The following is a 576,716-nucleotide window of genomic DNA, read 5'->3' on the forward strand; positions in this document are numbered from 1 at the left end:
TTACTAAGTGGAGAATACACCCCACCAATAGCATCACTTATCATACAATCTCTAAATTGTGATTTCAGAGAGAGCCAGTGAAGGATGTAGAGAAGAGGAAAGAGGAAAAACAAAAGGCAAACTAGGAAGCAAGATTTAAGAACTTAAATTACTGCTCTATGAGCCAAGCATGCCCTCTTGAAGAGCTAAATGTTCTTAGAACACAGAGCAATTTTTTTTTCCCCTTGTGCTGCATTAACTTTTTTGGTTTGATAAGGTGTCATTTTGAAGACCTATGGTCCAGTGAACTCATACTGAAAGTCAACTGAAAAGCCTCCCACATGTGCTCAGCTCCAGGATGGTGCATTTATGTGGCAATTAAGGAATGAGATGAAGAAACTCTGTGGCTGGTTTAAGTGGACCCAGGCCTCCCAGTGCATCAGAGGAGGAGCTGATTGCTGCCCTCGGATGAACCCCCTGCTCCTGCCCCTCCCTCAGAGCATCTTTCTTTTGTACTTAGCTGGTGTTTTGAGCACTTAGGGACCCCACATTAACATTCATACACCATTGTGAATGGCCATATTTCCCAAGGACATCAGAAATATCCTTTTCACTTACATTTTAAGAAAGTGTCTTCATTACTTTTCTCATCACAGTGACAAAATACCCACAGAAGAAACTTGAGGAGATGACTTGTTTTTGACTTGTTGTTTAAGAGAGAACAGTTCATATGGTGCCCAAGGCCTAGTGGAGCTCACTGCGTAGTAGGAGCATATGCCTGAGATTCTGGCCATCTCAGCAGAGAGGGAAGCAGAGAGTGGGGAATGCCTCATCATTTGTTGTTTCTGCTTCCCTCTTTTATCTAGATCAAGTTCCCAGCTCATGGCATGGTGCAGCACCTTCTCATAGTTACAGGAAGTGACTTCACAGATGGGACCCTAGGAATGCCTTACTAATGCCTTTTATGCCTCTTAATCCAATCAGGCTGATAAATAGTAGCCATGACAAGACCTCTACTGTCAGCCTAACACCCAGCACAGCAACTTTACATCATAACAGAGGGGTTAACAGAAAAGGAAGCAAGACAAGGCAGTGAGGACCATGAGGAAAAGCAGGAGATGGAGATGAATATGAGAGCAGAGGATACACTTCACAGAAGGGGGACTAACTATTTGTCTCCTTGCTCTACGGTTCCTAGCCGATTCATGCTGTGAAGCTCCACCAGCCTGGTGGCTCCAATAGACCCTATCTCGGAATATGTTTGGGGTTTTATAAAGCAAATGCATACAGTTACAAATCAGACTATACTTATATCTCAGGATCATTATCAATTTGCTCACAAATGAATGTATGATGTAGCAATACATGTGATTCTTCACTAATATAATTAAACAGTGAAAAACAGGCCTATTAATTATGGTAAGGAAGTGATATTAGTAAATGCTACTTCAAGATATCTGCAATTGCCAACTGTGACAAAATACCTGCTTTTGTTGTTATGAATGGGATAAATGTTATAAATGTTTTGTGAGAGCCAGGCAAGGTAGTGCACACCTTTAATCTTAGCACTCAGGAAGCAGAGACAAGCAGATATCTTGTGAGTTGGAGGACAGCCTGTCTACATGGTGAGTTCCAGGCTATGTGAAGAGACCCTGTCTTGAAAACCCAGTAAAAAAATAAATATAAATAAAAATAAGGTTTTATGGACTGCTGTAAGTAGTGGTTTTATGGATTTTTTTTTCTTTTCTTTCTTTTCCAGCAATTATAATACAAGGAAATGGTAAAAATCCATTTGGTGTTAGTAAAAATTTGCTAATTACCCTCTCCTTCCCAAGCTCTAATTTAAGCAGGCCAGCTCAGTGAAAAGGAGATCACTTTCCTAAGACCCTGTAAGTGGCATAGGCAACTTAGGGAAACATTTTGCAAATTTCTGTAGATATTCCGATTAGGCAGAAGGATTTCATAGAATTTTCAATGCAAGTTTAGTAAAAATTATTTAAAGCTTATTAATATATTGTATGGCTCATAAATTCAATAAACCAAGAAAGATCTCAAGAGTAGAGTTGTAGTGAGATAGTCCTTCTATGGCACTGACCACGCCCATTGGGGGTGGAGCCATGGGCGGAGTGACCTGTGGAAGGAGGTCGGAGGGAGAGCCAGGAAAAGCTCTCTTTCTGGTGTGACTGGGACAGGAGAGGATCGGGTTGAATTTCCTGGTGTTCATCTGTCTAGGTTGTAAGTTATTTCTCCCTGAATAAACATCTATTCGGTCTATCCTGATCCTTATTTTACCGCGTTATAGAGTGAAGAATTTGTGCGATATGTAGAAAACCACCGAGTTTTCTTACATGGTCTTACTGGAGTCATGACTTACCTACCACCTGGAGGTAGTGTTAGTCTTCTGCCGAAATGTTTCTGTCGAGCTGTGCATCTCCCATGACAGTAGAGGAGGGGCAGAGCCTGACTGTAGAGGAAGGGTAGGGTTTGACTGTAGGGGAGGGGCGGGACCTGGATGTAGAGGAGGAGCAAGACCTGGATGTAGAGGAGGGGCATAGCCTGGATGTAGAGGAGGGGCGGGGCCTGGCTGTAGAGGAGGGGCGGGGCCTGGCTGTAGAGGAGGGGCGGGGCCTGGCTGTAGAGGAAGGGAAGGAGCCAACCATCTGGAAGAATAGGAGGCATCATCTTCTTCCTCATGTGTCCTGCTGGGTTTATAGGCATGTCCCATCAAGTCTGGCTTAAAAGATATTTATTATGATTGAATTCCTTATTTAATAAGTATATTTATTTGTTTATTTATTATACATAAAAGAAAATTGTGTACATATAGCGATTAACTGAAGCATCTGGAGCTTGAATTGATGTAATCAGGGTTAGTGTGTACATCTTGTCTTTGTAAAGCAACCCTCCTTTAAATATATAGCAGAAGCTTTTTACCTTTAAAGCTGGCTTAAAGACCATAAGGATTAGGGGGAAAGGATTCTAAAAAAGTTAGAGAAAGATATGTGATTGATGGGTAAGGAGGACCAAGAATTTGCCCTCTTGCTTGGTGGGGAGGGGAACAATGTTTTTAATTTGTTTCATAGAACTCTTGGCAGTCTGGTGAAGCCCAAATAATTTTCTAAAAAATGTTTTAATTCTGCAGAAAGAGTTTCTTGATAGATAAATCTGAGGTTCAAAACCCTTTAGGTTTACCTTTCAAGGGAATCTCCATGATATAAAGGCAGGTAAAGGACTGGCAATCCCTCTTCTCACTGCTAGCATGCACTTAGCATTTTATTTTTAAATGACAGCCACCTTTTACTTAGTAACAAAAGAGCAGCCAACTTTAGGTTGAAAGGGTTCGTTTGTCCTTCCTTTCTTCTTGTCTTCCTTCCTTCCTTTCCACTAAAATTCCACTAAAATTAGTATTATTTTATCTCTTAGAAATTCTCCAGATGGGATAAAATGTTATAAACAATTTAAAAAGCCTAAGTATAAAAGTATCTAGTAAACATAAAATGTGAGAGAAACGTTTAGTTGCTCAGGGTACTGGAATGCCAGGGGAGCTGGAGATGAATGCCAGCCAGCATCTTCAAAGTCACAGCAATGTATGCTCCAATGATACAAGAAAGCCCACTGCCCTGAGATTTATAGGCCAGGAGTGAGTGAGAAGTGTCTGGTCATGGTCCTGAACTTTTACTCAAAATAGATTCTTTGATGTGATATCTTTTCTTGTCTAGTCGATCAAATCATCTGGTTTTCATTATCCCCTTGAGGAATACTCTAGCTAATATAGAGTTTTAATGATCACCGTTAAACATCCTTTATAATATCAAGTATTACTATAGTTTTTTGTTATAAACCAAGTTTCATAAAGATTACATTTGTCCACTAAAACAAGTTTTCACAATCACTATGTACTTTAGTAGTGATGTTCTAAATAGGAATAACTTCCAAAACAGAATTTTTCCTATGGTTAAAACAATGACTATTCAAGCAGCAAAGGCTTTGTTCAATGGAAAAAATTTATAAAGTTAAAATCCAATTACAACATTCAAATGCCCATTTAATAAAAGGATAAAACAAAGTTTTATTTAAAGTTTTTTTTTTTTGGTTAACATTACTAAGAATAGATCAATACTTAAGAACACATTATAAGAATCAAGCATTAATTCTGTCTCAAAGTATTGTATTTTGGCCTTAAAATTTAATAACATTTACATTATGCTCAACCTAGTTACAACCATACTCACTTTTAACAATCTTTTTACAACATTCCTTCATCTTAAATTCTTCATTTATTATAACATTTAGAAAACAATTTTAAACAGGTAATTTCAAATGAAAGCTTAGGAGACTGTGTTGTATAGTTGTTAGTTATCTAAGATATCATATATGCTTCCTATGTTTTAGATATAACCTGAAAGTTATTTTTCATAAGTTTGTGAAATTTCAAAATTGCTCTTTCTGTGTGTGATATGGTGTGCTGTGTGTGTGGTGTGATGTGGTATGGTGTGGTGTGGTGAGTGTGTATATGTAGTGTGTATGTGTGTGATGGTGGTGGTGGTAGTGTGTGTGTGTGTGTGTGAGAGAGAGAGAGAGAGAGAGAGAGAGAGAGAAACAGAGAGAGAGATGGGGAGCAGTCACTAAGTTATGACTTTCATACAAATGCTAAAATGATTTTTCCTTGAGGAAACACCTTCACTGGCATCTATCCGTAGGAGGAGGATTGTCAATACACCAACTGTGGTCCTTTTTAATTACCGCCATGCAATTACCAGAAGAGCCACCCACCGGAAGCATTAACATCCATGAATTTGTATTGCCACATACTTCGTTAAAGTCTCCCCAGTTAGATGCTCAGACAGAACTTTGCATATGTCATTTTTGTCCCAAAGGCCTCCAATGGCTCCTGTAAGCAAAAAGTATGTAGAAAATACAAGCAGCTGGTAACATCTATAGAACACAACATCATGTACCAGGAATGACTCCAAGCACTCCTCATTGATTAATTCCCATGATAGTCTTAAATCTTTGAAGAAGCAAGAGCTATTGTTGTCTTCATCTTGTAATCAGAAGAACAGAGCAAATCTGGGAAGGAACCTCACATGGTGAGAATCAGGGGCTATGACAAACACACAGAGGCGTGAGTCCGAGAGTCCACAGTGCAAACCATCCAGTTGTCTTATACATTCAAGCCAAGCACAGAAGAAGGTGAGGAAGACAGTGGGCTTCAGTGGTTCCTCAACATTGCCTGTACTCCTTTGTCTCTTCTGGACTGGGCTGGACAGGGCTGGACTGGGCTGGACTGGGCTGGATGAGGCACACTTTGATTCATACCCACTTAGAATATCAGAAAGAGATATGATCTATTGGGAAATGGTCCTGGCTGGTGCAATTAGTTGAGATGGAGATATACTGAATCTTACTGTGTTAGGGTGACCCTAAAAGGACATGTGTCATTATGAGATGGAAATGTGGACATACAGGGGAGAAGGCCATGTAAAGATGGGGTCAGGGATTGGGAGTGATATTCAGGAATGCTGAGGATCATGGGCAAACCCCAAGCAAAGAGAGCTGATTCTCCCTCAGATCCCCAGAGGGAACCAGCCCTGCTGACATCTTGCTTTGTGCTCTGGAAGTATAAGAGAGTCAATTTCTGTTTTTTTAAGCCACCAGGTCTATAGCACTTTGCTATGGCAGCCCCCCCCCCCAACCCAAGGCGTCTTCTCTTTCTGTTTGCTGCCCTCCGGTGAGGTGAAGGAAAGTATTGCACAGATGACTCAGAAACCTAAGAATCTGAGGCTTTGGGTGACTTAGTGTTGCATTAGCTCATTTCCTTTTTCTTTGATTAGCCCACATAAAAAGCCAGCCTATTCAGATGAAGAGGACTGAGCATCTCAGGACCTATTATCTCTTGGTTAGTAAAACTAGTCCCATCAGATTGCCCATTGAACATCTCATCTCCACCCACCTTGCAGTCTGGTTGTGAGGGGGGAGCCCTGCATTTCCTTTGGCCTCTTTTTAATCAGTTGGGCAGTAGAGAGAAGGCAACCCCACCTCAAGATCTGACTTAATCTTGGAGCAGCAAATGAGTATAATTTCAAATTGCTTTTTACTTAAGGTCTTGGATCAAATGGCCATTCAAGAAAGCATTTTACTGACAGTATTTAGGCGCTAGGTTGCAGAAGAGGCTATGGGTTTCTGAATTTCTTAGTTTTGCTGAAAATTTAATAAAAAGAGAGAGAGAGAAGGAAGGAAGGAAGGAAGGAAGGAAGGAAGGAAGGAAGGAAGGAAGGAAGGAAGGAAAGGAGAGGCCTGCCTAGCAAGGTAATATGATTGACTCAAAACAAAACAAAAATAAAACAGAAAGGAGAAAAGTTTGGGACTAGGTGATGTAGTAGAGCCATTGACTAGCATGTGGCAGCTCCTGGGTTTAGTCCTTAGTACAGTGAGCAGGACAAAAAGAAACAAAGAAATGTACCTTAGAGATGGTCAGGGCAAAGAGAGAACTGTGCAATGAGGTACGTTATCCAAAGGCTACTCTGGAAATGGTTCGTGGGGGGGGGGGGAGGCTCACCGATGGATCCTCTAAGAAGAGGCATGGCTGGAATTCAACCTTAAGTTTTGTGTGCGATATTGTGGTTCATCAGAATTTCACCAAAAGTTTGTTGATGATACAGCCCTATTTTAATTGTTCATTGACTGAAAAGGAGGAAATCTTCAGGTGGGAAATGTTAAGAAAGAGATGCACAGGAGAGCAAATCTGGAGAGAGAACAGAAACTTAGAGGCACCAAAGCCTTTCCAACACCGCCTGCCCTGGTGTTCCTTTCAAACTCTAATAAAATTGTCCCCAAGCTTCATTTTGAGTTTGCTCAGTCTCTTTAATTAATGAGACAGAACCAAAAGTGATCTTGTTTTTCTCAGTAACATCATGTCCTAGTTTTCTTACTAATTGCATGGTGAACACTCTGAGAAAAGCAATTTAGGAGAAAAAGGGTTGATTTTTATCTCACAGTTCCAAGTTATAGTCTGATGGGGGGAAATGACGGCATAGGATCATGAAGCAGCTAGTCAGAGCCACAGTTGATGACCTTCCTTGGCTTGGATGCATCATCTTCCAGAAACATGAGTGTAGTAGGAGTCTTCCTTTGCCAGCAGCCACTCTCAAATAACCACTGAGAGTCTTAATATTAATTGTAAATGCTGGACCAATAGCTCAGGCTTGTTACTAGCTAACTTTTCCAATTAAATTAACCTATTTTCTTATCTATATGTTGCTAAATGGCTTGGTATCATTTCTCAGTATGGCATGCCCACCTTGCCTTTCTTTGTCTTCTGGTGACTACAGACTCCACCCTTCCTCCCAGAATTCTCAGTTTGGCTCTGTCACCTAACCTTATCCTGTTTGACTATTGGCTAGTGAGCTTGTTTGTTAAATCAATCATAGCAACATATATTCACAATGTAAAGGAATACTCCACACATCAAAAATGAAGATTTTGCTTACCGACAAAAGAAAGGCAGAAAGGGAATCCTGTTTCTTAGTTGCTTTTAAATGGCTGTTTGAAAATGAATAAAACTAAGGCTACAGCCTTAGTGGAAAGAAGTAAAACTAAGTACAACAGCCATCACAGCACTGTGTGGTCCACAGTTGGCATCTGTGATCAATACTGGGGCTCTCATCAAACTTGAGTATCAACACCTGATTAGATGTGTTAGCTCACCTCATTAACAATACTGGATTAGGTGTGTTGGTTTCCCTCATTACTAACACCCTGTGTATTCTTTTTTTTTTTTTTAAAAAAAAAAAAGGATTTGTGTGTGTGTGTGTGTGTGTGTGTGTGTGTGTGTACAATACAGAAGCCAGAGGTTGACATCACTGTCATTTTTAGTGCTCTCCTCCTTATTTTTGGAGACAGGGTCTCACATTGATTAAACTAGCTGACTATTAAATCTCTGGGATTCTCCTGCCTTTTCTCTAAGTGCTGAAACTGTAAGCATGTGTCAACACAACCAGCTTTTATATGTATGCTGGAGAACTGAACTTAATCTTCTCATGTGTGTATAGCAAGCACCGTACCCACTGAAGCATCACCTTGGTCCCAAGAGCTTTGTTTCTTAAGCCACTAGTAATTGGACATAATAATTGTCACTGTAGCCAGATGCATGCTAACTCCATCAAACTCTGAGTCTATCCTTTTTTCTTCAGCTGCCACCAAGATGCTCTCTCCATCCATCTGAGGGACCTAAGACTTCATTGTGGAGTAAAGAAAAGAAAAGAAAAAAAAAAAGAAGAAGAAGAAAAACCAAAACCAACCAAACCAAAAAAAAAAAAAATCCTTCTGGTGTAGCAAGTAGAACAGAACAGATCTTATTCTACTAATGTCTGGCCTGGCTCCATTGGTATAGGCTGGAGATGAGGAAACAGACACCAAGGCTGACCTTGCACACAAGATAACTGGAAATTACTTTGCAGAGAAATATTGGGAGACTGATTGGGCAACAGGAGAAGGTAAGAAATGGAGTAGTTCCAGCAGAGCTTGCAGGTTTTACAGGAACTCTAGATCAGAGGAAGCTCTGCAGAGTTGACCCAGTTGAGGTAAAAATGATGAAGTTTTGTGCCCCGCACAGCTTGATCGTTATAGACAAGATAGCAGAGGAAAGGGTGGTGGTGCCTTTGGCAGAAGGCAGTTCCTGAAGAGGGACTCATCTATAAGCAGTCAGCAGCCAACACCCCCTGCAGTTAGCTGGGAAATGAGAGCATGGGTCCTGAAGGAGTCAGCTGGGCGGCCACCATGGTGTTGCCAAAGAGAACCACTCCCTTTTCCTGCTGTACACGATGGCAGGCAGCCATGAAAAACACTTCCATTTCCTCTGGGGGAACCCTTTTGCCTTCTGGCTTATGATGAGGTCCTTGCGGCTAAACATGCGAAAGTACAAACTCTGTCAAGGGAAGGAAGGAGAGCCTGCAGAGAGCAGCTGGTAGGATGACTCTTGCTTGTACACTCCACCCAGCCATGCAGGTTCAGAAACATTTCTCTGCAGGACAAGGAGATACATAGACTGTGTAAAGGTTGCCTACTCTGGGCTCCAAAGGAGCACCCGAAGAGCTGGTTGTGGCTGCAGGACAGTGGACATTGTTAGAGGGAAGCACCTACCCAGTACCCAAGCTTGTCTAGGTTAGGAGTAATACAGGTTTTGGAAATTTTGGTGGTTCTTAGTCAAAATAAGTGTGTCAAATACAGAGGCATGACACGCCCAGGATCAACATCCTCTTGGAAAGAAGAAATTTGAATTAAGTTTTGTTTGACTAAATGGGATGCTATGTGGCCAGGATGTGGCCTCCAGGCTGGCTTTGTTGTCTATGATCAGCCCTTACACACCCATTCCCTCGGCCATCTCCTTTCAGCCGAATGCAGTTATTATACAGCCCTGTAATGCTCCTCTCGTTGTTGCAATGCTCTCCCCTTCTCAGCTGTGAATTCTGCCACTGGAGTAGTGGCACCTGCATGACATCTCACACTGCTTAGAAAGTCAGTTCCCAACTCTCATAGAGAGCTCTCTATTCGCATATCCTTACCCTCCCTCACAGGATGGCTCCCAAGTGGGACACACAGGCAGGTTTTATTTTATTTGAACAGACTGATGTTTTTCTAAGGATGAGCTACTGTAGTGGAGTAGAAAGGGAAGGCTACTGCTATCCACCTTTGAAATTGCTTGGAGTAGATAGGGACCCCAAAGCTTTCACGGACAGTACAACCTCTCTGTGGAGAGTGTTGGCCAGGGTTTCTTGTCCCCAGGTCTTGTGGGTTTGGGCAGAGCCAAAACCTACTCGATTAAGCTCAACTGCATTGTGTTCACTGTGTACCATACACAGCTCTGTGTAGTAGGGTGCTGCTTGGGTTTGCTTTCTCTTGCACCAAAATCAAGAGCAACTTGGGGAAGAAAAGGCCTATTTTATTTTACAGCTTATAGTCCACTCCACCATGAAAGGGTGTCAGGCAGGAACCGGGAGGAACTAACGTAGAGGCCCTGGAGAAACACTGCTTCTAGGTGGACTTCTCTTTCCCACCCACCAGTTCCCAAATAACTGACACAAAGACTTAATACTAATTACAAATGCTTGCCCAAAGCCTAGGCTTGTTACTAGTTAACTCTTCCATTTAAATTAACCCATATCTCTTATCTATGCTTTGCCACTTAACTTTGCACCTTTTCTCAGAATGGCATGCCCATCTTTCTTCTCCCTAGGTGTGCTTTCGACTCCTCTGACTCTGCGTTTCTTCCCCCCCAGAATTCTGTTTGGCTCCCTTCTAACCTTATTTTGTTCAGCTTCGTTAAACCAATCATAGCAACATATATTCACAGTGTAAAGGAATATTCCCCAACCGTTTGCCAGTTTGTTCTCCATGGCTCACTCAGCTTGCTATATAACACAACCCAGGGTGACCCTACCCATAATGGGCTGGGCTCTCCCACATCAATCAGCAATTAAGAAAATGCCATGCTGATTTGCCTATAAGCCAATATTATGAAGACATTTTCTTAATTGAGGTTCCCTTCTCCAATTGACTCTAACTTGTGTCAAGTTGACAAAAACAAACAAACAAACAAAAAACTAAACTAAACTATCCAGGGCGGGCTGCAAGGATACAGAAAGTCAAGCACAGTGAACTTAAAGACATACCTGGTGGAAGGAGGGCCTGGATTTGTATTTGATGGTCCATCCCAGGACCTATGCTCACAGCTGCTACACTTACTGTAGGGCAGCTCCATTTGACAGTGACCTGATGGATAATGGGTAGCAATTGCTAAAATAGCATAAGGTGGTGACAAGCAATGGTACTGATACTCCTGTAACCTATTTACTGGAGTAAAGGAAAGCAGGGTACAACTTGACAGGGTAGGGGAGAAAAACTAAACCAAACACAATAAAATCCTTTCTTACCCTCCTGGGAAACTGTGAATGAATGGTACATTCTCCACTCCAAGAGGAGATCTCAGATTGTGCTCATGACTGCTCCAGGAATGTTTAGATGATAAAAAGTAAATCCAGCCTGGGATCCAAGCTTTACATTTCATCAGGTGTAGAACAGTCTCGCCTTCCCCATGGTATTAGTGCCTTGTGGCTACCATGACAGCTTACCGTGGATTTGCTGACTCGGAATTTATTGTCTTACAGTTCTGAAGATGTGTTGAGATAGTCAATCTCCTGCCTTGCAAATAGGTTCTTATCATGGTCTCCCTGTAAGAATGTAGTGAATAAGCCTGTAAAGAACAGGTCATTGATGAGAGAGGCAGGGGTGGTAGCTCTCCTGTCTCTAAGGAGTCTCAAAAGCCAAGGCAGGAAGGGAAGGTCTTGATCAGGAGCAGTGGGAACCAGTCTTTCACCAGTGGTTGGTCTGTCCCTGGTGAGAGTCTTTGTTGTCCAACACACATTGGGGGCCAAGCCCCTAGCCAGAGCCAGCACACTGAGAGCCAGAATCTGGCCAGGATACAGACTCTGAAATCAACAAGCTTCTTTCTTTCCAGAAAGTGTGAGCATCTAGGATCTAGGCTCTGTTCAGACCCAGCAGCCTGTTGTCAGCTGGACTCCCTTTGGGACAGAGCCAGACTGGCAAGTAAAGCATTTGTATCCTGAAATAAAAGTGCTCGGTGGATCCTGATTGGTTGAGGGCATGTACAAGCAAATGAGGTGTAGAATGGGACCAATCAGAAAGGAGCTTTCAAACCAGGCAGGGGAGGGACCTAAGCCTTCCAAAAGGGTTCCCATTTGGGTTCATGACTTTGCTTCCCCTTCCCACCATGGCAGTGGTAGGAAAGCAGGCACTCAGTCAGGGTACAGCCTCCACAAGATCTCCTGAATACAGATGTTTCAAGCAGTTTCTGATATGCTTTTCTTCCTTGGTTGTTGATGTAATCAAGACTTTGAACTGTCCTCCTGAGGCATTGGTTGTCTCCTAAATAGACCCAGTATTTGAGGTTCTGTCCAAGGCTGTGATTGTGCTCAGAGTCTTTGTTTTTAGATTTGGTTGTTTTTATTTTATATGTTTGCTTATATGAATGTCTATACACCCCATATATGAAGTGCCCATGGAAACCAGAAAAAAGTACCAGAGCACTTGGAATTGGAGTTCCTTACGGTTGTAGGACATCATGTGGATACTGGGTATTGAACCCAGGTCCTCTGAAAGATCAGTCAGTGCTTTAACCACTAAGCCATCTTCTTTTTGAGTCTTATCAGCCTCCCTTTTCCCTCTAGAAGGGAATGTTTCATCAAATGAAAATTCTGAAGTCAAGACACTACCAGGGCTTTCATCCCTTAAAAGGCATTAGGGAAGAATCCTCCTCTGCCTTTTCCAGCTCCCCTTGGCTCCAGCTTTGGCTGGTGGCTGCATCTACTTTAATCTGTCTGTGTTTCTGTCTACACATGGTTTCCTGTGTCTGCCCAGTATGTCTCTTATGAGCATGATCATAGTTAGATTTACAGCTTCCTGGATGATTTATCGATTCCTTTCACTATCTCTGCAAATACCATTTTCTTCAAAAAAAAAAGGTCACATTCATGGCTTCTGAGGGTTGTAGCATTAAAGTGTCTTTTATGGAGTCTCTATACATTTCATTACATCCAGCTGAGGCCTGATATTAGCTTGGAAAGTGTGTGTGAAGTGTGTGTGTGTGTGTGTGTGTGTGTGTGTGTGTGTGTGTGTGTTATTCTGCCACTTTGCTGTCCCTGGTCTTGACCCCTGCAGAATCTTGGTCCAAGGACTGGTTGGAGAGAAAGGGAGTGAGGTCATTGGCTGCTGCCCACCCATTCTTGGTGCTCTTTCCTATAGCAGTTGTTGGAGGTTGACTTCTCACAAGGGGATTTTACCCAGACTATTGCCCTTCTGTGATATACCCCTGGTCTGTGGAAAGCATGTGTTCATCTTTGGCCCAAGTGTTTTTTTGAAAATGGTGCTGATCTTACCAGAAGGAGAAACAACAGCTGTGGCCTGGAGATTCTCCAGAGGGAATCACATTTTAGTACTGATGTCCCTTGACTTGCAAGAGACCAGGATGCCATATCTACTTGGAGACAAATTTCAAGGCTTTATAAAGTCTCTCTCTCTCTCTCTCTGTCTCTGTCTCTCTGTCTCTCCCTAAGCCTACCTCTCTTCCTCTCTTCCATCCTCTCTTCTCTCTCCCTCCTTCTCTCTTTCTCTGTCCTCTCCCCCCTCCCACTCTGCTCCTCTCTGGCTATAAGCCTATATAAGAAGAATCCATGCTTCTTATATTTCTCCATGGGGCAGAAAAATGTAAAGTATGTTAACATTTCTCAGCAAAACAATCCTTCTACTGGCTCTTCAGCTTGCAAGGTATGTCTTTATCTTCCAGCTAATGAATACCATGTTGTTGGCAGGTGTGGCCTCACATTCTCTCCTGTCCTGCACAGAGTGCAGGACAAGTAGATTTATTATTCATTGACTGTAGGACTACCACTTATTTCAGGGTATCAGGGAAGGTCTAACATTCAATTATGTCCAGAAAGGTAATGGTGGCAGGCTAGTTCCCATTCTCCTAAGTTGGCTTTCTTTAAAAGACAAAGACTGGCTTAGAAGTTAAGAACACTATCTGCTCTTGCAGAGGACCTGGGTTCAGTTCCCAGCATCCATGTCAGGCAGTTCACAACAACCTATAACCCTGGCAGATCCAATATCATCTTCTGGCCTCATACAGATATATACATATACATAATTTTTAAATTAAATGGATATGAAAAAAGAAAAGAAAAAGGTAAACCTTCTAGATATTACAAAGTTGCCTTTTGGTTGTTGCTTCTATGACTTATGTGGTCTTACTGAAAAATTGTAGACCCATAGCAATACTGGAAATGGAAACTTATTCTTGTCTATTTACATTTGCAGAGGACAAGAGACTGGCTATTGGGATTAAAAAAAAAATGACTCAAGGATGAACATGGCATTGGTCCATCCCCACAGTCCTTCTGCTCCTGTTTCTATCACCACTGAGAATGCATGGTCAGAGTGGATGAGGTTTGGGGGAATGGAATGAGGTTTTTAGGGGCTCATGTTAGGACAAATATCCAATGGGGACCTTGTGTTAAAGATTGTGTAGTATGGCTTGGTGTCTCTAGCAGGGCTCTGTGAGCAAGTCCATTTAAGTCTCACTCGTGTTTGCCTCAGCTGAGTGTAGTGCAGTTTTATCTTCACCAGTCATTACTGAGACAGCTGCACAACCCAGCAAGCTTATTTTGCAGCCAGAACCATCAATATCTGTCAAGGTCACAGCACGGAAACAGAATCCCATCTACTTGGTTGGATTGGAGAAGTGTCAATGAAGGAATTCTTTGGAGAGGCCAAGGGCTCTTTCCTTGGCCAGAGCCAAGGGCTCCCGCAGGGACTTAGAGCAGAGACCAGCAGAGAAGGAAACATCTAAGCTTGAAGGGCAAAATGCAAAGGGAGGCCCAGAGCTATAAGAGACGGGGAAGCACAGTCAGAGTCAGGGCTTGTCATGCTCAGTGAACGATGCTGGCTGTCACATCCCCCGTGTTCCTACCTATTCCATCTGCAGCTGCAGTCTCACCCTGACAGCTTTCCTGCTACAGGGAGACAAGTGTCTTTCTGATTTATTTCTTCAGCCTCCTCAGCAGCCACACCTGCTCTTCACTGCTTAGAAATGCAGCCAGGAATGCTGGGAGAGCCAGTGCCCTCAAGGCAGCCGGGCAGCTTGGGCAGCCAAGGCTAGGTGTCAGAGTGGGTGGAAAAATGCTGCCTTCCACCATTCATGTGGAAACTCCAAGAGACAGTCTGTAATTCTTTAGAGGTTTCCCCCTTAGGCAAATGCTCTCTGCTGGGATATCAATGACATTTTATTCATTTCGTTTAGATAGAATTTTGATATGTCACACTGACTGGCCTAAACTTAGGACAAAATTTTTTTTTTCCCTTTGCCTCAGCCTCCCAAGTCCTAGGATTTAGGTGTGAACTATTATGACAGCTTGATTGTATTCTTTTGTCAAGTTAGTTTCTATTATTTTAAATTATATGTATGTGTGTACATCTGCATGCGGGTGTGTACACTGAGTGCAGGTGTTCAAAGAGGCAGAGACACTGGATCCCCTGGAGCTGGAGTTATGGACTACTGCGAGTTGACTAGAATTGATGATGGGAACTGAACTCAAGTCCTCAGAAGAGCCAGCAAGTACAGTTAACCTCTGAGCCACTTTTCTAGCCTCTCAATTACATCCTGTTTGCATTACCGTCTCTTCTGTCTGACCATCCTGCCTCTCCTCACCTTGGAATTACCTTCCAAATGTGTGACTAGAATCTGTGTTTGTCTTAGGTTCTGCTCACTAGGGTGATGGGAAATGTCCTGTATGCTGTGAATATATGTTTCTATTATTGGTTGATGAAAAAAGATGTTTCAGCCAATGGGCAGGCAGGATTTAGCCATGAGGGAAGTCCAAACAGGAACAGGCAGAATAAAACCTTGACACAGGAAAAGCTGTGGTGCGTGCGTGCGTTTGTGTGTGTGTTGGGGGATGTCCTATAACTCTCTATTACTCTGCAGACTCTTATTGGGCCCCTTACTGACTCAGTCAATATGAAGCCACTAGGCAAAAGGCCTAAGAAAAAGAATCTTTGAGAGAAAGGCAGCTCAAGACAGAGCAAGATTAAAAAAGAAAGAAAATAGGTACATGTCCTAATTTGCTTCTCGGTTGCAGTGATAAACACCATGACTAAATGCAATTTAGGGAAGAAAGGGATGATTTGGCTTCCATGTCCTAATGGAAGTCTGTCACTGAGCGGAAGTTAGGGCAGGAACTCAAGCAGGAGGAGAGGCAGAAACAATGGGAGATAGCTGTTTATTGCCTTGCTCTCCATGGTTTCCTCTGTTTGCTTCCTTATACCAGCCAAGATCATCTTACCAGAGGTGGTACTACCCATACTGGGTTGGCCAATCACCACTAATCAGGAAATAGAAACCATTATTTAAGAGAACAGATGTGACTTCCCACAGGCCAGTCTGATGGAGATGGATCTTCAATTGAGGTTCCCTCTTTTCATGTGACTCTAGTTTGTGTCACATTAACAGAAACTAACCAGGACAAAAACCATCATTTATCTTCCTCTCTTCCTCCCTCCCTTCCTTCTTCTTCTTCTTTTTTTTTTTCCAGACATTGTTTTCTGTAGCTTTGGAGCCTGTCCTGCAACTAGCTCTGTAGATCAGGCTGGCCTCAAAATCATAGAGATCAGCCTGCCTCTGTCTCCCAAAGGTGGGGATTAAAGCATGCTGAACACCCAATAGCAAGGCAGGAGAAAGGTTAGGTGGGGCTGCCAGGCAAAGAGAATAAGTAGGAGAAGTCTGGGCAGAAAAGTATCTAGCAGCCAGAGGGGAGGAGGAAAACTCACCACCGGCCAGCCACCCAGCTACACAGCCAGCTACTGCTCACCGCTTTCATTAAGATTTACATTGAGAGGGAACAGAAAGATCTGGAAATGTGAGATGTGGCCAAGAAAAGAGTGTGAACAAGTTTGTTATGGACAGGGAGGGTGTGAAGAAAGCAACTGCAACTGTTATATGGATTAGTGCCATGAGGGGAGATGATAGAAAGGGTGCTTTGATGGCAAACCCCCACTCAGTGAAGGCTCCAACTTGGGAAAATGCAGATTCAGCTGAAAGGAGAAACCCTGGGATGCAATACCACTGGAGGAAAGGCTTTCCCTATGGTAAGCCACAGGGGCTGCTGGGACTGAGGTCCCTACATCTCAAACTGGCAGCAGAATCATGAGAGTGTGCATGGAAAATCCAAGAGTAGGTGACTGTGTACTGAGCTGCCAGTTAGTTATACAGTCTGTCTATCCAAGGCAAAGGTGGTAAGAGTCTTGGAAAGGGTGGTGCCAAGCGGCACCATAGCAGGCAAATGGATGGCACTTGAAGAAACCGTCCTGAATGAGGTAATCCAGTCACAAAATGAGGAACATTGGTATGTACTCACTCATATATGCATTTTAGACATGGAGCAAAGGATCACCAGCCTATAATTCATACCACCAGAGAAATTAGGATACAAGGAGGATTCTAAGAGATTCATACAGGGTCCCTAACAGAAGGGGAAAGGGACAAGATCCCTTGAGCATATTGGGAGTGGGGGGGGGCAGTGAGTGGAGAGGGAGCTAGGAGAAAGAGAAGGGGAGGAAAGGAAAGCACATGGGACTAGGAAGATTGAGTCAGAGGAGGGAGAGAGAGAGAGAGAGAGAGAGAGAGAGAGAGAGAGAGAGAGAGAGAGAGAGAGAGAGAGAGAGAACATGACAGAGGGAGCCATCATAGGTTTGAAGAGAAAACTTACTCTAGAGACATGTCCAGAGACATACAAGACTGATCCCAACAACTTGAGCAACCATGGAAAGGCTACCATAAATGCCCTTCCCTGATAATGAGACCGATGACTAACTTATCCACCAACATAGAGCCCTCATCTAGTAGCTGATGGAAACAGAAGCAGACACCTACAACTAAACACTGAGCTGAACTGGAATCCAGATGCAGAGAGGGAGGACAAGACCAGGCTACAGAAACCTACAGAGACAGCTGACCTGAACAAGGGGGAGCTAATGGACCCCCAGACTGATAGCTGGGAAACCAGCATTGGACCCCGACTCGGACACCCTGAACATGGGTCTCAGTGAGAAGGGCCTGGGCAGTCTAAGGGACCTCTGATAATGGAACCATGATGTATTCCTGATGCACAAAAGAACTTTGGAAGCACATTCCCCATGGAGGGATACTCCCTTAACCCAGAGGCAGGCAGAAGGGCCTAGTCCCTACTCCAAATGACTTGACAGATTTAGATGACCCTTCCTGGAAGGCATCACCCTACATGTGGAGTGGGGGGGGGCGATGGGAGGGAAGAGTGGTGGTGGGAGCATGGGAGAGAGGGAGGGAGGGAGGGATCAATATGTAAAATAAGAAAAATTAATAATATACAAAAAGAATAGAAAAATGCAAAAGTATGGGGGTTGTGGAAGCTTGAGTCAAGCTACTGAAGTCTGGCAATTTTTACAGGGTCCGAATCCCTGCAAGGAGTCCCTGAGAGGCCATTTTATGAAGTTGGGAAGTTGAAACCTTAGTTGAAGTGGAAGACCCCGCAGGATGCTGGAAATGGTAGGACCATGAGGTGCCTGCTGAGAAAAAGCTGCAAGCATGGAATGGAGAGCTGGCCCAAGAAAGGTCAAATGATCTACAGATTGCTCAAGGCCATTGTCACCCAGGTGATTCTATTGTAAGCCCCAGATGCTACAGGATTTGGCATTTGCCTTTCTATAAAATGAGACTTTGAGGGACAAGAGTAGAATGTTTGATTTAAAGTGATGGGTTTGGGTGGCAAGTCAACAAAGGGCAGAATTGCGATGACTTCTCTTTATTATTGACAGCTTGACTGGATAAATCCCCAAGGAAACAATCATCCTGGTGTAGCTATTGAGGGTGTGTTCATGAAGGTGTTTCTAGAAAGAAAAACCCACACTGAGTGTGGGCAACAGTACTGCATGGGCTGGATCCTCGAACTGAATGAAAAGGAGAAGCCAGCTGAGCACCAGCCTTCATCTCTTTCTGTTTCCTGACTCTGAACACAACCTGACCACTTGCTTCAAGCTCCTGCCACCATGCCGTCCCCTCCACAAAGGAACACCCCTTCAACTTATGAGGCAAGACAACCCCCTCCTTCCTTCACTTGCTTTCAATAAATGGTATGCCACAGCCATGGGAAGAGTTACTAATACAGTTAGAATGTGGGGACATGACAGGAATTTTACATAGTAGATTTCTTCAGTTCTAATTGGAAAGGAAAAACTTACAACTTTGATTAATGTAGACATCCATTTACTACTCTTGTGAGAAATACTACTTTATTAATTATCAGGCATGAAACTGCTTTGTTAAGCCAGACAAAGAAAGAATTACTCCCCACGTGTTAAATATATAATCCTCAGCCCTATACACTTTTCCAATTGCTCTAAACAATCCCAACTTCTTTGAAAGGAAATTCAAAAGTTTCTTGTTTTAAAAAATGAGAAAATAAAAGTATTCAGTGTTCACATCAAGTGAAAGGAGGCATTTATTGGGAAATCTCTTCTCTCAGAGATGGAAAGTTTGTAGGCGATCCCCCAATAACAGCAATGCAGACAGCACTATTTTATTTTCGGAGACATCACATTCATCACAGTTTCCATGTATGCAATGTATTTTATCTTGGTTACATTCATTATCGTTTATTCTAGCAGGTGAGAGTACTCCAGAGATGCAAGACAAGAAAGGCAACTGCAGATTTATGACCTTGACTGTCAGAGTCCTATTTACTTAAAGCTCTTGAAGACGATGACATCACTGAACTGTGAGCATGAAGAGTTGAAATGAATCCTGAAAATGTCCTTGAGCCTGAAAGGGGAAAATAATTCCAGCTCACAGAAATTTTTCCTTCCTTCCTTCTTTCCTCCCTCCCTCTCTCCTTCTTTCCCTCCCTGTGTCCCTCCCTCCTCCTTCCCTCCCTTCCTCCTTCCCTCCCTCCCTCCTCCTTTCCTCCCTCCTTTACTTCCCCTTTTCTTTTTTCGGTTTTTCATTATAGGGTTTCTCTGTGTAGGCCTGGTTTTCCTAGAACTCACTCTGAAGACCAGGCTGGCCTCAAACTCAGAGATCCACCTGCCTCTGCCTCCTGAGCACTGGATTAAAGTCGTGTGCCACTGCCTTGCAAAATCAGCACCTCCTGATGGTTACCATCTCTTTCTTCTTTTAAAGTATGTGTGTGTGTGCGTGTTTGCTGTGTATGTGTTCTGTGTGTGCATGTTTTTCATGCATGAGTATCACACGTGCCATGGTATATGTGTGGCAGTCAGTTACTATTTTCCACCTTGTTTGAGGCAGTGTCTCCTTTTTTTTTTTTTTAAACTGCTGCTTAATGTCTGACATTCAGGCTCCAAGCAATTCTCCAGCCTTGATCTCCCATCTTTCTTCAGGAATGCTAGATTTTCAGATGAGCATGCTTCCATTCTGGACTTTTGCATGGACTCTGGGGATTTGATTACAGATCAGGTGTGCACGGCCAGCATTTCACAAATGGAGCCCTCACCCAGCCTGAGAACATTAATTTCTACACTAGGACTTGAACATTGGGTCCACAGTATCTTGGCTGAGAGTGTGAGCGCCTTTGGTGTTCCCTGGCACAGGCTAAGAGCAGTCAGGTGTAATGACTGTAGGGGGAGTCAGAGAATGGGATTTGGATTGTTTGGCATTGGTTGTAGATTAGAAGCCATTTCTCTATTGAGTGTTGATAGCTGTGCAGGAAACCCTGCTCCCAAAAGACGCCAGAAGTTACCTCTAGACCTCACAAGTGGCAGGAGTGGTAGCTCCTGAGTTCTGAAGTCCTAGCTTTTGTTTTCTGATGCTATTGGTCTCTTTGGAGGAAAGTGGTGTCCTTAGTAAAACACAGTCCTTGAAGTAGACAGATGTGTGGAAAGGAAACTCCTTAGTAAAATGGCCAGCCCACTGCAGATGGCCAGCCTTTCCTTTTCCTATCTCTCTTCCTGGCTGTCCTTCTTCCCACCCTGGCTCTTTTTCTTACTTGGGCCTCTCAAGTGCAGCATTCTCCAGTCTGCACTGAGTCTCAGCTCTGGACTTCCTGCCTGAGGGGACTCCAAAGACTCATTCTCTGAGGCCAATGCTCATGATCTATAAAAGGAGTCAGCAGCTTGGTGGCCAGCTAACCCTGTTGTTTATCTGTTTTGAAGTTCGGGCAGTTTTATTAGTGTTCAAGGAAATACCCCAGGGCAGGCAAGCAGTAAATCTCCACGGCTGGTGGAAGGAAGAGAATGGAAGGGAAAGAACCATGTTGTCGGTCAGAGTTACCTGCAGCTGCGTGGCTGGGAAGTGAGCTTCAAAGAAAGCGTAAGACCAAAGTATTAGAAAAAGTACAACTGGGTTCTGGCCAACATCTGAAGAAAGGAGACAGCAAAAAGAAAAAGGAGAAGTTGCATTCTGAGTCTGCTCAGAAAGAGCTAATCTCTTCTTTAGGGGAAAAACTGAGATAATGTTTGAATGAAATGATGTTCAGTTGGCTCTCTAGCCATCACTGTAAACAGATGGAGTCAATTAACTGCAGGTCAAAAGTACTTAGGAGAGACTGCATTCAGAAATGAAATCAGGTGGGTGTGAGGACGGCATGGAGAGAAAGAAGTGATGCAACAGCGAGGGAAGACGCTAACTGCGGTGTGGTGTCGCCACCAACCGCGTCTTCCATCTTGGTTTTCTGGGCCTGGCACATACAACACATCCAAGGCCTGTCCTGTATGGTCTGAGAGTTGCCCTGGAAACAGTGAATCTGAACTTGCTGTAGTGCCTGATAAAGGGAAAGAACTCAAAGCACTCCTGGGCCAGTTTCCTGATGCAGGAGCCTTCGAGTAAAACAAATGCCCACTGCTTTGACTAGGACTGAGTTATGAATGCCTCTTTTCTAGAACCCGAATGACTAAATTGGGAGATCAAAGGTAATTTTTGCCCCATTTGTACAAACCATTCACTCCTGCAAGAACTTTAGAAGAAACCTAATGAGTGCCGGAGGCAAAACAAGTAAGAATTACTCTGCTCTCTTGTCTGAAACTGCGTGGCCGAAATGCTTTATGGCTATCATCAATGAAGTTATAATTCTAGTTCAAAAATTTACTTAGGAAAAATTGTCAGTACTGAAAATATACAGACTTTTTCTTGCTGTTATAGTCCAGCTGCATCCATAGGTGTTGTTCCCTGTAGCTTGATTGTGCACTTTACACATGTCCAGTCATGATGTGAAAACTTTGATGATGCCTGTATGTTCATTCATTCATTCATTTATGTCTATTGTCACATGGAAAATATATATTACAAAAGTAATATGAAGGAGATTTAAAGTGTACAGGAGGATTATATAGGTTATATGCAAAATTTTTGTCATGATTTGTTCATCAGGCCATGAATAAAAACAAAGGATTTGGGGCTTTGCCACAGAAATTTCATCAGCATCGCAACATTTTGAGTAGGAAGGGTATTGTTTTTATAAAGGACTTGAACATCTACAGACACTGGAATCTTTTGGAGTCTTGAAACAGACTCCCCTACACAAATGGCTATGTTTTTTGCAGGGGGAATGGGAGGTGTGTCGAGGCAGGGTTTTTCTGTGTATCTCTGGCTCTCCTAGAACTCACTCTGTGATCCAGGCTGGCTTCAAACTCACAGAGATCCTGTCTGTCTCTGCCTCCATGAGTTCTGGGATTAAAGGTGTGGGCTACCATTGCCCGGCTCAAATGACTATGTTTTAAGAAGCCTTGTAAACTGAAAAACGCTGCAGATGTTTGGGCATTTGACTTGGTGTGTTTTTCTGTTACTCTAACTGAACAACACAGACTGATTAATGTATAAAGAAGTTTCTTTAGTTTATGGTTCTGGTGGCTGGAAAGTCCAAAAGCATGGTGCTGATATTGCCGAGGCCTGTCCTGATAGATCATAAGAAGGTGAGACAGAACAAAGTCACAGGGTAGTAGGACTGCTTCTTACAAAGCCACCCTAAGACCCATTCCTTATTACCTCCTGTAACCCTACTTACCAATGCTGCCAAGTACTACTAGCATGTGAATTTGGACATCAAAGTTAAATATGTGGAACTTTAACACAACACATTCAAAATACAGTAGTACTAGATTCAATTACTCTGTAAGACAGGATAATTTTGAGCCTGTACCATCCTCAGAGTTTAGAGAATCCCTGAGAGGGCCCCACCATGTCTTAGGCTGTATGGAGACTGTGACAAGGAGATCTTCATTTGAGAATCAGACCATTGGAAATGAGATAATGCTTCTCAAAATAGTCCAAGGGAAACATTTTTCATAAAGCAGAATCCTAGAGAACCCAAGTTTGTCCTGATGGCTTTTTGAGTTGGTTTCTTTCTCTTTGCAATCTCTCCAGCTGAACTGTGCTACCCAAGGAGAATTTAATCAGCAGTGTTTCTAAGAATCATATCCACTAAGACATCCATCGGAACATTTAGCAATTTGGAGGCCTTTTCAGAATTCCCACTGGGGTGAAGCACAAGGCTTAATCTATAAGATGTCACATCACATGACACCTTGTACTTTCATTTGCTTATTAGATAATTTCTAAAGTAATAGCAAACAGAGGACTGAGCCAGGATGTGAGGGACACAGTGTTTTAGCACAAGAGTGGTGTGAGTAGTAGAATAACAATTGTGCAAGAAAGAAGGGACAGTGTGGGCTGTGACTTCATCAGCTGCTTCATCGCCCTCAGTATCTCCCCAGATAGTTACCAACATGTTTTTATAGGGAACTGGAGGCTGAGGTTACATCCATTTCTTACAGTTGTACAGTCCATTGGTGGAAGAACATCATTTGAATTCGTGTCAGCCTATTCTTTCTTGCAGCCTTTCTCTTTTCCAGAATAAGATCCAGCCCTTCCAAGAGGTGGGAAGGTGAAGACAAGCTTTGCTTATCTTACAAATACGAGGAAAATGTTTGTGCCGAGGGAACTGTGTGGTCACCGAAGGACACAGTCACAATTGGAAAGTATGAGCATCTCTGTTTCTTTAGGAGGTGAAAAGTCCTCTCACTATGCTGCATATATTTTATACTCAGAGACTAAGCTGAAAGGAGTCTGAGTATAACTGAGCTCTGGAGAAGTCACTAGCTTTATGGTTAAAGATTTATGATGCAACTATAATGCATTGGCATAGAAATAAACCTAAGCTTTGCCCTCAGGAACCCAGAATAAACATACAAGATTTATGGCCAGAGCATTTGGTGTCAGTGGCTGTTTTAGGATATGAATTCCAGGATTCTAGCAAGTAGGGCGATTCTAGCAAGTAGGGTTGAAAAATGTGGCCCTCAAGGAAGCCTTTCATTTTGTTTTTAAAAATAGGTGGTGGTTGTTTTGTTTTTTAATTTGTAGCATATGTATATAGTTGAGCTTATTATGTTATTTTTCATTGTTTAACAAATATTCCTAAAATTTCTACTTCCTAGAATTAGCTATCCAGCACCTATCATCTATTTACATTTATCTACCTTCTGCATAAAAATGGGCTTTTGGAGGCTTGTACAATTCTCATCAAAGCAAGGTATAGTGTTCATACCTACAATCTCAGTACTCAGGACTGAGGCAAGAGGATTAAGGCACAGTGCTACTCAGTGAGGCTCAATGCCACCCCCATGGGAAAAAAAAAGTAGTTTAAAGCATTTTTGATGGAGGCCATTAGGATTGGTTATTGCCTTGGGATGGAGATGTGAGGGAAGCCTGTAACACTTGCCTCTTCCTAAAAGATCATGGAGCTTCCTAGCTTACTAGTTCCATTGTCTTGATAGTCCATGGCCAATATGTCAAAACCTTATTAACTTACCAAAACTATGAGGTTTTAGTCCAACTTTCTGAAAATTAAAATTATAAATGTATTTACATATACATATATTAATTAACATTTGTATATTGTCTGTCAACACATTTACATTTATTTATTTTTCTTAAGGCAAAAATAAATAAATAAATAAAAACAAAAAACAAAACAAAAAATCCCCAAATACCTAATTGCTATAAGGAAATATGTAAGTTACAAAATTGCAAAATATATATTGACACTAAAATAGCATCTAGTTGTTTTAAAGCATTTAAAAACTAAAGGACTCTCTTGCTGGGTGGTGGTGCTATATGCTTTTAATCCCAGCACTCAGGAGACGGAGGTGGATCTCTTCGAGTTCAAGACCAGCTTGGTCTACAAGAGCTAATTCCAGGCAGACTCCAAAGCTACACAGAGAAACTCTGTCTTGAAAAACTAAAAACAAAACAACAACAACAAAAATTCCACAAAAACAAAGGACTCTCATAATGTAGAGATAATACTGTTGGTAATTTGATTGACTACTTATTTGGACAAGTATTGTTCAGATAAAGCAAGAATTTAAAATAAAACTTGGACCTTACTTTGTAGATTCTCTTTGGCTTACAACAGAATTATCAAAGTTGAAAATATCATCTAGTTTACTCAGAATCAAAGCTTGATAGTATAGCATACTAGAGTGTAGTCCTTGCTTTCCTCATCACAAGGCTAGAAAAAGGTCACAATTTGAGCCATCACAAGTTGAAGACTGCCTATATAAAACTTCATATCTCCTGTTGTAGAATATTAGTTTAAAATGTGTTACATTTGATCATGCTGTGGGACATTTGTTTAATGATGCAAAGATGTGTTGCATTCTTTTACGTTGTATTTGTTTAACTCTGTAAAGCTGTGTTACTTTGCCAGTCTAAAACATGTGATTGGTCTAATAAAGAGATGAATGACCAATAGCAAGACAGGAGAGGGATAGGTGGGGCTGGCAGGCAGAGAGAATAAATAGGAGAAACCTGGGAGAAGGTTAAAGAGGAAGAAAAGAAGGGGCCAGCCACACAGCCACATAGTAAGCCACAGAGTAGAAAGTAAAGAAAGACTTGCAGAAATAAAGACAAAAGCCTGCAGGCAAAATGTAGATGAAATAATCTTAAGAAGGCTAGAAACAAGCTAAGCTAAGGCTGGGCATTCATAAAGAAGGATAAGCCTCTGTGTGTATTTATTTGGGAGCTGGGTGATGAGCCTCCCGAAAGAGCAAAAGAGTGGAAAAAAAAAAAAAGCACCAATTATAATCTCCCTCACAATTTAATTGGAATTTGAAAGCATTAGCTTTAGTAACTGTTTAAATGGTGCATAATTGGGCTGTTTACGACTTGTTGATTTTAGCAATAATGCTGCAATGAACATTGTGATAGTATTACATATCAACTTGACTGGGCTGAGGGATGCTCTAATAGTAGGTTAAACTTTCCTTCTGGGCTTTTTTGTTTGTTTGTTTGTTTTTTTTTGAGAGTGAATTTGAAGAGAACTGGCCTTTGCCTATTGAATAAAGAGGCATTCTCACCATGTAAAGCATGTCTTCCAGTGTGTCAAGGAGCTACAGACAGCACATGAGGCAGGGAAAGGATGAGTTTCTTTTTGCTGGAGCTAAAGCACCTGTCTTCTGCTCTGGAATGTCAACTCTCTGGGTTCTTTGGTCTCAGACTCAGGCTGAATATGACACCATTGTTTCGTTACCAGATATCCTGGGTCTCTGGCTTGTGGATGAGACATGGTGGGGCTTACAAGTCTCCACAGTTGCACAAACAAATTACTAGTCTCAAATCTCTTTCTGAGCATCTATTTATATCTGGTTGGTTTTGTTTCTCTGGAAAAGCTTAACTAAAATAAGCTTCCTCAAAGTGAAACAATAGATGATTTATTCAAAGTAGATTCCTAGAAATGGGATTATTGGATCAACAGGAATAAATAAATGAAGTTGAATCATTCAAATTTATGTAACTTGAAGACTGATCTGTTTGTATTCTGACCAACTAAAAGTGATAGAATGGAAAATTGGAGGCCAGATAGAGTTTTCCATTGTATAAAAGCCACTCTGACACATTTGGGGGGGAAAATATTGTCTGTATTTTTCTAACTTTCCCTCCCTCATATCCCTCTTACTGTTCTATCCACTTAATCTCTAGCCCCTGGCTACTAAGAGGTAATTGTAAAAACTTGAGATATGTATACCACAAGCCACAAGCCTGGCTAATTCACACAGAAGTAAATATAGTGAAATGTTTGATCACTTACTGAGTCTCCAAGTACCCCAAAGAGCTGGACAGGAAGCCATGTGAGTAGGCTAAGTCCAAAACCACAGCAGAACTGTTCCCCAAAGACCTGCTGCTGAGTTCCTTTGCTGTTACTGCCACTGGCATTGGTTCTCATTGCTATCTCCAGGTGTTCTGGGAATGATACCAGCTGACCCTCTAGCTCAAGAGTCACTGCCCAACCAGGTGCTCTGCAGTTGTTCTCATTCAAGCTGCAAGGGAAGCCAGGAGAGTGAACCTCCTGCAGCGAGAGGGGTTCTTACTGCCTCCAGATGCATCAAAGGGAAAGTACATGATGTTGAGGAAAGACTTGGGTGCTGATCTGCCAAGAATAAATGATGTTTGCTTACCATAGACAGAAGAATGCTGACCCAACCTTCAGACACCTAAGAACTTGTCATGGGAGGTTAGAGACTAGCAGATCTTCTGTGGACAATGGAGTAGGAACCAGATCTGATTTGTCATTTGCAGTGTCAGGGATAGAGTGATAAGCATTAAGTTTTGTCTTTTTTTCTTGTTTTCTCTTTTTTTTCTTTGAGTGAGTGGATGGATGAGCACTGAGTGTTCAGGCTGGCTGATGGAGAGTACTGTGTCCATCATGACAGATAATGACACTGTCTTCTCTTCCATCGCATGGATGGTGTCAGAAGGAATGGAATATAGACTGCCAGGCTAAGTACTCCTATTAACATGTGGTCTTTGCCTTCCTTCCCATCCACATTTTCAGGGATATGCTCCAGGCCACATGGATTAGATTCATCATTCCTTAACAAGATAGAGAGCAGTATTTGTAGGCATATTTTCTCATAAGGGAAAAAGTGGTAACTTACATATTAAAACCTAATAACCAATGGGACTGAAAAGCTAGGGTAGACACATCAAGCTTTTGATAAAGGTTGCAAGTCAGTGTGTGAAAGCAAACATACTCAGAGTTTATTCCTCCTTCTGACTATCTCAGTATTCTGTATTCTTTAACAAATGCTTTTTAAGTTGCAGGATTTATTTTGTAGGATTATAGATGGGAGAGAAAGGCTTGACTATAAGGCCATCTCTGACCGATTTGATTTTCCAAGGCTGATTTCCTTTGTTCACCAAGGGGAGTGCGCACACAGATGACATCATTTATTGGCATCATAGAAGGACAAGGAAGTTCAAGGCTGCCTTCTTTCACATCCCATCCCAGCTTTTGTCAAGCCTTGAAGAGTTTGTGCGGGAAGAGGTGGCTTGCCATGATGGCTGGCAAGTCACCTGAATGTCAGAGCTCAGTTCCAGGACTCCATGGGTCATTCTTTTTAAAGATGCCACATCTACCCTATTCTATATTGGTTTTCCTCTTTCCTAAATAGATCTTTTCTGGCTATTGACATCATGAACACAAATTGCAGTTCATTCACACATTTAAGCGCCATATGCTAACCCACAGCAGTCTTGGGAGTAAAAAAAGCAGGAAGTGGAAAACACAGGCTCACTTGGCTCTGCATTTCGCCCACAGAGTCTCACTCAGCAGCACTGTTTAGGACTGAGAACAGCTTGCTTCATACCAACCCAGCCCCAATCCCATACGGAGCCTGTTCTTACAGAGCATTGCTCTCTCCATTCCACAAAGGTGTAACTGATATTTCTTCCCTGGGCTTTTCAAGCAACCACTTGCTTGCTTTCAGTGATCTCAGACACTCCTGAGGCACAGCACCAGTGCCCTCATCCAGTGCTGTACTTTTTGAGTCACTGCCAATGTCACTGCTCCTGGAAACTGACAGATGGGTCATATTCCTTTTGCTTGATGAAAATGTAGATGCCCAAGGCCTGGGGTTTAAAATTGAGCAAATAACAGAGTCAGCTGGGGCCCTTCCAACCCCAATTTTCTTGTATTCTCCAGAGGTTGGAGTACATCACCCCAGCCATAGAAAGCCCATAATAAGTGTTACTAACTGCATGTGTTGACAGGGCTGAATATATTTAAACCAAGGAAAACAATGGCAAGCTTTTGCTGAATCCCAGAATGTGATAGGCTCTCTTCTAATGAGTGGCTTAAATGCATGAACGCAGGCAGGTCCTCAGGACAGTGCAATGGGGAGGTTTCTATTAGCACCCCTACATTAGCGGGTGGGGAAACTGAGGCACGAGAGAGATTAGACAACATGTCTAGCAGAGTTGTGAAAATAATAGTGGGTGTTGCTGGGAAACCCACATTCTTCAGAATAACAACAGAAGGGAAATAACAAAGGCACTGAGCCGCCCTCTGTTTGGCTAAGAATTTTGCGTAAAACGAATGCCTGTAGTTTTTATATATAGACATATAAGAGAAAAGCCTACCTTTGGCAAATGAGGAAACAGAAACTCAGATAAATTAAGGAACTTTCCCAAGGTCTCACAGGAATTTGAATCCCCGAGTTGTTCCCATATGCTCCATGTGCTCCCATATTTTCCATGTGTTCCCATATGGACACACCGCAGCTTGTAAGACATTTGTGTCTGCCTGGTTAGGCAAGGCAACCGCCTGTTCAAGGACTGTGGGGGAAGGGAATGGCGACTGGCGCCTGGGTGAAAGCCAGGTTCCATGAAAATCCTGATCCCACTTCTGACACCAAATATTGCGGTTTAATAAGGATCAGGATAAACAAATAGGCTGAAGAGATGTTTATTCAGAGAGAAATAACTTACAACCTAGACAGATGAACGCCAGCAAGTTCCACCTGATGCTCTCCTCTCTGCATCCCGCCAGCAAGAGAGCCTTCCCAGGCTCCTCTTCAGACCTTAGTTCCACTTCCGCCCTGGCTCCACCCCCAATGGGCGTGGTCAGTGCCACAGAAGGAGACAAAATGACTATCCCACTACACAAATCCATGCCCCTGAACCTAGCTACAGAGGATGGTAAAACTACATTTTCCAACCCATTACTGGGGAGGAGAGTTCAACATCCTGTCAGAAGTTCTGGAAGATTCTGTGCTCCACTGTGCAGGTCTACATCATCAGTATCTGGGTGATGAATTGCTCTCCCACCAATGCCGTGCAGACAGCAATCTTGAGTGGCATTAATGGCTGGCATTACTTCTGTAGTCTAAGAAACTAAGAACACATGTGACTTGTTTCAAAATGGAGGTGCTTCCCCAGGCAAAGACCAGTGGTGCCTGTATGAAAATTCTGGCATACAGAGGGTTACTATCCTAATTATGTCGGACCTAGGGGATATCGTCTGAAATATGTATTCATTTTGAGCTAAAAGTCTTTTCGAATCAGCTAACCCAAGGAAAGTTCTAAAGAGAGGCTGCTAGTTTCCTTGAAGGAAATGTTTGTGCAAATAAGGCATCCACTCCCCTCTCCCAGCAGGAAAAGCAGGATCTTGACTTTTTACATGGAGATGGCACCAGCTTCAGAGGACAGAACAGACTGCACCAAGCAAACTTGCTCTTCAGGGGTTCACTGAGCCCCTCCCTTTAATTCTCTCCCACACCCGTTCTCAGTGGCTTAAGGTGGTGTGGAAACTACCTAAGCCTGAGTTCTAACCTCTCCTCTGGTTTACTCATCGCTGGTGCTCCTGTACTGCCCTTTGCTTTTCCCTGCGACTTGTCTTATGCAGGTTCAATTTATAGGACCTCAGCCAGAGAACCAATGATGAGTAGATAAAAAGATTTCCCTTCAGCTATAGTGGAAAGAGACTGAAATGACCCGCGTACCCACCAGACTCGATAAGATACAGGTTCTCTGGGAAGCATAGCAGTGGTAGTGACTGCCTTTCCCAGTCTCAGCACTCCTTATATGAACACTCCTTGACATTTGCTTGGACCAAACAGAGCCCTCTCTGGGGATTTCGCTGGCTAGTACAGATATATTGAGGCTTATTTTTTTTTTTAATCCCTCTCGGTACCCAGAGCCTTTTAGCAACGACCTGGAGCTATGTTCTTTGTCCTCTGAGGACAAAATAAAATGTTGCTGACAGGAGAAAAAGAGTGATAGAGAGTAGGGGTGAGATTGAGGCTCAGGTCCCAGTTTTTCTTAGTCACTTATTGTCTTTGTTGGCAACAGTATGTCATTGTGCCCCTTCTCCCCCCCCCCCCAGTTCCTTGGGGTTGAATTTGCCACTTATAGTTGTCTGGAAACCATCTGAGAGAATTTAATTATTTACTCTCTGGCATTTTTCTGTAGCGACAGCTTGCAGGCCATGTCATAGTCACTATAGTGTCACAGCGATTTGCCAGTCATCATCCTTATTTGTATGCTTAAGTTGTGAATTGATCAGTTTTTCATTATTATAAGCAAATGTATGTGGCAGATTCCATTACAATAAACCTTGTTTAATTCATGTTTTAGGTGACTGGATGTCCAAACAGTGCAATGTAAGCCCTAGTGGAAGTCCCTTAGTTGAATTACATCATGGCATGAACACACATATATCTTTGTCTGGTTTCTGATGGGAGATGTCATTCTGTATATGTTTCTCATACTGGTTAATAAATAAAGCACTGTTGGCCAATAGGAAAGGAAGATAGGAGGGACTAGGAGACAAGGAGGAAAGAGGAAGTAGTAAGGAGGAGTCAAAATGGAGAGTCTGGAGAGAGCTGGACGCCAGCCGCCTCCCTGGTAAGAGAAATACATAGATTAGCAGAAATGGGTTAATAATTAAGACAGAGCTAGCCAATAAGAAACAAGTAACAGGGCCAACAGCATTGTATCAAATACAGAGTCTCTGTGTATTATTTGGGGCTGGCGTGGCGGGGGGGGGGGGGGTGTGGGCAAAATAAAAAGCTGTGGATTCCTTCCAGACTAATGTGGTTTGATCAAGCCAGGCCCCCTGAAACAGAGTCACTGGTGATCCAACATTCAAAACAGCTTGGACAAAGCAGCCTCACAGACTACAACCAGAATTTCTGCGTCTTCTTAGGATTCCCCCATGATAGCGCCCCCTATCAGCAGGAAGTAGTTTGGAAAGAATGACGCCCAAATTCCCAAATACTGTTTATAAATGTTTGTTTTCATTTAAATGGACTTGGTTATAAATGGTTAAGGATCACAACCAATATCTTAAAGGTAAAAAGGGAATTATGGTATAGATATGCATAGTTTGTTTTGGAATGGATTTTCATTTATTGATAAAATTTAAGGTCAATTTTGTCATATGTATATTTCTCCTCTTGTTTGTATAGCTCATTTAGAAATGTAATGTATAATATAGTACAGATTATAGATAATTACCTATGATAGTCAAAGCTTAGAGTTTAGTTAGGGTTTTCAAGATACACAGAGATGTATGTAAGATAGATAGGAATTCTTCAAACCTTTCAAAGACCTACAGAATATGACATTTAAAATGCTTTAGGGTTTTACTTGACAATGAGACATAAATGCTCCTGGCAACACCACCTACGTCAGAAAGGAAGATGGACATTGAAGAAACTCGTTATGGAGTTAGCTTCCAGTATGGCAAGACTAGCCATTTGGACAAGATACTGCTCTTGTCTGGACTGTTTGACTTTATGCTGTATAAACTGAACATGCAGGACCCACAGAAAAGTGACTGCTGATTCAAGATGGACATTGCTACAGAGTTCCTGCTTCATGGAAGAGTCTGCGAGACAGTATGCAGGACACAGAAAAAAGTGACTGATAAACTGCCAATACAAGAAGACAGTTTAAAGTTTCCTGCTATGGCCTATGGGCTGAAGATGGAAGATTACAAAAGAACTTCGGGTGACCAGGCAGTGAGTTGTCTCTGTCATTTGTAGAGCTTATATATTATCCTTCTGTGGTCTTTGAAGGAGTTGAAGACAGATAGTTATGGTTATAGTTTTCATTAGTTAGGATTAAAGATAAGTTACTTAGACTTTAGACACACACAGATAGAATAGATGATGAAATATTTTCTTCAAATCTTGCTAAATGTTAATGGACTAAATATTGTTAACTGTGATTCTTATTTGATAACTGTTATGTGATATATTTTGCTATGTTAAGGTTAAAACCCTTTTTATTTAGACAGAAAAGAGGAGATGATGGGAGATGTCATTCTGTATATGTTTCTCATACTGGTTAATAAATAAAGCACTGTTGGCCAATAGGAAAGGAAGATAGGAGGGACTAGAAGACAAGGAGGAAAGAGGAAATGGTAAGGAGGGGTCAAAATGGAGAGTCTGGAAAGAGCTGGACGCCAGCCGCCTCCCCGGTAAGAGAAATACATAGATCAGCAGAAATGGGTTAATAATTAAGACAGAGCTAGCCAATAAGAAACAAGTAACAGGGCCAACAGCATTGTATCAAATATAGAGTCTCTGTGTATTATTTGGGGCTGGCGTGGCAGCAGTACAAGACCAGCGGCAGCGGGCGGAAAAACCATACACCTTACAGGTTTCAGTCCTTCCGAAACCACTATTATTCAACCATGGGGCCTCCATTCTAATGACTTCAAAAGTAATCAGTTTCTAAAGTCCCACCTATAACATAATCAGATTATATTTCCACTGTATAGCCTTAACCTATGACTTTGGGAATGGAACCCCCTTTGATGGCTAAAATGGAGGGCTAGGATCCATATTTGAGCCATAGCAGGCTACAACAGTTAAGTAGCATGAGTATCAGAAACTTAATTTCTGTCAGTCTGAGGTCAAGTATACAATGGGGTCAAGGTGTGACCAGGGTTGGCTCTTTACTGAAGCCCTGAAGGAGAGCCTGTGCTGCACATCTCCCTCAGTGTCTTGTGTTTTAGGCAATCATCGGTATTTCTTGCTTGTAGGTATATCCTCTCACTCCCCTCCCATCTTGACATCTTTCCTTGCGTGCACCTGTCTACACATTTCCCCCTTTTACCAGGACACTCATCATGTTGAATGAGAGCCCATCCTAGCCATCGTAGCTACTTACATCCATAGTTACCTTAGGCCACATTCTGAGATACAGAGAATTAGGAAGTCAATGTATTTCTACACAGTATAGATGATGCACAGTTCAACACACATCAGGGGCCAAGCATGAAGACCAGGGATCAAGGAGTCCTCTCATAGCTGGTAGCTGTGGGAGGAAAAGCCGATGGCTCACTGGAGCCTGACTTCATTTGTTGGGTTTCTTTACCTTGGTCATATGGAGGAAATAGTTTGATCTATGTTTGAAAGATAAATATGCATTGATAGTTTTCATGCTGGACAAGTCCACCTCCTTCCTTCTATTTTGTTCTCTAATGGGGATTGAATAGTGTCTTGTGCATATGCTAGGCAAGTGTTCTACCACTGAGCTATATCCACAGTCCATGCTGGAGTTTTGCAAAACATGTTCCATGAAGCTAGAGAGTGAGTGTTGGTTGACTTTGGGGATAAGTTAGTTGATCAGTGGCTGTACTTATTTAACTCCACATTGGCTTCATCCAGTGACATACCAAGTATTCTACACTGTGGAGGACAATGTTCTGTTTCTGCAATATTGTTTTAATGTTCTTGTATTTTCCATTGTCTGTTTCCTGGAAATTTAGTTGGATTATTTTGGAAACACTACAGTATATATTGTTTAAGATGAACAGTTCCAGTTTTCATTGGGAATGGTGAAAACAGAAAGCATCTGGCTTGCAGGGTAGATGTAGGATATTGGCTCTGTCTTGTAGCTCCAAGAGACCAATAGCCTCAAATTTGAGATTTGTCATGTTTTTTTTCTTTCTTGCATGGAATATGTTATCTTCATATTTCTACAGGGGACAGATCTTTGGATGTGGTGGTTTGAAAGAAAATGGCTCCCGAAGTGAGTGGTACTAGTAGGAGGTGTGGTCTTGTTGGGGGAAGTGTGTTAATGTGGAGGCAGGCTTTGAGATCTTATATATGCTCAAGATACCACCCAGTGTCTTAGACCACTGTCTGTTGCCTGCTCAAGACGTAGCACTCTCAGATCCTTCTCCAGCGCCACACCTGGCCACATGCTGCCATGATGATAATGGACTAAACCTCTGAAAATGTAAGCCACCCCAATTAAATATTTTTCTTTATAAGAGCTGCAGTGATCATAGTGTCTCTTCATAGCAATAGCAACCCTAACTGAGGCATTGGTAAGGCTTATAACTGGAGCATTGGCTCTAGTTCGAATACAGATCTGTCGTTGCACACCACTGCACCCTGCCCCGCTGTGGGACCAGCTGCTCCTGCTGAAGGCTCCCTGATTTGAGACAATGAGAACTATCATTGAGCATGGAAGTATTCTCTCCTTACCTGCCAGGAGCAGGAGACTACTCTGCCTACGGTATTATACCAATGTCCTGCTAAGATTTCCTCTTTTCATTCTAGGAAAGATAAATGGATGGGGCATTTAATGCCCACTAAGCACTGATGCTGTTCCAAATACTGTCAAATGCTTTCAATCTACAGGATGATGTCCATGGTTCAACATCCTTGGGATAAGAAGTCTTTTGAATCCTATAACTTTGTAGATATTTGGAATATTTGAACTTACATAAAAAGTGTCTTGGGGTTGGAGCTCAAGTTTAAATATAAAATGTATTCATACTTGATATATTCATCATATACATTTCTAATGCACCCACATCTTGCCTGGGACTAATTACACAAGGTCATGTGTGAAATTTTGCACTCATGCTGCTATGTCAGTGCTAGAAAGTTTTAGATCTGAAGCATTTCAGATTTCTCATTTGGGGGTTAGGCTAGATTTCTTCCTACCCTTAGGCAATGATAACAACAACCATCACCCCCATTTATCATTGAGGGGTTAGGTAGAGAGGTGAACAATTGGCTCACAAAGCTAGTCTCTGAGCCCAGCAAACAAACCTATGCTGATCATCACTGTTGAGTGTATGGGGACATTTAGCTGGTCCTTTGGAAGGTCACTGTTTGAATCATATACCTTTTCTCTATGAAGCAGTGTCAATGGAACTAGAAAGTAGCATAATAAAATATAAAAGGAAAGAACTTGTCTATAACTAGTCATCCATAACAAAGCTAATATGCACTATATTATTTCTTCCATAGGACAAAAGTAGAATAGAGGTGTCAGCAGCATACTTCAAATTAAAAATTCAGTATTCCAGCGGGATCTGATGTCACAAACATGCAATGCCGGACAGGATGGAACAGGAGGGTGGAAAGTTCAAGGCCTGACTGGAAAACTTTGTCCAAACCTGTCTCAATGCTCAGTGGCACTGCATGGTCCTGGGATCAAACCCCAGTGTAATAACAAAGGATAAAATTCACCATGCTGGTGGCTGTGTTCTCCTGCAACCTGGGGGGTAAATGTGACATCTCTGCCCCTGTCCTGTGAGCAAAGAGGACTATTCCTGTTTTCTGCCCCATGTATGGCCATGTATTGGGTCATAAAACAGGAGAGGGGATAGTGGCAGTAGCCCAGTAGCTTGGCTGAGTCAGAACAATTACTGAACAGAGGAAACCTGCTTCTTCCTACTCAGGAGCCTGCTGCATAATCCAGTTAGGTCAATGGACATAAATTTTGCTTTGTCTCACTCCTCCGCCTTTTGTTTAATTACCAAAGCAAAAGTTCTGCTTAGCTTCCACGATAATTAGTGTTAATTACCAAGTCACAGAATCTAGATTCATCTCGGAGACTATACTCCGGACATGCCTGTGGGGAGTTAGCTTGATTCTTAATTAAAGTGGGGAGGACTCAGTTGAGTTCTGTGCTACATGAAAGGGGAGAGGGAGATGGGATTCTTTCTCTGCTTCCATGGTGTGGATGGGACCAGGTGCCTTGACCTCCTACTGCTCTGATGGAGTGTAGCCTGGAGCTGAAATAGACAGTTCGCCCTTAAACTGCTTGTTTCCAGTTGATTTTATTATAGCAAGAGGAATCTGATTACTTCCCCCTAGTGTTTAAAACCCAGTGATTTTTTTTCCTGTTCCAGGGACATTACCTGGGAATCTAACCTGTCTTTCCAGCTGGACAGTCACATCTGCTTAGCTTCCTCCCTTCCTTGACACTCAAAACACATCTTATTCTCCAGAGCTGCCATCAGCAGCAACCACCACCTTAAACTTCTGCCTCTGCTCAAATGCAATGAACTTCTGGTCCCACCTCCTTCCCCATCTCTTCATTACTCAGTGTCTGGTAACAGCAGAGTCCAACAGGCTCCCAGGATGCTTTAGAGGTGATATTGAGTTCTGGTTACAACCTCAGGTTCAGGCTTTTGTAGTTCGTAAGGGCCTGGCCCAGATTTATGATTAAAAGGGAAGACCCGATCTCCCAAATGTTTTCTATGTGGTGCTTGTACAACATTTCCTTTCTTTCATCCAGGGATGCTGCTCAAAAAGGCAAACTGTCACACAGTTACATTCTGCTGTGCAGCTAGATATGTGATGTGTTCCACTGGCTCTCAGATGACTTTAAGTCCTTTTGAGGCATGTAATTGTAACCACATGGATTCAGGTTCAAAATGAGGGTATGGCATTTTGTTGTTGTTGGTGGTGGTGGTGGTGTGTGTGTGTGTGTGTGTGTGTGTGTGTGTGTGTGTGTGTGTGTGTGGTTTTTTCTTTCCTGGAACTGAGAGCTAAAATCCATTTTTTTAAACAATGTCAAAAACTTTACCAATTTGTAAAAACAAACAAGAAACCTCCAAGAAAACAAAGAAATAAAACAGAACACTACAATTATTGAACATCATTCTCTTTCTTTCTTTCTCTCGTTCTTTCTTCCTTTAGGGAAGCCAAGACACACATGCCATTAAGGGTTTCCTTTTCTTTGTTTTGTTTTGCTGGGGCCAATTGACCAGTGGCTTCCCTGGAGTCCATTAACAATTGCTGGACAATTCCTGTGCCAAACTCTCAAGTTTTACTTTTGGTTTACAGAATATCTGTAATTAGATCTCATACCTCTCTTATAATTGTTCCATTGTATGACTGATTCCTTAAAGGGATGAGGGTAATAGATAGTAGATTGTTGCTGGTAGAAGATGATTGGCAAAGCCAGGCACAGTGGACCACAACTGTAATTCCCAGAGTTGAGGAGTTACAGGATGAAGGATGCCATGAGTTGCAGGCCAGATTGAACTACATTTTGGGTATGAGGGCAACCAGAGATATGTGGCAAGGCCCTGCCCCAGACTTTCTTCTAAATATTTCTGTTTATACTCAAAGACTAGTGCTGTTCTCAATGCTGAGAGTAAGTAAATGTTGATTGAGTGCTCAGCCCCAAATAGGGCACCCCACACGCATACTCCAAAGCCCATGGAACATTATGGAATAAGGAACATAAAGACCCGAGGGCTGATTGGATTTGACATGGCCTTTGGAATCACAAGGACACACAGCTGTGGCTTTCTGCACAAAACTTGAACAAGAGTGGGCTCAGCGACATTCCATCATGGTTGGGAACGGTGATGGGGGTAGGGCACTCCCAGTGTTCAGTGAGGAACTATTGGAAATCAGTGGCTTCCAGAGGAGGGAAAATTATTTTTTCTCCGGTGGTTCAGCCACAGATAAATTGCCCAGTGCTACAGTAAACAACCTCTTACACATGCTCATACAAGCAGCCCTACTTAAACCCAGTGAGACACACTAAAAACAATAATAACAGAGAGCAGGGGGAGGGTTGGTTGGGAAGGAGTGGGAGGAGGAGAAGAGATGGTGTTGGGACTGTGACTATGATCACACTGCATTTTACATATGTGTGAAATTATCAAAATAGAATCAGCAAAGGAAGAAAACAGAGCAAGGGAAGATAAGTGTGTGGCCCTGACTATTTCTGATTATGCAACCAATATAAAGACTAAATGGTGTCCCTTGAAGATGAGAGAGAAAGAGGAGTTGCTGGGAGTCAGTCTTAGGGCCTTGTAAATAGCAAACAAACACTCTTCCAGTGAGCTACACCCCCAGCTTTCATTTGTATGTTTACTTTTTTAAAAAGTGAGTTGTCTATACAACTTGTTTAACAAGTTATTCTTATCACAGAAAAATATAAAAACAACTCTTACTTTTCTAAAGAAAAAAAATGAAAAAATAAACAGGAGCTATCAGTTTAAAACTGTTGTTGCATTTTGTCTTACCAGTAGCAAAAGCAGCAGGAATCCCTTTCCACAGCTTTAATATGAATGGTAGAATGAACTATATCTGGGGATAATTCTGCACTGATGGTATAGGACCTTTGGGATACATCAAATTACATAACCAACTTTAATTTTGATCAAGAAAAGTGATTATAAACCTATTAGGTTGTTGCCAGCTGCTAAAAGATGGTTAAGAACATTTTTAGTAGAAAAAAAATCAGTTTCATTTTAGGAGCAAAAGTAGGAGTTTTTAATTTAAAAAATTTCTTTTTCTTTCCACCTTGAACATTAACTATAATAGTGGGTGCTGTCCCTCATAATAGATTTTTTTTTTTTTTTACTTAACTAAGAAACAATGTGTGAGGCTTTCCCTTTTTAGCCCACTATGCCTCTTGGATATGCTTAACACTTTGAGTAAATCCTCTGAAGATGGAAGTTTCTGTCCCACCCAGTCCTGCAGCTGTTCAGTCCCAAATAAACACACCCAGGCTTATACTAATTACAAACTGTTTGGCCTACTGCTCAGGCTTATTACTAACAAACTCTTACAACTTAAATTAACCCATAGTTCTTATCTATGTTTAGCCATGTGGCTTGGTACCGTTTCTTAGTAAGATGTTCTCATCTTGCTTCCTGTGCATCTAGCTGGCAACTGTGTCTCTGTCTTTCCTAGTCTGGTAGACCTGCCTATACTTCCTGCCAGGCTACTGGCCAGTTAGCATTTTATTAAACCAATGTGAGTAACAAATCATTACAGTGAAAAAGAACATTATCCCACATCAAACCTGCTCTCATGTGTCCTCAAGGATGGATCCCTAACAGAAATAGTCCCTTAGTCCTATAGCACTTTCTGGAATTCACTCTCAGAGGACCTGTCCCATTAATTAGGATTTCTTGCTAGTGTATTCATATATAGTCCAGTCTGTAAGGACCCAGGCTTGTATTTGTATCTGTCTCTGTTATTAGACAGCTACCCTTGAGGGCAGAATGACCTGTTGATCTCTCCCTTTACCACCGTAGGCACATAGGGAACTTCTTTAAAGGGTTAATGGATGAATAAGTGACTAAATGAATGCGGGAAACCCTCTAACCAGCCAGAATACACTTTCCCTGATCACTGTTAAAAAGCTGATCTTTGTCATCCAGCTGTAAATAAGTAGATTCTATCAGATGTCTGCAGGCAAATGTTGAAGTCCTGCTGATGCAGTGTCCTTATTATTTCTTGTAAATATGTTAACATTGTAGTGTTGAGTCAAATTCATATCACTGGGCAGCAGATACGTAGAGATGTTTTCATATTTTGACACTGAAACTCTGTACCTACTCTCCTCGATGCCTCTCCTCAGTGTGACTGGCGAACAAATGTTCCTATCTTCAGTGTGGCTGGATCCTCAGTGTGGCTGGAGAAGGAATGCCTCTCTGAGACCTCGCTTCTGTCTTATATACTTCCTAATGTTGGATTAAAGGTGTGAGCTATAATTCTCTTTTAGACTGATCCACTCTTATGTAGATCTGGGTGGCCTTGGACTCAGAGAGATTCATCTATCTCTTAATCCCAAATCCAAGGATTAAAGATGTGTACTACCACATTCCTAGTTTGGGCTACTGGAATTAAAAGTGTGTGCCTGGCTTCTATAGCTTGTAGCTGACTTAGGTTTCTGAATCCTCAGGCAAGCTTTAATCAAGCATAAGCAATATACCACCTCACAGACATGTATCAAATATATATCTAATCTTTAAAGAAACCTCTGTGCTGTTTTCTATAATACTTGTTGCAGTTTTTTTTTTTTTAATCAGCGTATGTGTATAGCCTGTGTTAGACTTCTAAGGCTGTCGTGTGAAGGACCAAAATGAGGAGGTTTGATATCTAGGTTTTTGTGCTGCGAGGCCAGAATAGCAAGACTTGGTATTTTGTAAATAATAGAAGTATATTTTTCATGATTCTGGGCTTGTGAATCTAAGATCAAGTTGCTTGCAGGTTCTGTGTTGGCTAAAGGTCATGTCTCTGCTTCTAGGGTGACCCTTAACACTGATTCTTCACTTGGCGTAGGAGATGTCTAGGCAGACTTAATCCTATTGAAGCTCTTTTGAAATGCACTAATCCTGCCCATGTGAGTGGAGCTCTTATGGCCCAGCCACCTCCTGGATGCTCAACTCTTAATACTGTTGCATTGGGAGTTTCAAAATGAATTCATAAGAAACACAAACTTTGGAAGCACAGCACTGAAACAGCTGTGCATCTGCCCGTGGTCCTGGAGCCCAGATATTTGAGATCAAACTGTCAGCATGTTTGGTTTCTTCCATGACCTCTCTGTTTGCCCATGGCCACTTTCAGGGTGTTTTCACATGACTTTTGTCTTAGTGGGCACATCTCTGGGGTCTTTTTATCATCTTATATGAATATCACCCATTTCAACTCAATTACTTCTTTAGATGCCCTATTGTCAAATATAGATATATCACAGCCTCCCCCATGACATCATCTGTCAATATAACCTCTTTAAATGGCTCTTTTTCCAAATATAGGATATTCTGAGGTACTGGAAGATGATATGTGAATATATAGGGATTTTTTTTTGTTTTGTTTTACCCAATATATTATTGTTCACTATTTGAACTACAAAGATCCCATTGCTGAAATAAACAAGAGAGCTGTTTGACTTTGGAATCAGCCTGAGACTTGTTTGACAGATAGTTCTGGTGATTTCCACTCTCCATGTTGAAATTCAGAGTAGGCTGGCTGCTGGGGCAGGTGGGGCATGTGCAAGGGACGAAGCACACAGTGATAGACCAAAAAAAAAAAAAAAAAAAAAAAAAAAACTTCCGTGAAAATCAGGCATTGTCATCTATAGCATGTATTAGCATTTTTTTCTACAATGACTAAGATAGCAAATATTTTCATCTTTGCTAGCTACATAGCCTCTGTTGCTACTCAACAAGGCTTTGTGATTAAAAAGTAGCTATTGGTTGTGTCTAAATAAATAGGTGTGGCTGTGTGCCAATAAAACTTTATTTACAGAAACAGGCTATATTTTCTCTGGTCTAGGGTATATTTTCCTGAGAGACTTGGATTTTGATACTATCATTTGAATAAAAATTTTACCTGTCAATAAAAATAAACAAGGGAGAGTAAAGAAACAGTTTTTAACTTTATGGATAAAAATTTGAAATTCTAAAACTCCCTTCTTCATTTCATACATTTTAAATTTTTTTTCATCTTTAAAAATTTTTTTTGAGCTTTAGTTTCTTTCACTAGTAATGGGTTAAATTAAATCTTTAGCATGAGTTTATTTAATATTTAATCTAATAGTTATAATTTTTTAAATCACCAATTCAAATGTTTTCTGATACTGTATTTGAGTCACTATAATAAAATTCCAAGATAATCTATGTTTGAAAGGAAAAGTTTATTTTGGTTCACAGGGAGGTAGGTTCCAGGCAATGGCTGGTGGGAACCATTGCTTTGGGTCTGAGACAATGCTGTGGAATGATCTTTTTGTACACTGTGAACATGTCGTTGCCAAGGCACCTTCTGATTGGTTTAACAAAAGAGCAGACTGATTGGTAGCTAGGCAGGAGGTATAGGTGGGACAGCCAGACACAGAACACTGGGAAGGAAGAGGGTGGAGTCTGGGGAGGTCACCAGGAGACATGCTGGAGGACAGGTAAAGCCACAAACCATATGGCAATACACAGATGAACAGAAACAGGCTAATTTAAGTTGTAAGAGCTAGTTAGTAATAATCCTGAGCTATCAGTCAAGCATTTATAGTTAATATTGAGTCTCCGTGTTGGTTATTTGGGAACTGGCAGGTAGGAAGGAAAAGTCTGGCTATAAGACAAGATAGTACCCCAGGATGGAGAGCATGTGGCAGAAAAAAAATAAGCTTATCTAATATCTAAGAGTAGCTGGGGATGGAGAAGAGAAAGGTACACAGAGAGGAGCAGACAGACAGGAGACTCATGTCCCACCATTTCTTCTGAAGGCATGTTCCCAATGACTTAAAGTCTTCTACCCAGGTTTTACCTCTTCAAAAAGTCTGCTGTTTTCCAATAATGCCAAACTAGACACCAAGACTTTATCACATGTATCTTCTCTGCTGCATTGTGATGATCCTGGAGAAGATAGAATGTCTGTGTGTATCTATATGGAAAACACACCATCACAGACTGTCTTGCTTCCGTTTGGCTTCCTGAAGACTTCCTAGAGTATATAAGCATGTTTTCAATGAGCTACTTTACCTTGAGTTCCTGTCAGCCCAGCCCCTCACATTATTCACCTCTCACTGTTGGTTTCTCCCCAGTGCTCCCCTCCTCTGAGATACTTTCTGCCCATGCCTCCTCCAAACAAGAAGAAAACAGGAATGTAAACTGGGCTGGAAGGCTTATGCCTCTAACTCCAGCCTTTGGGAGGCTGAAGCAGGGCTGTGAGTTCATGGCCAACATGGGTTACATAGTGAGGCTGTGTCTTGGGAGCCATGGGGGCGGGTCTAGAGAAGGACACAAAGAAAAAGGAAGGATAAGAACAGGAATCTGAAGCAGGGTGTTTGTGGCACAGGCCTTTAGTCCCAGCACTCGGAAGGCAGAGGCAGGCAGATCTCTGTGAGTGCGAGGCCAGCCTGGTCTACAGAGTGACTTCCAGGACAACCTCCAAAGCAATACAGAGAAACCCTGTCTTGGAGAAGAAAAGAAAAAAACACGAAGCTGTCATTTGTTCTTCTAGTTAGCTTGTTGACCACCTCTCTCGGTATCCCCAAGACATTGCAGACTCCTCTTGGGGCTTTCCAGATCCAGATCCTGGAACCTCGAAGGTCCTAATGAGTCTCTTACCACCATGCACATGGCCATTTCCCAAATGCGCCCCTGGTGTTGGATCACAAAACTGCATCCCCATTCAAGCATAGATGGTTTCAAGGACTTTGTCTCACTCTGCTATCTGCCTTTCTTCTGTGTCCTTTCTCCTGACCTCCTGAAGTACTTGATGGAAATACATGGTGCCAATGACTTTTCTTCAGTTGCCGATTATCTCACAGATTTCATATTTTAATCCTGAAAGAAGGCATTTAGTATAATTCTATTACATTCCTTAGAAGTTAGCCCAGCACTGGGAACATAGTTGGCACTCAGTAATACATGTTTCAATCAAATTAGATGGAGTTACAAGGATTTTAATATATGATCAATTTTTTTCAAATGAAAAGCATAAATGGAAGTAGTCTTCATGCTGAATATGTTGTTCCTTATTTTTGCTTAGAAACAATACACATACACACACACACACACACAAAGAATGGAGTATTTGATAGCACAATGTGATTTTTGTTGTTGCCCGTGACTTTGGAAATCAGAAATGTTTAGTAAATATGCATTCCAGAATTCCAGGCCTCCACATCTTGGCTGGGTTTCAGAAAGCTGACTGTATTAATGGATACTTGGAACATACACCACTTTCTGGTCTTCATGCAATTCATGGGAGTTTTGTTTCTTGTTGCACTGGGAAGTCTCTGCTGCCCCAGTTCCTACATGGGATCACGTGACTCTCAACAGAGTGCTCTAGGACTTCCTAACCTTTGAGCCCTGGCTCCTGCAGGCCCGAGCTCCTTCTAGACCCTCTTGTCCTTGGGGAGAGAAGGTGGAAAGGCGAGGGAGGGGAGCAGCTGCCTGAACGGCTTAGTGTTTTCAAAGAGAGAGATCTATCTACAAGAGCACCTGGGAGAAACTCGGGTTTGAGTTTCAGTGTAAGCTGTGGGGGCTTACCTCTAGTCTCCTCAAAGATCCAGAGGGTTTAAAGTCTGTCCACATAGCTGGAGTTCTGCTGATGAGTTCATAGTGAAATCATGTAAAACCCATGAGTTCTTGAGCTGGGAAATGAAACTAGAGGAGACAAAAATGGTTTCAAAGGTATTGCAGTAAATCCACACAGGATCATTCCAACCTGAGGAGGAGAAATCACACAAATCTTGGAATTTGGGAACCTTCCTGCAGGAACTTTGTAGCTAAGCAAACTGGTTTTACCCAAGCCCTTGAAAAATTCTCAGAGACTGTAGAATAATTTGAAATCCAAAGAAATATATTGTTTGCATTCAGTCATTTCTCAATTCCAGTTGGTACCAACATTGGTCCTTACCATTGTGAACAAAGCCAGCCCATCTCCATTGTCCCTCCTGTCCTTGCCACAGGCTCAATGCACTGTTATACAAAGGCCCATTCCAAGTCACACATCATGATCTTAACCCACACTGTTCTGCTTTTCATTCCAGAGCAGATTATGAGGAGCTGCTGAGCAGACTCGGGTTTCTATAAGTTTGGGCTGTGCTGTGCTTGTGATGGGATCAGCCCTTTGAGGACATTGAGGAGGATCTGAGTGATAATACTGGTTGTTCTGCTATAACAAAAAGAACAGATGAGATGGTGAAGACAATCAAGGTTCCTTTCTCACAATCTGAGTCAGGGAAGGTGGGCTGTCTGTCTCTTCCTATCTTATAAACAGAAGTCTTTATATCCTTTATTCCCCCCCCCCACTTCCAGGGCAGACATTACTAGCCGATCATGACATTGTTCCCAGATTTGGCCTAGACTCCTCTACATAGTTCCCCAGGCAACAGTTATTAGCCTGAACAAGTTAACCACAATGACTACATCCAAGCAGCTCCATCTTGAGGTTCCCAGCCACATGACCTCATCACCTTTCAAATGTTTCATCTCTAAACATGAACACATTGCAAGTTACAGTTTCTACATTTGGATTTGAATGTGGACACAATTCAGTCCTTAGCAAAAGAGGCTAAAACAAGAGATGGGAGATGGAGCAGAAGCTGAGAAAAACTTAGGAAAAGTGAGAGTGTTCAGTAAAACAAGAAGGACCTAGGGTTCAGCCTAAGTTGCTTCTCTTGGGTTATCAGAATCTCCATGCTGTGGGGAGAAGAAGTTAGTGGGTAAACAAATGGAATCCACCCTGGTTGTTTTCTATAGAAGGGCTTTATTTGGCTTTTAGAATTGTTGAGAGGGCCACACAAGAGACTCAGGCTTAAGCTTTCAGGGACAATTCTCAGCCACAGGTAAGAACTAAGCCACCAAGGGAGTCACCACTTCTACATTAGGTCAGCTGCCCACTAAACTAGCCCAGGCAGGCCATGGTTAGGAGGTGACTATGCTGCTGTTTTTCCTGACTGCTGAGAACCTTCTGCTTCAACGCTGCTAAGATAAGTGAACCCTATACAGCTCTGATGCAAAGAAAATGCCTTCACCAACAGCCTGCTTACAGGAATAGCAAAACAGCATAAGCAGGGACGGCTGGATTTCACCAGCTTTACTCCTATCAAGAGCAGGGGACAAAACTACAAGCAGAGGTCAAGTTCAAGAATGGAGAACCACAGCTCAAGCTGTAACTGCTCAGCAACGTATGTTCTACCCTCAACAACATAGCTCCACAACAACGTGGACATTTGAGTCTAATTTAGACTCTCAGACTCCTCTTAAGTCTGTGCCAGAATGTGCGAGTAGATGCTGGCCCTTGGACCAGTTGCTTTCCAGCCCTCTCTTGGCTATGCTTACCCATGGGATTTGTGTCCACAAGTTAGCCATTGTTATTGTTGTCCCTGCAAATTAATTGGTAAGACTCACTGTCTTGGAATAGTTGTGAAGATTTTCTGAGGTCTTGAACCAGATTTATAATTAGAGGGATTTTTGCCCTTAGTCTGTTTCTGAGTCTGCTCTGTGTATTGCTTCTGCTTAGAGCTGCTGGATGTAGTCATCGTGGTTAACTTGTTCAGGCTAATAATTGCATCCTGGAGAACTATGCTGAGGAGTCTAGGCCAAATTTGTGAACAATGTCATGGTCAGCTAGTAAAGTCTGCCCTGGAAGTCGGGGGTGGGGGGGTGGGGAGGGGAGTATAAGACTGTATGCATGCCAAGTATTTGCCATCCTTGGGCTAGTCCTGTTTCCCAGAAGTAGGAAAGATGGACTTGAAAGCAAACACTGGGTCAGGGTTACATTTTAGCACCCCAGAACTGTGACCTCACACCAGACATTTAACAAAGCTTTGTCTAGTTGTTTCATTTATAAAATGAAGATGAGCATATTTAGCCTGTATCCCACATAGGATAACTTGTGAGAATCACTTGAAAATGCTCATAAAAATGCTGGCCATTGTGAAGTGTTATATAAATGCAAGGTGTTTTTGTTATTAGTGTGTGGTATTGGGCCAGTTTGTACTTGACAAGAAGGGAGAGCCAAGTTGGCGACTGCTCTGGTCTGTCTCTGCCTCCATCGTTTTGGCCCAGACTCTGTTTATTCCTTTCTGAGCACTGAGCTATAGAAGGAAAGCCTTGAAGGGTACAAACAACTTGTGTTTGAAAACACAGGTCAAGGTTTGTGGAGCAGGTCAGGGGTGGAATGCTTGCCTAGAAGATGCAAGGCTCTGGATCTGATGTTCAGTACTACTAAACGAAGTAATAAAACTGGTAAACGAGAACCATAGCATCTTCCTCGTGACTGTGTGATTTAGAACATTTTGTAAAACTCTGTCAATCTCAGTTTCTTCAGCTGTAACATGAAGATGTTAAAGAAAAACTAAACAAGCAATAGAACAAACACCATCCCCCAGTGAAATCTGCCTTAACAGTCATCTCCCAGGAGGATGTGGTATTTAAAGGGGTTACACACACACACACACACACACACATGCACACACACACTTACACTGTGAATACATTCATGTGCAAAGAGAAAGAAATTAGGGCAAGGTCTCTGAGAGGTCTCAGTATCAATACTGGAGTGCTAACAGAAAAAACAGGACTGGGCCAGAATTTAGAGATCAGCAAGTCATGAAACAGAAGCTAGAGGCCTTTAAACCAGAGAAGGGATAGGATTGGGTTGCATATCAGAGGTTCTAGAAAGGCCAAAGGCATGCCCCACATCTAAGGAAAACAAGGGGAGCATGGCAAAGACAGTCCCCGGGCTTCATGGGAAGTCAGGGCCAGCCAGGGCTGATGGATGGGTTGGTTCCAAAGCACCAGTCCTTGGCAGCCTCACACCCTTCTTCACTTTTGGAAATTCTTCTCAAGTTCTGGGCTCTGGCCCAACAGCGTTAGAGGCCTGGAGCTCTGAGGTTGCTGTGAGGCTCCCACACCCACTTCTCTTCTGTTTCGCCTCTCCACCCGCCACATATTTGTTCTTGATGCTCCGTGAACTGTAAGCAGAGAGTAGAGCAATTTGGTCAAGGATGTCTGCATGAGATTCCTGGGCTACTATAACAAAGAGCCATACTCTAGGAGGCTAAAAGAAGAGAAGTGCCTTGTCTTGAACTGTAGAGGCCTGAGGTGCAAGGGCTGCCTTCTAGTGTTCTTCTGGAATTCACTGGTGTTCGCTCTCCTGAAAATACATTACCTCAATTCTTGTCTCCATTTTCACACAGTTGTCTCCCTCTGCGTGTTGGTCTCTGTGTCTATAAAGATCCAGCCACGCAGATGTATTTGATTAAGATCCACACTAATGACTTCATCTTAACTCAATAATCCACAGCAGCCTATATCCAACTGAGGTCACATTCTGAGGTATGAGGGAATTTGAGAATGATGTAATTCAACCCATAATACCTCTCCTTGCTTCTCTTAAGCCAAGGTGGTTGGATGGAGATGCAGGATGAGGGGGAACATACATCCGAGGAGCAGTGTCTGCTTCTGCACAGTACCTAACGATATTGCTATGCTGAGGCTTTTATATGTGTGTGGGTATTCTGCTGCTGTACACATACGCAGCAGCAGAGGAGGACAGAAGAGGGTGACAGATCTCCCCAGAACTGGAGTGAAGAGATGGTTGTTTGCTGCCATGTGGGTGCTGGGAAGCAAACACAGGTTCTCCGTGGGAGCAGCCAGAGCTCTTAACTGCTGAACCATCTCTCCAGCCTTTGTAGGGAGACTATTTCCTCCTACCCTTCTGAGAACAGAAAGAACTGTCAGATTTTTTTTTCTTCCCAGAAATTACCACTTTTTGAGTTAGCAATTAAGGAAACAGGATGAGTGTTACTGGCTTGCTCAGCCTGCTTTCTTCTAGAACCCAGGACCCCCAGCCCAGGGATGGTACTTCCCACAATGATTACTAATTGAGAAAATCCCGTACAGCTGGATCTCAAGAAGGTATTTCCTCAGCTGAGGCTCCTTCCTCTCTGATGATTCCAGCTTGTGTCAAGTTGACGCAAAACCAGCCCGACCACCAGGACTCCTGATTCACTACGATGGCCCTTCCTAGAAAATAAGGACCATGTCTTCACTTGCTGACTCTTAAAAAAAAAAACAAACAAAAAAACAAAACAAAAACTGTCAAGTAAATAATTCTTTTGTGTGCAGTTGTTTGGAAGAATCTAGTTCAAATCCCTCCCTACCCTGTATCCCCCAGTTGTAAGGCCAACCATGGGGATCTGGAGGGTTTGCTGGTTGTGCAGAGGTGCTGGGTCAGATTCTTCAGACTCAGCCTTCAAACTCTGCCAGCTGGCTAGCTGCTCACTTACCTGCAGGAACAGATAGCTCTCAGTCCCAGACTGCCTTCCATCAATTCTCCCACCATCTAGAAACAAGAGATACCTTGTGGGAAGCAAGGCCACAGCCCAAACTTGACCTCACACAGCATTGCCTTCTCATTGCCCAATTCTTCGCCCCCAGACAGTTTCACAGTCAGATGAACAACAGCTCCAGGAGGGCAGGATAGTGAACTCACAGGCTGCTACCACCACTTTCTTTGTACAACAACCAGGCCAACTGGTGGTCAGGGAGTATCCCTGCCAACCATCCCTAGAACCCTTTACTGCTCACAGTGTCCTGAGAGAATGCTAGAAGATGGCTCTCCCATAACCAGCCCCACCCAAGCTCCTGGATTAGCCTCCCATTGTTTGTTACCTGCCATCTGTTTGTTTGTTACCTCCCATTGTTTGTTACCGGTCACCTGTGACCTGTGAATGTAGTTATAAAACCTAAATGGTCACTAGGCAGTTGTGCTTAATAAGTAGAGCCAACCTGCCATCTGATCAGAGGGGGACAGTGAAGGTTCTCAGCTTTCCCATGTTCCACAATTAAAAGGACAGTCTGAAAGTTCAGTCAAATTTGAACTTTAGAGAAATAATGAATAACCCTTTAGTATAAGTGAATCCTGGGCAATGTTTGGGACATATTCCCACTAAGAATTATTTGTTAAGTATCTTTATCTGCAATACAAGTTTAACTGTACGAGTTGTATTTTATCTGTCCTGTGGCATTTCATGGCCAGGATATCCGATACCTTGACTCTTGACCGTTGGAAGCCAGTCTGGGACTTTTCCAGTTCTGACATTAGCAACCCTTCATGAGTGGACTCTGAAGTCTCCGAGGAGCTGTCCAGGAAGGCTTACAATGCCTGTGCCTCGGAATTCCCGGAAACAGGAGGTACAGCTGATTAGTGTTTGAAGATAATCTCATTTGATTCCTCTGTGTCTGATAAGATTTTTCAAGGATCCCTTGCTCTGTTGCAGATGAGAAACTTTGGTAACATTGATCATGCTAGTGTCCATTAGGTAAAAAGTCAGGCAAGGGTCATTCCAGCCACCCATTCTAAGACCAACAGCACCTCCCCTTTTCTTAGAATATAATGCTTTACTAATATCATCCAAAAACTCATGCACTATGATTCTCCATGGCTATAAAATGAGTACTTGATTATTGCTGAAAAAGTGGGAAGCAGACAAGAAAAGATCAGCAAAAGGAGTAAATGTAGGTATTGGGAGATCCCTTCCACTTGGTGTCTTTCAAAATTTTTAAAAATATATGTTATTAGTTTTAAATTTTTAAGAAGTCTTATATATGTATATGATTAAATAGGTGATTTTGAATGTCACCTAAGTTTAGATAATATTCAGGTGACAATCTAGAGATAATTAAAGCATATGGGAAGCTGTACATGAGTTACATACAAATGTGACATGATTTTATGTAAGGACTCATATATCTACAAATTTCAATGTCTGTGCTAAGATTTTAATGTCTGTGATATACATACTATAAGTTCACATTAGTTTGAAATTATTTAATTTCTTTGCTTATATTAACTGGGATTTAAAACTAAGCATGGGAAGAGGATAAAATATCAAGTAAGTTCCTGATAGAGAAGAAAGAACATTAGAGTGAAGGACACCGAATACGGTGCTAACTGTGTAAACACCCTCTGTACTGAATGGTTCCTAGTCAAGGTGAATGTTTGGTGCATGGAGAAGGCCCACCTGAAAGCGAGCAATTCCTAATGCTTTCCCTTGGAAATACCGACTCACAGCAAGTCACTTCACAAACAATTGGCTTCCCATTTAGGCAAAGGCATCGATGTCAGAATTGATGTCCATGTCCCTTCAGAGGTGTCAGGGGTCAGCGGTAGCACGTCTGTAATCAATGTTTGTAAACTATCATCCCTATTCTGTGCCTACCCTCACTCCTACCCCTATTTCTATGCCTATCTCCACTGCTACCTTACTCCAATCCGCAACCCCACTCTCATCCCCACCCCATCACTATCCCAGCCTCCCAACACTCTCTCTCTCTCCCTCTCTCTCTCTCTCTCTCTGTCTCTCCAACCCCCAAAAGGTCAATTGTTTCAGACACAAGACTTTCTCTCATTTGTTTGTGTGCTTGTTTGTTTGGTAAGAAATATTTGTCTGGAATGAAATTTCTAAGACAGAAGTAGTGTCAAGTTCTTAAGGAGAAAAAAAAAAAAAAAAAAAAAAAAAAAATACGTGCAAGCTCCCAAGTGTAAAGTCTTAAAACAATGGGAGGAAAACTGTGCGTCAGGGACATCTACAACAGTCACTGCTTTGGGCCGTAATTTTGAACAATTATAATGGGCACTGACAAATTTCATTTAATATTAAAATGCATTCAAGTGGAATGAAGAAAACAGAATCTTCCATGGTGGGTAGACAGAGCACACCAGGACAGCCGTTCTCTGCCAGCAGTTCTCTGCCAAAGCTTCAGCTATTCTAGACTCGCGACTGCCACCTACTGGCAAACACTGTTTAGGAATTTGACAATTTGCCGTAGCCATCAGTTAGAAAAACAGCACCAGGTCTGCTGTTGTTGACCTCAGTTCTAATTCTTTTCTCTCTTTCTCTTTATTTTGTTGTATCTAATCTTAGATCTTTTAAAAATAAATTCAAAGACATTCGTATGCTTTCTCTAATATAAAATACTTCCTTTGCATTTCTTGTCACTAGTCAAACAACAACAAAACCAACCAACCAAACACACAAACAAACAAACAAAAAAAACCACTCCAAGCTTTGTATTTCCCATTCCTCTTCCTTCTTTTAGCATGCCAGCTTTATAAATAAGATGATTTCCTGCCTTTGCTTGTTTTCCATCCATCTACCTCTCGGCTTTCTTCTATTTCATGTAACGGAAAACGTGATGATCTGAATGCTCATGGAATTTCACATAGAATTTCAATAGCCTTGTCAGGCTATTGAGCACTGCCCTCAGAAATACACTGAGGCCACTTTCACAGGTTTTCGTGGTTCTAGGAACAGAGAGAGTACGGCCTTTCTTGTTCTTTGTGCTCCACCATGGGAAGACACAGCATGAAACTCATGCCCAGTGCTCATGTCATGCTCTTGGACTGCCAGTCTCCCAGAGCCATTAGCCAAGTCTGTATGTTTTACACTGTTCTCAGTCTCAGGTATTCCGTCACAAAACTTGAAGTAAGACTGCATCAGACAGTAGGTGACGAGGGTCTGGCTGCTGCCATAACAAATGCTTGAAAATGCGATGTGGCTTTTGGAACTAGACACTGGGTACAGATGGAAGAAGCAGAAGCAGGGTTTGTGACCACACTCCCCACCATCTTTAATCCCAGCACTAGGGAGACAGAGGCAGGTGGATCCCTGTGTGTTCAAGTCCAGCCTGGTCTACAGAGCTAGTTCCAGGACAGCTTCCAAAGCTACAGAGAAACCCTGTGTCAAAACAAAACAAAGCAAAACACAAACAAACAAAAAGAAAAAAAAGAAAAGAAAGAAAACCCCCAAAATGAACAAAACAAGACAGTGTTTGAGAGATTGTAGCCTAGGAGACAGTACTAGACTTCATCAGCGATGAACTAGAACAAGGGTAACATGGAAGGAACCTTGACACACATGCTCTTTCTTTGTGCGAGATGGGGCTGGAGAGGGTGGGGGAACTGCTCTGTGGTTAAAGTACTCACTGTGCAAACACGGGGAGTGGGGGTCAGGTCCCAAACCAGAGCCCGGTGATACGGCTCTTCTTGCTAGCCAGCTCTTTTGGGGGTTCCCTTTTGGAGGCTGGAGCTACAAGCTGTTCGCCATCCCTACCTGCTGGCGTACTCACCCAGCACTCACATGCCTTCTCCTTACATTCCTGCCTTGGCTTTCCTCTTCCACAGACTGTGATGTGGAAGTGAAAATGAAACAAAGTCTTTCCTCCCCAAGTTGCTTTTGGTCATGTTGTTTTATCCCAGCAATAGAAACCCCAACCAAGACAGAGATTGGTACCAGAGAGTGGAGTATTGCCGGGATAGACCTGACCTTGTGGTTCTGGTAGCATCTTGGAATTTGGAGTTGGAAAAGCCAGATGGGATGATGGACCAATTGGAAAGGTAGTCAGGCCTTATTCCTCAAGACCTGGATTGCCCAAGTCCTGGTGTCTGAGGAAGGGTTGTGCCATGGAGCTGAAAGTAGCATGAATGTCAGAACAGTGCCTGAATCTTCTTGTCCCTGTCCCATCTAGGGTGGCAAACCACACAGATTCTAAGGAGCTGCTCCTCCATGCTCTCTTAAAGACATCTCCATTGCTTTGGGGGGGGGCAGATAGGATGCTTATGGGACCCTTGCGCCTTGTCAGGGTGATAGTACCACAGGGAGGCCATTGAAGGGCTGTCGTCCTCTGTGTACATGTTCTTGCTCTGCAATCCTGAAGCTACTGCTTTAGCCAGCTTTCTGTCTTTATGACAAAATGCCTGAGAGAAAGAAACTAAAGGAGGAAATGTTTACTTTGGCTCATGGTTTGAGGTCTCAGCCTATGGTCTGCTGACCTCACTGCTTTAGGCCTATGTGAAGGTAGAAGGTTCAAGCACTCTTGATAGCTCACCAAGTGGAGACTGAGCCTTCAACACATGGGCTTTCTTGGTTGGAGTCTGGAGGGAGCACTTTATATTAAAGTCACATCCGCACTCTGTAGGAGAAGGTTGCTTGTCCCTCTCCTGACCCCACTACTGCCCCTTTTGCCTCCACCAGTGGCAGGAACAGGACATGGAGATCTCTGTGTAACAAGGAAGAGAAACTTAGCTGCTGTAACAGGGAGAGTACATCAGAGATTTAAAATCTAAAACTAGCATCTCCTTCGTCCATGGTCAAATTCAGGCTTGGGCACATCCATGTTTCAGATCACAGTAGGGCAAAAGGAAATGAGTTCAGACAAGTCATTCTCTTCAAGGAGAGGCAGAGGTTACACATTAGATTCCCACTCACGCTTGGTGGGAATTTGCCATGTTACTGCATGTCCACTGAAGACCTAAGCATCCCTTCCCATAATGTTCATTCTCCGATTCTGGTGAAGACCAGTTCCTTCCTTGTGCTGTTGTTCTCGGTGCTACTGATTTTCCCCTTCAGTTTGTGTCCTCTGGGAACTTACACTAGCCCATCCTTTAATTGCTTTTGAAGGCAGAAGGATAATAGAAAATAAGGTGGTGGAATCATTTAGAAGTTGAAAATATATGACAAAGTCTTTTTTTTAATTGTATGTTAATTATGTATATGTTGGAGTGTACCCACTCCACATGAAAGCAGGTGCCCACAGAGGTCAGACGTGTGATTTCCCCCTGGAGCTGGGTTTACAGACAGATGTAAGTTGATTGATGTGGGTGCTGGGAATTTAACTCAGGTCCTCAGAAAGAGCAGTATATGCCCTTTACCCACTGTGCCATCTCTCCAGCCTGACAAGGTCTTAATGAACCAGAAAGAGTTAATGATGTCCATGTGTTTTAATCTCGAACTGGAGGGTGACAGGGTTTTCCTGTCATGATGTCAGGAGCTCTGGAAGAGGAGAATATATATATGAGAACACATACTGAGAACCATGCTTTATGCCACTCATCTGTAAGCAACATTCCCACCTGTTTCCTGAATTGAGGAATAGCAAACCTAGAGCTTGCAGGGGCAAAGTAAATTGTCCATGATCAAGCAGCAGAACAGTTGCCCTTGGCCCCAGGAATCCCTACCTATAATTTCTGTGTCCTATGTGATGATGATGATGAAGAAGAAGAATCTGACCTCACAAGTAGATATAACTTATGTTCAGGAACTAGAAAAGCTCAGTTGCTAGGAGAGATACTGGGTGGTGGTGGTACTGGTGGCCATGGTGGTGGAATCTCAGTAACTAGGACTGGAGTCAACTGGAATAATTTACTTGCTGTCTTAAGACATTGTGTAGATAGAATGAAATAACATAGACTATGTGGCTTAGAAATGGTACAAGGTCTTTACAGTTCTGGGAGCTGTCAAGTCTAAGACCAAAGTGCTTGGAGTTTCAGAGTCTGATGATGGTCCACTTCAACCTTCCTTTCACTGAAACTTCACACACAGAATGGGCAAGAGATATCTCTTTGGATTCCTTTTCAAATGACCCTGATGCTATTCCAGAGGGCTCTGCTCCCTTAACTTAATCATCTCCTGAGAGCGATTATGTTTTAACAAGTGAATTTGAGAGGGACATGAACATTTATGTGCTAGCACTTGTATTTCTTATGCTTAGTATTGGAGGTTGCCCAACAGACAAGCTGCATCATTTTTCATGCCAGGTGTGGATGGTAGCATTAAGCGTGCCCACAAATACTCTGATCACCTTTCCTTCCATAGATGTAGTTTAATTATCTTCAAATTAATTATCTTCCAACTATGGATGCTACTTAGTGACTCAGTACTGGTGTCTGGTAATCCTAAGATTAGGCTATGAAGACACTGTGGTTTCCCCTTTGTGTTTCTCATAAGTCACTTTCTGTGAGGGAAAACCAGCTGCTATGGCCCTTAATAGCACTACTGAGAGACTCACATGGCATGGAACTGAGTCCTCTGGTCACAAGCCAAAAGGAACTGAAAACTTCAGCCACAGCATGTGAGCAGAGTTCAGTGCTTTGGAAGTGAGTTCTCCAGCCCATCAAACCTCTCAGTGAGGCCAGCCCTAGTTGATCTTGACTAAACATTAAGAGGGACCCTGAGACTAACTAGCTATGCTAATCTCAAATTATGGACTCAAATCATGAACAATAAACCATGGTTGTTGTCATTGGGGATAATTTGTGAATGAAAAAGAGATTATCACTATGTCTCGCTTCAGGAATCATAAAACCTCCCTTGCTATATTTTATTTGTTAAGTGAGCTTTTAGAGCCAGCCAGGTTTAAGGGGAGGAAATTCTGGCATATACAAAAGAGTGGAGAAACGTTTAGAGAAGAATAGGCAAGTTGGTGTGTCTCTATTATAAAATTGGAAGATGGCCAGAAAAAAAAGAGGCAAGTTCTTTGTGGTAGATGTAGCAGCTGTAATAAAACAATGCTCTATATTATTTCCCATGGAATTTCTATTATCCTCCTGGACCATGAGTCAATGACAGCAGGTCTTTCAGATCTGTTTTGTGTTCATCCACTCATCCCAAGAGATGCACACAAGTATGTACGGTACATGATATCCTCACAATATATCCGGTGAACAAACATATGTGACTGGCCAGGAAACTAGGACTATATATCTGGCCCTGCAAGTTTTTTTTTTTTTAATTGTGTTTTCTTCTCTACACACCAACTTCCTGAGTAATTCATGAAAACATATCACCCAAGTTTTACACTTGTGTACACTTTTCTCCTATTACTGCATTGTGATCCATAACTGCTCAGCCATCCTTCCAGCTTCCATTTATTTATTTTATTTATGTGAACAGGTGTTTTGCCTTCATATATGGTGTGTACCACATGTATGTAGGGCTCAAGAAGGCTTGGATAGGCCATCAGATCCCTTGGAATTGGAGTTTCAGCAAGTTGTGAGCTGCCATGTAGGTGCTGTGAATTGAACCCAAGTCCTCTGGAAGAGCACCCAGTACTCTTATTTGATGAGAACTGTGATTCTTTCAGGATGGTTCAAGTTTGTCTTCTGTTGCTGTGATAAACACTGTGACCCAAAGTAACTCAGGGAGGAAAGGGTTTCCATCATTTTAAGAAGCCAAGACAGGAATTCAAGGCAGGCGCTTGAAGAAGAAAGCACAGAGAAAGGTCACTAATTGGCTTGCTCTCATTGGCTTGCTCTCATTGGCTTGCTCCCACTGGCTTGCTCTCATTGGCTTGCTCTCTCCCTGGCTTGTTCTCACTGGTGGATCAGCCATGCCGGCTCATGAATGGTGCTGTCCACACTGGACCATCCCACATCAATTAACAATTGAGCCCGAGACAGAAGGCAATTTCTCAATTGAAGTCCAGTTGGGTTAGCCTGGCAATGGGAGCTAACTATGTATTACATGTGCAGTTTCCTAAAAAGTACTATGTGAGAGATTTTTTTTTTAAAGGATTGAATGAGTGAAGATCTTAAATTTTAACAGTCATTTGATTATTTTACTGCACACTACAAAGTACAAAAAGTACAAAGTGTGCTAAAGGGAAATAATAAGTTCAGAGTAGGCCAAAGAGCATGCAGATAGAGCAATCATTGCAAAACCAGTGCTTAGGTGACTCGCACTGAGTAAATATCATTGAATTCAACTTTTCTAGTGAGACAAGTAATCTGTGAGGGACATGATTTATTATCTGTTTGACAGAAAGTGAAATTGCAGCTTAGAGATTCTAGCCAGGTAATAGTGTGTGAGAAACTGTCACTGGATTTTGTTTTTCAGTGTATTTCTGGTGGTATGTTATACCATCTATCTGCACATGGCACCTTCATGTCATCCTCTGCCCATCTTTGAAGATTTGAGGTTCTCCAATAATAACAGTGGAATGCTTTGCTTTCATGATGAGACCAAAGTGTGGTTTACTTTGTATTTCTTCAAATTTGCTCCTATCTCAGGTTATCTTTGGTTCCCGTAATAGCCATTTGCCATCTGTCTTTTATATCTGATCTCATATCCTGTCAGTTGTTAGGTTAAAACTTTGAAATGTTCTTACTTAGACCATCATCAGCCTCTAAGCCAAGACTCTTACCAGATAATATCTAAAATAAGTATCATTTTCCCCAGCTTAGCCATAATGCCATACCTAATATTCCTACCAATGTATTTGATAAGTGCTTCAAGTTATGACTCTCATTTGTTCTGTGAATATAAAAGTTCACGTAACTAATACCATGCTGAAAAATTCCTGGGGACAACCTGTTCCTGGGCCATCGTCACTCACCTAGGATGTACAATAAATTATCTGTTATTCACTTTGAGGAGAGAGTGCTGTTGTTTTGCATCAACAGTGATGTTTCTCCTTTGGGTCCTTGCTCTCTGGGAATAGTTTCCTTCTCCAGTTTTCCCTATGGCCCTTGACTTTACTATTTCAAAATCCCACCCCACAATTTCTGCTCATTTCAAGAACTATTCACTGCTTGTTTCTTGCTTGAAGAATGTGGGAACCTGAGTCTTTACATTTCAAATAGCCTTGTTCTATTTTAGTTCAAGTTCTAAGAATTTCTGTCAATAAACTAAAAGGTTTTGGTTGTGGGTTTTGAAATGCCCAGGGGGTTTTCAATTCAATTCCATTCCATTCCATTCTATGTGCCAAAAGTCACACCCCTAATTCTTTCAAGTTTTCTCTCTCTCTCCTAGAAGTAATTACTGCTAATTTGGGCATGCTCCCATGGTGGGAACATGCCTTTAAGCTTCCAAGGAGTCTTTTCACCTAGCAGGGTAAGATGTTGGAGGTGGTATCCTGCAACAAGAATTAGAATGTACTTGCTGACCTTTGGAGTTCTGAATTAAGACTTAGCCCTTTGAAGGACATTGCCTGGAGCCTGTCAAGGGATGGGTATCTGTTTTCCTGGTGGGCCCATTTGCCCTAGGTATATAGCCACAATCTGGAAACTCTTGCAGAAGAGGAGATATTCTTTTTGGGTTTTTTTGTCTTGGTTTTTTTTTTTTTTTTTTTTTTTTTTTTTTTTTTTTTTTTTGAGATAGGTTATCTTTGCATAGCTCTCCTGTTCTAGAACTTATTCTGTAGGCCAAGCTGACCTTGAACTCACAGACATCCACTTGCCCCTCCCTCCTGAGTGAAGGGACTAAAGGTGTATACCACCACCAAGAGAGACCCTTGTTCCCTTCCTTTTGGCTATTAGACTATCACCATTTAAAACTTTTCGTTTCCAGGAACTGTCGAATAGACAAGCATGAAGTCCTGGGTTCAACTACCAGCACCACATAAAACCAGATGTGGTACACTCAAGATGTGAAAGCAGGGAGACCTGAAGTTCAAGGTCATCTTCAGCTACATATGGAGTTCCAGAGTAGTCTGGACCACTGAACTAACTGGAAAAGAAAAGGAAAGGAAAGAAAACAAAAAGTAGCCTTTCCCCTTTCTCTATCAAAAATGTGATCTTTTGGACCCCAAATTCCTCAGCTGAGACTTAAAAATATCTGTGCAGTAGAGAGTGGAGGTTCCCTGGGACCCAGGCAATCATCGCACAGAGGACTGAAGGAAGAGCCTGTTTCCTTTCCCATTGAGAAGCAGGACAAGACTGATATTATTCAAATCTATGGGGCCAGATACTCTTGGTGTTGGTCAAATACTTCCCCTGACATCCTGGAGCTTGGGCTAGCACACAGTCCTATGAGGTTGGGTGCTGTCCAGTGGCTGTTGGGGTCTTCTAGCAGGCAGAGTAAAGGTTAGCACACAGCTCAAGTTAGCACACTGCATTTAACAGCAGCTGTAAACCAGACTCAGGTGCTGCTGCTGGAATCAGCTGTCTGCTAGGGTGATGTAGGAGGGCTCAGGTGAAGTTGGCAAGAATTAGAGGCTGACTGGGAAGGCACAAGAGCAAACAGAAGGGACCAAATCCCTTCTCTCCCGGCACTCCACTTTCCAGTAGTGTGGAATTTAAGAAGGAGCCTATTGGTGAAGTAGACATTGCCAGTATTACAGAAGAGAGAGTGGCCGCCTGAATTAGAAGATGTGAGATGGTACCTCCATAACTCAGAGTGGGGGTGGTCACAGAGCAGCCATTGCAACCCTTTGCTGGTTTCCTTCCCTTTGGTTCCTTGGATATATTGTCCACCTTCTCTGTCACACAGTGACCAAGCTGCTTCCTGTGTGACGCACAGCCAGCTACCTGTCCTTATAGTTTCCGAGTGCGAGCCTCACTAAGAGATGGGAAGAGTGCAGGAGGGTGATGTCAGTACACTTAGGCACCAGGCTCCCGGAAGGGCATGCTGTATTCTTTGCTTCTCTTGTTTCTGTCACCAAATGCTTGCCAGAAGCGAGCCTGGGAAGGATTTATTTTGTCTTGTAGTTGGAGTCCCTCATGGAAGGGAAGGCTGGGTGGCAGGTGGATCCGTGGTGGCAGAAGTATGCAGGGGAACTCCTTGCCCCTTTACATCTTGGTGGAACAGGAATTCGAGAGCGAACAGGAAGTAGATCCAGGATGTAAAACTTTGAGCCCTTTTTTCAGCGATCCACTTCCTCAAGCCGGGCTCCACCTCCTACAGTTGCTCCAGCTGGGAAAGGAGGTTCTAACACAGGAACCAACTGGGGGACATTCACATTCACACCATGTCAGGCTGTTGTGTTTTTCCTCAGTGTGCTCTCTCCTGTCACTATTCATGAAGTGACAATGCAGCCTTGCTACTTTTAGCCCCCAGGATACCATCCGGTACCATCCTAGCTGGGTTCCCTATTCTTCAGTTCCCATCTCTTTATATAGTTCATTCATTTCTTCATTTCTTCATATAGTTCATACTGTCCCAATTTAGAAGTGCCACAGCTATTCCAGGAGCCTAATAGTCTAAGACTGTGAAGAAATGGACTGGGCACAATTACAGTGAGCCAGATAGGGTAGGTGGCTGTGGGGAGACAGTGGTGGAATGTAAGGAAGGACCAGCCAACTGGTTGACCCAATAAAAATATCAGGAATTGAAAACATAATTCAACCCAACCCTCGAATCTCCCAGTTCCCTGATTTCCTTCTTTTAAATCCAGTGGGGAAGCCGGAAGTGAGATGGCTGTTAAGGCGAGCCTCAGCAGAAAACTTCCTTTGTTCTTGAGCAGGTCACATATGGCTGGATAGTAGAAGTGTCGTGTTGACCAGAACTGGTGAGCTATTGCGTGTGCCTGAGGCACTTGTCACACAGTTACACTCATAACTGGGGCCACCTCTTCTGTGTGGTAAATGCACTGCAATACTCGTCAGAGAGAATTACTTCCTCAGGTTTAAGATAATTCACAAATGAGCACGAAGAATGTATTTAAGTGTAAAGACTTCCAAATTCACTAAAATATTTTACAAATGAGTTTAATTCTACACTTAACAAAAGAAAGTATCACCCATTTAGAGTTTTTAATTGAAGATAAATTTAAAAATCCAAGTGATGATATGCAATGGCCAGCAGAAATAACTCATGTCACGTTTCTTCCCCTTTGAAGTACTGGTCTGTAGTGATTTATTTTGCGTTTCATAACATTTTAGAGAAATGAGCTGTGTCTCAGGAGCCAAAGATCGACTCCATTAAACAGTTGCGCTTGGTTGCTTCTTAGCTTTCTGGCTAAGATCAAATTAAATTCACAGCAAAACACGTTTGTATAGCACAGAGCACACATGGCCATGTTGAGATGGACAGCTAATTGGCAGTTCTCTGACGTAATCTCTATCTAGACAACCATATTCCTTAAAACTTGTTATCAAAGGCACACTGGTTTGAAGCTTACATGCCTGTAATTAAGATGCAACTGTAAATGGAAGAATGTTTTGGGAATCAGACTAACAAAAGATTTCTTTACTGATCAGTTAGTTACATGTGACTTTCACCTTTACTCCTGTGCTTTCTCCAGCTGCCTGTAGGGGCGTGGCTGGACTTGCTGCATGACCCCACCCTTGGTAAGTTCTATGCTTGCTGTGTGTTTTCTCTGCACTGGACTGCTGCTTCTTCAAGCCCATGTGTCTCTGCAACTTCAGCCTCCACAGCTGATCTTGCCTTTCTGGCCTATTCACTACTCACGCTAGCTCCCACATTTTTCTCCACCCCACCCCCGTTTTCCAGAGCTAGCAAGTTCAAGTCCTTACAGGAGACTTTCATTTGGTCAAACCGTGTGTGTGTGTGTGTGTGTGTGTGTGTGTGTGTGTGTGTGTGTGTGTGTGTTATTTATGTATCTGTGTTTGCCCCCCATCATAGTCTGTGCATTGACTTGACTCTGCTGACGGGAAGAGGATATAGTCATCTTGCTCATATCTCAAAAGCCTAGACTGGTTCCAAGCAATAGACAGTTCTGGAGTTGGCAACTGTAATGCCAAGGAAGAGAGCAAAATACACACAGAAGCCTCTGAAGGCACGTTGCCACTTCTGCTCTATTGTAGCAGAAAGAGCAATGGCTACCAGACTAAATATTCCATCATTTAGTTTTCTCTCTGATATATTTGTAGCTCTGAACTTTCCTCCTCTTCAGTTTGCACGCAGCATAATGAGTTTTTTACTTAGAACCATAATGAGAGTAACAGCGTTCCCACTAGGAGAAATAGCTTGGGTAAAGAAGGTCAGAACCCTAGCTGGAAGCAGCCTTAGGCATCTGCTGGGACAGAGAATCTACTTGTCACATCATTGTTGCATGATGTCCTCAGAGTTGTAGAGACCCTGGTCCTTTCATGGCAGAAGGAAAGGAAGGTGGTCAAGGACCCAGTTCTATGAAATGTTTTCCAGAAGCACCAGTGATTTTTCCTGATATCTATTGACAGGGATGCTATATGGGCTATCCCTGACTACACAATAAGGTAGAATAGTTGTTCAAGTGGTTTGGGGATTTCTAGAACAAAACTAAAAATTTAAGAGCAAGGAAGGAGGGAGATAGGGATTAGGAGTGTGGTGTAGTAGGATCCCATGTATCATCGGATCATCCCTGAGCTGTGACTAGGCCCAGAGCTCAGACTTCTCAGGCAAACAGTTATCATAAGGATTGTGGGGACAGAATACCTCATCATGACTGGAGGCTCCCAAGTGTTGGCTGCATAAGCCTTGGTTCTACACAGAACCACATTTCCTTTTTTATGTGTGTGTGTGTTTTGGTTTTTTGAGACAGGGTTTAACTGTGTAGCTTTGGAGCCTGTTCTGGAACTCGCTCTTAGATCAGGCTGGCCTCAAACTCACAGAGATCCACCTGCCTACCTCCTGAGTGCTGGGACTAAATGTGTGTACCACCACTACCTGGCTCAGAATCACATTCCCATTGCGTAGGTAGACTGAGATCTAGAGGTACTCTGAGGGGATGCAATTTCATGCTTATAAGCTGGGAAGACTCTGAGTAGTGTCCATGTCGTTCATTCACTTTGGCATGGAGGATTTGGTGCTAACAAACCCTAGAGCACATTTAGAATTTAACTCCCAACTGATCTAGGGACTTTTCACTGCTAATTTGTGTTTTCTGAGACCCTACAACATTGGAATATTCTAATATACATTACCAGAATATTTCTTGTATGTATGTATATATTTGTGGTATGTGTGTGGGGGCCACATGCATCTCTGTGTGTGTATGTTCATCTCTGCATGTGTGCATTGCGTGATATGCCCATGGAGTCCAGAGAGAGTTCTGGATCCACTGGAGCTGGACTTACAGGTGGTCATGAGCTGCCTGATGTGACTATTGGGAACTGGGCCCAGATCTTCTACAAGAGTAGTATATGTGCTTTTCCCTGAGCCATCTTTCCAGCCCCAAGCAGGGCTTTTGAATTGCATTAAAACAAGCAAACAAACAGACAAAGCACATCCAAGTTATCCTGGGGAAGGGGGGGTTGCATCGGGCAACAGGCTGTTCTGTGAGTTTTTGTTCAGTGCTAGGTCTCAGAGGAGTCATTACAAGTCTAGTAACACAGACTTCAGTCATCCTGGCTGGCTTCCAGAGCCTGCCATTCACTGCCTGTAGAGCTTTTGCAGAGCTCTTAACCATTTCCTGTGGCCTCTGGGGCTCTGGTCAACAGTTTAAAGTCCAACTTCTTGTCTTCTGGTACCATTAGTTTTCCTATTTCTGTTCGGTGAATGGCCTCTGCATTTGCCCTTTCTTGCTCCAGCCCGGCTGGAAGTCACTTTGCAAAGGTTCCTTTATCAACTCACGTTTGTCTGAACTAGTCTGAAATTTCTTGGAAAAGAAACAAGCCTCTAGAACCAAGTCCCAGAGGGAACATAATCTGTCAGTCTCTCCTCAGGCAAACCCCATTATGGATTCCAGTACCACCCTCCCCCCATCTAATTATCTTTGAAAATGCCTCCATACCCACTGTAAATTTTTGCTGAGGCCCTGACAAGGAGCCAGGACCACCATTTTACTCAGGGCCACATACCCAGACATGACCTTTGACATGGAATGGCCTCAGAGGACAGTGCAGGGACTCACCACCATCCCATCTCTAGTCCCACGTCTCTCCACAGCACCTGAACTGTTCTATTCTCACAGTGACAGCAGCATGCCCAGTGATCACTCCTCCTCTATAGTCTGGGTTTGCGCCCAATTATGGTAGGTGGGGTCTTGAGCAGTTAGCAGCTTCAGGGAAAAAGCTGCCTCCGCTACTGCCAAACTGGCCTTTTGGTGGTTTTTCTGAGAAGACAGAATGGCTGGATCAAGCAGGGGTGAGCTGGAGATTTCAGCCAAATAGAAACAACAACAAAAAAATCACATTGACTACTATCAAAGTAATAACGTAACAACAAAAACCATGTATATATAACCATGTAAAGAAAACATGAGGGTCTAAGGGAGAAAAGGCTATTTGTAAAGGTTATCATAAAATATTTTCTACTTTAAGGTAATTTTTTGTTTTGTTTTGAGGTTTTGTTTGTTTGGTTGGTTGGTTGGTTTTTGTTTTTGAAATAAGGTATTGCTGTGAAGCCTGGGCAGGTCTGGAACCCACTATGTGGCTACCTTGATTTTTCAATCTTCCTGCCTTGGCCTCTTGAATTCTGGGAGTAAATGTAAATACTGCCACACCCAGCTTTACTTAAAGTAGTAACCCCCTCAATCTTGCTCCTTGATCAACCTCCAGGTCCTAGCACTGTGTTCTTTTGCAAGGGGAGTCTGGGACAAGGCACCAAGCCTAGACTGGCTAACAGCGGGGGGCAGTGAGCAAAGCTGGGGACTGGAGCACACCCAGACCACTCTCACAGGCATGGCAAGGAGTGCAGGAAGAGAGGCAGAGGGAAGGCCTGCCCGTCTGCAGGAACTACAGGTGCCTGGGGATTGTGAAAGGTGAGCAGTAAAGCTGCCATTGGCAGGGCCAGAGCAGGAGCAAACGTGCCAAAACTCCGAAGAGCAATCTTAGTAAGGAAATGACTGTGTGAGGAGAGGGAGACAGTTCCTAGCTCTGTCATCAGCAATAGCAGAAACCCTTTCTACAGCATCAGAATTCTGACTCAGAGACCAGGGACTCATGACAGCATCAGACCCCATGAAGCCGGTGTGTGTGTGTGTGTGTGTGTGTGTGTGTGCGCGCGCGCGCGCTGGTGTCTTTCGGGCCCTGCTGTGATACTCAGAAGGTGGAAGGGACTCATGACAGCATCAGACCCCATGAAGCCGGTGTGTGTGTGTGTGTGTGTGTGTGTGTGTGTGTGTGTGTGTGTGTGTGTGCGCGCGCGCGCGCGCGCGCGCGCTGGTGTCTTTCGGGCCCTGCTGTGATACTCAGAAGGTGGACAAGGCCAGCTCTGCAGGGGTAGGAGTGCAGCAATGACACCACAAGCAGAGCAGGACAGAGACATGCTGTGAGGCAGGGCCCCAAGGCTTGGGGTGGCTCTGCAGGAAGTCCTCTTGGGTGGTTCCACTATTAAAAACTGTGGGGGGGGGGCGGGGAGAATGGGAGGGAAGGAAATCCTGTGTCTGGGACAGTTCAAGCAAATCAAACTTCCTTAGCTGTAGAAATGCAAAGAACATGTGAATTGTGAAGAGCTGCCAGTGATCGTGTGTGTATGTGTGTGTGTGTGTGTGTGTGTGTGTGTGTGTGTGTGTGTTTTGGGGGGAGGGGTGAGCTCCAGGCTCCTCCCCTCTCTAGCACCTCCCCCCTGCATGCTGAGGCTCACTGCCAGACCCAGCTCTTTCCCATGAGAGCTGGAAGGGGAACTCAGGTCCACAAAGCCTCAAGCACTGTACCAACTGGGCCAGCTCCTCACTCACGTATATTATTGCTTTTTTATTTGAGAGGAAATATTTAGCATTAAAATAGTAGTGTTCTTTTTTTTTCTTAACAAGAATAATGTGATCTGAGAAATGCATCTTTATGCAGTTTCTTTGTGTGACCATCTGAGTGTATTTATACAGACAGAGTGGAGATGCTGCCACAGGAAGTGGACTCATAGTCATGAGACTGTGGCCTCGCATGCAGCCTCTGGTGAGTGAGGCATCGTCTTGTGTTGTGTGACTGGACATAAGAAGGACATCAATGCCATCACCCACCTCAGTAAGAGAGAAGCCACAGTTTTCATCTTAGTGTTTGTCTTTTGACTTAGCTTGTTAACAATAAAAAGACCAAAAAGAAAATTCATTGTTCTCAGTGCTTAAATTTTAGTGAAACTTATACTAATACATAATATGTATTTTACCTTATCTTGAAGGATTTTTTTTTTCATTGTTTTGGTTTTTGAGAAATGGCCTCACTTAGCTCAGGCTAGCTTCAAACTCTTTATGCAGCCAAGAATGACCCTGAACTTGTGAGTCTCCTGCCGATACCTCTGGAGTGGCAGGATTACTGGTATGTGCTGGGCCCGTTATTTTCTGTGATTTCTCTGTGCAGTTCAATAACTATCATGCTTTCCTGATAAACTCACGTTTACAAGCAAAATTAAACTTCACTGAGTCAGTAATTTAAAAAAGAACATATTGTTATATATTGCTGCCATAACAGGAGCAGGAATCAAAATCCTCATGATTGAGGTCACGAGCGAGAAGATGATCTGGGTTTAATAGTCATCACTCTACATGGCTGAAGGAAGATGTAACAACAGCCTTCCCAACTCTTCGATGCTTATCTGCGTTCTCTGAGACAGTTCATCAGAGCGAGTCACAGCCTGTTTCTGTAACTGGCAATGGCAAGAAAGGGCCACCCTGAGTATGCTGCCAGAGTCCTGCAACTACCATGGTGTTTACTCTGCAGGGGTAAAGACTCAGGGACAGTGTGAGAACTGCATGCAAATATTTGAAGAACCGGCTATGAAGAAGCCAGTTCTGACTTGTCCCAAGAGCCTTCAAATGACAGAACAAGAAAGCCCCTGTCTCCACTGGGTCTCCACATGGGTGGAAATGGCTGATCTAAGAGAAGCTGGGTGCTGGGTCACACGGGAGTTCACACTACACACACACACACACACACACACACACACACACACACACACACTTGTGCAAGCTCAGGGTAGGGCTTTGGTAGAGAGGGCCAATCACTAACCGCTTCAGCTTTCAGAAGAGTTTTCACTCCTCGACAATCTTTCATGTTCATTCGTCAAAGGCAGCTCCTAGGCACAGTCATCCTTGGCACAGTCTTTAAGATTCCTTTATTTTAGACCTCAGTTTGAACGTCAAGCTATCAGAGAATTTCAACCATTCTTTTTTCTTTCTCCTTTTGTTCTTAATGCTGAGTATGAACTTAGAGCCTTGTGTAAAGCTAGACAAGTACTCTAACACTGCAGCCTTGGCTACTCTGTCATTCTTTATTACGTTAAACTCAATAAATAAATAAATAAATAAATATTTATTTATTTATAGGCAGGGTTTCTGTGTAATAGAGCCTGGCTGCCCTGTGTAGACCAGCTGGCCTCAAATTCATAGATTCATTTGCCTCTGCCTCCCAAGTGCTGGGATTAGAGCTGTAGAATACTATCATCTACCTAGCTAAAACCTTTTTTTTTTTCTCTTCAAGAATATCAGCCCAATGTGACTTCTGGTGCAGTGAAACAGCGCCACCTGTTGGGCAAAGACTCTTATGCTTATTTATTCTTCCAGTTCTTGGCCATCTTTATCAGATGTAGGTACATCACATCATGGAATGCAAAGGACATAAAGAACTCCACTGGCAACCATACAGGCAATGATACCTTGCTCAGAGCTGTAAACTAAACACTCTCAGGTGCCAGAAGAAGGTTGTTGTGCAGTGTGTGTGTGTGTGTGTGTGTGTGTGTGTGTGTGTGTGTGCACGTCTGGGGTTCACTAAAGTGCTCAAGAACCTAGCCAAGACTCCTTCATAACAGGATCCAATAAATATGTGTCTGGTTTGAGAATGGGGTCAGGGTGGGCACAAAGGAGCAAAGGCCTTCAGGAACATAAAGGGCAGACTTCTGAAAGCTATGTTAATCCCAGGAGTCTTCTAGGGGTAGGGATTGAAATGTTTTCTTCTCATCTTGTTTTAAAACTATATTTTAACCTGTGATTGATAGGCCAGCTGTGTCCTTTTCCTTTTGTCTGTTTGCATACTTGTTTTTGAGGGTGTCAGAGTAAGACCTGCTCTACTCTAGTTAATACGTACCCCTAATTCATGAAGCCATCATGGGAGGTGGTGTGAAAAAAAGAGAAAGGCAATTAATATGTGCAAATACTTTCTTACATTAATCAGGACTTTTATGATACTAAGCCATCAAATTAAGGTACAGAAATCGGATTGTTTTGTTGCTTTGTAACAATCTATATACATGTGAAGTAGTTTATATATGTAAACTTATACTAGATTTTAAATATTAAAGTTCTGGAGAGATTGTATGTTGCTAGCAAATAATTGTAAGACTTTCAGTATATTTCTTTAAATTTTTTTTCCTTTATTTTTTGGGGGTGGGAGAGGTCAGAAGACAATTTGTGGAATTGGTTCTCTTCCTCCACTATGTGCATTCTGGATATCAAACTTGGGTCCTCAAGTTGCAAATTTCCCTGCTGAGCCATCACTCTGACCCAGCCCCCTCACTCTCCTTTGTGGAGAAGAGGAAATGGAGTCTAAGAGTAGTATGAGCACTTGACTTCAGGCCCAGTTTTTCTCCACGAAGATTGTCCTGAGTCCCCTGTCCTAGGCATAAGCCCTACCCCATGTGACAGCAAATGAATTTACATGGGAAATGTGAATCTCTTATTTGGAAACAGGGAATCGGGGAAATTATTATTTTTTTTTTACAGTTTTAAGTTATTTTTTCTTATTTTATATATCTACCCCAGTTCCCTCTCCCTCCCTCCCATCCCCCCCAATCCCTCTCCCATCCCACCCCTGCTCCACATGAAGGGTGATGCCTTCCAGGAGGGATCAACAAAATCTGTCAAGTCATTTGGAGTAGGGACTAGGCCCTCCTTCCAAGCAGGGGAAATTTTAGCGAACCTCTTCTATGTTAACATTAAATGTTTTCTGAATTAGCTCCTAGGCTCTCAAAGGACAATGACTGAAGGCCAGATGGCTGGCTCAGGCCTGCAGGGAAGGGGCTGCATGTAGCTGCCTGGTGATCACCGTCTGTGGTCTTACCTCTGAGGCTCTGGGCTCACACACCTCAATGCTCTGCCGTTTCTGATTGTAAAGATACTTCAAGATTGTCCAAAAACAAACAAACAAAACCCAAAACCTGACTGTCCAGCATGTGTAGTCTCTGCTGCATTTTTCCTTGTCAATCACACTTTATCTTCTAGGATAGATGTGGAAACTGAGGAGAGAGGACAGGTGATCTCTGTAACTCAAGAGTAGTGACTAAGCAGGAGAGAGAGGAGCTGTAGACTCTCCTGGTTGACCTTCTGTCACACGATGGCACCATAACATGGCTAATGTGGTCTAAAATGGCTTCTCAGAACTCAAGTGGCCTCAACAGTGCTCGGGAAGTCTTTGTAGCAACACAAAGCATGTGCCTGACTAGAAGACAGGCCTAAGGTGGGTCTCCCTTTGAATGCTGTCCCTACTTGTACCTTAGCTTGTCACTGCAGGTGGGAGTTGGGGATTGGATGTTTACTCCCTCACCCAATCACATGTTGAGATTCTACCAAACCATGTGGTGACGTTAGAGGCAGGGTGGGCCCTTCATTCAAAGGATTAGTGCCCTTCGAAAGTTCTCCAGCTGGGTGTATCGGTTGCATTTGGGAGGCAGAAGCAGGTGGGTTCCTGTGAATGCCCAGCCAGTTATATAGTGACACTGTCTCAAAAAATAAATAAATAAATAAAAGGGGTGGGAGTGGGGGTTGCCTCCAAAGACTCTTTGTGAGGGTACAAAGAAAAGACAGTCACTTGCAATAGGAGGCAGGCCCTCATATGGACTATGCTGGCACCCTTATCTGGGCGTTCCAACCGCAAGGTCTGTGAGCACTAAGTTTCTGTGTCACCTAGACTGTGGTCTTCTGTTGTTGCTACCCAAGTTGACTAAGGTCCTAGGTCAGTCCCTCCACCCATCCTCTTTCCTCAGGCCTCCTTTACCATGCTTGGACTTTGGGCTCCTGTGGCAGCCTGAATCTCACTCCTGATGATGTCTGTCTTCCGTGTACATGGTAGGTTCCCAGCTGGCCGCATCTGCATATCACCAGCCATGACCCAGAGCTGTCATGTGAAGTACATCTGCACACAGTGAGAAAGAGACCCTAGGTGCTCGTGAGGCTGCAAATGAGCAAATGTGCGTGCTGTTTACGAATGCAAAAATGTAGAGGGAGCCTGTGTCTACCAAGAGAGCCTTCATACATAGCCTGCTCACTGGCTGGTGCTGGGATCTTCACATCCTGGCTCTCTATTCTCTAGTGCTCCATCTCACTCCAGTGCTCCATCTCACTCCAGTGCTCCATCTCATTCCAGTGCTCCATCTCTCTCCAATGCTCCATCTCTCTCAGTGCTCCATCTCTCTCTGGTGCTCCTTCTCACTCCAGTGCTCCTTCTCACTCCAGAGTTCCATCTCTCTCCAGTGCTCCTTCTTACTCCAGTGCTCCATCTCTCTCAGTACTCCATCTCTCTCCAGTGCTCCATCTCTCTGTGCTCCATCTCTCTCCAGTGCTCCATCTCTCTCCAGTGCCCCATCTCTCTCCAGTGTTCCATCTCACTGGGCTCCCTACTTTTAGGTCCCTTATTAAACATGACTGTGACAAACCTTGCTCTTCTAACCCTCAGGTCTTAGCTTCAGACTGTTCTTTTAGTTTAAAAGCCTTTCTTTCTCATCCCTGATGTCAGGTCCCCTGAAGTCTGGACCCAGCAGATGCCATCTTCTCTAAAGAGCTCCCTGTCCCTCCTGGCAGGTGAATATCTTGTGGTGAATGTGGCATGGCTATGAAGGTCATCTATTGTTGTATTACTTTCTGGGAAGACATTGACAAACATCTATTCACTCCAGATAGAGCATGGACAGCACAGCTAATAATTCCATCCAAGTGCAGCTTGAGGAACAGGTACATTTATCGGGCTTATTTATAAGAGTCCACTGGATCAGAATTTCCCCTTTTGCAGTTCCTGACAACTTGGAATGTGGGCATGGTGGCTAGAGATCAAGAACCTACTTCAAAATCAGGAGAGGGAAGAATTTGTTGTGGTTGGCAGAACATCAAGACAAAAGTTTCTTGTGTCCTTCATAACTGATGGTTGCCTATGCCAACCCCAGGCTTAATCTTCAGATTTGCTTTACATGAGAGAGAATTAGTGCATAGGACGGCATGGGGAAGTGTCTGTTTTAGTGATGTGGGCTAGACTGGTGCAGGAGTTTGCCTGATTTTTCTAATGTCCCTCCAGAGCTCCTGTGGGCCTATGCTTCCTGTCCTCTGATGGAGTTCCAGGCAGATGCACAGTAACACTACTGATTACTTTTAGATAGTAAAAGAAGCAGGGTGGTTAGTAACCCTGTAACTCTTGTCTAGTCAGCATTACAACTGAAGCCCTAAGAGCTCACTGTGGTGATTTGAAGGAGAATGCCCTCTCATGTGTGTATATAGTTAAATACTTGGTTCCTGCTTCAGGGACTTTTAGGAAGGGTTAGGAGATTCGTTGAAGGAGGTGTGTCACTGATGGTGGCTTTGAGGTTTTAAAAGCCCATGCCAGGCCTCATCTTGCCCTCTCTCTGCCTCCAGCCTGCAGATCAAGGACAAACTCTCAGCTTCTGCTCCGGCACCCACCATCTGCCTGCTGCCACTGTGCTTGCCCACTGTGAAGGCCATGGGCTCGCACTCAAATACTGTAAGCAAGCCCCCAATTACACACTTCCTGAAAAACTGCCTTGGTCATGGTGTCTCTTCACAGAAACAGAAAAGTAACTAAGACACTCACCATCCTAAAGCAACCTGTGACCTCCTTTCTGTTTCTAGGTCACTTGTAATAGGAGTGGGACCATGCCTGGATTCCTGTTCTACTATGGTTCATCCTGCCAGAGGGGTGTGTGTGTGTGTGTGTGTGTGTGTGTGTGTGTGTGTGTGTGTGTGTGTGTGGTACATTAGTTGCCTGGGATCGCCATAAAAAAACAAAAACAAAACAAAAAACAAAGCACAGACATTTATTTCCTCATAGTTTTGGACACTTAAAAGTTCAAGGTGAAGGTACCCACATGTTTGGTTTTGCTTGCAGCTTTCTTCTATTGTCCCTTCATGTCCTTTACCCTGGACAGACATGTCCTCGGTGATTGTTACTTGTCTCCCATGGACAGTCCATTAGATTAGGTATGTTACAATGGACTCACATTTTCCTGATATTTTAACAACACAACTGCCATCTAGTGGTTCAACCGTGTAACAGTGTTGACACACAGAGCTGAGAGTTTACAATTTTTTATTTGGCTCTTTGGAAAATGCAGAGAAGCAAAACTACACTACATTACCTAGTTCAGATGAGAAGGGTTCTACAGCACATGAATGGGGTACATTTAAAGAGCTGGACTTTCCGAAATGGAGCAATGGGGCACTGTTGGAATCCTTTCAAAAGCTGTTAAATCAGTTTCATCAGTGGGTACATCTCAAGGTAGTACAAATGAAAAAGCCCTCAAGTCGTCACAATATTAAGCAATTACTCTATTCCATGCCCATAATTTCCAGGCAAGAATTACTAGGAAATGAATATTGATGCGTAGAGTTCAAACCTTTCTCTCTGATGTCCTCTAACATCTCCATTTTTAGCTATTACACAGAATTCTAAAACAAAGAACAAAGGTCTAGTTTCCAGGCTTCCCTTCCTAGTGGCCTCCTCTGGTTCAGGGTTTTCTCCTCTGTAGCCCCTGGTAGTTTGGAATGTGGGCACAGTGTCTAAAGGTCAAGAACTTACTTCAAAATCAGGAGATAGAAGAATTTGTTGTGGTTGGCAGAACATCAAGACAGAAGTTTCTTGTGCCTTTCATAACTGATGGTTGCTTATGCCAACACCAGGCTTAATCTCCAGATTTGCTTTACATGAGAGAATTAAATTTACTTTACTTGAGAGACAAAGAATTTTATATCTTTTGACACAGGAGTTAAGTTGTTAATAATTTTATATCATTATATATAATTTGATACTGAAAAATAACTTTTGACACAGAAATTACATTGTTAATAACTGATCACTGAAGGTGAAGAACAGAGCAGTGAGGACCAGATGCCACCACCGAAAATGTTGACGTTTATTATGCAGTTAAAGTATTTTTAAGTTGTTGCCTGCTGGGCAGGCGACATAACTTCTCTCTTGAGTTTGCGTGAGAATCCAAACCCAGCCCTAGCAGCAGCACCACAGCCTATGGATCACCTACACAGACAGCCTGGTGGCAGCAGGACCTGTCAGGATTTGGCCATTGAAGGCTACAAAGACTTGTCCTTCATCTGGATGGTCGTCCCCACGAAGACCTTCATTGGTGTCCTCGTAGACAAAGACTGGTCAAGTTTTTTATAAATGGGCTGACACGTGGGGATCAGAAATGCTCTGTGGTCTGGGATTTGCTGCTGTAGGATGGGAACTTTACAATGGATCTTAATACCATGAGCACAGGAGGACTCCTGCCTACAATGTCACCATCACCGTGATGCTAGTCTGCTGATGAGCAAAGAAGGTATCCATGGTGGTTTGATCATCAAGAATTGCTCTGAAATGGTCTGCCACCTGAAGTGTCTCCAGTACTGACCACATCTGTCCCCTCACACACACACACACACACACACACACACACACACACACCATTATTTTTTGGGCCATTACCCAATTTCCCTTATTGCTGCTGCTGAGGCTTGGACACATATCTCCCCCAACCCATACTCCCTCTTGTGTATTTTGGGGAATTTTTGATGTTGCTGTTTTGTTTTGAGGTTGTTTTTTTTTTTTTCTTTTCTGAATAAAAAATATTCCACTAGCAGCAACACAAATAAATACGCAAATTCTCTCTTGAGAAGCCTGCATTACTCCTTGGATGTAGGAAACCTCAACTTTGTTCTAAAGATTTGTCATTGGCTGCACTCTGTGTGTCTGGGCAAATGAGGGCCCTCTAATGTTGCATTTAGAACCATCGGCCAGGTCATGGAAGGCAGCTCACTGCAAACATCAGCCACAGAGCTTTTGTTTTAACATGAAATCTTTCTATGCTGCCTAGACCAGTCTTAAACTCATGGTTCCCTTGCTGCCTCCTTTTGAGCACTGGAGTGGCAGGTATGCTGGTTAGATTTTTGAAACTTGATACAAACCTAGACGCATCTGAGATCAGGAAATCCTAATAGGGAATTGCCTCCATCAGATTGACCTGTGGGTAGATATGTATATGCAGATTTTCTTGATTTCTAATTAATGTTCACCTTGGGCAGGTGGTCCTGGGTTGTTTAAGAAAGCCAGTTTAGTAAACAACAAAGACCAAGGCAGTAAACAGAGCTTTTCCTTCAGTTCTTGACTCGAACCTATGCCCTGGCTTTCTTGGAAATATATGCCAAATAAGCGCTTTCCCAGAAGTCACTTTTAGATCACAGTATTGATCACAGCAATAGAAAGCAAATGGAAAACATACATGTACCATGCACCATGCCCTGTTACAAGCAGTTTTCCCGCCAGCCTGGTCCCATAGCCGCGTCTGTTACTAGCGTTTCTTATTGGCTAGCTCTGTCTTAAATATTAATCCATTTTTATTAATCTAAGTATTTCCATGTGGTCTTATCTTACCAGAGAGAGGGTCCAGACTTCTTCCTCTGAAGTCCCTACATCTTGAATCTCCTACTACATCTCCCAGAATCCTCCTTGCCTCCTAGTTCCACCTATCATGCTTTCCTATTTGCCAACAGTGCTATATTCATTAATCAATAAGAGAAACATATTTACAGAATGACATCTCCCATCATCTCCTCTTTTCTGTCTAAATAAAAGAAGGGTTTTAACTTTAACATAGTAAAATATATAACAAAGCAGTTATCAAATAAGAACCAGTTAACAATATTCAGTCCACTGACATTTAGCAAGATTTAAAGAAAATATTCCATTATCTATCCTATCTTTGTGAGTCTAAAGTCCTATATGTAACTTATCTTAATCCTAACTAAGGAAAACTATAACCATAACGATCTGTCTTCAACTCCATCAAAGACCACAGAAGGATAGTATATAAACTCTAGAAATGCAGAGACATCTCACTATCTGGTCAGTCACCTGAAGTTCTTCTGTAATGTTCCATCTTCAGTCTATAGGCCATAGTGTGTCTGGTAGACTTCTCAGCAAAGCAGGAAATTTCAAACTGTCCCACCTGGGTTGGCAGTTAGTCAGTCACTTTTCTTTGTGTCCTGCAGAATTTCTGGCAGACTCTTCCATGAAGCAGGAACCCTACAGCAATGTCCATCTTGTTTCAGCAGTCACTTTTCTGTGGGTCCTGCATGTCCATTTTATAGAGCATAAAGTTGAACAGTCCAGACAAGAACAGTATCTTGCTCAAATGGCTAGTCTTGCCATATTGAAAGTAAACTCCATAATGAGTTTCTGTGATGTCCATCTTCCTTTCTGATGCAGGTGGTGTTGCCAGGAGCAGTTGTGCCTCACTGTTAAGAAAAATCCTAAACCATTTTAAGTGCCATATTCTGTAGGTCTTTGAAAGGTTTGAACAATGCTATTCATTTGAAATATATATCTCTTTATAGCTAGAAAACCTAACTAACTTAACTATAAGTTTTGACTATTATAGGTAATTATAAGATTATTATACACTACATTTTTAAATGAGCTAATACCTAACAATACCTAAACAAGAGGAGAAATATACATATCACAAAATTGACTTTAGATTTGTATCAATAAATGAAAATCCATTTCAAAACAAAGTATTCATTTCTATACCATAATCCTCTTTTTACCTTTAAAAAGAGATTGGTTGTAGTCATTAACCATTTATAACCAACCCCACTTAAATGAAAACAAACATTTATAAACAATATATGGGAATTTGGGCATCATTCTTTCCAAACTGCTTCCTGCTTGTAGGGGGCGCTGTCATGGGGATCCTAAGAAGACACAGAAATCCTGGCTGTAGTCTGCAAGGCTGCCTTGTTCAAGCTGTTTTGAATGATGGATCACCCGAGACACTGCTTAAGGGGGTCTTGCTTGATCAAACAATGTTAGTCTGGAAGGAATTCATAACTTTTCATTTTCTGTGGAAACAAAAATAGAAATTCTTTTCTCCAGTAACCTGCCCTTAGACTTAAATTTGGAAGTCAAAGCATTTTTAAAATAAATTGGATTAATTCAGCAGCATTGATAATCAAGTGTATTGTAGCAATTGTTCCTTCCTTAGCAATTGAGCAACTAAAAGACAACACAATAGTATACAGTATCCAGACTCTCTGTGTATTTTTCTACTTCTATGTGGCTTTTTTATTACCTTATTTCTTTTACTTTTATTGTTTTATTTATCGAGACAGAGTTTCTCTGTGTAACTCTGGCTGCCCTGGAATTCAATCACAGAGATCTGCTTGTCTCTGCCTCCTGAGTGCTGGAATTAAAGGTGTGTGCCACCACTCAGCTACTCTTTCTTTCTTCCTTCCTTCCTTTCTTTCTTTCTTTCTTTCTTTCTTTCTTTCTTTCTTTCTTTCTGTCTGTCTGTCTTTCTTCCTTTCTTTCTTCCTTTTAACTGACTTTATCCTGTTTCCTTTTCTCTCCCAAGCCTATGTATGTGTTAAAACACACTGTAAACCTTTAGAGGATTTTCTTTATCTGAATCTGTCTTCACTGTAAATCTTTATATCTTCAGTCCTGCCTATCTTGCTTCCCTATTGCCAACAGTGCTTTGTTCATTAACCACTAGGTCAAACATGTTTACAGACTGACATCTCCCATCAATGCCCCACTGACACACTGTACTTCTGAATCTTCCTGTTGGCCCTGATCTGTGAAGTGGGGACGATAAGAGAAAGAATTGTCCAGTGGTGTCACTTCAAGCTAAGACATGGACAGACTTTGTCCCATGAACCTGCTTTATCACCTGTAAACTCAGTGAACACAGTACCCAACCCGTGTCCTGGGAATCACTCACACTCAAAAAACATTTGGGAAAGCCTTTCAGAGAGTGAGAGCAGCTGTAAAAGAGTAGGCTTATTAAACAGGTTCAACCCAACATAGCAGAATGGCTCAAACTATTTTCCTTTGGTTTTGCTTATTTTTCTCTTCTAGGCCTAGTGGTATCACCCAAGCCACTCAGCTTGAAGTTGCTGAAGAAGAGTGAAATAGTGAAAGAAAGTTCCAAATATGAACTAATGATTCTGAAATAAACTTTCAGTGTTAAAGGTCTTTAAACATTGTCTTATACCCTTCTCCTTTTTCTTCTTTTTAATTAGATTTAGACCCCCAGGGTCATAAAAAAGTTGAAAACCACTTCTATGCAGAAACCTACTTGAAGATGGTTGAAGTCGGCCATGGGGTATGTCACCCGGGAGAGTGACTGTGGCCTGGTGGCCTGAGGCAAACTCTCTGCAGTGCTGCACAAGGATGTGGCTTATGTATGTGTTTCATCATCCACATGTCTCTGTAAGGCAACATCTGCACAGTGTCCTCTGTTCAAGGGAGCTAAGCAATGTGGGTCCCCAGGAATTGTCAAGTTGAAAGGGAAAGTTACAAACCAGTAGCCAATCTTTTAAAGCTTCACTATCTAATTTAAGGAAAGTTACTGTTAGTTGCTTTAGAATTTGGATGAACTATTGCAGAATGCTTTTGCTAAATGAAGGAATGGAGGCCAGCTCTTTGTGCAGTTCCTAAAGGTAAAACCTGGTGTCCTGATAATGCCTTTAAGTACTTTAAGTGACTCTTCAAGAATGGTACATGGATGTTTTACCATTTACTCTCTGACCCTTAATTCGCATTTCCTCCCTAAAAGCATTCATGGCTATTACAGTAAAGTGAGGGTTGCTACTAATCTTAACTGAAGGAAACATTACAGAAGCACTTTCCACTTTGGTCTGAGATGTCTTATCTCCTCCATCCTTTGTATAGCTCCCAATTCTCCTCTTAAAATTCATTTGTCTGTTTTATGTGTATGTGTGAGTCTGTGTGTACTGCATGTTACAGATACCCACAGAGGCCAGAAGACCACATCCGATCCCCTGTAATGGGAGTTACAGGTAGTCGGGAGCTGCCTGATGTGGGTGCTGGGTAATGAGCCCACGTCCTCTGCGGGAGCAGCAAGTGGTCTTAAGTACTGAGTCATCTCTCCAGCTCTACAAACTCCCTTTATATATAGACCCTCTAGCTGACAGCCAGTGCTGGGTCACTGTCTAAGGAAGATGCCACTAATATTCATGCAGGGATCCTGAGACTGGGGAAAAGGCTGTGTGTATCCATTATCCTAGCACAGATCACTGCCTTCATTGTCCTCCCCATATGATGGGCAAGGAGAAAAAGGGAAATAATCTGGGTGTGAGGAGGAGTTGGAATAGGAAAGCTACCGTGGCTGGGGGACAGAAGGGGCCCAGTACATTTCTCAGCAGTGTAAGGATGTCAGGCTTGGGAAACCTCAGGCTCTGAGAGACAAGGGAACTGTCACAGTTGGTGGTCAAAGGCACCCTGACAAACGCCTCAGGGTTCTCTGATACTCCTCAGCTCTCCTAACAGTATGGTTCTCCTATAGCCAGTTTACATGTAAAAAGACTATTGTTCCTAGGGGATCCGACAGAGGGCGCTGTTGCTCAGCACAAGTTATACTCAAATCCAAAATCATTTCTCAGGTAAAAAATTTTCCTGTCTCATCCCAATCTATAGAAACTCAGCTTTTGAGCAGATTGATTTTTCCAGCTTCTGGGTGAGCTGAGAGGTCTGTTTACAACAGAGTCTCTGCTGAGCACATACTGGGCAGAGTGGGTGTCGCCACTGTGGCTGACTCCAAAGACACCAGAGGACGGTGTGCATGGCATTATTTTATTGTACACAGGGTGCATGTGAGTCTTGTACACAGGATGGCACATGAGTCTTGTACATAGGAGCATGCTAGTCTTCTTTTAGGAAGTCCAATATACAAACACTTTCACACATGTGAAAGAAATGTGGAAGAAGGGCCAGGAATGAAGAGTGAAGGTTCTACTTCTCAGAATAAGAGAGAATACCCGCAAGAGATGCAGGCATCCCTGAGGACAAAGTGCTGCTATGCCAAGTCACCTTCAGTGTCTTTTTCTGAGATTCCAGCCAAAACCCTTCAGGAAAAAGTGGCTAAACATGCCCAGAACCAAGTTATATACTATCTTTATACCACAGCTGGGTATGCTCATAGTGTTCTTGCTCTGTTTAAACCTTCAAACATGTTCTCCATGAGTTTGGGATAAATGTGCACAGACAAGTGTTTGGTACCTCTCCAAGAACCTACACCAAGCCTGTTCAGCACTGTGCAGTCTAAACTGAGTAGGTTTAGGAATATGGCCCAGCGGTCTTCTTAACAAGCTCCATGTAAGAAACCCCTCTCCATGTTCTCCTGCTCTGGTTATACTTACTGGCTTTGCACTCATTGAAAAATCCTGATATTCAGTTATCCCCTGCTCAGGTCTTGATTGGGCAAGCCTTGATTTATCATAGATGATTCCATCAATTATGGCATTTATGGCTACCATAAACTAGGTCTCTGGAAATGTTGTTGACCCATAGCTACCGTATTTAATTAACACGAAGACTTACTAAGCAATGAGAAAGTTCCCTAGCAGGTTGTTCACCCAACACCAAATGATATTTAAATACTTTAACTCCTTACACAGAAATTAATTTAAAACGGACTAATTGTGAAGGTGGTGTCACAGCAGAGGAGGCCAAAGGGACCGCAGAAGGTGCCAATGTCCAGAGGGTGTTAACTCAGATTTGCCCAGGAGAGAACAGTTATGGCATGCCTTCCCTGCTAGTTCAAGACCATGTTCACTACAGACCGGGAGAACAGCATGGTGAGCAGAAATTTGAAAAAAAAAAAAAAAAAAAAAAACAGTTCAAACTCTAAATGCAGAGGCAGGGAACTTGGGTAGCAGGCATAACTTAATGGCTGTGTTCTAGTCACTGTTCTATTGCTGTGAAGAGTCACCGACCATGACAACTCTTATAAAAGAAACCATTTGATTGGGGACTTGCTTATGGTTTCAGAAGCTTAGCCCATTATCATGGTGGGGAACATAGTGGCATGCATGATGCTTGAGCAGTAGCTGAGAGCTCAGGTATTTTAGCTTGTGTGGAGTTGATATAAAACTATCTAGCATATGATATATCCCTGACCTGGTTTTTTGTTTTTGTTTTTAAAGGTATTATATCAATTTGAGGAAACAATCTTGGGCATTGGCTAAAACATGACATACTGAGCAAAAGGGGGGAAAAAGTAATGTATAATGTTATTTATTTCATTGTGGCAGTTATTCCTAAAGAAAATCAGTATGTAATGCAATCTCCAGTTAACTTCTTTCGAGATTTTTATGTAAACACTTCATGACTTAAAATGTTGGTGATGGCCATTGATTGCTCATGCACAAATAGTACAACAAAGTAGATGCTAAATTATCAAACACTTAAATGGCCCTGCTGTGTCTCTGAGTGTGTAATGCTGAGTGTGTAATGAGCAAGAGCAATGAACACTTGCATCATATCTCTGTCATAAAGATAACAAGAGAAAAATTCAGTAGGAATACTATTATATGTTGCTTATTCTTAATTCCATTAACAGACTTTATTTTTCACAGGCTCCTCACATGCAGTGTTCCGTGAATAGAAATCTTATGATTGTTCCAAGAAAAGTATGCTGAGGGACTTCCAAGCCAAACTCTGGAGTCTGTGTTTACACTCTATGTAGGCTGTATGTTCTTGGTATTGGAGTGTCTTATGCCTTTCTTCCTTGTGGGTGTCAGAGTTCTGGGAGGAAGTTAAGAAATGTATTCACAGGGAGTGAACAGTTAGAAGTTTACCTTTCTGAGATACTGGAGGTGCTCATACTGGATTTAGTCTTTCAGGATTAATTTCTTTTCTGGGTCTTCGGGCTACTCGATAAATCCCGTAGGCCTGGTTCATTTGAATTCTATCACTCTCACCTGCTACTTTAGAGCTGCAATAGTGTCTGTTTACTTTTTAACCACGCTGCAATGGCTTTCCTAAAGGAGTGACACATTTGTAAACCCCTTTCAGGAGCAGTAGAGGACAAAACCCCCACTGCACCAACTAAATCTGCTGTTTGAAATTCTACTGGTAGACCTAGGAGATGTATTTGTAGACACGGTCAGGTCTACCACATGTCTCCAGAAGATCCCACCCCGCCCCACCCCACCCACAGCTTTCTTCTTTTGCTCTCTCCCTGAGAAGAGGCTACAGACAAGCTGGAAGAGGCAAGGGGTCTTCTTCACCACACTGTTTATGTGGAATAAGAGAGGACTGGTTTCCACACTACACCACATACCACTGTTTTTTTCTTATAGGAAGCTTGTTTACCTTTTTCAACCACCTATTTCCCTTCAAGTTTCTAAAGGAGCCTTCATGCTGACTTCCTTTGTGAAGAATGTTGAGCTTAGACCACCAGGTATCCTTCCTTGGGCTAGAGTTGTGAGCCCCTCTGTTCCCTTTCTACCATCCTAATGCAAATTATCCAGCATGTAAGAGCAGATCAAGTGCTGAGGGCAAAGGTCAGAGGAAACCTGTCCAAAAGCTCCTCCACTCTTCCTGGAGCAATGCCTGGTGGTGGGACTGGTGTGCAGAATACTTCCTTCCTTCCTTCCTTCCCTCCCTCCCTCCCTCCCTCCTTCCTTCCTTCCTTTCTTTTTCTTTCTTCTTCTATGTTTTTGTTTGTATTTTTTATTTGCTTTTTTTATTTTTATTTTATTCACCCTGGTATTTCGCCTGGATGTATATCTGTGTGAGGGCATCTGATCTTCTGGAACAGGAGATATGGACAGTTGTGAGCTGCCATGTGGATGCTGGGAATTGAACCAAGATCTTCTGTAAGAACAATCAGTGCTCTTAACCGCTCAGCCATCTTTCCAGCCCCCAAAAGCTAGCTTTTTAACCCTAAAATCACACCTGTTTCCAAATCAGGTAGTGCTCCTAGGTTGTAGGAATGAGGACTTGGGCATGTCTTTACAGACCTCTATTCAAGCCTTTCAAGCATACTGACAAATACCACAAACATCACAAATGTCAGGAAAAGAGTACACAATTTTTATTATGTAATGACAACAACTTCTGAATCTCCTCTGCCTGTTATTTAAGGTTGCATACCCTGCTTCTCCATATGGCGATACTGTAATTTTCTTTAAAAACAGTAGAGAGGAATTCAGGATTTACCCTCCTTTTCATAGTTGATTTAAATGTGTGAATTTTGATTGACAACTGGGATGCTTAAGGTGTGTCAGTCCCACAGATTGACCCCTTGTTTTCCTGTGTGTGTATCCAACAATTTCAGAATTCGGACACATTTTATTTCAAGTAGTTTTTTTTATTTAAAAGGGGGTAAGAGGGGTGTGGAGATAGTAGCTCAGCTGCAAAAGTGTCAGTTGTGAAAGAATGATCAAGTGTGGTGCCATTCATTTGTAACCCTGCTGCTATGGGGCAGAGACAGGCAGATGCCTGGAACTTACTAGCTGGCCAGTCTAGCCAATTGGCAGTTTTAATCTTAATAAGAAACCTTATCTCAAAAAATAATATGGAGACTGTGGTGGCTTGAATGTAATTGTTCAGCATAAGCTCATAGGGAGTGGCATTATTAGGAGGTGTGATCTTGTTGTACTAGGTGTGGCCTTATTGGAAAAGTTGTGTCACTGTGGAGGAAGGTTTTGAAGTCTCATACATGCTCAAGCTATGCCCAGTATCTCAGTTAACTTCCTGTTTCCTGTGGATCAAAGATGTAAAATTCTCAGCTCCTCCAGTACCACATCTGCCTGCATGCCACCATGTCCCATCATGATGATAATGGAATGAACTTCTACACCTTAAACTACCCTAGTAAATGTTTTCCTTTGTAAGAGTTGCCTTGGTCATGGTGTCATGGTGTCTCTTCACAGCAATAGAAACTCTAAGACAGAAGCTGGTAGCATGGCCTGATCATGTTTTTGGTTGGAGGAATTTGGACTTTGAGATTACTGGTTAGGAAAGAAGTTAAATGCTTTAAACACTGCTTAATTGACCATATTAGTAAAAGCATGGAAGACAGTGGTGCTGAGAAGGATTTGAACTGTGGGGGACTGACTCAAGAGGTTTCAGAGGAGAAGAATTTTAATGTTTCCTAGATCTTTCTTGAAATATTTTGGTAAAGAATGTGGCTGCTAAAGTGAAGAAATTTTAATTAATTCCTTTGGCAGAGGAAATCTCAAGACATCCCAGTATATAGACTCTGTCATATGGTTACTAGTCTTCCTGCTTATAAAGATTTATAATGAAAAGGAGCAAGCTGAGGAGAAAAGGACTATACCAGGAAGTGGAATGGAGCTAAGACCTGTGTTCAGAGAGATAAATGGATTAAGAATGGAATAAAGGGAGTGTTGACCTCAGGCCAGGATCCCACCCAGCTAAGTTTACATCTTGTGAAAAGGAATTAAAAGAAAAGTTTAGAGCTAGGTGTCAATCCCAATACGCAGAAAGCAGAGGCTGGCAGATCTCGAGTTTGAGACCATCCTGGTCAACAGAACAAATTCATAGACAGACAAGCTTAGACAGTGAAGGTAACTATTGAAAACAGGAAGCTGGTGAAGATATAATTGAATGAGGGGACCATGTTCTAGATCCAGCAAGCAGCAGAACTTGGAAGCTGGTTTGGCTATGGGATTCTGGGGTTGAGGATAGAAGAAAGGGGCTATAGAATTTGCCTCTGAGACTAAGGAAAGCCACAGAGGCCAGGCATCTGTCAGTGGAGGCCTAGGAAGGTCATTGCATGAAGCTTTTGAAGGTGAAGCCTGGATTGCCTTGAAGACCCCATGATGCTGGAGATGCCAGAGTTGTGGGATATCTGCAGAGGACAGCTGCTAACAGGGAGTGGTATCAGCCCAAGAGAAAGAAGTATGTTGTACTCAACAAAGCTGAAAGGAGTTGGAGATCTGAAGAATGTTTTGACATTAGACATAGAGATGCAGAGTTTGGAGTTTGCCCAGCAGTTTGTCTGTCTTGCTTTGGTCCAATATTTCCTATGTTCCCTTCTCTACATTTTGGAACAGCATCCCGTGCCATTATATGCTGGATATATGTGATCTGGGTTTTGATCTTGATTTTACAGGAGATTATAGACAAGAGATTGCATGAATCTCAGAAGAGACTTTGAACTTTGGACTTTTGAACATTGCTGAGACTGTGATAGACTACAGGGACTTTTGAAGTTGGACTAAATGCACTTTGCATTATGATATTGTTATAAGCTTATGGGGCCGGGTAGCGGAGTGTGGTGGTTTGAATGTTTCCTGACTTTTATTTACATGTTTCTCTGAACTCAAACACTTGGGTGGACCATTACTTTCTTTGTGTGTATAAAAGTGCTCTGAAACTGAAGTAAGGTTGTCTACAGCATTAGACTGTAGTCCTTCCCGTTCTTTCAGATCCCAGATCGAGCAGACACGACCCCAAAATGAGTACAGCTCTACTCTGTAACTTTTGCCCAGACCTGTGTCATGAATGGACAGGATCAGCTAGACGCCAATGTCCCAATCATTTCAAGACTAAGGAATGAGCAAACCCCAGGCTGTGGCAGACACCTCAAGCCTGCTTTTGCCAAAAGCACTATCTCTTCCTACAGATGACCTACCGTTACCTAAAGGCAACAGAAAGTTGGACACTTCTGCGTTCATAATACACATCTCCTTTGCTACCTCAAACTTTGGACAGACCCTACTTAACTCTAAAGACAGGTATGATTATTTTTTAGGACAATCTGGCAGAGTGTGGTAGCATAAGACATGTAATGCCAGCACTCGGGATTATAAAAGCAAGACTACCCTGTTTCAAAACAAACGACAGCAACACGAAAAACCCAGTTCCTTAATTTCTCTTGTTCCCCTTCAGAAGACATTCACTACATAAGATATTTTCAGCATTCACAGGATGTCATAATCAAGAGATTTTTAAACATCAAGTTGTACAGTGCCCCCTTCCAGAAAGTGTCTACTCATGGCCCTGTACCTGCAAGAGGACCAGACATGGCTCCAAGTCACTCTGCTCGTCTGGCTCACTCTCTGAGCCCTCTCTCCCCAGCATATTTCATGATTAGGAATTCTGGGCCTTGTAGGCAACTATCTTCCCTGATATCAACAGGACCCAGAGCTGAGGCAATGATCAACCAAAGCACATTGTGGTGCAGACAGCATGATTACCCATGCTAGCACGACAGCACTCAAGTCACTAGTTCCTCCAATGTCACTAATGCTCCTTCTTTGCAGGACTCATTCTCTAATTAAGTTCCTAAAGAAGGGAGGGAGTGGGAGAGTCTGATCACTGGGGAGCCCCAGATTTTGGTATCTGTATTTGAATAGTGGTAACAGAAACACCCCCCCCCCCCCCGGTTTAATCCACACAAGCAAAGCAAGCTGTTGTTAATAAATTTGCTTTGTACTCTGTGCTGCTTCCTTGTTTTTGCTAAATCTATTTTATAAAACACCCATATAGAGAGTCTGTTCTGATGACTGCATATAACCCTTTTATCAACAGTTAATAACAGCTATTTAGATCTTTGCAACTTAGTTTTTTTTTTTTTGAAATTTTATTCTGATACATAACTACCCTTTAGAGAACCAATCCACATGCAATTCTAATTATATGGCAACACGATTCATTTTTCACCAAAGGCTGCCTTTGATCTTTGATCATGCATGAGTAGAACTGAATCCCTCTCTCTAGAGTTCTACCCATCTGATACGTGAAAGGATTTTCCAAAAACTCATTTTTAAACTTAGGGCATTCTAAGACTAGATTATTACAGGTATAAGACTTTTCTTGAAGATGGAATTCCAAAATAAATAATAATAAAGTTCAAAATCCCAAAACAAAAAATTCAGAAAAAGACCAAAGAAGAAATCTTGGATGTAGAAGTGAATGTCTCAGGAGGGCTAGTATTACCTCTGCACGAATGGCAAAGGCAGGCCCTTTGCTTTTGAAGGCAAATTGCAAAATCAAGTTCCCAGAAGAGCATGTCTTCCTGTTGAAGATTCCACAGAACTGACCAACTGATTAGAACAACTTTCCGAAGAATGGGATTGTTGCAGTTTAAAACCCACACTATGTCTGGCTTTATTTAGTCTCCTTACCTACCAACTTTCTATACAGGATCCAACAACCTTTCTAACATCAGGTAGAACCTTGGGGATATAGTAACACAACAGGTCTCTTAGCTCTGCCAACCCCAAAGTTAAGAAATGTCACCAGCATTTGAGATCTACAGCAGAGATGTTCCACATTTCTATGTCCTGTCTGCCTGATGTTCTCAACAATGTGTTTGATAAATGCTCTGGCTTATGATTTTCATTTTTTCTGTGATACTAAAATAGTTCATGTAACTACTTTCATACTGGAAAGTGACCTGAATGTCTGAGCCTGGGCTATGGCCACTCACATTTGACTCAGAATAAGATATATGTATGTATGTATGTATGTATGTATACACACACACACACACACACACACACACACACACACACACATATAAATTTTCAATTGAGTGGAAAGGGTTTTATGTTAAATCTTCCTAACTCCATGCCTATTCAGAGCTGTACAGTGTGTTTGTCTAGAAGTTTCCACAGTCCTGTCTGTTTCACTTTCTTGTGCCCAAGGGTCTTAGAGGAGTATGTTCTAGGTTTAGTATGCTCACCCTTAAATTCTTCTAGCCACCAGGATGAGACTGGGCACAGACAGCCTCCTCTCTAAGCCTGAGTATCTGTGAATGCTGAGACCCCAGCTGTGAGTAACCTCATTTACATCACTCTTCAGGAGCAAAGGGTCCAGCTCAGTGGAAAGTCTCTCATTTTTAACAAGGAAGCCAGCATGTGCATTTTCCTTTCCCTTACTTCAGGGGATAAAATGAATCTTGCAGATGTTACTCTAATTCCAGGAGAGTAGGATTCACAGATGAGCTTCTGAGAGTGGCTTGGCTCCCTAACTGGAGCAGCTATGTGGCTTGTGGTCAAGATAGAGACAGCAGCTGTGATTTGCATTTAGGAACTGACATCACGATGATGGTCAGAGACCAGAAGGCCCATTTGTATGAAGCCATCCTTTTCAGACCGTAATGGCTGCCTTCCCTGATAGAAAGTCCTGGAACAAAGGGGCCTAGGTCGTCAGAACTACCTTAACTTAATAAAGTTGTATGTAACCTATTTTTTCTGATCCTGTGGGTGGTGGTTGGGAAGTACTAGTCAAAGGACAGTAATCTATGGAAGGAGTCATTGAGCTGGGTTCTGAGAGACCACAGAGTAGAGCCCTTCCCTTAAGAGCTTGACAGGGCATGGGGGTGGGGAGCCACACAAATCAAAAGACTTCATTTTTCTTACATATCTGGGTCCATCATGAGGCAGACTAACCTTTAATTACCATGTAAGCCAACATTCAACCAGTGCTCTGTCTACATATTTTAGGGCAGTAGTTGCCACTTTCAAATGTTAGAAAGATGCTAAGAAAATCAGTCTACAGATAACTGTCATATCCCTAGTGTATTAGTAAGGGTTTTGTAGAGGAACAGAACTAACATGCTATACATAGAAACATACACATGTACATACACATTTAGTATATTAAAAGGGTATGTATTATCTTGGCTTACAGGATGTGGTCATGGCAGTCTAGCAGTAACTGTCCTCACATTTACAGAGCTGAGAACCTATATCTGGTTGCCTCAGCCATCCCAATATGGTACAAAGGTTCTCAACATGAGACCGTTTTGGGAGTCAAACAACCCTTTCGCAGGGGTCACTTAGGACCATTGGAAATATTAGGTATTTACATTGCAATTCATACTAGTAACAAAATTATAGTTATGATGTAGCATTGAAAATAATTTTATGGATGGGGGTCACCACAACATGAGCATATGTATTAGAAGGTCTCAGCATTAGGAAGGTTGAGACCCACTGGTCTGGAGGATTCTTTGAGGACCAATGGTTTTCAGTCAAGGTTAGAAGGCCAAAACCATTGGCTTTCCATCCCTGTGAAGGATGTTGGCCATCATTAGAAGACAATTCAGTATAAAAAAAAAAATAAAACAAAACAAAACAAAAAAATCCAAGAGACCTGGGCTGGCAAGATGGCTCTGAGGGCAGAGATTTTTTTTTTTTTTTTTTCAGACCTGATGACCCTAAGTCCTAGTATAGAGGCCTCTGCCAGAAGATACTGTCCATATTTAGAGTGTCTTCCCACTTCACTTAACATATAATAATAATATATCCTTTACACATGTGCCCAGAGCTTGTCTCTTAACTGATTCCAGAGCCAATCAAGTGGAAAATAGAGATGACCCATCATGGTACCAAGCAAAACCCTGCCTTCTTCTGGGTAATGATAAGTTACTTGTTCATTAACTATCAATCCTGGTGGAGATGTGGTCTTTTGGAGGCCTAGCTTACCTTTAGTCCTTTACTTTTATTGTGCCATCAGGGGACTGAGCCAAGTACATGTACTGGCTCCTTTCAGGCGGGGAGCACAGATAAGCTGACACTTCTGTTGTGCATTGGACACACTGAGAAAATTTCCACAGCTAGAGGCACTGGAATGCCATTATTGGCAGAACTCCTAACCAGAAAGACAAAAACCACAATAATATAAAGAATTCAATGAGACTGAATAGAAGAGACTAGGCAAACCACCTCAACTGACTTAAAATGTATAGGGTTATGTTTGTCCATGTGCAAATATGTTTATAATTATGTATTTGTTCGTGATAGGTATCTGTCCTTCCACTAAAGTGTCAACTTCTGGAGTGTAGGCATAATGCCAGATGGGCTCTGGGAGACAGAAAGGGCTTTCTAACCAAATAATGAAAAATATTTAGCAGCTAAATATATTTCATTCCTAGATCTGTATCAGATGACTATAAAATAGCCTTCTCCAATGAACCTTGACCTTTCTCAAGCTAGACAACCCATTCCTTTGGAAATTCTTCAGATCTTGTTATTTTGCTCACAGTTAGCTACTGGCCCTGAGTGTTGTGCTCAGAAATGCAACACCAGGTCATTCCACAGTCTACTCTGAGCCTATGGTAGAGCATTGGAGGGTATGAGGCAGGTCTGATTGCGATGGTGACCTTGCTTCACTGATGATCCAGTAGCTTTGCCAACATTCTCAAGAACTGTTATTTAGATCTCACGTTTCCCATCCCATGTTCCTTCTGAAAGTAGAGGAAACTTCTGTCTTATACATAAGTGAAGCATGTGGGAGAATAAATAAGAAAAAAAAAAAAAACAAAATTCTAGGCTGGAGAGATGCTTCAGTGATTAAAGGCATTTGCTATAAACCCAACAACTTGAGTTAAATCTCCAAAAGACACACAGATAAATAAGACAACAGTCTCACAAGTTTCCCTCCATGGTACTTTGAGTGTAATTTGCCTTGTAAGTTCATAGAGAGTGGCACTATTGAGGAAGTGTGTCACTGTGGGGGTGGGTTTTGCAGTCTACTTTGCTCAAGCTACACACACTGTGAAACTCAGACCACTTCCTGTTGCATGCAGGTTAAGATGCAGGATTCTTAGTTCCACCTCCAGTACCATGTCTGCCTGCAAACCACCATGTCTCACCATGATGATAATGGACTAAATTACTCTGGAAATGTAAGCTACCACAACCAAATGTTTTTCCTTTATAAGAGTTATCATGGTCATGGTGTCCCTTCATAGCAATAGAAACCCTAAGATACCTTCTGATTTCCATATCCTGTGCTGTTCATATGTACACACACACACACACACACACACACACACCACTAAGTGTGTAAATATTGATTTTAAAGTTATTTTATCTTTAAATATGTAACTATCAAGAGAAATTTAATGCCCTAGTCCCTTGCTTTTCAGCAAACACAACTGTTCTTTGCTCTCATGAGAAGGAGGCTGCTTGGAAACTAAATGTAGTGCAAAAAAGGGAGAGCAAGAACTCTGTGGTAATATGAGAGATCACAAAGGCCACAGTAAGTATGGACTAGCCTGCAGGCCAGACAGTGAAGTCACTTAAATGAGGAAATATTTATATGAGGCTCCTGTAGCAAAGCTAACATAAAAGAATCATGATCTATTCCAGATCCTGTCCTTATAACTGTGACCACTTGCTGTCTGTCATGTTACAACCCTCAGAGTGTCTTGTTCTACGGGAGATGGAAGGCCCACAACACAGAGTCTGTGGTAGTTGTAGTGGATGTGGCACGTGTTGGAATCCAGTTTGTTTGGACTTCAGGAATATTCTGGGCTCTTCATGGGCCATAATTATTGAGCCAAATTTATTGGGGAAGGGGAAAATGGAAGTGGAAGAGTAAAGTGTGATACCTCCTTCCATCTATCAGATCGTTGGCAGAATGGTGCAAGGTTCCATAAAATAGCAGGATATAGAGTCCTGGGAAGAGGATTTTTTTTTGGTAGGCTTATTCCCCATGAGTGAGGCAGAACAAGAGCCAATGTTTTTTTTTTTTTTTTTTTTTTTTTTTTTTTTTTATCCAGTGAGGACAGAGGGAGAAAGAACAGTCACTCATCTCTCAAGGAGTGAGGGGTAGAAGGGCAAAGTCTGAAGGACGGAAAGGTCCAAGAAATGATAAAGTCACAGGCTGTCCAGTGATCTGTCACATAAAGGGCAGGGGTGAGGGATGAGGGGCTGAGGACATCCTCCATATAAAGTCTTGGGTCTTCTGTTGACTGAGTTCCTAGAGGTCAGAGATTCCATTTTGGTCCATTGGTATTTTCAATGCCTGATGTTCTGGTGAAGACTCAAAGAAGTTAGCAGTAGATCTCTTTGTGACTGTCTTCCTCTGGATATGACCATTCACACACTTATTCCATCTATGGTGGTTTGAAAGAAAATGGCCCCCAAAGGGAGTGGCGCTACTAGGAGATGTGTCCTGGTTGGAGGAAGGGTGTCACTGTGGAAGTGGGCTTTGAGGTCTCAAGGTCTCATGTATGCTTAAGACATGCTCAGTATCTAAAACCACTTCCTGTTCCTGTTGCCTGTGAGTCAAGATGTAGGGACTCTCAGCTCCTGCCCTGGTACCAAGTCTGCCAGCACACCACCATGTCCCACCATGATGATAATGCGCTAAACCTCTGAAAATATCTTTCCATCTAAATGTTTTTCCTGTATAAGAGTTGCTGTGGTCATGGGGTGTCCTCACAGCAATAGAAACCCTAACAAAGATACCATCTTTCAAGGTTTATCCAGTGAAAGCCAGTATTATTCTAACTTGGCAAACAAAATACACAGAATGAGCTCCAGGACTAAATGGCTTTCTGAATTCATGTGTCTACATTTGCAGTATAATATATCAATTTTGCAGATAGGGCATAGTGCTCACAGAGGGGAAGAGTGAAGTGTGCCCATATTGCAACCCAAGGAGAACAGGATAGGGCCCTGCATATGCTTGAGATGATTCCCCCCCCCCCACAATTCCTGCTAATGATGAGCACTTATGTGCAGGTCTATGTTCTGCAACTCAGCACAATGCCTAAGCTTTACACCACCCTCTGAGGAAAGCAGGGAAACACAAAACTTGCTTGCTGGTTGACATTTCTATCCCTGCCGTGCTCCAGTACACACCAAGAATCAGCCAAACGTGGCTCAGCAGCCCATCACTTATCTTACTCAGGCTTCTCTGTCTGGGCCTGACATCATATTCTGATAAGAATGACATTTCTCTGGGAATCTTTTTGTCTTCGAGTGTACTGAGTTATAGCCCAGTGCCCTGTGGAAACAAGGTATGGTTAAATATGTAAATCTTGGCAGGAACTTGAGTGGGAAGTTGCTAAGCAGCTCTCAGCTTGCCCCTGTGGCTTCTTCGCATCCTTTTATTTTTCTGACTTCCCGTCCTCAACCTTGAAATCATCAGTTTTGAGATAATGATGACAAAATCCAAGTTTGAGATGAGCACAAGATGTTTAGAGAACTTCAGAGAATATGAACAAAGGTACTACTCGAATTTCAGATGAGATTCCCAGAGCTGCAGTTATATCCATGAGTCATCTGAGGTGGTTGTTGGGAACTGAACTCAGGTTCTCTGCAAGAGCAGTAAATGCTTTGAACCACTGAGGCATCTCTTCAGCCTCATATAAGTTTATGTTGCCTCTGTTCATATTCATTAAAGGTAGAATTACAGTGTAACATTATTAGTTATTGTTGTTCTTGTTAAATTTGCATTTCCTTGTTAATTTTTCTGTTGGAATATTTCTAATAAAAAAATGTATCCTGTATGTGGACTATGCCATTAGAATACAAAGTCATAATAAAATTAACAAATGATATTATACAGTAAATGGCATTATATAGCTTCAAATAATGTTTTTAAATTATCCAAAAAAGTAAGCTAAGATTTCAGTGCCAGTGTGATATTATTCCGAGATAGTCAAAGCCAAGAATGAATACAATCAAATATAAGAGAAAGTTCAAGGACTGTGTTATGACTGCACTTGGTTTCTGTATTTTCTCCTGCAACTCACCATAACTGCACAACTTTGTATGAAAGTGGAGGATCAAATCAAATTTGATTTTTTGGAAACTAATCAAAATTTCCTGGAACCATAGTAAAAGCACGCTTTCCTCCCCATGGACCTGTGTGATGGTGGAAGCTCGAAGGTATGCACAATCTGGCTTCATTCTAACCCACTGTCATGTCTGAGGACGGCATTGCTGTTGGATATATAATGATGTCAATGCTGCTTTACAGTGGTGCCAAACACCACCCTCAGCCCTGGTGGTCCAGCTCATGGAAGAGCTGTGGAAGGCTCATAGGCACCAGGCTCATCTCTGTGATTGCACCAGTTGTGATAACCCTGCACATGTCAAGTAGGTGGAAGCCCTTGTGTTGAACACCAAACCAATCCAATTAAGGATAATGACCATAAAACACTGGGAGGATGGGCAGGTGTCTGAAAAAAAAAGATTGATAAAGGAAAACAGTAAAGTGGTTGATTATAGTTGTGCAATTGTTGAGGACTATGACAAAGAACTTTAGGCCAAGGATGTCATTGAAGAGTAAACTGAGTGCAATAAATGAACAAATCCTAATTAGACTTATTAAGAAAAGCAAAATCAGGTATTTAATGATCAAGATGATGGAGTCTGCTCCTACTAAATGAGGTTTTGAAATTCTAGTGACAATGACTAAGTTAGGTGACACAGCCCATGGTAGTTTTCCCCTGTGAATGTTGTCAGAATCACAAGTCTCCTATTTCAAGTCATAACCATAAATAAGCACATAAACGTGGGAAGTCATAAAGGGGGGGATCTTGTGTCTCTGTGTCATATAAACACCTGGCACTAAACACAGGGCCATAACTACAATCCCACCATTTCACAGTGACCTCACACAGACACCTTTTCTATAGGGAGGTACAATCAACAATCATCTAGTTGGTTAGTTGGACCCTGCCCTTGGTATTAGCTCTTACAATAGCCATGAATCATTCCTCTATATCAATATCTGTAATCACATTCCCCATTTATAAGTTTTCCAATGTTTCATCCTCCTTGAATATGTTCATAATTTACTATGACACACAGTATTCCCATTTTAATACTTCTGAACAAATGTATTATTCTTTGGAGAATCTCTCTATTGTTTGGGTCTATATATTCTAGAACTGTAGCTGTTTGAACAGAAGGACCAGATTTTTAGTGGTGGGTACCAGAGGACAATGAACCCTATCTACCCAAGGCTGAACAGCTGTCCCACAGCTGCTGTGTGCTTCAGAGCTGAAGACAGATGTATGAAGATTTCCCCACTGCATCTTGGAAAATATGAGACATTAATCGGTATAACTGCCAGAGAACTGTGTCTAAGCCTTAGGCTTAGACAAAGGATATGGGCTTTGTAGCACCAAGGGGTCACAGTCAGGAATACATGTCAATGATAAGTCATAATCCTCACATTTCCCATTGCATCCTGAAAATCCATTTATAGCAATGTGAATCTCATTAGGTTGACATTATATACCTCTTATTCTTGCCTGAACTCACAGGCAAAACACAAGTAATATGATCATGATTAGGTTAGCTTTCCCATGGTGTGCTAGCCTCAGATGTGAAAAAGATGCTTTTCACAGACCCTAAATTCCTCATATACAGTCATTGCCTTTTGTTAGCATGTTGGTCATCCAATGTCTGAATTCTTTCTATGTGACAATTCCTCCTTATATGGAGCACTAGTAGAGTGCTCAATCCTACCCTCCGTCATGGAGCGGGGTGACACCTTCTCTTCTTATCATTAGCAATGTTGGAAAAGGCAATGTTGATTACAATCAGTCAACAAAGGTTTGAAATTAGTCCCGACAGCCTCGTGAGTGTATAGGGGTATGCAGAGTGTGACTCCATTGATATGGCATTTCACCATGACTGCTGTGGAAAAATAATCAACTTCTTGTGTGGAATTCTCTAAAGTGTTTTTGTCTTATGTTTTCAAGTCTGGGCTTCTAACTCCCAAGCAACTCTGTGATGCCTACAACTTTGAAGGCAAGCTCTTTCTGCTGAAGACATCCTGTGAGGGCATCAGCTGTTTACCTCTAAGTTCCTAATCAATGCACATGGCTTTGGTCTACATATGCTGGCCAGCAGGGATGGTGACAATCAAAACAGAAAACAAAAAACAAAACAAAAACAGGAAGAGGAAACAGAAAAAGTGAAAAAAAATAAAAGATTAAAACAACAGAAGCTTCAAAACATAAGGATTTTCTGAAACAATACAGTGTAACAGCAATTAATATGGCATTTGCATTGTTTTAGAGATCATGAATAATCTAGGTATGGTTAAAATGTGTGAGGCAATAGTTACAAGTGATATTGACTGACTGTGCATTGTATATAAAGGACTTGAGTATCTGGGAGACAGCTGTGCTGAAGAGCAATATTTCATTGTGCTATATACAAAACACACCACATATTATGAATCATGAAAATCATTCATCTAGTCATCAACAGATCTGTTTTAGTGCTGGTGCAGCTACTGGATAGCTGAATTATCTTAGGCATGTTAGTTCTCTTTTTTATGCCACTGTTTGTTCAAATCAAGAAGGTGGCAGAATTCTATTAAATGGGCTGCAGGTTTTTCTAAAAGTCCTAGGCATCCTTACTTCTTATAAAACACATAACTTCTCAGTCAATACAAATTTTCATTAAGAGCATAAAAATCACCTGATTTTCTTTTGCATCAGAGTCCATCCTAGGTGGAGCCAGCCATGGAGGCTGTCTTGGAAGGTAGTTATTGACTGTTTGTGGGAAAGTATGCAGACAGATGAGGCTAATGGCTGTGAAAGATGAGAGCGCTGTGTCACACCAGCAGATAGGAACCAATGGGACATGGTTGGAGATGCTCCAGGTTTACAAACCAAGAGCCATTCCTTTATTGCCTAGTTTAAGGCTGGGAATAAAGAAATGTATCTGGGACGCCAGCCCCAGATCGGCTTCCCCTTGTGGTTCGGGTGGAGTGTCTAGCATCAGTATTACTCATGTGGAAACATTGTACTCCTTAATACTTGCAAAGTTCTGGAACAGACTGTGGCAAACCATGAAAGCAGGCAACACAGAGCTGCACCACTATTGGCAGAATCAGATGATTAATTTTGAAGGCAGACTCAAAGTTTCATATGGATTTTTCATAAACTTAGCTTTATTCATTCAGGATGTTTACCTTTGTTTCTATCCAGAGAGCTATCCTTATTTTTTTTTTAAACATATCTTTGGAAAAAAATGGATATAGACATACTTTTAAATTGTGTTAGGCTCCCAAACTATTTATTGAAGACCAGTGCCCAGTAACCTCTAAAACTGAATTTGACAAAGGTGAAATTTCTCACTGCCAATTAAAATAAACAGGAAGAGGTTGTTTTAGTCTGTAAACTAAACAAGAATTTCCATTTTCTTTTTGGTTCATTGATTCAATTTACAATTGTTGAATCATTTGCATGATGCTTAGGAAAACTTGCATGAACTTGACATTGTCTTCGTAATAAATTCTAATTGACAATGGACAATGGCCAGTATTGACATTGGATCTCAGTACTGATGCTGTAGTGACTGTTAAGATGTCTCTCTAAATTTCCTAGCAACTCTATAAGCTATACACTCCATTATATTAATGAGGACACTGAGGCTAACAAAGGTTAAGGTTACCAGGCTAGACCACTGAGAAGCTGGTATTCAAACTCAGGTTGGTATGAAGCTAATCGATTCACATCTGTCCATATACCCATTTATTAACTAGCAAATACTAGAGTTATCATATCTAGCACTATGTTAGATATTAAAAACACAGCAGTAAAGCAAGTTTGATAGTAGACACAGGAGGACCATGAGTTTAAGGCCAGCCTGGGTTATGTAACCAGTTTGGAAACAGGGTGGGCTACAGGTGACCCTGTCCCCAAAAAAGTACAGAAATGAGAAAAATTTTTCATTATGGCATATATATGCCAGTAAGGAAAAAAATTACTAAAAGTATACTATAGAAGCATACAAATTTTGATTTGGAAATCTTACAAAAAAAGAGTTTCATTCTCTGGGAACATTCAAGAGAGGAAACAGTTAAGGGTGTATATATTAGCTGCTGCCTGTAGTGACAAAATAATGCTGAAGGCACAATGGCTTAATGCAAGAAGCTCATTACTAGCTTAGAATAGGTGTCGTACAGGGTCATCAGAGGGTCATCACCCACCAGTTTCTCAGGAACCCAGGCTGGCAGAAGCTCTGTCCTCTCTGCTGTACCATGTGGGATATGTAGCTTCCAAAGTCAGTGTGTGAGGAAAAGAAAAGTCAGATGGTCTCCTAGATGCCGCTTCAGGCCAAACTTAGAAGTGGCTTGCCTCTTCGGTCTATCTGCTGGTGAGAACCTAGTCACATGGCACCAGGGTAACTGTAGGGGATGCTGGGAGGTATGCAGGAAGAGTATGACTGACGAATGCCGAGCTTTGTTTCTGTGGAGAGAACTTCAGAAGGATTCCAGGAAGAAAGAGTGGCTGACCATATTGAGAAATTACTCTGCTTCTGCCAGAAGTATTTTGGGGGTACTAAAATGGGGGAAGGATTTACCTCACCTCCTTTATATATGTTCTACCTTAGGCAGTCTTTAATTAACCTGTTCATTATTAATCTATACACTTGTTTTCTATTTTCAATTTATTCTCTGGAGATCCAGGGAGCTCCAATGCCTGTGACCTCCATGCACATTTGCACATGCACATACAGTAAAATATTAAACAATGTTGCAGGATACTTGATCACATTGTGAGACTGCCATTATTTACTAGAAAAACCTGTTTCTAATTGTGGTGTGGCTCAGCCCTAGCACACACCCTTAATCCAAGAGCTTTTTGCTTATTATAAATGGGATTAAATCAAGTCAACCATAGATTAAAAAGCAGAGCAAGCAACCCGTTGACAGGAAGTAAACAAGAAAGCCATAGAGAGTAAAAGGGAGTCAGGAAGATGGGTAGAGAGACATACAGGAAGTAGAAGGAAGGGACATTCAGTTTGAGGTTTTGGGTTGAGATGGCATAGGAAAAAGGCGTTTTTAGGGATGACAGCTGAGGAGGATGTTCAGCTGGGTGCTTTCTCTGCCTTTTAGAGCTATCGAGTTTTACCCCAGCATCTGGCTTCAGTCTTTATTGGTAAAATTGAATGACTGTTTTTGTTAAAAACAACAAAACAATACAGAAGAAAGCAGCTTAGCACCCACATCTCTTTCTCTTTTCTTCCTGACTGTGGCTGCTCTTCATGATGGACTGTACCTTCAAATAAAAGCCAAAACAAAGCCTCCCTCTTAAGTTGCTTTGTGAGAAGCATTGTCAATGCAACAAAAAAGTAAATGTCTAATATGAAGGTAGGTCATTTTAATGAGACCCACAAAATTGTCTGCAAGCCCCTCAACTTCAATCATATTTAGTGACTTGGCTGATGCCCATCAGGCATTTGTGTCTGTTAGGGACTAAACAGAAGAACAAAGTCATACTTGGCATTTCAACAGATAGTTAACTATAAGAAACATGCTCAGAAAGCATAGTGACCAAAAGCAACATCCCCTAAGGCTGGAGAACAAAGGGAGACACTGCTGTTAACCTGAATTAAGAAGCTAAAAGAAAGGGCACTGTAGAGCTGGGCTGATTTCTGAGGGAGGTGTCTTGGACAAAGCTCCAGGGGAGTATACAAAAAATAAAGCTTTTGTATAAACAATTGTCCTCTGTGTGAAGAAACAAATGAAATATAAAAATGGAAATGACCTGAATAGCATTTATGAAAGAGAAGTAGGGCAGATAACCCTGACAGATGTGTCTCTGATCTTTTCCCAGAACCAGAGCGTGGGTTCCTTGTGGCAGGAACATTCCCAGAGAAGAGGCTGGCATATCAGATCATTGAAACTGGGCAATGGTCCCTTGGCTCTAACCCAGCCTTCAAAAAGCCATTCTAGGAACTAGTGACTTTGACTCCACAAAATTCTTAGTTTCTTTTTCAACCAACAGAGTACCAGAAGATGCTAGATACTAGATAGTAGACAGGTCCAAAGACATTTGTTGTTTCTTTCTTTCTTCCTTTTTTTTTTTTTTTCTATTTGTGTCATTAGAGCAATAGAGCAATGGCCTTCATTTTGGTAGTTGCCATTGGCTCTAAGTCAGCACCTGTTCTTATTTTCAAATTGTGTTTCACTGGATCCCTACACAGGTGGCATCTTTAGTGAGATGGTTGCCTTCCTCCACAACCCTTTCTGCAAAGTCCTTTCTCCAAGCTTCTATGTTCAGACAACAACACAAATTACTGTTTGTTGAACATGTTTTTTTTTTCTATTAAATTCTTTCTGTTGGAACAACAAGTATGGCACTGATTTTCTGTTTAGCACTTGACTGAAACAAATGCTGATGACATTCAACAAATTCCCTTACACACACACACACACACACACACACACACACTGCATACAGAGAACCCTGTCGTTCAACACATGGTGTGACTTATGTGATCAATGGGGAATTGTGCTTTGCATTGTGCTGGTATTTGCATATCAATTTCTCATTGCCTCATTTTGGTCACAGAGACAGATCTATTACTCAGATTTGGATGTGGAGCTTCCTGCATGAGCCACATGAGGGCCACTCCCTGAACTTTGTAATTCAGCCAGGGTGATGGCATCTTTGACTCAATGACCAATATGCTCCCAAGCTCCTCTCCTACTTTTGTCCCATATTAGCATGGATTGCCTTTTCTGCAGATGGAAACATTTAATATCTAGAGACAATGTCAACTCCCTGATCCCATTCTTTCTTTAAAATTTTATATAAATAAAACTTCTCAGGGAAAGAGGAGGCTTAAACATTTAGATATAAAATGACCAACACAGTTAAATTATCTATTCTGGGGGACGATTTGAAATTTACTTGTAGTTTAACACATCTATTTTTTAACCCAAGGGATAAAGCCTTGGTTGTAGATTCTCTGAATTCACCCAACTGTGTACAAGGAGTTTTTTTTTTTTTTTTTTAAATTCAAAGGGACTGGGAAAATGTGGGTTAGTCATCAAGTGTTTCTGAAAATCAGCCAGATGGTCTCCTTCATTAGCTACTCTTTAAGTTGGCCCTGATATAAAGAGACCTTGAATCCAGCACAACTCCTGACTGTCTACCGCCAGACCATAACTGATCTCTTTGGATTCAGGCCATGCTGGAGCATAGCAGGGGAGACCACAGGGCACCTACACATCTTACAACAGTCTTCTTTGTAAGGCTAAACAAATATTTGCTTCCACCATACAAAGCTGAGCTATGGGATGGGGTATTTTACACATATATTCCTGTGCACCTACAGCTGTGCTTCTTGTACTACAAGCTGTACCAACATCCTGAGCTGGGGCTGGAGAAAAGGCAGGCAGGATGCTGGGAGCAGTCCTGCATATTTTAGCAGCCCAATGTCCTCATACATCCTCTAGGAGCTTTCAGAGCCCAAGTCAGCAATACAGAACTGGAACTCCATCTTCTACAGAGAGGTGGAAGATTCCAGATGCCATTGATAATTAATCCATAGGCAAAAATCATAGCTAGGTCTGTATCTTTGAACACCAGGTATAAGAGACATCCTGAAAGATGTATGAGATGATAACCATAAGTAATATTTAGCAATAAACTAAGGTTTAAGCAAATTTAATGGGAAATTCAACAGTAAAGAAAAAAGGACCTGGATTGAAATACCAGGTAATTGGTGAATCAAATTTGCCATCCATCATTCTTGAACTTGTGCAATTGGCTAAATCATCAAACTACTCTCTCCTCAAATAAGAGGCAGTCTGCAGGATTTTTCCCTCCCTTTTTATTGAAAATAGATTTTCTCATAAATCCTGATTATGGTCTCCTCTCCTTCTACTCCTAATTTTCTCCCCACCTCCCCTCCCATTCAGATGTACTCTATTTCTCTCTCTCATTAGAAAACAAACAGGCTATAATAATAAAATAAAACATAGTAAGATAAAACAAAAACTAATAATGCCAGGATAGGACAAAGCCAACAAACAGAAGGAAAAAGGCCAAAGGAAAGTCACAGGAACCAGACACAGACAGAAACACACAAATGTGAACACTTAGGAATCCCATAAAAACACTAAATTGGAAGCCATAATATATACTAAAAGGACATGCAGGGTAAAAAGAAAGAAAAATAAATAAAAATAAAAGCTCTGACAAGACATTTGAAGACAAGGGTTCTCCAAAGATGCTGTTGAGTTCATTTCCGTTGGCCATCTACTTCTGGGCATACAACCTTCCTGTAAGGTAGTTTGTTTCTCCATTGAGACTCCCTTGAGAAAACAAAATTTTAACTTTAGGTGGTTATCAACTGGAGATCTGGAAATAGCTTTTGAGTTAGGGATGGAGCATGTATCCACTCACCACCCCCCTTCCATCTTTCTTTGTGAGGTCACTTTGTAGATCACACTGGCCTTGAATTCACGGAGATCTGCCTACCTCTGCCTCCTGAATGCTGGCATTAAAGGCTTGTACACCGCAGTACCCAGGGAAGGCCAAGGTCATCCAGGGCCTGGATTTGGGTACAGAATCTTCTCAGGAATCTGCAGTTTTTAAAAGTAAATTTTAATTGAAACAGTAACTGTTTATATTAAGAGTTAGATAATATATGTATACAATGTATAAATATCCTGTCTGGGTAACGTATCTATCACCTCAAACATTTATAATTTCTTTATGTTAGAAACATTAGAATGCTTTCTACTAGCTATACTAGAATAGGCTATTAAATGCTGTCAGCCATAGCTAGCCTGGTATGTTACACAACAGAGCTGTTGTTCTGTCTGGAGCCTCATTTTTTCTCCAAATTTCCACATATGTCATCTTTATTCACTTGAAGATTGCCACAGTAAAGTTCCACAGAGAAAGAATCATGCCACAGTCTGAAAATTGGAAGTCAGATCAAGGTGTCAGTGAAGTTGTTCCTGCTAAGGGCTCCGAGGGAGAGGATGGGTGGTCTGTCCTGTGCCGCTTGCTCAGCTCCAGTGGTTTGCTGGCAATCTTGGGTGTTCCTTGTCTTGTAAAAGCATTATCCTTGATCCTCACCTGCATTTTCACATGGTAATCTGCCTATGTGCATGTCTGTCCCTGTGTCCAAACTTCTTCATTTTAATGAGAACGTTGTTATATTTGATTAAGGCCCACTTCAGTGGTCTCACTGAGATCATCGATGAAAACATCATTTCAAAATAAATGCAAACACACATGTGTAGGGGATTTTACAGCTTCTTTGTCTTTGGGATGCACACAGTCAATATGGAACACTGTGGGACCTCTGATTGTTATGACAGCTCCCTGGCAGGTACAGGGTTGGTACTCTCTCTGTAGTCTATTGGTAGTCTGTCTTACCTCCCTATGTTGCTTTGTAGGAAAGCAGACAATACAGAGTAGGAGACCAATGGGACCTCTTCTCAACTGTCCCACCCCACTGACACCAAATAAGGCACTTTACCTCTGTGAGCATCTAATGTTTGCTCTGCAAAATGGAGAAGTTTGCTAAGAAAAGTCAGTGAGCTAAACTAAAGTATTTGGCTGCCATATGGTACCAACAAATCATGTTATTATTTATTCTCCTTATGTTCAGAAGAGTATGGATTGATGACTCCTGGCCCTCACTCATCCTGGGGGAAAACTGCTGGAAGCTTCTGGTGTTCCAGTGTCCTGGAGATTCTGACTGGAAGGTCTGAAGTAGGACCAAAGCACTGGTATTTTTAGAAGCCTCTGGGTTTATTTTGATGTGCTGCTAGGTTTGAGAACTGCCAGGATGGATGGCAGGAATGAAACCCTAATGAGCCGTTTGCTGTGGCTGGAAGTCAAGAGAAGATGATTTATAGTTATGGAGTGGACAGCACATGCCTGATGGAGAAAGCTAGGGCAGCTTTTGGAGCACCAGTGAATCAGGTGACCTAGTTTTCACAGCTGTTTCTTGCTTTGTCACATTTTTTTCCAGGCCTCCCTGAGGTTGGAGCATCCCACTGAGACACTGTCCTGGGTTATCTTTCTTACCCGCAGTTGAATCTTCACCATTGATGTTTGCTCAGACAGGCTGTGGTCCTGCAGGACTGATGTCCAGGTCTGTGAGAGGGTTCTCTGAGAGAATTCAAGCTGGACCTCAGCCTGATGTGCTGTCTACATTTGAACAATGTGTGTGTGGGCTCAAAGGAGCCTTCATGGAAGACATCCGAAACAAACAGCTAGCACACTTGGGAACGGGTGTCTGCCCAGGTGAGAAGGGCCTACCCTGACACCCAACCCCCATTGTGATCTAGGGAGATTTATTTCATAGGAAATCTCTATCGTTGCCCCCCCAACATTCATGTGGGTTCTGGAGACAGCTGGTCAGGCAATGAGTGACAAGACTGGTCAAGTTGGCATCTGCCAATTTGTCCAGCTCAGAGGCAACATTTAGTTCTCAAGCCCATTTGCTGTTACAGGGTACCTGTGGCAGCTTCTGCCTCATGTTCTCTGGCTGTTCAATAGGCTACCCTGGTTTCTCTATTGAAAACTGTCTTCTATTGCTTCCCTCGAGCACCTAGATCAGACACTAGCCTACTCATCCTCTTGAAGAGCCCAGGATCGTAGTAAGCCTTGAGGGGCTGAACCAACAACCTTCTGGTCAGTGAATAATAGATGGAATGATCTATAAATAAAAGGAGTTTTTAGCTGAGTGGTGTTGGCAGTTCACACCTATCATTCCAACACTCTGGGAAGCAGAGACAGGCAGATCTGTGTGACTTTTAGGCCAGCCTGGTCTACAGAGTGAGTTCCAGCATAGCCAGAGCTGTTGTACAGAGAAACCCTGTCTCAAAGAAAAAGGAAAAGTAATTTTTAACAGCAATGCTATCAAGTCTCTAAACTTATTATCATAAAAGAGATTAGGAATGTGCATTTGTCCTTTGGTTTAATCAATACCAGTATGGGAACTTTAAGAAATGGCAATTCTCTGGGTTTTGAGCCCTTAGAATAGTTCGTTGGGTGCATTGCACCCTTTTTTTTTTGGTACTGTTCAGCAAAATCCCATAGGTAGTGAGTAGCCAGAGAAGAATGTCTCTTAACAAGGAAGTAGGTTGTATTTCTACCTAGCAAGAACTTAGATCATCTGGTGTTTAACATTGGCTTTTAGAGATGCAAAGGAGAAGAAAATAAAGTTTAGCATGGGGGAACATCTCAGCCTAAACCAGCCTTTGCCCCTGAACTCAGACCAGTCTTTCCCAGTCAACAAACTGCCAGCAACTGCTGATATCTGGGAAAGAGAATGCACTGCTTGCAGTGGTCCAAAGTGGAGAGAGCAATCTGTACTGTTCAGAGCAAGACCTCTCTCTGTGGACCTGAACGGCTTCCTGCTGTAACTGCAGGAACTGATACAGTTGAGCTGGATTCCCTGGCAAGCTCAAGGGTAGGTTTTTCCAAAAGTCATTTTAGACCACAAATGCACAGCCTTTCCATGTCTAATCATGAAAGCAAACCACTGAATACACAGTCTCTGTTTCCAGCTGGTTGTGTACACTTTCTTCAGTCTTACACACCAAAAAAACATGCCAAGGTGTGACATTTATGAACCCCACCAACTGGACGCCGTGCACACAGACTGCCTTGCCTGTGGTGCAGGAATGTGATGAATGGGGGCTGTTCTGTCTGGGAGGAGGGCTGCTGTCACTCTGGCAGGACTGCAGCCTTATTTATTACACACCCAAAGTATAAAACCACCCAACAGGCTGCAGCTCTCATCTCCAGACCTGGCATTTGCCTGAGGCGACCAAGGCACCTACAGCCCCCATCAGCTTCCCAGGGAAGAGTCTGTGGCTCTGTTGGGAGCCATGCTCAGGAGGCAGATCGTCTGGTGGCACCTGCTGGCTTTGCTTTTCCTCCCATTTTGCCTGTGTCAAGATGAATACATGGAGGTGAGCAGAAGAGCTAACAAAGCGGTGGCCAGGATAGTGCAGAGCCACCAGCAGACTGGCCATAGCGGCTCCAGGAGGGAGAGAGTGAGAGAGCGGAGCCATGCTAAAACTGGGACTGTGGATAATAACACTTCTACAGACCTAAAACCCCTGAGACCAGATGAGCTTCCACACCCTGAGGTAGAGGACCTAGCCCAGATCAACCCATTCTGGGGCCAGGTACTCTGAATTCTCTTCTAAGGATTTCTTTGCAAAAACCTAAATGACTGTTGTTGCTGTTGTTTTAACTATGATTCTTGGGGTTGACGCTTGTGAGCAGTTTGCTGAACTGTTTGTGGGTGTCTCTGGGTTGTTCTGGGATCCAACAGGGACTCCTCGTCATTGGCTTGATGTGTTAAGACGGGGGTGGGGGGTGGTGGGGGGTGGTCAAAGCACTGCCCCATCAGAACCGGCAGCAGGGGGAGTCAGCTTCTTTTGTGTTGGGGCTTCATTATTATTGCTATTTTTATTGCTCTGTTGATGCAGAAAGAAGGGCTGACCCAAGTGGACAGATGCATTGTTGCAGTTAATTATTTGTTGATTCCAAGAGAATTGGATTCTTTTTAATCCTCCCCAGCAGGGAGAAGCTGCCCTTTGCCTCTGTGAAAAACCAGTTAAGCCTGCTTTATTTTGATTTGTGAATTTTCTTTAACTTTTCCCTCTAGTTTTATTTATTTGTTTTGTAGCAATCTAGGTTGCTAATCCTTCCTGTTTAGACATTAAAAAAAAAAAAAAAAAAAAAAAAAAAAAACCAAACAGACTAACTCATTAAAAGGAAAGGAAACAAAAGACTACATATCTAAAACAAAAGCTCTTGAATAACTCAGTCTCCTAAAGACAGAGCTTGATTTATTTGTTGGTGCAGAAGCTGAGCATGGGGACATTTTCCTTAAGTCTTTTAGATGAAAAAGGAATCACCAAAGGTTTTTGGTGCAGGAAATTGCAAACCAACAAACTTCAATTTAATCAAAAGCAGCAAAAACAGGGAGAAGGCCTAAGTACGACAAATGCTTGTTAGCGGGAATGGAGAGAAGGGTACTGTGAATACATGATCTTTGAAGCAGTGCACATTACCAAAAGAACCATGGACTGGATGTTTTGTAGAGGCTTCTTTTCACGAGGTTGGGATCTTACCCCTCCCCCCCCCAACACACAGACTATCTGGTTGATTATTTGGTTCTGTGGTTAGACTAGGACCTGCACAGCCGCAGTAGCAGAACTGGGATAAGCCTGAGACACAGTGCAGTTTCCAAGGCCCTCTGTGGGCCTTTTTCAGGGTGCAGAGTGTAAACAGAGTGCTTCTTCAGAGACTGTCTTCACTCTGAAGATGTTTGCTTCAGTGAGCTTCATCTAACTTTTTAATGATCTTCTTCTTCCTTTCATTTGTGTCCAGTTCTCCATCTGGGCTTTCCATCTCAATGGATGGTGTCTTTTCTAGGTGTCCAGTGGGGTACTACGGGTTGTCTTGAATTATTTCTTGGCAACCAGCACCAGCTATGCCACTAAAATCCCAATTATAGTTTTGCTCTATTCCACATTATAGTCCTCTATCCCTGAATTCCTGAAGCATCTTCAGATGAAGACCCACATGGAGCTACCCAGGAGATTCAGAGCCAGTAGCATCTTGGAGGCTTTTGGTACCACTCCTCTACAAGTGGATACTGACAGACTGACTGACCCTCTTCTTTATACTAATTATCCTTTTCCCCATCACTTCCTCCCCAAGTATTTCCCAGCTTTGACTTTTTTCAAGCTGTAGGATAGGGACTGAGACCACAAACACACCCAAGCCTCTATCACCAAGCCACTCTGAAGTGCTCTATTAGGAAAAAAAGTCAATGTTTATTTGTTCATTCATTTATTTTTTTTCAATCTTTTTTTAATTTTTAATTTTTTATTAAGTTTTAAAATTGGCATATAAAGCAACAGGTTTTATTATGACAATCACTGAACTCATTCATATTCAACCAGTCTTTTTTGTTAATTTCTTAACTAAGCTTGATTAAATTCTTGTGTGGTAAACAAGGTTGATGCACAAAGAAAACTTGGGGAAAAAGAATAGTATTGGTCACTGGGCCTTAAAAACTTAGTGCAGAGAAGAGATAAAAAGATGGCTGTCCACAGCAGAGGTTTAAAGAATACTAGACAAAAACCCCATGCCACACTGAGGACTGAGGAGCCCATGATTAGCTGGGAGTGGCTGGGCCCTGTGCAGCTGGAGGAGACTGCAGATGATCGGAGCAAGGGAGTCTGGAGCAAGGGAGGACTGAACTAGTGTAGGAGTTTAGACTACACTTTACTCCTGAAAGCTGTGTCTGTGGTAGCAGGGCAGTGAGTTAATAAGGTCTGTGTACTAGAAAGGAGCTGGCTATAGCCCATGGCGGGTCGGAGCTGAGAGAGTTCTACATATCTATATTCTCTTCTTAGGGCACTTTCTTCACCAAAGCCTCACTCCACTTCCTTTTTCCCCTTCTCTCCCTACCATCTTATTTCTTCAAGAAAAACATTGTGGATTTTTTTTTTCTCCAGTCATTTATAGTAGAACACACAGGCTTCAGGCTCAGTGATTCTTTCTTGTAAAATACTGGCAGAGGAAGAATACTAACACTTAACTCTGGTCCCATCACTTGCACACTCAGGAATACACATATTCAACATATTTTCTCTCCCCTCGCCCCTGTATCCCTCCCTGCCTTCTTGATACACATCATTGTTCCTCTGAACTACACCTTGAAAGACAAGGTCAGATGAGAGAACATGTGATGAAGCATCATAGGAGGGTTCCGGGGAGGCAGCCAACTAGGAGAACCAGGAGCCTTGCACTGGTAGCAGCTCTGTGCTCCCAGACTTAACCCAGATGGCTTAAACATGTACTATTCATCCTTGTTAGCTCAGAAACTAAGAAACACCACATCCTTGTGTTCAGATACTAGACATTAAGAAATGGAAGCATCGGGGCTATCTCTTGTCTGAGCTGGTTCAGCAGGCAGAGGTGCTTGTTAACAAGTCTGATGACCTAAATTTGATCCCCCAGGACCCACATTTGTCCTCTGAGTGTCATATCATAAAGAAATAAGTCTAAAATTTGTTTAAAATTAAGTAAGTGAAAGATCTTTCAAAATTATTATTGAAAATTAAATATAATAGTATCTTTGCTTGTATCCTAGAACCTGGAAAGGAAATTCAGGGCCAAGTCAGACTGATGTCTGGGAATGGTGACTTTCTAAGGCCACACAGAAGTGATCAGGGACAAGGGTGCCAGCGCAGTGATTACTCTAGCAGTTCTAAGTACCTCAGTATTTCCATGCTGTTCTTAGACAAGTCTTTACCCCCTTTCTCTATCCATGAAACCCATCATTGGCAATACTCTGGATTCCTGGGGTACAGAAGCTGTATTTCACATTAGCAAAGCATCCCAGGAGATGATGAATATACTTCTCAGATGTGCGGTATGTGGGGTTGGCTGTGGGGTTTGATTTCCAAGTGTTTTCATCTCCAACCAAGTGTATTAGTTGATTTTTTCCTTAGCCAATATGAATTTATACAAGTCTGCGGTTGGCTTGGCAGACTTGAAACTAAGAGTTATCTCCAGCATATAGCTCTTGGTCCCTCATTACTGGATTCTGAGTGATGGCAACAGAAGGCATGGACCAGAGTGGGCTATTTATTCCCTAAATAGTTTATGGAAAACTTAAGGGAAAAGGTAGGGCAGTGACCAAGCCTATAAGACCAACCAATAAAAGTAAGGTCTAAATGTAGAAAATGCACTTTTCTCCGTGGAGGATATGTAGTGGCAGAGAAAACTGGAATGGTAAGTTCTTCCCCCTTTTTCTTTGCCTCACGCCCCATCTTTGTCCCTGTTCTATCCACTCTATTCCTCCCTTCTTTTCTTTTTCTTTTTTTCAATGAATCCCTTAGCAACAATGTGCTGTTTTCAAAACTGTTGAATTACAATTGGTGTCTAGGAAAGTTTCCACAAGTATTTTGCATGACACAATTAAAAGGCCAGTTGCCAGTGCGGACAAGACTCCAGATTTTACATGTTCTGACTCCCAGCAGTTAATTCACTAGGACTTCAGTTCCTTCACTGGAAGAGCACACTTCAGAATTTTATCTTTGTATAAATAAGAATTTTACTGGAAACCACAGTTGAGCATACGTAGTGCCCATTTGCACTCATTAGATATTAGTTTGCACAGTAAATTTAGAGGAGGAATGTATGAAATGTTAAACACAATGAAGTTAAAGTAGTTCAAGGTGTAAATAATAAAAACTGATTAAATGAATGCAGTTAACAGTAATGTACTGAATTCTTGGAAACTGCCAAGAAAGCAGATTTTGAATGTACTCATCATGGGAAAGCAAGTGAGGTAATGCTTATGTGCGTTAACTAACCATTCAACAAGCTGTACAGGCGTGTCTCCAAACAGATGTTGTATATTACAACTATATTTGTAGTTTTCAATTTAAAAATGAATACTAAAGGTTACTTTGTTTTCCCCAGGAATTTGTGTGCTTTAGAGATTTGGGAAGGTGGAGTTAGAGAGTTGCTGAGACCTCTAAGCCATCATCAGGAGTGTGGTGTTTAGTAGTTGCACTAGGAGTTGTTACTTGTTTGCTTTGAGGGATACTGTAGTCTAATTTTACCTGAGACTTCCAGGTTTTGAAGGGGGGGGGGAAGCTTCCCTGTCCTCTTCTAAATAAGATTCTGTTTTTGCTCTTATAGGCTTGCATGGGCAGATGCTGTCCAAGACATCCCCCCCCAACCCTCCCCATTCTCTGCACAGGCCCGCCTTCATACCACCCCAAGACACATCTGCATGGAGCTCCTGTTGTCTTTATCTTTGACCACCCACGCTCCTTAACTTCTCCTTAGCCCCAGTGCCATGGATATTCCCAGTGTCCCATACTCTTTCTTTTCTGATGTGACTGTGAATTTTGTTAAACTTACCTAAGGATGAAGGCCAGAGGAAGTGAAAAAGTTCGTAAGTGTTCACAATTATCTTTACCTGAAATTTCTTTTTTCATTTTTAAGTCTCCACAAACCGGAGGACTGCCCCCAGACTGCAGCAAGTGTTGTCATGGAGATTATGGATTCCGTGGTTACCAAGGGCCCCCTGGGCCTCCAGGCCCTCCTGGCATTCCAGGTAAGGACACAGAATTTGCACTGCAATTTCAATAGACTGTGTAAAAAATAGATGTCTAGAGCAAATGCAAATATTTGAGGTTGACTTATACTGTGTATGCATGGGAAATGCAGCAATAAAGAATCTGGTAGGGGAGTTGGGTTCATTAGGTCAGTTCAAGTGGAACACTACACTATAGCATTTATTCTTTACACTACTTAGAGAATCCAAGAGGCTTCAGATAAGCATACTGACACTCAAAGGAGGGGGGTTCTTCACAAGCCTGTGGATAGAGACACTTTCTGAGAACTGTGACCCAAATTAGCATCTATGCACTAGTCCCCTTCTGTTACTATTGCAAATCTCTTAGATAATCAACTTACATAGAGAAGAGGTTTATTTTGCTAATGGATCTGGTGATTTCTACCATAGCTGTCTGAGACTACTTTTGGGCCTGTAGTGAGGAAGTACCTTATGATGGAGGAGCTATGGAAGAGTAAAGTCACTCACCTCATGATAGCCAGGAACTGCAAGCAGAAAAGACCAGGTTCCTACAATCTCCTTCAGACCATATGTCCTCCCTGACCTTTAACCTCCAAGTAGACCACACCCTTTGGTGTTTACACTACTTCCCAAAGGCATCACACTGGGAAGCAAGCCTCTAACATATGGGCTTTGGAGAGACATTTATCTAAATCACAGCAGTCAGTGGTCACTTTACAGAACCATCCACTGAGGGTATGACTTCCTGTGTCATTTTAGGCTTAGGCATTTATTTATTTATTTGTCTATTTACTTATTTAATTTCACCAATCTTCGTTGTTTCTAGTTGATTTCCATGCCTCACTGGACTCATGAATATGTTTTGGGCTCTGGCAGCACGAAACAGCACAGAGTGCATCGGTTCCCCTAGAGCAGTGTGGTTCTCAACCTTCCTAATACTGTGACCCTTAATGCAGTTCCTCATGCTGTGAAGATCCCCAGACTTAAAATTATTTTTGTTACTACTGCATGACTAATTGTACTATTGTTATGAATCATAATGCAATTATCTGATATTTTCGATGGCTTTAGGTGACCCCTGTGAAAGGGTTGTTTGACCCCCAGTCCACAGGTTGAGAACCACTGCTCTAGATCCATGGTTAACCCGTCTGTGTTATGTTGTTCCAATTGCTGAGGCTCAGGGTCACTCTGTTAGATTGTTACTACAATGAACTGGGTGGACACATGGTAGACCCTTCTACTTGCCCCCACACCTGAGGAGTTCCTTCTATAAGAAGTCTGCTTGTGTTCCCTGACTTCTGCCATTGATGTTAATAATTATCAAAGCTGGAGTAACTCTTCTGTACCTCTCATGTGAAACCAAATTTATAATGAAAAACAAAACAAGACCAACAAATAGCCCCAAACCCTGTCCTATATTTAGACCTATGTCGTTGTCCATCAGAGGCCTCCATTCACACAGCCAATGATGTGAACCAAAGGATCTTTAGATCTTTGACCTCCTGTTGGTTGCACAGCAAGCTGGCTTTGGTTAAATGTTTCTCATTAGGAAGCACCTTTGTGACAGCCCCAAACCCTGTCCTATATTTAGACCTATGTCGTTGTCCATCAGAGGCCTCCATTCACACAGCCAATGATGTGAACCAAAGGATCTTTAGATCTTTGACCTCCTGTTGGTTGCACAGCAAGCTGGCTTTGGTTAAATGTTTCTCATTAGGAAGCACCTTTGTGACAGAACATTTTAACCTAGCAGTTAAAGTTCATTGCTCTGGAAGCATTGCAAGCCTAATTTAGTGCCATGTCAAAGATAACATACAAAGTGTAATGCACAAGAGCCTGAAGGTAGCAAATATGAAAATAAGGTGCAGAATTGGTCTGAGCAGTGAAGTGAACACTTGAACTTACTACCTGATCCTTGATTTGAAAAATTATGTTGTTTTACGAGTGTTTCTCCCAATTATAGTAGAATTGCTTCAAATGTTTGGTAGTAGACTTGAAGGAGATGGAGATGGAAAAACATATAGGAAACTATTTAGGAAAAACTATAAATAATTGTGGATGATAACTAGAATTAGTTTTTTCTCTATAGAAATAACACATAAATACATAATGATCCAAAATGAAATAGTGTAATGCCATCCCTATTTATTTACAACCTTAAATACATTTATTGTAACTTTGATCCTTTAAAATATTTTTATGAATATATAATGAATGAAAAGTACCATTGCTCTAGCCATCCTAGCACTCGTGGGTATTTTGTTTGCTAATCTGCACTGTTTCCAATGGCAATGTGACAGTGAGTCTTGTATGCAGTCTTTCATTCATTCCTTGCTATAGGGAGAAGCATGCATTGGAGTCTTGGTCTCTAACGTTATTTCAGAGCCAGTGAAAGAGTACTCATCCCATGCCTTTCAAAGGGCTGTGATCACAGTTGTTTTCATGGTCTCCTCTTACAATTGAGTTTGGATATTTTTGAAGGAAGGAGCTCTGTTTGTCTAAAAATACATGGTGGTAGGAGTGAGCCAGTTTTCTCATATGATTTCTGATTTTTAAAGGAAACCATGGAAACAATGGAAATAATGGAGCCACTGGCCATGAAGGGGCCAAAGGTGAGAAAGGAGACAAAGGTGACCTGGGACCTCGAGGGGAGCGGGGGCAGCATGGCCCCAAAGGAGAGAAGGGCTATCCAGGGGTGCCACCAGAACTGCAGGTAAGCCATCCTCTGCATATCTCCAGGCGACTTCTAACACTGTCTGAACATTAGGGACCAAAAAGGTTCCAGTAAACAAACCTTCACTCATCTTGGAGAAACCTCAGTTTCACTTTACTCATCTCCATGGTAGGATGTTTACATCAGGCCTGATCTCAAACACAAATTTGCAAACATTCTTAGGAAAGGGTATTTATCAAGTGTGAAATCCAACTCTCTCAGGAGCAAATAGTCATAAATATGAACTCATATCCTATTTCCCAGATGAGACAATGGGTTTTAGATAAGAGGGTTTTAACCAAGTGCACTGAAACGTTCAAACATATACACGAATGGCTAAGCATATAGTTTTTTTAATTTGCTAATTTGTGTTGCCTGCTTTTTAATCAATGCATGAAAAGACATTTCCCTAGGGTTAACAAAATTGAGAAGTTGTCAAATTGTCGTTTCTCTAATCATGTAATATATAAACATGCATCTAATATTACAGCCTGAGAACTCCATCAAAATTTTTCCAGTTTTACTTGATAACAGAATTTTAATATTTAAAAAGCATCTTTTAAGGACTACTATCTCTATGACATAAAACACATTAAATTACTATAATTTATTTACTAGTCTATTGTTTGCTATTTCTATTCAAACTTTCCATCACAAATAACATAATGTTGCAATAAAATTACCTATATGAGGATGTTTTTCTTTAAGACAAATTTGGACTGATCACCAGTTTTTTCCTTAGATTGCATTCATGGCTTCTCTAGCAACACACTTCAGCAATCAGAACAGTGGCATCATCTTCAGCAGTGTTGAGACCAACATCGGAAACTTCTTTGATGTCATGACTGGTAGATTTGGGGCCCCTGTATCAGGTGAGATGTAAACATCAAGGAACAAAGCCATTAAAAAGAGAAAGGAGGGAGAAGGGAGAGAAAGAAGAAAAGGAAGGGTTTCTCTGCAGGAAGAGTGTGGAAGTATTTGGAACTTCAGACTAGAAAAGCCCTTGAATGCTGTGAGCAGACCTTAGTGGAAGTTTCTGTTAGTAGTTTGGAAGGCCAGAATGCCCACAGGAATATAGACTGCACAGGGTGGTTAAAGGGGTTCTTAATCCAATATGGCCACCCATGGGAGTGTTTTTCCAGGGTCAGCCTCAAAGGCACATAAAGGCTTCTACAGCTGTGGTGCAAGGTGGGCCAACCTATATTTTGAGCTGACAGTAAAAGTTGGCAGCATTATTCTCATGGTATTGGTCTTATATTAATGGTATAAGAGTCACTGAGACATACAGTCTTTTGCAGTCTGGTACCAAGGGTCCAGAGAGCCTCTGAGGCTATCCAACATGTGCAGGGCCAGGGCCTCCACAAAGAGGACTTGAGAGGCTGCTTCATGAAGCTATGAAGGTAAAATTTAAGTTGCAATGGCTTCCCTAGAATGTTGGAGATGGTCGACTTTCAACAAAAGTTGCAGTTTTCCAGCAAGGAAAAGAGTGGATCTGCCCTAAGAGAGAAGCTATCTATGCTACAGGTGACTGAGTTGGAAGGGTGGGGCAGCCAAAGCCCGTCAGAGCCTGATAACTCTGCCACAGACCCCAGATCCCAGCCTGAGAGCTGTAGGGTTGGTGCTTGCCCTATTAGGTTTCGATTTTGCTCCCTTTACTCCCTTTTAGAATGGGAGTATTTACTCTGTGTCATTGTTAAGAAATATGCAACTTGGTTTTGACCTGTGTAGTGACTCATAGTTAAGGAAATTCCTTGATTCTAGAAGAGAATGCTTTGCACTTGTGATCACAGTTGGAGCTATTAAGAACATTGGAGACTTTAAAAATCGAAGTAAATGCATTTTCTATTATGAGACAGTCACGAGGCTGTGGAGGCCTGAGGCAGAAGGTGGAGAATGGACATGAAATGTCTTCTGGAAGGTCATGTTTCAACACTTGGTCCTCAGATGGTGGCACCGTTTGCAAGGTTGTGAAATCCTTAGGATGTAGAGTGCGGGTAGGGGAGGCTGGAGGATGTAGGTCACTAAGGGCAGGCCTTGAAATCTGAGTCTGGGCCCATGTCCCTTCTGTTCTCTGCTTTCTGGCTACAGCAGCCCTGTGTCATATGTCATGCTGGTGATGCCACACCTTCTCTGCCATGATAGATTTTATTTCTCTTACTATGAGGAATAATAATGAGTCAAAATTACTTTTTCTCCCCTTGAATTGCTTCTTTTCAGGTATTCTATCACACCTATTGGGAAAATAATTAATATAACCAGGATATCCCAATGTTCCAGCTTTTAATTCCTTCTTTTGTCTGGCTACTTCTACTAAGAGTTCTTAAATTCTGTTTTGAACAGCACCATTTGCTTTACTGGTGCATATTTCATGATATCATCCTTCATCTGGTATATAGCGACATGTCCTTTTGTACTAGTCATTGGATAATTCTTGCTGTTCTTTCTACTTTTAAGAAATAGCTGATGACTGAACTGGCTTCTCCTAGATCAGCTATTTGTAGGATACTGTTGGCAAAGGACCCAGGCAACCTTGAATGTGTGACATTTCAATGCCTCTTCTTGATGCCAGGGGACTGATTTTTTCTTTGTATTTATTATTCTCTCATATAATATATGCCAACTGCATTTTCCTTCCCTCCACTCCTCCACCATCCCCTTCTATTTCTTAGAAGATCCACCGTTCTTCTATTTCTTATCAGAAAAGAACTGGTCTCCCAGGGATACCAACAGAGCAGGGCATAACAAGGTTCTTAGGCAGGGCTCCTCTGTGTATTTATCCTGTGTGGCCACAGTTTCTCTGTCTCCCCACACTTCCTGAGAAAGACTTTGGAGCCAGCTTCCAGCAGCCTGTTATTGCTGCCAAATCCTTCCCCCTTAGGTCTGATCCCAGGACTGTCTTTCAGGACTTGAGAGCTGCCTTGCTCCACCAGGGAGTAATTTTTCCTGGCAGGGTTGAGATCTATTATCCCCTGCTCCTAGGAGCCCTGTCCAGTTTCCTGCTGCTTTAGGCAGCACCTTGACATACTTGAGGCATATCGACTTTCTTCAGTGTCCTAGTTCTGCATACATTTGACAGATTTTAAATTTCTGGTATTCAGTTTTCTGTCCTTGCTACCCTCCATGGCATATATAGTGGAAAATACTCTAATGAATGCAGTGACCATGTTAAACTTAACACATAAGCTTCTAGTGTTTAGCTTCGTTTATTTCACCCTGTTCAAATAAGAAATGACCAAAGAGACAATCTGTTTATCATGGTTCAGTCAATGTCATTTTTGTGATTTTTCTGCTCTGAGGGCTTTAAGTTTCCTGTAATAACTTTTGCAGATCGTAGTGTGTCACAGGTAAGTGCCTAATTATCTTGGGTCAATGGTACTGCTGAGTTCAATGACTCCATAATTAAATGATTTTTGAGCTCTCGGTTGGATACCATTTTGATGATAATAATTTGAATTCTTATACTATTTATTTTTTAATATAACCAGTGATTACAGACTGATGATTGTCTTTCCCACTTTTAAATGAAGAAAGCTGAGATTTGCAGGTACAACAACAGAAAGACCTGAAAACCAGAACACAAGCATGTGTCACTTCCCATTTCCTTGTAGAGAGAGCCCCATGTGCTCATGGTACAGGTTCAATTCTGCAATTCCAATTCTAAGAGTTTCATTATTTACCACCTGGTTTCTTAGTCTTCTCTTTCTAAAGTGTTTCTGCAATCTATTTTTATTTACAGTATCATTTTCAAAGGGAGAGTAAGGTATTTTCCTGTCATTTTGGTTTTAAATTTACTTTCTGGAGGCATCAAAAATTGTTATATGTGTATAAAATGAAATCCTGTAAAATGTAAAACACCAGACCATGTACAAACTATTTCTTGGAGTCCTTTAATTTTTATCTGTCTTTGCTTTTCCTCTATGAACCCATCTCTAGGTATTTGAATGGCTATAACTGACTGCCATCAAATATGCCTCCCCAACACTTAACAAAGCATGATTGTTCTGTGACTTGGCTCAACATCAGAGGGAACCTTATAGCTGATGTCTTCATAGAAAATAAATAGGTATTTGAAAAGAAGTATGAATGACCAATTATGTCTTAAGACTTTTCTTATAGATATTTCTGGGTTTTTCTCTTGTATAGTTAATAGTTCAAAAACCTTAACATGGAAATCAGTATGAATATACTTTTAGTAACAAGGTATTGTGACAGAGTTAAAGTTGAATGTTTTTATTTAAACATTACTTTATTGATTTACAGTGGGTCACATGAGAAATGACCAAAACACTTTCTTTAGAACTATGAAACATTTACCTATGCTCTGATATTTCATCATCTGGGCTACATCTGGGGAATGTAGTTGTCCATTTTAATTTCATGTTTGACTAATTTTATTAATGATTTTGTAATTTTACTAAATATAAGCAGGAAATATATTGAGTTAAAAATAATCAAAGTACTAGGCAGTGACAGTGCACACCTTTAATCCTAGTGCTTGGGAAGCAGAGACAGATGGATCTCAGTGAGACACAGGCCATTCTGGTCTAAAAGCGAGTTCCAGGACAGCCAGGACTGTTATATGGATAAACCCTGTCTTGAAAAAAACAATATAAAAAAATATCAAAGCATTTCTAAGGCAGGCAGATAAAAGAATATTCATATGAACAGGCCCTGAAACTATACAATACACAGAATACAACAAAGCCATGTGTAAAATCACTTGACTCATTGTTTGTGTATGAGTGAATGAGGAAATCCTTGTCCTTTCCAGGTGTGTATTTCTTCACCTTCAGCATGATGAAGCATGAAGATGTAGAGGAGGTGTATGTGTACCTTATGCACAACGGCAACACCGTCTTCAGCATGTACAGGTGCGTGATGTCTTCAGTCACAGATCTCCCTCGTGCTGGCATCACTTGAACAGAGCCAAGTCCAAACACAGGGAAGAGCTTAGGAGTTAATGGCTGAACATAGCAGTTTTGTTCTCCACTAGAATCCCGCTATTTGGTCAGGTTATTGCTCTTGTTTGGGGAGACCAGTAATGAACTTATAAGTAGATTAGAGACCGTGGGCAAATGACCAGCAGCACCCCTAATAGCTACCACTCAGGTCTTTCTTTAACTCATTATTTCCCTGTCTATTAGGTTTTTTTCTGCTTTCCTACTCCCCCTTTGCCTGAAACCTGGCACTGTGAGCAGTCTTCACAGCCTGCACTGGCTGACTGAGGAGGTTAGACTAGGTCCTTTTCTTCACACTGTGCCTTACTTCGACACTTATCACCTTGGCCCCGGAGCTCCCTGGGGCGAAACATTTTAGAAATTACTACATCATGCTCTGTTGTTAGGACAGGCAGAGAGCCAGCACCCTGTCTGTGAAAACTTTTTTGGCTCTGATTTTTCCTCTGTAAATTTTACCACTTGCCATGGTCAATGTGTTCTTCTAGAGTCTGGCCTCAGTAAGAACAGGAAGGAATGAATCAAAGCAGGTAACCCTGTTGTCAGAGATCCAGAACACAGTGGCTCAGACACACCAGAACCTTGAGCAATCTAGGGCAAGGGTTCCAGGATGGGGAAGTAGGGTGATAGGTAGAGTAGAAGAAAGCATTGTAAAGTAGTGGGGGATGAGGCTGCTACTCCTGTTTTATTTTTGATTTTATTTTCAGCAGGGATGCTGGCTGATGAAGCACCTTAGGCATTTATAAAGCTGACTCCTAGATTCTCACTGGTCATGGTCATTTCTGGAGTCAGAAGGCAGAAAGGACAAACTGTGAACATTTCAACTTGGCATTTTATTCAGTGAATTTAATCTCTCTGTTCCTAGCCTTACTTAACCAACCTGAGGGCAGCAAGGAACTAGTACAGTTCCCGTGTAGGAGGGCATTCACTACGTTTCCCATCTTTGTGACCGACTGTCACCAGCAAAGAGACAACTTAAGGGAAGGTTCATTGACAGGACTCAGCCCATCTCAGCAGGGATGACAGGAAAGAGTTCCATGTAGGAGCTGTGTGTGACGGGACTCCTCACACCTTGGTGGACCAGGAACAGGGAAAGCCAAGTAAGTGGATCTAGAGATAACAGGCACTCAAGGGAACACGTTACAATATAATTTCTCCAGCTACAGTCCACCTTTCAAGGATTCCACAACCTCCAAAAGCATTCTACTAGATAGGGGCCAATTGTTCAAACAAACGAGCTGATGGGGGATATTTCCTATCAAATTCTTAACAAGGAGAGAATGAATTCTGGTGAACAGCCTGCCCTCTCCAGGCCCCTGATTCTCAAACAACCATCCAGTTCATCCCCCTTCCATAGCACACACGTTTCTGTCTTGGTCATCATGGGAGAGAGCCCAAACCCAGAGCTTAGAGATGAACAGTCCTTTTAGAAGTCAGCCTTCAGCTGGTTTTCTCTTTGGCTTCTGATTCTGTCCTTTGAAGGGTCTTCTTTGTTTACTTTTCTTCATGGTCACATCAAAAGGGTAAACAGTTCTGTCTTAGGACTTTTTCATGTTCCATTTCCTGCTTGTGGAAATCTGAGAACTAAACTAAATATCCCAAGTCTTTCTAACCCAGCCTGAGTCTTTGGCAATGGTGCTCCATTTGCTCGAAATAAGTGACATGTTAGTGAATCATACTCAGTATACAAACAGCTAGCCTGTTTGTTACTCTTGTGACTCTTTGTTGCTTTGGCCTTTTCTAAATGCAGTCATTATTAATTTAAGACATTTAATAATAGATATGGTTAGAAAGGCAACTTTTCTCCATGAGATAAGTGGGGTGTGACTCCCCTGACTGAAAGTTCCTAATAGGAACTCATCAGCTCTGTCCTGGCTCTTCAGGTATAAAAGCACCTTTTTTGTTTGTTTTGTTTGCTTCTTTTTCAACCTTGGTAGAGTCCTGACTGTCTGTTCTCCAAAGTCATCTTTTTAGAGAAACATCTTTTAAAAGCTGCAAAGAGTATATGCCTCCTTTGAATCCTCTGTCTTAGGTGATTAGTGTGTATCAGGTTACCAGGTTTTCCCCAAATATCTTCCAAGCATACCATGATGTCTTAGTTACTGTTATATTGCTGTGAAGAGACACCGTCATGATCAGGGCAACTTATAAAACAATGCATTTAAGTGGGTGCTTGCTTACAGTTTCAGAGAAAGAGAGAGAGAGAGAGAGAGAGAGAGAGAGAGAGAGAGAGAGAGAGAGAGAGAGTGTGAGAGAGAGAGAGAGGAGAGAGAGAAAATATAAGACTGACTGGGCTTGGCATTGGATTTAGAACCTCAAAGAGAGCCCCCCAATGGCATACCTCTTCTAACAAAGCCACACCTCCTAACCCATCTGAACTAGTCCACCAACTGGAGAATAGGTATTCAAATACAAGAACCTATAGGAGTAATTCTCATTCCAATGAACACACATTAGTCTATCTTTTCAGCTCACAGTATTTATTTCTACATTGCTCCTGCCTAGCTGTTAGCAAGTATATTTTTTTATTTTGGTTGTTGACAGTACCTTCCTTGAATACCAAATTCTAGATTGGTGAGAAGAAAGTAAACCCTTGTAAAAATAGACTCTATGTAAAGGCTGAAAGATAGAGCTTTCCTTCTTCCTCATCTAACACTCTGGAAGTCTGGTAATATAATCCTGGGTATATGTTCCCAGTCTGAGTAGGGGTAAGAAAGCTCTTTTCTACATAGTAATGGTCAAGACTTCAGATATTTACAAATGGCTTTCAAGGCCATTTGATAGCCTAGAACCAAGTGAAAAGAAAGGAGATAAGTTTTAGAAGTGGTTCATGCTATTCCCACTTGCGTGCCATTTAGAGAACTTAACACATGACTATACCTAAAGCATAGGAGAAGGTAGGGACAGAATATGCTCAGGATCTGGGCTAGCATGGCAAATACTAAGTAGGGTGTCCCTCTCTTTTTTCCAGCTATGAAACAAAGGGGAAATCAGATACATCCAGCAACCATGCAGTGCTCAAGTTGGCCAAAGGGGATGAAGTCTGGCTCAGAATGGGCAATGGTGCCCTCCATGGGGACCACCAGCGCTTCTCCACCTTTGCAGGCTTCCTGCTCTTTGAAACTAAGTGACAGGAAGGATAGGATAGCTCCACATGGGGGGGGGGGAGACTTGTAGCTGAGCTATGCTTGTTATGATTGGAGTGATGTTGAATTGGGGGTTCTATATGGAGTGTTTAACTGTTGTACTGGTCACACTACTACTCGTCCTACTGTATACCAATAATGTTGGATGAATCAGAGGCTCAGAAGAATAGACCACAAGGTAACCTTCCCAGATGACCTTGGGAAATACTCTGCATCTTCATCACTCTTCCCTACATGTCTAAAGGAATTGCTACCTGATGCAATTCCTCAAAGAAAGCATATGCAAACAGTTTTGGTGCTGTTTAAATGTAGTGTCAGGTTTGGAGTCAACCAAGTTCTAGTTTATTTTTCTTCACAATATTTCAGAGAACAGCCTAATTATGATGGGGCTAGGGCAAGAATAAGGACACTTAACAGAACTTATCTAGAGAAATACTTGTAAAGTCTAGAGGGGGAAATAGCATTTGGTTTAGTGTGTTTGTGTTCTTATGTTAATGAATAAATTACAAGAAAGTTTAAGTAATTTCAGATAATTTTGAAATAGTGAAATTATTTGCAATGCCCACAAATAATTTTTGACTCCTCTTTAAAAGCATAAACAGACATGTAAGTTAATACTGAGTTCTAATGGCTTAGATTTTCAGATTTAAATTTTCTCACAATCCAGAACTGGGTTTGTCACATCTGGCTTGCCAGATCTTCTCTTTGCCATTGCATCACTTGGACTGTAGTAGGGCTCTCTTGACTCTGCACAACTACCTGAGATAAGATGTTTAAGCTGATATAGTACAGATACACTTTTTAAATTTGAGAACTATCCCAAAACGTTTATATTTTATATATACCATGTTATGCTGAAGGACTTGTGAACATAATTATATACAGGCAGACTAATGGATGCAAAATATAAGTGTATTCCATTCAAGAAACCCACAATAATACATCTTAAAGGTTTACAATGAAAGTAATATTGTTTTTTATTATTATCATACTTGACAAACACCCACAAAGCAGTTTTAATATGCCACAGGGTTATAGAAGGTGCTAGTTTGTTTTTGCCTAGCTTCCTCCACTCCATAATCTATTAAAAATGATTAAATTTGTCATCAAAACACCTTTATAGCATGTGCCATAAGCTGGCACTCACAGAAAGTACCACATATGCCAAAATATGCATACATATATACATACATATATACATGTGTGTGTGTGTATTGTTGAGGCTCAAGCCCAAGTCTTGTACAGCTAGATATGTGCTCTTCTGATGAGATACATCCTCAGTACCCAGGTTTGTTTCATTAAAGAAAAGTATCACTGCAATGTGTTTACTCTATGTTAAATCATTTTTAAAATGCACCAGTGAGATTCTTATCTGAAAAATATCATACAATCAATTCTCTTTAAAGTAATGAGCCCTTAGTTTTTTTGTGATCACATTTGTTTTTTAATTGTTCTTAATAAGTATAATTTCATACAATTGCAAGTCATGTGGTTAATATAAAGTAAAACATTTTCCTGGCAGTGTTAACATACAACTCTGTGATGTTCAAACAGACAGGATCACCTGTCTGCACAAGACTCTACCTCCAGTTAATGCATGGCTTCAACCCTTTAAAACTTCGGTGGTTAGCAGTTCCCTTTTAAGATCCAGGTCTTTCTGAGTGGATGGTTCTTCATCACACACCTGCAATCTTTTTATGCTCATGCTAACATTCTAATTTTCATTCTAGCTGAACTGCACATGAATTTGGTTGTGGGAGGATGAAATTACCTCATCTGCAAATGAGTAGCAGTGGGTGATTCATGGGAGAGCTGGAAGATCAAAATAATTATCAATGGTTCTATAGTATTTTTACTCATGGCCCAATTACACAGTAGTCACTTATCTGAGATGATGTCTTCTGCAGTTTCAAATACATGCAGTCAACTGAGATTATAATGAGATTTGAATTGTATGTCATTCTGTAGAATCTTGGGATCTGGTGCTACAGGATATGAACCTTTGCTCTTCATATCCACACTGTGTATACTACAGCCTGTTAGTCAATTAGTGCCTGTCTTGGTTATCTTTTCACATTGTAACACTTGTGTTTAAGTAACACCTATTTTGCTCAATCATGGCAATACAAAGCGGTGATACTGACAATGTGGACATGCCAAGGAGAAGCTGTGAAGGCCCCTAAAGTGAAAAGATGAAAGCTCTGTGTTTAAAAAGGAAGAAGAAAACGGAATCATCCAATGAGGCTGCTGAAACTACACTAACATCTATCTGTGGGATGTCGAGGGAAGGAAAAGTTGGTACCAGTTTGGCCGTTCTACTTCAAACCCCATAAGTTAAAGCAACAGCCCATGAGAAGTGACTGAGTTCAATGAAAAAAAGAAATCTTACATTTTGCATGTATTTATAAGAAAAATTATACACACATGTAAGGTGTACGGTTTTTCCACCTGCCGCCGCTGGTCTTGTCCCGCCGCGCCAGCCCCAATTAACACACAGAGACTCTGTATTAGATATTATACTGTTGGCCAGTTACTACTTTCTTATCGGCTAGCTCTGTCTTAAGTATTAACCCATTTGTGTTAATCTATGTATTTCCACGTGGTCTTCTTACCGGGAGCCGGCTGCTGCATACTGCTCTCTCCAGACTCTCCATCTTGGCTCGTCCTTACAATTTCCTATTTCCTCCTTGTCTCCTAGTCCCTCCTATCTTCCTTTCCTATTGGCCAACAGTGCTTTATTCATTAACCAGTATGAGAAACATATATATACATAATGGCCTACTTAGTGTTTGGAGGAAGGAGAGTATCCACTAACCTAGTAAGTGTTTTGGAAGAAAAAAATTGACCTAAGCTTAGGCAAAACTGCAGCAAGAAAAACTTCATAAGCACATATATGGAAGCAAATACACACACACACAAACACTTCTAAGATTTGTTCTAATGTATGGAGAACATTCTCAGACACTATTTGGATCACTTCAAATAGTAAAAAAAAGAATAAGGGAGTACATCATGAAAAAGAGTTGAAGTCTAAATAAAAAAGTCATTCTGGATTGTATAAGTATTTAATAACAGTTAAAGTTACAAATGCTTTGGCAACTTGACAAGATCCTGAATCAATTGAGAAAGTAAACAGGACTGTAAATACATCTGGGTGGTGAAGTAAGGTTTTTCCAGCATATACAAGGCACCAGGCTCAATCCCATTACCACAAAAAAAAAAAAAAAAAAAAAAAGTGTGTGTGTGTGTGGGGGGGGGTCAAACCAAAGTAAATGTGTATTCCAATGAGAATGTCAATCCCAAAGGACGTAGTTAGAGTTGGTAAACATCTACCCAGTGCAAGATACAGTGCTATTCAACCATTCCATTTTTTGCCTTTTCTGAGTTTTCAATGAGGGATAGTAGATTAAAGGTGTGTGCACAGTGTGAAGCAGGAGCCACAGATGGCAAAAGACCAGCTCCTTTTTGTGTATATTTATAGCTCTATTGTTGTCTTGTGGTTTGGGGTACTAAGACCAACACCTTAAGCATGAGCATTCTATGGCTAACCTACAACCCTAGACTTACAACTTTATTTTCAAACATAGTAGTAAAACACACCGTTTGACATGTTTTCACATATTTTCCTATCTCGACCCAACAGAGACCTCCCAATCACTACTAATAATCACTTGGGAATATAAAATTCTAGGAACTAGAGCACAGATACATCTGCCTGGAAGTATTTTAAAACTCAGTAGTCAGTTAAAAGAGTTTTGGCTACAATTACGTAGCATTTCAGCTTTGCTTTTCTTATCTGCCTCACTTGTTTCTTAGTACCAGAGGGCTGGAGAGATGGCTGGACGCATAACCAAAAGTATAAGAACTGGTGCCAGAATTTTCTAGAATCCACGTCTAGCTCTGTTTGGTTTCCTAGAGCTTTCAAAAACTGCATCTAGCCACCTACACACAGGCTCCACCTGCTAGTGAGAAAACTACCGGTAAAATGTGGGTGGGGTGTTTGTTTTGCACTTTCTTAAAGATTGAAAAAGAGTTTCTAAGTCAAAATTGTAACTATTCATAAAACTGACAGCTGACAAACCAAAACCATTTTTAAAGCTCTCTCATTCAACCCTGTATGAACAATACTTTTCATAGCCCAGACTCTTCCTCTAAATGCTGGGATTACAGGAGCCCACACCAGGGGCATTTTAAGTGGCACTGGCCTTCATGCATGCTAGGCATGCACTCTACCAACCAAGGGACACCCCCAGCCCTTCCCTTTAAAACTAAGGCATCTAGGAGGGGTTTCAAACAAGTTTTCAGGACAACGAGGAGGACACCCTGTGGCCTACCGAAGGAAATGTCCCTGCCTCCTTAAGATGTTCGAACTAGCACAGTGCTTAAAATACCTTTAAGTCACTTACTGAGGGACGGGAGCAGGGTGGCACAATGAAAGCATCCGGAGAGGACACTCATCACTGGCTGGAGTTTTCAAGGTCAAGGACTTAAACATTAATTTAGACTAGAACCAAGTATAGCAGCTAATCAGCCTTTGGCCTGGGACTACCGCGGGTAGGCGGGAACTGCGCAAGCGCGCGCAGCCTCCCGGGCGCTCCCGCGCAGGCGCGTGAGGGAGGCGGGTGCGGTGGCAGATGGACTATGGTACAGGGTCCGCTGCCAGTCGGCTTTCGCCCCAGGACTGGCCATGGTGTTGCGTGGCATCAGGGTGTTGGAGCTGGCGGGCCTGGCCCCGGGGCCGTTCTGCGGGATGGTCCTGGCCGACTTCGGGGCTCAGGTGGTGCGTGTCGACCGGCCGGGCTCCGCGGGCGACGTGAGCCTCCTGGCCCGGGGCAAGCGCTCGCTGGTGCTGGACCTGAAGCGGCCGCGTGGAGCCGCGGCGCTGCGGCGCATTTGCGCACGCGTGGACGTGCTGCTGGAGCCCTTCCGCTGCGGTGAGCCGCGCCGCGTGATCGCCCCCCCCCCCACCGGCGTCCTTAAGCTTTTAATTTGCTTGAGCCCCACCCCCACCCAAGCACTCTTCCACATTTGCCTTTATTATTAGGTGTATTAGGCCGTATGAGAATCTAGTGCAAGAGATAGATTGGAAGACTTCACACTGGAATATAGCCACTGACCCTTCGATATGTTGGTATGCCTATGCTCTAAAGCTATCCACAGACCATGCTAACCTTTCCCTAAATGATGGTACCCCAAGGTCCAGCCTAATGAGCAAAGATCCTATTTTCATGTTCTATACCAGACACCGTTTTCGTCCATCTGGCTGTCGGTAGGCATTTGTAACTGTCACCCTGAATCAAGTCTTTTTCCATCTATTTAAAAATGCCCAGAGCATTCCATGGGTCAGTGTTTTCATCAATCATTGATTTAGCCACTCTTGCTCCTTTCTAACATTACCTGGTAGATACCAGGAAGTTTGGCAATGAATGGAATGAGAATGGGGTACCAGGCATCTTTATGTGTAGCTTTTGGTCCTCACAGGCAAATGTGAGGACAGTAATGGTAACATTTAGGATTATATCCTAACGTTAAAATGCCCCGTTTGAAGGTGAGGGTGGTTCAATGTGGTTAAGTAGTTTCTCCAAATGACTTTCGCCAAAATCACAACAAATAGTGTTAGTGTTACTTGCAAGAATGCACTTTTAGTTTTCTCAGTAGAAGTAATTATCCCCATCTTCAACTTGTGCTCTCTTTAAAAACAAAAAAGAAACAACAAACAGTTGATGACTTTTCTCTTAAGGTGTCATGGAAAAACTCCAGCTTGGGCCAGAAACTCTACTGAAGGACAATCCAAAGCTTGTCTATGCCAGGCTGAGTGGATTCGGCCAGTCGGGAAGTTTCTCCAAGGCAGCTGGCCATGACATCAACTATGTGGCTTTGTCAGGTATGTCGGAAATACTTTTCTAAAACATTTTGAATTGGCTCCAACATCAGAAAGTGCAGTTAGGTAGATTGACAAGGGTTTAAAAAAATTTGTTGTTTTTTCATTATGTGTGTGTGTGTGGGTATATGAATGTGAGTGCACATGCCTCTAGAGAGTCCTAGGTCACTGGGAAGTAGAGTCATAGGTATTTGTTGTGAATCCTTCTGTGTGGGTACTGGGAACTGAACTTGGGTCGTCTGCAAGAGCAGTCCACACAGTGAATGACTGAGCCATCCCTCCAGCCCCCAGCCCTGGTTAACAAAAAGTTTAAAGTATAAAGATGAACATTTTCATTGGAACTGGCTGATGAAAGCAGATTGATTTAAGTCCCTAGAACTGCCATTGTTAAGCTCTGCCTGTCCCCCTCCCTCAACTCATTTGATGGGTAGTAATCACTAGTAACACCTGGAAGATCAGTTTTCAGGAAGGCCCCTACTAGGGGCGAGGAATAAGGTAATAAAATGGGCGATCACGCCACATGTTGGGAAAGTGGATTCTGTTTGATCCTGATGTTCTCTTACCAAGATCTTTTTGAGCCATCACCTCAGACTTGTGTGAACACTGTAAAAGCTCACAGTTTTCAGGTCTCGCCATCAGTCTGATGGAATCTGTGCCTGTGAGAACATGTTTTAGAATGGCCTGACTGTATGATGCCTGAGAACTGTGTGTTACTGATGAAAACAAATCTACTTTCTGTGAGAAGGTATTCAAAGGTTAAGGAGTGAGTGAGTATAAAACTGGCTTTTCATTTCTTTTCAAAACTTACTTCCTGTTCCATTTGTGTGTGATTATTTTCCTACATCTGTTTTTTATAAAAAATGAAAGTGTATTATACTGCCTTAAAGCCAGGAACTAATTTGACAGTAATTACTTTTTCTCTAAGACTTAGTAAAGTGAAAACTTTAATAAAATATTTAAAATTTAAATGGGATGATTTGTTTAAAATCTTGTTTATTTTTCCGGGAGAATTCACAGTATAGCCCAGGGCTAGAAATCTACACCTGCTTGCCTCAAATCTACTGATGCTGGGATTACAGGTCTGTGCCACTGCACCTGGCTTTGGGAAAATTTAGTAGAGAGCAAAAATTAAACCAAATGGAACCTATCTTGGGGGAGAGCTTGTTTGTAGGTAGACTAAATGGGATCACAGTTTGAGGAGCACCGTGTCCCATTTTCACTTAGGTCAGTGACTATAAAAATTGGTTTTCTCTGTAAGGTGCTCATGTGTTTATTTAAAAGGGGCATTCAATTTGTTGTCCACGGTGCAGGTGTTCTGTCAAAGATTGGCGCAAGTGGCGAGAACCCGTACCCCCCGCTGAATCTCCTGGCTGACTTTGGTGGTGGTGGCCTAATGTGCACTTTAGGCATTGTGCTTGCTCTCTTTGAACGTACCCGTTCTGGCCAAGGTCAGGTCATTGATGCGAACATGGTGAGTATTAATTGGATGGTGGGGTGGGGCTGGTAGGGCTGCCTTATGATGTGTGATTGCCTCCAAGCTTTCTGAATAAGACAAGAAATGCATAAGGCTTAATATTTGAATTCAAATCACCAAAGAGTTTTGTTCCTTTGTTTTGTTGCTTTGAGACAGGGTCTCTCTATGTAGCCCTGGCTGTTCTGGAACTCATGGAGATCCACCTACCTCTGTCTCCTCTATGCAGAATTAAAGATGTGTGCCATCATGCCTGACAAAATCTTTTGTTTTTAAAAAATGGTCTCACCCTTTGTATGTATTAGAATGCCATATTGAAACTACTTGTGGAGTCAGTGCTTTAAACCTTATTCATTTATTTTGTGTGAGTGTGTAACAGTGCATCTGGAGGTCAGACGGCAACATGTGAGAGTCAGTACCCTCCTTCATGAAGCTGTGAGGATTAAACTCAGGTTGTCAGACATATGCCATGTCTATCTCCCAGTATGCTGTCACCTTTTAAAAACTCACCTGATTTCTGTGTTATATTTCAACATTTTCCTCCATGTTATCTTTTGTGATTAAAATAGAGTTGCCAAGTAATCAGCCTTCAAAACTGAGCTTCAGAAGTGGTCCCCAGCCTGTGGAGCCAGTCCTTAGAGTTGCTAAGGATGATGGGCCTTCCAGTTTAGACCTCCGGCTGCATTTCCTAGGAGATGCTTCAATTTCATGTTTCCCTGTGTTCACTGTCATATATGAGCACCCACCTCCTCCTCTGGGGCCTTTTCTCCATGATTTCTATCTTCAGTATAGATGAGTGCACAATTTCCCCATCTTCTGCTGGGGTATGTTTCATGTTTTCCATTAGGTGTATGAAACTGAAGGTATTCTAAACTTCATATTACTACATTTCCTCCAGATATACCTACATATAAATTAGACACAGTAAGAGATTAACACAGTACTAAAAATAGTACGGTACAAAATACATATGAATAAAGCCCTTACTTATGGATTTTTCTAGGTGATATTTTCATGGTTAATTTAAATATGGCAATTGAAAATGAAAGTCCATATAAGGGAGAGAATTATACATTGTCAGGATACCTGGGCACTAATCTGAGATCAGAGAGCTCTTCAGAAAGGGTTTAGTACGGGGCTGACAGGTCTTTGAAGGTCAAATAGAGAATGGATTTGACAAACAAGACTGGAAGTAGAGAGACCAGTTAACTGGGATTTGCTGAGCAAATACTAAAGCAATTAATGTTAGACTGGGACTGGATTAAAGGAATACTAAATGTAAACGTGTGTGTGTGTGTGTGTGTGTGTGTGTGTGTGTGTGTGTTGTTGTTGTTGTTGTTGTTGATGATGATGATGACTTGGCAATGTGCGAAGAAGAAGGAACTGGTGATGGACCAGATTTTGGTTTGTGTGACCTAGAGGACAGCTCTGGCTCCCAGGGGAAGACCGATGATGGAACAAACAGCACGATGCAGTGGCTGACTTCTTTCCTCCTAGCTCTGCAATTTCCTAGCTCTTGTCATCTTGGAGGGTCACTTTACAACCATGTCCAAGTTGTAAAATGAATAAAATGTCAACTTGTCAGAATGGTTAGGGAGTTGTTTCATCGTTGTGTGGTGTGTCAACAGTGCCCCGATTTGAGTTGAGTCTCTAAGGATTTGTGATTATGAGTCCTTTTATTTTTTTCCTAGAGGAAAATGAATTTAGTTTTGTTCAAGTTTGAAGTAGCTTTTCCATATCCAAGGTGAACACTTAAGTAGGGACCAGTAACAGATTTTACAGTCATTTGGGAATAAACTAGGAGCCAGATAAGATTCTGTGGTCCCCTGGGAAGGACACAGAATGCTAATGTGTAGGGAATGGGTAGGCAGGAGAGGACAGGCAAGGGTGGAGGAACAATAAGCCTATAAGAAGGGAGTGTTACCATGGAAACCAAGAGAAGACTACCCCAGTTTGCAGAAATAGCATAGAAATTGTATGGTTAGGTGTAATTGTCATGCCCTGTAGAATAGGCAGCTACATAAACATTAAACAACCTAGATAACCCCTCCTTTGTACTTCCTTAAGCCCAGGTATCCGTAAAGTCTCCTGCCTCTTCACAGGTGGAAGGAACGGCATACTTAAGTTCTTTCCTGTGGAAGACTCAGCACATGGGGCTGTGGGATCAGCCTCGAGGACAAAACCTGTTAGATGGAGGGTCACCTTTCTATACAACCTACAAGACAGCAGACGGGGAGTTCATGGCTGTTGGCGCAATAGAACCCCAGTTCTATAAGCTGCTGGTTGAAGGTAAGTAACCAGCTCTGAGTGTCTTGTTCCCTCTTTACTGTGAGCTCTTTAATCTCAACTTTGAGACCTTTTGAATTCCACGATGTCCATTTTTTTTTGGTTCAACTTTCTAGTTAGTGTATCCACATCAACATATTGTGGGAATTTCCTGTCTTTTAAACTGACAGATAATTTTATTGTTCTATAGAATAACTCAGGACTTCTGAAGCTATAACAGTAGGTTTAGAGGGAAAGCCGATACTTCAGTTGCTCATGACACTGGATGGTATGTTCATTCTCTTGGCTCCTGTTCCGTGATGGACATCTCTTATGGAACTAAGGTGTAGGCAAGTCACCTGAGTGCAGTTCAGCTAGACAATGCTACTGTCACTTGATACCTTGGAAGTTTATTGTTATTGTGATTCTTGTCTGCATGGCATGCTACCACTAGTTAGAGGGAATTTGGGATTGCTTCTTCCTTTGTGAAATAATTGTACTGGGATTATTCTGTTATGTGAAATGTTTCAGTTTTAAGTTCTAACAGCTAATTAAGTAGTTTTAGATATACTCTAGAGTAAAGCTGGCTGTGGTGGCAGATGCCTGTTATCCCAGCAACTCAGGAAGTAGAGACAGACAGTGGGATCTTCATGTGAAGGGGTAAATTACTCCATAGGTAAAGGCACGTGGAAGCTAGAGGTTGATTTTCAGCATCGTCTTCATTTGCACTCCACTGTAGGGTTTTTTTTTCTTACTTAAAAGTTATTTTACTATTTCAAAGTTTTTCTGCAGCACATTTTTATCTGATCACATTCTTTTCCCTCTCTCAAGTCTTCCCAGTTTCTCCCTACCTCCCTTCCCACCAACTTTATGTTCTTTTTGTTTCAAAAACAAACAAACCAAAACTAACAAAAACCAACACACACACACCACACACCATTTATTTTGTGTTGGACAACTACCCTTCCGGACATGGGACCTTGCCCTGTAGTAGTGTACTTGATACACCCAGTGTTACTTAATTGGAGAAACCTGATTTTCCATCTCCCAGCAGGTATCAATCACATATTTGCCTTTTTGGTTAAGGGTGGGATTTGTGTTTCCTGGGATTTTTTTTCAGGCTCTAATTTGTGCAGGTCTTACGCATGTTGTCACATGCCATCACCCAGTTGCATCTGAAAGATGCTGTTTCCCTGGAGACTACAGTCCCGTCTGGCTCTTACAATCTTTCTGCCTCATCTTTATCATAGATCCCTGAGTCGAGAGGGGAGAAATTTGATAAAGACATCCCATGTAGGACTGAGAGGCAGTAAGAACTCTGTGTATACATTGTCTGGTTGTGGGTCTTGGTGTTAATCACCATCTACTGCAAGAGGGTATTTCTCTAAGGAGGGTCGAGTGATTAACCCCACAGTACCATGTGTTGAGTTTTTCAGGGAAAAGGACTTAAATATGCTGTTCTTCCAACCTTTGAAGAACAACACTGTATGGATAGGTCCTCATCCTTTAGAAGTGGAGTCAGTGTCTATTTGGAGATTTTTCAGTTGTGTAAAAAGCTGGTTTAATACAATTACTTTCCCATTTTAGGGTTTCATTGTTTGGTAGCTTTCTAAATGTGGTATACTACTACAAAGTATTTGTATATACCTGCCATGATTGCTTTTACAAACATCCCCGCATTTTGTGATCACATGTGTTATCTAACTAACTCAAATATAGTTGATAAAACTGTAGAACAGGATGATTTGTATAGCTCTTGTAAGATTCCTCTATGCCCAGAAATTGAAGCTGTATTTAAAGACTTAAGGATTCTGGACTGAACATTGCTAGATGAAGGGGCAGCGGTTGGTGCAGAATGTCTTGGTCACAGAGCCCTGGGAAGCAGCAGAGATACAGCATGGTGGCCTTCACATCACATAACAGCCATGTGTATATATCTATCATCAACAGAAAAACGTATTTATATAGCTAAGTAAATTTTAGTTTGTTGTTTCTTGTCAGCGTTCACATTTCAAAGTGAAGATACTTTCCTTGAAAAAGCTTATAGCCTGAATTCTTCAACAACTACAGCTTCCTTGAGCTCTAGTAACTTCACTGAAAGCCATCTTAGTACATTTCCCCCATCTCCTGGTAAACACTACACAGAAATTAGTACAAGAAACCCCAATTATTTAGTTGCATCCCAATGGTTTCTTCTGAAGGCTGTGTTGGTGATAGTTCTCACATTTCACCTTTGTGCATTTTGAATTAATATCTGTGTACAGAGTGAGTTAGGATTTAACTCCCCCCCCCCATTGGGATCTCTGGTTTTCAAAGTGTCATTAATGGAAAAGACAGTTCTTCCTGCATAGTATAATATTTGCATCCTTTTTGAAGTCAGTTGACCATACATGTAAGGGTTTGTTTCTCTTTTGTTTTTCCCTTTTGACAGTACTAGAGGTTGAGTGTAGGTCTTCCCACATGGTAGAAGAGTACTCTACCACTGAGCTATAGCCTTAGCTTTAATTTTGGATTCTTCAATTCTGTTGTATTGTCTGTCTTTATGTCACTGTGTATTGGTTATTGTTGTAAGTTCAAAACTGGGAAGTGTGTGTTCTTTAGCACTGTCTCAGCTGTTAGAATTTCTGTGTAAATCTTACAATCAGTTTGTCAATTTCAGCAAACAAGGTATCTTTGATTATTTTTTAAAAATGTGCTTGTGTGTATGATGTGTGTATGTGTATATTTGTTTGCCATAATTTGGGCATTGGCATACCATAGCAATTCTGAGGAGTTTAGATGACAGCCTTGGGGGCCAGTCCTTGCCTTACATCTTGCTGAGACAGGGCCTCTCTCATTGTTTGTTGCTGCACATTCCAGGCTGGCTGGCCTGTGAGCTTCTAGGGATTCTCTGGTCTCTGCCTCCATCTCATTGGAGCTCTGGGATTAGACACACATCACTACCCCCTGGCTTTATGTGGGTTCCAGGGATTTGAAGATTTGAAATCAGGCCCTCCTGCTTCTGTGGCAACACTACCATGGAGCCATCTCTCCAATCCTGATCTGGGGGACGTTGGCATCGTAGCCATTAGTAAGCTTCCCAGTCCATCTGCATGGCTACTTGCCTTGCTTTGTTTACATCTCTGATCCCAGTGCTGCTCTATAGTTTGAATTCCTCTTACACATGTGGATTAAGGTTTTCCATCACATTTTGGAACTCTTTAGGTATTTATTAAATAACTTCTACTGACCTTTCTCTCCTGTCTTTTCATGACTCCCTTAATGCATTTGTAAGTATATTTGATGGTGTCTCAGAAGGCTGCGAGGCACTGTTAATTTCTCTTTATTAATGTGCCATTCTGTTCTCAGATTAGATAACTGGATTCTCCACAGGTTTGTTTGTTTATAATGATTTTCATCAGCAAAATCTGTGTTCCTTTCTATGCGCAACCACTGACTCTGCCTAGTTAGCTTAGTGCTCAGCTGGAGAAACACTCTTTAATGTCTTGAGTCAGTGAATCTTTCATCCTTTTGGGAGACATTGTATGCCTCCTCATTTGTGCAGTGCCTCAAGACCGTGGCTGCCTTCAAGACCTTTCAGCTCTTAATTTGTCAAGGTAAAGAGAAAGAAATATTATTCATAAAGCCATAGCCCTGTGCCTCACCACTTTCCTGGAGGCTCCGTTCTTAACAGCAGTGATAGTTGTGTATAAGTTATAACATTTTATTTTTAAAGTGTTTGAGAGTATTACCTAAAGTGTGAGGTTACTTTAATTCAACAAGACAGATAATGCCATCCTGAAGAAATTTCTTTTTGGAAGCTAACTCAGGAAAAGAAATCAGTTTCTGGAAACGAGATCATTGAAAACAGCTTGACAATGACAAGCTGCTTTTGAGTTATATCACTGTGATGTCCCTGCCTTCTGCAGTCATTGGTTTCAGCTTCATTGTGGTCAATTTTTCTCTTGCCACTCATTTGAGAAACCCTGATTTAGGTTGTCATAGTGAACTCATCATTGATTATAGTTACTGCTCTCAAAGTGTAATAACTAAAGACTACATTTCCCTCTCAGGACTTGGACTCAAGTCTGATGAACTCCCCACCCAGATGAGCATAGCTGATTGGCCGGAAATGAAGAAGAAATTTGCAGATGTGTTTGCAAGGAAGACCAAGGCAGAGTGGTGCCGGATCTTTGATGGGACAGATGCATGTGTGACCCCAGTGCTGAGCATTGAGGAAGCCCTCCACCACAGTCACAACAGGGAACGGGCCTCATTTATCACTGATGAGGAGCAGCGTGCAAGCCCCCGTCCTGCACCTCAGCTGTCCAGAACCCCAGCCATCCCTTCTCTGAAAAGGCATGCTTTTGTAGGAGAGCACACTGAAGAGGTTCTTAAAGAATTTGGGTTCAGTCAAGAAGAGATCCATCAGCTGCGCTCAGAGAAAATTATTGAGAGTAGTAAGCCGAAGGCCAACCTCTGACTCTCACAGCTCAAGGGAAGCTGAAGGCTGCATTTACACAGGAGAATGACACCCACAATGATATGTGTGGAAGTGTAGATGAGCAGTAACGATGTGAACCAAGCATTCTAATCAAGACACAACCAAAGACTGATTACAGAGTAATGATTGCCTTCTGAAACCGCTTTTCAGAGCCTCTGATTGAGGAATATTTTTGTGTGTGCACTGATATTAACTTGTCACAGTCTTTCTGCCTTTCAGTTCACTTGATAACATGTATTCATTGATATTAAAGCCCATATATAAATACAGTGATGATATATTTTAAATAAAGTAATATAATTTTAATAAATAAAGCTTTTTTTCCTTGTCCTGGAAGTAAACAGTGTTTTTAAGATGTAAAAATGTTCTAGAAAGCCCTTTAATTACCACTTAAATAGCATTTTCTGATGCATTGAAATATTTGGGCACTACTGTTAATAACATTGACTACGCCTTTAAAAAGTTGAACCCTTTTCATTCCCTTTTTGTCTTTAAACTCAGATGTTAGCAAATAGTCTTGAAGTTTTATTCATAAAACCCTGTACTGAACTCTGGGCTGTGTGAGTAGCCTAGTGACCTGTTCTCCATCACCCAGTAGTTGACTGTCCTGTATCCAATGGAAGTCTGTTAAGCTCCTCCCACCAATGTCTGACTCTGTACTGATCCTGTCTTCATCTGGCCCAGAAGTCCTTCTGTTTATCCTCTGGAAAATCACAATGATAAGCATATTTAATTAAGCAAATAAGTCAGGAGTATTCCACAGGCAGCATGGAAAGCAACTGGTGCAAAGAAGACATCCTAATGCTAAGCATACTTCCTCTTTGTAAAACGTAAAGTTATCTGGAAAACTGATGATTTAGATGTAGGAATATGGTCAGAGAGGAGAAAGCATGAGGCTTGAGAAAGGTAGAAAGGAAGCAGGCAACTGCATATAGGAAAATCTAAGGAAAGGAATTATATTCTTGAACACATCCTTCAATATATATTTTCACTCTTGATAGTGCCATATTGAAAGTAATGAGATGCTGCAAATTGTAAGGACAAATCTCATGAAACAGGTGACTGGTGCATCCAGACCACATATCTGTGTCCATTCCTTCCTCCCAGATGCCTCTCAGGCTTCAGTAACAATGGCATTGCATCTTATCATTTACAAATTCTTCCCCTACATGAAGCCAGGTGCTCTCCACTTCAAGAAACACTATTTACAAAGGAGGGCATGCTTTGACTTACAACCCTGAGTCTGGAGGAATAAGGAATGTTAGGGTTGGCTGTATGGAGTCCCTCTGGCCTTATTTCTCTGCAATTTTCCATTCTCTAAGCTTTCTCACCTCTATTCATAGATCCCCATAGGCTGATTCTGGATCTACATATAGTGACATTCTTGAAGAGAATGTTTTAGGAAGTCTGAATTAACCTTGTCCTTTGTCTCAGGACTAAATGAAATTAGTGCCATCCTTATACCAATCCTTGGTAGAGACAGTGAGAGAATCCTTAGATAACACTACCCAGTTTATAGAGCTGTCATGACCTCCCTTCCCGACACACGTAGGTGTAGGGGACATGTGGGTTCCAGAATCTAACTCAAGTTTCATCAAGACGGAGAATGGATGTTGGGTAGACAAATGATAAGGGCTGTCAAAATATACAGCATGTCCGATGTTCTCCCGTAGTCCCAAAAGAGGCAAGAGAGCAGCTTTCCTCTTTTTTTTTTTTTTTTTTTCAGATTACAGAAATAGATACAAAAAGTCCTTAATCTTCTTAGTTTACTTCTTAATGTCCTAGAAACCTGTGTGGTACCCCTTCTTCAACAAACAAACTCTAACCATTCCAGCTCTAAGTAATTAAGTCCAAGGAACTTAAATATCATACCCTTATTATAGGTGAGTTACTTACTGGCAGGACACATGTTCCTGTTACTACATGGCTTCCCCTGTCCTAGAATCATGGTGACTGGGCAACCTGGAAACACAGCTTCAGGACAATGAAACGGAAGGGATTATAGTGCAATCTTACCTCGAAAGTTTTAACTAAATTTTGCTGCCGAAGTGTCAAATTTCACTGTTGACTTGATTTCAAAATTTAAATGTTCTGAAATAACACCAATAAGTTTCGTGCAATATTTGGGTGCCTTGACACACAATTTGAGAAACATCAAATTAGGATCTGCCTAGGGAGGTGTGTAGAAGAGGCATACCAAGAATTTAAACTTTTAAGATTCTGACTCCATACTTTGTTCTTAAACCATTTTTTCTTCTAAGATTGTTTTCCTACCAAGGATTTTTATTAGGGCCCAGTAAGGAAAATGTTACCCACTTGAAGTGTTTAAAACAGTATATTTATTTAGGGGATTATATTGGTGATAAAGAACAGAGATAGTGAGGCTGTCCAGATATGAGCAGGCTCAAGGAGCCAGGGTTACCCCTGGGACTTCAGATAAGCTATGAAGAGTTATGGACACCCAGCAGTCCATTGTAGCTGATAGAAGGTAGGTTCACAGCGGGCATGCAGTCAATGCCAAAAAATACCTCAGATGAAGAAACTGGAGCATATTTGTTTTCCCTTCCCTCCTGGCTTTTCACCAATGCTTGCTGTTGGCCAAATATACCTAGAAACCAGAGAACAAGGGAGCCTGGGAAACGTAGTCCCATAAGATCTAGGCAAAGCAGGCAGTGACTGGCACAAATCATAGACTGTATATAGATTTCATTCATTCAACTTGTATTTATTAGCAAGTATTTTGGGGCACCAAAGGGGTGCCAGGCTACATGCTGGGGATACATAAATCAACCTGATCTCTCCTGAAGATCAAGGCTAATCAAAGGATATAATTAAGGAAATAGCAAAGGGTACATAGCAAACACTGAACTATCTCATTTGAAAATGTACTTAGTGAAAGGAGAGAATGGTTCAGAGATTATGTGACAGTGATTTGGGTGAAGGGTGAGAGGCCGTCCCCATGCTGTTTTAAATCTAGTCAATTTGTCTTTTACACTGTATGTAGAAAATGTGAGTTCAAGGAATGTATGTAGAAAATGTGAGTTCAAGGAAAGGGAATATCCAGAAGGTTTATAGAAATTATTAGGTTATTCATATTTTTATTTAGTCTTCATAGAGGAGACTTTATGATTTGAAAACTATGGAAGCAATGTATGTGTACAGTTGTGTGTGTGTGAGAGAGAGAGGGGGGGGTCCTTAGAAAAAACACCAACATTCCAAGGAGCCAGAGGGCTCACAACAGCTAATCTCTGTCATGCTTCCAAGTGCCAACTCCCTCTTTGCTCCTCATCATAACTTGTGATCTTGGAGGCATGAAAGAATTCCAGCTCCTCCTCCAGCCTTCCCATCTCTGCTCAGACAGGCTCCATGTCAGATCCAGTTTGAAGCACAGACCGGAGGATCACGCAGGAAGGTTCTTCTCTCTGTGGTCATGAGTGGCAGCAATGGGCAGCCTGACATCCATACCTATCAACCACTATCGGAGGATTGCCCCTTTGGCTCTGTGGAGCAGCCCAAGAGATCCACGGGGAGACTCATCATGCACAGCATGGCCATGTTTGGCCGAGAATTTTGCTACGCAGTGGAGGCAGCTTATGTGACTCCAGCCCTGCTCAGCTTGGGCCTGCCCAATAGTTTGTACAGCATGGTTTGGCTCCTCAGCCCTACCTTGGGATTCCTGCTGCAACCTGTGGTGGGATCAATCAGTGATCACTGCAGATCCAGGTGGGGCCGCCGCAGACCCTACATCCTGACACTGGGCATCATGATGCTCTTGGGGATGGCCCTGTACCTCAATGGAGATGCTGTTGTATCAGGTGAGTGGAGTGCATGGCCTAATAGTTAACTTTTAGGGTAAAATGTCATCAGTATTTTTTTTAATGCCTGTCAGAAATGGACTACAATCAATGGTCTCTCCTAGCATGCAGTAGCAGTAAACTTCCTTCACCTTTGAATGACCCCTAAACCTGTGGTTGAGGAGACTTTGCTTCTAGAAACATCACAACATTGTCTTTTATTATCACAAGATTTTTTTTTAACTGGATTGAATTTTTATCCATTTTGCCAGTTTAAATATTCTTACCTTTGTTTTCTCCAGCTGAAGGATATTTTTGAGTATAGTATATCTCATGGAATAATTTGTTAAATTGTCCAGCTATTAGCATTTGTAACCAACCACCTGCTGTGTACAAATAAAGGTTTAATTCTGAGTAGATAACATTGCAACAAGGCACAGGCAGGACTGTCACCTCTAGAGATATCTTTGTATTGTGAATTCTGGAAAGCAAATTTGGTGTCCGAGCAATATTTCTAGCAACATGTCAACTACTAATTCCTAAGTAGTTGGGGCAGCACATAGTTAAAGAGGTCATGAAAAATCACACAATTTTAGACCATTTATGCCAGTAGAAGGAGTGGTTATGATGCAAGATAAGCAGGTAATATTTGTATATATTTAGAACAGTGGTTCCCAACCTTCCTAACTCTGTGATCCTTAAACACAGTTCCTCAAGTTGTGCTGAAACCCATCCATAAAATTGTTTTGTTGCTATTTTAATAACTGTAATTTTGCTACAGTAATAAATCATAATGTAAATGTCTGACATACATTATATCTGACATGTGACCCTCCTAAAGGGGTCTAGACCCACAAGTTGTGAACCACTGATTTAGAAGGATATATAAATATTGAAATGTAGGTTATAACTAGGAAATTTAATATAAGTACTGGAGGTAAGAAAGAGAGGGTGGATTTATTTTTCACTTACGTTTATCCTGGAATGTTTCACTATCTTTAGGTTAACAAAACGTAAGCAAGGGACACAACAGTGGCTTTGTTAACAAACAAGGATCTTGGGAAGAGTTGTTTGAGGATACTCCATGATCTCATTTGCCTGGGTTATTCAAAGTTGTGTATCAAGGGGCTATAGAGTTACAAATGGTCATGCTCACCCCCTTACACCTGCCAAGCCAGAGTCTTGGGAAATGGGGTCAGCAATCTGTTTTGACAAAGTGGTTCAGATGGCAGTAGGGCACTCCAGAGTTTGAGAAGCCCTGTGTTTGGGCACCTGTGTGTAACTGTGGGTCTACATATACTAAAAGGGGGGGAGGGGCTCACAGAGTGGTCATAGCTGAAGCTAGGATTTAAAGGAATTTCTTCATCTTATTTTACATTGTTATTATTTCTAATAGAAAGAGATGTCATTAAAATCCCAGGGTATTCAGATAAAATATATAACCCAGTGTTTTTAAGACTAATCACCAGATGAAGCAACCATCACCATGGTGGACTTATGGGATATTTTCATGCCCCTCACCAAAGAAACCCATTCCCCACAAGAAGTCACTCTCTGTTTTCTCCTAGGCAATCACTAATTTACTTTCTGTCTATAGATTTTGGACATTCAGTTACATACTTTCTTACTCATACCATTTCTTAAGATGTACAAATAAAACTACATAACCAAAAAGGGATGATTTGAAGGCAGGTTAAGTGAAATAAAAATATGTGGGTTTTTCTAAAGATGCTTTAGAGGATCAATGTTTATTTGTGTTTTAGCTTTGGTGGCAAACCCAAGGAGAAAGATGGTGTGGGCTGTAACTATCACCATGATTGGTGTGGTTCTCTTCGATTTTTCTGCTGACTTCATTGATGGGCCTATCAAAGCCTACTTGTTTGATGTCTGCTCCCACCAGGACAAGGAGAAGGGCCTCCACTACCATGCCCTCTTCACAGGTAAGGACTATTCCAGAAAGTTTCTCCTTCAGCTTTGCAGCAGGGAAAAAATTTCCATGGAAGGCATCCAGGGTCCCTGCCCTTGGCATCTTGTGAATGAATGGATCAGTTGATAGGAAGCGCCTATCACATGCTCCACCCTGTCTCAGGGCATTTCTCTGAACAAAGTAAGCTCATGACCGGGGCTTCAGAGTTCTTGCAAAGGATGTTTACACAAGAGGTTTTCCTTAGAATGCTGTGGAAACACTGTACAACTGAAGTGAAAGGGATTCCTGTGCACTGAGCTCTCTCTTCAAAGCAGTGAGCCTCAGGCATTCATCAAGCTGCATCAGCCTTGCTTCAGGAGTTGAAAATGCCATCCTTTCTCCACTTAGGCTGATTCAGTGCATTTCAGATGCGGCCCAGGAATTTGTCTTTCATTTGATAAGGACACCAGGTGGTGTGCCAGGTGTCTTAAGAACTACATTTAAAACTATAGAATTGAGCAAGCAAATGAACAATCACCATCTTCCAAGAATTCTTAATTATACAAAGAAATCAACCTGCTCACTTTAAATGTTCATGTTAGGTGGGCATTGAGGGCTCTGTCCATTCCTAGGGGGCTGTTGCCAGCCACCCTTGATTGCCACAGGGCTGTTTTCTAAGCGGTGCTTGGTAGCACACTAGGCAGCCCTGAGCTAGTCACTGTTAGCATGCCAAGTGAAGGCAGGACACTGAGCCAGGGGGATTTCCACATCTAACAGGGGGATTCTGTCAAGCCACGGTACTATACTGTCTTCATAGTTAAGCCAAAAGCACGTATGGTTCCTTCCCTGGCCATGTAGGGCCCTACCTCCAGAGCCAAGATTCGTTACTGCACGTGGAAGCTATAGAATCTGGTTTTGTCATTTTGGCGAATATTTGAGTAGTGAAACTCTGAAGGGATGAGGCTGCCCCAGTACAGCAGGCTGTGCCTCACCTTGGGGAAGATGCAAAGTCAGAGGGACAGTCCTGAGTGTCTGTGGCCTCAGACCTCCATGTCTCTGGAGGTATAAAAGCTGCTGAACAAAGCCAGGCTTTGAGAAAACTCCTGCCTCCCTTTCCTTTGCTCTTACTGCTCAGCAATGTCATTCTCTCACCTGGACACCTTGTCCATCGAATTTTTGCCTTTGTTGTTAAGAGCAACAAGCACTCTTGACTAAGTCATCTCTTCATCCTCCCCCACAACCCACAGTTTTCACTCCGCACCTCGAGCTTTATTTCCCATTAATCGATCCAAATTCTCTGTGCTCTGGGGGACTCTCTATGTGTTTCCAGCACACTCATCAAGTCCATTCATTCATTCACTCTTCCCTTGGCTCTTTGGCCATCAACAGTCACATTTGCAGAGGCTCAAAATCCATACTAACCAGAGGCAAGACGGAGTCTGCCTTTTCTTTCTTCGCTTTTTTAAATTTTAATGATACTTTTATTTATTCTTTGAGAATTTCAAACAATATATTTTGATCATACTCATTTCCCTCCCCCAACTCCTCCCAGACCCTCTCCTTTTTCTTCTCTGGGTTCCAGGTCTTAGTTCCAGGTGAACTCCAGGCTTAAGGTCTTGGCTCCCTTTAGAAATCAAAAATACTGTGAAATTCCCACCCCTTGTTAAAGAGACGAGCCCTTACACTTTTCTAAATTGCAATTGGAGTTAATTTCTAACTTGGTTTTCAATCCACAAAATAAAGTGTGAAAGTTCATTGAGTGGGTGAATGAAGAGGCAGGGAGTCTGCTGGGTGGCTTTCTTCAGCAGGAGAGATGGGCTGCACTCCACTGTTCACTCACACACCCTGCAGTGTACCACCCCAGGGGCTTCTCTGGTCAGCCTGGACTGCTGTGCCCCCAAGACTGCTGCCTGGCTGGCATGAACAGCAGGAAGGAAATCCTCACAGTTACAGAGGATGGCAATCCAAGGGCATGTCGGTGGATGTGGGTTCTGGCAAAGCGTCTTCCTGGCTTGTAGACATCTGTCTTCTTGGGTCCTCACATGGCCTTGTTTCTGTTCACATGCCTCCCACCTCAGTCAGTCTCGATGCCCCCTGGGGTGTCTTCTTGTATAAAACAAAACCCTTTCTGTTAGACTAGGGTGACTCTCATTTAACCGTAAGCACCTCCTTAAAGACCCTGTCCAAACACAGTCACACCTGGGCTAGGACCTCAGCACATAAATTTGAGGACAAGTGCACACTAGCTTATAAAATGGCCATTGATCCCGAGCCCAGCCCCCTCTCTAGGAAAGGTGGTATATTGATTGAGCACATCCACATTTCTCCTCCTTTTTCACCTCCAGGCCCCTTCATTTGTCTTTTCAGCATTCTGGAGTATTCTGGAGTTATTCTAGGTTTTTTTTTTTTTTTTTTTTTTTTGAAAAACACAAGAGCACAAAAGTTCTTTATAAAAAGAGTATTTTTTAAAATGTTCTATTTTTGTTGGTTTGTTTGTTTGTGTTCTCATTCCAGTGGTTCTCGGGTCCTTCTGTGTAATGCCTCTTTTAAAGTCTCCTAAAATAACCTGCAGCCCCTGGTTGTGGTGGGAAGAGCAGTTGGTGACAAGGGACAGTTCGGCCCACCTGTGAGGAAACTATCTAAAAGTTCTCAATTTAAAAGATCAGTCTGCACTCAGGGGGCAATCTTCATATAATGGCTTTCTTGGCCTTTGCTATTGTTTTATCTCCTGCTTTAGAACATTTCTAACCACTTCGTTTCTACCCTACTTTTCACCAAAGAAGGAACTATCCTCAGAAAATGCGTGTGAGAAGGCCAGGAAGATGTGACAGAGAGTGATTGGTCAGCATTCCGTGTGTAAGAGTGAGCTAGTTACAATCCTACTTCATTAACACCCTGACCCTTCTGAGACCTCCTGGGGTAGGTGTTCAAGGGATGCATAGCTTAGGAAAAGGGTTGATCATAACAATGCTCACACAACAGTGGCTTAAACGCCTGTGTTGATTACCTTTCCCAAACAAGAAGTCTGTTGGCTTTTGGTCTGCAGTCCACAGCAACACCAGCTTCCCTTTTATTTGGTTGCTTTGCTAGTGTGCTGCCTCTTGGATACATGATGGTTGCTATAGTTTCTTTCATGTTTCTTTCAAGACAGGAGGGATGGAGAGGAGAGTCAGGGAAGAAACAAAGGGAGAGTCCCTTCACTTGAGGAAAGCAGGAGCTTTTAACTTCCCACAGACATTTATTTGTTCTCATTGAGCATAATTAGATCCTCTAATAGGCTCTTGAGGTTGAAAATCGAGGATTTGTTTAGCTTTTAATTTTTAGGGGTCAGGGACACATATTTACTTCCCTGGAGCAAATTGGGATCCATTACCAAGAGGGAGGGGGCATTTATTTTACTAAACTGAAGAAAGCCAATAGTTAAGAACTATAGACATAACTGTGCTCTGGCCTTAAAGGAACATCTGATTTCTTGGTTTTCCTTTGTTTTGTCTCATGGTAAACACCAAACTCTAGATGTCAATCAGTGTTTTCAGGGCCTGTGTTTGGTCCTATGGGAGATCACTGTGTGTGGATAGCTTCTAGCAAGTCCAACATTCCCCAACAGAAGAGCAAGATCAAGCCCCTCTTCTTCTAGGACAGTGCTCTAGGGTCCTACCTAATTTAGATCTTAGTTTCTAAGGACTCTGACTACTTGATGATGGTGTTCTTGCATTATACATAATAATCACTACTAGGCCACTCAAAAATGCAGCATGCTTTGTTCTGTGTATGTAAACCAAGCACATATAGTTTGTGTGTGTGTGTGTGTGTGTGTGTGTGTGTGTGTGTGTGTGTGTGTGTGTTGAGGGAGGCAGAGATTTGTAAATGTTAAAGGAATTTTTCTACTGTCCCCTAGGGAGCTATTTCCTTTAGCCTTTTGTCTCTTCCACTAAAAAGTAACCATCATGTCTCCCACCCTGGCTGAACATGAGCTGTGATGGGGTTGGTGGGCATGCTCTTAACCTCTCAGCATACACACCAGTCACTGTGGAGACCAGCTGAGGCCGTGGAGCCCACTGAGTCAGCAAACCCATGCTTATTGGTAGGAAGTGTCTTCTGTTTGTTGAGAGTTTCTAACCCAGGATATTTATGCTAAATTGAACTGCAGACGGCACTGTCTTGGGCAGTGAGATTTATCTGTTGGTGGCCAACTTGACTTTGTGAGGCTGGAAAATCCTGCTTCTCCTTAGCTGCAGTACAAGCTCTGAATGTCTGAACTTAGTCCCTCCAACCTGTAAGTCTACGATGTCAGCTTCAAACAAACTAGCAAAAGGGTCCATGCACAGAATAAAGAGATGTGCAGGGGGTCAAATGCCAGATCTGTGTGACCACCTGATTTCTCTATGCTTCCATCTGCAAAAGCTGTACTTGGAAGTGAATGCTTCAGGGGGGGGGGGATGGGCCCTGTGTATTCCTTCAGAAGAAGAGGCGGAAACTCGGTTGACTTGGCTTCTTCTAACTTCAAAAAAGTACTTCAAAGTATGCACAAACTACTAACATGTAAAAAAAGAAAAAAAAAAAAAGAAAAAAAAAAACAGTTGCTGTGTTTGGTGAATAATTAAAGACCAAGAAGAGAGGTTAAAAATGAATTTCAGATAGAGTCCCCTCACCCAAACTTTTTATTCAGTACGGAAGAACCACCTTTCATGTTTGGGGCTATTTTAACTTTTTCTCATTCGTGAATAATTGTTGGATGAGTGGTTTTGTTTCATCAGCTGGGTTCCTTTTGAAGTGGTGCCTGTGGAGAACTTTCACATCTCCTCCCTCTGGCACTCTGGGAAGGACACAGCCAGAGCAGAAACCAAAGACATTTCCCCATTTCACTCTATTTTAGTTTCAAGCTCAGCATATACCGTCTGTATTTACAGGGCTGGGTGTGATGATGTCTTCAATGCCTTATAGCTTGCACAGTGATTAGGGCCACTGTCACCTGATGTTCCGGTGTCCTGACTACTGCTCTATACTCTGCTTCTGTGCACTCATTTTCTTTTTGCTTCCACTCCATATATGCTATACACACATTTCCATGTTGTCATTGTCATTTAACACAGTGTCCCTGGGAGAGCTTTGTCATTTAGCATTAACATCCCTGGATACCAACAGCCTCTTTTGCCTCTTTGTTCTGATCACAGATCCCATGCTCACACATGATCTCATATCATTCATTTTTCATTCATTCATTCATTCATTCATTTGTGGTTTCTTTGTCTGCTTCTTTACCCCAACTGGCAGGAATTGTTTTTCCTTTCCATCGCTCTATGACCAGAGCTTTCAACAGTGCATAGAATATGGAAGGGCCTTGGAAACTGCTGGTGTATCAAATATTCTATCCTCAGTTTTCACAATGGTTAAGGTGTGTTGCTGGGAGGTAAAGTGACTAACCCAAGGCCACCTGACTAGGTGTAGAGGAGGGGTAAAATCCAACAAGCCAGCACTACTAAAGATGTGGTGTCTGTCTTAATTTGGGTGCCTATAAAAGTTGAGCCCCAGGAATATGGACATATAGTTTACTTGGGAATTAATTCCATGGAGAAGGAGGGGAATTATCAAAAGTGCTGACCAGACATTATGGAGTGGGCTTCTACCTTTCATCTCTCCATGGTCCTCATGCCTTGTGCATCTCAGAACTCTTCATCTAGGGGGGATGAAGGGTAGAAAATTCACCTTCCTAACCCAAGGTGGTTCCAGGAGATGTGTGGTTCCATGAGGTGAGGTCCAGATGCATCTGTGAAACTACTTGGCTTTGCAATATTCACCACAGCATCTGCTGGAGCTAGAGAGAACTGGGTGTAGATTTTCAGTGTCTCCAAAGGGTTTCCCCTCAGCACATTTATCTGTAAGATCTGTACGCCATTCTTGTTGGTCACCACTCGGTGGCGCTATAGCATTTTACAAAGGACTTCACTTTGTTAGTGCAATGGCACATAGGAGTTATAAATACTAGTTCTATAGACTTGAAAAATTAACTGTAGGTGTTCGAAAACGGCTCAAGAGCCAGATATATTAACAAGCTGAAAATACACTCATTTATAATCCTGAGTCAAGAAAAGAAACAGGATTCAGATTTTGTGAGTCCTGTCAGAAAATGGGGAATTTCTGAAGTAGGTTAGTGAGCCATTTTCTGGGCCGAAGTTGAGAAACTCATTTCTAGAAAAATGATGAGATAATTGCAGTTGATGTTTTTGCATGAGCTAAAAAAGGTACGTTATCACAAATTAGAAACCTCCAGCTGGGACAGAACTTGTGACCTCAGGGCTTAGTTTTGGGCAAATGCACTTTGCATACTATCCGCATTTATTTGGTTGAGTAAGAGCAATATGATTTTGACAATGGCTTACTGAAAATGTTTTAGCCTGAAGTACAGGTTAACACCCAATCAAAGGGTAACATTGGATGGAATTTTATGTCTAAAAATGGAGGTGAATCTGCAAAGGCAAACAGTTTAGTTGCTTCTATATTGAGGACTTTACCTCAGGACACAGGATCGTGGCCTCAGTCAGATTGGAATGGTTTGCATTTCTTTTCTCAGAGGTTGCATGGAAGCTCAGAGATGCTGAAAGCAAAAGTTTGGGAGGAAAGTACACAGGTTGAGTGACATGTGCCCACACTGGCATTTACTCTGGTTCTCACTGTCCCACCACTTCATAGTGGTCAGGTTGAACAAGCACCATGAAGTCATCTTTCATTCCATTTACAAGTCTCCCTCAGACCACAAATTCTTTTTCCTCTTCTTAGTCACACTTGGTGAAGCATGGGAGAGTTCTGAGCTGCAAGCCCTCCACACCTGGGCTTCCTCGTATCCTAACAGAAAGATAAAACACAGTTGAGACACTTATTATCCAAGTTCGTCCACTCCAGAATTTTGTTTGTGATACCAAAGCCAGCATTTGCATCGAGGACCCCTATAGAATGGAAGAATATTTGAGCCAGCTAATTTGCATATTGCCATTTGAGTTCCCTGGGCTAATGGATAGTAAGAGAGGTGTCTTTAAACAAGCAGACATTCTGCTTTCTTGTTTTGTTTCTCATATTATTTAAATAGGAATCTTTTAACAACATATCTAGTGCCATGTACCTCACACTTTTGTGCCCTGTTTTGGAGAGCTTGTTGACTAAAATGACCCAGAGAAGCCAAGCACGGTGCTTCAGGCCTGTTATTTCAGCACTGAGGATGCAGAGGCAGAAGGATCACCATTGCAAGGCTAGCCAACTCATCCCAAAGGAAATTACAGTGGCCTTGAGTGCAGTGATGAAAAGTTGTCTAATGTTTCTAAATCCGAGGAGGCTGCGATATAAATGAATGATAAGAAACACAAAATAAAGTTCTGTGTTATCTGCAACCAAAAACGTGACAAGAGGGATACTCCTGGGAACTCCATCCTGAATTTTCCTCATGAACAGTGTTTCATGACTCACTGTTGCATTGCTAGTAGCAGCTCCATAGGCTGTTATGACTGCAAATAACTAGCATGTTTCTTCAGTGTATTGTCTTGAAGACTGACTGTGTTAGTGTGCGACAAGTAGAACAGAGTCAGGCACACCACAATTCATCATCTGTCCAGATTTACTGCACAGCCATTCCTTCATGGGGCTTTTACTGCCTCATGGGCCCCTTCTAGTCTCAGTTTCCTCAGCCCCCTGAGAGGATGAAGAGCTATTTCTCACCTCCCAGTCTACAACCCCAAGAAAGTCTGCCAAGGAGCTTGGCCATTACTGCCACTCTGGTTGTCTAACACATGTGCACCCACTGTGGATGCTCTGCACATCCTTGTTCTTAAAGTTCACATCCTACAGAATCCACTACCAAGAGCTTTGGGATCTTCTGGCCTTGCAAACCGCACCAGTTCTTAATGAAGTGGGTTGTTATATAACAAGGCCTTCCCACATGCTGCATGCCTTCCATATGTGGCTGCTTCTTCCCCTTTGGCCTCTCCACCAGGGCCACTTAACAGATGCAAGTGTTCGCCTTCCCACACACACACTGCACTGCCAGATATTTCTTGTGGGTGCTGGAGATCTAAACTCTGAGTCTCATGCTTGTGTGGGATGCACTTGGTCAATGGAGGCATTCCCCCATCATCCGACATGGCAACTCTTTGAGCTATCTTTCCTTCCAGATCCCCTAGTTGGTAAAGTTACTGTCTTCATCTGGGATGGTGACCTCACTCAACAAATGAAACTACAAACTTATCCACTAAGGCAAATACCTTATGTTTGCTAAGGCATGATGGGAAGCTGATGTTGGAAAGTTTGAAACAGAAGAATCTTGTGATGTGTATAGAGAGTGTGTTTGGCACTGGTCATTTGCTGCACATTTTCACATCTCTTGGTGTGTCTCCCTTTAAGCCTTGAATTTTAAGAAGTCCCCAACACCTGCCCTGGAAGGGACATGCAACATCTGCCCTGGAAAGAATATCTGAGTCGCATTAGGGTTTTGGTGCCAAATCGTGTAATGTCTTGTGCATAGAAGGAATGTCTGTATTTAAAGCAGTAAGTCAAGAGAATGGATCACTAATAACAGTGTTTCAGATGTAAGAACTTGGGTGAAATCAATTCTGATGAGTCCTGTCTCAATGTCCCTCAAGTGAAACAATGCTCAACAATAAGCATATAGTGCAAGAAGCAGAAAACCTTCACTTTAGTGTCTGATAAGATGATAATAGACTCAGAAAAATTCATGTCTAAACCTTTGTTCTTATTTATGTAGCTGTAACTGCAACACATACCTTGGATTTCATTCACAGTGGAGAAGATCAAAGATCAAGGCTCTTTGATCATCCCAAGCTAGTTTTGTATCTTCTTAAGAAGTTTGATGGTAGATAGACGACAATAAAATCATTCTTCTTAATCCTGCCTGAAATTGATTTTATGGACTCATTTAGGTTAAGTATTTGAGGGTTTTTTTGTTTTGTTTTGTTTTTTTTGTTTTGTTTTTTAAGTAGCATAGAGAATGCAGTTCGGGAGGGCCACAATATCTCCTATGGTAGTAATTTATTAAGTACCGGATGTGTGTCTTGTGTTGTCTTGAACCTCTTTCATTTTCAAATCATGGTCTTATTGATAGGTTATTCTTTGGTTTTGACTGCACAATAGGTGAGCAAGACCAAGGTCACAGCAAGTAAACACCAGAGCTGGGACTTGAACCCATACTGCCTTGCAACAGGAGTCTTAACCTCTTGCTGTATTGTCTCTTCGTAATTACCAGGCTGTCTCTGCTCTCCCCAGGGAGCTTTTCCACAGAAGGGAAGGGCCTGTGCATGGTGGCCAACTCATCTCTCTCTTTTTCCTTTGCTTTCTAGGTTTTGGCGGTACCCTTGGCTACCTTTTGGGTGCCATAGACTGGGTTCATCTGGAACTGGGAAGGCTGCTGGGCACCGAGTTCCAGGTCATGTTTTTCTTCTCTGGCCTGGTGTTCACTTTGTGCTTTATCACCCATCTGTGCAGTATCCCTGAAGCCCCGCTCAGAGATGGTACACAAGACCCTCCCTCATGGCAGGTCCCTCAGGGCTCTTCATTATCGGCAGATGGGATGCAGGAATATGGTTCTATTGAGAAAGTTAAATACAGTGTTGCAGACACAGACCTGGTAATGCAGGGAGGGACAAACAAGAAAGCCCCCGAACAGGTAAAGATGCAACGTCTTTCTTCTTTTTCTCTGCTTGGGGGAAAGTGTTCTTTGCTTTCTTTGTGAAAAATTGTTTTGTTTGCTGGCCTGAGGTGAAGAGTTTTGTGAAATCTATTTGAATCTTCCAAACTTCATCTGGCCATTAGCCTTTGGAATGAGAACTTTGTGCCTTGGTGGTTCTCTGGCCTCTTATTCCTTTCAAAGCATCAAACCAGGGAAGGTGATGCCAGCTGTAAGAGGTTAGACCATAGGAGAGCTCTCCAGCCACCCTCTGAGAAAACAGTCTCTTATACGAGGATTGCAATCTATAACTTTTACCCTCCAAATGACAATGTTGTTGAGTTGGTGACTGGATTAGACACACAAAACTTGCATAACATGACTTGGTTGAACAAAAGCTTCAACTTTAAAACAAAACCAAAAGTAAACAGCAGCAACAACAGTAGCAACAACAACCCCTCACCTGCATGCCAGAGGAATGGATTAGGGTTCAGAGGTAATGGTCAGCTCAAAGAAGAGATTAGAATTGTGTTGACCAATATAGAAGCCACTAACCCCACATAGCTCCTTAAATTACACTTAATTAAAGTGAAATGAAGTCTTTATTTCATTAGTTGCATTAGCCACATTTTGAAAGCTCAGAACCACATGGAAACAGTACTGGTGTCCAAGGGATGGCAAATGTAGAACTTTTCCATTGTTATAAGAAGACAGATGGGACAATATGATGCAGTAACAGAATTCTCCCATCATATTCTCTTAAATATCCACTCTTGGGGGCTATAGTACAAAGGATCCACTCATTAGCACAGACATCAAAGTCTTGTGCCTGGCTGACCAGCATTATTCATTGACAAATACCTGATAGGGTGGCTTTAGAATAGCCTAAAGATTGGCAAAACTGCCTTTTAAAATGTATGATCTTGGACATTTCCATTTCTATAAAATGGAAAAGTAATTCTATCTGCCCACAGGGCTATTGTGCAGTTCACATGGGGTGATCTATGTAAGTTACTCAGGAGCGTTACCACTGGATAGTAAGGCATTGTTCAAATGAGTCTATGAGACTGATGAATGTTCTATGTGCAACCAGGGAGTGTTATCTAGGATAAAGATATACCCACAGCCCAGTGACTCACTGCTTTCTGTGAAGTCAGCCTCTTCTGCTGGCTTAGCCGATTTGCCAGAATTCTTCTATTTTACAACTAATATAAAGATAGAAGGTGTTTCTTATTTACTTGACATTAAGTATATAAACATGTTGTTTGTAAATTATTATTCATTTAACAAGCTACTTTGGATACTGAGTATGTGCAAGGCACTTTACTAGGTGTTTGGAGACCATTATGTTGACTAAGGTCCAGACCCTGTGCCGAGGAAAATATAAGCCTGTCCTAATGCCAGAGAAATTATAAATGGGCGTGAACCATTTATACCATCACAATAAAGCACAGAGTGAAAAATGCTATAAAAGCAATGTATCCATTGAGATTTCTAAAGAGCAGGTGTTTGGGCAGAATTACATATTCAAGAGATTCTCAGGGGTAATGCCACATGAAAGATGAAGGGAAGAAAGAGGAAATGGTATTTTCCTATCAAGATAAAAGTCAAACATCTCTCTCATGCTCTGCAGTTGTAAGGGTTTCCTCCCCAGCCAAACTGGCCCCAGGTAAGCCCCAAGTCTTCCCAGAAGAGGCTGGCACTAGAATGCTACATCTTGCTTAGCCATCAATGTCAGGAATGTGTGGTAAATCTAGAGAGACAGCACTTAAACTGTCACTCATCCATGTGCTCACCAACAAGAGATCAAAGTAGCACATGTCCATGATGGTAATGATTCTCATAGCAAGTTCAATTGATTTTTCAAAGGGAAGAGATTGTTCTTAAGTGAATAGAATAAGGTTTCTTGGATGACAAAATAAAATCTCCCCAGAGTGGTGCGCTAATGATGGTCAGGATTTGAAATGGAGACTTTGGAAGAATGTGCTTGGTAGAGAAAGGAGGAACAGCAAAGACAAAGAGTTAAAACAAATAAAAACCCCCAAATATTCTTGGTGTGTATGGGGGAAGGAACATGGTAAAAATTCCACACTGACCACTCTAAGATAGCAGCCTTTCAGTCAAATCCATAAAACGAGAGGCAAGGGTGGGACCTACTGTTAGAGCATGTGCCTAGCATGTGCAAGGCCCTGGAGTTGATCCCCAGTTCCACAGAAATAAATTTAAAAAGATGTTGAAGGGCATTAGTGATAAACAGATCAATTTAACAAAAGATAAACCTTGTAAATGTACAGGATCCATCATAAAGAGCTGTCATGATTAACAAGTCTGAAGGGAGGTGCATTGCAGTAGAGTGACTACAGGCACCACCCACAGTGGTAGATAGATCATCCAGAGAAAATCAGCAAGGGCACATGGGATTGGAACTACACTTTATATCAGGTGAACCTAACTAATAGAATCGCAATACATATGTTTTCTCAATTGAACAGAACAGGGACTATTCCCTAGGAATTTAAGAAGATTAAAATTATATTGAGGGCCTTTTACAACTATAGCAGTATAAAACTAGAAGTATAGTCATATAGAACTATAAGGAACTTCATATTATTTATAAATATATGGAAATGAAATAATGTCTGAAGCAAGCCATGGATCACAGAAGAGGTTAAAAGAGAAATGTGACAATGTCTGGTGCTGTGTTTACAGCTGAATAAAATCATGTCGAAGTCTACCAAGCATGCAAACAGCTAATGCCAATTCTTCTCTAAGTCTTTTAAAGAAATCCAAAGAGAGAAAACTTCTAAATACTTCTATAAAGTCATTATTATGCAGATACCAAAGACAGACGCTGGCAGTGGAATGAATGAAAGGAGATTCACAAGCCAATATTCTTAATAAATATTGATGCAGAGATCCTCAACAAGACACTAGCAAACCAAATGCAGCAATCCATTCAAAGTGTTATTTACCATGATCCAAGTGGGATTTCCTCCTAGAATGCGAAGATTGTCTAGCTTGTATGAGTCAATCAATATGGCATAGTATATCACATTAATATATAGCAAAGGGCTAATGCTATGTGATTATCTGAAGAAATGTGGAAATGGCATTAGACAATATTCTACATATTTTAATGATTAAAAACACAATAAGTTATGTGAAGAATATCCACTCTTAGTTCTATGTAACTTAGTAGAGCAATCAGTGAAGAGAGAGATATAGAAACTGTCCATGTGGAAACAAAGAGCTTAAGTTGTCTCTGTAGAGTATAAGATCTTATATTCTTAAAACAACTCAAAATCTGTTAGAATTAAAAGATGAATTAATTAAAGGTGAGGACATAAAAAAATCAGTACATACATTTACAGCAAGCTATCTGTGCAACTTCTCACAAGCTAGGATCATCTGGGAGGAGGGAACATAACTGAGGTAATGTTTCCATTGGCCTGGCCTCTGAGCAAATCTGGGGGGGGGGATGAGCTTTTTTTTTAATGTGGCACAGCCCAGCCCACTATGGCTGGTGCCACCCCCAGTAGGTGCTCCTGCATTGTATAAGAAAGCAGGGAACTAGGCAGAAAGCAGTCTTATTGCATTGTCTCTACTTCAGTTCTTTCCTCTAGGTCTGGCCTTTTAGTGCCTGCCCTGACTTCCCTTCATGATGGAGTGTGACTGGGATGTGTAAGCCAAATAAAACCTTTCTTTCATAAGTATTCTTAGTTGGGAATACTATAGCTATGATGAAACACCATAACCAAAAGCAAGCTGAGGAAGAAAAGGCTTATTTGGCTTATACTTCTATTTCATATCCATCACTAAAGGAAGTTAAGACCAGAAGTCAAGTAGGACAGGAAGCTGAGTGCAGGAACTAATGCAGAGGGTGCTGCTTACTGACTTGCTCATCATGGCCCCATCCACAGTGGATTGGATCCTCCTGCATCAATCACTAATTTAAAAAATGCCATCTGGCTGATTCTTACCAAGGCATTTTCCTCAATGAGTTTTTTTTCCTTTCAGATGATTCTAGCTAGATGTAAAAGTAGCCAACACACCAAGTAACTTTATGTCATGATGTTTTATCACAGCAATAGAAAGCAAACCAGAATACTATCTAGTACTAAATACTATCTAGTACAGTAGCTACAAAAAATACTTAGGAATAAGTTTAGCTGATATCTGTAATTAGAGACTATGAAGCAATGATGAAAGATATTGAAAACACAATTAAATGAACGTGAGGAGAATTAACATCATTAAATATACATATTACTCAAAGCAGTCTAGAAATTCAATGCCCTATCAATTCCAATCACTTTTTTTTTCTCAGAAACAGAAAAAAGTCTTGAATTCTATATAAAATCATTAAGACCAGAAGTATCCAAAGCTTAAACAAAAAGATCAAAGCTAGAGGCATTAATTACTTTATTACAAAACTATATGATTAACATGATAAAGTATGAAAACCAATGTGTAGATTAATGGAATAGAATACACAACCAAGAATTAAACCTTGGGTATGATATTTGGCAAAAGAATAGCTAAAGTACCCTACAGAGTAAAAGAAAGTCTTCAATAAACAATGCTGGAAAATCTATGCACATGTAGTAGAATGAAGGTCAATCTTCATAACACACCACATTGAAAGCCAACCAGAATGAATCATAAGACTGAAACATAAACCTCAAACAGTAAAACAACTAGAAGAAAACAGCCTGGAAAGCCAAATGACCTTAATCTGGGAATAGAGATTCTTCATTGGTTATCATCCCAAAGCACAAAGAAAGGATAGAAACATGGGGCTGCATGACACTAAAAGTCTGTGCAGCAAAGGAAACTGCCAACAGAGTGAACCGGCAAGGTGCCGAATTGGAGGGTGAATTCGTAAACCATATATGCTGGCAATCTGTTACCATTCAAAAGGAACTCAGCAAATGAAGGACTCCATGGTTTTTGTTGTTGTTTTGGTTGGGGTTAGTGTGTATGCAGGGGGGGGGGGCTTCTTTCATTATGCTGTTTCTTATCCTATTGTTTTATTTGTTGGTTTTGATTTTCAATTGTTTTTTTTTTCTGAGAGAGAGAGAGAGAGAGAGAGAGAGAGAGAGAGAGAGAGAGGAACAGATACACAGAGACATGGAAAGGGGAGGGAGAGAAAAACCAAAAGATAAACATGGAAATGGAGCATCAGTTAATCCTGTCTAGTCATTCCATAATGTATACATATTTCAAATCACCATGTAGCACATCTTGAACAATATTTTTCAGTTGAATAACAAGAAGAAAAATGAAGCAAACAATAGCGGTATGTATAACATATGAGATTTGGCTTCTGAATGGTTTTTGTTGTTTGGTTTAAGAAACACACTAGGCCAGGTGTGGTGGCCCATGCCTTTAACTCCAGCACTCAGGAAGCAGAGGAAGTTGGATCTCTGTGAGTTCAAGTCTATCCAGGTCTGTGTATCAGTTACAGGCCAGGCAGGGCTACTGTAAATAAGACTTGTTTTAAAACAAATAAAAAATAAACTCAAATGTGCAAAGCAAAAAAAAAAAAAAAAAAAAAAAAAAAAAAAAAGAAAGGAAAAAGAAAAAAGATAAGAGTGTTATAAAAGAAACCAATTAAGAAGACACAGAGCAAAAAAAAAAAAAAAAAAAAAAGAAAAGAAAGAAAAAAAGAAAAAAAAGAAGACACAGAGCAATGCAGAGCAATGTAGTGAAGCATATGGCACTTCCCTTTGCCATGCACATCCAGGATGTCTCCGGATATGTACATCAGGACCAAGATCAAAGCCAAGGTCAGAGTTGACATACTTTCTCATAGTCCCTGATTCCAAACTGAGGGAAGCTGCACAAGGAACTAGAATTCTGAATGGAAGGAGACTTGAACTGTTTTGGAGTTCAAACTAGTTCCCATAAAAACTCGTCTCCCATCCCTGCATGCCAAAACAGTTTCTCTTCTCAACACTTGTGACCTCTCTGTCAAAGAATACTTTGGCATCTTCTTCCTGAGGAGTCTGAAGCTTGTTCATCTGCAAACCCACCACTTCCCAGTCACCAGCTGATGATGGAGTAGAGTCTGTGCAATGAAATGACTCTCAGGGGCTCAAAGCCATTGTAAGGGATTTTCTCAAAGAATTGACAAGTCAGGATATGATGCCAGCTAGATTTTCATTCCGAGTTAAAATACTGAATATTTATATTTCCAGCTTTTACAGAAATGCTAAGCTCAACTTGAAGGCTCACATTTATTTTTGGAAGGAAGGAAAAATTAGGTTAACAATGGAGCAGGCTGAAAATTATGTGGAAGGCAGAAAGATCCATTAATATTTTGAGTGAGGCAGAATGCAAGCATGCTTGCCAGACTTTCCTGATTGTGCCTTTTGAGGGAAAGGAGAAACAAAATGAAAAGAAAGTGCTGAATTTAAAGCATGGAAATCAGCTACCATTCCCTATATAATGCCTACCTTTCCCTATGAAGAAAAATAAGTTCTAGACATTTGTTACAGTAGCCTTTTGTTTTAGGTATTATTTTCTGCATGCAGACTATTGTTTTTCCTAAATACAGGACAGTGCTTATTTTGTGTGTGTGTGTGTGTGTGTAAATATATATACTTCATACATATCTACATATATATGTATACATATATGTAGGGAGTAAAGCTTTTCCTCCTGCCACCAGTCTTGTCCTGCTGCTGCGCCAGCCCCAAATAACGCACAGAGACTCTGTATTTGATATTATGCTGTTGGCCAGTTACTTGTTTCTTATCAGCTAGCTCTGTCTTAATTATTAACCCATTTCTATGTATTTCCACGTGGTCTTACCAGCGAGAGGCGGCTGGCGGTTTTGCCTTCTCCAGACTCTCCATCTTGACCCCTCCTTACTACTTCCTCTTTCCTCCTCGTCTCCTAGTCCCGCCTATCTTGCTTTCCTATTGGCCAACAGTTCTTTATTCATTAAACCAGTATGAGAAACATATTTACAGAATCACATCTCCCATCACATATATAGAAGAATAAGAAATTAGTATAGTCACCATCAGTGGGTTAAATACTGCACGATGCATAAAGTTGACTGAGTGTGATGGTGATATCTGTAATCCCAGTACTTAGGAGGTGAAGTTAAGAAGACTGGATGTCCAAGGTCCTTCTCTCACCCTCATGGACATGTCAAATTCAAGGTCAGCCTGAGCTACATGAGATCCTGTCTCAAAACACAAAACGGAAATGAGCATTATGAAATTGAAAGTATCAACTATACAATGAGCCTAGATTTGTAAAATCTAATTTCTTCAACAAAGAAGAAAGAAAAAGGATCAGATAATTTAAGAGTTATAAAACAAGGCAGCTGGAGAGGTGGCTGCCTTGGTGGTTAGGAGCTGTCTACTCTTCTAGAGAACCTGAGTTCAGTTCCCAGCACCTGCATGGCAGCTCACAACTGCCTGTGTCTCCAGTTCCAGGGAATCTGACACTCTCACACCAATGCACATAAAATAAAAAAAAATTATTTTTTAAAAGGAGTTATAAAGCAGAACAAGGCAAGAATGAAGTCTCACATGCAAAAAATAACTTGCAGTAAAAATACCAGGAATATAATGCTTAATATAACAGAGTGAGTGGTTATCTCATCATAAATTTATTCTTTCCTCACATTTCCAATTATGTAAAGAAATATCCCATAATAAAGTACTATATGGCAATAAGTGATAAAAGGACTTATAAGACAATATGCTATCATAATGAAAATAGGCAATGTCAGGAGATTGATAACTCTACTAAGTAGGTCTCAATTTCATTATGTCAAGATGCAGAATTTTTTAAATGCCAAGAAGAACCAGCAACCCATCTCAGCTGACGTTCATATTTTCATTGTCCTTAGGGAGGGTAACTGCTTGATTCTTTCTTCTTTTACATGACAAGATGTTAAAGACTTTTTCTATCTTTAGTTGTATCTAGTGCTCTCAAGCTTACTGAAACCAAATAATAATAGTAGTGATAATAATTACAGCCCCTGCCATTAGTGTATAAATCTAAAGTGAGGAATATGGGGTATGAGTATTTATCTTTTATATGCGTGTTTACTCTGTTCACATTTAGACTCAACACAAAGCTCACTTACATATGCTGGTCATTGGCAACAGTCAGAGAAATGACATTAGAGCAGGAAATTTCCTGCCAAGGTCAGGGAACTGGCTAGCTCTGCATTAGTTTCTTAAAACATCACTACAAATGTAGCAGTTTAAACAACATCCATCAATCATCTCACAGTTTTGTAGGTCAGCAGTGTTGGTGGGCTCTAGTGGTTCTCTGCTCAGGGTCCTACATCCCTGCAATCATCACATCAACAGTGTTCTCATCTGGAGATTTAATGGACAGAATCTGTCTTCAAGCTCATTCAAGTCATTGGCAGAATCCAGTTTCTCGTGGTATGAGAGTATGTCCCTATTTTGTTGTGGAGTATTGCCCAGGAGCTGCTTTGAGTTTTGAAGGATTACCCTCAGCCCCTTTCCATGTGGCCCTTTCTGTTTTTAACCACCATGCTTCAAGATGCTCTGAATTCTGCTTCTGCCTCCAGCTGGAAAAAGAAAACCCTCTGGTTTCTAATGACTTTTGTGATTCAACTAGTATTAACCAGGTAACTCTCCTATTAATTCCCTTGAGGTCCATTAATTAGTAAACTTAATGGTATTTTCCAGACCCATTTTTTTTTACATGTAATAAACACAATCCTGGTGTCATCAAGAAAAGAAATCATGAACTCCATGCTCTAAGAACAATAGTTATCTAAGGGATTGTTTAGCTTTGTCCTCTTGCAGGCATATCGTTTAAAGTGTTAGCTGTTTCTTACATCTTGGACTGCGTGTAGCTCTGTTCCAGAACTCTCCACTTTTAGAATATGAAAGCTATTTATGACCTGGGAGCGATAAGTAGTTATTAATTTTTAACAGCACATTATCAATATGTTTGTCCCATGGAAACCTAGATGTGATGTCATATGGTAGACAAGTGAGAGATGTAGCATATGGCTATTTCTCTGACTTCTGCTGCTGGCTGGGCACCAACACTGAAGACCTGTGCTTTCTTCCAGAGTCAGAGGGCAATGTCGATGAAGTCACTTCTGAGAGCATTAGTGAGCATGCCGTCCCATTATCGCTGCCTTTGCATCAGCCACCTCATTGGATGGACTGCCTTCCTGGCAAACATGCTGTTCTTCACAGATTTCATGGGACAAGTAATGAATGCATTATGTTCACACACTCATTGGGGGCTTATGTCTGGCCTTCAGAATAAGTATAGCAAAGAGTGCCTTCAAGGAACTGGTTTACACATATGTTCTAGAAATAGGCTGATATACTCTGTAAAAGGAAATACTCTCAGATCTATTACTGTGTGATCAGATACAACAAATAGACAAGAGTAGATATTATCTTCAGAGCTCTGGTCAAGCTTCATAAAAGAGGCATGTGGCATGATCCCAGACTCGAAGGGTGACTTGGGGTTTCGGAAATAAAACAGAGCAAGAAAGAATTCTAAATGGGAATAGAAATGGTGTGGGCAGAGGTGAGTTGGAAGTCTGTTAGCTGTACTAGGGAATGGAACTAAGTCATATGGGGCTAGGTGTTAGGATGAGAGATCACCCTGGAGAAGTGTTATTTAGATATACTTCATGAAGGTCCTTCAATAATACATGAATGGAGTGACCTGGTGATGTTTGATTGAATTCTATGTTCTAGGAAGGGCCCTTTCCCCAAGGTTTGAGAAGCATGAGAAGAGCTCCCTACTACACTGCAGCGATTAGTCAAGCCCTCGAACCTCTCTTTCAGATCGTATACCAAGGGGATCCCTACAGTTCACACAATTCCACAGAGTTTCTCACTTATGAAAGAGGAGTTGAAGTTGGATGTTGGGGCTTGTGCATCAACTCTATGTTTTCTTCAATTTATTCTTGTAAGTATTCTTTTCCTAAGACAGCCTAGTAGTGGGACACAGATTTTATACTTCAAAATCTGTTTTCTTTCTCTTTAGAGTCTTAGATTCTTGATAATGTTTAGGAACTCAGGGGAAACTATTCCTTTAGAGAGGATCTTATGAAGTGTTATTTGTCATTTTTCAAAGTCAATTCTAGAAGTCATTGCCCTTGAATTATGCTCATAATCGGTAGGTTTCTGGGAATTAAATAAAACAAAACAAAAATAAATAAATAAATAAAAAGGGAATTTTGTGAGCTATGGTGAAATACTGAGTGGATGAATTCCAGCAGCTTTATGTTCTGCTGGAGAAAGACCACAAGTGATTTCATAGGTGTTTTGTAGATTCATAGATAATTTAGTAAATTTGCAAATGAGTCCTAATTCTTCCTCTAGCTAACTTAAATTGTACTTCCTTTGTGCTATTAGTCAAGTTTTCCTTTTGCTTCTCAACCTACTCTTGGCAGAAGCTATCATTTTTTTTTTACTTTAGAACATGTTGTTGCTACCTGTTCTCAGTTCATCTTATAGCATCAGATGAAGATCCAGCATTTCCAGCTACCTAGAGCTCCACAGGACAACCTGGATGCCTGGGTGGGGAATAGTGATAGAGAACTGAATTCATGTTCATCTCCATCTGCACAGCCAAGGAACAATTGAGATATAGCTGACCTGCCTATCCTATACTAGTATTCATGCCTAATATTCAACTCAATAATTTCTTTCTATCACAAAGACAGTACTGTTGAGGATGTGGCCACCTGGGTATCATAGGCAGCAGAGGCAAGAGAATTATGTCCTTGAAATTTATTGGCTTTCCCTCATGAATAAAGCACATTAAACCAGACTTTCAACCTTTATACTGTTGTTATAGATGTGTTCAAATATCTCTTTATCTTTCTTTGCCTCCCTTTGGCTTGCTGACATACCTAGAAAAGAACTAGGTATTAATGATATATTTTGATCACTGAGATACCTTAGACTGAATTTCTTGCATATATATATTATATATATATATACATACATATATATAATATATATATAAATCATGAAACAAATAGGCTTGTCAAGGATTATTATGAATTATTATTATTTTATTATTATTATTATCATTATCATTATTATTATGGAACTAGATTTGCACTGCTTCCATTCTCAAGCCTTAGCAACAGTACTCCAGACATGGAATGCATTTGATAGGGGAAGTAATGTTGTCTGCTTGTCATTTCTACAGCTTGTCTTCCATTTAGTGACCCAAGATAGTGTTTTGTTTTGAAATTGATTCAAGTATAATACAGATTTTGTTTCTTGCCCATGAAGTCTAAGTCTAGTAATTCCAGTGGCTAAGCAATATTTCATTCTTAATAGGTACATCTCAAGCATCTATCATTTATTTTTTGGTTGATGTGGTCCAATAGACTAAAATAGAGTGATCATTTTGTCTCTGTTGTTATTTTTGTGTATGCAAAGTATATGCCAAGAGGAGAACCAAGTTCAAAGTCAGCTATTTTTGAGCCACCCTACAGTTGGTAAAATGGCAATAACCACAGTGTTTGTTTTCTATGTGTTCTGTAGTGGGCTGGGTGATTTTTCATATATTTTACTTCACTTGATTATGACTAATAACAACCACTACAAAGAATGGCATTTTACTTCCATTTTGTATGTAAGAAACCTGATATGATGATCAGTTAAGAAACTTGTCTCCACAGAAGAGGAAGCCATGGGGGAACTGTGAGAAACTCTTCACAGCCTTTGTATGATTGACAAGACAGAAAAAGTCTGCAGAGAACCTCACACCTTTCTTAGTTGTGCAGACTGTCTTCAGGTTGGGACTAAGAAACTAAGAATGACTTGTATTGTTCTACAAAGCCTGGTTGTTTTCATATCCCTAGCCTGTCTTTGGGTGGTGAGGTCAGGCTAAGTATACATTGTTCATTGGGTTCTTTTGGGCCAGAACTCTCTCATTTGAATGAACAAGAACCTTCCTCTGTATCTTTTGTCCTCAGGGTCCCATCACCAAGGTTTGGGGTTTTTTCCCCTCTTCTTTTTTACATTCTTTTTATATTTGGCTGGGTGCTAGGAAGTACCTGGTTCTCCTCCATGAACAATAAAATTAGCAAGGCAAATTTATGATGTCTTTTATGCAAAGGATTTAAAACTGATCCCCAAATCAAGCTGTTTCTTGCACACAGATAAGGAAGTGTTTTGTTCCTGACTCAGTATCAAAGGACCTTGTCTAAAAATGCATCATCAAAAGGAAGGATTATCTGAAATTATTAGATATTGTGAGGCACCTGCCAGCTGTAATTTTTTCCCATTTATTCTCTCAACAGATTTTCAGAAAACTTTGGTTTCCTATGTTGGATTAAAGGGCCTTTATTTCATGGGATATTTGCTCTTTGGCTTGGGGACAGGATTCATAGGACTCTTCCCAAATGTCTACTCTACCCTGGTCCTCTGTTCTATGTTTGGTGTGATGTCCAGCACATTGTATACTGTGCCCTTTAACCTCATTGCTGAGTACCACCGTGAGGAGGAGAAAGAGGTGAGTAACAGTGGAATTCACCTGAAAGATGGAGGAAGGGAGAAATTTTGCAGAAGAGTAGAAAAACAATTATCACCGTGTAGACAAGACTACTAGCCTAGCTGAGTTCTTCCCTCCTCCTCCTTGCTGTGAACCCTGGTGCACCTTTTGAGTTTTAGGACAATGATAGTTACTCCCAATTATTTGATTAAAGAAGGTAGTATTAGTGATGCTAGTAAACCAGTCCATGATCAGACTGAGACAACAGAATGGGAACCAAACTCCTCTGCAACCACCCTACAGTGTTTCCCAATTCATGTCAGCATTTCTAGATGCACACAATGATGTCTTCCCTGCAGAGGGCATTTCTTAGGGTTATGGGTTGGAGTTGTGACTTGATTCTTACCATACTTTCTGGAGAGGTGATACCCACCTATGGCTTGGAATTCAGACCACAAGGTAGGACCTTAAGCAGTCCTCCTGGCTGTATCTGAGGAATGCAGTAAAGACACCACTGAAATGGCTGCTCCATCATTAAGTGCTTTCTTATTGTGGGTAAGACAGAGAAAATATTCAGAGGCATTTGAAAGAGTTCAGACCAGAGAGAAAAGGAAACAGACTGGACATGGCCAAGGTGAGGGGAGCAGGAGAAAAGCAGAGAATAGCAGAGTGAACACGGGAAGAGTGGAGGGTTATAAGGATGAGCAGCTGAAAGGAAGGAGGGAAGCCCTGAGTGTGTGTGTGTGTGTGTGTGTGTGTGTGTGTGTGTGTGTGTCTAGGATGGGGGCTTCAAATGTATAATGGGTACTTGTGAATTAGGACTGTAGAGCTTAGGTATGTAACCACAGGTCTATGTCAATGAAGAGCCATATGTTCCTCCTCTGGAGACAAGGGAAATGATTCCTTTTGGCAAAGAAGAAACTCAATTCACTGTCAGAGCCTGCTCCAACAAGTCAGCTGAGTTACCCGAGTAGGATCATGAGGATTGAGAAAAGGCAGATAAGAGAAACAGAGACAGAAACACAGGATAGATTCGATAGGACTGCCCAGTCCATGCCTTTCAGCACACCAGACAGCCCCAAGTTTAATTTAAACCCTACTTATATACAGACTAGAAGCAAAGCAGAACAAAGAGCAGCATAGTCAATTAACCAGCTACCCGCACTGTCCTTGAATCAAGGAGCAGCCAGGTTCACTATCTATCACGTGGGTCCTACTAGCAGCAAGCAGCTGCATTAGCTATGTGTGTGCCTACAGCTGGCACCAGTAGCTCAATAGAGAGATAATATACTCTTTCCTATGGGCGTAATCAGAGCTTTCTCACAGAGGCTCTCAAGGAGACTGAAACAAGCAAGCTTGAACTCTAATGTCTTACAAGTCAGAATATACTTCATATGGAAACTGAGTCACTCACATTTCACAAGTTGCTAAAGCATGATGGCTTTTTTTTCTAACTAGAAACCCTTCTGTTGTTCAGCTTGAGTGAGCCTAGGCTGCCATTTCTGGACATATGCACTTGGAGAATTAGAGTTTCTTCTGGACCTGACAATGAGAAGTCTGGGTAGTTCTGTTCCAGAACTGCTACCTCTTCTAATTAAGGCATATTTTATGCCTTAATTAGGTATACAATGAAATACAATGAAAGGCATTCTCTATGCAAACTGACTTTTGCTTTCTTAAGTAGAGCAATGATGGGAAATCTAAAGTGATAACTGAGTTCAAACCATCTCAGCCTGAAACCATAACAACACCAAATGTGTGCCAGTGTAACATCAAGCTCATGTCAGTGGGATACTGAGTACATGTTAGTGTGACATAATTTCAGCTTTCGTTTACATCATGTACTTGATTTGGTAGGTGCTGCAAGGCAGAACTGCACCAGGAGTTAAGACTTTCCAAGCAAGAGTAGTTAGTTGTCCTTTTCCACAGTAAAAGTTGCAATGCATTATGGGGAGGGGCTACTATTTGAAAGACAGTCACCAGTGAAGCCTCCCTATTTTGAAAGAGTACTGGCACCAAAGGGTATAAACTGACAACATGACTATTCCATGGTATGGTTAAAGGGAAGGTTTTTGTTGTAGATATGACAGAACAGCCATACGCATCTGGAAGAGTGCAGAACAGAGAGGGAAATTAGTAAACTGAGCATGAACAGACTGGACATGGCCAATGAGAGAAGCAAGAGCAGAGCAGAGAGAGGGAAAGTGTGGGAGAGTAGAGAAAAGGGAGAGAGAGGGGGGGAGGGAGGGAGAACAAGCAAGAGAGGGAGCATGGTTGAAATAGCAGGGTTATAAGGAGAACGTACTGGCAGGAGGGAAGTCCACGAGCTGGGGGGGGGGGGTTGGGGTAGGAGAGGAGATGGGAAAAGAGAGCATGCTGTCTGAAATGTGTAGCAGACACTTGTGATATTGAGGGAGCCTGGAGGCCAGGATGCACTTTGGTGGTTCCAATAGCCACCATAGATACCCACTCCTCCATTGTGCCAGGGATAAGGGAAATGACTCCTTTTGGTGGAGGGGAATCCGTTTCACAAGTTCCTGAGTAATGCTGGCTTTTGACTAACCACCAGAATTTTGGGGAAATGGATTTTCCTTTGCATCTAACTCAAGGCAAACAAAACACAACAAACAAATGAACAAAAAAACACAAACCAAAAAGTCACAGAAAAGTAGATTGAAATTCTGTCCTCTTTGAAGCTGTGTGACACTGATCATATTTTTCATTAGTCATTAAGTAGCAGTTAAAATGAGCTCACTTATACAAAGGTTATTGTGTCACAGGGGTCAAAATCACAATATACAAAAGTGCTCTTGTGAAGTCGCTCCCTCTATAACTTTTGTATCCGTGTCTCCAGCCCACACCTGCTATATTACCACTCTTGCTAGAGTTCTTAAAGTTTATCTTTTCAATATTTTAAAATGAGAATCAAGCAAACATGAATGTGTTTTCATATTTCCCCATTTTTATTGAAAAGATAATATTCAATTATTTTACTCAAGAGTAAAGGGAATGAACATCCAGACAACAGATATCCTCATCAATCAAGAGAGATTAGTATCACACACACACACACACACACACACACACACACACACACACCTTTAATTGGGAGGCAGAGGTTAGTGGATTTCATTGTATTCGAGGCCAGTCTGATCTACAAATAGAGTTCCAGGACAGCCTCACAGAACTCCAAGAATGACAGCTAGAGTTATTATTGTTCTGGGGATGGTGACAACAATATCTGTACTTAGGTGAGTGGTAATAAGAAAAATTAAATCCTGGCTGCAAAACAGCTTTGCACAAGGCCTTGCATGTAAGAGACACCAGGTGAACCAACTGTTAACATATTAACTAAATAACCCTGCTGTGAAGGGGTTATTGCTTCTCGTATGTTTAAAAGTAATTTAACATTCTTTTGAAATCACGGGCCTTTTGTTTTGTTTTTTTCATTTGTTTTTTAGAGACAGGTTTTCTCTGTGGGATGGTCCTGGCTGTCTTGGAACTCAATTTGTACACCAGGCTGGGCTTGACCTCACTGATATCCACCTGCCTCTGCCTTCCAGGTGCAGGGGTTAAAGGCCTATGCTACCACCGCCCAACTACCAATACTGCTTGCCTTTTTAACACCAAGGAAGGAAAAACATTTTTTTATTTGTTGCTTTGTTGAGTTTCTGCAACACTTTATTTATGTATTTCTTACAAAGAGCATCCTGACAATATTCATGCTTAAGCCATATACTCATTAAAGCTGGAGGAAAAGGCATCCTTGCAGATGAGGAAGACAGCATCAATGAAGTTCCCTAGAGTCTACCAATTAGGGATTAGCAAACTATGGCCTGCTGGTCAAAGGCAGCCTGCTGTTTTCAGATAGCTTATAAGATAATAACTCCCTTTCAGTTTTTAAAAGATTGAAATTAATTCAAAGAAGGAAGGATGCTGTTTCGTGATGCATAAAAATGGCATGGAATCTAATCAAGGTTGCATTAGTTTGCAATTTTTTCATTCTCGAAATCTTTCTTGACTTGTGAGATCAGAGTCAGTTCCAACCAAGATCCTATGAAGTACAAAGGTATTTGCCATTGGACTCTTCCCTGAAAAAGTAATCTGACCCTTGACCCTGCATAGCAGTGCCCTGTAGATGAATGGTTGTTCCTGTGTTTCTCTTGCAGAAGCAGCAGGGAGCCCCAGGAGTGCCTGACCATGGTGGCAGGAGAGGCAAAGGTGTGGACTGTGCTGCACTCACCTGCATGGTGCAGCTGGCTCAGATCTTGGTTGGAGGTGGCCTGGGCTTCCTGGTCAACATGGCTGGGAGTGTCATCGTGGTGGTGATGACAGCCTCTGCGGTGGCACTGATAGGCTGTTGTTTTGTGGCTCTCTTTGTTAGATATGTAGATTAGGTTTTTAATGAGACATGGACCCAAACCTCAGACAAATGAGGCCTGTGGCAAGAAATGAGGCTTTGGGTACTGTATACCCCATGTTGGAATCTCCCTTGTGTGCCCGGGGAAAGGTGAGTGTGGCCTACCTCACTGCAACTTCCTTCCTGCTGCCCCTCTCGGCAGGGATGGGAAAGTCAGCTTCTGCTTCTCAACAGGTATTTCAGGTCCCAATAACATCTGAGGTACAAACAAATCCCACCTGTGATGATTATACTATAATTTAAAAAATAAAAGCAGTCCATATATCGTTGGAAAATCACATATTTCATCAATTCAGAAATGACTTAAAATATTGCTGATTGCTTTATTGTGTTGATTTATTCAAATTTAATATGCTCATAATTAATTCCAGTTAATGTATGGTATTCTTTTTTTTTTCTTTTTAACCAAGGTGAGGATTTACCCAGGCTCATATGAACTTGAATGAAAGTCTGCTAGGTGTTTCTTTGAAATGTTCCCTACCTTCCTTCCACCAGCATTTCTGTCACTTGAGAACATATATGTGCCCCCCCACACACACAAACACTCTTATAGAAATATATCCTAGGAGTTAGAAACACTTCTTTACTACATAGTCTGGACTCACACTCTAACTAGCCTAATTTCTTAACCAATCTGCTTGAGTGTCTTATTCTGAAAGCTGTGCATCTTAAGAGTGTTCATTTGTTTCATTGATGGAGTAAAACTATTTTTCTTGAGTCTGTACCTTCTTCATTTCAACATTTTCAAAAAGCAACTCCTAGGTTCCTTCCATGATATTTTGTCCCACCCCCCAAATAAGTGCCTTTTCTTTAGCCAACCCCCTCAGGGAGCAGCCTGAAGAGATGCCGAGAGACCACATTATTTAATAGGAAAACCAATCATGAGTTTTAGAACCTGGCTAGTTTTGATCCTTTCTTTGGTATTCAGTGGCAACCTATTTAACATCCCCAAATGACACATACTCATGAATGCTTTTGGTATAATGAATTCCAGTCTTGGAGCATTGTGACAATTGGTACATAGACTGTGGAGTGTTTCCCATTAGTGCCCAGGTTTAAACTTCATTGATAACAATTCTGACAATGGGTGCTATGGCTGATCTTCACTTTTAGATGAGGAAACTGAGGCAGAAAACCACTAGGTAGTTCATCTGAAGCCATGCAACTAGTAAATGGCAGGGCTGGACTTGGAAGCCACTGCTTTGTCTCTACTGCTTCCTGTAGAGAGCAAACACAGGCAGGTGGCTGGCATGTGATCAGTGCTTAACGAATGGCATGGTCTTTGCTGGCAAAGCCCCATCAACAGCCCATTCCTCCTTGGGTTTTCTGCAGCCTTTGTTAAGTATCAGCTGTACAACTCCAAATGTGCCTGACCCATGCAGAAAGGACATTTGCCCATATGACTTTAGGTGTGAAAGATACAGTTATGTGTTTTTTTGCCTAGTAGAAGGGAATTCTGAGAATGGCAATGAGCTGCCTCTCCCAATGTGGTTGTTTGGGAGTTGGGATGTTGCTTTTGTTTGCCCTGTGCACAGTAGAATGGATAGTTACTATCAGGCCATTTGGGATTAGCAATTGGGAGAAGGGAAGAAATGCTTAGGTTGTTTTCCAAAGACCTTTATGTCCTCTTTTACTCATTGTCCTGTGCATAATGGGTGCATCCCTCCACTCCAATGTTTTCAGGGCTCACAGCAAGAGGATGAATGACATTGAATGCTATGACCCAAGGGCCAGATCTCCCCTTTCATTGTTGTTTCTATTGTACCTATAACATGCTAACACTTGTAGTGTTAGTGCATCTGTGCACTACTGCATACTTCTTCACCTCTTCCTACCATTCCCACAGCCACCCTTACACCTAAGAGCACATAGACCGAGTGGTGTGCCTTGCCTCTGGAAGATGAACTCAGTAAAGACCTGTGAAGTTTTTTCAAATGGACTCACAGGATGTTTCCATGGGGGTGGAAGGTTCTGGGACCTAGGATATGGGCTGACAGCATTTCATTCCACGAGGAGATTCCAGGCAGCCACCGAGGAAGCAGAGTGTGTAGAAAATGAGGTAACAATGCATGAGCCATGTGGCAAAACATAGGTAGGAAATATGGGTTAATTTAAATGTAAGAATTAGGTAAAAACAAGTCTGAGCTATTGACTGAGTATTTATAACTTACATTAAGCTTCCCAGCCAGTTATTTAGGAAGCAGCTGCCTGTTGTTTGGGAGCAGGCATTCGGAACAGGAAAACTTATTCTACATATACTCACCTCTATGAGAGTTCCATGTCATTCTTAATTCTAATTCCAAGGAGATTGTGTTGGTCTTTGAAGACTTGGGAATGAACGAATGTACCAGCTGGGAATATGTTCTTCAGCTGAGGGCCATCCTGCTTGAGCTGTAAAGAAGTCAAGCATGGCCACCACTGATCAGCCACAGGGCATGGCCTTTATTACAAGTGACCAAATATCATTGAGTCATTGTTTGGCCAACACAAGAAGCAATAAATATTACTATGTCAATGTACAATGTTGATTTTGTAACATTTGATAAAATACTAAGCTGGGGTAAGGACCTAAAGCAATCTCTGTCTCGCTATCTTCGGTCTGTCTGTCTGTGCCTCTCTCTCACACACAAGTGCTTTACCCATTGACCTCAACTCCATTAAGGTCTGAATGAGTGGACATAACACAATTTTTAAAAGCCTCTGACTATCTCAAGAAACCAAAACTTTTATTTTCTTTGGCAAATGAATTTCATTCTGGCAAAAATCATCTTAACTTTAGACAAATAAAATTAATGTAGGGGTGCAAACATTTTTAGTAGAAATCCAGGGAACTCCTAAGGGAGAAAGGGAAGGTACATTACTTCCCACACCCATAATCTATCTGCTTCCTCTTTCCCCCTCCACCATCACTTGTCAACAATACACCCTATCCCCTAGATGAGCAAATCCTGTCTTTTCTCCCTGGATTCTCATACCCCCCCCTTTTTTTTATTGTAGCCTCACTGTAATGTCCTAATCATTGTTCTCTGTATTGTCTTGCTTGGTTCTCTGGCTTCTTGTCCTGAGTGTGAATTCTGGACTATGTCTGGTTTATGACCCACCCACAGGCATACACAGGGGCTGTCCAGCCACAGCTAGTTGTTCTATCTTTGAGTAGACTGAATCCATAGTCTTTGATCCCCCTGTGGTGTTCTCTGAAGCCCTCACCTTTGGATTTGGAAAAAGTGACTCCTCCTACAGAGATTTGCATGAAGTCTTGGCCCCAGAGCAGTATCTTCTCTTTTTGTAGTGCCCACAGCAGAAACACACACACATCACTATCTTTTCTTAAGAATTCTGAGCTATCCACAAATCATGTTACTGTCAACATCGAAATAGCAAGTGACTTTACTCTCCCAGTCTAATACCAATGGGCATCTGTTTCCTCTGAGGTTGGCCCTTTTATTTATTTTGTATATTGGAGCATGCATTAGTTGGAGTTTCTACTGCTGCAACAAAACACCATGGCCAAAGAGCAAAGTGGGGAGAAAGGGGTTTATTTGGTATTCTAATTCATCACTAAAGGAAGCCAGAATGGGAACTGAAAGAGGGCAGAAACCTGGAGGCAGGAGCTCATTTAGAGGACATGGAGGAGTTGCTGCTTGCTTGCTCCTCATGGATTGCTCCTGATGGCTTGCTCAGCCCGCTTTCTTATAGAACTGAGGACCACCAGCCTAAGGATGGCATCACCCACAATGGGCTAGACCCTCCCCCATCAATCATTAATTAAGAAAATGCCCCACAGCTGGATCTTACAGAGGCAGTTGAAGTTACTGCCTTTCAGATAACAGTTTATGTCAAGTTGGCATAAAACTATCCAGAACAGAGCATTAGGGGCTCACATTCCAAACACTGCTGGCCTGGTCGCTGGTCAATACCAGTACCGATGATGCCAAAGAGCAAAGGAGGACTGATGTCGCTGCTTCAAAACGAAGCTGCAGGACTTGCTTTGATTTTGTTCTTTTCGTGGAAGGCATCTGAATGTCTGGAACTATGTTGCACAAAGTGTGGCTTTGACAGCAGGTATGTAGATCTCATATTCCAGGCTTTAAGTCTCACATATAACAGTACAATCTAGGCAAAATTACCCAACAGTCCTGTAGTTCAGGAGGCCATTTAAGCAACCATGTTTTTCTAATGGTTCTTCCCTGTATTAAATAACCATGCCACAGTGTGAGGTGCCTGCTCTTACAGCCTCTTAACCCAAGATCAAGCCAAATAGAACAGTAGCTTCTCTGTTGATCCTGGTTGAGGCATGGGTAGGTTAATACTTGATCTCATTCTCAGAGCAGTCTCAAGAATGGACTCTATGGAGATCTTAAAATCCTAGACTGTGACTAGAACTGAGCTGTCACAAGGAGTCTGCTCAGTCTTCAGAGACAGCCCTGTGGCTGGCATGCATACTCAATGAGCAAATCGCTCAAGAGTATGGAACTACTCTTAGCCTAGTCTTCCACTCAAATTCCAAGTGTCACTTTCTCCTTTCAGTTGCAGTGCAAAGCTTCACTCATACAAGTCTGGCCATGCTCTCAAGAAACGCCTCTTCTTTCTCTTTAGAAGAGATTTTACTTGGGTCGCCCCTCCCAAAGATCAAACCCCTAGAAACCTTCTGGACAACATTTACTGCCCTTCTAAGCCCCAAACATCACCCAGCCATCCCCATATATGCCACTCAATTTTCTCATCTCTGTTGATTCCCACTAGTGAGGGGGCTGCTAAAGCACTTTCAGGGTACTTGCTGCCTCTCCTGCAGCAATAGACCAAAGCACCAGGTATCCATACTGTCCTCAAGAGATTCTGGGTACCAGGCTTTCTGGGTACCAGGCTTTCAGGGGGAGACACGACACTCCCTCTCACTTATCTAGTCCCCCCTCCCATCCTTCAGGGGCAGAATCATAAAAAAAGGTTTCTCTATCCCATCCACTCTAATCATGGTGCTCTTTATTGCGCCTCATGTCACTTCCTAGAGACTCCAGGCAACACAGGTGACATTTGTGCTCAGAGGCACAGGGGAGAGAGAGAGAGATCGATCAGTCTCAGCTTGTGCATGTTAGCCCTGTCCAGGATGATACAGGATACCAGGGTTCTATTTCTCATTTTCTTTTCCCCACCATTTTCCGTCACAGCAAGTTAGAGCTTTACTTGGGACAGTTCCTCAGATCAAAGCCCATTAATAGGCTTTATGGGCAACTTACCCTGCGGGATTTAGCTTGAGGTCACGTAAAGTTCTCTATAAAAGTTGCTGGGCCAAATAATCCTTGTTTGGACGTCATTTGGCTAAACCCAACTTCTATGCAACCCGCAACCCAACCCTTTTCCTTCCTGATGCTGTTCCCAGCTTCTGAGTATCCCATAGTGTTCAGTGGGCAGGGTGGGGGTGAGTGGGACAAGGAGTGGGGAGTGAGGAGCGGCGAGTGGGAGCCAGAGCTGAGGCTGCTGGCTCAACCCCATGAACCTAATTTGTGCAGAGACAGTCCTCTGGCCTTTTCACAAATTGCCCTTTCCTGCAGCACCCCTTTCTTACCCATTTCTCCATTCCTGTTCCTCCTGCCCCCAAACCTCTCCCCTCTCCTTTTCCCTAGCAGGACCTCTTGAGTCCTGGCAGATTTCAGTAGGCTGAGCTGCTAGGCAGCAGGTCGTAGCGCCCCCCACTGTAGACCACCACACCGGGTGGATAGTAGAGCAGGTCAGGTTCTGCAGCAGCGTTAAGAGGTGCCAGGGCCTGCAGCCCGTGGTCCTCCGGCTCTGGCTTGGTGGTGGCGGTGAAGGGGCGCATGCTGGTGAGCGAAGGCGACGCGATGCGCCACAGCAGGTTCTTGAGCGCCTTTCGAAACTCTCGGCGCACCAAGCAGTAGAGGACCGGGTTGAGGCAGCTGTTGGAGTGTGCTAGACACACGCTGACTGGGAACGCGTACACCTGGCAGAGAAAGTACTCCTGGCTGAAGGGCACGGCGTTGAACTTGATGAGGATGCTCCAGGTGGTGAGCGCCTGGTTGGGCAGCCAACACAGGAAGAAGGACAGGACTACGATGGTCACTGACTTGGTGACCTTGGACCGCCTCCGAGCGCTGGCCGCACTCAGGCCTCCCCCCGCCGCTGCTGCTCCGGCTCCATCCGTTGTCGCCACTACGCGGCGGTCGGAGATGAAGCGCACCAGCAACAGGTAACACAGACAGATGATACTCAGCGGTAACAGGAAGCCCAGCAACACCTTCTGCAGGTGGTACAGACCCAGCCAGAACTGCCTGTCCCAGCCCAGTAGCTTGTCGGGGAAGTGTATGAGGCACAGCTCCTCGCCCATCACCCTGATGGTGGTAGAGAAAACGACATTGGGCAGTGAGGCTATGGCGGCGGAAGCCCAGATCAACCCACACAACACCTTGGCTGAGAAACAGCAGCTGTCCCTTAAGCTCTGGCCGCAGCAGTCTCCATGGCCATGCCCTCGGGTCCGATGGCTCTTAACAGCTGAGGCCACAGAGTAGTAGCGTGCCACACTCATAGCAGTGAGAAAGAAGACGCTAGCATACATGTTCATGGACGTCACCATGGACACGATCTTACACATGGCTTTGCCGAAGGGCCACTTGAAGTCGAGAGCGTTCTCCACCGCCCAGAAGGGCAAAGTGAGCACGAACTGAAAGTCGGTCAGCGCCAGGTTAGTGACAAAGAGGTTGATCGAAGATTTGCGCCAGCCTTGCTTGCTCTTCATAAGGTAGAGGACCAGCAGGTTGCCAGCCAGTCCCAGAGCACAAACCACCCAGTAAACCGCGCTGATGAGGATCCGTACCTGGGCCTCAGTGTCTGCACTCTCTGCCCCGCCGCTGCCAGGGGGATGCCCCGGGGCCGCACCGTCCGGCAACTCCAGTCCCAGCTCCCACCACAAGTCCGGAAGCTGCAGCGACGCGTTACTGCTAGTGTTGGCAACCTCTAGCAAGTCTGGGATGATACTGAAGAAATCTGAGAGCTCATCACCCTCAGCCCCCTTACTCATGGTGGCTGCGGTGGTTGCAGAGGCCATCTGCAGGCGCAGGTGCCTCTGGGTCATGTTCTGCCAGCCAACTTACCCAAGAGGCACTTGCTCCAGGTGTGGTATCCAAGGGGCGCGCGGAGCAGATACTCGAGCTTTGAGCTTTCTAAGAAGCCCCAGAAGACTGTGACTGAGCCCAGTAGCCCAGTCCGCAACCAGAACCGCCTTGGACTCAAGGGTTGGCTGATGTCAGTGTCGGGATTAGAACAGAGGAGTGGTAAGGACTAACTCTTATTCCCCTGCTTCCCGGTTGTCACTTAGAAGCTTCCATCTTCAGCACAGTTCTCCAGCCGCTTCGCTTCCCCACACCTTTGTCGCTTCTGCTGTTCTCTCTCTCTCTCTCTCTCTCTCTCTCTCTCTCTCTCTCTCTCTCTCTCTCTCTCTCTCTCTCTCTCTCTCTCTCTCTCTCTCTCTCTCTCTCTCTGTTCTCTTCTTTTAGAGAACCAGGACAGTGAACATGCGTGTCTCACTCTGGCTGCCTCGAACCTGATTCACGCCATCACTGCCCGGAGCTCTGTTAGTGTTTTCTGTTTGTCCAATATTGTCAACCCCCAATGACTTACCAGGGTTACAGGAGTTACATTCGTGTCCACCGAGTCTCTGCAGAGAACCCCAAAGAGCATGCGTAATCCCCATGCAGGAAGGGGTGCTTTCCGAGGTGCTGAACCCCGCGCGCCTCCCGGGGGGGGGCGGGGAGGGAGGCGGGAGGCAGCTTCCAGGGCAACTCCCCTTTTCTTTGCCCTAGTTGTGAAAGGGGTGGTCTAAAGCTTTTGTTTTGTGACTGGAGTGAGTTGGCTTTCTTCCTTATTCGGGTTTGGCTTTTTGAGGTTTTTTTTTTTGGGGGGGGTGTTTTTGTTTTATGTTTTATGTTTTTGTTTTTTTTCTTTTCTCCCTCTCATTTTAACATTGGAATCGTCCGACCTACACAATAGTGACATTGATTCTTTAAATCAAATGACAATTAATCTTTTCCGAATACTCGAACTGGAGCTCCATCTCATCTTTAACTGGCAGATTGGCAGAGTTCCAAGGGCTTGGGTTTGCCTAGAACAGGGTGTATTTTGAAAACTGTAACTATGGGAGTTACAGTTTATTTAAATGACAGACTAGATGCTCTGGTGTAAACTGCACTTTTAAAGAAGGACCTGATAAATTTGAATTCTCTTTGCCTGAGAACTAAACTGAAATCCAAGTACGCTAAGCATGATGAAATTGTCCTAACTTCTGGGATAATCAAGCGTTCATGTCTTTAGTAATACCAATTAGTGGGTATGACACCAGATGGAATGGAAAAAGTTAAGACATTTAACCAGACAATGAAACAACAAGACAGGAGAGAGGTACTGAACTGTCTTAGGAAGTTTAACAATCTTAATTCCAAAGCACTTTTGAAAAGGGCACTTCTCTGCAGAAGCTGCATTTCTCTATTTTACCAATAGAGGCCGCCAGAGCTTCAGTAAAAGTCAAAGGGAACAAGAGTGGTTCAGTTCTGATCTGAAGATGCCTCCTTGCCCTGGTAATTATGTGAGCTGTGGACACTTGTTCCTCTTGGCATCCCCGCTTTTATAGGCTCATCTTCAAACTCACTTTTCATTTTTAAAAAGCTTTTCATTTCTCTGTCGATTTTATCTGTTGTTTTGTTTGTATTTCAAGAGCGACTGAAAAATAAAGAAGCCAGTGGCAATACCAAAAGCTCTCTGCAGTTTTTTTTATAGTGTGTCCATATAAATGCTCCCTAACCCACACAAATGGCTTCTTTTTCTCCAAGCTGCTATTCTCCTCCGTGAACATATCTTCTTGACATGCCCCAAGTAACATAAAGCACTCACGCACTTGAAGATTGTTGCAGGAGTTTGATTCAAGTCATCTCACATTCATTGACTGTTCACTCTTACGTGGGCTCTGAGCTGAGTTGAGAGAGACACTAGCATGACATAAGTCCTCTATTTTGGTCTCCTCTCAGTCTAAATGAATGTGCAGTTTAGGCGCACTGTGGCTGACGTTTTTGTTTATTCAGTCTTATGTGTGATTAAGTTATCCAGACTGCAATGGACTTGCAACAGATGCATGGACAATAATTTTAGCTCTTTCCCTTACTTTAAGAGGTAGGTAGGTAATAGATAGTTTGCTGTACTATTATGGGCTGTTACAAGTTTAGATTTGTAGGCCACAAAAGGGACTGAACCTCTGTCACACAAACGCAGCAAGTGGGGCCAGAAGGTAAGATAAGACAGTGCCAAAGCACTTTGATTGTCAACATCAGAGAAATGAGAGGAAAAAGTCAGAGAAGGGAGCAGCAAGATCAGTTTTACATATCCAAACCATCCCTTTAGCTCTGTGATGGACAGGATGGAAGGAACAAAGACAGAGGACCAATTAACCAATTACAAAGATAAAGCAAGGTGCATGACAGAGGTGGCTGCAGTCTGACCTGTGATGGACATGAGCAAAATGAAATTTACATGGATACTTTGAAAACTGACCACTGGAGCCTTGATGGGTGGCATGCAAGGTTGCAAGTGAGCAGAATACAGGAGAGTCTGCCTTGAGATTCTATTCTGTCTGGGTAGGTCGGGATACTGGGAAGATGAAGGAATGGGAAAATGACAAATCCAGATCAGACAAATGAGACTGCCAATGCCTACAGGACTATGAATGAGAAATTTGGAGGGGGAGTAGTTGGATATATGGGATTGTAACTCAGCAATCTAGATCTAAGAGACAACTTTGTGAGTCAATAGCACACGGCTGAAAATCACATGTTTGACCCTGTCTGGTGGAAGCTTGAGAATAAAATAACCAAAGAAGATAATAAACCTGGATATGACATTAACAGGTGTAACAAAGGGCGGAAGAAAATTAAGAGCATGTGACATGGAAGGCACTGGGAGAGGAAAGAAGATGCTGTGTCTGATGCCACTGAGTGAAGGAAGGCAAGAATGGAAATAACAACCAGGGTTAGAGACCAGGAGGCCATAGAGATCTCCGTGCATAGCAGCATTTCCAGAGGCACAGGGGCTACAGATGGTTACTAAATAAGTGGCCCGAGGAAACTGGATAGAGATCTCTTTGGAGTTCTATGGTATCGGCTGAGAGATTCACCCGGACAACTACCAAAGGGAAAGAATGGAGTCACAATTGGGCCTCCAGGTCCTCAATTTGTGTGGCTTATCTGAGGAATCATTTTAGTCTAAATTACAATTTCCTAACTTTGGAAATTCTGACATCCTGAGACTCCTAATTCTTTGTTTGGGGGGGGGCGGTGACTAGAACTCCCAACCTGTCCCCACTATATAGCACTGCATTTTTCACTCCTGAAATGCAATCCAATGCCTTTGTACATGACCAGGTGTTGCCTGGAGAAAACATTCCCTTTTCCTCTATTGTTAAGTAACGATGGTCTAAAGGCAAATATTGTTAAAAGAGCACTGTGCAGAAGGATATGGAAAAATCCTTGTGACCTCATTCCCATTTCCAGGAAAATAATTCAAAGGGCCTTGTCTTCAGGAGGGAGTTAAGAGTGTGTACAGAGAAGTACCATGGTATATTTATTGTTTTAGGGTACATCCTTCCAACTAGATCGTTGTCTCTTTTCTTGATGCTCCTCAGTTAAACTAAAATGGAGTTGGTAATGCTATTAAGGACATTATATCAGATTGTTGCTCAATCCAGGAGGTTTTCCCAGGGAGACAGAAGCTCTAGCTCATACACAATAGCTGAGACTCCAGGCCTTGGCTGAATACAAGAAAAGCTGGGCCCCATCTGTAGTGCTGCAAGCTGATCCCCTGGTTCTACTCCCACTGATGTTGCTCTGAGAGCTGTTTCAGGTCACCCAGGGGCTGTAACCATAGCTAGGGGATTCCCCACTGCTAGTCACACACAGCCCATCTTGGAAGTGAAGGAAAGCACAAAGGCTTTGTTTGTTTCTTTGCAGTCTTATTCTTAGATGTCTCCCAACCAAGTTTCAGGTTAGACTTCTCCTCCTCGAACAGGCATTCCAAGTTAGTGGATATTTGAATATGGAAAAGAGAAGTCCACAGCTCTGCCATTCTTGCTTAGAAATGAGTGATCTCAGGGCTGAGCTTAAGCAAGCAGCTAGTGATTCCGTTCTACCATCGAGTGATGCTTCTAGTCTCTGACTCCGTGTAAGGAAGTGATTGGCACTCTGGAATAGCCTGAGGTAGAGCTGGGCATGCCACATGAAGATTACTGGGGAGCTGGTTAAAAAATACAGATGACACATCTCATATCCACACCATTCCCAGAGACTCTGCTTCTCAAGGGGGTTGCAAAGGAGCCCAGAGGTCTACAATTTGAACATTCTGCCAGGTGACTCTAATTTTTCCCAAGTTTAGGTCTGTGCTAACTTCCATGCAAGCTCTGAACCTCTAGATAGATAATTTCTTGAGAACAATGGTCTCCAGTGCCAGTTCTATTGAGCACTTGACTGGGGGCAGGGTGGTGAGGGAGCTGTGGAGACTTGGTTCTGTTCTCTCAATGTCACAGTTAAATCCTTGTTAATCTGAAAGAGCCTTGTGCTGCAGAGAGGCTGTGAGAACTGGTTAACAGAGGACTCAGCCTGAACCCTCAGGGATGGCATGCCCATGTGTCACTCCCAGAGAATGTCGCTAAATGCCTAGAAAGATCTTCATTTCATAGTCTACTCTCCCAAATGAATCTGAGATTATGTGTAAGAACTTAGTTGTGTTTGACTAAGTATGCATTATAAAAGGACAAATTCCCCTTTCAAATAAGTTCATTGTCAGAGAAAAATAAACTTTAGATCATTGTCTGAAAAGCGTTGAGGGAGAAAAGCCTGTCAGGGTGAAATGCCTTTAGGTGTGCTGTTTAAAAACCCACCCCATTATATGACTTGCTACATGAATCCCTACTGGAAAGAAGAACAGTATGCAATTTGTTGATACTGGTCAGATGTATAAACTTTGTGGAAAAAATGAAAAGAAAGGCTGTATTTTTTCAGCAGTTTGATTTTACGTAAGCCATGGCCCATTCCTCATTTCCAGTCCATTATTTTGATGATCAAATTTTATCACTGTAGGTGTTCACATGTCAAACTGTTTCCTTGGCTGGCACTAACTTTGTTAAAAATGGCCTTACAAAGGACACAGTGGACAAGACCAAACAGTAGCCCACAGGCTGGGGAAAGATTTTCACCAATCTTACATCTGACAAAGGGCTGATCTCCAAAATATACAAAGAACTCAAGAAACTGGTCAACAAAACACCAAATAACCCTATTAAAAAATGGGGTACAGAACTGAAAAAAGAATTCTCAAAAGAGGAAATCAAAAAGGCTGAAAGACACTTGGGAAAGTGCTCAACATCCTTAGCTATCAGGGAAATGCAAATCAAAACAACTTTAAGATACCATCTTACTCCTATCAGAATGGCTAAAATTAGAAACACCAATGACAGCTTATGCTGGAGAGGATGTGGAGAAAGCAGAACACTCCTCCACTGCTTGTGGGAGTGCAAACTCGTACAGCCATTTTGGAGATCAGTATGGCGGTTCCTCAGGAAAATGAGAATGAGCTGACCACAGGACCTGGAAATACCCCTCTTAGGCATATACCCAAATGATCCACATCCATGCAACAAAGACATGTGCTCAACTATGTTCATAGCAGCATTATTTGTAATAGCAAGAACCTGGAAGCAACTTAAATGCCCCTCAACTGAAGAATGGATAAAGAAGATGTGGCACATCTACACAATGGAATACTACTCTGAAGAAAAAAAATAATGGAATCTTGAAATTCGCAGGCAAGTGGATGGCACTTGAAGAAACCATCCTGAATGAGGTAACCCAGTCACAAAAAGAGGAACATGGTATGTACTCACTCATATATGGATTTTAGACTTAGAGCAAATGATCACCAGCCTATAATTCACACCACCAGAGGAACTAGGATACAAGGTGTATTCTAAGAGATTCATATAAGGTCCCTCGCAGAAGGGGGAAGGGACAAGTCCCCCAGAGTACATGGGAAGTGGGGGGCAGTGAATGGAGAGAAATAGGAAAAAGAGAAGGGGAGAAGAGGAAAGAACGTGTGACTAGGAAGATTGAGTCAAGGGAGGAATAGAAGACAGAAGAGAGAGAGGGAGAACATAATAGAGGGAGACATTATTGGTTTGAAGAGAAAACTGAACCTAAAGAAAGGTCTAGAGACCTACAAGACTGCTTCCAACTAATAATTTGAGCAACCATGGAAAGGTGACCATAAATGCCCTTCCCGAATAGTGAGATCAACAACTAACTTATCCACCATCATGGAGCCCTCATCTAGTACCTGTTGGAAACAGAAGCAAACACCCATAACTAAACACCGAGTCGAACTAGAATCCAGATGCAGAGGGAGAGGACAAGACCAGGTTGCAGAAACACATAGAGACAGCTGACCTGAACAAGGAGGAGCTAACGGGCCCCCAGACTGATAGCTGGGAATCCAGCATGGGACTGACTCAGATCCCCTGAATATGGGTCTCAGCTAGAAGGACTGAGCAGTCTAAGGGACCTCAGTCAGTGGAACTAGGATGTATTCCTGGTGCACAAAAGGATCTTGTGAGCACATCCCCCTTGGAGGGATAACTGCCTTAACCTAGAGACAGGAGAGAAGCCCTAGTCCCTATTTCAAATGACTTGACAGATTTACATGACCCCACCTGGATGGCATTGCCCTATGTGTGGAATTGGGGTAAGGGGATGGGAGGGGAGGGTGATCAAGGTGCAGTGAGTGGGGAGAGAGGGCAAGAGGGAGGGAGGGAGGGAGAGAGGGAAGGGGAACTGGGATGGATATGTAAAAAAAAAAGAAAGAAAAATAATATACAAATTCCTTGAATATAAGATGTGCCCAATAAGTGCAGAGAAATGAAAATGCTCACTAAAATGGTATTAGCAATAACATCACAATAATGAGATTATGAGAGATTATATTATCTAGTTCTTTTAATTCATTTTTTATTTTACACCTTTTTTGAAGTATGACTGGCATACAATAACTATGCATATAAATATATGACTTATGGGCTCAGGGGATGGGCCAGTGGGTAAAGCACTTGCCAGGCAGATGTAGGAACTTCAGATGCATTCCCCCCACACCCAGGTCAGCATGGGAGTAAATACCTGTACTCCAAGTGATCCTATTGTGAGATGGGAGGTGGAAATGGAAATCCCTGCAAGTTCGTGGACTTCCTTACTTTATGTACATAGTGGTGAACAATGAAAGACAGACCCTGGTTTTTTAATAAAGTTGAACAAGAAGCAAAAAAAAAAAAAAAAAATGGCCTTGCAAATGCTCTCTTTTTCCCTGTCAAAATATTTCAGTCTCACTTATACTTCAAGTGCATGTGTGTGGGAAATGCTACCATTTGAGAAAGGTTCACTAATTCACTGAAAAAGAGGCATCTTTCCCACCTCATCTACTGTTCAAGCTAGAACCCCACATAATGAATTCTGTGGCTTTCTGTACAGAATTTCCCTTGGGCAGCTGTGTGTGACCATTCATGTTTTGCTCATAAGCACAAAGCGTGTTTTTAAAAGAAGGATTTAACATTAAAGATCTAAACCTCCAACTCAAGATACTGGAAGAAGACCAATAAATTACATTCAGAAGGGAGGACCAGGGAAATACAGGCAGAGCATGTTAGGGACTGCCTTTCTTACTGTTAAGTCATAAAGATATTCATAGAGAAGTTTCAGGAGGAGGCCAGAGCATCTGGGGACAGAGCTGTTTGGGGTCCTGGGAAAGAGGCTAGCTAATAGGTATTAGGTATGTACATATTCTTTCGGAGCCTCTGGTGCCATCATTACACACCTCAGTTCAACACAAACACAATCATTCTCTTCTCAATACAACATCCCCAAACTCTGGCTTGCAGGAATATTGACTCACTTGTTTTTCAGCACACCCTGAGGCAAACCTCACATACACCTTTTCTTTGTTCACCACATATATTTGTTTTTGCTCAGGTGGGAATTTCCAGTCTCTCTGTTGTCTGAACCACAAATTCTCTTTTAGAGATACTTTCATCCCTTCCAGCTCTAAATTTCTTTTGAAAATTATATATACATATGTAAGGCATTTTTCTCTTTTCTACCCCTACTACCTTCTTCTGCCCCTGTACCTCTCCTTCTCGTGCTCCTACTTGCAGGTCCTCCACTGAGTGTAACTGCAGTTACTTGCATGAGTGTGACTTGGAGGCTATTTCCTAGAGGGCTGGCAACTTACCGGTGGCTTTTCCATGGAAGAGGGGCTGTGAACACTGGTAACCATTAACTGCCCAGAGTCCCTAGTGGGTATTGTAGAATGTCTTAAGTTCCTCCCCTGTGCGAGATAAAATGGTGATGGGCCTGGTATTGTGCTGAAACCAGTGTCTGGAAGACACTGGTTCCCAGTACTTGGCCCCAGCTTCTGCTTCCATTCCTTCTGCCCATCTTCCTTGATGTTCCCTGAGCCTTGGAGATGTGGATACAGAGGTTCCATAGTCATGTATTCTCAACACTTTGACTTTGAACTACAGATTTGCCTTGAAGACTCAATTCACACATTATTTCTCCTTTGGAGGATTTTGTAATTCTTAGCGCACCCAAGAAAGAACCAGTCACTCTTTATAAGTTCCCACAGGGCTATGTATGAGCATCTACTCTCATGCTCCTTGCTCCCCAAATCACAACAATGAAGTCCTCTACACTGAATGCAGCTTGAGCTAATCCATTTTTTGTGTCCTCAGCTCTTGACAAGGAAACTATATGGAGCATGAACCCACAAATGAATCATTTTTATTTAACAATAAAAAAAGCAGTTTCCTGTTGGATCACCTTACAGTAATGAGGGAGTTCTGTTTCAGGTGCTTCCGCAGGTCCCCTCATCACATCTCCCACAACATGAACACTGACATTTTCAATGCTTAGGGAGTTTTTGCTGCATAGTGAGGCCGGCACAGCTCTCATTGCAGTGAGGACACCTCTATATTCCGGCTAACAATCAGGCCTCCCAAAGAACTAATGAAGACTTGTTCTAGCCGAAGATATTGAAACTCCTCTTCATTATTTCACAACATTCCGAGGACAAAATAAAATGTCAATTTAACTATCGTTCTAGAGCTATTAAACCTCGCTTAACTAACCTGGCTGGATTTTCATGTAGAGCTTTTAGGATCTGTGTTTGTGTGTGAATGTGTCATGAGCCCGAACATTGTATGTGTAGAGGGCATGTATGCCATGATGTGCAGTTACTAATTAATTAAAAGTTATTTTAGATGTGTGAATGATTTGCTAGCATGTGTGTCTGTGCACCTCTGGTGCACAGAAAGGAGTAGACTGCTGAGTGGCCCTGGAACTGGAATTACAGAAGGTTGTTAGGCTCTGTGGACTTGCGTCCTCTGAAAAAGTGGTCAGTACTCTTTATTTCAGTCAGAGCTGTTTCTCAAGCCTCAGGAAACACCATTTGTGGGGTTAGTTCTCCTTTAAGTGGTTCCAGGGATTATACTCAGATCACCAGGCCTGCATTGGCAAGCAGCTTACCTGACCCCCAGGTTCTTCTTTTAACAGTTCAATAGAAACTTACAGTTACCACTTCTTTCCAAGGTTCTAAGGAAGTGTACCTCGAATCAAATTCCACCTTACACATGTCTATATAAGAGAAAAGAACCATGAACTTGTTGCACAAACTCAATGAATCTCACCAGCCTCTACTAAAATCACTAGAGGAAAATGAAATAATGTTTAAGCCGCAAGATGTGGCTAGTGGAGTCCATGAAGTCTATTTGCAAGTGAGGTCTGTGGTGCCATTTATGAAGACAGATCACTAGTAGACCCTATTATGGAAGCATATTTAAAATGGATGTGGTTGACACTTATGACATCAGATTCCAGAACATTCAAAAAGCTTCCTCTCATCCCCTTTGTAATCTATGCCTCCTGTTGACTTGCTCACTCTGGCGTGCCTCTGTTACTACAGAGCAGTTTGTTTTTCCTAGCCGTGTTTATCAGTGCAACCTCACACTATGCATCTTGCTTGTATATATGTGAAGGGGTGAGGTTCTGGCTTCTTAGCTCTGCGTAGTTTTTTTTTTCTGTGCTGCCAAATGTAGTTTGCTCTTTTTATTGCTGAGTATTAATCTACAAGGTGGGCACAAAATTTATTTATGTATTCATTTATTGACAGGCTTGGATTATTGCCAGTTGGGGCTTTTCCAGAAGACACTGCTGCAGATGACTGTGGTGGTTTTGAATATAATTAGCCCTTATAAGCTCATGGGGAGTGGCACTATTGGAAGGTGTGGCGTTGTTGGAGTAGCTATAGCCTTGTTGGAAAATGAGTGTTGCTTAGGTGGGCTTTAAGGCCTCCATTGTTCCAGCTATGCTCAGTATGGTGTACAGCTCACTTCCTTTTGCCTGTGGATCAAGATACAGACTGTCATCTCCTTCTCCTTCTCCTTCTCCTTCTCAGCATCATGTCTAGCCACAACCCACCATGCCCTGCCATGATGGTAATGGACTAACCCTCTGAAACTGTAGGCTACTCCAATGAAATGTTTTCCTTTGTAAGAGTTGCTGTGGCCACCACAGTGGCTGTTCACAGCAATGGAAATTTTAAGACAATTATGGTTCTTATATCTGGGTGGATACAATTGCTTTAATTTCTAATGGCTAGTGCCAAAGAGTGGAATGGGTTAAGTCATGAGAGGTAGATAGTTGAAATTTTAAGGAACTGGTTAGCTGTTTTCAAGATGTTTAAATGTTGCCAGCCTTCTAACTTATAAGTTGAAATTCTAAGTAGACATTGCCAGGAGGTGAGGCCTTTGGAAGCTCAGTCTTGACAAATGGTATGGAGACTCCAGAACCTGACTCATTACATGAGAAAACAGAGAACACCGCTGTCTAAACCAGCTAAAATGCAGCCCTCAGAAGACAGCACATCTTCTGAGGCCCTGATCTGAAACTTCTCAGCCTCCAATGTGCTGAGGATGCTTTCTGTTCCTTCTCTTTCAGGATTTCAGAGAATTTGCTTGAGTGTCTCCTGGCTTGCTTTGCATTGGATGAAGAGTTTGTCTCATTCTGCTTTGTGTTCAGATGAGTTGTATAATGCCTTACCTTATTTTTCTGGTTACAATACTAGATTTCACATTTCCTATTCGTTTTGAGCATTTGGGTTGTGATGTGTTCTTGGGGTAGTTTTTACGTTTCTGTGTTTGTGATTTATTTAACAGCTTGTATGTGTAGAGAATATATGTATGTATGCATGCATGCATGTATATATCCTACATTTTTCATTTAAATTTTTTATGTTTTCAAGTTCACTGATATTTTCTTCAGCAGTGTCTAATTAACACCAATTGCATATATTAAGACATTGTTTTCTTAATCCCTAGTAGTTTGATTTGCTTTTTTCATACCTTTCTTGTATTTCTTTACCATGCCTATACTTTCTCTTTTTCCAGATAATATAGCCACTGAACCTGAAAATATCTTTATTTACTAATGATTATCAACAATATCATTTCTGGATCTGTTTCTCTTCATTTAATTGATGCTTTAAAGTAATATTTGTTGTTGTTGTTGTTACTATTTTCTCTATTTTTTTCAGAGCTGAGGACAGAATCCACAGCTTTGTGCTTGCTAGGCAAGTGTTCTACCACTGACCTAAATCCCCAGCTCCTGAAATACCTTTTTGTTAGATGTACATATGATAAATTTTACCTTCTTCAATAATGGCTCCTTTGATGTTTCTTTAAATATGTTTATTCTTTGACAGTTTTAACATGTATACAATGTTTTTTGTTGTTTCACTTCCATTATCCACTCTCATTCTTCCTCTCCTTTTCCTTCAGAGCTGTAACACTTAGACTTCCCAGCTACGCGCAGTTGCGGGCACTGTTCATTTGAACATTTTCTTTCTCATTTGGCTTTAGGCCATTTTATCACATGCAAGGAATGACTAGAATTCAGTAAATGGGATGAGGATGAATCCTTTACTTATTTCTAGAGCTTTCTACCTCACTTCTCTTCCCTCCTGGGCAGGTCATTCCTCTGCTGCAGTCTTTACTCTAAACCTGTCACTTTGGCCAGCTCCTCTTCTTGACTGTCATCTCAGTGACAGATCAATGAACTATCTGAAGTCTGTTCCCTCATCTGCATTGCAATCCAGAAAGCCTCTCTTGACAGTAAGCTAGCGACAGCAACCCTCATTTCATTTGCTTACTTAATGTCACCATCTCCTTCATCTTACTTGTTTACACAGGAAGACTAAAAATTGTATTTCTGATACTCTGTCAATGTTCAAGATGCATATTCCCTTTGCTAGATATTCATATACTGTCTATAAAAGGTTGGAGAGTGCCTTCATCAAGCCACGTATCATCAGCAATTTAAATAAGAAACATCTGGTGTCATAAGAGGGAAAGATTTCTGAGGTACTTGGAGTTGCTGCTGTAGTGTGAGCTGTTGACAATGTGTTATCTAGTCTTCTCAAGATTAGTGTTCTTTTTTTTTAAGAATGTAAATAATATATACCAGTACCAATAATAAAATATTGTGGTACTAATAATAAACACCATCCAAGTCCCCCGAGGAAACATTGGTAGACTTGTGATGGGCCTCAGTTTCCAAACCCTACCAGCAGAGCAACAACTCTTGATTTCTCTTTCTTGCTTGTGTTCCAAGGTTAGATGTCAGACCATGTGCAGAAATGATGCTATGGCCCTTTGAACAGACCACTGCTTCATAGACTGCTTGAGTATATATTATGTATCCTGCAGGAATGTAGTGTATGTGTATGTATGTGAACACCCACGCATACACTAAGATGACTAACTACTTTTGTTTTCAGTGCCTCTCTAACGGAGAATACTTATTCCTGTGAGCAAAGGAAGGAGAGAAAGAGTCAAACACTGAAGCTAGACTTTGTCTTCCAAGGTCATGTGGGAGTTAGGATTGAAATCCAAATCCTTTTAGCAAAACAGTGTGTCTACAGGCCTCAAACATTTCTCATACTGTTCCCCAGTTATTCATCTATAAACCCATCCTCTGATCAAATATTTAGCAGCTCATCTTTCAGTGATAAGCATAAATGAATAATACATAGTCCCCACTCCCACTGCTTATAATAAAGTGAGAAACTAATCACAAATTTCTAATTAACGTGACTCTTTCTGCATGAGGTGCCGCTCAGTTGCCCACTTTCTACATCCCTACCAAGTGAGTCATTACCTCTTTGTCTTCACAGACTTCCCTGACTCTTTCCTGGGAATCTACTCATTCAGTCAACACATGCTGCACTTCTGACTTTCTCACACTCAGTTTCAAAGACACTACCAGTCTATTCATAGAAAGATCAACACTCTCACCTTTAAAGATGAATCATACCACATTAATCTGAGTATAGGCCCTGCTTTACTCTAGGAAACATTGGCTGCATCAACACAACTCTTTGATCTGGAGGCTTCTCAGGTGACCCAGTGGAGATTTGTGTGATAGCAAAACAAATAACTGATAGTGTGAGTCAGGGTTATCTGCAGCTGACAGGAGACTATAAAACAACAAAGGAGATCCCCTGGCTACCATGGAGGCCATCAGGCTTCAAAATGAATAAAGGCATTGACAGAGGCCCTTGACCTTCCACAGTTGTCTCATGGGCCTCATGAAAGGATGCCGGAGAACACAGCCTGGCTTTCTGTACTGGGAGGAATCAGAGTGGCACAAATGCTTGTCTCATGGACATGGAGATGACTCACATTTCTCCCCAGCAATGTGGGCAAGCAATGTTGAAATTCAATAAAAATCATAAAGAAATCTTTAGTTTTAATCTAGGGTTAACTTCAAGGTTGATTTTTTTTATTACCATATTATTTAGAGAAGAAACATACTGACTGTAGAAACTCAATTATCTCAGTACTTGGGACAGTTGCTTCTTCAGTTTCAGGGTAAGATCTCCAATGTATGTCAAAAGCAAAAATGTCTCTGCCTGGCTTTAGACCCCATTTTCTATCATTTCTATATTTAGTGATAAAGGGAATCGATTGAATAATTGCGATACAACCATAGAATGGAATACAATTTGGGAATCAGAGAGAGCCATCGAAACACACAACATCCATGCATCTCAGTAAGAATGCCCAGTGAAACAAGACAAATAAAAATGAGAACTTCAGAGTAACCCATTCATACAAAATTCTACAGCCATGCCAAAAACAACTCGCAAAGGTTAGTGACAGGCAGCAGAGCAGTAGCTGCCTGAAATTAGGGATCATTTAACTGGATGTAGGAGGGAAGATCTTTCAAAGAAGCCATCTAGGAAACAGCTGGTTGATGCATATATGTTTGTTATTATGTGAACCAGATTAATAGTGTAGTGATCTCACATGTTTATACATGTATTTTCAACATATATAAAGCTGTCTCCTTTAAATAGGTTTCATGTTTCTTATGCTGAAATTATACTCCAGCTGTAACTATTTACAAAATGAATACTATTATACTTATTGCTGCTTACACTGATTTCCTCTATTCTCTTCCAAGTTTCTTGGGGACACAATTAACACTCTGTTCTTAGCAGTCCCAGGGGGGACAAAACCCCAGTAATGGCAGGGAATGATTCTCTGGGTCTAGAACAAGATGTTCTGATACTCAGCTGGTCCCTATTCTGAGGATGAGAACTCTCCCCACACTCCCTTGCTACTCCTAGGCTTCTGGATCAGTGCAATGTGTTAAGCAAGCATTAAAAGACCAATAAACCAAGATGCAGACATTCCCTGGCATTTCCATCTCTTCCTGACACCACTCTATTATGGAGCTTCTCATCTTTATGGATATCCAGGATACTAACGGTGTTAAGTTTACTGGTGAGTGGACTTCGCATTTCCTAACTGGACAAAGATCTTTGGTGTTGTTTCCATTTTTGTCATTTATGTTTCTGAGTCTTCAGAGGCAGGTTTCTTCCATTCTGACCGACTGTTGGAGCTGGTGAGTGTTCTACATTCTCAGAAACTTTTCTCACTTATTTCTGATGAGAGAAAACTTTGTAATTCTCTACCGATCTCATTAGCCCACCTGTAGTCTTCCTTAGCATTTTTCTTTATTTCTTAGAACTTTAAACAGGAACAATTTCCAGGAAAATGGATGAAACAGGAAATAATCATGTTAAGCAAACTAAACTAAATGCAGAAAGGCAATACTCTGTGTTTTTTTTCTCATATGTTGTTCCTAGATTTCATATATATATATATATATATATATATATGAAATAATATGTAGGAAGTGTGATAGGGAACATATTCAACATACAACATATACACATAGGAAAGCTTGAAAAAACAATTTAGAAAGTAAGGAAGTACCTCCGGGGTCACTCATCATATGCCTGCATTATCTGCTTGCTCCACTCAGTTGAAAATTTCATTAATGTTCATGAATATCAGTACTATCCAATATCCATAATGATTTTCAAGCATATTTCTCAGATCCAGAAATTCCTCTGAAGTCCATTATGAATATATACCTGTGCACACGATGTTCTTTTCAGACAGCTTAGACTCATACTGAACTTCTTATGTTCCCCACTATACCAAATGTCTCACACCTCCTGTTTTTCCCATTTTTGTAACCAAGAACTCTAAACCTTACAATCACCCACAATTTCTTGGTTTCCATTTTATCACACATCCAATCCTATCAAAAAAAACTTAATGGTTCTGTCTTTAAACTAAATTAAATCCAGAATCTGCCCAGTTCCCTCTATGCTTAACAACAACAACAATAACCTTATCTAATGCAACATTACTTCCTACCTACGTTACTTTAATGTGCGTGCATGCATGTGTGTGTGTGTGTGTGTGTGTGTGTGTGTGTGTGTGTGTGTGTACAAGTGTGTGAGCATCTGGCTTTGCTTCCCACAGCCATTCTTAACACAGCAGCCAAAAAGACTGCTTTACATTTGAAGTCAGTTCTTGTCATCCATCCATTATAAATCTCCCAGTGGTACTCAGAATTGTTAAGGGTGAAAATCCAGTCTCCAGGATCTACATGATGCTTCTCTTCCCTTGCTTTTCTGCCCAAGCTCTCCAGCCATACCAACTGCTACTATTCCTCACATTCTCCAAGTGTCTTTCTACTTTGATGTTACTGTTTCTTCAGCCTAGGAAACATTCTGTCTCCTTCCACCTGGAAAATTCCCTCTGACTTTTTCATTTCTCTTTGACTTTTATGGCCTTTAAGGTAAAATGCCAGTTATTCTGTGCAACCTCCTGCAATTTTGGTACAGTTTAGTGTTTCCTACTTGCTAGATTTGGGTTATGAATCTCTGGCAGTGATGTTATGTAAGCGATACCTATCTTCTCATTGTAATCCAGCAGAGTAAATGGATTCAACTTCATGCATGCATTACTGATTATGTTTAAGTTGTTAACATGATTGAGGTGATGTCTGCTAAATTTACCCCACAGTATGCTCTTGGCTTTTATAATTAATAAGTGCTGGAGAGTATACATTTAATACTATGTGGTTTCCAATCTTCAATGGCTTTTCTATTCACTTATATACTTGGGTCAGTACAGACTGCAAGTCCCTTTTTTATTATATGGTTAACACTTCTGCTGATATTTGAAAAATGGTATCCCTTTCATGGTGGCTCCTCTGGTTTACTGACAACATTGCATCTTCAGTATTTTCTTGGGTTTGGGGAGCAGCTTCATCCATTTCTTTCCTAAGGCTTAGTGCTAGACATTTCTCTAAAGAGCATAGGTCCTCTCATAAGAGAATGGTAGTGTACAGATTGTTTATAGGGGTTATTGGTCTAATGACATCAAATATACAGGCTTAGGAAATACACATATGCACACACACATGCCTGGACTACTATGTACACTTCTGGTTTCACTTCTGCATGCATCTATACATACATTACCCACTAGTCCATATCAGTACTTTAATTTCCATTTCAGGCTCATTTTCCTTTTTTCTCTGTTCATATTCTATTTCCTTTCACACTTAGTGAGAAAGCTGGCTCCTCTTAGACCTGTTATAGATCCTTACTTTATCAATCTTGCTGTATGTAACAAATCGCAGCCATCAGTTGTCACCACCACCTCATCTATGTCACCCTGCTCCAGGACTTTCCCCTTGATGGATGCTCTCCTCCTGCTTCTCACTCTCTGATATCGTGCATAGTGCTGGGACAGCTGCCTCATTTGCATTGCCCAGACTCTGACACCTCACCACAGGCTTGCTTCTCCTTGTCTTCCTCTCCCCCTCATTTGGCCTCCTTCTGGCTGATCTCTGTTTGGTACCATCTTGAGTCATTGGAGAGGAGGAACCTCAACTGAGAAAATGCCTCCATAAGATAGTGCTGTATGCAAACCTGTAGGTCATTTTCTTAATTAGTGGTTGATGGGGTGGGACCATACCTGGGCTGGCGGTCCTGGGTTCTATAAGAAAGCAGGCAGAGCAAGCCATCAGGAACAAGTCATGATGAGCAAGCAAGTAAGCAGCACCTCCTCCATGGCCTCTGCATCAGTTCCTGCCTCCCTAGAGGCTTGAGTTCTGGTCCTGAATTTCTTTAGTGATGAACAGCGTTATTCAATCATAAGCTAAACAAACCCTTTCCTCCCCAAGATGGTTTGGCGTGGTGTTTCATCACAGCAACAGTAACCCTGGCTAAAACAATTTCCTAACTGCATTATTACCTGGCCAGCCTAGCTACATTTCATTTAGATTAGGCTTAATTGATATATAAGAAGACACTGGTTTCAATATACTAAAGCATTGTTACCTAACAAGGCACATTCTATTTGATGTGTGCTGTTTCCTGAAGCCAGTGGTATGTTTCATTAATCAGGGCCCCATAGACTTTTAGCCATGGATTTCAAAGGAGTGTTGCTATGGCATTGCTTCATTAATTAAGCTAATTAATTATAGTGTCAGAAGAATGATCCAGCTGGAATGGCACCACTTAACTGCAAAGTGAGGAAGCTGTAAATAGCCTGTAACAAATAGAATATTGACCCGCTTACCCATTTAACACAATTGATTGGAAGAATAAAAATGAATTGACACTACTGAAGGTAACAGAGATCAATCCCCAATTTATTCCAAGAGAATAAGTTGAGACGTTTAAAAGAAAATAGTAACGGAGACAGTGAGTGCAGTTGTGAGGGTCTTAGGTCAACCATGAAATGCTGAGGTGGGTCCAGGCCCTCCCCCCATGTGTCTAGGCTGAGGGAGTATCCCTCTATGTGGGATGTGTTCTCAAAGTCCATTTATATACTAGGGATAAATACTGACCCATTACTAGAGGCCCCATAGACTGCCCAGTTCTCTACACCCACATTCAGGGTATCTGGGTTGGTCCTATGCTGGTTTCCCAGCTGGGGTGCATGAGCTCCCCCTTGTTCCGGTCAGTTGATTCTGGGCGTTTCTCCAGCCTGCTCTTGACTCCTTTTCTCATTACTCCTCCCTCTCTGTAACTGAATTCCAGGAGTTCACCTAGCTTTTAGCTGTGGGCTGCTGCTTCTGCTTCCATCAGCTACTAGATGAAGGCTCTAGAATGGCATATAAGGTAGTCATAAATCTCATTATTGTGGAAGGGCCTTAAAGGTAGCCTCTCCTCTATTGCTCAGATTGTTAATTGGGTCCATCCTTGTAGATCTCTGGGCATTTCCCTAGTGCCAGATTTCTACTTAAATCTACAATGGCTTCCTCCATTATGGTATCTCTTTTCTTGTTTTCCTTTATTCTTTCCCTGGCTTAATCTTCCTGTTCCCTCAAGTTCACCTCTCTCTCCTCTTCTTGTCTTCTTTCTCCTAACTCCATCTCCCCTCCCCCCATGCTCCCAATTTGCTCAGGAGATCTTGTCCCTTTCCCCTTCTCCAGGGGACCTTGTTCGTGTCTCTTAGGGTCCTCCTTGTTTCCTAGCTTTTCTGGCTGTGTGAATTGTAGGCTGGTAACCCTTTGCTCTTTGTCTAGAATCCATATATGAGTGAGTACATACTATGTTTGTCTTTTTGTGACTGGGTTACCTCACTCAGGATGGTTTCTTCTAGTACCATCCATTTTCCTGTGAATTTCAGGAAATTCCATTGAGTTTTTGTGCTGAGTAGTACTCCATCATGTAAATGTACCACATTTTCTTCATATATTCTTCAGTTGAGGGGCATCTAGGTTGCTTCCAGGTTCTGGGTATTACAAATAATGCTGCTATGAACATAGTTGAACATATGTCCTTGTTGTATGAATGTGCATTTTTTTTTTGGGTATATGCTTAAGAGTGGAATTACTGGATCTTGAGGTAGACTAATTCCCATTTTCCTGAGGAACCACCATTCTGATTTCCAAAGTGGCTGTATGAGTTTGCAATCCCACCAGCAGTGGAGGAGTGTTCCCCTTTCTCCACATCCTCTCCAGCAAAAACTGTCTTTGGTGTTTTTGATTTTAGCCATTCTGACAGGAGTGAGATGGTATCTCAGAATTGTTTTGATTTGCATTTCCCTGATAGCTAAGGATGTTGGGCACTTACGTGTCTTTCAGCCAGTTTTAGATTCCTCCATTGAGAATTCTCTATTTAGTTCTCCACTTTTTAATTGGATTATTTGGTATTTTGGTAACTAGCTTCTTGAGTTCTTTGTATATTTTGGAAATCAGCCCTCTGTCAAATGTGGGGTTGGTGAATATGTTTTCCCATTCTGTGGACTGCCTTTAGCTCTATCTTGCACTGTTATAAAAATGTGAACAGAGGGAACTTTGTGAAAGAGATCCTAAATCTTTTGTCATAATTTATTTGTTTATGTGGGAAATACTTTAATGTAATGAATTAAAGTACCGTGGTGGTTAGCTTTTGTCAGCTTGACACAGCTGGAGAAGAGTGAGCCTCAGTGGACAGGGTCCTCCATCACATGGCCTGTTGACAAGTGTGTGGGGCACTTTCTTGATTAATGATGTATTTGAGAGGGCCCAGCTCACTGCAGGTGCTACTCCTCCTCAAGAGATAGTACTGGGTATCTAAGAAAAGCAAGCCCAGTGAGTCAGGAGACAAAGCTGGTAAGCAGCTCTCTTCCATGGGCTCTGCCTCAGTTCTTGCTTCCAGGTTCCTGATTCTTTGTGTTCCTCCTGGCTTCTCTCAATAATGATGTGTCAGGATGTGTAAGAAAAAGAAAGATTCATTCTTAATCCAAATTGTTTTTGGTAATGGTCTCTATTATGTCAACAAAAAGCAAGCTAGGACACTACCCAAGGCACTGAGGAGGTTGAAGTGTGTCTGACTATTCTTAGCCTCTCGGCCTGTTGAGTGAGGACATTCCAAGAGGCCATTTCCCTTAGTAGAAATGGAGCAGCCTTCATGTCTGTGCAGTGCCCTGACTAAATCTCTAAATGTCTTGACTCCACCTTGCATGTTCATTTCCTAGCCATGTAAGGAGTAAGGTTTTTCTGCCAGCCTGGTCTCACTGAGGCGCCTGCCCCAATTAACACAGGCTAGCTCTGTCTTAATTATTAACCCATTTCTATTAATCTAAGTATTTCCACGTGGTTTCATCTTACTGGAGAGAGCGGCTGGTGTTGTCCTCTCCAGTCTCTACATCTTGACTCCTCCCTACCACTTCCTATTTCCTCCTTGTCTCCTAGTCCCTCCTCTCTTGCTTTCCTATTGGCCAACAATGCTTTATTCATTAACCAGTATGAGAAACATATTTACAGAATGACATCTCCCATCATAGCCATCAAGGCAGGTTACTTAACATTTCAGTGTCTATTTCCCTGCAACATGAGGATACTAGTGGTACCCACCTAAAGGGCTTTTGGGAGTGATTAAGGGAAACGATGTGTACAGAGTTGTTAACACAACCCCAGGTATGGTCAGCATCTAAAGAGTCTTTCTACCCTTAGCTGTCACCATGCTCTGGGACCACGGATGTCTGCGTAATTTCCTCTCAAAGGTAGCACATTAACATCATGCCAAGGAGAATATGCAGTGATTCACAGCTCTGTCTCTAGAGAGGTTAAAGCAGCATATGGCAATTAAAAACTTGAATACACTAGGCAGTGGTGGTGGTGCATGCCTTTGATTCCAGCACTCAGAGGCAGAGGCAGGTGGATCTCTGAGTTTGAGGCCAGCATGGTCTACAGAGTGAGTTCTAGGACAGCCAGGATTAGACAGAGAGACCCTTTCTGGAAAAACAAACGAACAAACAAACAAATAAACAAACAAACTTGAATACAAGTCACCACTGAGCAGGGGAGAAGTTGAGCAGGATTAGGCTTTCTCTGAGAAAACTTCTGACTTCAGAGGAATTTTATCAATTCTGGAAAAAGTGGGAGGAAACTGCTGATAGAATGGTAACAGATCTTGTGCTTGTTCTGAGCCCACTGTGAAGGCTGGAGAAACGAATTGCTGTCTACACCATTGGGGGCAATTATGAGCTTTTTTTTTTTTTCAGCAAAGAGCAGGACAAAGTCAGCAGTTGGTGGAACAAAGGTGTATTTCGGTGAGGAAAATGTGAATTCTTAAAGGTACTTGTTTAAAGAAGTAGGTCATGGAGTTATCACTGGGCTAAAAGGAAGTGAACCAGACAGAGTTTATGGGTATTTGAAACCTAGGATGGAGAGACCAGGATGAAGTCTATTTTGGCAGAAGGACCAATGCAATGACTACAAAATATTGAATGGGCTGACAGAAGAATAGGCTTTAGTGGGATTCTGTATTTGAAGGTTTTAGTCTTGAATGGCTTCTAAATGAATGATGTTCATAGTTAGGGACTGTATTCATTGTCTTACTGCAGTGACCTACCTCAGGCAGTTAAAATTATCAAGAAAAAGGCTTATTTGAGATTTTAGTCCAAGACTTTGTGCTATGGACCACAGTCCGTGGTTTTAGACCTGTGGTGAGGTCACCAGATGACAGACTGAAAGGCATGTGCCTGGCAAATGAATCATGCTACAAGCCAAAAACACAGGGAGACTGGGACACTAGGAGTATTGCATAATTTTCTTTGATGCCCTACCCCCAGTGACTAAGGGTTTTAAATAGGCTCCATCTTATGAATGTTCACAGTACCTTCCAATACTACTATCCTAGAAGTGGGAGAGAGGGACTTATTTTAGCTCATGGGCCTTTGGGGGACGCTGTTCACATTCAAACTTGCATGGTCTTGAAAACAGATGGGGAAGAGAATCAGCAGGAGAGCATTAGAGGTGAGGTTAATCTGCAAGGCCAGAGTTCCATGACTCATCCTTGACATAGGTAGGACTCCAAAACACCACAGAGTTCTTTGGCTTCCTGTTTAAGGAACAGATCTCCTTCCAGGGCATGCAAGTCAGAGAAGATCTGGGTCTTCAAGAAACATCTGGTTGCTCTTAAGAGAAGAGAAGGGAGGAAGAAGAGAAGGAGGAGTACAAGGCTGGGGGTAGGGAGTAGAGAATGAAAAGAAAGTGCATACGAGTTCAGCTCCAATTTTTTTTTCTTTTTTATGACCTTGTAGATAGATACCTGGCAGGCCAAGGTGCCTACTTAGTTTCATGTATTTTGACTCAGGATGTTCACATGTTTCCTCCTTCCTATATAATGGGAACAGGCTCAGGAGCACAGTTTCCCAGCTCCTTACCATGACATAGTGTGCTATATTACATGGCAAGGGTAATTTGAGGGTGCACGTGGAATGAGCATGCCAGTCGGCTCAAGGAGATGACCCAGATGATGAGAGTGACCCTCAAATGCACTCAGAAAGGGTGATGAATGGAAAGATAGAAGAGTTCAAGAAACATTACATAGTAAGACTCAACCAGACATGGCTGACTTTGAAGATGGAGCAGGAGAGCTAGCGTCTAGAGAATATCAGGAGCTGGAAGCTGAGAGGCCAGAAAATAGTTTGTAAGACTTCCAGACAGGAATTCATTCAGTTCCTTGATTTTAGCCCAGTAAATTCTGCTTCAGATCTCCAGAACTGAAGAAAATAAATCTGTGCTCTTTTAAGACAATGCATTTGTAAGTTTTCACTGGTGAAAGGGAGAAACTAATGTCCCTCAGAAAGTCTTGATAACTGTTTCCCAGTATGAAGTCCTTCTGACCTCCCATCTCAGGCCTTGCATATTGGGCTCCTGAGGGTTGCTTGGCTGTCCTGTCCCAATGCAAGGCCCAGAGTGAGCTGACATCCCAGACATCTTGTTGAAGGCATATGGTTGGCTGTCAGCCAAAGAGACCTCCACATAGGAGGCCAAATTCCTTCTGAATGGAGTAAGAAGATCTGTTTCAACCCAGAGGTAAAGAATTTTGGCTGGGTTATCCTGGTAAATTCTCAAGATGCCTGGCAACTCCTGCTTTGTGGCATTCTCTCACTGATGAGAAAATCTGAGTATCTGAATGGATACCACCCCCTACACACACACACACACACACACACACACACACACACACACACCACATACCCACACCATACCACACACACTACCCACATTACACACAGAGTACAAACACACCACACATATGCCACATATACCATACACACACTCCACCCCCACCCCACACACTCACACATCACACACGTACACATCACACACCACACAAACATACCACACACATACACACACAAACACACACACACACAAACACACCACCCACACATCACACAAACACACACTACACAAACATACCACACACACACCACATGCACACCATAAAAATACCACACACTCCACACATACCACAAGCACACCACACATGCCACACACCTATCACACCACACACACACACACGCACACATACACACACACACACAGCACATGCACACACCATGCATAAAAATACCACACACTCCACACACCACACACACACACACACACACACACACACACACACACACACGGCCGCCTTCCTTGGTAAGCTGCGTGAATGCTCCCAGCCTGCTTGGGCTGACTCTGTTCCCTGCGATGCTGGTCATCTACTTGGTAGAGGTGAACTGAGAGAGGGGTTTTGAAAACAGCAGCAGGCTCTGACCTGCAGCTTCAGAAGGCCTCCCAGGCATTTGCTCCAGTCACTCCATCCTGCAGATGAAGAGACTTGTCCAGGGTCAAGGTAGCAGATTAGCTTGGATCCTTTCCTGTGTGACTTGGCAAAGACAAAATTTGCCTATTAATTGTTAAGTGGAAATCTTAGCCTACACTGGAACAAGAGTCCCAGCGGGTTGCTGGTGGGTGGGAGTCTTGGCAGAAAAGGGTAAGTTCAGGGCCTGGGAGGAGCTGAGGACTCGGGAAATGGGGTCCCCTCTGGCCTATAACTCACCATTATGTGTGCACTTTATTCTCTCTCTGTGTGTGTGTATGTGTGGAAGGAGCTGAGGACTCGGGAAATGGGGTCCCCTCTGGCCTATAACTCACCATTATGTGTGCACTTTATTCTCTCTCTCTCTCTCTCTCTCTCTCTGTGTGTGTGTGTGTGTGTGTGTGTGTGTGTGTGTGTGTGTGTGTGTGTGTTAATCCTAGGAGCCTCTGACTGGCTCTTGCTCTAGTGCCTTCCTGGCCAACTGTCTGGGGTCTCCCCTATTTGGCCCGCAGGCCCAGGCTCCGAGCCTGGAGGGAGGAGCCTAAGGGAGGAGGGCGTCCCTAAGGAAGATGTGCAAGCTGGCTGGAAGCCAGGCGGGTGGGGAAAGCAGAGGGTGGGGATGTGGGGTGGGCTGCGTCCCTTGCCTCTGACCCAGTCCATGCTCTGACCTGTAGAAAGCAGAAGCTCGCAGCTCATTCACTGCCCTTCAGGAACCTGAGAGAATAAAAGCTCTCTGGCCCTATTCCTTCATAAAGCATTAGAGCCCGTGGGCAGCTTGCTGGCCGCTCCCTTCCCACGCCTGGACCATGCCACGCTGCGTCTTCCTGCGCGGCCACAGGCGAGGACTCCGTATCTGCAGCTGAGAGCTAAAACTTTTTTTGACTTTTCTTCTCCTCAGCAACTGAAACATGCCATGTGCTCAGACGAGCTGGCTGGGAAAGCTCTCCATGGTGGCTCAGCTTCTTAACTTTGGGGCTTTTTGCCTTGGGAGACAAGCTCAGCCCGGCCCGGTCCGCTTTCCAGACCCGAGGCAAGGTTAGTGGCTTTTCTTTATTTGTTTTTCAAGCCGGGGTGGTAGGACAGTGGGACTTGGTCTGTCCCCTATCTCCCCCTTCCCCTCCCCCAGGCAGCGCTGAACTCTGCTTCTGTCCCATCTAAGAAAAACTGGGCTGTGGGCTCAGTCTCAGAATTTCTTCTGACCTAGGGTTTAGGGATATTTGCCTGACCAGTGAGAGGTGACAGACACCAAGCTTCCCGACCAGCATCCCCTCCCAGCTTCAGCTCCCCCCTCGCAGATTAAAACACGGAAATTTAGTTTTTTATTAAAGAGACCCAGCTGGCCACAGGCAGTCGTGCAATGTTTCCTCAATTTTAAACTCCGGATCTGGAAGGTAGAAATTTTATTCCGGCCCCCTGCTGAGCAACTTGGCTGAGTTTGGGTTTCCTGGAAAGATTCAGGGTTTTGTTTTTTCAAATGGCATCCCTATTTGGGGACTCGCGGTTCTCTGTCCTGCTCTGCAGACTTTTTCTAAATTTTGTGGTCACTGTGGGTGTTCTGAGAGAAAGCACTGAGGGACTGTGAAGATAATTTGAAGTTCTTTATTATTAATATCATCATTACAATTGTTGTTGTTGTTATTTTAAGCCTAATGCCAGGGCAAAGTGGTGTCCTTGCTTTTTTTTTTTTTTTTTTTTTTTTTTTTTTTTTTAAGAATTCCTTATTCACAGAGAACTGCTGCAGTGTTGTGGGGCAGTAGGGGAGGGTGGGTGCAGTGTCCCAGCACTGAGATTGCACGTTAGCCCCTCCCACTACTGGCAATGTCCTTCTGGAGTTCGGGTGCTATGGCTACCATGCCTGGTTTACATGGGGAAAGTGGAACTTGGAGACTTTATGAGCTCAGTAACAGTGAAACACGGTTTTGAACCAGGTATCCCGACTTAAAGTCAAGCAGCCTTGCTGACAGCTGTAGCAGGGATAACACACTCACACACACACACACACACACACACACACACACACACACACACACACACACACACACACACACGCATGCACGCAGGCGATTGTCCCTGTTTAGGCTACTGCGAGGCAGTGTTTTCTGCCCATGTTGCAAAGTCAAATGCTGCTGGAGAATTCCTCTGAGGCGGTTTAGGGAGCGACCAGATGCAAATCCCTGACTCCCTTTGCTTTACTTGGAAGCCAGAGTGGGCAAACACACTGGGGTTAGATGTCAATCAGCCAACACTTGCTTGTGTAAACGTTCCAGATACAATCTCAAGCCCCCAAGTTTAAAATAGCAGCTTTTGTTGTTCTTTGAAAAACAGTGCCTTTGTGAAAGGTCCCTGTTTGGGGGTAGCACAAACAAAGCCTGCCAGTACTTCGCAGGGCATGCGGAGATAATTTCCTTCAAAGACATTCTCCTGGGTTAGTTTTCCAACTTTGCTTGCTTCGAATGTTTGTAAGGGAAAATTCATCGTGGTGTAGAGCAGACACTGCTGGGCCTGTCTAGTTACTCGGAAAGTGGGATATGATTCTTTTCCCTAGTGACCTTTCAGCATGTGCTGAGAATATTTGATACTCAGAAGAAGCTGAAAAGTTCACTCTGCATATTGATGGTGTAAATATATTTAGATCTAAGAATGCTTTCCGTTTTTAAAAGCATTGATTTTTTTTCATCAACTTTCATTAATGCGTTCCATGTAATTAATTGATTGTGCAAAGGAAAAACTTCTTAGAATTGAGGGAAAGAGGGAGGAGGGGAGGGAAGGAGAGGGGGTGGAAGAGGAGGGAAGGGGAGAGGAGGAAAGCAATAGAGCAGGGGAGAGAAAGGAGAGGAGAAAAAAGGAGAGAGGAGAGGACAGGGGAGGGGGAAGAGAGGAGAGCAAGAGATGAGAGGAGATAAAGGAGAGGAGGAGAGGACAGCAAGAGAGGAGAGGGGTAATGACTAATGACCAGGCAGTCTAAAGCTTCCTGGCAATAGACCTGGATTTGTTCCACAGATGGCCTTTCATTTCTACTCAGACAAGATTTTTGAGTTGTACCCAAATTCCAAATTTTCAGGGTCGCAAACTCAGATATCATCTCTTCCATCCTTATTTTCAAAAGTTGATTGTATTTGCATGTAGGTGTTAAACATGTATGTAATGCTTACTTAGCTGGGGGCATTGAAGAGAGTCCCGGGGCAGCTGGAAAGGGTCTCACCCTAGTTAACATTGCACATTCTTTTTGATTCTGAGGTGTGCAAAGAATCATGACAGTAGTTCTGAGCTGGGCTGCAGTGCAGTTCCAGGGCAGTTGCTTAGTGTATGTATGCAAGACCCTGGGTCCCACCCCCAATACCACAAATATGTAAATACAAGAAGGGTTTGGTCCCCAGAAAGGGTATGGTAACAAATTTCATCCTTCCCAGGACAGATTGGGCTGATTCTGCAGAGCCCTCTTCCCACTTACATCAGTCAGTTGATGTAAGGAGGTATTACAAGGAGGCTCTCCAGCCTTTCTTGATTTATAACCAAATATCAAAAGAATAAGACACCTGGCTTTGCATATACCATGCCTTCTCTCCTCTGTGACCAACAATGACCCTGGGATTTAGTTTTCTCTGTACAAATGCTTCCTGACAAGTGGTGCAATTGCTTGCCAACAGCCTATCAGAAGTTGCAAATACTGTTGTCTAAAATACCCCTTAATACATTCAACTTACACCACACCACAGCTTAGCAGAGCTATTCTGATGGGCTTGGGTGGTCACTCTTGTGACCATGTGGCCGATTGCCCTCTCTTGTAACATTATAGAGTGAGAAAACCAGAAATCAGGTCATCATAGTTCAAAAGACACCTATGCTGTCTCCAAGGCACTGGCCATTTTCATGTTCCCTTTTGCTCTTGCTGACTGTGACATCTGCAGGGCAAGTACTTTATCTCATTTTGGAGATGAGCTCTGGCTACACAGGCTTATAGAAGATCATGGAGAAAATCTATTTCATTTCTGTTATGTGGAAATCAATAAGAAGAAAATTATCTGGTCAGTAGGTACATTATTATATGGTTGGTAAACAAAGCCCACCTTAAAAAAAAAAAAGAAGAAAATCAATGTTGTTGATTTTTGTAATAAAATAGTTGTACAGTGAGGCCAAACCGTGCAAGATAATTATGGAGATAAACCTCTATTATAGGACTTGTAACAACTTTTTAAATAAAGAGTCTAAGAAATTCAACTACTAACAATAGAAATAATTGAGAATAAATATAGATGTTCTCTCTTTAGCAGAATTCACACAAAGTTTGGACTTACACTGAAAAGATGAGTGTGGTTTATCACCCAGTCCCTATAATATATAGCTCTAACCTGAATTTTATGGGAAAAGATCAGTATTCTCCCATATTCTGCTTTTCTTCCTAAGTTGAAGGCAAATTGTTGCTTAGTGTTTTGCCTTTTCAAAATGCTGTGTGCCCATGGATTGCTCTTAGAACTTCTCATCAAGTTTCTTTACTACTTGTTTCAAGTCATTAAAACTTTCAGTTTAGGTTTTCAAATCTAAATTTAATCAAGGCTTGTTATTTGTTTCCACAAATAACTTTGTTTCCACAAAGGCTATGATACAGTTATATTCTATCTCAGTCTCCTGCCCTTCCCCAATGATACCAAGTGGATATTTGGTTTTCTGAAATAGACCCTCCCAGAGGCAGTAAGGACAGAATATAGATAAATGTGAGCCCTATGTAGATTTCACAACTGTCAATCCAAACCTTTCATTTTGTCTGAGGTGAGAGTAAAAGCCAAGAAAAATGTTTTAGTCTGTTTTCTGTTTCTATCACAAAATACCTGAGCTGGCTGATGTTTACAGAAAAGAGGTTTATCTAACTCTCAGCAGCATCTTTTGTTGGGCCAGAACTCATCATTTAAAGTTTCCATAGGAACCACAAGGATCTTCAGGTTTCTTCCTCAATAGTGTTAGGGTTGTTAGTGGATACTACCATGCCTGCAAGTTTACATGGATGCTGGGGTTGAACTGGGATCTTCATGACTTTACTCGCTGAGCTATGTCCCTAGTGCCCTTCCCTCAGAGAATTTTTTTTTTTTTTTTTTGAGGAAAGTGGTCAGTGTCTTTATAGTAACTACATTTGGGCATCATTGCCAGCTGCCAGCTATACCCAGCTGAGGAAGACTTTTTTTCCCTTTGGTGTTCCTCCAGTGCTCTAGCCTCTGTTGAAATAGCAGTAGTTGAGAGCAATGGGAACAATGCTGCAGAGGCTACTAAATCTCCACCATCCTACCTGGATGTTCAGCTCTTAGCTTGGAGCTAAGTGTGGAAGGGTGGGAAAGTGCCCAACTTGGACTGGCAAATGGGAAGTAAATGTGTGAGCAGCAAGTCAGTTACACTCCTCAGTTCTAGAACACTAGTGTCAACAATTTGTTGACAACTTTTTTTAAAGTTATTGATGCCCTCCCCTTTTTAATCATCATTCCTCATGGAAAACACTTAAAAAGGGTTCCACATGTGGCTTTTGTTTGCATGTGTTTTGGAAAACTTAATTTTGAGTGTGTGTATGTGTGTTTTCCATTAATACCAGTAGCCCTGTGAGGATTTTCCTTGCTTATTTTTCATTAAACATTGCTTATTAATTATTAAAATCTTTTTATTAAACATTGTTTATTTTTTCCTTTTTTATTTAAATTTGAAACAAGGTTGTTTTACATGTCAATCCCAGTTCTCTCACCCTCCCATCCTCCCCTATCTCCCCCACCAAACCCCAGGGAGGGTGAGGCCTTCCATGGGAGACTTCAAAGTCTGTCTTATCATTTAGGGCAGGGCCTAGACTCTCCCTTATGTGTCTAGGCTGAGAAAGTATCCCTTTATGTGGAATGGGCTCCCAAAGTCCATTCCTATACTAGGGATAAATACTGATCCATTACTAGAGGCCCCATAGACTGCCCAGTCCTCCTAACCAACACCCACATTCAGGGTATCTGGGTGGGTCCTATGCTGGTTTCCCAGCTCTTAGACTAGGGTACATAATCTCCCCCCTTGTTTAGGTCAGCTGATTCTGTGGGTTTCTCCAGCCTGGTCTTGACCTCTTTTCTCATTACAAGTTCCTCTCTGTAACTGAATTCCAGGAGTTCGGCTCAGTGTTTAGCTGTGGGTGTCTGCTTCTGCTTCCATCAGCTACTAGATGAAGGCTTTAGGATGGGATATAAGGTAGTCATCAATCTAATTATTGTGGAAGGGCTTTAAAGGTAGCCTCTCCTCTATTGCTCAGATTGTCAATTGGGTCCATCCTTGTAGATCTCTGGGCATTTTCCTAATGCCAGATTTCTCCTCGAATCTATAATGGCTTCCTCTATTATGGTATCTCTTTTCTTGTTTTCCTCTATTCTTTCTCTGGCTTAATCTTCCTGTTTGCTCATGCCCACCTCTCCCCTCCTCTTCTCTCCTTCTCTTCCTCCTAACTCCTTCTCCCCTCCCCCCATGCTCCCAATTTGCTCAGGAGATCTTGTCCCTTTCCCCTTCTCCAGGGGACCTTGTTCGTGTCTCTTAGGGTCCTCCTTGTTTCCTAGCTTTTCTGGCTGTGTGAATTGTAGGCTGGTAACCCTTTGCTCTTTGTCTAGAATCCATATATGAGTGAGTATATACTATGTTTGTCTTTTTGTGACTGGGTTACCTCACTCAGGATGGTTTCTTCTAGTACCATCCATTTTCCTGTGAATTTCAGGATTCCATTGAGTTTTTGTGCTGAGTAGTACTCCATCATGTAAATGTATCACATTTTCTTCATATATTCTTCAGTTGAGGGGCATCTAGGTTGCTTCCAGGTTCTGGGTATTACAAATAATGCTCTATGAACATAGGTGAATAGATGACCTTGGTGTATGAATATGCATCTTTTGGGTATATGCTTAAGAGTGGAATTACTGGATCTTGAGGTAGACTAATTCCCATTTTCCTGAGGAACCACCATACCGATTTCCAAAGTGGCTATACAATTTGCACTCCCACCAGGAGTATAGGAGTATGATGGCCCTTTCTCCACATCCACTCCAGCATAAACTATCTTTAGTATTTTTGACTTTAGGCATTCTGACAGGGGTAAGATGGTATCTCAGAGTTGTTTTGATTTGCATTTCCCTGATGGCTAAGGATGTTTAGCATTCTTTTTAGTGTTTTCCAGCCATTTCCTCTACTGAGAATTCTCTACTTAGTTTTGTATCCCACTTTATAATTGGACTATTTGGTGTTTTGGTGTTTCTTGAATTCTTTGTATATTTTGGAAATCAGCCCTCTGTCAAATGTGGGGTTGGTGAATATGTTTTCCCATTCTGTAGGCTACTGTTTTGTCTTGTTGACTGTGTCCTTTGCCTTACAGAAGCTAGTTTCAGGAGGTCCCATTTATTAATTGTTGCTGTCTGTCTGTGCTACAGGTGTTATGTTCAGGAAGCTGTCTCCTGTACCAATTCATTCAAGGGAACCTCTAAGAGGTTCATTGTGGCTGGGTTTATGTTGAGGTCTTTGATCCATTTGGACTTAAGTTTTGTGCATGGTGATAGATATGGATCTATCTGAAATCTTCTACACACCAGTATCCAGTTATGCCAGTACCATTTGTTGAAGATGCTTTTTTCCCCCATTGTATAAATTTAGCTTCTTTGTCAAAAATCAGGTGTTCATAGGTTTGTGGGTTAATATCAGGATTTTCTATTAAATTCCATTGTTCTACCTGTCTATTTTTGTGCCAATACCAAGATGTTTTCAGGACTATAGCCCTGTAATAGAATTTGAATTTAGGGATGGTGATGCCTTCAGTAGTTCCTTTATTGCCAGGGTTGTTTTGGCTATCCTTGGTCTTTTGTTTTTCCATATAAATTTGAGGATTGTCCCTTCAAGGTCTGTGAAGAATTGTGCTGGGATTTTTGACAGGAATTGCATTGAATCTGTAGATTGCTTTTGGCAAGTTGCCATTTTTACTATGTTGATCCTACCTATCCAAGATTATGGGAGATCTTTCCATTTTCTGGTATCTTCTTTAATTTCTTTCTTTTAAGATTCATATTTCTTATTATATAGGTCTTTCACTTGTTTGGTTAGCATTACTCCAAGGTATTTTATGTTGTTTGTGGCTATTGTAAAGGATGTCATTTCTCTGATTCCTTTCTCAGTCCCATTATCATCTGTATATAGTAGGGCTACTCATTTTCTTTTTTTATTTAATCTTGTATCCTGGTAGTTTGCTGAAGGTTTTTTATTAGCTGTAGGAGTTCTCTGGTAGAATTTTTCAGGTCATTTGTGTAAACTATCATATCATCTGCAAATAGTGAAAGTTTGACTTCCTCCCTTCCAATTTGTATCCCCTTGATCTCCTTTTTTTTTTTTTTTTTTTTTTTTTTTTTTGTCTTATTGGTCTAGCTAGTACTTCAGGTACAATATTGAAGAGATATGGAGAGAGTAGGTCTTGTCTTGTTCCTGAGGAATTGCATTGAGTTTCTCTCCATTCAGTTTGATGTTGGCTATTTGCTGTATATTGTTTTTCTTACGTTTAGATATGTTCCTGTTATCCCTGACATCTCCAAGACCTTTATCATGAAGGGGTGTTGGACTTTGTCAAAGGCTTTTTCAGCATCTAGTGAGATGATCATGTAGCTTTTCTTTTTCAGTTTGTTTACATGGTAGATTATATTGATTGATTTTCATGTTGAATCATTCCTGCATCCCCCGGATGAAGCCTACTTTGTCATGGTAGATGATTTCTCTGACGTGTTCTTGGATTTGACAGTATTTTATTGAATATTTTTGCATCAATGTTCATGAGGGATATTGGTCTGTAGTTCTGTTTCTTAGTTGTGTCTTTGTGTGGCTTGGGTAGCAGCGTTATCATAGCCTCCTAAAAATAGTTGGGCAATGACCCTTCTGCTTAAATTGTATGAAACACTTTGAAGAATATTGGTATTAGGTGTTCTTTGAATTTTTGGTAGAATTCTACACAGAACCCATCTGGCCCTAGGCATTTTTTGGTTGGCAGGCTTTTGATGACTGCTTCAACTTCATTAGGGATTATAGGTATATTTAAATTTGGTCTTGATTTAATTTTGGTAAGTAATATCTATCCAGAAAATTGTCCATTTCTGTGAAATTTTCCAATTTTGTAGATTATAGGCTTTCAAAGTATGACTTGAAGATTCTCTGTATTCCCTCTGTGTCTGTTGTTATGTCTTCTTTTTCTTTTCTGATTGTGTTAATTTGCATGTTCTCTCTCTGGCTTTTGGTTAGTTTGGATAAAGGTTTGTCTATCTTGTTGATTTTCTGGAAGAGCCAACTCTTTGTTACATTGATTCTATGTATTGATTTCCTGGTTTCTACTTTATTGATTTCAGCCCTCAAATTTATTATTTCATGGCATCTACTCCTCCAGGGTGAGTTTTCTTTTCCTTTCTTTCTTTCTTCCTTCCTTTCTTTCTTTCTTTCTTTTTGTTCTAGAGCTTTCAATTGTGCTATTATTTCTCTAGTGTGACTGTTCTCCAGTTTCTTCATGTGAACACTTAGAGCCATGAACTTTCCTCTTAGCACTGCTTTCAAAGTGTCCCATGAGTTTGGGTATGTTGTGTCTTTATTGTCATTGACTTTTAGGAAGTTTTTAATTTTTTTCTTTATTTCTTCTTTGACCCAGAAATGGTGCAGTTGCACATTGTTCAATTTCCATGAGTTTGTAGGTTTTCTGCAATTTGTGTTGTTGTTGAATTCTAACTTTAAAGCATGGTGGTCTGATAATATACAGGCAGTTATTCCTGTTTTTTTTTTGTTTGTTTGTTTTGTATCTGTTGAGGTTTACTATATTGCAAAGTATGTGGTTGATTTTAGAGAAGGTTCCATTGTGACACTGAGAAGAACATATATTCTTTTGTGTTTGGGTGGAATGTTCTATAAATGCCTGTTAAACCCAATTGTATCATAACTCAGGGGATTTCATGTTGACAGGATTTATGAGGGGAAAGCATTCTATAAGCTGTAAGTCAGTGGTGGTTTTGCAATCAGCAAACCCCAAATGGAAGTGATTTTGTCTTGCTTACCATCAACTCAGGTCTCTGAATTTTCCTCTGTTTTCTTTCTTACAGAACATTTTATCAAGGCTCTGCCAGAATACCACGTGGTGGGACCAGTCCAAGTAGATGCCAGCGGACATTTTCTGTCTTATGGACTGCATCTTCCTGTCACCAGTGGCAGGAGGAAGAGAGCCACAGATGGCTCTGGGGACCAGGTGTACTACAGAATTTCCCACGAAGAAAAAGAACTGTTTTTTAATCTGACGGTCAACAGAGAGTTTCTTTCCAATGGCTATGTTGTGGAGAGGAGATATGGGAACCTTTCCCATGTTAAGATGGTGGCTTCCTCAGGCCCACCCTGCCATCTCAGGGGCACAGTTCTACAGGAGGGCACCATGATCGGGACAGCAGCCCTCAGTGCCTGCCAAGGACTGGTGAGTATCTATTGTCCTGTGCCTTAGTCTGTAAACCCTATATTTTCAGGTTCACAGGAGACTGGACATATGCCAATTAAACCCTGTGGTGGGGGCAATCCTGGCTTCCAACAGATACTGGTTAAATTTAAACAATTATGAGGAGCAGAGAATAAGGGTAAGAAAGATAAGGGATTCTAAGAAGGCAGAGAGAAGAGCTTGGAGCAAAACCGGAAACACTGAAGGGGAATTTGAATTGGTCTTTACTCTCTGGGTCTTTGTTTATTGACTCTGTCTTTCTTTCCTTGAGTTAGGAAACTTTGATTTGGGCTGAGTAAGACTGTTACTAATACTGACTGTGGCTGTTCGGATGTTATATATGTGCTTGGTCATCGGATGTTCTGTGGAACCCTGGACTGTCAGTAGATTCTTTTGAACTTCTGTCTCTTTTGTTCTTGTTTTTGTTTCATCTGTGAAATGGAGGCAATGAGAAAACAGGCTCAGAGAAGGGGTTGAAAACAATATGACAATCTGTTGTTTTAATAAAGTTTTACTGAAACTCATTCATGTCCAGCTATCCACATAGAATCTGTGTCCACCTTTAAGCTACACAGTAGAACTGAGCAGCTGGGATAGGGGTGATATGGTTCCGGAAGCTGAAAATGCTATCTGGCTGTCGTGGAAGAAGTTCTCAGACTATAATTGTAGTGCATCCTAGGGATTAAGTGTATTATTACCAGCTAATCTTAGGAGGGTGTTTAGTACATAATGGCATTCAATGAATGTCAGCTCCCTCTTTTCCTCTTTTAACATTTCTAAAATGCAAGGCACATGATGTGGGTAAAGTCCCTCTCTCTCCCTTTTTTTTTTTTTTTTGAGTGAACACTTGAGGAAGCTTGGAAGTGCTGAATAGGTTTCTTGTCCTGGTTAATGTCAGTGTGCATCCTCACTAGTATACATCACCTCTCAAAGTTCGTTTTTCAAAATTTGCACACATTTACCCATTGGTGGGGTGTGGGGTTTGCATGGTAGAATACTTGACTAGCATATTTAAAGCTCTGGGTTAGTTTCTAATATTGGTAGATAAATGCAAAACGTACATGGTTGGTGCTTCTACCCTTTTACTTCTAGCTGCAGCCATGGTGACATCTCTCCCAGCCACTGCATGGGGAATGGTGCAGGAAGCATGCTGAGGCTGCTGAGGCTCCCCTCAGGTTGAGTGGAGGGTCCACTGAACTCACAGTCTATGCCTGGATAAGTCTATGTGCTTAGTCATCAGACTTCCCGTGGGAGCCTGGACTGTCAGTAGATCCTCCTCCCCTCCTCCTCTACCCCCTCCTCCCCTCTTCCTCTTGTCAGTAGGTCCTCCTCCCTCTCTTCCCCCTCCTCTTCTTCTCCTTCTCTTCTCCCTCCTTGCCCTCTTGTCAGTAAATCCTCCTCCTCCTGTCAGTAAATTCTTCTCCCCCCCTCCTCTTTCCCTTCCTCCCTCTCCTCCTCTTCTTTTTTCCCTCTGTATAGTGGAGACAATGATAAAACAGGCTCAGGGCAGGGTGTGGCATACTGTGGTGACCTGTTTTTCACGAAGAATCTTCATAAAGAAAGATGTTTCAGAAGCCCAAGAGTTATGGTTGCTCTGAGGTTTGCCAAACAAAATCATGTGGACATCAGCATTCTCAAAGAAAATGTTTGTACTGTCTTCCCATACTGCCCTTCCCTGACAAACTCCTACTCTGCATGCTGTATAACTATCTGCAGAGTTTGGCCAAGTAACTAATGAGACACAGATTTTCCTGTTTGTAATGTATCACTAACTTCTCTGGGACTTATGCTCATGGAAATCTGAGACGTCTGGCCTGGAGCTCTGGATCAATGTTAGTATCCCCTAAGAGCTCCTGTGATATGAATGAAAACATCACAACAAAACCCATTTCTTTCCATGCTAACCAAATATTAATGAAACGTGTCTGTTGCCCGGTATTTTATGTCTGAAGTGCTGTGATTTAGTTGGTCTGATAGTGGAGGCAGGCACCTGTCTTTCCTTAAACTTCTCAGGTGAGTTCAGTCAATAGGTGTTCCTGGGAGAATGGGTATCAATTAGCAGTACTGGCCAGCAGCAGGGCAGCTGTTATCCCCAGGGCATTCTAGTGGCAGCCCGGGGCAAGAACCACTGCTCTAAATTGTTTCTCTTTTCAAGGGAAATTGTATGCTGAATCTTGTTTCTGCTTTAGGGATAGAAGGAACCTGGGATCTTTTCAACTTCCTAGTGTTCAAGGAGCAGTGAATATCACTATGTGGGCATTTTAGAATCAAATTTCAGATTCATACTAAAAACAGGAGGTCCTAGTGGTAGTCAATGTAGCAAAAATTTCAGCTCTTAAAGCCAAATCATCTGTATCATTTGGTGATAGTCTCACAAACAACTTAACAATTAACGGGGGACTATAAAATGGTACCAAAAGCCAGGTAAATTTTCCCCTTTAGTTAGCTCTAAGTTTGTAAGCTAATATACCAAAAATTATTAATTAATGTACCAAGGTATGTAATTAATTAATATACCAACTTGGAGCCGTCCTGGTCAGAAGTGGATGAACTTGCATTTGACTTTGCTTGACCACATGCCTGGAACCTGACCTTTGGAATATTTGTCCTCTCTTTCACCCAGGGATGATCCCACACTGAGAACATGTGGGAAGCCTTTTGGGGGAACTGAGACAGTTCCATGGTGTGCCAGTTAGTTTTCCTCAACTTGACACAAACTAAAGATACAAGGGAAGACAAACCTCAATTAAGGAATTGCTTCCATCAGACTGGCCTACAGGGATTTCTGATGGCGTATTTTCTTGATTGCTGATTGATGGGGAGGGCCTGGTTCACTGCTGGTGGTGTCAACTCTGGACAGGTAGTCATGAACAAGCAATGGGAGGGGCAACCCATTAAGCATCATTTCACCATGGTCTCTCCTTCTGTTACGGAACTGTCTCCATGTTCCTGACTCCTGCCCTTGGCTTCCCTGATGATGGGACAAGCTGTGGGAAACTATTTCTTCTTCAAGTTGATTTTGGTCATTGTCTTGTCATAGCAACAGGAAACTCAACATGGGGACTAGAATATCTGCCTCTCTCTTACAGGGCTCAGTGATCATGTATTCTTTGCTCAGATGTGGTTTTTTGTGTATGACTTAGGAAGCTCGCTCGCTCACTCTTTCTTTCCTTCCTTCTTTCTTCCTTTCTCCCTCCCTCTCTCCCTCCCTCCCTCCACTCTTCCCTCTCTCCCTCCTTCCTTTCTTCCTTTCCTTCTTTGTTAAAGTTGTCTATGAGCTTTCTTAATCTGCACTGGAGCAGGGCTAAATGGTTTCAAATGGAATACCTTCATAAATCACTCACATAAATCTACAGAACCGCTTTTCTCATTTAACAGCCTCTCACATAGCTCAGGTCCCCATCACCCTGGAAGCTACATCCAGACTGAGCTAACACATCCTCAGCTGAGTAGTACCCGTCTATCATGGGCATCATCCCATCTCCACAAAATGTTCATAAACTTTGAAATGGTGGAGTTTGTTTTGCTTGAAAAGCTCCGTGGGTTTGGTCTATTTTAAGATGTTGATGGAGAAAGTTAATCCTTTAATGGATTATATTTCGGATGCAGCCACAGTAAGAGTTAGAATCCCAGCAGGCATAGTTTGGGGTTGGCTGCTGGCAGGGGCCTTAAGGGATGGGTTCCAAATGAGTCTGTTGCATTTCAGTTCCTATTTATGCCCTGGAAGGGTAGTACGAAAACTGGATTCCATACTGAGCTTGTGATTTTATGGGGCACTCTACTTCTATGAATATCTTTGTTTATTCACCTTCTGTACTGAGTATCCTGGTCAGTAAACACGTTTTTCCCCCTAGCCAGAAAGGGTTATGTAATTCCTGGTCATAGCCTTTCTTACATACTGCCTCATTAAAATGAGTTTTGGTCCTGACTTGTCAATTCTTGCCTTGATCCCAGCCCTTGCTGGAGAAGAGCTGATTGTAGGTCTGCCTAGGGCCACCCAGCTGTGACTTCCATTCAGCTCTGGCCTTCAGTTTTCTTTTGTTTTTTGAAACATTGAGATTTGCCTTCTTGTTTAGATTCAAATGCAAACTAAAGTTGGAACCAACTATTTTCCTAGACTTTTTTTTTTTAAGTCAAAAGTTTAATGTTGAGTTAGTTGTAGATATGCAGTTGCAAAAATACAGGGAAAAAAAAAACTCTTCACCCACTTTCTTCTAATGGTGATAATCTTGCAAAATCACTGTATGATGACAACCAGAATTTTGACATTGATGCGGTCAACATGTCAAATGTTTCCATTATAAACTCATTATAAAGAATTCCCTCTTGCCCTTTGTATCTGAAACCTCATTTTCCTGCCTTATTATGTCACTCACCCTCCCTCCGCCCCCCTCCCAACCCTCCCATGTACCCTTTCATGTTTACATTAAATTTCATATCCCTCAAATTCCTTTTGCTATGACATTTGATTCTTAAGCAGAGACTCCTTTCCTTTCCCTTCCTTCTCCCTCTCTTCCTGTTCACCTCCCTCCCTCCCCTGGAATCTCCCCATCTTCCTTTGTCCTGCTCCCTTACTCCTCCCTTCTTCATTTACCCGATTCCTCCAGAGCCAATTATTGCGAGTATGCATTTCTTCTATTAAGTTGCTTTCATGCTTTTATAAAAGTTCCCTGCTCTTTTTTTTTTTCCTTTCTTTTTTCCCTAGCTCTAAGTTTCGGTTCAGTTCTAATAGCCTCTATCTTTCATTTCTGTGGCCATGTAATTAGCTTTGAAGTCAGGTAGACTGATTGCTCCCACTTGCATTTCCTCTTCCTGATCTGTATTAGTTTTTTTTGACTTTCTGTAGAAATTTTAGAATGTTTGTCTACAAAAAGTTGATGAAATTTTGACAGGAATTATTTTGAACCTGTATATGAACCCGGGAAGAAATCCTCCTGTGTTGAGTTTTTCTGGATTTAAATCTATTAAGATCATTCATCGTCCCCCCCCCAGCAGATTTGTGTAGTTTTCAGCATTTTAGTTCAGCATCTATGCATTTAGTTTGTATAGAAATTATATGTACTAGAGTAGGGCACCATGTATTTTATTACCTGTGAGCACAGGGAGGAATTCTTGTATACCAAAGGATGATTGGTGTATGTATTACCCATGTTTGGGCATTTGGGTTGTTTCTATATATTGAATGTTCTGAATTGTGATTTCAGTTACTTGGCTGTATATCCAGATATAAAATTGTTGAATTGTGTAGTAATTATACTTTAGTTTTTGAGGAATGTTCATACTATTTTTATCATGACTCTTCTAATTTACATTTCCATCAGCAGTATAACCAGGTACAAGATTACTTTTTCCATGTACTCACCAGGAAAGCTACAAACATCTCAGCATGGTAGAGAATAGAGAACCAATGACCACGGAGCCTTTGGCTTAATGAGACAATCTAGAAAAATCTCATGGACAGAAGTGGATGTCCTGGAGCCACTATGGATTAAACATATGAAGGGGTGGAGAAAACAACTCATTCAGTAGATTATTTGAGAGAATGAAAGTGATGGCATTGAAGCCTTCAAGTTCCTTCTTGTCACTGGTCTGCATATTAATGCTATTTTATCATTTATGTATAGCGCTAAACCCACATGCAATGAAAGAACTGCATAAGACTAGAAAGCCAAAAGGCTCCAACAAAAGGAAAAGTTCAACAGACTACAATAGATACACCCCCCCACACACACACACATATTCAATATTCTGGTTCATTCATTGGCTTATGAAGAGTAATCCAGGTTGTTGGCAAACTACACAAAGATGGCTTTTGATAAGTTTCTAGTGAACTCTGTGTTGCTAGTGGGCTCTCCTTTGTTCTCATCAAGCCAGCTGTCTCCTTGCTCCATTTCACAGTTAATCACTGTTAATTCAAACACATTTCCTCTTTGTTTAAAAGTGCCTTGCTATTATGACTTGTCTCCAGGTGTGTCTGTGCCTGTTGCTTCTTTCTGTACACATTGCTGCAGAAGTGTCCTTCCTGTTCATCTATCATTACCATTCTCTAATCTTATACTCTCAGATGACCTGCCTCTCTCATCTACATGTGTATCACATTTATCATCCATTCATCTTTATGTCTGTTTCTATATGGATGCATGAACACCTTTGAAGTTCAGCACCCAACCCTGATACCTCCACGGAACTCTGTCAGTTTCCCCTTGTTGTATAGAAACCTAATAGGAACCCCAAATCTCACATACTCTAAGCCCCAGTTGATCTCCCCTCCTTCAGTTTCCCCATCCCTGTACTTGTCACCTCCACTCTTCAGTGGCCCAGCACCAAACTGCCTGGGATAACTTATCATTAACTTCTCTCTTTCTCTCACACTCTACATCTGTTCTACATCAGCAAATCCCATCAACTCTGTCTTTAAAATATGTTCAGAATCTCATTCCTGTCACCAGTGCAGCCAACACTGCAGCCCATTCATTCCCAATGGGCATAGTTTGGCTCTCCAGGGTATGCTTGTAATAACTAGAGAATTGTTTTGATTGCTGTGCCCAGGGAGAAGGGAATGGTTTCTACCATTTGACAAGAAGAGGCCAAGGGTGGTGCTTTTACAACAGGAGATAAGGTGGCCCAAGATATCAGTAGTCTTGAGGCTGAGAAACCCTCCCCTTGTCCTAGTCATCACAGTAGTTCCCTCTACCTCTCATTTTAATATCCTGAAACAGTTTCTCATGGTGGCCAGTCTAGTCTTCATGTGTACATGTATTAACACTAGCCGGTTATAGTCTTCTGCTGGTTGTACACCAGAGCAGAGTGAGATTTGAATGCCTTGACCGGGATTCTAGGATGTTCCCTGGCCTGGCACTGTCCACTGCCAGATTTCCACCTAACGTACCCCTTTTTAGAACTCTGCATTTTTTCTGCTTTTCAAACATACCAAACACCCCTAGCCTGATGGCCTTTGGGTATGCTCTTCTCTCTACCTAGAGCCCCCATCCCACTCCCAAGCTCTGATTTCTATTTAGTTTATTTCCTTGTCTTTAGACCTTTAGCTTAAAGTCTTTCTTTCTAACCCAAACTACACAGAACTTCTCCAGTATTCAATCACACCACCTATTTCATTTTTTGTTTCCTTTTACAATTTTGTTATTATTAATTTATTTATTGCACATGCATGCATGTTGTGCAAGCATGCACAGGTACATGAATGCCATGGTGTTTTTTTTTTCTTTTGTTTTGTTTTTAAAGATTTATTTATTATGTATACAGTATTCTGTTTGCTTGTATCCTTGTAGGCCAGAAGAGGGCAACAGATCTCATTACAGATGGTTATGAGCCACCACGTGGTTGCTGGGAATTGAACTCCGCACCTCTGGAAGAGCAGCTAGTGTTCTTAACCACTGAGCCATCTCTCCAGCCTACCATAGTGTTCTCGAAGGTCAGAGGAGAATTCTCAGAATCTAGTCTCTCCTACCTCCTTGTTGGCTCTAGGCATTAAACTCTGGTTATCAGACATTGTAAGACTATATATATCAAGTCATCTCCCTGGTCCTGAGCATCCATATGGAACCTGATATTTTGCTTGATTCTACTTCACTTTTCCTTTTACTTTGTCTTGTTTGCACTGTGTTCCATGATAAACATTCGGCAATTTATGGTCAGTTGGATGAGACTGTATATGGCAGGCATTCCCAGGTGTTGTTTCAAAAATCAGATCACAGTTCCTCATTTACCTACACATAGTGGCTTAGTATCTGAAGTTGACTGTCATAGTGAAGTGCAGTCTGTTCCTGAGCCACATCTGATAGTCATGGTAGCATCAGGCTGGTGCAGTTGCTTTGTAGTTTTCTTCAGCTCACGGCTCTAAGAACACTGTGAATTCTGTTTACTGTCATGTTGGCTTTGAGGACTGTAGAAAAGGGCACTTACTACCTTTGCAGTTCTGAGACTGGTCCAGTCCTTTCCTGCAAAGCACTTCAGGGTCCTAACTATGGACTTCAGGACGAATTTTAAAGAGAGTTTTCCATGAATAGAAGGAAAGCATAACACCACATGCATCACATACTCATCCTGGCTGTGGCTGGTGTTTAGGCTGTGCTCTGAGTCCAGCTCCAAGAGGGTTGCTGACCAGATCTCTCCCTGCTAAGGGATGTATGCAATACACATTTCTCTCTTGAGTCCTAAACCCAGTCATGAAGCCATTGAGAATGGAGGAAATATCAGTTTGTCTGTCTGTTTACCATCTATTGATGTCAGGCCATCTTTGTTTTCAGTTCTTTCTAGCGTTACATTTTTTTTTTCAAGGGATATTTGCTTCAAGGGAACCACCAAGCTTAGGCTCTGGGTCTCACTGTGCAGTCTGGACAGTGTATGCCCACAAAGATGCTTCCTCTGGAGAGGGAGCTGAACTCTAGCTCTGCTAGCTGAAACAAATAGCGCCTCTGATTGAAGACAAGTTCTGCCTACTGGAGGGAAAGAAACCTGGAAAATAATACCTTTGTTTAAAATGATTGTCTGCCCAGATGGGGGCTTTTAAAAATTCACTTCTTTGGAGGGGAGCCTTAATCAAATAGACTTTTCCAATGTGCTGAAAAAATAATTCACATCAGTTCCTCCTCCCAATAAGGTAAAGAGTAAGTCTGTTTACCTCCTGAAGTGTAGAGCTTTTTACTTTTGACCTTCATAAATACTGACTTGGAGCAGTTAACATAAAGGCTCAGATATATAAGTTTATGTAGAAAAATCCTTTGTGGATCATCCAAAGCTTCCCAGGTGGTGACACATTCCTGGTGAAATACACACTCTAAAGTCACTTAGGAAAGCAACCCTGTCTCCTTGTCTGCCAATTCATTCTGAGATAAAGAGTTCTGTTTTTGTCATGGAAACTAATGAGATGTGTGCTCTGAAAAGAAATTTAGCTCCCCTTCTCCTGTGACACAGGAGGCTGTGGAGCTGTGGAAGAGTCTAGCAGGTTCTATTCAACAAGCTTTCAATTAGGGGTTACATTTTAAATGATTTAAACTTGTTAGATTGTAATTTTCCCCAAAGCAAGGCTTACATATTCTCTTGCTGTGTTCAGGCTAAGAGTGAGAACTAGTGGCATTTAAATACCTGTGTGCTGTGATGGATGGTGTCCCTAGGGGAGAGATGCTTCAGGCCATGAACAGCCTCAAAGGCAGTCCAGTTGTGGGCCCTTTGGAAAGTCCCGCTGGTTCCTTTACCACACACAGAAAGAATGCAACTGTTTCTGAGCTCTTATTCTGGAGCTCCAGATGAAGTCAGATGCTGTAGCTGAGGAGTGGAATCCACTGGCCAGCTGTATGGGAATGCTTGCCCCTCCAGGCTTCTTGCCTGCTTCCCAATCACGAATGTGGGGGCTCATTTGTAGGAAAAACTCATTGGAGTGGTGCTTGCCTATGTGTCATTATTCCTTTCCAGGGAAAGGAAAACAAGTGCTCTGTTTATCCCCTGCCTCTGCTTAGGGATGAGGAATTTCCCCTGACTTCTGACCTTTGTGGTTGCCTGTTCAAACCCATGCTGACTCAGACATGAGACATCAGACTGAGCCTCTGACTGTTAGAAATCCCTCTTTTCACCATGGCTCTTAAAGGCAAGTGGGCCCCCACTTCCCTTTTGTCTTTTTTAAGTCTCTGTTCATTCATTGGGTTCACCTCATCAGCTCCCACCATGAAGGATGGGAAGTGGGAGGGAGAAAACCATGACACCTGTACCCGAAGAAGCAACATTATTTTATCCACTGCCTGGGTCCTGGAGTCAGGAGCCCACCCCAGACTGAGGAACAGCGTTGGAGAAAGAACTGAGAAAAAGCTTTTGTTAATAAGGGACACAGGAGGCCAAATACCCTATTACAGGCTTAACAAACTGTCTCAATGTTTACATAATTCATCCACAGCTGGACCTGATTCTCTTCTTGTGGACACCTCTGTTTTAGAGACCATCACAGCTGCTTTCCTCCCAGAAACCAAAGGTTTGGAGGCCAGAGTGTCCTTTCAATATTCCTGCCTTAGTATTTCTGTTCTTTTTGCACTGTTTGAATCATAGGTTCAGGAGTTTAAATCTTTGAAATATTTAGTTCCTTTCATAGTGTCTCCATTGAATGGCATATATTAGTAAGGATTTGGGGAAATACCCAAGACAATCCATTTTAAGGAAGGACTTGCCATGTTAGCTAATTGCTCAGTTCATGGTCAGCTTTGGGTTTGAGGCAAGGCAGATAGCATGGTAGAAATACAAGCTGGAAGAGGTTTATCAGTTCACGCTTTAATTCTGGCACTGGAAAGTAGAGGCGAGATGATCACAGGTGGCTGATAGCTGGAGAGCCTAGCTGAATTGGAAAGCTACAGGCTCAGTGAAAGACACAGTCTAAAAAAAATAAGGAGTAAAACATGAAGATGCCCAACATTGACCTCTGACCTCTATATGCAAGTGCATGTACTTGTACACACAGGAACATGATGTACTCATGTGTAATACACACTCAGACTGAGAAGACATTTGGGATCTTGTATACCCAAATAAGAGTGGTTATAGTGACCAAATATACCTGTTCATTGTGGTCTTTTCTATTCATCCTACTGTGTGCTATGTGGACACATTTTATCAGAACAGCTGCTGCTCCTTCTTAGATTCGTTCATTCTCAATGCTGTCATGGTATCTTCATCTAAGCTGGTGAAAAGAGACAGGCTTTCTGGAACAGCTGGCAAAGTTTCCATTTTCACTCCCACCCCCAGGGATAGGCCTTGATGGTAAACTTCAGTTACAGATGGGGGAATGCTGGCGCTACATATATTCTCTTTAGAGTGTGAGGCTTTCCAAGGAGGTAATCACAGACTGGGGATAATAGGCCGTGGCAAACCCAGAGTCAGACTTCCTAATAGAAAAACTCTCTTTGTAGACCAGTCTGCCAGCGGCAGCATACCTCACAGGCAGTAAGAGCTACATTCATGGCTTCTGCGGATGAACGTGGCTACTTCATGTCACCTTAGCCATATCCCTAGATAAATAAATGGAGGATTAAGAGAAGGTATGATTGTCTCCATGTCTCCATAAATCATTTGTTTATTCCACAGTTGCCTTGCCTGTCTGCTTTCATTAATCATGTCTGGTTATTTTCTTTTAAGATCTTTCAAATAGGCACAAAATATTCCCATAAAATAGCACCGAATAAGGCATGATTTTATCTGACTCTTCTGAATGGTATGTATGGTTGGGCTTTTTCATTTTTCATTCTCAGATATTCTGGGCATTTATTTAGTATATTGATATATTAATAGTTCCTACCAGACTTAATTCTCTCAACTTTCAGACTGCATATTCCCAGTTATACATTCCATCATAATTCTGTAGCTATATCAGTTAGGAAAACAGTATTTTGAGAAATAATGCTATCAAAGATAAAAAGAATTTAATAAGTGTTCCCACTTAACAGTGTACATCACCATTATTTTTCTTCTAAGAACTCTTCCTTTTCTTTCTTCTAGGACTCTCTTTCAGTTTGACTTTGCACTTGGAATTTTCTCTTCTGATCCTTCAGGATGATGGATAGACAACCCCCCCACTCCCAATCATTATGGATTTTCCAGGCTTAAAGGACAGAAAGGACAGAATCATCCCTTTCTGGTTGTAATTTTTTTCTTTCTGGTTTCTTTTTCTCTTACTTGTCTCTGCTTTAATTTTTTTAAATCCCCTTTCCTTTTTGTTTTTAATTTGTAAAAGAAACATAGGAGGTTTAGAGGTTAAAATAAATGTTAGAGATAGTCAATAATTTCCTACTTTTTTCCCCTGCAGCCTCTGCATAGCTGGATTAGAAGGAGTTCCTTGAGACAGATCTTTTGCACTAGCTGTGGACATTACAGTTCTTCCTGCATGAGTGTGTACTCAGTGTCCCTTCCCACTGAGTTGCCTGTGTGTATCTGTATTATGAGTAGAGGTAGGGGTAAACTAGTGTAGATGCAGTCCAAAGAAGGGAGGTTTGCCCAAATCTATGGTATATCTATTTAAGATTGTTTTGGAGCAAAGTGTTCATCTGAACTGAAGGGATGAATGTCTCTCATCTGTCTCTGACTCTCCCTCCCTCCTTCCCTCCCTGCCTCCCTCTTTCTGTCTCTCACTGTAGATAGTCTTTTCTGTCTGAAAGACTTCATGACTATTGCCTTGGTGGTGAAAACTACAGATGGATTGGTTCATGTTTGCATGTTTTCTCCAGTAAGGACTTTCTCTATTTCAAGTTAACTCTATTAATTAAATTGTTTTAATAAAGAAATGAAAGTTTTAAAGGTAAACATGTGTTCCTTGTTTCTACATTAGCCCACTGCAGTTTAAGCTTAGGGTACAAGTCTGTTGCTATGTTGCTATTTTCTTGGAGTTATGAGAGTAGACATTGTGTGAGAATGTTCCCATCTAGATGAGCATTGCAAAGGAAATCTCAGGACTCTCAGGTTCCAGCTTTCATGTCTACGAAGTAAAGATTGAATGATTTCTCAGATCTTATAAAACTCTGCAACCAGAATGGAGGCCCCTCCTCTCATGTGAGGAGGAATGTGAAAAACAGCAACATAGTTGTCACTGTTTTATTGGTTTATGGGTAAAGACTCTCTGAAAATTGAGAGTGAAGATGAATAGTGAGAAGTATAGCCCATCTCACACATATGCATGGGGTGGTTACCTTCATTGTAACATTTCCTTTGCTGTGGACAGGAGTGGGTGGCAGGATGATGACGTCATCCTGAGAATATTCCCTGTGATTAAATGGCAGCTTTGACAAAAGGGACATATAATATAAAGAGACTGTTGCATAGAGTTTAGTCATTTGTGCAAATTGCTAAAACTAGAGAGTATGGCTAATCATACCCCTTTCACTTGTTCACTGTGTGTGGGATTTGTGCACGACACAGCATGGTACTGTACTCACTCTCTGATGAAAAGCAACAGTAGTGTCCCAGGAGTCTTTGTAGGTAGGTCTTCCTGAGGTCTGATTGACCTCCCCCAGCCCATCTGGTAAAACTCATAACTTGGCCATGTCTGAAATTTAGAGGCATCTGTGAACATGAGGCATCTTGGCTTGGGAAGTCTCCCTTCCCTTGTCCTCTCACCAGTCTGCAGGTGGTTCCTGAGGGAGTGGGGACTGCTCTTCTCCTGGACACCTTAGTCTTCATGGTGATGATGAGTCAGTTTCATAGCAGAAATCTGTTTGCCACAGACAACAGAGTAGGAAGCAATAGTTTTGCCCAGCAGTTAAGAGTGTGAGCTCTGCAACTGGACTGGAATTCAGTTTTTAGCACCCGGGTTGGGTGGTTCACATGTACTTACAACCGAAGCTTCCAGTGATCTGATGTTTTCTGGCCTTGTATATACACACACACACCACCACCACCACCACACAATTTAAATTAAATCAACATCTAAAATACACAGAGAAAAGGAGAAACAAAGGAAGGGGACGTGCCTATAGAGTTAAAAGAAAAAACCTTAGTGTCTCTAGGAACTGTAGAAATTGCTTAAAAAAGAAGGCATCTTGAGATCTGGTGACACTATATGGCCAGGCAATGAACTTGGATCCAGAAGATGTATCTTGCTTTAGGGGGTGGATATCAACAGTCCGCCACAATGAACGAACCCTTGGGCCATCCTTTCCAGGTCCCCTGTTAATGTCCTAAATGTCTGCCCCTCATCTGTGCTAACATAACATGAACCTTTGTGTTACCACTAACGAACATCTATTATATAATGATGTTATTGTATCTGGCTGCTAGAATTATATAACCACACATATACAGTTCAGGGTGTTAGTGAGGGTCATGACTGCTACTAAAACCCAAAACAAAGGGACTCTGTGACTCATTGACACCGGGGGTTGGGATAGGCCTTATTTTATTTTATTTTATTTAGAAAGTTGTTTTTTTCAGATGCAGAGACCCACAGTCATACTTGAAACAGAACCCAGGGAACCCTGCTGAAGAGGGGAAAAAGGACTGTAGGAGCCAGAAGGGTCAAGGCACTACTAGAAAACCCACAAAATCAACTAACCTGGGCTCATAGGGACTCACAGAGACTGAACCGACAACCAAGGAGTCTGTATGGAACTGACCTAGGCCCTCTGCATGTATGTTACACTTGTGTAGCTTCGTCCTCTTGTGGAGTTCCTAACGGTGGGAACAGGGGCTGTCTCTGACTGTGCTGCCTGCTCTGGGGACCCATTCCTCCTACTGGATTGCCTCATCCAGCCTTAATAGAAGAGGAGGTGCCTAGTCTCTCTGTAACTTGATATACCATGACTGACTGATATCCCTGGGAGGCCTTCCTGTATCTGAAGAGAAACAGAAGAGGAGGCTTGGATGGGGTTTTGGTGGGAAGAGGGGAGGTGTGGAGGGAACTGGGAGGTGAAGAGGTAGAGGAAACTTTGGGATGTAAAAACAAAAAAATAAATACACAAAAATACAGTTTTCTTTTTTCTTAAATTTGAATGATGAGTAAGAGAAAGACCAAGGACTATTTTTGGAACAGATGCCCAGTTCCTAAGGAGGGAGGGACAAAGGAAACCCAGAATAAAGCAGCCTAGGTCAACATGGCTAGGAAGCTGGGGAAAGAGGTTGAAGAGGAGCCTGGGGCTAAGGGATTCAGGTCCTAGAGATTTCTCTTGTGGTTTTAGTTTTTATGCTAAAAACAATAGAAGTCTCGCCTGGTGTGTTGATTCACATCATTAATCTCGGCACTCAGGAGGCAGAGGCAGGTGATGCCTTTGAGTTCAAGGCCAATGTGGTCCACACAATGGGTTTCAAGCTAGCCATGGTTACTTAGTGAGGCTTTGTCCAAATAAAAGTCAGCAGATCTTAATATTATTGAGTTTATGTTTTAAAAGTTCTTCTTTGGGGGTTGGAGATTGGGCTCAGTGGTTAAGAGCACTGGGGCTCCTCCATAAAACTGAGATTCAAGTTCTAGCTCCCACATGATAGATCACAACTTTCTGTAACCCCAGGCATAGAGGATCTGGCACCTTTTTCTGAGCCTCTACAGAGACTAGCCATCCACATGGAGGCAAAAATACCCATACACAAAATAAAATTAAGGGAAAAAATGTTTCTTGCCTACAAATTGGAGAGAGTATGGTGGTTAGAAGGCCTATTTGGGAAACTTTGTCCTGGACCAAATGAGAGATGAGTTAATATGAGCCAAGGTGTTACGGAATATTAGTTTGAATATTAGTTTAAGATGTGTTAACATTTGTTTATGCTGTGGAACACTTGTTTAATGATGCAAAGATGTGTTGCATTCCTTTAGGTTGCATTTGTTTAACTCTGTAAAGCTGTGTTACTTTCCCTGCCTAAAACACCTGATTATTGTCATAAAGAAAAGAACAGCTAGGCAGGAGAGGGAAATAGGTGGGGCTGGCATGCAAAGAGAATAAATAAAAGGCAAGAAAAAAGGAGCTAAGAGCGAGAAGAGGAGAGGAGGGTGCCAGGGGCCAGCAACCCAGCCACACAGTCAGCCACGGAGTAAGAAGGAAAGAGGGAGATATAGAATAAAGAAAGGTAAAAAGCCCAAAGGCAAAATGTAGTTAACGAGAAACAGGATATTTTAAGTGAGACAAACCGGCTAGAAACAAGGCAAGGTGAGCCTGGGCCTTAATAAGTAAGGACAAGTCTCCCTGTATTGATTTAGGAACTGGATGGCAGGGCCCCTCAAAGAGATAAAAACAAGCAAGCAAGCAAACAAACAAACAAACACCAACATAAAACAGGAAACCAAAGTAACCAACAACAGCAGTTGGTATGAAGAACATTGCTTCACAGATTGCTTTGTGTTGGCCAGAGACAAGGCTGAAGAAAAGGGTAGTTTTTGGCTCTTCTGACTGAATGCATTTATTTAAAAAGTAAACATTAAGGATACCATTAAGTTTGGGAGGACATGACAGATTTAGTTTTAATCATAAATTTGAGAGACTGTCAATGTATAAAAGCTACTTGTAGTTATAGCCTTGACCTTGAGCTCAGAGGAATATCTGGTTACAGTTACAGTGTCAGACATTGCTTAGACTTCACAGACTGGAGAAGGGGAATGAATCTTAGTACTAAGATTCTAGTTTACCTGGTTTTTAGATTATGGCTTGATTTTTTTTTTAGGACCTTGAGATTATTCAAGCCTAGCAATTGTCTTGGCTTAAAAAAAAATGCCACTTACTAGCCTGGAAAAGCCAGCTACCCTCTTAGATCTATAGTCAGGATGAAGGCTGACCAGACTTCTGAATCTCTTAGAGGACCTTGCAAAAGCTAGCTAGGGGCTTCAGCTCTGCCCATGGAGATTCTGATGGAAGGATTCTACAGAGATGCTCAGAAGAATATCTGAATGATCTAGTTTTTAGATTCAGCCTTTTTCTTTGCTGCTCCAAGGCTTGTCCCTACGGTTCCATATTTTAGTGTTTAGTTTTGTAGTTGCTGTGGGTGACAGATGCTGAAAACCCTTCTGAGAGTACAGCCTGGGTTGAGTCTCCTGCCACACTTCATCAGCATGTTCAGAGAGCATGCTAACAAGCCCAGCAGCTGGGAAAAGTCTGTGAAGTGTGCGATGCCCAAAGTTCTGTTTCAGCAGCTTGGAAAAGTCTACCAAGTGTATGATGCCCAAAGTTCCATTTCTGCAATCAATGCCAATGAGGGGAAACACAGACTAGACTTTTTAGAATTGCAAAGTAATGCTACTCTGATATGAACACTCACCTCCTAGGAAATTTCACACAGAAAATGTTCTTAAAACCCATAGACAATATTATTAACACCCACAGAACCTTCTGAAATCTCATCACTTTGCATCTCACAGTGTTTCACTCCTTTTCATCAGCCATGCATCCTATGTTCTCATTCTGGCTGCTTGTGTGACAACCTCTACTCCAGCTATGAAGCTGGGCCCGGTGGAGACACACTAAGGCATATTCAGGTATTCCTTGCTTTGCTCTTCATAGAAGAGGGGAGAAAGCATACCACGAAACAGTGATTCTTCTCTGAAATGTCTATTTCTGTGCTATTCACATTGGACTCTACTTGTCTATTACAGGCAGCCAGTTTCCCCTGACATCTCTCTCAGAGTCTCTCCTGGGTTGTGAGAGATTCTCACCTCATACTCCACTTGCACTTTCTCTTAGCATCTGAGTCATCCTTAAGTGGCCATTGGCTATAACCATGCTATTTTTGACCTAGTCCTCAAAACTTTTGAAATTATTCTGTACAATCTTAGGACAGTCAGTATGTGTCTTGGCCAGACCCAAGAGAAGGTAGCCACAAATTCAGACCTAAGTGGAAAATACTTATGGGAGTTTGATGATCTGCATATGTATGAAATGAACCTTAAGTAGTTTTCTTCCTCTCAGGTCATTTTGTTCAGGATGGAGGCTTCACTATTAGTGATCCACAGAGCCAAGATGGGAGTCCTATTGTAGTACAGAACTCCTCTGAAGAGATGTCTGTTTTCCATGTCTGGAACGGGATCAGACACAGCTGTTGGCTGGTATCCTGCCTGGGAGAGTAGCACATGGGGATAGTAGAGAACAAGACAATCTTGGTAGCTAAGTGAAGCTACTGTTGGTAATGAAGTTCATCAGAATAAAAGAGGAATGTGGGTTCAGCTTTGCAGAGTGTAAGAGTGTGGCCTCTGACTTCCAAATGAACTGAGTGGAGTAAGTTATTTTATTGTAGAACTTGATGTTCTATGGCCCTGACCAAAAGCCTTTAAACATCAGTGTTCAGAGAGTTCCTTAATCAAACTATAGTTCTTGGAGCCTGTCAAGAAGTAGTTATGGGTTTCCATTGAATATTCTGCACAGTGTTAGCTGCCATTAGAAACACACAAAAATATGACTAATATGTAGCTTCACTATCTATGTGGCCTACTTCTGAATGGCTGGATGTTGTGATGTTTCTAATTGTTCTTTAGATGTTGGGGGTAAACATGAGGCCTGGGCCATTAGGAAAGGCCATTTTTTCTAGCAGGTATATTTTGAGCCATACTTAGAACAATGAGCAGAAAGATAAAAGAAAATAGCAGACTTTCAAACTCAATTGTTTTACTAGCTGTGGGGCTAGGACAACATTTCAATGTTTGGTTTCACTTTGAGAGTGGAGAGGCAGAGGGAAGGGTGAGTCATGGCGAAAGCTTGGTGTTCGGTGGCTGTTTATTTTCGGTCTAGATGAATCCAGTGCAACAAACCCACAGAACATCTTGTAAGCATTGGAATTGTACATGGGACTTGGAATAAGAGTCAGTAATTGAGCATGCATTTCATACAAACAAGGAACATCTCCCATAAAAACAACTGTCAACCGTCAGGACCAGAAGCTTACAAATGATCTGTTACCACTATCTAACTTTCAGGCCCCATCAAAATTCTCTGATTGTTTTATAATGTTATTTATAGAAAAAACAAAAAGGATCTGGAATCAAATGTTGCAGGCTCTTAAATCTCCCACAATTCCTCAGTATTTTGCTCCTACTTGCTTGACCCTTCTGAGGATCACAGGGAAGCCTTTTAAACATTAAGCTTGCTCTTTGCCAACTTCAAACACATGCATAAGGCACTCTGGTTAGTCTCACACCAGAACTTCATTTGTCTTTCTCCCATGGCCCACATTTATACAAATAGGAATGTGTGGGTTCATATAGTCACCGTTGGTTCTAGCCCGCCAGAGGATTCACTTCCTCTAAGAATGAGAATGCTCATTTGTCTTAGATTCTGATCATTTCTCCTGTTTAAAACTAGTATCCCATTGCCATCCTTGCACTGCTACCACAGTCTCCTCCCAACACGAGTGGGTCCCTGCACTCAGTGCTGGCCATTCCAGGATGTCTCCTGTGCTTGCCCTGCTTACCCAGTTTGGGCTTTGTACCAGTTCAAGGCCATGGGGTTTGATTGCCCAGCTACATTGCTTCCTTGTAGGAGTTTTCACCTCACTTCCTAAAGGCTCTGAAACTCAATGTCACAGCATGTCCTCATGTACATGTCGAGGCATCCACCACCATCTGCTGAATTCTGCCTGAGCTCTCCTCCCACTTCAACTTCCCTATGCCAAATCATGTGCATGTCTTCTTCCCCTTATTCTACCTGGGAACTTAAGACTGAGCTGTTTAGGAAGGGAGGGTAGGGGCAGAGAGGGTGCAACATTTGTCCAGTGTCAACAGAGGCTCTTCCAATGCACTCAACCCTTTGACCCTATCCTCCTATGACTAGATATTCTCAGCTGCACCTTTCTGTTCATCAAGCCTGGCTTATTGTAGTTGCCACGACATTAGTTTTTTGCTTCTGTGCCCACAGCCTGCTGTGACCCTAGCTTTGGTGTGATGCCCACTTTTCTGATACCCTGGGGCCTCTTTATGTGAGTTGCTTTTAGGGTCCCCTCTCTAACGGTTAGTGGGCTGAGATGGAAAGGCTGCCTCAGCTCCTGGAGCTATGCCTGCCTCCCCTTGACTTCCCTGTGCTTTTACAGCTGCCCTAGTGTTTCCTCAACAATTCTTTATGTAGCACTGTAGAAGTTAAGTAAACTCTGTGCTAATTTCAGCACAAAACCGGAGCATTGAACAGCTCTAGGTTTAAATTTTTGGCTTTAAAAAGCTTTTGTACAAAGGGGATTGATTCTTTCATTAACTCCCGCTTGGTGGGTATCTCTCACCTTGTAACTTTGTTTACAGCAGTGCCATCCCTGTAGCAAAGTCTATCTTGTCCTGTTCTTAGCTGTAATTTGACTTGAACTATATCCCTGGGCAAAATTTATCATTGGAACTTGTATAAAAGTTGGGGAGGAAAAATGGGTTTATCAACATACACAGAATGATGATTAAAATCTTAACAATTTGTATGATCATTTTCTTCCTCTTGTGACCTACAGATGAACACTTCCAGTTACCCAGTGTTCCTTTATGACTAGATAGCCTCAGAAAATAACATCACAGGGCTTTCATTCCAGAGATCAGGAAAAAATTGGCAAGAACTAGTTAAGGGGAACACTTGATGTATCACTACAGGTTATCTGAGTCAGAACTGAAGGGACATGCAGGGGGCAAATGAAAGATTCTAGGCACAGAGGATGATATCAGGAAGAGCAAATCGAGTAGGAGACAGATATATATCTCATGTCACCCCTGCTCAGAAATCCCAGGGGAAAAGCATGTATCTCATTCTCCTAGAATCCCCGGTCCACTTAACTTTAAGTATTTTATTTTTTAATTGTGAATATTTGAAGTTGACAATATGATGTTACAGGGCATAAATGTTTTTAAGTACATCTATGTCTGTTTAGCTGTTTAATTGTGAAGCAAATTATAATATCAATCATCTCATATAGTTACTTTTTTGACAACAGCAGCTTTAAAGGCTATATATCTGACAAAACTTCCAATACAACAGTTTTGTGTGTGTGTGTGTGTGTGTGTGTGTGTGTGTGTGTGTGTGTGTGTAGGTCAGAGGTCAATCTTGTCTTTCCACAGGTGCCATCCACCCTGTTTTTTGAGATAGGGTCTTTCATTGACTATACGACTTTACCGTAGGCAGGAGCAGGAATTCTACATAAATGGTAATGATGAAACGAACATGGTTTGTTGCAGAAAACCATGAGCTTGAAAGGAAAGAGGTATCTGGAGCTATGGCCATGCTTTGCTTGTTAAGGACTGCAGATAACATGCCCTGGCTGAGACTAGGCTGCAAGGAGAGAACTCAGTAATGTTTTCACATTGACCAAGAGACTCTGCTGAACTGGGGCTGGGGGTAGCTCAGGTTGGCAAGCATGAGAGGGTCTAGATTTATAGGTCCATGCAGTCACTGGATGGGTCTGAGGATGGTAGATTCACTGGTTGATTCAGACACTGAAGGGAGCTGAGGTACATGCTGAAGATTATTCTTGTTCCTATATGTTGACCTTGGATATCCAGGATCTCATACAGTGGTAAGCGAAGGCTGCAGTAAGGTCTTGGACATAGCATAGAATACACCTATGAATGTTATCAGCTTGAGTATTTGTCTGTAGGCCCAAGAATACTATAGATGTTCTTCCTTTATTTTGTGTAACATTTGTGATAAGCCTGTAAGGTAGTGGTAGCTTGGAGATCATAAGAAGAAATAGGGCACAGAGAAGGCAAGTGAACTGATAAAGGTTAGACCTATGCTGAGACTCAAAGCAATCTAAGGTCATTGGACCTTGACTTGGTACTCTTTACCAAGATGCTAACTCTAGCCATTGTTAGTTCAAGAACAGGATGTAGGCGGGGGGGGGGGGTGGTGCATAGATTTCGGAACCTTGCTAGACTCTGAGTTAGTGAAGAAAGAATTTAGATGTACTCAGTGGGTCCCTGGAATATGCTGTTGTGTCTTTACCTAAGCTCTTATAAAGGGGAGATGAAGATTTTTAAAAAGGGATAAAACACACCATCTAACCTTTAGTCCTAGCCCTAGACTGGGCTACATTTACAAAGCTCTAGGAGGAAAAGATTTGATTATAAACACACTTTTAGAGCACTTATTTTCTTCCTTGAAGTTTGACCTCTTTCTGCAAATTGAACCCAGTTAGGCTTTGTCAAGGAATGGCAGTGAGTGAAGATTGTAGTGTTTGCTTAGAAATACTCATCTTTTCAGCAAAACACACTTGGGAAACTAACCTTAGCCTCTTAAATGGCCCAAGCCATCTTCTTTTTGTAGTCTTTTTCTTCCAGCTAGTCATTTGATTCCGCTTTCTGAAAACACAGAATATCGCTTTTTCTGTTTCAAGGAATCATGAAACAAAACACTATGATGAGATAGCTTAGATTAAAAACAGGAGAAGAGGCTGAGGTGTTTTAGTAAAGAAGCACGGGTTGTTTTTGTGTTTCAGTGGGCAGGGGATGAGGAGTGGGAAGAAGACTAGAAACAGCACAATGTTTTTAGAAGGAGCTCTGAAGTGGCCAGTCAAACCTAGAGGGCAAGATACTTGAATTTGGTGGAAACACACAATAGTTTTGACTCTTTAGTCTGCTTCCTTTAGTTGGAGGGCAGACTTTATTCCCTGTCCAAGTTGCAGCCAAAGCAAAGCATCCAAACAGGAAGGGAGATTAACTGGGGAGCCTGTACAAACATGTTGCCTCAGTGTGGTTCAATAATATAGAGATGTAGAAAGAGCACATGTATGCCAATTAGCATGATTACAAGATGTCGGGTGATAGCATACAGCCAAATTCTGATCACAAATGTGTTATCCTATCATTCCATATGGTGGTTAGTCTATGGAGGACACTTGGAATCTGGGAAGCTTGGATTTCTTCTGAGAATAGCTTAGACTACTCATTGCTTCTGTCTTCTGATTCACTTAGCCCTTGTTCAAACTCAGTAACAGATATTCTTACCTCCTTCATACTTATTGACAAGGAGCTGAGGCACCACATGGAATACAGTGCTTGAAGAGGAAAATGGAATGCAGAATGATGCTACCCTGAGTTCGAGAGTTATAATTCCAACACTGGTGTTCTTCATTTTCAGTTTCCACAGACTCCAACTTAAGATTTGTTTGAGGAGCTTTGCTTTGTAGATGGGGAACTGTGACAGAAGGATGCTGGACACAGATGTGAGTGCCATCTCAGGCTACTGCTGTAGATAGCACATTGAGATCCAGTAGATTTTTTTTTTATATACCAAGGAATGTTTCTAAGTATTATTATCCATTGGTTAGCATGTGGCACATTTACTCTTAGAAAAGACCTTGCTTATTCTTCAGGAGACTACCCTTCTCTCCATCCCTCCCCATTCCTATACTTTCCTGTCTATGAACTCATCTTGCCAGATTCTTTCCATTAATGCTGGATTTCCTTTCTTTTTTATTCCTTATCTCTCTCCTTCCTCTCATTTGATGTTAATTCTACCTTTGGGCTCACACTTGAAACTCTCTTGCCTTAGTATTCCAAGTTCTGGTTTTATGAACACAATCCATCATACTTGACTGACAATCTGGACTTTTCCTTATGGCTCACATACTATACTTTCTTGTCAGTGCTTATTTTTGTGTTGTGATTCTGAGAAAATAATTGAGTACTATGGTCCTTAGGATTGGATATTTTTCAAAAATTTCCCCAATGCTTCATATTCACAAAGTTTGTGTATCATTGTTCTTTATGGAATTTGGATGTCCACATAGGTCTGTATGGAGTATTAATAGAGTTCCTTTGTAAGGATTTTTATGGGACTGTGCAATCCTACTTAAAAAAATGTGCGAGTTGTTAAGATGAACCACAAACAGATTTACTTTAATTTTGAAATTTTAATTTTTCTAGTAAATTATAGTTTTCTATATTGGGCTCTTTATTGTCTATAACTTTTAATTTCTCAAGTGCATGTCTTCATAAAGGTTGGCCTTGCCTATTCTTTATAATATGCTGCAGGACTAGAGAGATTGTTTAGCTGTTAAACACTAGGTTCACAACCAAAAATATAATACACTACAAATAAGATTTCCTTCACATAATTATTTTTCCCAGTGTTCAATTGTCAGAAATATTTACCAAGTTACTAACTCAATCATTGGACTTGTCTCCTTGGTTTTGTTCTGAACTTAACCTACACAGACTTTTAAACTTTCACACAATGAGCTTCAAGAAGCACCAGCTAGAAAAGCTGCTGCAGATTCAGGTATCAGGAAATGAGAAAGTGAGTTAAGAAACTCAACTCAGTAGAACACAAAGGCATTTCTACTCTATGGAATCTGATTCTTACAAGCCACAGATGATTTCTAAGAATTATTTGTGTGGATATGGCTAGCAACAACTTGACAGTGGCCTTCTTATATTATGTTTGAAATAGGTAAATAAAAGACACATTATACACAAGGTTTGCCTAATTCAAGAGAAGAAATATGTCTCCTCTTATTATCACAGTTCAGTCTATCCATCCTCATACTGCTTTTGTCTCCAAATTCCAAGTTCTTTCACATCTACAACCCTATCTGTCTACTCAGCTACCCAGCTCTAGTCCATGATGCTATGTCTAACCTGGTCTCATTCTTTCTACTCAGAACAGACAGAAAGACCTTTTGAAGACACATTGGTAGCCTTAGCTTGTATGTTCTTAAACCATTCCATTCACTGTTTTGGGGGTTTATATCTTTATTCTTTCAGGAGCTAGATGTGTTCCTCTCTACACACTTTGACATTCCTATTCTGCAGGCTAGGTATACTCCATGGCCCACCATTTCCTGACCATGTTCTTTCCCACTCTAACTTCATAACACACAGCTGTGTTGTTCAGAACATTCTTGACTTATAACCAGCTTCTTCTTGTCCCTCAGTTCTTAGCTTACTCATCATCCCCTCTGGGCATCTGAGGACAAAGGCCATGCCTTGTCCTCTTCATTCTTCCCCATTTTGCTTCATCATTTTATTCTTTTCCATCATTTCCAACCAAATTTGTTTTCCTCCTCTGTTGCCTCTCTCACTGTAATGGAGGATCTCCATCACCCTCCAGTGGAGAATTCATTTCTTGTTCATTTTGTCTTTAGAGTTATATCCTTAATACCACATTAGATGCCAAGTGAATTTAGCCACTTTCTAGTTTGTATACCTTAGTCTCACTCTTCCCTCTCTGAAATATATTTTTCTTCTACCTGAGTATTTGCTTTGTATAGATAGTATTTGACATAGCCTTGTATCAGTGTGGCAAGTTAACCACCCACTGGAGAATGCCTAGCTTTAGGAGGAGGATATTTTCTAGAGATGGAGGGCTGGAGTGGGACATTTGAAGCCATTCTACATTGTCAAGTAGATTAGGGTGTAAGAAGAGAATCCAGTAGTACCTCTGTATGAACTAAAAGTCCATGCTTGTCTGGGGTTGGGGACAATTCAGCTTAGCAGATAAAGGGGAAACCCCGGGTCTTCTAGAGTGTGAGCCTGAGTTCACAAATGGTTAGATGTTCCTGAATGAGGGCGAGGCTATTCCCCAATGACACATACCCATAAGAAAAGGAAATTTGGACACAGGCAAAGGGGAATATAATGTAAGGCACAAGGAAGCTATTGGTAAGCCAAGGGGCTTAGAATAAATCCTTCCTTCAGAGCTCCAGAGCCCTACATACACTCTGCTTTCAGACTTTTAGCCTCCAGAACTGTGAAAAATGAAAATAAATTTTCTATCAGTGGTAATATGTTATGGTAGTGTTAGCAAGTAGATATGATTCTGTTTCTTCCCAGCACATGTAGCCATATCATTCTGTATGTATGATTTTGAATTCTATCTTTATTATTTTATCATAAGTTTTTCTGATACTGTTAATTTTAGTTTAAAAAGGAATGTTTCTGGCTACAAAAAGCTTGACTAAATGGCTTTGTCACCATCTGTGTGACTGTTTATCTAAGCTTGGCTTCCTGAAGGGGAGTGTTCACCCATGAGGATATTGTGGAAAGATTTCTTTTCTTTTGTCTTAATTTACTTTTCTAGTGCTGTCAACAGATACCATGGGCAAGGCAACTTGTAGATAAAAAAGCCCATTGGGAGCTTGTTGTTCCAGAGGGTTAGGATCCCTGACCATCATGACAGGGATCAGGGCAACAGGAAGGTGGGTATGATGCTGGAGCAGTAGCTGAGAGCTTACATCCTTACTTGAAGTAGAAAAGATAGAGATAGGGAAAGCGAGAGGTGGGAGAGAGGGCTAATTGGGATATTGGCATAGGCTTTTTGAAAGTTCTAAGTCTATCCCCAGTGAGCTACCTCCTCCAACAAGGCCATACTTCCTAATCCTTCCCAAAGAATTCCAGTAGCTGGGAGCCAAACATTCAAATATATGAACCTATGAAGGCCATTCTCATTCAAATCTTATCTTCCTTGGTTGCTTTCCATGGTAAGCAATCAGTTTCCTTACACACAGAGTGCAATTTCTACATTTGAGTAATGAATCAACCACTCTTGATTTCGGAAATAGGGATGTTGCAGATGGCAGAGTTCTGAAGCTCTTCTAGGGAGATTGCTACTGAGAATTCATGTTGCTGTGACTATGACCTTGACCTTGTACATCTAGTCAGAAATGCATGTCAGATTGTAATCTTTGAGTTTATATCAAAAGAAGTCAATTTGCATAGCAGTTTAGAAGCTAAGAAAGCAAGTGATACTATTCAGTCTGAGGTAGAGTTGGAATTTACTGAAACTTGAATGCACGTTTTTATCTCTGCTCTTCCTCTAACATTGTAGTCATTCATTGCAGTCATCACTAATTTCCATGTGTGTTTATGAATGAATGAGGGTATCAACTCACATCTTTTGCTTTCATTTCTTGGCGACTTACTCATTTGTTATTCTGATCAATTGTTAGAGAGAAACAAGGATCTTCTTAGAATGTGTGCTAGTAAGAGGGACTCTATTGACTGCAATGTAAGAATTAAATTCAAAAGATGAGAAAAAGTCAAATTGTTTATTCTCCCCGTGTTTTATGACATCAGACCAAATTTTCAGTCTGGTCTTTTCCTCCTGAGGTTGTCTGGTGTACATATGTGAGAATCAGAATTAATCTTCTATTTATATGATACAGTGGAGGCCAAGTACAGACTATAGCTAAAAAACAGGAAATTTATTTTTTTTTTTGTAGGCACCATTTCAATGTGTCAAACTATCTGGAAATTCTTTCTGAGTGTGTGCCATAATAAGGGCTAGAAATTAGAGTTATGATTTGTATTACCATGTTATAAGACCACCACATTGGCATTAAAGAGATCAAATTCTATTTTGTATGCTTGAGAAAATTCTAGCTATATTGGTTGTTTTGGGTTTATATGTTGTCACGTTGAATGTATGTATGGTAGCCATACTTGAAGTCATTATTGGTTGTCTCACAAAATGTTCTTTTGTTTACTATGTTACCATCTTTCCAAAGTAAATAGTGAGATAGGAACTGCTCAGATAGTGCAGATGAGGAATCTGAGTCATGGTAAGTAGAGAGACTTCAATAAAACACACTGCATCAGGGCCACACTTGGAAATGAATATCTAAGTCCTCTATTCACTAACCAATATATCCTCTCACAAAGGTTCTGACTTTGCCTTTGTTCAGTCAGTTACAGATACAGTTTTCATTTCTTCTACTTAAACCTTCTGAGATGATTAAACAATAGTCGGAATGGCAGGCTTAGTGATCAATGTGAAGCTGAAACCTCCAGAAAAAATATCACTCCCTTCAAGATCTTAGCACCCATGGGTGGGTCCTAGTGTTAACTCCTGTCTCACCATTCCCAGAAGAAATGCTCCATAGGGATTAGGAATGCCTGTCCACCTCTAGCTCCATGGCCTTGATACAAAGCAAGACTTTCATGACTGATGCTTCACTGGAGGAGTTTTAACATCAGGGAGATAATTATTTGCCATGGCAATATATTTAATTTTCCCTGATGGCAGGAAGGATTTTACATACAGAAGTATCTAGGGGAGGAAGAAAATGAAGATAATTAAGAGGTCATCTGAACTCCACCTACCATTCCTTCAATAATTAGCAACACAGTGAATGTGCATTGCCACAAGCTAGGTAAATACTCTACTGCTGAAATATCTCTCAAACTAGTAGGAAACATTTCTTGTAGATCCCCTTCGCAAGCAAAAACTCTGAAACAAAACATGGAAGGGCATGACTATGTAAAATTATGGCTTTCTATGTTAAAAAACAAAAGACAAAAATAAAGAACAGATACAATAGAAGAAGAATCTGGTATCTAGAGAATATAATGATTTCCTAGGAATCATTTAAACAAGGATGAGAAATATCTTAGTTGCTGTGGTGAAATAGCATGATGAAGGCAACTTATAAAGAAAGCACTTAATTGGGGGCTTGCTTACAGTTTCAGAGGGTGAGTCCATGATCATCATGGTGAGAAGCATGGTGGCAGGCAGGCAGGTTTGGTGCTGTAGCTGTAGCTTTAGCTAAGAGCAAACATCTGATATGAAAGTCAGAGGCAGAGAGAGAGAGAGAGAAAGAGAGAGAGAGAGAGAGAGAGAGAGAGAGAGAGAGAGCTCAGCATTGGGCTTTGAAACCCAAAAGCCCACCCCCACTGACACTCATCCTCCAATAAGACTATAAGCCTTCAACAAGGCCACACCTCCTAACCCCATTTCTACCAACTGGGACAAAGCATTCAAAGGTATGAGTCTGTGGAGTCATTCTCATTCAAAGCACCACAGAAATCTATCAGAAAAATGGACAAAATATGTACACTATTCACAGAAGGGAAGATCTAAATGATTAATAACTATATGAATATTCATCTTCTGTGATTCATAGTACTACAAATGGAAAAGAATTAGATGGCGCTGCATACTAGGGAGGTTGGCAAAAATCAAGAAGTTAGCAATGTCAAATGTGGACAGAAATAAAAGACAAGGCTCTTTCACTACTGGGAAAAGCATAATGTGGCCATTTAAGAGACACAAAGAAAAAAAAATCTAAGAGTAACATAGGCTCAAATTTTGTCCAAATAACCTTGGATCCATTTATGCTGTTGCTGGTTTATAGCCTAGAGGAAATTGCAGACATGTTTACGAGGAAACATTGATAAAAATACTTCTTATGTCGAAGATTTTAATATAGGTAGTTGAGAACAAACTTAGAAAAATGTGTAAATAAAAATGCATTAATTACAACCTGGATAACAGAAGGACACACTAGATATACTCAGTAAGTAGATAGTTATTAAAAGATGTATCTGTGTGTAAATACCATGCCACTAATGGGACCATAATATTTATGAGACTTTACACACACAAAACAAGAACATACACACATTTTTACAAGGTCATATCTGAATTCAATGACAAGAACAGCAGAGCAGTTTGTCTTGGGGTAAAGGAGAGTAAAGGGGATGTGACAGGAAGCTTTGATGATAGTTTTCTATTGTTATGTAATATCATTACCAACTTAAGCAGGTTTGAACCTACAATCATCATTAATTAGGTATAGCCCTGGAGATTAGAAATCTGGTACAATATGAATAGCCTAAGAAACCAAGCTCTTAGCTGGACTGAGTCCTCAGGAAACTCTAGGAATAAGTTTGCATCTGAGCTCAGTTCCTTGAGGTTGTAGGAATGAGTTTCCTAGTCCCTTAAGGAAACAGGCCAGAAACAATATCAGCCTCCAGAAGAGACCTGAAATCCTTGTCCCACAGTTCCCTCCAACTTCCTGGTATGCAGTGAAGTTTCAGAGCTTCATCTGTTTCTGATTGCTGACATCTTCCTTTGTGGTAGGAAGGACTCACATGAATAAGTCAGAACCTCCTTGATAACCTCTTACTTTAAAGCCAGCTGATTTGGAATTTTAGTTAGATTAAATCCCTTCACAGAACCACCCAGACTAGAGTTCCCATGACTAAGAGAGCAGATGTGCCTACACCAGGGCAAAAATTTTGGGAACTTTATAGGAAGTTTGTCTACTATACTGCCTCATGGAAAAAAATAATTTTCTTTCTCAGTATCCATGAGCTATAGGCAAGTGTTTCCAATAATTTTGTTTTGTTTTACTCATGTACAAACTCCTACCCTGAAGAGAACTCATACCCTTTTTAAATCTTGACTTAGTCTGTGAGTAAATATAACATAGCATGAGTCATGATAAGCCTGACAGTGGCATGGGTATAATGAGCACCAGGCAATTCTTGCTAAAGAAGAAGCAATTTAGGCTTATCTAGCTGAAGCCAGTGTTCTGAACACCACAAAAACATCATGTTCTTGTGGATGCCTTGACTTTGTCAGGATGTCTCATACTTTCCCCATAGCCTGCCAAGTATAGCAAGTGCATTTTTCTTTACAGGATGGGGTTCATATCCTTCATCACTGGCTTTAGGAATATCTATTAATCTGAATTTCCTTAGTCCTGTTGGCCTAGGGCTGTCCCTGCACTTCAATGCACCCAGCTTTGTCCTGCCTTATGGCATATTGGTGTTGTACTTGGCTCACAATCAATGATATAGTTTCATTTTTTTAATTTAAATTTGAAACAAGGTTGTTTTACATGTCAATCCCAGTTCCCTTTACCCTCCCCTCCTCCCCTATCACTTCCACCAACACCTAGCCCATACCCTTTCTGATCTCCAGGGAGGGTGAATCCTTCCATGGGGAGTCTTCAAAGTCTATCATATCATTTGGGGCAGGGCCCAGGCCCTCCCCCATGTGTCTAGACTGAGAAAGTATCCCTCCATGTGGAATGGGCTCCCAAAGTTCATTCATATACTAGGGATAAATACTGATCCATTACTAGAGGCCCCATAGACTTCTCAGTCCTCCTAACTAACATCCATATTCAGGGGGTCTGGGTTGGCCCTATGCTGGTTTCCCAGCTATCAGACTGGGGTGCATGAGCTCCCCCTTGTTCAAGTCAGTTGATTCTGTAGGCTTCTCCAGCCTGGTCTTGACCCCTTTTCTCATTATTACTCCCTCTCTTAACTGAATTCTAGGAGTTTTGCTAGTGTTTAGCTGTAGGTGTCTGCTTCTGTTTCCATCAGCTACTAGGTGACGGCTCTAGGATGGCATATATAGTCATCAATCTCATCATTGTGGAAGGGCATTAAAGGTAGCCCCTCTTTTATTGCTCAGATTGTTAATTGGGTCCATCCTTGTAGATCTCTGGGCATTACCTTAGTGCCAGATTTCTCCTTAAATCTACAATGGCTCCCTCTATTATGGTATCTCTCTTTTTTTTTCTCCTCTATTCTTTCCCTGTCTCAATCTTCCTATTTCCTTATGCCTGCCTCTCCCCCCTTTTCTCCCCTTCTCTTTCTCCTAACTTCCTCTCCCCTCTCTTCATGCTCCCAATTTGCTCTGGAGATCTTGTCCCTTTCTTCTTTTCCAGGGAAAAGGGACATGATATAGCTTCTTAACTGTGCCGAAGACAGATCCTGTTGGAGATGTTGCGATTTTTCCTTCCAAGCCTACTTTCAAGAATTGTCAAACAAGTGTTGCATCTGCCCATTGCTGTTTATAAATGAATGTAATGCACAAGGCAAGGAAAAGAAATGACTACCAAGAAGTGAGACTCAACTTGAGGATCTGTCTGAGAATTTCTGTTTATGTAGGAGGAAATAATAGGAATTTAGTTGCCTTGTGCTATTGTTATCAGTTGCTCTTATGCTATGGGAGAAAAAAGGACTATAGACTTCATTTACATTTTCTACTGAGTTAAGGACTTAAGGAGTACTAATGGTTTGTATACACAAGGTAATCTAGTGTTTTCCTAGGCCTTTTTTTTTTGCCATGTATTCAATCAAAACAACTCTATTTTTACTGATTTTAAGAAGTGTGTGTGGTTTGTATATATGTCTGGTATGATGTATGCCATATGTGTGTGGAAAGGTGTGCATGCCTATGTGTACATGGGTAGAAGGCAGTATTTGATGTTGGGCACCCTTCTATATTGCTCTTCACCTTTTATTTTTGAGACAAAATATCTTACTGAATTTGGAGCTCACCATTCAGCTAGATTGGTTGGCCAGCAAGTGCCAAGGGGCTGTCCATCTTCCTGCATCCTCTTAGAGCTGGGATTACAGATGAAGGACACCATGCCTTGCTTCAGCATGGATGTTGGAGACCCACACTTGGGTCTCCATGCTTTCATAATCAGTCCTTTACCCACTGAGTAATCTTCCAGATAGGATTTTTTGTTGTTGTTGGTGGTGGTTTGTTTTTCAAGACAGGGTTTCTCTGTATTGCTTTGGAGACTGTCCTGGAACTAGCTCTAGACCAGGCTAGCCTTGAACTCACAGAGATCCATCTGCTTCTGCCTCCTGAGTGCTGGGATTAAAGATGTGCACCATGAACACTCAGCCCAGATACTATTTTTAATGTCTTTTTTATTGGCAGGAATACGCTCTCACAAGGAGAATCCTATAGATAGAAACTATTATTAAACTATTATTAAAGATGAGTAATTTAACATCTAATAGGCTTACCTAATTTATTCAAGGCCATGCAGTTAAGAAGCAGAAAATATAGCATTTACTTTTCTAATATAGCCCTAGAGCCCAGTTCTTATTCTGCAAGCTATGAGTTTTCCTATTTCCACAAGAGAGATAGATAACTCAGTGGGAATACATGTGGGTTTGATATTCTAGTATTATGGATGACTAAACAAGATAATTACTCTGAGCTACTGGTGTCAAGTTCTAGCTTCAGCTTTGAGTCTGACCTTTCCTCCTCTTCTTCCTCCCAAAACATCTGACCCTGGTCATTGATGCCCCAGATCATGGTGTGACCAGAGCAGAATCAGAAAATGCTATCCCAGGATCCCTTGTCAGCCTTGAGCAGTCCTGTCCTGGGCCAAGAAAGAGGCTAGATCATTATGAGACAAATCAGGCAAATGATTCTATGAATTGTCATTTTTGAAGACTTGAATGAGAACTATTTGATAGCAACCTGTCATATGAATTAAGGATCATTAGTCTTTTCTGTCTCTAAACTACAATTAGTGCATTACTGGAGCTTATTATTGATGCTAATTTGGTATTTTACTTAGATGCTCAGATGCCCTGTAATGGCTGGCATAATTGTTAAGGTTCCACCTGTCATCTAAACCCATGGATGGTGCCATTCCCAGGGCAGCTATTGTTACAAAATGAGATCCTGTCTTGAAAAACAAAACAAAACAAAACAAACAAACAAACAAAAAAACCAAAAACCAACAAACAAAAAACCCCAAACATCAAAGCTTAAGTTCTATGGCTGAGGAAGGAAAGTTTATTTATTTTTTGTAAGAGCACTGTAATAGCCCAATCAAAAAGCAGAAATTGAATATAACCTTTTAAAGCGGAGAAGTAGAAAACCAATTTATTTCTTGGCTTCCCTTGGAAAGGTCTCTAACTCTTATCACAGCAAATCATGTAGGAGCACCAAGAAAACATAGTGTACTTTCATCCATCTTTTTATTCCCAGGACTTTTGTTTTGTTTTAACACCTAGCTGCAGTTCAGATAACAGAGTCAAATGACATGTCTAGCCCATTCAACTATGTCAAGGAAGGAACTGTCCCAGTTTGTTTCCTAAATCCATTTCGCTTAGGTGACCGGACACAGACACAACACTACACTAGGTGTGATTCTAGTTTGGAGTCACTATGTTCTGGCTATGTAATTGAGCACATACATGACAATAATGCCACTGGTTAGATCTCTGTGGAAGGATGGAGAAAAAGTATGTGTGGAAACGAACTCCTTCCGGTTTGCTGGTAACTTTTCTATTTCCAAGAAATCTACATATGATCGAGTATTATACCTTCCTCAGTAAGTGGAGCAAAACCCATTTGTGAAAGAATCATTCAAAGGCTGAGGTGGCCTCAGAGCCTTTGTCCCTCAGCAATGTTCATGAGTGGATGCCTGTCCCAGGTGGCCATTCAAAATCAATGACCAGCTCCTCTCCCCACTCCCACCCAGTGCCTCGTTCTATTTAACTCTGATCTGATGAAGCCTGAATGGCTTACAGTAGGAGAGTTTATTTTTAAAGCTATGGTTACATTTGCTCATTTGCATATTTCTGTATTGATGGAATTGCCCCATTACAGCTTACAAAAATGCAAAACCCAGGGGTAATTTCTTTCAAAAGGAAGTGGTCAAGCAGTCTTGCTATAGAAGGGGGTCTGCCTTCAAAGATGATTGTGTGGCTACTATGCACCCACAAATCATGTCATTTTGGCCCTTCCTTGTCAAGTGGCTTCGTGGGAGTATAGTGATAACGTTTTGCATTGAAGTCAGGCTTATGCTATGTGATTGTGGGTTAAGAGAAATTAATCATATTAACCTTATCTAAAAACTGGCACAATGCTTAGTCCCTGCTGGTGCTTCTTTTTATCCAGTCCCATTAAGGAGAAAGAGACTGCCCTCAGGGACATAATTGAAATATGATGTCCTTGAAGATGTTTAATAATTTTAAGCTTTTTTTTTTTTATCAGTATCATTAAAGTAGAACTAAAAAGCAAATTACACATACTAAGTATATAGGATGGTGATTTGACATATGAGTATATTGCATGGTAATTGCCATAATCAAATTAATCAATGATATCCATTATTTTTTGTTTGTTTCATGCTCTTTTTCCTCTGGCTCAATCCACTCTTACTTGTTGACTCTAAGATATGGCCACTGTCTCAGACACAGGAGTTTTTCACATTCTTCTCAAGATTCTTTTCCCAAACTGGCCCACAGAGACCTATAGCACACTTTATCAGTCTTACATGGAATTAAGGCAAGTGGGAAAGAATCTGGGCTATCTGAAAGTGTTAATCTCCTGATTCACAACAATAACAAACCAAAAATTTTCATAACATAGGCTTGTATGTCTATGAGGCTAGCATCAGTGTGGACTGAATGTCCCCCAATGACCATAGTAGTTCTTGTCCAGTCCACAGAACCCTTTATCACTTCATGAATATAGCTCATATGATGAACAATACATAGGCAATCACTACTTTCCACATTTGTACCTTAGGTTTCTAATCATTGAGGAATTATTTTATGTAAAAAGAAGAGAGGATGAAATGATCCACTCATGGTGTTAAATATATTATGAAAATGGAGGAATAAGATGAAATTCCTTGTGAAGGTGAAGAACGTTCATGTGTCCAAATGTAAAGTATATGCCAACCTTGGAGGAATATGAGGCAGCATGTTTATCATCTATTTAGATTTCCAGTTTTGCTCTGAAGGCAATTGAACTTGTCATCTGCACAGGATATACTTATGTTCAGGAAAGACAGCCCAGTCAATATTTGGGCAGACTAAAGGAGGACTTGGTATTATATTATATTTGATGACTGTACATCCACATCTCTTTACTTTTGTTTTAAATCTTTGATATATTTCTAATTATTTAAATATTACCAAGAAGAGTTCCCCTTTTAAGGATCTGCTATCTTTGTAGGACTGTCACGTAACAAGTGCAAAAATGCCAATGTCTTTTGATTTGTGGGCCAAAAGAAATATATATGTGCACAAGAACTAGCAAATAAATAAGTAAGTAAGTAAGTAAGTAAGTAAATAAATAAATAAATAAATAAATTCAGCTGCAAGAGTTCAGTGACAAGTTGGAGAATACGTGATGTCTTGAAGTTTCCTTTTTATTGGGAATTTGGAGGCTTTAGAAAAAAGCCATAAAGATGAGGTTTTGTAGAGAAATAATTCAACTTCCCCATTTGCAGCCAAAGCTTATTTAAAAAGTGAGCAGAATAACGCAACTAGAGCTGGGACTCAGACAGCTTCCTGGGGCAGGGCCTGTGTGCTCCGACTTCACACATGGGCAGCTGTATGTCCCCAGGATGAGGTTTGCCACCTTACAATGCTTTAGAAATTGAATTTACCATCCAGGTAATAAGCTATACTAGAACATCATGTGCCTTTTCACTTCCCAGGTATTAAGGTGAGGATAGTTGTAGGGTACATCCCACGCATATCATAGAAGCATAAGAAATTCATGGGAGACAGGATATTCTCCAATCTAAGAAAACCAGGGGAAGGAGGTATGAAGTAAAAACAACATCCTCCATAAAAGTGTTATAGGTAATAGTTGTAAAATTTTTGCAAGGAAGCTGATCCTACATTCAAAACAGCTGGACAAAACAGCCCTACAGACTACAGCCAGGATATCTGAATCTTCTTCGAATCCCCCAAGACAGCGCCCCTTACCAGCAGGAAGTAGTTTGGAAAGAACGACACCCAAATTCCCAAATATTGTGTATAAATGTTTGTTTTCATTTAATTGGACTTTGTTATATAAAATTAAATAAAAAAAAGAAAAAAATTTTGCAAGGAAAACAGAACAGGATGTAAGAACTCTTACACCTATCCTAAACACTTTCAGAGTAGGAATTCAGTGGCAGAGAAATGTGGTGATACCCAAAGCTCATTGCTAATGGAGTTGATGTAACAGGCAAATTCCTAGTGTTTACTTTAAAATTCAGCTCCTGGGATGTCTATAGTGTTGCTTATCATAAAGAAAATTGTAAAGTGGAAACAACCTCAGTGCAGTTTTTCTATGTGGTGCATAGTGATATAACCCTTCTTAGAGTTTTGAAGAATTATTGTTGATAAAGGAAGGAATTGGTTTTGCTTTCAAATATGAAAAAATAATGTTATTATTCAACATTTAAAAGCACTGTAAGTATAAATGTATCAGAATTTTTTATAAACCTCATAGGATTGCTATTAGTGTGCATCACCGGTTTTGTGATCATATGTCATTGTTCCCTTAACCTATGTTTTCTGAATTTTCTTTATGCTTTACTATTAGAAATTTATAGTCTTATAACTAAAAAACAAACAGTCCCTCAATCGATCTGAAACTAACGCTCTGATTTGATGTTAACTTCACTTTCACTCTCTGTGGATCACTTTGTCATCTTACTGATCAGCGAATTTGTTCTAAGAGCTTAGAACAATGGTTTAATGAACATATTTTTTAAAAACTCCATCTAAAGTCTTTATTTAAGTATCAAAGGCAGCCCTTATATGGAGTGGTCTTAAGAGTAAACAGTCCGTGCAGTCATGATTGCCATATTCTAACATGATAAGACAACTCAATTATCATTAGCAGTTTGCTTTATGTTAAATTCAAATCCACTTCTCTTGGTTTTGAAGATAATGGAATTCCCCCCATGCACTCAAACATCAGATACTTGCAAGCTCTTTTTGACAAAAACATCAAAACATGAAAGTACCTTTAGAGTTTAAAGTACTATTCAAGCATATACAGCAGGACTTTATTTACAGATGTAATAACCAAGACCCAGAGAAATAAAGTGATTTTTTTTTCCAAGACCACAATCAACCAGGCCTGAGATGATTACTGATGGGACTTGGATGTGGAGAACCATGGTAACCAGAAAGAAAGAAAATCATGCCTAGAGAATTACAAATACAACATGTATAAAACTACAAAAATGGAAGCCAGGGTTTGAGGAATGCTGCCTTCCTCTTTCAGTCTTGCTTACAGCTGTAGGTGGGTATTTGAACATCTACTTCCCCTGGTCTCTCTCCTCTCAGCTGTACCACTGTCCTTCCTATCTGTGCTGAGCAGAGCTCTTCCTTAGCAACTTTGGGATGAGATGGAGATGGTTCCTCTGTCTTTGGTGTGCTTAGGGCCTCTCATGTTCCTCAAAGATCAACTACACCTTGCTGAAACAGCTCTCTCTTCACATGGGAAAGCCTCAATAATTCACTTAGAGTGTTCTTTTATATTATCCATATTCTACTATGAAAATAATTTCCATGGTATAATGTTAAATTTTCAAAAGCAGAGCAGAGACGAAATTATATATTTAAAACACAAAGAGACAATCCTAGAGCTATCTGAACATCGGATATATCTCATCAACATTTAAGAATTTTGTCAGTTTTGTAAGTTGTGAAGATAATGTTGTAGTTGTATTTTAAAAACATAATTTGCATTTTTGGAGATACATTCTGAAGTATTATCTGATGAAATTATCTTAGATTTGACACAAAATAACCCCAGGATATTATGGATGTGTTTGGGTTGAGTTTAAGTGGAATTATCTAAGAATATAATTCTGGAAAGTAGGTATGTGATGTAGAAAGGTCCATATACCCTTCTACTCTGCAATACTTGACATTTTTCATAAGGAAAGCTTCTATTAGAATATTTACTGGGAAAACAGGAACTTAAGCTCCTCAGGAGTCTGGAGATTAGAGAGGGAAGCCCCACCTGTGTAAGCACAAATATTTCTTGATTGGACAGGTGGCTTCGTGGTGTAAGGACACTTGCTGCTCTTGCTGAGGACCTAAGTTTGGTTCCTGGCATATGCATTGAGAGACTCACAAATGCCTGTAACTCCAGCTCCAGGGGATCCAACACCTTCTTCTGGTTTCCACAGGCATTTGTTCACACATGTGCTTACCCCAAAATAAGTAATAAAGATATATTTCTCAACTGACTGATACATAATTTGCATATTTGCCTGAATTAAACGGTGTACCTATTCATTTTGATTCCAATGCAGTGCTCTGCGACTCTGGACAGGGTGGCAACATTCATCTGTGTCTCTTGCTTTAGTTAGGTGAATGAGAATGTCAGGATGAAAATATCAAGGTCAGGGACATGGAGGGCAGCGAATAAGAGGGCTAGCAGCTGGGTGTAAGGTAGCAGACAAGCTGACCACGTAAGAGGCAAGACAGGATTCTGGGGAAAATAATAAAGTAGGTTCCAACTGGCTCTCTTGAAGCCCCAGCCTCCAACATATGCATGACATGTTGCCCTTACCACACATTCTTGCATCTAATTACAACAGATTAATGTGGGCAAGGATGACTTCTGAAAAGCCTCCATCTATTATTCCAGGAAGGAGTCTACCCTAGACTTGCCCACTGACAAAGAGCAGGCAGGATATGTGGTAACCAATTGGGTCCTTTTGCTTCTGGGAAACTTTCACTGTCTGTCAGGGCCTTTTCCTTCCCCCTTTTGCATTCCTGGCACTTACCCCATACACCTCTTTCTTGTCACTCTTTCTTGGTGCTGGCCACCCTAATTAAAAGCATCTTTCCCTTGCTCTCTTGCCATGCTTTGAATTTCAGTTACTCCTACTGCCTAGCGGCAGTCTGCAGCATTTCCTTGTTTTTCTTATGTTTATCAGTGTTTCTCTTTCACACAAAGTTTCTGAAACTGTTGAAGGCTTGAGATACTCAAGGTGTGCTGGTCCCAGATCCAACTTCCCATTTCTGAGTGCAAGGTAACCTTGTGAGTTGCTGGAGTAGATATTATTACAAATACGAGGTGACTAAAGTGTAATGACAAGGACATGGACAGTATGAAGAATTGTGCTTTGCAGTTTCAAGCCAGATGTGTCCCTGCACTAAGAGAGGAAAATTCACCCCTCCCCAAAGAAACTCCTTGCAAATTGATAATTTCTGGCAAAGGGAATATCAATTTTCCCCCATTGGTTTTCACTGAGTACATAAGTCACAATCCAGTATAGGTCCCATGCCCAGGCATAGTTGACGAACACAAAACTAACTCCATGTTTGTAGAGAATCTCAGGCGCAGAAGATAAATTAGAAGAAATAGATTCATCGACCAAAGAAAATCATAAATCCAACAAATCCTTAACACAAAACATCCAGGAAATGTGGGAAACCATGAAAAGGCCAAACCTAAGAATAATAGGCATAGAGGAAGGTGAGGAAGCCCAGCTCAAAGGTGCTGAAAACATATTCAACAAAATCATCGAGGAAAACTTTCCAATCTGAAGAAGGACATGCCCATGAAAGTACAAGAAGCATACCAAACCCCAAATAGGCTGGACCAAAGAAAAAAGACCCCTCGACATATAATAATCAAAACACCTAGCATACAGAATAAAGAAAGAATATTAAGAGCAGCGAAGGAAAAAGGACAGGTAACATATAAAGGCAGACCTATCAAAATTACACCTGACTTCTCCATGGAAACCCTCAAGGCCAGAAGGTCCTGGATAGATGTTCTAAAAGTATTAAGAGAACATGGATGCCAGCCTAGGCTACTATATCCAGCAAAACTCTCAATCACTATAGATGGAGAAAACAAGATAGTTAATGACAAAACCAGATTTTCCCAATAAGTATCTACAAATCCGGCCCTACAGAAGTTATTGGAGGGAAAACTCCAACCCAAGGAAGGTAACTACGCCCACAAAAATGTAGGCAACAAATAATCCAACTACACCAGAAACCAAGGGTAAAGCAGAACTAATATATTCACAATACTACTGCCAACAACAAACCTAAATCAAACAAGCATCAACAATCAATGGTCCTTACTCACCCTCAACATTAATGGTCTTAACTCACCTGTATGTAGATTTTAAAATTTCATTTTGTTTTGACATTTTTTACTCTTACTGGTGTTTTGATTTTCATTTTTGTGTTTGTCTGTTTTTGAGAGGGGGAGAGAGAGAGAGATCATAGAGTTGGTTGACTAGGGAGGATCTGAGTTGTGGTGAGGGAGGGAGAGCTTGATTAAATATATTGTATGAAAACCTTTTTTTTTTTTTAAATGAAAAAAAAATGGTGCCTTGGTTTCAAAGAGTTGACTCTAAGGCCAGCCAGTGCTGTTTCTACTGCAACATATCACCCTGTTTGGCAGCTGATGAGATCTGGAAGGGATTCAGGAAAGAAAGAGGCCAAAGAGCGATAGGGGTGGCCAGAACTTAATTGACTCATGAAGCAAAATGGGGGCAAGTGAGCAAGTGGACACAGAATGTCAGAACTGGCTAGGAATAGCTAACCCAAAATCCCCAGGGGCTGTGAGGAGGCAAGCAAGGACAACCCTGGCTTATTCATGTCCTAAGACCCAAAGTGGGACAGAAGAATGACAGATCTTGAAGAATCCCAGTTGTTCTTTTCCAGGGTGAAGTTCTGGACTTAGGTCCCTTGCTCAGCAGGTGCTCACAGTCTTTGTGGGGGCTCGGTTGTTCCAAGGGGTCCCACGGGAAACCCTGATCCTGGGGATCACGCCACAGCTCTTGTTACCAGTTTCCCTTCTCATCAGATCTGAGTGTACATTGAAAGATGCCCATTTAATAGGTGCATTAGCGTGGACATCAAATAAATATTACATGTGGGAATAAGAGGGTACATTGGGCCAACAGAATTTTGCTGGTGAATTTTCTATGTTGAAACATTTGTTTTCAATCACCCTGGAAGCCGAAGAGGAAATGAAAAGTTGCCATTGTCTGATTAAAGCATGGCCCATAGTGTGTTATGGGAACATGATGATGCCATCGAAAAGGAACTTATTACTCAAATCCTATTTTAGAGAGGCTAAAATCCCTTAGTGGATTTTTATTATTTTCAGGCCTCTTTTCAAACATATTTTCCTCCTTCCAGATGAAGGTTGTGCTTACCCAATGGTATACTTTAGGGTTAGTCTACAGCTGTTAGAGCAGTGGTCCTGTGGGGGGTCAGGGAGGATGGGTTTGCACCAGGGACACCATTGCTACTTCCAGGATTGCCATGCCCGAGACACTCAGCACTCTGCAGGTTGGCATTTTCCAGTGTGTGATTATGGTCAGTGTTTCAAGGCCTATTTTCCCAGCTAGACTTCAACCTCTTGAGCACTGAAATCTTTCCATTCCTGTGTAACTCTTCAGTGCCAAGTTCTCAAAGTCGTTTGCTTCTAACTCAAATGTCATAAACACTTTACCTTTTTTGCCAGTTCATTCATATGAACCTATATAAATAAAAAAATCTCATCAACATTATGCCTTTCTCTTTGTATGGGCATGAGCTCTGATATTTCCTCTCTGGCTTCTTCTATAAATTCATTGGTTTCTGATTGAAAAGCACACAACTGAAGACTCTCTAAGGCTTTTTCCCCCACTCCCACAATATGTAATAAACTCATCATCATCATTATTATTACTATGACTTTGAGGAGGGCCTTATTGTGTAGTCTAGGCTGGTCTTGAACATGAAATCTCCCTCTCTCAGCCTCGAGTGCTAAGATTGCACCACACCTACCATACAATTAATTCCGAAAATACCTTTAGATGACACTGCTGAAGTGTAATTGCAAACTAGAATCTCTTGTTTTGTTTTTAAATCCCTGGAACTTGGATCCTACCACAGAGATAGGAGTTTAATTGTGTGGAGGATAAATGGCATCAGGATTTTGGAAAGCTTCCATGGATTTGAGAACTTCAGATAGAGACTCCCGTGTGCTGGAGGCATCTATGTAGCTGAATCTATTTCTTCTCTGGGTTTTTTAAAAAAAAATGGCTCTGAAATATGGAAAGACTTTTTCTAGTTCCTTCTGGTTCTTTGCTCCCATCTAAGTTTCACGCTGACCCTTCCTCTGACCCTAAGATTTTGTACTTTACTTCCTGGGCACCATGAAGTATGAGTTACCACCTTCCAGTTTCCAGTTCTTTGTTTAAACCTTGCCCTACTACAACTAGGTAAGATCCATGGAGATTGAAACATGCTCTAACCATTGGAGAAAAAGAACTTTCTTGATCATACTTTTCTCAGTCACAGTGAAATTTCCTGACTGTGGAGATGCCACCCTTCAATGTTACCCCTTCCTACAGCCCTCCACAAACTGCTTTCCATACTTGACCATTACGCAAGCTACCCACACCTAGTGCACCCTGCACTGCTGAAGTCAGAGATACACTTCAACAATGAATTACCTAAATTCTTAGTAGCCTTGAGTTCATTGATACTGACTGCCCCTTTTTCCTCAAAGTGTTTCCCACTTTGGCTTAGAAATTTAATTTGCTTCTTTATGTTTGTTTCTGTCTCTCATACTGATTTTAATCTTCTCAGGATTTAGTCCTTTGTTTTTTATTTCATTTTCTTTACTATGCCTTTCTTCATCTATGAAATAACACCGTTGGCCCCCAATCATTGTTTTTATCTGCAACTGATTCACAATCACCTGTACATGGATGTCATGGATGTTATGTAGGCATAGTCATTCTGTCCAAAGCAGAATCCATTCTTTTGCCAGCCCTCTGTCTCTAAGTGTCCCTGTCTTAGTATATGACATCAGGGCGGCCCAGTGACAGAATCCAGAACTCTGCAAACTCTCTGCCAGTTATCTCCCATATGAAATACCATGCTACATACTGATTATGCCCTTCACATTTCCCCTGTCATCACCATCCATCCCTGTGCAGCTTGCCACACAATGGCTACTGATGCCAGATCCCCTGAATCTCCAGTTCTCCAGTTTCCCCTACAGACAAGCTTTAGCATTTGTCAATTCCGCACTCAGAAACATTGGTAAGAAAACAAAAATCCAGAGAAAGTGACTTGTCGGCATTTCATCTGCCTGTTCATTTAAGAAACATCTAAATTGCTCAGTGCAATGCAGGAAGACAATAGCATGGCTCCAGAGTTACATTCAATTTCAGCTTTTAGTTTCATCAGTTATTAGCTCTGTGAACTTAGATAAATATAGCAATTCTCCTGCACTTCTCATTTTTCCTCTACACATCTCAGTACCTGTGAGGATGAATTGCGTTGGCAGATAGAAAATGGTTGTTACAGAGACTGGCCAACATTAAACATAACATGTTAAACAAAAATCTGGTATCGTGTTGTAGATTTAGCTGTTATCCCTGCCTTAATGCTTGGTTCTTTAGATTTAAATCTAATGCAATTATAAAAATGACATAACTAATTTATCATAAGCATGAAACTTCTTCATGAATGCAGGGTAAATTGTATATAGAGAATGAAAGATCATTAGGTACACCAAGACTAAGGCAAATAGAAAAATGGTGTGGAATTCAAAGACCTGCCGTGAGAAATGGCTATTTAGATTGAATAGGCAAAAGAATCATGTGGTTATCTTCTTCCTCCTCTCTCTGTGTCTGTCTGTCTGTCTCTCTGTATGTGTGTGTGTGCATGTGTGTGCATGCCTGTGAATAGGTGCATATATGTGTGAAGGTGAGAGGTTGATGGTAAATGGTCAGTTATTCCTCAGTCACTCTGCCTTATTATTTTGTGAGGCAGTGTCTTTCTGAACCAGGAGGTCACTGATTTGTCTAGACTACATGGTCAGCAAGTCCCAGGGATGCTTTCAGCTCCACGTGCCCAGCACTGAGATTACAGATGTGTGCCACGGTCCCTGGTTTCTTTTGAAACATGGGTACTGAGGATCTTCATGTTTGTGCATCAAACATGTGACTGGAGCTGTCTACCCAGCCTTATATGTAGATATATTACCTAGTTAATCTTAGGTCATGTTTGTGGTGGAAGGGATTAGGTATGATTACCTTAATTTGTTGGAATTAGCTACTTATTGAGGCCATGCCATTTTAAGAGAACTAGCAGAAATTCGGGTGTGTACCTGCTTTCTTAATGCTAGGCAGCATTCCTTCCACAAGGTGACAAAGTCACAAGGCTCCTGTCAGCTCCTGTTGCATGGGGGAAACACTGCGTTTACACAGGGGTATGACTTGACCAAGATCACACAACTTAGCTTCTGTATGTAGGTAAATTCAGATTAATAGAACATAGTGGAGGTGTGCAATGAAAGAGTGGTAATGAAAAAAAAAAGCATAGATTTCTCCTTTCTTAGTTCTATTCAGAAGCTATAAACCCAGATGCTACATATTTTAAAAACTGAATTTTCTTCCTTCCTTCCCTTTCCCCTCCCCCTTCTCTCCATTCCCCTTTCCCTGCTTCTCTTCCTCTCCCCTGTTCTCCCCCACCCCCGTCATTTCTTCCTTTCTCCTTAGAGTTTTGTGTGGCCCAGTTTGGCCTCTAGTTCACTATGTAGCTAAAGATGACCCAGAAGTCCTAATCTTTATATTTTCACCTCCAAGTGCTGGGATTGTAGGTGTGGACCACCATGCCTGGTTTATGGCATTCTGGGGATTAAACACAGATCTTCATCCAAGCCCTCTACATGCTGAGGTCTATCCCAGCCCAAGGTTTCGAGACAATCTCACTGTATAGCTCTGTCTGGCCCGAAGCCCCCTATGTAGGTCAGGTTGGCCTTGAACTTGCAGAGATCTGTATGTCTCTGCCTTCCAAGTGTTGAGAATAAAGGCACATGCCTTTAACTTTGGCCCAGCCAAAGTTTCTTTTAAATGGTTAGAAGGTAAAAATTCAGATTTCCCCCCCTAAACACCTGCAGTGTCCTCTTGGCAAGAACCATGCAGAAAATAAAATTTTACAGCAGTTACATTGCTAGACCAGATTTCCTGGACTTGGATTCTAGTAAACAATGTGAGCTGTAGTTGCTGATGTTCATACTTTTCTGTGGGAAGACAATACTGACAACCATTCCTGCTGTAACACCATCTGACTATATGGAATAGTGTTAGAAGACAGCTAAGCAAATGATGCTGCTATCCTTTGGGCTGTGTGTGCTTCCAGTGGCTGTGTATTTGTGTGCAGACCAAATGCATCTCTAGCCTCATTAGTGATGTTTACGTACTGGGAATGAGAAAAGAAAGGAAACTAATGTTTACTGAAAATACAGTGCTGGGCTAGAGAGAAGGCTCAGTGGTTAAGAGCACTCCAGAGGGAGGGAGGGCCAGAATTCCTCCAGAGGGCCCGAGTTCCATGCCTGGAACCCACACAGTGGCTTCCAACTGCTTCCAGAGGGTTTGATGCCCTCTTCTGGCCTCTGTAGTCACCAGGCTTGCAGGATCAGCAGACATATGCTCAGGCAAGACACGCACACTTGTAAAATAATAATTTAAGGAAAAGAAAATGCAGAGGGTTCCCCCCTGTTTTCATAAAATTTTGTATCATACCGTTAAGTAAGCTGAAGTTCACAAAAGATCTCTAAACAGTAAAGCTAGAATGTATGTAGCTCTAAAGCATGATTTCTTTTAATGTTAATCCATCATATTTAAAATGATCAAAATTGCCCAATTTGGAGGTTTATATTTATTTACCACTCAGTTTGCAATAGAATACAATTTAAGTTATTTTCTCCCTTCAAATTAGAGAAAGACTTTTAAGAGCAAACATATAGCCTCTTTTGTCTGCCACTCATGTGGCATTAGTACACAAACATTCATTAGCAAGGCAGGCACCAAGCAGTGTACAGCTCACTGCTCCACATGCTTGATGAACCCTCTTCTGTCTCTCCTCCTAGGCGTCCTGACCCTGCTCTGCACGAAACTGCGTATTCGATGCTGACGAAGCCAATTTGGAGGCAGGGGGTAGAGCAATCAATGTTCCTCATACTCCAAACTACTTTTAGGTATAGATCCAAAGGAGGATTGTGCCGCAGGTGCCCTGCACAGGTTTCTGCATTGTTAAACTCTTTCCTTTTGCTTTTGACAGAGGAAGAGTTGACCCATCACCTTAGCAGTTAATGTATCTTGCACATCTTTGATTTTGTCACTAAGATAGAATTTGTAATATTTGTTGATTGATTAACAAGACCCCACTTTCACGAATAAGGCTTTAATCCGTTCAGCTAATTGGCAAAGTGTGGGCCATCGGCATCGACTTGGATAGTAGTAGAGTTCCTGGAATCTGTGTCTGGGTATTGCTCTTTATCCTTTAGTGCTTACGAACCACACCTGGACATTTTGTGATTAGCTTGGCTGATATTAGAATTTGAACTTAACCTTCCATTGGATACATAATATCATACTGACTAACCTGAAATATTTTACAGCATAATTCAAGTGTCATCCTCCCTGTTCTAGATTGACTGAGAGATCCGTTTATTATGATCCTTCCAGGCTCTAAGTGGCTGGTGATTTGATCTGGAAACTCTCCAGTTCTGAGTTTGCTAACCTTAACAGCTATCTGTTTCTACCTTCCCAGCTATCTCTTGTATGTTTTGCGTTTTCCATCCTGGGACATCTGATAGGAGATGCACTTTATTTTGCTCCCCCCTATGATTGCTGTTAGGGTTGTTACACTTTAAAGCCCTGGGACATTTCCACTAGATGACTTTGCTGACCAGCGAGCTCCACCCATTTAATGCCAAGGTGGTGGCATTTGCAACAATCCAAGTGTCAGAGCAGATGTTTGCAGAGTCCATTGCAGCACTGTGTAGAGTTAGTCCTCAACTCTACACAGAGTTTGGTGCATTTATAGATGCCAAATAAAATCCCAGCTTCGATGTGCTCTTGAGTCCGTTCTTGTCACCAGCTGTTGCAAATTAAACTTTTCTAGTGTCTTAAAAAGGCATTTATAGCTTTGTAATTGGTTTTTAAAAAGATGTAAATTATCGTGACTCTTTGAAGAAAAGGACACGGCTAAATAGCAGCCCTTTGAAGATTTATGTCGAGCTGCCGATAGAGTAATTTTTTTCTTAAACTGTGATTCATGGTGTTGGAAATTGCATTGATTCTTCCCTCTCCCCTTGAGCACTAAAGGCTGTCTCTCCCCACCCTGATCCTTGCAGACACAGAGGGAAACAACCATCAGGTGTGTGCTCAGACTCCTGCCTAGCAGAGGCTGCCAACCCAGGCACAGTTGCAATGACACTGCTGTCAGTGTGCTGCTGAAGTGCCACCCACAGCAGTGGGTCCCCAGTGGGAAGCAGTGGGAAGGAAGGGCCTTGACAAGGCAATAGTCTACCCATGCCCTCCTCACTGTTTTATCTGCTGTGATTTACTTGGTGAGAGTCTGTGCTTCCCAGAAAGGCCATAGTGCAGAATAAGCCAGTAAAATCTGTGGCCTGCTTCCCGGTCCACAGCTGGCTTCCTCCTCACCAGGTCAGCATCTGCTTACTTCCTTGAGGCCCTCACTGCTCCAGTTTTCACAAATAAGGAGAACCCTAAAACAAACTGCCAAGTCTCCTTACCCTCAAGCACATCACTTTCCTTGGACTTTAGTGTCTGTGATACCTACTCCTAACCTTGTTCGCTTGATGTAGGCTACTGCTTGGCTTTATGTCATGAATTGCTCACCCTCAAGCCCAGGGGCAGGGTGGTGGTGGTGGCTGGTGGTACATTGATAAAAGTTCTCTTGTTAACCCAGGACAGAAACATGGCTATCTTAAGTCAAAAAGGAAGGGAATTTATTGGAAAGGCCAGTTGGAGCATCCCAGAAAAGTAGAGGCAACAAACGGTGATTGAGAAATTCTAGGGGCTAAGACAGTAGTGTTTGTGGACATTTTCTCCAGGTAATTTTTAGTAATGTGGCTCAGCTACTTGTGGTATAATCATTACACAGATGTGCAGATTCCCAGAACAAGAAGAACCAAGTTGCTGAGGTAGACATTCTTTGTGGGTCCTGCTTCATTCAGTAGTCCTCATGGTCTTCTCTCTTGTTGGTTTGGGGTTTTAAAACATTTATTTTTTTAAGGTGTCTAGACATAACAAGGTTGTATGTGTAAAGGATTAGTAATATGCTATATAGGAATTTAGGGCTGGAAGGACTTGGAATGACTTCCTAAAATAGAGTTGGAGATTAAAAACAAAACAAAACCTGTGGTAACTTGGCTAAGGCTAGTGTGTGTGTGGTGTGGTAGTGTGTGTGTATGTGTGTGTGTGTGTGTGTGTGTGTGTGTGTGTATTGTGGTGTGGTAGTATTTGGTATGGTAATGTATGGTGTGATATGGTGATGTGATATGGTATGGTTGTGTATTTGTGTGGTATGGTGTGGTAGTGTATGTGCATGTGCGTGTGTGGGAAGGGTAGTGTTGAGATTTAGAATTTCTGACTTTGCAGCATCCAAATGTTGTCCATTTGGATACTTATTTCCCCTTTAAGCCTGATCTTAACCCATGGCTTATTTTAATGCAGTAATTACCAGAAACTGGTTCTTTCTGAGAGCCAGAAGTTAGAGCCAGGTGTGCCTGCGAGGAACTATGACCCAGGTGTAAGAAATTAAGGCAGAACCATTACAGTAGCTCAGTGAGTAAAGGCACTTGTGGCCATGCCTCATGGCCTGAGTTTGGTTCCCCAGACCTACATGGTGGAAGGAGAGAGCATAATTCCATATGCTGTCTTCTGATTTCCACATAAACCAAGACAACAGCAGAGGAAGAACCCGGTTTCATCTACTTCAAATAGATGAACATAAGGAGATCTTTTGGGAAAGAAAATTCTGAAACCCCACCATTTATTGTGTCCTGTAGCTCCACTCGGTATAACAGTAAAATTGTGGTTGTGATTTCAACATGTCCACCATTTGAAGAGATCTGTACTGCAGTACAGGGGTGCAATGAAGTGATGGTTGGAATTTTTTCAAGAGTCCCAGCAAAGGACAGGTATGGGAGTAGAACTAACTGTGGTATCTAATGACATGGGAGAAGCTATACTCCAGCCATCTCTCCACTCCAAGGACAGAGTAGAGGGGGCTGTGGTGACATGGCCTTTCATTTTGCTCTGTGTTGGTCAGTTGGGAAAACCAAGTAATTTAATATAAGGAAACCAAGCCAGAGAGAACTCTGAAGTGGCCAGAACAAGTTACTGTGAGCATTGTCTCTGTGTCACTATCAAAACAGCACTGTTGCCCTGACAGCCCTGTGTCCCCAAACCTGCTGGGAATGCCACTGAGAGACTCTTCTTAGCCACCAACAAATTCCCTCCTGCCTGCACAGAGTTATTAATTTTCACTTCCCTGCCCTGAGGCCGCAGGAAAGAGGCTACAAACTCCTCGCTTGGTTTTTCCCCAAGTGTGTGCTGCTTATGAAGCTGAGGAGTATAGGCAAAGGAAGTTAACACGTTTCCATCTACTCTTTGACTAGGGCTGCTTCTGGGCCCTCAGGGACCAAGTGTTTGGGCAGTATTGCAGAGGTTTGATTGACTGTTGTACCCAGATTTTATTCTATGGCTTCCTACCAAGAGACAGCGATTGTTTCTTTTGAGATAGGAGGCCCTGGACTTAGGCTTGACAGCTGCTGTACTATTCTTTGGCTCAGTGTGAGTCTCCTTTTTGTCCTGTGGGGAATTCACACAATGTCACCAACCTATTTAAGCTCCCATTCTCTCACAATCCTGATTTATTGCTGAACACTGGGGGAGCAGCAGGGATATTCAGGGGAAACCAAGTGTGTGCACCTGAACACAAGATGATCTGGATGTCTCTCCACGAGGAAGATAAAGACCTCTTATGTACCTCTAGCTGGTATATATGAATAATCTTGCCTTTCCTCTCTTGTCTCTCCCCTCCCAAGTCAGCCCCTTCCTTTCTTTCTACTTTTCTCAGTATATTTTCATACCATTATGAGTTATTACCAAGTTATTTTTATGATAACTTTATTTATTTATTTTTATTTTACATTTTGATCCCAGTTCCCTCTCCCTCCCTTCCTTCCTTACACCGTCCCTCCCTTTCTCTTTCCTTCTCTCCCTACCTCACATGCTCCCTGACCACCCTCCCCTCCCATCTTCCTACCCCAATTCCACATGTAGGGCAATGCCATCCAGGTGGGGTCATCTAAATCTGTCAAGTCATTTGAAGTAGGGACTAGGACTTCTCTCCTGTCTCTAGGTTAAGGGAGTATCCCTCCATGGGGGATGTGCTCACAAGATCCATTTGTGCACCAGGAATATACCCTGGTTCCACTGTCTGAGGTCCCTTAGACTGCTCAGTCCTTCTGGCTGAGACCCATGTTCAGGGGGTCTGAGTCAGTCCCATGCTGGCTTCCCAGCTATCAGTCTGGGTGCTCGTTAGTTCCTCCTTGTTCAGGTCAGCTGTCTCTGTTTCTGCAGCCTGGTCTTGTCCTCCCTCACTGCATCTGGATTCTAGTTCGGCTCAGTGTTTAGTTGTGGGTGTTTGCTTCTGTTTCCAACAGGTATTAGATGAGGGCTCCATGGTGGTGGATAAGTTAGTTGTTGCTCTCACTATCCGGGAAGGGCATTTATGGTCGCCTTTCCACAGTTGCTCAAATTGTTAGTTGGCAGCAGCCTTGTAGGTCTCTGGACATTTCTTTAGGTTCACTATTCTCTTCAATTCTATAATGACTCCCTTTTTATGTTCTCTCTCTCTCTCTCTGCCTCTCTCTCTCTCTCTCTCTCTCCTATCTTCTATTCCTCCCCTGACTCAAACTTCCTGGTCCCACGTGCTTTTCTTTCCTCTCCTTCTCTTTCTCCTACTTCTCTCTCCATTCACTGCTCCCTCACTTCCCCTGTGCTCTGGGGGACTTGTCCCTTCCCCCTTCTATGAGGGACCTTATATAAATCTCTTAGAATTCACCTTGTATCCTAGTTCCTCTGGCACTGTGAATTATAGGCTGGTGATCCTTTGCTCTAGGTCTAAAATCCATATATGAGTGAGTACATACCATATTTCTCTTTTTGTGACTGGGTTACCTCATTCAGGATGGTTTCTTCAAGTGCCATCCACTTGCCTGCGAATTTCAAGATTCCATTACTTTTTATCTGCAGAGTAGTATTCAATTGTGTAGATGTGCCACATCTTCTTTATCCATTCTTAAGTTGAGCGGCATCTAGGTCGCTTTCTGGTTCTTGCTATTACAAATAATGCTGCTATGAACATAGTTGAGCAGATGTCTTTGTTGCATGGATGTGGATCATTTGGGTATATGCCTAAGAGGGGGATTGCTGGGTCCTGTGGTAAACTGATTCCCATTTTCCTGAGGAACTGCCATACTGATCTCCAAAATGGCTGTACGAGTTTGCACTCCCACAAGCAGTGGAGGAGTGTTCTTCTTTCTCCACATCCTCTCCAGCATAAGCTGTCATTGGTGTTTCTAATTTTAGCCATTCTGGTAGGAGTAAGATGGTATCTTAAAGTTGTTTTGATTTGCATTTCCCTGATAGCTAAGGATGTTGAGCACTTTCCCAAGTGTCTTTCAGCCTTTTTGATTTCCTCTATTGAGAATTCTTTCTTCAGTTGTGTACCCCATTTTTTAATAGGGTTATTTGGTGTTTTGTTGACTAGTTTCTTGAGTTCTTTGTATATTTTGGAGATCAGCCCTTTGTCAGATGTAGGATTGGTGAAAATCTTTCCCCAGCCTGTGGGCTGCTGTTTGGTCTTGTCCACTGTGTCCTTTGCCTTACAGAAACTTCTAAGTTTGAAGAGGTCCCATTTATTAATTGTTTCTCTCAGTGTCTGTGCCCCTGGAGTTGTGTTCAGGAAGCGGTCTCCTATACCAATTTGTTCAAGGGTACCTCCCACTTTCTCTTCTAAGAGGTTCAGTGTGGCTGGATTGATGTTGAGGTCTTTGATCCATTTGGACTTGAGTTTTGTGCATGGCGACAGACATGGGTCTATCTGCAGTCATCTACACACCCTCATCCAGTTGTTCCAGCACCATTTGTTGAAGATGCTTCCCTCTCCCTATTATATACTTTTAGCTGTTTTGTCAAAAATTAGGTGTTCACAGATATGTGGGTTAATATCAGGATTTTTGATTTGATTCCATTGGTCTACTTGTCTATTTTTATGCCAATACCAGGCTGTTTTCAGGACTATAGCTCTGTAGTAGAGCTTGAAGTTGGGGATGGTGATGCCTCTGAAGTTCCTTTATTGTACAGGGTTGTTTTGGCTATCCTGGATCTTCTGTTTTTCCATATAAAGTTGATTATTATCCTTTCAACGTCTGTGAATAATTGTGCTGGGATTTTGATGGGGATTGCATTGAATCTGTAGGATGCTTTTGGCAAGATTGTCATTTTTACTATGTTTATCTAACGTATCCAAGAGCATGGGAGATCTTTCCATTTTGTGGTATCTTCTTCAATTTCTTTCTTTAAAGACAAAAAGTTCTTGCTAAAGAGGTCTTTCATTTGTTTGGTAAACATTACCCCAAGGTACTTTATGTTGTTTATGGCTGTTGTAAAGGGTGATGCTTCTCTTATTACTAAGTTTTATGGTTTTATTGAATATTGAATTCTAGAGGAAATCGAGGCCTTTCCAAAAGTCACTTGTTTTAATTAGAAGGTGATATTATTCCAGTGTCTATGAAGTGATGTGAACCACTACTGGCTGTCCAGAAGAGGCTGTCTGTGTACAGAAGCTGTGGCCTCTAACAGTGGTGTGAGTGGTGACTGTAGTCAGTACCATCAGATGACTGAGACAAGAGCAAGGATTCGCAATCAGTAGTGGAGCTCATTGCATCCATACAAAATCATCTCCACTGAACTCGATGAAGATCTCCTCTTTTCTCACTTGAATGAAGCTGTGAGCTTCTTGCAGACAGGCAGACTGTGTTGTTTGTTTCCAGGTGTCTGGTATTCTGAATACTCCCTTAAGAATGATAGATGATCAGTGCATGTTCAAGTTAAATAGAAGAAAATCACTCCTTGATATCTTACTTTGCTTGGCTTTTATAAAATGCTGGGGTTAGGGGACCATTTTCTTTCCATTCAGGAAACTTCCTGCAATCATGAATACCTGAGGCCCCCCAGGATCTAAGATATGATGGTGGGACATGGGCACTTGATGTGGAAACCAGAAATTGTTTCTGGACTATAGTGACTTCATAGTCTGCCCATTGGATGATACTCATTTCCTCAAGCATTTGTGTCTGCATGTGGCTGTCTCCAGGAGCCAGAATTGTAGCTGCTGATGCTATTGACAATACAACTTTGTATATGTGATAATTATAGGGTTACAGTTCTTGTATCCATTTCCCCCACCACTACCACCACACACACAGCCATGTGTTTGAGAAAGGGTTCACCATGTATCCTGGGTTGGCTTTGAACTCATTGTGTATTCAGGCTAGTCTTAAACACATAACAGTTCTCCTGTCACAGCTTCTAAAGTTCTGGGACTGCATGTGTCACCAAGCCATAGGAAGCCTGTTTTATTTATGGACCAGCCATCATGCTGTTGGAAAAGGTTTTGTCAACAAATACTGAAAATGGTGTGAATTTCAAGCAGTTTATCAGGCTAGTTTAGGAACCCCATCAATATTTATAGGGCCAGTGAGTACTGCCCTTTGATGGCTACCTTAATTTTGTTAAAGTCTTTGCATTCTTTCCCTTGAAAAGATGTTTCAGTTGACAACAGGAACCTTTTAGCCTTTATCTTAGCAACCTGATGTTTTAGAGGGGCGATTTTTTGACAAAAAAAAAAAAAAAAAAAAAAAAAAAAAAAAGCAGCAAGAAGCAACTAAAAAACTAAAAGTTCTATTTAAAAAATTTTTATATAACCTTCCAATGGAAGAATTCCTGTGAAGTAATGAATGAAAGTACCTCAAAGGCAAGACAGTACATTGTGAAAGTGGTAGTATGGTCTCACAAACTCTGAATTACAAAGATCCAAATCATTCTTTAAAGACAGGACCCATGTCTAGGCACAAGCATGTATGATTAGGTTTTCATCATAACTACATATTGAACCCTGCTGGTGCTTATCTCAGAGGGAAGCAACCTCTTCATTAGAGGTGGTACTTGGCACCTCAAATACTGATTTAATTTGTAAAGACACAGAAAGCACTCGCTATAACCATTGTGTGGTTAGGAAATCAGGAAAAAAAGTGTCAATTAGAGATGGGGGATATGGGATGGTAACTGGGAGAGACTGGAGGGAAGAAAGGGAGGGGGCATCATGTAATTCTATTTAAATAAACATATAAAATTAAGAATACAGTATATCATTGCTAACTATATTCACCTTGGTGAACAATGGATCTGTGAAGCCAGCTTTTGAAGATTCCACAGGGGAACATGAACACACACACACCCTTTGTCTTCCCAGGCCTGTCTTGTTTTTTAACCCAGTGTCATTTCCTTCAAGTTCTTTTATGTTGTTGCAAGTGGAAGGGGCTTAGTCTTTTTTAATATCAGTAGCACTTTACTGTACACACACACACACACACACACACACACACACACACACACGGCTTTTTTCCCTCTACATACTTGACCAATGTTGGAAAATAAGGTCATTTCCATGACTTGGCTATTGGGAACACTGCTAATACAGATATGTGAGTGCAGACATCTCTTCTGCATGCCAGCATGTTGGTTTCATTTTCCTTGGGTAAGTAACCAATAATGAGATGGCTGCATTGGAAGGTGATTTTTACTTCAATATTTGGAAGAATTTCTAAACTGTTTTCCATAGGGACTGTACTAATTTACATTCCCACCAACAATGTCTAAGGGTTACTTTTTAGCCACATAGTAATTAGCACATGTTATGTCCTGTGAATTTGATAATAGCCACTTACAATGGCTTAAGGTGATATTGGAATGAGGTTTTGACTTTTATTTCCCTGATGGTCTGTGATGTTGAACATTTTATAATGTAACAATTTTCCATTTGTATGTATTTCTTTTAGAAGTTTTTAGGCATATTCTATTCACTTTGAATGTAACTGTGTATATGATTGAATTTGCATCTATTTCTTTTGTTTTCTTCATTAATGTTAAAGTTCACCTGTAAAGAAAGTAATGGGCTTTATTTCGATACATATGTTATTATGTCTTGTCTTGTTTATTCTTTTCCCTGTGACTCTATGTCACCCCTGTCCACATCTCTTGCTGGTCTTCTCCCCTCTCCTCAAGTAGCTCCTCCCTTTTTAATATCATATATATTTTGTAAATGTTTTTCTTCTTCCAACTCCCTTGAGGTCCATGTTCTCTTAATGTCTCATGTATTTCTTGTTTCCTCATACCCTATTTATTGTCTTATTGCATTAAAACAGTGTGTGTGTGTGTGTGTGTGTGTGTGTGTGTGTGTGTGTGTGTATACTTGGGTTTGTACAGGTGTATGTATGTGACCTGAGATCATAGGAGGATACTGGCATCTTACTCTATCACTCTCTTCTTCGCTCTCTCAAAAGTGTATTTCACTGAGCCTAGAGCTAGCCTGGTAACCACCAAGCCCCAGTGACCCTCCTGTCTCAATATGCAACCCTGAACCTAGAGCTAGTCTGGTGACCCTCCTATCTCCATCTACAACCCTGGAGTTGTGGGTACAGCTACACCTGGATTTTATGTAGGTGCTAGATATTCAAATTCAGGCCTCGATGCTTGTGTAGCCATCACTCCCATTCCATAAACAATTTTTAATCTGTCACTTAATTTTCTGTGTTTTTGTTTTAAACTATATTTTCAAGTTAGTTTTGTATATGACTGTTCAATAACATATAACTTTGTGTCAGTGTAATTCCATTTCTTGTCTTGCCTTCTGTATAAACTACTTCTTACTGTGTGTGTGTGTGTGTGTGTGTGTGTGTGTGTAAAATATTTGGAAGGCAGACATGCAAACTATCTTTTCTGTTGACCAGTTCAAGAAATTTCCATTTCTTGTCATGGATTCAAGCAGAGATAATCCAAACAAATTTAGCTGTACAGATAGGAAGCTTAGCAAGGCTTTAATAGTTGTATAGGCTTTTACCAGATGATAGGGAAGAAAGCAAAGCCACGGGGATGGACCTCTTGGGTGGCATCCTACTGCAGTCTCTGATGCCCAGTGTCTCCTCAGAGTCTGTTCTCTGGTCCACGGCTGCTGCAGCTGCTCTGTTGGCTTGATTTTCTGGAAGATTGGTGGCTAGACCCCTCTATTTCTTGCTTCTTCCTTCAGATTATACTGGTCATGCTACTCAGTGTGGTCCGAAGTTTGTCACATGTCACTCCCTGGGGGCTTGTAGGGAATGCAGACTTCCAGGACCACCCAGATATTTAGAATCAGGACAGCCATCCAGCAAGATTCCTGAGTAATTCTCACATTCTTAAGCAGTGGGAAGCATTAAAGTTGGACGACCTCTTCACATTCATTTCAGTTCAGTAGTCTTAAGAGCCAGTGAAGTTATTATGGGTGTGCATATATGCACAGTGGCGCTGTGTGTGTGTGTGTGTGTGTGTGTGTGTGTGTGTGTGTATGTGTAAAATAAGACTTCCCTTCTTTTCCCTCCTTACCTTAGAGCTTGATTATCGCCTCTCCCCAAATTCACACCTGTGGCTGGTCATATAATCCTAGCAAACACATGCTATTGCTAATGCATTATTTCAGATGGAAATTTAAACTAGGGACTATTATTTTTTTGTTACAACACTTCTCCTTTCCTCCCCTCCAGGGTTTTTCACTCTCAGAGAATCTTTTCAAAAATTGGAAAATAGGATTCTCATATATGTAGTGAGAAGTTAGAAAAAATTAACTAACTCACCGAAGAGTGAATGGCCAGCAAAGTAAAGCCAGTTAAAGAATGACACCATTATAGCTACGGTAGGACAATCAAAGATTGCAGGAGAGGATGCCAAGGACAAACATGTAACACTGCATAAACAAGTTTCCTTTGCTCCTGGACAGTAACTATTTCCATTTCTACTCAGTAAAAGTAATTCACCTTTTCCACTATCTGCTAACCACTTGTAACAGTCTGGTGTCTCCTTAAAAGTAAGTTATAATTCAAACAGGAGAGCCTCGAGAGTCAGACAGTCTTTCACTGAGCCTGTTAGATGATGTTCTAGAGTGGTCTAAAGGGCATGATTTCATCACTTTACATTGTTCCAATGTTCTAGAAATTTTTTTCATAACACTAGGTATAGCTAGACTTAGAGAAGTGAGTATGCTTCACATGCAGAAAAAAAAAAGAAAAACCTAATATGTTTCTGATATCTCATTATCTTACATATCAATTCTATTTGGAATCCTTCATAGAATCTCTGGACTTTGACAGGACTGGCAATGTTGGTTGTTTAATATTTTATGTATATGAGTGTTTTGTCTGCATGTGTGCTGTGTACTGTGTACATGAAGCACCTGCAGAGACCAAAAGTTGTCCCCTATGATTGTAGTTACAGGTGATTGTGAACTGCCACGTGAGTGCTGGGAATTGAACTTGGGTCCTGTGGAATAGCAGCTAGTGGTCTTAAACACTGAGCCATCTCTTCGGTGTCCAATGGTGACATTTTATTTTCTTGTTTAATTTTCTATGCGTCTGATAAGACTATAAGCCACATGAGAGCAGGAGTGTTGGGGTTATTTACTTTTGTGTTTTCAAAGTGCTGGAGAGAAACTGGCACATGGGAAGTACCTGTAAAAAGTAATTCTCTGTGGGTGAGTGACAGAGATTTCAGACCAGGTGAGTCTGAAGGGGAACACAAGTCCAGGCGGTGGGTTCAGAGCAGGAGCAGCTGCTGCTGGGGAATGCTTGCTTGTCAGCTTGTCCATGCTCATTTCAGGGAATGGCCAGCTCAGATTTTCTCATTGCAAAGCTGGAGGATTACAAATTGTCGTAGCTCCATTGCTAGCATAGGCTTCTAGAGAGAAGTCACTGAGTATCATCAAGACCTGCTTGGGTTTACACATGACAAAAAGGGAAGGGAAACAAATGAGACTGACACATGTCACCTCTCTTCTTCCAGTTTTAGGTACATGCTTACTTAGTTCTACACTTAAGTCATGTGGGTCAGTGTAATATTCTTTCTGTGGACTATGGATTCACAGGATAAACAAGACCTGACTGCAAGGATGCTGAAGCTGTAGTATGCCATGGAGGAGATTCTATAGAAGACACAAGTACTCCTAGACCATGTGCTGGGCCATAAACTGTGTGACAGTGAGTTTCTATTTCATCAGAACATTGTTTACCTACCAGAAGACAGATTGTTATTATTATTTAATCTTACTTCTCACTTTAAATTTCTTGAGTGGGGAGAATGAAAATTAAAGGGACTATGATTCATAAAGCTGAAAGTAAAAGCCTTGCTTTGCTAAAATATCAAGGATATAGTTCACGATAGTGTCAAGTAGAGCACTTACTAGGGAATATCCAAGGGCTCTTGTGCTGTGTTGAACCTGTAATCAGGGATCGAAAAGTCCTGAATCCTGAAATGTCATTACATGAAAATACAAGTAGCAAATGCTGCCCTTAGAAGAAAAAGGAAGGCTGGCCAGTGAATATTTAATCAAGACCAGCTCTTGTGTCCAGGAATCTTGAATGTGCCTTCAACTTTTATGTCCTCTCTTTCAAAGTCTTTTCACATTTCCACATTATTCTATTCTATGCTGTAAGACATTTCCTTAATTAGTAATAGATGGGCAGGGCCATCCCTGGGCTGGTGTGTAACGAGTACGGTTTTTCTGCCTGCTGCTGCCTGGTCTGGTCCTGCCTCTGCGCCAGCCACAATTAATACACAGAGACTCTGTATTTGATATGATGCTATTGGCCAGGTGCTAGTTTCTTATCGGCTAGTTCTGTCTTAAGTATTAACCCATTTCTGCTGATCTATATTTTTCTTACCGGGGAGGCGGCCAGCATACTGCTTTCTCCCGACTCTTCATCTTGGCTCCTCCTTACTACTTCCTCTTCCTCCTTGTCTCCTAGTCCCTCCTATCTTCCTTTCCTATTGGCCAACAGTATTTATTTATTAACCAGTATGAGAAACATATACAGAATGACATCTCCCATCACTGGTGGTCCTGGGTTCTATAAGAAAGTAGACTGATTAAATGAGAAACAAGCCAGTAAGCAGGACCCCTCCATGACCTCTGCATCAGCTCCTGCCTCCAGGTTCCTGCCTTGCTTGAGTTCCTGTACTGACTTCCTTCCATGATGAACAGTGACACGGAAGTGTGAGCCAAATAAACCCTATCTTCCCCAACTTGCCTTTTGGTCATGGTGTTTCATCGTAGCAACGGAAACTCTAAGACACCTACATAGATGGAACTGAAGTCTGTGTCCTGGAGATATCCTCAGCCAGAGGTCAACTCCTCATTGGTCACTTTAGAGTTATTTATAAGTGCATGTAAGAAGCAGAACCCAAGCCTTTCTTAGGTGCTCAGTATATGTGGTGGGGCTTATCTTAATTGTGCTGTAAGTAGTTGGTGCTTAGAATGGATTAAATCCAATGAAAATGTTTACAGGCTGAGCTCCATTCTTAACAGCGGGGAAGGCCTGTCACCAACTGCCCCAAGGTCTCCCAATCACAACTTGGTGAGCCCCCCCCCCAGAAAAGAATGATCTCACTTTTCATTCATGTGTTTTGCCATGTGCACAAAAAGGCCCATATAAAAGCTGTCTCCTCTTTTTATCTCACTATTTGAAACTATCTTAATTGTATGGATATATGAAACAGTGTGTAATAATATCTATGTATAGTCTGCAATGATAAAACAAAGATAACATTTCTGTCTCCCTAAGTATTCAAAACTATTTTCATTAGCACATAATTAGACATATTTATGGATGACACTTAAGTGCTTTAATATACGAACACAGTATATATTAGTTAAATTAGGATACATAACATTTCCTGATAATTTAAATTTCTTGAGTGGGGAGAATTATTACTATGTCTTTAGAGCATTTGAGCACCTCTCTTAGTAGTTTATACAGTATACTATAGGTTTGTCTAAACTGCACATACCAATCTTCTGTAGGTTAGAACATTTTAATTTTTTCTAATTTTTTCAACTTAGCCAACTTCCCTTTCTCCCAACCTTTCCCAGCCTCTCATAATCACTGTTATGCCCTCTTACAAATGTTAAAAAATACCCTCATATAAAAGAGACTATGTAACTTTCATTTTTCTGCATCTGAGATTTCACTTAATAATACTCCCACTCCCACTGATTTTGCTGTAATTTACATTGTTGATGTAGAAGGCTGAATTATAGTCATATATTCATCACATTTTCTTTGTACAACTATTACAAGTAGTTTTACCCCGCTGCCGGTCCCACAGCCATGCGGGCCCCAATTAATACACAGAGACTCTGTATTTGATATAATGCTGTTGACCTGTTACTTGTTTCTTATCAGCTAGCTTTGTCTTAATTATTAACCCATTTCTATTAATCTAAGTATTTCCACGTGGTCTCATCCTACTGGAGAGTGGGCCTGGACCTCTGCTCTCCAGTCTCTCCATGTTGACTCCTGCCTACTACTTCCTCTTTTCTCCCTGTCTCCTAGTCCCTCCTATCTTCCTTTCCTATTGGCCAACAGTGCTTTATTCATCAACCAATAAGAGAAACATATTTACAGAATGACATCTCCCATCATCTCCTCTTTTCTGTCTAAAATAAAAAGAAGGGTTTTATCCTTAACATGGCAAAATATACCACACAGTTATCAAATAAGAATTGCAGTTAACAATATTTAGTCCATTAACATTTAGTAAGATTTAAGAAAATATTCCATCATCTATCTTTGTGAGTCTAAAGTCCTGTATATACTTATCTTTAATCCTAACTAAGGAAAACTATAACCATAACTATCTGTCTTCAACTCCATCAAAAACCACAGAAGGATAATACATAACTCTAGAATGACAGAGACAACTACCCTGGTCAGGCACCCAACTTTCCTTTGTAATGTTTCATCTTTAGCCTATAGGCCATAGTATGTCTGGCAGACTCTTCAGCAAAGCAGGAAACTTTAAACTGTCTTTTTGTATTGGCAGTTTGTCAGTCATTTTTCTCTGTATCCTGCAGACTGTCTGGCAGACTCTTCCATGAAGCAGGAACCCTGTAGCAATGTCCATCTTGAATCAGCAGTCACTTTTTTGTGGGTCCTGCATGTCCAGCTTATACAGCACAAAGTCAAACAGTCCAGACAAGAGTAGTATCTTGTCCAAATGGCTACTCTTGCCATATTGGAAGTAACTTCATAATGCGTTTCTTCTATGTCCATCTTCCATCTTCCATTTTCCTTTCTGGTGCAGGTGGTATTGCCAGGAGCATTTAGGTCTCACTATCAAGAAAAAGCCTAAACCATTTTAAATGCCATATTTTGTAGGTATTTGAAAGGTTTGAAGAATGCCTATCCATCTCAAATACATCTTGAAAACCTAAGTAACTTAACTCTAAGTTTTGATTATTATAGGTAACTATCTACAATCTGTACTAAGTTATACATTATATTTAAATGAGCTATATAAACACAATGCCTGAACAAGAGGAGAAATATACATATCACAAAATTGACCTTAAGTTGTATCAATAAATGAAAATCCATTCCAAAACAAAGTATTCATATCTATACTGTAATCCCCTTTTTACCTTTAAAAAGAGATTGGATGTGGTCATTAATCATTTATAACCAACCCCATTTAAATGAAAACAAACATTTATAAATAATATTTGGGAATTTGGGCGTCATTCTTTCCAAACTGCTTCCTGCTGGTAGGGGGAGCTGTCATGGGGGATCCTAAGAAGATGAAGAAATCCTGGCTGTAGTCTGCAAGGCTGCTTGGTCCAAGCTGTTTTGAATGTTGGATCACCAGCGACTCTGTTTTAGGGGGTCTGGCTTGATTAAACCACATTAGTCTGGAAGGAATCCACAGCTTTTCATTTTCTGTGGAAACACAAATAGAAATCCTTTTCCCCAGTAACTTGTCCTTAGACTTAAATTTTGAAGTCAAAGCATTTTTAAAATATATAAAATGGATTTAACCAGCAGCATTTGTTTTTAACAATTGTTATTTCCTCAGCAGTCAAACGATACAAAGACAATATAATAATGTACAGTGTTTATATGAGTCAAGGTTGATTCTATAGCTTATATTATTGCTCAGTCTTTGGGCTCTGTACTGGCTGGTTTTGTGTCAATTTGACAAAAGCTAGAGTTGTCAGAGAGAAAGAAAAGAGCCTTGTTTGAGGAAATGCCTTAATGAGATCCAACTGTAAGGGATTTTCTCGTTTAGTAATCAATGAGGGAGGGCCCAGCCTATGGTGGGTGGTGCCATGCATGCCTGGTGGTCCTGGGTGCTACAAGAAAGCATGCTGCAGAGATGGAGAGATGGTTCAGTGGTTAAGAACACTAGCTGGTCTTCCAGAGGTCCTGAGTTCAATGGTGGCTTACAACCATCTGTAATGAGATCTGGTGCCCTCTTCTGGCCTGCATGGATACATGTAGACAGAATACTGTATACATGATAAATAAATCTTAAAATAAGAAAAAGAAAAAAAAAAAAAAAAAAAAAAGGCAGATTGAGCAAGCCATGGAGGCCAGTAAGCAGTTCCCCGCAGCTCTCCTCATTGGCCTCAGCATCAGTTTCTGCCTCCAGGGTCCTGCTCTGTTTGAGTTCTTTCCTGACTTCCTTAAGTGATGAACAGCAATGGAAAAGTAAGCCAAATAAACCCATTCATCTCCAACTTGCTTTGCTTTCTCATCACAGTGTTTCATCACAGCAGTAGAAACCCTAAAACAGGCTCCTAGTTCAGGTGTCTGGACCACAGAAGTCAAAGATTTTCATATCTCACATTGCCAATACTGGTTAACTAGAAGAGGTCATCTAGACTGCCTGTTGAGAGGGGCTGTGAGATGGGTAGAAGGTATGAAGTAATGATGTCAGGAATGGATAACTGAACTTTCTATGATGCAGTAAGGAGCCATGTAAGTGAGGCAGGTGGCAGTGTGAGGGCCATGTTTTTTTCATCTTTGGTCTGGGTCAGCTGTTTACTTTTCCATGTTAGCATGACCACTATTCACCCTCTGTGCCCTTCATCTTTTAGAACCAAAACACCATACTTATTAAATGTTATCCCTGTTTTCTTTTTTTTTTTTTTTTTTTTTTTTTTTTGCATATAGAGTATTTTTTATTTAATTTTATATAACAAAGTCCAATTAAATGAAAACAAACATTTATACACAATATTTGGGAATTTGGGCGTCGTTCTTTCCAAACTACTTCCTGCTGGTAAGGGGCGCTGTCTTGGGGGATTCGAAGAAGATTCAGATATCCTAGCTGTAGTCTGTAGGGCTGTTTTGTCCAGCTGTTTGGAATGTAGGATCAGCTTGTACTCTGTTTCAGGCGGTCTGGTGTGATCAAACCACATTAGTCTGGAAGGAATCCACATCTTTTCATTTTCTGTGGAAACAAAAATAGAAATACTTTTCCCCAGTAACTTGTTCTTCAACTTAAATTTTGGAGTCAAAGCGTTTTTTTTTTTTTTTTTTTTTTTATTATTATTATTATTATTTTACATGTCGATCCCAGTTCCCTCTCCCTCCCTCCCTCCCTCCCCCCAAGCCCTCCCTCCCTCCTTCGCTCCCTTTTGCCCTCTCTACCCTCTCCCATGCACTCTAAACACCCTCCCCTCCCAACCCCCCACCACAATACAATATGTAGGGGAATGCCATCCAGTTGGGGTCATGTAGATCTGACAGGTCCTGTGAAGTAGGGACTAGGGCTTCTCTCCTATCTCTAGAATAAGGCAGTTATCCCTCCATGGGGGATATGTTTGCAAAGTCCTTTTGTGCACCAGGGATACATCCTGGCTCCACTGTCTGAGGTCTCTTAGACTGTTCAGACCTTCTGGCTGAGACCCATATTCAGGGGAGTCCGAGTCAGACCTCTGTTGGCTTCCCAGCTATCAGTCTAATGGCCCTTAGCTCCTCCTTGTTCAGGTAAGCTGTCTCTATGTACTTCTACCGCATGGTCTTGTCCTCTCCATCTGCTTCTGGGTTCTAGTTTGACTCAGTGTTTATGTATGGGTGTTTGCTCCTGTTTTCAACAGGCATTAGTTGAGGACTCCATGGAGAAGTTAGTTGTTGATCTCACTCTCCGGGAAGGGCATTTATGATAGCCTTTCCACGGAAGCTGAGATTGTTAGTTGGGAGCAGTCTTGTAGTTCCCTCGACCTTTCTTTGTGTTCAACTTTATCTTCAAACCAATATTGGCTCCCTCTTTTATGTTCTCTCTCTCTGTCTCTGTCTCTCTCTCTCTTTCCTATTTTCCATTCCTAACCAGGCTCAATCCTCCTAGTCACACATGCCTTCCTCTCCTCCCTCTCATTTTCTCCTACTTCTCTCTCCATTAGCTGTCCTCACCCACTATACCTGAGGTCTGGGGGACTTGTCCCTTCCCAGTTCTGTGAGGGACTTTATATGAATCTCTTAGAATACAACTTGTATCCTAGTTCCTCTGGTGATGTGAATTATAGGCTGGTGATCATTTGATCTAGGTCTAAAATCCATATATGAGTGAGTACATACTGTGTTCCTCTTTTTGTGACTGGGTTACCTCATTCAGGATGGTTTCTTCAAGTGCCATCCACTTGCCTGCGAATTTCAAGATACCATTATTTTTTTCTGCAGAGTAGTATTCCATTGTGTAGATGTGCCACATCTTCATTAACCATTCTTCAATTGAAGGGCATCTAGGTTGCTTCCAGGTTCTTGCTATTACAAATAGTGCTGCTATGAACATAGTTGAACAGATGTCTTTGTTGCATTGATGTGAATCCTTTGGGTATATGCCTAAGAGGGGGATTGCCGGGTCCTGTGGTAAACTAATTCCCATTTTCCTGAGGAACCGCCATACTGATCTCCAAAGTGGCTGTATGAGTTTGCACTCCCACCAGCAGTGGAGGAGTGTTCCACTTTCTCCACATCCTCTCCAACATAAGTCATCACTGGTGTTTCTAATTTTAGCCATTCTGGCAGGGGTAAGATGGTATCTCAAAGTTGTTTTGATTTGCATTTCCCTGATAGCTAAGGATGTGGAGCATTTTCTTAAGTGTCTTTCAGCCTTTTTGATTTCCTCCATTGAGAATTCTTTCTTCAGTTCTGTACCCCATTTTTTAATAGGGTTATTTGGTGTTTTGTTGACTAGTTTCTTGAGTTCTTTGTATATTTTGGAGATCAGCCCTTTGTCGGATATAGGATTAGTGAAAATCTTTTCCCAGTCAGTGGGCTGCCGTTTGGTCTTGTCAACTGTGTCCTTTGCCTTACAGAAGCTTCTAAGTTTGAAGAGGTCCCATTTATTAATTGTTTCTTTCAGTGTCTGTGCCCCTGGAGTTATGTTCAAGAAGCGGTCTCCTATACCAATTTGTTCAAGGGTACCTCCTACTTTCTCTTCTAAGAGGTTCAATGTGGCTGGATTGATGTTGAGGTCTTTGATCCATTTGGACTTGAGTTTTGTGCATGGCGACAGACATGGGTCTATCTGCAGTCTTCTACACACCCTCATCCAATTGTGCCAGCACCATTTGTTGAAGATGCTGTCTTTGCCCCATTGTATCATTTTAGCTGTTTTGTCGAAAATCAGGTGTTCATAGGTGCATGGATTAATATCAGGATTTTCAATTCGATTCCATTGGTCTACCTGTCTATTTTTATGCCAATACCAGGCTGTTTTCAGAACTATAGCTCTGTAGTAGAGCTTAAAGTCAGGAATGGTGATGCCTCCTGATGTTCTTTTATTGTATAGGGTTGTTTTGGCTATCCTGGGTCTTTTGTTTTTCCATATAAAGTTAATTATTATCCTTTCAAGGTCGGTGAAGAATTGTGGTGGGATTTTAATGGGGATTGCATTGAATCTGTAGATTGCTTTTGGTAAGATTGCCATTTTTACTATGTTTATCCTACCTATCCAAGAGCATGGGAGGTCTTTCCATTTTCTGGTATCTTCTTTAATTTCTTTCTTTAGAGTCACAAAGTTCTTATTATATAGATCTTTTACTTGTTTGGTAAGCGTTACACCAAGATACTTTATGTTGCTTGTGGCTATTGTAAAGGGTGATGTTTCTCTGATTTCTTTCTCTGCCTCTTTGTCGTCTGAAAAAAATAGGGCTACTGATTTTTTTGAGTTTATCTTGTATCCTGCTAGTTTGCTGAAGGTGTTTATCAGCTGTAGGAGTTCCCTGGTAGAGTTTATTGGGTCGCTTATGTAAACTATCATATCATCTGCAAATAGAGACAGTTTGACTTCTTCCTTTCCAATTTGGATGCCCTTGATCTCCTTTTGTTGTCTTATAGCATTAGCTAGAACATCTAGTACGATATTGAAGAGATATGGAGAGAGAGGACAGCCTTGTCTTGTTCCTGATTTTAGAGGAATTGGCTTAAGTTTCTCTCCATTCAGTTTGATGTTGGCAGTTGGTTTGCTGTATATTGCTCTTATTATGTTTAGGTATGTTCCTGTTATCCCTGACCTCTCTAATACCTTTATCATGAAAGGGTGTTGAATTTTATCGAAGGCTTTTTCTGCATCTAGGGAGATAATCATATGGTTTTTCTTTTTCAGTTTGTTTATATGGTGGATCACGTTGATAGATTTTCGTATGTTAAACCATCCCTGCAATCCAGGTATGAAGCCTACTTGATCATGGTGGATGATTTCTCTGATGTATTTTTGAATTCGGTTTGCCATTATTTTATTGAGTATTTTTGCATCGATGTTCATCAGGGATATTGGTCTGTAGTTTTCTTTCTTAGTTGTGTCTTTGTGAGGTTTGGGTACCAAAGTTATTGTGGCCTCATAAAAAGAGATTGGCAATAAACCTTCTGTTTCTATCTTGTGGAACAGTTTGAGGAGTAGTGGTATTAGTTCTTCCTTGAATGTCTGGTAGAATTCTGCACTGAATCCATCTGGCCCTGGACTTTTTTTCGTTGGAAGGCTTTCGATGACTGCTTCTATTTCATTTCGGGTTATAGGTCTATTTAAGTTGTTTGTCTGTTCTTGATTTAATTTTGGTAAGTGATAGTTATCCAGAAACTTGTCCATTTCCTTTGAATTTTCAATTTTTGTGGAATACAGATTTTCGAAGTATGACCTGAAAATTGTCTGGATTTCCTCTGTGTCTGTTGTTATGTTCCCCATTTCATTTCTGATTTTGTTAATTTGCATGTTCTGTCTCTGCTTTTTCGTTAATTTGGATAAAGGTTTATCAATCTTGTTGATTTTCTCAAAAAACCAACTCTTTGTTGCATTGATTTTTTGTATTGTTTTCCTGGTTTCTATTTTGTTGATTTCAGCCCTCAAGTTGATTATTTCCTGGCGTCTGCTCCTGCGGGTGAATTCGCTTCTCTCTGTTCTAAGGTTTTCAGTTGCGCTGTTAATTCATTTATGTGACTATCCTCTGTTTTCTTCATATGGGCACTTAGTGCAATGAACTTCCCTCGTAGCACTGCTTTCAAGGTGTCCCATAAGTTCGGGTATGTTGTATCCTCATTCTCGTTGAATATTAGAAAGTCTTTAATTTCTTTCTTTATTTCTTCTTTGACCCAGGAGTGGTGCAATTGCACATTGTTCAGTTTCCATGAGTTTGCAGGTTTTCTGCTATTTGTATTGTTGTTGAATTCCAATTTTAAAGCATGGTGGTCCGATAAGATACAGGGGACTATTTCTATTCTCTTGTATCTGTTGAGGTTTGTTATGTCTCCTAGTATGTGGTCGATTTTAGAGAAGGTTCCATGTGGAGCAGAGAAGAAGGTATATTCTTTTGTCTTTGGATGGAATGTTCTATAGATGTCTGTTAGCCCCAGTTGAGACATAACTTCTGTTAATTCTTTTGTTTCTTTGTTGAGTTTCTGATTTGTGGTCCTGTCTAGTGTTGAGAGTGGTGTATTGAAGTCTCCCACTATAAGTGTGTGAGGTTTTATATGAGCTTTGAGTTTTAGTAGTGTTTCTTTTACGAATGTGGGTGGCTTTGTATTAGGGGCATAGATGTTCAGAATTGAGACTTTGTGTTGATGGATTTCTCCTGAGATGAATATGAAATGACCATCTTCATCTCTTTTGACTAGTTTTGGTTTGAAGTCTAGCTTGTTAGATATTAGGATAGCTACGCCTGCTTGCTTCTTATTTCCATTTGATTGGAAAATCTTTTCCCAACCCTTTACCCTGAGGTAATGTCTATCTTTGGAGCTAAGATGTGTTTCTTGTATGCAGCAGAAGGATGGATTCTGTCTTCGTATCCATTCTGTTAATCTGTGTCTTTTTATAGGTGAGTTAAGACCATTAATGTTGAGGGTGAGTAAGGACCATTGATTGTTGATGGTTGTTTGATTTAGGTTTGTTGTTGGCAGTGGTATTGTGAATATATTTGTTCTGCTTCACCCTAGGTTTCTGGTGTAGTTGGATTATCTGTTGCCTACATTTTTGTGGGCGTAGTTACCTTCCTTGGGTTGGAATTTTCCTTCCAATACTTTCTGTAGGGCTGGATTTGTAGATACATATTGGGAAAATCTGGTTTTGTCATTGAATATCTTGTTCTCTCCATCTATATTGACTGAGAGTTTTGCTGGATATAGTAGCCTAGGCTGGCATCCGTGTTCTCTTAATACTTTTAGAACATCTATCCAGGACCTTCTGGCCTTGAGGGTTTCCATGGAGAAGTCAGGTGTAATTTTGATAGGTCTGCCTTTATATGTTACCTGTCCTTTTTCCTTCGCTGCTCTTAATATTTTTTTCTTTATTCTGTATGCTAGGTGTTTTGATTATTATATGTCGAGGGGTCTTTTTTCTTTGGTCCAGCCTATTTGGGGTTCGGTATGCTTCTTGTACTTTCATGGGCATGTCCTTCTTCAGATTTGGAAAGTTTTCCTCGATGATTTTGTTGAATATGTTTTCAGCACCTTTGAGCTGGGCTTCCTCACCTTCCTCTATGCCTATTATTCTTAGGTTTGGCCTTTTCATGGTGTCCCACATTTCCTGGATATTGTGTGTTAAGGATTTGTTGGATTTATGGTTTTCTTTGGTCGATGAATCTATTTCTTCTAGTTTATCTTCTGCGCCTGAGATTCTCTCTTCCATCTCTTGAATTCTATTGGTTATGCTTGTGTCCGTGGTTTCCGATTTTTTGCCCAGCTTTTCAATTTCCAGCTTTCCTTCCATTTGTGTTGCCTTTATTTTCTCAATTTCGGTTTTCAAATCTTGAACCGTTTCCTTCACCTGGTTAATTGTTTTTTCTTGGCTTTCTGTACTTTCCTTAAGGAATTTGTTCATTTCTTCCACTTTTTTGTTTGTTTTTTCCTCTATTTCTTTAAGGGATTTTCTCATATCTTCTTTGAGGGCCTCTATCATTTTTATGATGGTGATTTTTAAGTCATACCCTTCTGCTTCCTCTGCTTTGTTGTTGTGTTCCATTCTAGTTGGTGTAGTTTCCCTAGATTCTGGTGGTGTCATGTTTGTCTTTCTGTTGTTAGGTGTTCTCTTGTATTGCCTTCTTCCCATAGTTTCTTCCTGTAGGTGTTGGTGGTGTCTCTTCCCTCTCTCTATGGTCCTTCCCAGATGGGCTTATGTGGATCAAAGATTCAATGTCTGTATCTCTGTGTGGTCCAAGCTCTCTAGGAGGCTTCTCTCTGGCCAATAGCCGGGAGAAGAGGACGAGGGCTGGACTGGAACTTGAGAAGGTTTTGCAGGGTAGTGGGATCTCACTGGAAACTGGCGCTCTCCAGCTGAGACCTCGTTCTTTGGCAGGGCCCGGATTTGGGGGTCAAGGATCTTGCCTGCAGGAACTCCAAGTGGACCCGCAGAGATAGGCGGATCTCTGGGAGGGGCCTGGGACTCCAGCAGAGGACTGGAGGCGGGGTCAGGGACCAAGCCGGTGGAAATTACAGGTGGTCCCACGTGGATAGTCAGGTCTCCTTTGTTCGGAGTTGCTCCGAGAGGTCTCCGAAGTAGGGTGGACTGTTGGCTCCACCCTCTGTCCCAGTGCTCAACCAGAGCGGCAGGACCGTAGGTGGGGTAGGGCACAGGGTGGGGGGGGGTAGGCTGGAGGTTGGGATGGGTGGGGGTGTATCAGAGCTCCAAGGGTGCTCTCAAAGGGCGTTATCCCTGTTTTCATGAGGTAGATATTTCTTTTTTAAACTAAATTCTCAGATAATGAAAACTAAATATTTTTAGCATAATTAGAATATTAAAGAAAATAAAAAAGAAGAAAAATTTTGGACAGATTGGAGAGATTAATTTCAACAGATTGGATAAATTAATTTCTTTGCAAAACATTCTCTACTTGTTCACTGAGGCCCCTGAGCTCCTTTTCCTCTGGTTTATCAAGATGTGTCAAGATGTACTGCCAGTGATGACTGGGACCCACCCATTCACTCAGATTGAAAACCTTAGTGTGATCCTGTCTCAAGGCCATAGTTTCAAATTCTTTATTCCTTCTAATACAAGGATTAAAATATAATTAGGATTTAAAGTGACCTTTATTTAGCATCAATTGCTGAATGTGTGTGCATTGAGCACCTACAGTGTGTTGGGAAGGTTGCTAAGCAATACAGAGATAACACTGAAAAAAAAAAAAACAGATGAAAACACCCACCATGAAATGGAAATTCTTCCACAGAGAGCAGCATTAGCTGTGATGGTTCTGGCCAAAATATGCTGCTCTACACAGTGTAGTAAGCGCTACCATGGAGAGTAAAGGAGGTCATGATGGAAGGGTTGTGGGGTGGCACTGCTGATAACTTTCTAAGATGACATCAAGTGTGAACACTTGTGTAGGAAGAAGAATCATGGTAAGATGTGAGAGCAGGAACTTGAAATAGCATTTTCCTCATTGTCTTCTGGCCCAATATAAAGAAGATTCTTTGCAGAGTCTATTCTTTAGCTAGGTTTGAAGAAGATGTTTTAAAAACATCTCTGTACTACCATAAAAGCTCCAGAAAGCTGTTGCAAAGCAAATCACAGGTGCTGAGGAATCCTCCCTGCCTGGATAGCATCATAGAAGTCACTCCTAAATGCCTAGGAAAGATTTGCACAGCCCCCACAGTCTCCCAGGAGGTTCCAGGAAGGTTGTGACTTAATCTGAATGGGATCTCACACTTCCCAAGGGATTTTAAGTTTTTTTGTACTTAGTTCAAACTTGGAAACAATCAAGGCCTATCACATAAGGCATTTCCTCTTTATGCCCTTGAGGTCAACCAGAATATTCTGGAAAGGTCCCTGTGGAATCTTTGGAATGGTGATCATCTGGCTATGGATGAGAATTTGTCAGATTGTTGTCATGGTGTAAAAAAGCAATTGCCATTCCCAATGGATGAAAGGAAACTATTACTATAGCATAATTATGACTTGTGGAAAATACATTATTGTGACTGTTAAGCTGAAAAGAAGAGGGATACACATATACATTACTTGTAGCTGCACCTATGGATCCCCAAGACTGCTTTTTTTGGGGGGCAGCTGTGAGGTGTGCAGGTGTGGGTAAGAGTGTTCAGAATGCATAGCAGAGTGTGCAATGCCACAATGTGGAGTCTTGTGAGGAGAGCTAGATAAGTAGCCTACAGTGAGAAAGGTTTCCCTCTTTCATGGTTCAGTTACAAGCCTAAGAACCAAGGGAAATGGTAATATATGAAAGACTGTACTAGGACATGACTCTGGATATCCCAATTACCTGACCTCTATGTCATTTCTTTTCATCCTTCAAGTCCACCAAATGTACGGAACCATCTATCTCAGGGCTTTCTATCTCCCAATTTTGCTTTCCAGAAGATAAAGAACTCTATTTCAATATTGCAATATTGACAATCTTGGTATGTTTTTTTTTTTCTCAGTAGTCACTTCAGTGATTTGGGGAAAAAAATCTTGGGTTTGAGATGAATTCTGTGTTCGTTTCATGTCATCCTGACATTTTGGAAGAGGAAACCTCAACTGAGGAGAAAGCCCCTACCAGATGGCTGTGAGCAAGTCTGTGGTGAATTTTCTTGATTGATGATTGATCTTGGAGGCCCAGCGTACTGTACAGAGTCCAGAGTGAGCAATCGATGAGGGAAAAGCCAGAAGAACTCCTCATAGCCTCTGCACCAGTTCCCACCTCCAGGGTCCTGCCCTGAGTTTCTGCCCAGACTCCTTTGGATGATGAACTAGCATCTGTAAGGTGAAATAAACCCTTTCCTCCCCAAGTTGCTTTTTGTCATGATTTAATCCCAGCAATAGAAGCCCTTTGACAAACCCCAAAACATCAGGGTTCCTGATTGTTCTTTCAAACATTTGGCCTATTTCAGGGAGGTAAAATTTCCAGGGGGCAAAGTTGGCCTCTTCCATTAGTCCCAAGGCTGGATGGTTAGTTTTATCAAGAAAATGTAAAAACATTTTCTATAAATAGTTGTAAAGATTTACGTGATTTTTAGTCTGTTCTACTCTTATCCCCCTTCTTACAAGTCCCTGTCTGCTTTCATGTCTTGTTTGTGTGTAGGCCTCACTTATTTTAATGGATAGGAGGTTGTTTACTGGAATGAGAGCAAAGTACCAGTGGCTACAATACTGAAGAAAATGACAATCTCCCTCCAACAAACATTAACTCTCAATAGTCCGTCAGGGAGGGGTGGTTCCTAATGGCCCTTTCTCCATCCATGATGAAATATTGATGGGGCCAGTCTTTGTCAGGTCTTGTGCAGAAGATCCTGGTACCCTAATTCTGGGTGGCCCCATTCCTCCTTTTGTATTCAGTGTATCTAATCCATATTGCATTAGTTTCTTATCCATCATTTAACTACTTTGGCCAGCGGTGTCACTCAAACAACCCAGGTTTAGTATGTTATAGTTCTGCATGTCAGTAATTAGAAATGGGTCTTAGTGAACCAAAATTGAAGTGTCACTTTTGAGGACTCCTGGCAGGAATCCTGACCTCTTCCAGCTTTTGGAGGTCATTTGTATTCCATGGCCTATGGCATCAATGTACTCCCACAAAGCCAGCAACACTGGACTAGCTTTTCTTAATCTAGTGTTTGTTTTGGTCTCTCTGTTCCCCTGGTCTTCTCCTTTACAGTAATCCTAAGCAGCCTCAGGAGACTGGAGAGCACAAGCAGCATTCAACTCCACATTTATTGTCTCTATTTCAGTTATCTCTTAACTCTGTGAATTTTACTATAGAGCAATTGGTATAGCTCTTTATCATGGCATTAAATGCTTCAGACCACAGAAATCTTTTGCATCAAATAAATCATGTGAAAGCTCAAAATGTACTATAAAAGAAAAGGCATGGACATTTAAAATGAAGTAATTTGGAATAATGTACTTAAATGACCAGTTTTTTTTTTTTAATGGGCATAACTGTGTTCTGTACGGCAAGTACATCTTATATTTTAATGCATTCAAAATCATAAAGCATGCAAAATACAGTCCCACTGTATCACTGAAATATGAGTGATAATCCTAAAGCTCCCATAAGCTTAATGCTATTATTATTTCTCCTGTAGCTACCAATTGTATTTTTTAAAAACATCTTTTTTGCTTTGGGAATGGACTTTTCCAAAATGAAAAGTCTGGGCTTCCTCATCTTCCATGAAAAAGAAGAGTGATGGCAGAAGGAAGGAAGAGAGGAAGGCAGGGAGAGAGAAAATGAGGGAGGGAGGGAAGGAGGGAGAGAGAGAGAGAGAGAGGGAAGGAAGAAATTGGAGTGGGAAGCCTGGAGCAATGTCAATGCAGTTCATGCTGGCAGAGTGGAGGCCACTAGCTCTAGTCTTCCTGCAGAACTGCTTGTTCTTGAAAGATTGGTCTGTGCCGGGGGGGTAACTGCCTCCCAGGGCATTTTATTACAGCTGGAAAGATGGTTTCTTTTTGTGTTATAAGGAGCCCCCATCTGCCTATGGGTTAAGAACTTGTTCCTTGAACCTATCATTTTACAGAAGTAATACACAATAATAAACTCAAAAGAAAATCTGGTTGATCTTTCCTTCTCTTACCTTTCTCATTATTTGTGACAATTTCCTTTCTCTGTTTCCGGAGTAACCTCTTGCTTCTCATCTGTTATAATTCCATCTCTTTAGGGAGGATTGATGAGCAAAGGGGTCAAGATCAGGCTGGAGAAACCTACAGAAACAGCTGACCTGAACAAAGGGGAGCTCACAGACCCCAATCTGATTGCTGGGAAACCAGCATAGGACCGACCCAGACCCCCAGAAAGTGGGTGTTAGTTAGGAGGACTGGGCAGTCTATGGGGCCTCTTGTAGTGGATCGGTATTTATCCCTAGTATATGAATGGACTGTGGGAACCCATTCCACATAGACACATGGGGGAGGGCATAGGTCCTGCTCCAAATGATAGGACAGACATTGAAGATCCCCCATGGCAGGCCTCACCCTCCCTGGGGAGCAGAAAGGGGATGGGATGGGGGTTGGGAGGGGCCAGGGGAGGAGGGAAGGGTGAGGGAACTGGGATTGACATGTAAAACAAGCTTGTTGCAAATTAAAGAAAAAAGAAAAAAAATAACTCCCTCTCTTCTTGCTTTCTTGCTTTATCTCAGCAACTTCATCTGGGGAATTCTGTAAATTATATAATTGGACAATCTTGTGACTAGATATTAGAAGTGTGTGTGTGTGTGTGTGTGTGTGTGTGTGTAAAATATGATCATATCGCTTTCCCCTTCCCTTTCCTTCCTCTAGCTCCTCTCAAGCCCCTTTCCTCCAACTCCTTCCATGCCTCCTCAATGATAGCTTAATTTTCTTTATTATTGTTATATGTAGTTATTTATGTGTATAGGTATGTGTAAGTATATGAATGCAACCTGCTGAGTTTGATTTTCCTGTTTGTGTGTATATGATTTCAGGGCTGACAACTTTTTTAAAATTAAGGTTTTTTTCAAGACAGGGTTTCTCTGTGTAGCTTTGGAACCTGCCCTGGAGCTTGCTCTGTAGACCAGCAGGCCTCGAACTCAGAGAGATCTGTCTGCTTCTGCCTCCTGAGTGCTAGGATCAAAGGCATGAGCCATCGCCTCCCAGCTCAGGGCTAACCACTTTATATGAGATGGTCAACTTGGGCCTCATCCCCTGGAGCAGCCATTTCCCCCCAACTCAGCACTCATTAGTTACCTGTAGCTCCTTGTCTAGGGGTGGGACCCCACAGTGTTTTTCTCCTTTCTCTGTTAGCATCATCTACTGATACTGGCAACGAGACACTAATCTAAAGCAGACATCCTAGTATTCTGACTCTTACAATCATTCTATACTCTCTTCCACACTGTTTCCCGAGCCACAGGTGTGATACAGATGTGTCTGTTATTGTTTTGCTCCCCGTGGTATGTTCATTTTTGCATTGTGCCCAGTGTGATTTTCTCTGATGCTGTCAGGCTAGTCTTAGTGTTCTGTCAGAAACTGCTTTGATGAGGGAAGGCAGCAGTAATTATATCACATATTGTCATTATAGAATGATTGCCATTTTTCTTATGTAATGGTGATTATATATGAGGCTGCCGGCTTATGATATTCATGTTGATGTACATTAAGCTGATTGCTATAAAACATACAGATAACCTTCAGATGGTTCAGCACATGGTGACATCAAAGGTGCTGAGTTATTTGTTGAATCTAAGTGAGTATGAGTGTGTGTTACACTAAGTGGATGTAATTTGCTTTTGAAAAAATGTTAAAAATATATTGGGGGAATCACCCTTTTGACTAATCTGCCCTTTATAGTTTTGTATGGAGCACTCCTACCTGGCTTACAGAGAGATGTTCTGTGGCACTTGTTCATAACCCAAATGGTCTTGCTGCAACTGTTCACAGCTGTCCTCACTTGGATGCTGACAGAACACTAAGAATAGCATGACAGTTAAGCTTCAGTGGATGCTTCAGTGGGACCTTAGGAAAAAATCATTAAAAATCATTAAGCTTCAGGGAGTGTGAGACTCTCCGCCCTGAGTGCCCTCAGTGTCTCCTTTCTCCAGTTCTGAAGCTCATTTCCAGGTTGTCTGGTGAAGAAAATAGATCATAGATAATATTTTGTTGTTAGGGAATGAAGTAAGTCTGATCTCTCTCTCTCTCTCTCTCTCTCTCTCTCTCTCTCTCTCTTACACACACACACACTTCACTATTTAATTTCTCCATAGCTGATAGCATTGATATGCTAGACTCCCCATCTCCAAACCTGGTGCTATTTGGAAAGAGTTATTGACAAGCTGTGATATGTTCTATAGATGTTCTATAGAGAAAATCAGGACTGCTGAACAATTAACACAATGGCAATGACAAATTGTCAAAGTAAATGGAAGCATTGAAACAAGAGAGAGAACACTCAGAAGTACATGTAAATGCATACAATGTATTTAACTTGATATACAGATAAAAGAATGGGCACATTCTGGCATCATTCCACAGGGCAGGACTAAGGTGATAAGTGGAAGTTACACGGCAACAGACTCTCATGCCTTAATAGAGGCTTCACATAATTAGGATAGTTTTGCGGGGTGGATGACTTCAGATATTGTGGGTTTTCATTGTGCACTTGTGGGAAAATGGAGGTGAGGATGTAGGACCCTAACAGTTGACAGATAGAGCCTTTGAAATTTGAGCAATGCTAACTAAGCCTTTCTCACTTCATAAGAACTAGATATTGTTTCTGAATCTAGGTTAAGTGTCAGGCACTGTCACAAGAACTTCTTTTTAACATGCATTTCACTCTTAAGAGCTGCATCAATGCACATTCCATGCCTTCTCCTGGTGTGACCAAGAACACACAGAAAGAGAGCTTGGCAGCAGAATAAGACTGTCAATGTATATTTAATTCTAAGATACAAGTTCTCACCAATCATTATATCAACAATTTTGAATCTGCAGGTTGGAATCCATTACTTGGTCATGACGTTAATTAGTATGTTGAAATCAGAATTTCAAATAAATGAGGTGTGGGCTGAAGTTGGAACTCAGTGGTGGAGTTCTTGCTTAACACAAGTGACCTGCCTTCCACCCTCAGTGCTTCTGAGAGAGGAGAGAGGAGAGAGGGGAGAGGGGGGAGGAGGAGAGGGGAGAGGGCAGAGGAGAGAGGGAAGGAGAGGGGAGAAGGGGGGAGAGGGGAGAGGGAGGAGGGGAGAGGGGAGAAGAGGGGAGAGGGAGGAGGGGAGAGGGGAGAGGGGGAGAGGGAGGGGGAGATTGGGGAGAATGACCGTTGCGGAGTAACATAGGATTTAATACATTTGAAGGTCTTCAACTTAGGGAAAAATTGACATACTGCCCTATCATGCTTTCTTATGAGTGCTAGGGTGTCAATGTGCAAAGTACTTTTGTACTCTCTGTCTTTGATCATGGATTAAGCAATATTATGGTTTGAATCTGAAATTCTCTTCACAGACCCATTTTTAGCACTTGCTCCTTCCTGGTGAGGCTATTCTTGGAGGCTGTGGAACCTTTAAAATGCAGTCCTTTGAAGGTTGTAAACTGACCTTTGCTTCCTGTCCCACTGTCTTCTTCCTTGTCTGCCATGATGTGAGCAGTCAGTGCCACATGATCCCACCACCATGAATTGAGCTTCTCCATAGCATCTTCCTACCCTGCAATGATTAACTGAATTTCTCTGAGACAGCTGGCTAGAGTAAATCTTTCCTTCTCTGCTATATTCAACAGTCACTGATGCAAATCCTCATATTCCCCTTCCTAACCACCACTTGCTTGGAATTTGCTCTTTATCTTTCCCACCAGCTTGCTTTGTCTCAGCTAAGCCTTAAAAGTCCAGCTCCATGAAAAGTTGGGCTCCTTCCTCCTGGGCTTAGGACACTGTCCCAGATATGGTTAGTTTTAATCAATAATGACACAATCTTGAAACACCTAGGAAGAGAATTTCAGTGAGGGATTACCTAGATCAGGTTGACATTTCTGTGGGGGATTATCTTGGTTGGATAATTGAGGGGCCTAAACTTAACCACTGCAGGCCACTCTATTTTCTAATCAGGGTCCCAAGCATGCACGCAATAGTTCATTGCTCTACGCTCTTTACCACAATTGTTACTAACTCTTTCAAGTTTCTGCCATATGGGTTTAACCTCAATGATGCTGTATAACATGGAATTGTGAGCCAAATAAGCCCTGTCTTCCTTATGTTGCTTTTAAATTATCCCAGCAATGGGAAGCAGAGTGACGACACTAGGTGATTGTTCGATGAAGAAGATGATCTCACATTCTCAAAAGCAGAAAGGTTCTTATTGTATGCTGTCTCAACTACGGTCCTCTGTTTTCTACCCATTGCATTCTTGACATAAGACTAGGTACTACTAATCACACAGAGATATCAAGAAGCAATGTGTACTTCATTGAAGACTCTGTGGGTGAACTAATAAACCATCCTCCAATGGAAAGATCTCCCTCTGTTCCTTTCAGGTATTTTATTTTACCCAGGTGCCCATTTGACTACACCCAGATTTGCCCCATAGCAATGAAGACTTTCCCAGTTGATATTTACCTTACTTCAGCGCTTTAATCTTGTCTTCAAGGCCTTAAAAAATATATTGAGCCAAGCAGAATGATTTCATTTGTGCTTAGTGAAAAAATCTATTTTCTCTGTAAGGTCATGGAGGGTGACATTTAACTATGTTGAACTTGTTCACCTACAGCTGTGATAGGAGCCAAACAAAGGACCCTTAAAAGGAATTATTTTGCCTTCTGTTTTTACAGCTATTATGTATACAAATATTTGTCAGTGCACCAGTTCATGGATTTAATGTTAGACGGCTTCCCCGATGTCATTCTTGCCTTCTGTGACAGAGAAGTGAGTGCACTATCAGAACCCCTCAGGGTTAGTTTATACCCATAACTAGGCCATCACAGTCCATCCCCTTTGCCAGGGTCATCATTAAACCTCCTGGAATGCTTTGTCTCAGGTATCATAGTGAACAAGAAGCTTGCCCTCTAGTCACAGTAGCTGCTTTTCATGGCTGTTGTGTTCTCTGCAGGGGTGGGACCTTCCACACCAGGATGGGGGAAGACAAGGCAGGGATATTTTCTTCATATCCCAGGAAAACTTTGTGTTCTCACAATGAGGGTGGCTTCTAGTTTGAAAATGATAACCTGCTGTGTCATAAGGCTGAAATCACCTCAGTGGTTTTCTGATCCCACAGGAAAGAAAGTGCTTTTCCATTTGGAGTTTTCTACTATTGTTCTCTAATAACCTGTTTCCCTGCTTCCAATGTGCTAGCATTTTTCCCCTTTTCTCTTTTGTTGGGCTCCTCATTTTTTCTGGAGAGATATGGCAAAGAGATGACTAGCTGAGACTTTTAAAATAAAATTAGACACTGAGAAATTAATAGATGCAGAAGCCTTTTTGTTGGATTATTTATTGGGAGAAGAGGGTGCGTCTTGGTGACTCTAGCTTTCTGATGTCATCTTTTGTTCAGAACAAGAAAGATTATTTTGTAAAATGGACCCACCTGTGAGGATCCCACCTCCACCAAGGACAGTGTTGGGAGCAGTTCTATGCAGGTTTTTTTTTTTTTTGTTTTTGTTTTTATAACCGTTGCTATAGTGGGTTTTAACTGATAATTCTTTTCTTAGCCTACTTAGGAATGCAGTTTGCAATCCAAAAAAAAAAAAAATCCCTTAAAATTTTGAGGGGTAAATTTAGAGAGGTACTTTAGTATTTATGTGTAGAGTCCTTTAAAAATCTTATATTCTTCTTTAAACAAAATGATTTCAGGTTTCAACCCCAGAACTCCAAATCAGCTAGAACATCTATTTGCCAGAATGTTTTCAGACTTTTGGGGAACACCTTTGCCTTTTCTTTATCTGCAGAGATATCCTTTTTCAGACCCACGTCTATGGAGTGTTCTTTACAATTTGTGTTTAGCTATTGTCATACTTGAAATTTCTTGTGATTGAGGTAAACTAAGTAAGGCTTTACTTGTCCACTTACAATGGTGTTTGTTAATTTCATGTTACTGTGACAAAATGCCTAGCACACCAACCTAATGGAGGGACACACACACACACACACACACACACACACACACACACACACACACACACACTCAAGATTCCAGAGGATTTCTGTCTATCATGGCAGACAAGGTATGGTGAAGCAGTTTATGTTGGTAGGAGTTTGTACAGAGGCTGTTCATATCAACATGGACCCGCAAGCAAAGAGATAGTGACAATAGCCAAGGTTGGATATAGCCTTTAAAGACATACCCCTGGTGATCTCCTTCTACTGGCCATGTTGTACCTCCCTCCCAAAGTAGTGCCTTTAGCTGGGGAGCAGGTGTCCAAAAACACAAGCCTGGGTTGACAGTGGATTTCAGATCAAAGCACAACAATCTAGAATGTACTCGCATCCTTGGTTTTACACCACATGGAAGTAAAGGAGATAAAAACGATCAAACATGTCATAATGGCAGAGTACAGTGTTTTCCAGACAGTGATACATGGTTTATATGTAACAGACTTACAAGATGCCTTCAGTGAAGACCATGGGGTATTATACCACATCTACAAAATCCTGGGACAGGCTCATGGGCACATAGATTTTTAAAAATATTTTTTCAGTATTTTATTTTATGTATATGTGTATTTTGTTTGCATGCATGCATGTATTTCTACCATGTGTATCCTTGGTGCCCATAGAAGGCAAAAGAGGGATTCAGATCCTCTTGAATTGGAGATATGCTTGATTGCCAGTCACCAAGTGGCTGCTGGGGATGGAACTTGGGTCCTCTGTAGGATTGGCAAGTGTTCTTAAATAGTCATCTCTTCAGCCCCACATGTGTATTTATATAAGCTTTCCACAACACTCTTTAGCATACTAAAATTAAAAAAGCCCAGAGCATCTCCTGATGTCTTGTTCTGTTTGGTGACTGAAGACCCACTTCAATAACTGAATGGGTGTTTTTGTTTTTTTAATTCATGCTGCCTTCCCCCCTTCTTTTTTGTTTTGTTTTCTTTCTCTCTCTCTCTCTCTCTCTCTCTCTCTCTCTCTCTCTCTCTCTCTCTCTCTCTCTCTCTCTTTAGATTCTCTGTGTAGCTTTGGAGCCTGTCCTGGCACTCACTCTGTAGACTAGGCTGGCCTCGAACTCACAAAGATCTGCCTGCCTCTGCCTCCTGAGTGCTGGGACTAAAGGTCTGTGCCACCAATGCCTGGCCCTTTTTACCCTCTTATGAACTCTTATGAAAGAACAATTTATGGGAAGAGATCTGAAGAATTATGACCAGACAAATGCACTTAGTTTCATGTATTACCAAGAAAGAAACAAAAACAAAAATAATTTAGAGGTAGCTAGCTCTCCCACTTTTCTATGAGCAGGTTTTTTTTCTTTTTCTTTTTTCCTAGAACCAAAAACTATCTCCAAAAATAAATAGCTGTGTCATACATATCCCAGGATGAGGAAATGAATGGCCTAGTCATACAAGAGGTACTATCAATGTGAGACATTTACTGAAGGCCAGACATAATTTAGATGAACTTCCATGCATTACCTCATTCATTCCCTAGTGTAACTGTTCTATAGAAAGCATGCTGCCTTCTTGACTTGACATGTGAGGTCAGAGACTCAGAAGGACCAAATCACTTGTACAAAGATGTATTACTTGTTCCTCCTGAAGTTGAATGGTAATCTTAGGCCTGTTTGTTCCCAAAATCTGACTTTTTTGAATGAAAAAAAAAAGGAATGCATATCTAGTGGCAAGAAGAAGAGTCTATGACTTGGTGAACCTGGAACCTCAGAAACTGATGATATCAGTCTTTATTGGAGAAACCCTAGCTTAGAAACTATGCTTGCTCATTTCTAAGACCAAGGTGTGGGCTATAAGGGCCATTAATTACATTGCCTCCTTATCTCACCAATGTCTGAATCTGAGCTGTTGTCTAAAATTGAGTGTAGACTTAAAACTAATTTATTAGGGGTTAGACATCAGGGTAATAGTGTCCTTTGGAGGCGCTATTGATTACAAAGGCGGACAGGGATCTTTTTGGCTGATGGTAATTGTCCTTTCCTCCACTTGAGTGTTTCATTTATGAAAAATGAGTGGGAACTTGCCAGTTATGGTTTGAACAGATCTTTCCATGTTTGTATTTCTATAAAATTATTTTAATCTTATTTTAAATTACCTTTAAAGGATAGTGGTGTTTGAAAGCATTCACAAGTATTTCTATGTTAGTTAAAACAGATGAGTTCATTTCCATAAGTGAATTATTAGTGTCCCAAGGCTGGTAGATAAAGAAGAGAGAGGAAGACATGACAGAGGAGATGGAAGGAAGAATTGATCTGTTTTGGGCTTCAGCCAGGGCCTCATTCTGTGGAGATCCCTCTGAGTAGTGACTTCACATGTTTTGTTTATTGTTTCCACAATCCTCTTGAAAGGTAAGAGATGGGAATAAGTTACAAGGAAGACTAGGATGTAGATACTTTGTTCATTCAGAGTGAAGACTGGAAATAGAAAGATGATTTTCTGGGGTAGGTTGCTCCAGTCATAGTGTGAGGCCAGCGCACCCATTGGGAGCAAACGGTGAGTTTTCATCCATCATGACCTGGTTTCTACTCACTAAGAAGAGACCAGTACACTGGGAGCATTGGGCCTCCTGGGCACCATAGACACATGTCTGGGTTTACGATTTGGCAGGCAAAAATTCTACCAGTGAACCGCAATGCTCCAGCTTGTGTTTATGATTTGGAAGAGACAAGTTAGTGCACAGCATAGCCTGAAAGCACGCCATTCTGTCCGCACACCACTTATGTGCCTTCATCCTCTCTCCCACCTGTTCCCTTCTCCATGACCCTGTACAGTGGGTCTCACAGCTAGGAGCCCTACCTGTACACTCACAGGTCCTTTACTCCCTTCCACTGCCAGCTTCTGTGAACTACGGAGACAGATGAGATGATCTCTCTCTCTCTCTCTCTCTCTCTCTCTCTGTGTGTGTGTGTGTGTGTGTGTGTGTGTGTGTGTGTGTGTGTACTTGCACACACTTGCAGGGATGACCCCATGGAGGAATACAAATGTAAGGAAGCTTTTAGGAAAATGTGTTTCTGTCAGGCATTCTTGTTCATATTGCTCATAGAATAGTCAGGCTCTCAGATAGAGTTCTGTTTGTTTCTTCTCCACTATTTGAACCCAAAGTTGGAGTCTGAAGAATTCTCAATTAACCTTCCTTGGTGGTTTTGTAATTGTTTCCTACAGGGACATTAGTATTAGGTTGATAACAGTGCACAAATGACCACAGGGCCCCGGCTCCCCGAGGAGCCCCAGATTCTGCTTTGTTTCTATGGCACAAATGAACCTCATTAGCAGCAGGCAGGCTTTCTTCTCTCTTGTTGGTCTCTGACTCACAGCAGAAATGGAACCAAATCACTGTAATGCATGGAGCCTGTTCCCACTCTCTTATTACAATTACTTGGTACTGTTCTCTGGGCCCTGTCAGTCATTCCTCTCACACAGGTTCTTCTCAGACAAAGCTACAGAAAAAAAAAAGTGTCATGTCTCTTAGGAGATGTCAGACTAAAGATAAATCTGAAGCTAGATGTTAATAATCTTGTAGGCCACTTCCACAAGTTTGCTATTCTTCATATTAAGAATGTTTTGAGGTTAGCATCAAATTGCAAGATTAGTTTTGGGGTCTGGACGCAGGAACTTAGAAGGACACCCAGACTGAGAAGAGCCTTTTTTGCCTCCTGTTTGCCTGGCTGGTCAGCTACTCTTGTCTGTTGATCTGATCATCATTAGGCTCAGATGTATGGAGTTAGGAGCTGGGACCTGGAAGCCTTTTTCAGTCTCCTTCCAATCCCCAGTGTTAGGTTTATAGCCCTAATTCTGTGAAGCGACTTGGTCAGAGTCTGGAAAGAGCCTAATAATGCTAGGTAAGACCCTTCCTTCTCTACAAGTCCTGTATTTTCATTTGCCCTTCACAATAGCCTGTAATTATCCATGTGTTTCAGATGAGATCTGAGAAACTGAGCAAGTCATTTACCCAAGATCATAAGTGAGGAGCCACTTCGGGTTGAGCCCAGTTTCAGTCAAGGGCCTGCTCTTATGATAACCTTGACATAAAACTCTAAACAGATCACCCAGGGGTGAATGAGTTCTTTGTTTCATTCATGATGGGATTCGAACCCTGGGTGTTTGTTTTATAGCCCAGATGACATCAAACTCATACTCTTTCTGCATATGCCTTCAGAGTATATGCTGAGTAAAACTGACATATATCACCATGCCTGGCTGGCAAGGACTTTGCTAAGCATCTCATTGGGCACTAAGAAGTTTTCCTTGGGGAACAAAAGAGTAGAAAGAATGACACTTCCAGATCAACCCCCTGCATTAAATTCCTCATGGACCAGCATGCTCAGATGTAGAACTGATCTCCATATCCATGAATGAGAACATCCTCTTTGCCTGGAACATGACAGAAGCTATCCACTGGATCAAGACACTTAACATTATGTTTGTTTCCCAGAGGGAGGGATTAGACACATCCAGGAAAGCAATTGGATGATAATATGATCATATTATCCCACACACAAAAATGTTCTGTTATCCAGGGGTTGAAGGCATAAGCATGGACTCCATGGGGACAAGCAGAAACATGGGCTGGCTCTTTCTTGTGATCCATAGATGTCCAGCAATGGTTCCAAGGAGGATGCAGGAACCTGAAAAACTGCAGGCGATATTTTGGATACATGTGGACATATTCATCAGCATCTCAAAGGCATCTATGACCAATCACTTAATACTTAAGATTAAAAAGACATTTGATCCAATTATTTGTATGCATCAGGGTCTGAGAACACTGATTTTGGGATTTCCAGAGATTACCCAGACCTCTGCAATGTTTCACTTTAATAATTTTGTTTGCAGATTGATTCAAATAAAACCTCTTATTGACTATATTTACAGACTGGATCTTTCCACTTACCACATGGAGACTTTCTCATTGAGCCTGTTAAAAAGCACCCGCTGACCAAGGAAGGGTACTACCCTCATGTCGTATACAGGAGTCCAGACACAAAGGAGACCACATGCGGATTAAAAGGTATTGTGACTTCAACATCTTCATAGATAAAGAATGTTCTGTTTTGATTTTTTTAAAGCATGACTTCTTCAGAAGGGTCTGATATATGTGACTATAATCTCTAAAGATTTACTTAGAAGATTGAGGCATGAGGGTCATGAATTCAAAGTCAGCCTGAGCTACATAGCCAGACTTACCCTGCATTAAAAAAATCCAGAATATCCTAGAAAGAAATAATATAAAGAAGTAATGCCTTTAAACACTGACAACATGATATGACATTAGTGCTAATGTAAACTGTTAACATATGTTAACATATGCTGGCAGGTCTTCAAGCCTGCATATGGAAGGGAGATTCAAATGTTTGATAATGATGTGTGAAGAATAACCAAAAATCTTATCAACACATTATTAGATGATGAATTTAGCAACACTCCTGGTTACCCTGTGTTATGTCTGATTTGGCTGAGCCATGTTCCCTGTCCCCTGCTCCAGCTCCCTTCCACCTGCCACCTCCCCCCTTTTCACCTGTCCCCTTCTCCCCCCATCCCCATGCCCCCTGCCTTTCTGTCCCCTGTCCTCCTGCCCCTCCCTTCCTCCCTTTGCCTTTCTGCCCCCCTCCTGCCCCCTTGTCACCCTCCCCACCTGTCCTAGGCATGATCTGAGCTGCTCCTTTCTTTCTCGCCATGGATAGTTAGGATCTAGAAGGAGTTAGGGGAAGGGAAAATAATCAAAATAAATTGCTTGAGAAAATTTAATAGAAAAGGATGCATTTATCCTTCCCACTTTCAAACAATAAGAAATAAAATGGTTTTCACAGATAAACTGATCCAAGTAATTTCATAGCAACCTCATATTTTCTCCAATTTCTAGGAAATAAAAACTATGCATAAAGGGCTACTCATAATCAGAATATTTCCTTAAATATTATATTGTCAATTTCTTCAGAAGGAAACTAACAATACCAGAAAAAAATAAAAAGAACAAAAGACATAGTATTATTTTTTGTCTTAAGGATCTGGAAGTCTCAATGGGGAAATGCATGATGCAGGAGTTAAAGCAGTGGTTTCTGGGCAGAGCATCTGAGGAGGGCTTCTTTGTAGTCAGAATGTGGAAGAACAAGGCTACACATGTCCACGCTTGATAGAGACATTCCTGGGAGTTCTCGCTATGGTCTCAACAGTGATTGTAAGCAATAAGAAACTTTTAAATATGCGATGTTTTATGTGCGTAAAATCAAATGACTGCTTTAATTCCTTAACCCTGGTAAGTGATTGCAAGTGGGTTCTACATTACATAATTTACCATGTAAAGCTTGTAACAAGTGTGACAAGAAAGGAAGACACCAATCATTTGACTGATTGGATTGCTGAAAGTGCCAAACCACATAATCTCGATATCAAATTTAGGGTGCTGTTTGTCACAAACCCAATCAGTGGGTAATTACCCCATTCCTATTATGTTCTGGGTAATGGAGACTGCGTTGTGTATGTAGCTTTATAGCTTTAAGCTAGCTAGACTCCAAGCATAACTAGGAGAATTACCAGGGCAATGCATGAATTTGTCTAAGGTTGTTTCATGGAAAGGGTTAAGACTGTTCTTCATCTACCCACCTGGAACACTTGAACTCCCTGTTGAGAAGTGGGCCGATTAAATATGCACAGAGGGGCTGGAGAGATGGCTCAGCATGTAAGGGTACTTGCTGCTCTTGCAGAGTGCCCAGATTCAGCTCCCAGCACTCATATGACAGCTTAAAATTGTTCAAACCTCCAGTGCCAGGGGATGCTATGCCCTCTTCTGGCCTTTACTTGTGCTATACATGAAAAACACTCATGCACATAAAAGAAAAATAAATGAATCTTTTAAATGATGAGCTGATTATAACCGACATTTAGTCACACAAGCAGAAGAAAAGGTAAGAAAAGAATGAGGTTTACAATATCGTAGTCATGATTATATCACACACAATAATACACTGATGATACTTGCTAAACTATTTCATATTGTGTTTCTAGGAAGACATTAAAACTTGGCTTGTAAGTTCTCCCTCGGCTACTTCATCATGAGAATGATCTTCTTAGGGTGAATTTCCCTAAGGACACTCTTCCTAAAAGTCTACAAAGGACACATTTTTTTCTGTGTTAGGATTGATCAGCCATGCTCTCATGGACTTTGACAGTGCCTAGTGAAGTCTCTTCCAGCAAGGCAGCAGCTGTGGCTCAGAGAAGGGAAACACTTCTCAAAAGCATTGAATTGGTTCAACACAGAGCCTAAAGACAAGTTCCAAGTCACAGTTTGATTATACCTCAGGCTTTGTGCTATTTCAATATTTCTTCAGTTTTCAATATTAATCGTTTTGTCAGCATCCCACACCCCTGTTAGAATACATACAGACTCCCTGCATCAAATGTGTTAGGTGCAAAGTAGAAAATCAGTAAATTGCTGATATGAAACTGATCCTGACATCGCTTTGTACCCAAGAAAAAGCCAAGTGTAGGTAACACTAATAGAAAGAAGAAAACAAACGAGCCTTTCTAGACATTGAGGAAGTATTAGTAGTCTGAACCATCTCTTTTCCTAAAACAATACTGTTTAAATGATGCCTGAAATAATCAAAAATATCCAATGAGCTCATGAATATTCTCAAACTATATGACATCAGGGCTTTTATAATCTTGGTAGAAGGAAATGTACTTGGTGTTGCTGAACTATACAACAATAGTGTTCTTGTTTTATCCTGCAGAGATGATGGAGTTTACTGAACAGTGGTGTCTTCGTGGATATTAAAATACACTTTATGCTTAGGTCAACTGATGCTGCAAGGCTGAATTAGTGTTATGATGACCACTGACCACTCTGACCCTGTGCAGAGCTCTCTGGCTTTCTACTGTGCTTCAACAGAAAAATGACGAGCCCCTCCCCCTAAAGTCTGACCCTTTGCTTGTTTTGGTTTCCCACAGATAAAGGCATAGGGGATTTTGCAGCCTGTCTCAGTATTTAATTGTGACAGTAGGCTGCTTTTGACTGGATCACTTTACCTATTTCCTTAATCTGTTCTGTCAAGTTTGTCTGATTTTCTGAGTTCTTGCTAGTTCTTCTGTACTTCCCATTTTCTCTAAGACCAGCTTTCCAGAATCAATGCTAAATAATGGGAAATGTGCAAGATCTACACTTTTTTTTTTTTTTTGTCAGTAAAGATGAGCTCCTTTGTGGGTTATTGGCAAGATGTGGTCACACTGGGGTTTGAGTGGCTGCTGGGTGGAGATGTCAGGGGAGCTGGAGAAATTGTAATTAGGCAGATGGAGCAGATAACAATGGCTACAGGGTTGCATGTGGCAGGTATTCATCCTGGCAGATAAGACCAGAGTCTGAGATTTCAATCATCAGGATTCCAGGCTGGAAACACCTAGCATGCAAGGATTGTTTTCAAATTCATCCAATGGTCCAACCAATGTGGGCTGGCTATCCCATTTATGCCAGATGTTTTCCCTGTGCTCTATGGATACAACTATGAATAATGTATAGCTCCTAGTATTAAGCTGAAAACTTAGATAAAGGACACACGTAAGTAGGGGTCCAGCCCTGGCCTTAACATATGGTAAGATCATGAAAGATGTGAAATATTGGGAAGTGTATGTGGCTTTCGTTGCTGTGCACTATGTTTGTGCCAGAGCAGTCAGCCATCATTCATTTATTTGTTTCTGCTGCCAAGTACTCCATTGTAAACCCTCTATACCCAATCCAGCCTTAAGTGTTTGCAAACTGCTCCCAGGATTTGCATAAGCCATACTTGTCCATGTTTCCTAGTGTAGGTTCATGGGGATTTTGCCTCACCTGAAGGTGTTCTGTGAGTTTATTCTACTACTAAGTGGGATGAAATCAAACACACAAAATATCTAGATCTAAGACTCCACCCAATGATGCATAGCATGTCATGGTTGATGTTCAAGAGCATGAGTGAGATAGTCTCTTGTTCTGCCTCTTGTCCAATTCATGGTATTCTCTTGTATGGATTTTGCCAGTTTGCTGGATAGGAAGTGATTCATGTTACACATAAGCTGCTTTGGATTTTGGCTGCATATATATAGACACACACACACACACACATACACATCTGACTGCTCATATATATATATATACATATATATATATATATATATGAATATGACTATACACACACACATATTAGAGCAGTTGTTCTTAACGTGTGGGTTGTGATCTCAAAAGATGGTCAGAAAACATATTTACATTACAATTCATAATAGTAGTAGTAATGAAAATAATCTTATGATTGGGAACACCACAACTAGGAAACTAAAGGGTCACAGCATTAGCAAGGTTGAGAATCACTCTACTAGAGCAAATCAATAGTTTTCTTCCCTGTACTAAGAATCATGACCATGGTGGCTAGATATTTGTATATTTTCATGTAGTCTCTAACCTGATGATCTACCTTTGTAGGCCTCAAACATGTCCCATTTCCCCAGAGCAGAAGTAGGCAGCAATAGACACCCCCAGCTTAGCTGCTAATGCCCTGCATCAGTCAAGATTTGATCAGAGAAACAAAGCCAGGAGGAGTGTATTTTGAGATACTTATTGCAAAGAAATGACTTGAGCAAAGTTAGGGTTGAGTCTTGCAAATGTCCAGTCTATGAACAGGTCACGAGAAAATCATGCGCTCAGGCTAAAACAATTGTCCACATGTAGAATGTCTCCCCTTTGAAAAGCTGTAGCTCTATTTATAAGGCCTTTCAACTGACTGGAGAGATCACTAGATTATTTAGGATAACCATTTTTACTTGAGAGTTAACTGATTATGGATCCTATTCATGTCTGCAAATGCCTTCATAGCAACACATGGCTTAATGCTTGATTGTAGTGCTGTGGACAGTGCTTGCCCACAGTGACATAAAAGATGTTCACAATACTATATCTTTTGTGTTTCTCTCTGAATCTTTTCTAAATTGAGTTTTTCCTGTTCTCTACTTTTGGTGTCTGGAAATTTCCCCTTGTTCTCATGCTTTATTGTTGCAAGGTGCTTAATATGGGGAGTGAAGTGGGGGGGGGATTCAAGATATCTATCCCATTTTAGTGTGAGAGATCAGAGTCTCAGGTAGTTACTTGGAAGCTTTTATTTTTTTACTTTTTGTTTTTTGTAAGTGATGTGCACAGACATTATTAAATATTTACCAACAAGTGAAATAACAATAGATCATCAGATTGTTCAGCATATTGGAGCACTAGTCTGATAATCAGAGAAAGGCTTTACCCTTGGGAGTGTCTGTGCCTTTGTTCTGACTTGTAGATGTGCTGTGAGCTGAAGACCCTAAATGACCTCCGTATTCTGTGTTGAACCTAAATGTTCCCAACGGGCAGCACAATTAGCTTACCTTGCTTGACAGCGAAATTTCTTCACACAACCTGATTGATTCTTGTCTTGGGTTTCTTGAGAGTTGACAGCTTTATTGGAAATGGACCCACGGTAGCTCATGTGCTTTACTAAGGGATAGCTCTCATTAGTGAAGGAGAGTTGCTGTGTTATATACATTTTTAAGCTTTTGGGTTATTTTTAGTTAGTAGAATGGCAGGTGCATGCATGTCCACACATGTGATCTGCTTTGTCAACTAGTAGGAGTTTTGGGAGAGTATTTTAGGTTTTTACCAATAAAAGGAGTGAGAAGACAGAAATATTTAATTCATGAGTTCATAATGATGAGATTATTAACTTTACTTCAAAATAAGCAGATTAAATTATAACCCTGGTGGTTTTGTTTGGATATTAAAGTTCATGGCCATAACTTTAGGGATTTGGAGAGTCAGTCTGTGCTATAGTTGCTCCAGACCAGGGAAATATTTATTTCTGAAACAAAAAGCTTTCTTTATTAACCAGATTCCACAGTGATAATTCTCTCTTCACATTTGCTCAGCAATCTGGTCAGTCTGTTTCCTCAATCCTTCCTTACCCCTGCTGTCAAGGTCTCTGGGCTCCATGTAGGGAACAGCTTCTATAAAGCTCTGCTGTGCTCACCCTTCCTCCATGATGCTCCCTGCTGGAGTCAGGGAGAGTGCACTGCACTGGGGGCAGGGGGCATGGTTTTTGAAAGGTTGAGGGCACAGTGGGAGGCATTCTGTATTGGGAGGAGTCTCTCCTAGTCAGTGTAATAAGGGTTGTTTTGGCTGATGGATGGTCCTTTGTAAGGCAAGCCATCCCAATTCTAGAGAAACATTTCCTGAGCCATTAACCATTAGAGCAATCTGGCACTACCCCAACTGTGAAGAGAAACAGAGTAGTGGCTCTCAGATTTCCAGTCAGCTGCACTTGACATGAACAACAACAACAAAAACATTTACCTGGTTCAGTCTCAGAATTGCCAGTGAGGAAGAGCGGGCATGGAGCAGAGCAGTCCACACCAGTGGCAGGAAGTAGTGACGAATGCAGGAAGGAGTCAGGACCAGATACAGCTCTCAAGGACATAGCCTCAATGTTCAACTACCTCCAACTAGGCCCTACTTTGTGCCTTTCCCTCTCTTCCACCAATACCATCACAGAATGAATCCATCTGGGCATCAATCCAGCTGTTGTTCAGAGCCTCTATAATTTCTGAAAACGCCATAGTAGACAGCCATGGTAGACACACCTAGAGGTATGCTTTGCCGGCGGGACTTATCCTCTGTACACTCAGCTTGACAATCAAGTTTAACTCTCACATATGAGCTGCTTTTTCTACACTGCTCAAGTCCACTCAGTCACAGGGCCATCAGTGACTGTATTTGGAAAATGCTATCATCCTAAACAAACAAAACAAAGAGCTCAGCTTCGAGTTTAAAAAAACTGTGTTCCATAAAGATGATCTAGAAGTGAATTCTGATGGCTGAGCAGTCACTCACACCCTTATGAAATGGTAATGACCTCTGAACCTAGAATATGCACAGCTGTCAGTTTCCCATGGGTCATAGAAGGGCAGATTCTCATCTACATCTAGCACTGCAGTCAACTTCTTGGCATGCTTCTAGTCCCATTCAAATGCTGTCCCTTGTGATTTCCCTTTCCCCATCCTGGATTGCCTGGGAGGACTGTTGCTGGCCCTGTATCAATTCCTTTTGCATTTTGATGAGACCTCTGGCTACCTTCTACCTCTTCTTAGATTGCTTCTCCCCTTCCTTCTTTCCTCCTTAATGTTCATTTTGCACTAAGCTGCTTTGTCTGCTTGGGGAAATCCTTCCTGCAGACCTCTTCATACTCGTATGCTTCTCAAAAGAGCCCAATCAGAGAACCCTTTTTTGATCACCAACCAATATACATTTGCCTCCATCACTTTGTAAACCCTTTACTGTTTAATATTTCTAGTTATAACTCAATTCTCTTTGCTCACACAGCTTTCTGATGTCTAGAATTTAGTTTTGTGTGGGAGGATAGCACTCTGCTTTTGTTCCCTATAATATCAGTTATGGGACAAAACCTGTCATCCTAAGTACCTGGTAAATGTTAGAGGAACAAGTAAATGGGTGGATAAATCATATTGTATTACCAATTAATCCTCTAACCTGTACTCTGAGTATGGTCTCCTGCTTAATGTTTGTGTGTTTGCTACATGTTTGCCTACCAGATGACTGATGGATCTGTGTGTGCAGTGAGATGCTGCAGGTGTATATAGAAAGAGATCATGCCCAAGCAAGAGACAAATATTCTAAGGTCACTGTGGGTCTCTGAGTCCAGGCAAATGTGGTCTCTTGGCAGAAATTGTGCTTGTCCCACAGTTTGATTAATGACAGTGTTTGAGAAAACAAGTGTTTCCACCCCCACATAGTCCCTTTCTGGGGAACAGATGGAAATCTCATAAATCACCACAAAACTGTTTCTTCAGAGGTAGGAAAGTTTGCTTGTTACATTTGAGGTAAAGTATTTAAGCAAATTATCAATATACTTTATGCTCCAGTCTTCCTCTACAAAAACAAAGGAATGAATCCTTAGGGGACTTTCTGCACCAACATGCCAAAGCTTAGAATGTTCCAGAATATTTTTACTTAGTTATTATGTCAGTGCTTGGACTTTCTTTCCTTCAAGAAATGTTAATTTGCTAAAAACAAAGAACTCTGAGTGTGCTCAGTAGAACCCTGCCCTGGTAGACTTAGAAATGATTGAGAAAAGAATGGAGAAAAAATTATAAAGATCACAATACAACGTTGTGACATGCTATGAGTGTGTACAGGAAGCTACATATAACCAGTGGAGACCCCTTCTGACACGGACCTTGTGCAAGGGAGAACATTGGTTCTAAGAAAGTCATTTTGCCCAAGATCAAATCTGCAGAATTTTTCAGCACTTGCAGAATTATGCTTTCTGTGGGCCAGAGACTATTTTGCTCTACAGCTAGAAAGTCAGCTTCCTATGTCCACCTCCTTCTGCCCCTTTGTTTTTGCAGGCCAGATTCTCAAGCACTTTCTTCCTGACCCTTTGGCTCCTTGGTTCTTCCTGGCCTCTTCCTCTCTGCTGTGATCTGTGTAACACGGAGACAAAGATCAGTTCTCACCAATAGGACGGTCTTCATTGTTTCATTGTTCTTCCATGGTTCCAGGACACATGTGTTTGGAAGGTCAAGATTGAACACATGTCTTTCAGTGTCTTAGAGCAGGGCATGGCAAGCATTTTCATACATCCCAGGCTTGACGTAGCAGGTTATTAGGTGAGCCTATCTCCTATGTCCTGTCAAGGTATGTTCCAGGTTAGGATAAGAATTTCTCTGAAGACGTCTATCTGTTGGTTGCAGAGTGGTGGCTTATTGCAGAAAGGAATGGCCCTGCCCTGTCCATGTCTTGCATTTTTATTTTGCACTGTTTTGAGTACTGTATTCTGGCTTTAAACCAGAATGCTATACTTGAAAAGACACAAATATATTTAATGCATATTAATGACATGCCTGAGACTGCTATGTAATTAAACTTAGTTAATTATTATAGTGATTCTTATTATACAATTATATGTATAGTCAGATATAGTCTTGCATATAGAGAGAGACATACATTTAGATTTTTCTCTTTTAGATAAATGAACTGGAAATTGTGAGCACTATACCTGGTGCCACTCAGCCATTCTCTGGATAAGGCCAGTGATACATAGCATGGCTTCTATTTTCTCACCGGTAATATGAAAGGGTAGGAAGGGAGATTCTCTTGTGATAAATCATGACTTTCTGTTTTTATTCTGCAGTGTCTAGAAACAAAGTCTTGATATACATTACTCAGTCTAGTGTGACATGTGTGTTCCTGTGGTGTATACACTCATGCGTGCTGTATGCATTTATGTGTCTATGTTTAAGTATGTGTGGTATATGTGTGTGCCTGTCTGTGTACTGACGTGGACGGTGTGTATGTCTTTAAAAGCACATCACACCCCACACCTGTGGCTCCAGGAGGCAGAGGTAGCTTGCTCAGCTGTGATTATTCCAGGTTTGTGGAACTTCTTTCCATCCTATTTAAATGCAACATGTTGAGAGTCTCATGTGTTCTGCCAGCTGACACAGGATTTGTTTGTTTAATCTAACAGGGCAGGGAGAGAGTCCAAATCCCTCAAAAAAAAAAAAAAAAAAAAAAAAAAAAGGCTTTCCCTGGCTGGAGAATTGTGTTAAAACTAGTGCCAATGTCAACCCACCAGCAGCCATCAGGCCTGGCCTGCAGCGGTTGAAGATTCCCTGCTGCTGAACAGGCAAGAGAAAGGAGCAGAGGCTTTATTGTCAGGGAGTTCCTTCCTTCCCACTCTCTCTCTTGTTGCCAGCTCCTCTAGAATCTTAGCTCTTGCTTTTGAGTATCTCTTTCTAATTGGATTGGTGGTAGCCCTCAGTTCCCAAAGGATTGGCTTCATGCCTCTTCAGCCAGGTGCAGACCATGGGGTTAAAAACTGACCACCTCTCTCAAGCTACAGTTCTCTTTTGTTCCCAAGTCCAGGTCATGTACAACAGGCACCAAAGTCCCTTTTAAGTTGCATACTGGCATCTCTGGGAGCAGCTCAAATGGAAAGCTACTATCAGCTTTGGAGAGAAGAGAGGCCAAAGCTTCCTCCACCTCTAGGCTCAAGAGGTTTTAATCTTTAACCTTTAGTACCAAAAAGATAAAAGAATAGTTCTGCTAAAAACAGAACAGTGTTTTTTCTTCCTCATGATTCAGGCTCTGAGAACACTGCTCAATGGTAGCAGAACATAATTTGCATCTTCCAAAGGGGCTAGGCTGTTTTCAAACCCCAAAGTAACCCCTTTCTACATAACTTTCACTAGCACCCATACTGAGTCGTTACTTCTGGGATGTTCTTCAGAACTCAAAGGAACCTAATTGTGTGAGTATACTTCATCTAGTGGTGTACCTATTTCTGAGCATCCCTGGGGGCCTACATCATTCCCTTGCCTTTATCTGCTTGCATGTGATGCTTTCTAGTTACCATCACAATTCCTATAGCGTCTTTGATTGTGCCTGTAAATGTTCATCCTAACCTGCAAGAATCTGCTTTAGCTCAATGTGAAGGTTTAGCAGTAGAACCAAACAGCTTAAAATCCTCACTAGCTTGATGGCCTTGGAAAGAGACTACCTTCCTACTCCTGCTTCTTCCTGTCATGTTTTTCTCCTCTCTAAACTGTGGATAATGAAACAACTACAGTTCCAGCAAATATAGATGAAGTGGGATGGGGTCAATGGAGGCTGCAGCCTCACAGTTCCTGGTTGTTGTTCCTAATTCGAGTGTCCTATGACCTCCAAAGATCTTCTAGTGACTACCTGAAAAACTCCTTTGTTGGTGAAAGTCATATGATGATGTTTGTTGTTTATTCATCATAGCTAGTTGAGTTCAGTTGAATAGCCTTGTACTTGCAGAAATACACGAGTTTAATTTCAGGGACCTACTGGAGACATTGCTCTGGGTTTTCTGAAATACAGATATATGGGTAAAATGACTTACAGATGTTTTTGTAGTGATCACACACACATATACATATATGTATATATGTATTATGTAGTGTGTGTGTTTGTGTGTGTGTGTGTGTGTGTGTGTTTGTGTGTATCAGAAGATTCACAATCGTAAATCTTTTTAGAAAGAGGATATTCACAATGATGTGCATGCTATCTCCAGAACCCATTCTACCTTGTAAACCAGAAACTGTGTACCTAGTAAACAACTTCCCATTTTTCCCTTCCCATGATCCCCTGGCAATCACCCTTCAATATCCCTGATTACTTCTCTAATGGCAAGAATTCCAAAACACATACGGACCTTAAGGTTTTACACATGGCATTGAAGGCTTCAGCTAGAGAAGGATGGCTCATATTTCACAGAGTGTCTTTCAAGACAATTCAGGAAAGGGAAGTTCCTCTGCTGTTCTGTCTTCTGCTCCAGCCATTTCCCCACACCAGGCACACTTTTGCACAAGACTGCAAAGTGCTAAGAGCAAGAGCTTTTTACTTCTGATCTAGCAAAGAGATTTCCTGGTTTTGTGTTGTCCCCTTGATTTCTTAGTATGTAGAGGGACACATACCAGCAGCTATTTATGGGACTGACTGCCCCATCCCTTAGAACATGATACAGGTCTTCTCTGGAGAAAAAGCATCAGGGGCATCGTGCAGAATAAAGAGATGTGAAGCTGTCCACAGCCCTTTAAGAATTCTTGGAGGCCACTGGGAGCTGGATAACTCCAGGAACGTAGACAGAGGCAGTGACAGTTAGGCTGCTGCTTTCCAGTGGGCCCTGCAAGAGACAGGTGTGAGCACTGTTCTCCACAACTAGAAGGAGACAGGGAATTGTTTGTAGTCTCTGGTGATATGGGAAGAGAATAACAACTTGGGCTCCTCACTGGGAAACCCAGTTATGGCTGAGCAAAACTGTGAGAATATCTTCCTCACATCTCTCCTTTTCTAAACATCCCACAGAGGCCACTTTTAGTTTAATTTCAAATATGTTAAGAATTGCATGCTTCAAAAACAAAGTAAATTAGTTTGGCTATCTCAATTTTTGTCATTACTATTTTTTTAAAAAGCAACAAGAATTAATTCTCTTTTGGGAGGATGGTCCGAGACAGGGTTTCTCTGTGTTGCCCTGGCTGTCCTGGAACTCACTCTGTAGACCAGGCTGGCTGGCTTTGAACTCACAGAGATCCACCTACTTCTGCCTCCCAAATGCTGGGACTAAAGGTGTGTGCTACCAGCACAAGAATTAATTCTTAAACTATGTAACATCAAACAAAGTGCTTTCTTTTTATCTCTTCACTTTTATGTTTAAATTTTAAAATAATATTTTTATGTTTTGAAAGTTTCATGAACACATATAATATGTAAAATAAGCATCTGTATTTATTTATAAATTTATGATGTATGTTGGTACAATGGTTTGTGCATATCCCCCCACTGTCACTCCATTTGACATCCCCTGGGAGCTGCCTCCAAGATGAATCCTTCTCAGCTTAATGTGCTCTCCTTTTTATAATTAATAACTGAGTTTAATCAGTGCTGCCTATGTACACACACATGGTGTGTTTTGTCAAAGGCCTTTCCTGCATTGACTGAGATGATCATGTGATTTCTGTCTGTATTCCTAAGATTTATTACATTCATGGATTTGCATGTATTGAGCCATTCCTACGACTCTGGGATAAAGCCAGTTTTCATGGTGAACTGTCTTTTTGATGTGTATTGTATTTGGTTTGCTAGTAACTTGATGAGTTGTATCTGTGTACATCAGATGTTGGTCTACTCTTTTCTTTTTCTGTTGTGTCTTCCGTCTGGCTTTGGTATTGGAGTTATGCTGGCTTTGTAGAGGACTTTGAGCTAAACTGATAACTTTTAATGTTCCCAAGTGGAAAAATCAAACAAATGGTCAGTCTCTAGCATCATCAAACTGTGTGGAACATTTGAAATTCATCGCGGATGCCCCTGGATGTCTGACATGCAGGGCATGCTTTAGAAGAGGTCCCTTTTTCTTGGCAGCATCTCTACCACTCTCATTGTGTTCCATAGCCTGTACTTGATGTGGGGTGACCTCCTGAACAGCAGGAAGCTATGGTGATTAGACTGTTAGGTAAGTATATCCTTCAGCACAACAGAAAATAGGTTTTGGGCTGGGACTAGTTGGAACCAAGACTAAAAATATCTAGAACCAGGAGCCAGTTGAATTCTGCTTGATACTTGTTTTATACTGCCTGCCCTATAGCTAAGAGTGCATTTTATACTTTTAAGTGGCTCCTGTGGTGGTTTGAATAGGAGTGACACCCAATGGCTTATATATTTGAATGCCTGGTTATTAGGGAGTGACAATACTTGGCAGAGACTAGGAAGGATGGCCTTGTTGATGGAAGTGTGTCACTGGGGTTGGGCTTTGGGTATTCAAATGCTCAAGTCAGGCCCAGTGTCTCCCTCTGCCAGCTGTCTGTCAGTCTGGATGTAGAACACTCAGATATCTCTCCTGCACCATGTCTGTCAGCGTATCACCATGTTTCTCACCATGACAATAAGGGACTAAATCTCTGAACCTGTAAGTTATCTCTAATTAAATACTTCCCTTTGTAAGCATTGCCATGGTCATGGTGTTTCTTTACAGCAATAGAACATTGACTAAGACAACTCCCTTTTAATTTATCAAGCTAGGATATGTATACTCTTATAAAATTTGCCACTCAGCCTAAAGACAGAAAAAAAAGTTTACTGTTTATTAACAACAAACTTTCTGACTCCTAGACTAAGCCATTGGTTTGTCCAGTGATGCCAGCAACCACTTGAGAGCAGATCTTCAAGACATATTCACCATTAGTATACTCAATCAAAGACTCTTGAAGTGGCTCCTAAAATTTTGTTTTAAGTAGTTCTCTTGATAATTGTATCACTTGCTGAAGTTTTAAGAGCCAATGAACTGGACACATAGTCTAATCTTTATTTCATCCATTATTTATTAATAAAAAATAGAGCTAGGGAAAAGTACTCCCCTCTCTGTGCTTGGGTTTCTTAACAGTAGAGGTTTGTGAGGATTAAAGAATTAAAATATGTAAAAACACATTAAAGTAAATCTGCAATGTATAGTAGCTATTGCTATTTCAAATTTGTTATTGTTATTAACAAGCACTTTTGGGGAGTCATAAAATGAGGATTCGATAAATGTTAAAAAGAAAGATTACATTGTAGTATAGCATTCTATAAAACAGTTAGGGTGACTCTAGTTAGTAATTTGTATATTTAAAAATAACTAGCAGAATTGATTTCAACTACCCCACACAAGTGGATATACAGATTACCCTAATTTATTCACTACACACTGTATACATGCTTTGAAATAGATCACTGTATCCTACAAATATTTAATATCACCATGTGTCAATTAAAATATTTTAAGTGAAGTTTCCAGTCAGCTAAAAATTAAGAGAAACCACTAGTAATATCGAGTCTTAGCAGGAATAGAGACATTTTGCAGCCCAGGTAGACATTAGAATTGCTGCTGTAGAAACCAGAGCTTATATCATTAGGTGGCCCTGAGGTCTTCCTTCAGCCAGACTCCAGTGTATTTCTCAAGCCTGATCGTGCTCACAAGGATGCTCTCTCACAAGGATTTCCACAGTGCATCACTGTGTTGGCTTTTGCCTGGAGTGTAAAGACCCAAGGGAGCCACAGCCATGTCCAGTGGCTGAGTTGAATCTGTGCTAGGCTGGTTGCCAGTTTTTCTTGCTAGGTATTTATCATTATTAAATCTTTGCTCTGACCCAGGCTTGCTGCATTCGCTGAATCTCTTATACAGCATGAATAGCTACCTTATGTATAGACACTATTATTATCACCAAGGCTTGTAGAAATTAACTTCATCTCCCAAACTTACACTATTAAAAACGACAAAGGGCTGAGTCCCCATAAACTCTATGTTCCAGCCTACAGAATTCTAGTATTTTCTTTTCTGTGGTGGGCCATCTTGCTTCATCACCACAGATACCTTCCTGAGTCGTTTGAGAGGGACCATGCCTAAACACATCTGAATGAAGGTCAGGATTGCCAGGATGGGGCAGGAGAGGCCTTTGTGCTTTGTATCATAGCTTTTAATATCTCCTTCTGTGTGAAGGAAAGGGGTGATAGCAGGCACGAGGCAGCTGGTCACCTTGTGACCACAATCAAGAAGCAGGGACCAGTGAACACTTGAGTTTAGCCTACTGTCTCCTTTTATATTTAGTTCAGCTTGGCAGCCCATGGAATATGGTCACTCACTTTTAGAGTTAGTATTTTCACCTCAATTAATGTAATCTAGAGACTCATAGATTTGCCCAGAGGTTTGCCCCTATGTGACCCTGGGTCCTGTCAAGTTGACAATCAAAATTAACTACTATATTTGAATATTTAAGTATAAATATTTCCTTGTAAGTGGCTCATAATCCACACACTCACGTTGGTTTTGAATTTCATTGCTCTAAGGTCCGAACCATTGCCAATATCACATTTACAGGGAACTTTGGGCTCCCTTTCCATGCACCAATATGCACCATCTCCCTGTCCTGCTCACTGGTATCCCAGACACCCATGATTCCCAGTCTTCACACCACTTCTGAGTATGATTCGCACTCGACATTCTCTCTACCTCTGTTGTGCATGAGCTGAAAGTTGTTTTTCTCTTCAACTCTTTTCCTGATTGTTATGATGTGAAAGTGTTTTCTAAAAGCATAGGCTGGAAATTTAATCCCTAAACAGCATATCTGGGAGGCAGAACCTAATCATGATAACACATGAGGCTGCTTGCTCTGTTACCTCCTGACCTGGGTGTGGTGGTGGTACAGCAGGGAAACCCTTGACAGGTTTTCCCCTTGTGCTCTAGTTTTGTAGACTCTAGAACAGTAAGAAATAAATGCATACTATTTACAAATTGCTGACTCTCATGTCCTGTTATGTCATCATGAAACAGATTAGTACCCTTTCTAGTTAAAATAAATAGAAAAATCAGATAGGTCTTGGAAAGTAAACCTTCCACACAAGTTAATTTGTAAATATAAGTGAAATTTAATGGGAGTCGTTTCTCATAACTATTGTATTAGAGAAACACAGAACCTAAGCTCAACCAATCAGATTCAAACAAATAACTTAAAATATAATTATCAACTTTCTAGCAGGGCAGATCAAATAAGACAAGTGATTTCTCTTTGTGGCTTATTTATTCACTTAATCAAATCCTGTCCCTGTGTTTCTGCAACAGAGACCCCAAATCAATCGGGTTAGGTCCTACCTGGTTCATAGTTTGCTGTATGTGTAAACAAATGCTTTGATTTGTTCACTCTCTCAGCGGTTTGCATACAAGCACAGAGAATATGAATTACTGGTGTGCCCTTTCACACAGAAGAGATTGTTAGCATCTATGCTCTGTGCTCATCTGCTTTCCTAATAGTATACACATGTATCAGTTACTACGTTTACTCATGTATGTTTGTTTGTATGCATACGTAGAGACATACCATAATTGTTACTTTATGGGTGAAATCACCATGAAGATCTGAGCTGGCATTTTTCAATCACACCTGATTCAGAAATCTTTCCAGTTCCTGTTCTGACTGGCCTTTTCCTATTGTGCACTGTCAGAGCCCTCCACAGGGAAGAACTGGCCTTTCACAGCCTGGGGTGACAACAGGTTTTATGAACCTAACAGCAGGGACACTGTCTACCACTGTGAGAAGGGAGACTTAAAGGACAGATGGACTTGACAGAGAGGTTCCGGGACATGTTGACTCTTCACACACTGTGACTAGAGAGCTGACATGAACATGATAAAGGCTACCAGTCAGAGGCTTTGTGAATATAACTGTCATAATCATGCAGACTGCCCAGGGCAGAAGTAGGGCTGACAGACAGGAAGGGGATTGTATCTGTCAGTGAAGTCTAGGGTCTCAGGTCTTGTCCCAAGGCACACAAGACTAGTAGGGGCCTCTTCTCGGGGCTGCTCCAGAATGCCCTTTCCACACAAAGCACTCTGTTCTGCTCTTGACTCCTCTGCCTTCTGCATCTCTGTTAGCCTGTGGGCTTTCAACTAGACTCTGCTATGTAGGAAACATATCCATGGGAATACGTTCTCCAGCACAGAAGGCATCGAGTCTCTTTCTCGGGACTGACATCATCTCAGGGTTGTCCTGGGAGGGAGGCATAATGTCTGAGACTCATTTCATTGTCCTCCGTGCACTTTGGGGATGCAGCTGGTCTTGGAGCCAATTGTGTTTTGTTTGTTTGGTAAGTGTAAGGGGAACCTTAGTGTTGGTGTTGTGCTTTAGTCTGCACACATTTGTTGAGTACCTTCACTCAAGGCCAAGGAGTGAGTGTGAACCTAATGGACACTGTTCACTCAGACACTTCTATCATTAGAAGACAGGAATACACACAGATACTTGTTTTTGTTCATCCATGTTCAGTTTACAGGGCACCTTTTCTTCACCTCTGAATCTTATAGCAGCGGGTCAGCCCCCAAAGGAGCTTTTGTCTGTAGCCCTCTGCCTTCACGTCCTCTAGAAGATCTACAGTGTGAGTATGATGGTGAGTGTGAAGTATGGGTGTGCGGTTCCATGCAGTTTTACTCCCCTTTCCTACCTACGGCCGCCTCACAGGTGCTTACCTCTGGATACTACCCACTGACCCCTGTGCACTCCAGCCTGCTTATTAGCCATTTGTCAGGCCACAGAATTGAAAGTCACATCTAATAGGGCACAGGATGCAGGTTGAAAGTTGAAAGCCTTTTCCTGGCGCTTGTGAGCTGTGTGGTCTTGTTTTGTTTCCTCACCTGCAAGATGTGCAAGAGAGTGAAGGGTGTATTTTCTAAACCTGCACATGCATGCATCAGCATCCCACTGAGAGCTTGTTAAAATACACACTGCCGGGGATTCTCCTGCAACTTGGCTGCTACTGCAGTCCCTGCTTCAGTAGGTCTTGAGATGAACACAGAATTTGTATTTCTAATAAGGTCCCAGGAGATGCTGGTGCTGTTGTTCCTCAAGCCCACTCTCAGAAAGGCTGTTCTTAAGGATGAGCTCAAAATGAGCTGCAACGGTCTTGGAAAACTTGACAAAGCCAAGCTTATTCAGTGACCCATTTGGCAAAGTCATTCATAGCTACAGCTGTGGGCCTTCTTCCTTGGGGGCTCTAACTTGCACCTGTCCCTGACTCTGTTGTTGGGCTAATATGTGCACGTTTAGATGCTTCCTAATGGCTCTCCTCAACCACTCCTCCTTATTCCTTTAGCTTGGAAAGCTTATACAACAGAGCTATATGCATTTCAGAGAGTCTCAGCTCTGGGAAAGCAGAAATTTGACAGTATACATGGCATTTCCATATAATGCAAAAATCTCTCTGGAGATCAGACAGAGGAAAAAGGGCTAAGTCTTGCACGAATAGCTTTTTAATAAATATTTGGTCTTAAACCACCAGAGAGCAAGAAACTGTCCACAGAGACGATGAATTAGAAAGACCTGCGGGTGCATTTTAAGGTTGAATGGTAATGCACATGAGGCTTTAGAGCCAGGGTTCTCAACTTTCCTAGTGCTGCAACCCTTTAATACAGTTCCTCATGTTATTTTTGTTGCTAAATGATAAGTGTAATTATGTTACTGTTGTGAATTTTTGTAATACAAATATCTGATATGTGGGATATGTGGCATGTGACCTCTCTGAAAGGGTCATTTGACCCCCCAGGGAGTCATAACCCACAGGTTGACAACTGCTGCTTTAGAGGCTTCTAACTCTTGGGACTTTTACAAAATTATTATTTAATAGTTTTCTTATTTTACATATTGATCCCAGTTTCCTCTCACTTCCATCCTCCCATGCCCCCAACAACCCCTCATCCCATCCCCCATCCACTCTCCAGGGAGAGTGAGGCCTTCCATGAGGGATCATCAAAATCTGTCAAATCATTTGGGGTAGGGTCTAGGCCCTCCCTCTTGTCTCTAGGCTAAGGGAGTATGTAGAATGGGCTCCTGAAATCTGTCCATGCACTAGGGATACATCCTGGTTCCACTGCCAGAGGTCCCATAGACTGGCCAGGACTTGTTACTGGGCCAGTCTTATGCTGGTTTCCCAGCTATCAGTCTGTGGTACACGAGCTTCCCCTTGTTCAGGTCAGCTGTTTCTGTAGGTTTCTCTAGCCTGGTTTTGACCCCTTTGCTCATCTCTCCTCCCTCTCTGCAATTGGATTCCAGGAATTTGGCTCAGTGCTTAGCTGTGGGTGTCTGTTTTTGCTTCTGTTACCTACTAGATGAAGGTTCTAGGATAGCATATAAGGTAGTCATCAATCTCATTATAAGGGAAGGGCATTTAAGGTAGCTTCTCCACTATTGCTCAGATTATTAGTTGGAGTCATCTTTGTAGGTCTCTGGACATTTATCTAGCACCAGATTTCTCTTTAAATCTGTAATGGCTTCCTCTATTGTGGTATCTCTTTTCTTGCTCTCCTCTATTCTTCCCCCAACTCAATCTTCCTGCTCTGTCATGTTCTCCTCTCCTCTCCTCTTCTCCACTTATCTTTCTTCTAACTCCCTCTCCCTTCCCTGTTGCTCCCAATTTTTCAGGGGACCATGCATGTCTCTCTTACAGTCCTCCTTGTATCCTAGTTTCTCTGGTAGTGTGGATTGTAGGCTGGTGATCCTTTGCTCTGTGTCTAAAATCCATATATGAGTGAATACATACCATGTTTGTCTTTTTGTGACTGGGTTACCTCACTCAGGATGGTTTCTTCAAGTTCCATCCATTTGCCTGTGATTTCAGGATTCCATTGTGTTTTTCTGCTGGGTAGTGCTCCATTGTGTAAATGTACTATCTTTTCTCCATCCATTCTTCATTTGAGGGGCATCTAGTTTGCTTCCAGGTTCTGGCTATTACAAGTAATGCTACTGTAAACATAGCTGAACAGATGTCCTTGTTGTATGAATGTGCATCTTTTGAGAATATGCCTAAGAGTGGATTTACTGAATCTTGTGGTAGACTGATTCCCATTTTCCTGAGGAAATGCCATACTGACTTCCAAAGTGGCTGTACAACTTTTCACTTCCACCAGCAATATAGGAGTATGATGGCCCTTTCTCTACATCCTTTCCAGCATAAACTGTCTTTGGTATTTTTGATTTTAGCCATTCTGTCAGGAGTAAGATGGTATCTCAGAGTTGTTTTGATTTGCATTTACCTAATGGCTAAGGATGTTGAGCACTTTTTAAACTCTCAGCCATTTTAGATTCTTTTATTGAGAATTCTCTATTTAAATCTGTTTCCCACATTTTAATTGGATTATTTGGTGTTTTATTAACTATATTCTTGAGTTCTTTGTATATTTTGGAAATCAACCCTCTGTCGGATGTGAGGTTGGTGAATATCTTTTCCCATTCTATGGGCTGCCGTTTTGTCTTGTTGACTGTGTCTTTTGCCTTAGAGAAGCTTCTCAGTTTCAGGAGGTTTCATTTATTGTCAATCTTAGTGTCTGTGCTATTGGAGCAGTCTCCTGTACCAATTTGTTCAAGGGGTACCTCCCACTTTCTTTTCTAAGAGGTTCAGTGTGGCTGGATTTATGTTGAGGTCTTTGATCCAATTGGATTTGAGTTTTGTGCATGGCAATAGATATGAATCTATCTGCAGTCTTCTACACACCAGCATCCAGTTATGCCAGCGTCATTTTGAAGATGCTCTCCTCCTTTCATTGTATACTTTTAGCTGTTTTGTCAAAAAATAAGGGTTAATAATAGGGGTTTCAAGTCAATTCCATTGCTCTATCTGTTTATTTTTGTGCCAATACCAAGCTGTTCTCAGGACTATAGCACTATAATAGAGTTTGAAGTCAGGGATTGTGATGCTCTCATAGTTCCTTTATTGTACAGGGTTGTTTTGGCTCTCCTGGGTCTTTTGTGTTTCAGTATAAAGGTGAGGATTGTTCTTTCAAGGTAATTGCAGAATTGTGCTGGATTTTGATGGGGATTACTATTTTTACTATGTTGATCCTAGAACATGAGAGATCTTTCCATTTTCTGGTATCTTTTTTAATTTCTTTCTTTAAAGTCTCAAATTTCTTATTATATAAGTCTTTCACTTGTTTGGTTAGCATTACCCCAAGATTTTTATGTTGTTTGTGGCTATTGTAAAGAGTGATGTTTCTCCAATTTCTTTCTCAGCCCCTTTATAATCTGTATAGTAGGGCTACCGATTTTTTTAAGTTAATCTTGTATCCTGCCACTTTGCTGAAGGTGTTTATCAGCTGTTGGAGTTCCTTGATTGAGTTTTCGGGTCACTTATGTAAACTATCATATAATCTACAAATAGAGAAAGTTTGTCTTCTTCCTTCCCAATTTGTATCCCCTTGATCTCCTTTTGTTGTCTTATTGCTCTAGCTAGTACCTCAAATACAATACTGAAGAGATATGGAAAGAGTGGGCAGCCTTATCTTGTTCCTGATTTTAGAGGAATTGCAGTGAGTTTCTCTCCATTTAGTTTGATGTTGGCTGTTGGTTTGCTGTATATTGCTCTTATTATGTTTAGGTATGTACCTGTTACCCATTATTTCTCCAAGAACTTTATCATGAAGAGGTGTTTGTCAAAGGCTTTTTCAGCTAATGAGATGGTCATGGGGTTTTTCTTTTTCAGTTGTTTTATATGGCAGATTACATTGATGGATTTTTGTATGTTGAATAACCCCTGCATCCATGGGATGAAACCTACTTGGTCATGGTGAATGATTTCTTTGATGTGTTCTTGGATTTGATTTGACAGTATTTTTGCATCTATGTTCATAAGGGATATTGGTCTGTAGTTCTCTTACTTAGTTGTGTCTTTGTGTTGCTTGGGTACCAAGGTAATTATAGCCTTTTAAAAAGAGTTTGGTAATGAACCTTCTGCTTCCATTGTATGGAACAAGTTGAGGAGTATTGAAATGAGGTCTTCTTTGAATTTCTGGTAGAATTCTGCACTGAAGCCATCTGGCCCTGGGCCTTTTTGGCTGGGAAACTTTTGATGACTGATTCTATTTCACTAGGTGTTATAGGTCTGTTTAAATTGCTTCTCTGTTCTTGATTATTTCTATCCAGAAAATTGTCCATTTCCTTTAAAATTTCCAATTTTGTGGAGTACAGGTTTTCAAAGTATGACCTGAAGAGTCTTTGGATTTTCTCAGTGTCCATTGTTAAGTTCCCCTTTTCATTTCTGATTTTGCTAATTTGCATGTTCTCTCTCTGCTTTTTGGGTAGTTTGGATAAAGATTTATCTATCTTGTTGATTTTCTCAAAGAACCAACTCTTTGTTACATTGATTTTTTTTGTATTGTTTTCTTTGTTTTTATTTTATTGATTTAAGTCCCCAATTTGATTATTTCCTGGCATCTACTCCTCCAGGGTGAGTTTGCTTCTTTTTGTTCTAGAGATTTCAGTTGTGCTGTTAATTCTCTAATGAGACTATTCTTTAGTTTCTTCATGTGGGCACTTAGTACGATGAACTTTCTTCTTAGTACTGCTTTTAAAGTGTCCCATAAGTTTGGGTATGTTGTGTCTTCATTCTCATTGAATTCTAGAAAGTTTTAAATTTCTTTCTTTATTTCTTCCTTGACCCAGGGATGGTGCAAATGCACATTGTTCAGTTTCCATGAGTTTGTTGGTGTTTTGCAATTTGTGTTGTTGTTGAATTTTAACTTTAAAGCATGGTGATCTGGTAAGGTAAAGGGTTTTTTTTTTTTTGTATCTGTTGAGGTTTGCCTAGTATGTGGTTGACTTTAGATAAAGTTTCATGTGGAGGTGAGAAGGTATATTCTTTTGTGTTTGGATGGAATGTTCTGTAGATGTCTGCTATACCCTTCTGTCAGTTCGTTTCTTTGTTATGTTTCTGTCTGGTAGTCCTGTCTAGTGGTGAGAATGGTTGAAGTCTTCTATTATAAGTGTGTGAGCTTTAATGTGAGATTTTAGTTTTAATAATGTTTCTCGGTCTTGACTCCTTCCTTGGGTTTCTCATCGGCCATGGCAGGCACAGGGGTCTCCTGAGCTGTGCTTCACAAAGAGGCACTGAGTCCACACCCAAGGAGCACACAGGCAGCACCAGCAGAGGCAGAAGAAGGAGGCTGCTGTGGTGGATGACATGACCCCCTTTCTTATTACTCCTCCCTCTCTGCAACTGGATTCCAGGAGTTCGGTTCAGTATTTGGCTGTGGGTGTCTGCTTCTGTTTCCATCAGCTACTACATGCAGGTTCTAGGATGGCATATATGTTAGTTATCAGTCTCATTATCAGGTCTTTGGACATTTCTCTTAAGTCAGTTGTCTCTTCAAACCTATAATGGCTCCCTCTATTATGGTATCAGTTTTTTGCTCTTGTCTATTAGTACCCTGGCTTAATCTTCCTGGTCCCATATGTTCTCCTCTCCTCCCTTCTCTTTCTCCTAACTCCCTCTCCCCTCACTGTCCCCCAACTCCCAATATACTCAGGAGATCTTGTTCCTTTCCCCTTCTTTAAGGGACCTTGTATAAATCTCTTTGGTTCCTCCCTATATCCTAATTTCTCTGGTGGTGTGAATTGTAGGCTGGTGATGCTTTGCTCTATGTCTAAAATCCATATATGAGTGAGTACATACCATGTTCTTTTTGTGACTGGGTTACCCCACTCTGGATTGTTTCTTCAAGTTCCATCTATTTGCCTGCAAATTTTAAGATTCAATTGTTTTTTTCTGGCTGAGTAGTATTCCATTGTGTAAATGTACAACATCTTCTTTATCCATTCTTTAGTTGAGGCACATCTAGATTGCTTCCAGGTTCTTGATATTACAAATAATGCTGCTATGAACATAGTTGAACTGATGTATTTGTTGTGTGGATGTTTATCATTTGAGTGTATGCCTAAGAGTGGTATTGCTGTGTCTTGTGGTAGACTGATTCCCATTTTCCTGAGAAACTACCATACTTATTTCCAAAATGGCTGCACAAGTTTGCACTCTCATCAGCAGTGGAGGAGTGTTGAGAAGACCTTCTTTGTTCCAGTCTGTTTGGTTTCTGTAAGTTTCTTGTAGTTTCATAGGCATGTCCTTCTTCAGGTTGGGAAAGTTTTCTTCAATGATTTTGTGGAATATATTTTCTACAACATTGAGCTAGGTTTCTTTGCCTTCTATGCCTATTATTCTTAGATCTTCTCATGGTGTTCCACATTTCCTGGCTATTTTGTGTTAAGTATTTTTTGGATTTAAATTTTTCTTTGGTTGATGAGTCTACTTCCTCTAGTTTATCTTCAGCACCTGAGATTCTCTCTTTGATCTCTTGTATTCTGTTGGTTATGCTTGCATCTGTGTGTCCTGATCGTTTACCCAGCTTTTCTGTTGCTAGGTTTACATCAGTTTGTGTTTTCTTTATTGTCTCTATTTCAGTTTTCAGGTCTTTAACTGTTTGAATTGTTTCCTTCATCTGTTTGATTGTTTTATTTATTTTTGTTTGTTTGTTTTGGTTTGGTTAGTTCCCCCCCCTTGGCTTTTCTTAATTTCTTTTAGAGATTTGTTAATATCTTGCATTTTCTTTTTGTTTTTTTTTTTTTCTTTTTTTCTTCCATTTCTTTAAAGGATTGTCTTATATCCTCTTTGAGGGCCTCTATCATTTTCATGAAGTTGTTTTAAAGGTCATTCCCTTCTGCTTCATCTGCATTGGGATGGTCAGCTTTTGCTGGCATAGAATTCCTAGACTCTGGTGGTGTCCTATAAGTCTTTCTGTTGTTGGATGTATTCTTATATTGTGTTCTTCCCATCTCTTCTTCCAGTGGGTACAAGTGGGGTCTCTCCCTCTTCTGCTGAGTATGGGTTCAAGGGTCCATCTTGCCTTTCTCCCTGAGAGTACAAGGGCAAGACAGGAATGGCTGCTGATGCTGGATACTTTGTTCTGCCTCCAGCTCCCTCTGGTGGATTTGGTGGCAGGGAGGGTCTGGTTGCCTCAGATCCAGGGACTCAAAGAGGGAGAGGTGGGCTGGAGAAGCCCATTACTCACTTCTCTAATGGAGGGTGGAGGGGCAAGACAGGAATGGTGGCCAATGGGGGGGATGCTTTATTTTGCATCCAGGTGAACTCTTGGGTCTTAAAGGCAGAGTTTCTGTAGAATCACAACCATAGCTGTTTCTGGGGTGCCAGTCATTAGCTCTCCCCCCCCCCAAGGCCAGCAACAATGCATACTGATCAAATAAAGTTGGGTTGATGACACCTGCTTCAATGATAGAGAATGTGGTGGCAGTGAGTCTCAGGGCATCACATCATAGAGGTGAAAGATGTGATGGGGCTTTAGGACCTAGTCTGGGTGATGTCATGGTCAGTGTTCTAAGTGTGGAAGTGGTTTGGGTTGTAATGATGGGGCTTTAAGATCGCTAGTGATGTCAAGGTCTGTGTTCTAAGTGTGGAAGTGATTTGGGTTGTGAAGAGTTTTTGATACTGTGAGGCTCTGTATTGGTAGGATTAGAAAAGTGAAGGGCTAAAAATAAATTTTGATAAGCAAGCTTCTAGCCGTGATAACTAAACTTTTTATGAGGTCCCCAGGCATGGCTTTCATGACACACCTGGCCAGAAAGTTCAGATGTTGCACTCTTTCTTTGTCCAAAATATTTAAAAATAGCAATAGAAAAGTATATTTATTCTCAGTTTTATTTGGTATAAATAAATAATGGAGTTATATTGGCTTCAGTTTTCAGCAGCTGAAGAGAAGGATTACCCTCTTCAGCCTCCCCATTAGCTGGAGCTTCACTGGGTCTTCCCATTTTCTGTTTGGATCCTCTACTTCAGGTTTCATGGTATGAATGGGCCTTGTGTTTTAAAACAAGCTCAATAGGACTACAGTGAAATAATATTTCCTGGTCTGACAGGGCTGTTGGGTGTGTAAGCTCACAGTATCTATGACTATATGCATAAGACCCAACAAAATCAAACAGACAAATTCCCAGCATGAATGAGGAAGGGGCTTATTACATCTCACCCCAAATTTAAGAGCTATTGGTGACTGAGGATTTCTGGGCGAGGGAGAGCATCAGCTTGTTTCAGGGATGCAAGTCCTGATAGATTGCCCATGCTTCAATGGGAGATAGTGGTAGCATTTTAGAGCTCAGTGGGTTTAAAAAAGAGTATGTGAAGTTTGGAGGGAAAAATGGTGGTGTGGAGGAGAATAAAAGTGAACTTGAGTAAAGTAAAAGCACATGCATCATGAAATTCTCAAAGAGTGATTTAAAACACTGAAACTTCAACTCTGAAAAAGAATAGAATGAAAAATGGGCTTAAAATTCAGAACCACAGAAAAAGCCAACCATTTGCTCATGCATTTAGTTGGTAGATGTATGTTAGTTTAGCATCAATAAGACCACACCTGTTTTAACTACACTCATTATTTCAGTTCTACTAACCATTATTAAATTTGCCATGGCTTTAATTCAGGCATATGTACTTACACTATGAGTCAGCCTTTACTTATGTGGTAACATTGATTGTCCCACCAAATGGACACATAGCATAGAGTTCACACATGACATTGGCCATTAATAGGAGATTACCAATCACACCCGTAGCATCACACTTAGTAATGGGAGTTTCCTCAACTAAATAACTCTGTGATACTTAGGTGTAATAACTAATTCACCAATGTGGTATTTTCCAAAATTTTCATACATTCATTATCTAAAATGATCTAGAGAGGTAGAATATTATTCAATGTTGCAAGATTTCTTCTTTGCAAAGTTTGCCTGAATCTTATCACTCACCTTTAGTCCCTACCTCTGAATTCAGAAGATGTGGACCACTTTCAGGCATTCATACTGGAGTCCAGAAGAGCAGCACATTGCTGGTCATAGGAAAGGAAGAGGTTTTTAAGAATGCTGACTCCAGCTCCATGTGTCAGGCCCTGGAGGAGTCAGAGGAAAGGCAGCCACAGATTAGCACCACTACCACCACCTCTGGCCAGCAAAGGTGCTTGTCTTTCTTACATCCAATCTGAAGGAGCCCAGTAGCACTCCTCTGTCCTCCATCTTTACCCTCTAAATGTAGTCCTCACATATGGGGGTAAATAGGGAAGGAAGAGGTGGAGAGTCTGATGAACATGTGGGCCCCTATGAATGGCCTTTGGCTTCTTCACAAGAGTTGTAGTAGCTCATGGAACATTGACAAGTGTTAATTATTTCTGCCTTGGCCCCAGGACTTGGCGTCTCATACATTTCGTGTGCTGTTTTGAATCCTCAGTCTAAGTGGAAAGAATTCTGGGGCAGAGATGAAGAGAACTGTGATGGGGGATGTCCTTCTGTGTCCATGTTGCCCTTATTGGTTGATAAATAAAACACTGATTGTCCAGTAGCCAGGTAGGAAGCATAGGCAGGGCTACCAGACCACGAGAAGGTTGGGAAGAGGAAGGCAGAAAGAGGCCAACAAGAGACGTTATGCTGTCCAAGGAGTAACATGCCAGATTATGGATAAGTCAGAGCCTTGTGGCAATATGTAGATTAATAGAAATGGATTAATAATTAAGACAGAGCTAGCTAATAAGAAGCCTGGGCCATCAGCCAAACATCTTTATACATTTTACACTTAATATAAGTCTTTGTGTATTTATTTGAGGCAAATCAGCTGTGGGACCAGGTGGGACATAAACATCTATCTTCAGGCCTGCACAGAATAACATGGGTTCAAATAGACGAGGCCAGTGCTAGTACCAAAGATAATCTGAATTAAAATAATATATATATATATATATATATATATATATATATATATATATATATATCCATTCTATCTTGTTAGGTTAAGAACAAGGTGGAGAACCATAGAGTTAAGCTGGATAATAACTGGCTGTATCAGAGTGAGCTATGCATTTTTTTGATTATGGTAATACTTCTTTAGGTTTAGACATAAACATGTATTATCTAAGCCTGGTGGAAATATGGTTGCAGGGTTAGCCATGTTTCAGCTTTGCGCTTTTCCCCAGAGGAAACGTGACCAGGGAAGTGCTTTTATCTCATTATAAAGGGACGTTTTATCAGAGCCAGGACACAGAAGAAATCTTGTCCTATTGCCAGCAGAATGAAAAGAAAAATTCACACACTGATCCTGCCACTTGTTTACATAATGAAATCTCAGGCTAGGATCACTGTGAGCAGAGACCACAGCCTTTGGTTTTAGACCTTTAGAGATTGCAAAGATCACTGAGAGAAAGCCAGTTTAATTTGTGTCAGAGGCAGGTTGAGCTGGCAGAGTTCACACTCAGGAGAGGCTCTTTGAAAATAAAGGAAGAGGCAGTAGGTAAAGTGGAGGCTGTGGAACGGAAGTGGGACGCACCATATCAGGGAAGTGAGATGCACCCAGATCAGGATTCTTGGTAGAAATTCTCCACCTGCTTTGGACAGGAATGGCTAGGAAGAAAGATGCTCCTTCTTCAGTATTGGTACATATTCTTCCATGCATAAAGCCTTGTAAATGTCAACTTTTGTAATTTTGTATGTAGTAACCCAGATTCAGAATGAAGGAACCCACTGAGTTGAAATAGCTTGGAGTAACTTTCTGCAGTCATATCAGAGTGCAGGAAAAGAAGAGGCAGGGCCCTCATCTATCACTTGTTCTGTTTCTTCATCTGATCATGCATTTAAGTTCATTGATTTGATGCCAGTATTTGGTTGGTTGGGTAATTGGGTAGTTAGTTGGCTTGCTGGTTGATTACTGTTTTAGCTACTTTCCAACAGGAGTGATAAAATACTATCACAAAAACAACTTGAATAACTTATAGCGACATTCAGAATGCTAGATATCCATAATTGCAAGGAAGGCATGGGAAGAAAGATATTACATCTTGATCACACACAGGGAGCCGCGAGTGAACTGGGAGTTGGGGGCAAGGCTGTAAACTCTCAAAGCCTATCCTCAGTCATGTACTTCCTGCAACAAGTCTCCACATCCCAAAAGTTCCATAAACTTCCCAAACAGCAGCACCAGCCAGAAACCATGTGTTCAAATACCTGAACCTACAGGGGTGGGGGGGCATTTCTTATTTAAACTACCACAGTTGGTTTGTTGTTTTTATTTTCTTTTCATTTAGCTTAAAGCTCTTGCATCATAAGTGCATGGTACATAAAAGTTTAAAGACTAAACACACTCATGTTGCTAATAGCCTGGAAACACAGACTATCTAACAAAACTCCTGTACTAGTCATAAGAAATTCCCTCTCAAATTGTTGGTCAGGGGAGTCTAAGTTGTCCTTGGCTGTATCCCAGAAATTGAAGGTAAGTCCCTATTACTGAAGACATCATGTAGTTCATAAACAGAGCTCACAGGAATTAAGCTGGATTTAACCAGAAAGCTCCTCCTCAGGGACTAGCTTTCATTATACCAAGGGATATGCAAACTGCCAAACAAGAGAAGCAATCCATGATGCCCAAGAACCACAGAAAAGACAAGGATAACAAGAGAGTCCTGAAGGTACAAAAGAGGCACTTGTGTCCTGGAGGTGACCAACAGCTGTCCAATTGGACTTCAGACCAGCTCAATAGGAGGGGAATCATGCCTGGTACCATGAACCCAGCCAATCACCTGTGCCTGGTAAAGTCATTTATCTTAGAAAATAAACTACTACTGTCACTTTTCTAAACCAGCATAATTACTAACTGCATTCTAAATACCTATCTTTATTCCCATAGATACATGTAGCCCTTACCACACCCCGCATCAAAGAAGCCTTTTTGCTTATTTTTTTTTAAAACAGACAGAAATCATTACCTAAAGCCTAACCAGTTGAAATATGACAACAAACAACTGATGGTATGGTGCTCAACCCCAGTTGACATGTGTACAACAAAACCCCTACACTTAAAGCTCAGGAAACATCAGAGTCGGTGGGTTATAAGATTGTAAGGCCCAGAGGACCAAAACTGTGTGGCAAGACTGTGTCTTCTAGATATCACAGAGAACCTACACTCACAAAAATCTCAACAATATGGTTGCCTAAAAAAGACTTGAACAATGGCACCACCAATTGACATGCCAATGTGGAGAGGAGAAATTTCAAAGGATCACATTCCTAGACAAAGAATTACTGCTGAGAGAGAAAAAGAATTATACTTTCCTGGAGATGTACCCCCATAATTGTTTATCTAATACGAGTTGTCAACCCTAAATTCATATACATATAAGCAGCACTAAACTATATCATCATGTTTTATTTGTATATTTATTCACACATATATAACAATCATAATTTTAAAAAGAGGCCATTAATTTGAAAAGAAGGGAGGTAGGAGGGATTGGGGGGAGGAGGGGAGCCATGTAATTATATTTTGATTAAAAGAGAAAACAGAACTTGACCAACCCAATCTTTAAGACCTTCCAACAACTCTTTAATTTGGACATCCTTCTCCCTAGAGCTAACCACCATCCTGACTTTTAGCATAACCAATTAACTTTATCCAAACCAAGTAGAATAATTCAAAACACACTTTCTCAATTTGACATTTTTATATCTGTAATGTTAGACACAGTTTCATATCATTTTTCTTATATAAAATTATACTATAGACATTATCCATATTTGATTTCTCTCTCCTAAGTTTGGTGAGCATTGAATAGTTGAGACAACGTGTCTAGTGTTGTCTGTGTTGAATTACATATTTCTTGCAGTAGCATGTGTCCAGCTTTAGTCAACTTTGGCAGTTTTGTAAAATGTTTACATCAGTTTACACTCTTACCATCACTGTGTTAGGACTCTAGTTGCTCTCCATGTAAATCTCAACTTCTTGATTCTAGAACCAGGATGAGAGACTACACATAGAATATTCACACATGGCAAGAACATCCAAACTCACTGCAAAGAGGTGAAATAAGATGTTTTTCAATGCAAAAGTATATATTTTATGGTCCATCTCAGTGACTTTCTGTTTGGCTGACAAGATTTACCTCAATTTTTTTCCTTTGAGAGATATCCCATTTTCACTGATATAAACAGACAGTTCTTATTTCTCCACATCTGTTGAGAAACATGTGTTGTCTCTAGCACTGAAAAAAAAAAAAAAACTAATAGTAAGAATCCTGTTCCACATGCACTGTTGATGGTTGCCATCAAAGTGCCAAATCATGTTGACCTACTTTTAAATGAACTTGGAACACATTTGAAAACATAGTTCTGATTCCACAAACACTTAATGGAGTTAGAAAGTAAGTAAAATCAATTTTGAATTGTGAGTTCTATTTATTTATTTTTGATAATGGCAGAGAATGAAAGTATTAAGAGCCTGTTCAAAAGTCTCAATATACTGATGCCAGAAAAAAATAATTTTTATTCTCATCTGTAAATTAAAATCTCTTCTATTCTCACCTATGAGGATTATTTGTAATTACAAAAGCCTCTGGCTAGCTTCCACCATGGATATTTCCTTGTATATTTGTATAAGCAGCATATTTTATTGAGAAATGTTTGGCAAATGGGTTTAATAAAAATATTGGGTTTGAGGTTGTGGACACAGATGACAAAGGTCACCATATAAGCTGTGAACAAATAGTGTTTAGACAATGAAAATAGATACATAAAGACTTTGACCCTCTGCTTTCTCCCACTGTCCATGAGTATGCCTTTGACTTTCAATTTTCAATGATTTTAGTAGTTATTTTTATATGTTTATGGAAAAAAGCTTTAAAATATTTTTTTTATTTTGCATGTGTGAGTGCCTCCCATGAATGTGAATGTACGTACCACTTGAGTACTTTGTCCCCTTAGAGATGAGAGAAGACATTAGATCCAGACAGTTAAGAGCCATCACATGTGTTCTAGAAATCAAGCCCAAATCTTTTACAAGAACAGCCAGTGCTCTTACTGCTAAGCCATCTCTCCAGCCCCTGTAGGATTTCTCTTAAGGTAACTGGCAATATTTCTGCTTTTCACACAGTCTAAAAGATCATATGTTAACTTAACTTTCAGTAAGTAAAAATAACATAACACAGCTGAGGAAGGTTTACCTTATGCACAAACATTTTGATTGGGGATTCTGAAAAGCCACTTAGCAAGATGAACCTCCTTGAGAGTCTTGGATGCTGATGTTTCAGTGACTGATAGGGTCTCCTCAGATGGGTGACCACTGACTGTATTGTTGTATCAAATAAAATTGATAATCTCTACAGTGACTTTAAAAGTAAATTTCTAGAAAAGCAGTTACTAGGCCAAAGGCCATGCATGTGTAAGCATCTTAAAAACACTGAGTTCTGAAAAGGCTGCTTCCTCTTCACTCTATTCATGGTGAGAGCCCATTTGAATTCTCCTCTCCTTCAGGTTCCCCAAACCATTGAAGTTTGAAGACTGCCAGGAAATTATCTTCTCTACTGACTGTAACTCTTGAGTCCTATAAACCATGGATTAGATTCCTGTTTGCCAAGATGGGTTTGCAAACATCACTTTTACATATTTAGGCCAACCTTTGCTCTTTAGCAGATTTAATAATATCATACTGAATGAAAAGTGTTTTAACTGAATGATGACATCTCATGTTTGACTTATAAAAGAAGTTGACTCTCTGAGCAAATGTAAGTTAACTATTGTGCAATGTAAAGAAGAATGTGCACACAGAACTAGTTATTTTAGAATTCTGAGCTACATTTAATGCATTTGAACTGCCACTTAATAAATGTATTATTTCAGTTTGAAAAAGCATGGACGACCAACATGGATCAATGACAAAGAGAAGAGAACTTTTAGAAGTTTATCATAATATAAAATGTTTTAAAAAGTTTTATTCCTTTATTCTCAAGGTAAATATTTTCAGATAACCAAGATTGATTGATTTCCTGATTCCATTCATTCCCACATAATTTATTTCTGACTCCAAGTCAGTCAACTCTCTAATATAGTTCTTCTTCTAAAACAAGAAGGGCCTGTCTGGTCCTTGGTCCAGTCTGGATTCTGCCTAATCAATGCCATATGAGGCGAGAAGCCATTTATCTAACTAGAGTGGTTAAGTACATGGTAGAGTTGTTGCTACTCAAACTGCTATTTTTCCTGTCTAATGATGCAGTTTTGTGGCCCCATACATCTAGCAGAAGCTTTGGCCAAGCATGAAAGGAAATCAGAAACTACTGTAGAGAGAAGTTCAACCAGTTATGATAGCCAACTATGCAAATCTGAAAAAGAGTTAAACACTTTCCTGGTATAGTATAGTAATTTCACAAAACTGGACAGAGACACAATAGCAAATTCCAGGGCCATGTATAATACAGTGTGCATCATCACTGAAGCATTTGTACTGATAACAATAACTAACATACCAAAGGACTACTAACACAAATATATAATAATGATATCAACCTATTGATACTACTGTAACGTTTATACTAAAATCACTTTTACAAATATACTAACAACTATTATTACTAAAAACATCATACTTAAGCAAAAGGTGGGTGACTTCTTTTCACATTTTGACCATTTGGCCCAGTTAAGTAACACAGAACATGCAGAACAGGGCATAGCCAGCCCAGAGTCCTTCCTGCGTGACAACACTATAAAAGCACTGTCAAGATAAAGAAGTATTTGTTGGTATTTTGGCTATATATAGTAAGTACCAAAGAAAATTTGATGCTTTTAAATGCCTTGGCAATGACATTTTCCTAAACTCAGGGTCTTATCTTGAAAAGACAACACCATGAACATGGACAAACATCAATTTCAGATGTTGTAACTGCTCTTTCCCATTCCAGACATAACATATAGTCAGCTTCAGGCTATTATTTTGACTCCTGCCTATGGTCTCCCATTTGTGAAGTTGTTTGAAGGAAATCAAAAGACCCGGGAGACTAACGAGTTACTAACTCCAAGTTTAAGTATAAACATGCAGTTTTAACAGCCTTTACTTATGCTTTCCCTGCCTGGAGAACAGGTGTCTAGTAGAGCCTACCATATTCTCATCTGCAGGAGAGATAATGACCAAACTAGATTATTCAGTTGTGTACCTTGAATGATAATTACATAGGGTAGCTCACCCTTGCCTCCCCACCCTCCATCTTATGCGTGCATCTCCTAGCTTAAGTCCAGAAGACAGAGTTTCACTGCATCATTCCCATCCTCTAGCCCTCACATTCTTCCTACCCCATCTTCCAGAAAAGATGATAGAGATTCCATATGGGGCTAATCACTCAAATGTCTTATTTTCTCAACACATTGATCAGTTATGACTCTGCACTCAGCATTAATTCCCAGGAGAAGAACAGTTCAAAGTTGCAGCTGAGTCATATTCCTTAACATATGATAGAGTAATGCTCCAACAGATACACATCACTTTGAAGGTATCAAGTTAAGAAGACTTTGAATGCACCAAATCTACTGAATACAGTAGCTGAGCCTTTCTGTCACAAATGTTATCATATTAATGCTATCATATTAATGTTATCAAAGCATATAACAGAACTTGCTCATTTAATTTATTGAATACTATAGTGAACACAAAACAGAATGGTTCTGTGGGCGTGCTTTGCAATAATGTGAGCTTCAAAATTTGTAATGTTGGGGATTGTGCGTATATTCTCAATCTCTCATTAAAACTTGAGAACTAAGATGTCAGTTGCTTTCTACTTACTGAGTTCTGCTTTTATTTCTCTGGAATATGAATTCTCCAGCCATCATCTAATAGCCCTGGCAGCTAGCTGACTGGATACCTACATACAATCAATCTTGATAAAACAATGTACGCTAAAGAGTGTAAGTATAGCTCATGATTGGCTCCTTTGATAACACAGATTGTTCCCTCTGCTGTGTTTCACATTATGAAGCAAACTGGGAAAAATCGGAGCCCACTCCCTGGTTTCAGAAGTGCCAGTTCAAAGCTCACAGCTTCAGATCTTGAGCCTTTGGGTTTTTGGCTAGAAGTTGTTTATAACCAAGACATAAGTCTTTACCAAGCCTTAAGTTTATTTTAAAATAGACTGAGCTTACTGATAGTGGCACACACCTTTAGTCTCAGCACTCAGAAGGCAGAGGCAGGCAAATCTCTGAGTTTGAGGACAGCTTGGTCTACAGAGTGAGTTCCACAACATCCAGGGCTACACAGAGAAACCCTGACTTGAAAAATGCCTCCTCCAGGGATACTCCCTTAACCTAGAGAGAGAAGGGAGGGCCTAGTCCCTACTCCAAATGACTTGCCAGATATTGTTGATTCCTCCTGGAAGGCACCACTCTCCCTGTGGAGTGGGGGGGGTATAATGGGAGGGTGGGATGGGAGGGTGGGATGGAAGGGTGGTGGGGGTCATGGGAGGAAGGACTAGAGGGAGGGAGGGAGAGGGGACTGGGATCTATATGTAAAATAAGAAAAAAGAAAGAAAGGAAGGAAGGAAGGAAAGAAGGAAGAAGAGAAGAAAGAAAGAAAAACCCCTCCTCCCCTCCAAAAATTGAAATCCCCAGTCAGGCCCCATGCTTAGGAGTAGTTGGCTAACACAAAATGGATTTCATTATTTTTGTATGTACTTTTTGGTTTTGTTTGTTTGTTTGTTTTTGTCTTATTGTGGTTCTGTTTGTTGAAGTTTTTGTTGTTGCTTTTTGAGAGAGACAGAGACAGAGACACAGGTGGAGAGGCAGAGACACACACACACACACAGAATGAAGTTGGTTGGATAGGTTCTGGGAGGAGTTGGTAAAGGAGGAAATATGATTAAAATGTATTGTTTGAAGAAATTTTAAATTAAGAAACAGAACTTGAAAAGATTCCAGAAAAATGAAACCTGATACATTGTCCTGTTACAGATGAAGACACTGAAATAGGGCAAAATTAAAGCCCAAGAAAATATCCGGGGTCACTTAAGGATTTACTAGGTAGTGCTAATCAACAAAACGGAGATGAAGACCTTGGTGTCCTGCCACACATAACTTTATGGTCACTTTAACCCTCTAAGACCCATTGCATTCTCTGTGCGAAGTAGTAATCGTGTCTCTGAGTGTAATAATAATAGGCATTTTCAGAGAGGATGCTGGAAGGACATTTGGGGGAGGCACTGTTTGTAATATTGGCTTCAGCTGTACACTTTTCATCTGTGGAAGGATGTGCTTGTGTATTTGTGGACACAGTTCCCTTCTTCAGGAGAGTGACAGCAGGGAGTGGTGTTTGGAGCCTGCAGTGGGTTTGGAAAGCTGAGATGTGTTTGTGCTGCACAGACCCTGGGGGTCTAGAGTCCCGGCTGGGCCAGCTGCAGCTCACCAAGGACTTTAATTTAGAGCATCCTGAGCCATCTGCAGATCCAAAATAGTTTGCATGAGTTGGAAAAGGAAGCAAAACTGACCAGTCAGCTATAAAATTGTCTATGATATCTTGCTGCATCGCCAGGTCACTGAAGGTTGTTGCTCCCCGGGAGGAATCAGTAACATATTACCTTGGAGAGTTCCATGTTAGTTTGGATGGGGAAATTAGGCTGTGGTTGGAAAGGAGTAAATCTCAGTGTTCTAGCGACACATCGAATGGGCCAAGCAGTTACTGTCCAGGCTAGGATATGGGTGTGAAAGTTACCATCTGGGTCCCATCTTTGGGGGCAGAAGGCAGCATTTGAATGTGAGGGAGATAAGATGTGTAATGTCTAATCTTCAGGGTAAGAGAGGAGAGGGAGAAATGGCTGCACCATATCTAACGTACTGTCCTCAGTTGCATTCTCTCTGGCTGTTTCTTCTGACTCCAGCTGTCTATTCTAGGTGGGCTCTCAGATTGCTTGACCACATGCCCTACATGCAGGGCAATTTTCCCCTTCCCATAGATTCTAGGACTGAGGAAGCTGTGTTCTTCCCCATACCTCTTCTCTGCTGTAGGAGGATTCTTTGTGTTCACTGTGCTTTATTCATCACCCTGTTTAAGATGCGCCCCCCCCCCCGGCAGTTACTTTTTGTCTTTTATAGTGCATATGCCAGCCTATAATTTATGCTTGGCTTTTCTCACTTGTTTTTAGTGACTATTGTATATATCTATGTGTGTGTGATATATGTGTATATGTGTGTGCATACATGTGTAGGCCAGATGTTAATGTCAGGCCCATTTCAGTCACCCTACATTATTTTTTGGTACAAGGTCTCTCAATAAATATGTATCTCACTGAGTCAGCTAAACTGGCTGGCCATCATAATCTAGAGATCTTGTCTCTGTACTCTCAGGGCAGGGATTACAGGTGTGCATTGACAAGACTGACTTTTAACATGGTTGCTGGGAATATGAACTCAGGTCCTCATGTTTGCAAAGCAAAAGTTTTGCCAATTGAACCATTTCATCAACCCTAAATCTTTCCAATTAGGGTCAGGATCCAAAAGACCATGTCATTATTGCTTGCTGATACCTTCCATTGTCAGCATGATTACTAGCTCACAATAAATGCTATATATATGTGTGTGTGTGTGTTAATAAATATTGAATCTTATTTATAAGATGTTAATAATTAAGCCAAACCTAATAAAAATATCAAGAAAGATTTATTTATTTGGGATTAGAAAATGGAGGCATGATATCCTCCAGAGTAGTTTGTGAAAAAGTCCACTTTATGACCTGGGCCTCCTTCCCCAGCTGTTCCAGTCACAGGAACTACATTCAATATCAACTGAACACATAGACATTATGCATCCTTTGGAGGCTAGAGAAACTTGGTGTGAACATTAACTCATCAGGCGCTGTGGGATATCAGTGGTTTCCATCCTCCCCCACTAACCATCAAGGATACATCCAATTTCATTTCTAAATTCCCCATGTATACACAAAATTTTTTCATGATGTAATTGTACCTGTTAGAAAGAGGACACAAAATTTTAACTCCATTTAGAAATTACAAATTTAAAGGATTTTCCCAGTGTCAATGACAAAGATTAGAATCTAAGTCTTGATTTGTGTGAATCTCTCATTCTACCCTTCCTTACCCATCAGGCAATACTTGTCTTACATATGGTTTTCATGGTAGTTTGATTGCATTATAGCTTAAGTTTCTACGCAGACCTCTTGCTAAATTACCCTCATCTCACTCTGAGTATAATTCTACATATATGGGTGAGTTTTATTTAGTTCAATAGCCATACAGTTTTTTTTTTAATTCTGAAAGCAATTAAAACACATTAGGATATGGTTTGCATGAAAACAGAAAGAAAACAGGAGAAGATACATTTAACTTCACTATAAATGAACCACATTAACATAAAGCAGTAATGAACTACCTACCTTTATAAAGCGGTTCTGACCATGGTGTGAAGCTAACAGAAATGATGTATATAAATAGTGTTCTCCAGTTAGTAAACTTGATTTTGTGCAGAGGTGTCAGTTAACCATTCTAAATCCCAGTGTGCTGAAGGACTAATGAAATATGTAAACACATTGTAGGTAGCAAGAATTGGGGTTTGCAATAACAGAGAATAGAAATACAAATGAAAAAATAAATATTATATAAACTGGTGATGGATTAGAATCAGAAGTTTCAGGTAGAATTTATATATATATATATATATATATATATATATATATATACATATATGTATACACACACATATACACATATACATGAGTTACATAAGTACAGACAAATTAGTATATTTGCACACACACATACAAATTTGAGGTAAGGGTGGGGAGTTGGTTAGGCAGAAGACTGAGATAGTTTAAAGGAGAGTGTAGGCTTTGGGAGAGTGAGGAATTGACATTTATTGGGTATTTAGTATAGTTTGCTGGGTTCTAGACACACCAAAGTGTATTTACAAGACATGCCTTGCTAATTTCATTCTACAGATAGACAACTGAAGTCACATTTTAACATCATCTGAAGCTGCTGTTTATAGATCACTTTGTGCTATACACACAAAATTGTGTGTGTGTGTGTGTGTGTGTGTGTGTGTGTGTGTGTGTGTGTGTATTATCTGGCTTTCTCCTGGGAGAGTAAAAGGAATTGTCAGTCAGTAGCATGAGCATATCTAGCCACAGATCTTAGTTTCTAATGCCCTTCTTGTGGTGGCACACACTGGTGAAATATGTTGAAGAGGAAGAGGCAGGAGAATCACAAGTTCTAATGCCATTCTCTAGGAAAGGAACCAGGGTTGTGATAGAAGTGTCTGATTTCAGGACTATCTCAGAAAGTACAAAATGAACCTGGAACCAGGCAGTAAAAATGTTGGCCATGTTGACAGATTTTTAGGGCCCAATTAAGTGAGTCCCCTGTGGCCAAAGGTCAGGCCACTTGAACAATGAAATAATGACAATAATATAGGATTATAATCTACTAAATAAAATGAATATAGAAATAAATATCCATATTTTATAAATGAACCATTTGAAGAATGATGGTGAACAGACAACTATTCCTCCCAATGGGATTCCTATTAAGAAATATGAATAAAATGTTGGAAATAAAAAAAATTACTATTTGGTGAAGTCTTAGTTTTAAAAACAAGAATCAACCATGTTAATTAAGATAAATGTGTAAAAGAAATAATGAGAAACAAGAGCTTTCAATAATCTAATAATTTCAGTGTCTTCTTATCAAGTGTTCACTAATTATAATTTGACTAATGGTAGAGAAATCTGCCCAGCATTGCTCAACCAAGTGATAACAGACCGGAAATTAATAAAATGAATGGGAAGGAGGGGGCATTTCTTGCAGAACAAATAGCATATAGAAATAGTCAAGAAATAAAAATGAATAGACAAGAGACTGAGGAAGAGAAAGATGACGTAGGGCTGGGAAGTTGGGTAGGTAGAAGGCAGGTTAGTTTACAGGAGAGTTAGGTCTTGGGGACATGAGGAGTTGACATTCATTTGGTATTTATTCTATACAGGTTCTATTTTAGACACATCTTTTTTATATTATTTTATTTTTTTATTTTTATTTTACATATCAATCCCAGTTCCCTCTACCTACCTCCCTCTCTCCCTCCTTCCCTCCCTCCCTCTTTCTCTCTCTCCCACCCTCACAAACATCCCGACAACCCTCCCCTCCCAGGCCCCTCCACTCCACATGTAGGGTGATGCACTTCAGGAGGGGTCATCTAAATTTGTAAAGTCTTTTGGAGTAGGGACTAGGACTTCTCTCCTGACTCTAGGTTAAGGGAGTATCCCTGCATGGGGGATGTGTCCACAAAGTCCTTTTGTGCACCAGGGATACATCCTGGTTCCACTGTCAGAGGTCCCTTAGACTGCTCAGGCCTTCTAGCTGAGACCCATGTTCAGGGGGTCTGAGTTTGTCCAATGCTGGTTTCCTAGCTACCAGTCTGGGGGCCCATTAGCTCCTTCTTGTTCAGGTCAGCTGTCTCTGTGTGTTTCTACAGCCTGGTCTTGTCCTCTCCCTCTTTGCATCTGGATTCCAGTTCAGCTCAGTGTTTAGTTGTCGGTGTTTGCTTCTGTTTCCAACAGGTACTAGATGAGGGCTCCATGATGGTGGATAAGTTGATCTCATTATCAGGGAAGGGCATTCATGGTAGCCTTTCCACTGTTGCTCAGATTGTTAGTTGGGGTCAGTCGTAGGTTTCAGGACATTTCTTTAGGTTCAGTTTTCTCTTCAATCCTATAATGTCTCCCTCTTTTATGTTCTCTCTCTCTCTCTCTCTCTCTCTCTCTCTCTCTATATATATATATATATATATATATATATATATATATATATGTTTTCTCTCTTCTATTCCTCCCCTGACTCAATCTTCCTAGTCCCACATGCTTTCCTCTCTTCCCTTTCTCTTTCTCCCGGTTTCCTCTCCACTCACTGACCCCCTCCATGTGCTCTGGGGAACTTGTCCCTTCCCCATTTTGTGAGGGACTTAGAATCCACATTGTACACTATTTCCTCTGGCGGTGTGAATTATAGGCTAGTGATCCTTTGCTCTATTTCTAAAATCCACATATGAGCGAGTACATACCATGTTCCTCTTTTTTTGACTGGACTGCCTCATTCAGGATGGTTTCTTCAAGTTCCATTCACTTGCCTGCAAATTTCAAGATTCCGTTTTTGTTTTGTTTTGTTTTGTTTTTGTTTTTTTGTTTTTTTTTTTGTTTGTTTTCCAGAGTAGTATTCCATGGAGAAGTCAGGTGTAATTTTGATAGGTCTGCCTTTATATGTTACCTGTCCTTTTTCCTTCGATGCTCTTAATATTCTTTCATTATTCTGTATGTTAGGTGTTTTGATTATTATGTGTCGAGGAGTCTTTTTTCTTTGGTCCAGTCTATTTGGTGTTCAGTATGCTTCTTGTACTTGGGAAAGTTTACTTCAATGATTTTGTTGAATATGTTTTCTGCACTTTTGAGCTGGGCTTCTTAGCCTTCCTCTATGCCTATTATTCTTAGGTATGGCCTTTTCACGGTGTCCCACATTTCCTCGATGTTTTGTGTTAAGAATTTATTGGATTTACGATTTTCTTTGGTCGATGAATCTATTTCCTATAGTTTATCTTCAGCGCCTGAGATTTTCTCTTCCAACTCCTGTAGTCTGTTGGTTTTGCGTGTCTGTAGTTCCCAATCATTTGCCCAGTTTTTCTATTTCCAGCATTCCTTCAGTTTGTGTTTTCTTTTTGTGTTTATTTCAGTTTTCAAGTCTTAAACCATTTCTTTTGCCTGTTTACTTGTTTTTTTTTTTTTCTTGGTTTTCCATACTTTAAGAAATTTGTTCATTTCTTCCAATTTTTTGTTTGTTTTTTCTTCCATTTCTTTAAGGGATTTTTCTCACATCATCTTTGAGGACCTCTACCATTTTTATGATTATATTTTTTAAGTTGTTCTCTTCTGCTTCATCTGTTTTGTGGTGCTCAGGTCTAGTTAGTGTAGAGTCTCTAGATTCTGGTGGTGTTATGCTTGTCTTTCTATTGTTAGGTGTTTTCCTATATTGCTGTAGGTGCAGGTGGAATCTCTCTTTCTCTATGATACTCCCCCCATCCCCGTGGGCTTAGGTGGGTCAGATGTCTGTAGTTCAGGGTGGTCCAAGCTCTCTAGGAGGTCTCTCCTCAGGCAGGGGCCCAGTGATGGGGGTCAAAGATCAAGCTCCAGCAGAAGACCAGGGATGCATTTCAAAGATGCCCACAGGCTGGGACTCAGGATGTTCCGTGCTGATAGGCAGATCTAGCTGGAGCCAGCCACTCTCCAGCTGAGGCTTCTTTAGCAGTGCCCTGGCTATGGGGGTCAAGGATCCAGCCCACAGGGACTCAGGATGGCCCCAAGGAGCTAGCTAGACACATCTTCCAAACTTCAGTTTACAGGTAGAAAACTTAAGTCACATTTCAGCATCATCTGAAACTGCTGATTCCAGCTCACTTTGTGCCAGATGGATACTAATGTCATGGCATTACTAACTGTCAAGTTCCATTGAGATACTCCTTGATGAACTCTATGGTTAAAAATATATGATATCCATGAGAAAAGAATGAATGATGTAATAGTTTCTTGTCAGCTGCAAGCCCACAGAGACTTATTAGTAATTAAGAAAGCTCGGACTTAGTTAGTTGTTCCTAACTAATTCTTACAACTTAAATTAACCCATTTATATTAATCTATATCCTTCCATGTGCCTCACAGCTGTCACCTCTCTTCCTGCATGTCTTACATTCTTCACTTCTGGCTGGCGACTCTGCCTTTCTACTTCCCGTTTTTCAAAAGTCCTGCTTATCTCTCCTGCCTGGCTGTTGGCTGCTTAGCTTCTTATTATACCAGTCACAGCAATACATCTCCACAGTGTACACATATCCCACAATATTGGGACTTCACCTCACATAATATGTGAAAACAATGGAAACAAAACAAAGCAAGCAAAGCAATGAAAGAAAATGTTTTTGCAACTGGGATCGATATGTGAAATAAGAAAAAATTATATATATATATATATATATATATATATATATATATATATATGAGAAAAATAAAATGTTTTTGCAGGCCACTATATGTAATGAACAATTGGTGGGGGAAAAAATCAAATCCCCAAATAGCGCAATTTAAGAAAACAAGTAAATCACTTTAATAGGCATTTATCTAAATTTATCTAAAGACATACAAGTGGCCATTAAGTATGTTAAAAGACCATACAGCATTAGTAATTAAGAAAATACAAGTCAAAGCCACAATAAAATACCACCCCATACATGTAGGAATGCATTTTGTAAAAACAAAAACAGCTACTAAGTGCTGGAATGGATAGGAGAGATAATGGAGAAGGGAGATTTTTTTTTTAAATTATTTATTTTATATAACCAAATCCATTTAAATGAAAACAAACATTTATAGACAATATTTGGGAATTTGGGAGTCGTTTTTTCCAAACTACTTCCTGCTGGTAAGGGGCGCTGTCATGGGGGATTCGAAGAAGATTCAGAAATCCTGGCTGTACTCTGTAAGGCTGCTTTGTCCAGCTGTTTTGAATGTAGGATCACCTGGTACTCTGTTTCAGGTAGTCTGGCTTGATCAAACCACATTAGTCTGGAAGGAATCCACATCTTTTCATTTTCTGTGGAAACAAAAATAGAAATCCTTTTCCCCAGTAACTTGTCCTTCAACTTAAATTTTGGAGTCAAAGCATTTTTTTTAATTTAATTTATTATTTTAACATGTCGATCCCAGTTCCCTCTCCCTCTCTCCCTCCATCCCTCCCTCCTTCCCTCCCTTTTACCCTCTCTGCCCTCTCATATGCATTCTAACCACCCTCCCCTCCAATCCCTCCACCCCAATTCCATATGTAGGGGAATGCCATCCAGTTGGGGTCATGTAGATCTGACAGGTCCTGTGAAGTAGGGACTAGGGCTTCTCTGAGAAGGGAGATTTTTTACATGGTGGTGGAGATGTAAATTGGTGGCAGTTACTGTGGAAATCATTCAGTAGTTTTGTAAATATATAAAAGTAGAATTACAGTTTGATTCAGCCACTGACTTCTGGGTAAACTTCCAGGGGTACTGAAGTCTGTATCTCAAGATGCTCCCACCCATGCTGGATAGGCTGTAGGAATCCAGTGAGGACAACTCTTCCTGTAACAGCTGCTGGTGAGAACTTCTGACAGAGGTGCCTTCTCCAAGGCATCAGAGTCCTGCATCTGTATTAAAGGGAGATTTTGAAGGAAGCCTTGAAATTCTTAGTTCCCTATGAGCTGACATGGTTCTGCCTTTTAAAGAAATGCTTGCTGAATAAAAGGTTTGTGTTTGTAGCAGGAAAAAAAATCAGTTAGTGCAAAAGAGACTCCTCCCATAGCAGAGTTTACAATGTGTGAGGTTGGAAAAACATACAATACCATTTACCACTCATGTGCCCTCATGGCATTGCCTTTGTATCAAGTGAGTTAGTTCACTCAAAATGCCTTCCACAAGTGGGCTCTTCTTTATTCAGGAACACAAAATAATAATGACGAGCCAGGGAGCATTAGGGTTATTCTGTTTAATTTACACCCATTCTTGTCTATGCCATCCTATATCTTTAGTATGTAAATCACCAAAAGATAGTGAAAAAATATCCCATAGGACAATTTAGAAAGATATACAGGTTTCTTCAGTGGTTAAGAAGACATAGGCCAGCCTTTACATCATCATAACCACCATGAATACCAGAAAATCCTATGGCAAACTGAAGAAGCTGGGCTGATTCTAGACCAGAAGCTCAACATTGTTCTAGGTAAATAAATACCTTCACCATTTGATCATTTTTTCTTTCTCTCATAATGTGTAAAAGGGACAGTTGACTTCCTGGTTGTGTACTACCGGAAGCATCATGCTTTTTAGGGTTCTACTTGTAGCCATTTAGTGACACATTACTAAAGTTTCTTCCGTGGCACAGGTAAGGGAGACTTCAATGTTTTTAGCCATCTGTGCTGTGATTACTCAGAAAATCCACTGGAGCCAGTATAAGCACAAGCATCCCAAAGGTTGCTGTCAGTGGTTTTCTTTATGGTGACATTTATAGGACACCTGGAAAAGGCAAGTTGACAGCTGGTTTTTTTTTTTTTTTTATTTGTGGCTGGGGAGATTTCTCTGTCTTCATTTCAGATGGCTTAAGCTAGGCTGTAGGGAGTTGTGCTGTCAGTCACATGTACTTTGTGTCTTCCAGCTGAGTCTCCACAAGTTAATTTCTAGTTTGCAATGGACCTGGGTGAGTAGGTCCAACTCTGACTGTGATTATCTGGAAGGTCTAGCTGTGTATGATATTTGCTCCATGGTATATGACAATCTTAAAGTGACTTTACCCTGGCTTGGGTAAGCTTTTCCATTTTCTTTGGTTTTGAGTTATGTTTTGAACATTTAAGGTCCAAGGAGAGTCTCCCAGTAACTCTAAATATTATGAATTGAATTGCTTATTAGAACTGTTCCTAGGGTTAGGCTAGACTGTGGGGCTCAGTTGTCAGTTCCTAAAGGAAGGGATTACTGGGCTGTGTGACCTACTCTTGTCATGGAGGTGTGGGGGACTTGTCAGATCACATTTACTACAGGAGCTGCAGTCAGCCACAACCCAGATTGGATGGAAGGAAGATAAAGATTTTGGAAAGGAGTTACAACCTCCTCCCACTGGAATAACCAGAAGAGGACATAGGGTCTAAGAGCCAGATATTGGGAAATAGATAGTGGGGAGGCTGCCTCATAAATGAAAGTCAGCCAGGACATGTTGTAAGCAAATAGTACTTTTTAAATTTATCTTGTTTCAAATTATCAAAGCATTACATAAATGTTCTGCCAGGCCCGGTATTATATAATGCATGGTGTCTCTATCATGATACTTTCTCCACCACATCTTGCTGTTCTTGGTTCTCAGCCTACTCAAGTAAGAAATACAGAGCCAAGGTCCACATGGAAGGAGAGAACAAACTACTGTAATTTGTCCTCTGATCTCTATATGAATGCCATGTCATGCATGGACATGTGCAAAATATACAAGTAGGTGAATAATGTAAAAAATTATGATAAACTTCTTATAATATGGATGGTAGAGTAGTGATGAGGTAGTGAAGAAAGAGGGAAGAAGGAAGGGAAGAGAGAGAGAGAGGGAGAGGTAACGTCAAACTCTAACTTGAAGATTAAGGCAACCTGGCCTCTGAGGCTTCTGGATAAGAGATGGTATGCCCAACATGGAATACAGGCAGCAGATCTGTCACTTTAGTTGATCCACAGTGAGTTCTATTTTGTTGGTGGCCTGGAGGTGAGAATGGAGTTAACAGCCCATCACCTACCCTCAAACTGCAATGTGAAGAGTTAAAATGATTGATTCACAATTACCCAAGGAAGGAACAGGAGCACGAAGCAGCCGTGTCTCAGCCCTCTGAATCCACACCATCCTGGACATGCTTGAAGGTCCTCTGCAAGGAGCAACTCAATAAGAAAAAAATGGTCCTTTAATGGAAATTCTATAGGGACGCCATCCTGGTCTTATAGAGAGCCAAGAAGGTACCTGGCCAAGGTTTGGGATCCAGTTCTGGGTAGAAGAGGGCTCTATATCTCTCAAGTAAAAGAATAAAAGAAGGGTGTCTAGGGCTAGTGGTAGCTGGATGACACATTTCTATACCCATGGTTGATCACTCCCCATCCCTATAGTCTTAGCCTGGAACATTGCTGAATTCTGACACCTAGAAGACCCTTACCTTGAACATTTTCCCATTGTTTTCTCTGTGTAATAAGGACATGAAATTTAATTTCCCCTTTAAATGTTTATTTTAGCCCCTCCCTTTAAAAGAAAGGATCATCAAAGATCTCCAAAGCTGCCATGATCATGAGATGGTAGATAGCATCCAGGAGGACTCCACAGAGAAACATAGCGCTAAACCATTACATGACACCATCTGTGAGTTTGCTCCCAGCTCTAGTGTTCTCAGAGTTGAGCAAACATACATTTCTTCTGCCCATGTATAGTTGTCAGCATTCTGTTGCAGCACATGCTTGAAAACCATCTTCTTGGAAGAAAGTAGACTATGGCCTTTTTTAGCAGAGTTCCAGTGGTGCTAGTATGTGCATCCCCTACGCCATGCCACCAGGGGTATTGATTTCTTCAAGCTGGTTTTGGGCATGCTTCCAGATACCTCAGCTAGGATGCTCATCTCTACTCCAGAGACAGTTTGCCTCACTCACTGTGGCTCAAAAATATTGTTAGCCTTAGGTAATTTGCTCTCTGTCCCTCCAAACTGGTCACATTTGAAGTGAATACAGCTGGGTAAAGATGAACAAGTAAGGCAACATAAGCTTAAACATTGGCATTTAGTAGATATATTAAACAAGTACCAGCCAGGTTTGGGTGGGGACAGAATGTAAAAGCACCAGAAAAAAATTCAATGAAATTTAGCCCCTCCCCACCAAAGGCCAGAGGTTTTAACACTGTCCTTACTTTACTGAGAATACATCACAGAGGAAGGAGATGATGGATATTATAAAACTTCATAAATACCATCTTTAAATAGAACACAAATAAAAGAGACATTTTAAGATCCCTTCAGATAGTCAACAATAATCAGAATGAGATGAGAATGTGGAATAATTGGATACATTATTGTTTCATAACTTGCCCATCTCATTCATTGCCAACTTTGGTCATGAAAAGCAACTCAACTGATTTGATATCTAGCCCCACATGTGTTTCCCCCTTTCATACCCTCTTATAGAAATGTGCTGACGCATTTCTCACAATGAAAACCAGATGCAGAGGAGGCAGCTGGGGGCAGAAGAAAGACAAAAAGCTAAATAGTCAACAGAGTGGGTAATGAATCCCACATGCTTACACATTGACATAACACTGTTGACAGTCTGCCTTTAGCTCGGTGACTGAGGAATTGTTGAGCAATGAAGACTTTCACACCTTACCCATAACACCATAAGAAGTTTCCTATGGTCTCTTAGTCCTCACCAGTGAGTTTCTACTGATGAAAGTATTCACAAACAAAGCCTAATTCTGTACAATTACCTCTTGTGTGCAATATGGAGTTGTCACAATGAAAGACAACCACGTTGGGACCTGAGTACATAGTTCTCTTGATACGGAGACTTGCTTTGGTTTTAGAGCTTTCAATATTGTGCTTGTTGCATGACATTTCAATGGGGAAATGCATCTTTCCAGATGTAACAGCCCAAGGAACGGGCTACAGATGCCCACTCTTGATGAGTGAGCTATATGGAAATGGAGAGGATGCCATATTTAAGGACTGGAAGGAGACTCTATTACCTATTTCTTCAAGGAGCTCATTGCTTTCTCCTTGGTGTTTCTCACTTCCTTGTGGAGGTTGTCATTGGAACCAAAAATTGTTACTGAGAAGATCCACGAAGGAAAGAAGGAATGGGCTACCAGAGTTTGGATGTGACATTATTCCCTAGAGCGATGAGGATAATAAAGGGTGGTGCTGATAAAGAAAAAAGAGAAGAAAGAAAAGAGGATGTGGGGGTGGTTAGGAAGTAGAAGTAGGTCAGTAGGAGTGAGAGAGACAAGAAATTTTGAGGGCAAATGGAATCAAAATAGTTACATACAAGCATGAAAAAGTTTCTAATTAAACTCATTATTATATATAATTAATTAATTTTAACAAAAATCCTAACAAAAAGGATCTCCTGTATCAGTCACTTCAATACTTGAGCTCAGTGGAAAGCACTGTGCATTCTTGGAGTTTTTAGGAGTGTTGCCTCAGAGAAGGAGGTTCCATCTAATCCATGTGGGTGGGGTTCCTTTACTTAACCAACTCCGCTAAAGCCTCTTCCAAAAATTGGGAACTTGTGTGACTGACTGTCTGGATTACACAGATTTGAAAACAGCAGTTTGAAACATTTCCATGAGAAGGGCAAGAGGCTGACAGAGGGATAGGGATGGGTATAAAAGGTTAGAAATCACTAATTATCTGAAGGCTTCTTTGGGAATTCATACTTCACTATGTAAAGTAATTGTAGAAAGGAAATAGAAAATTATTCTACCACAAATGAAGATTTAACCATCTCCATGTTTTAAACCCCCACAAGACTACCCTCAATATTTACATAACTGTGGATTGTTTTTCCAATTGTACAATTTCAGATGTTCAAGCAAAACCCCAAATTACAGAATTTGGGCCGACCCAGATCTGCATGGTGCTTTATTTCTTTCACCCATTTGTTTAACATGTGCCAGCTTCACATAGATGTCGAAACCAAGGGTTTTACTCAAAATAATGGCACTAGTAAGAAAGCAGGGGAGTAGGGGTTCATCTCTCTTTATTAAAGGTCTGAGACAGCTTATTCTAGATGCTTCTAAGCACTAATGAGTGGAAATTCCAGAGAAGCAGCTGTTAGCTCGGGACAGGAGAGAATCTTTCAGAATAACAAGATACCCTGAGCTTGAGAGCACCCCCTCATACACCAGGAGTGAGCTAGTCAAGGCCATGTGGATCAACAGAGAGTAGGATGGGAATATAGGTTTACCTCTTAACTCATCTTCAGCTCCTTCCAGGGCTACAGGGTGTCCATAAGGGACAAACAACAGAGACTGTATCACTGAGAAGAATTATCCAAGACTGGTGTCCTGCATAGCTTTATGTCAACTTGACATAAGTTAAAGTCATCTGAGAGGAGAGAACCTCAGTTAAGAAAATGCCTCCATAAGATTGGGCTGTATACAAACCTGTTTTTTTTTAATTATTTTTTCATTTAATTTACATACCACACACAGTTTCAGTTGGTGGTGCTGGATTCTATAAGAAAGCAGGCTGAGTAAGCCATGCTGACCAATCCAGTAAGCAGCACCCCTCTATGGTCTTGGCATCAGCTCCTGCCTCCAGATTTCTGTCCAGTTTGGATTCCTGTCCTGGATTCCTGAATGATGGACTATGATGTGGAAGTGTAAACCAAATAAACCCTTTTCCTTCGCAAGTTTCTTTGGTCATGGTATTTCATCATGGCAATAGAAGCCCTAACTAAGATGACTGGGTTGTTACCTCTCCCTCAGCCCAGCCCCTTTGCTCACTTCTGTCAAGCCATCTTTCCTCAATTGTGACAGCAAGTCTGAATCCACTGCAGCTATTTAGACTTGCTTATCACTTGGGCTGAACAGTAATTTTATTCCCTTTTGGGGTGAAGCAGTAATTTTATTCCCTTTTGATTTTCTGTGGACCTTTCTTAAGTTATGGTATGACCCTTGGTTATGTAACAGCATCCTGGCATTCAAGGACAATTCCATATAGTGTCTTTTCAATTTCCCTTATTACTCTATAGCTTCATTTAGATTAAGCTTTCCAAACCACGATCTTCACATATCAAATGTTTCTCATATGGAGGCCTGATACCTATATGACTTTACTGTCATGTTGAATGTTGCATTGTGGGTCTGTCAAAAGAAGACTCAGAGACACTTTTAACAGTGAACTTAGCCTCCCATGGGGGATCATCAAGTCTGTCACATCATTTGGGGTAGGGCCAATGTCCTCCTCCCGCATGTATCTAGGCTGAGAGAGTATCCCTCCATAGGGAATGTGCTCCCAAAGTCCCTTCCTGGGCACTAGGGATAAATACTGGTTCCCCTGCCAGAGGCCACATAGACTACCTAGGCCCCCCAACTGACAGCCACATTCAGGGGGGCCTGGTTCAGTCCTATGCTGGCTCTCCAATTGTCATACTCTCCCTGGGGGGTGGGATGGCAGGTTGGTGGGGAGAATGGGAGGAAGGGAGGGAGGGGAACCTGGGATTAGTATGTAAACTAAGATTGGTTTTAATTTAAATAAAAATTAATTTTAAAAAGAGGTGAGAGAGAGAAGAAAGAACTTAGCCTTTCAAGACTACAGGGGTCTCCAGCCTCAATGGACTGAAGAGATTTCCCTATGCTCAGGGCACTTATACTTTTCTTAATATCTACACTGTAGCCAGTTGATTGCCATACCATAAATACTAAGAACAACTTGAATGAGGCTTACAAAAATAAAGAATGCCAAGTGCAAATTCTGGATTCCTCAGGTACCACAGTTTTCTGGGTTTTTGAACCAAGTTTTGCATAGGCCTTCGTATCATTTGGGAACTCTCAGACAAGATTCACATTGGGCAATGAGAGAACCAAAGGGTATCTTCTAAGCAAAATTTGGATCAGGACTAGATGGCAACTCTCTGGACCTAGGCCAGTTATAGCCCATCAGGGAATAAGGCTAGTTGCTTACACTCTGGCACCAGGCCAGAAGGAATTCTGCCACACTGTCATCCTTTGGGTTTTTTTTTTTTCAGTGTCTTGTGTCAGGATGCCCTGAGCCTTCTGTATTTTTCTTGTTTACATCTTCTTCAATCTTATGTGTTTTTATGTTCACAGGAATATTGTAGTAAATGTGAAAGGCATTAATGTAAGACAGAAAAATCCTGGTCGTCTCCTGACTGAATTGGTTTAGTAATTTGGGGAATATATTAACCAGCTAGCCTGTGCATCAACTTTCTCGCTTGTAAAATGGAAAAGAGAATATGGATATCAAATATTTATGAGGCTAAAATTCAACAATTAAGTCCTAGTATGCTTACTGCCTTGCCTACGGTTGATACTGAATAATTTAGAGAAAAAGAAAAATAAAGAGAAAGCTCCGAGAGAGAGAGAGAGAGAGAGAGAGAGAGAGAGAGAGAGAGAGAGAGAGAGAGAGAGAGAGGATTCACACACACACAACTCAGAGCATTATAGATGCTAACAAAATGTTTGATCACTCAGCTATACTCCTGACCTTTTAACACTTTGTGTTGAAATAAATACTCCTTTGAAAGCCCACGATATCCTACTTTAACTTCTGGAGTAACTGGGATTATAGATATGCCAACCACAACCCACTGTAATATGCTTTTATAAAGACTTACTCTGCTGAAATGAACCAGGACATTGTAAAAGAAATGCTTCTTGAATATCCTCGTAAGATTTCAATTTTGTTCAAATTCCCCTATGTTGATCTTCTGTTTGACACATATTGCACTCACATGTTATTAATCATAAAGCCTTGTGTTTTTTACAAATATAACTGAATGTTTTTATATACAATATACATTAGATTTACATAATTTGGTTACTATGTCTTCTGATTAATGTTCAGACAGTCTAGGTAACTCTGAGAAGCAAGAGCTCCAGCGAGAGAAATGGGAGAGGAAAAACTGGCCCAGGAGAAGCCTCTCCCGGCGCTCCATAAGCAAAGACAGATGGGTGGAGACCCTTGTGGTGGCTGACACGAAGATGGTTGAGTACCATGGAAGTGAGAGCGTAGAGTCCTACATCCTCACCATCATGAATATGGTATGACAGACAGACTGCATGAGAGCACAGTACCTGACAAAAGAGATGTTCGTAGAGATGCTCTTCTCCTCATCAAAGAACATTTTTGTCAGGCATGGTTGGTACCAATCTGCCATTCATACATCTGCCAGGCCAAGGTTGAGGGATTGCAAGTCTGAGGGTACCTGCTTAGACTAGGCAGTGATATACTGTCTCAAAATGATACAAACAAAAAAATAAGAAGAAATTTTGTTGTTGTTTCTTATAACACACCACACACATAATACATACACATACACACATAGGCATGCACTCACCCAAGTATTCACCCAAGTATACAGTAATTGAAATTCAGGACAATTATTCTGTTCCTTAAAAATGTGCATGGGAAAATTTCCCTGGTAAAATTTATAATTCATCATTTGTGTATATGTAGTCACTATATTATTTGCCAAGTGACTTGATATTTTTAGGATGGCTTTACATCATCCATTTCAGCTAGTCTTAGTGTATGGGAAAACTTGGGCAAAGAAACTGAACATGATTTCCTCAAGGTACTAAGAGCTAGAACCGGAATAAGTTTCTACTGCAGCCCCCCAAGTTTCATGATTCCTGTTTTCATTGTTGTGCTTTACTTTCCAGACAGGTGGCTTGTCCTGCTGAGATGGGAAAAAGCAATCCCTTGATTAACTGATAAAGAAAAAACCCTGGGCTAGAAAGGTCAAAGAAAAAATAAAGTCTTTGTTTAGGAAGCCATGCTAGGATTTCTTAGGTGTAGTTTCCCTGTCATACTTAGAAGACACAATCTCAGAGCAGAGTTCTGGGTCCATTAGTTTATATTCTTTCCACCCTCTTTGTCTAGATGTTTCCCAAGTCCTGGGTACAGGAGCTGTGCTGTAGATCTACCAAGTAGAGATGGATAACCCAGGGCAAGTCCTCTGCATGTTGGCTGTGGTTTTGTGTAGTAGTCTGCTGAGAAAAGTAGCTTTTTCAATGGGAATTGAGAGTTGTGCTTCTCTGAGGATATAATGATAAGCAGTTAGTATAAAGTAGAAATCACACTGGTTTAGAGAAAAGGAAATAATAGGATCTCACCTAAGATCCATGGCCTTACTAGCCACTTGTGGTTGAGGAGATTTAAAGTACCAACCATGAAGAGCCATAGAAAAGTAATAGTTTGGGGAAGACGGAAAATTAATCTTCCCCAGAGATAAGACCCCCGCCTTGGCTATCCAACACCAATGATCAGCCTGGAAACATATATATGCAGACAACATTAAGTGGCTTTTCTTTTCTGATGCCAGGTCACAGGGTTGTTTCATAACCCAAGCATTGGCAACGCAGTCCACATTGTCGTGGTTCGACTCATTCTACTTGAAGAGGAGGAGGTAAGGAACGGTTCCCCTCCACTCTCCTTTCCTGTACCTTCTCATTTCTACTCTGTTAGGACAATTCTTATAAGTAAGAAAGAGGTCTCTACACAGTCTTTATGCAATCCAAAGGGAAGGAAATTATTATTTCTGTGTTATTTTCTTGGGACTTGAGCAATATTGAGTGGGAAATAGGGAACAGTTTTTAAAATATTTGAGTTCTCATCTGTGGTGTTAGTTATCATTACAGCTAGTGGATTTTTCCTTGATTTTTATTTTCTGTTTTATAATTTCAGATATAATTATAGTATAATTTCTTCTCACCTCATCTTTCTTCCCTCTTGCCTCTTCCATGTCTGACTTCCTTCACTCAAATTCACAATCTCTGCTTCTTGAACTGTTGTTGTTATATGTGCATATTAAAACCTATGTGTCTGCCTCTGGAGCATATGTGCTACCATATCTGACCCCATTGTTTATTGATTGATTGATTGTTTTGTATTGTGTTATCTAAACCCAACAACAAAGCCCACAGTGGTCCCACCTCAAAAGCATGGTTCAAAAATACCCAGTACTCAGCTTTTTGTAATAATTACATTGACTCAAGTCTTATTATATCTTGCCTGAACTACTATAGTGAATTCTCAAATGTTTTTCCTATTTCCAACTTTGCCCATAATGTGTGCTCTGGGCAGATCATTTTTTATATAGTTATAATGGATGGTTTTAAATACAAGTTGAAATAATAACTTTAGCACCCCCATGACTCAAACAAATAAACAAAAATTACACACACACACACACACACACACACACACACACACACACACACACCATATAGTCTATTTTTTATTGGCCAACTACTTCTGGCCATGGTTGATATACCCGGTGTCACTCCACTGAGGAAACAGAGCAAAGTTCTCTGTATGTATCAGTTGCAAATAACTTCTTGGTTAGGTAAGAAACCTGCTTAGGTATGTCAACTTCCCCTTATCCCTGCTAGGATTTTGTGTGGTTTGAACCTGTGCAGGTCTTGTATATACTTTTACAAACTCTGTGAGTTCATCTGTGCATCAGTTCTGTTGTGTCTGGAAGATGCTGTGTCATTGGAGTCATCCACCACCTCTGGTCTTTCTGCATCCTCTCCCACATAGATGTGTCGGCCTTGAGAGGAGGGGATTGATGCAGACATCCCCTTTAGGACTGAATGCTCCAATGTCTCTTACTCTATGCACATTGTCCAGTTATGGGTCTGTTTGTTATTTATAGTTTATTGCAGGAAGCTTCCCAATGAGAGTTGCATGATGCCAATGCAAGATTTTATAAAATCTCTAAGTGTTGCAAAGTTCAAAAGTTGACAAACTTTCAATTCACTGTTCTAATTTTCCCGATTCACAAAAAATAGTTCAAACTGTTCTGCTTACCTTTGACTAACAAGCAACCTAAATAGCATTGACAATCATGGATTTCAATACCTACCTAAAATTAGGCTGTCAGGCAGACACGTGAGAAAACACAAAGTGACTGGCTAGGGTATCCCTCAGTGCTCAGCCCTCAAAAAGTTACATAGTTTTCCTTGTCCCATCAGCCATATGACAAAGGCTGTGTTACTCACTGAGGAGATAAATATAAATACAAATATAAGCCCCATTTCCTGCCACTGAGGAATTTGGAGACTCCTGTCAAAGGTACAAAATACAAATTTTAAATTGAAATGAGCATAAGGTAAAATATGTATGTATCAGTGATGCAGAATGATATTTGGGTGTCTAAATAGGGTTTTAGAGGGCACAAAGGAATTAGCCATTCAGAAGGCTATTCCAAATGAAGGAGCCCAGTTAAGCAATTAGCACATGACTGACACTGGACCACAAACTGAGGACATCAAGCACCATACTACAGTGCAAAACAAACCATCATATTGTAGGTGAGAAGACTGGTACCAAATGGAAATCTGCCCATAAGAGACCCCCAGCCTCTACAACCACACAGACACACATGAACACACATGTATACACATGCACATATATATCGCACACAATCAAAAAATCAATTAATAAAAACAAAAAGAAAACCTGCCCACTTCCATTCACATGGGCTTGTTCTACTGCTGCTTACCTCTGGATATGACGTCATGATCTTCCCAGGTAAAGAAGTTAGAGTTGTAGAAGCCATCATGACATGTGCTTCTCTCCTTTGCACAGCCATTCAGTCCACCATCAGGCAATGCTTTTTCAACTTGTCTGTCACCTTCTGTGTCCTGGGTTCATGGTTGTAGGTATGTACTTTATGGCCCACTTAAAATCAGTAGGATTCCTTTCAATTCTGTTTTCCCATTGCAGTTCTGGTATCAATCCATGGAGAGAGCCTTCCATTATTCACTCTCACAACATTGCATTTTTCCTTTGCAGAAGTAAAACAGTTGTAATTTTATGTATTTATTTAATGTAAATTCTTCCATGAATGTATAAGACTTCCATTCATATGTAAGGGTATCAATTAGTCCCCACAAAAACCTATAAATATTTTATTCTTATTCATATTTTATAAACACTTCAAAGTTCTTGGAAGCAGACAAAAGGCCCAAATGGAGGAGATTATGATTACAATATGTCAGAGAGTCAGTGCAGAGGCCTTACCTACAATGTTCAAGGGCCTGGGATCCATCTTCAGCCCTGGACTGGAAAGAGGTATCATGGGGGGGGGGGGCACACGACAATGACAAAGATTGACAATGACTTGAATGAGTCAAGTGGATCCCAGGTTGCTATGAGAACCAGGACTGAGCCCTGCAGGTACCAAGATGTTATGACAGAGAATGGACAGAGCTGATGAGCAGGAAACACATGACTACTTTCCTGGAGGATTTTCTCTTGATCTACTGAATGGCTTAGTGTTGGGCTCACTGTGGCACTAACAGCCTGTTGACTTTTAGAAATTTGAGATAGTGGTTGTATGGATTTATAATAACCTGTATAATTATGTTTTTCCTGGTAAATACCAATAGCATTGATAAATAATTTTAGACCCATTTCTTCAGCTCAGTAGTTTTCCTCTGTTAGTGACATGATTTATTTCTTAGGCATGTGAAGTTTTCCGATTTTACTTTTTATCCACTTGTCTCTTCTTCATCTGTTGATGGTTTGCTTAGCCTAAGTATCATTAGCAGAGTGTGGCCAGACTGTAGTCCCTCAAAAGCTGCTACCAGAATTCCGGGGATATTAATACAAGATTGGTTCTTCATTAGAGGATAGCTCAGAGAGAAAGAGAACAGTTGGTAATAAAAGCTGCGTTCTTGCAAAATCATTCCCTGTCTCCCACTTTGAGCCATTTTTTGTGAGCTGTGGATGATTTCTTCCATGTCAGCTAGCCCTCCTCTATGGGTGTACTCAAGGGTGTAGGAAGAGGAAGGTGGGAAGTGAACTGAGCTAGCTTGAGAAGGTGAGATGCAAAGAAATGAGCATAAGCAAATCTATTTTTGTTTGCAAAGGAAATAAGGAACAGGATTGTGAATGAATGTTTGCTTTAATTTGCTCAAATAATAACCAAGTTTATTTATGGAAACATTTAAAACAAACGTCTCAGTATTTATTGTGAACCAGCTTAATCTTACTGTATTTTATATGGTCAGGACCACGTGGTCTTTTCTAAAGGATTGTTTTTATTTATTTATTGTGTAGATGTGACAGCCAGAGGACAACTTGTATGAGTCAATTCTTTCACCTCATTGTGTGGGTCCTAGAGGCTGAACTCATATTGTTGAACTGGATGTCAAGTTCCTGGCCCACGGTCACATCATTTTAATGTGTAACTAATAACCCTTTCCTAAGACTCCTGTGATGGCAAGAAGAAACTATATGACCAAGTGTTTCTAGGATTGGACCTGCTGAGAGACTCAGAGGTTAAGAGGCTAGAAAAAAAATATGCTCAATGAAAGCTTTGAGAAGGCCCCTGACCTTTGTAGAAAAATAGGCGGTATCCTGAAGACCTTGTCACTGAACTTTTGTTCAGAGACACAAAGTCCATATAAAAATCACCTGAGAGACCCTGGCACAGTGAATAAGGTGGAGAGTGATCCAAGACAAACATCAGGTCTTCACACAGATGCACACATATGTGCATACATCCTGACACACATATGTACCTATACATATGTGGACATGCATGTACATGTACACACATGACCATGTAAAATGCCCCCAATGAAATCAGCAACAGCATGGTTTTGTATAACCTCCTTGAGAAGAACAAAGTTTTCAGTGCCCTTGCTCGGATGATTGACAGAAGCTTGAGATGGCCATGAAGAATCATCTCCCAGTAATTCCTAGTCCTCAAGAGGGATTTCATTACAGATTTTCTGCTTTGTTCTGAAATGTCAGCCCTTTGCTCCTTTCCCTCTCCTACTCAGCAGAGCTTACCTTGCCTTACCTTGCCTTACCACAACCCCCTCACCAGCCAGCTTGCATTTGTTACTGGCTCTGCCTTCTCTTTATTACTTAATGTTTTCTACAGGCTCCTGATTTCTATGAGCCAGCTGATGTGTATTAGGGTACAGTAAATGACTGAGAACTGAGAGAAGCCAGTCCCTAATCCTAGACACATGGAGAAGGAAAACAGGTGCTGAGTCTGCTGAGTTTGACCTGACACCTCAGGTGACATGAACCATGTGTGACTGCATCACCAGGAACTTCTCCTCAAAGGAGGAATGGACAGCCTCCTGAAAATTCCCTATTAAAGGATGGTTCGAGATTAGCAGAGAAAAGCATCTTAAGAAGAGAAAACATTGTTAGGAAAGGAAATTTAGAAATTGCACAGTGTGTGGAGAGAACGCTGAAGCAAGCAACTTGATGTTGCTGGAATGCAAGCTTCCAAGTGATAGCTATAAAGGAAGAACTTCCTGCAGGCTTCTAAGATTTCCTCTCTTCATTTTGTTCTGTGTTTTGTCTGAGATAGGCTGTCACTGCAAAGACATGGTTAGCCTTGAACTCACAGAGATTCCCCCTTTGTCTCCTTTGTCTCCAGGGTGCTAAAGTTAATTGCATATATTTCCATGCCTGACCCTGTTCTCCAAGTTTCATAACTTCATGTATTACATTTAACTGTATGGTTTTATGGAGGTAATTTTGCATTAGATTTGAAATTTAAAGGGAAAGATACTTTTTGTTCTGCCCCCTCTCCTGGCTTATGTTTATATAACTGTTACTGTACTATCTATCATTTTCTAAGAGCAAATAATGGCATAACAACTAGTTAAGAATTTTTACTGTATTTATTTAAATTTAATATTCTTATTCTTTGACAATTACACACAACATATTTTGATAACAATTATTTCCACAATTCCTCCCAGATCCATCCTCTCTACCTTCACATTCCTACCCAGCCAACTTTGACTTTCCTTCCTTTTTAAAATGACCCATTAAGTCCAGTTTGTGTTGCTCAGCTATTCCCGGGAGTGCACCAACCCCTGGATAGTGCTTGATCTGTAAGTGGACACACTATTAAAGGGAACTAACTCTCCTCTTTTCCAGTAGAGACATATTGACAAAAGTGTCTCTCCTAGGGTTGAGACTTTGTGCCAACTTCCCCTCTCCCACCGCCTCCTCCCAACATCAGGGTTGGTGCTCGCTCACTTGATCTTGCACAGATAGTGTGAATGCTGCTGCAATTGCTGTAATTGCTTCTATTCAACTGTCCTGCTGTGTCTGGTTAACACTGTTTCCTTTAGACCATCTGCAAAGTGTTCTTAACCATCTTTCCACCCCTTCTTCAGTGAAAATCCCTGACCTTTGGGCTGGGGGTGTGATAGGTATATTCCGTTTAGGACTGAGTATTCCATGACTTCTTATTTTCTGCACATTAACTACTTGAAGGTCTATGTTTTAATCTCTGATGAGAGTTGAGAAATGCATGACCTATGGCCATAGCAGTAAGTCATTAGGAGTCATTTTAATATTTTGACCATTTAGCAAACTAATAGTGTTAGGTTCTCCTCTCGGGCCTATGATTTGTCCAGCCATTGGTTCTTGACCCCATTAACAGTGCAAAGTTTGAGTTCTGTCTCATGGAGAAGGCCTTAGATCCAATCATAAAGTGTTTGATTACTCCCATTGTATTTATGTCAGTATCATATCCATGAGCATATTTTGTCAGGTTGGTTGTATCCCACAGGGTTTCCCACTGGGTTATATTGGTGATTGCTTTTCTACTTCAGTAGCACGTATTGTGTCTTCCAGCATCATGAATGCTGGAATGAAACTTCCAGGTCAGTATCAGCTTGCCATCCCATGTTCTATGATTCAAATTATGTGGTATCTTCAGAAGTGGGGTCTTATGATCAAGTTCTGGAAGGTAACTGAGAGTGTTAGCAATAGCCTGGAAATTCTTCTGGTCTATAGGGCCCCACTAGTAAACAACTCAAGGAAGTCCTTCTTCTTCCTCCTCCTCTTTGTCTCCTTCCTTCCTTTTGCTAGCATGTGGTATCTAGTTGGGGTATCATCCATCCATTTTACATAATACCATTAAAACTATATATGTATTACATACATATATAGATATGTGTATATGTATATATGTATATATATGGATGGTTTCTTCTTTCCCTAACATATATTAATTTTTCCATATATATATATATATATATATATATATATATATATATATGGATATGGATGTTTCCACACTAATAGGTTGCCATCCATATATCTTCTTCAAAAGGCCTTTAGTCTTGGTTAACCCTCCCCATATACAATCATCTATTCTACTGTTTTACTTTCTGATCTTCAATTATCTATTAAATGAATGTAACATTATTTTGAGTAAAAGCTCAAAAGATCTATGATGATACAGGACAAAACAGAGAGCTACACAAATGGAACGTTTCCTCAAACAGAGTTTTTTTTTTTTTTTTTACCGTAGCCTACACTCAGCCCAATGGTGCATAAGTGACTGAGAAGTGTCCCTGTTTGAATTTGGCTGAGTGAGAGCTGCCTGTGGGCAATGCCAAACATCGTTAGAAGAGTTTTTGGAAACTAGATGATGTAGTCACTCCAGCTAATAAGGAAAACATTGTGGATAAGTAGAAGCAAGTGTGGTGATACGCACCTGTAATCCTAGCACTCTAGAAGGCTAAGGCAAAAAGATCATGGGTCAGGTCAGACTAGGTTACAAAATGTGAACTCATGTCAAATAAACAAAAACTAAACAATAAAGAGTCTGGAAGAAGAAAGATTACCATTTTTGGTGTAGAATTTCAGAAGTTACCATGATAATAGTAAGGGCATTGTCATTGTCATTATCTGAACACAGACCTATTCATTTTTTATGTGTTCAAAGCTTATAATACCAAGCAATTATAGCAATTACCTTCAAATAATTGGCTTTCTGTTATAAAACTCATATTAAAATATCTTTATTGGTTTGTTTTATGCCTATTAAAATCTTTGTTTCATTATTGGTTTAGTCTGACTATATTTTATTTTGAGTTAGCTCAGTTTCTGTCTCTTAAAACAAAACAAAACAAAAAAAACTGGAGAACTTGGATTATTGCTGCATTGAACTATTTGTCCTTGAACTCCCTTGTGTAATCAATGGCAAAACTACAAGACTGATGACTAGAGATTGATCTACAGGGAAAGGATGGGGAGCAAACCTTACAGTTACTTTGTTAGAATCCTCCAGGGTTCCTGTCACTGTGAAACAAATCATGGTCAACAAGACAAAAAGCCCTAAACTGAAACAGATGCCAGGGCCTCTTTCAAACATCACAACACAGCTCACAAAATCTCTAAACACATGTTTTGTTTATCGCATGGTCCCTTGGATGAGAGTTCTTCATTCTGGCTTCATTTTCTAACATCCTGAATACAATAGAACGAATGCTAGTATGGAAAGACATTTGGGACCCAAGCAACAGTGTGGTGTTATATTGAGAACGTTTTCAAAGGCCTTCTGCAAATGTAAAGATGTCTGAAGATTTTCCTTTGAACTTCCTCTCTTGCCTCAAGATTGAGTTTGACTTTCTTAGGATTGTCAACTGCCACCCAAGTTTAAATGACAGCTGCCAGGAGAATATGACCTTGAGCTGGTGAGACTTCTAGTTGTTTGTCTTTAATAGATATTGCCATGGTTTAATGTGAGCTATGGTTTATGGGAAGCACAGATGTTTACAGCCATGCTAAGCATTCTTGGTCATCTGAAGAGACCTTGGTGACTTTTCAATCTGTTCACTCAACAGCAGGGTTTGATTATTCATCTGCCTACTAAGGCAGAGTGAGGAGTTGCCGAGGAAATAGAGTTCTCATTGGGATTATAAAATAATGGAAGGTCTATGAGTAGTCAAACCATACAAAACAATACTATGGCTACAACCTTAATGTAATCAGTTGAACTATGTGGAAATGTTCACAGTGATATCATTTGAATGTTTTTTCTAGTGTGAACATTGGAAAGTGAGGAAATCTTCAGATCTATTTGTGGCTTTGCCATATGAAAACTACTGATACCAATCCCACTTGCTACAGTGGACATTCTTTTCAATTGTAGATGAGTCGTTGCACTTGTAACTGCTTCACATGCTAATTTACAAAAGCAAGTTGGATGAAATATGGAGACGTAATCTATGATCCCTAATATGCTATAATACATGGGGACTGTCTTATTTTATTATGAGTGTGTCCCTCTGTGCACAGAAGTGCAGTTGCCAGCAGAGACCAGAGAGGGCATTGGGTTCCCCTGGGCTTAGAGTTATAGATAGTTGTGAGCTGTCTGACCTGGTAACTGAGAACCTACTTTGAATCCTTTTGAAGAGAAGTGTGGGATATTAGCCACTGAACCATCTTTCCTGTGCAAAGGTGGATTTTTAAAATCCAGTATCTCAGTGGAACGCAGAGAAAACTGCAAACTCTGGAACTAGCACCTGAAATATGCCTCTTGAATTTGGTGTATTTTCCTTTTGATTTTTGACTATAACTTCCCCCTCTCCCTCTTGTGTAATTTTATTTATTAAGCTGGCAATCGTTGTATATCTGCATTGTGCACAACATAGTATTTTAAAATATGTAAGCATGTGGAATGGATAAATCATTAAAATGTGCTTTGCCTCATATATTTTATTAATTTTTAAACTTTAAATTAGAAACAATCTTATTTTTACATGTAAATCCCAGTTCCCTCTCCTTTCCATCTTCCCATGCTCCCAACCAATCCCCCTGTCCCATCCCCTTTCTGCTCCCCAGGAAGGGTGAGGACTTCCATGGGGGATCATCAAAGTCTGTCACATCATTTGGCGCAGGGCCCTCCCTGTGTCTAGGCTGAGAAAGTATCCCTTTGTGGGGAGTGGGCTCCCAAAGTCCATCTGTTCACTGAGATGAATACTGATCCATTGTCAGAGGTCCCATAGACTACCCAGGCCTTCTAGCTGACACCCACATTCAGGGGGCCTGGTTTGGTCCTATGTTGGTTTCCCAGCTAACAGACTTGGAATTCATGAGCTCCTGCTTGTTCAGGTCGGCTGTTTCTGCAGGTTTCCCCCAGAATTTCACCTCATACTTTAACCATAGTGAGGGCACTTAAAATGTATTTGTCTTGTGATTTTCACATATATAATACATTGTTATTGATCACGGTCACCTTGTCATGTAGTAGACCTCTAGAACTTATTCCTCCTTCCTAAACGGAAATATCAATCTTTTCATGAACATACACCTAACCGCAGCTCTTGTTGTCTAAGTTCTCTTTTCAGAGTTCTCATATAAGTGAGGTCATATGTTATTTGTCTTTCTGTGCCTGGCTTATGCCACTTAACATGATGTCTTCCAGGTTCATCCACGTTCTCACAAATGACAGAATTTCCTTTATTTGCAAGTCTGAAAGCTATTTCAATATTTTCAAAAAACTGAAAAAAATTAATCATAATTATTGTGCCATACATATTAAGTTGATTCCATATCTTGGCTGTTATGGAAAAATACAATGATGAAATAGGGATGTATATCTCTTCAATGTACAGTATTCATAACTTCATAACATGCTCTCTAGAGGAACTGCAAGATCAAATGGTGGTTCTGTTTTTGTTCAAGGAACTTCCATGCTATTTTTAGTCAAGACCATACTACTTTAAATTTCTAAAAAGTGGAGTCTCAGGGCTGGAGAGATGGCTTGGGGGGTTAAGAGCACTGGCTGCACTTCCAGAGGACCCAGGTTCAATTCCCAGCACCCACATGGCCGCTCATAACTGTTTATAACTCCATTTCCAGGGGAACCTTACATAGGCATGAATGCAGACAAAACACCAATGCACATAAAATAAAATTAAATAAAAAAGTAAAAAAGAAAACACTCAAATCATTTTCTTTTTTAAAAAGTGGAGTTTCTATTTTACATTCTTACCAATTCTTATTATCTTTTTTTTTTTTTTTTTTTTTTTTTTTTTTTTTTTTGTCAATACTTGTTTTAAGAGGTACATGGAATGATAGGACTTTATAATTTTAATTGGCATCCACTTTCTCCTTTTTAAATTTTTTTTCCCTATTTAACTATGTAGTACAGGTTGGTCTGAAACTCATCTATGCAGCACAGTTGCCCAACTCTAAGATTATAAATGTGTGTCAACATATACAACCCTAAGTATTTTTAATACACTTATTGGCCATTTTTGTGTTGTCTATTGAGAAATGCTTTTTCATGGTTTCTTCTTTACCATTTTTAAATGAGTTGTTTTCTTGCTATCTAGCACTATTAATTGTAAAGGTTAAATTCCCTTCAATGAATTGCATTTTTATCTAAGCTAAAACCCCCAACAAACAAACAAACAAAACACTTAAGGATTTTGCATGGGTCTGGTTTTGGTTCTCTGTCTATCTATTGATCATGAGTTCATCCCTGCACCTACATCACACCGTCATGATTATGAGACTTTATAGTACACCTTAAATTGAATACAACTAATCATCAAACTTTATGTTTCTTTTCTAAGTCTTGTTTTAACCAATCTAAGGCTGTGCTTGAATACATCTAGAAAAGTCCCACCCAATCAATTATCCTGAGTTACAGTAGAGCTACAAACCAGTTTGAAGGGTAGAATGCTCTTTATATTAAAACTTTGAACCCATAAACATAGTGTCTCTAATTTTTTTAATCATCACTTTGACATTTTCAGAATACAGATTCTGTACATAGATGTTTGTTTTATTACTGACTATTTCACTATTTTTAAATAATTATAAATGTCAATGTGAATTTCTGTCCTTTAGGTCTTTTAAAGAAAGTCCTGGGGTGGGTGGGTGATAGTGGTCAGAGCAGAGAGTGAGTCCAAAGGGAATACATTGGCCTCTGCCAAGTATCTTCCAAGTGCCTGGAGCACCATCCTGAACTCATCTCTCTGAAGTGCTCCTGAGGACTACTGTCTAGCACAGTAAGCAGATCACAGAGAGCCCACTTATGCATGTCCTTTCTCTTCTTTTTTCAGCAAGGATTGAAAATAGTTCACCATGCAGAGAAGACACTGTCCAGCTTTTGCAAATGGCAGAAAAGCATCAATCCCAAGAGTGACCTCAATCCTGTCCATCACGATGTGGCTGTTCTTATCACCAGGTACCTCAGAGGCTATGTGGAAAGGAGGGTAATCAGATGAGGAAGGCTAGTGACTGAAAGTCTTGGTATGTGTTCACCCTCCTGGGATTCTCACTGCCCTTTTCTGTTCTTGATCATTTGTGAAAGCAGTAACTATAGTCTGTGAGCCCTTTGCTGGCTCATACTATGGAGAATGCATATTAACAAGCTTGTTGATATGGCAAAACTCTCCTTTCCTACAAACTACATCTGATGGCAAACAAGTCTCTTTCTCTATCCTGGGAAAGGTTTTGTCTTTAAAATGGTCATCATTGTACCAATAAACCTATTTTCAAATCTTTTGTTTAAGACTTCTATTACCCTCAGCTGGTGGGTTTTCTAATACTTTTATTTCTATTTAATCTTCCCCCTTTCAAATCTTCAGAACTAACCTGTTCTAACCCACTCTAGACCGATGCTTAGCATACAGTGTACATCTTTCCCTAAGTAAACAGAGGGGTATCAATGTACCTCTTTCCTTTTCACCCTCATGATTTTAACATGGCAATATAGTACAGTGGTAGGTCACTTGCCTAGTACTGGTGGGTGAGGCCTTAGATTCAGTCCAAGTCATTGCAAAGGTAAGATTTTGTTGTGAGCATAGATGGATCCTACGGTGCTATTAAAAACACCAAAACTTTCAGGATCCAGAACTATGAAAAGCTCATGAGCTTTCCTAATTAATTCAGATTCTTGGAAATCTGTGAGTTTTCACTGGCTCAGTAAGTATTTATTGACTTTCTGCTATGTTCTTTGTAAAAAGGGCTCATATAATAAGGGTGGGGGGATAATCCTTACTACACAGCTTATGCAAATTTACAGTTGATCCTAGTCATGTATCTTTACAGGAATTTATCACAAACATTTCTTTGAGTGTTTAAGCATCTCTGGTCTCTACTTTCAGAAAGGACATCTGTGCTGGTGTCAATCGCCCTTGTGAAACTCTGGGGCTGTCTCAACTGTCAGGAATGTGCCAGCCTCACAGGAGTTGTAACATCAATGAAGACTCTGGCCTACCCCTGGCTTTCACCATTGCCCATGAACTTGGGCACAGGTAAAGAGTTTAAGCAGCAGAGATCTAATGCCATGTTCTAGCATCAGTAGCACTGAAGGAAGTGGAAAGCAGTTTAAACTGAGTATCACAGGACTCAGTTTGCATGTGGCACAGGCTCACCCCTGACCTCTGTACCTTCATCTGAGAAGTGAGTTAATGCCATATCTCACAACCTTTATCTACCCTGTACTCACCACTTACAACAATTAAATATTAGAATCAGTGAAGCTTTCTTAAGAAAGCCATGTTTGTTTGTGTCTTTCCTTGGCTTTTAAGATGCAGTTTTGGTATGTAGACCACATTGGCCTGAAACTCTTTACAATTCTCCCATCTCAGCCTCCCAAGTGGTAGAATTACAGGCATGAGTCTCTATGATCATCTTGAAATGACAATAGGTTTTGTAAGTTTAGGAATATCACTTCCATTTATTTGTTGAAGACCCTTGACAAAAATGGATATCCAAATTATCTCCAGTCCTTATAGAATTCCATAACAACAGCCATATCCATTTATGAAAGGATCAAACAATATTTGGGGATGACATGCTGCATTGGTCAATCTTCATTATCCTGGATTTAGAATCACCATGGAAATATATCTCTGGCTGTGTCTATGAGGTGTTTCCAGAGAGATTTCATTAAAGAGGGAAGACCCACTCTGAATGTGGGCAGCACAATCCTGTAGTCTTTGTGATGAACAAGACGGATAAAGTGAGATGAGCCCCAGTGTCCATTCATCTTCATGTCATGGATGAGGGTGCAAGTGAGGAGCTGCCTTGTGCTCTTGCCACCATGTCTTGCCCACTGTGATCTCCAAACTATGACTCAAAGTAAACCATTCTACCTCCAAGTTCCCCTCTCATGGGATCTTGTCATGAGAAAAGTAATAATAACAACACCCAGACTTTCCTAGTCACCTCACCCACAGTGGAGTAAGGTAGGGTAGCCATGCAATGTTGCTCCTGCCACTTTGATCTCCCTGCCAGGATGGGCTGTACCCTTTAACTGTGAATCCTCTGTTCTTTGAGTTGTTTTGTCAAGGCATTTTATTACAACAGAAAAAAAAAAAGTAAGACAGGCATGTATGCCCTAAGGAGGGCTTGCTGGTAATATTTCCTTCCAGGTAAGATGAAGAGTCTTGCAAAACAGCTTAATGGACAACTTCAGAGTCTGTTCTGTACCAGGCTTTTTCTTTAAGGCCACCAACTGGCTCCCAAATTATGACACAGAGACTTAATATTAGTTATGAACACTTAGCCTTATATTAAGTTTATTTCTTGCTTTCTCTTATAACTTAACCTGTTTCTTTTTATCTACGCTTTCTTTGCCTTGGGGCTTTTTACCTTCCTTTCCTTCTGTGTGCCCTATACTGTCTAGTTGGCTAGCAGATGTGTCTCTGGATGACTCAGAGCATCTCCCTCCCTTTCTCTCCCATTCTTTTCTCCTCCTTCTTCTAGCCTAGATTTCTCCTCCTACTTATTTCCTCTTCCTGCCAGCCCCACCTATCCCTCTCCTGCCTAGCTATTGGCTATTCAGCTTTTTATTAGACCAATCAGGTTCCTTAGGCAGGCAAGGTTAAAAAAATGGAGCACATCTTTACATCTTTAACAAAGGCAGCAGAAACAAAAATAACACACCTTCACATAGTTAAAGTAATATTCTACAGCATAAGCAAATGTAACACATCTTTACATAGTTAAAATAATATTCCACGACACTGATCAATACATCCCATCTTTCCAGAGGGTGGAGATTCTCTGAAAGGAATGAGTGAAATATCAGATTTTTAGAGATTTAACTACAGTATAATCTGGAAAATAAAGGGCCACTGTATGTTTGAAGAAGTCTTGGGAGATCATTTTGGGGAATAATTTTAATGGTCAGTTGGATATATTACACGGGAACTGGCAGGAAACTATAAAGCCTCTACTAAGGTAATTTATTGACTTGAAGCTGAAGTTCTATCTGGACTTTAAGCCAGAGAAAATATTATTTCTGGTGAGGAAAAACTTGAAATTCCTTTTATCTGATTATAGTTGGTATGGCTGTAGAATGACAATATTAATGTCACTAAAAGCACACAAAATTCACATTCTTGAGCTCCTTTTTATGCCTTTGGAATTTTCCTTGAGCCATGACTGATCTCGCCAGTCATATGAACTAGATACTATTGTTAGCCTATGTCTTATATGTATATGTTAAAGGGCAACATTAAATAAGTTGAGAAGATTTACATACAAGTTAGTAGAGCATTCAAGTTATTTAAAAGCATGTTTCGATGAGATGTATCGCTTGAAGTCAGGTTTAAGAATGTTTGTGTGAAGGCTTGATAAAGATTATAAATTTGCCAGACATTAAAGGCTCCCATAGGTAAAGATCTTAGCCTATTGTGGCTATGTTTGTCTGTGCTAATGGCAAATAAGAAACACTAGTAACTATCCAATAGCATCATATCAACTACAAAGTCTCTGTGTGTTATTTGGGGCTGGCATGGAGGTGGGACCAGACAGGCAGGGAAAAACAGCTCGTAACAGGAGATTCAGAGTAAGGAGTCCCATGAAGAGTTAAACCACCCATACTGTTCCATGGTAGCCTGTCCATACCTCCATTTCTACAGGGATCTCCTCTCTATAAAGATGAACAAACACTGGGCATGCTCATTATACCACTAGATAAGTCAGAATTGAGAATAACCCTGGAGACTGTATTGTGTCAGATGAGACCTCTTCAGTCTGGGCTCACTCATCATTAGCCTGTAAAGCATATAACTTTGCAAACTAATTTTACTTACATGACAAGGCTGGACCATTGCACCATGACTGGATAAAGTGAATGCTTTCTCTGACTTTTCCATCAGTCAGTAAGTAATATGACCCTAGACAGTTCCCTTGATCTTGCTATACTTAACTGTCTGTTAAATGAACAGACTGCACCAGGCAAATTCTTAGGTGCCGTGATTTATTGTATCCTCACAACACAGCCACAGCGACAAGTGTGATATCTTTTAATATCTTTGATTGTCAAAAATTCAGAGACAGAGAACATTGATGACTTTTTGTAATTAAATGATGATTGGGCAATCTGGATGAGCTACACCAAAATGCTAATCTTGGGGAAAAAAAACCAAGCAATAATTGTTGGTCTCAGCAAAATAAAAGTTATCTCACATGAAAATATACAGGCCTCATCAATCCTGCTATGTAGGGGGTGGGAGATGAGGCTCATCAAGTCTCCCCTTGAGCTTTGGTGTCAATAGCACCTTCTAGAGAAGGTAATTGCTTAAAACCTTCTCAGCAAGCATATGTGATGAAAAGTTGAGAAGATATATCTTGATAATAGGCAAGTATAAAAGTTATTTGTGCTTAGAAAATGGATCCTTTGTATTTTCAAGTTCAATCTGGCATGTGAAGAGCAATCGACAGCAATCATTGGTTGCCCCAGTTCTGAGGTAATCATTAGTCTATCGCCTTGGTGGAAAAGATTGTACATGTTTACTGTTTATCAGAAGTGGCGAATGTTTAGCATAATGGAACTGGATCCTGTCTGAATTAGTTTGCTATTGGACTGGCTGCCATTAAAGTAAACACTAGTAGAGAGCTGATCTGTGCATTTGGAAGTGCTGTATCCAGTGCTTGTGTTGTTGACAATGATCTATTTCATATTATACAGGGAAAATGAGGATGTGGTTCTAAAATATCTTTGTAAGTAAAAATTGCATTCTGAAATAAGAGAACACTTCAGGCGAACCAGGTAGTGTTTCAGTTCACTTGGAAGCTGACTAAGGATAATGATTTAGACATCAAATATCAGCAGGGAAATTAGTGAAGAGAGAGGGAGAAATAATGGGTCAATCACCTTAGCTTTTTCTGTACCTTAACTCATGAGGATACTCTCAAAAATTGTACTCCAGCATTATTCCACACTAGGAGGAAAAACCTGAGTTATTTTACAAAAAATAGCCTCAAATTATTTGTCAAAGATTGTTCCCAAGGGCTTGTGTTCTTTCTTACTCCTACTAAGGTAAGACAAGGCAGCACCTTCTCATGTAGCCTTGATAAATACTGCCAAAATGATGCAAATCCTGCCTTTTGGAAGTCAGCTGATGAAAGCTTACTTGCCAAATTCAAAGTCAAGGAAAATGAGCTCAATGCCCTTTTCCCTATTCCTCCTTTTATGTAGGGTGTAAAACCCTGAGGAATATATATATATATATATATATCCTTGAAGATTGTGAAAGATGGAACGAGGCCATGAACCACTGAAACCAAAGGACGACACAATGAATTCCCTTCTTGTCTCTTCTCACATTTCAGATTGAGGATTATAGAGCCTGCAACTCTAAAAGGATACAAAATCCCCTGCCAATAATCCTATTCTCTTTCTCCAAAGACCTCAGAAAGGCATGTTACAGTGGGATAGAAAAACAAATTAGATAGTATTCCTTTTGCTGCAGCCACATATCATCAGGGAGGCACACTGTGGCCTTGGCACAGTTTAGGCAGGAAGCCTGGACTTCCATTCACTTGATAACATAGTGAAGCAGTCGCTACCCAGCTCTTGGGTGGTGCCACAAAGAACTCATAGACTCCTGGAGATTTTGATCCCTGCAGGACAGTACAGGAAGTGCTGCCTTAGCTCCAGCCCTGTGGTAGAAGTGCAGATAGACCTTGTGGTTAATGGTAAATTCCACTTGCTCCCAGACCAGATCATTAGCAACTCAGGCATCAATTCCAATTCATGATCTTTTAAAAATTAACATATTGTTTTATTTTACATATGCAGGTGTTCTGCACCATGTATTTATGTGTGTCAAATGCATGCCTGGTCCTTCCTATAAGGGCCAGAAGAGGGCTTCAGATCTTGTTCAACTGGAATTGTAATGCTGTGAGCTGGGGCTCTAAGGTGGGTCCTCTGGAAGAGCAGCCAGTGTCCTTAACGGCTGAGCTATATCTCTAGCCCCAATTTTTAATTTTTTAAAATCCACTTTTTTTAAAAAAAAAAAAAGGAAATGAAAGAAACTCCTTAACTTGATAAAGCACATCTATAAAATAATTTACAGTTAACATAGTTAACACTGTACTTAATAATGAAAGGCTGTACATAGCCTTTCTAATGTCAGAAAAAAGGTAAATATGTCATTCTCATCATTTTATTCAAGATAACAATAAAGTCTCAGTGAATGTGAGAATCCAAGAAAAATAAAGAGGATATATGTTTCAAAGGAAGAAATAAACCATCCTATTTGAATATAGGATTGTTTTAATCATAAGGACTCTGCATACATATAAAAAGGAAAATGTATGAATTCATTGAAATGATGATATACAGCATAAACATTTGAAATCGATCATATTTCTGCTTGCCAGGACAGATGGACACGGATTGAAAATTGAATTCCATCACATTCACTTTGCCTTTGATTCTGTATTTATGTCCTTCAGAACTAGGAGAGAATGGATTTCTCTCATTTTAAATTGTTTTGGGTCATTTTTTTTTTAATCCCCAGGAAAATAATACACCATGCCTCGAATGAAGGCATGAATCTAGAACAGATTAAAACACTTTAAAAGCTCAACCATTAAAAAGTACGCTATGGAAGTGAAAGGGTAACAGAAGGAGGAAATGTTTGAGGGTGCGGAGCAGCAAGAGGTGGGCAAAGAAGAGGAGACAGGGACAGGGGTGGGGATGGGGTAAACGAAACCCAGCAGAAAAAAAAGCATCATATGGAAAATCTACTCTATCAAAATCAAAGAAAAAAATGAAATAGCAATTAGAAAAAAGTAACAGTCTGCTTGCCCCGAGATCACTCATTCACTGAGTCAAAGCAAGTTATCTGGAGTGTTTGAAACCTGTAATGACTCAAATAAAATTACATGTACTACTTATAAAAGAAAGACGAAAACGGGCAAAATGTAAGAATGGACATTTCACCATCTATTGCTAGAAGCTTCTCAGATACATATGTGACTTCATGACTTCCATTCCCTGATTCCATGCAAAGATTGTTGCTGGCTCTGTGTTGTTTGGGTCTTGTGCACACAGTCACAATTGTTGAGAGTTCATGTGTAAAATGGCCCTGTTGTGTCCAACAGGTAATGTTCCACTGCAGACATCACTGCTTCCGGCTCTTCTAATCTTTCCATCCCCCTTCTGCAGTGGTCCCTTAGCTTTCACAGGGAGAAGATGTGATATAGATGTCCTATTTTGAGCTGAGCACTCCATAGTCTCTTATTCTCTGTACATTGACGCATTGGAGATTTGTGCACTAATTGCCATTCCATCTATTGCAAAAGAAGAGTTGAAAAGCTCATTAATTTACAGATATAAAGATAAGAACTTAGGTCACAGCTAATTCCATGTCCATTTAGCAGAATAATGGTATTAGGTTTTCCCTAAGGCCTGTGAACCTAGCCAGCCATGGGATTTTGGCCCAATTAAAAGCACTAGGCATACGTTCCAATAAGAAAGTGTGTTGGTTATGTCTATAACATTCATACCACAATTGCACGGGTGGATTTATCTTGTCAAGTTATTTGTTATTGCAGTTTTGCAGGGCTCACAGCTAGGTAAAATTGCTCAAAACCTTATTACCCTGATAATGTAAATAGAACCTTCTGACACCAAGAAAGTTTGCTAGTAGGAATAAATCTTCCAGGTTAGGACTATCTTGATCTCTTTAGGTCCTATGGTTTAAGTACGTAGTGTCTTCAGCAGGAGGGCCTTACAACCCAGTGCTGGAGGGAATTCAAGACCAGTAGTAAGGACTGGTCTTGGGGGAATCTAAGAGACCCTACTGACCAATGACATGTCAAGAGGTAACTCATACTTGGTAGTGAGCTTTTTATTTGATAGTCACAGTGTCTGGGAGGGGCATTGTTCCTCTTCTATAGAAGAATTCCATTTAATTTCCTTTTATATATGTACATATTTTAGGACGCTCCCACAGTAATACATTCCTACATAGAATTTTCAAAGATTTTGGTGTTAGTTATCCCTCCTAATAATCCTTTTTTTAACCCTGCCCTCCCACTCTAACCTTTCCTGTTCCATGATTCCTAATTCTGCCTGTATTACACCTGTATTCTCGCCACCTTTTCTTGAAATCCCCCATGACTCGTTACTAGTTCCCTGACTTCTATGGGTATTCAGCCTAAATGTCTATGAACTACTGGACAGATAAGGAAAATATTTATGCATACAACAGAACATTTAGCTGCAAAGAAAAATGAAATTTAGAGATAAATAGATGGAGCTAGTAATACTCAGAGTGAGGCAACTCATACACAAAGAAAAATGTGGAATGTTCTCTCTCACATGTAGGTGCAAGATTTGAAACTTGGATATACATGTTAAAATTATAATACATAAAAATACTTTTCTCTTAGTAATAAAACACCATGGCTATTTTATATGTATTTCCTCAATATGATCACCTCAGCTTCCAGCGTGTGTGTTATTTCATTTATAGAGCTTTTCTCCCTGCATGTTCAAACCTGGTATTTTCTGAAAGACTTGGATAAGTTCATATTCCCACTTTTGTGACTCTCACCCTCTGAAAGTTCCATTGTACCATAAAATGAATAAACAATATGAAATAGAGAGTAGATATACTCCACAGGGTACTACTGAGACCAGGGTATATACTTAAGCTGCTACTTCAGCCTATAACATAAGTAAACCCAGTTTAAAGAAATCGAAACAACAAAGACCCAGAAAATAGGCTAGCCTAGCAACCCCGAGGATTGTTCCAGAAGTACAGGGTTCCTACTCCAAACTGTTTGGATTTTACTCCCAGGGATAGAAAACAGCTTCTTGGAGATATACCTTCTATCTCTATGGCCCCATGTGTTCTCACCCCTCACTGTTACTGACTCACTGCCCCCATATAACTACTCCACCTGCTTGGAGAAAGTAGACAACACGATTGTTTCATATCAGCACTTTTCTTTTATAAAAAAGAATAGAGCTCAAGAGAAAAATCCACAATGTACTAAAAACTGTATGAAAATGAAAATGAGATCTTGGTGAACTTGAATATTTAAAGTGTAGAACGACCAGTAACTAGGAGTATACTGGTGCATGTCTATCATCTCTGGGGAATAGAAGCGAGTGCAACGCATTTTCCAGTTAGACTGGGCTGAAATAGCAAGATTCCATTTCAAAACAGAAAAGATTTAAGATGTAGTTCAGTGGTAGAGTGCATTCCTATGAGGGCAAGTCTCTAGATTCAGTTCTCAGTATTAACAAAATATGAAAAAGTAAACCTCAGACACACTCTACTGAAAAGATCATCATTTTGGACCAGGGTGTTGCTCTGTTGGTAGAATGCCCGATTAGCAGTTGTGAAGCCCAGAGTTTGACCCTAGTTCTTCATGAACCAAGTATGGTGACACATACTTGGAATTCCAGTACCTGGATGGTAGAGGTGCGTGGATTACAAGTTCAAGGTCATCCTCAGCTATGTAGCAAGTTAGAGGCCAATCTGAGCTTCATAAGATCCTGTCTCAAAAATATCTTCTTTGTGAGTTTCTTTTGAGACTTGATCACAGTATAGCTAGGACCTTTTCTAGCTACTAAATACATGAAGTTGTACTGAAAGTACTTCATGAGCTAAGTGGGACACTGAGGGGCAGCAGCCAGGGGAAGCCTGTACAGGAGGCTTCTCCATTATCATTTTCTTTGTAACAAGGTTGAAAGCTTTGCAGACTAATTTTGTGGTTCTTTTGTGAGTTTTATATTCATGGAATGTGATTAAAGTTTACAAGTAAGTTGCTAATTCATAAAAGACAAGAAAACATCTAAATCTCAAAGTCTATTCTGTGCACCAGCTGCTAATGCTGACCGGATTCTAAGTGAAATGTGAGTTCCTTAGTCAGAGGGGTGAGCAAAGGAAAAATAATCATACTTTTTTGTATTTAGATCAGGAAAGCTAAGCCAATATCTATCTCTAGGCTTTAAATGTCCCATGCACAGACCTCCACAGGAACAGATTTTTATAAGAACCTGAGGTATCTTGGGAGAATCCTGAGGACAGTGGTTGTAAACAGACAACTCTGGGTTAGCTTATTTCCTAGGCATTCTCTGGGATGGTGGGCAGTTAAACATTATGGTTCTTTAAAGCTTCCTTCTTGGTCTGCCATAACAGTGGGAGACCAGGGGACAGACAGACAAATGACTTCAAAACACAAAGATCTCTATTGAAGACCACATTTGCCTCCAACAAGATGTATGTCTTTTGACCTGTGTAGTTATTCTCTAAAAGAAGGAAATTAATCTGGAAAATTATTATTTGGTGTGTGTGTGTGTGTGTGTGTGTGTGTGTGTGTGTGTGTGTGTGTGTGTGTACATGTATGACATGTACATGGAGGCCAGAGGTCAACATTGGGTTGACTGTATCTTCCTCATTTGTTCTCCATTTTGTTTTTTGAGACAGGCTCTCTCACTGGACTTGTACTCACCAAGCCGGCCAGGCTGGTTGGCCCACAAGCACCAGAAAGCTTGTCCAGCACTGAAATCGTAGATGCTGGCTTCTCACATGGGCTTAGGGGGTGAGAGGACTCCTGTCTTCATGCTGGAGCTTGCCCAGTTTGATTTACTGAACCATCTTCCCAGACCCAGGGAAGTGATTTTTAAAGGTCAAATTTCTATTACTTGTGAACCTCTTGTTATAGATCAGGCCCTGCTAAGTGACTTTCAAATCATTCTTCGTTCAGATCTCTTCCTAGCAATAGTGCTAGGAAGGTGACTATCTTTTTTCTAGAAGAGAAAAAAAATGAGTTATGTTGCAGTAACTCAAATATCATCAAACCGCACAGCTCAAATTCAGTCCAGCCTGTTTATCTTCATAACCTCTGATCCCAAGCACTGAACTGTGAGGTCTCCTCACTGTGTGGGCATTTGAGATCTGTTGGAATGGAATAAAGAAATCCACTTGTCAATGCCTGTGCCTCCGCCAAAGTCTCCCTTAGACTGCTTTCCTCTTTTTCTTGAATGAAAGGGAAATGGAAGAGTGGATTTGTTTATACTAGGGTGGCTTCAGCAGAGAAGGCATATATACTGAGTCGTGCTTTGCCCTCCTGACTTCAGAATACAGGGAGCCAGGCTGAGCATTCTTGGCTTTCGGCCAAACAAAAGTTTGCTTTTAATTCTCCATATGGCTCCCTCCCATGGTTAAGTAGCTGAGGTTAAGGGCATGTCTATAATCTTCCCTGAACTGCTGAGTCCAAAATTAGCTAGGTCCTTCCAACTGCAAAGTCTCACTTCATAAACAGCTCCATTGGAACAGAAGTGGCTTCCTGCGGGTTTTGATCACTTTGGTGAACCTGTGAATTTCTCCTGTTAAATGCCCTTCTGCTTTCTGTTCTTGTGTCAGCTTTGGCATCCAGCATGATGGAAAAGAAAATGACTGTGAGCCTGTGGGCAGACACCCATACATCATGTCCCAGCAAATCCAGTATGATCCCACCCCACTGACATGGTCAAAATGCAGCAAGGAGTACATCACTCGCTTCTTGGAGTAAGTGCAATCCCTCTCATGGCAGCCTCACTCGGGTCTCTAAGTCAGATGTTACAATGAGTTTTCCATAGATAAGTGAGTGCCTGGGAAAGACTTGAATTCCCCTTCCAGTCCACAGTATCATGGTGGACCACAGGAGTGGATGCCCCATGTGCTTTCTGTCTGTGTCTTCTATCCAGAGGCAAGTGAGCAACCTAGTTCTCCCTGGTTGAATATATGATTTGTAGATTAAGTTCTTGGAGACAGCCAGAAATGTTCAGTCAAACCTGCTAACAATAAGATCATATCGTCTATTTCCCCACTATTCTGTGTTTGTTTTGTTTTTGTTACCTTGACACAAACTAGAGTTACGTGGGAAGAAAAACCACAGCTAAGAAAAAAAGGCTTCCATCAGCTGCCTTAAGGCAGGTCTGTAGTGCATTGCTTTGATCTGACTGATGCGAGTGTGCAGGCAGTCCTGAGTGGTATAAGAAAGCAGGCTGAGCAAGCCATGAGGAGCAAGCCAGTGACAAGCACTGCTCCATGACTTCTGCTTCAGTTCCTGCCTCCAGGCTCCTGCCTTTGCTTCTCTCACTGACAGAATGGTACCCGAAAGTAGAAGAAGCAACAAGCCTCACAAGAACAGCAAGCTAGACAACCACAGAGGACTGAGCTCAGACCCAAGCACAGTCCTGCTCTGTTTTTTTTGGAGGGAAAATGAGTAGTGGATCTGGGGGGAGAGGCATGGCTGGGGGATGGGATAGAAGGGGCGGATGGAGCCAAACAGAACTCTGGGTTTAATGGAGAAGAGAAAAAAAATTTAGAATAGGAAATAGGAGAAGGAAAAGAAGAAGGAGAAAGAAGAGGAGAAGGAAAAGAAAAGGAGGAAGAAGATATAATAAGCCTTTTCGTCCCAAGTTGCTTTGGGTCATAGTCTTATCACAGCAATAGAAGCCTAACTAGGACACCTACAATGTGTATTTCCTAGATAACAGCTAAACATATTCTGTTGGCTATAATTTGCATTTCCTTCTATTAATTTTCTTCCAAGACCCATGGGGTTCTTTTGCATTTAAGAGTGAGGCTATCAGGCAGTACAGATAATAAATTATTGCGTATAAGACGTCTATTGAATGACTGGAAAAAGTCATAATCAACTATTCTGGGTTTTGTTGACTTGCTTGCAGCCGGGGCAGGGGATTCTGTCTTGATGATATTCCCAAAAAGAAAGGTTTGAAGTCTAACGTCATTGCTCCTGGAGTGATTTATGATGTCCATCACCAGTGCCAGCTCCAGTATGGCCCAAATGCTACATTTTGCCAGGAAGTAGAAGTAAGTGCTGGGTTTCTTGGTGCCTGTGGTGGGCTTGTGCAGGGTTTGGGGTCTGCAGCATGCTGAAGGAAGCACCGGAAAAGGTCAGAAGCTGCAGGCCTGGGCCCAGAAATGAACACTTTGTCTTAAATACACCCATATAAATGCAAATCAGAAACATACAATTGGAGTCACTGACATTCTTAGTCACGTCTTTCCTGGAGTTTTGTGGAACACAGAGTCCTATGCAACTTGAAGGCAGTTCCATGGTGATGTACAGGATTCACAGGTTTAACACATATGAACTCCAGATCTGTCAACTGTCAACCTAACCCTGAAAATTGACACTTTTCTAAACTTCCCTTTGGTTGAAGAATGTCCTTAGATCACAGTGTGGGAATTAGATTCATCCTAGTCACTCCTCCATTATTCTCCAGTCTTGGCATTGTGCCCTTAAATAATTAATATCTCAGTCCTGCCTTCTTCATTGCCTCTGCTGTCACAATCCTGCTGCTCTTCTCTTGATACTGTAACTACCAACCCTGTCTATCTACTATTCAAATTGCTATTCCAATTATTTTGAAAGCACAAATCTAACCGTGCTTCTATTCTGTTCTTAGAGTCACCACTAACCATTGGATATAATTCCAGCTCCTTATGGTATACTCTTTTATAATTTGGGTGTGTGTGTTAGATAGACAGATAGATATGAACCTCCTGTGTAAAGTATAGCTGGCAAAGATTTTTCTACTATCCTGTATGTTTCTTCTTTACTTTGCTCATAGTTCCTTTTGCCATAGAGAAACTTTTAAACTTCATGTAATCCTATTTGTCAATTCTGGTGCTTGTTATCTTCTAGGTTACAAGTTTTCCTTTTTCAGATATGTTTCCATGCAGGATTTGAAAATGCAACAGAGTGAAATCTCACATTTGTTTTCCAGAACATTTGCCAGACATTGTGGTGCTCTGTCAGAGGCTTCTGTCGCTCTAAGTTGGATGCTGCTGCAGATGGGACACGCTGTGGTGAGAAGAAGGTGATATGTTGTTGGCCTGAGGAAGAAAGGTGGGAGGGAGGGCAGTTGGCCTGGAGTTCTTGGAAAGAGGTGGGAAAGAGACTGTGAAGGACCCAGGGTCACCACTCACACAGTCAGCCCAGACACAGGAAAGGAGCCCACTCTTTCCACCCTTTGCTGGGACCAAGTGGTCTGAGAGAAAGGATTGAGCACAGTTTTAGACTTTACCTGCAGAGCATTGACCCTATCTTTCCCTGAAGAGTTTCTGGTCACTTCCGGGCTTGCCATCAACTTTCATCTTTGACATTTCTCCATTAGTACTGAAGACTGGAAAGCATTGGACGAGTCTTCTTTTTTTAATACACATCAGATCGGGGTCGGTTATAATCTTCCTTCTCACTGTCTGGCATGGCCTAATGTCTTAAAGTTCTGCCCACTTTCTTAAGCAGAAAAGTCTTACAGCCACAACTCAGGCATTAGATCTCCTCCAGACTGCCTGAGGGGATGGTGACCCACTAAGCCAGTTGTGGTATCGTGGGTCTATGGCTTAGAACTTTAGAGGGTGTCTTCATACAGCTTGAGTTTGGCACCATCCATCATTGAGTTTATAGATACTATATAAAACCGATACTAGAAACTAAACTTACCTGAGGAAACCCTATGATCACTTTTCTGTGTGCCTCTGATGTATTACTGTAGGAAATCTTCTGGCTTACAAAGAATTGGGTTTAGATTCAGGAAATCTTTGGCTCCAGTTGCTATGGAATCTTCATGACATATGTCTCTCCATCACATCTCTCTGCAGTGGTGTATGGCTGGAAAGTGTATCACAGTGGGGAAGAAGCCAGAGAGTATCCCGGGAGGCTGGGGACGCTGGTCACCCTGGTCCCACTGCTCCAGGACCTGTGGGGCAGGAGCTCAGAGCGCAGAGAGGCTCTGCAACAACCCCGAGTAAGGCCTGACACGGATACTTAATTTCCTTCCTTCTGTATGTGCTGAGACACTATTCTCGAATGGCAGGACACTATTTTTGAAGGCATTGTAGGGAAATTCTATCAGTTCCCAAAGACAGAAAGACCCAGATGATTCACAAAGGGTGAAAAAAAGCACTTCTGTTTCACTGTGTTTGGAGTCTTAACAGACAAGTAACCTTATCCCATCATTTCAGTGAAACAAAGCAAACTTCTTTTTAAATGTATAAGCAAATTTCTTTTAAACATTCTATCTATGTGGAAGCCTCCAGGAGCTTATGTAATTAAATCCTTTTAGATAATGACACTCTATCAGTAAAAAGTAGATTTGCTAAACTCAGTTTTGTTGATACAATTATAGGTGGATTTTAATCACAATAAATGTAAAATTACATAAAAGTATCCATCCCTCGTGTAAGTAGTGAATTGGCCAACCATGTTTCTGAAGTTAATTATCACTAGTATTCTAGCGACACATATTTATGAATCTTAGGATTCCATAATGACCTACAAAGGACTTCATAATTTGTTTTCTATTTTTAAATCCAATATTTTCATATAATAAACTTATAATGTTGCATATGTGTATGAGTTAAGTTTAAATTGCCATGCCTTTAAATATATTGTGTGCTTGATTTCACTGCTTCCTCATATACTCTGAGACTTCTCTAGGTCTATCCCTTCCAAGAATTCTCTCTAGTCAACCTCACTCACACTGAGAGCCCTCTCTCATCCAAAGCCTTCTTGTGCTCATGGTCAGTCATGCATGAGTTGCTATCTTAAAATCTCTGACTTCTTATGTAGGGTTATTAAGGATTGGAGAGATGGATTAGCCATTAAAGGCTAGGCTCACATCCAAAAATTATTTTCATGTTTTGACAAAATTGTAAGTTTTGAGGAAGCACAGGACTTGGGTTGACTTTGTACGAACTCCGTCTTCCTCAAAGCATGGTGGTGAGAGTAGTGTTGGACTTTCTTGTTGGTTGGTTTGAAGTCACACTATCTAAAAGAGTCTTTTGTATCATCAATTATTACCATGTAGGAACTACTGCTCTATTAAATATCTACATGTATTGTCCCATTGAACCTTTAAAATCTTTATAAAATAAAGATTAGTATGTTCATTTCATAATAATAATAAAAAAAAAACAACCAAGGCTCAGACAAATAAGGTAACTTGTTTAGATTCTCCTGACTACTAGAAAGTCAAGTTGATTCAAGCTCCAGTTGATTTGCCTCCATTATGTGACACTACAGTGATGGTTACAGTATCTCTCTAGGATATAAAAGGCACAGGTAAGAAGGGACGTAAGTCACTTGGGAGCTGTCAAAAGAGACACGGCTGCCCTCTGCTTCTCTGAGAGCAGATCTGATACACTGCCTTCTCCCCTTATACATGAAGCAGACTGAGGTCACATGGGTCACAAATGGAATAAAAGATGGCAAATGTATTCTAGAAATAAGATTGATTTACTTCTTTATTGAATATTTAAGACGTTGCTGTACTTACAGCATTACATAGGCTCCATAGAAGAATTAGAACTTGAGCTGAGTCATTAAAGGACTATCTTCAGAAAAAGTCTAGTAAATACAGTTAGAACATGAAATGTCCTTTAAATGACAAAGAGATCACTTGTGCTTGGAGTCCAAGAAGGATCTATGACAGAGGTAGTCCTCAAGAATAGACAGCATGTAGACATGTAAAGACTCAAGAGGAAGGAAGCTCAGCAGAAGCACAGAGAAACTAGGACATAAGGAAAACCATATAAAGAGATTATGTGGAGTAAGATGGCTAGAGTCAGTGAAGTCAGGATCATGAAAGCCCAGAGTGCCAATCTCAGGATTTGAGACTTGACTGACATGATTTCCAGCTGAAGAGTGACATTAAACATCTTTAAACAAGAAACTGTTATACTTAAGATAATCTAATAGTACACAGACAACAGTGTACACCGTGCATTGATTTTTTTCAGTGGACAAAGGGAATACAGAAATGAAGGAATGGAGCAACAGACTGGGTTGGTACCTAAATAACTGAGGGAGAGAAAGCACATTTAAAAATACAACTTTATAGGATGGATGTGGTGGTGAATGTCTTTTGTTGTTGTTGCTCGTTTTGTTTTTCAGGACAGGGCTTCTCTGTGTAACAGTCCTGGCTGTCCTGGAACTCACTTTATTAGACCAGACAGACTAGCCTCAAACTCACATAGATCCAGCTGCCTGCATCTGCCTTCCAAGTGCTGGGATTAAAAGTGACTATCTCCAGCAAATAAATGCCTTTACACTCCAGAGGTGAAGGCAGAGAGCAAGGATAGCCTGGTCTACCTAACAAGTTCCAGGCCAGCCAAGAGTACATAATGAGATAAATAAATAAATGCAAACAAGTGGTAGCCAGGTCCAAGATTGGGCAAGTATGAGTAATTCTTCAATCTGGCCATTGTTATTGCTGAAAAAGAAATCAGAGAAGGAATAGATGTTGAGAGGAAAATTGTATTTCTACTTTCCTTATATGAATTTTCCTGGGGATTTTACACTTGAAAATATATATTATATCATTAAAAAACCATATGAAGCATATATGTATATATATAATATATAATTTTAAAACAGTAAACTTAGGACTGGAAGTCTGGCGGGAAACACACATACTCCAAAAAGTATGCAATTGGAAGGCTTAATCTGTTTCTTTCAGTCAGAAACAGGCATGGTATAATAAGAAACAGTCATGGCCAGGTGACAAGGGACTTCAAAAGGAAATTGTTGTCTTCTTGGGAAACTTAAAGAACAGTTTGTCTATTTCATCTGCAGACCAAAGTTTGGAGGGAAATACTGCACCGGAGAAAGAAAACGCTACCGCTTATGCAACGTCCACCCCTGCCGCTCAGACACTCCGACTTTCCGGCAGATGCAGTGCAGTGAATTTGATACTGTTCCCTACAAAAACAAATTCTATCGCTGGTTCCCAGTGTTTAATGCAGGTAAGGGGCTGTCAACATGAACCTCAGATCTGGAGTTTCTCAGAAACTCTGCAAAGGTCAACAGAAATAACTGTACCATCACGGCTTCTCAATTATAGAAGACAGTTATACTGCCTGGCTTGATCTCTAAATGCCAAAGGCTGAAAATGCCTAGTTCTTCCCTGTAGGAGATGAAAGCAATGTCCTGCAAAATGGTGCCTTGCTTGCACTAAATAGGACATGTAGGACTTTAGATACTCATTGCTTGTTGGTGGTCCCATGATACCGAATGTGATTTCAGTAGATGTTCAGAGCTGATGGTGTGAGAATAACTTCAGCTGATGAGCTTATGTATAATAGGTCCTTCTGTGAAGGAAAGAAAAAGTAAGATATTGAAAAAAGTCATTCATATGGAGGAGAACAGCTCAAAATAGTCAAGGTATTAAGAATGACTTCATCAGAAATTAATGCTGGGCCTGAGATCAACATTTCATACGTGAAGCATAGCATACAAAGATTTAAAAGCAAAATCAAAGATCTAGAGGATGTATGTCAAGGGATGGAGACATTACTGAACTGGTGGATGTAACTATAGCTTTGGCCACACTGTCAGGTACAGCTCCACATTCTCTCCCAAACATGAAGTCAGCTATCCTTCACCTATGCTAATCATTGTTATTTGAACAAGGAATAAAATAAGAAAGATTTCCCTAACTTAAAGGCTATCTGAGGCTAGAGAGTAAAAAGAACAGCTAATCTAACTTTCATATTATTATTATATTCTTGAAATTCCAATGTGCTGTGAAGAATCATGGATGCAAGAATCTCACAGTTGACTTCTAGAACAGTTCTAGTCCATAGCTGTGGAAGAAAAACGCTAGAGATTTTCCCACTTTGAGTCCTCAAAGCATCTTGACAGCTATTAGTTTTCCTTGCCCCCAGTTCTTGTTTTATGGAGTGAGAGAACTGGTTATTGGTGCAAGTTAAACATGTGCTTATAGGAAAACACGTGTATACACTCCCATAGACTCCCAAAATAAGTAATGACAAGGGTACAGTTAATCAGTGCCATCAATGTCTATCTTCTGCATATACTGAATTTTGTTGAAACTTTTGATGTCACTGAATTTATAGCCTGAATGAGTAGCCTTCTAGAATTAACATACTAAAGAGCTGCCCTAGTCTCATAGATGCTCAGTTTTTATCCATCCCCTTCCGAGTGCAGAATTCGACTAGAATATATCAAATAGTGATGGCTCAAATAGCTTGACTTGGAATAAAAAGGTTGATTCAATTTGGCTTTTCATTGATTTATAAACAATTATCCTGTACCTACTTTTGCAGCAAGTACTAAATAGATGAGGGTCACAGAGTAGACAAAGCTTTCATATGCCTTGGAGTAATTGGTTTTCATTCATCACTGGAATTAAATATGCTGATATCTGAGCTAATTGCTTATCTGTGATCAAAGCATTAAGCCTCTAGCCTCATGTTTTCCCCACAGCTCTGTGACCCACCCCACTCATCTGAGTAGATGTTGTTTCCTTCAAGCCATGTAAAATGCATCAAAACTTTTCCTCCATCTTAAATATTTTTATCCTTCATTTCAAGTTTGACATTTCTGCCTCTAATGATCACTTCTTATGATTATTAAGCCCAAAGGTTGAGCTGTCCTATTTTAGCGAGATCAGAAATGCAAATTTGATTCAGTAATTACATTCAGTTACATGAGCTTTTTTGGGAGAGTGGATGAACCACATAGTGTGAGGGTAAGATCCATCTATTAAAAACAGGTTTTATTTGTTTGTTTTTTTTTTTTTTTTTTTTGCATTTTTTGTACCTAACAATCACATTGAGGGTCATTGCCAAAAAGTATTAAGTGATTCCATTTCTGCAGAACTAAAAGTACAAACGTTGACTCAGTAAATTCATTCAGCTTGTTGGTAAGGCTAATCAGGCAGTATGAGGGCAAGAGTTCACCTGTAAATTGATTTTAGTGCTTTCACTTAGCCAAATTACAAATGCTATTGAAAGCTAGAGGGAAAACATCTCATGACTGAGACAAAAGGACACAGCAGTACAGGTGAATAAATATGAGACAATGAATTCAACGCTGGAGAATTTAGACTCTCCGGCTGACACCTGGGTCAGTTACTCTCTGATACACATGATGATCAGTAAGAACGAAGACAATCCATTGCCACCCATGCCTCCTTATTAGAAACCCATGTGACAGGATAATGATATCCACAGACTCCTGCAAAGTTTCATGAAAGAGAGGCTAGAGAAGGAGGACAGGAAAACAAAACTTTTGACTCAACATTACAAATTGTTCAAGGGGTCCTGCTCCTTCCATTTGCATCGTCTCTTCAATCAGGGTTCTCACTGGTCTAAAGCATAGCTACACTGTGACAGGATAAAAGCAGTTCGTCTAGTGGAAGTGGAAGGGAGACTGAAGTGGGGGTTCATAACGGGGCAGAGGGGATAGCAGAGTCAAGAGGGCAGGGAGGCAAGAAGAGAGAAGAACCTACTAAAACACACTTGGTTTGAAAATGCCATGATGCTATATATTAAAAAAATAGTAGTTGGTCTATATGGTGCCTGCTATTATTCTTTCCACAAATAAATAAATAAATACATGGATATTTGAAGTATTTATGTAATTATTTTTTACCAATAAAAAAAATCGGGAGTCAGATATCAGGGTAAGAACCTGAAAGATCAGAGAAACCGAGGGGAGCAGTCACCAGTGACTTTATACTTCTTCTGGTCTTTTCTCCAAAAAGGTTGACATTCTTTCTCAGCCTCACTTTATTACTTTCTGTCTCCTATCTGTCCACAGTCCTCCAAACCTCTATGGTTAATTTTGGTCAACTAGTGGCCTGCTCTGCCCTCTGATTCAAAGCAAGCCTTATTTTCAGCACAAAATCAAAATATCACACAACATATATTTTTGAGACTTCACAAACCACATAGTTACATTCAGAAGACTTGTGTGTTTTTTTTTATGTGCAGCATCCTTTATGTATGTTTGTATGGTCTCAAAATAAAAGGGCATCTCAATCCTATCCTGTGAAGACAGAATGGAGGGAAGATTTGAAATAAGGACCTCTCACCATGGAGATACATTTTGATTATCATTAAATAAAGCAGAATATTCGAGTTCTATTGTTTCAGAGCTAAGACATTATTTTGGAAAGGGATATGTGTGTTTTATAACCTGTAAACATCCCCAAATAATGAGAGAAAATGCACTCATTATATCATCAAATGTAATCTATTCCCAGAAAGCAATCGTTGTTGATAGCATATTTTTGTTTGCACAAGAATAGATTGTCCTTGTCGATTCTGAAACTATTTTTTTCTTTTTTCTTTATAATTTATTTATTTTTCTTATTTTACATATCGATCCCAGTTCCCTCTCTCTTCCTCCCTTTCCCCCTTCCTTCCTCCTTTCTTCCCTTTCTCCCTCCCTCCCATGCCCCCCGTGCCACCCTCCCATCACACCCCACCCCTACTCCATGGGAGGATGAATGCCTTCCAGGAAGGATCAACAAAATCTGTCATTTGGAGTAGGGACTAGGCTCTCCCTCCTGTCTCTAGGTTAAGGGAATGTGTTCCCAAAGTTCTTTTGTGCACCAGGGATACATCCTGGTTCCACTGTCAGAGGTCCCTTAGACTGCTCAAGCTTTCTATCTGAGACCCATGTTCAGGGGGTCTGAGATGGCCCAATGCTGGTTTCCCAGCTATCAGTCTGGGGGTCCATTAGCTCCTCCTTGTTCAGTTCAGCTGACTCTGTGGGTTTCTGTAGGCTGGTCTTGTCCTCCCTCTCTGCATCTGCATTCCAGTTTGGCTCAGTGTTTATTTTCACTGTGGGTGTCTGCTTCTGTTTTCATCAGCTACTAGATGGTGGATAAGTTAGTCATCAACCTCATTATCAGGGAAGGACATTCAAGGTAGCCTTTCAACTGTTGCTCAAATTGTTAACTGGGGTCAGTCTTGTAGGTCTTTGAACATTTCTCTAGAGTCAGTTTTCTCTTCAAATCTATAATGGCTTCTTCTTTTATGGTCTCTCTCTCTTTTCTCATCTCTTCCTTCCCTGACTCAATCTTCGTAGTTCCACATGCTTTCCTCTCCTCTCCTTCTCTTTCTCCTAGCTCCCTGTCCAATCACTGCCTCCCCACTCCCAATATGTTCAGGAGATCTTGTTCCTTTCCCCTTCTGTGAGGAACCTTGTATGAATATCTTAGGTTCCTCCTTGTATCCTAGTTTCTCTGGCAGTGTGAATTATAGGTTGGTGATCCTTTGTGCTATGTCTAAAATCCATATATGAGTGAGTACATACTATTATGTTCCTCTTTTTGTGTCTGGGTTACCTCATTCAGGATGGTTATTTCAAGTTCCATCCATTTGCCTGCGAATTTCAAATATTGTGAATATATTTTCCGTGTTTTATCCTTTGGGTTCTGGTGAAGTGGGATTATCTATTGCCTATATCTTTGTGTTAACTTCCTTGGGATGGAGTTTTCCTTCTAGAAATTTCTATAGGGCTGGATTTGTAGATACATATTGTGAAAATCTGACTTTGTCATTGAATATATTGTTTTCTCTGTCTATAATGACTGAGAGTTTTTGCTGGGTATAGTAGCCTGCTCTGGCTTCTGTGGACTCTTAGTACTTGTAGAACATCTATCCAGGACCTTCTGGCCTTTAGAATTTCCATGGAGAAGTCTGGTGTAATTTTGACAGTTCTGCCTTTATATGTTACCTGGCCTTTTTCCTTCACTGCTCTTAATATTCTTTCTTTATTCTGTATGTTAGGTGTTTTTTATCATTATGTGTTAAATGGTCCTTTTTTTTTTTTTTTTTTTTTTTTTTTTTTTTGGTCCAGTCTATTTGGTGTTTGGTATGTTCATAGGTATGTCCTTCTTCAGATTGGGAAATTTTTCTTCAATGATTTTGTTGAATATGTTTTCTTCACCTTTGAGCTGAGCTTCCTCGCCTTCTTCTATGCCTATTATTCTTAGGTTTGGCCTTTTTATGGTGTCCCACATTTCCTGGATGTTTTTTGTTAAGGATTGTTGAATTTAAATTTTTCTTTGGTCTATTAACCTATTTGCTCTGTTTATCTTCCATTGGGTGCAGATAAAGATTCTCTCTCTGCTCTACTCTACTCTCCCGGTTGGCATAGGTGGGTCAGGAGTTGGACGTCTGTAATTCTCTGGCAGAGACTCAGCAATGGGGATCAAATATCAGGCAGGCGACACTCCCTGAAACTTTCTTGATTTACACATCCCCCTCAGTTAATTACACAGCATCCCATTACAGAAATTCTACTTAGTTGATGGGCACATTATTTCTCTTTGGGTGAGCATCTCATTGCTATATGAATGTTCTTGACTTTGCTCACTATGGATCATATTTATAGGGATAGCCTGAGTTAATAATGTATCGTGATTAAAAAGACCCATCCAGATCTGTGTTGATCCATATAGAAAATTTTCACTGACATTATTGTTAATGCCATAGCATTTATTTGGCAAAGATGAATTAGAAGTCTTTTGTAACAGTAAAGAAACTTCAGTTACAGACATGTTAAATAGTAGTCACTCCCTGGGAAAAGTTAATGCTTTGATACTTACAACTGTGCCATTCAAATAGCCCCCTCTGTGCAGACTAAACTCTGAAAACTTTGATCTGGGACTAAAATTTGGGTCACAATAGCTCAAACTCCAGTGATGGGTTAAGGAGAGTCCCTGACTAAAGTTCTTCTGCATCTTTTTGAGCTTATAATGCTTCCCAGCCTCTGCTGGCTGGCAGTAGCTAATCAACATACACTTGACATTAATGCCCCTAAGAACATGGCTGTTAGCACACAGCAAACCCATCATAGCCTTAAAGCTGTCAACAGGAGGACCTCTGTAGCTGACACAACCAGAATGTCACTGAATGAGGTCCACAGATACAGGAAAAAGAAGTTTGGAAATATCGTCTGTCTTTTTTTATGCTAAATGGGCAAGTCACCAATTATTTACAAAATACAAAAACAAAATATGACCTTAATGCAAGGTTGTTTAATAATGAGTAATCAGCAGAGAGATTTTTTGGTTCATTCATTTGTAATGAGAACAGAACATCAGTTACAAGTCTCTTGCCTATTTGAAGAAATTGGAATGAAAAGTATAGAATGTCAATGCTACTTTTAATGAATTTTAGGAGTCCTTAAGCTAATGATGAGGGTATAGAGATGATGACCAACATTTGCTGAGCACTTACTGTATGTATATAGCATAGAGCTGAGTGCTTAACATGCAGATTAGGTCACTTTGTCATGGAAATATTAGATCTTCATGAACAGAAACTCTCTCATCTGTTCTCTGTAAAAATTATTATTCTGGGATCTAGTACTTTCTTCATATATATGAACCATGAGATAATGTATATTAAATTAAAATGGAGCCTAGTTGGTGTGTTACCGAGTTTGTGTAATGGTGTAAAGAGTGGACCCATTAAATATCTCATTAAAGACATTTGTGTGGAATTAAAAAGCATTTAGATGACATGTTGACTGGGGTAGGACTTTGGACCCTGAACTCAATCAACTCAATTACACTCCAAAGTGTAATTGACTTAGCCATTCACACTAAAAGACCATGGGATTTACATCTCTTATATCTACATTTTCTAATTCTTGATATAGGTAATAAAAATGCTCACTGCCCAGGATCTATGAAAGGAGGTAACTTGTATAAATCAAAACAAAATTTAGAAATAATGTTTAGTAAAATACTACCTACTAATTTTAGCCAGTCAATTTTCTTTTAATTTATTATGTAAAGAAAATCAACAAAATCTCTTTGGATAGTTTTATCTTTCAGGAGGGATGCCACATATTACAGACCCACAAACCTGTAGCAAGCATTGAGACTTTACCATTCAGGAACTTGGTGTAGAGCACTGTAGAAACACAGTTACATGACTGTAAGATTAAGTACCTCCTTAAATCTTGCATCCTACTTTACATTTGACTCTTCCCAGCAGTTTTGAAGTAGGTAAGCATTTTATTTTGCTTGAGGTAGTCTTACTATGTAGCCTTGGCTGTCTTGATACTTATTATGTAGACTAGGCTGGCCTCTAACTCACAGAGATCCTCCTGTTTCTGCTTCCTTGGTGCTGGGGTTAAAGGTGTGTACCAGCACACCTGGCAGCGTGTAACTGTTTTTAAAGGAAATCTTTGTAATTTTTTGAGGAACGCTTTCCTTTTCTGTGTGTTTTCAATTATGAAATATGAGCCTGATTTCTCAAACTCAGATCAATATCTTAGTAAAGATTGAACATTTGAATGGATGTTCTTATCCTGGAGAAAGCATAATTATGCTCAGGTGGCTGCCCAAACGTCTACTCCAGTTTGGTCAGTAGTAGTATTAATCTCACTGCTGTGAAAGGAAGTTTACAGTAAACCCAGTTTATGTTTTACCTGCATTTCATGGTCCTGTCTATGGCCCTTTGTAGAGTAATCTCTTTGACATATTATGATTTTGTTCATTTTCTCAGGCACTATGAAATCACTTGGTGTTCTTTATTTATATACCCCCTTCCTTTAAGTTTTATAGTGATGTATCTGACTTCTGTCTCCAGTTTGTCCAGAGTACTTAGTATTTAATGTTTAGTCTCTTTGCTCTTGGCTGTACTTAGTTTGAGTTTTACAATTTTTTTTTTTTGGCACATGGATCATCATATCCTTAAACCAACATAGTTAGTGCTGGCTAACTAGTTAGACATAGGCTAAGGCTGGTCTCGGCATCAAAAGGCCACCAGCTCTGCCCATAAAACACAGATCTGGGGAGCTTCTCATGAGAATTTCTGAAGAAGACATTCTCAAGTTCTCACCTAAAGTAAAGTGTGGGCTTGAAGCATAGCTTCACGGTAGAGTGCTTTCCTGGCATATGGGAGGGATTAAATTCAGTCTCCAGAATTGCAATAGAGTATGACACTCAAAATGTAATGTTCAAAAGAGAAATAATACTTATTACATATTAGCAATTAAAACATTTGAGGCAGCTGTGCTTTTAAAGTACTTTTTCTTTCTGAGAATTTTGTGTGCAAATAGGAGTGGGTCTTCATTCCCAAGGCAGTAAAACACTGAACCTAAGAAAGACTTCCAAATGGGACCCAAGGTAAAGAGATGGTTTCCTGTGATAATTAGATTGGCATTTGCAGAATCTCATACTCTGCTTCTACGTACTTGTCAATTTGTATTTAAGCACTTCTTGGATTTAGAGGAAATATGACTACTCATTGGGGTGTGTGTTAAGATGATGGTACTGATGTTGGTGCCATTGGAAGGTACTGCTTTCCCCCAGAACTTGCCTTGCCTTGCTACGAAGAGCAAAAGTCACACTTGTCTGAATTCTGCACAATAGGATTATTGATTTTCTTTGCTAACACTAAATGCCCCAGGCTTTCTTATGTTTAGTGCACAGTTCTGTGTAGGATTGAAAAGTCTCCTCATTTACAATGAAGGGCATATAGTATTTCCTATCAATCACACAAATATGACTAACTATAGGGTCTTTGGTGACAAAAAGAACAACAAAATGCCTACATTTTAGCATGTGTCTCAGAAAGGCAAAAGACGGATTCGTAAATGGTACTTACAAGTCATGAATACATTAGAATCCCAGGGAAGGGTCTGAGCTATATAGTTAACTCACAGGGGTTTCTTTTTCTCACTTCAGCACACCCTTGTGAGCTGTACTGCAGACCCATAGATGGACAGTTTTCTGAGAAAATGCTGGATGCTGTCATCGATGGCACCCCTTGCTTTGAAGGTGGCAGCAGCAGAAATGTCTGTATTAATGGCATATGTAAGGTATTGGGTATGTTTCCTTAATCTACAACTTTACACATGGTGGCTTTTGAATTTATGAAGTCAGAAGTTTTAGGCTTATACATGGCATTTACATGTATCTGTTTCTCTATTAACACATAGTCAAGTATACAAGAATATAAGACTTCTCAACACTCATTAAAGCCACAGTTTGTTCTCAATAGTTTTTTCATCTGATATTTTATTTCTTGATTTGCTAATGTTCATAATGATATTATTTCAGACATCAAACAGAATCAAACTGAAGAGCCCAACTAAAGGCACATTGTAGGAAAAGGCAGCCTAGACTATTTCTAGTATATTAAATTTGAAAAAGAAAAAGCTCATAATAACAATGTTTTACATAAAGCTTCTCCATTGTCAACATAAGTGGGTAATAGTAACACAGGCTTCTGATTTAAGTATCTTCTCCTTTCACCCTATTAGTTAACTCAAGCTCTACCTATTTAGACCTGATTTGTTAATGCTATGAAAAGTAAAGCCATTAAAAACTTACTTCTTGTTGTTTGTGTTACTTTTTCAAGGAATAGAAGATTAAGTCTTGTTATCTAAAGCCCAGGAATAAATCTGTTTAAAGAGAAGGTGCTTGTAGTTAGTTAAGGAAGAATGGGATGGTGACACCTAATATACTTTTAATAAAACAGTGCTTTATTCCTCATGCTTAAAACTAGGGAATCATTCCACATCATCACTTTCCAGCTTTATGGGTATAATTAGGAATGCATTTAGTGCTGTGTCCATTTAACAGAGTAATAGTAATAATACCTACTGTTATTACATGGTGTATGACCTGTCTAGCCACAGGTTCATGACCCTAATAACAGTGTCAGGTATGAGTTTGAACTTGTGGAGCAGGCCTCAAATCTAATCAGGAAGGGACTGGTTACTTTCGTGACATTCATGCCACTATTGCCCTGGTTCTCCCGTCTTTTAGGTCAATTATAATTCACAGGGTTCACATCTGGGTAATATTGATGATGGCTTTTCTCCTCTAGTGGTGTGATAGCCCCATTTTAACTCTATGAAAGGTAGCTGTTAGAGATGAAGTTTTTAGTTGAGACCGCCTTTGTCAGTTTATGTTCTACAGTCCAATTATGTGGTATCTTTAGTAATATGATCTTACCCTAACTGGCGATAGTTCGTGATGTTTGCAGACTCTATGGGAATTTACTGGCCAACACCTCTGAAAGAGATAAGCCATTCCAACATTATTTGTTGACTTCTGGTAACTAGTAGTGTTGTTGACCCATTATAGGGCAACTTCCTTTCAATCCTTTTTATATATGTATACATATGTATTTTTGGAGGCATCTGTAGTAGTAGTTTCCATATGATTTATTCAAAATGACTTTAATGTTAATTATTGCTCCCTGTATTCCCTACTTTACCCTTCCTTTTATCCTCCACCCATTTAACCCTTTTTTGTTCATTACTGAGCATTAGTCCCTCATACCTCTGAATTCTATCTTCTACTTTCCTTCTTTGGAAATCCATCTCTCATCACTTCTTCATAATTTCCTGACTTCTATGGAGACTCCAAGGAGAATACACATATCCAAAGATGCAAAATTACCACCCACAAATGAGAGGGAACCAAGCAACATTTGACTTTCTAAGTCTGTGTTGCTAATAATGATTATGTCCAGCTCTATCCATTTACCAGACATTTTCATAATTTTATTTTTCCTAACAAACAGTTCAATGATGATGCTCCATTGTAAATTACTACACCACAGAGAGTTCTCAAAGATGAAATACAAATAGGTGAGAAACACTAAAATGTCAACATCTTTAGCTATCAGAGAAACACATGTGCAAACCACTTTGATATTTTATCTTATCCCAATCTGAAGGTCTAAGATGAAAAGTAAAAAAACAAGTAAATAAAAGTGAAATTCAGCGATGATAATTGATGGCTGGCTGGCATGAGTGTGGGGGGCAAGGGGCAAACAGAAGCATCTCCTATGGAAATCAATGCAAAGGGTCCTCAAAAAGCTAGAAATAGATCCACCATGTGATCCAGCTGTACAACATTTGGGCATAGGACTCCACATACTAATAAAAGCAATTAATCATTGATACCCATTACTGATCCACTCAAAATAGCCAGGGAATGGGAATAGCCTGGGTGTCCAAAGCTAACTAATGAAAAATAAAAATTAGGATATTATATTGTATGCATTATGAGCTTTTCAACGAACAAATAAAAATGTTATTTTTAACTAGGATTTTAATGGGTCTACTTAATAGGGATTGCCAAATATTTTTTTACAAGATTATTAACAGAAACACTGATATACACAATAAACTCAAGACATTTTGCTTTGAAAAAATTTATGACAATGTTTTCAACTGAGGAGAACGAAAAACTCTTGCATAAATTATTTAGTGTCCCAGGATGGTGTATTTTCCTCCTTGTTACTGTTTTGTCTTTACCTGAATGGAGACAAAAACACAGGAGGCAAGTCAGTGATTTCCAGGTTCCTGTGAGCTAATAACAAACCATGATTAGACTTCAATTTTAAAAACATTCAACTAAAATTTTCTGTTAAACCAATTTTCATGGCAGCTACAAAGAGCCCAAAACATATAATTTGGATTAGGTCAGTTTAGATATTTCAGAACCAAACAACTCCAACTTTCTCTAAAGAAGGAATTCTGGCTAAAAACTAAATTTTAGTTTTTAAAAATTCCTGATTTCTGGGTTTTATTTCAAACTTGTTAATTCAGAATCCGTTGACAGACACACTGATATTTTAAAAGCTCCCAACATAATTAGCATATGCAGTCAGGGCAGAGAACTGTAGTCACCAGAAAGGTAATGCTAAAATTGACTTTTAGACCTGAGTAAATTTGCATGTATAAAGATACTATGATTTTGCATATTAAAACCAGTGTTTTGAGCAAAATATGAGGAATCCTGGTTATCTCTACTGAAATCAATTAAATGAACATAATAGAATAAGCCAATTTCTCTCAGTTGGCTTTCTCCACTTTTTAGATGTCAGTTAAAATTTTTTTTTTTTGAGCTATAGCTGCCTACTTTCTATAGATCCATATGAAGTTTTTAAGTTTAAAAACTTATGTCAAATAAAATATATGTAACAGCCTAGATAAAACTTATTCTCCCAAGATCCATGTTGTAGGAATTTTCTAACATCATTAGTCTCCTTACTTTATTGCTATAGTCTCTGAATTAGCAATCAAATAGGTTTCAGCTACAAAAAGTAAGCCCTTGATTCTTCCTTAGCAGAAAACAACAAACCACCAGTTCAAAATTAGCTCTACCACCAAGATGTCTGGGTTCAAGTTCAAGCTCTGGAATGCAGATCAGGTCAGCCATTAAAGGAACAGATGGTTATAATGTGGCTGGAGATTCTGACAAAGAGCCAGAAAGGTTGTTCCAGAAACTTTCAACATGTCAGTGTCTTCAACTCAGGTGGTCTTAGGGTGCCTTTCTCACTGATAGCAGAAGGGAAGTCCCCTAGAGTATCCCTTGAGAATGTCTTAAGTGAGAGTGTAAATTAATCTTGGGAGAATGTATGGGGTGCAGAAGAGAGAGACTGTGAAGGGAGCCTGGAGGAGTATGGTGGGGTCATGAACCCCTCAATAAGAGTTTGGGCTCTACCTTTACAGTAATGATGAGCTATCAAAGAGCTAAGATGAGCTTCAAATATGACTGACAAAACCACTTCGTTTCTCTGAACTAGTTTCTACAACTTAGACAGGAAAAAGAAAAGTATAGTGAGACTATCATAAACTGCTTCCTATAAACTCGTGACTTAAGACAAAAGAAACATACTGTCTTAGAATTCTTGAAGCTAGACATCTGAAATCAAGTGTGGACATGGCCGTGCTCCCTCTGAAGGCTTTAGTGAAGACTGACACCCCCTGCCAGTTCTAACGTGTCAGTTCTCACTCCACTTTCTGTCTTCATCTTTATTAGAACTGTCTTTACTGTGTGTCTCTGTCTGCAAAACTCTTCCTCTGGATACCAGTTATTGGCTTTACAGCCACTGTAATCCCAAATGACCTTTTTCCTCTTTTGATTATATCTGCAATGATCCTCTCTCCTCAGTAAGATCACATTCACAGGCACCAGAGGTAAAAATTTCAACATGTGTGAGTGTACATCATTGAATCTTCAGCAAGAACTAACCTTGAAAAATTAACGCAAGGAAAGTTTTATGCTATTGTCCCTTTTGTTAAGTGGCAATATTATTTATCTGTTCTCTTCCACCAACTATAGCTGTGACCTGCCTTCATACTTATTCTTCCAAGGACTTTGAAAAAAGAATGATGGCATTGAAGGCGGCTTAGGCTGTAGTGCCAGTTTGTATTTAAGTTCTCAATTATTTGAGAATTTTCAAAGCAAAATTATGTTAAGAAGAAAAAGAAAATGGGTAGATTGATATTAGTTTTAGCATATGGTGGTGATTAATGATCAGGATAGTGTATTTGCATTGCAGTTCTTCAGGTTCAAAACTTGATAGAATAGGAATTGCAAGTGGCTCTGGTTATTTTTCAAGAACATTGCCCACCAAGGTGAACATCCTTTCCCCAATGATGGTATCAGAGTCATGGTGACATCACTATGCATTTTTTGCCAATGGAAGCATAGCTACCTCTGATTCCACTGATGACAGAAAGGCCATACAACAGTGGTCCCTGTTGCCAAAGCACATGCTGTGAGATTCAAACACATTTCTTTCTCTTCTGAGCCATATCTTCCTCATATGCAGCAAGGGGGATTGACTTATTAAGTACTTCATTTCATTTTCAGCTCATAGGAGAAGCAAATTGGGGGAGTGTTCTTGAGTGTTTTCTGTTACTATGATAAACACCATGACTAAGCACAACTTGGGGAGAAAAAGGTTTGTTTCACCTTACAAGTTACAGGCCATCATCAAAGGAGGCCAAGACAGGAGTATAAGGCAGGAACTCAAGGCAGGAACTCAAAGCAGGAGCTGGCTTTCTTCCTGAAGCTTGTACTTAGCCAACCCTTTTCTACACCTCAGTAGCTCTTCCCTCATTGGCCTGAGTCCTCCTATATCAGTTAGCAATCAAGAAAATGTCCCATGGACATGTCTACAGGCAAATCTAATAGGTAAAGTACCCCAACTGAGACTACCTCAGATAACTCTGGGCTGTGTTAGGTTGGCATCTGAAGAAAGTAACTACCTCCTCAAGAATCTATTTAATGTTCCATGACATAATATATTTGGGAAATATTCAGGTATGTTGTCTGCAACTCTTGTCCCCTAGATATGCAAGCTGGTGTTGCCAGAAAAACATGACTACTAACTCAAGTAGAAAGACATGGACTTGAGAGATTTGCATTTAATTTTTGATTTGCCTTACTTTATTATTCACATTAAAAGCATCCTTCTTTAGATTAAGAAAACAGTTTGAAATCAACATGTCTAAGAACATGTTTCCCTGGCTCACTCCAAATCAGTGGAAGAATGAAGGTCACTAGGAATATGATTTATAAAGGTCAGCTTATTAGAGGGTACACAAGGTTGACATAAACATATCACTTATGTGAGGGTTGGCATTTTATTTTTAGCCAGAGCAAACATCTATCCCAAACATTTTCCTTTCCATTCTGAATTGTATAATTGAGTTTTGATTTTCGGAGAAATCTCTTAGTGCTTTTTGTTCCCCAACTAAGTCATGTAGCAAATAGTGTTTGCACCTACAAGGCAATTAGAGGTGGTTAACCTGAGGATTTGATGTCAGTGGGTTTCCATGAGGTTCTACTGGCCAAGAGTATAAAGCCTCAAACCTCCTTTCCTTCTTTCCAATAGATTTCAGGTGATTTAAAATTGGAAAAACAATAATCTGCCTGGGCACAATTTTTATACCCAACATGAAAGATAATTAAGGACTATGGTATAGTTTCCCCCTACATTGTCATGAAAAAAAGCCTGAAACAGAGATGCATATTTGAAATTCACATGTTTCATAAATTTTCAAATTCAATGACATGATTCCAGGGGTTTGGAGCTACAGAAAACTCAAAGTTTTATCACACCCCCTTTCCATTCTGGGGATTTTAGAACAAGAAAGATCTTACCATGTTAAAAAAATAAATGGGAAATGAAGAAAAGATTCAGAAAAGATCACGCAATGGACTGGATGTAGAGCACAGGAATAGGCTTGGGTTTAGTGAAGAGAAGGAGGAACAGCTAAATCTCCCTCCAAAGGTGGAAGGACAGGAGGACACAGCATAGGTCTGATGGTGCTAGGGATGGGGACGGGCTCAGAAGGCCTGATGGCGGTGCCCAAGGTGAAAGATTTCATCAATCCTTGGTCTGGTATCATCTCAGCAATAGGTGAGAATCCTCCAACAATTGCTGGTTTGCCTGTTACTCCAAGTCAAGAACCAGAAAGAATAACTCTAGTGAGAATTGTAAGGGGGTTGAGCTGCTATATCACCCTGGGGGATGTCAGTGGAGAAGGAGTGTACAGGTGCCTATCTACACAGACTTGCTGCTCCACAAACTCCAGTTCCAAAATGGTTCATACAGTTGGGTGCTTCGTACCGTATTCAGTTCTAACTCTGACCAAGGGGAACTTAAAGATTCAGTAACTGTGCCTCTCCCCTTCTAAACAAGTACAGCCTTATCTCTATGGGTGCTATAGTCAAGGATTTAAAGACTCTTTGGTCAGAAACATTTGAGAAACAAATGTAATAAACATGTAGAGAGTTTTATTTTCTTGCTATTATTCCTCAGAAAATATGGTATGTAGTATAGTATATATGTGTTGTAACATACATAATATTGTAGAACAACTAATTATATGGTATTTGAATTGTATTGGGTATTTTAAATTATTTTTTATTGAAAATAAATTTTTTATCATGCAATATATTTTTATTGTAGTTTCCCCTCCCTCGACTGATGCCAGCCAGTTCCTCTTTTCTCTCTCTCCCCTCATTTCCAGAATGCCCTCACTTTGGGTTTTCTTTACAGATTCTATTTCCAATTCCAGGTCTTGAACATCTTTGTTTATTCCTTACTGTTTATTTACTCCTGTCTGTTTGTGTTTCCCTGTATTTCTTTAAGGGACCTATTCATTTCCTCTTTAAGGACCTCTATTGTATTCATAAGGGCTGTTTTACGGTCTCTTTCTTGTGCTTCAGCCATGTTGGAATATGCAGGGCCTGCTGTGGTAGGATAGCCAGGCTCTAATGGAGACATATTGCCCTGACTGACTTTGATTGTTTGGCATCTCAGCATCTAGCTTTGGGATGGTTATACATCTAGGTGCTGATTTCTGAATTTCTCTTTGTTGGGTAAGTGTTCTGCTCTTTGACTTCTGGTTCCTCTTTGTATTTTTTGAGAGTATGATGGCTGTGTGTTACCTGATTTCTTGGCTTGTTCAGCTGGTGTGTTCACAGGGATTGCCTGCTGGTACTGGATGCTGCTATACTGGGATGAGTATGGGGAAGAAAGACTGGAGGAGAAGGTCTTTGTGATCCTTTGGGGATGGGGTCAGAGAGGAAAGGGAGACCACAGCAGGTTTCCTGCTACAGAACTGGAGATGAGACAGGGTGTGGGGCATGAATTTCAGGAGAGGTGTAGGTCTGCCTTCAGACTACTTGCTGCCCTGGGAGGATCTGTCCTTGGGTTAGCAGAGGGTAACTGCTGGAGTTGAGGTCTGGGATAAAGCAACAAGTGGGGAGAGGAAGATTAAGAAGGGATAGTTGGTGGAATCAATAGGTGGGGTGGGCAGGGTGAGGGAAGGCTGTAGTTGGTGTTCTGTTGCAGCACTAGGGACTGGACTGAGGATTGGGTCGGGGGGGGGGGGGGACAGACAGAGAGAGGTCTGAAGGCATCCTACCTAGTTTTCTGTCAGGTGTGGCCTCTATATTGAGTGTTATTAATGAGATGATTTAAAGAAAGAAAATGCACATAGCTTACGTGCAAATGTAACACTTTTTGTATAAGGGATTTGAGCATCTGAACTGTTGATTGTCTTGAGGCCACCACTGCCCTTCCCCAATAGTGATAGAGGGATGGTTTTATTTCTTTTGTCAATAGCAGGATGCTTTGGTTGTTTCTGTGCCTGCTAACCGGAAAAGGAAGCAAGCACCCAGGTTTATGATTAATAAAGTAGGAAAGGAGGAGTCATAGGTAGAGGCAGGTAGACATTGTCTCCTAGCTATGTCATTCATGCTAACGTTTTCTTCCCCACAGAGGGTTGGCTGTGACTATGAGATTGATTCCAATGCTACTGAAGATCGCTGTGGTGTGTGCCTTGGAGATGGCTCTGCCTGCCAGACAGTGAAGAAGCTGTTTAGACAGAAGGAAGGATCTGGTAATAAACAACTAACTGAAGTCTCTAAAGACTTTGGAAAGCTAAACAAAAAATTAATTTCCTTGTTTTTATTTTAAAAATAGCTTGTAAAAGTTCAAAATAAAATATATTTCTTACCACTAAGGAATCATCTCCCTTTGGCAGTTATAGGAACAACAATGGTTGCTAAGAAAATACAGGAAGTGTTGCACTGGCCTGAAAAGGCTGGTGGCTACTCAAGGGAACATATATTAGTGTGGTCCCCAGTGGGGCATCCTGCTTGAGAATATGCATCATAAGAGTAGCAGGAAAAAGACATAAACCAGGGGAGAGATGAGGCCAAAAGCTGGTTGTGAAGAATACATACCGAAGGTAGGTCCTGTATGTGAAGATGGAGAAACCAGGATGCAATGGGTGGAAAGGCAATAGTACTGAGGTGCAGCTTTAAGGTCAAAGGGGATGGAAGACAGAGATGCTCCACATCTCCAGACTATGAGTCCTACACAATGGTCCCTTATTTCTTCTACCTAACATAATCCCACCCCTGTACCCAGGCTATTCCTTTCCTGTATTTAAACCTTAAAATATTCCTTTTTGTGTTTGTGCAGCCTTTTAAGCCTAGGAGGGTGCAGTTGAAACTCTACCCTCACCCCTACCTCACATGAGCTATGACCCATGCACATTTACCTCCATTAACAGTAATTCTTATGGTACCTTGGTACCGGCCATGACAGCTGGTTAAGTCTTACATTAAGCATGGAAAAGAGGAAGATTACTTGGAGTATTTTAATGCACTCTGAAACAATAATTCAGATATAAACAACTATTTAGGGGCTAGGAGGCTCTGGAAAACATCAGTGGGACATTGAGGAAGAGGAAGCAGCCAAGCAAGGATGGATCACTGAGCTGCTGCTAGGTCACAGGACTTGGAAGAGTGAAGGAGTGGGATGATGTCCAGTGGTTTCCACTGGTCAGGGTGTGGTGGGAATTCATTCTGAGGGGTCTGCAGGAGTACAGGTGCTGCCCACAGGCAGTCTAACGTACAATACTGGAGTATATCCTCAAAAAGAAGTCTTGACAGCTACCTAGATGTGACATCACAATAGGAAATGGTGGTCACATTCAGATACAAAATGGCACTGATTTTCAGAGTCCCAGTGATTTTCAGAGTGCCTCACTCCTAGATATATTTCGTATGTGGGATGAAGTGCTTAAGTGTGATCCCAAGAGTACTGGGTGTTTTCTTCAATTGATTGCATGACCCATTGCCCCCCTTGAGAACAAACTAGCAGATAGCCTAAATTTATCTAAATTCTGTCCTTATCTTTCCATTTTTGACTGTTGACTGATTAAGGTCAAATTGTGAAATGATTCTTGCCCTGCCCTTTAGTAATAATACTGGCAGATTGCATTTCCTGTCTTCACTGTTAGCTTTATTATGGATGAAAAACATCTTTCTAATAACTTGCTGAGGGTGAAAATGATTATCCAGTATGTGTCAAACTTATGATTAAGCATATTGCTGTACCTACTTTTTCAAATATTTTGTAGATGTTTTCTATTATTTCAACATGGTCACCTTAACCTAAATTATAAGAAGTCACACTAACAACCTGTTTCTTCTAATCTCAGTTCCTTTCTCCATAAAGACCTTTCGCTTTGTTCTTGGCTATGCTGTACTTCTTACATGATATCCTGAGTTGTTCCCACATTTTCTATACTTGACCTTTTAATAGCTTAGGAAATTGGACTTCACTTCTGCTGTTCATTTATTTTGTTGCTTATTTTCCTTCTTCCTTAGTCTCTTGGGAATGAGAAAAGGGGGCCATAAATAGCTTGGCCTGTACCTCTAGCTACATGCTATCACTAAGCCTTTGACATCTCTCTGAGACTCTGGGATTTCTGTTCTCTTTCTTCCATTGCCTCTTGAAGCATTTGAGTGGTCTTTGGCACCCATGAATTGGCATCAGCTTTACACTGCCCATGCCTGAAGGTTTCTCATAGACCTCTGATCCTGTTCTTCTTAGTGCATAGGGGAAGTGAAGTTTCCCTGCGGATTGTGGCATGTAGCAAGGTCTGCATCCATGTACCACTGGATACTTACCAGATTCCATCTTTGCTCCATGATTAATGAACGTGGCACAGGAAAAAAACCACTGCCTACCATTATTCCAACATACAAATGAAGCAAGGGCATGAAGCAAAAGAATGATGAAATGCATTTACATTGAATTGGTGTAGGGGATTCATGTGAAGTTCAAAGCTGAAGATGGGGCTGTATTCATTATATAGTTCTCTGTATTTATTAGGAAACTACTCTATGCTGCTGCGATGTCTCACTTTACATTTATTCTTTTACCTCAATGCAATTAGTAACAAAGGACATAATTGTCTTGGGTCTTTGTCTCTACCTTGTCCAACTCCAGATGACCATGATCTCTGTCTGGAGTATGCATTTGATAAGTGCTCATACAAATTTCAGTAAAATTGAGATTTTCTTAGTATTGATTCCAAATGCTTTTTCTAATAAGGAACAGCGCCCCATGGGCTATTCTAAGTTAGGATGAAGAATATCCAAGTCAGTTCCTTCCCCCCACCCCCGCCCCTGATTGCTTTGCTTTGGTGTCTTAACTCTTTTAAAAGAAAAATTCTCTGTTGGGTATTGGTGACTTCAGAGTTTACTTTCACTCACAGCTCTTACTATAAGAGTTGTTTTAAAGGTGTTTAAGTTTTCTTCTTAAAGTCTCTAATTAAAATGTCCACAATAGTTAGACCACACCCATCTTCCTCCCCTTCTACGTCCTCACTGGAGGAGCAGTTGCTGCTACTACCTTCAGCTGTGGAGGCAGGAAATATTGGCCAAATTCTTTTGTAGTGTTTGAGTGCTCTTAAGAAATAAAAAGAATGATGCAGAATTAAAATACCCCAGGAGGCAAAAAATAAGGTAGGGACTTAGATCACCATTAGCCTCGGGAAACAATCCCCAAATCTGGACTTCTGAAGTCCCTACGGACCCTGGGTGATACTTTTTCCTCTTTATAGTCTTATATCCTTAGAGCTGATTGTGTCTGTGGATATCTTTGTGTTGAAATCACACAGGCTCTAAGAAAAGCTATCCATGTCTATTGCTTCCTTGGGATGCCCCAACAACTAAATTCCTGTCTTTCTCTGTAAGGAATTTTATTCAGTGGCCTTGATGGTGTGTTTCATATGGTACCATCTTGGCTTCTACTTAGTGCCAGACTTGGGGTAAATAAAGCCCTACTTCTTATAAATAAATAAAGCCTCATAGCAGCTTTATTTCCCATTGTTTATGAAAAAGAAAATCATTAACATCGAAAGATAGCACCATGATTACTATGATTAGAAGTGTCTGGAATTAAACAAAATTTAGTTCAAAGTATCATATATATATATATATATGTATACATATACATATATATGTATATATATGATATATATCAAAGTATTATAAAGTATATATAAGAATATAACATAATATACTACAAATAATGCATGTAATATAAAATAATATGTGCAATACAAATAATACATATAATGAAGAAGTTCTCCAGCATTGTGGTCCATTTTCATTGGCCTAGACCCTTTGTAGTCCACTGTCCTTAACCTAGGCTTGTTTCTCCTGTTTAAGCTCCTGGATATCAAGTTCCTTATCTACTTTGTCTTTATAAACTCAGCTGCTCTTTTCCGACAATGTTCAGCCTCTTGAACTTCTGAGAATTTGGACTGTTCCTCTCTCCTTCTTTAGCTTCTCTATACTTCTGTTTAAGCTGTGACCCCTATACATAAGTTCTGTTCCATACTGGCTTATTCTGTCTTGTTGCTGGAAATGCGGAGCCATCATCTCTGAGCACTCTGACTTTCACAAGGCTAACTGGGTCACTTAACTCAGTGCCTACAAGATTGGCCTTGACTCCTACCTCCTTTATTTAATTGCAATCAGTATGTTCTTAGATTTGCATCTGAAGTTTTTTGAATGAGAGCAGTTACCATAAAATGAACACACACACACACACACACACACACACACACACACACGAGCACCCACGTAGAATTAACAGGATGACAAGTGCCTCAAAACCACCAAGAAAAAAAATGACATCTTTGACTGGTAGATCTGAGAGCATCCTCACCCATCATCCACTATTTGTGCAGATGAGATTCAAAGGAGTTAAATGAACTGATGAAATTCACAGATATGATGTACAAACTGGAATACAAGACCATCTTAAAGTCCATGTTCCTTCCATCCTATAAAGTCATACTTCTGAGGAAGCATAAGCATGGGAGTGTAGCAAGCTGGTGAATAGATGCAACCACCGAGTGTCCATTTCTCACCGGTGTGCCTCCTACCACGACAACCATTGAACAGACGATTGCAGCTACAGTTGGTCAATATTTTAAAATAGATATCTGTTTTCTTTTCCAGGAGCCCAGATGAGAACATTGAAAATAAGTTGTAAATTTGTAATTTTATAAAAACATAGGAGGAAATGAGGAGGGAAGGCTTCCTTCCTAATGAATGGATTCGTGTGATGGTGTAGAAAGCAGGCCTCAGAACTTAGGTTTTCATCATGGGCTGATTGAAGCAAGCTAGGTGGCAATCAATTCAAGGTTCCTTCCAGAAGTTCCTAATGAATGGAAGCTTGGGGTAAATTATATCTAAGAGTCTATTTTTGACCCCATGGTGATGATGGGGAAGAAAAGTTTGTAGCCTGTACATTGCTTGGGAGAGCTAATCTGACCACAAGAGTTAAAGGGGAAAGGGGGACTGCCAGCAGGAAGCCAGCTTGGAGCTCAGACATTTTGAACTGTTCACATAGAATCACAAAAAAAAAAAAAAAAAAAAAAAAAAAAACCAAATGTTGGGTCAACAATAAATCCTCAGAGTCCCGTCTATATTACTCACCTATCGTCACTGAATTTTTCCATGCTAAGTCATGAAGCTTCTGAGAATTCGGCTCCTGGCTAGTCTCTTTCTAGTTCATAGCGGGTACTTCTGCCCATCCCAGTGGCCCCTCAGCATGGGCAATGAAGGATGGAGATGCTGAGAAGAGGAAACAGGCTGTACTAGCCTAAAAGCCAGCAAGTTTCCTTCACTGTTGTCTCTTTTGTCCTTAGGTTATGTTGACATCGGACTTATTCCCAAAGGGGCAAGGGATATAAGGGTAATGGAAATCAAGGCTGCTGGAAATTTCCTGGCCATTAGGAGTGAAGATCCAGAAAAGTATTACCTCAATGGAGGTTTTATTATCCAGTGGAATGGAAACTATAAGCTGGCAGGGACCGTCTTCCAGTATGATAGAAAAGGAGATCTGGAGAAGCTAATGGCTCCAGGCCCCACCAATGAGTCAGTGTGGATCCAGGTAATTCCGAAGAGAAGGGAGCTGCTGACCAGTGTGTGTGCTAGCATCCTTCTCATTTCCTTCCCCAGCTATTTAATAGAGGGCATTAACTGTGAATCATCTGTTTCCTTAACAACGAACAGGGAGGAAGATGCCTGTGCTGTTTCTTCTTTGTTCTTTAGAACTGCTAAATTGGGGGCCTCAAAACAATGCACTGGAAGGTTTGAATTTAGTTCTCATTCCTTCCTCATGTGTCTAAAGTGTCCCAGTGTGGCTTCCCAGCAGTGGTGATGAACTGAGGTGCCACCATATGGTTTTTGGATAGTGTTTGCCTTGCAACTCTTGGAACAAGTAGGGCTCACGTTAGGTCCATGAATCAAAGGTTTTTTTCATTGTTAGGCACAGAATTGTAGAAGATAGGATGTCTGTACTGACTGGGTCAAGGTAAGCCAGGAATGTGAGATGGTCCAACCAAGTCATATTTAGCCACATTCTAAAACCACAGAGAGGGCAATTCAGAGACAGAAAGCAGAAGACTCTTAGAAGATGGGGAGGGGAGAAGGCAAGGTTTCCATGATTTTTTTTTGGTATCAGAACTACTATACATTAAAGTCAGACTAACCTCCCCCCACCAATAGTTAGAGAAGGAACTTCACTAAGACAACACCTGTAATACAAGTTAATACCTGAGTGCTAACTTCATGTCATGAAATAATCTGTTTGTGTAGATGTGTTTGCTATGACCCTTATGAGAACCCCATCAGCAGATACTTTTTTAGGTTTGCTTTGAAGATGAAGAAATTTAGGCAGTTACCCATATTCACAAAGATAATAAGTACACAGGGCATAAGGTGACCTATTGGCTGAATACCACAGTGAGATGACCACATGATTAAAATCCCCAACTTACAGGGATGGAAATTTCTATGGCATTTCAGCCAATAAACAACAGAGAAAGACTGTATAAATATAAACAGCAGACGTATATGTGATAGACAAATACAGATGGGCATAGGTGAAAACCCTTTTAGTGGCATCCACTGTAATACACACTTCTGTAACTACTTCTAAGTGAGAGGCATTCTGTAATGTTTTGTGTACATGTTCATGTATGTACATGTATGTGCAGGTGTGAAAATATCCCAGAGGTCAGTATCAGTTGGGTTATATTTCTCAATGGCTTGCATTGTTTTATTTGACTTTTTAAAGACAAGTCTCCCACTACACCTGGTGCTTGCCAATTACATTATACTAGCCGGCCAGTAAACCCCAGGGCCCTCCTATCCGTTTCCGTGGGCTGATTTTTACACGGGTGCACAGCGAACACTTTATCTACTTAACCCATCTCCACAGCGTTTTTAAAACACTCGTGATAAAGTGACATGACTCCTCTCTGGCATTTTAGCTCCTCTTCCAGGTGACTAACCCTGGTATCAAGTACGAGTACACAGTCCGGAAAGACGGCCTTGACAATGATGTGGAGAAGTTGCTGTACTTCTGGCAGTTTGGCCGCTGGACGGAATGCAGTGTAACATGTGGGACAGGTAAGAAACAATCGCTTTCATGTGCAAACCCCACCAGCTTCAGAGTAGGCCAAAGAGATGATCTGAACCTGTGGTTTCCGTTCTATGCCTGCTTAGGCTGCATAGCCGTTCTGTGTCTTCATAGCCTCACAGAGGTATCCCAGAGACAGACTCCTCTGAGCAGCAAAAGTGAGGGGTGTGGCTAAAAGGAATGGGTATTCTGCTTACATCTCATTGGTCTGCTTCGATCACATGGGTACCACCAAAGAGAGACACAGGAGGATGGGTGGAAAGCACAGGCATGGTCTGAGTGACGGAGTAACTTTGCCAAGGCCCATGAAGGCAGAAGCCAGTTCTGTTGGCATGTGGCTCACTCATTTCAGAGCTTTAGAAATAGTGTGATGTGGAAGCTTCATTTCTGTGCCCGTCTTTGGACCACACTTGAATCTGATCTGGAACTTCCCGCCTCCTTCCTGGATCTACTGCCTGTAAAACAAGGGCACCTGCACTGCAGACATGCCAGGTGTTCAGTGTAGCAGAGGAAATAAATATGAAGGACAGAGCATGCTAGGAAGCCATTCCTATCCTCCACGGGCTTCTTTCTTACTCTACTTGGCCTCCTTCCCTGCTTCCCTACCCTTAAGACACAATCATAGAATATGGTCTAGAATCATAAAACTGGATTATGTATAACCTAGCTCATAAATAGTTCTGTTCCCCAATTTAACGTGGAAAACTAGGTATGACTTTTACAGCTAATGAGAATAAAATGTCTACTTAAAAAAAATTAGTTGTGTGTATGTGGAAATGGTGTATATGCATGTGTGTTCAAGTGCCTGCAGATGCCAGAAGTGTTGGGTCTCTGCTACTGGAACCATAAGGCAGTTGTGAGCCACTGATGCGGGTGCAGAAAACTGAACTTGGGTTGTCTGCAAGAGCAGTACATACAAGGTTGAGGCATCTCTCTAGCCCCTAAAATGTTCATTTTTACTGTGTTTTATTTAGTCTTTGAGAATTCTATGCATGTATATAATGTATTGTGACCACGCATGTATACATTTATTAGGCTTGGAAATTATTAAACTAGGAATCAATCTAGGTCAATGGCAGAACCTGGCAACTGTTACATGGGTGTTTGTAGACAATCCATCCTTGATTCCCATGGCTGCCTGTAGCATTGCCCTGGCCTGTGGCCCAGGATGGGCCAGACTCCCAGAGAAGCAAAGGCAATTTTAGCAGGAAATAAATGGGGGTATAAAATACTTTCCCTGAGGATCAACTGTGAGAAGAATGAAGTCACTGTGAATATAGTTCCCAGTACGTTTTCAGCCTGTGAGTCCCTCTTAGTCTCAGCTCTCAGGGAAGCTCATGTTTAAACTTTACACTCAAATTCTTTGTTCCAGACCATATGTAATGAAACCTACCTACTGCTAGTTACTAGAGCCTTTACCGAGAAGCAGAGCCTCCTCCACTCTCTTCTGTTCCAAGATATAACCAGATCAGGCACAGTATTTCAGAGCATCGGAACAAATAGCTAAGCAGCTGGGTTTAAACAAAAAGCTACATCTGAAGTTAGGTAGGGAATAGAACACCCCTAAATGATGTCCATTATTCATTTAGTCATTTGGTTTGGTTACAGTGTGATCCTTCAGAAGCACACCTATCTGGCTGGGTGGACATCATTCTGATCATAAAGCCTTAATAAGATTTTCATAGAGACCATGTGAATTTCACCATATTGCCTACTTCAGTTTTTAAGTGATATCTCTGACTCTGGCAGACAATATCATGACTTTACTACCCAAGAAAACCAGAGCATATTCTTAGGTTGGTGTCTCCCAAGCAGAAACAGTGGCTAGTTAAAACTGGAGAAAGTTTCATTTCATCCTGTTCAAACAAAACCTTCAAGACACTTTTTAATGCAAGACTTCATAAAGATAATAAAACTACTTACCAAGGCAGGTTTAACATATGCTAGTAAATGAAGATGAGATTAGTTTATTGCATGCATGTGTCCTGGCATCTTGCCTTGCCAGTGAACTTGTGGTGGTGGCCAACATGGGGCGCCACTACATGTAAGAAAGGAGAAAGCAGAGATCTAATATCTGTTCAGCTGTACATCATAAATCATGGTGGCTAATCTAGTGGTCTCTTGTTCTGCTGGTCTCCTGAGACCCACTGCTTTTTTTTTTTAACCCTGTGTAGTCTGCAGAGATTAAGCCCTCTTTATTTATAACCTTTCAGTGTTGTTCTCTGATATTACAGTTGTGTGCAGTTTCTCAGTTGGCACCATGCTTAGTCGATGTGCTCTTTGGAATGCTGAATGCCTGCTTTACCTGTTAGCTGCTAAGTATTGTGTGATTTTGTAGGCTTTCCTGGTTTTCCTTAATTGTGTGCTTCACCTGATTTACATGTAGTGGCTACAGGAAGGAAATCACAACTGAGTTAGAAAAATGACTTTGCTTAATTTTCCGAATGATTCTTTCACAGGACAGAAACGTCTCCCCTTTAATACTTTTAAATAATCTTCAAGCATAGTCAGTTCTTTTACTTGAGCAAAATTTCCACTCTTTTTTTTAATCAAAGTTTCATCTAACATAATAATCAGTTTGTGAATTATGTAATCAGGCCCCTGGCATTCCAATGGGGGAAATGGTACTGGCTTTGAGACTCACTGATGGAATATGTGAGGGTGTTAGCAACAACTAATGATAAAAGCCAAGCATATTAACCCATGTCTAATCAACAGTTGAAGTCAGTAACAAGCCACTGAAGCTTTGTGGGTTGGAAAGGATGAATTGTGGAGTTGAGAGCTCCATCATGTAAAGTGAGAAAATTTAATTATACAGGTATAGATACAGGTTTAAGTGGATTGGATTAATGAAAAATCCTCTATATCCCAATCTCAGAGTGTATGTTCAACTTTGATCTCAAAACCTGCAGTAAGCAGAGTGTTTTCAGAGGGGACTGATACCCCTATATATAACATACATTGTATATATGCAGAGCATACTCTTCTCTCTCTACATATTCATATATATTATATTAGATAGTGCTATGGAGATAATCACACACACACACACACACACACACACACACAAAAGTAGTGGTGGGATACAATGTTTCCTTGACTGAGTTTTGTGTTGTAGTAGGTAGATATGAATTCATTGTTCAAAGAAAACAGAGCCACGGGAGCTAAGGAAGCCAAGAAAATAAATGAGACCAATAGTTCATGGAAACTGAAGTTGAAACTTGGTAGAATAAGTTGTACTTATCAACAATGTAAATGATTATCCAATCCTCACCCTTTCCTTCTTCCTGTGAAGTTAGTGTTATTCCTGTGTGAAGATATTTATGAAGGGCTTTTTAGTGATAAATCTATTGATTCACAAAATTATAATCATTTCACATTATTAAATCATTTTACAATGCAGTATTGGGATTATACTTTATGTGATAATGTGAACTTTACCTTATACCGATAGTATTGTCACTTTAGTAGGTGTAAAGAAAGAGATCTTATTTGGTACTTCAAAGACTAAGTCGATACTACTTCCAGTCCTTTCAGACAATGTGCTTAGTCACTGTCCGAAGCCTCTTTCATCTTTTAAGTTTTGACATTTTGGAAATGCTGCACTTTTGTTTGCAAAGCTAAGTCTTCATTTGTTTTATCTAACTCATCCTAAACGAAACTTTAAATTTAAAACATCATCAATGAATTAACTCAATAACAGTCTCTAATTTTTAAATCCCAATGTTGAGACTATAACAAAGTGTGTGTGTCACTGTTCGTGCACTTTCTTTTTCATGAGTAATTTAACTTTTTTTTCTTTCAAGGCACATTTCTTTCCAAGAGAACAAGTTGTAAATCATGCATTATAAGTTTCAAAACAAGGCATTTAATTGGCCTCATACCACTAGTATCCAGTACGATTTATCAAATATTTTCAAAGGGGTTTGTAATCTTCTGAAAACAGAATGTGTGTGTGTGTGTGTGTGTGTGCGCGCGCGCGTGCGTGCATGCACACGCATGCATGCGTGTGCACATGCAGGGACACAGATACCATTGTGGGTATATGGTAGTCAGAGGACAACTGACAGGGTTGGTTTTGTTATTAGTTGATGTGGGTTCTGAAAATCAAACTCAAGCTGCCAGGCTTGGCTGCAAGTGCCCCATCCTGGAGAACCATCTCACAGGTCTGCTTCCCACCTTAGAAGTAGAAGTTTCTAGTAAATATCTTCAGATTAGAAATAATGTATTGCTATGACATCATACAGGTTTATTGGCATCCTTAATTAGTAAACTTTCTTTGGGCAGTGTTTAGTTTAAGAACAAATGACAAGCTATGGATTTTTTTTCACAGAAAAATCATGGTCACTTAGATATAGTCTAAGCTCATATTTTCTGAATTTGCAGTGTTACATAATAGTAATTGCTCTTAAAATACTAATGAGTATGCCATTGAAGAGTAATAGTCTAAATGTTTAGTTTTTACTCTAAATTAATTATTTCATTATTGTAAAGGAGATAATATCCCTCAAAGACCCCAACAGGAAATGGTTGGCACAGGAGAGAAATCAAGGAAGGTAATTAATACCATGAACTCCAGAAGATGAGGGGAACAAGGCTACTATCCCTAGGCCAGGAAAAATAGAAGGAGCAGTTAGACAAAAAGACAACACCCTGATTTCCAGAGCTTGATGAACACCACAGTCATCTGTAAGATCACTTCTAAGAGTTCAGAGTAGGGCACTGGGAGGACCAGGGTAGGTTTGTTAGGAAGAAAGAAGAGCAGCCCAGGAGAAAGGAGATGAAAGAATCCGCAAAGCCAGTGCAAACTCAGGAAGCTAAGATGGATTGGTCTTGACTGGAGAAGGGAAGAGAGCTGGCACTCTTCATATAGATTCAGTCCATATAGATATTTCTTCAGTATGAGAATCCACTCCCCATTTGGAGCAGTAAGCGCCACCACTTCATCATGCTCATACATTGTGTGAATCAGAAATCTGTACAAGGCATACAAAGGATGGGAAATCTCTAATCTGTTTGGCCTCTGAGCTAGGCAGACTCCAGTGATTACAGTGACTCAATAAAGACCACTCAAATGTCTGGAAGCTGGAGCCATCTGGAAGGAAGTTGAACTTGGACAGGAACCACCTACTCTAGTCTCTCTACATGCTTTCTGTACAAAAGCATTCACATGGATTCAGAAGTCAACATGTGTGGTTCTTCCCCCAGGTATCCGCCGCCAGACTGCTCACTGTGTCAAGAAGGGCCATGGGATAGTGAAAGCTACCTACTGTAACCCAGAAACACAGCCTGGTGGGAGACATAAGGAGTGCTATGAAAAGGATTGTCCACCCAGGTAACCCTTGATAACAGGAGGCTGAACCTCTGTGTGTCACCTGCACAGCCCAACAATGTAATGGTGCCAACACTCCATGGTAATTATGGGCTGTATTGCTATAGTAAATGTAGGAGAACTGGGAGAGGTTGCTTTGGCTGTGCGTTCAGCCCGTATCAAGCTGTGAGGACGTTTTCTTTCCAGAGAGCAATTCTTCTTACAATGTTGATGCACTGCATGTTTTTATTTGCTAAGGCTCAATATCACACTGTTGAAGATAATTTACACAGCATTCATCCAAAAGTTGTTTAACCTCTGTGTTTAGTTTCCCAAGGGCATATCTCCATTGGATCTAGAGCTTTCGCATATTGGTACTCTGAGCTGACCTTGTCCACTCTTAGTTCATGCTTCCCCAAAGGGATTTAGAATGCACGCTGTTGTCTGGGCTAGGGTTATTGTCAAGAGCTTCACCAGGACATGGTCTCCCAGCTACTGTCCACAGAATCCCTCTCATCCCTGAGGTATTATAGTGGTCTGCCATCTCATCATCTCTTGTATCTGAGAGAAGCATGCCAGAATACAGTAAAGGATTTTCTCTTCTCCAATGCTTCTTGGCTGAGCTTGTAGATGGAACTTTATGATCCACAGCAAAAGTTAGAAACGGTCCAACTGCACAGCCTCCTCTCATGAAGTCAGTCATACATCCATGGCATATAGAGGGGAAGAGCTGGTGAGCTCACATGGGAGCCGGATACCATGCCCACACTGTGCAATCCCAGCCAGAGCGAATGTGACACCCAGAGTCATATTTTCTTGGGAGCAGATGATCTGTCTGTCTGCAGTGCTCTCTGCTGCTGGAACAGCACATCTGGCACACCTGAGAGAATTGTTGTTCCCAAGCATCTGCTGTTGTGTTGGAAACATAATTTCCTCTAATTCTCTAAACAATCTGAAGGTTGTACTTGAGGAAGAAGAGAAAAGCATAACCAACTGGGCAAATCTTTTAAGATCCTGCCATTGGATGGCATTTTTACTTGAATTTAAGCTGTGTTTCCCTTTGCTAGTATCTATTTCCTAAGGTACTACTGGATTATTCTTTCTTTTCACTTTTTGACACTATTCCTATACATGGTTAATGCCAGGGGCCAAGCTTGCAGTTGCTAAAGATCAACAAAATTAACAGGTCAAATCTGAGTTGGCTTGGTTCACACTCGAGCTAATTGCACAGCCTTCAAAAGAGGATATTAATAAACCCAATTATATCTTCTCTTCTGGCTCTGAAGTAAAAGGTTTGCCCTTATTTTATATCCAAGAACAGGTGTGCATGGAAATATATATGTGCAGGCATGCTCACACACATGTACATACACAGTGTATTTAAAATAAGCAATATGTGCACTTAGGCAATTACTTGACTTCAGCTAGTTGGTTTTATTAAAATTTATTTAAAACTTTTTGTTGCTGTGTGATATATATGTATAGTCTTTTTCTTATAGCCGTATTTGTTTATTTCATTATAGATACTAAAATCTTTAGCAAGGATAGCAAAGTAGCATATGGGTCAGCCATGGTGGTACACACTTGTAGTCAATACTAAGCCTCAAGAGAGAGAAGAAGGAAGAGAATGAGTTGAAAGATGGTTTGGACTACATAATAAGACTTATCCCTTAAAAAAGAAAGGAAAGAGAAGAAAGGAAGGGAGAGGGGAAGAAAAGAAGGAAGGAAAGAGAGGAAGGAAGAGAGGATAGAAAGGGGGAGAGGGAGGAAAAGAGAAAGGGAGGGAGGGAAAAGGGAGAAAGGGAGACAGTCAAAGAAAAGGTATAAACAAAGTAAAAATTGACAAGCCAAGAGAACAGTCTGAGTCTATGAACTATTTATTTATTATCTCAGAAACTTGAATTCTAGCATCAAGGCATCAGCACTTGGTCTGGTGGGGCCCCTTTTGTTGCATCTTCACACGAAGGCTCAAAAGACAAGAGAGGTGAAATATAACCCCGCACAGTAGATGAGTGAAGGAAAGCAAGCCTACTCCCACAGGCGTGGTAGCATCCATCCATTCATAAGTGCTCTGTCCTCATGACCTAAAACATTCCCATTAGGCCCTGTCTCCCAACACTGGTGCATTGGTGATTTAGTTTCTAACTCATGAACTTTAGACAACACTTTTTAATCACAGCACAATCACATAATCACTCCATGAGGACTATGGAGAAAACTCCAGAAAGGGAAAACACGAAGGGCCATTATCACTCTGCTATAATACAACTGAAAGCCCTGTAGCAAGTAATTAGATAAATTAGGCTTTCAGTCAGCTCAGATTAGGGCCTTTCCAGAATGACATTTTATATATTCACCAATCTTCCTTGCCTCTCTTGGAAATGTCAGAGGTAGGGCAAAGTAATTAGATTAATACAGTGGGCATCAATTTGCTTTCACATCACACTGTCAAGTATTAGCTCTTTATTCATACAAGACAACCAGAATTAAACACCAAAGAATAAATCAGTGATCTTAATTACGTGCTAAGTGAAGGAAATAATAGAATTGAGAAAGAGCTTTCTTCTACAAATTTTAACTTGAAGTAAAATGTATGGAAACCAAAAAGAGTGCTACCCATATGAGAATAAACTGTGGTAAATAAAAACAATAGAACAAAGCTTTGTCATCTTCACAATCACCAAAACTGAATACTATCTTAAGACCAGGAGACCTTCTCCAGGTGAAGATGGCAGGGCTTCCTGTGAAAATAGAAATGTCCCCTTTATTACTGCATGGGAGCTTATATGGAAAAATTGTGTGTTCATAAGGCCATGATGGACCCAAGCCACACCAGGATAAGAAGAGATTAGTTCTGTTTTCTGTGCTGGAGAAGGTTCGCATAATGACAGAGAAGAAAGAAATGAGAGAGACCCCTGCCATTTCCCAGATCACTCCATCGTAACCATGGGGCCCATTCTGAAATGTTCAATTAGTCCCTCATAAACAAAGAACATCCCCATTAGCTTGTCCTCGGAGAATCCAAAATATTAATTTATCTGACAGATCAACTTCTTAGGAACTGCTGAGATGGAAGAAATTATCTTATCTGTTAGGTTTCTCCTTTTTCAAGTGAGTAGGTGAAACTGAACATGCAGATTGCAGAAGATTGGAGGCAACATGAAGGCAATGAACTAGATTTCACATCACCTAAGTTGTAAACGTGTGCTTTTATCTGTCTTACAGTGGTATAGAAAAACATTAGACCAAGATCCACGAGACTTAGAGAATGGTTGGATACTATGACTCTATTACTACAGTCAAAATACCAATGCATCACAAGTGAGATAGGGGTGGGCTCTGTGCTCTTTACTTAGCATACATTGGTATTTTATTTAATCCACGGTACTGATTAAGCTACCCTCACTAAACAGATGACAAAGTGGCACAGCAGAACCTTAGACCTTTATTTTCTTGGCTTAAAATACAACTGTGCCCCCCACCCATTAGAAGACACCATTCTTTTAAAGTAAAATTTAAATTTTATGTGCGTAAATGATTTTCTTGCTAATATGTATCTACAGCACTAGTGTACCTTGTGTCCTTGGAGGTCAGAATAAGGCATTAGGGACCTTTGGAACTGAAGTTACAGATAATTGTGAACTAGCATATGGGTGCTAGCAATTGAAACCTGGTCCTCTGAAAGAACATCAAGTGCTCTAAACCACCGGGCCGTCTTGCCAGTCCTCCAAATATGATTTTTTTTTTTACAATTGCACATGCCAGGCTCTCTGCTGGGCTCTGGGGTTTATAATTGAATGAGTTATTCTGCCCCTGTATACAGACAATGTCCACAGAGCCTGTGCCATCTCAGAAACCTCACAGCTTTGTACTATGTACTTGACTACTTTCTCTCCCAGTACTTGAATGGACGTACATCTACTCTCCCAGTTGAATGAACATACATCTACTTTTCGTGATCTCCTCACATATCCATGTCTGCCTGCAGGTGGTGGGCAGGGGAATGGGAAGCATGTTCGACGACATGTGGACCCTATGGAGAAAAAAAGAGAACCGTGCTGTGCATCCAGACTATGGGCTCTGATGAGCAGGCTCTCCCAGCTGTAGATTGCCAGCACCTGCTGAAGCCCAAGGCACTGGTTTCCTGTAACAGAGATATTCTGTGTCCATCAGACTGGACAGTGGGCAACTGGAGTGAGGTAAGCTCAGAGGTTGAAGTGATATTATCCCTGTTTCATCAGCCTGTTACTCAGTCTTCCAAAATGACCCGGCATGAAATTGCCTTCCATATAGAATCTGTCACGTCTGGCTTGCTTCCTGCATTTCCTGTGTCCAGCCTTGCAGGATCCTATCTTCCCTTGCTGAGTGAGCAGCTATTGGCTAGGAATCAGGCGAACCTCACTAACACAGGCTCATGACAGCTAATTGGTCATTACTGAGATATCCACTGACCCAATGTTAAGCTAACCAAAACCACACACACATACTACAGCACCTAAAGCCAAGCTATAAAACACTCGATAGTTCACTGTTGTAGTTAACTGAACCCAAAGGAGTGTGGCAAAATGAGAAATGCATTTGATTCAAAAAGTGTTCAAATCATTCATCTACTCAGCATGCACTTAGGATATCTGTTAGTAGTTCATAAAAACAAATTAGCATTGCATCTTCCACAAATTAACTTCATCTAATTCTATGGGTATAATTAGAAATTAGAGGGCTCAAAGGTTATGTGACACCGTGCAGTCTGGGTCCATCAGGCCTTGCTGTGCCCCAGGGTGACCCAGAAGAGGCAAACTCTCCTTTCCTCAAGATAAAAGGTGTCTCCAAAGGCCTTCGTTCTGTTTCCCTATGTGTATTTCCGTTATGACAATAAATGACCTTTAGAAATGAACACATCAGAATTTCAAGGACAATACTGACTTCATTGTGTACGCTTTAAACAAACACTTTTTATTGTGTATGTGTACACATGCTGTGACACACTTATGAAGGACACAGAGCAACTGTGAGTGGCATCAGTTCTCTCCTTACACCATGGAGGTTCCAGAGGTCAAACCTAGGTCATCAGGTTTGGTAGCAAGCATCTTGACTTCCCACTGGTCCCTGTGCAATTTCTTGAGATACTGAAAGCTTCCTGTAACAATGGCCAGAAGTCTTCAGAAGCTTTCTCCTAAGGACTTATCTTCAGGGATGTGGAAAATATTTGGTGTAGGAGAACATTATGGAAAAATAACTAGAATGAACATTGATGAATAAGTAAGCAATGTACTCTACTGAGATAAATCATTTGTGTTTAAAAAGTGTTTATTGTGAGTAAACATTTCTCCTGTAGCTCATAAAGATGTTCTGAAAACATTACCTAAAGACGATAATCACATCAATAAAATCACTCTTTCTGAAGATACTTATTTGAAAGCTGAGTAGTCGTGTGAACTGAACATCTTTAATAACCTTCCCAAGATATTTGTGATCATGTAACTTCTAGTTCTGTGCAGGATGTTCTAGTAGGTACATGGGCTATAGTGAAGAAATGGAATTTATGGTCCCTAAACTGTGAAAACTGTCTATCAAATGGGAGACAAGGGATAGAAAGTTGGGGCAGTAGCAAGGAGATGGGCAGGAAAGGAAGGCCATGAAGGTGCATGTTCTGATAACATGTCTAGGAGTCAAAACAAGCACATTATGGATTTGTGCACTGATACATCTGCAAATTTCAATGGCAAGTCAGAATATTCTTGGGAAGGAGCAATCACAGCATGTATTTGGCCTGACCTGTTCACCACCAACCTAGACTGCTATAAATTACAGTGTTGTCAAAATGAGGCTGAATGGGGTATTGTGATGGAACCATTAAATTTGTTTACCAAAAATTGTATTGGCTGCATCCAAAACACTTAATAATTCTTGTCATGTAGAATTTACTAATTGTCAGAATCCCAGGGCTTTCTCAAAAGACTGCAATTACAGATTTGGCTGAGGAGACCTTCCTGCGCCCATGTGTGCAGTGCATAATAACATGCCTTAGCTAGGAAGCAAGAAACTAAAAGAGTTGGTATGAAGTGACAAGTACTAGTGTCTGTGGTTCCCCAGGCAGACCATTGTGTAGCTGATTGACATTAGATGTGGAATCCAGATTCTGGCTCCCTCTTGCAGTACTGAGCAGGAGTCAAGCTGGAACCTTCATTAGAAGAGGAGGCAAAGTGCCTGTAGGTAAATGAGCACCAGTACATTCATCGGTAGGTTTTCTTTCATGCTCCTCCTGTTGTGAACCCTCAATGAGCTTTGCCAAACAAATAAAAATAATTGTCTTTGACATTCTAACTATGCCAATATACCTTTGTGCAATTTTATATGTATATGTATTTTATTAAAACTTTACTTATTTATCTTATCTAGATTTCTTTCTTATTAAAAATAGGATTCTTTTCCATACAATATACTCTGATCACAGTTTCCTCTCCCTCAATTCGCCCCTACATCATTCTTACCTCCCCTCCCACCCAAATCTATGACATTTCTCCTTAAAAAAACAAAACCAAAAACATAAAACAAACAAACAAAAAACAGGCAGCTAAAAATAAGTAAAATTATTTTTAGCAGAATAGGACACGGCAAATGAAAACATATATTTTGATCATATTCTCCCCACAAGGCTCCCAGATCCTCACTATCATCCAACCACCCAACTTCATGTTCATGCTATCTTTCTCTTCTCCCAAATAATCATAAAACAAAGCTCAAAACAAACAAACAATAAGTCCAAAAATACCAAAACAAAACAAACAGCACACATAGAAAAATGTGGAGTTTGCTTTGTATTGGCCAATTACTCCTGGACATGGTGCCTTCCCTGAAGTATGAATATGCCCAGGGACACCGCATTGGGGAAAACTGATTTTCCCTTTCCCAGCAGGGATAGATTATAAACAACTGCTTGGGTAGATGTGAGACTTTGTGTTTACTTCCTCTTCTCAAGTCTGAGATTTTGTCTAGTTTTCACCTATGCATCAGATCTTGCAGATGTTGCCAGTCTCTGTGAGTTCATACATGCATCAGGCCTGTTACAACTGGGCCTGTCTTGTTGGGGTTATCCACCACCTCTGGCTCTCTCTACCTCCTTGTTGGCAGATATCCTTGAGCTTTGAGGGGAAGGGTTTGATAAATACATCCCATTTACAACTGCGTGCACTGTCCCTGCACATTGCCCAGCTGTGAATCTGTGTTATTTACCACCTACTGCAGGAAGCAGCTTCCTTGATGAGGGTCAGGTGATGCACTGATCTAGGGTATAGCAATATGTCTATTAAAAACATTTTATATGTAACATATTTTGATAACATTCTTTCCTATCCCCCATGAAAGGAGGAGAAGCATGATTCTTGGAGCACAGTATTTGTCATCAGAACTTTGCCTTGATGCCTACATTGCTTGAAGCACTCTACATTTACCTTGGTCTGCACTGAGCTGTGCATTTGCTTAAGTATGATGTAACTTGACCAAAAGACCCCAAAAGTAAGAACCCCTAGGTTTCTGTTGAATGGTCCTCCCTGAAGCTCCCAAGATGGAAAGGAGGAAAGCAAAATTCATGAGATACCGGTGCAAGGTTCCTCCATTAACCTGTTATAAAGAGAAAGTAGGCTCCCCCATGGTAGGCCAGCACACTCAACTGAGAAATGGTGATGGTCTGGAGGGGGCTTCTCCTCTCTGCTCACCCCAGGAAACCCTTTTATGTTTCTTATTCTCTCCAGCTGCTACTTCCCATCCTACCCCAACCTAAATTCATTATTGACAACCACCTTAATCTCAAGCCTCGTCAAGGACTTTGTCCTGTTTTGCTCAGCCTAGTTTTTAGCACAAAGAATGGCAAGTTTATTTATTGTAAAGAAAGACAAATTAGCCAAGTCTCAGTGGCACCCATTATTTTCCCACAGTACTATACTTCAGTGGCTTCCATGTGAGAGGCAGTCACTCTAGCAATTGGTTTGTGGTTACTAACTAGATCATAACCCCCTTGCTTCCCAACTTGGCTCTACCACTTGTCAGAGTTAATCTCATTGCCTTTGCCATGTTCTCCCTATCCATAACATAGCAATGACTGAGGACTTTATAAGTCCTTATAGAGGACTAAGTATGGATGGATTTACAGTTCCAACTTCCTGCTAGCACAGGACCTAGCAAAAGTGCTACAGATATAAACACTGGCTAAGCCTTTGCTCACAAGGCGGAGGGCTGAACACATCAATAATGAATGCCACCTCTCATTTGTCAAATGCCTTTGCTGACTAAGTAACCTACTTTGTTTAATCCTTAAAATAAATCTAAAGGTTGATAGCTGTTCATTAACTTCCATTTTGCAACTTGAAAACTCAAAACATGAGCTTCTTACACAAAAATTCAATAAATGATGAGTTGAGATTCATATCCATCTCTCATTTGAAGGCAGTCTCATAGTGGTACAAGTGTTATTTTGGTTAACACTAGGTTCAATTTTAAGCCACTTTCCAGTGTGCTTGTTGCATACACTGCCTAAGTTCCCTGCATGTTTATTCAGCCTGGTTTTCATATAGGCTGCTCTTTGATTTGGTTTAATATTAATGTGTATTCAGCAAATGTGGCACTTACTTAAGCCAAATGTAGGTCTATTTCTAAAAAGCTTCTCTCTTCAGAATTTTAGGTTATTTACATTGTAGTGGTGAAATAAAAAAAAAAAAACAACATAGTAGGTGCCACCTTCTTTCTAGGTGGTAGACAAAGCACACATCTTCTGCAAGATTATAAATTATTGCCAAAGTCATATGTGAGTTTTTGTCTGTTTTGCTGTGAAGCAAGCCCTCTCCTGCTAAGCAAACATCTCAAAAACTTTAAAAGTTATTTTGAAATTAATTCTTGCTGGGTTAGCCAAGCTAAATTTTGACTTTTGACCTTCTTGCAACACTCTCTTGAATATCTGGGAATATAGGTGTACCTCACCATACTCACCTTTCATCAGAATTTTAGTCTTGGATCTAAGATCTAGATAATGGTTCATTCCTAGGCTCTGTGGAAAGTTGTGCCATATTTTTAAATGGATGGATGGGTGGGTGGGTGGGTGGATGGGTGGATGGATGGATGGGTGGGTGGATGGATGGGTGGGTGGATGGATGGGTGGGTGGATGGATGGGTGGGTGGGTGGATGGATGTTCAGCAAACTCCTTGAAACACTGTGTAATTAGTAAATGTGTCTGCCTTTATGTATCTCAGACAAGAAGGGAAGTAGACAAGATCCCAAAGAAACATTCAGACTCTGTACTGCATAAGGTCACACTACAGTCTTAGGTAAATTACTTTACTCCATAGGCCTCAGTTTCACCAGCTATTATCTAGTATGTTGTTTTCTCCTGTTAGAGAGACTTTGTAGAATGATGGTTTTCTAGTTTTTTTCCAACCCTAGCAATCTCTAATTGATCTTGAGCTAACATTAACTAGTCTAACCTTTTCCTTGTTTGTATTATTGTAAGGATTAAATAAAATAAATCGTGTAAACACTTACCATATTGCCTGAAAAATAGTGTGAGCAATGAAATTATGATTTTATTATCTGAAAAGACGACAAGGCTGACAGTCTGTGTTACTCTAATTTTGCAATCTTTGTCAGAGATATGCAAAGCCCCAAAGTAATCAACCTACTCCATCCTTTAGCTCAGGGTCACCTTAATTCATAAAGCACTGTCAACATGCTTCATAAGTGCTTGAAACTTATAAACGAATGTGTTGCTTTTAAAAACTCTAAAGAATATTGGAAGTCAACCATATGTATATTAGTAGCAAAATAGCCCCATTTTTCAGGTGAAAGAAAAAACTGTAGCAGAGAGATGCTTACAAAGATGTTCAAGTCATGCAGCTATCAGGTGATGAAGCCAGCTTTGCATGCAGGCAGCTAAGACTCCACATTGAGCACTGTCATACATCCCAAGTGTCTGTGAAATGCAGCAATGTGGCAGCTCCTAGGATTCATAAGAAAAACATTCTGTTTGGAAACAATTTGAGAGTCATCTTTCTCACTTTGCTAGAATTCACAACATACATAATGATTACTTAGAGTCTCTCAAAGCGAAATCACTTAGTCTCACCAAATAATTGTAAAAATCAAATGAAAAAAAAATGTTTCAGTTGGTTGCTACAGCAACATACTGTCTTTCACTTGAGACTGGAAATTCACTGGAGTGCATCTCATGAGAAATAATGTAGGCTTTCTCAAAGAAGGTGGGCTTAGGGTCTAGGAATATTTTTAATATGCCCTTCTTGTGCTTGACCAAAACACATAAACAGATGAATAAAGGAATCAATCAACCAAATTTCTGGAGGTCTATTAGGAGAAATCTGTTTGTAAAGGTATTATAGTATTAGGGCAGCCAGATACCTAACATGGGTCTGGTGGTTTTGGATGAGAATGACCCCATAGGCTCAAATGTCTGAATGCTTGGTCCCTAGCTGGTGGGACTGTTTGGGAAGGATTAGGAGGTGTGGCTTTATTGTAGGAGGCATGGCTTTGCTGGAGGAGGTATGTCACTTTAAAGAGGCTTTAAGGTTTCAAAAGCCCATACTATCCCCCCACCCAGGCTGCCCACCCTGCTGCCTTGTATCTGTGGATCAGGATGTAAATTCTCAGCTACTTCCCCTGCTGCCATGCTCACCACTGTGATGATCATGGACTCTAACCCTCTGGAATTGTGAGCTCCAATAAGCATTTTCTTTTGTAAGTTGACTTGGTCATGGTGTATCACAACAGTAGAAAAAGTAACTAAAACAAATGGGTTAAAGGGGGAAAGATTTATTTTAGCCCATGGGTTCAGTTTTTCAGCCCACTGATTTTATTCCCACGGCAAAGCACAACATCATGGAGGAAGCACACTGTGGAAGAATGATGCTCACTTTATGGCATTTAGGAAGCAGTAATAGGAAGAGGCTAAGGAAAAATACACCTTTCAAATCCTGGACCTGGGGTCTGCTTCCTCCATCCAGGACTCACCTTTCACTCAAAGTTATCTCTCAGTAATGCCATTTTACCACAAGCTATCATGATATTTATCCATTAACCAGATTAAAATGTCCACAGTCTAGTCATTGCCTACAGTGAATGGATTCATGAGGCTGGGACCAGGCTTCAACACAGGATCCTTCTGAAGAAACACTTCCAATCCAAGTAGTGACATATGCAGAGAAATTAAACAGACCAGATAATAGTTGTCACAGGCGAGTTTTCAATGGCTCTTCAAAAAGAAGGCACAACATCAAACACAACACCAGAAAAGTACATGTGAAGTCCTGCAGGGGTTCCTGCAGACACAAGGAAAGCATGGAGGGACAGGAGACATTTCCAAGTTCACCTCTGGTATTTTCAGTTAAGGTCTCAAGTGCTCCTGTAGGTTGATGCTCTGACCTGTGGTACTGCTTTGGGCATGGAATATCTGCAAGCCAACATCTCAGCACTTTCCATACACGACAGCCTAATGGATTTCTGGTTCCTAGGCACTCTTGTTACCAAGGGCTACTCAGAAAGCTGGTTTCCTGCCACAGTGAGCTCTTTATTGTGTCTATTTTAAATCATCTAAGATATGGAATCGCTTTCTTGAGTTTCCCTAACCAGCTGACTGAAACAATGGGAAATTTCTTGTATCACAGTTTAGAAGGCAGAAATCCTAGATCAAGATCTCAGGAGGCTAACTTCCTTCTGAAGTTCTGTGAGGGAGAACACCCTCGTGCCTCCTTGTCCCTGCTTCTGGTAGTTTCTTAGAAATCTTTGGGCTTCCCTTGACTTGTAAGTGAACCACCATATCCCACCTTCATCTTCCCATGTTTTTTTCCTACAGGATGTTTCTCTTTCCCCAACTCCCCCTCATGTAAGAATATTGGTAGTACAGTGTTAGCACCCACTCTAAAGACCTGTTTTACCTTGATTCCCATTTAAACTGTCCCTAAGTAAGACAACATTCTGACGTAGAAGGCAATTTGATTCTGATATGTCTACATTTAGAGAGGAGAGGGGACACACATTCACTCATAACACTTAGTTTTTTTAGCTTATGTTCAAACATAATTTTGGGTATGAAGCTCAGTCATTCATTTATAAATTCCTGAGATGTAAATGTTTTATGTACTAAATATTAGCTGTTTCTCACTAAGCCCCTTTAGCCCAAAGCCTCTCATAAGTTCCTGCTGTGTTTTTGAATGAACTCACTCAGTGCCACACCTCTAAGCACCCAGATAGATCCTCTTGCCTTTGTGCACCTCCATGGGTGGAGTTGGCCAATTTAGCAGCAGGCTTCTTTGTCCTCAGGCTTTAATCCAGGAATGGTGACTAGGGAAGTCAAGATAACTCCCAGAGAGGACACAAACAGTGAATAGCAAGCTACTTGCCTGGTACAGGGTTCAAAATGATAAATAAGGTCAGGGCATATGTTAATCATAGCTGAAATTGGTTGTGAGAATTCCAAAAGAACCAATTGAGATGCGCTGTAAGTATGTGTCAGACAGCTGCATTTATCTCATCAGAAGAGCTTGACAGTTCCTGAGGAGATAAATGCTCTTAGAAGGAGCTCCAGGCTGAATACAAAGAGGCACTGTTTGGTGGCTGTAAGAAAAAGCAACTTACTATTTGGACTCAGTGTACTTGGCAGATAGCATCCTGTTGGGCACAACATGCCCTGTGAGAAGGATGGCTAAGGAATGGCCACTGTTGGTCACTTGGAAGAGTGAGTATCTCCTGGGTAAGGATGGTACATATGGGTATGCCAGAGGACATATGTGTCCATCACAAGCCTGGGTTTCCATAACTAAAGTTTTGAACTCATTGGGAATGAGTCCAATGGGTGATGATCATCCGACTTTTCAAGTAAAGTAAAAATCTGGAATCTTTTTTTGTTTTGCTTTTTGTTGTTTTGTTTTTTGAGACAGCATTTCTCTGTGGCTTTGAAAGCTGTCCTGGAACTAGCTCTTGTAGACTAGGCTGGCCTCAAACTCAGAGATCCGCCTCCTCTCCCTCCCAAGTGCTGGGATCAAAGGCATGCACTGCCATGGCTTGGCTGAAAGCAAGGAACTTAAGCTTTAAAAAAAAAAAATGTATAAGCTTATAGGTAACCATTTCCCCATTCTTGTTTCTCCCCCCCCACCACCACCAAATAAAATACTTAGAATTATATACAGTGATAAAATATCTTAAGAATTATTCTAGCATGTAAGTATGAATAAGAAACACCACGGCCTTTGGGTTACTCTTGTAACATCAAAAGCACTGGGCAGCTAACTACACAGTCTGTGGATCTGTACTGCACTGGGCTTTGCTGGAGAAGAAAGCTTGCTAAATAAACCTGACTTTTTGCAAAGGCTAACCTTCAGCCTTTCAAGTAAGTTCTGGAGCCTTTGGCTCCTCTCTTGCAGTGGGAAAAATAATCACTCTGCCTTGGGAATCTTGCAGAGATGTTGCAGATATCACACAGAATGATGGCTTCCAGGCTCTGTGAACCCCATAGAGTATTGTGCGTGCATACCCTGAAGCAACCTGCTTTGACTTCAAGGATGCAAGACAGAGAATACAAATCAGTGTAAAATGGACAGCAAGGGAACCTGAGTAGTCCATGTTCCAGTGCTAGCTACTTGCTGGTTGAAAACACATGTTATTAGGGAAAGTAAAAATGGAGCAATTTGGAAAAATTATGGACATTTCAAAATAACTAATTTTCCTGTTACATAGCAACTATGTATGATTAAGTGCCATAGAGCTGGATGAAATGAGTTTTGCACTCTACTCTGAGGATAGGATGGAGTGCCTTGTCCAAATCCCCCACAAAGGTAATCTAGATGTCTGTGCTTCAGGATGTAAAAGGCAACTGGGGTGGGAGAAATACCATGTTCTCCATGTGCACATCCACGTCTCACTGATGGAAGGGCCAAATTCTTTGAGAAAAGATATTTTTCCCCTTTGATTAACTTCTCATTTTTCAAATTCAGGGGGAAAAAACAACTTAAAATGTAAGTATATTTGAGGATGGTGATTATCTAGGTTTTAATGTACTTCTACCTGCCATAGATAAATGACTGTGACACCTGGGAGGAACTACACAAATCCTAATCATTATTTTCTAAATATAAAAGGTTTGGTATAACTAGTGTAGTGCAATCCTGAGAATGTGAGAACATTTTCTATTAATTTAATAGTGAACCCTTAAGAAAGAGGTAATAGTCTCTGCTGCTCTTAAAGAGACCCTGTGAATGACTTAACTCATCACACTCCTTGTAGAGGGTAGTGCCCAGTTTTAGAGACCCAAAGAGCCTTCAGTTTGACTATATCGTGGTTTTTGTTCAGACTGGTCCTGGGCCCTGGCTGATGTCCAGGAGATTGTGTAAAACTAAAAGCATAGGAACCAAATGGAGATAGAGCATTAGCCGCACAATTCATCACCATTGGGCATGACTATAAGAAGAGAAGCATCTTCCCCCCCACTAAACTAATATCTGTCTCTCTTTCCCAGTGCTCTGTTTCCTGTGGTGGTGGAGTGAGGATTCGTAGTGTCACATGTGCCAAGAACCATAATGAACCTTGTGACAAGACACGGAAACCCAACAGTCGAGCTCTGTGTGGCCTCCAGCAGTGCCCAACTAACCGTAGAATTCTGAAACCCAGTAAAGATATTTTCCCCAGTGGGAAAAACCAACCAACACCAGAGTATGACCCTTTCAAACCCATCCCTGCACCTACATCCAGGTCCACAACACTGTCCACACCCACAGTACCTGAGTCTGTGAGCAGAAGCACTCCAGCAATCATCAGTCTTGGTCCCACTATAGTATCCAAAGAACCAGATGGGATAGGATGGCACAATAGTTCAAGTTCAAGTGAAGAAGACTCTCACTACCCTACTTCCTCTGGAAGCACTTCCCAGCCCTCCCTCACTTCCTGGTCATTGAGTATCCAGCCTGATGATGAAAATGTTTCTAGTTCAGCTTTAGGTCCTACTTCAGAGGGCGACTTTTGGACAACCACAACAAGTGATTCTGGCTTATCATCTAGCAATGCCGTGACTTGGCAAGTAACTCCTTTTTATAACACCTTGACCACAGATCCAGAAGTGGAAATACATAGTGGCTCAGGGGAAGACAGTGACCATCCTCTGAACAAGGATGAAAACCACTCTGTGATATGGAATAATATCAGAGTACCAGAGCATGATTCTTCCATGGACAGAAATTCAGAAATATCACTTGGACCTCCACCAACATCTTATGTCAGGGAAGAAACCTCATGGCCTCCCTTCAGTACAACGATGGAAGGCTCACTACCTGACTGGTCCCTTAAAAATGAAACATCCAGAGTTGAAGGATCAATCACTGAAAAGCCAAGGAACATTCCATTCTCTCTTGCAGAAGGCCACCAGCCAACACCCTCTGAAAAGTTAGAAAACTATGACAACTTTGCATTGGCAAATGATACAAATCCAACCCAAGGCTCTGGGCCCATCCTGAGTGAGGAAGATGCATCTAGTCTGATTGCTGAGGGATTCCTGATAAATGTTTCTAATTACAAGCCACTTATGAAGAACCATAGCCTGGCATACTGGATTGCTGGAAACTGGAGTAAAGTAAGAGATTCGGTTTCCTATTCCAGATCTGATTTTATATGACAAATATATAGGAACGTTATATTGGGGAAAGTCTGAAATGAACTTACATTACAATGTTGTCTAATTGGGCATGGAGGCACGCATTTATCATCCTAGCTCTTGAGAGGCTGAGGTGGGTGGATTCTGAGTTGAATGCCAGCCTGAGCTACAGAGCAGATTTGGAAGCCAGCCCAGTTACATAAGATATGGTGAAATAAAAAAGAAAGAAAGGGGGAGAATGGAAAGAATAGAGGCAGAGGGAGGGAAAAAAGGAAGGAGTGAGGGAGGAAAAAGGAAAGGAGGAAGGAAGGAAGGAAGGAAGGAAGAAATGATAGAAAAAAAAGTGTAGTGACAATTACAACCATCTCTTTGCCAACTTCCCAAATGGGAAGGAGAAGAGGAAATGCATTATTTATAAAATGTGTATTATTTATTTATAAAATTATAAGATATATTATTTATAAAACAATGGGTACATACAAGTATATATTTATTTATATATTATTTGTAAGTAATACGGGGAAGACATACAATGAGAAGTCTTAGCAGGAGACCTGAGCCAGTTACTGTGTGAGCACAAAGAATCAGATCATCTTTCTGGGGCTGCAGGCTGATAGGTCTAGGGTGGGGCATCTCTTCTGTCCCTTCCAGCAGTATACTCCAGAGGTCCTATGATGAGGGACAGCTGTAAGGACCTGCCCTCACAGTCCATCAGAAAGCTAATGCTCAGACTTTGTTCAAACTGGTGCAGTAATTACAATTGAAATGGAAATCTGAAACAAACTCTCTAAAATAATTATATAGCTTACTATGTCAATAATTCTTTATATCCAAGTACATGTATTCTAGTCTATTATCAAAGGGTATATATCCCTTGATTTTAAATTAATACTTGTATCTTTTATTTCTGTGCTCAAAAAAGCTTGAGATCAAAGGGCCCCCTTTCTACCTGTGATACACTTAAGATGCTTTATTAATATATAATTACATATCACAAACTACCTATTTACAAAGTTAGGCACCCACTTTTATTGTCTAATTATTTTTCTTTGAGTGGCCTCATTAAAAAAATCACTATGATTCATTGAAAAAATTGTAATATCTCAGAAAAACTAAGCATTATAATAAAATTTTGGCCCCTACTTTCGGGCTTTAGATATTTGACTAGATATTTGTTTGCTTGTTTATTTGTTTTTTTAATTTCTACAACTAGTGACATCCTTTAGAGGTACCAAAATAATTTCTTACCTATTTTAATTTTGAAATTAGATAAAAGATTAGTGTATAAACTTATAAAACAATGTAGTCACAAATTCAAATAATTTGGTTTTTTTTTACCATTTATGTCTTATTTTCTTTTCTAAAGAGAAAAAGAGAACTCAGCTAGAGTAGTTAATTAAGAATAATGGTTAGTGTCTAATAGCTGTTAATATAAGAACATATAACTTAATATAAGAAAATATAGTCAGAGCAGTTTACAAGGCATGTTGATTATTCAGAGCATTCTCACATATGGTCTCTTAATATTTTCACTTTGGCTGTCCTAGAGAGTAGATGGCATCTATCCCATATATGCTGAATTACAGGCATAATTTATTGAAGCCAAGTTTTATAGTCATATTCCTATCTGATAAGTTCTGAAAGGCTGTAAGGACAAGAGCTGACAGTGAAAACTTAACAACTTGTGAAAGTATGTTAGAAATATGGTTATAAGCTAATTAGCAGGAGTTCTCTACTGCAATACTTATGGCAATCCAAGAAGATTAGTGATGGACTAGAGATGAGGATGCAGAGGTTAAGTAACTAGAATCATACCCGCTGAGTGAAAACCCATCTTTTCAATATATAAAGATCAGTGAAATGCACTCTGCCAATAATAAAAGGGGGAAAATGGAAGAAAAAAGAAAAAAAGAAAATCTAATCAAACATCAAATTGGCTTTGTAACCTTACATAGGCTGACTTTCCAGTGTTACTACTTTTCCGAATCCAATTTGCATCTCAAAACTCTGACTGTCCCTGTCCAGTGTGCTCATACATGCTGTTCCTTCTGTCTGGGATCTCCTGCCCCTCCTACTCTGCCCTCATACCCTTCATGTTCTTCAGGGTCATTTTAAGCCTCCTCTCCCACAAAGCTTTTCTGGTCCCTGAGCCAGAAACCATTTCTAATGGGCCTTAGGTTTAGGTCTGAAGTCTCTCTTAGGATATACCCTCAGCCTCTCTCTAGCATTAAAAGATTGCCCAACACCCTCTCTGTACTTGGCACATCTCTTTTATTAATTAAGGCTTCAGAATTAATACTTGATGCAGAAATGAAGTTAACCCTATGAAAGGTATGCAGTTTGAAATGTACTTGCTGAATAAATGCATCACCCTGTTACTCCCTCAGTTTCCTCAGGGATCATATCTGACTCCTAAGGTTGGTATGAGATAAAAGATATATCTATGCACTACAGAAGAATACCAGGCACATAGCAAGGAACAGCATTAAGTATTGTGCACCATGCACAGCTGTGGCTCTTATTCTGAAAGAATCCCTCATCTCATTGAACTCCTTCCTTTTTCAGTCAGTGGACCAGTCAGTGAAATGTAGGCTTGTATAACCAAGAGAATGAAAGCAACAGTATAATTTTCCTCATCTTTTCAGAGCTTTTATTTTTCAGATGTTGCTGACCTGACTCTCAGTATCTGTCCCAGTTCTAGCACCCCGCACTTGTTCCTACACCTGATGGGTCAGTTGCTGAAGGACAGGATGAAGGTCAATTGGTCACAGGACAGAACGAACTTACCCTTTCTCCACTTCCTTAAAAGCCTCTTGTTTTCTCTCATCTCCTACTTCCGATCTAAAAGTAATTCAATATATGGAAACCTCTAATTAATGGAATGCAGGTTTTGTTTTGCTTTTTCTGTAGTCTGTGGATTTCCTCGTCAGCCTTACCCTTGGACTGTTTCAGGATACCTAAATAGAAACTGTCAAAGAGAATTAAACCAATTCTGGTGAGGAGAACCAAACCCCAAGCGCCATAAATAATATATATGATTTGTAGCATAAATATGGCTCACGGAACTATGGCCATCTCTTGAGATTCTCATTAGCAACTGTCCTAGGCCTGCTGAAATGTTGCTTTCTCCCTCTATTTCACAATAGTAAGTTAATAACACAGCATACAGCATGTGTGACCTTGTGCAAGGTTGTATGCATAAGTAATCTTTAGTCCTCACAACAACCCAACATGAGGGGGACCCTGCTGTTGTCACCAGTTTTACAGACTTAGGGAAGTTCAGAATCTGCAAAGGCTCACACAGTTGGCAAACAGCAGAACTGTGGTTACTCATCAGGAGGTTCTATCAACTTCAGCATGTCCTCTCAGGTCCCTGCTGGAGGCCAGTTGGAAGCTGGCCTGGGGTAGTTTCAGCAGAGTCATTTAATTCTGTTTCTTGTTGGCTCACATCCTTTCATGTGTTACCCAGGCGTATGCCAGTGTGGGAACCAAAGCAGGGTGACTAGCATAGCATTAGCCTCTACACCCTGTGAGCCAAAAGAAGTCACAAGAACAGCCTTCATTTAATGGCTGAGATAACTGAGTCCATCTTTTGATGAGAGAAACTAAGAAAAGTCTGAGTGTAGATGATGGAGAACGTAGGCTTCATCCATGAGATGATAATTGCTAATTAGCTGCCATTGTCTCTACTATAAAGATGCATGATGATGTTTAAAGAGAAACAGGAAAGACACAGATCAAGTCCTAAAGAATTTTAAAAATGAGGAGAAATTTCACGTATAAATGAAAGCTGAAATAAGATTATGACATTTGGTGTTTTCTACTTTTCCCTTTCTGTGATTTTACAATTTACCTAAGATATAAATGTGACTATATATACATACATATATATGCTTTATAATACCATATATATATATATATATATATATATATATGCTTTATAATACTAAAATTTGCACCAAGTAAAGCACCAAATTGTATAGAAGGCAAATGTGCAGCCAAGGAAACACAAGGCTGCTCTTGATTTATATAATTTAGCAAAAGAAACTTGCTTTTAGATATGCTCACAGCTGTGTTTTATGTATTCAGAAACAACTCCTTCCTAAGGGTAAGCAGGAAAGAGGATGCAAGGTGGGGAAAAAAAAAAAAAAAAAAGACCAACAGGGAGAAACTGTTATCTTCAAGGTGGACCAAGCTAAACTTGTGATACTGGATAATTATACATGAGTGGAAACAGCTTGAAACAAATGAATTCTACCTATGGAAAAGGATTGTTCTCTGCCAGTGGGGCAAGAAGTGACAGGCAGGCTGCATTTTGTGACTTCATCCAGCTCCAGCTGTGGCTTGAGAGGCAATAGCATCAGCATCACGTGGGAACTTGGTGTAAACTCTTTGTTGCAGTGCTAGCCAGGACACTTACTGATGCAAATCTGCATTTAGCAGGGTTCCTGGATGTCTCTCTCCTAGAGATGCTAGGGTTTGGGGGGTCACTACCAGATTATATGACATAGGGTCTAGAGGAAGAACATACCATCTTCCTGCATGGACAGGGCAGCATTAAATTTCGGTGTCTTTGTCTGTCCTATAATAATACTAATTGTCATTCTAAACTGGAATGATATGAAATATAGCCAATGTGCCTGTGGCCCATGCGTTTGTGTCAGTGTACTTACCAAGGAAAGCACATTTGCATTTGCACTGGGCTCTCTTTTCACGTACAGCTGGGTGATCCCTAACTGCAGCTGTCTGTTAAAGCAGTTCATTTTAAACCTCTCAGCCAGACACTTAGATTGTGTGTATGTATTCATATCGGGGACAACCTCGGCTTCTGGGACAGGACACCTTTGGCTCCAGGATCCCGGTGAGGATTACACCTGAGTAAAAGCTTTCCGTTTCGCCTCTATTCTCCTTCCTGCTGCAGTGTTCCACCACGTGTGGGCTAGGGGCCTACTGGAGGAGTGTGCAGTGCAGCACCGGGATGGATGCCGACTGTGCAGCCATTCAGAGGCCAGACCCTGCTAAGAGGTGCCACCTCCGCCCCTGTGCTGGCTGGCGAGTGGGGAACTGGAGCAAGGTAACCTATGAGATCATGGGTTTTTGTGTGTTTAATTTTTATTTTTATTTTACATATCGATCCCAGTTCCCTCTCCCTCCCTCTCATGCCCCCCAACCACCCTCCCTTCCCATCCCTCCCCCACTCCACATGTAGGGTCATGCCTTCCAGGAGGGGTCATCTAAATCTGTCAAGTCATTTGAAGTAGGGACCAGGACTTCTCTCCTGTCTCTAGGTTAAGGGAGTATCCCTCCATGGGGGATGTGCCCCCAAAGTCCTTTTGTGCACCAGGGATACATCCTGGCTCCACGGTCTGAGGTCCCTTAGACTGCTTAGTCCTTCTAGCTGAGACTCATGTTCAGGGGGCCTGAGTCAGTCCCATGCTGGTTTCCCAGCTGTCAGTCTGGGGGGGGGCATTAGCCCCTCCTTGTTCAAGTCAGCTGTCTCTATGAGTTTTTGCAGCCTGGTCTTGTCTTCCCTCTCTGCATCTGGATTCCAGTTCAGCTCAGTGTTTAGTTGTGGATGTTTGCTTCTGTTTTCACCAGCTACTAGATGAGGGCTCCATGGTCGTCGATCTCATTATCAGGGAAGGGTATTTATGGTAGTCTTTCCACTGTTGCTCAAATTATTAGTTGGGATAGTTGGGATCAGTCTTGTAAGCCTCTGGGCATTTCTCTAGGTTCAGTTTTCTCTTCAAACCTATAATGGCTCCCTCTTTTATGGTATCTCTCTCTCTTTTCTCCTCTATTCCTCCCCCCGTACTCAATCTTCCTAGTCCCATGTGCTTTCCTCGCCTCTTTCCACTCCTCCCCTTTCTCCTAGTTCCCTCTCCACTCACTGCCCCTGCCCTACCCCCACTCCCCATGTGCTCTGGAGATCTTGTCCCTTTTCCCTTCTGTGAGGAACCTTATATGAATCTCTTAGAATCCTCCTTGTATCCTAGTTCCTCTGCCGGTGTGAATTATAGGCTGGTGATCCTTTGATCTAGGTCTAAAATCCATATATGAGTGATGAGTGAGTACATACTGTGTTCCTCTTTTTGTGACTGGGTTACCTCATTCAGAATAGTTTCTTCATGTTCCATCCACTTGCCTGAGAATTTCAAGATTCCATTGTTTTTTTTTTTGTTGTTGTTGTTTGTTTTTGTTTTTTTGTTTTTTCCGCAGAGTAGTATTCTATTGTGTAAATGTACCACATCTTCTTTATCCATTCTTCAGTTGAGGGGCATCTAGGTTGCTTCCAGGTTTTTGCTATTACAAATAGTGCTGCTATGAACATAGTTGAGCACATGTCTTTGTTGCATGGGTGTGGGTCATTTGGGTATATGCCTAATTGGGGGATTGCTGGGTCTTGTGGTAGACTGATTTCCCTGAGGAACCGCCATACTGATGAGATCCTCTTTCCAGGGAAAGGGATGGGTCTTGTATAAGCACTTGCTGAAGGTGGTCACTCTCCTCACTTCCTCCCTTCTACCTCTTTTAAAAAGCACAGATGCCACCATCAGCCATCAGCTTACCCTATGTTACACAATACTGGAAGTCAGACTTTTATTAGCCCACAAAATTTTTACCTGTATGTCCTTACTTACATGCAGCAAGCTAGTACAAAACGTTACATTTTCAAAATTAGTTGCTTTGTCCAACATGCAGTACAATATTCCTCAATTATTTCAATTTTGCACAGTATGGCTGAGCACAGTATAGCTATGGTGGTGCATAGCTATAATCCCCAGACTGGAGATGCTGGAACAGAATTGTCATAAGTTTGAGTCCAGCCTGAACCTCATACTGAGTTCAAAGGCAGCACAGACTCTGTCTCAGAAAACAAAACCATCCTAGCTGCGGCAGTGGTGCACTGGGAAACATGCATATCTGAGTTGGTAGCCCTTCCCCATCATTAATTCCTGTGTAGACTGGTCCATTCATCTAGCCTTTTCGTAGAATTAATGACCTCACTTCAGTAATACATTAGATAATATTGCCTCTATGTAATTTATGAGATTGTGTAAGATTCAAAAGGTATATTTGTTAGCCTTTGTTGCTACGATAAATACCTGGGGCAATCAACTCATTAAAATAAGGGGCTTGTCTTAAACCATAGTTTTATAGGATTCGGTCCATGATCATTTCAGTGCTTTGTGCTATAGCAGCCATGGTAGGAAGCATGTAGTGAAGGAACGCTGTCCCGCCATGTTGGGCAGGCAGAATAAAGAAAAGACAAGGGACAACCCCTTTCCAGGGCAGTGTCCACCAACCGGAAGACCTCTCATTCCTTAACATTTCTACCACCTCCAAATTACACCACGCTGGGAACAAGGCTTTCACATACGTGCCTTTGAGAAACATTCTAGATTCAAACTACAGTAGTGTGCAAAACAGCTGTAAATGGCAAAAGCCTGTTCAAAAATAAAAAGCTCTAAGCAAGATTTGGGCTAACCAGTGAAGATCAGAAGTGGCTGTTAAGTGTTTGCTAATGACTGACTTCCTGCACTTGAAACAAGAGGCTAATGGATAGGTGGGTCCTGTCAGAGCAGTACTGACTAGAGAAGTTGTTTGTCCAGCGCTAAGCAAAGTGCTCAACTTTCCATGAACTTCCAGTCAGTTATACTGTATGTGCATGCCAGCAAACCTACTCCATCCAAAACACTTTCCTAGAAAATTATATTAAAATTTAATGCATAAAAACCAGCACATAGAATTATATATTAGAAAGCCATTTCCATCCCCAAGAAGCAGAACTGAGTGTCAAGAAGGTGGATGATAGACTGAAAATCTCTACATTTATTCAGCCCTGGGTATATCAAAAATTTATTCTGTTTTTAAACCATGCTACTTTTTACACCATTAAACATCTTAAATTCTGAGATCCCTAAGGAGAAATAGTTAAAGGAACGGAAATTAAACGCAAGCAACAGAATACAAATGTAGGCAATCTCATGCAATTAGGGTCACAGAAAATTTAACCTCAAGGCAATTGATATACAGACCACAAGACCCTCCACGGTGGCCTCTGACTGTTTCTCTTTGCCACCCCTCTTCCCCTCTTCTCATATTCTGACCAACCTGCTGCTTGCAGACAAGTCATGTTGCATCATAGTGCTGAGCCTCTGTGCATGCCACTTTCTCTCCTTCTATGTGCCCACCCTGTTTTGCCTTCAGCATCTACTTAAAAAATGTAGCCCAAACTCACCTCCTTTATTATAGCCTTCAGTTTATGAGGTGAGTATGACCACCCCCTCTTTGTAACATTATGAGATCTTGAATAACTTATAGAATATGATCTTTTATTTATTTATGTAAATCCCTCCAGCATCCTATTACAAAACACTTGCATTAGAGATGCAGAGCTTGGAACATGGTAACTGTTCAATAACTGGGACCTAAAGTTTTAGAAATAGTTTTATTAATTATTTGAGAAACTCATACACCACACTCTGATGATATTCACCCCCTGACTCCTACCAGATATATATTCCCCTTCTCTACCAACTCAACTTTGTGCCTTCATGCTTTGAAAATCTGTCAAGCCCAGTCGATGCCACTCAATCATAACTTGACTTTAAAGGTCTTATGGATGTGTTTAGCATAAGGAAGAGAGTAAAAAGGAAGGCTTTCATTTAAAGACTATAGTTTGGTTTGGTATTTGGGCAGACTCTTTGTGTTCTCAAACACAACTTCATTGATCCGTGCTTTTTTCTGACACTTTTGAATGTTAGGATCATTTAATCACCAGCTTGTCCTTATTTTGGCATCTGTGGGGAAATGGAGTTTTAGAGAAGTAATTTATCCACACCCAGAAAGCCATTGGTGCCACGGTCATTACTAAACGCCCTGTGGTGACCTCTAGACCCTGTATCCTTAACTTCCTTAGTATATGTTTTTGAAGATTATGTGAATCCAGTGTGAAAAAAAGATGACACAAATCAACACTGTAATGGGTCCTGCCAAGGTGTGTGGCTAAGAGAGCATGCCATGAGCAACAGGTCTGTTGCAAGAGGTTTATTGGTGGGGGCAGGGGTGGGTAACAAAAGAATGTAAGGTCATCTTGGAGTAGGGACATAAGAGGCGAACAGACAGACAGAACAGGTAAGAGAGCAAAAAAAGAAGTGTGAGAGGTGAACATTTTTTTTAGATTCTTTTTATTTATTTTATATAACCAAGTCCATTTAAATGAAAACAAACATTTATAGACAATATTTGGGAGTTTGGGCGTCGTTCTTTCCAAACTACTTCCTGCTGGTAAGGGGCGCTGTCATGGGGGATTCGAAGAAGATTCAGAAATCCTGGCTGTAGTCTGTAAGGCTGCTTTGTCCAGCTGTTTTGAATGTAGGATCACCTGGTACTCTGTTTCAGGCGGTCTGGCTTGATCAAAGCACATTAGTCTGGAAGGAATCCACATCTTTTCATTTTCTGTGGAAACAAAAATAGAAATACTTTTCCCCAGTAACTTGTCCTTCAACTTAAATTTTGGAGTCAAAGCATTTTTTTAATTTAATTTATTATTTTACATGTTGATCCCAGTTCCCTCTCCCTCCCTCTATCCCTCCCTCTTTCCCTCCCTTTTACCCTCTCTGCCCTCTCACATGCACTCTAACCACCCTCCCCTCCCATCCCCCACCCCAATTCCATGTGTAGGGAAATGCCATCCAGTTGGGGTCATGTGAAGTAGGGACTAGGGCTTCTCTCCTGTCTCTAGATTAAGGCAGTTACCTCTCCATGGGGGATGTGTTCTCAAGGTCCTTTTGTGCACCAGGGATACATCCTGGCTCCCTGTCTGAGGTCCCTTAGACTGTTCAGTCCTTCTGGCTGAGACCCATATTCAGGGGGGGCTGAGTCAGTCCCATGCTGGCTTCCCAGCTATCAGTCTGGTGGCCCATTAGCTCCTCCTTGTTCAGGTAAGCTGTCTTTATGTGTTTCTGCTGCCTGGTCTTGTCCTCTCCCTCTGCATCTGAGTTGAGAGGTGAACATTTTTAAGGGGTGCATGTGTCGCATAGGGAAGTACACAGGTTGTAGTAGTTACAGTGGAAAGAGCTCCAGAGGCAGTTTATGATAGAAGCTGCAACTGCCCCACTCCACCCCACTGCCTGGCAGAAGGGCAGGAGCTAACAAGCACTACCCCATAAAGAAGAGGTGGACATTCCATTTTATTCTGATCAGTAAATCCAGCAATAAATGTGTTTTTTAACTATCTTTAATTTTATAAACTTATTACAAAAAAATCTTGCAAATAAATGAAAACATCACACACATAAAATTACCAGACCCAAAGTCTACACAAGTCAGTGAACTTCTATGATTAGAATAAACATTTAAACAGACACTGTGGAACCTCAAATTAAATTTTACGTTTTCTGTATCCAGTGTATTTTATGCATTTATCCACCACCAACACCAAAAAAAAAAAAAAAAAAAAAAAACCATGGCAGAATTGAGAGTAGTTTTGAGAGTAGTTTTGCTGTTGTTATTTGATTTTTTGTTTTTGTTGTTGTTGTTTGCTTTTGTTTTTAATTGTAACTTGATTTGGTTTGCAAAACAATTCAGTTAAAGCAACTGATGTGGTAACCAGAAAACTATCAGGCTTTCTTCATTTTGACAGATCATTAGCCAGTTCTGCTCCCCTGAGTCTGACTCCTGTCCTCAGCCCCGGCCCACAGTCTCCATATAAGCAAAACAGGAATGCAGCAGAATACAAAATGAATGTAGCAATTGGCATTCTTCACACAAAAACAAAATGGCATAAGAGTGAAGTGACTTCAAAATGCTGCCACTTCAGCCTTGCTAACAGAAAGAGAAGCCTCTCTGAAAACAAAACAGAAGCTGCAGCTTGTTAGTAAATTTCATTCCCCATTGGATGTGTGTACATGCTTTCAACAATAGAAGAATGCTATTTTGGAAATTGTATGTGGGAACCTTGGCTTGTAGCAACAAATGGACCATAAGGAAATGAAACCCCATTTTATACTTGTTTCTCGTGATATTTCCTTTCCCTAACAAAGTTAATTTTAAGGTGGTAGCTACTTTTCTTTTTATACATATGCTTACTTAACATGTGGGAGGAAGATAAAGTTTTTAATGTGTGTTTGGTTGGGGCTGGTTGGCTAGTGTTGACCATACTTGATTTCTGGGAGTTTTAAAACAAAGCACCCCTTTGTCATGGAGGTCTGTGTCTTTCCATGTTACACACTGTGGTGTTTAGTGATAACAACTTGAGAGGGTCTAGAGTCACCTTGGAGAGAGCCTTCTAAGCCTACCTCAATTAACTTAATTGAGTTAGGAAGACCCTTCTGTTGTGGGTGGCACCATTCCCCAGGTTTGGGTCCTAGACTGTAGAACAAAAGAGAGTTAACTGAGAACAAGTGCTCCTCCTGCTTCTTCGCTTCTCCTCCTCCTCCTCCTTTTTTTTCTAATTCGAAGCAATCTTATTTTATATATCAGTCCCAGTTCCCTCTTCCTCCCATTCTCCCATGCCGCCCACCAACCCCCATCCCATCTCTCTTCTGCTCCATAGAAAGGGTGAGGCTTTCTATGGGGGGGGTCATCAAAGTCTATCACATTGTTTGGGGCAGGTCCTAGGCCCTCCTCCTTGTGTCTAGGCTGAGAGAGTATTTTTCTAATGGGAAGGGGACTCCAAAAGTCCATTTGTAACAAGTATAGAACTGTTCCATTACCAGGGGCCCCATAGACTGCCCAGGCCTCCTAACTGTCCCTTCCTATGCTGGTTTCCAAGCTGTCACTCTGTTCAGGTCAGCTGTTTCTGTGGGTTTCCCCAGCATAGTCTTGACCCCTTTGCTCATCTCTCCTTCCTCTCTACAACTGGATTCCAGGAATTTGGCTCAGTGATTAGCTCTGAGTCTCTGCTTCTGTTTCCATCAGCTACTGGATGAAGGCTCTATGATGGCATATAAGGTATCTAGCCATTTAAGACATTTAAGATAGCCTCTCTCCCCTATTGCTTAGATTCTTAGTTGGAGTCATCCTAGTTTATCTGTAGACATTTCCCTAGTGCCAGATTTCTCCTTAAACCTATAATGGCTCCCTCTATTAAGGTATCTTTTCTTGCTCTCCTCTATTCTTCCCCTGACTCAATCTTTCTGGTCCCTCATGTCTCCTACCCCCCCTTCTCCCCTCTCTTTCTTCTAACTCCCTCCATGCTCCCAATTTGCTTGGGAGATCTTGTCCCTTTCCCCTTCTCCATGGTGGGGGTGGAGGGGACAATGTATGTCTTTCTTAGGGTACTCCTTGTTTCCTAGCTTCTATGGAAGTGTGGAGGTAGGCTGGTGATCCTTCATTCTATGTCTAATATCCATGTATGAGTGAATACATACAATGTTTGTCTTTTTTGTGAGTGGGTTACCTCACTCAGGATGGTTTCTTTTAGTTACATCCATTTGCCTATGAATTTCAAGATTCCATTGGGTTTTGTTTTTTGTTTTTTTGAATTTTTTTGTTCTTTTTTTTCAGCTGAGTAAATGTACCACATTTTCTTTATCCATTCTTCAGTTGAGGGGTACCTAGACTGCTTCCAGGTTCTGGCTATTACAAATAATGCTGCTATGAACATTGTTGAATAGATGCCCTTGTTGTATGAATATGCATCTTTTGGGTAGATGCCTAAGAATGGAATTGCTGGATCATGAGGTAGACTAGTTCCCATTTTCCTGAGGAATCGCCATAGTGACTTCCAAAATGGCTATACAAGCCACCAGCAGTGGAGGAGTGTTGCCCTTCTCCACATCCTCTCCAGCATAAATTGTCATTGGTTGTTTTGATTTTAGCAATTCTGATAGGAAGAAAACAGCACCCTTAGAATCCTGACACCATAAGTCCTGTCATGATGGCTGAAACCTACAATTGATGAATCCTGCAATTCCTGATACAGAGAGGAATTCAGCACTTAGGGACTGCTCCATGGTGTTGGGATCAGAAGAAGTGGGCTATTAATAGAGCCCATTTGAAGGCTTTCTTTGAGCATGTGCCCATCAGGCAAACTTTTAGTGATTGAGGCAGGTGATGACAGCTTTGCTCACTCCTGTGAGCAAACACTGAACAGTTACTCACTTTATTTCTCTAATATAACCCTTCCTAAGAACAGTGATAACTTATGGTATAGTTCTGAGGCATGGATAAAACTAGTTTTTAGTGGAGCGCTGAGGGAGAAGGGAAGGTAGTTTGTCAGAATGGTCCTTCCACTAGGACCAAAAGGCCCTATCCTAGGAGGCACTGGATAGCCATCCTCTGATACAGGCTGTATCCCTTCCTGGCAGGGCAGGTCTCCACTTCCAGAAGTCTACAATTCTTCTAATAGCCTGTGAGATGATAGCAGTTACACATCCCAGTTTACAAATATGTTATCTGAGGCTCAATGTGAATCCAAGGCTCATAATTAGTGAGGGACAAACTGGGATACTCGCCCACTGTTGACAGATGTTCAAACTCTCACACATCTAAACATGGTTTTGGGTTGTTTTTCTTTTTGTTTGTTTGGTTGGTTTTGGTTTTGGTTTTGGTTTTTTGGCACCAGGATGCCTTAAATAAGAGATCTCCATGAATATAAAGGAAAACAGGGTATATACAGACTAATTATGACCTGCCCATGCTAGGAGCCTGAAGCTTCTACAGTGATGGAGTATGGAGTCATAATGCCTAGGACTCAGATCTTTACTTTTGTCCTCCATTCAGTGCTCCCGAAACTGCAGTGGAGGCTTCAAGATTCGTGAGATTCAGTGCATGGACAGCCAGGACCACCACCGGAGCCTGAGACCATTTCACTGCCAGTTTCTGGCTGGCATTCCTCCTCCCCTGAGTATGCACTGTAACCTGGAGCCTTGTGAGAAATGGCAAGTGGGACCCTGGAGCCAGGTAATGCACCCCCAAGGGATATACAGCATCACAGATTGAGTCTAACAGATCATGAATTGTTATATTAACATGAGTCTAGAAGTTGCAGAAGACCACACTGGAACCATGCCAAAGATTCAGTTCCATTTAGTGACCCAACATGGTACGGGGGAAACAGCAGGTCAAAACCTTGCAGGAGCTGAAAGAAATCCACTGGGAAAATGATATGGTATGGTGTCAGCTATGACAGTGCAGTGTTTTATTAGAACTTGGTCTTACAATGGATATATTGGATAATTAGGGACCCTGCTGGGCATATAAACACAATGAAATGATTCAAAATAGACTACTTTGACAAGCTATTTATAATAATGTCTAAGCCTTCTTCAGTCAGCCTGGGAATAATGACGAGATCCTTCCCAAACCATATAATTTTAGATTCCTATCACAATTAAATACTCAGATGATTGTTTGCACAAAGGAAAGAGACTACGCATGTCTCCTTAATGAGAGGATTAACTCTGCTGGATATTGATGTCTAGACCATGACAGAAAGGTTATTTCTCTCTGGTAAAGCATGATAGTCTCATTTCCCAATAGAAAATTAAATCAATAGCTGAAAAATACTCCTAGGTATACCCATGCACAGTCCAAAGATGAGAAGCCAAAATGATAACGTACTGTGAGTGTGTCCATGGCCTATTTTATCTATTGCCTACTTTAATTCTCACAGTGATATGGCGGTAGACCATTTAATTCCATCTTATAAAGAAATTGTAACTCAAGGAGGTTGGAAAATATACTTGAGGTTACACAAATAGAAAATAAATGATAAAGCAATTATTCAAATGTAAGGCAGACTCTAGTATCTGCCTGCCCCTCACAGAACTTGACTGAGTGAGAACTGAGAGAGTGAACTGGGATAGAGAGACTAAAGCCTTAACTCTGTTAACTCCCCAGTGCACCCAGGAGGGAAAGAGAGGTTAGCACAGAAAGTTGGTTCCCCTGGGATTTCCTATTTCATGCTGGGCTACTAGCTCATGTTGACTCCTAGGTCTCAGAACTGCTATGTGGTGTTTCTGAGGTTGCTGTGGGACACTGTCCCACTGTACTCTATTTCCTGTCCCCTTCTCTTCGTTACTCAACTCTAGAGTATATGGAGTGCCTGTTGTTCCCATGTGTGCCTAGGCCTCCAAGTTGCTTTCATATGCTAAGCCTAGCCTGATCCTGTGTAGGTAAATCTTGCAGATCCTGAAAAATTTTTTTAGAGAGCAGTTGAGATTTCCAGGTCAAGAGAAATAGTGTTTTCAGGCTGTCAAAAAATGAGTAGCCAAAGTCAGGAGTGGTGACATATCCCTTAAGCTCAGTACCCAAGAGGCAAAGAAAGGCAAATCTCTGTGAGTTGGAGGCTAGCCTGGTCTATATAGGTAAACCACTGGCCTGCCAAGCTATATAGTGAGACCCTGACTCAACAATACCACAATGATAACCTACCAGTCAGGTCTTGTTTATTATGGAAAGGATATTGTCTTTGTATTTCCTCAGTAGCTGGAGAGCCACAGCATCACCCTGTTCACCTCCTACCACGAGCCTTTCTAAACATCTTTATCCTGAGAAAACCACAACATTAGAAAACTTCTCTTTGTAGATATGGTGGAGATGAAAACTGTAATTCCTGGAGCATTTTAGAGATTATATAACTGTAGATGCTTTCACTGACCTGTCATAATGCTACTCTAATGGCTTGCCATCCTGAGAAAATTTTGGGCCCATTTGGGAAATGTCAGACATTGCAGACTAGTTAAAGGACTGATGTGTTTTATTGATGGCAAGATCTACATCAGTAGTAGACAAATGTTAGTGTGCCTCAAATAATCTATCAGGTTTTTCAACATACAGAGGGATGGGATGATCCCCCAGAGGATCCAATTAGGGATTCTCAAGGGGGAATCTCTGAATCTATAATATCTCTGCTCTATGAGAGGATGCTGACACTGATGGTTTGAGAACCTCCAATCTATAGTAGTATTTATCTTCTCTTCCTTCTACTTGGTCAAGTGGCCCTGAGCTATCTGTATATATGCAGAGCTGCAAGAATTCAAGGATCAATTCTACTTTGTTCCTCACATAGGGTTACAGACAGATGGGATAAAACAACGGGGGTCAGGAATCTAGTTTGATTCTCAAAGCTGGAAACTTCTGAAGATAACATGTTAGGTCTTTTATTGGACATACGTGGCTAACTATTCCTGTTTCCTGTTATACCACCATCATGAGATGGACTTGACATTGATAAGACAACCACAGTTTATTATTGTTGTAACTACATCATAGCTAGGCATCTTCAGGACGCTCTCAATGTTATTGCATTACTTTTCAAAATTATTAGTGAATTAATGTCCTCTTAGAAGCATCATGGAAGTGAGACTATACATCATATTAAATCATTCTGATAAGCAAAAACCTGACACTTTAAGATGTGCATTCCTAAAGAAGTCCACCTTGCTTTCTGAGTATTACCACCCATATCACAGTCTTTGGCAAGCCCATCAATTTTACTAACTAAAAGAAATTTCCATTCTAAAACTTCATGAGGTGGGAAAGGACTGTAATATTTCAATAGGAAGCAAACGATGTGTAGTCTCCTTGCAGGGTGACAGGGCTAATCATATATTTTAATATGCCATGGCTGGCTGGTACACATGGGAGGCCTGCCCTTTTCTAAAGAGAAAGAAGAAGTGGATAGGAGTAGGGGATGAGATTTGGGGTTGGGGGTGGGGGAGACTGGGAGATGAGAAGGGAGGGAGGAAAAGCTGTGATTAGGCAGGAAAAATTAGTTAATTAAAACAGATATAAAAATGTTGTATTTATGTGCATATGTGTTTTGTCTGTATGTATGTCTGTGTACTGTGGGTGCTTCTGGTGCCTGCAGAGACCAAAGAGGGCATCAGATCCCCCGGAACTTGAGGTACAGGCAATGTGAGCCATTGTGTGGGTTCTGGGAATGGAACCTGAATCCTCTGGAAGAACAGCCACTGTTCTTAATTACTACGCCATCTCTCTAGTCCCCTAATCACAAATTTAAAAATCTAAACTTTAATTTTTTTGTTACCAAAAACTTGTGCCAGAAAGCACAACTGATGACACCCTGTCTGTTCTGGAATATCTGATTGGCAGACCACCTAACATCTGTTCTGAATGACCATTTCTTTAAGGAACATGTGTTGATGTTCCAGGTTCTAATACCAATACCAAGTTCTCCAGAACACAGCCAAAATGACGCCAAAACGTTTGCTGCACCTATTTCTCACTGCCCGTCTGTGCTGTGTGTCAGTGTTCTAGGTCCTGTGGAGGTGGTGTTCAGGAGAGAGAAGTATCTTGCCCAGGAGGCCTCTGTGACTGGACAAAAAGACCTACATCCTCTGTGCCCTGCAACAGGCACCTTTGCTGCCACTGGGCCACTGGGAATTGGGACCTGGTAAGAGTTGGTTATAGGTGCCTTGTTCTACCTTGGCTTTAAATTTAGTATTTTATTGTTGTTGTTATCACTGCAAAGAAAATTTATAGCACATTTTTTAAAATTCTAAATTTACAAGTCTCTTTGCATGAAAATGTATTGCTAAGATTAGAGACTATAGAGCCAATGGAAAAGGGCATGTTTAATATCTTTATGGAGATTGTAAATGTTTTTGCTTTATATTAGTTCTTTGAGATTTTCATACAATGCACTCTTGACACTTTCCCTGACTCCTCTGAGATCCAATCCTTCTCTCCCCCCCCCCCATACTTCCTGTTCTTTTTTCACTCTTCTAAAAGAGACTATCTCACAGCAGAATTCCTGGTCATTTGTGTTGTAATAGAAAAGCAGCGCATGAAAGAAAGGCACCGTAAGGCAGAGGGTTTTTTTTTTTTTTTAATTAGGGATAGGGATCATAAAAAGGGGAAAGAAGGAGAGAGGGTCACAGAGAGAGAGACAGAGAAGGGGGTGAACAGACAGGCTGAGAGAAAGAGAGAGAGAAGGATGGAAGGTGGGCAGGACCCTTTTAAAAGGGAACATAGTGAATGTGCACAGGTAGTGCTCTTAGTGGCTGCAGCTGAGGGCGTATCTTGTCAGAACCCAAAGAACATGCCAGAACAGATGCCTGAATACTAATATTCTTCTTTTTTTATTCATTATAAAAAGGTGAGGAGTTAGAAAGGGGTAACAGGTAAGGCAGGGATGAGGACACTGTGTTCTCGAGACTACCTACTGCTGACCTGGGGGGCCATTGCTCATCTTTGGGGAACCAGGAAAATCTGGATTGCTAGCCAAGTACTGGAGTAGCTGGCTGTTTCACTTCACTGTCCAGGCTCTGTAGAACCATCAGGTGCCTCCTGGACCTGGAAAATGTCATTCTTGATGGATCTAAGTCAACTTCCTAGGGCTTAAAGCACCTGATCCTTTCCCATCACCACAGCATCACCTGGACATGTTTGGTGGCTTTACACTTCCAGCTCTGTAATCAACAGCTGGTACTGTCCTGCAGCAATACCTGATTAGGAATGGTCAGTGGGTCTCCAAAAAACATCCCAATGGGAACAAAGAGGTAGAGATGACGACACAGCTCCCATGAGTGAGGCAGAAAAGTAAGACCCAAGGGTCTGCAATTGCTAGCATCCCAGGGATTCAGAGAGGGCAGATTTTGAGACAGGCACAGACCACCCAGTGAGTTGTCACCCAAAGGGTGGGGGCCAAGGGCTCTGAGCCCAAGAGAGCTGTGGTTGCCAGCTACCAGGACTTAACTAGGCCAAAAGATGAGAAACCACACTTGGAAGACAAGAGGAGTCCTCACTCGTGGGAATGGTCTAATATGGGGAAGGTGGAGTGGCTTACCAATCATAACAATTTGGGATGGAAGGACCCAGCGATCCAGAGAACTAAGGCTGTTGTATGTGAGCCTGGTTCCAGGGTCCTGGCGTGCCTCAAACGGTCCTGTGGGCAGGAAGAGATGCCAGGAGAGCCTTCCTGGTCAGGGAAACAGTGTTGTAATTTAAGAAAAGCAGTACAAGAGAAAGATACTATGAGACAGAGCTCAAGCAGAGGGGATTTTTATTAGGGAAAGGGGAGTAGGGGGATCAGCCACTGTGGACAGGAGTAACAGGAGAAAGGGGGCAGTGGAGAGAGAGGGGGAGGTGAGAGGAGGAAGAGAGATGAGAGAGGGGGATGGGAAATGGGCAGGGCCCTTTTAAAGGGAAACATTGTGAATATGCTCTTAGTGGCTGCAGATGAGGGTGTATCCTGTCAGAACCCCAAACACAGGCCAGTATAGATGCCTGAATACTACCACTTTGGCCTTTATACTCTTACTGAGTTGTGAGCTACCTGATGTGGGTGCTGGGCCCGGAACTTGAGTCCTCTGGAAGAGCAGGAAGTACCCATAATCAGTTATCTTTGGATGTGTAGATGTAGACTTCACTCACTGGCCTGTAACATGTTCCCATGTGTTTCCCTTTCATTGTTCTTTATCTATGTACGACTCCCAGGTCTACTAAAGTGGCCTCATAGCAACTCTGAGTCCATGTTCATTATCTGGAGTGTAGAAGAGACAAACATGTCAAACATTTTCAAAAGCGAAAAGATCAAATGCAAAACTATTGCAGGAGCACAAGGCCTAAGGAGAGGTTACTTTGCACCCCAAGTCCTTGGGTTTATAATCTTTTTTTAGACCCAAATATAGTCTCTTATATCTTGAAGCTTTAGGTTTTAGTCTTTGTAAGTTTAAGCCTTTCTTCTGCCCATAAAGCAGTTTGCCAGATGGCCAGCCTGTTTGATGGAGAAGTAAACAAAATAATTAAACTGTAACTCAGAGCAAGATTTACTATCTCCCAAAAGTTATTGGTTGCATAAATCACACTGTCTCATTAGTGATGGGGGAGGGGATGAATGTTCTCTATCCCATAGAAACATTCTGCTGTTGCTGTGATTTCTTCTACCTGAACTCTATGGGAAACTGATTAATGATTAATGTAAGACAGCTCAGCCCACTGTGGATAGCACTTCAGTCCTCAATAGTGTATGAAAGCAAACTGAGCAAGCTCCAGAGAATCCCAGTAAGCATCATTCTTCCGTGGTCTCTGCTTCTGTTCCTGCCTTGGCTTCCCTGGTTGATGAACTGAAATCTATAAGCCAAATAAGCCCTTTCCTCTCACAAGGTGGTTTTGGTCAGGGTTTGTCATGTGAAACCAAACTAATACACTTAGTCTTCATGAAACAATCTTATTTTACAGAAAAAGAAAGGGAAAAATTATCTAATATGATAACGGGCAGAAATCCCAATTCCCCTTAACCCAGAGTCTGGCTTAATTATTCTCCATCTACCTTCCTTCTGGCTTTTGCTACAGACTTTTATTGATCCTGAATATTTTATCTGAGTAGGTATTTCATCTTGCCAATGCCTATAGGAGATTTGAGGTGGACTGACTGATTAAAATTATGTTCAGATTTAGACAGAAAACTCTGACTCTCTAATTCAAACATGAGACCCATGCTGCTCACAATTATATTTCATAATTCATATAAAATAAAATAAATGAGTAAATATTAAGAAATAATCCCATTTGTCATCCTATTGCCTTTCTATGCAGTCTCTGTGAGAAGTGAGGTTTTGTTAGCCATCTTCAGAGTTGATTGGTGGTATCTCATCCTAGAAATTCACTTAACTACTGTTCTGAGCCTCTAATAATATTTCAAGTGGCAAATGGATTCTTCTAGGCTTAATGACTTTTCCCTTCAGTCACCTTTTGAGTGAGTTAGACAGTTGGTATTCACTGAAAATCATACTGATTGCTGTGACTCCTGAAGAATGGGGAACTTGATTCTGTCCTAGAAAGTTTTGTTCATATAAAAAGGAAAGTCTAAAAATTAACAAGTCGTGGTATAAAATAAAAAGCCATAGGTGTGTATGTGCATCACAGTAGCCAAAACATGGAACCAACTCAGATGTCCCTCAATGGATGAATGTCAAAGCAGTGTGGAACAGATGTAAATGGAACATTTTTCCACCTTAGAAGTAAATCTACACTCTGCAACACAGATGACCTAGAAGTAATTGTGCTAACTGAAATAAGTTGGTCACAAACAGGCAACTTTCTTATTTTACTTAGAGAGATTCCTACAGTGATCAAAGGTGATTATAAAGACAAAATGGTGTATTCCAGGAGCTGGAGTAGAGATGGAAGATACGTTGTTTCAAAATACAGTTTCAGTTTGCTGAGATGGAAAGACTCAATAGAGGGTTGATATACACTGAGAATGTTCCTAAGGTTGCTGCACTGTGTCCTTAACAAGGCTTAAAATAAAGCACAGTGTGGGGGTAGCATGCACCTGGGACAGCCGCCCTGGGTAGGTGTGGAAGCAGGGTGATCTGGGATTGCAGGCCAGCTCAAGACCCTGTCTCAAATACAGAACAAGAAAGGAAATGCGTGTGTGTGTGTGTGTGTGTGTGTGTGTGTGTATGGTTTAAAATAGTAAATTTTATAGGTTTTCTTTGTATTTTACCACAAATACACAAATAAAATAATTTAAGAAAATTCTTAAGAATTGCTTCCTCAAGCTGAAGACTCAGAGTCCTGCTGCAGGGGCCCAGTCCTGCCATTACAGTGGTATCTTATATGTCAATAGAGCTCGAGATTAATCATGGCCCAGAAAGACTGAAATTCAAAGACCTGTAGACCCTTTCTGCCCTATATACACTATAGTATTTATTTAGCCTGATGTCCATTTCCAATTAGTTTTTCTCTCCAACTTCTCTTTTTACACTTCTCTGATCTTCCTAATGGCATCATCCCCTCCTACTTAGGCTTGATCTCTAGCCCCAAATCAGTACTAGACCAGAGACACTGGAAAACACCACAGCCAGAGATTTTCCTCTATTGTGTTTGGATATACTCATTTATAGATAAGGACATTTTGGTCTATTACTTGCCTGAAAGAAGTAATAACTGTTTCAGGATGAAGTTGTTGTCTTCTGAGATAGGGTCTCATTATCTAGCTTTGGTTGGCCTTTAGCTCCCAGTCCCCCTACTGCTGAGTGTTGGATTACTGGTATATGTTGCCATGCCCAAATAAGCATTTGTCTTAAAAAAAAAAAAAAAGAAAAAGACATATTTACTATTTTGATGTGTATGTGTGTTTGAGTTTATGTGCATCATGTACATGTAGGAGCCTGTGGAAGCCGGAAGAAGACATTGGATCCCTTGGAACTAGAGTTATAGGTAGCTGTGAGTCCCCATTGTGGGTGCTGGAAACCAAACCTGGCTCCTTCCAGTTCAACTTCCCTCCATATGTTTCACATCATGTATTCATAATGTCAAGATGAATTTTTGCCATATATTCATAAAGTCAAAATGAGTGTTTTGGTTGAAAGTTTTAATCAGAATCAAGGCTGTACCCTACAAACCATCTTCCATTCTCATGCCTCCTTAAAGGCATGCTCCACCCCACTATCGTCATTTTTTATTCATCTACCACTTGGGAGGAGGTGTAACCACCAACCACACTCACTTTTACACAATTCACTCTAAATTTGAACCTCTTTCTGTGCCTGTTACAAATTCCCAAGGATGTGACCAACTGGCTCGCCTTGATTCCAGTACCTTCTTCTGGATGAGTAAAATGTGGTAGAGTCAGCATAACCCTGTGGCACTAGCATAGATATTTGGATCCCAATATTGCACCTGTGGAGCATTCTCAAATGTGGGAAAGAGGAACACATTCTACAGAGAACCCACTAGCACATTAAGCTAAAGTCATTCCAGCAGCCTCTAGCACAAAGCTCTTCCTAAACTCACCTAATGGCTTGATTTGGATTTCAAATATGGCAAAGCTATGTTTTGTTACACCTTGATCTCACAGTGGGCCTGGCTCCAAAGAGCTCTTGGTAATTTTCTCTGACTTTCTTCAGTTGACTGTGTTGGGTTAAGAGATGCTCCCTTGGTAGTCCTGGGGAGGAGCTGCAACTCTCTCTCTCTCTCTGTTTCCTGTTCAGTGCACTGCTTCCTGTGGCGGCGGCTCTCAGAAGAGGATCGTTCATTGTATCCCCTCAGAAAACAGCACAGCTGAAGATGAAAACCAGTGCCTCTGTGACCATGAAGTCAGACCCCCGGAATTCCAAAAATGCAACCAGCAAGCCTGCAGGAAGAGTGCTGGTAGGTGACTGGGTTGCTCAGGTGGGGCAGGGCTGTGGTGGTGGTGGAGACAGCTTTGCATGAGTAAGTCATCCTTCATGATTCAACTTGTGGATAGTTTTCTAGCTGAACAACAAAAATCTTGATGCTGAAGAGACTACATAGGAATTGTGAGAGCAGGTGATATGATTTAATAAATCCTGATTGACTCCTTGAGGAATTAGCACATCTTATTTCCTGTCTCAGAGAATATTTACACTGATGTCATCCCACAGAGATATGAATTACTTTATTTATTATTATTTTTTGCAAAGACTGAAAGATGTTCTAGCCTTTTTTAGGAATGCATCCAAGTACAGAATGATCTGTAAATCTAAGTTTACTGACTTAGGTCAGGTTGCCCAGAAACAAGCTCTGAAGTGAGAGAGAGAGAGAGAGAGAGAGAGAGAGAGAGAGAGAGAGAGAGAGAGAGAGAGAGAGAGAGAAAGGGAGAGAGAAAGGGAGAGAGAGAGGTAAACAGTGAGCATGGCCTGTTACATTCAATTCACTTTCAAAAGTGTCAGGTTTTGGGTTGGGGTGGTAGAGCACCTATCCACCATGCTCACAGCCATGGGTCAGATCTCCAGCATTACCTAACACATATCTTAAAATGTAATCTGATATAGTCACATTAATCACTTTAAGTGTACCACAGATTGGTCTGGGGAAGTTACCTATGGTATGTTTGTGACATACATGAGTTGATAGCAGAACCCAGGTCTCCTTTTCACTCCTTGTATGCTATATATCACCAGAGAAGGGTCTAACTTGAAAATGGGCAGTAGTAGTTTTTCATTCCATCTACATGTTTATGAAGTTATCGAACTCTATGTTGTATGTTTCTTTTGGGGTATAAAGAGGGAAAATAACTCAGACCTAACAGACTTCTTGTGAAGATTTTAACCATGTATGAAATGTACTTTAAAAGGCAAATGCTGATCCTGTAGAGACAGCTCAGCAGTTCAGAGCACTTGCTGCTCTTGCAGAGGAGTCAGGTTTGGTTTCCAGCACCCACAATGGGGACTCACAGCTACCTATAACTCTAGTTCCAGGGGATCCTATGTCCTCTTCCGGCTTCCACAGGCTCCTACATGTACATGACGCACATAAACTCAAACACACATATACATCAAAATAGTAAATATGTCTTTTTCTTTTTTAAGACAAATGCTTATTTGGGCATGGCAACATATACCAGTAATCCAACACTCAGCAGTAGGGGGACTGGGAGCTAAAGGCCAACCAAAGCTAGATAATGAGACCCTATCTCAGAAGACAACTTCATCCTGAAACAGTTATTACTTCTTTCAGGCAAGTAATAGACCAAAATATCCTTATCTATAAATGAGTATAGATTTTATGTCCATTTTATTGGTACCTTTAGTTCCATTATAAGACCTCTAAATTAAAGCCCTGAAGAGGGGCTGGAGAGATGGCTCAGTTGGCAAGAGCACTTTCTGTGCAAACATAAGAGTTTGGATCTAACCTCATCTGAGAGAGCCTGGAGAAGTTTCAAATTTTGGAATGCTAAGGAGAAAAGCTAGATTAACCTAAGTCAAGGACACAAACTCAAGGAAAGCTAGGAAATGACAGAGCTTGAGAAGCAGGCTCAAGCTCAGGTAACATGGTGCACACTGGTGGATTTCTACTTCTTACTCTCTGAGATAGAAAGGAGCTGTTAGAATATCCAAAGGAGGGGATTAAAGGAAATAAATTGTTTCTGCCTAGTCCAACAGTTTCATCCTTGTTCAACTCAACTTATCATCCTTGTTTAGCTCAAGTTTAGGAAGTCATGTTGGTGAGACTCTACAGATGTAACTTCTGACATTACTGAAAGGCACACTCTCATAGCAAACTCCCTGATCTGACTTTAGCAGCCTTTCTGACCCTTCTTCCACAATGTTCCAGGAGCCTTAAGCATTTGCCAACATTGATGGGAAAATCCCAAGCCTTAACCATGTTCAAAGAATTACAGGCAACTGAGAAATGCTGGGAGTGGGAGAAATAGCCTTACCCAGGGAAGAGCACACGGATTAGTTATCCAAACTCAAGTGGTCAGCCCTGAAAACAGACATTACAAGTAACATCATACAGACTGAGCAGGCTATATTTAGAAATATATATGTATTTATATATACATGTATGCATGTAATAACAATGAATGTAAAAAGAAACCATGAGTTTGAAAGAAAGGAGGGGTATGTGGGGGAGGTTAGAGGGAAGAAAAGGAAAGGAGAAAAGTTATAACTATAAAGTCAAATTTTTTAAGTTAATGGAAGGAAGGAAGAAGCAAAGAAAGGAGAAAGAGATCCCAGTTAGGAGACTACAGTTTACTCCATGTAAAGGGTACATGGGCAATGAACAAGAGAAGTACAGATAGAAAGAAATAAAAGATCAAGCTGCTATTTTCAAGAGTCTGGAGTTTGTGAAAGAAGGAAGGAGAGAAAAGCCAGTGCTTACATTTCCTAGCTAGGTAACAGAGATAATGAAGCTACTGTGTCAGGGTGGAATTGGGAATGGCTGAAAGTTATGAGTTCGGGCTAGGATATGTTTGTTAAGGGCTTTGTGAATCCCTCAGGTGAGAGTGGCCTATGCTTTGTTTACTATGTAGGTGTGGAGGCTGGGAGAAGTCTGGGTTGGAAAGCCCAACCTCAATATGCTGGGGAATAAATACTGTAAATATGACTATAACCTGTAGCTTCTTTCTGATCTTTGCACTTGAGGGCAGCTTCCATTTTCCTCCCTGGAAATTCAAAAGGAAAGCAAAGAGGGCTCTTTTCCAGAGCTGTCAGACTCCTGCTACTTTAAGTGTGGTGCCTGGACAAGCTGAATCAGTGTCTGCCAGAGGTTTGTTGCAAATAGTGGATCACCCCAAACCTACTGAATCAGACCATGCCCTGAAACAACTCATGGATGACCCAGGTGCCCATTATAATTTCAAGGGCAGTCTACCCTAAATTAAGGAGCCAATTTGGAGATCTTTTGATTTCATCCTATCACTTTCTATTAAACCATGATTTCAAAAAGTTGACACTATTGAACCCCTCCTATGATGTGGTTTTATAAAATGGAAGCCACCATCTGATCTACTTCGATCATGCCTGTTATTATTGGTTACCTTTAACTATACGTAGATTATCTTTTACTGTATTCAATAACCAAAACTGAACTAAGTGTAAAGATTATACTTTTGATCTTGAATCTCACACTGAATAGATTGTGACTAAGAGTTAGCTGGCAGCTGCTGTAAATAACAATGAATTGAACTCACCAGTCATTACCAGGGCAACCAAAGTTAATTACTAGCTTCATGCTTACTCATGGAAAGACAACAGGGAAGAACAGTTGCAAGAAATTCTTTGACTTAAGGAACTGGCCACCTATCCTGATATCATATATGCCAAGAAGCTTAGAAACCAAATTATTCATTCTTGCTAGATAAGCATCACAGTAAATACTGTATATCCATCATGTAAGATCTAGTATGAACTCATACAAGATACATTTCTTTATTATAGGCCATTTTACTTCCTTTAGATACCATCTGAATTTTAAAGTATTTTTGACATTAATATAATTTTGTGGTTTCCCCCTTCACTTTTCTCCTTTTAAGCCCTTGCTCTCTTTCAATGCACAAAACTCCTTTTTCTTTCATTGTTGTTACATGTGGTGTGTGTGTGTGTGTGTGTGTGTGTTTATTCCTAAACATATAAGTAGAACCTGCTCAGTTTGTGTGTCACCTGTGCGTATGTTTGCAGGACTGACCACTTGGTATTGGGTAACCAGTTGATGCTCTCTTCCTTGGAAAAGACTATTTCTTCTGATCTCAGCATTCCTTTGTTGCTTGCAGGTCTTTCTGTAGGGCTGAGATCATCTTTGCTTCCCCCTGTACATTGTGGGAGAGGAGTCTGAAGGTTGAAAGAGCTAGAGGACCAGGGTGTTAGCAGTGACATCTGATATCTCCTAGACATGTAAAGTTACACTCATTCATCTGAATTTTAATGACTTAAAATCTAAATTAAAGCCACTGTGTCAAATTATAACACCTTTTATGAACAGATAGGGATTGGAGTTTTTTTAATCAAAATTATTATACCTATTTTCTTGTTTTGTGTGGATTTTTGGTTTTGTTTTGCTTTGTTTTTTGCTTTTGTTTGTTTTTTTGTAGTGCTGAAAATAAACTGAGGGGTTTCCACATGCTAAGCAAATACCCCACCACTATATTTCTGGCCACATGCCAAGGTTTCATTGTAATTTTTGTTCTTACTGTTAGGTTTAACCAATGAGAAGTAGAAACAATTAAATAATAATACAGTAAATAGACATTTGAGTCTGTAAATTTTCCGCTGAGTTTTCCGGTTGACTATGACTTATTCATTCACTCATTTCACAGCATTGTCAGTCAGGAGATGCTTCTTAAAAGTGCTAGAAGTGAGTAAGTCTGCCTGGTATCAGGGGGCTCTCAGTCTTATGGAAACTGTCAGCACCATTGATATTTTCTTTCATGGGAAAAATACAATTTCATCAGTTTAGACCCAGCTGCCTGCAGGAGAACAGGTAGATAATTGTCATTTTAAATGTCCAAGGATGCTATTGAATAGACCAAGAGACACTGGGATCTGTTCTCCAAGCTGCCCCTAATTACGAGCATTGTGAGTACCTTGCGGTTGGGATCCAGATGGCTGATGAACAGAAACCTTCATTGTTCTACAATATGGAAGAGAACTGCCATAATGTGCGGTTCACAGTCATTCTCTAAACAGTTTGTGAGATATAGGCCAGATACAAACCATCAACACAGGCTCTCTCCATCCTCTCTTGTTGCTTCTGGATCCCCTCTCTGGAACAGTAGGACTCCAGGAACGGGACTCTGAGAGCCTGGGTTCTCAAGATCAGGAAACAGAGCCAAGCTTGAATAACACTCTTTTATTATTATTATTATTTTCTTTTATTTTATATAACAAAGTCCAATTAAATGGTAACAAACATTTATACACAATATTTGGGAATTTGGGCGTCGTTCTTTCCAAACTACTTCCTGCTGGTACGGGGTGCTGTCATGGGGGATTCCAAGAAGATTCAGAAATCCTGGTTGTAGTCTGTAAGGCTGCTTTGTCCAACTGTTTTGAATGTAGGATCACCTTATACTCTGTTTCAGGCAGTCTGGCGAGATCAAACCACATTAGTCTGGAAGGAATCCACATCTTTTCATTTTCTGTGGAAACAAAAATAGAAATCCTTTTCCCCAGTAACTTGTCCTTCAACTTAAATTTTGTAGTCAAAGCATTTTTTTAATTTAATTTATTATTTTACATGTCGATCCCAGTTCCCTCTCCTTCCCTCGCTTTCTCCCTCCCTCCCTCTATCCCTCCCTTCCTCCTTCCCTCCCTTTTACCCTCTCTGACCTCTCACATGCACTCTAACCACCCTCCCCTCCCATCCCCCCAGCCCAATTCCATATGTAGGGGAATGCCATCCAATTGGGGTCATGTAGATCTGACAGATCATGTGAAGTAGGGACTAGGGTTTCTCTCCTGTCTCTAGATTAAGGCAGTTATCCCTCCATGGGGGATATGTTCACAAAGTCATGTTGTGCACCAGGGATACATCCTGGCTCCACTGTCTGAGGTCTCTTAGACTGCTCAGTCCTTCTGGCCAAGACCGATATTCAGGGGGGCCTGAGTCAGTCCCATGCTGGCTTCCCAGCTATCAGTCTAGTGGCCATTAGCTCCTCCTTGTTCAGGTAAGCTGTCTGTATGTGTTTCTGCCTCCTGGTCTTGTCCTCTCCATCTGCATCTGGGTTCTAGTTCGACTCAGTGTTTATGTATGGGTGTTTGATCCTGTTTTCAACAGGCATTAGTTGAGGGCTCCATGGAGAAGTTAGTTGTTGATCTCACTCTCCGGGAAGAGCATTTATGATAGCCTTTCCATGGAAGCTCAAATTTTTAGTTGGGAGCAGTCTTGTAGTTCTCTAGACCTTTCTTTGTGTTCAATTTTATCTTCAACCTATATTGGCTCCCTCTTTTATGTTCTCTCTTTCTCTATCTCTGTCTCTCTCTCTTTCCTATCTTCTATTCCTAACCAGGCTCAATCTTCCTGGTCGCACATGTTTTCCTTTCCTCCCCCTCATTTTCTCCTACTTCTCTCTCCATTCGCTGCCCCCCCCCAACTTCACATGAGCTCTGCGGGACTTGTCCCTTCCCAGTTCTATGAGGGACTTTATATGAATCTCTTAGAATACACCTTGTATCCTAGTTCCTGTGGTGATGTGAATTATAGGCTAGTGATCCTTTGCTCTAGGTCTAAAATCCATATATGAGTGAGTACATACTGTGTTCCTCTTTTTGTAACTGGGTTACCTCATTCAGGATGGTTTCTTCAAGTGCCATCCATTTGCCTGCGAATTTCAAGATACCATTATATTTTTCTGCAGAGTAGTATGCCATTGTGGAGATGTGCCACATCTTCATTAACCATTCTTCAATTGAGGGGCATCTAGGTTGCTTCCAGGTTCTTGCTATTACAAATAGTGCTGCTATGAACATAGTTGAACAGATGCCTTTGTTGCATGGATGTGAATCCTTTGGGTTTATGCCTAAGAGGGGATTGCCGGGTCCTGTGGAAAACTAATTCCCATTTTCCTGAGGAACAGCCATACTGATCTCCAAAATGGCTGTATGAGTTTGCACTCCCACCAGCAGTGGAGGAGTGTTCCACTTTCTCCACATCCTCTCCAACATAAGTCATCACCGGTGTTTCTAATTTTAGCCATTCTGTCAGGGGTAAGATGGTATCTCAAAGTTGTTTTGATTTGCATTTCCCTGATAGCTAAGGATGTGGAGCATTTTCTTAAGTGTCTTTCAGCCTTTTTGATTTCCTCTATTGAGAATTCATTCTTCAGTTCTGTACCCCATTTTTTAATAGGGTTATTTGGTGTTTTGTTGACTAGTTTCTTGAGTTCTTTGTATATTTTGGAGATCAGCCCTTTGTCAGATATAGGATTGGTGAAAATCTTTTCCCAGTCTGTGGGCTGCCATTTGGTCTTGTCCACAGTGTCCTTTGCCTTACAGAAGCTTCTAAGTTTGAAGAGGTCCCATTTATTAATTGTTTCTTTCAGTGTCTGTGCCCCTGGAGTTATGTTCAAGAAGCGGTCTCCTATACCAATTTGTTCAAGGGTACCTCCTACTTTCTCTTCTAAGAGGTTCAATGTGGCTGGATTGATGTTGAGGTCTTTGATCCATTTGGACTTGAGTTTTGTGCATGGCGACAGACATGGGTCTATCTGCAGTCTTCTACACACCCTCGTACAATTGTGCCAGCACCATTTGTTGAAGATGCTGTCCTCACCCCATTGTATAATTTTAGCAGTTTTGTCGAAAATCAGGTGTTCATAGGTGCGTGGATTAATATCAGGATTTTCAATTCGATTCCATTGGTCTACCTGTCTATTTTTATGCCAATACCAGGCTGTTTTCAGAACTATAGCTCTGTAGTAGAGCTTAAAGTCAGAAATGGTGATGCCTCCTGAAGTCCTTTTATTGTACAGGGTTGTTTTGGCTATCCTGGATCTTTTGTTTTTCCATATAAAGTTGATTATTATCCTTTCAAGGCCGGTGAAGAATTGTGGTGGGATTTTAATGGGGATTGCATTGAATCTGTAGATTGCTTTTGGTAAGATTGCCATTTTTACTATGTTTATCCTACCTATCCAAGAACATGGGAGATCTTACCATTTTCTGGTATCTTCTTTAATTTCTTTCTTTAGAGTCACAAAGTTCTTATTACATAGGTCTTTTACTTGTTTGGTAAGCGTTACACCAAGATACTTTATGTTGCTTGTGGCTATTGTAAAGGGTGATGTTTCTCTGATTTCTTTCTCTGCCTCTTTGTCGTCTGAAAAAAAGTAGGGCTACTGATTTTTTTGAGTTTATCTTGTATCCTGCTAGTTTGCTGAAGGTGTTTATCAGCTTTAGGAGTTCCCTGGTAGAGTTTATTGGGTCGCTTATGTAAACTATCATATCATCTGCAAATAGAGCCAGTTTGACTTCGTCCTTTCCAATTTGGATGCCCTTGATCTCCTTTTGTTGTCTTATAGCATTATCTAGAACTTCTAGTACGATATTGAAGAGATATGGAGAGAGAGGGAAGCCTTGTCTTGTTCCTGATTTTAGAGGAATTGGCTTAAGTTTCTCTCCATTCAGTTTGATGTTGGCAGTTGGTTTGCTGTATATTGCTCTTATTATGTTTAGGTATGTTCCTGTTATTCCTGACCTCTCCAATACCTTTATCATGAAAGGGTGTTGAATTTTGTCGAAGGCTTTTTCTGCATCTAGGGAGATAATCATATGGTTTTTCTTTTTCAGTTTGTTTATATGGTGGATCACATTGATAGATTTTCATATGTTAAACCATCCCTGCATTCCAGGTATGAAGCCTACTTGGTCATGGTGGATGATTTCTCTGATGTATTCTTGAATTGCGTTTGCCAGTATTTTATTGAGTATTTTTGCATCGATGTTCATCAGGGATATTGGTCTGTAGCTTTCTTTCTTAGTTGTGTCTTTGTGAGGTTTGGGTACCAAAGTTATTGTGGCCTCATAAAAAGAGTTTGGCAATGAACCTTCTGTTTCTATCTTGTGGAACAGTTTGAGGAGTAGTGGTATTAGTTCTTTCTTAAATGTCTGGTAGAATTCTGCTCTGAATCCATCTGGCCCTGGACTTTTATTGGTTGGAAGGCTTTCGATGACTGCTTCTATTTCATTTCGGGTTATAGGTCTATTTAAGTTGTTTGTCTGTTCTTGATTTAATTTTGGTAAGTGATAGTTATCCAGAAACTTGTCCATTTCCTTTGAATTTTCAATTTTTGTGGAATACAGATTTTCAAAGTATGACCTGAAAATTGTCTGGATTTCCTCTGTGTCTGTTGTTATGTTCCCCATTTCGTTTCTGATTTTGTTAATTTGCATGTTCTGTCTCTGCTTTTTCGTTAATTTGGATAAAGGTTTGTCTATCTTGTTGATTTTCTCAAAAAACCAACTCTTTGTTGCATTGATTTTTTGTATTGTTTTCCTGGTTTCTATTTTGTTGATTTCAGCCCTCAAGTTGATTATTTCCTGGCATCTACTCCTGCTGGGTGAATTCGCTTCTCTCTGTTCTAAGGTTTTCAGTTGGGCTGTTAATTCTCTTATGTGACTATCCTCTGTTTTCTTCATATGGGTACTTAGTGCAATGAACTTCCTTCGTAGCAGTGCTTTCAAGGTGTCCCATAAGTTCGGGTATGTTGTATCCTCATTCTCTTTGAATATTAGAAAGTCTTTAATTTCTTTCTTTATTTCTTCTTTGACCCAGGAGTGGTGCAATTGCACATTGTTCAGTTTCCATGAGTTTGCAGGTTTTCTGCTATTTGTGGTGTTGCTGAATTCCAATTTTAAAGCATGGTGGTCCGATAAGATACAGGGGACTATTCCTATTCTCTTGTATCTGTTGAGTTTTGTTATGTCACCTATTATGTGGTCGATTTTAGAGAAGGTTCCATGTGGAGCAGAGAAGAAGGTATATTTTTTGTCTTTGGATGGAATGTTCTATAGATGTCTGTTAACCCCAGTTGAGACATAACTTCTTTTTTTTTTATGCATATAGAGTATTTTTTATTTAATTTTATATAACAAAGTCCAATTAAATGAAAACAAACATTTATACACAATATTTGGGAATTTGGGCGTCGTTCTTTCCAAACTACTTCCTGCTGATAAGGGGCGCTGTCTTGGGGGATTCGAAGAAGATTCAGATATCCTAGCTGTAGTCTGTAGGGCTGTTTTGTCCAGCTGTTTGGAATGTAGGATCAGCTTGTACTCTGTTTCAGGCGGTCTGGTGTGATCAAACCACATTAGTCTGGAAGGAATCCACATCTTTTCATTTTCTGTGGAAACAAAAATAGAAATACTTTTCCCCAGTAACTTGTTCTTCAACTTAAATTTTGGAGTCAAAGCTTTTTTTTTTTTTTTTTTTTTTTTTTTTTTTTATTATTTTACATGTCTATCCCAGTTCCCTCTCCCTCCCTCCCTCCCTCCCCCTAAGCCTTCCCTCCCTCCTTCGCTCCCTTTTGCCCTCTCTACCCTCTCCCATGCACTCTAAACACCCTCCCCTCCCAACCCCCCACCACAATACAATATGTAGGGGAATGCCATCCAGTTGGGGTCATGTAGATCTGACAGGTCCTGTGAAGTAGGGACTAGGGCTTCTCTCCTATCTCTAGAATAAGGCAGTTATCCCTCCATGGGGGATATGTTTGCAAAGTCCTTTTGTGCACCAGGGATACATCCTGGCTCCACTGTCTGAGGTCTCTTAGACTGCTCAGACCTTCTGGCTGAGACCCATATTCAGGGGGGTCCGAGTCAGACCCCTGTTGGCTTCCCAGCTATCAGTCTAGTGGCCCTTAGCTCCTCCTTGTTCAGGTAAGCTGTCTCTATGTACTTCTACCGCATGGTCTTGTCCTCTCCATCTGCTTCTGGGTTCTAGTTTGACTCAGTGTTTATGTATGGGTGTTTGCTCCTGTTTTCAACAGGCATTAGTTGAGGACTGCATGGAGAAGTTAGTTGTTGATCTCACTCTCCGGGAAGGGTATTTATGATAGCCTTTCCACGGAAGCTGAGATTGTTAGTTGGGAGCAGTCTTGTAGTTCCCTCGACCTTTCTTTGTGTTCAACTTTATCTTCAAACCAATATTGGCTCCCTCTTTTATGTTCTCTCTCTCTCTGTCTCTCTCTCTATTTCCTATTTTCCATTCCTAACCAGGCTCAATCCTCCTGGTCGCACATGCCTTCCTCTCCTCCCTCTCATTTTCTCCTACTTCTCTCTCCATTAGCTGTCCTCCCGAACTATACCTGAGGTCTGGGGGACTTGTCCCTTCCCAGTTCTGTGAGGGACTTTATATGAATCTCTTAGAATACAACTTGTATCCTAGTTCCTCTGGTGATGTGAATTATAGGCTGGTGATCATTTGATCTAGGTCTAAAATCCATATATGAGTGAGTACATACTGTGTTCCTCTTTTTGTGACTGGGTTACCTCATTCAGGATGGTTTCTTCAAGTGCCATCCACTTGCCTGCGAATTTCAAGATACCATTATTTTTTTCTGCAGAGTAGTATTCCATTGTGTAGATGTGCCACATCTTCATTAACCATTCTTCAATTGAAGGGCATCTAGGTTGCTTCCAGGTTCTTGCTATTACAAATAGTGCTGCTATGAACATAGTTGAACAGATGTCTTTGTTGCATTGATGTGAATCCTTTGGGTATATGCCTAAGAGGGGGATTGCCGGGTCCTGTGGTCAGCTCATTCTCATTTTCCTGAGGAACCGCCATACTGATCTCCAAAGTGGCTGTATGAGTTTGCACTCCCACCAGCAGTGGAGGAGTGTTCCACTTTCTCCACATCCTCTCCAACATAAGTCATCACTGGTGTTTCTAATTTTAGCCATTCTGGCAGGGGTAAGATGGTATCTCAAAGTTGTTTTGATTTGCATTTCCCTGATAGCTAAGGATGTGGAGCATTTTCTTAAGTGTCTTTCAGCCTTTTTGATTTCCTCCATTGAGAATTCTTTCTTCAGTTCTGTACCCCATTTTTTAATAGGGTTATTTGGTGATTTGTTGACTAGTTTCTTGAGTTCTTTGTATATTTTGGAGATCAGCCCTTTGTCGGATATAGGATTAGTGAAAATCTTTTCCCAGTCAGTGGGCTGCCGATTGGTCTTGTCAACTGTGTCCTTTGCCTTACAGAAGCTTCTAAGTTTGAAGAGGTCCCATTTATTAATTGTTTCTTTCAGTGTCTGTGCCCCTGGAGTTATGTTCAAGAAGGGGTCTCCTATACCAATTTGTTCAAGGGTACCTCCTACTTTCTCTTCTAAGAGGTTCAATGTGGCTGGATTGATGTTGAGGTCTTTGATCCATTTGGACTTGAGTTTTGTGCATGGCGACAGACATGGGACTATCTGCAGTCTTCTACACACCCTCACCCAATTGTGCCAGCACCATTTGTTGAAGATGCTGTCCTCACCCCATTGTATAATTTTAGCTGTTTTGTCGAAAATCAGGTGTTCATAGGTGCGTGGATTAATATCAGGATTTTCAATTCGATTCCATTGGTCTACCTGTCTATTTTTATGCCAATACCAGGCTGTTTTCAGAACTATAGCTCTGTAGTAGAGCTTAAAGTCAGGAATGGTGATGCCTCCTGATGTTCTTTTATTGTATAGGGTTGTTTTGGCTATCCTGGGTCTTTTGTTTTTCCATATAAAGTTGATTATTATCCTTTCAAGGTCGGTGAAGAATTGTGGTGGGATTTTAATGGGGATTGCATTGAATCTGTAGATTGCTTTTGGTAAGATTGCCATTTTTACTATGTTTATCCTACCTATTCAAGAGCATGGGAGGTCTTTCCATTTTCTGGTATCTTCTTTAATTTCTTTCTTTAGAGTCACAAAGTTCTTATTATATAGATCTTTTACTTGTTTGGTAAGCGTTACACCAAGATACTTTATGTTGCTTGTGGCTATTGTAAAGGGTGATGTTTCTCTGATTTCTTTCTCTGCCTCTTTGTCGTCTGAAAAAAAGTAGGGCTACTGATTTTTTTTGAGTTTATCTTGTATCCTGCTAGTTTGCTGAAGGTGTTTATCAGCTTTAGGAGTTCCCTGGTAGAGTTTATTGGGTCGCTTATGTAAACTATCATATCATCTGCAAATAGAGACAGTTTGACTTCTTCCTTTCCAATTTGGATGCCCTTGATCTCCTTTTGTTGTCTTATAGCATTATCTAGAACTTCTAGTACGATATTGAAGAGATATGGAGAGAGAGGGAAGCCTTGTCTTGTTCCTGATTTTAGAGGAATTGGCTTAAGTTTCTCTCCATTCAGTTTGATGTTGGCAGTTGGTTTGCTGTATATTGCTCTTATTATGTTTAGGTATGTTCCTGTTATCCCTGACCTCTCTAATACCTTTATCATGAAAGGGTGTTGAATTTTATCGAAGGCTTTTTCTGCATCTAGGGAGATAATCATATGGTTTTTCTTTTTCCGTTTGTTTATATGGTGGATCACGTTGATAGATTTTCGTATGTTAAACCATCCCTGCAATCCAGGTATGAAGCCTACTTGATCATGGTGGATGATTTCTCTGATGTATTTTTGAATTCGGTTTGCCATTATTTTATTGAGTATTTTTTTCGATGTTCATCAGGGATATTGGTCTGTAGTTTTCTTTCTTAGTTGTGTCTTTGTGAGGTTTGGGTACCAAAGTTATTGTGGCCTCATAAAAAGAGTTTGGCAATAAACCTTCTGTTTCTATCTTGTGGAACAGTTTGAGGAGTAGTGGTATTAGTTCTTCCTTGAATGTCTAGTAGAATTCTGCACTGAATCCATCTGGCCCTGGACTTTTTTTCGTTGGAAGGCTTTCGATGACTGCTTCTATTTCATTTCGGGTTATAGGTCTATTTAAGTTGTTTGTCTGTTCTTGATTTAATTTTGGTAAGTGATAGTTATCCAGAAACTTGTCCATTTCCTTTGAATTTTCAATTTTTGTGGAATACAGATTTTCGAAGTATGACCTGAAAATTGTCTGGATTTCCTCTGTGTCTGTTGTTATGTTCCCCATTTCGTTTCTGATTTTGTTAATTTGCATGTTCTGTCTCTGCTTTTTCGTTAATTTGGATAAAGGTTTATCAATCTTGTTGATTTTCTCAAAAAACCAACTCTTTGTTGCATTGATTTTTTGTATTGTTTTCCTGGTTTCTATTTTGTTGATTTCAGCCCTCAAGTTGATTATTTCCTGGCGTCTGCTCCTGCGGGTGAATTCGCTTCTCTCTGTTCTAAGGTTTTCAGTTGCGCTGTTAATTCATTTATGTGACTATCCTCTGTTTTCTTCATATGGGCATTTAGTGCAATGAACTTCCCTCGTAGCACTGCTTTCAAGGTGTCCCATAAGTTCGGGTATGTTGTATCCTCATTCTCGTTGAATATTAGAAAGTCTTTAATTTCTTTCTTTATTTCTTCTTTGACCCAGGAGTGGTGCAATTGCACATTGTTAAGTTTCCATGAGTTTGCAGGTTTTCTGTTATTTGTATTGTTGTTGAATTCCAATTTTAAAGCATGGTGGTCCGATAAGATACAGGGGACTATTGCTATTCTCTTGTATCTGTTGAGGTTTGTTATGTCTCCTAGTATGTGGTCGATTTTAGAGAAGGTTCCATGTGGAGCAGAGAAGAAGGTATATTCTTTTGTCTTTGGATGGAATGTTCTATAGATGTCTGTTAGCCCCAGTTGAGACATAACTTCTGTTAATTCTTTTGTTTCTTTGTTGAGTTTCTGATTTGTGGTCCTGTCTAGTGTTGAGAGTGGTGTATTGAAGTCTCCCACTATAAGTGTGTGAGGTTTTATATGAGCTTTGAGTTTTAGTAGTGTTTCTTTTAAGAATGTTGGTGGCTTTGTATTAGGGGCATAGATGTTCAGAATTGAGACTTTGTGTTGATGGATTTCTCCTGAGATGAATATGAAATGACCGTCTTCATCTCTTTTGACTAGTTTTGGTTTGAAGTCTAGCTTGTTAGATATTAGGATAGCTACGCCTGCTTGCTTCTTATTTCCATTTGATTGGAAAATCTTTTCCCAACCCTTTACCCTGAGGTAATGTCTATCTTTGGAGCTAAGATGTGTTTCTTGTATGCAGCAGAAGGATGGATTCTGTCTTCGTATCCATTCTGTTAATCTGTGTCTTTTTATAGGTGAGTTAAGACCATTAATGTTGAGGGTGAGTAAGGACCATTGATTATTGATGGTTGTTTGATTTAGGTTTGTTGTTGGCAGTGGTATTGTGAATATATTTGTTCTGCTTCACCCTAGGTTTCTGGTGTAGTTGGATTATCTGTTGCCTACATTTTTGTGGGCGTAGTTACCTTCCTTGGGTTGGAATTTTCCTTCCAATACTTTCTGTAGGGCTGGATTTGTAGATACATATTGGGACAATCTGGTTTTGTTCTCTCCATCTATATTGACTGAGAGTTTTGCTGGATATAGTAGCCTAGGCTGGCATCCGTGTTCTCTTAATACTTTTAGAACATCTATCCAGGACCTTCTGGCCTTGAGGGTTTCCATGGAGAAGTCAGGTGTAATTTTGATAGCTCTGCCTTTATATGTTACCTGTCCTTTTTCCTTCGCTGCTCTTAATATTTTTTCTTTATTCTGTATGCTAGGTGTTTTGATTATTATATGTCGAGGGGTCTTTTTTCTTTGGTCCAGCCTATTTGGGGTTCGGTATGCTTCTTGTACTTTCATGGGCATGTCCTTCTTCAGATTTGGAAAGTTTTCCTCGATGATTTTGTTGAATATGTTTTCAGCACCTTTGAGCTGGGCTTCCTCACCTTCCTCTATGCCTATTATTCTTAGGTTTGGCCTTTTCATGGTGTCCCACATTTCCTGGATATTGTGTGTTAAGGATTTGTTGGATTTATGGTTTTCTTTGGTCGATGAATCTATTTCTTCTAGTTTATATTCTGCGCCTGAGATTCTCTCTTCCATCTCTTGAATTCTATTGGTTATGCTTGTGTCCGTGGTTTCCGATTTTTTGCCCAGCTTTTCAATTTCCAGCTTTCCTTCCATTTGTGTTGCCTTTATTTTCTCAATTTCGGTTTTCAAATCTTGAACCGTTTCCTTCACCTGGTTAATTGTTTTTTCTTGGCTTTCTGTACTTTCCTTAAGGAATTTGTTCATTTCTTCCACTTTTTTTTTTTTTTTTTTTTGTTTTTGTTTTTTCCTCTATTTCTTTAAGGGATTTTCTCATATCTTCTTTGAGGGCCTCTATCATTTTTATGATGGTGATTTTTAAGTCGTACCCTTCTGCTTCCTCTGCTTTGTTGTTGTGTTCCATTCTAGTTGGTGTAGATTCCCTAGATTCTGGTGGTGTCATGTTTGTCTTTCTGTTGTTAGGTGTTCTCTTGTATTGCCTTCTTCCCATAGTTTCTTCCTGTAGGTGTTGGTGGTGTCTCTTCCCTCTCTCTATGGTCCTTCCCAGATGGGCTTATGTGGATCAAAGATTCAATGTCTGTATCTCTGTGTGGTCCAAGCTCTCTAGGAGGCTTCTCTCTGGCCAATAGCCGGCAGAAGAGGACGAGGGCTGGACTGGAACTTGAGAAGGTTTTGCAGGGTAGTGGGATCTCACTGGAAACTGGCGCTCTCCAGCTGAGACCTCGTTCTTTGGCAGGGGCCTGGATTTGTGGGTCAAGGATCTTGCCTGCAGGAACTCCAAGTGGACCCGCAGAGATAGGCGGATCTCTGGGAGGGGCCTGGGACTCCAGCAGAGGACTGGAGGCGGGGTCAGGGACCAAGCTGGTGGAAATTACAGGTGGCCCCATGTGGATAGTCAGGTCTCCTTTGTTCGGAGTTGCTCCGAGAGGTCTCCGAAGTAGGGTGGACTGTTGGCTCCACCCTCTGTCCCAGTGCTCAACCAGAGCGGCAGGACCATAGGTGGGGTAGGGCACAGGGTAGGGGGGGTAGGCTGGAGGTTGGGATGGGTGGGGGTGTATCAGAGCTCCAAGGGTGCTCTCAAAGGGGACCGGAGACAGGAGCAGCAGGATCAGGGGCCAATCCAGGGAGTTCAGGCGGGGGAGGGGGGAAAAGAGGTTGAAGGGGACAGGCAGCCCCGATTGGGCCCAGACTCACCTCTGGCCAATAGCCGGCAGAAGAGGATGAGGGCTGGGCTGGAACTTGAGAAGGTTTTGCAGGGTAGTGGGATCTCACTGGAAACTGGCACTCTCCAGCTGAGACCTCGTTCTTTGGCAGGGGCCCGGATTTGGGGGTCAAGGATCTTGCCTGCAGGAACTCCAAGTGGACCCGCAGAGATAGCGAGACATAACTTCTATTAATTCTTTTGTTTCTTTGTTGAGTTTCTTATTTGTGGTCCTGTCTAGTGTTGAGAGTGGTATATTGAAGTCTCCCACTATAAGTGTGTGAGGTTTTATATGAGCTTTGAGTTTTAGTAGTGTTTCTTTTAAGAATGTGGGTGATTTTGTATTAGGGGCATAGATGTTCAGAACTGAGACTTTGTGTTGATGGATTTCTCCTGCGATGAATATGAAATGACCATCTTCATCTCTTTTGACTAATTTTGATTTGAAGTCTAACTTGTTAGATATTAGGATAGCTATGCCTGCTTGCTTCTTATTTCCATTTGATTGGAAAATCTTTTCCCAACCCTTTACCCTGAGGTAATGTCTATCTTTGAAGCTTAGATGTGTTTCTGGTATGCAGCAGAAGGATGGATTCTGTCTTCGTATCCATTCTGTTAGCCTGTGTCTTTTTATAGGTGAGTTAAGACCATCAATGTTGAGGGTGAGTAAGGACCATTGATTGTTGATGCTTGTTTGATTTAGGTTTGTTGTTGGCAGTGGTATTGTGAATATATTTGTTCTGCTTCACCCTAGGTTTCTGGTGTAGTTGGATTATCTGTTGCCTACATTTTTGTGGGCATAGTTACCTTCCTTGGGTTGGAGTTTTCCTTCCACCACTTTCTGTAGGGCTGGATTTGTAGATACGTATTGGGACAATCTGGTTTTGTCATTAAATATCTTGTTCTCTCCATCTATAGTGATTGAGAGTTTTGCTGGATATAGTAGCCTAGGCTGGCATCCGTGTTCTCTTAATACTTTTAGAACATCTATCCAGGACCTTCTGGCCTTGAGGTTTTCCATGGAGAAGTCAGGTGTAATTTTGATAGCTCTGCCTTTATATGTTACCTGTCCTTTTTCCTTAGCTGCTCTTAATATTCTTTCTTTATTCTGTATGCTAGGTGTTTTGATTATTATATGTCGAGGGGTCTTTTTTCTTTGGTCCAGCCTATTTGGGGTTCGGTATGCTTCTTGTACTTTCATGGGCATGTCCTTCTTCAGATTTGGAAAGTTTTCCTCGATGATTTTGTTGAATATGTTTTCGGCACCTTTGAGCTGGGCTTCCTCACCTTCCTCTATGCCTATTATTCTTAGGTTTGGCCTTTTCATGGTGTCCCACATTTCCTGGATGTTTTGTGTTAAGGATTTGTTGGATTTATGATTTTCTTTCGTCGGTGAATCTATTTCCTCTAGTTTATATTCTGAGCCTGAGATTCTCTCTTCCATCTCTTGAATTCTGTTGGTTATGCTTGTTTCCGTAGTTGCTGAATTTTTGCCCAGCTTTTCAATTTCCAGCATTCCTTCCGTTTGTGTTGCTTTTATTTTCTCTATTTCAGTTTTCAAGTCTTGAACTGTTTCCTTCACCTTCTTAATTGTTTTTTCTTGGCTTTCTGTACCTTCCTTAAGGAATTTGTTCATTTCTTCCACTTTTTTGTTTGTTTTTTCCTCCATTTCTTTAAGGGATTTTCTCACATCTTCTTTGAGGGCCTCTATCATTTTTATGATGGTAATTTTTAAGTCGTTCCCTTCTGCTTCTTCTGCTTTGTTGTTGTGTTCCGTTCTACTTGGTGTAGATTCCCTAGATTCTGGTGGTGTCATGCTTGTCTTTCTGTTGTTAGGTGTTCTCTTGTATTGCCTTCTTCCCATAGCTTCTTCCAGTAGGTGTTGGTGGTGTCTCCCCCTCTCTCTATGGTACTTCCTCGATGGGCTTATGTGGGTCTGAGATTCAATATCTGTAGCTCTGTGTGGTCCAAGCTCTCTAGGAGGTTTCTCTGCAGACAGGGATCCAGGGATGGGGTCAAGGATGAGGATCCAGAAGAAGATGCCAGCAGGTACTCACAGTGGTCCTCTGGCCAATAGCTCTGGCCAATAGCTCTGGCCAATAGCTGGTGGAAGAGAACAAGGTCTGAGCTGGAACTTGAGATGGTTTTGCAGGATAGTCGGGTCTCACTAGAAACTGGCGCTCTCCAGCTGAGACCTTTGGCAGAGGCCAGGATTTGGGGGTCAAGTATCTTGCCCACAGGAACTCAGAGTGGACCTATAGAGATAGGCGGATCTCTGGGAGGAGCCCAGGACTCCAGCAGAGGACTGGAGGCAGGGTCAGAGACCAAGCCGGTGGAAATTACAGGTGGTCCCGCGTGGATAGTCAGGTCTCCTTTGTTCAGAATTGCTCAGAGAAGTCTCCGAAGTTGAGTAAAACTCTTTTAATCATTAGATAATAGCATACCCTGATTAGGTGCACTCCCCATTTTTGAGCAAATTAAACTGTTTTGGGAATGGGACTCTTATCCATGTAAGTTCCTCCCCAATTCCAAATCACCAGCCCAAGAGGCTCCTTCTCCTTGGGCAAAGCTTAGGAAGCACTGATATGACATCATCTCTCAGCTACACAACGCTAGGTTACTTAGTTTCTTTGGAGCCTTCAGGTTTCAGAGTATACAGTGTGGCTTCCAGTTTAGTGTTATTTGTGGGGTTCTTGGGTGTATGAATAAGTGGGTCTCTGATCTTGACTTCTCTTGGGCTCTTTTACGTCTGTTTTTTTTTCTATCAAACTTTGATGTGATCATTTTTATTTTATCTTGTTATATTTTATTTATTCTACAAGAACTAGGATTCTCAAAGCTAGCAAAGACAGCTCTTTCTTTTTCAATAAACACAGGACACAGCAAATAATTTCCAAGGAAATAAAAAGCATGTATGTCTCTACAATCTGAAGGTCAAAACCAAACCAGTAAAAAGTACAGGTTTGGAGTTAAGAAGACATTACTAATTTCTAGTTGCTTACTCTTCTGTTTACACTGGACTACCTGTTGGTGGAAACATCTTTCTTCAAGTCTATTGAAATATTAGAGTTCCCTGGAAAGGGGAAACAAAGAAAGAAAGAAAGAAAGAAAGAAAGAAAGAAAGAAAGAAGGAAGGAAGGAAGGAAGGAAGGAAGGAAGGAAGGAAGGAAGAGAGGTTGTTAACAATAAAACGTAAGGGGAACCTTAGCAGATTCCATGGAGGGTGAGGGTGACCTAGGCAGGGGAGAAACATGCCAGACAAACAGAGCTTAGTAAGAGATAAAGAGACACAGAGACAGAGAGAGGAAAGAAGAGAAGAGGGAGACAGGGAAAGTCCTGTCTGCCACAGGAGTACAGCAGGAAAGAGGGAGCAGAAAGGGATCATAAGTGGGCTGGGGGGTGTTTTCTTTAAAGGGGTCCCTTGCACCTGCATGCAGAATAGAAGTCATGAAACCTGAGGCTGATCAGGGTACTACATTCTGCCAGGAGACAGGAGCAAGCCAGCATAATGCCTGAATCCTTACAGAGGTGGCCAAGGCTTCTGGAGGCACTCAAGCAAAATCTGAAATAATTTCACTTTCTCAAAGGGGGAAAAATGTGTGACTTGGGCCTCACTGAATTTTAAGGAGTGAAATCCCAGAATGTGTTTGGAAAATCACTTGGAGGTGATGGGAGATGTCATTCTGTAAATATGTTTCTCATACTGGTTAATGAATAAAGCACTGTTGGCCAATAGGAAAGCTAGATAGGCAGGACTAGAAGACAAGGAGGAAATATGAAGAAGTAAGGAAGAGTCAAAATGGAGAGTCTGGAGAGAGTAGGACGCCAGCAGGCTCTCCGGTAAGAGCACATGGAAATATTAGATTAACAGAAATGAGTTAATACTTAAGACAGAGCTAGCCAATAAGAAACAAGTACCTGGCCAACAGTATTATATCAAATACATAGTCTCTGTGTTAATTGGGGCTGGCGTGGCAGCAGGCCCAGACCAGCAGTGGGCTGGCAGAAAACCTTACTCCTTACATGGAGAAGTGTGTGTGTAAAAGCTGGGATTGGAGGCACTTGTCTGTAATCCTAGCACTGGGAGGCTGATTACAAATTCCAGGTCAGTAAATAAAATGAGAGAACAACAGAATTGTATTTATGAATGGCCTTTGTATGATCTATTCTAAGTTTTCCTAAGTTTGTGAGAAAAGCCAGACAAAGAAAATTGCATGGTGTCCCTACCTGGAGCTCAAGAACAAGAATTATAGGGAGAGTGGAAGGTAGTATTTTTTCATGTCTCATGTCTTCGGCCATATGGTATTAGATGATAGATAGAAAAGACACTATGCATCAATATCCCCCTCTCTACTGAACAGTGTTCATGAAACATGGAGATTCGATGGCTGATTGCTGAGCTCTCCAATAGTGCAATAACGAGTTCTAAAATAAACGCTGCCTACTACAGACCTGACATGTATCCAGTTAGATGATACTTTGCAAGTTCTTAGCTGCTATAGACTTTATTTTTCTCACTTGTGAAATGGGGAGAATGATTAGGTGATGCAGATGATAAAGAAGGAACATGTGTAAAATTCTGTTTTCAACCCTTGCCCCAACAATGCTGCATGGCAAAACACCTCTGTTCTCATAGTTTAAGACTACAACATTATTTTTCTCTCAATATAAATAGGTCATTCAATGTTCTGTTGATTTGGACTGACTTAGGTTAATCCTGGCTGTAAGTGCAGACTATACATAGGCCCTACTTCAGTATCTCTCTTCCCTTTGTCTGGTAGCTGTATGAGCAAGATTCCTGTGCACATTTTCCTGTACACCCAGTGGCCCTCTAGGAATCTTATTTACTAACATTGATGTCTAAGCAAGTCTAGAGTTGACCGAAAAGCAAAGAGTGAGTAGATATCCTCTGTCTACCAGGTACCCATGGCACAATGGAAATGCCTAATATGACCATACAGGAATGATGCCAGTTTAACCACAAGCACTCTACAATGTTTCATACTTGATAGTTTGTTGAGTATCTACTGCTATGAATTGCAATGGTCCTTCCTTGATATAGAAAGTATTACATTAATAGAAGTTGTACTTTTTCACCTACAAAGGATAGATAGCCTTTGGATGTTTTAAACATTTTTACTAATTGTTTGAGAGTTTCATATAATGGATTTTGAACATTTTTAAACTCTTCCCCCCAACTCCTCCCTAATCAACTGCTTCATAGTCCCATCCCTTCCCACCCCAAATCTGAGTCTTCTTTGTTTTTCTTCACTGTTGAGTCCAATTTGTGTTGTTTGGCTGTCACTGTCAGTGCAGTAAAAGCTGAAACTTGTAGTCCTTGGGAGAGATGAGGATGGTAGGGGAGAGGGGAAGGAATTCACAGACTCTCTGGATTCCTTTTATTGAGAAGCGACCAGTTTTTTGTTTTTTCTTTGTTTTATTTTGTTTTTTGGCTTAAGCTTGCACAGGTGTTGTACATGCTGTTGCAATGCTGTGAGTTCAAATGTGCAATTGCCCTGTTGTGTCTAGAAAGCACCATTTCCTTCATGTTTTCCATCACCTCTGGCTCCTACAGTCTTTCTCCCCTCTCTTCCTCAAATATCCCTGAGCCTTGAGGGGAGAGGTGTGAGATGTAGGACCTGTTTAGGGCTAAGTACTTCACAGCCTCTCATTCTCCATGAGATCACCAGGGAAGGGTCTCTGTGTTTATTGCCACCTTGGATTTATTTCTTATTGTTTTCTTGTCCCACAGATTTAATGTGCACGAAGGACAGGCTCTCAGCCAGCTTCTGCCAGACACTAAAATCCATGAAGAAATGCTCTGTGCCCTCGGTGAGGGCACAGTGCTGCCTCTCATGTCCGCAGACACAGAGTACCCACATCCAAAGGCAAAGAAAACAGCAGTTGCTCCAAAATCACAATACTCTCTAGGTTCAGGAAGAAGCCACCATCATTGACCTCCACCGCCTGCTTCCCAAGAACATGGTCCAGAAGGCCACGTCATTAATATTTCACTTTACACATTCTATGTTCTTGGGAATCATAACAAAACAAAATGCAATGTTTGTCTAGCCACAAAATGTTCCTTACAGAAAGCTTGGTGCTGGAAGCTCCCAGATAGGAAGACAAAGTATTTGAGAGAATTTTGAAGCAGCTGAGATGAGTTCCAGATGAGGCAAGTCTGTGAAAAAAAAAATGTCTTTTCCCATGTAAAGATAAAAAATTAGAGAACAAGTTTTTTTTTTTTTCCAAACTACCTCAAGAGTATCAAGAAACAGCCACACTTACCCAGGGAGCAGATAATTTTTTAAATTTGTCTTCGTGAATACTCCTTGGCTGCCTTGGGTAGCTACTGGGGCAATTCTGAGAAACATTTATTCAGTAGACAATAAGGACAGAAAGAGAATGCTTGCTGGCCCTCAGTCTTCCCTCCATCCCTGCAGGACTTCAAAACTGGAAGTCTCAAATCTTAGGACAGACCATGGAGAACTAGAGGATAAGGGCACACAGACATCAATGGGACTCGAGGGGATTAGAGCAGGGATCCAGAATTCATCTCTAACTTCAGTTTTTATTAATGGTCCTACAAATGCAAATGAATTCAAATCAACTTCTTTCTAGTCTTTGAATTTTCCTGGATTTTTCAGTTCCTCCACAGAACAAATGACTGTCCCTGTTTGCCATTCTCTCTCCTGTCCTGCCTCTGTCTGGGTCATGACCTCAGGTTCTACCCTCATCCTAGTGCAGAAGTGTTATACATAAAAACTGCTGACTAGGATGGTGGCTGCTATCTCTCCTGAGAGAAAGAAGTCAAGTTATAGGCTAAACCACTTCAAAGAATCAAGTAAATTGTACTAAGGCTAGGAATTTAGTAAAAATTTATAGTTTAGATAGAAGGAAAAGAATTCTAAATCGGGGGAGAGATGATCTACTTAGTGTATCCATTAATGACTTTTAAAAAGTCTTTTGCTTCTAAAGATACAGAACTGGGTAGAATGCATATTTAGCACATGCAAGGCTGTAGGTCTGATCTCTAGCAACACACATGCATGTGTATACACATACACACAGAATCAAAAAGAAAAGCTAAGTTACCTTGTGGTGACCAGGCAAATCAAGAAGGTCCAGAACACTGAAATAGAAAACTTATTCCAGACATTGCCTCCTACTGAAGGCAGGGTAAGCTGTGATCACCAACTCAGAGTAAATTTCCAGGTGATCTTACGGACTTAACCTAGACAGAAAGGATGGGTTGTGGAGAGATACAAGTCCCAGAGAAAGATCTCCGAACCAGCTCTTGGCAGGATAGGAGGCAATATATGCCTTCTTGTGATGGATCACGTAATTGTAGGCTTATGCATCTTCTGTCTGGAGTATAGTACCCACAGCTCCTTGTAGTTACCTATCCACTAAGCAGAATGGTGCTATTGAACCTGGTGCTAATTCCTGGATGGTGGTTGAGGTAACAGAAACTTTAGCTAGTAGTTATATGAATGGCTAAGTATATGTGAACTTCCAGACAGATGTCTTCTGCTTTGGGTGGAGATGGTGTTGCTGGCCAATGCCAGTTTTATTTGCTCTGAGACCATGAACACAACACTATATATTATGTGCTTTTAAACTTTTTTTTTAGCTTATTGTGATAGGGTTTTGTTTCTCTGAGAAGCTATAGTGATCCTGGAACTCACTCTGTTGACAGGATGGCCTTCTACTCACATAAGTCACCTGTCTCTGCCTCCCAAATGCCGGCATTAAGGCATGTGCCACCACCAACCAGCACTTTTAAGCTCTTATTCAAGCCACTACTGTTCATTACTCTGATCAATTCCTGTGGAAAACAAAACACTGGGCTCTGGATAAGATTCAAGGTATGCCAGAAGTTGGAGAAAGTACCTATTTGCTGAAGCCAGGGAATTTATGTGTAGTTAAACATACTTTCTTATATTCTATCTTTAAATATAAACATTGCAGGACAGTGACAAACTCTGGTGAAATAGCGATTTCAGAGAAATACTTATATTATTCGGTGAGTGGCATGAATGGAGACATGGAGGAGAAGCTGACTTTTCTAATGGGAAAGACTAGTTAGCAGTCTAGGCTTTCAGAGGGATTAATTTAGGCAGTCGTGTGAATTTAACTTAACTGTTCTAGAGCAGGGTAAAGTTCATGACATCAGAGTACTGGGTGTGACCAGGCTTAGAAAACTCAGGAACAAACCTGGATTCCTACTGACCTCAGCAAACTAAACTAGGCCAGATTTCCCAATGCAAAAAAATAAAGCATGTCATTTGTTGCCCATGGGGTAGAGAACATCAAACGCCCATGAAGAGGGTCTGTCCAGGTGCTTCCTCAGATACAGGAAATAGGCCTCGGATCATGCATTCATCTACCACAGTGAGACTGTCCTATGACATTTGTGCTTGTTATAGGAGTCACCAGTCATCTGCTCGGCTGTGGGTTATCAGAACACCATAGATCCTTGATGCTTGAGATGCTAGAAGAACCTTGAATGTGAGGATGACTTTGGCAGTCAGAACTGGGTAGCATCTTCACAGGGTCAAATATGAAGCGTTGGTTTATTTCATCCATGTCCTCCTTTAGGAATACCTTGAAGGTGTGAGCAAGAAGTTCAGCAAAAGACACTGGATATACACTCACCAAGAACCAGTGAGGTCCATCACAGGACATTGTGCTTAAATACATCATGTTGGGTTTACATTGCTTTTCATAGTGGTAGACTTAGCTCTTCTCCAAAAAGTTATAGGCTATGTAATTCTTGAACACCAAAACAGTATTATGCCATAAGAGAACAACTTTCCTGGAAACTTCATAGTGAATACTTTGTTAAAGTTATGAAAAATATCCTGTAGTAAAGGATTGCTTTCTTGTTTAGGACTAACTGTTCAGTCATAGGTTTCTTTAAACAAGAGCACACACACCTCCTCTCGTTCTTCTGAGACAGCTGTGTCTCCATTGGCATTCCAATGCAATGTTTCAGAGAGTGTTTTTAACCACCTATATCAATAATCTGAAATGCAACTGAGGGACTGTAGTATTTCAGACCTAACTTCCTATCTAGCTAGCTGAAGTTCTCTGAAAGCTTCATATTATAAACCAAGAGAGTACAAGTCTTTACTTTTTCCTTTTTCACTTCAAGATGAAGCTCTGGAACCACCTATCTGGTGCTCAATCTACAGTGATCTGCTTTCCTGGGGAAAGGCCATGTGCCATGAGCTTCCTGGTGCTATAACCTAGCCAACAGATTTGATATACTCTTGTTGCTAATTTAAATATCTTTTATGATTCACATATTTTTAAGTTGTGTCGCTTAAAATGTGAGGGAAATGTCTTTCTACCTAGCATTGCCCTCCCAAATGGTAGTATGACATACATGGCTAACTCATTGTCTCCTCTGTGTTCCTATGCTCCCTCACCAGCTGATCCTCCCACTCCCTATGTACTGGATGAGTACCTCAGTATTAAAATTAGTTTGTAATCATAGCTTATCTTTGTGTGGCATCAATAAATGGCCAAACTCATTGATGTTTCCTTGTGATTCATTTACTCCTACTGTGAAACTTTTACCACCCACCACAGTGTTACCATGGAGTTTAGCAGTGGGAGAAGTTGCTATCAATTTCTCCTTCCTACACTCCCACGGTCCCTCCTCCCCGACCCCTAGACAAGTACATTAACCAATGTATCATACCCCAGGTGAATAGAACTTAAGTGAGTAGAACTTAATTCATGAATATGCAATGCTTTAGTTAGGGTTTTCATTGCTGTGAAGAGACACCATGACCTGGCAAATCTTACAAAGGAAAGCATTTAATTGGGACTAGCTTGGAGTTCAGAGGTTTAGTCCATTATCATCATGGTGTGAAACATGAGAGCATGTAGGCAGAAATGGTACTGGAGAGGTAGCTGAGAGTTCTACTTCTGAATCAGTAGGCAGGAGAGAGAGGGAGAGGGAGAGGGAGAGGGAGAGGGAGAGGGAGAGGGAGAGAGAGAGAGAGAGAGAGAGAGAGAGAGAGAGAGAGAGAGAGAGAGAGAGAGACTGAAACCTTAAAGCATGAATATCTGAAACCTTAAAGCCCATCCCCAGGGACATACTTCTTCCAACAAAGCCACATCTACTCCAAGAAGGTCACACGTAATAGTACCACTCTCTATGGGACTATGGGGGCCATTTTCACTTAAACCACCACATATAACAACTGAGAAAAGCACATGATCATCTGAAATAGTACCTAAATACCTCACAATACTGAATAGGGTATACTCAGACTATCAATTTATATTATGACTTGCTCTCTTGATATCCTAAGTGTTGACATAATGCTTACAAGAAAGTAAGTCCCCTCTAGAAGAGTTTGAATGAAGAAGCTTATCTTTTCTCAAAGACAGTGCAGAGCAAGGGGAAAGTCTGTTGATATGGAGAAGGAAACCACTAATCATATAAGCAAAAACATTGCAAAGGACCCAGCTGGACTGAGTAGGTGACTCCATGATGGCTGGCTTTCATAGGATAGTAAGGTCCTATACAGGCTATTGGATTAGTTACTTCAGTGTAGTGATATGACACAACCACCAAGGCAACTTTGAAGAGAGTTTGTTTTGGCTTATGGTTCCAGATGATAGAGTCCACAGTTATAGGGGCAGCATGGCAGCAGACTGCAAGCTTGATGGCAGAAACAGGCAGCTGAGAGCTCACATCCTGATTGGCAAGCACAGTACAGAGAGAGAAAACTGGAAGTAGGCAAGACATTTTTACTCTCAAAGCCCACTCTCCACCCTGTGTCATACTTCTTCCAACAAGTTGGCACTACCTAAGCCTCCCCAAACAGAACTGCCAGCTGGGGACTGACTACGTGTTCAAATGCCCAAGACTGTGAGGAGACATTTTTTTATTCCAACTACCAAACCAATCAAAATTTCCATCGTGTCTGGGGAGGTGCTCTTCAGGCCCCACAGGTCTTACTGAAGAGCGGCTGGCAGATGACAGCAGCTGGGGAAGGGAGAATCAGTCCCTTTTGAGGGTGTTCCAACTGGTGAGTTTCTCCTGCTCTAGTGGATGGCCCCACAACTCCTGAATATATGGGCAGCACTAATTGGGATTTCATAGATTCGTTTTTTGTTGTTTTTGTTTTGTTTAAGAAAGAAGACAGGAAGTTGGGAAGGGGACATGTTGGAGAAAACTATAGGCAGATTTGGGAGGAGGAAAGTGGGAGTTTGTATGATCTTATCACATTGTAAACGTGTATGAAAGTTTCAAGAGTAAAGAAATTTTATAATTAAAACATGTTAATTAAATAGTTCAGGAGCAAGAAGAACGAGCGGGTGACCTTGTTTTAGCCTATGAGAGATAACATTTGGAAGCTAAACTTTAGGAGCCACTCAGACCCAAGACATAGAGCTAAGCTCTCATCACAGCTAATGCAGTTTATTGCAGGTTCCAGGAACATCCACACAAAGTTCAGGAGCCAGTACTATTTAGGAAGAAAATGGGCCTGTGAGGTGCCCACTCTCACAGGATCTAGGGAGTCCTGATTCTGCTTGGCCAATGTTGAATACTAACCATTTTCCAGTGGTTGAAGAAGACGTGGAGTAGTGGGAAGGAAATGGGCTTATGTTGTCCAAACTGGAAGCAGAGAGATGAGCAGTGGTCTGGACTCACAGGAAACTGGACTTTGGGCACATCTGCAACAAAGGTATGCTCCTTTGTTTTAATCCCACGTCTGGATATGAAGAGGAAGCCTAATGGAGTTGAGCAAATGGAGGTAGCATGGGTGAGTCTACCCATGGAGCAAAGATGTCAGGCAAAGGCCAGGCATACAAGGGATGTGAAAAGCATGGAGAAAAGAGAACAGAAAACAGTTCTGATTCATTAATGAGTCAATGTTGAAAGAAATGCTTTTAGGCCATGGGAGTGCACATTTTAAAATATGAAACTATACAGCATTTCCTCAATCACGAAGGCTATTCATATCCAGGCCTTGAGTGTCTTCAATGCCTTGGGCTTCTTTGGTAGAAATCATTAAGGTTAAACGCAGAGCTCTCAGAAGTCTGATCTGCAGATATTCTGTGGCCTGGCTTCTTATAGTCTAGCCAGTGGAGAAGTTCACTGTCAACCACTTCTGGCCCTTCTCTACTACATAGTTTCCTACTACAACTCCTTTATGAGGCTCGCTGTTACCTAATTAAGTTTTTTTCTAGTATAGTTGATACAGCTTTGACGGCTGGTGATTTGCTTTTTCCACTCTAAGACCCCTGATCTCACTGCCCAACACCATCTTAGGGCTAAGCCACAGGCAGGGTTTCTAGCAAAAAGAGGGAATCTTCTAGTTTGAATCAGTGTAGCCATCACTGAATGGTCTTCAGACTAGGACTCCAAGGATGTAGCATCCCAGCACCTTAGGCTGATTAGTGCTCAGAAAACCTGTATTCCAGCTACTACTGCTGCATTACAAACGACTCCCCAGCATATTGTTGTAAGAACTACTACTATATGGCAACATACATTCAGTGGAGCTGGATATCAGAGTACAGAATGGCAGCTTATTTTTCCCCCAGGATACTGAAATAATAAAGGCTCTTGTTACAGATCACTCCACCAAAGTTAGGGATGTTGGCACACATTCCCATCACCAGCTCTATGGAGGAAAATCCTCAAGATTTCCAATCAAGCTTAGACCATCGTATGAAAAGACCAAACAAACAAATAGCTTCATTCCAACCTCTTCATTGCTCATTATAGTCAGACTCCAGAATGCTTGCTCATAGCCAAAGACAGTATAATGACACACCCCTTTGCACCCAAGAGAATTTACTACTTGTTCTAATGAACAGTTAGAATAGGCCTGTGACCCTTTTCTTAAAGCATTTCCTAAGAACTATAAATTCTCCCATTTCGCCTTTGGAAAGATGATCTCCTATAGTCCAGGAATCCCAAGGGCCTAATGTCATTCCTTTTAAATGTAACCATCTGGAGGGATAGAGCTCACAGTGCCTGTAAGAGTGCACAGATCTGACCACAAGTACATGCAGGAACCACCCCTTCACCTGCTTCTTACCATTTCTTAATTCTTGCAAGTCCCCACATATTCCTCTCTCCCTACCACCTCACTTTCCCTCTTTAAAATATCCAGTAAGTTCTACACAAAGCAGAGCTGAAAGCAGACTACAATAAGGTGTCTCCCCTATTACAACCGCCTTTAGAAATTGTTTTTTACACTTGTTTGGGACCAACTTTGTTTGTCTTTAAGACTGGTTTTCTGGGGAACTCCAGTGGCTTGAGTTCCTGCCAGCTAGAATCATCTGCAGGTCCTCTTATGTACATGTTCTGGTACCTGAACTGAAAACATCAACTGAACCACCTATGGCTTTACATGGGGTCTCTTCTATTTAATCTCATGTAGACCTTTAGCAAATTACACAGGCACCTAGCATAGTCCTAGACTTGGTTGAAAACTTGGATTTGACTATTATGAGTTGTCTGCAACCAGATGGCCACCTTGAAGAGATAAGTTGTCCTCAGGCCAACCCAAACTGGCATTTCTCACTTCAACTATATCCCTGGTGCACAAAAGGACTTTAGGAACACATTCCCCATGGAGGGATACTCTCTTAGCCTAGAGCCAGGAGGGAGGGCCTAGACCCTATTCCAAATGACTTGACAGATTTTGATGAACCTTCTTGGAAGGCCTTACCCTCTCTGTGGAGTAGGTGAGGAATGGGATGGGAGGGGGTTGGGGGTCATGAGAGGATGGGAGGGAGAGGGAACTGGGTTCTATATGTAAAATAAGAAATAATAATAATAAAGAGTGAGGTTGGAGAACAAAGTACCAGAGGTATGAAAGAGTACTGTCCCAGTGCCATGCTGTGTCTAGCCTCCAATATAAGAGACTGAGGACACAACAGCTTTATAACTGAGTGGATTAGAATGGGTACTTCTTGAGCCCTGCTCCTTGAAGATTCCAGCCTTCTAAGGCCTAGGGAGTCAAGGAATAAATGTTGCAATCTTTTATAAATCTGCTTACTATGCCTCTGGGATGTTGCTATCCCCTTGCCTATTCTGATCTCTGAACAATGTTTGCTCCATGCTGCTCTGGCTGTTGTGAGACTAAGAGTCAGAGCACATGGGAAGTCCAAGTATACTGGAGATTTAAAAGCCACAGGATAACGGTTACCAAGAACGGCATGCAGAGAAGGGTTCTCAGAACTAGGAGTCAAGGGTATCTGTTATCTGTGTCTGACCTGCAAGATGGTGCTGACACTGTTTGGCCTCTATGAGAACCTCTTTATTCCTATGCAGACTGATGTATAAGAAAGAGCCTGGTAAAGATGCTTGGCCCAAAGTATTCCTCCTGCCACTCAGCTGCCACAGCACGCTTGCTCCTCCCGAGTTGTGCTATCCACCCAACATTTCTCGTCAACCATATCTGTCATCTTGAGTGACAAAGCTAAAAGCTCTGTCTCTCTCCCACACTAATCAGGACATTTAGTTCCTGACCCAATCTTTGTTCTATGGGCAGAAACAGAGATCAGCTAAATGAAAAGAAAAACAATAACAACGATGACGACCAAAAAAAAAAAAAAAAAAAGTCTATTTATTTTGCTTTTTACTTCCTGCAATCTTCACTTAAAAGAAGGTGATTTCCTGGGTTGTTCACTCTGGGTTTGGTTTTCTAATCAAATTGTTGGAAACCACAGGTCAAAGTCACAGTGTCTGGCCATTGCCTTTTTTGTATACTCAGACTCTTTTTCATTTTTGGCCTTACAGCTTTTCTTAAGAGAGGTTTAATGATGCAAACTTCCAGTCGTCTGCTCTCAGCATTGAATTTGCATAAGTTACATGGAGAGACTTGCATAAATTGCAAGGGGTTTTTGTTCAAGCTCCAGTGATTGACTTGGGTCTGGAGAGCATCTCAAACTTTATAGGAAACATTTCTATCAATATTCTAAGGATGACAGAGAGGTTCTCAATCCCCAAATCCTTGGCCCAGTAAGTCAATTGACCCAGACCTCTCAGAGGTCTGGAAGAAGATAAGAGCTTTTGTAGTTTTAGAAAATTCTATTAGGTTAAAAATGAAATCTGGATGTGATTGGTCATATTTGCATTCCCAGAACTGGGGAGGCTAAGCTAGGAGGGGGTTAAGTCAATTTCAGCTACATAGTGAGCTTGAGATCAGCTGGGTTTATTTGGGATCCTGTCTCACCAAAAGTGAGGATGTGAGATGTGCACTTGCCACCAAGCCTGCTGAGCTGAGTTTGAGCCTTGAAGCCCATAGGGTAGAAAAAGAAAACTAATTCCTGCAAGCTATCTTCCAACGTCCACACATGTGCTGTGATACACACATACCCCTTCACATATATGTGTCAATATTAGTTAATAACAGAGTCATTATTATCAATTTATATTGGAATAAAAGAACCTGTGTATGATTTGGCCAGGATTATCAAGGAAAGTGGGAGGGTCTGGCTAATTGCTACCATTGTGAACTCATGGTTATTTGCTAAATTCTGACATTGTGGAAAGACACACGTGTTTGTCTGTGTTTCCAACACAGCAGAAACAAACAGGCAGAGCAACCTGCAGCTTGGGCAAGGTTAGCATCCCATGCCAGCTGCTATTGACAGTTCATATGCATGATCTTGGCTCTAGTGCCACAGCTGGCAAGTAGCATATAGAGAAAAATTGAGACATTGGATACAGCGTCTCTGCAACTTCAGTATCACCTGCTCCCATTTGTGCTCTACCCTTCGAGCCAATTATAATAAACTGATAAGTTAAAACCACAATCCCATCACTAGATGTGGACCCAATACCCATATAATAAACTGCATGAGGAAGGAAATGCACTCAACATCAAAGTTAGCAGAAACAATTCCACCTGGAGGCTCTTTCCAGCCCTTTGAGAAGTTTAAGAAGAGCCTGCCGTCTTTGTTTCCAAAGCTTGTCTCTCTCTTCATTTCACTCACCTAAGCTGACCATCATTAAGGCCACTTATTGAAAAGGGGCAAATATGAGTCCCCTACATTGTGTGGGAAAGGTTCAGCTGCTAAAATTCAGGGAAGTAATGGGAAGAGAGCTAACATGTATCAAATCCTTACTCCAATGTAGGCATGTGTGCCTTTATGATAAGCAGTTGGTTTTTTGTTTTTGTTCTTTTTGTTTTTTGGTTGTGTCCTATTGCTCTGTCAAATAAGGTCCTTTGAACTATATCTAGTGGCTACTTTCAAAAGTAAAAACAAAACAAAACAAAAAAAGTCATTGCTGCATATTGATAACTTTATATGGCAGAATCTAATATTCTGGGCACTAAGAAATAGATGAATAACTATACTGAACTGTTTTTCATTATTGCCCTCAAATACTGGAGGTTTATTTTGGCTTAGAGTTCTGGAGACCCAATGTCTAGGAGTTTCAAGTGACTGCCTTACTCCTGGTAAAGACAGATGGTTCAGGACATCACATGACAATTATCTGAGACATGTGTGATAACTCTAGTGATCTTCACTCTCCTTTTAAGCCCACTGGGGACAACGTTTGCTGATGACTGCATTCTTAATCAGCATCCAAGCCCTTCTAAACACCATAGACAGATTAGATTCCCACCCTCTTCCTACATCACCGCAGGGATGACTTTCGCTGCCGGATGCCGACGAGGTCACACGCGTGAGGCCTGTCCGCAGCAAAGAACATGCGCTACATCGCCTCTTACTTGCTTGCTGCCCTTGGGGGCAACTCCTCTCCTAGCACCAAAGACATTAAGAAGACACTAGACAGCGTGGGCATCGAGGCTGACGATGACCGGGCTCATTAAGGTCATCAGTGAGCTGAATGGAAAAAAACATTGAGGATGTCATCGCCCAGGGTGTTGGTAAACTTGCTAGTGTGCTTGCTGGTGGGGCAGTAGCTGTTTCTGCTGCCCTTGGCTCTGCAGCTCCTGCTGCTAGTTCTGCCCCTGCTGCAGCAGAGGAGAAGGAAGATGAGAAGGAAGAGTCAGATGATTACATGGGATTTGGCTTGTTTGATTAAATTCCTACTCGCCTATGAATAAAGCCTTTTTATGAAACAAAACAAAATAACAAAAATAAAAAAAAAAACACATGAACTCTTGGAGGCTATATATTTGCTGCATCCAAACAGTAATAGAAGCTAAGGGGCAGAAATGGTCCAGTCTCCAAAAGGCACATTCAAATAGCTCTGTGCAGAAAGCAGGCCAGGAAGTGATGTAAACAACTTCTGGTTGGTGATAAATGGATTGTTGAAAGCCCAGTTCCCTCTCCCAGGAAGGCTTTTTTACTCCGATACACACATATACATCTTCCTCTCAGCTTTCTGGCATCTCACCTTTGCAGTGAGGTCCCTGCCACCTATCTTACTTAAAACTGTAAACGTGGCCAGCCCCCAAGGACGCTGTAAACCTTTCCTGTTGCTTTCTTTCATAGCACTGTATTCTTTCCTGCTTATCAGTTCCTCCCACTGGAATGGAGACTATGAATGCTAGTGGCTTTCTCTCTCTCTCTCTCTCCCTCCCTCCCTCCCTCCCTCTTCCTCTCCTTCTCTCTCTCCTTCATAGCCTCAGGGTATAGAAGGCTTCCTGGCATATTAATAAACATCCCTTGAAGTAATTAACAATGAGCAGCTGGTGAAAACCTGATCTCTTCCTCTTAGCTGGTATTGAACCGGTCAGATCTAATGTGAAGAGACACACATGACAGCAGTGACAGGCTTCTCAAGGAAGGGATCATTATCATCACTCCAGATGAATAGAGCCCAGCCCTGTGAGGTCACTTCCTGAGTGCTAAGGATAGCTACCGTCCTCAGCTCTCTATGAGGAGGCCATAGCTTTCCAACCATCCTTCAGAGAAGGGAAAACATGGCTGCTGAGATGTTGTGACCACATAGCTATTTAAGAGGAGAAAGCTCTGAGGGGCCAACTGGAACCATGAGGCAGAGAGGAAAGTCTGTATTGACTGATAACTTGGGGAGGCTCATCTCTGCTGGGACCTCAGTGAGAAGGGGATCAAAAGCCTTTGCCACTGATTCTCTCTGGCCCTGTCATTGTGTTGAAGTCCTATTTTTTGTTGCTGGTGACACAGGGCTGTGTACAAAGCTATTGTCAAAACATATGCTTACTGCTTTTGTCTGATCATTTTCCACTGGTATGCTTAATTCCCACCAGTCAACAGTTAATCTAGATGATTTATTCTAAGCCCCAGAGCCCCAGGACCCACGCCCATGCTATATAATTCCAAAGGAAAACAGTAAGTAAATGCAAATGGAAACAAATACCCATTGCTTATGGGTGTGCTGAGGTATAATGAAGACATCCTGAAATGAATCATTTTACATTTGTAGTTTTTGAGTACTTCTCATGGTAACTCTCCCACTCTATCCTAGAGAGAAGAGGCAGCACAATGATTTTGGCAACCAGCCACATGTTGTACAAGCTAACGGCTGGTGTTGGAGCTACAAAAAAAAAAAAAAAAAAAAAAAAAAAAAAAAAAGAAAGAAAGAAAGAAAAAAGGAAAGTAGAAAGAAAAAAATCTTGCTGGCTTTCCTTTTTGGAAGCTTGTCTTAGATTGTTTTCCTGTATAACACCCCCCCCTCTCTCTCTCTCTCTCTTTCTCTGTGTGTGTGTGTGTGTGTGTGTGTGTGTATGTGTAAAGCAGCACATTTGTTTTCTTATGGTGCTATAGGTTGTGCTAGATTAAAATCAATGTACCAGTAGGCCTGTGTTTCTCTCGGAGGTTCTGGCAGGAGTCTCTGCCCTTTTTAAATCTCTGTTAGAGGAAGCCTCCACTCCTTTCCACTCCTTGGCTCAGGATCCCCTTTCTCATATCGTCATTTTGATATCTCTTTCTGGACTTTAATCTAGCAATCATTTTTTTTTTCCTTTAATGAGCTCACCTGGATGAACTGGAGTAGTCTCTTTGTCATAGTGTCAGCCATTATACAGCTGGCTATGTGATCTAATACAAAGAGGCCAATATTCTGGTTAGCATAAAGGTGACATTACAAAGTCCCTTGCCACAGTTTTTAAAAGAGGCTCTATTTAAGTCTAAGGATAGCTTCAGGCTAAAGGGCTGTCGTCTTCCTCTTGTAGTTTGGTGCATGAACTGAGTAGTGCTGGGTGGATCTTCCAGCTCAGCCCTGATATGAGCTCTTGAAGGAAGATCCTGTCTAGAAAACAAACAAGTGGGTGTTGTAGGTACCATGCCTGGAGCTCAGTTCTCAAGCTCTTCTCAAAATACAGATGTAACATTTCAAGAGTCAACAGTGACAATCACCCACCTTCTGTCACCTCTCAGTCACCTCTACCTCAGCATGGAGCCAAGGTGATCCCAAGAGTTTGTGAGGAGGTCAGGGAGCTACCTTCCTGGGTTAGTGATCTTCTGTTAATGTAACAAACACCTGAAATCGTCAAGCTAATAAAGAAAATGGTCTAGTTTGGTTTACAGGTTTGGAGGGTCCAGCTCATGGTTACCCCATTGCTTTAATAGCTAAAGTTTGGCAGTACCTCATGGAAGGAGATCGTGATGGAGGAAGCTGCTTACTTCAGTGGTGGGTAAGAAGCAGAAGGAGAGAGCAGAAGAGACTACTAATGATATTTCCTAACCTCTTCCTAGGGCATGTCCTTAGTTACCTAAGATTTCTACTAGATGCCATTATCTAAAGGCTCCAATATTGAACCACACCGGAGACAAGCATTTAGCACATAGGCTATAGGTGATAAACCAGATCTAAACCATGGTGCATATCATAATGAGGCTATGCACTCTTACCCAGAATTCCTTCTGTCTTCTTGCTTTTGCAAAAGCAGCTTTGGTAACTTTCTGTTTCTAACCCATTTGATGAGATACTTAAGGAAGTACACACACCCCTCTCTTTATTTGCTTTGTCATGGGAAGACAATTTCCCAGATCCTTAAGGTTTTATTCATTTAAGTCACATGAATAAGCTAACATGTTAAAGGGATCTGTTATTATCTTCTTATTGAGTACTTCACTTTAAAGGAAAGGCTAATGAGAAGCCAAGCTTGTCTTCTAAATGACACATTCAGGAAGCTGGGAAGTTGAAAGCATCTTTTCCTACTATTTTTTTTTTTTTTTTTTGTTAATTAGCCCCATTGTTCTGTTAGCTACAATTAACTGACTGTATCACAGATATTGTTACAGCATCTTTGTCTTTACAGAACAAATGGAAATCCGTTGACTTTTTTCCTGGTATCTCTGGGTTAAAGGTTATAGGATTCCTATTAGTCAACAGGGAATTTTTCAGTCTTAAGAACTACTTACCTTTTGAGCTAGGAGTTGTGAGCCTACCCTTAGTTCTTTGTGCTTTTGTCATATATTCCTTTGGTTCTGAATGATATTGACTACCTCCATTCAGCCCAGTTCTATCATGCTGTTACCTACCCAGCTTCCATTTAGCCTGGGCCAGTTTTCATTGCTCAGAGATCATTAACTTCCTCCATTTCCACACTAGAATTCCCAAACTCTAACATTCTTGATTGTTTTCACTAATTGTGAACAAATAATCTCATCACTCAGAAGGCAGGGGCAGGCAGATCTCTGTGGGTCAAGCCCAGCCCAGTCTACACACAAAGCTCAGGGCTAGCTAAGTGAGGCCCTATCTTAGCAAATGTCTCCTTCCTGAACTTTGAACATGGCCATAGTTTATTATAGGACAGTTATTCCCCTGCATGTTCTGCTGGTCTGAAATATCAACATCCTTTGAGGAATGCTTGTTTGTAATATCAAAACAATGGCAAGTTCTTTATCAGCCTAGTCAGTAAGTTCTTCTACTCTTTTCCTATATAAGCTCCATTCAGTGATGATTTTGCCATACTGGGTGTGGATAACCTTAGCCCTGACGGGATAAGGACCAGGCCAGGAATGACTGAAGATGAGATGATTCGGGTAGGGACAGAGAAGGCAGTGAGTGGTAAAGACCTAGGGAGAGGTTTTTCCCAGTTGAAATTTGGTACCCAAATCAAAGTACCTTGTTCTGTGTTCTTAAATGTTCTGTGCCTTAGTTTCAACACCTTTATAATAGATATGTACCTACATTATGTTGATGCTATTGAGTCTATGAGGACAGCATGCAGTAATAAGGGCTGAGGTTTACTGAACATTGTTGATATTATTATTATTATTATTATTATTATTATTATTATTATTTACATGCTCCAGGGAGAGAGAGCCCTGAATTGGTGAATTTGAACACCCTAGTCCAGTTAGAGCATCCCCTCTTCAGATGTTGCTGGGACTTCCCTTACACTAAACTCCTTCTGTATTTAAATCAGAAAACAAGCAAGAACCATCACCAGAAAGTGAACCGCATGGCTTGGAAAGCTCTCAGACATTAGTTCCCTGGGATGTCTGCTATGTCTGCAGAGCTTGAGCACAAATGCAGGTTGTGGGGCTGGGTGTGAGGTAACTTGACATTACCTTTTTAAGAAAGCAATCACCCAGAATTGTAAATATGAAGTGAGGCAGCAGGTAAGGCTGTCACTCAGCAGTGAAGTGCTTTCCTGGAACACATAAGACCTTGTGTTAAAGCCCCATATCACGAGGGAAGAGGGAAGAGGGAAGATGGAACACTAGTGAGTATGCATGCTGATAAGGTGTCATCAGAGAAACAAAGAAGTACAGTGTGTTCTGGCTTCAGCTGGTGTACTCTGGCCCATGCAGAAGAGTCCTATGAAGAACTCTCATTCTCATCCCAATCTGCACAGAGCATCAGAGGTTCCACCAGCCTTGGGACAGTCCTCATTAGGGTATAGGCTCCCTGGCTGGGCAGCTCCCTAAGAGCTTTGCCTGCCCTCTTGTGAGACTCAGTCTTCATGTGGGAGAGGAGCCCCGGGGATAAGAGGGTCTGTTCACTCTATTTGATGAAGTTCCACTAGTACCAGCATCTTCTCCGAAGAAAGAGGTCAAGTGACCTTGAGAGAGTGGAAGCCACATCTCCTGTACTTTCTTGCCCCAGCAGACAAACCGCATCGCCCTTCAGCTTCTTTGCATGAAGCTGACAACACTTACTTCTCCACACTGTTGTCAGGAATAAGCACAAGCATTAAACTCTAAAGCCTTACATAAAGTTTGGTTTGCTTTCACTCTTCTCAGCAGGCATGATGCTAAGTGAGATGTCTATTCTTGGTTGTCAATTTGGCTACATCTGGAATTAACTAAAATTCAGAAGTGGAGAACACATGCTTTTAATCTGGGTCATACCTTCTTCTGGAAGCCCATATATGTAGGAGAACTGGCAGCCAGCCTACCCAAGCTGCAAGTGCCCAGGCCAGCCTGCATGATCATGTGTGGCAGGCACGTCCTCCCTGAGCCAAGCCTGTCTCCACACCCGGAGACTGCTGATGAAGGGACACCTGACTGGAGACAGCAACGAGAAAAGGACAACATAACAGAGTCAGCAGACTAAGCCAATGAGACCCTGGGAGGGGGGGTATTAAGGCAGGCCTAATTTCCCTAATACACAAATCTGCAGCACGCTCTGCTGCTCACTGACTTCTGGTGCCTGAGTTATTGGTGCTGCATCTTCTCATCCCCTCCCTCAAGGGGTGTCTGAGGAGGGTAACCTGCAACACATATAAGGACATGGAAGAAGGAAACTTTTGCTCTTCACCTTCTTGTCCTCACCTTGCTAGCAAATCCATTTTTTTTTTCACTAGCATTAGAGCCTACTTATTCAAGATTGCAGAATAGACTGAAGACTACCAGAAACATACAGCCTTGTGGACCGAGCAACTATTGGATTCTCAGACATTCCATTTACATTGCATTACCTGGACCACAGCCTATACATCATTCTAATTAACTCCTTTCCTACGCTTATGTAAAGAAATTCATCCTGTAAGTTCTGTTACTTTAGAGGACCCTGACTAACACAGTGAGTAAGGAGGCATTTGGAAAGAATAGCAGTCATCTCAGCCAATGCAGCTGCACACCCTGGAATTTCTGTTCATCTACATGCAACATTTTGATTACCCAACAAGTCTGCATTCCACATAGGCCTGAGACTAATTTATTCCAATCTTCCGTACACAATTAAATTGCCCTCACCATGATTATGGTAGAAGAATAATCACAATTTGAAGAGCTAGCATAGTCCAGGTGAGTTTGAAGGGTGGGTCCTGCAATACCATCCACTGAGAAAGTAAGCAAAGTCGAGATATCCACCCCATATCACAGCTCTAGATTAGTGGCCTTTACAAAGGCCTGGTGCTCAAAAACCTTTAAGAAAGGGTGTTCTAAAGATTGCCTAGTGGAAAAGTTGGTGGAGTATTTCCTTGAAGAGAGTGACTCTTAAATTGCAAGGAAAAAAGATGTAATAGGTAGAATAAGTGACCTAGAGGCCCCACCCAATACTGAGGAACTGTAGGCAGTAGGTAGTTGCAGGGAGAGAAGCATTCTTTATTGAGGGCGTGAGCACTAATAGGTCTCCCGTGCTTCATTGTCTGGCCCCACATGTGTGGCATTGACTTAGTGGCTATCAAACAAACAAACACACATGAAGTTGGGAGAGGTATGATAGGGATATGGGGAGCACTGAAGGGGGAAATGGGATATGATTATAGACATCATATTTCATTGCTTTCATGTATGAAATTTTCAAAAATAAAAAAATATTTAAGAAGAAGTAAATGCAATTAGAGACTAAAGTCCAGAAGTTGGAAAGCCATCCCTGTTTTCAGTTCTGAAAAGACGAAGACTTAATAGCTTAAGAGATTGTGCTTTGACTGTAGCCATTTGCCTAGAAAAAATAGCATAAATGACTACTAGGAAATGCTAGGCATATGAAATTAAAATGTCCTCATAAAAGAAAAAATGTCTCACTGTAGAATTTGTGAACCATAATATTTGTATTTCCAATGTGAAGTAATGGATTTTTTTTTTCTTTTTTGCTTCTGTGGGTGGGAGAAATCATGGAAGGACCTTGGTAAAATATACTTTTCAGAATTCTCTTCCATTTAATTTGTTATATCAAGGATCAGCCTAGAATTTTAATAAGAGTATAAGAAAATTTAGATATGATGGTTTAAAGGGCCAACGTTTGTAAAACATTTTAGGAGAGCATGGGCTTTGTTCAGCCACCTCCCTTTTTCCATTCCAAGAAAATCCCATTGCTTTAATCTTTCCAACTGAATTCAGTCAGTGACCAGTGTTCATCTTCACAGCAATGGCCAAACAACAATTTCACTTTCCCAGTCAGATTTTTGGAAAAATACCATAAAGAGATCTTTGATAGCAATTTAACTTAGGATGGCCCTCTGACCCATGATATGCAGACACAGGTGTGTAAATCAAAGGCATTCATGCAGTGGTGCATTGCATTTTAGTGTTCTGGAAGCTGAATGCAATACGTATGCTTGTAATCCCTGCTGCCTGGGAGACTATGGTGGGTAGATCACACATGCAAAGCCAGCCTGAACAACATAGTCAGACCTTGTCAAAGCTTCATCTGTCAGATGTTTGAGTGATGAACAATGGAGTAAAAGTGGCTATGGGCATTTGTCATACCCACTATTCACCTCTACTTAATGTTACTACTGATAACAGTAGATGCTGTGTTTGGTGGGCACCTATGGAGAAGTTCTAGATTCTTGTGTCCCTGACATTGGGTAGAGGCAGAAGCCAGAGACAGTTTGTTAGGACAAGCCCATGTTATATGTGATTCAGAAAGTTCACCTTCCATGATGCAAAAGTCCTCACCTGTTATATGGCATTTGCTATTTGAGCTGCTAAACAACTTCCTCTTTTGGAAGCAGGGCATGGTGTCTCTTCACAGCAATAAAAACCCAGCTAAGGCAGTATCCTTATATAACTCCCACTATACTCCCATCTCTATCTAGATTGCCCCCAAACCTTGATCCTATTAGCCACTCTATTTAACCAAAGTAGACACACTTGCAAGTCCTCCTAGGAATGGGGCTTTGTGACTTCTCTTTAGGGGTGGGGAGGATGGATTTAAATAAAATCAATGTTTACTTCCAGTTAAGTATTATTGCACAAGTAATGCCATGCATCACAGACATTTTTGTGACATCCTCTATTTTCTGGCCACAATGACAATTAGCTGGAACTGTTCTGCTTTTGCATGTGTGTCCATATGAAGAGTAGGAACCACACTGTGTGGAGCCTGATACCCAGGGACACTGGATCAAAGCTCACATCCCACCTATGAGGCACTTCATTACTCCACAGGAAGATGTCAGGTAGGGAGGCTGGGGACACAGTGTACATCATTCCCTGTTGCTACCCTCCCTGACAGCAATCCATCATAAATATAAGATTCTAGGAATGGCCATGTCCCTACCATCTCTTGTCTTCTGATTGGAATTCAGTGAAAAATGACAGAAGACTATTATTTTGAGCTAAACTGTTTTAGGCCCAACAGAACAGGCTAAAATCAAAATGGAGTCACTTGGGCTAAATATTTGCCACTTGAAACTTTTATCTGACTGATGGTTTGAAAGAAAATGACTCCCAAAGAGAATGGCACTATCAGGAGGTATGACTTTGTTGGAGTAGGTAGGTGTGGATTATTGGAGCTGGTCACCATGGAGACAGGCTATGAGGTCTCATATGCTCAAGATACCAACCAGTATCAGTTTACTTCTTGTTGCCCAAAAGATGTAGAACTCTCAACTACCTCTCCAGCACCACATCTGCTTGCATGCTGCCACAATCCCCACCATGATGGTAATGGATTAAACCTCTGAAACTGTAAGCTGCCACCCCATTAAATGTTTTCCTTTATAAGAGTTGCCGTGGTCATGGTGTCTCTTTGGAGCATCAGAAACCCTAACTAAGACACTGACCATGGAGAAAGTCAGGATTATGAGATAACAGCCAGATACCCTAAACAGACCAGAGACAGTTGTCAGAATAACCGAGTTTCTGCCACCTTCCCAGGAAGGAGAACACATCTGTGGTTTCCTTTTGTTCTATCTCCTATGCTGGCACCACGAGGGAGGTAACTTTGAAATGAGTGATGTTTTCTGTTTTAGCTTTTGTCTGTCTACAGACTCAGACTTTTCTCTTTGTCTTACTTATCATATTTTGGGGAATGAACTGTTGCCAATTCTAGACTGAAAGTAAAGCTAGAATTTTAAATAAAATTATTGTGATATTTTTTGCCTTCTGACAGTAATAATATATACACTTCTGTCACTCAGCAGGTTTGTTTTATGTCACAGTATTAGAAAAAAATAATTTAATTGATTTTTGGTACCTTTTAGTCTCAAATGGGTGATGGGAGATGCCATTCTGTATATATGTTTCTCATACCGGTTAATGAATAAAGCACTGTTGGCCAATAGTAAAGGAGATAGGTGGGACTAGGATTGACAAGGAGGAAAGAGGAAGTAGGAAGGAGGGGTCAAGATGGAAAGTCTGGAGAAAGCAGAATGCCGGCCAGCTCCCCGGTAAGAGAAGACCACGTGGAAATACTTAGATCAGCAAAAATGGGTTAATACTTAAGACAGAGCTAGCCAATAAGAAACTAGTACCAGGCCAACAGAATTATATCAAATACAGAGTCTCAGTGCATTACTTGGGGCTGGCGTGGCGGCAGGACAAGACCAGTGGAGGCGGAAGGAAAAACCTTACTCCTTACAATTGGGAAAGTAGTTTTTGTTTGGGAGATGAACTATTGCTAGTGTTTGTGAGCAATTGGAACAAAAGCACTCAGGTATGGATTTATTAGACCATCTGTCATAGTCATTGTTCTGCTGTGAAGAGACACCATGACCAAGGCAACTCTTATAAAGAATGTAATTATGGGCTTGCTTACAGTTTCAGTGAGTTAGTCCACTTCACCATGGAAAGGTGTGGTGGAAGCAGAGTGTACTCACAACACTGCAACAGTGTCTGAGAGCTGTCTACATCCTGATTTAACACTGAAACAGTGTCTGAGAGCTGTCTACATCCTCTTACTCTCAAATAGTAGCACTCCTGATGATTAAGCATTCAAATATATGAGCCTATGGGGGACATTCTTGTTCAAACCCCCAAACTATCTAAGACAGTAGTTACAAACAAAAAAAAGCATGACCACTTTCTGGCCTTGAATCCCCCTTCTGAGAAACTGTTCTTTGTGAGGAGCATCACATAGCAATGCATGTAAACATTTTTTTTTTGAAGCATAGTTAATATAGCAACAAAAAACAAAATTGAAAAGTCAAAACATGAAAAATCAGTGACAATTTGAAGTTCCTAATAGTTTCTGAATTAAACTGTGATAAAGCCACAGAGTATAATTCCATGCAGCTATTTTAAAAAAAAACCCAGACCTATATACAGAGTTCTGCCCTCCTGCTAGCCTGCAGTGATCCTGAGATCAACTTCAATCAATCACCTACAACTTATAGGGAACCTGAAAACATGGTTTTCAAAGTTCAGTTTGAAACATACACATATACTTCCCAGCTACTCTGGAGGAAGCTGAGTCAGGAAGATCACAGGTTCAAGACCTACCTGGGATATAAAGTAACTTCAAGGCCAGCCTCTACAAATTAATCTCAAACAAAAAAAGGCTGGAAAGTAGCTCACTGGTGTATATGTAGTATGCAAGATTCCTTAGCTTCAACCCCATCCCACCCGTAAAAGGTGCTAGGGGGTTGGAAGAATTACCAGGCAGTGGAGCATGGAGAGCTCTGGGCTTGTCATCAGACTGTCACAATGTGGAGGTTCCTACATTTTTGCAGCACCCTGAACTGCAAGTGATCTGGTGGATAGGATCCTGGTAACACACTGCTAGCATTCCACAGACCTCCCAGAAATCAAAGCTTTCCTCCCCTGGGAACCCTTTCTCTTGACAGGCTTCACTGGTAACTGTTGCAGCTGTTTGTTGCAGCTTTGCTCCTGTGAACTGAGGACAGGGGTTTATACTGCTTTAGCATTTACTTCTCTGCTCACAAACCAGACATCACCCCACCCTCTCGGGACCCCTGACACTTCACTCTCCATCCTTTTCCCATCAGTAACAGGGACAGTTCCCAATACCCTTGCCAGTTTCTTTGTTGCCTCTTGTGCACTTCCCAATATTGGCTATGCTATTATTAGTATTCCACTAGAGGCTATTGAGAATGTCCAGGGAAAGCCCCGTTAAGATTCACTGATGTTGCTGGAGTCCATTACTCCTCTCCAATGACGGGACAATGAGGTTCAAGTTAGTTCAAGCTATCTTTAAGATAATTTAACTGATTGCTCCAACCTTGTTTTGGTGCCTGCATCTATCTGGATAAAGAGGGTAAGGCTGCCCCCTGCTGTCTGAAGGTAAACTTTATATTTATTTTTATTTTAGAATTCAAACTTCACCAGAGTAAATACTGGATATCACTAGCCAGAGACAGACTCCTTAAATTAAAACTTAGTGTTGCTATAGATACATAATGTACTTGGAGAACTTGACAACCTCAAAAATCATTCCTTGGGAAACAAGCTTTACCGAAACCTCCAATAAACCTTCTTGTTTCCATAACACACATACAGTCCATTGTGAATCTGATCTAACCCTCATTCTTTTGCTCAGTCTCATCATCCCGTTGGTCCCGCTGATGCTTCTCTTCTACTGGTCCAGGCACCTCTCCTTACCATACCCCTTACACCAGTCCATTCCTTCCATTCTCCACAGCCTTTCATTCAGGATTCTGCAGCCACCATGCTCCCTCCACACAAAGCTCCTTTCTGCAAACTATGCCTTGGGCAGTGCAAATGTTTTGATGTTTTTTCTCTTGCCACATCTAGTTTGTTCACTGCCCAGACCAGTTCTGTTATTAGAGCTCAAGTGCAACCAGGAGCACTTTTTGCTCTCTGCAAAGCACACTTTGGTTTTGTGGAAGCTGAAGTCAGCACCGAGGGGCACAGAATACTTACAAGAGAAATAGCTTGAGCGGTCAGAGGCAACTGAGAAGCTGATATAAAGGGGATAACTACTGAGCCTATCAGTACTGTCTTATATGAAACAATACTTGTAGACTTGTCAGAACAGCTGCACTCCACAAGATACAGTAAACACATTTGACCAGTAGCAAGAGGCTCAGAGAAGTTAAGATTTGCCCAAGGTTGTTCAACTGGAAGTTTCAGTTCGACTATCAACCCAACTTTTTGACTCCACAGATCATACCTGTGAGTCCCTAAGTGCAAGAGTTTTAGAGTGGTTAGCTTTAAAAGGAGGAAGACATCATTCAAGGAGGGACAGTGACACTGATGTGAGCTTTACATTTAAGGAAGTAGCATGAACCAACAGTTGACTGAGCCATGGAGTGCACAGTGGCAGGTGGAAACACTGTAAGTCCTGAGCTTTCCAGATACCAAACACAAGCTGAGAAAGACAGATTTGAAGAAAGATGTACTTCTTATTGAGGGCCTTAAGCTATACCTGTGCGGGCGAATTAGGAGCAGCTGGGAGTAGAAATCACCAACAGGAGTGGCTCAAATTCTTCCTACTTTTCTCACACAGGACTGACCTCATGGAGAAAAAGGTTAGATATTTATAAAATAGATCAAGCGGGACATTCATGCAAAGTGAGTGTTGGAGAAAGGTCTGTAAGTGATTGGCTGGCCATGGATATCATGAGAAGAGCCAGGGGCAGCTGTCCAGAAATGGAATTAAAAGACTAAACCTCTGTGAGATTAAAAAATAGGGGGATGTTCAGTCCTGGTAACTAAAAATGATCTCAAAAAGATGATAGAAAAATTAGTCACCTTTGCTAAAACTAAGTATGTAAAGCTAGGGACCACTATCAGAAATCTGGCCACAGTAATTTAATGAAATGATTTCTCTCACCCATTCCCTCTACCTCCATCCAGAGTTCGGTAGTCCAGACAAGTTCATCAGGTCCACCACATGATGTAAGTGGCTTGTTTTCAGGACTTCACTGCTGCCCACATGGGCCTCAAACATGTGGAGTCCTCCTGCCCTACACAACAACTGGGACTAAACATACCCACGTGCCACTGCACATAGCTGACCCCAGCTCCTCTTATTTGTTCACTACATTAATCAACACATGCTTTTCATTTTCACAGCCACTTCAAGATTGCAAGAAGTCAGCCCCAATGCTTTCTATGCAAAATGTTAGGCAGCAAGAACAGCAGGGAAAGGACAAATTCCTTCCCTTTACCGAGTCCAATCCACACACCAGGTAGTAAACACACAGACTTGATATACCTAGTCTGCCAAGCTACTTATCTCTTTGGTGGGCAAGCAGCCACAGCAAATAACAAAATGGATGGAATTTTGTTATGGAGTCACACGTGGTATCTAAACTAATAAATATAAACATTCTTACTATATATTAGGATACTAGACATTGGTGGTTGCTGCTGGTTTTCAGTTCTATGAATAATCTTATCAAGTAAATATATTTAAAACCTAAGAGCACATTAGAAATTAAGTGTTCCAGTAGCAAATGTGTATTCTCTTCACAGAGCTAAAACTGCACCAACAGATCATACTTAGAGCATACATGAATAAGAAATAAAATTTAAAAAGCTCTACATGGAGACTTCCACTTTCACCTAATTGGCCTGCTCTATCTCCAGAGTGTTCCTTGGCACACCAGCTCCTTCAATAAAATGTAAGTTAAGGAAGTTGATTGTGCAAAAGCCGTCTTGACATATCAGACTTGTAACTCAAAGTCACACATGAAAATGAAAGTGAGTCAGCAAATGCATTAAAAGGTCCAGAGACCCTGAAATTAGTAGAACTATTTTCCCAGAAGGCATTTACAACATGCAGCGCCCTGGCAGTGTGGCTCAGTGGGAGAACATGTGCCGAGCCTGCCATAGGCCCTGCGTTCATCCTGTCCCGAACATGAACGTTTTAATAGATGGACTGAACAAATACAAATCAAAAACTGCATCAGAAGATGATGACATCACAGGATACAAAATCTGTTTTAAAGGTTTGTCAAGATACACAGAGAAATTACAAGCCTAAAGCTCTTAAGGCCCTCAGAAGTGTAGCATAGGAAGATGCAAAGAACAAAACCATGAAGATAGATATCACCTCCTTTATTACACGATTAATCTATGTGTGCCTCTCTTTGAGGTAACCATTGCCAACAAATTTGTTGGGTTATTACAGACTTGACCAAATGACTTCTGAAAATGACGATAATAAAAGGGAATAATATATAATCATACAAGAATGTCTTTTCTTATGTCATGCTCCATAAATGATTTGCTGATAGAAAAATTTAAAAAGTATTCATAACAGAGAACCCACTTGAGGCAGAACAGTTTTCCACACACACCTTTCTTTGAAGACATGTCCCTAAGAGTTTGCACATCATTGTTTTAAGTTATTTTAAAGCTCTTTACCCCAAAAGAAGTAAAAGTGTCATCTCAAAAGGAAATGTTTACCTATTCCGTTTGGGAATCAGAGTGCTGTGATCTAACCCTCCCAAACACCCTCGTCCCACGTCAGTCCCACGTCAGCACTTCCTGCTGGACATGGAGGCACAGAAACACAAGGTCTCGATATCTGCAGCAGTAAATTTTAATTCTTAACACCATGATTCAACACCCCCCCTCCCCCGGTTTCCACTGCTGAGACATTTAAAGACTAAAATAATTTTAATGGTTCTTTTATTGACCCTCATCTAACACACTGTTTATGAATTGTCCAGATCAAAAAGGCTGATTCACATAGACTGCAGCATTATTCCAGGTTCATTATAAACGCACGTTTCCCAGGGATGGAGCACTTGTCTTCCTTAGGCTGAGCCAGTGTGGACCATGTTCCTGTTAAAATTCCTCTTCTGCCTGCTTGCTGCGGGACTGCTTGAGCTGCTGCAGCCGCACCACAGTTTCCTCGACAGTTCGCTCCCCATGGACCTTATTGTCCCTGGTGCGGATATTCACAGTGCCACTGGCTTTTTCTTTTTCCCCAACAACTAGAAGGAAGACACAAGGCTCTGTGAGACTTAAACTGATGGACCTGGGAGGATTTGTCCTCAACAGCAGAAACCACCCTAATGGACTCTAAATGCAACTTAAGACACACTGAGATGGTCAGGTGACCATGAATATTCAGGCTTATAAAATGCTGTAAGTAAAAAAAGACCTATATTAAGTACCAAAAACTTCCATCCTGAGTCACTTAATCCAGTGAACTTAATACAAAATGACATAAAGGCAATTCCTTTTTGTAAACAACCTTCATCCATTTTTCACCCCTAAACTTCCTTGCTATGCAAACAGAGGACACTGAGTATTTAGAATCATGCTTACAGGAGCCTAACATGTTCAATCACTGATCCAATTTTGTGGTCCAATTCCAGGACCACAAAAGAGTAAGAAAAACAAAAGAGGGAACTGTGTGATTTGAAGGAGACTGGCCCCCACAGGCTCATATGTTTGAAAGCGTGGTGCCCAGTTAGTGAAAGTGTTTGGGAAGGACTAGAAGGCAGGCGAGGCCTTGTTGGAGGTGTGTCACTAGGGGTTGCCTTTGAGATTTTAAAAGCTCATCCCTGGTGTTCTCTCTCTCTCTCTCTCTTTCCCTCTCTCCCCTCCCTCCCTCTCCCCCTCTCTCTCTCTGTACTCCGAGCTTGTGGGTCAGATATAACCTCTAAGCTATTGTTTCAGCCACGCCTGACTGACTGCTCTTCCCTGTCATGATGGCCATGGACTAACCCCCTGAAACTGTAAGCAAACCCCTTATTAAATGCTTTCTTTTCTAAGTTACCCTGAACGTGGTGTCTCCTCACAATAATAGAGCAGTAACTACCACAGGAACCAAGGTCATTCATAAGTAAGATGCGCTGAGCTTAAGTTTCAAGATTTCAGCAGCTTTTCCCATATGATTGGGAACCTTCCCTTACCCAGGATGAAGTTATACTGTGCTAACTGTGCATTTCTGATCTTCTTATTCAAAGTGCAGCCTGGATCCAGGTCAATGTCTGCCATGAGTTTAGCATCATGGAATTGTTGCCGTACCTAGTAACAATTGAGAGTCAGAATACAATTATAGTTTATTAGGTCACAGAATTTAACTATGCAAGTATTAAAAATGAATGCTAATATCAGTACTGAAACTGATAACACAAAATTATGATTTGAGTTTACATTCTGAAAGTTAGCGGCCACATCTTTGATGCTGGAGACATAACACAGCCGTAGCACTCAACATTCATAAATTTGATCCCAGCACTTAAACAAAAAGGGACATTTTCCTCTTGTAAGATAAATATTTTAGAAAGCACCCGAAAATCAACACTCAGAAAAAAATCAAACTAATCAGGTTTTTTTTTTTTTTTTTTTTTTTTTTTTTAAGAAACAAAACATAAAAAAGGCCCTTGTGATCACATCAAGTTCCTGATATGCCTGTAAGGAATCAGCTGTATATCAGCCTGCACCTAAAACTACCACGTGTAATACAAAGAAAGCTCTGCTTATCAACGGATTTAATGTCCCCTTGTTTCTTAAATAGAGTTAAGATCAGGGCACACAGCCAGGTGTGGTGGCGCACACCTTTAATCCCAGAACTTGCGAGGCAGATGGGTCTCTGTGAGTTTGAGGTAAGCCTGGTCTGCAGAGTGAGTGCCAGGACAGCCAGGGCTACATAACAGAAATGAAAAAGATTGGGAGTTCAGAATACAATTTTGATATTCAAGATAAAATCATCACCTATTCTGATGCTAACAATACTGCTCACTGATCAACTTTTGTATTTAAAAAGTCACTATTACTATTATTGTGTGTCCAGTCATGCACACACATGTAGACCAGGGTGAAAAAGCTGCACTTTAGGTCAGATTCACAATGGACTGTATGATATGTATTCTTATGGAAACAGGAAGTCATTTACCCGAGGCTTCAGTAAAGCTTGCTTCCCAAGGACTTGGCTGTCTCCTTCCGTCTTGTTTTGAGTAGGACAACTTGCAGGAGTCATTTCTCTTTTCCTACCTTAGGGGTTCCAGGGACTAAACTCAGGTCATCAGGCTACGTGGCAGGTGTCCTTATCTGCTGAGCCACCTTGCTGGTCACTTCTACCTTGTTTTGAGGCAGACAGGTCTGTCTTGTTTCTGCCAGTCTGTATCCCATAGACTACAGAGGCCTGTGAGCTTGCAGGCAATTCTCCTGTGTCTGCCTTCCATTATACACTATGGGAGTACTGGGATTGCATATGTGCACATCTGGCCTTTTTATGTGGGTTCTAAGGATCAAATTTATAGTTAGGCTTGCTCAGCAAGTACTTTAACTCACTGAGTCATCTTGCCACTGCCTACCCACCCCTACCGTTTTTAAGACGGTCTCATTCTACAGTTCAGGCTATGTGTACTCCTCCATGTCACCCACCCAGATGCTGGGGTGTAGGCTCACCCCAGGCTTGTCAGTGACTGAGGTTAACCATGTGTGTACTACTCCTACTTCACCCACACACATGCTAGGACACAGGCTCACCACCATGATGCCCAAGCTTCATCACTGACTGACTATTATGCATGTGTAAGTCTACAGTCCAGGCTGTGTGCACTCCTGCTTCATCCACCCAGATGCTGGGATGCAGGATCAACACCACGGTGCCCAGGCTTGTCACTGACTGACCAGTAAGCATGTATAAGTCTTTAGCATGGAGCAATCACTAAAGCAGAACAGATTGTTCTTGGGAGGTGCAAAGTCCATAGGATTGTTCACACATTTGCTAGAGGGGCAAGACACTGACCTGCCACAACAGTAAGATAAAAGAATTTCAAGCCACTGAAGGAATCTGCATTAACAAATGAATAATTCAGCATATATCAGGCACCTCGGTGGGATACATAATTCTAATGTACTAATATAGTTTAGGCTATGATTACTAACTCATTTCTTTTTAACACCCAACACTAAAATACACAAGTATATCTGAAACACCAAGTGAACACATGTGGTCAGGGAACCACTAAGAAAAAGCTCCAAAGTGTAATGTCCAGGCCTATCAGACACAGAAAAATTACACTATTTGATGTATCGAGCACTTGATCTGACAAGAATATATGGCTTATCAGTCCGAAAGCACAAAAGCAGTCACCAGGAAGGGCTGGCAATCCCAACTATTCAGGGCACTAAGACAGGAAGCCAAGTCCAGAACCATCACAGTAGACTCTACAATAAAATTCCCATTGCAAAAAGCTCAAAACAGATGTAGACGTAGAGCAAACTTGTATTTCAGGGTTACCTTCCGGGCATAGTCGTCACAAGCTGGGCCCACTGGAACGACCATCACCTGGCGAGGAGAGAGCCAGAAGGGCCTGTGGCAGAAGTGACAACGGTTGAGTGTGGCAGGGGAGTGACAGGGGAGTGACAACAGTGAGTGTGGGCTTGGGCACACTCGAGAAGGGGAGGGTGCTCAACTTGGAGTATCTCTTCCTGAAACCAGTGGAAGTTAACTTTCAGGCCTTTATAACGGCTTTTAAAAGAAAAACTATTCAAGACAAGAGAAGGCGGCCTAGAGGAAGAAAACTCGCCCTCAGTATGTATGATCCGTACTAAGACTCATGCTGCTCAGTGGACGTTGAAAGAAACGATAGCAGGAACGGGCCTCATCTCCTGAACCCTGTCCCACATAGCTGACAGCTGGAGCAGCTGGTTTGTTGCCTCGGGCATTAAGGCTGGAGCAGGCAATTAATTCACAATAAATGCAGGCTTTTCCCAGTTTATTCTGAGTTCCAGTTAAAGAATGAGCACACCAGAGAATGTGTGCCAGGGTCCTATTTGATTTAACTGAAACAGGGTTATTTCGTTGACGAGTATGAAAATGTGACATCTGAACCAACCACATCTAATTACTGAAATGACAGTACCGTATAACATACCTTTACGAAAGTTTTATACTGTTCATATGGAAGACTCTACCATGGATGTTGCTAACCCTGGCCTCTTTTTAACTGCACTTCGGTTTAGGTAAAGCCGTTGGCAACTGGCAACCGGCTTGGCATGTTTTGCTTACTCCTTTTTCAATTACAAAACTGCTTGGCTTCTTAAGTATGGCGAAATACTTGCTTATTCTGATCAGCAAAACTGAACAAGATAATCCGAAAACCTATCCATTCATTCAGGTGAAAAAAAAAAAAAAAAAAAACTCACAAAGCCAAGAGAAGCAATCAAAAACAAACTACGTATTGAGGTTAACTGCTGAGCCATCTCTCCAGCCTTATGTAATATTCAGACAAATCAAGTTTTAAGATTCAAAAATGATTACTAGTAGTGTTCCAGGGGAGGTGTGCGCTGGGGATTTATGTAGGTCCCACTCTGAACTATCACACTGCTAGCCCCAACAGGCACCGATACTGAAACATCGGGGTCAGAGTATGACTCCCTTCCCATTTCATAAACACCACACATTCCTTTGGGCAATTTAACGAGAAGGGAAACAACAGAAGAACCTTACCACTTGCCCCCATAGTTTTCCGTGAGGATAGCAATCATTCTCTCCACCGACCCCAGGATGGCGCGGTGAACAATCACGGGCCTCTTCTTGTCATCACCGTCATGGCTACAGAGAAGAGAAATTTGTTTTATCTTATTATTTATGCTATCCTACATATGGCCGGAAGCTCAGAGCAGTTACTAGAAAGCTCACCTTACATATGAAAGATTAAACCTGATGGGCAACTGAAAATCCAGCTGGATGGTCGCACACTGGTGGTAGCGGCCAATCGCATCTTTTATCTGTATGTCAATCTGAAAAGCAAACACTGAGTTTTGATAAGATGCTCTTAATTTTCTTTGTTTCCAATTTAAGGTGATGTTTCTTTTCCCACAACCAAAATCCGCATGACCCGAATATCCCATGAACTGACCTTTGGGCCATAGAAAGCGCCATCACCAGGATTCAATTCCCACTTCTCACCAAACTCATTCAAACTGTTTTCAAGTTGCTACAGATAAAGCAGAAATGATTTGAAATTTTATTCATCCGCAACATTCCTTCTTCCCACCTAACTTAAAGGTAAAAGCCTCCTGGGTATTTCCTTGAATTCTACTGTCTGCTGTGTAATTGTGTCTACCCAAGGGCATCCTCCTAAACAAACCAACAACCCCATCCCCGATTTATAGCTCAGCTTAGTAACTGATGAAGTATGAAAACACCCAGTCAACGCTGAATCATTTGAAGACCACACAGAACAAATCAGCCCACTGAAAGGCCAGAAACATTGGCCACTTTCTTTTGCTTGTAGCCACTTAAGAACACTTTCCAGAACTGTGTCAGTTCTTAAGCACACTAAAAAGGATCACTTACTTTCTCGGCTTGGTTCCATATTTCAATATCTCCAAGGAATTTTTCTGGGCGAGTAGAAAGATTCAATTTAAATGAAAATCCAAAAACGTTATATACTGTGCGGAGAAAATCCAAGCAACCTTTGATTTCATCCTCAATCTTAAGCAAGAAAAAATAGTGTTATTTAACTTTTCAGGAAAGAAAAAAAAAAAAAAAAAAAGTGTCAACACGTCTGTTGGAGGGCTGCCCCACAGGATACACACCTGCTCCATGGCACAGAATATGTGTGCATCATCCTGCTGAAATCTTCGGACCCGGGTGAGGCCTGTGAGAGCCCCAGAGAGCTCATTCCTATGAAGCACACCAAAATCAGCCAACCGCAGAGGCAGCTCTCGCCAGGACCTTGGCCGATGGTCGAACATAAGGCTGGAGGAGAAAGCAAAGCAAAAACCCATGGGTTTTTTTGCTTAACTGTTCAAGGGTGAAGGATGAAGAGCACTTACCCAGCACTTGTGAGGCCTTTCACAAGCAACAACAAAAACAGCAATTTTTAAGATTAACAAGAAAAAAACTCTTCCGCAAATAGTATTTAGTAACATAAAAGGGTGTTAAAACACCAGATTCTAGTTTGCTTCAAGCAACATTATTTTCAAGCTCCAAGCTTTACACAGCAATAAAAGCACTTGTATGAATATAATGTTAAGTGAGTTACAATGTAATTAACTTTGGCTAAGAGATAATAAAGCAACGTATTCAAGGTTTCAAGCCAAATCCTTGTGCTCAGCATTTCCATTAATATGAAGACTACATTCAATTAATAGGAAGATTTAATGAAAGGCTCATAATGAAGAAATATTTTTAGCTGCATACAAATTACTTCTACCACTGGAAACTAGCATCAGACTTGCTCTAGTCAGGCCTAACGTGCTTCAGAAAGTGAATGCTGTGCAAAGTGATCTGGGCTATTTCCCGATGTGCACCTCCCAGTTTCTTAAAGGTGTTTCCCTCTCAGCACCTCTGCCTCAATCACTGCATACATGAACAAACTAGCTACATCAGCATCACTCTCAGGACTCCCAGAGGTCACTTCCCATCACCTTTCACAATTTGAGGCAGAGGCACAAGGAAGGATTTCCCAAGGATATTAACTCATTAGCAATAAGTTCTGCTAAAATGCATCGCCTTCCAAAAAAGGAAGAAAAGGTAGGAATATTGGTCTTTTGCTATGCCCCATATTTAACTCCCTTTTCAGTATATTTTGCCTGTTTGCTATAACCCCAGGACCACTCTTGAATGTCAACAATGCTACATTGCAGTCTATTCTGATCACTCAGTTTCCTGTTGTTAGCATATGAAGTGGGTTTCACAGTGACACTTTCACACTAGCATTATGCTTGTCCTTGCTCACATTTCCTCCACCCTCACCAGTCTCCCTCCGAGCACCAGCTTTCCTTTGTGTTTCATGGCATAGATTTCTACTACCAGTATGTTCTCTTCTGGCTCCTTCAGACTTTCCTTCTCTTAGTCTCCTTCCTACACTGACATCTCTGTCAAAGGAGCTAAAGGAATCTAGAACCACCTATGGCACAAGAAAATCTATATGAGCAATGCAAAGCTGCAGGGCTGGAGAGATGGTTCGAGGGGTAAGAGCCCAATACTCTTCCTGAAGAGTGGGCTTCAGTTCCTCACACCCATACGGAGCAGCTCACAACCATATAACTGCATATATAGGCTCCAATACCTTTATCAAGGAACCCACAGACATGTGGCATATACTCAACACAGACACATACAGGTAAGCTTAATAAAAAGAAAGAAAACCACAAAACTGCTTGGTACCAGTGTCCTGGGCAGTTCATGGGCTTAAGGGCGAACTGCTCTTTCTCCACCTCAAAGGAGAACATGTTCTCACTGTAGTGCTGCCAGTGGCCAGAGGTCATCCAGAGCCGGCTATTGAAGATGTTTGGCGTGACGACCTCCTGGAATCCTCTCTTCCTATATTCACTCTGCAAGAGCAGAACACACACACAGGGAAGTCAGTGCAAACGTTGGTGAAGGGATAAGAATCATAGAGCAATTTAACACTGCTTAGTGAAGTCAAAGGCACATGCATCATGACTCAGAAACTCCATTTGGAGGTGGTGCCCCAAAGAGGGAGCACAAGGGTGCATGCAATCTCCCAGAAATAACGTCACCATGGCAGGGCTAGCAGTGCAGGAACACAGGGCATGAATTATCATACTACCAAGTGCATAAGCTACTGTGGTGGGAACAGGCACTCCACAGTAGGCATGGACACAAACAAGCTAAGAATATGTGACAATACACATACACAACATGTGAACTGAGGCACACACAAGCATAAATAAACATTAAAGATACGTATATATGGAGATGTAAAACACATGGGTAAGGAGCCATACTAACTGCACAACATTCAAAGGGGTCTTTCTTAAAAATAAAACAATATGTAGTCCCTTTTTTCTGTTTACAAAAACTGTGGACAAATACAGCTCAATCAATGCAAACATGTTAAATCTGGTGGCAAGTAAACCTAAATGTTTTCTTTAAATATATGCCTGAAATAGTTCATAATTGAAAAAGAAAACACAAACGCTTCAAGAGATACAACACATTCCCAGGTGAAAGGCTACCGATTCTTCAAGCTCAGCAGCTACTTTCTGCCTGTTTCCATGAACAAAATTACACATCAGAATGACTCTAAAAATTATATTCACATGCATGTGTGTGTGTGTCTATGTGAATTCGTGCCACCTGGGGGTGGGTACCCTCAGGGCCAGATGAAGGTATCAGATCCGCTGGTGCAGGAGCTAGGTATATGGTTGTGAGCTACATGACTGAAAGCTGTGATTAAAACTCAAGTCTTCTGGTAGAGCAGCAATTACTCTGAACCACTGAACCATCTTTGCAGCCCCAACTTTTTAAAAACGTATTTATGTGTGTGTATATGTACGTGTGTTTATTGGGTGGCGGCTATGTGTGTGCAGGTGCCTGCAGAGGCCAGCAGAGGGCGTCAGATCCTTTGGAGCTTGAGTGAAACACTTGAGTGGGTACTGGGGAACTGAACTGACTTGGGTCCTCTGGAAGAGCAACAATCACTCGATCACTTGTAACCACCGAGCATCTCTGCTGTTACAAGCTTCAACTTAAAAGAAAAATGTGTATTTCTTTTTCCCTCCAATATAGATTTGTCTCTTTTAGCATACCCTAGCTAGTAAAATCATCTTCTATCCTAACTCTTCAGAAGACAGTGACAGATAAGACTTACCCGGATAAATTCCATAAGTGTATTATAAATGTAGGCTCCTTTAGGCAGGAAAAAGCAACTTCCAGGGCTGAGTTCATGGAAGAAATATAGTTCTTGGTCCTGGATAAAATAGCAGAAGTTTGTTTATAAATGTATAAATGATTGGTGTTCTTCAGGTCAGAATTCTAGCTATCCTGTGTTCCAAATTTCAATTGTGCTAATATTAAAGAAAAGAAAGCATGCCATTGTTTCTTGGGTACAATTTAATGGTATAGCATTGCAGTTGAGTAACAACTTAGCACAATCTGTCACCTCCCTGACAGTCATCTGTCCAGTAAGGGTTAGGAAACTGTGGCATGGAATAGAAGTCCCCAGAGCTCTGAGATCTGGGTTTTGTTAGGAAGGAGAAAGGGAAAACACCCTGATAATGAAAGGCAGGGAAATGGCTAGAAGCCCTTGGGGAGGAACCTGCCAATCACTGCCACCTTCCCCATTTCCCCATTGCAGTCATTTATTTCCAGGAGCTAAGGCCTCGGGCAGTGAACTTCATTTTATGGAGGAAAAGGTTTTAAAGAATTGAATGTAACCCGACTAGAGGTCAGGGGCAGCTAGAGTCAAGAAAAGGCACAGAATCCACTGGTGACTGCCATGTCCCCAGAAGAAACAGGGAGACTGACCACTCAGATTCAGACTCGACAGCGTGACAAGGAGCCTGAGATGGGTTTTCAGAGTCTACTTCTGCCAGCTCTGAAATGGTGTCCTCAGGAAGCTGTGGGTCACTAGCCCTATTCTCAGTAACAGTAACTGGGATGGGCCCTGAAGGGTTCAGAAGACAGGGTGGACAACATGGGCTCCGAGGCCAGGGAGCCTGAAATCTAAGCTCCTCTTCAAAAACAAACTTAGTGCTGAGCAGGCTCAACCCGAATGAACTGGAGGGAAACCCAAACTAGACGCATCGCTGCTCTTGGACGCACCCTCCCGATCTTCCTATGATCTCGGTTTTTGGCTTCCTCTTGGAACTTCTCCCACTCTTTCAGCAGTTTGGGGTCAGGGAATGAAATGCCATAAATCCGCTGGAGGGTCTCCATGTCCGCCTTGCCTTCCCAGTATGTGGAGGAATTCTAAAAGCAAAAACCAACAATGACACAACACTTTAATTTGTGAACGTTTCACATTAATAGTGTATTACTTCTCACAATCCATACTAATTTCTTTGATAAGGACTCTACATACAACACACATTACTAGGAAACATCTCCCAGTGTTTTGAGGTCCACCCCAAGTGGATGGACTCATTCCACCGCACAGAAGTCTCTGCTTGCCTTTCTCAGGAAGGTTCTTTCCCCAGATCACAATCCCATAAACACAGGGCTCCTCCTACAAAATCATGACACCAAATGGAAAGGAACCCATAAACAAGCATAAACAGTCAAGGCACCTGGAATGGATGTAGTGGTTCTCAGGGCTCAGAGAACACATATAATTACAGCACTCCTAAGTCAGCATAAAACTGACAGGCTACTAGTCCCTGACTGTCAGACCCCTACTGGATAGCACTCCCCTACATATGGAATTGGGCTGGGGGGATGGGAGGGTGGTTAGAGTGCATATGAGAGGGCAGAGAGGGTAAAAGGGAGGGAAGGAGGGAGGGAGGAAGGGAGAGAGTGAGGAAGGTTGGGAGGGAGGGAGAGGGAACTGGGATCGACATGTAAAATAATAAATTAAATTAAAAAAAAATGCTTTGATTCCAAAATTTAAGTTCAAGGACAAGTTACTGAGGAAAAGGATTTCTATTTTTGTTTCCATAGAAAATGAAAAGATGTGGATTCCTTCCAGACTAATGTGGTTTGATCAAGCCAGACCGCCTGAAACAGAGTACCAGGTGATCCTACATTCAAAACAGCTGGACAAAGCAGCCTTACAGACTACAGCCAGGATTTATGAATCTTCTTCGAATCCCCCTATGTCAGGGCCCCTTACCAGCAGGAAGTAGTTTGGAAAGAACGACACCCAAATTCCCAAATATTGTCTATAAATGTTTGTTTTCATTTAAATGGACTTGGTTATAAAAAAAAAAAAAAAAAAAAAAAACACTTTTATTTATCCTTTTATGAAAATTGTTTTCTCATAAAAAAAAAAAAAAGGTAAAACCAAACCAAACCATTCCAGGATCAAAGAATGACACATTTCTTTTTTTAATTATTTTGTCTCTGCTATCTATTTATGTGAAATATGACAAGTTACAAGTTACTAGTAATTCAGACATACCTATCATATAACCAACTTTCAGTATGTATATTTTTATATGTATGTTCCTCATTATATAAGTATTTTTTTGCATACTGATATAACTTACAACCTTTAACTTTCAATTTTTGGTTTCATAGAGCCTAAAGAGTCATTGTCACAGATGTGAAATGGACAATTTATGTTAAAACATCAAGTAGACCCTTTCTCCTCTCAAAATACTGACTTCCATGTATTTGGTTGCCTTTACATTTTCATTCCATTCAGGAATGTGACCTAGAAATTGATACAAGATCAATTTTTTGTTGTTTGATTTTGTGTTATGGCTTTTGGGTCATCTCATTTTGTTAACTAGCTGCACTATTGTGTTATTAATAATTGTTTTACATATTCTCACCTGAAGATAAAAGAATGTACATGCACGAAAAGAAATGGAAAGTCAATTTTGTGTATTGTGTGAAGACACACTTTAGAGTTTCACAAAATTCTATGGTACAGTAACCTTTGGAAATGCTCCCCAATAAACTGGTATTTTCTGTATTCATAGGCTTTTTAATTTGCATAATAAATATTATGCAAACTTTATCATTTTGTAAAAGGCGATGGGTTGTTATACAATGGTTTGTACAAGCATGTGGCTATGGAAAAGAGTCCTAAATGTTCTCTCAATTCATTGATTCCCAACCAAGACCACTGTGTTCACCTTTGGAGAAAAATATACTTTCAACAACAACAACAACAAAAAAAAAAACTGACAGGCTAATTCTATGAAAAAGAGCAACTGGAGTGATAATTAGCTAAACTCCAACAATGAGTGAGCCTGTGACTGCCTGATTCTGTGGCTCCTCCAAACCCTTGTCCCCTTATGCTGGCTCTGGTAATAAGTACTAGTGTACAAAACACACATATACCAGTCAGTATATAGCACTAAAACCAAAAACCGTTGACCCTCCCTAAAGTTACAAGAAACAAATTGTTAGAAAGGAGGAAGCAATGGAAACTGAGGCATAAGAACTGTAGGCATCTCAGCATGTCTTACCTTGTGTATTTTTAAAGTCTTAATCTTGCCAGTGTGTCTGACATGGGGACCCCGGCAGAGGTCTATTAAAGGGCCACATCTAAAGATAAAATAAAAGGAACTTTAGCAAAGGCAGACTAACAAATGAACTGCATTCAATACCATTCAAAATACTCACCTATAGACAGTCGTGGTTGGAGTATTCACTTTTTCATTCAATATCCGGCACTTGAACTTGTTGTACTGAAAATGAGAAACAAGACACTGCATTGGCCTCCCCTCTTTATCTCTAAATGTGCAGCTGGAAAGTGAGTTGAAGCACACTTTTAAGAGCATGCCTGATATACCCAAATGATCCACATCCATGCAACAAAGACATCTGTTCAACTATATTCGTAGCAGCATTACTTGTAATAGCAAGAACCTGGAAGCAACCTAGATGCCCCTCAACTGAAGAACGAATAAAAATGATTTGGCACATTTACACAATGGACTACTACTCTGCAGAAAAAAATAATGGAATCTTGAAATCCACAGGCAAGTGGACAGAATTTGAAGAAACCATTCTGAATGAGGTATCCCTGTCACAAAAACAGGAATATGGTATGTACTCACTCATATATGGATTTTAGACATGGAGCAAAGGATCACCAGCCTATAATTCACATAGCCAGAGGAACTAGGATACAAAGAGGATTCTAAGAGATTCATAAAAAGTCCCTCAAAGGAGAAGGGACAAGATCTCCTGAGCATATTGGGGGGGGGGCAGTGAGTGGAGAGGGAGCTAGGAGAAAGGGGAGGAAAGTACGTGGGACTAGGAAGATTGAGTAAAGGAAGGAATAGACGAGAGAAGAGAGCGAGAGAGAGAGAGACCATAAAAGAGGGAGTCATTATAGGTTTGAAGAGAAAACTGACTCTAGAGAAATGTTCAGAGACCTACAAGATTGACCCCAATGGAAAGGCTACCATAAATGCCCTTCCCTGATAATGAGACTGACACTAACTTACCCACCATCATGGAGCCCTCATCTAGTAGCTGATGGAAACAGAAGCAGACACCCCACAGCTAAACACTGAGCTGAACTGGAATCCAGATGCAGAGTGGGAGGACAAGACCAGGCTACAGAAACCCACAGAGACATCTGACCTGAACAAGGAGGAGCTAATGGATCCCCAGACTGATAGCTGGGAATCCAGCATGGAACTGACTCAGACCCCCTGAACATGGGTCTCAGTTAGAAGGCCTGTGCAGTCTAAGGGACCTCAGACAGTGGAACCAGGATGTATTCTTGGTGCACAAAAGGACTTTGGGAGCACATCCCCATGGAAGGATCCTCTCTTAACCTAGAGACAGGAGGGAGGGCCTCAACCCTACTCCAAATGACTTGACAGATTTACATGACCCCCTCCAAGAAGGCATCACCCTACATGTGGAGTTGGGGGTGGGAGGGATGGGATGGGAGGGTGGATGGGGGGCATGGGAGGGTGGAAGAGAGGGAGGGAGTGAGGAACCGAGATCAATATCTAAAATAAGAAAAATAAAGAGCATCCCTATATTTCACATTTTGAAGATGCTTCAGTTTCTCTAGAGGAAACTCTGATGCACTATTTCAAGGACTAGCTAATAAAATCAAATTGGTTATGGCTCAGTTTACCTTAAACATTTCTAGTAACGTCTCCTTTTTCACTTCCAATCTTTCAAAAGTTTGTTTCTCTTTAATGATTTTCTTACACAAAGCTTCCAGGGAAGAGAAATCATTGCTGGACACACCCCTGAAGGAGAAAACATTACCTTTCCATATTCCATTTAAACCCCAGAGATTTCATTACACACAGCTCTCAATATTTCAACTTTTCTTAGTAACTGTAACTAGCAGTTTATACTGTGATTATCTCCTGACAATGCTTTAATAGTTATACTTAGACCCACAGCCACTCAAATCTCCCCTTCATCCAGTGTCTTCACTTACCCTTCCTCAAGGTACATATCGTAATAGAACCCATTTTCTATTGGTGGGCCATAACATAAACATCCACCATAGACTCTTTCCATGGCCTCGCCCATTATATGGGCACTGGAGTGCCAATATACCTGAGAATATAAAGAAACACGAGATGGCTTTAGTTTCGGCAGATTCATGATGAGTTACTGTTTGAAAGACACAGATGAGATACACCCAAAGCAATATTTTCAAGATTTACAACCAAGGCCACAAAGTAATAGTGAGAGATGTCCATAAACACCTGTGGCCTCCATGTTACAGTGGAAACCACTGAGCCACTGTGATACCAACACAGTGAGACAAAAACTCGTTTCCAGCGTTCCTGCAAATCTAACAGACACTGGATAGATACTTACTGCCTGTGCTTCCTCATCCTCAAACTTGAGAAGCTCCAAAGTGCAGTCCGTCTCCAGAGGGCGGTCCAGGTCCCAGACAACTTTGTTCACTTTAGCAACAACGGTGTTGTCAGCCAGGCCTTGACTTAAAAACATAAGAAGACAAAGTGATTATCTGGAAAAACTTGATGAAGGCTAGTTATTAAAAACTCCTGCTTTTAGGAGTGAATGATCTAAAAACAGAGGTGTTCACATTTAGCACTTGCTTCTCAAGTGTCCCCAGGCGATGTACGCATTAAAATGCAACACAGAACCCCAAGCCATAGCTCTACAAAGAGAGAACCGGGTATGCACCTTCTGAAATTAACACCGAGTCTGGACTGTAAAGCTCCACATCACCTTGAGTTTTCAAAAATCTCAAGTAAATAAAACACCTTGAGCAGAAACATGATAATATTATCAGGATATACCTGGCAGCCAACAAATGAACATTTAGTTACATTATAAACCATAGGCGATCAAAGGGGGTGTAGTCTTACCTAATCCCACATGCAATCTGATACGGTGTGGTTTTCCAGGACTCTGCATCCACCTGTTTGCCATCAGGCAAAGTGACTTTAATTGACTTGCTATCTTTTGCTGCCTTTTCAGCCAGGATAGAATCATGTTCTGCTTTTAGCTTATTATACATATCAAGGCGCGTGTTAATATATTCCGGCCAAGGATTCAACTGTAAACAAACAAAGCTGTAAGTAATCAGCAATACTTGCTTTAGGAAACAATAATAATAATATATAACACAAAAGTCCATCATGACAAATCCAGACTGGCTCATAGATCACAATAATCACTGGCATTAATCTAGTCCCAAGTAAGGATAAATGAAGACGATGGGTGACTCTGATTTTTATTCAAAAATAAAAAAAGCATAAAACTTAAGCAGCTGAGCTGCCAACATCTTGAATTGATAACCAATTACTGTTTTGTAATTTACAGTTTGTTCCAGTGATTTTTTCCTCTTAAGATGCCCTCCTCAGGGTTTCCTTCTTTGCTTCTTGAGACAGGGTCTCAAGGATGAACTTGAACTCATGATCTTCCTAACACCAAGAGGGCTAGGGTTAAACGTATATAACTGGCTTATATGTTCCTTGAAACCAAAACCAGGTTTTCTTGCATGTTCAACAAACACTCTATCAATAGAGCTGTATGCCCAGCATGGCCGGACTCAAGATCTTTTCTAACTAAATGATTCTGAATTCAGCTACAAGCAACACTGCATGGAGAGAAGCAATAAAGTACCTCATGATTGGAACCTTAATCAGGGGCACTCTGTGTAGCTGGTTGGATTTTAGGCCAACCAGAAGTTTATTTGACTTAGAGGCATCTACTAAAGAAAACTATTATCCCATTAAAAAATGACATGATCATCTTTTTCAGATTATTTAAAATAGGACACATCACTAGTGCCCCATACACTCAATATAATTAGCCAGAATATTTTATATAAAACACTACTGAAGTTCCCCCCAAAAATCTGACTTCTATTGCTCAAGCAAGTAGTGAAGCTGATAATTCCGTCTCCAAATGACAGTAAGATAGATCATTTTCCCCCAGCATCTAACTCTACCTTACAACCTCCTTGGAAATCTCAAGCATACTATGTAGCATACTCCAGCCTTGAACTCATGATCCAGTTCAAGGCATGATGCTCTGGTAGTAACATGCTCATTAACAGCAATAAAAAAGAAATGGCTTGCTTTTACTATGACTTTCTATATGTATACATATATAGAAATTGTCAGAGATTGCCAGACTTGATTGTACATACCTATAATCCCACCAGATTATCACGGGACTCCATAACTACCTATGAAGAAGCACTGAACTAACAATGGCCATAGCCCATCATTGTACAAAGACGACCCCAACCTCAGCCTATCCAATGTGTGCCTGATTACCCCTTCCCACCAACCCTCCACATCTTATGACAGTTTATTTCTGTATCTACTTGGCATTTTATAAGCAAAATAGCTGAAACTTACTCAGTATTAACTGAGCAATGTGCTCCATGCCAGTTTCTGAAAATGCAGACAGGTAAAACCTGCATGTCCCTAGAAGGACACCATGACAAGTTAGCAAATGATGGGAGCACAGAGAAGGCAAGGTGGTGGACACATCACTGTCCACTCTTCATTTGTAAAGATAATTTAAAACACATAATAATCACACAGCCAGTTAAAATTCTCAGAAGAATCACTGGACTGCTTGTTTCCTATTACTAAGCCATGTTTCAATCTATAACAGAACAATACACACAATTCCATCCAAAGTATAACAAGGAAATTAAGAGGCATGCGTATCATTCTTTACTTGCAAATCTTAAGATTCACTATCAACAATTCCTCCCACAATGACACTGGTGTAAAATGAGCAGGGACTGGCTGAACAGAGACAACTCTTTACAGGTGAATCCACTTTGTTTGCCAAATCGGTTTTAAAATTAGCAATTCAGCATTATACAGACAAGGTGTGTTTTGTTTCTCTAAGACAGGGTCTCACTATACATCCTAGGTTGGTCTAGAACTTGGCATTCTCCTCCTCCAACTCAGAGACACTGGAACTAAAGAAGGGCGTACGTGCATCACTATTCCAGCTTTATAACCAGCTCTTTAAAGTCCATTTACTGAGTTACTTCAAAAAAGCTTAGTCTCTTGAGCTCCTCATCCCAGCAGCTTTCCACAGTCCCTAATAAAACTGCAATGACTAAATGCAAAAAGCAATGCACAGTTTATAGCAGTTCAGATTCAAAACCAGCAGAACAACACACATAAACATCTACTCAAGCACCAGGAACCAACTGCATTCTGGGATGGCTTTCAATGGCCAGTTCTGTGTCACTGAGCCCAGCAACTAAATAATTTCCTGGACATAAGCAAACCAGACCCCAGAAGCAGATCCGAGCAATAAGAAAGGAATCCAGGAACCGGATTTTGTTTGGTTCTTTCTGTACTTGTAGGAACCTAACACTGAGTGCTTACCCCTTGGCACCTCATTTAAAGAAATAGAAAATCAGCATCCAGTCTTGGCAGCCTGGCGACAACTGTAGCCCTTCCTCTACACTTTTCATCTCTCATGTTTCTATCTAAATGCACTGTGAGGTCATCTAACAATAACATACTTGTCCCTTTGCATTGTCAGGTATCTGTAAATCCTTTTTCCCTCTCAGGCCTTTTCTCAATTCTTCTCCCTTCGTTTTCCACCTAGTGCTACCTTGCTACCTTCAGGGACCATTAGAATCCTTACACAGGGGCCACCAAGCGTAACATCTGAACTCTATCCTCAGCACCCAGAGTAGGGAAGGACTGCCTACAAACTGCCTTCTGGTTTCCACATGTGTGTCATGGATACACACACATGCACACACAGACACACAGTCCTCCCCCCACACACACTTTTGTAGGGCAAATTTGGGACAGTTCCCATTCCTGCCAGCCTCGGAAACCCAAGCCTCTATGGTGGTAGCTTGTTTTACCTCTGCTCGACCTCCATCTCCACCGCCATCTTTGTTTTTCTTCTTGCCTCCTTCCTTTCGCTTCTCCTCACTGGCATCCACCTAAATAAGCAAAAGAGAAGTTCCCTCATTTCAACCTAATTTGGTATCTTCTCCATAACTGCAGCCAAGGAAGCTACAAAAAACAAATAAACAAACAAAAGAAAAGAAAACAAAACAAAAAATAAAACAACAACAACAAAAAATCAAACAAACAAAAATTAAAAGGACAATCTTATTTTGAAAGATTGAAAATTCCATCCCTGGTAAAAAACAAGTTAGACAACTTGCAATAAAAACAAGCCCTAAAGAGTTCCAAGGCCGCTTATCAATGTGCACTTCCTCAAAGTTTCTGTAACTTTCCCTTTAGACTTGGACCTGCAGTAAATACAAAGCAACAAGAAATTATATAACTTAGTCAATATGGGTCATTTCGGGGTTGGGGACGTATATTATCTACCTACCTATCCAGCCTGCAAGCTATCTTCGGGGAGCCTAAGTGCACTGTGTGATCACACTTACCAGTTCATTTCTTCTGTGCTCAGTTTTCCCTCTTGTGAACTGGGTGTAATTATGTTCTTTAAGATGGCCTTGTTATGTGAAGGAATAAAAAGTTTGGCCTATGGGGCTGGGGATGTAGCTCAGTGACAAGAGAACTTTTTGGGTTAAATCTGCACCCCACCAAGTAAGCTCTCAAAATTTAAGATACCTGATTATTACAGAGGCAATAATACCACAGTTTACATTTCAAGTCATTTTATTCACAAAACCTCTATCTAATGTTTTACTACAAGCCTGCCCAGGGGCTGATTATCTTGGCTAACTCCTAGCCCCATGTAAATCTTAAAAACCCAGAGGGACTCTGAAGTAACAGGGGTGGTTTAAAGAGTAGGATTAAAGGACAGTCTGGAAGGAAGCAGAAGGGTAACCAAGTTGTAAATGGTGAAACACCATTTTTTAAAAGGAAACAATACCTACTTGTAGTCATCACCTTAAATGTGTAGTTTAGAATGTATGCATAAGCATTTTAGTGATCTGTCCTATCAGGACCTTAGAGATGCTCACCTGGACTACTCAAACAGACTCTGTCACAGCGCCTCACCTCTCCTTACACACCAATGCCAGGTCAGTTTTGACAATACAGTTCATATACAGCACCTCCCTGCTTAAAACCCTGCACACACAGAACACTGATACCTTCTATCTCTATTTCCCTTTCCTGTCTCTTTCAGTATAGCAAAGCACAACTCAACCTCTGAATCTGGATAGCCCTGTCCACCTGCTTTACCTGATCTCACTTTTCTAAATCCAATAAAACAGTCTGGCCATACCAAGTTCGATGCTTCCTCTATAACCCAACTGAACTGATCACACAGAACTTCGATTTTCCAGTCTTGGGACTCTATGCTCCCAACCCCAAAGTCAGGGAATCGATCTTACTCGGGTTGCCACCTGCGGAGCTAAATGCCAGGGCAAACAAACAGAACGTTTGTTGGCTTTAAGGAGGACATGTGTTCAAGTTATCTAGGGCGCTTCCAGGCCCAGTCAAATTTCCAAGCAGTCTGTCAAATGGAGCCATTTAGCCTTCACCATTTACTTATAAAGCTCCCAAATCTTGGGCAAACAGGATCTGATCTCGGGAACTGTCTTTTCCCTCCTAACTAGAGCTTTCTGCTACACAAAAGTTTAGGATTTTAAAAGTTCTGCAATGTTCTTCTGGCCCATGTGTGGGGTCCAAGCCCCCCATGGTCACTGTGTAGCTATTGGCAAGTCACTCAGTCTAAGATCACGGATGTCTGGGATGAGGATGAACCCAGGACCACTCCTGCCTGCTCGGGCTTCCCCCTGCTCCTTTCCACTCCCGCCGGGCAATGTGGGCTGCCACGACACGTCCAACCACCGCGCCTGCTCACCGGTTTCTCGCCGTCCATCTTCCCCGAAGGGCTGTTGGCCTTCTCCTCCGACATGGAAGGACCGCTGAGACAGAGAGGGAGAGAGACAATACCGGAGAGCTACCGGCAGAGAAGAGCCAAAGGCAGGAGACCAGCAATTCCACACTGCGCGTGCGCCACGTGGCCTAGCCGGAACCAGCTGATGCAATGGGGCGCCAGGCCCCGCCCAGCTGCGATGGACGCATGGCCAATGGGTCACGCAGAGAGGCGGGCCCTCCCTTGCCTCGACCAATAGAATGACTGGAGGAGTGCTGAGCCTTTCTAGGAAATCCGCAAACGCCCTCCTGCGGGTCTGACTTTCTGTCACCGGCGGGGCCCTGGCGGCCACCGTAGTGGCAACGAACGGCTTCGGCGGAGTTTCCTGGAAGTGGTGGGCAAGGTGGATATGGTCTCTGGCGCTTTGGCTTATTTCAGATGCCCTCTGCCTGGCCTGTTGGGTGTCTGTGACAGTCTGAAAGGGCAACTCAAGCCTTCCTCATGAGAACGGAACGGGTTTGGTTTTGGTGGACAAGCGCCATTCCTTAGTGGATCACGGCGCTTTTCCATAGAAGGCACACAAATTAAGTTTTTATTTCAGGAAATAACTTCTGACTCCACACTGAAGTCATTTGCAATTCGGGGTTCGAGATTAGCTTCCTCTTATTTGAGCATCTGTGCTGTAGTTGGACCGCTTGCCCTAATAGCAACCACAACATGCTTTGTTGTTTTCCTCACTGTGCAGCCAGGTATAGCCTCGAACTTGCAAGATAGATAGACCTGACTGATCTGGGAGCCTTTCCGATAGCCACCCACATTCTGGGATTAAAGGCGTTTGCTACCAGTCCACCCTAAACCACCACCTATTATTTATTTATTTGTTTGTTTATTTATTTATTTACTTTCTTATTTATTCGTGTTTTGAGACAGGGTCTCACCATGTAACCCGGCTGCCTGTCCTGGAGCTAACTATGTAGACCAGGCTGACCTCAAGCTCACAGAGATCGACCTGCCTATGAAAAAACTTCAGTGAATATGGTTCTCATTTCCAAGGAACATTATCCTCTAACATGTTGTAAATTCAGCATTTGTCCCTCCCTCCTCACTTTTTGGCAGGCTACCTTGTCCATTTCTAAAGGTACTAGCATGCCACTTATTCTTCTCCATCGACTTGTCTCTATGGAAACTAACTTTCCAAAAAGCCTCAGAATTTATTTTCACATGACAACTAGACTTAAATATGTTATTTCACCTAAGTCCCAAAAACTTAGAGTTTTCTGGAATTCAGCACTATTAATATTTAGGTTAAGTCACTATTTGTGTTTAGTAGTCTATTCTGTGTGCTATAGGGTGCTGAAACAATCCTCTAACCCACTCAGAGTTAATACTTTCCTTCTTCCAATTGTGATAACCAAATAACCAATAGCCATTACCTAATGTATCACTGGGAAAAAAAAAAAAAGACAAAAGACTCATAGCTGTGAATATTAGTGTAAAGGACTAAGTTCCAGATGTGCAATCTTTGGGCACCATCAAAGGAAAACTGTACTAGAGGTGCTCCTTAAACTATTGACCCTGAGTGATTACCAATAAAGGAGGACCCGGTTTTCTCTGAACGGTCAGATTATTTCTTCTCTTAGCAAATCTGTCTGCACTCACACTGTTTCTGAGCATTTGCTTATGGACACACACACACACACACACACACACACACACACACACAAAATACAAGTGATTTTTTTTTTAATTTTTCCTTAATTTTATGTAGATTAGTGGTTTACCTATATTGTGAGAAGGTGCTAGATTCCCTAGAATTGGGGTTATAGACAGTTGTGAGCTGCCATGTGTGGGCTAGACATCAAACCCAGTTCCTCTGAAAGAGTAGGCGGTACTATTAACTGCTGGGCCATCTTCCCCAGCCCCCTAAAACAACTATTTTAAGGAAATAAGATACTTCACTTTGCATCAAGTATGAATGACAATGGCCCAGAAAATTAGATGCAAGTTACACCTAATGAAATGTTCCACCGTGGAAAAGTTACATGAATTTTATTTTTATTTTGTGTTGGGGATCAAACCCAAGGACCTATGTATGTTAGGCAAGAAAAGAAAGTCATGAACAATCTCTATTTCTAGCTGCATATGGGGTCAAGGCAGAGGATTGATAGGATTTACATGTTTTCTTTTAGGGCTTGTGAAGACTAATCATCAAACTTAGAGACACATTCCAATAATTCTATCTAAAAGTCATAAAAAGATCTTAGATGCAAAAATGGCTATCAAATGGCTAATCAAGGGAACTAAATATACCCCCAAGATAACTTTAGCTTTGGTCTATAAAACTGGGAATTCTACACAGGCCACAACAGTCTCTTCAGAGAGCTCATTTCACACTGCTTTCTGTGTTTTAAACTATGTATTCATGTGGGGGTTTTTTAAAAATTGAAAATAGTTTTTTGTTGTTATATGATGTATTCAAATTATATAATATTTTATGGCCTTTCTACTATATTAGTTGTTCATAAAATCCCTCAAATGGCCCTTGGTTGTAATTATCTCTCTGCCAGTTCCCTCCCCCACCTCCTCTCCCTTCTCTTCTCCATTTGTTCTTCCCATTTCAGTATCCCTCAGTCCCTAATTATCCATTCTATTTCCCTTCCTAGGGAGGCACATTCCGTACCCCAGTCCATTACTCTATACCTAACCTCTGTGGTTATGTGGAGTAAAGCCTGAAGATTTAATAGCTAACATCCACATATAAGCAAATACATACCATCACTCAGGATGGTTTTCTTCTAACTCCATCCATTTGCCTGCAAATTTCATTATTTCATTTCTTTAACTGCTGAGTAAATTCCATTGTGTAAGTGTACCACATTTTCTTTATGCATTCATCTGTCAATGGACATTAGGCTCTTTCCAGATTTTGGCTATTGTGGACACAGCAACAATGAACATGACTGAGGAAATGCCTATATATTAAGATAAAGCATACTTTGGGTATATATCCAAGAGTAATATAGCTGGATCTTGGGATAGATCTATTCCCAGCTTCCTGAGGAACCATCACACTAATTTTCAAAGTGGCTATAAAAGTTTGCACCACTACCAGCAATGGATCAGTGTTCTCCTTATTCCAATTCTCACCAGCTTAACTCTCTCTCTCTCTCTCTCTCTCTCTCTCTATATATATATATATATATATATATATATATATATATATATTTATATTTGATCTTGGCCATTCTGTCTAGTGTAAGACAAAATCTCAAAGTTTTGATTTCCATGTCCTTGATGACTAAGGATGTTGAACATGTCTTTTAGTGCTTCTCAACCATTTGTGTTTCCTCTTTTGAGAATACTCTGCTTATTATTGTACCCCATTTTTAAGTTGGGTTATTGGTATTTTTTATGTACAGGGTATTTTTTAGTTCTTCATATATTTTAGATTTTAGCCCTCTATAAGATATAATTGGTAAAATTTTTTTCCCATTCTGTATCTTGCCGATTTGTCCAAATGATGGTGACTTTTGCCATAAAGAAGTTCTTCAGTTTTGCATGGTTCCATTTATTGTTGTTATTAATTCATATTCTAACTGTGTTCTGTTCAGAAAGTGCCAGTAAGTTCAAGATTACTTTCTACTTTCTCTTCTATCAGATTCAGTGTATCTGGCCTTTGTTGAGGCTTTGATCCTCTTGGAATTGAGTTTTGTGCATAGTGATAAATATGGACCTATTTGCATTTTTTCTACATGCAGCCATCCAATTTGACCAGCAACATTTCTTGAAGATACTACCTTTATTCTAGTGTGTATGTCTGACTTCTTTATAAAAAAAAATCCAGTGTACATAGTTGTGTAGATTTATGTCTGGATCTTCAATTCAATTCCATTGATCATTGTGTCTGTTTTTATGCCAATAACATGCTGTTTTTATTAATATAGCTCTGTAGAACATGAAGTTTTTAACAGGCCCCCAGACCTTAGCACAACTGACTCAATGATGGAAGTAGCATTCAAGCCATAAAACTCAGCATGCCAAAATGAAAACAAAGACCTAATACATCAAAGTCCGTAGTTCTGGGAAAGTCTCTAAATGCACAAACCTTGCTTTTGGCTTCTATAGTTCTTTTTTTTTCTGGCTAACGGTTCTTCTTAACTGAAGTATGTCAACCTAAGACATGTCCTTTGTGCTAAAAACTCACCCTGAGAAAGGCTTGGGGCTACACTGAGCCCACACACCCAGAGCAGTCACTGGCTGGCTCATACTGAGAGAGTCTGGCCTTTAGGGGCTTGGAACAAAGGGTGAGGGAGAAGGCTTTAGGGGAGGAGCTGCTTCTTCCCTTGGAGTGGGCACAGAGAATGAGAGAGTTGGCAGCACGTGGTCTACTACAAAGCTGGGGACAAAAGAGAGTTCCTCAGATAACTGTTAATAGACAGTGTGAACTGCACTCCCCAACCCCTAGAAGAGTGACAGCTGTATCAAACATCCCACAAGGCTGTGACTGACTCAAACATTGGTGATTGTGGAATGCTGGAATGTTACAGGACAAGAGCTGAATTATCTTGGGCTATCTTTAGCTTCTGGATGGCCATTTATTGAGCAATTATAATATATATATATATATATATATATATATATATATATTTTTTTTTTTCTGAAGAATGCCATCAGATGACATGTGGACATCTGGGGCCTGAAATAGAGATTAAGCTGTCTAGTGGTATCCAGCCTAACTGATGTTTTGACCAATCCATTTTGAAGTATTTTGATTTATGATTTTCTTTGTTCTTTTATAAAATCTTCATGAAACTTGTCCTGTTGAGAACTTCATAACATAATATTTAGGGTGGGATATTTAGGTCACTCATCCAGAGTAAATTTTATTCCTTTTGAAATAGGAGCAGTGTTTTTGTGTGAACATATTACTCATATATTGACATATATATATATATATAATGTGTATTTATATATTATGCATGCATATATAGTTAGAACTATATGCTATATACAACATGTTATATATTGCACGTAATATATAATATATATAGAGAAAGAATATAAGGAATTGGTGCAGCAAGCTTTCTTGTCAGAATATCTTTTGACCACCAGCCCACAAATAATAACCCAGAGACTTATTGATTATGAAAGTTTGGCCTTTAGGTTTTTTCAAACTAGTTCTTATAACTTGTTTAATCCATATTTTTTAAATCTACATTCTACCATGTGGCTTGGTTACCTCTTCTTAGTATATGATGTATTTGACATGTTCTGGTTCTGCTGGTGAAATCATGTGCCTAGATTCCACCAAGTTTCTTTCTCTACCCAGAAGTCCTGCCTATACCTCCTACCTAGCTAGTGGCTGATCAACTTTTTATTACACCGATCACAACAGGGCATCTTCAAACACTGTACAGTGTCCTACAATAGATTGGCTCATGTAACCATGCAGCTGAATAAGTTGGTGGCATGGGACCTCATGGTATAAGTTCCAGAACAGAAGCCTGAAAGGCTGAAAACCCAAGAAAAACTTCCTTTTGGGTTGAAAACTGGAGGTAAGAAAAGGCAGATGTCAAGACTCAGTCACTCAGAAGTTTCTTCTCATTCAATCTTGTTTTTCCCAACCAGGAATCTTCCATTGGTTGAGTGAAGCCCATCCACAATAGGGGAGCAATTTCTTTTCCTTTACCTACCTGATGTCATCTAGAAGCAAGCACACCCTGAAAAATGGCTGGCAAAAGGATTGAGAACTTATGGCCCAGTTGAAGGGCTCTAGAGGGAACCAGCATGGCAAACACAGACCTGAGCGTGGCAAACAGACCTGAGTGTGGCAAACATTGCAAACATGGCACTAACAAGTTTTGCCTTTCACCTTTCTCCTCCTTGCTAAACTGTTAGACTACATTCCTAAAGCAAGCCACCAAGGTTTGTTCCCTTATTTGGCCACTTCCTGAGATTGGTCACAAAGGTCCAGCTATCAAAACATCAAGATCCAACAATAAAAATTAATTATTTTGACTAATATAATTAAAATACCCAATCATAACTTACAAGTCACAGCTCACTCTAACACAGATTCCTGCCTTTTCCTTCTTTAAATTAATACTCATGAAGCTGCTGTTTCTGCCTGATTCAGATTCAGCCACTGCGTTTCTTTGCCTTGCTTAATAAAGGGTCTCTTTGAATTTGGTTTGTGTTTTGGACACAGAGTTTGGGTGTGGTCTGTGCCTAATTTCAGATTCAGAGAGGAGCACCCCTGTGCTACAGAGGTCCCTTTCCCAGTCAAACAGACTCATGAGTTAACCTTCACACCCCACCCCAACCCCACTTGCTGCCACTGACTTTAGATTGCCATTAATTTTATCCTTGAGAGCTAATTTTGGCAAATCTGACACTGTGAATACGGTAGAGATAGTGACCTGATGTTTTTCCAGGACTCATGTGCTTGGAAGTTCATTAATGGCAGGTAAATTAAAGGTCAAGTGGAGCCCTCTGCTGGTCAAATGTATCCTGACCCCCCAACTTAGCACCAGTAGCTCCACATTCTTCTTCCTTACAAAGCACATAGAAACCCAATTCATTAAATATAACAGGCAAAGACTTACTTGACGTAGGAAAGATGTTTCTAAATAGAATATATTAAAGTAGATGTTTAGGCTTTTTTTCCTTAACTAAAATGATCGTTTTAGTAACCACACATCCTTTTTGTTCCCACACTACCTTTTATATAGTTAAGGGTGAAGGAATTAGCAAGTTCTTTCTGAAAGGGATAAATAAGCATGTTATAGTTCTAGGACAACACATACTGTTATAATTACTTAACTGCTGTAGTGCACAGGCAGCTGTCAGCAGGTAAATAAAATGAATATAGCAGTGTTCCAATAAAAGTTCATTTAAAAAAAACAAGTAGCTGTTCTCTGTCTTCCCCCCACCCCCCACTCCGTGTGTGTGTGTGTGTGTGTGTGTGTGTGTGTGTTGGGGTTGGGTTATGGGTCCTCCATCTACACATGGTAGTCACTTACATGGCTGTACTTTGGTGGCTAGCACTTGCATTTCACCTTGTATAGAAAGAGAAAACCCTAGAAGAATTGTACGTCCCTAGCATTTTAAAGCCCAGGCTCAGGAGAGGCACCTTGTGTCTCCTTTCTCAACTTTGGTTGCTACTGGGGCTTAGAAACATAATATCTACCTAGAGGCTACGCACCTTCCCTGATTGCTGTCATTTTAGTAGATCGTATTTAGGGGGAAACTATGAGCTATTGGCTAAAGAGAAGCATTCAAGCAGCAGGTAACTTTGCAAGTTGCTTGATTCTATCTCTCTCTTTTTTTAATTTATTATTTCACATGTCGATCCCAGTTCCCTCTCCCTGCCTCCCTCACTGTTACCCTCTCTGCCCTCTCACATGCACCTGACCACCCTCCCCTCCCATCCCCCCACCCCAATTCCATATGTAGGGCAATGCCATCCAGGTGGGGTCATGTAGGTCTGACATGTCATGTGAAGTAGGGACTAGGGCTTCTCTCCTGTCTCTCTTATTGCATGTTTCATTTAATCAAGAAATTCTCTGTCTTTGGTCTTGATAGTTAAGTTTAGTTGTTAATTTAAATTGATAAATATTTACTAATACCTTGTCCTGGGCTTCTTTGTAATTTGTGCTTTAAGGGAGTTCACAGTATCCATAGAGAAATAAAACATTGCAACACAAAAGGTAGCAATGCATATTCATTTACTAAACCAGAAACTATATCTTACAAACAATCAGAATAATTAAAAAATAACTCAGGTATTATATTGTGCTTTTGGAAATTATATATATATATATGTGTGTGTGTGTGTGTGTGTCTTTTATGAGGAGCCAAAAAAATTATAAACATCAAATGTGCTTGATTTGGCGTCATTAAACCGAGCAAATTCAAGGTGCATGACCTTAAGCATGGATATATGCCACATCAGTTCCCAGTTTTCCCAAGTGCACACTGAGAAGGTGCGCTGGGTTTTGTTTGTTTTATCTTGCCAAATGGACAGAAGCTAGAATCACCTGGGAACCTTCTTTGAGAACATGCCCCAATCAGATTGGCCTGTAAGTAAGTTTGTGGGATGTTTTCTTGATTAGTGATTGATGTGGGAGGACCCAGGTCACTATGGGCTGTGCCACCACTAGGCAAGTGGTCCTGGGTTGTATAAAAGAGCAGGCTAAGAAGCCTGTAAGCAACATTCCTCCATGGTTCCTGTTTCTGCTTCAGTTTCTTCCTGACTTCCCTCAATGATGGTTTGTGATTTCAAGCAAAATCAAACCCTTTCTTCCACAAGTTGATTTTGGTTAGGGTTTATCACAGCATCAGGAAAAAAACTAATACAGAAGCTTAGACTAGCTACAGTTAGTATAAAATCATCAATAGGCTATAGTAGCAGTAACTATACATTGGGTTGTAGTGAGGTGGTCAATGGACTGACCACTAGATGGCACTCTTGTCACAGGTTGTTTTGCTGTGCAGTCAGTAAAGTTCAAAATGCCTGACTCGTTGAACAAGACCCTGATTTTTCTTCAGTGCTGTGAATGGTCAGAAAATGTGCCATTTGATTAGGTAAATCAAATGACTTTAAGTCCCCATAGATAGTATCAACACAAACTTTTGACTTGTAGTTCATTGGATTTGCTTCTCTTTAAACGACGCTTGGAAAAGATTTCCTTTGTGTGAGTTTACAAACTTGATAATTTTTCCCCTTCAGTAATTTGGGAAGTGACTATTCATAATCTCTGTGACTTTAGATAATATCCAGCTGGGTATAGTAGCAATTTTTAGGCCCAGCACTCCAAAGGCTGAGTTTGGGCCAATTTGAAACCAGTTTGGGAGACATGACAAAATCCTACTCAAACAAACAAAGCATCACTTGAATGAAAAAAAAAAATGAATGAATGAAATAAAAAAATAACAGTAATAATGCTGGATATAATAGTAATATTACTCATGGCTTACTATGTTTCCGTGAAACGTGCTAGGAGGTAATTCACTCGAAGATGTTAGAAATCGGATGCATTGGATGAAGGATACTGAGATTCACCTGGCTCATCTGACTTCTAGACCTCAGCACTTCCAGTTTTCCTATAATGAGGACATGGATAGAAACTTGAAAAGGACTTTCTTTGAAAAAGCAAATAACTTTTGTAGGATTTCTGCATCAAATTACTCAACCTTAGTTTTTATGCTTTTTCATCAGCCTTAATTAGCATCTATTTCTTAATATATCTGGGTATATATATTTTTTGGTTCACAGTAATTCCATGGTATAAAGAAATCTGAAACAGTAGCAGCTATTTTTTTAAATAAATACGGGTGTATACTTTTTGGTTCACAATAATTCAGTGGTAGGAAGGAATCTGAGTCAGTAATATGACCAAGAGACAAAGGTGACAACAGATAAGACCTAGGAGAGGATCTTCTAGACTCAAAAAACAAAACAAAACCATACTGTATCATTTAAAGACAACAGATGCTATTCTTACAACCTTGTTATTGCAGACATCTATAAGAATGCATGCATCTATGCTTGCCATTTTTCTGATATGCAAGTTTTTATTTACAAGGATTTTATACGAACTGGTTAAAATAAAACTTTGGTACCTAAAGCAGGAAGTTTTGCTTCTATGAGAGAGTCATTTAGGCAATGTATGCAAATGAAAATTGACAGTAATTCTTTTCCCACTGTGGAATTGAGAATGGATCATGAATAATAAATGATGATTGTTAATACTCGCTTCATTATCTTAGTAAACCTAGAACATTGATGTTACAGGTGCTATATGATGAGTGAACTGCAGAAAATGTAAAGTGCTATGTAATTGAAGCAATCAAGGCGGACAGAAAAGGGGTGTGCACAGCCTTCTGGGAAACTCTTCCATGTGGAGATGAGCTGAAAAATCCCAAGTGTTAAAAACTGAAGAGATAAAAGAATATAAGAACATCAGTGGAATCCATGAAGCAGGCTTCCTTCCTTCCTCCCTCCCTCCCTCCCTCCTTTCTTCTTTTCTTCCTTCCTTCCTCCCTCCTACCCACCCTTCTTTCTTCCTTCTCTCCTTCCCTCTTTCCTTCCTTCATTCCTTCCTTCCTCTTCCTTTCTCCCTTCCTTCCATCTTTTCTTCTTTTAGCTAAGAAATGGTCTCACTCTGTAGCCTGGACTGACCCAGAACTTACTATGTAACCTAGGCTGACCTTGAACTCTCATAATGATCCCCTTACCTTCACTTCCTATGTTCTGATACTACAGATATGAGCCACCAGGTGTGGTGGTTTCCATCTGGTCAACTTCTTCTTTGAAGGTGAAATTGTAACAGTCCCCAGACCTTGGTAGGCCCCCAGGCCTTAAATAACTGACTCTGTGGTAGAAGTGCCATTGAGGCTGTAAAACTCAGGGTGTGGCCAGCCAAAATGAAAGGAACTCCATCAAAGTCATTCTGGGAAAGTCTCTAAATGTACTAACCTTGTGATTTGGCTTCTGCTGTTCCACTTCTGATAAACTGTTCTTGTTAACTGAAGTATGTCAACTCAGGACATGGTTTTTGTGTATAACAGATCAGCCTGAGGAAGGCTTGGGAGTACCCTGGGATCCTGACCACACGGTGTAGTCTCTGACCCACCAGCAGAGACTTTCTATTGGCTTAAACCTGTGTCTGAGTAGTCTTCCCTGGTGGATACCTAACAACAGAAATAAGACATTCTTCCATGGGTGAGAAATGAGAGCAGTCTCTGAAACAACACTGAGATGAGGCCATGATGCATCTAAGCACACAGCTCTCCAGCTACATGTGGCTTTGCGAATTCAAGGGACCGGCTCTTGTATTTCACTGACTTCATCTTGCTTTCCCTACTCAGTTGTAGCATGAAGGAGGCCAGGACCCGAATAGAGACTGCACTGAGGTCTACACAGTTTAATTACCAATCTGTTCAACTGTTTTTCTAATTTTTTTTACATTTTTAAATTTTTATTTTACATATATATCCCAGTTCCCTCTTCCTCTCTCCCTCCTTCTTTCCCACTCTCCCCCTCTCACATGCACCCTTCCCACCCTCCCATCCCTCCACTCCACATGTAGGGCAATGCCACCCAGGAGGAGTCATCTAAATCTGTCAAGTCATTTGGAGTAGGGACTAGGACTTCTCTCCTGTCTCTAGGTTAAGGCAGTATCCCTCCATGGGGGATGTGTCCACAAAGTCCTTTTGTGTACCAGGGATGCATCCCTGTGTGGGGTCCCTTAGACTGCCTAGGACTTCTAACAGAGACCCATGTTCAGGGGGTCTGAGTCAGTCCCATGCTGGATTCCCAGCTATCAGTCTGGGGGCCCATTAGCTCCTCCTTATTCAGGTCAGCTGTCTCTATGAGTTTTTGCAGCCTGGTCTTGTCTTCCCTCTCTGCCTCTGGATTCCAGTTCTGCTCAGTGTTTAGTTGTGGGTGTTTGCTTCTGTTTCCATCAGCTACTAGATGAGTGCTCCATGATGGTGGATAAGTTAGTTGTTGATCTCACTATCAGGGAAGGGCATTTTATGGTAGCCTTTCCACTGTTGCTCAAATTGTTAGTTGTAGTTAGTCTTGTAGGTCCCTGGACATTTCTTTAGGTTCAGTTTTCTCTTCAATCCTATAATGGCCTGTTTTCCTATTTTATGTCATCTGGCATTAGAACTTCCTCTTACTTTCTTTAATCCTCAATGAACTTATTCTTTGGAAAATATAAGTTGCTTTGTTGCAGGAATTTCCCAGTTGGTTTCAAAGAGGAAGCAAGGCAAGTTCATGGTCATATGTGTCCACATGTGCACTCTGATTGAATTTCTATATCCTCTCAAGCCAACCATATGCTTTGCAAAATAGTTAATGGGAGTTAGAGTCAATCAGTAACCAGAAAATGTGCATTATTTTAGTGTGGGAATTTTTACGTTTACTTGTTTGTTACTGGGGAACATAATTTTTAGGCCCCATTACTTCAATTACATTATAGGATCCTGTTGTGGTCAGGTGGTGTATTTTCATTGTAAACTTTGACAGACTTTTCTAATTCAGTTGTAAAATGGTGTTGCAAATATTATATTTTCTCTCAATCCCAGAGACATTCAAAAATTTACTTAAATGTTAAAGAATCAAAATAGCAAAGAGCTTTAAGGCTTCAAATCTGATTACCTTTCCCAACTCTAACTCACAACTTAACATTCTCTGAAAATCAGTGACTGGACAAGAAAGTTGCACATTTGTAAAAGTTTCTTGCTTTAGCAAAAATAATTTCTAAGGTTATTTAGCCAGAGGGAAGAAAGGACAGCTGAGACCTCCAGAGGTAGTGTCAAATATTTATTCCAGTATTGTTTGCTTCATCTTCAGAAATAAACAACCAGGCATCTGTCTGTATAGGTTGCTTCCACCTTTTCATTTTAATACAAAGTGTGTTCTGGCAGGAGAAGCCAACAGAACTCAGCTACACCTCGATGTCAGTTCGTACAAGTGTTTACAGCTTATCAGTAAGCAAGCCAGCAGTGTGGGGAAAGTGAGGTGCTTTCTCATCTTAAAGGCCTGTCTGGGAAACTAGTTTCAGATGCCAGCTTATCTGCACTCTTCCACTTTTAACAGATTCCTTCAGTGATAACTTGGGTGAACCTGGAAGCTATTGGTGAAGTTTGAGTCAGGGACACAATCCCTCTGTGGAGGTTCTCTATTCTCTATAACTTCAAAGAGAACTGAGCTCAGACAGAACAAGACATGTTGAGAATAATTGGGCCAAGGTTTTGTTTTATTTTGTTTTCAGGAATACTTTGAGATAGGAGTCTTGAGATGAACCAGTGATTATGTATGATTTTTTTTGTAAATTCATTTCTAATTTAAATAAAATCATATGGGGGAAATATTATATTGGGGGAATCTCACCCCCTATGAAAAACTTCTTGCTGAAAGTTGTTACTCATTGTTGTACCAGTGTAGTTAGGAATTTGGGAAGAAATTTGAGAATAAATGTGCTCCCTCACCAGCTTACTTGGTGATTCTAAATCACTGTGCATAAAAACAAGAGTAATAGCAGCAATACTTTTTACAAAATTCTTTAGTGCAGGAATTGGCAAACTTGCTTATTTTTTGTTCCTTTGAGACAGGGTTTTACTGTATAGGTGGTCTGGAACCAGTGAACCTCCTGTCTTAGCCTCTCTAATGTGAGATCAGAGCCGTGTGTCACTGTACCAGGTTGTGGTATCACAAACTGAGATCAAATGCAAAAATAATTGACTAGAGAGTTTTCCACATTTTCATATGTAAAGATTTTCTACAATGTAGGGGTCTTACAAAATTCCCCTCAGATTTTATAGGCCACCTTGACAGAGAGCCTCTGAGAGAAAACATGAACCTAATGCAAGGATGTAGTTAATGCTCTTAAGTGCCACAGATTCATATGAATTGGACCTAAGAAATCTGAACTTCATCAGTTCTTAATCTGTCAGATCTGAATCATATAAACACATGCCAAGAACTGGGCTATCCAGACAAAACTATGCATCTATGTATATGAACTGCAACAGATACTCGTATGGCTTCTTCAAGTTTTGACTTCTTTTTCATTATTATTCTTAATTTATTTCTTTATTTTTATTTTACATATCGATCCCTCTCCCTCCCTCTTTCCCTCTCTCAACCACCCTCCCATGCCCCCCAACCACCCCTCCCATCCCCTCACTCCAGGAGGGGTCATTTAAATCTGTCAAGTCATTTGGAGTAGGGACTAGGACTTCTCTCCTGTCTCTAGGTTAAGGCAGTATCCCTCCATGGGGGATGTGTCCACAAGGTCCTTTTGTGTACCAGGAATACATCCCTGTGTGGGGTCCCTTAGACTGCCTAGGACTTCTAACAGAGACCCATGTTCAGGGGGTCTGAGTCAGTCCCATGCTGGATTCCCAGCTATCAGTCTGGGGCCCGTTAGCTCCTCCTTATTCAGGTCAGCTGTCTCTATGAGTTTTTGCAGCCTGGTCTTGTCTTCCCTCTTTGCCTCTGGATTCCAGTTCTGCTCAGTGTTTAGTTGTGGGTGTTTGCTTCTGTTTCCATCAGCTACTAGATGAGTGCTCCATGATGGTGGAAAAATTAGTTGTTGATCTCACTATCAGGGAAGGGCATTTATGGTGGCCTTTCCGCTGTTGCTCAAATTGTTAGTTGGGATCAGTCTTGTAGGTCTCTGGACATTTCTCTATGTTCAGTTTTCTCTTCAAACCTATAATGGGTCTCTCTCTCTGTATGTCTGTCTCTCTCTCTCTTCTCTCATCTATTCCTCCCCTGACTCAAACTTCCTTGTCCCACATGCTTTCTTCTCTTCCCCTTCTGTTTCTCCTAGTTCCCTCTCCCCTTACTGCCCCCCCCCCCACTCCCCATGTGCTCTGGAGATCTTGGCCCTTTCCCCTTCTGAGAGGGACCTTGTATGAATCTCTTAAGTTCCTCCTTGTATCCTCTGGCGGTGTAAATTATAGTCTGGTGATCCTTTGCTCTAGGTCTAAAAATCCATATATGAGCAAGTACATACCACATTCCTCTTTTTGTGACTGGGTTACCTCATTCAGGATGGTTTCTTCAAGTTCCATCCACTTGCCTGCGAATTTCAAGATTTCATTGGGTTTTTTTCCCCCACAGAGTAGTATCCCATTGTGTAGATGCGCCACATCTTCTTTATCCATTCTTCAATTGAGGGGTATCTACGTTGCTTCCAAGTTCTTGCTATTACAAATAATGCTGCTATGAACATAGTTGAGCTCATACATGTCTTTGTTGCATGGATGTGGATCATAAAGCTTGCCCTGAATTTTAGATGGGGGTCACTTTTTGGGGGGGGGCAGTATGGGTAAGACAACTTCTAATCAAAACTCTGAATGTCCTTTGGATGAAGTGTTCTGATTCAACAAAACCAATATATGTAATTTATTTTGTGGAAGTAGTGACACAAAACGTGGTTGCTGCTTATATCACACTCAACAAGACATGTAGCTTAGTGATGCACAGGAACAGCTTTCATGTATAGGCGTTCATTCCTAACAGTACTTACATTCTGGCACCCTCTGCCACACTTTTATTTTTGCCTTCTTTCCAAGCCTGGCCCCTTACTCACTTGTCTAGACCAGAGGTGCACATGCCACTTGTGTTTGAATAATACCTTACTGTACTGTTTTTAGAAAAATTAATCTATTGGTTTTTTTCCCTGCAATTAGGTACAACTGAGGGGGAAACTAGATTACATATCAGATACTAGATTGAATTATAGTTTTCTAAGACAATCAATTAAATATATAAAATTAAGGTACATAATTACATGGGGATTAAATTAAAATTTTGAAGACCAGATGTTTCAAGGGGAACTCCTTGTAAATGAAGTAGAAAGCATACAAGAGTGACAACAGGATTCACAGCATGCTATATGTATAAACCATTCCATCTCTCTTTAGAGACATCAGCACAAAAATATGTGATATTTGAAAATCCCCAATTGTCTGGAGATTTGATTAATTATCTACTTATTGAGTTAAGATTGATTTTCTAGAATACAGTGCTAATTTTAATGATTATTCCCAGAGAGATATAATTATAGTTTTTGTCATTTCTGGCAAAACTGACTGTTGGAAAGAGCAATAGATAAAAGTTGTAATTTTTATACCAGCAATAGAGAAATTTGTCAACTTGTCTCCTCTTTGTCTCTTAAACTCATTTTATTATGCTTATGTTCATTTAGGTATGTATGCACTCGTGTGTACATGCATGTTGCATGTGTGCATGTGTTTGAATGTGTTTGTTACCCACTTGAGCATGCATGGCCGTATGTGTGGCACAGTGAAGAGCAGGGATCAGACAACTTGGTAGGGATCAACCAACAGTGTAGGTCCCAGGCTTGGCAACAAGAACCTTTACTTGCTAATCAGAAACAGATTTTATTTCAGTGCATCATTTTGGCCTGGTGATCAAAAACACTTTCAGATAGAGTACAAAGCCAACATTTCCAATGAGGATTTGTGCTGTCCAAAGCAAATCAATGACAGGGTGACTGCAAACTCCTTATTTCTGAAATAAATAGTTTTCATGTTTTTAAATGTCATACATATTCACCCTAGAATATTTGGAAAATAGATATATCCCATGAAATTGCATAAAACACAGTTCGCCTTAGTTCCATAAATATACGCTGTTATCACTTCGTTGCTTTCCTTCAGGTCCTCATCCACACGCATTTACATCACTCTGCATATACCTTTGAGGTCACAGAATACTAACCAAAATAAATCTGATCTCCTTGTCTGGAGTTCTATTGTGCTAAAGAGGGTGTTCCCTCCTCATACTCTTCCTCACATTTCCCCAGTGATGGAGGGGTGTCCCACACAGAGGAGAAAGGGCCCCAATCCCATGTTTTGTGACATATTTTATCACCCAAACTACCAGTCACTGTGTCTCATAGAGTCTCTCTGAAGAGATTTTCTTGGTCCTATATTTTTTTCTTACCTTGACTCAGATGTGAGTCCCTAGTATCCCTAGGTTAGAGACTGGATCTCATCTCCTCCAGGTTTGTGAGCTTACTCCTCTCTAAATAATTTCATACAAGTGAAACTTGGCTACCGTGAGGAAAGTTACAAAGTTGGTATTCACCAAACATTTTAGAACACATTCACAGTAGGGACAACAATGTAGTGGCTCAGAAAAGGCTGAGAAAGTGGGAGAAGCCATATGGTCTTACTTGCAGGGGTAACCATCTGATGACAGTACTAGTAACTGATGGATTTAATCCCACTGTGTAGATTTTAGGTTCTTTTTAAAACCTCATCCAGAGCAACTAACAGCTTCTTTTTTTTTTTTAACTACTAGAATCTAAGTTTGTCTTCCACCACAAAAATTCCAGAATGCTACCCCCCACCTGACTCTCTTGTGGGCAATCTTCCAGAGAAACTTGACAATGTCTTCGAACTTTGTGCTCTCTGCTCCTTTCTGAGGAAATCTGTCAACAAATTTCTATTGGGTTTTTAAAGAGACTCAAGTTTTAGGTTTATTTACTTGTTAGTTTGATATGGCATATCCACACAAATATATGTCACTGATAGATATCAAATTTATCTCTGATAGAGAAAGTTTAGATGACTAGATAAAAGGAACCAGGTTCATTTTTATATTTAAGGTCAAAGGCAAAGGAAGGGAGTGTGGTTAAAAACTTGAATTCCATTCATTTGTCAATCATTGCTTCTGTTCCCAGGACTTCTATGTGGGAGTTCATAATTACACTATAAATATGGTTCCCTTTTAGGACAGTTTCATGGTGACTGATGACATGGATATTCCTTTTGTCTCTAGCAAAACCTCTCCCTAGGGCCTTCTCTGGGTCAATGGGGAATTCTGTAGTTGAAGAATGATGAACAAAGTGGGGATGGAAACCTGGGAAGTAATCTGGGGTTACTCAAGGTGATCTTGAAAACCATTTCAAATCCCATTGTCTTCTTTCCATGCAGGAATTTCATTGCTGGTTTTTATCAGACACTTCTCTGGGCTAAGTCTCTTCTCATGTCATTCCCAGATGACACCAGGCCCTAGGAAATGGCCCTCCAGACCCTTCCCCAAAGATGTCTGTGTTCTGTAAGGGCTGGCTTCAGTTCCTCGTTTTTCATGTTCTCTTAACGATTGTAGGAAGTTCCCTTATGGTATTTGGCAACTAGTGAATATATCATATTGGACAAAACTATTGACTGGGAGTCAAGACACCTGTTCGGTTCAGGCTTTATTGAAAAGGCCTTTGGTTCTGTCACTTGTCTGACTTTTCTAGGTTTTATTTTTTAATGGGGAACATAATTGGAATTAGGCATGCTTTATCTATCTCTAATACCAGTATGTCAGGTGGCAAAGTAGAAGGACTTTGAATTGAAGACCAGCTTGGGCTACATAGTGACTTCAAGACTGGTGTTGGCTATAGAGAGAGATCACTGAAAAACTGTGGAGATGTGGAAACAAAGGTAGCTTTAATCTTTATTATTCTACTTCTGCTGCTATGTTTGTAATTTATATAAGCTACTACCTGGCATTTTATCTTCTTCATACCCAGCAGCTGCATGCAAAGAAGAGAATACATGAATATTTATTGATTGATTCAAATCCTCACTGATGACAAATGCTTCAAATTTCCTTCTTCTATACCCAGAGGACTTAATATTGATCATTTATTGCCACATCTTCTATAACCAGATCTAATTTCTTCCAGCACGCTAGTGTTAATTATAGTTATGTTTACCTTTTTTTGAGAATTTCATATGAATACTGTATTCACATTATTTCTATTCCTTTTTACCCCCCAAATCTGCCCATGTTCCCTCCAAACAAATGAGCTGTTCTTCTGTAACTATACACACATGTACGCATGCACGTGCAAGCACACACACACACACACACACCTCACCCCCTGAGTCCACTTAATGTTGTTAATATGCACATATGTTTATGATGATCATGTTGGATTGAATAATGTACCTGGGAGCTTGTCCCTGGAGAAAACTGATATTAGTTACATTTTATGGGATTAAAATAGTTTGAAAAGTAATAAGTAAAAATAAGAGTTTATAGCCCTTATTTTATAATTTTTCAAATATAACTAGCATATTCAATGAACGGAACAATCATTTTAGCTAACAAATTTTTAGCATCAGACCCTACCACACCACATTGGGCCTACAAATGTTATTCATAAAGTCATATGATCACACTATAACAACTTCCTTGAAACTGATATTTTCCAATGAAGTCAAGTTTAATTACACTGAGTCGCACGAATATCTGAAGCCTAGTTCCAGATGTGTAGATGAAAGGACGATGCTATGCAGTTTCTTGGGAATTGTCTAGTTAGCAGAGACAAAAGCCGAGACAAATGGTGTGTCCACATTTACTATTTTTATTTTCTAAATTCTAGCTTTGAGCATTGAACTAAAAAAAAGTGACTTAAGATTCTGTTGTTTTGGCAAATGATGGTACAGACATCTGAGACTGCTAGTTCCTAAATTGATTGACCTGTTTGAGTCATGCATCAAACACCTATAAGATGCTCTCATGTAAGAAGTCTACATTCGATGAAGACTGAGGAACCAGAATTTTGTTCACAGCAATAAGCAGAAAATTAAAACAGGCAAGACTCACAATAATAATAAAATGCACCTGTATGCATCTCTAACATTAAAGTGGAATTGCAAGTTACAAGTAAATGCTAGTAAAGAGTTATCATGCTTCAAAAGAGGAGAAATGATTAACTAACTGGTAATTGTGATGCAGCATAAAAAAGCCAGGAAGGACGTCTGAGACCAGGGTATATGAAGATGATATCCGATACACATTGGTCCCCAAAGTTTTGCTGCTTCAGGCTATATTAATCCACTTTTATTTTCTGGGGGCTGGAGAGATGGCTCAGCAGTTAAGAGCATTGGCTGCTCTTCCTTAGGACCCAGGTTTGATTCCCAGCACCACATAGTGGCTCACAATCATTTGAAATTCCGGTTCCGTGAGATCTGACACCTCTTCTGTGGACAGCTGGCACAAGTGCACTAAACAACAACAACAACAATATATATATATACAAGCAGGGAGAACACCCACACACGTAAAATAGTAAGAGAAAATAAAAATGATCCATTTTCTGTTGTTATGGCAAAACAGCATACTCTGTGTACGTCTGGAGAGGCTGACTTAGCTTATAGAATTTGAGGCTGGAGGCCCAGGTCAAACAGCCCCATCTGTTCAGCCTCTGATGAGCCCTGCTTGCTGCATCACAGACACTGGATAGGTTTATGGTTGCAGCACACATGGGAGGGAGAAATTAAATAGTGAGACAGGGAACCAGAGGGGCTGGGGAGCTACGCTGGTCCCTTTGCACAAAAACACTCTGGTGACAAGCAATCGGGGTTAAGAGGACTACACTGATTTCTTCTGAGAGTGATGGCCCAGGTTGAATTTCCTTCTAGGAAGAGCCTTCTTGTAAAAGTTCTACCATTTTAACCTTTCTTTTTGAAATTTTCATGTATCCTCCCCCTTTTTTTATTTTTCAGGATCTCACACTATTGCTCAGTTTGGCCTCGAACTCACTGTGTGGGCCAGGTTGGCTCTGAACTAATGGCAGTTTTCTTATCCTAGCTTCTCAAGTACTGGGATTGTAGGTATATACCACCATGCCAAACTTTTGCCATCTCTTAATACCATCACAGTGGATAGAAGCCTTGTTGCACATGAATCCTTGGGGGATGAACCACATCTATGCCCTGGCACTGAGACCCCTTACATTGAGCAGGACTTTGCAGTCTTTACTATTTTGAGTTAACTGACTGATTCTGTGGCGTATCCCAAACTCTTTAGTATAAGAGCGAGGCTTGTTGCCAAAGAATAGAGCCTGAGGATATGTACGGAAACTTGATGTATTTGTCAAGACTACAGTTGCAGAGGACATATTTTGAAAACTGCTAGTCTACTCTGAAGGAGTGAGGAGAATGTGGGAAAAGGCAGACCTATGGAAATCTTTGACATAGTATTAGAGCAGAGAAGTAAGAAATGTCTTGTGACAAAATTATGCTGTGTTCTGCATGCATCCACTCTCGTGGGTCTCCATAAAGCTATTACTTGAGGAAGTCTGTGTTCTTGGTTTGGGGGTCATGGTTGAGCAGGCTGCTGAGTGCTGTATGAGTACTCGCTCTGTCTTGCATGGTGACTTCCTCCATGTACTAACCAGGGATCCACTTAGCCCCACATTAACATGTAAATCAGCTCACTCAGCTTGTTCCTTTCCTGTTTTTAAATAGCATCTGTATATGAAGAATAGGTCCCAATAGAATCCCCTCCCCCTTCTATGTTTCAGGATTAGAAATGTAATACGTGGGCTTGTATCTCCCCCTTTTAAAAATAAAGCAATCGTGGCAGTTTTGAAAGAGTATGGAATGCTTCTTTAATTGTAAATAATTGTTTCATATACTTTGCAAGGGGGCCTATGTGGAATTGAGAGGTCTCTAGGTCAAAACATGGAAATCATTCAGACATCAAAGCCTTCTCTGTCCTCTCTGGGGGGCAGAGAGCAGACACATCAGCTTGATCCAACACATGCTTTTCTTGCAACCAACCAGTTATTTATTGTTGTACAACTGACAGGCAATGAGACAAGGCAGGAACAGGGGAGGCTTGATTCCAAAGAATAGAGCCTTGAGAATCTGCAAGGAAACTTGTAAAACCAGAGAGCACTGAAGTTTAAAGGAACTTAATGAGCCAAATTAAAGAGCCAGCTCACCTAGACGGAAAAAGGGTCCCTCAGCCCAGATAGGTGAAGTGGTGTGTCTCAAATAATCCAGAAATAGATCTGGGTACAACATCTTATTCGTTTTCCTGTATTGTACTTGAAGATTCCTGTTCTGATATTGTCATATATGTAGTCTCTATCCATGTTGTTTTAGCACCTTGAGAGCAAAATAGTAATAAATAAAGCTTGCTGAGTCCATTTAGCACTAATTGTTTGTCTATGATTTTAATTTAATCCAGCTATCCATTGGGACATAAGGGGATATAGCGACATTATGTACAAAAAAGTATTACAGCCAGCAATGAACTGTGGTTTCTATGCTACCATGTCAGAGCCCCTTCTTTAAGGACTCATTCTTCATGTGAATTTTCTTCATCAGTGCTACTTCAGACATTGATAACTCATGCCATCATTTCTCAGCTTTTTACCCGAATAACCCTGTAACAAATGCTTAGTTGAGAATCTGAGTTTTTGGCTGCAGAGATGGCTCAGCTACTAAAGGCTAGGCTCACAACCCAAAATATAAGAGAATCTGATTTTCTTTTTCATATTTTCATGTCAATTTCAGTGGTTGTTACTGGGGCTGATGTCAGTGAATGAGTCCAGTTACTTGGTTTTCTACCACTGGCATTACCCAGCTCCTCCTCTTCCCCACTGCCTTAAATTCATAGAGCTCAGCACTTAGAGCAACTCTGGTCACTCCACATTAGAAAACCATCACTTGCATTTTTAAACTGACTCCAAATATCACTAAAAGAATGGGCGCCCAAGGCAATTGTTCTGCCAATTACACTGGTTTTGCCTTTTTCTAGTGACAGGTGTTACTTGAAAATGATAACAACCATAGCAGTTATGACTCATTGGCCAAAATTAATAAAAAAAAAAAGGAAAAGAAAAAGGAAAACTAGATCAAATTCTGTCAAGGACATAGACACCCAAGCTATGCAAGAATGCAATGTTTCTTGATGATATAGAAAGGTCTTGTTTTCTCAGTTACTGTCTGGTTTTCTGCCTGGCTCCTAAAACACCAGTTTTTTTTGGGGGGGGTATACATTTTACTTTTCTTTTTTCCTGTTTTAAATTTTATTTTTAATTTTACATATCGATCCCAATCCCCTCTCCCTCCCATTTTCCCACTCCCCTCCCCCAACCCCTCCCTGTCCCATTCCCCATCCACTCCCCAGGGAGGGTGAGGCCTTCCAGGAGGGATCATCAAAATCTATCAAGTAATTTGGGGTAGGGCCTATGCCCTCCCTCATGTCTCTAGGCTAAGGGAGTATCCCTCCATGGGGAATGTGTTCCCAAAGTCCTTTCATGCACCAAGGATACATCCTGGTTCCACTGTCAGAGGTCCCTTAGACTGCCCAGGACTTCTAACTGAGACCCACATTCAGGGGGTCTGAGGCGGTCCAATGCTGGTTTCCCAGCTATCAGTTTAGACTCCTCCTTGTTCAGGTAAGCTGTCTCTGTGGGTTTCTGCAGCCTGGTCTTTGCTCATCACTTCTCCCTCAGGAGTTCAGCTCAGTGTTTAGCTGTGGGTGGCTGCTTCTGCTTCCATCAGCTACTGGATGAAGGCTTGATGGCATATAAGGTAGTTATTAATCTCATGATCAGGGAAAGGCATTTAAGGCAGCCTCTCCACTATTGCTCAGATTGTTAGTTGGGGGTCATCCTTGTAGAGATCTCTGGACATTTCGCTCGTGCCAGATTTCTCTTCAAACCTATATTGGCTCCCTCTATTACGGTATCTCTATTCTTGTTCTCCTCTATTCTTCCCCCAACTCAACCTTCCTGGTCCCTCATGCCCATCTCTCCCCTCCTCTTCTCACCTTCTCTTTCTCCTAACTCCCTCTCCACTCACTGCCTGCCCCACTCCCAATATGCTCAGGGTATTTCCCCTTTTTCCTTCTGTGGGGGACTATGTATGTCTCTCTTAGGTTCCTCCTTGTTTCTTAGCTACTCTGGTGGTGTGAACTGGCGGTGATCGTTTGCTCTATGTCTAAAATCCATATGTGAGTGAGTACATACCATGTTTGTCTTTATGTGACTGGGTTACTTCACTCAGCATAGTTACTTCTAGTTCCATCCATTTGCCTGCAAATTTCAAGATTCTATTTTTCCCCCCGCTGAGTAATACTCCCTTGTGTAAATGTACCACATTTTCTCCATCCATTCTTCAGTTTTGGGGCATCTAGGTTGTTTCAAAGCATCAGATTTTAAGATGGGAATCTGATACATTTAGATCTTTCTTGTTGTTCTTAGCAACAGAGACTTTGAGTACTCACTGACTCAGGAATGCCCAAAGAACATCAATGTTGAGCTGGCATTCGTGAGATGGTATTTCTGTAGGAAGAGGGTCACAATTCCCTAGTGATAGAGAGTTAACACCAAAATTGTAAACACCTAAATTTTTCTGGATCCTCAGTCACAGATACATTTCTTTTAAAAATATAATAGCTATTAAGAATATAGAATCCTCAGTAACTTGTCCTTGAACTTAAATTTTGGAGTCAAAGCATTTTTTTAAATTTATTATTTTACATGTCAATCCCAGTTCCCTCTCACTGCCTCCCTCCCTCCGTTCCCTCTTTCTCTCCCTTCCTCCCTCCCTCCTTCCCTCCCTTTTACCCTTTCTGCCCTCTCACATACACTCTAACCACCCTCCCCTCCCATCCCCCCACCCCAATTCCATATGTAGGGGAATGCCATCCAGTTGGGGTCATGTGAAGTAGGGACTAGGGCTTCTCTCCTGTCTCTAGATTAAGGCAGTTATCCCTCCATGGGGGATGTGTTCCTAAGGTCCTTTTGTGCACCAGGGATACATCCTGGCTCCACTGTCTGAGGTCCCTTAGACTGTTCAGTCCTTCTGGCTGAGACCCATATTCAGGGGGGCCTGAGTCAGTCCCATGCTGGCTTCCTATTTTTGTTCCACAGAAAATGAAAAGATGTGGATTCCTTCCAGACTAATGTGGTTTGATCAAGCCAGACCACCTGAAACAGAGTACCAGGTGATCCTAGATTCAAAACAGCTGGACAAAGCAGCCTTACAGACTTCTTTGAATCCCCCATGACAGCGCCCCTTACCAGCAGGAAGTAGTTTGGAAAGAACGACGCCCAAATATTGTCTATAAATGTTTGTTTTCATTTAAATGGACTTGGTTATAAAAAAATAGAATATAGAATCCTGCCTTCAAGAATTCAGAATCCCATTGGCAAGAGAAGATGGGTTAGGCAACTGAGTACAAAAGAAGTTCCTGGTGTGAATTACAATGTCTTGGAAGAAAAATTAACATACATAATGCACAATATAAAATGGTATAATTAATAAACACTAAAATAATACTTTGTTACTGTGTAGGTTTTGGGAAACTGAGCCAGGTCCCTTGCCATAGCAGCAAATACTTTTAAATGCTGAAACACCTCTCCCGCCCCAGCCTGTGTTTGTTATTTTAATAGACCACCTTTCCTTGTTCAGATGTACATTCTCAGATGAGAAACCTGGGGCTCAGGTGAGGTATGCAACCTACTCAACGCACTACTGCTAATGAATGGTATAGCCTGGGATAAGTCCCCTCCCTCCTAATATATGATTGTTGTGAAGAAGAATGACTACAGTAATTTAATGGAGATGATCATGGAGGACATGTTAGAAATGCCAAATCCAGTAAGATGCCATCAACACAAACTAGAATTTTATTAGTGAAAAGAACAAAGAGAAGTGATTTGGTAGTGAGTATCAGATGCAATGGACATAAGACTATAAGAATGTTGCTTTCTGAGCTGGAGAGATGGCTCAGATGTTAAAGAGCACTGGCTGCTCTTCCAGAGGTCCTGTGTTCAATTCCCAGCGACCACATGGTGGCTCACAACCATATATAATGGGATCTGTTGCCCTCTTCTGGCATGCAGACATACATGCAGACAGAACACTGTGGACATAATAAATTAATCTTTAAAAAAAAAAAGAATGCTGCTTTCTCTTGCATGTGAACTTTCCCAATGCCTCCTGCTCTCTACTATATATTGTACATGTGCACATGCAACTGTGTTATATTCTCCATGGTGCTGGTTAAGCTCTTTCTACTGGGCCTAGGTAATGAGGTCTTCTCTAAGTAGGTGTGAGAGTATATTGTTTATGGAAGGAATCACATTTCTAAATTGAAGTTAAAATTCCTTTGCATATTCTTCTAATTTTTACTTTTAAATATCTATTCTCTGAAGATCCTAAACATGCATATGCTGCCCTTGATCATAACCACTCCTCACTCCCCATTCCAATTCCCTAGGACCAGACCATCACATCTCCTTCCCAGATTCATGTCTCTCATATTTAACACACTGAGACTAGTCAGTACTGCCCATAAGCTTAGGGCTGTGGGGTCATGCATTGGAGCATGCGGAAACTACCAATGACCACACAGGCAAAGAAAAGTGACTATATTTTATACTTTTCCCAGTTGCCATCAATCAGCTGTCTTAGCTAGGGGTAGAGCCTCAGCAAGCTCTCCCTCCTCCATGCTGGGATTTTTAGCTGGCTTGATTTTGTGTGGGTAACCCCAGATACTGTGAGTTCATGCGTTAAGCAGTCACATCACACCCCAGGACAGTTTCTGAACTTTTCTTTTCACCCTTGTTCCCCTCCTTACATTCTTTCTGTTCCCTCTGCCATGCCTGAGCCTTGGGGGTGGTGGTAGTAGTTGACATAGGTATACTGTCTGTGGCTGGGTTCTCACACTTGATTACTTCATCACTCTGAATAACCACTACTCATTGCAGTAAGAACCTTCTCTGATGGGGCTGGGAAGAGCACAAATCTATGGATTTAGACATAAATGACAATATGGCCATTTAGAAAACCACCACCATTAGGTTCTTCCCCAGGGCCTAAGATGTCCCTAGGCATATTTTTTTTGACCCTGATGGGGTCTAGTTTGGTCTTATGCAAGTTCCCCCACTATCAGTTCAGAATCAATGAGCTCCCACTAGCTCAGGTCAGCTGTCTCTGTAGGTATCCCCAGAATGGTCTTGACCGTTTTGCTCATATTATTGCTTCTCCCTCTCTTCATCTGGACTCTGGGAGCTCAACCCAGTGCTTAGCTGTGGATCTCTGCATCTGTTTCCATCAGCTGGATGAAGGTTCTATGATGATAATTAAGGTAGCCATCAATCTGATTACAAGGGTGCCAGTTCAGGCACCTCTCCACTAATTCTTCGGATCTTAGCTGGATTCATTGTGGGTTCCTGGGAATTTTCCTAGTGTCAGGTTTCTCTCTAGCCCCATAATGGCTCCTTCAATCAAGATTTCTCTTTCCTTGCTCTTCCTCTCTGTCCTCCCCCATCTTAACCATCCTGTTCCTTCATGTTCTCCTCCCTAATCCCCTTTTCCTGTCCCCCTCCCCTTCCACCCTCTCTTCTGCCTGCACCCCCTCCCCCACAATCCCAATTCATGTGTGTCTCTCTTAGGGTTCTCCTTGTTACCTATCTTCTCTGGGGCCATGGACTATAGGCTGATTATCATTTACTTTATAACTAATATCCATTTATGAGTGCATAAGTAAATACTGTGTTTATCTTTCTGGGTATGGGTTAACTCACTCAGTATGGTTTTCCTAGTTCCAACCATTTGTCTGCAAATTTTATGATGTCATTTTTTTTTATTCCACTAAGTAGTACTACATTGTACAAATATACCACAGTTTCTTTATCCATTGGTTGAGGGGCATCTATGTTGTTTCTAGGTTCTGGCTATTACAAATAATGCTGCTATGAACATAGCTGAACAAATGTCCTTGTGGTGTGAGTGTGTATCCTTTGGGTATATGCCCAAGAGTAGACGTGCTGGGTTTTGAGGTAGACTGATTTCCAGTTTTCTGAGAAACCACCATACTGGTTTCTAAAGTGTCTGTACTAGTTTGCACTCCCACCAACAATAGATGAATGTTCATCTTATTCTACATTTTCTCCAGCATAAGCTATCATCAGTGTTTTTGATCTTAGTCATTCTGACTGGTGTAAAATTGTATCTCAGAGTTGTTTTGATTTGCATTTCCCTGATGGCTAAGGATGTTGAACAATTCCTTAAATGTCTTTCAGCCATTTGAGATTCTTCTGTTGAGAATTCTATTTAGACATGTACTCCATTTTTAAATTGAATTATTTGGTATTTTGATATTTCTTGAGTTTCTTTACCCTTCTAAACTCAAGTGTGGCAGCTGTTGAGAAATCAGAGCAAAAAAGTTGATATTTCCATTTTTAATTACTATAATATTTAAAATTGGAGCAAAGCTATGTAAATTATAGTCATTCCTGGCTCTTGGTTGTCATGGTATTTAAGAGTGTTCTGTTTTTCTGGTGGCCTAGCAAAAATCCACAACATGTGATTGTATACACAAGTACTGAACAATGGTTAATTTATTTCTGCACAGTGTAGCTGGCAGGAAATTAGTATACAATTCCGACTTGAGTTTAGCTGCTCATTTGGTATTCTAGTTCTACTAGCTGCTTTTTGATCCCTTCAGGTGGTATAAGGAAGCTATTAGGAGGAGAGACTAACAAAGACTCTTTGCTTGGCCAAAATCTAATGAAATGCCTGAACTGTCTACTAGGTTCATCTATGCACTTCCTTGTAATAGTTAGGCTTATTAAAGGACCTTATTTAGCTTGGTAAAAACTGCCAGCCTTAGTTACTGATCTCCTTTAATGTCTGATCAGGTTTCTTACCCTCTTCCACCCCTTCATGATATGTGTGTTTGCCTATCTTCATTTAGAATCTTAGGTCACTTTAGCCAGAATCCTTATTGTCCCCGAAGATTACTTAAATGAGAGCAAAGCACTGAAGGGTGACACAAGAAAATATTAATCTAAGTGTATGAATTTTTAATCCAGTGACTTAGATCCTGCTCTGGGCTACCCATTTCCACTTTCTCTAGTTGTATCTGGGGTCAAGCCCAGTCTCTGACTCATTCTGAGCCCATATTGCATGAGATTCCAAGACCTACCATGAGGTTCCTGAATAAAGTCTGTCATACAAGAACTAAATTCTAAATTGATTTGTATTATGTATCCTTGGTCAAATAGTTTCTATTCCTGTCCTTGGATTTTAGTTTGGTTGTGTTTGTTGCTTTTTTTTTTAAATTAAGATAAAGTCTCTCTACACAGTCCTAGTTGTCCTAGAACTCACTATGTAGACCATGCTGACCTAGAAGTTACTGGAATGTACCTGCCTCTGCTTCTCAAGTGTGGGATGAAAGGTGTACACATTGTTTGGCCCAAATTTGAAGTTATTACCTCTAAAATATAGGTAAGACTTGCCTATATGACTGCACAATTTGTTCTTATTTTGTTCTTATAGCCACAGAAAGATGGAAGATTAAAAGGCGATTTTGCATTTCTTTGACACATTCTCTCACTGTCTTTTTGCAACACTGGTATTTTGTGCTCCAAGTCCACACAGGAATTGCATCGCACACATGAATGTTCCTGTCCACGCCACTACAAAGAACTTTGTATGGAAGTTGGGAATTGCTTTGAGAAGGAGACAGAAATAAGTAGTACTTTCAGCCATCTGAAGTGAGAATAAGACAAATTTTATTTAAATTAAGAACTACAAGTAGGGTAACATTTAAATGTCTATGTTGTAGGAGCTCTCACAAATGCCTACTCTTCCTCTTGGAATAAATGCAGGGACTGAAGTCAGGCAGTGTGAGAGTACACTTAGCCAAATGCCTACACAGCCTGGGCTCCACCAACTGCTCATTTCTCTCTTTGCCTACTTCTTTGTACATAACATTCAGGAAACACTAAGCCATTTGAAGCCCTTATTTAGACCCACTTCAATAAATCTTTATTAACTTTAATGAGTTGTGAGTTATTTTCATTTCAGGGTTGCTGAAATGCTGTATGTGTACATATTATATATTCAATAAATATTACCACTCTTACTGTAGAGCCCAATGAGTTATGAACATATTTCTATGTTGGGAAGCAGTCACAATGATCAAAGTGTGAAACATGTCTGCTATATCAAAATGTTCTCTCTTGCCCTTTGCAGTCAAGCCTCTCTTCTACTCTGCCAACTACTGATTACATTTCTGTTCCTGTAGATTTTGCCCTATTTCTTTCTATGACTTTTGTGGGATAGAATAAAATACAAGGTTGGAGTCAGATCTTTTGACTTATCTGAAATGATTTGTTTCTAATTATGCAGCAGAGTGGGTGGTAAAAACAGTGTTTCCATTCTTCTTTGGGCACAATTAAATGAGAGCAAAGCACTGAGGGGAGACACAAGAAACTATTAATCTAAATGCATGAACATCACTATCCTTTAATTGTCTATTTATGTTCTACAGCCCACAGTCACTTTTTATCTATTTTGTACTATCAACAGCTTCTGACTTCTCCCTTCTATTACTTTTAAATAGCAATCTAGATCACAACTTTGCTGTCTTCTTGTTCTTCTACTTTGTGCTTATGTCACACTGGTTAACATGGTAGAAGACACACTCATACTTAGGGGCATCACTTATGATTCCTGCCCCTGAGTGCCTAGTGTCCTCTTAAGACTTCATGACACACAGTTCATCTTTTCAAAATCTCATTCTCCCAAACGACTGTTTCATATTGTCTCTTAGTCTTCAAGCCACTAGTATTTTCCTTATTCTCATAGAAAAACACTGATGTGATTGGTAAGTGGCTTTTCATACCCTTTTACTATTTCACTGTGGATATATCTACTGACATTTTTATGCTTTCACCATTATATTGGCACTATTAAGCTCTCCATACTCAAATGAAAAAAATCAAAGTTTCCAGATGTGTGATAGATCCCTCTCTTTTGTCTATACAAAGATAATATTCCAAGAATTCTTTCTTCTTTCCCAGAATACTAGTTTTCAGCTCTTGCTAGACTATTCCCAACCTGTTTGTAAACAAACTTCTATTTCTGATGCCATAAACACTAAAACAAATTTCTCTCATTTCCTCATTTCTTACAGGGCTCTACCCTATTCTTCCATTCTCTTTTATAACAAGACTTCTTGGGGAACTGTCTTCATTTATTATCTCCAGTTTGTTTTCTCTCATTGTTTTAAATCCACCCCCACTGAATCTTTCCCTGTATGAGGGAGGAAAAGTGTAGAATCTCTTCCTTACTAATTACCAGTTAATGACCAGTCATCATCCCCATAACAAAGAACATATAAATGAGAAAAAATCATGCAAATGTAAATACTGTTTTAAAAGATTTATAGGTTATAGGAACGAAGTCTCAAATAAACAGGGACAGATGTGTTTTTTTTTTTTCTGGACAAAAATACAGAATATGGTTAGAGAATTAAAATATGTTCCAGGCTGGTAAACTGGCCGTGACTTAGAAAAGCTGGATGAAGTCCCTTAGTGCTCTGTGTCTTCAAAAACAAAGATGTCGCTTCTTTCCAGGTCCAACATGGGCACTCCTGGGGTCATTCTCATTCAAACCACCACAATCGCCATCTCTTTTGGAGTACTTTCTATCAAAGACAAGCTTTAGGTGTTTCTATATTTAGAAACTAGATTCTTGTACTGAGTAAGTACTTAGTGTTTACCCTCTGAATGGGTGAATGTTAAAGACAATAGTACCAATAGCAAAGTTTTCTTTTCTCCTTCATTCCCTCTCTCCTTTCTTTGTTTTTCTTTCTCACATTTAGACTACATAAGTGATAATATCAATAGCTTAAATAGCAGCCAGTCTCTCTTGACTGACTTAATTTGACAAGGCAAAGCTTGCCAAGTTGCATATGGCAGACATTTTCCACTTGTTGCCTGAATGAACTCTACAATTGCACTTAAAACATAAAGGAACATAAAATAAGTGATATATTGAAATGTAACTTTGAGTCAGCATTATTTTCATTTTCTCAGACATTTTAGATTTCCTAAAATTCAGAGAAGACTATCCATCATTTGCTTGCTGTGAGTAATACTTTTTTGTTGTACTGCCCAGATTTGAGAATGTAGATGATTCTGACAGGTTAAAAAATTTGTTTTTGTTACTTCAGGTGGTCAGCTGCCAATTCTTTCCTTTCAACTAAAATAGTCACTGGATAAATTATTGATCATCATAAAAATTTTATTATACAACCCAAAAACTCAGATAGCTTAATTTATAAATATAACAGAATTCCTTCCATACATATTTACACAATGTCTTTCTCAGTAATTGCATCTATAAAAATACAGGGCTAGAATTTATTCCCAATTTAACTAAAATGATGACTACTATTTAATCAACTCCTTGGAACAATTTTTACCTACTTCATTAAAAACTCCATGGTACCATTCCACTCCAGCATCTAGCTTTCATAATTCTAGAAAGAGCAATGCAGGCTGCTGGGGGAGAAGAGACATTGGCAATCCTAACCACCCATGAATGCTATGAACTACTGCATCAAACTTCCAGGCAAAATGTGCCCACTTGTGCAATAGCAGCACAATTGTACTAGGGTGTTTGTTGTGTGATATTTTGATTGTATTCTGACAATACAGTTTGCTTTAAATCAGAGGGTAGAATGTAGTGATATATTATTTATGATTTATTAAAGCTTGCCTAAGGATTCAGAAAAGCAAAGCCAGCCTCAAGCTGTTGAGATCAGACAGTGGTGAAACACACCTTTAATCCCAGCAAAAGCTAGGAGGTGGTGGTACACACCTTTAATCCTAGGACTCGGGATTAAGAGATAGACAGATCTCTCTGAGTTCAAGGCTACCCAGGGATACACAAGATTAAATCAACTGAAAGAGTAATAGATCACATGCCTTTAATCCCAGCACTAGATGAGTATAAGCGATAGAAGTAGGAAGTATTTATTCTCCAGCCACGCTGAGGAGAGGTTACAGTCTGGGGTTTAGTAAGAGTTGGTGGAGACAGGATCAGCCCATTCAGCCTGAGGTAGAGGTAAGAAGCTAGTGGCTGGCTGCTTTGCCTTTCTGATATTCACCTTGAAGTTTGAACCCCAATATCAGTTTCTGGGTCTTTTACTTTTTGTATTACAGTGGAACTAGCCACTAGCTGACCAAAATTAACCACAGAGGTTTTGGAGGACTGAGGAAATAGTAAGGTGGTGCTTAGAGAAGATTTCAGCCCCTTTTGAAGGAAGGAAAGGAAGAGGAAGGAGGTCACTGGTGGCTTCTCCATAGCCTCACTGATCATTTGGGTTTGTACCCCAATATCTGACTCTAGATTTTTTTTATTGATGAGAATAATTAGTTAAACACTTCACTGGGTTAAGGGTCTGCCCTTTTAAATTGGAGGTCCATTCCACAGGAGATAATGCATGCCTGGTACTTAAAACCTCATAAAAAAAAAAAAAAATCATCGTGGGAGAGTTCATGGGCCCTACAAGTGAACTTAGTTCTGTCATTTAGCTGACTTGACACAAAGCACCTTATAAATCTATGTGTTTGCACCCATAGACAATTATCTGTCACTCAGCCTTTCAGAAATGTCTCTCTCCAGCTAACTGTGGTGAATGCAACTCAATGGTCACAAAGATGACCCTAGTTAAACTAAATGGGTTACAAAATAACCCAAAAGTCATGAATACTGAAGAATGACAGACAGATGGACAGGACAGAAGATGAAAAGAGTAGGAGGGAGAAAAGAGAAAATTGGAGGAAAGAGTAACAAGGCTGCATTATATACATGTGTGAAACTGTCAGACAACTAAACAAAAAGTACGTCTAAAAGTTCAAATTTATTATTTATTATATTAATTAACTACTTATGAAAGGGCAATATATGTTAATTCATTTGTGGACTGTTCATATTTGCAATGTCTTCTTTAGTCTGAGATGAATTGTATACAAGAAATCTTATGGACACAATAACTTAGATACAAAAAGCTGTTATAAATATTTTTTTGTAGAAAACTCTTATTGGGTGACTTAAAAAAACATGAAGATATATCTAATTTGGGAAAGTTCATTGAGGATATTTTTTAAAACTATGTTGTATATAAACTAAGGAAGTGATTTTTTTAATTATTTCAAAATGGAAGTGTATAAAAATCACTGTGGTATTAGGCTTTCTTCAATAATTTATGAAGAGATGAATTTGTTTTAGTTTTAAGTGTTATTTATAATCTAAAGAAATGTCATCCTTTGGAATTATTTCATAAAAATTTAGAGGGTGGGCTAACAATGTAATGGTTATTAGCTTTCACATTTTTGAAGCATGAATAAAAGAAAAAGTTTGAGAAACACCATGACAGAGAATATGCAAAACGTTGTTTGGACGAGGCTGGTGTTCTATGTACAGCAATGTACAAATTGAAAGCAGAGGGGAAATTAGTATAGCATATAAGCGATAGTGATGTACCACCAAGGGCTGTTGAATTACTGAGGGACAGAGATATCCTGGGAAAGTTCAAGGGGGCTAAGTGGCTCATGGGGCTTGCAAGCACAGAGGGAGAACAAATCTGACTAGGTCTCCAAGAGATCCTGCTCTACAAAGAGCTGCCTAAATTAATAGACATCACTTTGGCTCTGTACAGCAGACTTCCAGGCAGGTGGAAAGTAGGAAGTCCCTGCCAAACTCTACTGCTAGGAAAGAACTGTGATCTCATTTTAGAGATTCTTGAAGGTCGTTCCTGACCACTCATGATTTAACCCCTTCAGAACAGTCTACACTTTACAGACAGTATTGAAAGCACCTCATAATTTCACATGCCACACAGGAAAAGGCTGCTGTTGGTTGTAATGAATATTGTATTTGCTAACCAATGATACCTAGGGCCTCTTGGCTACAAAAAGAAGTGCTGAAATACAACTTAGTTGCTGAATCCAGTATATATTGATCAACTAAACTAAGAGGACTACATATTCCAGAGTATTTTTATCTACAGAAATGTAGAGGCTATCTTCCATGAAAGTAGTAACTTAGAAGAATTCCCAAAAGGTTTTGTAGGTAGTGATACTACAAAGTCAATTTCATTGACTTATGATTCACGTGGGCAGAGAAAGTACAGCGTGATTTGGGGGTGTAAAGTAAATTTAATTAGTCAATCTTGAAGCTAAAAATATCTCCCAGAAAAAAAATTAACAGGTCAGATTACTTGCTGTTTCACATCGTCACACATGTATTTTTTAGTCTACTTTTTTCTCTTCTTCTGGCAACTCACCTGATTATGTGCTTGTATTTTACTTTGTAAACGCTCATAAGTTTTCCAGCAGCCACACTTGGTTGCAGAGCAGAAGTTAAATTTTGCTTTGGCATTTTGGGTTCTCTCTGATTTACCTCATCCTATATTCATTTTTCATCTCTTATCTTTTCACAGGCTGGGGCTTCCATGCCAGGTTACAGGATATGGAAGATTAATAGACAAACAAGACAGAAGGAGATCACTTTTAACAGGACAACTGAGGACCTTTCACAAAAGAAAGACCTTTGAATAGGTTCTTATTTGTTCAACTTTAAGATGTGGCCTTAGAGGGAAAGACTGAATGGCAGAGACTGGTATGGCCCATCTTTCTAGGAGACTCATGTCAATAAACCACCAGACAGACAGCCACTACCTGATTTGGCCTTATCTCACTTTGTGTTAATCAATACCACATTAGATGGGTTTACAAGTCTCTTTGCACATGCAGGATTACAGAGCAGGAACATTGAGTAGTTGTGTTGGTGTAGATCTGTCTAAGAGCCTATTCACCCCACTTCATTGTGTTTGTTGTTACAACATGATTTTATTCCTAGGTATTAATTGCACTGTGACATGGGATTTACTTAGGTAAAGGTCTTGTGATTCAGTCAAGTTTTCTTTTTTGTTTGTTTGTTTGTTTTGTTTTTTCATAAATGGAAGTTAGGGAAAACAAAACCTCAAAATCTGAAAACCCAGGACTGTGAACAAAGAATGTCTGAATGCAGATTCTAGGTCTGTCAATGCCACAGAGTAACTGAATGTTAGTTAAAAAAAAAAAAAAAAAAAAAAAAAAAAAAAAAACCTTTTCCCAGTCTTGCATTTCATAAACAGTAAGAATTAAAATATTTTAATGTATACACAAATTTCCCCAGGAAATGACCATAGTTGAAATGGGATGTGTTCAGATTCTAAGCTCTTTGTTCCCTGTGAGGGTACAATTAAATAATCCAAGACTATAGCCAGTCAAATATGTTGGGTCGTACAGGTAAAGTCCAGGGGATTGTTGTGAATTCCCAGTGCTAGGATAGTATCTGTCCTGTAGTATGTATTCTGTATGTGCGAAGAGGGAATGAATATGTGACTAAAGGTAGAATGGGCTATCTTTCATCTTCCTGGCTGTGTGCCTTGGTTGCCAGACCTCTGAGCCTAGATGACTGGTTGAATGGAGTCTGCAAAATGTTTATTTGGTCAAGGGTATCCTGCATCTGTCTGCATTTGCTCAAGTACCAAATATGTGCTAAGAACTGCGGGGTGATTTACTGAGACTGTTGGTAATCCTTAAAACTGACAAGAAAGTATACATCCCTATTATAAATGTGAGAAACGTATTCTCATTTGATAAGCTGTATGGTGTAGTGATTACACACAAACTCAGAGATTAAAACACAGATTTGTGCCTTGCTGTGTCACAGATTCATGCTGAGTCAGTAAAGGGCACCATCTGTTTGCAATTGGGATCTAGGATACAGAGTAAGTGTTGCCATACCAGAGAGTATGACATCTCTGAAGAGTGTCATTTGAGCAATGCATGGTTGACTTGAAGTGACAAAAAGCTGTTCCCACAGTGCAATGAGAAGCACTTAGTCCTCAAACCTTATGTGGACACAGAAGCAATGCTCTACCATGGGACTGGAGATCAAAGCCAGGCTGTGCAAATAACTGCCAGCACTAGTGAATGGATGACTTAGATCCTGAATCCAAAATGTCTGACTTCAAAGCCAGGTCTGTTTCACCAACCACATTGCTTTACTCAGTTTTTCCAGAGTTCTGAGAGTAGGGAATATCCACGTCATTTGCCTTTCTGTAATTTTTCAGTGAGGTTTGTCTTCTTCCTGAATCTTCTCAGGCTACAAGCTCAGAGTAACTATCATCTTCAATTGTTATACATGGAAGCATGATGACTTTGGCCTCTGACAAAAGAGGGCTTGCAAATGAGACCTAGCCCAGGATGCATGCCAGTGGCTCCTGTCCATGCTAGATTGCTACCACAAATTGCCTCCAAATCTTTCTCTGCTCTTCAGACCCATGATCATAGAGTGGCTTGTAACCCCAGAGTGGATGAAGTCATCTGAAAACTGGCCACCTGTGCTAGAGCAGCGGTAAGACTTCTCTGTAGACCTGGATGGAGCTGGTGACAGTGACCTGCCAACAGTGCTAAGACTACAATTTGGGGTTATTCATATTTCTTTGTTGGAAGCCTATGAAGTGGGTTTATAGGGTATGTATCAAATGGCCCTGAAGTGGGAGTCAAGAGCTTTGAAATCAGTCCTGGCTCTAGTTAGGCTGTGTCAGGACAGGGAAGGGTTAAGGTGGGAAAGCGGTAGAGGCAAGGACCTTGGTGGAGGCTGTACAACAGTGAAGACTTTGGCTTAGGAAGGGAGGGGGCGTGGTGGCTGCACCAGCTGTGCTATATTCACTAACTGTGTGTGACCAAGGGCAGGCCACTAAATCCCTCTAGAGTCTGGGTTTTTCCCATACAGGAAGAGGGTTTCAGCTTTAGTTGCCATACTTTCAAATGAAGATGCCAATCCACAAAGAATTCTGAATGACTGACATCTTCAAATGGTCTGATAACTACACTTGTACCAGTCAAGGTGCCCCATTTCACAGGATCAGGAAAGTTGCCCAAGGCCTCACAATGACTAAATAACTGAATCAAAACGTGAACAGAAGCTTCGGGCACAATATATGGCACTTGTTTCTCTGGTCCCAGTCAGTGACAAGTATGGCCAGGGAGTACGAATAAAAGAAGACAAGTAAATGGCAATGTTTGGCAAAGAGAAAATATCTTCAGGCTTTGGTTATTTAAGACCAGATATTTCAATTTTGTCACTTAGAGTTCATAGACCCAGAAAGGCCACACATCATTCCCAACAGTTTGGCAGATACAGGTAGGCATGATGGTCCCTTTGCAGAGTCATAGAGCTTATTAGAATATTGAGATCCTTTGCTGAGGAAGGGTTACAATGTTTGATTGCTAAGTTGATAAGAATCCAGTGTCTTGAATGAAATGGTAGCTATTATGAGGAAGGTGTGTAGTGTGTAGTTATCATATTTCAGAGCCTAGCACTATGATGACACTGTCATATAACAAGGATACAGAGTCATTAAGGATGGCAAGGAGGTCAATGGGCTGGGGAATAATAAAAACTTAGTTATGTTAAAATCTCTTGAAAAGATAAGCATCCCAATACCTGATAGATCTCCTGTGCAATTTACTTCCTCATCTTTACCCATCCCCTACCTTAAACCTCCCACACCTCTAGGTCTTTGAGGATTCTCCCAGTCATAAAAGATAGTGCATTGTAGGTGCCAAAGATTGAACATCAATGAACACTGAGACACTCAGCTCCTGTAGCTAAACCAGGGCCTCCAAAGCCAGTCCTGGCCCCATCAAATTAAATCCCTCAGCAGTGGTTAGTTCTACCCTCACACAGCAACGGCATCTTCTGACCCTGCTCAGAAGACTTGTGCAAAAGTGACAAATTTCCTGTATCTTTGTTAACACCTCTGTCCACTTACTGGGTTCTAAATGTCTCCTGTGTAAACAGGGAAGGCCAGATTAAAGACTGCATTGTACTTTTCCATGGTGATAAGATCTGGAGGTAAGAACAGAACACTATGGATTGTGTTTTAACTACAAACACTGTACCCCATAGAATGCCTGAGATGTTGTCTTTACTTCTTGTCTCAAGGCTGCTGCTATTAAGAAAATAGAACTAAGTGGCTAAGAATTTATCACAAAGGCCTGGGCAGTGTCCCAGAACCTCAGGGGAAGAGATTGAAAGGACAAAGAAATGGAATTCAAAGGCACAGAGGACAAAAGTAAGGATGTTGCTTATGGCTGGAGTTCACTGCATGTAGCTCCTGTGTGGCCGGACCCAGAGACAGAACAATATGATTTTTGCTGTGAAATAGCCTGCCACACACCAGAAGACAGTGTCAACACCTTAGTGTTGAGGGTCATTTATTTTGTTAAGATAGTCTCCTTCCACATAAAACCCTTCTTTCCCAGAAAAAAAAATGTCCATTTAGATATCTTTGGAGGTCAGAGGAGAGAGCAGAGGAGCATCTGTGTTTCCTGTCTCCTGCACAATAATGGGCAGATGGGTTTTCAGAGAATAAAGTATAATCTGCTCAGTTTCTTCCATTTCTTGGATTGCTCATCCACCTTCCTGTCTCAGGTTATAACCCATTTCTGCTGGTCACTTTCTTCAGTAAGCACCAGAATATTACCATAAAAAGGTTGCTGAGTTTCACTGATCTTACTAGAAATAGTATCACTATTGATGGAAACTACTGTGAATAGCTCTAACAAGATATCTCCATTGTATTGGGAGCCCAGTCTCAATGAGGAAATTGGTACTCAAAGATATGTCTTTGTCTCTCTCTCTCTCTCTCTCTCTCTCTCTCTCTCTCTCTCTCTCTCTCTCTCTCTCTCTCGGAGTATGAAGAAACAACAATAGGAGGCTGTACTGAAGGAAGGAACCCTCTGAGGTCCAGAGTTATGTCAGCCTCAGTGAGACACACAGGCCTAGGTATCCAGAAATTGAGTACGCATCCAGAGAGCTGCATCCTTTTTGTTTGTCTGGATGAATATGAAGATACTCTTCTAGTCAATAGTTAAAACGATGTAGTGTATCACTAGAGAAAGGATAGCTCATGGTTTCAAACTACACTCCACAAGGCTTCACAGGGAGACATTTTTTAATTATTCTGCAAATGTTTGGCTTGAGTTTTATGCAAAAAATGTAGACAGTTCTTGATGTTGGTACTCATCTTTATTTGAGGTTTTTTTTTCTATAGTCTGTTTTTTAGAATTCAGTTTTCAATAAACTTACCCATAACTAAGTAATGAATAAGCTTCATGAGACTTTCAAAATGTCTCTAAAATGGTGATTCCCACACAGCCATGGAGAAAGTGCACATTATAGGGGTTATTTTTTATTTCTTTTCTTACAAAGATGAGGTCTCTCTGTATATACCCAGCTAGCTTTGAAATGTGTGTAGCCCAGGTATTGAACTCATGATCTCCTGCATTTGCTTCACATTTGTTGGGATTATAGGCATCTTCCACCATGCCAGATTAGGATAAATATTTGAAAAAAAAAGTTTTTTTTTTTTTTTTTTTTCGTGGATCTTTTTGTAAGGCTTTTGAAAGACTCTTTTGTTAGTAGACATAGTGGACATTGACGTCTGGAAAGACCCATTTTTGATGTTAAGAGGATGTTTTCACAGTGCCAATAGAAACTTTATTTGTGTATATGTATGTGTGTATGTACGGTTTCAAAGGTCACTGATCTAATTAAACACAAAAGTAACATTATAGCTTTTATATGGCTGTGTACTTATGTATAAAATGTTTGTAAGTATTGGAGAGGTATACATCTAATCCAACAACTTTGAATACAAGAAATTTTGAATACAACAGGAGACCAGGGTTGGAGAGGCAGGTAAAGATGGTTTTGTTATCTACAACATTCTGATTTCTTTCAAAGGAGAATTTTTCATTTACATTTGAGTTTCTTAGTTATTAACTTATGGACAATAAATTAAGGACTTACTAAATCCTATATGAAACAGTTTTGAAGGTAGGAAGACCCCCAAAGCTGTTGAAATGAGGTAGATGTTCCTATTTCATGTCGTCATGGTCTAGAGCAATGGTTTTCAACCTGTGGGTTGTGACCCATTCTTGGGTTGAAACTTTTCACTGCCTAAGACCATCTGCATATCAGATGTTTACATTACAACTCATAACAATAGCAAAATTACAGCAATAATACTAATCTTATGGTTGGGGTCACCACAACACGAGGAACTCTATTAAAGAGGAAAATTGAGAACCTCTGTTCTAGAGTAACCTCTCTGCATGATTCCCTTTGCTCCTGCCACAGTATCTGATTTACCCACCACTTCTCTTCACAAGTGGAAGTATTCACCTTGACTTTGGCAAGAGCATGAAATGGAAAGTTAAGGAAACCCCATGATGTGTGTGTAGTGTGTTCAGGACTTCGGCCACCCATGTGTAAAGATGAAGTTTAGCTTCTTCATGGGCTGCCTTGGAACTGTGAAAGAATCACTGAGTTTTCAGAATTTAGTTTCTTCCTATTTCTCTTTCTATTCCTTTCATATCTATCTCATTTCTATCTAGGTCTCAATTGTATCTCTCTTCTTCTTCTTTTTCTTCTCACTCTCTCTCTCTCAATCTATTTATTTGTACATGTCTATCAATTATCTGTCTGTCTATCTATCTAGACCCCAGAGACTCCAAAATCTAACCATGTGTTCTATGACTGAACTGTGCATACAGATCCTTGAGTGGAAATAACTTGACCTACTTTGTTAAATCTCTCTATATAATATACAGTAATATGTGAACCTTGTCTTGGAGGAATGTAAACAATTAAGTACAATAAAGTGGTTTGATTTCTCTAATATAGCATTACTGAGAGAACACAAAGAAAGGAATAATGAATAGATTAAAGCTCCAATTTATCAAATGTTCATGGTGAGTTTGACTTTTTGTGTTCGAATTAAACATTCATTTAACCCCTTGGAAAATGAGCTATGCTGTCTCAGTTTTAGAAAGGAGGGGTCGGAGTTCACTTACATTACATTTCTTACCCAACATCACACCCACATATCTACTCAATCACATAATTAGTACTTGTTTTTTGAGGGAGGAGTCTTCCTTATTCTAAAGCCCATACTCTAAAGTCATTTCTTGGGGGTTAAGAATGGAGTCTTGATAGTCTAAGGGACCTCAGACAGTGGAACCAGGATGTATCCCTGGTGCACGAAAGGATCTTATGGACACATTCCCCATGGAGGGATACTCCCTTAACCTAGAGACAGGAGAGAAGTCCTAGTCCCTACTTCAAATGACTTGACAGATTTGCATGACCCTACCTGGATGGCATTGCCCTACATGTGGAATCGGGGTGGGGGGATGGGAATGGAGGGTGGTCAGGGTGCATGTAAGGAGGTAGAGAGGGTAAGAGGGAGAGGGAACTGGGATCTACATGTAAAATAATAATAATAATAGTAATAATAGTAATAATAATAAAGAATGGAGTCTCGAATTTCTAAGGTAATTTAATAAGTTCATCTATGCATCCATCAATTATTCAACTTTCCATCCATCTATTTCAGAAAGAGCTTCAGATGGTTTTAAAGATGTGTCAAGTGTTAAGAGTTTTGGAAGATCCCATATCAAGTGAGTAGGGCTGGACAAGGCTTTTGAGATAGGAGTCATATGAAAGGATCCCTTGATAAGTAGCCTTCTGTGTCTACAGAATGAGATAAAACCCAAGCCTAAACACATAGGTTTATATGGATGCCTGTATGCATTACATTAAAATTTCAAAAGTGAAAATTCAATCTGTAGCCAAAGACAGAGAGCAAGGATAATGAGGGTTACAAGAAAATTGGTTTCATTAACACTGAACTATAATTCACGTTGTGATCTCCAATGATGTCACTCTGCATGGTCATTCTCTCTCATTAAAAACACATGGCAGTTTTCCAGAAATGTAATCAAATCTACAAGTTTGATTACTTAACCCTGCAGAGACTAGGGGAAGGAATGCTCTTCATCCTTTAAATCCATTCCCAAGGACACACTTTAAAAGAGATTTCTGTCTAAGTAGTATGACTGACTACAATGCTAAGAACAGGACTTCCAGACTGAAGAAATTAGATACAGGATGCCCAATTAAGTTCTAATTTCAGATATATAACAAATGCTTCTTCTTGGGACATACGTGCATTAAATATATTTGTTGTTTATCTGATTTACCTGAAATTAAGAAAGAGCCTATCCTTTTTTTTCATCTGGTGACCTTATTGATCTGGCTCCTTTATCTGGTATTTAAAATTCCAGGCTTATTAATTTACAGTGACTTCTCCTAGTGCCAAGGTGCTGCAGAAATTAGTGCCAGGAGAAACATTGGCTGTGACCAGTACCTGCTGCCACTTCCCACACATGTTGACCTGAGAGAGACTGACCTTAGCCACAGAGAAACAAAAGAGGCAAATCAAGGCACCAGTCATGTGAATTTCCTTCAGGGTTGACCTTGGATATTGAGGCTACCTTCCTGTGGTCTGGCTTGAGTGATTGAGTTCTGAAATTCTCTTAAGTGATTGTGTTAGCTTCCTTTTTACAAACCTTATCTCTTCCTTGGAGTGTGTTTTAGTTTGTCTGGATAAAGTTGAGTATTCCCTGAATTCCCCAAGGCCCGATGGCGTTCTTAGTTTCTGTGGGATTTCTTTCTTTGCTTATTTGTTTTAGGAAGAAGCTCACTGATAAAAGAAGGCAGCCATCTGAGAACCAGAGGACCTACTATGGCAGCTGCCTAACTAGGGCCATGCATCCTCCTTGGGTTACAGGGAATATGTTTGTAATGTTGAAACCCAGAAGGACCTTAACATGACACATGGTAGTAGAACATGCAGAGTACCTTTGCTTTTCGTGTGCAATGCATTATAGGCTTCCCTGAATGATAAAATTTGATGAAAGGAGGCAGAAGTAAACGATAAGGTATAAAACTAACTCACCATCATATTTCTGATCCACTTTTGAAAAATCTTGTTTAAGTACTTGTGCAAACACAAGAACCTGAGCTTTAATAGGTTCCCTAGAACCTACTAAAAACAGTCAAATGAGGAGGCAAGTGCTTGTAATATCAATGCTGGGCAGACAGAGACAGGAAGACCCTCAGACTTGCTGGCTACTCAGCCTCACCTGCTTGACTAGCTCCAGTCTGGTGAGAAACCCTGTCTTAAGACAACCAAGCTGGAATTTGCAATGATTGAGCATAACCCACAGATTTGTATAAATTATTAAAATCCATTTGCACCCTGTGAGAATGGACTTAAAAGTACTGCTGAGAAAGTGTGCTGAAAGTACACTGACTGCTCAAACAGAAGGAAGTGGCCCAATGAACGTGCTTGTAGGAGGGGAAGAGGAAGCAAAGATAGTCAGATGTGAATTGTATCTGTTGTAATACACATGTTTAAACAAATAAATTTTGTTACTTTCTTTTCCTTTGGTCAGTGCATATTAGAATTTGAACTACATGGAGATTCTTTATCAAAACTATTCTTGTTGAATATTTATATCTTACCACAGTGATACCTTTAAAGGGAGATTTTGTTTAAAGCATATTAATAAATTGTACAAACTATATTTAATGAATATAAAATTCAACAAGAACGACGAAGTCACTGTCCCACATGGTGTCATTTGTTCAACCTGGTTTACCTGCCTTGTTGCGATGACACTTCATTTTGAAGGATGTTTGTGTTGTAGCTAACAGTTCAAGTCTGGTGCTGACTGCTTTATCTTAGCCATCACAAAACACTCAGTTTGTGTAATTGGAGTTTCCTGCTGTTACACAGAAATGGTGGGAAAAATCAGTTTTGTATATTGTTTCCTAAAGTATATTAAAATAAAAAAGAAACTACTATAAAAAAAAGACAACCAAGGTAAACAAACAGCTTTGATGAATGACACCTGAGGCTGTCCTCTGGTTGTCACCTTCAGATGCCAACAATTAACAACTGGGATCTCATAAAATTAAAAACCTTTGGTACATAATGGGATTCAATCAAGTGAAGAAGAACCCCACAGAATGGGAGACAATATTAGCCAACTATATATCTGATAAGGGATTAGTTCCAAAGTATATGATGAAGTGAAAAAGACAGAGAATCAAGAAAACAAATGGCCCAATTAAAAACTGAACTATTGGTCTGAACAGAGAATTTTCAAAAGAAGACATTAAAATGGCTAAGAAATTCTTATAAATTAGGGAAATAAAAACTGAAACAATTTTGAGGTTTCTTCTGACCATTCAGAATGGCTGAGATCAATGGGACAACTTACAACAAACGCTGTCTGTCAAGGATGGGGTTGCTATAGATGACCCATCCAGAACTGAGCACTCAGAGTTATTTGTACTCAGCATTTTGACTAGTCAGGAACTTCTGTGTTAACCACCAACAACTCTCAATGTTATGAACACCATAATCTACGAGAATAAACATAAATATTTAGAATGCATTTTTAAAACATGACCATTTAGTATAAGACAACAGTAGGTTTTCCTAGGGCCTATTATCTTCCCAGGCATGAGCTTTTGGCCAGGTTTATAATACCAGTTGTTAAATTCCTCCATAGAACAAGCCTTCTATTCAATCAGAAAGCAGTTACCCCCATAAGTATCATGCCATGATTGCATAATAAATACATTTTGTTAGCAGGTCAGTATTAGAATGTGTAGGGCACAGAACTACGTTATACCAATGATGTATTTTCTTCCTCAGTGGACAGAATAACACATTCTGGCATTATGTAACCTCATTGTTTGCCTTATTTTGTATTTATTAAAATTATTGCTAGCTAGATATTTTGGAAAAGGAAAAAAATGATACAGAGGCTACTTGAAATACACATGGATATAGCATTTCTGTTGGATCCAGTGAACAAAAATGATAGCTATCCTAATTTTGATGACATTTGAGCTTGAATTAAAATATTTTTTAATATTCTCTGGATGTATGCAAAGTCAATTTAAATACATCAAAACTTTCATTTCCTCTTATATTAGTGAATGAAGCATGAATTTCAGTACGTAACTATCATATTCATAAAGATTGCTGAAGTAAATAATAGTAATAAAAGCAAGTAGTGTTTAGAGCTACAGAGCTACTTTGAAAAAGTTACATGCACAAGACACAAATCTATCCTTAGAGCTTTTTAAAAGTTTAGTTTTGTTATCTTTTTCTTGAGATGTTGTGGCATTTTAGTCAATTATGTTGTAATTTAGTTGATTTTGCCAAAATTCTTGTTAAATTTGCTTTAAAAGATATCAATTGAGCACATTGCATACAGACTAAGTATTGCCAGGAGGAGTAAAGGCTTAAAAGAAATTTAAGAGTTTTGCTTTTTAATTACTTACTATCTTATTAAAAATTATAGAAATAAACATGAAATTAGAAGTCAGTAAACAATGGCTAATGATACACTGCTCTATGATCATTATATGGGCAAAGAGTTGAGTATTAAGGGCTGTAGAAGCCCAACCTATGACTCTTTTACAGTTGTTACATTAAATCACTATTCTGGTATGTTTCTGGACTTATTATTTGATTATAAGCCAAATTCATCCTACCACATATTAGAAATTCCATTTGTAATTTTTATTTGAACGTTTTCTTTCTTTTTCCAATACTGTAATCCCACCCTAGCCACCCACAAGAGAACACAACATAAGATTCTTTTGTGTGGTGGTATTTTGAGAATAAAATAACATAACTTACAATTAAACTGAATATCCGGATGTCTACATGATGCTGTAATATGTTCTTTTGAGAATAATTGTGTGCCTCTATCTTTAAAGCTTAATCTTTGACTTTAAAACCAGCTTCTTCAGCAGAATTATAATTTGAGGGTGAAAACAGTCAGTTAAAGCAAGAGTTCAAAGTGTTAGTTCCAACATTTAATATGGGAAACATTCTTTATTATTTAGCTTTAAAGTGATGGATGAACTGCTTGAGCTGGCATGTTCTACCTAGCATGACCTTTGCTATGCCATATGTGTAGTCTTTGATTCACTAGGCCAGGCTAGACTGTAGCAATAAGCCACACCAAAGCTTCCAACAACAGATGAATACTTCATGCTCTCACTCTCTATCCTTCATGGGCTATCAGAAGGCTTTACTGCATCACAATATTGTCTATGGTCTAGGATCTGTCCTGACAAAGTAATCACTATTTGGAACACCACTGGTCAAAACTGCACAAAGTAAGTAAAATAAAATTTCTCCAGGGTATAAAATCTGTGTCAGTCTCTCATTTGGAACTAACACAAATCACTTTTGATGGTTTAGGATTTAATTAAGTTTAAGATAAAACTCCATTGAGATAAACATGGGGCCTTATATTTAAGACTGCAAATCTTCTTATGTAGCTTTGAATACGAGCAAAGAAAAGGATTGGGGGCTTGATGTAAATGAGTGAATAGTATTGTAAGATAGCAAAAAGTACCATTGATTTTATTGATTGGTTTATTCAGTTTCTTTGATACTCAACTTTTAATTGCTATGACTAATATACTTGGTAGAAATGAATTAAGGGAGAAAAGGCTTATTTTGTTTCATGGTTTCAGAGGGTTACCATCCACTGTCTGTCCTAATGAAGAAAGCATGGCAGATTGGCTCTGTCTTTGGCAATGAGAGCATGAGGCAGGATGGTTGTTCACAGGAAGCAGAGGAAAATAGGTTAGCACAAGGGAAAAGCATAATTTTGAAAGGCTCATACCTAGGGGCCTATAGAATACTTCAGCAGTTGTCCCATTTTTCTTGCTTATGCAGCATCCTGGGGCCTGCACAACAATTTTACCTCCACAACACCAGACAGAGCCTATTTCATGACTCCTTGTCTTAGTCAGTGTTCTATCACTGCAAAGACACACCATGAACCTGGCATCTCTTATAACAGAAACCATCTAATTGGGGCTGGATTACCATTTCAAGGGTGTAGTTTATTACCTTCATAGTGTGGCACACAGACAGACATGGCAGCTGAGAGTTCTACATCCAGATCTGAAGGCATCAGCAAGAGAGATAGAGATTTTGGGCCTGGCTTGGGCTTGAAACCTCAAAGCACACCCCCAGTGACACACTTCCTCCAACAAGGCCACACCTACACACACCTACACACACACACACACACACACACACACACACACACACACACACATTCTTATTTTACATATCGATCCCAATTCCCCTACCTTCCTCACTCCCTCCTTCCCATGCCCCCCACCTCAACTCCCTCCCATCCCATCCCTGGTAGAGTTTTTCAGGTCTCTTATGTAAACTAACAAATCATCTGCAAATAGTATCAGTTTGAATTCTTCCTTTCCAATTTGTATCCCCTTGATCTCCTATTGTTGTCTTATTGCTTTAGGTAGAACTTCAAGTACAGTATTGAAGAGATATGGAGAGAGTGGACAGCCTTGCCTTGTTCCTGATTTTAGAGGAATCACATTAAGTTTCTATCCATTTAGATCGATGTTGGCTGTTAGTTTATTGTATATCGCTTTTATTATGTTTAGCTATGTTCCTGTTATCTCTGATCTCTCCAACACATTTATCATGAAGGGGTGCTGGATTTTGTTGAAGACTTCTTTAGTATCTAAAAGATGATCATATGACTTTTTTATTTTTCAATTTGTTTATATGCATCCCTGGGATGAAGCTTACTCGGTCATGGTTGATGATTTCTCTGATGTGTTCTTAGATTTGATTTGAGTTTAGTTTGAATTTTATTTTCAATAGATGGATTTAAATGGATTTGGTTCTGTGGCATTGTTCACTTCCCACTAGTTTGTATGGTTTCTGCAGTTTGTGTTGTGGTTGAATCCCAAATTTAAAGCATGGTGGTCTGATAAGATAGAGGGGGCTATTTCATTTTTTATATGTGTTTATGTTTGTTATGTTGCTGAATATGTGGTCAATTTTAGAGAAGGTTTCATGTGAAGTGAGAAGAAGGCATGTATTTTTTGTGTTTGGATGGAATGTTCTATAGATGTCTATTAAACCCAATTGAGACATAACTTCTGTTAGTTCTTTTGTGGCTTTGTTTCTCTCTGGTGGGCTTGTCTAGTGGTGAGAGTGGGGTGTTGTGGTCTCCCACTATGAGTGTGTGAGGTTTTATGTGAGATTTTAGTTTTAGTAATTTTTCTTTTACGAGTGTGGGTGCTTTTGGGCATAGATGTTCATAATTGAGACTTTGTACTGATGGATTTTTCCTGTGATTAATATGAAAAGCCCTTCTTCATCTCTTTTGGTTGATTTTGGTTTGAAGTCTAACTTGTTAGATACTAGCATAGCTACACTTGCTTGCTTCTTGGGTCCATTTGATTGGAATATCTTTTCCCAACCCTTTACCCTGAGGTAGTGTCTGTCTTTGAATTTGAGGTGTGTTTCTTGTATACATCAGAAGGACGAGTTCTGTCTTTGTATCCATTCTGTTAGCCTGTGTCTTTTTATAGGTGAGTTAAGACCATTAATATTGAGAGAAAGTAAGTACCATTGATTGTTAATTCTTGTTTATTTTAGATTTGTTATTGACAGAAGTATTGTAAATATATTTGCCCCACTTTTTGTTTTGGGTTTTGGTAAAGTGGGATTATCTGTTGCCTATGTCTTTGTGAGTATAGTTAACTATTTTGGGTTGGAGGTTTCCTTCCAGAACTTTCTGTAGAGACAGATTTCTGGATATGTATTGTGAAAATCTGGTTTTGTCATGGAATATTGTTTTCTCCATCTATAGTGATTGGGAGTTTTGCTAGGTATAGTAGCCTGGGCTGGCATCCATGGGATCTTAGTGTTTGTAGAACATCCATCCAGGACCTTCTGGTTTTCAGAGTTTCCATGTAGAAGTTAGGTGATATTTTGATAGGTCTGCCTTTATATTTTATCTTCCCAGTTTCCTTTGTTGCACTTAATGTTCTTTCTTTATTATGTATATTAGGTGTTTTGATTATTATGTGGCGAGGGGACTTTTTTTTTTTTTTTTTTTTTTTTGGTCCAGTCTTTTTGGTGTCCGGTATGCTTCTTGTGTTTTCATAGACCTGTCCTTCTTCAGATTGGAAAAGTTTTCTTCAATGATTTTGTTGAATATGTTTTCTGCACCTTTGTGCTAGGCTTCTTCCCTTCTTCTGTGCCTTTTATTCTTAGGTTTGATCTTTTCACAGTGTCCCACATTTCCTGGAAGTTTTATGTTAAGGATTTGTTGGATTTAAGATTTTCTTTGGTTGATGAATCTGTTTCCTCTACTTTATCTTCAGCACCTGAGATTCACTCTTCAATCTCTTATATTCTGTTGGTTATGCTTGCATCTGTAGTTCCTGATTGTTTACCCAGTTTTTCTTTTTCCAGCATTTCCTCAGTTTGTGTTTTCTTTGTCTCTATTTCTGCTTTCAGGTCTTGAACTCTTTGAATTGTTTCTTTCATCTGTTTGCTTGATTTTTCTTCGCTGTTCTTTCTTTCTTTAAGAGATTTGTTCATTTCTTGCATATTTTCTTGGTCCTTCGCTCTATTTCTTCAAATTTGTTTGTTTTTCCTTCCATTTCTTTAAGGAATTTTCTCCTATCATCTTTGAGGGTCTCTATCATTTTTATGAAGTTATTTTTTAAGTTGTTTTCTTTTGCTTCATCTGATTTGTTGTGTTCAGGTCTAGTTGCTGTAAAGTTCCTAGATTCAGGTGGTGTCATACTGGTTTTCTATTGTTGAGTGTTTTCTTGTATTGCCATTTTCCCATTGCTTCTTCCAGCAGGTGCAGGTGAAGTCTCTCTGTACCCTGCTCTCCCGGTGGGTGTAGGTGGGACAGGAGTTCGATGTCAGTAATCTTGGATGATCTCTCAAGCAGAGGTCACAGCAGGGCCAATGATGTGGGGAAGGCAGGCTCCAGATGGTCTCAAGTACTCAGGCATAAGGTAGATAAAGGGGTCCAAAGGCCCAGTGAGGGCAGGCTCCAGATGGTCCCTCCTAGAGAGGTGGGTCCAGTATGCACAGACCTGATCCAGGAAGTTCCAAGTGGAGGGTGGGCATGTTGGACCTGTGCTCTGGCCAAACACTCACTCCAGAACAGTGGTCCTAGCAGGGCCAAAGATGAGGGGAAGGCAGGCTCTGGGTGGCAGATGGTCTGGTGTGTCAGGACTGGACCACTCAGGCCCAGGGCATGGGGGGGGGGGAATCAAGATGCAAGCTGACCCAGGAAGTTCCAGGAAAGGATGTGGGGGAAATTCAGCCTGGGCTGGTCCCAGACTTCCCTCAGGCAGAAGGCAGGTGAAGGAGCCTAAAGGCCCAGGTGAGGCCAGGCTCCTGATAGTCTAGCATGGAGGGGTTGGTCCAGTATGCCCAGAGCCAACCCAAGAAGTTACAAGGGGAGGGTGAGGATGTTGGATCCATGTGCTGGCCAAACATTCACTCCTAATAGTGGGCTCAGCAGGGCCTCGAGCATGAGTCTTTTGAAACCTTACAGCCTGCCCTCAGTGGCATATCTCCCTCAACAAGTCCATATTTATTTATTTATTTTTCTTATTTTACCATCCCTCTCTCCCTCCCTCCTCAAACTGAGAAGCTTCTGTAAGGCAAAGGACACTGTGGACAAGACCAAACTGCAGCCCACAGACTGGGAAAAGATCTTCACCAATCCTACATCTGATCTCCAATTTATACAAAGAACTCAAGAAACTAGTCACCAAAACACCAAATAACCCTATTAAAAACTGGGGTACAGAACTGAAGAGAAACTTCTCAATAAAGGAAATCAAAAAGGGTGAAAGACACTTAAGAAAGCGCTCAACATTCTTAGCTATCAGGGAAATGCAAATCAAAACAACTTTGAGATACAATCTTATTCCAGACAGAATGGCTACTTATGCTGGAAAGGACATGGAGAAAGGTCATACTTCTTAGTCGTTCCCAAACCTTCTACCAATTGGAGACAAGGTATTCAAACATATGATCCTATGGGGGACATTCTCATTCAAACCACCACACCCTGATTCTTTGGTACCAGTTCTCTGTGTTCACTATTCTTAAAGTTCGCAAAGAATTAATTCTGTACCTCTCTGCAGGGTCCTTTGAAATCTAACTGCATCATGGTAGCAATAAGGATTAGGCCTTGGGAATTTGTGACTCACAGAAACCAAATCTGGAAATTGTCATGCAGTCCCTTGTAAGAATGGTATAGAGTGTTCATTTTCCTAGCATCAGGTTGCATGTTAGAAAAAAAAAAAGCCAACCTGTTCACAAAGCCATTGTTTAAGGCAAGTTGTGACTATAAACATCAGAGCACCTGACATAAACAACTTAAAGAAGGGAAAGTTTTATTTTACCTCATGGTTTCAGAGAGACACAGTCTATAATAGTGGACCAGGGTGGTAGAGTGCATCTGTCCTTGGTGCCAGGAGCTGGAGGTTGAACAGCTGTTCACATTGTAGCAGACTGGGAAGCAGTGTAAACAGATTGACATCAGAACACCTTGCCTCTCTCAGCTAGACCTTGTAAGGCTCTATATCCCTCAGAAAAAGCACCACAACCAGAGATGAAGGATTCAATAAATTAGACTGGGTTGGGTGTTTCAAAATAAATGAGTAACATTTTTCCTGTCTTCCGGATTTCTGGAATCAGGCTTTGAGATGAGCCCTGAGACTATCACTGGCTATAGTCTAGTAACTCACCATGCTGCTACATCCAGCTGCTCAGCTGACTTTTGAATGCTTGTACCCCTTGTTCTGAGCCTATAGTCTGCTCATAAGTGCATGCCCTTCCTTAACTTTATTTTTCCTTAAGAATTTTCTTTGACAGTTCTCTGGGGTGTGAGGCATGGATAGTCCCTTTAACTTGCTCTTTCCATAGGAAATTAAAACAAAAACAAAACAAAACAAAAAAACCAACTCAAACCTCTCTTGAGGAAACGTTTAGAAACAATGACACATGTCGGCATTGAAACTTATGCTTTTTTGTTGGCTCACTTCTTCCTTTGGCATCCACCAAAAGAATTGTTATACTGTGAAGTCTGTTGGAAGTAGTTAGCTTTAAAAATTCCATCTTAGGTGAAAATATGAATCATCACAGTAGTGCTTTTCCTGTTTTGCAAGGCTGTCCTTCAAAATCACTATCAGATTTATTTGTGTGGATGATAGGTTCGCATGCAGCTCTTCCTCATCTTTCTGCTCAGGTACCAAACTTGTCTTCATGTCTTACTAGCCTAAGCAGATGGCTATATTCCTAAAGTTTGCAAAGAATGGATTCTCTATCTCTCCACAGGGACCCGTGAAGTTTAACTGCACTGTGGTAGGGATAAGGGTTAGGCCTTAGGAATTTGTGACTCATAGCAATCAAATCTGGAAATGTTCATGCAGTCCTTTGTAAGAATATTACTGAGTATTCATTTCCCAGTTCCAGCTCTTCTGAAGCACAAGTTTGTACATTCGTTTAAAAAACGTTCACAAAGCCATTGTATAAAGAAAGTCACACTGGCAAACACTCAGTGCTATAGACATTTATTACCAAACCAAGAAAAACATTTTTGTAAGTGCTTGAGGCTTCTTTTCCTCCAAGGATTTACTGCACATGGCCTCTCCATTCGCTCACACATTTGCTAGTACTCCCTTGACTAACTGGCGTTAAAGTGATGATGGAAGTGGGTTTTAGATCTGTATGGTTTTATTTTTTTGATAGGTTTCTTAATTTTTCTTTGCAATCTGTAGCATGTTACCAGTACTCACAACTAAATTCTTAATTTTGGAATGAAGAAATTAGTATTCTAGTTTCTTTCTCTATGTCATCCCACTCAACTGCTACATTGAGCTATTAGAGAGAAATTTAAGTAGCTTAAATTTTAAATTGAGTAGCATAATTTTCTTTCATAGATTGCCAATGAATTTAGGCCTCCCTTCTTCATTTAGATTATAGGGCTGATTGAAATACTACTGCCTAGAGTTGCTAAATTCTATGCGAGTGATATTCTAAGCGTTTTGCTCAGGAACCTACTCGTGTCATACAGAAAACATGTGGCTGAGAACAACCTTCACTCTCAGATTCTAACCTGGACTTCAGTGTTTTTTCACAGCATCAAGGAAGACTATTGGTACTTAAATATGTAGAAGCCCTACACAGTCTTAAGTGGCCTTCCTTCCTCCCTCCCTTCCTTCCTCCTTCCCTCTCTCTTTTATACAACTCTCTCCTTTCCTTCCTTCCTTCCTTCCCAATTCTTCTTTACTTTTTTGTTTGTTTTTGAAACAGGGTCTTCATATGTAGCCCAGGTTAGACTCAAATTTGTGATTTTCCTGTCTCAGCTTTCCAATTACAGGCACCTGCCATGGTGCCCATCCAGTGGTATTTCAGTAGAATGATTGGCACAGCTTTAGAAACATATGTACACTTTGATGTCAACAGTATAAACTCAGACTCAGCAGGTCTGACTAGGGAAGCCTGGGAAGATATTGATGCTGTCCTTATCTGTCTCACTGTTTTTCTTTTTACACTTTGGTACTCCTTTCAGACATATATACCTTTATCTTCCATCTCTACATACTTTCATTATTTCCTGTTGAAATTTCTGAGCACTGGAGCTGGAGAAATGGTGCAGCAGTTAAGAACACTGGTTGGTTTTGCTCTTCAAGATGACACAGATTCAGCTCCCAGGACCCACATGGTGGCTCATCACTGCCTGTAACTCCAGTTCCAGAGGATCTAATATCCTGTGCTGGCATCCATGGACACCAGGCACACAGTTGTTTCACAGACACAATGCATGCAAAACTTCCATACATACAGAAATAATTATAAATTTCTATACAGCATTTCAAGAAACTTACTTTCTTCTTTTCATTTTTGCTTTGTCTGCTAATTAGCCCTTACAGCAACTGTTTTTAATATAGTAATTATGCCTTTTCCAACTTATTTGCCTAATTCTCTGTCTTCTTTCATGGTGGCTAAGCTTTCAGTGTATGTCCTTAGAACTGTGTTTTATTAAAAGCATTGTGAAATACAAGCTTAGAGAAACACTTTTAAGATGAAATAATTCTACAAGGCTTTTATTGAAAAGAAATAGCCTTCCTGTTGCATTCCCTTTTCACCTCCAATTCCCACTTCTCAGTGGGTTATTCTTTTTCAATATTTTAGCTGTTTCTGTCACTTCCACAGTTTTTCAATGGAAATTTCCTATTGGTATAATTATGTATAAGATTTGTGCTATAGAATCAAAGGAACTGGGAGTTTTTCTTAATTGTGCTTCCCACACTGCCAATAGTATGATATTTAGTGTCTCTGTAACTACGTAAAGATTACTCAGTCATGAGTTCTTCAATCTATATATCTTTTCCCTTCATTTTAGAGCTTTTGCTTTCTTCAGTGTTAATTGCCCTTTGGGGAAGGGTTTGGTCATTTCCCCACCCTTTCCCACCAACTCATGCTAGAGTAATACCTGATACAATCAGCCCCAGAGTAAATACACTGAAGCAAATGTGAAAATTTATGGCTCTTGACACCTCTGTCACCTCTAGGGACATTGAAAAGGACAGGAAAAGAGTTTATGATGTTACTTATTCAAGAATGAGTAGCAGTTGCTCATTTATATTGTTCTTTTGGGTCTGTTTAGTTTATGTATTTTATGTAACAACCTTAAACTACAATTTTCCCTTTAAAAATCCACCTCCCATTTCCACATGGCTTCCTGGCTTCTGTATCTTATCTACCTCCTGTCAGGGTCCTTTGGCTTCCCTAAGAAAGCAGTGCATGTCTGTCACCTGGAAGGTGGTATACTTGCTTCTACATCTTTGCCCTGTGCTGAATGAGCCTTCAGTGTTCTCTGTACTTGGAAGTGCCTCAAGCTACCATGCTGACACTATCATTTGTGAGTCCAGTGATTCTCAGGAGGCATAAATTCATATCCTGTTCTCACTATGCATTTTATTAACTGTGAGAATTACTATGTTGCCAGGTCCTGGCTAGAAACTGACTTGGTGCCCAGTGCTAACAACTATTTTAAAAAGCTTATAAATAGGATCATAAACACTATTTGCATTAGTAGAAACATGTACTTTCGGGATTTCCAACACCTTTTCTTTCTTGATCACCATCAATGTGCACGAGCTATTCAAAGTAAGTTCTCGGCACATGTTTCAATTGTGGTTATTGTCTATGGATACCTTTTTGTTGTTGTTGTTGTTTAAACTTCTTTTACAATCAAGTTACTCTTGTATAGAGGCCTCAAGTTTTAAAATGACACAAATCTTTCTAGATTACATATCCCTATGGGTTTTGCCTTCTTTTTAACCACAGTACAATAATAACCGGGTACTGTTTCTTATTTCATGTGATGGGCATCTAATGATGATGCCTCATTTATATCTGTGTCCACCTGCATGCAGTTCTGAAGAGGTCAGAAGAGGGTGTCCGATTCCTTAGAATTGAAGTTACAGACCATGCTCATTCTGGGAATAGAACCTGGTGTAGTTCAAATTCTAATTGGTCTTAGTAATAAAAACACTGAGTCAGATATAGGGGTAAATGCTGAAAGATCAGAGAAGTAGAGCAACCAGACAGTAAGTTCTTACCTCTATCAAATCAAATTGAATGCCCAGACTCAATGCTCTGAGTTCCTGTTTCCTCCTGTCTTATATTCCTCTCTCTGCCCAGCCATATCTGCCCTCCTGTCTGCACCTCCCTAGCACTGGGATTAAAGCTGTGTGATTTCCAAACTGGGATCAAAGGTGTGAGCTATCACTACCTGTCTCTTTTAGAATGGGTCAATCTCATGTAGTTTAGAGTGGCCTTGAACTAACAGAGATCTCTCTGCCTCTGCCTCCCAAGTTCTGAGATTAAAGGTGTGTGCCACCACTGCCTGGCCTCTAATGACTAACTAGTGGTTAGCTACATCAACACTCTGATCTTCAGGCAAGATTTATTTGTTAGAGAACAAACAACATGCCAGCACATCTGAGTCTTCTGGAATAGCAGCCAGTGTTCTTAAACATTGAACCATTCCTCCAACCCATCCACTCATGCTTGATGCAAGTAATCACAAAGTTAAACTTTTGCTTATTGTATATTATGGAAGCTGAATTCCAGCAGGGTCCAAGGTAGTTATAGCAAAGCCACAGTTCTTTCTTTCAAGGGCATACATGATGCACACTTCCCAGCTTGCTGTGATACTACATATCAACGTCATATAAAATAAAATATAAAAGTAAAAGCCACAGAGGCAACTCATTAAGATTTTCTCCCATTTCTTGAGACTACTCCTGCTGGTTGAAGCTGTGAAACTCATCTTCTTAAAGCATATTAGTTGAAAAGACCTGGAAAAGAAACAACTTCATGCAGAAATTACTCAGATGATGTTCTGTATACTGAAACATTATGCTAATATGTGATAAATATTATCCCAAGAGCTTCCAGATGCCTCTAGGTCAGGATTTGAATTCAATTCAAATGGTCTGGTGATCATTCACTCATGCCACATACTAAACACTCTGCTAGGTGATGAAGGCGTAATAATGATGCAGGAATTATAGCCAGCAGAATCTGTCCTAAAAAACACATGACAGAGAAATAGAAAAACTTGTTTCGTTGGTACTCGTGAAGGGATATGCAAAATTAGTGGGGAAGTATTGATTATGTATCGATGTTTTATTCTTAGTCTCTTTTTTTGTTCTGTTTGACTGAGGTTTTTATATCAAATTTCCTTGAGAGATTATGGGTATTCACTCTGTCTGCGTCTTGTCCTGCCATGATACAAACTTCTCTATAATGTCCTCTCTGTCATGAAGAAATGAGTCCCCTATAGAAGAAGGCCATGAGCAAGGAATGTATAAGACTACTAGAAACCAGAAAAGTCAAAGAAGCTACACACCATCACCAGGGTGGGACCCCCGGTAGGTTCACCATACTCCCTCCACTGGATGGACCCATATCCATGAGTACATACGCAGCACAAATAGACTTCATGGGTCACTTAAATTCTCAAGGAATTAATAAAAACATTATATTAAAAGAGAAAAATATTTGTGATAGTATAGGTTACACATGCATACATCTATATGTGTCAGACAGCAATGTCTTGATTGTTAGCAATGATACCATGTTGGCTACTACAGATTAATAAGACATTTATATTTGTTGTCCCCTGAATATGAGCAATAGTAGTTTTGGTCTCTCTATTTTTTGCCCAGCTTGACAACTGAGTAAGTTATTTAGACAATGAATAGAGCAAACATGCTCTTTTTTTGCAGGGGGGAAGGGAAATAGTGGAATACTTTATCCAACCATTAAACTAATTCAGACCTGATGTTTGAAACTGCTTTTGGTTTTGGAGACAAGATTGAAGCAGCAGAAGCTGATCAAGGGCCTTTTATTCTATAGGCATTCAGAACAGCTCTAGAATCATCAGATAGTTAAGTTCAGCATGGTGTTTTGGAAATAAAACTAAGTCCTCATCACACAGACTCCAGGATGCAAATGTCTGCAAAGGGTCCCCTGCTTCCAGCCCTCACACTTATTCTACATGCTCCTTGGTCTCAAAAATTACAGGGAAGCTACCATAATGGTACATCTGCCACAAACTGCAACATACACACACACACACACACACACACACACACACACACACACACACACTATACACATGGGCTTCTTCACATATTACGCCCTAAGAGTAAAGTCATAACCATCTTACACCAAGACAACTCAGTTCCTTCTTCCACAAATGCACCATGCAACAGGACTTCCTGGTGTCTCAGAGGAACAGGCAGAAGGTCACCAATTGGACTGCCTGTCAACTGTGTCAGATAAGCTGGAAATAAGAATTTGAACGTTTGTAAAACTCTTGGGAGAGGTTTCTTCAGTTTAATTACTGGCCCATTTATATTGAGCTTATTATATCTTTCAAAATAAATCATCTTAATGGATTTGGAGAACTTAAACAGAGCTGCACAAAATAAAATCTTAACTCACAAGTCTGTGTTATTCAACTCTTCATAAGTATATATCTATTTTGTCTTTTATACAAAAAATAGAATTTTCTCATCATTATAGTCCCAGTAAAGTTATAGACTGAGATATGACTTTTTTTAAACCACAAATAATCATATAGACACTTAATAGCAATTAGTTCACTATGTGAAAAGCAACTAATTATTTTTCTCTTTCTCTTTTGAGACAGAGTTTCTCTGTGTAGATTTGGAACCTGTCCTGGAACTCACTCTGTAGACAGGCTGGCCTCAAACTCACAGTGCTCTACCTTCCTTTGCCTCCTGAGTGCTGGGATTAGAGGTGTACACTACCACCACCCAGCAAAGCACATTAAATTTAAAAACACTTGTTAGAACTGGATGTGGCTTATGTAAGTAAGGCATGCCTTTATTGTTCAATAGTGGGCAATCATTACTATCCAGATTATTGAGCTCAGCCTGATGAACAGAAAAACCAAAACCAAACAAACAAAAACCAAAAACATGGTACTAACCCCATTTATTCTTAACTGATTTCCTTCATCTAGCTTTATTTCAAAGCTCAGTTCTCATGCAATTCTGGCTCCCTTCCTTCCTTCCTTCCTTTCTTGTTTTCTTTATTTTTTCCTTCCCTTCTTCCTTTCTTCCTTCCTTTCTTTTTCTTCCTTCCTTTCAAACAGCAAAAACAAACAAACAAGCACAAGGGAGTGCACTGAAATCTGATTGGCCTGGTACAAAAATGCTGTATATATAGAGTGTCTGTAATTTACTGGTGTGTACTTACACCCAGGCCCTCATGCTTCTTCACCTGACATTTGGTCCTGTAAACAGACCATTTGTGTTCATTTTATGCTGGGCAATTATCTCTTCTTGGGTGAGATTCCAGTGTGTCCCTGGAGGAATGAGGAATGTAGAGAGAGCAAAAACTTTCTTTTCGGACATAGATTACTTTCTCTGTGTGCATAGAGACTCAGTCTATACCTTTATGGGTGTTAATACTAATGCAAAGATTTCCTTTTAATATGTTTCAGAGTCAAGAATTTGTGTTTGTTCCAGCATGTATTAAAGAAGAAGAAGGAGAAGGAGGAGAAAGAGGAGGAGGAGAAGAAAGAGAGTAAGAGGGAAAGGGGAAAGGAAAGGGAGAGGGGGAGAGAAAGGGGAAGAGGAGGAGGAGGAGACCAAAACCAAACAGCAAAACAAACTTTGTTTTCACTTTTACCAATAGTTCAAACTTTAATGTATTGCTAGTGCTGAGGAGGGTGGAGAGGAGGTAGACATGTTCTCAAATATAAGACTCTAAATTGTTGGCCTTCTTTTCAGTTCCTCAGTTCTTACTGAACCTCTACCTGAAAGCTTTAAAATACACCTGCCACCATCTTCTTGTCATAGTTGCTCATTCAGGATTTGATACCATTTTTTCTATCCATCTAAATGCCTAATATGCTTCCTTTCTTTATCCCATATTCTGCCTTTGCTTTATTTATCCAATATTTCATTGTCTTTTCCCACCAAATTCTCTCCTTTGATCAACTTGAATGATACACATTTATAGTCATAGTGTATATGAAATTAGCCCTGGTGTGTACAGATATATCTGTGATTCTTGGAATAGTTTATATTGGTTTTCTTGAGACAGGGTTTCTCTGTGGGTTTTGGAGGCTGCTCTGGAACTAGCTCTTATAGACCAGGCTGGTCTCAAACTCACAGAGATCTGCCTGTCTCTGCCTCCCTAGTGCTGGGATTAAAGGCATGTGCCACCACCGCCTAGCATGATAGTTTACATTGTTAGGGTAGAATGAATAAAGACAGTGCCTTGCTGTTTCTGGGGAACTCATCACTGTAAACTTAATTCCTGGGAATTTCAGGGCTGTTCTGTGGAGGTCACTTGGATGTCTAGGAGATTCATGTTTGAATGATATGTTAATGCTGATAACAGCATTAAGACACAGTGCAGAAGGAATTTTCACCCAGTCAAGATATAGTCATGGAAATACATCCGTTGAATATTTTAAGAAAACTTACTGGGCTTGGATGTGCCTCTGTGTATGTCTTTCTGTCTCTGTCTATCTCTCCCTCTACTCAACACACACAAATACACACCTACCTTATCCATCTTATAGATAGCATATTAGATAGATGGTAGGTATTATATGTTGTACAATTTCCTTCTTCCCAATTGGGGGGGGGAGGGAAATGATCATCTCCTCCAAGGTCAATCTTGGATGTAGGGGTGTGATCATTTTTATATGAAGTTAACTTATGTGAGCCTATGAACTGTTCAATCAAGCCAATTATAGAATGTCACATTTTACCAGTTCAGTTTCTTTCCTTTATGCTCTGAAAAATTTCAACATTCTTAAAAAGCAACCAATTAAGATGCAAAAGTTCCTTGGGAACTGTGGGAAAGCATGAAGGAAAGAAAGATGTCAACTCATACAGGTGTCTTCAAAATGCTGGCAGGAAGAACTCAGGAATGATACTTATATTTTTCCAGGAGGACAGCTAAAGGCAGGGGATGGAGCTCTTGGCCAGAAGACGTGGGGGAGAAGTGTCAGGACAAATTCAGCACTAAGTCGTGTAGAAGTCTGGCCCAGGCCCTCTTTTCTGTGTCATGGGTGTTCACTCTGTCAAACAAATACTTGGATGGCCTCTAAGGGAGGTAGAGAAATAACTTGCCTTCCAAGTTAACAGCCAGAACCTTCACACACCTAAATAAACAGCCGTCCATGCCAAACATCACATCCATTTAGAAAGAGATTGCCAGGAGTGGAGCTGAAACATCACTTTAAAGATTTCCTGTTGGAAGATCTGACTGAGGAGCTGGAGGACAGTTTCGCATGGCTAGACCAATAAATGTTCTTCATTGTTTCCCCCCAAGGGCTCTGATGCAGTTGTAGCTGTTCACATACTGCCAATCTAACGTGTTTCTTTGAAAGTGAAATGGTTGGAACATGACTCAAAAAGCCTAAAATCTGCCTGTGTCTATTTGACATGATGGTGATTGGATTAGTAGCAAGTCTTTCACTGCTTCTTTTTATCTCAATTTGGGTCTCATTTTTGGCCTTTTATGATGACTTAGTTCCTTTTGTTCACAGAGTTTGACAGTGGCACTTATGTCTTACTTGCAAGAGCCAGTCCAACTCTCTCTCTTGACCAGTCTCACTTTTTATTTGTTTTCCGATGCTTTCTGGGCTCCCTACACTTTCCAAGTACATACTTCCTGGGAAGAATACTAAAAGTCTGTTTGTGATAACATTAAAGCCAAAGTGGTCAGAAGCAAAAAGTAAAGATAATTAGTAAATACATATCATGTTTCAAGTACCTTGTAGATACGTTTACACGTTTTCCTAAAGGAGTGTTTCACACATGCATGATTTTCATAGATATTTATATATCTACGCATTGCAGCTCAGACATTAACCTAAGTATTCTTGGGTCTGAAGTCCATCTTGAATTCTAGTGTTTATCCCACCACCTGCTAGCTACTGAATGCCTTCCTGTTTCCAAAAATCCCATGTGTAAGCATGCATATGTGGAAATGAATGCATTTTAAATATGCCTAACATTTATTGTTTTCATGTCATAGATAATAAAAACAAGCTAAGTTATTTAAAATAGGCACTTACCATGTACCTAATGAATTTGTTACCTAAAATTAAAAATATATATATGGAGCAGTTTTTAAATGACAGCTACTGACTGTATTGATGTTTAGAGCCACTCACAGCAGGAGTTTTAGAGAGGTTTAATCAGGAAGGCTCTGAGTTCTTTTTTTAATAGCTGTCTTTTAAATTGCTTTGCATATCAAGGAACCAATTTCCTTTATATATTATTATGTATCATATCATATAATTACATTATATTTATTCAATGTATTTTCATATATATTTAAACCAAAGTGTGCACTGCAGACAAAAACATGTTTTTAAGTCTTGATTTGCTATAAGGTTGAGGAGATGAGGGATTCAGGATGTCAGTGTTAGAACACAGGCCTACCTAAACTTCCTAGCACTTCTGGGAAGACAGGAACTAAGTTTGTTTATAGTTCCCATTATCTTGTTCAGGAAAGGAGAGGGAAGCAGAGAGGAAGGGAGAGAAGGCAGGGCAGGCAGATGAACACAAGGAAGAAAGCATTTTTACTGCATTAATTGCAGGAAAGATTTATCATGTGTCTTTCATAAGGGACACAATGGGCTGTCATGGCTTCAAACATTGCTTATCTAAGATACCCTTTTGACAAAATTTAAAGCTATAACATTAAATTGAAAAGTACTGTAATAAATGGCAATACAGGATGTGTAAAATAGGTATAGCGATCTGCCTGGTGTTTTACTGTTCGTTATTTAAGTCTCAAAGGAGCTGATATGTGATATGTGTAAAGGAATTTAGCAGCTTTTGTATACTTATATCACACACTGAACCACGCATATGAAGTTTCCGCTACATGCCTGGTGATGTTGTAGGTACAGGGTATGTTCAGTACCAGACAATTTATGCTGAATTTTGTTTACACATATTTTAGCAGAATGTATATTTAAAAATATTGCTACTTTGTTCACATGAATAAAGCTTGATCAGTAAATCACAGGCTGTTCTCAGAATGTGGAATCATGGATTCTTCAAACTGCAAGGATTTGCTAAGGCTACTTGACTGACCTCACCAATACAAGTCTGTTTCAAAGTTCCTGAGGAGGCACAGATTTCTTTGATATTTGCTTAATCCCAAAATAGTCTGCTCTCTTATTAGACAGCTCTGTTCCTAGAGGTTTTTCTTTATGTTGAACAGCCTAGAAGGTCGAGAATTGTGAAAGAGGTAGTGATTCTCTGTGACCTAATGCTGGGTACTTCTACCTTCAGTTTCTATACATTGCACAGGGTCTGCTTTCACTGTACTGTAAATAACTGCCACCTGTGTACTTGACAAATGTTGAATCTAAAGACTTCTAATCATGTCACCCTGGACATTTCCTCTTTTATAGGCACAGCATTCCACATTGTATCATTTGCCATTTCAGAAGGCTTATGGACATCATCCTGGTCACCTTTGTCTGGATACAGTGTCTTGACAACATCATATATTAAGGTTTTACAGCATGGTATTCAGAAATAAACTGTTTCCTTGACTCGTACCCTGGATTCTGTTCTGGAAATTTTATTTTACAACTTTAGTTTATTTCTGTTTTTAAATTTCTGGTCAATTCATGTTTGAAACATGTGTTTCTGGGTGACCTCTGTTCATGTGCTCTTTTAAAATACTTATCAGTGTCATTTTATGATTTGTTATACCTTAAAAATGACACATAGAATGAGGAATGTTGGAATGTTCAGATGAGGTAATAGACATAGGCTGTTTGTGAGTCACAAGACACTAAAAATATGAAGTGGTATAATTAAAGTCTGAAATCATTGATGAAATGCCTTTACATCCATAGCACCTATTTCTGGGTCACTTTACTAGAAAACTACCAAGATGCCTTTCAATTAACCAAATGTGTTTTCCTAGCACTGTGATCGTGGACTCTCATAAAACTGTAAGCCCCGTGCAACCTCTTTCTATTGCTTGTTGTGGTGTTCTATCACAATGATAAAAAGGTAGCTAAGGTAATGATTACCATACTTACCATAGGGAAACTGAAATTTCACACTGTCAGTGTTCTATGTCAGTCTCCCACATGCAGGCATTTCAGGCATGTGCACCACACACAACCTCCCAGATGCTTTATATATTTTCAGTCATTTCAACATCCTTTTCTCCTTTTCCCTTAAAACCTTGAGATTTCTGTAGACTTACTTATTCTGAGTAGAGACAAGACTGTACCTTCAGCACTGTAATCGCTCCTTGCTCTTCATGCTTCAATGCCTGGCAGGCAGCTGTTGGCTTCTATAGCAGAAATTTTGAACCCATAATCTTAAAAGGTTAGAATACATTTCTAGAACATTTTGAAGTCAATTAAAACCATGTATCCTCACCTCTGCTTAGACCATGATAGTTAGTTATCACACTTGGAGTCAGGGAAACTGAAATTTCATGAT

General features: G+C 40.9%; 6 protein-coding genes and 1 pseudogene across 7 annotated transcripts; 5 read left to right on the forward strand and 2 right to left on the reverse strand.

Annotated features, from left to right (window-relative positions):
- Positions 1-104,486: 104,486 nt before the first annotated feature.
- C1qtnf3 (C1q and TNF related 3) lies at positions 104,487-120,827 on the forward strand. 2 transcript variants are annotated; one of them, XM_051182552.1, is made up of 6 exons: positions 104,487-104,979; positions 109,835-109,946; positions 112,487-112,641; positions 113,384-113,513; positions 117,413-117,512; positions 120,568-120,827. In XM_051182552.1, the coding sequence occupies exons 1-6, from the start codon at positions 104,677-104,679 to the stop codon at positions 120,725-120,727; spliced, it is 960 nt and encodes a 319-aa protein (XP_051038509.1). In that variant the 5' UTR covers positions 104,487-104,676; the 3' UTR covers positions 120,728-120,827. The 2 variants fall into 2 exon arrangements, with proteins under 2 accessions (XP_051038509.1, XP_051038510.1); XM_051182553.1 differs by having other exon boundaries at positions 104,502-104,760; positions 120,568-120,819.
- Positions 120,828-125,385: 4,558 nt separating this feature from the next.
- Amacr (alpha-methylacyl-CoA racemase) lies at positions 125,386-135,172 on the forward strand. Its single transcript, XM_051182549.1, has 5 exons — positions 125,386-125,676; positions 126,483-126,626; positions 127,934-128,094; positions 130,197-130,383; positions 134,412-135,172. The coding sequence occupies exons 1-5, from the start codon at positions 125,430-125,432 to the stop codon at positions 134,819-134,821; spliced, it is 1,149 nt and encodes a 382-aa protein (XP_051038506.1). The 5' UTR covers positions 125,386-125,429; the 3' UTR covers positions 134,822-135,172.
- Positions 135,173-138,232: 3,060 nt separating this feature from the next.
- Slc45a2 (solute carrier family 45 member 2) lies at positions 138,233-167,189 on the forward strand. The gene is made up of 7 exons (XM_051182544.1): positions 138,233-138,657; positions 140,400-140,576; positions 149,884-150,209; positions 159,289-159,432; positions 160,025-160,148; positions 162,505-162,716; positions 166,865-167,189. The coding sequence occupies exons 1-7, from the start codon at positions 138,273-138,275 to the stop codon at positions 167,090-167,092; spliced, it is 1,596 nt and encodes a 531-aa protein (XP_051038501.1). The 5' UTR covers positions 138,233-138,272; the 3' UTR covers positions 167,093-167,189.
- Positions 167,190-172,719: 5,530 nt separating this feature from the next.
- Positions 172,720-174,219, reverse strand: Rxfp3 (relaxin family peptide receptor 3). Its single transcript, XM_051182548.1, has one exon. The coding sequence runs from the start codon at positions 174,197-174,199 to the stop codon at positions 172,763-172,765; it is 1,437 nt and encodes a 478-aa protein (XP_051038505.1). The 5' UTR covers positions 174,200-174,219; the 3' UTR covers positions 172,720-172,762.
- Positions 174,220-198,898: 24,679 nt separating this feature from the next.
- Adamts12 (ADAM metallopeptidase with thrombospondin type 1 motif 12) lies at positions 198,899-467,105 on the forward strand. The gene is made up of 24 exons (XM_051182555.1): positions 198,899-199,257; positions 208,329-208,690; positions 293,264-293,399; positions 345,268-345,464; positions 346,748-346,831; positions 358,281-358,405; positions 359,328-359,477; positions 369,849-369,992; positions 371,159-371,303; positions 372,224-372,316; positions 373,101-373,246; positions 376,075-376,244; positions 384,962-385,095; positions 393,321-393,441; positions 398,563-398,807; positions 400,192-400,330; positions 405,549-405,675; positions 409,640-409,850; positions 420,162-421,268; positions 426,211-426,363; positions 435,021-435,200; positions 438,514-438,657; positions 444,206-444,365; positions 466,848-467,105. Exons 1-24 carry the CDS (start codon positions 199,131-199,133, stop codon positions 467,024-467,026), a joined length of 4,779 nt encoding a protein of 1,592 aa, XP_051038512.1. The 5' UTR covers positions 198,899-199,130; the 3' UTR covers positions 467,027-467,105.
- A 10,693-nt stretch (positions 467,106-477,798) lies between these two features.
- On the forward strand, positions 477,799-478,151 carry LOC127220649 (60S acidic ribosomal protein P2-like; annotated as a pseudogene).
- Positions 478,152-492,677: 14,526 nt separating this feature from the next.
- Positions 492,678-512,796, reverse strand: Tars1 (threonyl-tRNA synthetase 1). Its single transcript, XM_051182535.1, has 19 exons — positions 512,673-512,796; positions 510,742-510,822; positions 507,749-507,939; positions 507,231-507,354; positions 506,842-506,963; positions 506,527-506,644; positions 505,050-505,114; positions 504,893-504,971; positions 502,581-502,727; positions 501,628-501,726; positions 500,178-500,344; positions 498,602-498,764; positions 498,360-498,497; positions 497,920-497,997; positions 497,700-497,800; positions 497,508-497,612; positions 496,296-496,368; positions 493,957-494,071; positions 492,678-493,029 (listed from the first exon to the last, which is right to left on the reverse strand). Exons 1-19 carry the CDS (start codon positions 512,724-512,726, stop codon positions 492,881-492,883), a joined length of 2,169 nt encoding a protein of 722 aa, XP_051038492.1. The 5' UTR covers positions 512,727-512,796; the 3' UTR covers positions 492,678-492,880.
- Positions 512,797-576,716: the final 63,920 nt, after the last annotated feature.

Source organism: Phodopus roborovskii, unplaced genomic scaffold, assembly GCF_943737965.1.
Source record: "Phodopus roborovskii unplaced genomic scaffold, PHOROB, whole genome shotgun sequence".
Classification (NCBI taxonomy): Eukaryota; Metazoa; Chordata; class Mammalia; order Rodentia; family Cricetidae; genus Phodopus; species Phodopus roborovskii.

Excerpts from the sequence above, each read along its gene's own strand:
- C1qtnf3 (XM_051182552.1), top strand. The coding sequence starts at position 104,677 with ATGCTCAGGAGGCAGATCGTCTGGTGGCACCTGCTGGCTTTGCTTTTC. Across the intron at positions 109,947-112,486 it reads AGGCCCTCCTGGCATTCCAG|GAAACCATGGAAACAATGGA; the intron begins GTAAGGACACAG and ends TGATTTTTAAAG. Across the intron at positions 113,514-117,412 it reads ATTTGGGGCCCCTGTATCAG|GTGTGTATTTCTTCACCTTC; the intron begins GTGAGATGTAAA and ends TGTCCTTTCCAG.
- Rxfp3 (XM_051182548.1), bottom strand. The coding sequence starts at position 174,199 with ATGACCCAGAGGCACCTGCGCCTGCAGATGGCCTCTGCAACCACCGCA.
- Slc45a2 (XM_051182544.1), top strand. The coding sequence starts at position 138,273 with ATGAGTGGCAGCAATGGGCAGCCTGACATCCATACCTATCAACCACTA. Across the intron at positions 140,577-149,883 it reads CTACCATGCCCTCTTCACAG|GTTTTGGCGGTACCCTTGGC; the intron begins GTAAGGACTATT and ends TTTGCTTTCTAG. Across the intron at positions 159,433-160,024 it reads TCACAGATTTCATGGGACAA|ATCGTATACCAAGGGGATCC; the intron begins GTAATGAATGCA and ends CCTCTCTTTCAG.
- Amacr (XM_051182549.1), top strand. The coding sequence starts at position 125,430 with ATGGTGTTGCGTGGCATCAGGGTGTTGGAGCTGGCGGGCCTGGCCCCG. Across the intron at positions 128,095-130,196 it reads AGGTCATTGATGCGAACATG|GTGGAAGGAACGGCATACTT; the intron begins GTGAGTATTAAT and ends GCCTCTTCACAG. Across the intron at positions 130,384-134,411 it reads CTATAAGCTGCTGGTTGAAG|GACTTGGACTCAAGTCTGAT; the intron begins GTAAGTAACCAG and ends TTTCCCTCTCAG.
- Tars1 (XM_051182535.1), bottom strand. The coding sequence starts at position 512,726 with ATGTCGGAGGAGAAGGCCAACAGCCCTTCGGGGAAGATGGACGGCGAG. Across the intron at positions 507,940-510,741 it reads GAGATGGAGGTCGAGCAGAG|TTGAATCCTTGGCCGGAATA; the intron begins GTAAAACAAGCT and ends GTTTGTTTACAG. Across the intron at positions 502,728-504,892 it reads AGACTTTAAAAATACACAAG|AATTCCTCCACATACTGGGA; the intron begins GTAAGACATGCT and ends TTTTGCTTTTAG.
- Adamts12 (XM_051182555.1), top strand. The coding sequence starts at position 199,131 with ATGCCATGTGCTCAGACGAGCTGGCTGGGAAAGCTCTCCATGGTGGCT. Across the intron at positions 372,317-373,100 it reads CACGCTGTGGTGAGAAGAAG|TGGTGTATGGCTGGAAAGTG; the intron begins GTGATATGTTGT and ends ATCTCTCTGCAG. Across the intron at positions 435,201-438,513 it reads AAGTGGGACCCTGGAGCCAG|TGTTCTAGGTCCTGTGGAGG; the intron begins GTAATGCACCCC and ends GCTGTGTGTCAG.